General features: G+C 40.0%; 1 protein-coding gene and 1 non-coding gene across 2 annotated transcripts; one reads left to right on the top strand and one right to left on the bottom strand.

Moving 5' to 3' along the window:
* Positions 1–49,586: 49,586 nt before the first annotated feature.
* ITPR2 (inositol 1,4,5-trisphosphate receptor type 2) lies at positions 49,587–478,092 on the top strand. The gene is made up of 57 exons (XM_054719205.1): positions 49,587–50,115; positions 91,825–91,895; positions 138,738–138,853; positions 139,642–139,728; positions 142,281–142,439; positions 148,511–148,609; positions 148,915–148,998; positions 149,300–149,446; positions 153,620–153,715; positions 163,379–163,423; positions 169,311–169,462; positions 173,315–173,414; positions 173,935–174,095; positions 180,469–180,610; positions 183,061–183,222; positions 186,770–186,942; positions 187,893–188,012; positions 188,123–188,308; positions 189,421–189,672; positions 190,122–190,266; positions 191,741–191,891; positions 215,049–215,242; positions 219,358–219,487; positions 221,512–221,569; positions 222,960–223,125; positions 225,773–225,946; positions 240,720–240,809; positions 240,921–241,046; positions 243,081–243,203; positions 244,322–244,522; positions 246,489–246,740; positions 249,442–249,567; positions 260,946–261,074; positions 262,215–262,335; positions 274,715–274,905; positions 276,196–276,338; positions 279,973–280,081; positions 334,115–334,227; positions 335,218–335,401; positions 340,431–340,614; positions 341,520–341,776; positions 344,855–345,055; positions 345,546–345,656; positions 349,585–349,680; positions 351,674–351,796; positions 385,583–385,690; positions 388,733–388,925; positions 391,285–391,410; positions 400,569–400,744; positions 407,516–407,680; positions 411,017–411,212; positions 414,170–414,262; positions 426,409–426,539; positions 427,687–427,852; positions 438,564–438,724; positions 473,354–473,515; positions 474,210–478,092. The coding sequence occupies exons 1-57, from the start codon at positions 50,024–50,026 to the stop codon at positions 474,294–474,296; spliced, it is 8,106 nt and encodes a 2,701-aa protein (XP_054575180.1). The 5' UTR covers positions 49,587–50,023; the 3' UTR covers positions 474,297–478,092.
* LOC114231291 (U6 spliceosomal RNA) lies at positions 272,794–272,900 on the bottom strand. The gene has a single exon (XR_003617248.2). It is a non-coding gene; the product is annotated as a U6 spliceosomal RNA (small nuclear RNA).
* Positions 478,093–532,678: the final 54,586 nt, after the last annotated feature.

A 532,678-nucleotide genomic window follows, 5' to 3' on the forward strand; every position in this document is an offset into this window, starting at 1 on the left:
TTGTGAGAAACATGTTATTTAAATGTTGCATGCTGATTCTAGGCTTGTCATTTTTTCTTGAGTGTTTAGTAGAGGAGGATAAAACTCTTTGTTTAAATATAGATTTATTATTTTCTATGAAAAAACAACTGGTGTTTATTTTTTTAAAATGTGAATTTCTAGGTTAACATTGGTTAGTAATATAATATAGGTTTCAAGTATACATTTCTATAATACATCGTCTGTATATTGTGTGTTCACCACTCAAAGTCAAGTCTCCTTCCGTCACCATTTATATTCCCTTTACCCTATTCTATCTCCCCCCACCTACCTTTCTCTTTGGTAATCACCATACTGTTGTCTGTGACCATGAATTTTATTTTTTTTGTTCATTTTTAAATTTTTTTGCTTAACACATTAAGTGCCCAGTCAGTCACCAGTGACTGACACTATACTTTCCGTCCGGAAGACAAAACAGGCTGGGCGCTTAACATGTTAATCCCTTTACCTTTTTCACCCAGTCCCTCTACCCCTTCCCACTGACAGTTATCAGTTAGTTCTCTGTATCTGTGAGTCTGCTTCTATTTTGTTTGGTAGTTTATTTTGTTCATTAGATTCCACATATAAGTGAAATCATATGGCACTTGTCTTTCTCTGACTGGCTTATTTCACTTAGCATAATACTCTCCAGATCCATCTGTACACAAGGTAAGATTTCCTTCTTTATTAAAAGTTGAGTATTATTTCATTGCGTAAATGTACCACAGCTTTTTTACCCACTCATCTACTGATGGGCATTTGGGCTGCTTCCAAATTTTGGCTATTATAAACAAAGCTGCAGTGAACATAGGGGTGAACTCAAGGGGAAAATGGGAGGCTACTAATGTCTCCTTTGCTGACGCTGAAGGTATCAAGAGACTGTTAGATGACAAATCTTTCCAGGTAGATGGAACAGAGCCACTCCATTTGCTGAGAAATGTTGTCATTGAAGATAATCTTTCTGAAGGTGTGGCTATATCCTCTATTACTTCCTCAGAGATTGAGGATCCAAGAAAATGAGAGTACTTGGTAAGCGAGAAGGGCTTTGTGAATACTAAGCTTGGCTAATTGATTCTGAGACAAGGTCAGATACAACAGGATGCTTTTGTATTTTTGTTCTGTGGGTTAGGGATTTATTTCCCACTCTGTAGAGTCCAATTTTTCTAGTAACATTGATACTGTAGAAGTTCTCTGAAAGTCAAAATCAGTCAATGAAGTAGCTGTTAATAGCAAAGAAGGAATGACCTTGGAGAAAACAAAAGAATATTCAAGGTTTGTTGTCAAGGACATTTCCTTTAATGAATTCTGTGATACTACTGTATGCAGTGGCCTTGTAATCTTCATGCACCTTACTGTTTTTGGAGTAAAGTCAGGATCAGGAATAGGAGTGATATGTCTTAAGGTAGCAAATAAACTGGGGATCGATGGTGCCTCATCTTTAGAGATCCAATGAGTCATGAAGGTGGTTAATGAAACAATGGCTTGCATAGTTTTGTTGACTAAGTCATTTCAATGACTTCATTGTTGTGACTGGGATATCCCTTAACTGTCTAAGTCATCTTTGAGATTTTTGAAGTAATCTCCAACCTTCAATCTGATATCCTAAAATTTGAGCAGGAAACTTAGAGGGAGCATGCTGTTGAAAAACTTGAATTAGCTCTGGGAGTAATGTAGAAACCTCATATTCCATAGGCTAGTGGAATTGTATAGCCAACACTGGAAGATCCCACAGTTGCTTATCTTGCTTCTGAATGGCTCATAGTCACCAAAGAAGCATCCAAGTGGAAATAGTCTGCCAGAGTGTACGGCACAAAGAGACGCTCTTGACCACTAAGAGCTTCAGCAGCTGATTTAAGAGTAATTTCAGCTACAATGGTGGAAAACTCCTTTGAGCCTCCTTGGGCCCTAACACTTAAGATTTAAAAGAAGAACACAGCATGGATTATTGCTGTATTAGTGATCCCTTATTTTTATGTAGTCCTTCATAATGTATATAGTATTCTCACGTGCATCATCTCACTGCCACCTCCAATAAATAGGAGGGAAAGGAGGACAATTATCCTAATCCCTAATATATAGTTGCCAAAACGGATTCAAAATGGCTTGCCCTAGCTGGTTTGGCTCAGTGGATAGAGCGTCAGCCTGTGGACTGAAGGGTTACAGGTTCGATTTTGGTCAAGGATGTATGCCCAGGTTATGGGCTCAATCTCCAGTGGGGGGCGTGCAGGAGACAGCCGATCAATGATTCTCTCTCATCATTGATGTTTCTATCTCTCTTTCCCTTCCTCTCTGAAATAAAAAAAAAAAAAAGGTATATAAAAAACCAAAAAACCCAAAGTGGCTAAGTAAAATGCCCAAGGGCACAGAAGTATATGATCCAAATCCAGGTGTTCTGACTTCAAATTGGAAGGTAGAGATTTCAGTGGAAAAGTTGTGGGTTTTGGAGTTAGAAAGTTTAAATCCAGTTTGTCACTTAGATTAGTTATATGGTTTTGAGTTATTTAGCTGATCTAAGCCTCAGTTTCTTAAAATAGAAAGCAGGAACATTTACCTTGCAGAGAGAGATATTTTGAATATTAATTGATATGAGGCACTTTGGAAGTTACCTGGCACACAAATAAATCTTTCATTCTACTGCACCTTTCCTGTTTCTTTGTTTTTCCTTCCTGTTTTCTTCCCTGTGTCCTTCTCTTCATCTTTTGTCTTTTCTTTCCTTGTCTCCTTACTGTCCTTTCATTCCTTCCTTTGCTCTGCTTTGTTATACTTCTCTATCTAACACCTTTTGCATCTAGACCAACAGGGGATCTCCTAGTTAGTGGTCCCTGCAGTTACTAAGAGTGCTCCTTTAAGTAACAGCCCATACCTGGCCTTCAGTTTAGAGATGGAGTCATGAGGCCAGTGTTGAGAAGAGCATGGTTTGCTGAATTGAAATTCAAGTAATAACTCTCACAGGTCCAGAAAGGCTCTGAGGGTGAGATAACCCAAGTTTACTGTTGAAATGAGCAGGCATGCTCTACCAAAAAATAAAATATAAAAAAGTATACAAATAATTCTAGGTCTTTCAAGAAAAGAAAAATGGGATTTATTTTTAGGGTAAAATAAATTCTACTTTTTAAAAAAAGTATTTTGATTGATTTCAGAGGACGGGAGAGGGAGAAAGATATAGAAGCATCGATGATGAGAGAGTCATTGATTGGCTGTCTCCTGCATGCCCATATTGGGAATGGAGCCTGCAACCTGGCCATGTGCCCTGACCGGGAATCGAACCATGACCTCCTGGTTCATAGGTTGATGCTCAACCACTGAGCCACATCGCTGGCTGGGCAAATTCTATGTATTCAAATTTAATGTATTCGTAAGGCTTCCATTTCTTCCCTCCATCTCCAAGACTTTATTTATTTATTTTTAATATTTTTATTGATTTCAAAGAAGAAAGGAGAGGGAGAAAGAGATGGAAACATCAGTGATGAGAGAGAATCATTGATCCGCTGCCTCCTGCACGCCCCACACTGGGGAGCCCCCAACCTGGCCTTGACCGAGAATCAAACCATGATCTCCTGGTTCATAGGTTGATGCTCAACCATTGAGCAACACTGGCTGGGCATTCCCCAAACTTTAAAATGCAATAGCTGCCATGGAGTCTATAAGGCTTTTCAAGATCTAGGCTCTGCTAACCTCTGTCTGCAGCTTCATCTGCTGTTCCCCAACTTCCACTATGTTTAGTAGGGCTAAACTTCATGTGGATTCCCAAACATACCATGCCCCTTTAATGTTTTTGTGACCATTAAAAAGGTCCTTTTTAAATCCTATAATGCCCTTTCTCCTTTCCTGGCTGGCTAACTTCAACTTTAAAAACCCATCGTGACATGACCTTATCCAAAAAGATCTTGCCAGCATCCTCCCCCAAATTTCGTTAAGGTACTGATTTTGTCTTACATGTGGTTTTTTTTATTGCATTTACTTCACTATATTATAATTTTTATTTTTTACCTTTCTGTATACCCTACTGAACTACTAGACTGAGTTCCTTGGCAGCAGTTTATTCATATTATCTTCTACTTCTAGCTCAGGAATCTGGAAAATAGTAGGCATTCACCAAATCCTTGTTGAATGAATAAGTGAATAAATGAGTGAAAGAATGGAAAAAGATGCAATATGTGAAAACACTTTGTATCACAGTGTAGGACTTAGTTATTATTGACCTTACTATAATTTTCATAATTTTTTGAAAGTTAAAAGTAACTTACTAAAGAAAAACTTCAAAATTTTAGATTTAGAGGGATAGTTAACAACATAATTATGTCCATAATGGGAAATTATTGAGGAAAATAAAAAAATACTAAAAATGTGAATTGTTAAAATACGTAGAACTACCTTTTATTTTAATAGATTGTGCATGTATACAATATAAAATTCATAAGGTACTAAGAAGAACATATAAAATACACAACGTTCATTTTTCATTTCCTCACCCTGGTTGCCCAATTTCCCAGTTTCCCACCCTTATTGTTACCATACTATCTAGATGCCTTCTATGCTTATAAGGCATAGGTATACATGTATAAGGATGCTGCCTTTTGAAAGAGAAAAGAAAAAGGGCTGTTTTCAAGTAGTTCATGGTAAAAATAAAATGGTATGCGAGATAAAAAACATAGTTCTCAAGTTTTTATTTTGAGAGGTTGTTTTCTAGTTTGAGGAAATTACCATGAACTTTGTTTTCAGATCCTGTTGATTAGCAGCATTGTGAACTGTCTCTACTTGTCCCCTTTGATTTGGTCTTCTGCTCCTCACTCTTTCTCTACTACAGGGGTCCTCAAACTTTTTAAACAGGGGGCCAGTTCACTGTCCCTCAGACCGTTGGAGGGCCGGACTATAGTTTAAAAAAAAACTATGAACAAATTCCTATGCACATATCTTATTTTGAAGTAAAAAAACGAAACGGCAAAAACACCCGCATGTGGCCCGTGGGCCGTAGTTTGAGGACGCCTGCTCTAATACAATGTTTTACCTCTTCCAATCCTGCCCTTGATTCACACACAGCTGCGCTGGCACTTTGAATAAGGATACTTATCCACTTGGAGAAGGAATCAGGCTTGCTCCCCTCACTTCATTCCTCGCCAGCATATGAAGAGTACAGATGATGGAGGCTGTTTGTGTTTGCTGGAAACAAAAATCCCCAAATACTAGCACCATGATTTGTTAATTGCTTCCCTCATCTCCTCTAAGTGCAGTCCTTGCAAAGTCTTCATAGGAGAATTCTATTCTTGCTATCTTGGCAGTTTGACATTATGAACCAGTGTAACCTGTTCAATGACACATGAAATAAAGTCTGAACTTGCCTTCAGGAAGAGGTTTTAAATTTGTTTACTCTATCCCTGTGGCAGAGCATTGATACCAAGAGTTAAAGAGCTCTATTAATTTTAATCATAAGCCAGTTTTTCTTAAACCCTAAAAACAGACATTCTTTCATTTCAGGCTTATAAAGGTGTTATGGAAAATATAAACTTCGAGTAGAAATCACAACAGTAATCATTAAATTCATTAAAATACTTGGCTAAGTATTTCACTAAAAAACGTTTACCAAAACCTAGCCACAACTTAATATGACTGGACAATATTCTATTAAATTCATATATCGTATTGTTTTTCTGAGTCTTTAAAACTGTTTTCTTTTTTCGGTTACTGCTTTGAGACACCTATATTGACAGGAAGCAACTTGGGAAATTTGAGCCCTATTTATTTTTAACATCTATAAGAACACAATGCTGAACAGATAGGTTAGAGATACTTAGGTGTTTACCTGAAACAGACTTGGTTTCCCTTGGAAGGTATGTGGTGAAATTGGATAATAGAATAATTTTCCAATCACAGCAGCTGTGTCTGGCATGCCACAAAGAACTCGGGTCTATTCACATGAACAGTGAGTAGTCACAGCCAGCATATTCACAGAGACACACGTGAGCACCAGCAGATTTGGAATTGCTGAAACTCTCCTGATCCAGTTCAGGGGCAAATGGATGCCGGTGATGCCCACTCCTCTGCATTTCTTACTGGTATCCATTGCCTCAGTATAGATAGTTCCACTCAGGTAACTGAATATCACTTTACTGAACCGAAAATGGCTTAAAAACAAAACAACATTTGAGCTCAACTCATGAGTACTTCTTGGGCAGGGGAAATAGATTTTATCTACAGAGCAATACGTAAGGTTTAGAATACTTTTGTTTTCTTATATTATTCACATCAACTAATGGAGAATTAAAGTAATAATTCCTACTCTCTGAAAACATTGTTACTGCTCTGTAGTAACAATAAATTTAGTAAGAGGGAAACCACAGATAGATTTTTAATAGTGTCTGCCTTGTGTTGCTTCCTTTAGTGATCTCCATCCAGCTCCACCTAGAGATGAATATGGGACTCTTAAAAGAATGAATTAATATAATACAGTGAAGAAAAACACAAAACAACAACAAAAAGCCTCCTCCTGAGACAGCCTTATTCTCATTTTTATCTTTGTCCCTATATTAGACATCAAGGGGTCTACCTTCTCTGCATCCCTGTTCTTGGTTGTAGCAATCTCTCTTTGGGAAAACCTCCCTCCTGTACCTCAATGAGCTGCTGTACTTGCCAATCACAGTCACCCTTCTCTCTGGGTCACAGGGGTGAGCAAATGGCTTAGGTCTGGTCATTCATAATACTCCGTGCCTCTTGCTATGGGGAAAGATCAGGTTTGGGTAGGAGACCCAGGCTCGGCTTACTAGAATCCTTTTCTGTTTTCTGGGATTTTCATATGGAAATGCGCCACCTTCCCACTCCACTTCTTCCCCACTCTACCTCAGTCCTCTCCCAGCACCCCCAGTCCACCTTTGTCTGGCTTTCCTGACTTGTTATGGGAACAGCTCAGTCATATACAGGCACTCTTGAAAATGTTGAATAACCAACCCACTATGTTACCCATCTATTCCTTTTTCAGCTCCTGGGTCTACTCTGAGTAATGGATTGGTCTTCATAGCATTTCTGTATTACGGGAGCACAGTCCCTGAAGAGGGCACAGGGGAGACTGCAGGAAGAAGGCTTCTGATTGCGGTGCACTCTTTTCCTTTTGCCAGCTCCTGCTGTAAGGCTCATCAGTGTTGTATGTGGAGAGGGGCATCCAGTGGCACTGCACCAGCCGCATACTGTCCCTTGGTGACCTCCCAACCTGGCCCAGGCCCAGCTGACCACTTCACCATCACTCTCCAGACGTGGACACTGGCATGTGTTCCCGACCTCATGTCAGCAGTAGTACCTGGACTGTCTGTGCTACTCTCTGGACTCAGTAGCGCCTGCCCACCAGCCTTGGCTTGTCTGTGCCCTGGAGGGTTGTCTCCTGTTGCCTGGTGACTGTAGACCAGCTTTGGCTCAGGCAACCCAGCAAACTTCCCTGCATCCTGGCGGTGGCAACCATTCTCTCTCTAATGCGGTCTGAACCCCGCCTTTGGGGAGTGGGCCCACCTCCAAGTTTTCCCTTCTTTGGGCACTCTCCAACAGCCCTGGGTATCCTGTAGAGTTCTCTCTACATCTTTTTCAGTGACTCTCCTATTGTAGTTTAATAATTGTTTGTATGCAACCTCCCCTGTTCAAATTACAGTGTGTTTTCTGTTTTCTGATTGGACCCAGAATAATTCACCCTTTATTCTTAACATTACTTTCAGTTTCTGTGATTTGCTTGGCTCTTTTCTCACCTCTGTGTGATTAATATTCTTATTATTGTCCCACCTCTGAAGTCCATGTAAATTGGAAGAAGCAATCACTATCTTAGGTTTTTTCATGCATATATGAGAGAGTTTGTAAATTGTAAAATGATATTTTATGTTTGTTGATTTATTATCTAACAATGCTTCTTTATATCTTTAGCCTCATCCTCTCTCTGAACATTTCCAGGAGGTTGGTTCTTGACTTTTGCCTTCTCTCTGTACCTTAACTTCCCTTATCTTTAGCTTCATCCTGATTTCTTTTGGAACTCTGGGCTCACACCTCCATTGCTATCTTTAGTTTTTCTCTACTGTTTAGATGCTGGAAGATAATGTCCAAAATTTTTAATTTGACAGACAAGCTTTCATTAATTCAACATACATGAGGGCCTATATTATGCAAGGCAGTGTTCTAGGTGCTAGGCATACAGAAGTGAACAACATAGGCAAAATCTTTGCTTTTATAGAGTTTATATTCCACAATTTAACCCTAATTTATCCTTCCAGACTTATCTCCCTGCATTAACTTATGCTCCAGGGGAAAATGAACATTTCATTGTTATTTTCCTGCCTCTTTACCAATTATCATACCTCAAATGATCTTCATCCTCTCTTATCTAAATCCTATGGTTTCTCTAAGACTCAGTTTAAATCCATCCATGAATCCTCAGTAGACAAGTCCCAAAGCACTTCTTGTAGCAGCGATTCACAACATTTTCTATAGCAACTTATCTGAGAGGTAAAATATGCCGTTTTATAACAGTGACTTGATGTGCATATATTTTCAATGGGTAAAAGGTAAATTTTTGCCAGAATCTCAGAATGTAGATGTGGAGGCATGTAGAACTTGAAAATCTCCCTCACTGGTCTATACCTTGTGTTTATTTTTCTTTTTTAAAATTGATTTTGGAGATAGAAGAAGTGGGGGAGAGAGAAAGAGGAACATCACTCTATTGTTTCACTTATTTAGACATTCATTGGTTGATTCTTGTATGTGCCCTGACTGGGGATCAAACCGACAGCCTTGGTGTGTTGGCATGATGCCCTAACCAACTTAGCTACCGGCCAGGACCTATATCTTGTGTTTCTTAATTAAATGTGTACTGCTTTTAAGGTATTTTCTATTAAATTATCGTGCCTTATCTCTTTAAATAAATGGGAATGCATTAGAAAAAAGTCAGTAGGTCTATCACTTTTTGACAGTCTTCCCTGCCAACAATTCCTGGTTGTATATGTTACACATAGAATGTTAAGGAATAATGAAATGATTATTGGTTTTTCTTCCAACTGTTGCCCAATGCTTTCCTATTTTTTAAAAAAAATTCTCACCTGAGGCTATGCTTTCTGTTGATTTTAGAGAGAGGAAGGGAGAGAGAAAAATATCTATGTGAAAGAGAGACATCAATGAAACATGGCTTGGTTGCCTCCCGTATGCGCCCCAACCTGCGATCAAACCCACAACCTAGATATATGCCCCAACCAGAAATCAAACCCGCCATCTTTCAGTGTATGGGATGATGCTCCAACTAACTGAGCCACACCGACCAGGGCTAGGCAAAGAATTCTTAGATAGCATATAAAAATCACATAATTACTATAATGATTAATTTTTTCAAGTTGACAATACCAAATGCTGATAATGCTGCGGGAAAACTGGAATTCTCATACATTGCTAATGGAGTTGCAAAATGGCACAGCCACTTTGAAAAACATAGGCAGCTTCTTACAAAGCTAATCACATACTTACCATAGAATTTTTCAAATACATAGTTTATTCTTATTTTTAGTGTCAATATAATATTACGAACCCAAAATTTAAAGCTACTTTAATTTTAAAATTTTAAAGTACAATTGACATACAGTACTATAGTAGTTTCAGGTGTACATCCCAGTGATTAGACATTATATAACTTACTAAGTGATCATCCCAATGAATCTAGTACCCACCTGGCACCATGCATAGTTACTACATTACTAGAGGCCCGGTGCATGAAATTCGTGTGTGTGGGGGGGTGGGTATCCCTCAACCCGGCCTGCATCCTCTCCAATCTGGGACCCCTCGGGGGATGTCTGACTGCCGATTTAGGCCTGATCCCTGTGGGCAGTTGGACATTCCTCTCACAATCTGGGACCGCTGGCTCCTAACCGCTCACCTTCCTGAACGGCCCCTAACTGCTCCCCTGCTGGCCTGATCACCTGCAACTGCCCTCCCCTGCTGGCCCTATTGCCCCCACTACCCTACCCTGCCGTGATCCACCTCCTCCACCGGGACCCGTCTCCTCTGCATGAGGCAGCGGAGACACTGGTACTGGCCTCCGTGCTGTGTGGAGCCGCAGGACCCTCAGGCCTCACTGTGCGGAGCGGCCGCTGGGCCCCACCTCCATTGTGCGCATGGTCATCTTGTGGTGGCCATCTTGTGACGATGTCACATGCGAGGGCCACCTAGGCTTTTATTAGTACAGATTATTGACTCTATTCCCTATGCTGTACTTTATATCTCTGTGACTATTCTATAACTACCACACAATTTGAAGCTACTTTAAAGATTATCATCTTGCTTTTCAATGAGTCAGTCCCTCCTTAGAATATCTCTTAATGTATATTTTCTGCACTTAAATCACCACTTGGCTGTCTTTTAGGTTAATATCCCCATCTCATTAGACTCCTATGGAGAAACCACTTCCGTCATTTAGGCTTTTTAGTTGCTTATTGTAGGTCCTTTTTCATTTCTACAACTTTGTTTCACTTGAGGAGGGTAGAAGTAGATTCTTCTAAGAAAGGATTTCATCTTGTCTAAATATAAAATAATATTTCACTAAAATGATTTTTGGGGGTGGGGGCAATGTAACAAAGCACTGGCAACATGTGTGAAGCTGCCTTTGGGAAATCAGTATTTTGTATCATAATGGCTACCACTCTGCAGGTTGCCTACATCTACAGAGGTTCAGTCTTTGAGCTCCCTGTGAGTAGAATGATGGTGCCAGGAAGCAATGCATGGGTGTCTCTGAGCGGGCATGTGGATCTGGACAAACTGCCATCTGTTTTGCTGTAGCATTTTGGAGTTAATGACCCAAGAAAGCTAGAATCCATCATTCTGATGAGTCCTGAAATAGGAAGCTCCCTCCAGTCAACAGTTTGTACTCTTACTAGGCATTTGAGGCTGTAACAGAATGAGCAGTGGAAAGTGGTAGAATAAATAAGAAGCTCTCTAAATTTAAGGGAGTTCAGAGGCCTAGTTTCTTGTTCATTTTTGTAATTAACTAGCTGGGACACATTAGGAAAAGAACTTCCTCTCTCTGGGTCTCAGACTGTGCAGTTGTTACATTAGAGAGCGTCGGACTAGAAGCTCCCTGTGGTCCTTTTGGTTCTGCATTTTATAATTTCGTAGTTACAGGTGTCAGGAAAATTACTAGTGTGAATCACTCTCCCTCGTGGCAAGACAATTAACAGAAGTAACTGCCCTTGTTACTTGGCTCTTGAGAAGGAAGCAACACTTCAGTGACTCCAGAGGGTTGAAGAGACTGAACATGCCACATTCTATTTCATAATACACACTGCTAACGAAATCCTATAACGGAGTTACTGGATATATGGGAATATATGATTTAGTCCTTTAGAAAGCTATATTGTCTATTTAAATATGTAGGAATTTAGGGTTTTGTCCTATTCCCTGCAACAAATGATAGCAATTCGAAGTTAAGACACGCTTTGTCATAGTATTAGATTCTGTATCCCTTTTGGTGAACAGGATGATAGAAGTAAACAATAGAGGATGATCCCATGGTTTTGAAATCTGGATTTTAGGGTACTTGTCCCAAAGAAAAGAACATTTCACATACAAGATCTAAAGGCCATGCCAATAAAAAACAAACAAAAAACTATGGCTAGAAAATTAATTCAAGTTGTGAGCTTATAAGGATTAGAGGTTTCTTTTTCTTCCTTCAGAACTCCTACAGCACATAGATATCTTGCATGCAGTGGTTGCCTAGTAACTGCTTATTCACAGTGACTATGGAGGCCACTTTTCTTTAGCCTAATTCCAAAACTAGAAAGTTCAGGAAAAACACAAACACTGAATGATTTATATTATTGATTATCAGGTTGGTTTTTGTTGATTTTTAAAAAATCTTTCTGTATTCTTGTGTTTTAGGAGTACCAGCTTTAAACAGCTGGATTTTTTTTTTTTTAATCCAGTCTGACACTTGCTTTTTTTAAATGGGAAAATTTAATACATTTCCATTTATTGTGGTTATTGAAATATTAGGACTGTAGAAATAAATATTATCATGTCTTTTCTATTTGTGCTACCTTTTCTGCATCTCTTCCTCATTTTTGCTGTCTTTCAAATAAGAAGAGGAAGTTTTCCCTTCCTCTTCCTATTTTTTTCACATGCCCTAACTTGGAATTAATATGCACTGTCTTTTTGTTGTTGTTGTTGTTAATCCTCAAAGGATATTATTTCCTTTGATTCTTTAGAAATAGCGGAAGAGAGGGGAAGAGACAGAGCGAGAGAAAAACATCGATGTGAGAGAGACACATCGATTGGTTGCCTCCCACATGCTCCCCAACCCGAGGCTAGGGATTGAGCCTGCAACCAAGGTATGTGCCCTTGACCAGAATAAGAATTCTCGACCCCTCAGTTCATGGGCCATTGCTCAACCACTGAGCAAAAGTGGCTAGGGAATGCACTGTGTCTTTTATTTTTATTCGAATTATTTTAATGGGAATACTTGTCAGAGTTTGCAGCATTTTTAATTGATTTTTCATAGAGATGAAGGAGGGGGGAGAGAGAGAGAGAGGAGAGAGAGAGAGAGAGAGAGAGAGAGAGAGAGAGAGAGAGATATTTGTTGTTCCACTTATTTATGCATTCATTGGTTGATTCTTGTGTGTGCCCTGACGGGATTGAACCCACAACCTTGGCATATCAGAATGATGCTCTAACCAACTGAACTATGCAATCAGAGCCAGTTATTCAATATCTGTACCTTCCAAAAAATGCGAAGACCTTAGAATGTTTTTAATTCTGACTACCCCCTCACTATTTATAAGCTACTCTAATCATGTTTTAGGCCAATTATTACCATTATTTTTTATTACATTGCAATCAGTGTAATCAATTATTACAAACAATCAATGTTGTATTTTGCCCACATTATTACCAATGTCTTTGTGTATCATTGCTTTTGCAACCAAGTCCTTCCTTTTAAAGTTTCTTTAGTGAGATCTTTTGGTAGTAAAGACTGAGTTTTCATTTGTCTGAAAATTAATTTATTAATTTAAATTATTACTTATTAGTTCTTGAAGTATAGACTAATAGATTGATAGTTGTTCTATCTCAGCCTATTGAAAACATTATTTCGTTACCTTCTGGTTCCCATTATTGCTGTTATAAAGTCAGTTGACTGTCTAATTGCTATACTGTTGTGGATAATGTGTGTTCTCTCTGCACACTGTTGGAATCTTCTTGTCTTTTGGTGTTTTGTAGTTGTGACTAGGTTTTATTTTTTCAATTTTCTCTTTTTGTTTGTTTTGGTTTCTCTGCATCTGTGTCTTTTAACACTTCTGGGAAATCCCCAACCATTATCTTGACAAATACTACTTATTCCCTATTATGTCATCCTGGACTGATAGTTAGACCTCATGTTACATTCCATGTCTTTAACTCCTATTTCAAATTTTTATCTCTCTCTGGGATATATTCTGCATTTCTTTGCATCTTCCAGTTCTCAAGTTCTTTGTTTAGGTATAGCTCACCTGCTATTAATTCAGTTTTTGACTTTTAGAAATTCTATTTGGTTCTTTTCAAAATCTGTTTTTTAGAGTCTCTTGTTCTGTACATATATTGGAGTTTTCACTTTTATTTCTTTAAACATATTATATGTAATTCTAACATCAGAAGTTCTTTGGGATCGTTGCCCTCTGTTGTTTCTATCTCTTATTCATGGTGCCTTGTTTCCTTGTGTGTTTTGTGATATCCAATTGTGAGTTACTCCTTTTCCTTGGATCTTTTTGAGAATTTTTGAGATCTGGGTTTTATTTTCTTCTGCCAAACATCTAGGGGACAGTATCACCACTTTGAATAAAAATGTCAGCCCAGCCGGTGTGACTCAGTGGTTGAGCCAAGAGGTCACTGGTTCATTTCCGGTCAGAGCACATGCCCAATTGCAGGCTCGATCCCCAGCATGGGGCTTGCAGGAGGCAGCCAATCGATGCTGATGTTTCCCTCTCATTGATGTTTCTGTTTCTCTCTCCCTCTGCCTCCCTCTCTCTCTAAAAATCAATAAAAACATATTTAAAAAAAAATCAGCCTAAGTTTTTTGAATCACAGTGGCAGTATAAATTCAGACTGTAAATATATGTCAGAGTGCTGCTTTGACTTGGTTTGAAGATCTGAATATTTCTTGCATTTCTGCTATTGTTATCCAATATTGTATTTGTTTCTATTGGGAGAATCATTAGGGCTTCTTACCTGCCATCCTGCTGGTAAGTTGGATGCAATTTTTGTTTTGACACAAAGAGTGCAGTGACTACAAAACCACATAATTTGGATTAAGTTTAACAGAAAGAAGAAGTGAGAATTTATTGCAAGGTAAGTGGGCCTGTAGCTCTAACTGGTTCCTTTGTGTCATCCATGGCACCTGGAACCTGACACTTGCCACTTCACATCATTTGACTTTGAAATGTGAAATGTGAGTTTTAAGAGAGACTTGGGTAAAATCCTTCCTAGTAAGTTCATGTTAATAAACAAGTAGTACTGATTTAAGTGGGACCATTCTGGGACTTATTCATACTTGATGCTTGAAAGGCAGTTGTAAACTCCCACTGTGGAGACAACCAGATGTGCAGGTGCTGTCTCCAGAGAAAACATCCCTCCTTGCCTTCCCTTTTTTCTTTTGACTTGCTCAGGTGCCCTGGGGTCAGAAACAGGTACTATTTCCTAAGAACATTTCTGAAAAAATAGTTTGCTTTGGAAATTCACGTGAACAAACTACTCAATGCAAAGAGTGAGATGGTAAACATTGTGTTCCTAGGAAAAGGCAAATGACTCTCCCTGCTTCTCCCTCTGTGGGATCCAATAAAACCTGAGATGGTCTACTTCAACCAAACCAACAAACAGAGGGAAGCTCCACACTCGCTGCTGCTGCTTGTAGCCACACAGACTCAAGATTCCTCCCAGCTTAAAAATGCTGTCATTTCTTTGGTTTATTTCCGGCTGCCAATAGAAGCTTCCATTATCTCTGGGAAAGCAATAGCTCAATGTGGCCCATCTTTATAGGGACAGCAACTCATGCTGAGACCATCTCCTTTCTCCCAAGTTCTGGTCAAGCAGGCAATCTGGAATGCCGGTCAAAAAGAGACAGTTAAGCAGTTCAGACTCTGAATAAAAGATCTCACAACAGCTTATTCAATAATTAAAAAAAATATATATTTGAGTGCCCACTGTGGCTGGCATTTTTCTAAGTGCTTGGGATAGAACAGTGAGCAAAACAACCCCTTCCCTACAGCACACGACCGCGGGCAGAGGACAGACAAGATACAGACAATTCCATTACAGGCATACCTTCTTCCATGTACTTAGCTTTACTGCATTTCACAGATGTTGCAGGGTGGTGGTGTTTTTTTGTTTTGTTTTGTTTTGTTTTGTTTACAAATCAAAGGCAAGACCCCCTCCACCAGCGAAAACATTATGACTGACTTTATTGCAATACTCATTTTACTGAGGCGGTCTGGAACTGAACCTGAATTATCTCCGAGGTATGCCTGTATCAGTGTGTTGAGAGCCTGGATGAGAAATGATAGAAGCTGCTGCCTAAACCATCTCTCTCCACTTTACTGGTTCCACATTGAGCTTTTAGTTAATTGTAATGCATATAACCACACAACATATAAAACAATATGCTAGGAATGATATCCCTAACACAAAAGAGAGATGAAGGGTTGAGGAGGGTGGGGTGGGAAAGAGAGCAAGGACTGATGATGAAAATATTATAATTATTTGACCCTTTTTGACCTTTCAGAGGAGTTTTAAAATGTATTATATCAAGACAGGCTGTTTAATAAATGAATATTGGTACATTCGCCTGGCACATGTAACCTATAAGAGTGGGGAAAGGAAGTGGACAGTTTTTAGTTTGGAACTAATCAAACTTCAGTATTTTTCCATTTTTACAAAAACAATCTTATTTTTAAAATTAAATCCTTATGTATAGAACATTTTTTTTAGGGCAGTGAAAATACTCTGTATGATATGACAGCAATGAGCACATGTCATCATATATCTGTCCAAACATGTAGAAGGTACACCTCCAAGAGTGAAGCCTGATGTAAACCATGGATGCCGGTGATAAGGAGGTGTCAGTATAGGTTCACCATTTGTAACCGATTACCACTCTGATGGCGGGTGTTGATAATGGGGGTGGCTATGCATGTGTAGGGCAGGGAGTATATGGGAAATCTCTGTAAATTCTACTCACTTTTGCTGTGACCCCAAAACTCCAAAAAATAAAGTTTCGATTGACAAAAGAGATTATTTCACATCTTGGTTGTGAGCTCTGAGCATACCCCTCAAGTAAGTGAATCAGATATCACCGACTAAAGGGCCCTTTGATACACAGGCTCTTAACAGGAGTGGCTCTAGCTCTGACACGTGTTGGCGTTTTCCTCAGGAATAACAGTTAAATAAACCTTAATACTCACTGGAGCATGAAGACCATTTCATTTACTTCTCAGGAGCCAAGCCTGAGCGCTCCCTTCCAAACGCACCGGTTGCTGCTTGGCAGCACCTGGGCCCCTGGGTCCTCTCTGCCGGAGTCTGGGCACAAAGGCGGAGTTTGATAGTTGGGTATTTTAGCCACTGTCTCCATGGTGACAGAAAGTAAACTTTGCCCTATCTGCTATTGTTTGTAGTAGCCCATCCAGGCCTGCAAGCTGTCTCCTGCACCTTGCCTGGAGAAGCCCGAGGCTGCCTCAGTGCCCTTGGGTCCTGGCCACCCCGCCCACCCACCCCACCCACCATGCTTTGTTTTCTTTAGATCCGGAGGTCAGGCAACCACCCTTCTCCCTGAGGGGAGCAGGCGAAGGTGGGTTGTGGGGTGGAAAAGCCTAGTTTTAAACGGAATGTTGTGGGCACCAGGCTTACCAGGACTGCCTGACACGATTAGAAATCTAGATCTTTTTCATATCGTCAGCGGTGCTCTTCTGCTCAGTGTGCCCTTCTCATCTCTAGTCCCATCTGAAATTTTCACTTATTCTCTCTTATTGAGAAAAACATGTATTTAGGCAAAAGCACTACATTATTTAAGTATCTGACCCTTTGCCATATATTTTCCAGTTACAAAGAGAAGTTGTGAGTTAGCAAGTGAGACAGCATAAAAAATGTTTTCATGAGTCCCAGAAAAACGAAATGCTATTTATTGGGCTATAGATCGTAGGCAGCATGCTGTGTGGGAGCCCCGGGTGCCAGTGAGTCCTGGTGGAAATGAATTAGGCATCAGAAGAAAGGGGGGACAGAACATGAAAGAAGGTAACGTGGCCTACTTCATTCATTTTGCTTAAGGGCAGAATTAGTAACCACTGCGCTAGCCCAGAGGTAATTTTTCTAATCACCAGCAGGGGGACCTAGTTGACTGTAGCGATATGATTGCATTTTGAACTCCACACGGAGAAAAACCTACTGGCTTTCAGTTAATTCCGAACCTTCTGTTTTGCATGTTGCTTTTAAATCAGATGCAACTTTGTGCTGTATGTGATCTTTATTGGTAGGTTAAATATCTTGATTAAACTGATGTTTTTGTTATTGTTCTTGATTTCACAAGTCCAAGTTTTAAAAATTAAGATATTTCCTCCTTTTTTTTTTGGTTTTGTATTGGTTCCTAGTTAGCCAACTTCAGTGTTTAAATGCACTCTTTGGCACATTTTATCCATGCATGGGAAATTCCCGATGACTGTGGCCTGCACAGGAATCAAACTTTACCCTTTTCTTTACTTCATACCCTATGTCCAAATCCTGTTGGTTCTACTTTCAAAATAGAAACAGTATGTTAAGGTTTCATGCTAGCATTTCTGAGTTCATAGATTTATGTGATTATCACTTTTTATCCATTTTAAGGAACTGGAAATATTTATATTCACCTAAACTGCTTAGCTGATTTAAAACACGTATTTTTATATATAATTTTTTAAATGAAAAAAGAATAAGGGAAATACATTATATTCCTAAATTAAGTGTGTCTCAATTTAATTTGTTACTACCTTAGTCCAAAACACAGTTGTCTATTTCCTGGAACACTGAAATAGCCTTGTAACTAGTTTCTTCACTTCCACTACCCCCTTCCCTTCCCACCCACTCAGCTGTCCAGTTGGGTCACTAAATCTCCAAAGGTTCAAATGTCCAAATGTTTTCAGACATCGGGTTGGTGGTCCCCTCCTCTCCCCTGGTTTGTCTTGGCCTTGGCTGGATGAGCACCCGGGGTTAGGCCCTGACAGGTGATGCATGGGAAACTAGAGATTGCATGAGTAAGGGGAGGAGCTGTGGTGAGGTGAGAGGCACACAGAGAAGAGCCATGAAAGAAAGGTCCTAGTTCATGCTGCACAGGAGGATTCTTGCAAAGGATTCCATGACTCACCTTAGAAACGTTCGCTTCAAAAATAAACAAGTCCCAGGACAAAGTTTAACATGATCAGAGACTCCGAAGGTACAAGCCAAAGGTCACATAACTCAAGAGGAATAAGGTCTAGGAATTTTCAATCAAAGCTAAACATGGAGCTAAACAAACCAATAGGACCGACTTCCGTGAATGTAAGAGCATCAAATGCAGGGGTCAACTTGAAAGGGACCTTTTGTCTTTAGTCAATTTCCTTTTTTTCCTAGATTTCTATTTGTAAGCTTCAAATACTATTCCCTTCTTGATTCTATCTGAAGTATAACTATCTGCTATAGATATAACTGTAGCAAAACGAAAAATCAGGAAACTTAATTGTGCAAGAACTTTGTTTTTCTATAACCTAATTTCTGTTTTGAGCTCCCATTCCTCTAATGCAGCAGAAATTAATCTCTATTAACTTGGGGATTTCCTCCCACCTTTCCCACAGTTGCATCTAATTTCTGGAGGATGTTCAAAGTTGGGACAATGGGGTATATGGTTTGAGTCTAGTCTCTGGTCATCATGTGTCTATGCTGGCATCCCCTGTGATGACCAACACTGGGAATAGAAAAACCTCCCACCACTCCAGCTCCCACAGGGCCCACGCCCTCAGTATCTATCTACATCACACAGCCATTTCTCTTCTAGGCTATTTTTGATCTGGATCTTTCTGGAGCTTCAGTAATCCTCCTTCCCATCTGACATTTGAATGGATGAAAGAGAAGGAGAGGGGGTAGGGCCTTTTTACAGGGACATTAGCATCTATGTTCTTTTTTTGTTTTTTATTGATTTCAGAGAGGAAGAGAGAGGGATAGAGAGCTAGAAACATCGATGAGAGAGAGACATCGACCAGCTGCCTTCTGCACACGCCCCACCGGGGGATGTGCTCGAACCAACGTACATGCCCTTGACCAGAATCGAACCTGGGACCTTCCAGTCCGCAGACCAACACTCTGTCCACTGAGCCAAACCGGTTTCGGCCTCCTGGTTCTTAAGTCAACGCTCAACCACTGAGCCATGCTGGCCGGGCAGCATCTATGTCCTGACTTCCTTTCTAACGTCTCCTTCCCCACACCTGGGAAATCTTTGTGTAGTATTGGGTGGGAGTGCTTTCTCTAAATTACTGAGTAGACTTCTAAATCTTACTTATGCCCTACATGTTTCCCATTCCCTTGGAGGCTGGATTTTAGAGACTCAAACGCCAAAAGAAGCTTTTTTATTTATTTATTTATTTTAGGTTTAATTTCTATTTACCTATTCTGTCTGGGGGTTATAGAGCTCAGAATAACCTATCTGCCATGTGAAAGATGGTAAGAATGAAGAAGTAGGGGGAATATTAAAGAAAAACATTGACTGATATTTCAAAAGTGTATCCTACCTCATATCTCTCTATTGATTAATTCCCTAACAGAGGTAGCTGGAATGACACAAAGACTAAACCTCTTAATGTATATATAATATAAAACATATATTATTTGTAACAAGTGGAAATTATTTCAGATGTAATAGATTATAAGGAGTAAGGAGTTCACCTCTGCTATGATCTGGCTGTAGAACCCTAGGCTGATCACTTCACCTTTAAAGCACAGATTTTCTCATTTTTAAAGTGGTGTTAATAACATCATTCATGTGTTCACCCTTTCTTCTAACAGGCATGCATTCCTTACTCCTATATCACAAGGCTGTAGCCACTGTTAATAAACCTTTTGCAATATGTGAAATAGGTTGTTTGGTGGGTGTGACTGCCCTCACCGTATTGTAGATATAAGCCCCAAGTACGATCAGTGAAGAGAAGCCCTAGCTTCATTAATCCCATGGATCTGAGGAGCTCAGGGGTAAGGCCTCCCCATTGCCCTTACTGGTTTCTAGTGAACGAGTTTTTGAGCAGAAACAGTACCTTTAATGGTAAAGAGCCTTTAATTGTGCACAATATGGACAATAGCACGCTCCTCACTTCTCTACCAGTAAATGAATGTGATCAATAATATTTTCCAGGCTTCAGATAGAGAGTTGGATGGGAACAAATCTTAGCTCCAGAGCAGAATTTATAACTTATTATTTTTTTCTTTTAACCGAAGTATAATTTTCATACAATAAAATGAACAGATCAAGTAACTGTTCATGAGTTTTGACAATTCTCTACAGTTATTTACCCACCCCCAAACAAGAATTTAACAATTTTATTACCCCCCAAATTACCCTCATGGCCCTTTATAATCAATCTTCTCCCATTATGGCAGAATTTTTTATTCTGAAAGTTTCCAAGTGTACTTAGGGATGTCTTTTATTTTATTTACACTAGAGGCCCAATGCATGAAATTTGTGCAAAAGTAGGCCTTCCTTCCCCCAGCTGCCAGCACCGGCTTCCCTCTGGCACTGGGACCCAGGCTTCCCTTGCAGAGGGAGGCCCCGCCAAACCACCACAGCCCTCCTGTCAGTCACCCCAGCAGCTTGCCTCGGCCCTCACAGCTCCAGCTTCGTCCAGAAGGTCGTCTGGAAGGACATTCGGTCTAATTAGCATATTATACTTTTATTATTATAGACTAGAGGCCCGGTGCACGAAATTCGTGCACGGGGGGGGAGGGGGAGTGTCCCTCAGCCCAGCCTGCACCCTCTCCAATCTGGGACCCCTTGAGGAATGTCTGACTACCTGTCGGACATCCCTCTCACAATCCAGGACTGCTTGCTCCCAACTGCTTGCCTGCCTGCCTTCCTGATTGCCCCTAACCGCTTCTGCCTGCCAGCCTGATCACCCCCTAACCACTCCCCTGCCAGCCTGTTTGCCCCTAACTGCCCTCCCCTGCAGGCTTGATTGCCCGCAACTGCCCTCCCTTGCAGGCCTGGTCCCTCCCAACTGCCCTCCCCTGCTGGCCATCTTGTGGTGGCCATCTTGTGTCCACATGGGGACAGGATCTTTGACCACATGGGGGCAGCCATCTTGTGTATTGGAGTGATGGTCAATCTGCATATTACTCTTTTATTAGATAGGGTAGAGGCCTGGTGCACGGGTGGGGGCCGGCTGGTTTGCCTAAAGGGTGTCCTGGATCAGGGTGGGGGTTCCCTTGGGGTGTGAGGCGGCCTGAGCGAGGGGCCTGTGGTGGTTTGCAGGCAGGCCATGCCCCCTGGCGACCCAAGCAGAGGCCCTGGTATCTGGGGTTTATTTATATTCTACAATTGAAACTTTGTAGCCTGGAGTGGATCCAAGTCTTCTGCTTGCTCTGTGGTGGCAGCCATTTCTGTTGGGATTTATGTATCTTCTATAATTGAAACTTTGTAGTCTTAAGCGGAGGCCTGGGCCAGCCAGGGTGTGCGGAAAGCTTGGCTTCCTCCATTGCCGGGGGCAACCCTAGCCTCCTGCTCTTTCCAGCTCCCTGGCTGCCACCATTTCTGTTTGGATTTATGTATCTTCTATCATTGAAACTTTGTAGCCTTGAGTGGAGGCCTAGGCCGGTAAGGGCTGGCAGAAAGCTTGGCTTCCTCCATTGCCAGGGAAACCCAAGCCTCCCTCCTGCTCTCTGTGGCCGTAGCCATCTTGGTTGGGTTTATTTGCATATTTGCTCCTGATTGGCTTGTGGGCATGGCTTGTGGGTGTAGCAGGGTGATGGTTAATTTGCATATTACTCTTTTATTAGATAGGATTTTAACTCTTGGAACTTCCTTCTGTCAGAGGTAAACTAACGGGAGCCGATGTTGGCATGCATCTCAATATTCATGACTGTTCTATAAGGTAGGAGCTATTGCTTATTCCGTTTTACAGATGAAAATGCTAAAGCTCAAAGAGACAAAGTAAGTCACTCAAAGGTCACACAGCTCTCAAGTGGCAGAGCTGCGTTTTGAATTCAGATTGACACGATTCTAGAACTCGACTTTTACATCACCGTTAAAGAGCAGACACACCCTGAGGATTAGCTAATGAATGCAATTTTCCTGGGTCTTGATTTTATGCACCTGCTGTTATGACAAAAGGAGAAAGAGTAAGTTGGTTAATATACCATCTTATAGGGTAACTTCTATTTCCTTTGGAATAGCCTCCCGAGCCTTGCTACCCTCTCACTAACTTGTGCCTGCAAGGTGTTCACCCGCTGACTGTGAAGACCATATGGAGATGATAATCATGATGACCGTTAGGAGAGCAAACATTTTGAGCACTTCCTATGTGTCCGGTGCTATAGGAAGCACTGCACCTGAATTTCCTTGTTTGGTTGTCATAACCACTTTCAGGAGAGGATTTGCTATTCACATTTTTACAGACGGGAACTTTGAGGCGAGAGAGCCTGAGTGGCTTGCCCAGTGCCGCACAGTGAGAGCGCGGCGGAGCTGACCTTGAATCCTGCCAGGCTGTCCTGAGAGCCTGTATTTACCCACTGCTCTAGGCAGCCTCTTGATCTGTTTATGTCCTCAGTCCTGTTCATCAAGAACGGTCTTGGTTCCTGCCTAAACTAGACCTCACGAGTATAAATATGTGTGTGAACGCTGCCAGCTGGCACTCCTTTAGATAAGCTCCTGTTGGTCCCAAACACTGAAGTCCACCTGGTCTTCAGAAACCTGGAACCCGGCCAGCTGGCTCGTGGCCGCGCTGGGAGGTGGATGACGTTTGTTTGGAGCATTTTATCCCTCTCTGCACTCTGCCAGGCCCTCTAAGTATCGTGTCAACCGAAGACTCCTCGAACTTTCCATTCCTGGAGCCCAAATCCTGCCAGGATGACAAGTCCCTCAGCTTATGCCTGTTTACTTGTTAAGACCCCGGATGCTCCTGTGGCCCCAGCCTGTTGATTTTCCCACCTGTGGCTGAGTCAGTTTCACTAGCTTCCCCCCAGCTAAGCCTGTGCTAATGTGCTGTGGATAGAATTTGGTGGAAGCACTCCAGACACCTGAGGCTTTCTTACGCTAGGCACCCTATCTATTTTGGCAACCTCAGTGGTGTGTCTCCCAGGACTGATAGGAAAGGAACAGGGCAGCCTTGGTGATAACAGTTAATCACATGGCATTTACTGCACCTTGTACAGTCCTAACTATATGTATGCGTTCATTTAATCCTTACAGCAGTCCTGTGAGGTGTGTTAGTCAGGGCTTCAGCAAGAAATAGGCAGCACACACAGATGGAATTCTGAAGAGAATTTTAAAAAGGACTATTTGCATACGTGTAGCAGATTTAAGGGAGTCACTCAGGGATATGGAGGCACCCAGGAAACTATCAGCAGAAGGAAATTGTTCCCACTCCTAGGACAAAAGGAAATGATGTAACCAGAGCAGATGAGGAGCTATTCTAAGAAGCCATCTGCAGTCTTGAGGAATGTGGCCAGAGCCCCCGTGGTGTAGGGGTGGGGACAGCAGGTGAAGTGAACAATGCGGTGTTCGAGAACAAATATTTTAACACACCCTTCCTCCTTCCCAGTTCCCATTGGCTGGAAAAACCGGAAGCCTGAGGTCAAGGGAGTCTGGGTGATGTGGGTGTCAAGGATGGCCCACCAAGGATGGCTCAGAACAGGGCTTGAGGACCAACGGACAGTAACAGCCCACGAAGACACCAAGGCACAGAAATAGGAAGCAACACACTCAAAGGCACACAATCGGAAGTGGCAGAACTTGGATCTGACGGAGGCTGCCAATCTCTAGTGTTGAGGAAGGACTTCTCTTACAATTACATAGTGTCTTACAGTTTTAAAGAATGCCTTCTCCAGAGAGATTTTGGAAGACTCCTGAGGGATGTATTTTGAGCAGATGCTCAAAATACTCGTAGAATTGGGACAGATCCTAGGATTAGGCACTTGGCGCCCACTAATGGATGGCACCATTGGCATGAATCTGGTCCAATGCATGGAGAGCCATATATGTCAAAATGGTTCCCACTGATGTCAGAGAGAAGCCCCTACTACAGTTAAAAGGGCTCCATTCACCTGCTTAAAATGTCCCTGTACGCAGTAGACCCCTAGCAGGAAAGACTTCATGACAGACACAGGTAACTGCAGGCTGTGGACAAGTCCATGTGTTAATGATGACTAACACGGTCAAGTTAATGAAACAGATTATGAAATAGTAGGTTTGTCAATAAACTGCTGATAATATGGAGAGAATCATTTTGCCTCAACTTAAGAGAAACTAAGACCTGTGGTTTCTGTGTGAGAGAAGTCAGTACTCAATTTGAACAACTTCTGCAAAAAAAGAAAAGAAATGCCACTCACCTGAGTTGAACCCGATTGAGCCAGACCAACAACTAGAAAATACAATCCCGCTGTGGAGCCATTTCCTGTGAAACGAGAAGAGGAGGTACAGAAAAGCACTCATGTGTGAAAAAGAGAAAATTCAGGAGAAATGAAAGGATGTATGTTTTCTTATATTAAAGAAGTAAAGCTCTAATGATAGCCTTTTATAGTTCATATTTTATTTCTAATTAGGTTTTTAGTTTTCTCCTAGCCAAAATTATGCAACAAGCTGACTGAAGTACACTTTTTGTAAACCTGACAAAGGGTGGGTCTGGGAGAGAAAGAAGCCCAAGATGACGCAGTAAGAGGTACACGATTATAAGAAAAATACCAACATTTCTATGTAACGTTGAACCCTGCCTCAATCGGGTTCAACATTTCTTATGTGTAGCATGTCCTAGGGTCCTGTGGCTTGGCATTGTCCCTACAATATGAGAAAGGAAAGCAGTCCTACAGACCCCACAGTGCTATGACAGAACACTGTGAGGAGTAAAGGATATGCACTCAGCGGGTAACCAAGTTTATCTAGAGAAAACTTTTCTACTAGACATTTTTCTCTCCCACCATTTGTTCAAACAGTGTCCTTTTAAAATTCTATCTTTTGAAATGATTTGAAATGTGGAAGTTGGCTTTGGGATGCAATATTCATTATTTATCATAAAGATGGAATATAATTGCCTGAATTGTTATTCTTTCCAGAAGTTAGCTATTTCTAGGAGTTGGTTATTCATATTGTTTATTATATAGTAGGGTTTCAAATGGCTGCTTTGCTTCAAGCCATAAATACTGCAGGCATGTTATATAAATAGTCATACATGCATGAAAAATGCACTCCCGTCTTCCTTCCCTCTGGACTCTAGGTTTCTTAAGATGCTGTGGGACTGGTCATGGGGGAGTAGGGGCTCCATGTGAGCAATGAGCTCAGGAAAGGAGAGTAAAAAAGATAAACAGACTAATGTATATGCATTCAACCCTCCCAGGTGCTAGGGTCTTCTATCTTCATTTAAAGTAAAAATTAAGAAAGGAATATAAATACCATTGTCCAATCCATAAAATAGGAGATAGGGTTGAGAAATATCCTTAGGAATCCTAGAAATTGTTTATATTTAAAATACTATTTGAAGGACATTTGTTTATCATTGATACGTATTTTAAGTGGCCATGATTATAATCTGTAGCCAACTAAAAATAAAGTGTGATCAACATTGTTTTCCAATCAGACTTTTATAGTGATTTGGCTATTGGGGTAGAGAACATTGATGAAAAGTATGCTTTGTGTCTACTCTGTCATACTTTGGGAGGTTGGGAAAGGAAAATGTGTTTGAGCTATGACAACACATCATCACTATCTACCTGTTAACTATACTTGAGTTAGGGTGGAAAGGGAAAGTTATCCTTAATAGTGGGGCAGGGGGAGAGCTAATTTCACCCTTTCCATTCACCCAAGTGCACTTAGCTGGAATCTGGGACCCACCTTTGGGAACCACATATCTGCCAGCACCAACCCATCCTCACCAGAGAGCTGCCTCCTATCCCTGCAGTCCCCAGCCTTCGTGGATTCCTGCCCTAACTGCCCTGGATAACCTGTGTCTCTGAGATGGCACCCAGCATTGGGGGTGGGGGTGGGGGGGAAGGGGCGGGGAGGGGTGAATGTTTCCAAATGTAAGAGACACACCTAAGTAGACAATTTTAAAGTAGAGGTAGTTTTAGATTAGATAAAAGACACTACTATTAGAAAATATGTTGAGTTAAAATAATTCTTTATTGTGGTGTTTTGAATCAGCCAGTTGTGACCTATTGGTGAAACCAATTTACTAGAACTGGACCAGCATCTTTTTAAAAAAATACATATTTTTATTGATTTCAGAGAGGAAGGGAAAGGGAGAGAGAGAGAGAAAAACATCAATGATGAGAGAGGATCACTGATTGGCTGCCTCCTGCGCGCCCCACACCAGGGATTGATCCTGCAACCTGGACACGTGCCCTTGGCTGGAATTGAACCCGGGACCCCCCTCCAGTCTGCAGGCCGACACACGATCCACTGAGCCAAACCAGGTAGGCCTGGACCAGCATCTTTAAAAATATATGTAAATAGACTAGAAACTTTCAGAGCACATCCCATATAGTGAAGTTAGGTGTTGTGTTATGACATTTTGTTTCAATGTTCTGTATGTAAGTATGTGTTGTGAGTTACAATAGAAATATATTTCTTATGGTAAGTTGTGGTCAAGAATTTTGAGAGACATTTTGATCAGTGATTTGATTAATGATACTGGAAGCAATGTTTATTAAAAATATCAGAAGATTCCATGAAGATAAAAGGATAATGCATGCACACAGTTAGATATTAGAATCAGGTTTTAATAAATTCTTGATAGTTACAGGGATGAGATAAAGCAAGCAAAATCAAATCGATGTAGGTAACATTTAGGGTTTTGTTCTTACATCCAGAAAATCAGCCATATAAATTGATACAATATTTATGAACAAGACCTATAGCAACTTAAGAATGAAATATTATGTTATAATATGTAATATAGCAAACAATAAAAATAACATATAATACTTCAAATGAAAGAGGTTATAGTTTCCCTCTATTCTTCCTTATCAGTGAATACCTAGAAAATGGTGTTCAGCTCTGGACACCACACTTTAAATATAATCCAATAGGGGCACAACCCAAGAAATATTGTGAAAGGACGTAAGAAGGATAAAATAGAACAAAAAGTTGGAGATGTCAACTGAAGAAAGTTGGGGAAGAGTAGGATAGCTGTCTTCCCACTTTAAAAGGTTAGCATGTGGAATAAGCATTAGAGTTGTGGAAAACCCTAATGGGACAAACTCAGAAAAGAGCTGGAAACATCAGGGAAATGATGTCAGTCCAATGGAAGAAATTGCTATTCAATCTGGAATGGGTTCCCTTGAGAGCTATTGAGTTCTCTTGCACCGAATACTCTCATGCACAGACTGCCTGGGATTTATATTAAAGTAATGCAAACGTATGGAGAGTCCTGAGCCAGTTTGAATGTCAATGCCCCATCTCACATTTCAAGTTGTGTGACTGCAGTGACTACATGTCTGTCTCTTCTTGAGGGAAGGAAAGAGAAACAGCTGGAACAGGAGAGCCAGGGATGAGATAAGGCCTTTGCAAAGGTCTGTACGGGCTGTTTTGATGATAGGCAGATTTATGATGGAATAATTTCCTTTGTTTGTCCTGTAATGAGTGTTTGTACCTTGGGTTTGCAGCAACTCCTTGCCCTGTGGACATTTCCAGCTGGGTTTCAAAGAAAGGAAATGGTTTTGCTTAAGTGACTATTAACAGAATTCCTGCTGATTAATTTTTTTCCTTATTGTTTCATCACAGAAAATAGGTACTATTTGTCTCAGAGTAATAAACAAAAAAATATTATAATTTCAAAATAGAAGTTTAAAATTGCACAGCTTATTATTTTTTAATGCATACACTTTATGTGGATCCTTTTATTCAAAACACAGAAATATGAACTGTATTTGTACCTAGCAGCATCCTAACACCCCCTTATAGCAAATGTTAACTTTCTATCAATTTATTCATCTTTCATACTAAAAATAAGAATTTTCCTAAGTTCCTCTCTTTATCTTTCTGATTATTTCATCTTTCCTTTCTCTTTTAAACTTCCCACTTTTCCCATTTCTTTTTCCTTCATCCCAGTTCACTGAGAAAAAAAGAATCAGGTGGGCCTTTCGTCTTCCCATGAACAATTCTATGAACATACCAATTTCTGCACACATCATCTTCCTCTTTCCTTCTGTTTCAATGAAAGGAGCGTGCCTCCCTTTTTTTCAAAATTTGAAAATAACTTTTTGATGAAGATAAAAGGAGAGCTAAGTTCTGTGTTTGTGAAGAATTAGAAGATGTCACGGTAGAGAGTAACAGGCTACATATGAGCAATAAATGGGAGCTAGGCTTACTTTTGTTCCCATACAAAAATAAAAATAAAATTATTTTAGAATTCCTACTGTGCCACTTAAAACTTGGTTGCATTCAACTTGTGACATTGAGACACTCAGTCCACAAGCATTTATTGCCCTTTTAGCTCATACACAGTAAGCAGTTTTCCGTTTGGAGGCACATGTATTAGAATCCAGGTATAGTGATCACATCTTGATTCTGCCTTCACTACAAGCATGAGCTTATCTATCTCCTGAGTCTCTTCAGAATTCTTCCCACTCTTTATCAGATTTTCACATATTTGTAAGTCAATTTTTCTCCTGAGACAAAGTTTTGCTTCTGCTATAGTCCAATAAACAATTGCTGGACATTGCATGAAAAATAGAACTTTGTCACACCCTTTAAGAGATTGTTAAGGCATAATTGGCCTTAGAAAGTTAATGCCATTCTACTACCCTTAGGACACAGGTTCCCACAGGACATTTTGGTACATTTTTTCTGAGAGTTTGCAATGACTCTGAACATTAGGAGATACTGTTTTTAAAATGTTTACTTTCTCTTTACTGCTATCCTGTCCATCGTCAAGTCCTTTGATTTCACCTTTCAGATAATGTTAAATGAGTCCACTTCTCTTCATCTCTACCATCCCCACTAGAGTTCACACCAATATAATTTTTTACCTGGATGACAACTTTATTTAGCCTTCTCCCCAGTGCCCCGATAGCATTTCTTGTTCTTCTTGAATTCTTTCTCCACACAGCAGCCGAACAATCTTGTGTCAAATGCTGCTGACCAGTAAAACTGAAAGTTCTCTATTAGACAAACAAGTGTAGATGTCTAGGAAGTTGGATATTGGCTTTGGAATTGAAGTTGGAGTGGAAAACTTGTGAGTGAATGTAGACTGATAAGATGCAACGTTGGAGCCCTAGAGCTCCAGTGTGTGTGGGGGATCTAACAGAGAAAACTGAGAAGTAGTCAGTGAAGGACCTGGAACGCCGGAGGAGTGTGGTGTCCTGGAAGCCACGTGAAGAAAATGTGTCAGAGAGGAGGGAGTTGTCAGCTGTGTAAAGCGCTGCTGATGGGGCAGGAAAATGAAGACAGGACCATAGCTCAGTCACAGGTGACCTGACAACAGTAGTTTCAGTGGTCTAATGGGGGCAAAGCGAAAAGATTCAAAAGAAAATAAGACAAATATTAGATACAGCCAATGTGCACAAGTCGGTTCATGGGATTTTCTGTAAGAGGACTAGCTGGCGTGGGGGTGAGGCCATAACAACAGGAACTAGCAAGGGTGCACTGGCAGGTGCTTGTGGAAGTTCTGTTACAATTGCTTCTATTTTCTCAGTGAAATAGGAAGCAAGGCTATCAGCAGGGTGGGAGTGGGATTGGGGAGGAGCTGTGGGCCTTTGAGGAGGGAGGAGAAGGTCTGAAGTAGTCATCTAGAGGACTGGGAGGGGGAATGGATTAAGAGAATGTATTATGACTGTGGTAATACATTTAGAATGAAGCTGGTCAGCGTGATTTTACATTTTTCTCTATTAATATCGGTTGGCAGTGCAGGTGTAGAGGAAGCTGAACACTGGCTTTAACCAGGGTTGGAGTTTACTAGGTGAATAACACAAAAAGGAAGAAGAGGAAGAGAGTTGAAGATTGTGCATGGGAGTGATTATAATGATCGACTCTAATCCAACTGAGTAAGAAAGAAAGACAGGACATGTGAGAGGCAGGTTGCTTCGTAATAGTGGTGGATTTGGTGGGTTAGTGAGATGATGGGGATTAAAAGTTGTTGGAGTTAGGGTAGTTAGAAAGATAGGAGGTAGATGGTAGTAAGGGAGTACGCTGCTTGAGACTGATTCTATGGGTTGTAATTATTGGCAATGATAAGATCATTGGCATGCTCATAGAGAGCAGCTGAAGCAGAAAGAAGGCAATGGGGTTAAGTCAGAGGCCAGAATGTGAGAAAGATCATTCATATGGATATTGAAAGCAATATGAGTTATGAACAGAGAAGTGTTGGCAAGAGGAACCTTGAGCCAGGAGGTAAACCAGCAAGGAGTTGAGAAGGATGACTCAGGAGTCTACAGAGGTCTGCGATAAGGATGATTAAGGTATATTTAGTCTGAAGACATGGAATATTCACACCTGGGCACCACAGGACAGTAAAACTAAAACCCATAATGCTGAAGTGTAATAGATCTCATAAAAGCAGGCACTAAGTCCTATGACAATGGTTCTCAAATTTCAGCAAGGATCAGAATATTTGTTAAATGATTTGCTAAAATACAGAGTGCTGGGCCTCACCCCTGAGAGTTTCTGATACAGTAAGGGATGGGGCCCAATAATTTTCATTTCTAACAAGTTCCCAGATGGTGCTGATGCTGATGGTCCAGGGGCTATATTTTGAGAATTGATGTGCTATATAAATTCAGAATAGGGAGGCATTGCTTCTGGCTCCAGAAATCAAGAAAGGCTCATGGGTAATATTCCTTTATTTATTTTTTTAAAATATATTTTATTGATTTCAGAGAAGAAGGAAGAGGGAGAAAGAGATAGAAACATCAATGACGAGAGGGAATCATTGATTGACTGTCTTCTGCCCACCCTACACTGGGAATCGAGCCTCCAACCCAGGCAAGTGCCCTAACTGGGAATTGAACCATGACCTCCTGGTTCATAGGTCGACGCTCAACCACTGAGACACACTTGCCAGACATGGAGAATATTCTTTATTTCTCTGCATGTGCTCAGAAATGACAGTTTGACATAATGAAAAACTATATGTTGAATAATAAGAAGAGAAGTAATACTTTTTGGGTCACATATTTACTTATTCTGCAAATTAGAGGTGCAGAGAAAATGTAGTTCCTTCACTTGTCTGAGACTTCATTGTATGAAATAAACATGTTGTATACCTTAAACTTATGCAATGCTCTATGCCCATAAAGCTAGAAAGATAAATAACACTTTACTGTCTACAAGGGATCTAACCTCATCAAGGCCCCACCTGCTGGATGACCAGGAAAAAGCTGACTTCAGTCCATTCCGTTTAAAATTTGATCCAGTTACAAAAATTTAAACAACCTCTTTAGGTAAATGTGTAAGGTAAGAAAGATGCTTGGTCTTTTAGATTTCATGTGGAGGGATGTGGTTTTGTGACCTTGTGGCTTTGGGGGGATGGTGTCCTTATTCTGTGCTCTGGCTTCTCTGTTTTCTGTGGCAATGTCTCTTGTCTGCCAGGTGGCCAGTCACTCTGCTGGCATTGGTGGCTGAGGTCTGCACTGTGTAACTGCTGGCCCTGGCACTTTGCTTGATCCAGCCCAGTGGCTCTCCTTGACTGACTTGGCATTACCTTGCACACGATGGTCCCCTCTGAGTTTCTGCCCTGTTCTCTAGATGGCCACTGGCCTAGTGAGTGGATTATGAATCATCTCACCCTTCACCGGAGTGGGGAAAGATTTGCTACAGTGGCCCTTTGACAAACTCACTGGGTCTCAGTTCACGTGCTTTCACATTCTTACCCTTGGGATCAGCACTTTTGGGTCCCATCTATACCACCTAAGTACAGAAGCAAAGTTTGGGGACCTGGTTTCAAACTTCCCTCTCTGTCCAAGTACACTGGGTAGCTATATTTTTTCTCTGCTTACCTCATTAGTGTAGGGATGGCCTGAAAGGCAGCCTTCTTTTGGAACCCTAACTGGAAGCAGGGCGAGACCCCATATCTGCCCTCAGCATTACCCTCAGCTAGCTTATGAGCCTTCCTCCTGTCTCTACAGCCCCAGCGTGAGGCAATCAGAGTATGCCACCCTGCTCCCTTGCATCCTTTCTTTAAAGAAAAAGTATTTTTATTGATTTCAGATAGGAAGGGAGAGGTAGAGAGAGATAGAAGCATCAACTATGAGAAAAATCATTGACTGACTTCTCCTGCATGCCCCACATTGAGGATCAAGCCTGCAACCCGGGCATGTGCCCTGACTGGGAACCAAACCGTGACTTCCTGGTACATAGGTCAACGCTCAACCACTGAGCCATGCTGGCAGGGCACCTTTCTTGTCCTTTCTTTTATGGTATTTCATGCACTGGAAGATGCACTCTCCACTACTCTTTATATCTTAACATCTTTGAAATTGGGCCTTAAATTTATGTCATATTTTAGTTTAATAGCAGAATATTTTCTTATTTTAAAATATTTTTTATTGATTTCAGAGAGGAAGGGAGAGAGAGAGAGAGAGAAACATCAATGATGAAAGAGAATCATTGATTGGCTGCCTCTTGCACACCCCGACTGGGGATGGAGCCCGCTACCCGGGCACGTGCCCTTGACCAGAATGGAACTGGAACCCTTCCGTCCACAGTCTGGGTAACCCAGAGACTTGCTTTGGTTCTTCACCTCATTTTGCATTGTTAGTATACACAATGGGAAACACTGACAACATTAAATGTTCTAACTTCTTCACCTATAAAACCTTGAAGAATCTATATTAATAAAAGGGTAATATGCTAATTAGACCAGGAGACCTTCCAGACGCCCTTCCAGACAAAGCCGCAACGGCTGCCTGAGGCTCAAGCAAGTCGCGGATGGCGGCTGCCGCTGCCCAGGGCTGGCTCGAGACTCAGGGCAGTCGGGGATGGCAGTTGCAAGCTCAGGCAAGCCGCAGATGGTGCCTGCCCAGCTGCCCAGGGCTGGCCAAAGGCTCAGGAAAGCCACCAATGGCGGCTGCCCAGCGGCCTGAGGCTCAGTTAGGGGGCAATCAGGCTTGCAGGGGAGAAGTTAGGGGGCGATCAGGCCAGCAGGGGAGCCGTTAGGGGCATCAGGCTGGCAGGCAGAGGTGGTTAGGGGTGGTCCCGGATTGTGAGAAGGATGTCCAACTGCCGGTTTAGGCCCAATTGGGCCTAAACAGGCAGTCAGACATCCACCAAGGGGTCCTGGATTGGAGAAAGTGCAGGCCGGCATGAGTGACACCCCTCCATGCACAAATTTTGTGCACCGGGCCCCTAGTTTAAAAAATATTAACTGAAAATTTTATGTAGAAATTGTCACTTTATTAGTACTATCTTCAGGATATTAAGAGTAATTAATGTTGAGTCAGTCATTTCTCATAATGAGATTGAGTAATACAAAGCTCATGATCATTGATTTCTTTCACTTCTCTGAGGCACACCCTCTGTTCCTATAATATATCTTGAATTATACATTACATGTTATGTTGAACAAATGGATGAGTAAGAAATTTCCTGTTCATCTGCAATATGCAAGTGTTACAGTTCATTTTAAGGGTCATAGTGACTTGTAGAATACCTACCAAGAATATAGATTTTACCTTTACACAATTGTCACAAATTTATATAGCAATTTTCTTCAGATCACATAAAATTTAATAATGTAACCTTTAGAATTGTACCAAATGGAGAACAGATGCACTTTCTGCTAATAAAATCCAATTTGAGAAATCCCTCTAACTCAGAATAAAAATGAAAAATCTGAAGGTGGACAGAGTAAGTATGTAGCTGGAAGGTATTGGGTAGTTTTCATTAAAAATTAGAGGACTGATTGAAAATGAGAAAGGACAACTTCTTTTTATTTTCCCAAGAATGGTACCAAAGAAACAAATTTTGATAATCTAATAGCATACATCATAGTTTTGTTTGCATTTATGATATCCTTCATATTTTCAGGCCTATAATTTGTTTATATTTTCTCCCATTTATCACTGTGCCTATTTAAGTGTATGTTGCTCAACTGGACATAAAAGTAATTCTGAAAATTGTAAAAACTGTTAAAATGTGTCATAAGTGGTAAAGTTGTTCTAAGAAGACTTCGTATAAATGGTTAAGCCAAGAGAATTTGTTATAAGAATTCATATTAAATGTTAATATATAGACAGTTAAGTCTCTTATCTTACAAGCAGATCATGTCGTTAAGGGGTGACTGTGATATGGCGGATTTTCCTTCCTGACCTTCAGTGAGGTGTTTGTCCAGGTTAGTTGAAAATTGCCAATATACAATAGGTAATTGATAATAATGTGATGTTGCTTGATTTGATAATTACCACAGTTTCCTGCTTTGCTTTGGTTTTGCAAACATGTCTTTATTATTCACAATAATACATACTAAAAAAAGGCATAAAACCAATTAATGTTCCCTCAACTGCAATTTTTGCAAATGCATCAAAATCCAAAATATACTATAGATTTGATCAAAATTGATGTGCAAGTAATTTTACTAGTTGCTTGGGAACAAGTTTTATCCTGGAAGCAGCCAAAACCTTGAGAAAACAAAATCAGAAATTCTTAGTGTTCTGTTGTTTAATTATTACACATGGGAGGTGATTACTTTCAAACAAAAAGAATCTCTTTATTCCTTGAAAAGCAGTCAATGAAAGCATCTATTGCACCGGCATTCTAGCACCCAGAGTAATAGACACATGCTAATGAGTTAGCAGACTCTAGAGAGGCTGCTCTTCCCAGCCCCGCCTGCCTGTCTTGTTCCACATTGCATCCCGGGTAGTTTTCTTCATCACTGTCTTCATTTCCCTCTCCTCCTCTTTCCCTTCCATTCCTTTTACTTTGGTTTCCTTCTCTTTCTATACATTTTGATTGTGTAACTTAAGAGAAAATTCCCATTTTTGTCTCCTTTAGAACTGAAAAAAACACATTTGCAAGTGTCAAAATACACTACCATATAATACTTGATTATAAGAAATTCACACACAGAGACACAAAATATCATGCATCTATTTTAATGAGGATAAATTACGGAAACCAATAATAAAACAGGTTTGGCTTTTATAAGTAGAAGATACTGCTCCTAAAGATGCTCAATTTTATTAGTTAACTATTTTGTTGAGCAAATACTTGAATATATTTTGTATGAAAAATTTTGCCATCCCTTAATTGTCAAAACCACTCAAATTCTGTCTTTTCTACCCATGTGAATCTCTAGCTACACTAATAAAAGAGAAAGATGCAAATTGACCGTACCTCCATAACGCCCATAAGCCAATCAGGAGTGAGTATGCAAATTAACGCAACAAAGTTGGCTGGTTAATTTGCATATGCAGGCACAGAGTGGCTGGGCAGAGCGGGATGCCTGCTATGATGGGGAGAGTGGGAGGTGGAGGGAGCTACAGGAGCTGCGCTCCGGCTGGGAGCGAGGACTTGCAGGCTCCAAGGTGGCCGGGAGAGAAGCCAGGGGAAGGCCTATTCTTGCATGAATCTTCGTGCAACAGGCCTCTAGTAATTAATAATTATCTTTAAAAATGTAAGTTTTGTATATTTTTTTGTATGTATGCTTTGGAGGGCATGTGCTATTATACTCACTGTTCACAGGTGACAGCATATGCTTTGATTTTTTTTCCCACTCAAAGACCAGCTTTCTAAACTCCCCTCCCCCTGCAAAATGCTTTCTTAATAACATACATGATACCACATCCCTATCAGAGGAAAGGGGCAATCCAAGAAATTCAGGAGCTTCACTTTTATTGTGAAGTTGAAATATAGTCAACTTTAATTTAGACTTTAATATTTTGTTCAGAAAATAACAATTTGAGTAGTTGAGGAGATTTTGACTGCCTATGAGTGGGTGTAGCTCCTGGTGAGAGCATGAGAGGGAGTTGTTCATCTGTTCTTCTCTGTTTCAGCAGCATCATACCTTTAAGAGTATGAGCACGTGACAGTTCTTGATGAGATTCTAATGCTTAAAGGGTAATTCAATTTCACCTTAATTCTGACTTTAGAATCAATCTTTAAGCATGATGCAACTAGACTACAGAATTCATAAAATATTTACTATCAATCTTTTTTCCTTAATACCCACTCAATTACTTACCAAAATCTGCTGGCATTTTCTAAAGGATGTTTATGAAGGTCACACTTCTTCTTTTTGTTTGTATCTTCTCATTTTATATTTTTATTGAATTCAGAGAGTAAGGGAGAGGGAGAGAGAGATGGAAACATCAATGATGAGAAGAATCATTGATCGGCTGCCTCCTGCACACCCCCTACCGGGGATAGAGCCCACAACCCGAGCATGTGCCCTTGACTGGAATTGAACCTGGGACCCTTCAGTCCACAGGCCGACGCTCTATCCACTGAGCCAAGCCAGCCAGGGCAAAGGTCACACTTCTTGAGGGCAGAAACAGTTTCTTGTCATTCTTGAAAATTTACCACTTATCATAGTTCTTGGCACATAGGAGCTGCTCGATGAATATTTGCTGAATGAGTTAAGTGACTGCCAGTATGTCCCACTGAGTTTGAATAAATGGTTATATTTAAAGCCTTTATAATGTTTACATCTACTTGCTTTATAAGAACATTGTCAGGTGGATGGCAACACGATTCGTTTTATGTGTCCAGATCCTGTCTTATTGGGGTACGAGTTGCCCTAGTCCTGATGAAAAGAACACAGGGAGAAAATGAAGGCTGATGCTTTCATCAATTAGGTGGAGGAAATGGGTGGAGACTTAGAAGTGGAGCAACATGAAAGCATCTAATGCAACATAAACTTTAACAGGGCTCTTGGGAAAGAACAAAAGCTGTGTCAGAAATAAACATGAATGGTGCCTGGAGGGTGATGCCCCTTGGGTGGGTGGGCTGTGTTGCAGCAGAGGGGAGAGTAGAAGAAATGAACTCGCTCTCCCTTCTCCATGTCCCTGTCTTTGGTTCAAGAATAGGGCTGCCAGTAAGAAAATCTGCAAAGGAAAAAACAAGTTAGATAAATACTGAGTTGGAAGAAAATACTGATAACTATAAATCAGATGATTAAAACTCGAAGAATGCAAAGTAAAGCTAATGTCCATTTGTAATATAGCCACCGAAAAACCAATATGGTATGTTTTCATGGGCGTGTATATGCCTGTGTATTAAAGGAGATGGTACGTATTAAGAAATCTTAGTGTCGGAGATATGGACGATTATGGAATAACTCTAGGGGAGAATACTTCAAATGATGTGAGAATGGAGGAATTGTGACCAGTGAGTAGAATATCAGAAGCAAACAGAACAGATACTGTAGCAAGTTTTCTTAAACTTGCTATGATTACTCCCTGTTCATCCTCTGGTTCCACCTAAGGTTGTCTACAAGTTCTTTCAGAGATTCTACAATGCAAATATAGACTCTTAAACAGCCCACCAGGAAGTAAGCACGTATTCAAAACCTGGAGTTGTGATATCTTAGTTTGCACACAAACATGGGTAGGAAGTGATGTATGTGGCAGGTGCCCATCCTTTCAGGGAAACGAAAGTCTGTGTGAGGCAGCTGTGATGGGTGCAACATTGGAAGGAAAACTGAGTTTCCTCTAGTGTAATCCGACTTCAATAGAAAAATACTAAAGATTTATATAATAGCCTTAAAGCATTCTGGAGAGTAGATGCAATCTGACTTGGGAGAATTTTGGGGAGTTGAGTTAAGGTCCCTTTGAATATCTGTAAAAAGCTCAGATTGAAAAGGGTTTAGCACTTTATCTCTCTATCGGTATTTCTGTGTCATTTATTGCAAGGTTTATTCACTATCATGCCTGCTCCAGTTTGATAGGCAGAGATTGTAATGGTGAACATGACCAAATCCTTGCTTAGCCTAAGGCCCCTAAGTGTTGGTTGCAACACTTTCCTGGAACATGGTACCTGGAAATAAGCAGACTCCAAACACTGATAAGGTTGTCATGGAGAACTACATTCCAATCTTAAATCTGTTTCCTCCAAGAAGGGTGCATTCGGCTTCCACAGGCTTCTTGAATTTTCACATCGCACCTTTTTCTGCTGAGACGTTCTGAAAGGCATCAGGAGACACCAACCCAGCAAAAACGGACTGACACGAAATTGTATGTGCTCTGCTTATGATTTCACTACAAATAACATGATCAACATTTTCTTAAAAATATGCATGAATAGAAAAATATCAATTAAAACACCAAAATCAAAACACAGTTTCCCAGCATGTGTTCAGCACAGCTGAGTGTAATGATCTCGTTTTCCACAGCTCTGCCGTCATGCTACTGTGTCAACTTAGAGTTTGCTTTAAAAAATCTTTCTCCTAATTTCTTCTTTTGGAAATTCTCCACTTAAAAGCAAATGTCATTCATTGATGTGTGTTTTCACTTTAAAAATAATATATACTCTTTAAAAGATTAGGCAAGTAGATAAGATTACCCATAGTTTTATCATGCAGGTTTTTATTTCTAGCATGTTGTTTCCTATATTTTAGTGACTATACTCAATAGAACTTTCATCTTGCCTTTTTTGTTTGTTTGTTAATCCTCACCCAAGGACATTTTTTTCATTGATTTTTAGAGAGAGTGGAAGCAAGTGGGGGAGACAGAGAGCGAGAAACATCGACGATGCATGAGAGACACATCAATTGGTTGCCTCCCACATGACTGGGGCGGGGGATTGAGCCTGCAACCAAGGTAGTGCCCTTGACTGGAATTGAACCTGGGACCCTTCAGTCTGCTGGCAAGGGCTATCTTGCTTTTTAAGTCATGATATAAATCATTTTATATATTATTATATATTCTTTAAAAAAATTTTTATTTTTCAAGTACAGTTTACATTCAATGTTATTTTGCATTAGTTTTAGTTGCACAGCATAGTGGTTAGACAATTATATACTTCACAAAGTGTCTCCCCAATATTTCCAGGACATACCTGGCACGATATAGTTATTAAAATTTTACTGACTATATTCCTTATGTTGTACTTTACTTCCCCATGACTATTTCATAACTACCAATTTGTACTTCTTAATCCTTTCCCCTTTTCATCCAGTCTCCCAACCCCTCCTCTCTTTAGGAAGCAACTATCAGTCTGTTCTCTGTATCTATAACTCTATTTCAATTTTGTTTGTTTATTTTGTTCCTTAGATTCCATATATAAGTGAAATGATAATGGCATTTGTCTTTTTCTGATTTATTTCACTTAGCATAAAACCCTCTAGGTCCATCTATGCTGTCACAAATGGTATTTCATTCTTTTGTATGTCTGAGTAATATTCCATTGTATATATGTACCACAGCTTTTTAATGCACTTATCTATTAATGGGTACTTGGGTTGCTTCCATATCTTGGCTATTATAAATAATGCTACAATTAATATAAAGTTGCATATATTATTATAAATCAGTGTTTTAGGTTTCATCAGATATATACCAAGAAGTGGAATCTCTGGGTCATAAGGCAGTTCCATTTTTAATTTTTGAGGACCCTCAATACTATTTTCCAAAATCTGCATTCCTGGCAACAGTGTATGAGAGTCCTCTTTCTTCCATATCCTCATTTGTATTATTACACTAGAGGCCTGGTGTACAACATTCATGCACTTGGAGGGGGTGTCCCTCAGCCCAGCCTGTGCCCTTTCACAGTCCGGGAGCCCTCGGGGGATATCCAACTGACAGCTTAGGCCCGCTCCCCACTGTCGGACATCTTTAGCGCTGCCATGGAGGCGGGCCGCTGTGCTCGCCAGCCCTGAGCCCGGCTTGTGGCTGAGCGGTGCTCCCCCTGTGGGAGCGCACTGACCCCCAGGGGGCAGCTCTTGTGTTGAGCATCTGCCCCCTGGGGGTCAGTGCGCATCATAGCTATAGGTCATTCCACCGTTCGGTCGATTTGCATATTACCTTTTTATTATATAGGATACTAGAGGATCCGTGCACCAGTGGGGTCCCTCGGCCTGGCCTGCACTCTCTCGCAATCCAGGACCCCTTCGGGGATGTCATATAGCCAGTTTCAGCCTGATCCCTGCAGGCCCAATCCAGACAGGAGGGAGCCCGATCCTGTGCATTGAGCGTCTGTCCCTTGGTGGTCAGTGCGCATCATAGTGACCGGTCGACTGGTCGTTCGGTCGTTCAGTCATTCAGTCACTTAGGCTTTTATATATAGAGAGTCTTAGTAAAAATCCTAGGTGTATACCATGTCAGCTACTATAGTTTACATCAGTAATTTGCTATTGTTCTATATGTATTTTGTTTCCAATGTTTATTATTATTACTATAATAAACATAATTATGGATAAAGCATTTTATATATAGAATTATTTCCTTAAGATATATTCCATTGTTCCATATTGCCATTTAAAATGGTTCTACAAGATATGAGATTGGTTGTTTCACTATCAGCAATGACTTTACTAAAATATATTTTTGCTAATCTGACACATGAGAAATAATACCTCACTATTATATTAATTTAATTTCTTGCCTATAATCAAACTTTTGCTTATAACATTTGTTGCAAATAGTTTTCCTATTTTTGTTTTTTAATTATATTTATTAGAATTTTGATGTAAACATTTAAAATTGTGTGAATTGAATTTACTTGATATGTTGCTTTCTTTTTATAATAATGCATATATTTCTTATTCACAAAGTGTTAAATATTTAATCCATTTAAAAAAATATATATTTTATTGATTTTTTACAGAGAGGAAGGGAGATAGAGAGTTAGAAACATCGATGAGAGAGAAACACTGATCAGCTGCCTCCTGCACGCCCCCTACTGGGGATGTGCCCGCAACCAAGGTATGTGCCCTTGACCGGAATCGAACCTGGGACCCTTCAGTCCACAGGCTGACGCTCTATCCACTGAGCCAAACCGGTTTCGGCTAATCCATTTTTAATATTGAATAATAATAATATAGTCACTTGAATTTATTTTTATTTTAGGCTATAATGTGATATCCTAAAACTGTGCTACTCTCCATATAAGTAAATAATAATTTCAACATAATTTCTTCAATAATCTTATGCTTTCCTATTGCTTTTCATTGCTTCCTTTATCATATATTCAGTTCTTACAAATAATCAGGCCTGAAGAGTGTGGCCATGTGCCCACCTGTACAAGTTGCTGACTCCATCCCCTTGCCTCCAATGTTTTGCTCTGAGATTTCAAGTACCAGTCACATTGCCAGGAGCATCCCTCAGGAGGCCCAAATTTCTGTTCTGTGAGGTTTGCTCTTTTTGCTTTCCAAATTTACCTAGATTCCAATAAACACAAACACCTTGCTCCTCTCAGTCCTTTAGATGTTTACTTGGCCAACATTCCACCAAATGACTTGAAAGGATGGAAAAGCCTGTGGGATGCAAGAGCATTTGCCCCAGCAGAGCATGAGGTGGAAATATTATGAACAGGATTCGGAATATTTCTGAATGACTTCAGCATTAGGTGTGGGTGTGAGGGAGATGCAAGAGAAGCACAGGACAGAGTTCTTGCCTTGAACAAACTCATGTTTTGGTTGAATAATCAGGATATACCCGTTAATAATCAGGTGTACCAGTTAATAATGCGGATTTTGTAATAAAAGAAAACACGATAATTTCAAGAGAACATCAAAAGTGTTTTATTCAAAGTAATGTCCATCGCTAGCTACACATTTCTCCATCTTTCAGGTAATTTGTGGATACTGTCCCAATAGAACTTTTCTTGTTTTGAGGCAAACCATTCAGAGACCCAATTTTCCACTTCTTCATATGTTTTGAAGTGCTGCTCAGAAAGTGCGTGTGCCATCAATTGGAACAGTGGTAATCTGAAGGAGCAAGGTCTGGTGAATATGGCGGGTGGGTTAATAATTCCCAGGCAAGATCTTTTAACGTGTCTTTAACTGGTTTTGAAGTGTGTGATGGTGCGTTATCATGAAGCAAAATTACTTTGCCGTGTCTTCTGGCACATTCTGGTCGTTTCACGATCAAAGTGTGGTTCAAATTGATTATTTGTTGTCAGTAGTGATCAGTATTAATGGTTTCACCTGGTTGTAGAAGCTCATAATACACCACACCTTCCTGATCCCACCAAACGAAGAGCACTGTCTTCTTTCCGAAGCGATTTGGCCTTGCAGTCGATGTTGATGGTTGACCTGGGTCAACCCATGATTTTGTGCATTTGGGATTCTCAAAATAAATCCACTTTTCATCGCCAGTCACAATTCAATGCAAAAGACTTTCTTTCGTGCCGTTGAAGCAACATTTTACTGATGACTTTTTGGTTTTCCATTTGTCTTTCGTTCAGTTGATGTGGCACCCAATTTCCTTCCTTTAAAATCTTTCCCATTGCTTGTGAATGATCAGAAATTGTTTGCTGAGCAACGTTTAATCTTCCTGCAAGTTGTTTTTGAGTTTGACATGCATCTTCATCCAATAATGCTTGTAATTGTTGGTCTTCAAACTTTTTCAGTTGACCTGGATGTTCTTTGTCTTTCACATCAAAATCATCACTTTTAAAGCATTCAAACCAGCATTCACAAGTATCTTGAGATGGAGCATGTTCACCATAAGCTTCCCGAAGTATACGATAACTTTCAGCAGCACTTTTCTTCAAAATAAAGTAATGAATTAAAACTTCCCGCAAATGCTCTTTTTTTTGGCATGAAATTTGACATTTCTAAGCGTAAACATATCTATGATGTTAACACTCTCAGAAAATTTGACATATGAAGTTTTGAAGCTTGCTATCAATACAACAAAATAGCATACATATCAAATCGCATATATATCAACATATGTGTAACTCCATCTATTGAAAAAAATCTGCATTATTAACCAGATGTCTAAAATAATACACATAAGCAAGCCCATCGTGCTGCAATTCATACCGTGTACACAAAAGAGAGGAAACCAAGGCAAATTTGGAGAAGGGGTCAGGGGTGAAAAAAAAGTCTTCAAAAGTTCTCCTTGGGTGCATCCTCCCAGGTCTTGCCCTTTTCTGAGTTATAGTTTTATTCTTCCCCTCCTGGTGTGCCTTACTAATTGGGTGGCCCAGGGTAAGTTCCTTAGCTTCTCTAAGTCTCAGTTTCTTTAGCTGTAAAATGGGCTAATAATAGCAATTATCTCATGGGGGTTATTAGATAATATATGAAGAGTGCTCAGCAACAGAGACTCACACATGAACGTTATTAATGTATGTTAGTTTCCTTCATCACAGTCCATCTCTTTTCCCTCTACCAAGAAAATTAGTCAGACAGAAAAAGTTGGGAACATCTGATTTCACTCATATGGGATATAAAATTGAAAGCAACAAATGAACAAACAAGAAAAACAAATAAACGAACAAACAAAAACTCATAGTCACAGACAACATTATGGTGGTTACCAGAGGGAAGAAGCTTTGATTTCGGGCGGTGGGCATACAATGCAATAGACAAATGATGTATCATAAATTGTATGCTTATAACTTATATATTTATTAACCAATGTTACCCCAACAAATTTAATTTAAAAAATTGTTCTCATATCTTTCCCATTGATATTTACCAGTTGGTGAGTTTGGCCTTAGTAGTCTGTTTCCATTCATTAAGAGAGGTAAATATTTCTGAAATAAACCTTTAAGAGCAGTCCAGAGTGCTGGGGATCTTGGAAGCTGGACTATACTTTGAGAATTCTCTCTTAGTTTGAATTTTAGGAACTGAACTGTCCAAGCTGCCCTGCTTATGGTCACCGGAAGTCTGTAAGAGGCCGGGGACAGTCCAAGTTCTGCATTACGTCTTCCCCATTGTCATCCCGGGGACCACAAGCCTGACAGCGAGCTCTGCAATTAGCTGGCAGTTTTCTCTTTGGCTTTTATCTGCTCTCTTCTGTGAAGATATAAAAGCTGTCAGCTTTGGAAGGAAGAGTTGCCATGTGACACGCTGGATGGTTTTGTGGCACCAGGCTGGAAATGGAGTCACTTTTTTTTCTTTATGTCTCAACATTTGTTTTCCCTATTATGTCTGACATTTCCTTGTTAAAGATTAGATTTTCTTCTCTTACAAACATTTAAAAAGTTTTCAAATATCTTCGATAGAGATAAAAATTTCAATAATTATCAAACACTGACTACTGTTTGCAGACGGGACTGATGTGTAAGTGAAAGAGCTATTGATGGGTCTCTGGAGACAGGCCTGGTGCTGGCTTTATCACGAGTGTGTCTTCTTAAATAGGTTACAGCGTCTTTCATGCTTGGTTTTCTCATGACCCTCAGTATTGATTTTCTCTCACATAATGATAATCATAAAAATAGCTAACATTTATTCAGCACTTACTCTGCGTCAGGTGCCATGCCAAGCCCTTTAAATGTATTTTCTAATTTAAACCTCAGAAGGATCTTACAAGGTAGGCATCATTATTGTCCTTATTTTTCATATAAGGAAAATGAGGCCTCAGAGATTATCTATTTCAGTAAAGACTGGCAGAGAGTCAATTAGTGTGTTAAGTAACTTAAACCTGTTCTATGTGCTGGTTGTATTCTTAAATATTCTGGTATTCAGTTATGGGATCCTTTTTAGAGTTGGATAAATGCTGTCCTGAGATTTAGCTGGAAACATAAAATTATACTTGGGAAAGAATTGTTGCAAATGGAAGTAGGCAAGATTTGAAATATTCATATACTTTCCCTTAAAATCATCATTTTCTCTGTTATCAAGACTGGGCCATGAGCAATTCAATGGCAGGCAATGTAAATATCTCTAAGATCCTGTGACCCTATCAAATAGGTCAGAAGTATATTTTAATAGGATGTTAAATTGGGAGTTTCAAGGGAGGCATAAAAATGCCATAAATAAGACCAAGATACAAATTCTGAAAGGAAACATTTCCGAAATCAGGGCTACAATGCTTAAAAATTCTTCTCTCTGACCAAGGATATAAAACAATTGGGCTGTTAGGGAAAAGAGAGGATTTTGTGACAATGAGTGCTGAGTGAGCTGCTGCTGTGTTCTGAGGCCAGCCCTGCCCCCATGCATGAGAGAGGACCCTGTGTGTAGAGGGGGTGTGGTGTGTGTGTGTGCGGCTAAAAGGTGGTGACTGACTTTCTTCCAATTGGGTGAAATTGGGAAGATTTCTTGCCCTGTGGACCCACGAATGTTAGGAGCAGAGTGGCCTGAGAAGCTTCACTGGGGAAGTGGGACTTGGGCATGATGCGGTGGGAGAAGGGAAAGAGGAAGAGGAATTTCTGGACAGGGAACATCACATTCAAAGGCACGGAGACGGAAAGTGCCAACTTATATGTGGGAAGTCTGGCTTTTCATGAGGAAATCAGGAGTAGAAGAGTGAAAACTGAGGTTATAAAAGGAGAAGGAGACCAGATCATGGACAGCGTGGAAGGCCGGGTCATTAAGTGTCACATATTCTCAGCACAGGAGAATCCATTTAGATGGACTGATGTCCACAACATCTGATATTCACACCAGCGGATTAAAGCCTTTGAACTTCCTTCTGTAGACCATGGGGTGTCATTGTCAGTTTGAGTGGTTTTGATCACGTCAACTTTGTGAGGAGAAGGCTCTGCTTGCCATGAGGATGGCGAGTCTGGGAGGCTGGAAAGGTGGACTTCAGTGAGCAGGCAACAGGATAGAGCAGAGCAAGGATAGCAGGGAAGGTAAAGGAGAGACATTTTTGAGACAATAGAAAGGAAGAAACAAGTAGAGAAAGGAATGAAAAGTGACTGCAAGACTTTGTGCCTGGATTCTTAAGAGGTTGGTGATGCCATTGGATGAAAAAGATGGTTTTTATTGGAAGATGGAACATTTTGTCCATAGTTTGAAGGCAGAATTGACAGAATTGCTGATAGGCTGAATGTGGGGTGTTTGAGAAAGAAGTTAAAAATAATTTCAAGAGTACAGTCAATAATCTATATATATAAAAGCCTAAGCGACTGGCTGACCAGCTGACCATCCAGTAGCTATGATGCGCACTGACCACCAGGGGGCAGATGCTTAATGCAGGAGCAGAAACCACAGGCATGGAAACATGGAACAGACTGATGAATCTCAGAGGGAAGGGAAGAAGGGGGAAGGTTGGGAGAGATCAACCAAAGATATTATATGCATACTAGAGGCCCAGTGCATGAATTTGTTCACCAGTGGGGTCCCTCTGCCTGGCCTATGGGGAATCGGGCCAAAACGGGCAGTCCAACATCCCCCGAGGGGTCCTGGATTGCGAGAGGGTGCAGGCCAGGCTGAGGGACCTCACTGGTGCATGAATCCATGCACTGGGCCTCTAGTATTGTAATAATTATGTATGTTGCCAGGTGGATACTGGAAATATCAGGGAGAACACTTTGTAAAGTATATGATGGTCTCACCACTCTGCTGTACACCTGAAATTAATACAAAATAATATTGAATGTAAACTGTAATTGAAAAATAAAATGAATTAAAAAAAGGATTCCAAGGTTTCTGAGCTGAGCAAATGTAAGGACAGAGTTGCCATATAGCTAAGGCTGGGAAAACCATTTTAAGGAGCCTTTGGTGGTTAGTTGACTGTTTTTGCCATGCCAACACAGCAGTGTGACCTGATCCAATCCTCAGACTACACCTCAGTGGGCGGTGGGTGGTAGGGCTGAGGTTAGAAGGAAGAAAGCCATTGGATTTGGGTACTTGGCTTGAAGTTCATACCTGTTCATTAGCCATTAGCACAAACAATCACCTACTTGTATTGTAATATGTCGTCCACAGATAGGTTGTGTCTAGAGGAAACAAAGAAAAACATTCATGACTTTGATCAATAATTGTTGAACATCCATTGGATATATGGCACAGGACTGTGCAATACGATGAATAATAGAATGTAATCCATGGATCTCTTTGATAAACAGAAACCTTCCTTTCCAGGGTCATCATCATCTTGTTCCGACCTAAGTTTTTAAGTAGTTCACATGTCCAATGTCTTGGAGGTCCCCAAAGGTAATATCATGTGTGTAGACAAAGGGGACATTCCATCATCATATAACAGGCACATCTAAGCTGCTAAGTAACCTTTTCCCAAGGAGAACACAAAAGTAAAGAGAGATCTGTCAGCTGTATGGTAGGGCAATGACTGGGTCTAGTTTATCTGAACATGTACAGGCTTTGCACTGGCATTTCCTGGATTCTGGGTCTAACATTCTATTCTCTATCCCCCGGGCTTTCTAAACACAAACATTTGCATGTTAAGCTTATGCTTCTTTCATCTTCCATTATGTGATTATGTCTCAAACAAAACCTTTTTTGAACTATAGGACATTCTTGAACTGAAATTAAAATTTTGGCCAGTTGCACAAATTGGCACCCACCCCTTGGCACGCCTCGCGTTCCTTTGCTCCTCTGCAAACCTTGCTCTGTAGGGATTACTTAGGTCACATTCTTTGGGTGGGGAATGTCCTAACGCTGCTCTGAGTTTCCCCTCTCTGGGTCTTCCTGAAAGGTAGGGCAAAGGCTTCTAAAAGGATGTGATAAGATGGGGACTACAGAAGTCACAGAGAAGGTGTGGAAATGTGTCCAGCCACCATTTTCATCTTGAATGCTGGAGCTTTAGGAGTTGGCAGCTTAAAATTAAAAAAAATTTTTTTCAATTACAGTTAACAGTATTATTTTGTACTAGTGACCCGGCGCACGAAATTCGTGCACATTAAAAGGGGATTAATTAGAGGAAATAATTTAATATTGCTATTTGCCCTTTCTCTATAATAGAAGTGTCAGAGATGAAAGAAAATTAGTAAAATGTATATGAAAACCTTCCTCCTGTCAGAGTCTGGGGCTCACCACGGGACACAGAGTCAAGTCCCCACCCACCCACATGCACCTCAAAATCGTGTGAGACCCAGACCCAGCTGCCCCGCCCCCCCCCCCCCCCTACAATTGGGCTAGATCCAGCCCCACTGGGTGAGGGGCATGGCCTGAGGTCCCCAGTCAAGCCTGGCCAGGCGGTGGCGGGGGGCGCAGCCTCAGGTCCCCTGTCAAGCCCCACCAGCAGGGGGGCACGGCCTGAGGTCCCCTGGCCTGGCACTGGGGCAGGGGGAGCAGCCTGAGGCCCCCTAGCCCAGCACCAGGACAGGAAGCGCACCTTGAGGTCCCCTGTCAAGCCCTGCAGGGTGGGGGGCGCGGCCTGAGGTCCCCTGTCAAGCCCCATGGGGGCGGGGGAGGGCATAGCCTCAGGTTCCTGCTGATTGCTTGTTAAGGCTCCTTATGGGAACTTGGCCTCAGCTGTAGGTGCAGCCATCTTTGTGACGGAGTGATGGTCAATTAGCATTTTCCCTCTTTATTAGATAGGATTCGTTTCAGGCATACAGCATAGTGGTTAGACAATCATTTACTTTACAGTGTTCCCGTGATATTTCCAGTACCCACTTGGCACCATACATAGTTACCACAATGTTATTGACTACATTCCCTATGCTGTATTTACACCCCCACGACTGTTTTGTAACCACCAATTTGTCCTTAATCCTTTCACCTATTTCACCCACCTCCCAATCCCGCGCCTCTCTGGCAGCCATCAGTCCGTTCTCTGTATCTGTGAGTCCGATTCCGTTTTGTTTATTTTGTTCTTTAGAGTCCACATCCAAGTGAAACCATATGGCGTGGTATGTGTCCTTCTCAAGAGCCGGCAGCTTGAACAGTCAGCCAACGGTCATGGACACCGGGACAGGGGGCTCGGGGAGGTGGAAGGTTAAACCCGGGCGCGGAGTTCACAGCAGGAGGCGCAGGCTGGGAGGCTTCGGAGAAGGTTGACCGCCAACGGTTGGCTCTAAAAATTGCTGGCTCGGCCAGGTGAGCTTCCCTCCACCCAGGCCGCCTCCACCTGGACGTCTGCTGACAGGTCAGGTTGCACGAACGCCATACACTTGAGATAAAAACCCAAACTGCATACTCCACATAGAGAGCCTTGCGTTCCTTTCCCTCTTATTGTCTTTATTATGCATTTATTGTTTATTTCTATTTTTCCCCCCTTTATTACAGAAGACACCTTCTTCTCCCTTCATCAGCAAGCTACGCACCCCCACGCATTCCACTCCGGCTCCTCCTTTTCATCTCCGGGCGAACCGCCGGCTCAGCCCAGGGCTCCAGTCCTTCGCGGCCGCCCTTCGCCGATCCTCACCCTCACCGCCTGCTTCAAGCTGCGGGAAAGCGTCTCCGCCCGCCATCCTTCACGTTCCCAAGCGGGGACGGCCGCACCCCAGGTTTAGCCTCCTCCCGCGCGGCCTCTCCGGCTCGGGGGGGCCCCCCGCCACCCCTTGAGCGGCCAGCACGCGGCTTCCCGGGTGGCCCGGCCTCCCCGGAGTCGCCCCGCCCCGGCCCAGCTCCGCCCCCGGCCGTTGCTCCCTGATTGGCCTCCCACGCCCTCCTCCCCAGGCTCCTCTCCTCCCCTGCGCCCCATGGGCAACACCACCTGGTCCAAAAATTCCCCCGAGGGCACCAGGAGGCTCGGCGGCAACCCCCGGCGTCCCGGTGGCAGGGCCGGCGGCGGCGGGGCGCGGAGAAGGGAGGGGGCCGGGAGGACGCCGGAGGAGGAGCGAAGGTGTGGGAGAGAAAACTTCTGAAAGGAACAGGAAACCTGCCAGGGAGGCGACCGCTTCGGCTCGGAGGTGTCCGCGGCTGCGGCTTCGCTCCCCGCGCGCGGGGCAGGGCTGAGCCGACCCCCGGTTCCCCCCCGGCCGTGCCCCCTGCAAGCCGCTCCCGGCGCTGCAGCCGCGCGCTCCATTCCGCCTCTGCCGCGGCGGCTCCCTGGAGAGGGCGGCGAGGGCGCAGAGAAGAGGAAGGACGTCTACCCCGGAGCATGAAGCAGTATGTCTGATAAAATGTCCAGCTTCCTCTACATAGGGGACATCGTGTCCCTGTACGCGGAGGGCTCGGTGAACGGCTTCATCAGCACCCTGGGGTAAGCCGGGGCGGGCTGGGCGGCGCGGGGGTCCCCTCGGCGCGCAGCCGAGTCCTGCGGCTCCCGCCGCGCGGGGCCCGGCCTCGGGGGCTGGGGCTGCGCCCGCGGACGGCGCGGTGCGCTCGGCTCGCCCGCGCGCAGGAAGCTGCCCCGAGAGGCAAGATTTTCTCAGCAACTTGGTAATCTCCAACTCAGAGACACTCCGAAAAGGAGGAAGTGATTCAGAAGCCCCGAGACGGGCCCGGCGGAGTCTTCGCTGGCTTCTCCACGGGTTGTTTTGATTACAATGTTGTTTTTTTCCCCCCCACTTAAAGGTGAAGCAACACACCTCCTCTCCCCATCTTTTCTCGCTACCGCTCTCTACCCCTGTCTCTCCAGACCCGGTTTGTAAAGAGCCGGCGATAAAAGTCCGTGGCCTCGGACCTGTAACGCAAGCGAAGTGGGGAGCTCAGGGGTGGCTTTGCCCTGCGGGTGCAGCGGCCCGTGCCCTCTTCGCTTAAGTGATTTCCTTTTGGCCCCGCCATCCGGGCAGCCTAGGGCCCTCCGGGGCGCTGGGACCCTCAGAGGTCACGTCGGGCCTCCGGGGTGCTAGCACTCAGACCTACTTTCTCCACTTCCTGGGGCTTGGCCCACTGAAATGATGAACCTCTCCTGGAACTCAATGCCCTTGAGATTCGAGTTGATTTATGAATGGGATACATGTTAAAACAGCGAGCTAGATGGTTAAACAGGACTTCTTTGATTACTAGTGTTTTCACAGTCTTGATCGAGAATACCAGGTCGCAGTTCAAATGCACACTGCCCTATATTGGATGAGCATATATTTAGTTGTTACCTACTTCATGGGCTCAGCAGGTAGAGTGCTGAGTTCAGAGAATTCAGGCTGCGGAACTGGTGTTTCTACTCGGTCACCGTTTCCTGCAGTGAGGTTTTAGAATACGTGACTTAACATGCAGTGCCCTGGAGTGTGACTTCCAGCCCTGTTATAACGGAGTGGTGCCTACTCTGCAGGGGGGCGTGGAAGTCACCAGAACTTCCAGTTTCTGTTCTGTGTGCACCCACCTCGCCCCATGGGTGAAAGAAGGAAGGGAGATTTAATTTGATCCCTTTAAGATCAGTGATATTTACTTGTCAAACTGAAGCGTGGGGGTAAAAAAGCCTGGCCAGTGCTTATGCTGGGTTTGTAAGTCTTGAGCTACCATTTGTTTCTGGGGGAATTCATAGTGTTAGTTCAGCTTTTTTGGGGCCCCCAACAACATTTTGCCAATGAACTTTGCTGCATTTCACACTTAGCCTCCACAGACTCCATACCTGTGGCAGTGAAGCAGGGAGTGCTGCAGGGTCTGGATGCTTGGGGTCCAATCCTGGCTTTTCCACTTGTGACCCTTTTCACCCCAAGGAAGTTACATAATGGCTGTTCCTCAGTTTCCTCACGTTTGAAAAAAAACACCACGAGAATAATGGTTTCTGTCTCAGAGGGTTGTGGTGAGGAAGAAGTTAATAATATGTAAAGTGCTTGGCATGGTATCTGTCAATGAATAAACACTTATATAAAGTGTTAACTATTGTAACCATGAGCAATGGTTACAGCTGTGGGCAAAATAATAAAAAAGGGTTAGGAGTAAAGTGTACAACCTGGACAAACAAAAAGTCATGTTTTATAGTGTATGGGTAGCTATTGGCATAGAGGGCTTTCGATGGGAAATCAGGAAGGTACAACTTTAGCCGTTGTGGAGTCTGCCCTTCTCATTTTAGAGATATAGGAACCGAGGGCAAGAGAAACGACGAGACCTAGCCAAGAAACAGAACACATTGATGCCACAGCTGGAACTGTAACCCTGTCTCCAGATTCCCACTCAAGAGCTCGTTTCTTTGGTTGCACATCATAATCTTTAAGCCTTGAGTAAAAAATTAACTTGACCTTTCATGTAGTATATACGTTTGTATAAATGTTGCTTATTTGTATCCAGTAGTTCTTGCTGGTGTTTTGAAAACTTAAGTTTCCTTACAATGTGTTTGTGCAGTATTGTTTTCTGTTAACAAACCGCGTCATGAGGTTACCATGACAAGACCTTTGTGCAGCTGATTCTCAGTTGAGGATCTTTAGAAATGCTGGTATTGGTGAAGCTTGGTGTTTTGATTGGGTATTTTTTTTTTTTTTTTAATTTTTAACCTTGTGAACCTCATCGTCCTTTTAGGAGTTACAATCTTTTAGGAGTGATAAAGCCCAGGAGCTTGTGTGCATGCCACATGAAATGTTGTCTAGGCAGAGTAGCATCATCTATTTTATTCGCGTAGAATACAATTGGTAGAGATGTATTTTTGCAAGTTGATTTTAGGGCTATGAAATCAAAGCAGCATGGTAGCTATGGTTTTTCATTATATCATTGTAGAGTCATTATTTATACATGTTCTGTGTCAAAGACAGAGTTCATGCCTCTAGTTGAATTTTCTGGCTCTTCTATTAGGTGAAGATCTTGTTCTAGGCCTGTTGCTAATTAGCCACGTGACCTTGTTCATGTCATATTCTCTTTTTGTGTCAACTGTGCCCATCCCCCTGGGGTATAATACTAGTAAAATTGAATGAAAGAGATAGAAATGAGAGTCCATTTTTTTGGAAAGTGCTAGGAAAATCCACATTATCCTATCTAATAAAGAGGGAATATGCTAATTGACCATCACACCCTTACAAAAATGGTGGCACCCACAGCCAATAAGGAGGTTATATGCTAATTGACTGCCACTCCCTCAAAGATGGCGGCGCCCACATCCACAAGATGGCGGCGCCCAGTCCCCTCAGCCCTGCTGGGGCGGCAGGCGCACGGCACAGCTGGGCCCGCCCCCAGGCAGGTCCAGCTGCTCTGTGTACCTGCCTCCCGAGTCCCACAGTCCCCTCAGCCCCCCAGCCGCCCAGGGCCGCCTGAGGCTCAGGTAACCAGGGCCGGCCGAGGCTTGCGCTGCTGGCAGTGGCAGCAGCAGAGGTGTGATGGGGGCGTCACCTTCCCCTAATCGCCAGGTTGCCTCCCACCCCTGAAGGCTCCTGGACTGTGAGAGGGGGTAGGCCAGGCTGAGGGACACCCCCCCCTTCCATTGCATTTATTTTCATGCACCGGGCCTCTAGTGCTTATATATTTGTGGCCCTTAAATTTATTCAAAAGATGTGTGGATTGTTAAAGTGAATCAGGACCTGGATTGGAGACATTGGCATTGTATTTAGTCAAAATACTTTGTTCCCCTTAATATTAAAAACTCAGTGGCAGAGCTAAAAATTAGGCTTAAAGTTTCTGATTTCTATTTTAGCTCTTTAGCTATTTGACACTTTTGACAGCAGCAGGATGTTTTTTTTTTTTTTTTAAATTTAACGTAGGAGGGTGGTTAATGAGAACTGAGTTTACACATCATTTTGAGGTAATTAATAATACTTGTCTGCAAATAAAATTTGCCTGATTTTTAACATTAAAGATGTAAATAAATTTGGGAGGATATACATTATTATTTAGCTTTGGGAATTTTTGCAATTAGTTAACACATTTTTCAGTTGAAAAAAAAAAATCACTGAGTTGCACTATATTAGAGTTTATCAGGCCCTTCTTTAAAGGCCCTTCCAACTGGAAATGTGGAAGGATTTTCTTAGGCTCTGTGACACAGCTTGTAAGTTTGTTTCCCAGTACGTGAGAAGTTAGAATGCCTCAGTTGCAAAGATTTGCATTTTCCCTTTTTTCTCTAGTTATTCTTTAACCAGGGTCTACCTGATATTTCTGAATACTGAATTGTTTGTTGCAAACTGAAGTAATCTTTTCCCAGTTTGTGTAGGTGCAAAGGGGACCTGCTATGTATTTTCTAACTTAAATTTTCATCTAAACATCCATTTTGGAAACACTTACATTGACTTAAGGAAAACTGCTTTAAATCTTATTGAGTGAAGATGGTAAATATTTGAAATAAATGAATTTTTGCTACTGGTGCATTTTAAGGCTATAGTTCTTATTTTAAAAATGAAGGAGGGAATTTCGGAATGCGCTGTACCATTTTGAACACAATATTAATTGTCCCTTTCCCCTTCCTCCCTTTTCTTTACACTGAGATTTTCTTCTCTGGATGTTGCCACATCAGATACTTCATATTTCTGGGTACCTCAAGTTGATCAATAATCAGGTACCACAAGATGAGAATGCGCATAGCAGAATTCCCAGAATGGGTGGGATAGTAAAAGCAGGGAAAGGTATAGAATTCCTTCATTGGCTCTTCTCTGCATGGTTGACAGATTAGTAAATGACAAGTGTGCATATATGTATTGGTGTGTGTGTGTGTGTGTGTGTGTGTGTGTGCACTTAGATCTCAGGATCTATTAAGAATTAACACCTACTAGTTAAGGTCTCAGAAAATTGTCAGGTGACCACACATTGAGGTAGTGACTGCAATAGCCCCATGAGGTATAAGAAGGCTTTGGTCAACTGTATATTACAACAGGGATCCCATTCTACCTAATAATAGACAAATATGCAAATTGACCATACCTTTGCTATGCCCACGATTGGCCAGGAGGTGCTGGGGGGCAGGACTCGGGGTGGCTGGGGTGGCCGATTGGGCCGGCAGGACGCTGAGCTCACGTCGCCAGCAGCGGCTGGAGCTCAGCCTCTGCGCCATGGCTGTGCTGTGGCGCAGAAGGGGCCTCTGGGGCAGCGAGCTCACGTCCCACCGGGGACCATCAAAAGTGGGGGAGCTGGGTACCTGTCCACTCAGGCACCAGGCCTTTCAGAAGCCTCCGCCGCGCTGGAGGCTTCTGAAAGGCCTGGTGCACCAGCGATCAAAAGCAAAAGTGTGGGAGCTGGGTGCCTGTCCGCTCAGACACCAGGCCTTTCAGAAGCCTCCGCCGCACCGGAGGCTTCTGAAACGCCTGGTGCACCAGCGGACAGGCACCCAGCTCCCCCGTGATTGAAAGCGAAAGTGTGTAGGGGACCCTACACGTGCATGATTCAATCATGCACTGGGCCTCTAGTCCTATATAATAAAGAAGTAATATGCAAATTTCAAATATAGTATTAATTGTCCCTTTCCCCTTCCTCGCTTTTCTTTACACTGAGATTTTCTTCTCTGGATGTTGCCACATCAGATACTTCACATTTCGTAAAATTTTAAAAATTGACCCTCACGCCCTCACATCACAAGATGGGCGCCCCCACGTCGTCACAAGATGGCCACCCCCATGTCATCACAAGATGGCCGCCCCTACATTGTCACAAGATGGCCCGCAGGGGAGGGCAGTTGGGGACAACCAGGCCTGCAAGGGAGGGCAGTTAGGGGTGACCAGGCCTGTAGGGGAGGGCAGTTGGGGATGATTGGGCCAGCAGGGGAGGGCAGTTGGGGGCTATCGGGCTGGCAGGGGAGTAGTTAGGTGTCAATCAGGCCGGCAGGGGAGCGGTTAGGGGGGTGATCAGGCTGGCAGAGAGAAGTGGTTAGGGGCAATCAGGCAGGCAGGCAGGCAGGCAAGTTGTTAGGAGCCCGCAGTCCCAGATTGTGAGAGGGATGTCCGACTGCTGGTTTAGGCTTGATCCCTGTCAGTCGAACATCCCCCAAGGGGTCCCGGATTGGAGAAGGTGCAGGCTGGGCTGAAGGACACCCTTCCAGTGCACAAATTTCGTGCACCAGGCCTCTAGTAAAGATTATAATGGAGCTGAAAATTTTCTATCACCTAGTGACATCTTAATCATGGTAACATCTATATATAGAAAAGCCTAAGCGACCTACCCACCACCGGTCGACTGGTTGCTATGACGGAGCTGCCCCCTGGTGGTCATTGTGCTGCCAGAGCCAACTTCCTGTGGCTGGCCAACCTCCTGCGGTTCCTCCCCGTGGCCAGCCAGTCCTGATCGGCTCCAATCAGCCCCAATTGATCGCGGGCTAGGCCAAAGGACCCTACCCAAGCATGAATTCGTGCACCAGGACTCTATTCTTAACATAAAACATTACTCACATGTTTGTGGTGATGCTGGTGAGCACAATCCTAGTGCACAGTCAGTTGTATAACAGTGTAGTACATGCAATTACAGTAGTAGGCCTGACATCTGGGTTTGTGTAAGTGCAGTCTACGATGTTTGCCTGAGGAAATCACCTGAGGACACATTTCTCAGAAAGTATCCCTGTCCTTAGGAGGCACATGACTACAGTCTCTTAGCCAGAGAGATCAGGGCTCTCAGTACTACTTCCTGCTTGATTTTGGCCAATTCAGTGAACTTTTCAGTTCCTTTGTTTCCATGTCAAAGGTGGACATCAGGTAGTGTGATGGTGGGTCACACAGTTTATAATTCTGACTTAATTACTTTGATGAATAAAACTGTGTAAATGGTTACATTTATTCTCAATTACAGTTCCTTGAATTTCCTTCCCTGATCTTTTTCCTGCTTACACTTGAAAAAAAAATTAAATGCTTACAGACTTGATTTATTATCTTTTCTTTGTTTTACTCAATTATGCTGTTATTGTAGTTTTAAAAATCTCTTATTAGGATTGTTTGATTAGTGGAACTCATAGATGAGTCAAGGAATGGTTATAGCCAAATTATTTTTGCATAATTTGTAAGTTATCTTTAGTATCTTCCCAATAGAACCCTTCCAAGTAACAGCCACCATTTCCTGCTACACTAGGTATGTAAACTTAGCTTTGTTTTGACTAAGGCCATGGTTGGCAAACTGCGGCTCACGAGCCACATGCGGCTCTTTGGCCCCTTGAGTGTGGCTCTTCCACAAAATACCACGGCTTGGGCGAGTCTATTTTGAAGAAGTGGCGTTAGAAGAAGTTTAAGTTTAAAACATTTGGCTCTCAAAAGAAATTTCAATCGTTGTACTGTTGATATTTGGCTCTGTTGACTAATGAGTTTGCCAACCACTGGACTAAGGCGTATGTTATTATGATAAAAATATCTAAAAATCCAATGGACCTTTGCATGTGTGTTCAGTGGGGAGGAAGAATACTGAGTTGCTTTGGAGGTCTAAGGGTTAGTAGTGTTGTGTTACGGAACCTGAAATCAGCTGGAATACAAAGACAGTTTCTGAAGTGGTGAACATAAAGTCTATTTTAAGCTGAAAGGGTGGCTATTTCTTAAACTTAGAAGTCATCCCATAAATAACATTGCCGCTTTTAGACCCTCTCTTAGAGAGTTCAATCAGGTAAACAATCCTCCCTCTTCAGGTGCCCCTGATTCTTGACTTTGGTAGAATAGAATTCAGGGACAACTGCTTGGCCTCATTCTAAGTTTAACAGAAGCGTTTGTTTTTTTTTTCCCTTCACAGGTAACAATTTTGATAACCACATTTTCCCTTTGGAACTGTTCTAATACAGATAGTATGTAGATAACTTACAGAATATAGACAGAATATCATAGATTCAAACTTGTAAATGAATTCTGGGCACAGGGTGTGGCTTCATGTATAAATGAAAAAGAAGAAATAACAGTGGACTTTTCTGACAAATTTAGAGCATAAAAACTGAATGAACTTTATTCTTCTTTATATCAGAATTTGGTTAAGGAGTCACCAGGTTATAATCAAAGTAGTGAAACTTTGATGATCACTCATTCATTCATTCATTCATTCATTTATTTAATGTATAAAACCAAGCCTTTCCAATTATTAATGCCTTTTTTTTTTCCTGATTATCATTCTATTCCCATGCAGATTTAGATGGGGAAGTCTTTAATATATGCCTTTAGAAAACCATGATTCTAATTGAAATTATATAAAATAAAACACATGGAAAATAGGGCAAGAAAATTAAATTGTGTTGGCACTGCATGGTAAATGGATGGGTGATTTTAATGTTTGTAGCTTATATATTTCCTAGATTCTATATATGTTACTTACACACCTATTACTTTTATAGTCAGGTAAGTTCACTAAAATGAAAATAATGTTTTTAAGCATTCTTCAGTTTCTTATTACTGTTCATTGACAATATTTATTTTAAAAAGCACAAATAAAGCATTTCCCTGGTCATGGTCAGTGGAGGAAAACCACAAACTAGAAATTGCATGTTGCTGAAATAGATGGTCATATGTTTACCATGAAATATTTTTGTTCATGGTTATTATTGGTATTTTAAAATGTATTATGGAAAAATGTTTGCCTGCCCAGTAATGCTGAATAATTATGAATGGTTGATTTAACTTATGCAGTAAATATATAGTCTGTTTAATTTTAGAAGAAGTTTATTTACGCATGTAAGAAGTGTGCACTTTAGCAGGGCTGACTTGGTCATTTTAGTAAGCTTCGTACTCACTATGATACTTGTATTGCCTGAGTCAGTTTCTATAGGTATTAGTTTGTGAGAGATTGTGTGTGTGTGTGTGTGTGTGTGTGTGTGTGTGTGTGTGTGACTGAAATAAATTGATTAAATACTTTTATTGAATGTCTTTGGATTGGATGGATTAGCTCTCACAAAATTTAAACAATGATTGGTTAACCATCGCTATTTTATAGTTTAACTAATGCACACCCACAGATCTCCAACCCTTAATTAAGAATAAGTTAAATTATTTACAGTGGACACATTTGACAAACTGCTTTAATCAAGTGATCAAGGTTATGGTCACCAGCTGATATCATGTGATGAGAGGGGCCCTTCACCTTTGCGGTATTCTCCTCCAAAACACCTCCCCCCACTATAATTAGGAGAAAAAAATCCAAATTGAGGGATGTTCTACAGAATACCTGACTAGTATTCTTCAAAACTTGTCTAATTGATTAAAAAAGATAAACAAAAAACAAAAGAACAAAAACCAAAGACACAAAGCAAGGAAAGACTGAGAAATTGTCACATTGTAGACTCAGGAGAAGTGATGACTAAATACAATGTGGTATGCTAAACTGGGTCCTGGAACTGAAAAAGGACGCTAATGGGAAAACTGGAAATTCAAATAAAATCTGGAGTTTTGGTCCTACTACTGTGTGAATGTTCATTTTGTTAGTGTTGATGTAATATGGTTATGTAAGACACTAACATTAGAGGAAACTGGGTGAAGGGGTGAAGTACATGGGAACTCTCAGTATTATTTTTGAAACTTCTCTAAAATTATTCCAAAATAAAAAAATTACTAACAAAATGAGTAAGTTAAATTATCGAGTTACTCACAAGAAACCTTTAATCCTAAAATAAAAAATGTGTCTACACACATCATGAATCAAGCCCATGCAACTTTCCTGGTGATGTGGTCTATGCTGGAGCTTGCTGCAGATTGAATCATGAATTCACTCAACCAATATTTAATGAGCTCTGACTATGTGCTGGGGGTATAGGATAAAGAGATGCCAGATATTAAGCTATATTTAATTATTATTATTTTTTAAAAATACATATTTTATTGATTTTTTACAGAGAGGAAGGGAGAAGTTAGAAACATTAATGGGAGAGAAACATCGATCAGCTGCCTCCTGACAATCAGGATGGATAGTTGTCCCAAATCTATACCCGTAATTTGATCATATATTCTTGATACTTTTTTCTTTCACTGAAAGAAATTGAAGTTTTACTGTTCATTCTAACAGCTCCAAAAAAGGAAGTTAACAATTTGATATCATTGTAATATGCAAAGACAGAAGACAGTCTAAGAACGTATTTTATGCTTATTTACCAAACATGAGAACATTGTTTGGTTCAGACCCTCTGAGTTTATTTAGATTGCCTTCATACCTTGTCATGGATGTGAGTTTAGACCTGAGATAATGAGGAAAGGACTACAAAGCCCAGTCAAGAAGAAACTTGGCAATTATATGGGAGAATTTATGCAATGTTTCCTTCTCCATTGGATATTTTCTTTTTATTTTTTTCCTCATTATTTCTATCCATCCCCAGTGTTTCATAGTTTTTCTTCATTAATCATAAACTTAAAGTGTTATAGATCCCTGGAAACTTTGGTAATAAGGACAACTTCTTATCTAAAATAGTTCTAAATGTTTTTGCATCATTGTACCTATGACTGTTCAGTGCACAAATGTACACGCACATACACCACCCTGGGATAGATGGTATGTATGAGTCCACTATGACCTTTTTTCCTTTTGGCATTTTAAAACAAGTGATAAAGACTACAGGTAGAAGAATCCCATGAATGCAGGGAAAGACTTAGGAAGTGAACTAAAAAAAGACTTAGGAAGTGAACAAAACATAATCCATGGTTATATCCAAATTCTTACAATTCAAACGTGTTATTGAGGTTCAGTCTCTTACTAAGAGGTGTTTGAGCCACTGTTAAAATGCCATCATAAAAATCTCTGTGAAAATTGCAAAATGCTGGACTTTTATTATGTATTAGTTATCCAAAGCAATTTCTCAACACAGTCCTAGAGAAAACTGAGGTTTTCAGTTAAGTAATTCCTAGATATCTAGCTCTATAAGACCTTGTGGCAATGACTATGAAACAGTCACTAATAGCAGACACTACCGCTATCCACATATTACCTCCTATTGAAAAGAGGTTTCTTCAGATTATGTAAGGAATTATCTGGGTAATTAGAGCTAAATATAAGAGCCCAAACAAACAAACACCAATGAAAAACAAAACTGGATTAAAATGTTGTCAGTTAACTTTTCTAGTGGCAAATCAAAGTGTATAATTTGTAATGTGCTCTCCAACTCCTGTTTCAACTCACATTTAGTTAAAGTATTTGCAATCCTTGTATTGAATTGTCCTGGAACTCTTGAAACACAATCTATAAGTATCCCTTGCTGTCATCATTCTTATTATCTGATCTCCAAAGCCCATAGGACTTGAAAGGCAAAGGATACTTATATATCACTTTGCCCACATGGATAAAGCTTAAGAATTGAAAGGTTATATTGTATTAGAGGTAAGGCACTTCTGTTTGTAAGGAGCAGGAACTATCTCTGGCTACCTTAAGCAAAGAAGGCAATTTCTTAGAAGGATATTGGAGGAGCTCAACAACTGAGCATGAATAAAGGCAGACACTCAGGGCTTCTGTGGGAATCTCATAGCAGAACCATCTCTAAGATCCTTGACATTTACATGACTCAAATACAGTATTTCCTATACTGTGAGTCTCTATTCTTAAATTTCAAATTACAGAGTGATAGCATTTAGCCTCACTTGGATTATTCACTTATGTGCACAAAGGCAAGTCACAACGCCAGATCCAATGATCAGGGAAGTCACTGTAAGCAGGGCTCTGATGTCTGTCTGCTTCTAAGGAAGTGTTTTATGGGGGGCAAGAGAACAAAAAAGACCAGGGCATGAGCTTAGATGTCATCGCTTAGTGGATAATTTAATAGTAACTTCATAGTGCCTTTTAAAAGAAATTGTGGTAAAATATGCATAACATATTTATCAACCATTTTTAAGTGTAAAACTCATTGACATTAAGTACATTCACAATATTGGGAAACCTTCCCCACTGTTCATTTCCAGAAAATTTTCATCATCTCAAACAGAAATTCTGTATCCTTGTGACAATGACTCTCCATTTTCTCTCTCCTGTATCCATCCCCTTCATAACTCCTGGTCTACTTTCTGTCTATGAATTTATCTATTCTAGGTCCCTTTTATAAACGGATTCACACAATATTTGGCCTTTTGTGTCTGGCTTAATTTAACCTAATGTTTTCATGAGTTACCTATGTTGTAACATGTATCAGTTCTCCATTCCTTTTATTGTTAAACTAGAGGCCCGGTGCACAAAATTTGTGCACAGGGGGAGGGAGAAGGGTAGGTCCCTGAGCCTGACCTGCACCCTCTCCAATCTGAGAGCCCTCAGGGGATGTCCTACTGATGGCTTAAGCCCACTCCCCATGGTTCTCTGCTCTCTGCAGACCTGCCTGCTGGATGCCACCGCAGGAAGGGGCAAGCAGGGTCCTGCTGTCTGCTCTCTGCGGGGGCCTGCTTGCCCCTCACCGCCACATCCAGGGGCAAGCAGGGCCCTGCTATCTGGTCTCTGCGGGGGCCTGCGGACCGTTGAGGTCCATGTGCTCTAATCATTCGGTGGGGAGCTGGGGTTCCATTGCTGACATGGCTGACTCTGATCCCCGCTACCCCGCTCCTCCATCGAGGGTTACTTCAACTATGGCAGCTGCGTGGCCTCTGGGTAGGTCGCCCTCTCCTCGGCTTACCAGGCCTGGCTGCTGCGCAGTTGCCCCGGGAGGCGGATTTCTGGGTTCCCAGGGAGAGCACCCTCTGCGCTCGGAGTCTTGGAGGGAAAGCACTTTGCTCCACCTCCCCTTGGGGCTCCTGGGCCAGAGTGGAGTGCCCGTCCTGCTCAGGGCTCGGAGGGGAGAGCCGCCCCAGGGAGTCCTCCTAGCTGGGTGTGAGAAATGAAACTGGAGCCTTTTCTCCTTGAACCCTGTTGTCTTCGGGCATGTGAATGCATTTTATTTTATTTGATGCAGCCTCACATGCCCGGTTTCATGCGGCATGCAGCCACGCCCACCCACTCCTGCCGGACGTTACCCGTGAGGGCGTCCTGGCTAATTAGCATATTCCTTTCTTATGATACAGGATATTCCATTGTAAGGATATATTACATTGTGTTTATCCATTCATCAGTTGATGAACATTTGAGTTGTTTCTACATTTTGACTATTATGAATAATGCTGTTATGAATATTTGTTTACAAGTTTCTGTGTGGACTTATGTTCATAATTCTTTTGGGTATACCTAGCAGTGGAATTGCTGGGTCATAGGGTAACATATTTAACATTTTGCCTTAGCCTTTTCTATTCTACTTATCCTGCTTTACATTTTTTCACATCATCTTATTACATAAAATATACTTTACTGTTTATTGTACTCAGTGTTTATCACCTGTCTTCCTGGTTGGATGTAAGCTCTTTGAAGGGAGGGATCTTTTATTTTGTCACTGTCTCAAGGGCTTAGCTCCATAAATATTTATTGAATGAATATTTGGTTAATTAAAATATACCTATCCTCAAATCCCTGAGTAACTGTTAACATCAGTTCCTCTCTGGAAAATAGCCAATGTAATTGTTTGTACTTATTAAATGTTTTGAGATTCCGTGCTGGTAATTCTTTTAAAATGGAAGAAGGTTGTCATTGGGTTTATGCCATTAAATCTTGCTAATAGGTACTTTAATAATCTCATATATCTGCACTTGCCTAACAACATCTGATAAAACTTACAGTCTGGAAAAGGTGATTATATATCTTTATTTAATGGTTTGCATGCTATAGCCACATTAAAGAAAAGTTAATATTTCTAAAAGTTTACCTTTGTTTTTACATGTGCAAAGAGTGAATTTGTAAGCATTTTATGAGACCATGTCTTAATTTAGATTGGCTCTTTCTCTTGATGGATAATAAATAATGCATCCAGTACTTTAACTACATTGGCAGAAAAGTTTAATTGGAAATAATTTGCTCATATAAAATCAGAAAGTAGTAAAAAATTATAGAATTTTAGAAAATACAAGAGGGCATAGGACAACTTGTAATTTTCATTTTTGAAATTTAGGAATGTGTCTTGAAAGGTTAGGGCTATACGTACAGGTTGAGGAGAACAAGTGGTTAGTATTTTTGGTGTTTATTAATTTATATTCTATCTAAGACTGTTATAATGTGCTTTGCCTCAGGCTTATTCCAGAAGATACATGTTTGTTCTTTCTCTTTAAGAACTGGTAATGCTCTAGTGTTGTTCTTCACTTTCATTCTTGGATTCCTCACTGGTGGCAGTGTACAATGAGGACTTCTTTGACAGTATACTTGCATAGAGTACAGAGAAATAAAATGAACAATATAGGTATGTACAAATTATAAAATACTTAAAAAAAGTAATGTCATCATATTCCATATTCCCTCTAGTTCTAGCATGCTAAGATCTTCTATGATAGATATTTAAAAATGTAATATCTTTAGAAAAGTAACTTAGAGATGAAAGATACAAAATATTATCAGAGTTTTGTTTCATTTCTGTAACATCCAGATTAATCCAGTTGAAGTGTGTCATTCCAAGTAAAGATAGTGACTTAAAAAAATCTGTTACCCAAATCACCAAACACAGACCCATTAGGAATTCAAAGTAAGTTAATGATTTAATGACTAGTTACTTGTGTTTGGCTAAAGTGTTCAAGGTCATTGCTAATATCAGGGACATAACTACTTAAACATTTGCATTTCAAGTAGATTTTTTGCTTCAATCTTACTTTCAAAGAGTGTAATTTCAGCCCTGGTTTGTTTAAAACAAAACAAAACAAAAAAGCAGGGAAGGTAAAGAAAGGAATTTTGTATTCAGGGCTATGTACTCGTGGCTAGGAATGGTATTGTGACACTTTAAGTCAAATCAAGACTTATTAATGAAAGTGTTATTTGAAACTTTACAAAGTTAGTCCATCTCTAGGATTGCTAGCAAATGAGAAAGGGGCCTTTACTTACCTTACTTTCCTATTTACCTGGCAGGACATGACTTAATAGAGGAGTTCCAATTCAGAATCCATGTGAAAAGTTAGCCTCCTTTCATGATCAGTACAAATGAAGTAGTTCAGGGTGAAACCAAGTGCTTATTTCTAAAGTTTTAGGTGCTGGAGAATCACTCACAGTCTTTAAAAATATTTTACAGTTGGCCCTGGCCAGTTAGCTCAGTTGATTAGAGCATCCTCCCAAAAAGCCAAGGTTGAGGGTTTGATCCCTGATCAGGGCACATGCAAGAAACAACCCATGAATGCATAAAAAAGTGGAACAACCAGTCAATGTTTCTCTCTCTCCCTCTCCCCCCCCCCCAAAAATAAATAAATAAAAATATTATAAAATTTCAAGTATAAAAACACTTTTTTAATTGTTGGAGAATCTGAATAAAAATTGTTTAATTATTCAGAAGTTCTGAGAGGCAGTAATTAGTTTGGCAATAAATATCTCTAAAGTTATACTAGAAACATTTGCTGAAGAGTAGATCAACATTCACATTCCACATTTTTTCCCCCAAAATGGAACTTATAATTAATACAATAAACTCTGAAACAAAACAAAAAAACAGAAAAAAATACAGTAAACACTAAAGAATTAATATCAATTGCATCATTTAGTTTGGACCCTATTTGCTTTAGAAAAAAATGCATATTAATTTCAATTTCTATATCTATAGTTATTCCTTCAAATTCATTTCCCCCCTTCTTCTATACTAACAGAAGTACTTGAGTTGATGAATGCCCAGAATCCAAAACACATTTCCAGCCTCCCTTGCAGCCAGGTGTGGCTATGGACTATGCTTTGTGGTCAGGCCTTATTTAAAAGAGGCTTTTTACTGCCCTCCTGCCTTCCCTCGCCAGTTGCCCCCCTTCAGCTATTTGTAATGTGGGCAGGGAAGAAGATGTTTTGAACCATGTCTATAAGGCCAATCAGTTAGGAATAGCAGAGCATCAAGAAATGAACCTGCTTTCTGGACATCCTCAAATCCTGGCTCGAGTATATTCTAACAGAAGGTGAAGCTAGATCGGCAGACAAGGCCAGCTCATGTATTCCCCATTAAAGAATGTGGACCCATTGAAGGATGTTTAAGCAGGACAATAACATAATCAGGTTTTGCTCTAGGAAGATCAGACAATGGTAAAAAGAAAGATTACAGAAAAAGGCAGGAAATGGTAGGCACGGGAGGAGTCAGGATGGTACTTGAAGGCAGCCTGCATCCAGCAGCTGTAGGGGGGAAGAAAAGGAGCTGGTCATCAGAATCAGCAAAGGGACAGTCTTTGTTTAGTGTTTCACAGTCAGACCTCAACAGATTTAAGAAAGAAAATATTCATTGTTACTCTTGAAGCTTCATTACTTTTAAAAATGGAACATAGAGACTTGAAAGAAGTTTATTTTTTAATTTGTTTACATTTAGATAAAATGTCATTAAGCTCAGCATAACTTCCTGCTTTCCAGGGTTCTGAGAGAGAAGCCTCATCTTGTACCATGCTCCCTTCCTCCACTCTCTGCTTCAGGCACAAATGCCTGTTGTTGTTTTTCTCTCTCTAGTTGGACAGTTGTTCTGAACTCTTTTCTGAGGCCTATTCACATGTGTTTTCCTCTGTCTGCTAGGTTTCCCCTCTCAATCTCCATGGCTTTCACCTAACTTATACCTCTGTGGCATTCAGAGTTCAGCTCTGTGACTCACCTGCATGAACGTTTCCTGATCCCAGACCGTGTGAGCTCCCTTTGCTTTATATGTGCTCAGAGAGCACCATCTTTTCTTTCAGAAATTTTATCACAGTTGCTGTTTTAATTTTACTTCTATTTCTATGATTATTGGATTGTATGTTTCTCCCACTGCACTTTAAACTCTGTAAGCGTAGTGACTGTGTTGTGCACAAATATGTCCCCAACGCATTGCAGATTATCACAGTAGTAGGTACTAAAGAAATATGTTGAATGAATGAGCACCATTTTAGCACAATGGTTTGAGGATTCAGACAAACCTAGTTTTGAATTACAGCTCCACTCTTTCTCATGGTATGATCTTTGGAAGTTAATACTAAGAACCTCAATTTCCTTATCTGTAAAAGTGGGATTATTCCCTAGTTTATATATTGCCAGGATTATTAATGGCAATTAACATATATAAAAAACTTAGCAAGCATCAGACACCTAAGTGTTAAATAGTTGGAAGCCATTACTGTTCTTTTTTATTTTATTTTTTATTATTTTTAAAATTTTATTAATTATTATTATTATTATTAGTATTAGTATTTTTTGCTGTCCATTACTGCTATTCTTGTATGTTAAAAAAAATCAGCATGAATCTCTTTGGAAGATTGGCTGGTTTCATATTGCATTCACGTTAAAAGTTCCACTCTATTATGTTTATAAAATTTTGCAGTAATCCAGTTTTTAAGCTGGTATTTGTTTAATAGGCTGTTCAAAGGCACAGTGCCTTAGCTGTTGTTTATTTTGATTTTGGCCTTCCCCCCGCCCTTCTTACTTTGATAATGCAGGTTACTAAATTGCAGGCACTTGTTTTATCTTTTATTAGTGGTTTGATGCATGCTGTCTTTTGATGTAATGCAAACATCTGAACCGTATCAACATTAGTAATAAGCTTAGAATTGTTTGGCATATGTATACCATGTCTTCCTTGACTAGAATTTTCAAGTCTTGTTCCGTTTGAAAGCCAACATGTTATTTTAGTTGCTAACGTTCTTTCCTACTAGAACATTGAGGTAAAAGAAAACAGTTTTGTTTTACTTATTGAGGCAAAACAAAAATTGCTTTGGAGCCTTTAGAATAGAGGATTTTCACAAGTTTCCTGTGGGCAGCTGGGCTACTGTCCTTTCTCTGCAGTTTCCTATTGGCCAAGAATTCCCGATGAACTTCTGTGACTGTTAGAGGGAGTAGCAAAAACATTTATTTAATTTGGATACTTAATCAGTTTACAAATAAATTTATCTAGGACAGTTTGTCATATTTTAAACAGTGACTAATCAAATTATGATGGCTACTTCTCTTGGGAATACTAATGATTTCTAGACAAAACCACAGGGATCTGAAAGGCAGAGAGAATGTATCTTGTTCCTGCCTCTTAGATATACCCAATAATTATTCAGGTTCTACCTCTAGTCTTTAGTTATGCTATAAGAGGAGAATTTACTATCTAATGGAATCTTAGTGTGTATGTGTATAGATATATATATGAACTGCTGAAAATTAAAGCATTAAAAACATTTAAAAAGAAAGCACTTTGCAAACCCTTGTTTGGAAATGTCTCCATGACGAGATATTTCCTCTCGGCTAACATAAATTCCTTGTGGTGTAGTTTATGTCAGTTTGCTATTTCTATTCATGTTGGAGGAACTGGTAATTGGATGAAAGCTTGAAAAGTTATGACAGCGGACGAGTGGATCTGAAGACTGTTTCTTAATCAGGATGTTTTTTGGTTGCAAGAGACAGAAAACCCATTGGAACAATTGTCAGCAAAAAGGAGAACTTTGCTATCGAGGCAGCTACAAGTGTAGGCATCACATTGTCACAGACCCTGTCTTGTCCTCCTTGATTCGGAGTTATCATCCTTATGGGTCCCAACCTCAGGCAACCCTTCTGCCCCAATGGCAGCGTGGTGGCTCTCAGCGTCAGCATTACTGTCCCCTCTCCCCTTACACCCGGAGCTGAAAAGAGAGCGGCTCATTTCCCCAAACTCTAGAAGTACTACCCACTCATCACTGTCGCCAGGACTGGGATAGCCTCACCTTTAGCCAAACACTGTGGCCAAGGTGTGAGATGCTCTGATGGCAGAGGTGACGTCCTTGTGCTCTGAGTGGGAGAAGAAAGCCCTTCTCCATCCTCTGTTAGGGCTCAGGCCAGAAGGAAGGAAGGTAGTGGGTGCTGGAAAGGCCAAGACACCCCGTGGCCACTGCAGCCACACAGGATTAACCCTCCGCCCTCACTGAGCCACATTTCCTATCCTTACAACCCTGTTTAAAATGGGACACCACTCCTTTCGTTTGGAACTTATGTAACACCATTCTCCTTCCAGTTTACTGCTTTGGGCTTTACACTAGCACTGTTTTCGGTGGAGTCCACTTCCTAATGAAAAGGAGAATTTTCTGAGGACTTTTACATGCCACACAAAAGCCTTCGTAGTCCGGTCTGGTCTAAACTTTTCTTTGGCCTCAGCTCTTGCAGGAAAAAAGGATTCTGAAGAAATCAAAGGTGGGAGTCACAATGAAGGGTCCAAAAGGGAAGGCACCCATTTACTGTACCTACATGATCCCTCAATAATGATACAAATTACAAAAGGGAGGGGAGTTTATGAAACAAACTTGATCAAAATGAGTACATTGTTCATTAGCATCTGAATAAATGTGCTTTGGTAAGTGAATCTCTTCCATGAAAGTCTCTTCATTTGAATGTCTTATTCCTCACAGCAAATTTGATTGTGATTTTATTGGCTTTTAGTTTAGATAGCTTATCTCCTGTATGGAATAATTGTGCCTTATGTGTGCACAATGTACAAGAATGAATTATTATGGTAGAGATGCATGCAAAGCAGGGTGCACTATAAGCAAGTTTTAAAACACACGTTTTTAAACTAAAAATCATTAATTTAGATCTCAAAACTTAGAAAATGTTGTCGCTAAAATGTTTGTAATTAAAAAATTTCCCAGTAAAACAAATATATTTTGTACTAGACCGAGATCTGAATTACAATGCCTAATTAATATGTAAGATTTGAAACGAGACCTTCATGTAGCCTTTTACAAGAGGCACAGTAAAGTTTTTTAACTCTTAGAGTCAGTGTCAACTCCTCCCCATCCCCCCCCCAATCTTAAATATTTAAAACTTGGGTCCATCTTGAACTAGTGGTAGGCTAAGATATGACTATCTAGAAATCATTTAATTTCAAGGTTGAAGTCAAATCATTGAGTAAATAGATGTTTGATAATGAGTTTTTAAAGGCAATGTGGATTTTGGAAAGAGCTGTTTAATTGCTGAGGTTTGAATAGTGTTCTATCCTGAAAAGGTTCTGAGAACTTAGGCAAATCATTTAATCTCTGAATTCAGTTCACCACCTTTACACTGGGAGTATGAATACTACTTATTTTCTGTTCATAGTGGTCTTTTGGGAGCATGTCATGACATTATACCTGTGGCAGTATTTGGGCAGCTATCCTGGTATTGGCTAGATATTCTAAAAATTAGTATTAGGTTTTTTTTTCTCTTTAGTGATAAAGTTTCAAGGAGGTAACTTAAATCTATTTATTAGCAAGAGTTAAATAATATCACACATTTTAATATCATTGGCTTATTTTTCCAGATTTGCTATAATTTGAAAAGCAAGAATGTTTCCCCCATAGCACTGATGCTAATATAAAGAAAATGTTGAATTATTTACATGACCTAGTATTCTCTTGATTTTATTTTGTGTTTATAGATGAAGGTCCATATTTGGAGAATAGAAATAATTTATGTTAGTTATATGCATAATTAAATATCTTGTTTTAGGCAGTGGTTTAAAACTACACTAAAAATATCATCTAATTATAATTCAACAGATCAATATGATTTTCAGAGGGTCATTAAGGTAGCCTACCTTAGTACTTTTTTAAAAAAACTAGAGACAAGGGATGAAACATGGATTTAAAATTTGATTGTTAAAAATAAAAAATCTGCTCAAGCCGTTTTATGAACACCAGTGCTCTGGGAAGTTTAAAGGGTGAAGTACTAAGCACAGTTATTTGTCTAAACAAAAAAAATCCATAAATGAAAGGAAATCTAACATTAAGTGAAGGAAAAATAAAACATTTGCTATCACATCTTTTACCCTCTTCTGTTTTTAAATTCCAAACTCTTTGAAGAAAACTGTTAGCCGCTTGGCAGTTCTTTTGGCCACATTTGGAATGCTTGTGCGTCTGGCCTGCTAACAGCCCCTGTACAGCCAAGTTCTTGGAATTTAGATTTCAGACTGTCAGGGAAGAGGCTTTTGATTAGTGTGTGAAGGGAAGGGAGGACTGAAAATCATTTGGGCGCTGATTTGAGAAGAGAAGAATAAAAAGGGTGGATGCAGGGAAAGTGGCAAGTCCCTACCTTCCCACTTTTTTTTACATTCACAGAGAATTTAGTGGTTTAGACTTAGAGTGTGGAATAAAGCAGGTAATTAAAGAGAGGCCATTTCATGAATCGAACACTGAAATACAGGGCACTACAGGGGAAAAAAGAACTATAAGGATTTTTGGAGACCATTAACTGTAGGAACTATCTATAAAATTACTTTGGAGAGGAAATGAAAAAAGGAGCAGGGTGTTTCTCTCGGTAATGCTAACTCTCAGCCTAGCGTGGATCCTGTGCCTGTCAGGGACCTGCCTCACACTGAACAAAAGCAAGGGCCACATGTGATCGTGAAGATTTTTTTTGGTATTTTTTTTTACGGGTTAGGATAATTTCTACTTATCCTGGCAGCCGATGCCATCAGCCTGCCTGGGTATGGCCTTTCAGTGACAAAGCCCTAGTGTACCATCCAGAAACAACACACAGTTGAAGAATTGTTTGTCTTCTAAGGAATGTATTTTTCCCCATGTAATTTGTTATTATGAACGGTGTTATTACTTACATGTGCAGAGCTAAAAGGACTTAAAAAAAAAAAAAAAAGCTGAGCCCTAGCCGGTTTGGCTCAGTGGATAGAGCATTGGCCTGTGGACTGAAGGGTCCCAGGTTTGATTCCGGTCAAGGGCACATGCTCGGGTTGCGGGCTCCATCCCCCCCCCCCCCCCCCGTGCGGGGCGTGCAGGAGGCAGCCAATCAATGATTCTCTCTCTCATTGATGTTTCTATCTCTCTCTCCCTCTCCCTTCCTCTCTGAAATCAATAAAAATATATTTAAAAAAGAAAGCTGAAAGTTGTATTGGTTTATGAGAGAGGCAAGTGCGTTAAGTCTACATTAGGTCATTACAGCTTGTCCCCTAAGATAGGGTAACTGTGGAGGTTTGTCTTTTTCTTCTTGATTAGAAGTTTGGTTGGAAATCATCAGTTAGGCAAGATGACTAGACCCTAAAAACAGTTGCTCAAAAAGACTGTTTAAAAAATGCATTGGAGAAGTTTTACTCAAAATCTGTTTAAATCTTGACATTCTGAAAGGGAAAGAATGAGCGAAAAAGATATAGGTAGAGGAATAACGAGAACATGTGCTGCTGGAAGACAGTAGTTGGTTTTATTCTTGGGGCAAAGTGGCTGCAGGTGACATTGTTTTTCTCCCACCTGTCTAGGAGGCAAGAGAGTTACACCATCTTGGAGGGAATTGGGAAAATCTTACCAAAATGTCAAATGAGTTTGCTTATCCCTAGGGAGACGTCTTTTAGAGAAGAGTAAAAGCAGTGGGTACCTGGCGAATATGAAGCAGTGGATCATTTGGGTAGGATAAAAGCAGTCCTTGTGTACATTTGATTATTTCATCTTCAGTTTCATTCCTCAGCATGGCAGGAGGTTGAGGAATATGTTCTTTTGCCTTGAAAGGGTACCTGCTTTTGGTAGCCCAGAAGTAGGAGCAGCCAAAGGAAAGCCACCAGATCACACTTGGAGAGGAAGTTTTGGTGAGAAAATAATGGTCATGAATCAGCTGCTGTTTAAATATCTCCGGAAGACCTTTTCTGAACCAGGGAAAGCAGTGACCCTGTCTCCTGTTTTTCTTTTCTTTTTCTTTTTCTTTTTACCAGATAGGAATCTGTTCAGTATCAGTTTAGAGGAAAACCATTTTGCAGATGAAAGGAGATAACCTTTCCAGTTGGGTCCAGAAAAATGCAAGTCTGAAACACAGGCTGTATCTATGCTTAGAAAGAAATCAGAAAATAGGGACTGAGATATTCCCATCCATTCAAACGAAAGGCAGAATGTGGGAGATGATACCTTTCTTAAACTTGTCTTGTAAAATTATTTTCCTCTCATTTAAAATTCTAGAGATGAGGCGTATAACTTGAAGGGAAGCTTCCATACTGTTAATTTTCCTATGACTTTCCAGAGTTATTGACATTTTGCTTGGTCTTTCGTTGTATTAAATTATAACATAGAGACTACCAAATTAAGTTGTGTAGGAAAAAGAATAAAAATAATATTGGCTCTTGATGATAACAATATTTGTAAACATGGCCCTTTAAAACTTAATTGGGGGATCTTCCCTTTGAAGAGATATGTGCGGTTTCTTTGCTTTTCCATTAATGAAAAATTGTGAAGTTATATGTTGTCCATGGACAGCATCCTTGGAAGATGTGACTGTGATCTAGTGGAGAGCAGCCATTTTATCCTGTTCTCCATTCTGCCTTTAATTATAGTCTAATATTTGAGATTCTTATTTGGGATTAAGGCAACCAGATTAGCTGTTCGTTTTGTTTCCATAGAGAAAAGGAATTATTAAAGGAGTTAGCTTCATAACATATTTTAAGGGAGAGTGATATGTCTGTGAAATGCCTGTTGAATAGAGTGTGTCTTCTTTGAACACAGCTATGCTAAGTGTAAAGATATGAGAATTTCCATGAGAACTCTGAGACATCTTGATCCTAAAGTATGCTTATGTTCTAAGAGTATTTCTTAATCTTGTTGCGTTTCATATGTCCTTTGGAGACTAAGGGAAAATTTATGTTGCAACTTCCAATGAATATACGCAAACATAAGATTGTACATATATTTGAGGGTGTACAAGAATTCCTGAAGTCCCCTCCTTGGACCCAAGCTTAGGAGTACCCGTGCTAACATGCAATCATGGTATTTACATTGAAATACAAGCTCTGGGGTTGGTCTGTCTTGTATTCTGCTGTTTCCCCAGTGCCTAGGAGAGTGGCTCATTATCAGCACACAATGAATATTTGTTGAATGAATGAACCAATGAAAAAAGGAACATATTTTACTTTTTGGTGTGTGGCTAGTCTGGGTTGCCTGGTTGCTTATACTTTATCAGCTCTTTACTAGTTATGTGATCTTCATGTACATCCTTCTTTTGTAAGGAACAGAAACCCAGTCAGTTTAAATGAACTGGAGGCTTTTTGGTTTGTATTACTGGGAAGTCCAAGAGTGGGTTCTGGGTCAGGTACAGCTAGAATCGAGGCTTCAGATGATGAGACAAAAAAATGTGTCTCATTCTTCACTTCATTTTTCTTGTAGGCTTTATTCTCTGGTGACTTTTTTCACCCTGGTGGGGAAAATGGTTTCTGGCAGGTCAAGGCCTACTCTTGCCCTCATAATGCTTGGTCTTAGAGGGAGATACAATCTCCTCCTTTTTCTTTCATTGTTCATATCTGCTTCTATAAAGGCACTTAGGCCCAGCTTGGGTTAGTATTCTTCTCTGGACCAAGCACTGCGCCTGGATTGATGGCAGAGAGAGGGGCCAGCCTAGGTCTCATACCCTCCCTTGAGTGGTAGAGGGGTTCCATTGTTTCTTAACCGTGCCATATTCAGAATTTTAAGTGGGAAATGGAAGTTTCTAAAAGGGTAAGGGCAGAATAAAAAGTAACATATGCAGAAGGCACCTTTCATATAGTCATGTACCAATAACATTTCAGTTGACGACAGATGCGTAATATGACTGGTCCCATAAGATTATAATGGAGCTGAAAAATTCCTATCACTTAGTGACATTGTAGCTGTTGTAATGTTGTAGCTGCAGGGTTGGGAAAAACCAACAAGGCTGTGGTGGAGAGGGCAATCAACTTTGACCTGGGTGTGGATAAGGATGACATTGAGGAGCTCCTAGAGGTGGTTCCTGTGCAGTGGACTAATGGGGAGGTGTTGGAACTGGAACAGGAACACAAAGCTAAAGAAGAGGCAAGAGAAAAGGAACTGCAGAAGAAAAAGAAGAACCCCCAAGAAAACTCACAGTGAAGGGTATAGCAGAAGCTTTTGCAGATCTTCCCAAGCTCATTGAATGTTAGAAAATGTGGATACTCCAACATCAAAAAGGTTTTCATTAATAGAGAGCAATGTTCATGGTGCATTATCTGCTTACAAGCAAATCTATGATGAAAAAAAGAAAAAGAAAAAGAGAGAGAGACAAACCCAGCAAACCACCATGGACATGTTTCTGAAAAGAGTGACACCTCCTTAAGAAGAGCCTCAGGCAGGTCCTTCAGAGGGTGTTGCAGAAGACATTGCTGTCACAGCAGGTGACAGCTCCGTGGTGTCATTGCCCCTAAAGACCGCCCAGTGGGACAGACGTGGAGGTGGAAGACAGTGATATTGATGGTCCTGACCCTGTGTAGGTTTAGGCTAATGTGTGTGTTTACTTCTTAGTTTTTAACAAAATAGTTTAAAAAGTAAAAAAAAACTTTTTTTTTTCAATAGAAAAACACGAATAATATTTTTTACAACTACACAATGTGTTTGTGTTTTAAGCTGTGTTCTTACAAAAAAGTCAGAAAGTTAAAAAAATTAAAGTCTAGAAAATAAAAAAGAGTAAGCTAAGGTTAATTAATTATTGAAGAAAGGAATTTTTTAAAAATCAATTTAGTGTAGTGTTTCTAAAGTCCACAGTAATGTACGTGATGTCCTAGGCCTTCACATTACTCACCACTCACTCACTGACTCACCCAGAGCAAATTCCAGTCCCGAAAGGCCCATTTATGTTAAGTGCCCTATACAGGTGTAGCATTTTATATCTTTCATACAACATTTTTACTGTACCTTTTCTATGTTTAGATATGCAAATACTCACTGTTGTGTTCCAGTTGCCTACAGTATTCAGTATAGTAGCATGCTGTATAGACTCATAGCCTAGGAGCAGTAGGCTATACCACATAGCCCCGGTATGTAGAAGTCTAGGCCATCTAATCCAGGTTTGTGTAAGTGCATTCTATGTTGGTCACACAATGATGAAATCTCCTAATAATAAATTTCTCGTATCCCCATTGTTAAGTGGTGCATGTTTATAAATTAATGTTTAACTGTGCTTCACGAGCAACAGGTCTATGCCATTTTTTTTTCTATTAAAAATCACGTTTGAATAACATTTCACCAAGAGGTTGAATAATTAATTTACTGAATTTAATGATTATTAAGTGTTTACTTGATACCAGACACTGACTAGTTTTTTTGACTTTGAAGTGCTTAACTGCACTTTATTTATGATAAATACTGTGTTGCCATAAATGCTAATTGCTATAATACTACTCTATATAATAAAGAGCTAATATGCTAATTAGACCGAACAGCAGAACAACCATCCGGATGACCTTCTGGACGACTGTCCGGACGACCTTCCTGATGAAGCTGGGGCTGCGAGGGCCGAGCCTCTTACATGAATTTTGTGCATTGGGCCTCTAGTATGGTAAATAAATATAAATGATCTGTATAATTTCACCCCCAGATCAACATAATAATAGCCCTTAAAGAGACAATAGCTATTTATACCTCTCCTGAATTTTCCTGCTATTCTCCTTAGTTAGGACACTGATCGTTTGTATGAAACACATTGGGGCCCTCACATTTCTCCCTGGATTACTGTGCTAGTCTCCATAGTGGGCTCTACTTCCATCTCCCTCGCTCCCACCAGTCTGTTCTCAGCTTGGCATCCAGAGGGAGTTCTCAGCTTGGCATCCAGAGGGATCTTTTTACCTATAAGCCAGACCAGGCTGACCTTTCTCTGTTCCAAACTTCTAGGGGCTCCTATCTTATTGTCAGTCAGTCTTTACTGTGATGTCGGAGGCCCTTTAAAATCTGGCCCATCCTATTCCCTGACCTTCTGACTTTCTTTCCAATCTGTTACCTTCTTACTCACTTCCATCAGCCGCATTGGCTTCCTTGTAGGTCCTCAAACATGGCAAACACGTTCCCACTGTAGGGTCTTTGCACGGTGGTTCTCTCTGCCTGGAATGCAGTTCTCCTCCATAGCTCCCTTACCTCCTTTAGGTCTTTTACCATGTTTTACGTTTCCCTTTTTTCTATACATGTATCCCTTAGCACACGATATAATTTATGGATTTATTATGTTTATTGTTTGTTATTTGTCTCTCTCCTACAAGCGTCTTGGTTTTGTTTGCTCTTAGAACAATGCCTGACACGTAGTAGCTGTCCAGTAAATACCTGTGGAATGAATGAATTTCCTGATGAAGAGATTTAGATTCATTTTTTACTGAAGTGATTGCCTTACTGGTGAACTTCTTTCAACAATTAAGTGCTAACAATAAATAATAATGATGAAAATGATGATCGCTAATAATTATTGAATATGTAAGCTTGGGCTGGGCATTTATATTAAACTAGGGGCCTGATGCACGAAATTTGTGTGAGGGGCTTGGCTGCTGCTGCTGCCGCGGCTGCCTCATCCCCTCTCCCTGCCCCCCCCCCCCCCCCCCGCCGCAGCTTCGTCCAGAAGGTCGTCTGGAAGGACGTCAGGTCTAATTAGCATATTATGTTTTTATTATTATAGATAATGTTGATGATGATGATGGCTAACCTTCATGGAATGTGAACTTTATACTTGGAATTTTGCATTTATCAAATCAGTTAATTTTCAAACCAACCCTCTGAAGTTAGAATTATCTCAATAATTAGTCCAGAGAAATAACTTCCCAACATCACACATGTATATTAGAATCTTAAAAGGAAAAAAATATCCTAAATTTATATAGTTAAATTTATATTATCCCATTTTGCCTATTCTGGCAGAAGCGAATAATATCTTTCCTTGGGAACTATGACTTGTTCTGATAGTCACTGTCTGAAGGATTAGGGGTTAAAACTAGGATTATTCTTGCATTTAGAGATAAATTAATTACTTAAGATTAATTATAAATTCTACTTTACTACTATTTCTGCCTCCAGGGTTTGGAAAAAATTGTTTGTTCAACCTGGGAGCAAGGGAAAGAATTTAATTCAACACACATATATGTATAGCTCCTTTTAGCCACCAGACTTTTCTGCTTATTTTTCTTTACCTTTGATTTTACCCTCAGTTGGCTCAGCTTCACAGAGGTCCTATGGGTTGCCTCATTATTTTCTGGTAAGGATTCATTCACTCTGTCCCAGAAAGAGAGGTCTCCGCTCTTTAATTAAAACGCTCCAAAAGAGGGCATGTCTGTCATTTCAGCCACAATCACATCCTTGCCAGTAACACAAATAAGTCTGGGATTATTTTCTTTGGGCACAGAAATGGCGTAACAGTGTGTCTTACGCCTATTGATGCCATCCATACTAATTATAGGTATGACTTTAGAATGACATCTGTGGTGTCTTTTTAACCCATATTTATTCATATTTAGCCACTGTTAATTAAATGTTGGAAGCTGTATTTCTGAAGGCATTATGTGAGAATGGGAAGGTTTTTTTAGGAGAGTTTTTAGCTCTTTCCTTTTCTGGCGGTTCTTAGAAATGTCCCAGTGACTGGCTGACTCAGAAACAAGAGTCGTCTGCTTGTAGCTTTAACAAGGTAACTTTCATACCCTGCAACTTTCTGGAAAAAAAAGTCTAGTTTCTCATGCTGTAATGATTGTGGAAATTGATTTACAGTTGCCAGAGTTTTTCTTGCCAGGGAACTTCTCTTGCCAACTATTTCCTCCTAGGTATGTTTCTCTTTTATGTATAATTAGCCAGGAAGTGGTAGCTGGTTCTCATAGCCATCTCTTTTTGAAAAGGGTAGCATTTTCAAGGAACAGGGAAGAGGCAGATCCTTCCAGCTGTAAAACTAATCACTAATTGCATTGTACTGTGAGATTTCAAAGGAAAGAAATGCTCTTGATACACTTCTGTTCTGCCTAGGAGCTCTTACTGACTGGATTATTATTTTTTCATCCTCACCCCACCCAAGGATCTGCTTATTGATTTTAGAGAGAGAGAGGAAGGAGGGTAGAGAGAGATAAATAGAGAGAGAGAGGAACATCTATGTGAGAGAGAAACATCGATTGGCTACCTTCCTACAGACCCTGACCTGGAATCGAACCCACAACCTAGGTATGTGCCCTGACTGGGAATCAAACTCACAACCTTTTGGTCTGCGGGATGATGTTCCAACCAATTGAGCCACCTGGCCAGGGCCTGGATTATTTTTTTGAGGTCTCTTTTAGCTATTTACTTCTAGAACATATACTGAAATGTTCCTTTATGGTTTGCTGAGGGGATGAGCCAAGGATGAACAGTTGTGTCATTATTACATATTTTATCTTTCCTTCCTATGATCTTCTTGCTATTATCATCATCAACCTTATTTTGTCTTTTGCAATATTTTTTAGCTTTGTGGACTATTAAAGTATCCACTCAGTCAACAATTATTTTGAATATGTTTTTATTTATTTTTTTTAGAGAAGAAGGGAGAGGGAGAGAGAGAGAAACGGCAATGAGAGAGAAACATGAATTGGCTGCCTCCTGTACTTCCCCCACTGGGGATTGAGCACACAACCTAGGCATGTGCCCTGACTGGGAATTGAATGGTGACCTCTTGGTGCATGGGAGGATGCTCAATCCAGCCACACCGCTGGTTAACAATATTTTTTGTACACTGACTACATGTCAGTCACTGTGCTAGGTACTGAGTATATAAAGATTAAAAATACACTGTTGTGCCCTGGCCAGTGTGGATCAGTGGTAGAGTATTGGCCGGTGCACTGAAGGAAACAGGTTTGATTCTCAGTCAAGGGCATGTACCTGGCTTGCAGGTTAGATTCCCAAGTGTGGGAGGCAACCAATCCATCTCTCTCTCTCTCTCTCCCCTCCTCCTCCTCCTTTCCTTCCATTCTCTCTATATATCAATGGAACAAATATCCTTGGGTGAGGATTAAAAAAACAAACACTGTTGCAGTCGCCAAGGAGCTCACTGTTTATTAGAGACATGTTGCTGGAGGTATAATATGATAAATAACAACTTAAAAGGGTGCCCATCAAAGGCAGTGAGATCAGAGAAGGAGACCCCAAACCTCTGGATGATGGATGAGTATGGGGTTTTTAGCTAAACATAAGTTCATTATGAGCTAAGAATAATATTAAAAGCCTGTAAATTTAGGCTATAGTCTAGAAATATAGTAGGGATATGGAAACCAAATAATTGAGGGACCTGGTATATTAATGTGCTCAAAAATATTTTTCTCCATTTGTTGAGTCTCGTATATTTTCCTGAGAAGTTATATGTTTTATGTACATCCTTTAGATCAGGATTACTAATTGTTTGTTTTAAGGCATGTATCCTTACTAAATTTTTCCTGTTTGCCCTATCAGTAATTAAGAAGTATGTTGAAATCTCCCACTATGATAATGCCTTTGTTAATTTCTCCCTGTAGTTCTCTAAATGTTGTTTTATATTTGTGGCTATTAAACGTACATTTAAAATCGCTATATATTTTTTTAGAGAACTGAAATACTTCTCATATAATGGCCCTACTTATCGTGAATATTACTTTTTTACATCAAAGTAGGGTTTTCTGATATTATCACTGCTGCCATAGCTTTTTATTTATTTTTATTTTTATTAGTATTACTCTGCTTAGGTTCTGGCTAAGACTCATGTCAATAGCATATGGCTGAATTTTTTTTCATCCATTATGAAAATCTATTTTTTGAAAATGTCTTTTAAATAAGTTAAAAATTAGATTTATTATGATTATTGACTTATTTCTAATCTCTTACTTTGAGCCTTATATTAATCATATTTTTTCCCTGACTTTTTTCTTTTTTAAAAGTTCTTTTGGATCAACTGAATTTTCATTTATTTTTCTTCTTATTCCATTTCTCCCTCTTTATATATATCCTCTGTTTTTGTTATTTAAGTGGTTTCTTTTAAAATTATAATATACATGTTCAAAGTGTAAAGTCAATTGATGTTTTATTTTGTTCCTATTTATATGTAGTTGTTTGGTATTTTAGTTCCGTACTTTTTAAAACTCACATGTTAGTTAGTCCTCATTATTCTTTTATACTGACAGTATTTGTTTAGTTTAATTCACATGTTTTAACAGCTTTTTCTCCTTATTTCTTCTCAGAACTCATATTTTTCTACTAAGATAATTTTCCTTCTTCCTGAAATATAGTGAAAATCTGTTAGTGGTAAATTCTTAGTTTTTACTTACCTAAAACTATTTTGATATTCGCCTTGTTCTTAAAAGTTAATTTTGCAGGGTACACAGTTTTAACTTGACAGCCAAATTTTCTCTCAGCATTTGTAGAAATTATTCCATAATCTCTGGCTTCTATTGTAGAGTCTGAGAAATTGGCAGCCCAATACGTTGTGTTTTCTGTATCTGTGGGTTCATATCTTTTATTAGCTCTGGAAGTTCTCAGCCATTATCTCTTTAAATATTGTCTTTCTTCTTAAAACCTGACACCGCTTATACATGTTGACCAAAGTTGTGGGGTCAGCTCAGAAGATCTGCTCAATTCTCTCAAAGCCCAGTTAGTATTTCCAGTCTCTTGGAGGCCTCATCCAGGCTCTCTTTTTCACATTGTCTGTGGTAACTGATGAAATATGGAAGCATTGACTCTCAAAATTAGAAGGAGCTATCATGAGAAAATACTTTCACTACTCTTGTTCTATATTGATATCTTTTCTTAACTAGAATCAGAAAATATCTTATGTAGAAGCATAAATTGTGTAGCAGTAATGAAATTTTCATAATCATTGAATGTTCATGCTTTTGGAGAATCAGCAAAATGTGTCCAAGGATGCAATGATGCCCAGATATATTGGTGGGTTAAGGGACCGTATGTCAATCTTCATGTCAGATGGAGAGGGACAACGAATACTTCAAAGTGTCTGGTGAACAGTATTGAGATTTGCAAAGAGGTAGCTATACAGACTTTCCAGGAATAGAAGGTCAGAGGATTTATAGAACTCTGGTTCTCATGGGAAGTGAAGAGAGAATATCTAGAGCACAAAAGCCTTGTTACCAGGCTTATAAGTGGAGTCTTCTGATAACCCCGAGATAACCACTGAGACCTGAATCTGCTCTTTGATGTACCTTCTACAAATGACTAATTCTCGGGTGCAGCACAACGAGGTCGCAGAAGTCTCTCTAAAAGGAACTCATTACTTATATTTGCATCAACACAATCCTTGGTAGTCTCCTTTCAACAGGACTGAAGGGCAAAGGGAAAAATTGTCCACAAAGGAAAACAAGAAATTATTTATTTTTTTAATGGCTATCATAAAGAAGTTTCCGCTTAAAAAAATTGGTCTCTTTTCCATTCTCTCCTTTCAGGATGATAATTATATATGCATGGTAACCTCACCCTACTCTTCATGTTTCTTTTTTTTTAAAAAAAATATTTTTATTGATTTCAGAGAGGAAGGAAGAAATAGAGAGAGATAGAAACATCGATGAGAGAGAATCATTAATTGGCTGTCTCCTGCATGTCCCCCTACTAGGGATCGAGCCCACAACCTGGGCATGTGCCCTGACTGGGAATCGAACCATGACCTCCTGGTTCATAGGTCAATGCTCAACCACTGAGTCACACTGGCTGGGTGCCTTTATATTTTGCAACCCCTCTTTCATATTTTCTCTGTCCTTCTTATCCTCTGTTTCACTTTGAATAATTTCTTAAGTAATTAATGATCTATCTTCTAGTTCATTAGTTAGCTGTGTCTAATTTACTGTCTCAAACCCACCTACTTACTTTGACAATTATTTTTTCACTTCTAGAAATTCTTTATCAAATCCACATTTTTGATGGGCTCTTATTCTTTGCTCCTTTTTAAAAGTATCTTTAGTGTCTGTATACATTCATAATAGATATATTTTTAGTTGATGATTATCTGTTTGATGTTGTTTTTTGCTGACACATGCATAGCAGCTTGTTGCGTTTTCTTATCAGTAATTTAAAACATATTTGAGCTCATATTTCTTGAACTTAGTCTTCAATATAACAACTATAAACTCTGGACAAAATATAAAAAACAACTATGTGAAGGTGTGAAAGAGTGACCAAAACCAAGCAGAAACGTGGGTCAGGGCAAGTGTTTATGCTTGGAATAAGAAAGTGTATCTAGGTGTATTCCTACTTTATGACCTTTTTCCTGAGAGCACCTCCAAATTGGTGACAACCAGGTGGTGAAAACTCAGGACCTGAACTTGCCTACTGAGTCACTTTTTGCAGGGCCAATGATTTCCTAGCTTTTTGCAAATGATTGTAATCTGATAGTTGTTAAGGTCAACTCAGCCATCACTAAGCAATTTTTTGTCTCAACTTGTATAGAGACCCATTCATTATACTGAGAAATACACTTTGCAAATCCTTTGACTTTCACAGTGCACAGGGTAGGAGAGAATGCTAGGCAAACTGACTTGTAATAGTAATAGGTTCAAAGATATGAAGGAGGCAGGGTAGAGAGGATTAGAAAAGGAAGTTTAGATATGAAAAGGAAAAGTTATGATTTCTTTCTTTGGTTGGTGAGGGCTGTAAGCTTTCAAATACTGGGACAAATTCTTTCTGAAATCATGGTCAGATATACATGTTTCTTTTTGAAAGGCACTGAGTAACTCTTTTCCCACCAGTTGCATCAGCATCCTTGCTCTAAAGATAATTGTTCCAGAAAACCATGGCTTCATGTAATGATTTTGAAAAGGTTAATATGTGAGCAACAACATACCTTTTGTAGTCCACATGCTATCCATTAAAAAAAAATCATTTAGCCTGATCAAAAATTTAAACTTAAGGACTCATCTAGTATTTTCAGGGGTTTCCATGTACTAGCACTTCAAAATTTAGTGTGTATTCTGCAATTTAAAAGTGGTTTAAATGGATCTTATCTTTCATGGAAAAATAACTGGAAATATTTTAAATACCTAATGGCAAACACAATTTCAACTTTGGAAAGAACCTGTTTTAGAAATTTTAGTAGCAACAAACTTATGCATGATAAAAAAAAACTTATATAAGGAATTAAACATCAGTTTAATATTTAAGCTTAAAATACTTGTATTTTTAAGTACTATTGAAATAAGACATCTAAGAAGAGAATATAATGTTAAATTGTATTGCTTTAACTTAAAAAAACCCCACATGTCACATGACAAACAAAAGCGAGTTTAACTCTTGTCATCATAGACAGGCAAATTATGAATGCAACTATGAGGATCTGGTGTATTGCATCTGTTTTGCATTTACAAGTTAGAACACTTTTTGGTAGAAAATTTTGCAATGAAGTTACTTCCTTCTTTGCTAGATTTAAATTGTTTATAGCTTTGTGCAAGACTGTTTCCACAGGACCCATCCGATGTAAGGTATAAAAACATTGGACATTTGTAGAATCTAGTTTTTCTTGTTAAGTAACTCTGAATTATAAGACATAGTAATTTACATACAAACAAGAATCTACAGGCCTTGAGGTTGGTTCCTTATTTGAGCAACTTGAGTATTGGTGGGTAAAAAAAAAAAAAAAAGATGTCCATATGACTAAATAGCAAGATCTTAAGATTTTAAAATACTGTGTTCTAAGACAATGGTGAGAGAATGGAACAAACTCACATATGGTATTAGTACTTTGCTTGGAATGCTGAAATAATGCATACACTTAAAAAAATCAATACTAAACAGTTAAATTTTATAACTTCAAGTTCATAAATATTATAAATGTCAGAATCTGCTATTGAAGGATGATACTACAGGCCAACTCTAATTACAAAACAGGATCAGAAAAATGAGTAACCACAGAAATAGAAGGAACTAGGAGGTCACAACTGACCCATTTAAAAAAATGAGGCTAGGAGAGTTTGACAGCATAAACACAGCTGGTTATAGAGTGGCAGACCAAGGATTAGAACCCACGTTTTTTGTCTTCTATTTTAGTACTACTTTTGTTTTTCAGTCTTTCATTTTTTAAAAATTGAATTTATTGGAATGACATGGTTTGCAAAACCATGCAGGCTTCAAGTATGCAACTCAGTAAAACATGATCTGCACACTGTATCTTGTGCCCATTGCTCTAAGCAAAGTCTCTTTCCATCCTTATTCTCCCACCCCTTTTGCCCACCTTCACCTACCCCTCACCCCCTACTACTTTTAAATGAAGGTACAGGAAGGAGTTGAATGATGTTTCAGGGTGGTGGGGAATTTGTGGGGAGGAGGAACAGTTTAGGTAAGAAGCCAGGTTTCTTCACTTTCAAAATAGTTATACATTGTGTGAAATTTTCATTTAGTTGCAGTTTATTTATGTTACTATTGATGGACAGTTGCCTGTTTCCAGTTTTGCCACCTTGAACAGTGTTGCCTCGAACGAACACTCTTGTACATGTTTCTAGATCATGTTTGAAAGATTTCTTTAGGGGCATATCTATATTCCCAGTAAAATTTGACCCATATATACTTTTTAAAAACCAATGGTACTTTGTTAACCCAGACATTTACAAACAATCAAAAACTCATAGTGACAGGCAACAGTGTAGTGTGGTGTATAAGAGAGGTGCAGGGGGCTGAGGGAGTAGTAAAAGGTATATTTTTTTGATTCATATCTACACTAATAAAAGAGTAAGATGCAAATTGACTGTACCTTCATTGACACCCACCAGCCAATCGGGAGTGAGTATGCAAATTAACCCAACAAAGATGGTGGGTTAGTTTGCATATGCAGGTGCTGAGCCGCTCCGGGGCCTCTGGGTAGTGTGGGAAGGCGGAAAGGCGTTTCCAGCTGGAGTGAAGGCTGTGCTGGCAGCCAGGGGAAGAAAGGCCCGTTCTTGCATGAATCTTCGTGCATCGGGCCTCTAGTTTATATATAAAATCATTCAAAGTACCCACTGAGATCTGCTTATAGATACTTTGGATAGTCCAATAGTTGAATGACTTTTTCTTATTAAAATAAATAATTTACAGTTGTGACCTTATGAAGAGAAGATATATATAAAAGATTACAGGTTTTATGATAGTTGAGTGTCAGTGACAGATTGAGAATTTTAGGCAGGTGCCTGTTGGCTTACTGGCTGATTCAGACATGAAAGCAATAAATGCAGCCCATTATAAAGGGTGCTAATGTACTGGGTTGAAAGGTACTACATGAGAAATTGTTATTTACAGCAGGCTGTCTTGACCCTTTTCAGGATTTGACACTTGTGATAATTTTCTGAGACATATCTGGATGCGGAATATTTCTGACCCTTTCTTCCATCTACTATTAGGCAGCTGTTTATTGGTTCTAGGTATTTCTTTGGCTAGGTATGATCTACCAAAAGTGACATTATTAATTTGTACAGTGATTCAAAGAATCATCATTCATGTAATTAAAATTATTTAGCACTAGAAGTGTTTGAGGCCTAATATTTAAAGTTGGGAATATTATGGTGAGCAAAACACAAATGGCCTGACTCTCTTGGAACTTAATAATTTATAGTGTTAGAGACAGGCATAAATGAGAAACTAGGATGGAGTGTGGTAAGTTCTATTGATAGAGGTACCTAGGGTACCATGGGAGTGCAAGACAGGTATATCTGATCTATTTAAAGAAGGTGAGGGAACTGTCACAAAAATACAGTCTTATTCTTGATCCCTAGAAATTTTGATTTTGTAGATCTATACCAAAGAAGCGTTTTGTTGTTGTTGTTACTCTTATTATGATGATTATTATTTTAACTCCCCATAGGATTCAGCCAATTAGCCAGATTGGGGAAGCATTATTTATGAGTAATTAAAATGGGCAGTAATCATGACAGGGTGTTTAAATGAATTATCTAGAGATGCAATAGATGATTTCCAGTGATTTCTACTCAGAGGCTAAAGGTTGATCTTTATATTTATCCCTATTGAATTCTTGTCCTTAGATTATAGAAAATAACTGTCCCGATGGTGGTGGATGTGAGAGCCTGTCTTATCAGTAGTACACACGAAAGATCCTGGAATCGTGGTTTAGCTATAAAAACCCAGTGAACAGCAGAGGTGGGCTTGACTGCTGCAGGAGCTACTATGAACCTTAGGATGCATGACTGTAAACTTCGTATCGGAAAGGAGGAGGGAAGAGTCCCCTGTCCCACTTGCTTGGGGTACATCTCTATTCCAGTGGATAGTTTCTAGGATAACATTTAAAGAGGATATTAACACTTGGGTATATGAAAAAAAATAAAGTTTATATATATATATATATATATATATATATATATATATATATATATATATACACACACACACACATATACACATATATGTACATACATATACACATATATACATATACACACATATACATATACATATATACACATACAGATATATACATATATACACATATATATACACATATAGGTATATATATATGTGTATATATATATATGTATATATCTGTATTTATAAAAATGTGTTAAGTACTGTGATGGGAAGCACAGGGTGCTATTTCACTTCAATATAAAACACATTTCTAATAGCAATACTGTTAGAAAGATGATAAATGAGGAGTACTCTGGCTTTGGAGGTGTTCAAGAAGAGGTGTTGGGGATATTGTAGAAGTTGTGCCAGTGATCACCATTAAAATCCTGTTTAACTTTTAACTTCAATGATCATATATGTCTTTATAACAGATTCACAATCTTTGCTTTTTTTCTACCCTTCTATTCTCAGTTGCAGTCCTGAGATGAAATGATTGTTTTTGTGAGTTTTACGGACATTTGCGTATAAAGAATAGGACAAATTCTTAGAACTGAAGTAATTCTTAATGATTAAGTTTTTATCGGGTTTACGGGGTCATTGAGGATAGGCATAAGTATTTACATAAATGCACTGTGATCTGATTTTTTACCTTTAGTTTTCCCCATTCCTCTTGATGGCTAGTCCATGCAGGTGGGGGCCCTCAGGGGGCCTTCTAGTGGGAGCCTGCAGTTCTGTGGGAATGGATAGACACAAAGAATAAATAGAATGTCTGCTACTTTTTATATAATTTTAATGTGCTCTAAATAAGAGTATGTTTTTTTTAATTATTATTATTATTATTATTATTATTATGTCTTGGATTCTTAACATGTCTCAACTAATTAGAAAAGCTGATCTTTCCCTCACAGCATTTTTAAAAAAAATTAAATATTACATTTGATAGTCTCAGGACTCTTTGAGCCTTTTGCATTCAGTGTTACTGACTGAAGTTGGATATTGGAGAGGCTTGGGTTTGCTTTCTCTTGACCCAGTGTGACTTCCTGTTTCTAAGAAAACAGTTTTAAAGACTCTTAAAAGGAATTTTTTGCATGCTTGGCAGCTCTTGTAAAACCACATTTTAGAAAACCAGTATGAATGAAGCATGTAAAAAAAAAAAATCAAAGAAATAACCATATTGCTTGACCAAATTAGCATTTCATTTTGTGGAAATTGGATCCTGTAGACAAATCTGGTGATTTAGGAAGTATCTGCTTCTGGTAACCAGATAAACCAGGAACCAAAGTTTCGATGTGGTTAATCATCCTAGCTAAGGTGACATTTGATCACAAATTGGGTTTTTCTCTATGTTGGAGTTGATGCATACTAGGGAGTCTGGTTAATGTGTGTGTGTGTGTGTGTGTGTGTGTGTGTGTGTGTGTGTGTGTGTGTGTGTGTTTTATATAAAACAGAAAATTGAAACTTGGGCATCTTCCTTCAAATGAATTCACACACTTGGAACTAATTCACTTGCATTTTTACAATATCCTGGGAAAGACCCAGTTATTCCCACCACTGGAGAAAATGTGGAGAAATGAACGATAGTCTTCAGTGGTTAAATGTTCCTCTTTGAACAGGGGTGTGATTGGCTCTCAGGGCAAGGATTCAGCTTCTCGCTCTTGGAATTGTCTGAGAAATTGGCTTCTTGTCACTCTTTTAGTAGGGATGAAACATGTGTTTGTAACTACAAAGACAGTTTATTAATTGGATTCATATTTATTGAGTACCTACTATGTGTCAGGCACTCTTCTAGAAGCAGACAGGATGGTGAGGAATAAGGCAGGCAAGATCCTTGATTTTATTCGTCTATTAAACACTTATTTAAGGGCTTCCTATATGCCAGAAACTGTATTTGGCACTTTGTGGGTATTAAGTCATGACTGTAAACTTAGCCATTTAATCCTCCTACCAATGCTATGAGGTCCAGAAGGAGGTCCAGTCACCTGGCTAGGAGGGTGCTGAGCCAGGTTTGCACGCAGGATGTGTGCTGATAACCACCCACTCGGTGGTCACTCTGTAAGCCTGACTTCATCATTTTACACATTCCCAATGAGAAAAACAAAACACACAGGAAAAAAAAAAGGAAGATAAAAACTACAGGTAATTTGACCAAAGTTAATGTATTGGTGTCTGTGTTCCATGTGTGTATATAAACATACTAGAGGCCCGGTGCATGAAAATTCATGCACTGGAGGGGGGGCATCCCTCAGCCCGGCCTGCCCCCTCTCACAGTCCGGGAGCCCTCAGGGGTGGGAGGTGACCTGGCGATCAGGGGAAGGCGACGCCCCATCACACCTCTGCTGCTGCCACTGCCGGGAGCACAAGCCTAAGCTGGCCCTGGTTACTAGAGCCTCAGGCAGCCCTGGGCGGCTGGGTAGCCGCCATCTGAGGCTTGTCTGCAACTCGGCTGGCCCTGCTTGCTTGAGCCTCAGTCAGTGAGGGGTGCAGGAGGACCTGAGGCCCCCGGTGGGGCTGAAGGGATTCCGGCCGCAGGCGCGCAGAGCATCTGGCCCTGCCCCCACTGTGGGCGCCACCATCTGGTAATGGTGTGATGGTCAATTTGCATATCACCTCTTTATAATATAGGATATCTTATGTTTTATTGACTTACTAGAGGCCTGGCGCATGAAATTCATGCACAGGTACGGTCCCTAGGCCTGGTCTGTGATCAAGGCCATCTTCCCCAGCTGCCCGCAGCCGGCCCCACCCCCCGCCGCCACCCACCCCTAGTTCCCCATTTGCCATCGGGTGATTGGCTGACTGTTCCTGCCCACTCATCGTCCCCGCTCCCACCACGGTTTGCCCTCTGTATGTGGGACAACTGGCAGGGCAGGGGCCTTGGCCTGGCACTGCTTGTATCCCCTGCCACCCACCCCCGGTTCCCCATTCACCATCAGGCGATTGGAGTCTGCCGGCCAGGGAAGGGGACTAAGAGGTGGTCAGTGCACCTCATAGTAACTGGTCCAGTGGTCATTCTGGTCATTCCGCTGTTAGGGTTAATTTGCATATTACCCTTTTATTATATAGGATAGAGTCCTGGTGCATGGGTGGGGGCTGGCTGGCCTGCCCTAATGGGGGCCCTGGATCAGGGTGGGAGTCCCTGCTGGGGGGCAAGGCTGGCTGGGGCGAGGGGCCATGGGTGGTTTGCAGGCTAGCCCCACCCTCGATTGGGGTGGGGGGTCCCCACTGGGGGGCAGGGCCGGCCTGGGCGAGGGGCCATGGGCAGTTTGCAGGCTGGTCATGCTCCCGAATGGGGTGGGGGAGTCTCCTCTGGGGGGCGGGACTGGCCTGAGCAAGGGGCCGCAGTCGTTCTGGTCGTTTTGCGTTTCGGTTACTGGGCTTTTATTATATAGGACTAGGGGCCTGGTGCACGAAATTTGTGCACTGGGGGGCGTCTCCTCAGCCCAGCCTGCCCCCTCTCACATACGGGGAGCCCGCAGGGGATGTCCTACTGACACCTTAGGCCTGCGCCCCACAGGGAGTGTACCTAAGCTGCAGTCTGGCCTCCCTTTGTGGGAGACAACTGGGCTGATCAGGGAAAGGCACCAGCTCCATCACCCTGCTGCTGCAGCCACTGCCAGTCACCGCAGCCACCAAGGTGTTTTCATCAACACGGACTCCAGTCCCTTCACCATGAAAAAATGACAACTTTCTTTAGGCATTTTTAAGATGTGTCTTTCATAGGATATGACCTTTCTTTCTTTCTTTCTTTCTTTCTTTCTTTCTTTCTTTCTTTCTTTCTTCCTTCCTTCCTTCCTTCCTTCCTTCCTTCCTTCCTTCCTTCCTTCCTTCCTTCCTTCCTTTCTTTCTTTCTTTCTTCCTCATCTGAGTATATGTTTCCATTGACTTTTAGAGAATGTGGAAGAGAAAGGGAAAGACAGAGAGAAACATCAAAGTGAGAGGAAAACTTTGATTGGTTGCCTCCTGCATGAGCCCTGAACTGGGCCCAGCCAGGGAGGAGCCTGCAACTTAGGTACATGCCCTTGATCAGAATCTAACCTGGACTCTGCGGTTGGCAAACCTAGGCATTATCCACTGTGCCAAACCGCCTAGGGCAGGTTATGACATTTCTTAGCCCTCCAGCAGCAAACCTTCGTTTTTTTCTCCAGGAGTGTGGTGGAAAAGCCCTAGATCACCTTTTTGGATTCTTATACCCAAGTTACTAAGAATATTACCAGTGGCGTACAGGGAGCTTAGCCAATGAGTGGTCAGAAAAGGTGTTTCCTCTGCAGTTCACACCTGTCTCCTCCGATCTCCTGCTCCAACCCTGCCAAGGCCTAAAGCCTCCAGCCCTGGGCAGGGGACCCCAGGGGGCACCGATCACCCGGCTCCATCCCTGGCCAAGGCAGAAAGCCTCTGGCTGAGGCTTGGGCCCTGGGCAGGGACCCCCAGCTAGCTTCGGTCGCCCCCAGGGGACTCCAGCTGGCTTCGATCGCCCGGCTCTGCCCCCGACCAAGGCTGCAAGCCTCTGGCCGAGGCTTGGGCCCTGGGCAGGGACCCCCAGCTGGCTCCAATCACCCGGCTCCGCCCCCGGCCAAGGCCGCAAGCCTCTGACTGAGGCTCGGGCCCTGGGCAGGGACCCCCAGCTGGCTCCGATCACCCTCAGGGGACCCCAGCTCACTCTGATCACCTGGCTCCGATGGCCCGGCTCCGACCCCAGCCAAGGCCAGCAAGGGCAGGCGGAAAGCTTGGCTTCCTCCATTGCTGGGGAAACCCAAGCCTCCCTCCTGCTCTCCGTGGCCTCAGCCATCTTGGTTGGGTTTATTTGCATATTTTCTCCAGATTGGCCATGGGCGTGGATTGTGGGCGGGGCGCGTGGGCGTGGCGCTGGGTGTAGTGGAGGTGCGGTCAATTTGCATATTAGTCTTTTATTAGTTAGGATTACCACCTATTTTCACAACATATTATAAATGTTTTGTAGGCTAATACATTTTCTAAATAGAATTTTACATAGTTCTACAATGTTCCATGGTTTGTCTATGTCATGATTTATCTAACCAGTGTCCTACCACTTACCAATGTTACTTAATTTTCAATTTCATAAATCCTGCTTTAATTAATCCTTTTAAAATCACATCGTTTTATAAATCCATGATCATTAAAAAGCTTATTAATGAAGAGTAGTATTAAAACTCTTTGTATATGTTTATACAGGATCCATGTGCTGTCTGTGCTCTTTGAATGTGACAATGTTAACAACATAACTATGCTTTTCCTTCTAGGTTAGTGGATGACAGGTGTGTGGTGCACCCGGAGGCAGGGGACCTTGCCAACCCTCCCAAGAAGTTCAGAGGTAAGAAACAAATATATATTTTTATTATGTGACCTCAGGGAGCAGGGGTTATTTTTAATCTTAAAATAAGTAATTTATTCAATGTGAAGCTTTCACGTATAAATATTTAAAAATTCTTTCATTGTTTTTCATCTTTTATGAAAGAATAGTTTTGTGTTTTTTTGTTTTTTTTTTTTACTAGACAGTAGTCTATCCATTGAAAGGAAATCTTGGAAATAAACTGTGAGAGGCCACTTTTCAAACCAGTACATCCAGCTGAATGTATATACGTTTCTGTGACAGTTATACTATAAATGTTAGTGTTTCATTAGCAGCTCTTTAGTTTATCTTTGTAAAATCTCCAGGAGGGTGACAGTGATGTGTTAGCTTAGCTTTTCAAATGTCACTTTGGATGGTATGTAATAACTAACAATTGTCTTAGAACTCTTTTCTATGTATAATTTTAGAAATAGCTTGATACTATCAACTAAGGAATTAGTCATAGTAGGAGATTGATTATTATTCGACTGTTATGAAAGAAAGATTAATAGAACCTGCAAAGAATCATATGCAACTAAAACCAGTAATTAAAAGCTTGCTCAAATCAATTTCATAGTTTGTGTGTACTTATAACAATAGAAATAATTTTAAAACGATGTTCATTTTGAGCATACTGCCAGCATCCTTCTCACATGGTGAAAAGCAGCTGTAATAAGGGATAAAAATGTGGAGAGAGAATGGAAGGAGTCCCTAGAGCCCACAGCCGAGTCAGGACGTGCTACTTACTGCCCTGGGGAAGGGAGAAGTTAGCATCTGGAAAATATTTCCCACGTTTCACTCTCTGTGATAGGCACTTTCCACACAATTCTCATTATAAAAATATGTTTCATTCTGCCTAAACGCAGAACCTGGTGGAGAGAGTGACAAGCACAGTCCATGTCCTTTGAATTAAATTGGTCACTTTGAAAAAGAGATCCACATTCCTCCCCAGGTGGAAAAGTTAACATAAGGCAGGCTGTGGGAAATACACTGCCCATGAGAAGCACCCATAAAACCGCGCAGTAGGGACACTCCCCACTGGGGATGTTACCAAAACCCAAGTGTGTGTGCCTGACACTTCAAAAGGCCAACACACAAAATGTCTGAGTTTGGAGTAAGACAAGGGTTATTGATCAAGAAGGTGCTCACTGAGAAGATGGGAGACCTAAGGGTGCCTCAAATCCATCTTGCTCACTGGACTGGGCTAACGGGGTTTTAGGGTGACGGGAGCAGGTATGCGAAGTGCTCGCGGGCAAGTTTTAGCTGGTGGATGTTGGAACTTGGCCATTTATGGTAAAGGGGCGCCAACACCAGATCTTCCCGGACAGTGGACCCTTGGCTTCTGAAAGGGTCCTGTTGTCAAGTTCTGGTTCTGTGCTGCCTTTTGGTTCAGTGGTGGTGGTGGTGGTGGTGGTGGTGAGACTGGTTCCCGGTGCAGCTGGAGGTCACAGCTCTCTCCTCTGCACATGCTTCGGCTGCATGACATGTGGTTTTGGTCTGTTGTCTCTGAAAGACAACTTAGTGCCTCATTAATCAGGACAGGACCATTTAGTGCTGGTTCTGCATTACAAGGAAGGACTCGCAATAGAACTACTGTGAAGGAGAGTCAGCAGTGTGACAAAAATCAGGTCAACCTGCCAGAGACTGTGCAGTGAGTGTGTGGAAATGATTTCCAAGGCAGGAGAGGGCAGAGAAGCCCCAATGGAAGAACAGACAGGTTCTAAAAAGTTTGATCTTTATTATGCTAAGTGGAATAAACCAAACTGAGAAAGACAAATATCACAGGATCTCACTTATTTGTGGACTCTAATGAACAAAATGAATTGACCAACAAAATAAGACGTGAAGCCTAGAGGCATGGAACAGACCAACATACCTCAATGTGTGTTTAGGGGGGTGAGAAGAGATAAACCAAAGAACTTATATACTTACTAGAGGCTCGGTGCACGAAATTCGTGCGCGGGTATGGTCCCTAGGCCTGGCCTGTGATCAGGACCATCTTCCCCAGCTGCCTGCAGTCAGCCCTGCCCCCCGCCGCCACCCACCCCTGGGTTCCCTGTTCGTCATTGGGTGATTGGAGCCTGCCAGCCAGGGGAAGGGACAGAGAGGTTGGCTGTTCCCGCCCGCTCGCCAGCTCCATCCCCGCCACGGGTGGCCATCAGGCGATTGGAGCCTGCCAGCTGGGGAAAGGGACCAAGAGGTGGTCAGTGCACCTCATAGGTCCAGTGGTCGTTCTGGTCGTTCTGCTGTTAGGGTCAATTTGCATATTATCCTTTTATTATAAAGGATAGAGGCCTGGTGCATGGGTGGGGGCCAGCTGGCCTTCCCTGAAGGGGGCCCCGGATCGGGGTGGGGGTTCCCTGCTGGAGGGCAGGGCTGGCCTGGGCAAGGGGCCACGGGCAGTTTGCAGGCCGGCCAGACCCCCGATTGGGGTGGGGGTCCCCACTGGGGGGGCGGGGCCGGCCAGGGTGAGGGGCCATCGGGGGGGTTTGTAGTTCAGCCATGCCCCCGATTGGGGTGGGGGTCCCCACTGGGAGTGGGGCTGACCTGGGCAAGGGGCTTCGGGCAGTTTTCAGGCTGGCTACACCTCCAGCTTTGTCAGGAAGGATGTCTGGAATGATGTCTGGTCTAATTAGCATATTACCCTTTTATTAGTATAGATATGCATAGCCCATGGACATGGGCAATAGGGTAGTGAAGACCTCGGGGGAGTGGGTAGGGGCTGGGAGAAAGGGGAGGAAGGGGGGAAATGGGCGATATCTGTAACACTGTCAACAATAAAAATATATATTAAAAAAAAGTTTGATCTAGCACATTATATAAAGATGAGGAGAGAATTAGTGCTTTGGCAAAGGAACTGAGGAACTCACCCAGGATGCAGTACAGAGAGATAGAAAAAAGGAAAATGTGGATGAGCTTAGAGACAGACTGAGAAGGTTTGGCAGTACCTAAGCAAGTTCTAGGAGAGGCAAATGGGCGTGAAGCAGTATGTCAAGGGATATGGGTGAGAACTTCCCTAAGCTGAAGAAAAACAATGATGCCTCAGGTGGAAGAGGCACGTGGAGGTCAGAGTGGTAACAATAAACAGAAATGAATCCACAGAGACTCCTTTGTGAACTGTAGCTCCTTAAAGATAAAAAGCCTTGAACGCAAACTGGGACAACAAATCTGCATTTGTAAAGGGAAAAAAGCATGGGGTTCAGATTTTGACTGTACCGCTCACCGGCTGTGTCATTGTAACTAGGTCACCTAACCGCTTTGAGCCTCAGAGGACATCCTGTCATTGGCCCTTGGGAGTCGGGGTGGGTAATAACAAGAGCAAGGCCAAACACACAAGGCTTTGTGTGGCTGGAAATCTTTCCAGAGAATAAACGTGGACGTGTTTTAAGTCACTATACAAATGGTAGTTAACTTGGAATAGATAAGCATGATGTATTTCCTTTAAACATATTTGACTCTATTTTATAACTTCTTCAAGGGCAGGATTTTATTTTTCTCTTTTTGTGTTTTTCAAGCATAGAGGTTCCCCCATAGTAGACATCCCAAAAAATAGCCTTTAGATGATTTTGGACGAGAGACCCAAACTTTGCCCTGGGATCGTGTGATAAAACCTGGGTCCCAGGGGTGCCCCAACTTCACTGCCAGAAGCGTGGGTAGCCTTATTTCTCTGTCAGTTAGAGGGAAGATTAATCTTTCAAAGATAAACTTTCAGGGTTTGTGGCTGCCTTTTTTCTTTTTCTCTTTCCCAGTGAATTGTTTTAAAGTACAAATAATATTTTAGTGTGTCTGAGGCAACCCTTGGGTAACTGCTTTGTACCCAGTAGGTAATTATATATAGACTAGAGGCCCTAAATGGTGCACAAAATTCATGCACTGGGGTGTGTGTGTGTGTGTGTGTGTGTGTGTGTGTGTCCGTGTGTGTCCCTCAGCCCAGCCTGTACCTCTCCAATCTGGGACCCCTTGGGGGATGTCCAACTGCTGGTTTAGGCCAGATCCCACATCTGGCCTAAACCAGCAGTCGGATATCCCTCTCACAATCCAGGACTCCTGGCTCCTAACAGCTTGCCTGCCTGATTGCCCCTAACCGCTTCTGCCTGCCAGCCTGATCACCCCCTAACCGCTTCCCTGCTGGCCTGATTAACACCTAACTGCTCCCCTACTGGCCCAGTCGCCTCCAGATGCCCTTCCACTGCTGGCCTGATCTCGCCCCCAACTACCCTCCCCTGCCGGCCTGATCTCACTGCCAATTGCCCTCCCCTGCTGGCCTGATCTTGCCCCAACTGCCCTCCCCTGCTGGCCTGATGGCCCCCAACTGCCCTCCCCTGCTGGCCTGGTTGCCTCCAACTGCCCTGCCCTGCCAGACTGGTTGCCCCCAACTGCCCTCCCCTGCAAGCCTGGTTGCCCCCACTGACCTTCCCTGCCAGCCTGATCTCGCCCCCAACTGCCCTCCTCTGCTGGCCAATTTGGTTCTGATTGGTCGGTTTCTATGCCAATCAGCGTCAAAAGCTCCACCTCCTAGGCAGCCATTGGCTCCTCACAGTTGACCCAGATTTGGTTCTGATTGGTTGGTTTCTATGCCAGTCAGCATCTCTGGGCCTATCAATGGGGCCTGATCATAAAGACGGGGCTGATCAGCAGCCCAGGTGGAGGCCTGGAGAGAAATGGAGGCGTGGCTGCTGACCAGGCCCGGAGCTAAAGAGAGAGGCAAGTGCTGATCAACAGCTGCCACAGAGACTATGGATCAGACCCTGCTTCTCTCTTCAGGCCTCTCTCCGGGCCTGATTCGCAGCCCCCTCAGCAGTCAGTGCTGGGTCAGGACTAACTACTGGTTGGTTGAGCCTCCCAGTCGTTGTGAATGTGATGGACTCAGGGTTTTCATATATTAGGATACTCAGACCCTTGGGGTCACCTTATTCAGCAGGCACTGGTTCAAAGCAGGAATCACTCAAGGTGCTCCCCGTCCTGCCCCTGGAAGGCTGGCTTTTCCTGTAATCGAACATCATCCTTGCTTATTGCCTCTCATTTTCTCTTCCTAGCTTAAGACTAAACTATTTCTCTCACTCCCATTCATCATGGGAGAAGGGTGGGGGGTCCTTTCTGATTGGGGATTCAGGGTTTCCTGTTAAATATATATATTTTATTTCAGAGAGGAAAGGAGAGGGAGAGAGAGATAGAAACATCAATGATGAGAGAGAATCATTGATTGGCTGCCTCCTGCACATCTCCTACTATAGATCACCCGCAGGGGACATCTCCTACTAGAGATCGAGCCTGCATCCGGGGCATGTGCCCTTGACGGGAATTGAACCTGGGACCCTTTAGTCCCCAGGCTGATGCTCTATCTAGCAAGGGCCAAGGTCTGTTTTTAAAGCTCGGACTCGTCCCCTGTGATTCTTGGAACCCATCCTGATGGAGCACCAGGGGAGCGTTCCTGGAGATGGGCTTGTTCAATAGCCAAGCAGGCCTTGTAGTCCCAGATGCCTCGTCCCTTCACTTGGTTAAGAGCCCTTGCATTACACTGTCCTCGCATTCCCCTGTTCCCTTTGACTTTAAAAACCATTGCTTTTTCATGGACTTGCCTCCCAGAATCAGCAGCCCTGCGTTTCCACAGTCCTCTGCCAAGTTTCCAGAGCACCCTCCCTGACTGTTACTTTTTAGAAAACTCGAAGAAACAATAGGTATCAACAGCCCACTACACCTCAGTGCCTTGGGCCTCAGCCAGACACATGGTATTCTCACATTGATTTGAAAAGGTTTTTGCTTTTCATACTGATTTTTTCAAGTGAATCAAAATTTTGAGCTTCTAGGTGATTAAAAATAGAGTGTAACTCGCCCCCCCATGTTTTGAATGAGGAGCTAAAGTTCCAAAAAAGGCTAAAAGGATTCTCCCCAATACACACAATTATACAAGGAAATGTTCTTTTGACTGTGTCACGTTGCCTCACATATGAACAGAGGAAACTAAGTTTTGACAAATAAATAACTTCCAAAGAGTTATTCAAATCTTGGCAGACAGCTATTTTTCAGTAGAAAGCACACAATCAGAATACTGTTAACAGAAGCACAGTGGCTGTCTCTCGAGTGAGTGTGAAATTCTTTCAATGATCAAATATTCTCTATTTTTAAAAGATAAACTTTGGAATAAATTTAGATGTACAGAGGAATGGTTAAGAATGTACTAAAGAGATTGCCCCTTTACCCAGTTTTCCCTAATGTTAGCGTCTTACATAATCATAGTGCATGAGAAATTACATGTACCGCGTACAAATTACATTTGTACACTGCTGTTCACTGAATTCCAGACTTTTCGGATTTCACCAGTTTTCCCACTAATGTCCTTTCCTCATTCCCGATCTCATCCTGGATCCCATGTAGCCTTTAGTCATAGTCGCCTCTTAGTCTTCTCCGCTCTGTGACACTTTTTAGGTCGTTCCTTGTTTTTTCACGACCTGATTCTTTGGGGAGTGCTGGCCAGGCATGTTGTAGAATGTGTCTCGGGTTGTGTCTGCCTAATGTTTTCTCATGATTTGACTGGGGTTAAGGTTTTGAGAATACCGCTGAGGTTAACTGTCCTTCTCCTCATCCTATCAGGGTACAAAATATCAACATGATTTATCACTGTTCATACTTTTTGATATACAATTTAACCCTCTCCTTTCATATTACATCATGGCATTTATTTTTGTTGACTTTATAGTCTTTTGATTTTTCTTTTTTTTCTTTTCTTGTTCCTTCATACACTTTCCCTGCCCCCATTCTCTAGACAACTCTACTATGGTGTGGATTTTCCCCAAAAGTCTGTGCTTGTTGATACAAGTCTTTCTTTTAGAAGAAGAAGCTGATATAAGTCAAAGAAGAAAGCTTTGTGTGTTCTTTTATTACCCTTTGGGCGATGAAACAGAAGCAGTGGAGAACCTAGGGAGCCACTCCCCCGGAGGGCTGAGGGATGAGAAGACAGCCCTTCTCTTGGTTGGTCAGATATTCCCCCCGGGGTGGGCCATTTGGTTTTGGAATTTCCAACTCTGAGATTCTGTTGTCATTTGACATGTGACTGTTTTGTAATCCACCATGCCTACCAAGTGGCCACTTCTGGCAAGCACAAGGTGATTCTGAACCAATAAGTCAGAATGCTTCAGGAATTGAAACTAAAGTGGAGAATTTCTCTACTGTGCAGTCAAAAGCAGATAGTGAAAATTGAGGACTCAGTGGAAGATTGACAAGATCACTTTTAAACTCAACTCCGTCTCTTCAGATAATTCAGGGAAGTCATTTTAAAGGCTGGGACTCTCACATTTTGCTTCTACTCATGGTGGTTACACACTCAAATGCATAAGTGAAAAAGTCATCTTGCGAGGTAGTGGCTGTGACTTTTTATGTACTTGAACATGTCAATCATGTCTAACACAGTGAATCTCCAGTATGAGCCAATTACAATTACTTCCTCTATTACCTTAACAATTGCTTTATTGAATTCCTTCAGATTTGGTGTTAGTGTAATTTTCTTTGATGAAGATTGAAACTGTTTTAGATTTGAAATAACTAGCATTTATTGAGCATTCAATACCTGCTGCACTATGATTTATTATAAAGTATTTCTAGAAAGTGGAAAGTGTTGCTATCCCAATTTTGCAGCTGAAAGAGTTAGGTATAAAGAAGTTATGCAATCATCTTAAGGTCATCAAGGTCATTATGGGTAGAGATGGGACTCAAACCAAGTTTGACTCCAGAGCTGTTTGTTCTTAACCACTGTACCATACTGTCTGTTGAATTATACCCTCCTATAAACTTTACCCGTTGGTCCTGTAAAGCCACATAGATTAAATCTAATCCTTTCCCCACACAATACCCTTGAAGTGTTTGTTTAGAATGATCATATTCCTACAGATCTTTTCTTCTACAGTTTTAATATTTAAAAATTCTTTCACCTGCTGCCAGCTACAAATTCTTCAGTGATTTCTCTAGTCTTCATCCTACTACCTTGTTTGTTCTCTGGTGAGGCTCCTGTTTGTCATTGTAATTCTTACTGACGTAGAAAGAACTGAACATTGGGGTGCAGTCTGATGAGACTCTCCCTCTTTTTTCATGCCATACTTGCAGCCCTAGAGTCCTAGGCAGGAGTTCCTAACTTACCTCCATCTGTTAATCAACCCAAACTCTTGATGCTCTTTCATTTGCTTCTACAAATCCTCATGTCCTTCCTCCTGTATTGTATAATTGGTACTTTGGAACCAAGTAGAGCAAGCATGTCAAACTCAAAGGCTAACATGGGCCAAATAAACAAGGTTTAAGTTTATGTGGGCCACAAAGAAACAAAAGCTTCAATTTTCATAGAAATGTAGGTTTATTTTGATAGAGACATGCTGAATACAAAGAGCTGAAATAAATGAATAATCGTTAACATAAAGTAATAGAGCATTTTAATAAAAGTTAATATTTTTTTCTTGGACATTAACTTACCAGACAATGAATAACTGCACAAATTAATAAGTGTAGTGCAAATAAACCTATTTTTTTTTGTTCTCCGAAAGCAAAATATTTCCTGTTGCGCACACCAAACAAGTTAGTCCAAGACTAATGACACGGCAATCCGCTGCTAAAATATTCATTGCTAGTATTAGTGGAGAGAAATGGTGCGCCTGCGTGTAAGGTGCGTAAGGGAAATGAATGCAACATGATTATAGTTATCAGTTATTAGTGAATGTTGTAGTTTGTTATTAATAATTATGTATAACAGGATATTGTAAAAATTAAGTTACGAAATTTTTATTAAAATGTTTCTTAGATACCGTTATATTGGCTGGGCTACAAAAATATTCATTGTGGGCCGAATGTGGCCACAGGCCGCGAGTTTGACATGCTTGAAGTAGAGAATCTGTTACATTTCATACTGTTAGCATTGGCTCATTGTTCTAGCCTGCCAAACTCTGATCTTAGCTCTCAACAAACTCTCTGATCAAACTCTCTCTGATCTTAGCTCTCATCTAGAGATGAGAAATTATTTATTCAAATTCCCAGCCTCATGACATCTTGAAATTTGTTAAGTTCATAAAAGGTATATGTGTTATTCATTTCATGTGTTGTTCCACTGTTATTGAATATATCTGAGGAGAAATAGATCAGGACTGTGTTAGTTGGAGTACCTACAAATCATGCCCTGGAAGAGTTGGATGGAGGTCCTGTTTGGGAGGTGATCCCTGGAAGCACAGATGAGAAAGTGGGGATGAGTGAGCCTAAAGAAAGAAAGGCAATAAAGTGTTCCTGAATGCCCCCCACTGTGGCAACTGGAATTCAGTCCTGCTGGGGCCCTCTGAGAAACCATGAGGAACATTCCGCAGCATCTCCTACCAGGGACAGCAAGGTTGGGGCTAACTTCCTTCCTCTGGGTTGTGGGTTGCCCCGGGAGGTGTTATCACACGCTTTTTACAACACACTTCTGCGTTGCTCCTCCTGGCAGCTGGGCAAGTTCTCCAGGTATCAGGGGTCATCCTCATGAAGAGAAGAGAGATGCAGGAGCTTGAAGTTGGAGGTTACCAGCGTTCTGGAAACTGTCCACTGAAATTGTCTAGTAAAATCGAGTACCCATCTGACACCATACATGTTATTGTAATACTATTGGCTGTATTCCCTATACTATACTTTATATCCCCATGGCTATTCTGTAACTACCAATTTGTATTTATTAATGCCTTCACCTTTTTCACCCATTCCCCCCAAGTCTCTCCCATCTGGCAACTATCAGGTTGTTCTCTATATCTATGAGCCTGTTTCTGTTCTGCTTGGTTCATTTATTTTGTTTTTTAGATTCCAGATATAAGTGAAATCACATGACCTTTGTCTCTCTCTGTCTGACTTATTTCACTCAGCACCATACCCTCTAGATCCATCATGTTATTGCAGATGGCAAGATTTCATTCTTTTTTTATGGCCGAGTCGTATTCCATTGTATATACGCACCACTTTTGGTGGACACTTACTAGTAGGTTGTTTTCATATCTTGGTTATTGTAAATAATGCCAACAATGAATATGTGGATGTATGTCTTTTTGATTTAGAGTTCTGGGTTTCTTCAGATAAATACCCAGAAGTGGAAATGCTGGGTCCTTCTTTGCCTGTTATTATACACTTTGTTTTAAAGTCCATTTTGTCTGGTATAAGCATTGTTACCCTAGCTTTTTTTTTGTTTCCTTTTTAATGAAATATCTTTTTTCATACGTTCAATCTGTGTATGTCTTTCCATCTGAAATGAGTCTCTTGTAGACAGCGTATGTAAGAATCTTGTTTTGTTATCTATTCAGCCACTTTTTCTTTTGATTGAAGCATTTAGTTCATTTGCATTTAAATTAATTATTGATAGGTATTTATTTATTGCCTTCTTATTATTAATATTTTTAAAATCTTCTTTCTTCTAAAAGAAGACCCTTTTTTAAAAATATTTTATTGACTTTTTACAGAGAGGAAAGGAGAGGGACAGAGAGCTAGAAACATCGATGAGAGAGAAACATCGATCAGCTGCCTCTTGCACACCCCCTACCGGGGATATGCCCGCAACCAATGTACATGCCCTTGACCGGAATCGAACCTGGGACCTTTCAGTCCACAGACCGATGCTCTATCCACTGAGCCAAACTGGTTTTGGCTAAAAGAAGACCCTTTAACATTTCGTGTAGTACTGGTTTGGTGGTGATGAAATCCTTTAGCTTTTTATTGTTTGGGAAGCTCTTTATTTATCCTTTGGTTCTAAATGATAGCTTGGTTGGTTGGAGTAATCTTAGTTGTAGGTCATTGCTTTTCATCACTCTGAATATTTTATGCTAATCCCTTCTGAATTTTAAAGTTTCTGTTGAGAAATTAGCTGATAGTCTTATGGGATCTCCCTTGTAGATAACTGCTTTTCTCTTGCTGCTTTTAAAATTCTCTCTTTGTCTTGAACCTTTGTCATTTTAATTATGATGTGTCTTGGTGTGGGCCTCTTTGGGTTCATCTTGTTTGGGACCCTCTTTGTTTCCTGGACTTGTATGTCTATTTCCTTTACCAGGTTAGGGAAGTTTTCCATCATTTTTGCTCTCTTTCTTCTCCTTCTAGCACCCCCATGATGTGCATGTTGGTGCGTTTAAAGTTGTCACAGAGACTCCTTAAACTATCTTCATTTTTTTAATTCTTTTTTTCTTTTTTGCTGTTCCGATTGGGTGTTTTCTGTTCTCTTATCTTCCAAATTAGTGATTATCCTCTTCATCTGTTCTACTGTTGATTTTCTGTAATGTATTTTTCATGTCAGTTATTGTATTAATCATTTCTGAGTGGCTCTTTTTATGTTTTCATCTCCATTTTTATGTTTCCTATCTCTTTATTAAAGCTCTCACTAAGTTCACTACTCTTCTGCTAAATTCATTGAGCATCCTTAAAACATTTGTTTTGAACTCTACATCTGCTAGATTGCATGTCTTCATTTTGTTTAGCTCTTTCTCTGGAGATTTGTTCTATTCTGTCATTTGAGACATGTTTCTTTGTCTCCTCATTTTAGCTGCCTCCTTGTGTTTGTTTCTATGTATCGAGAAGAGCTGCTACATCTCCTTTTCTTGGTAGAGTGGCCTTATGTAGTAGGTATCCTATAAGGCCCATTGGTGCAGCCTCCCCAGTCACCAAAGTTGGGCACTCTAGGATGGCACTCTATGTTTGCCCTCCCTGTGGCTGTGTGTACCCTCCTGTTGTACTCTATTTGATCTCTATTGGCATCTCAATGCGAGGGATTTACCCCAGGTCACTTGGCTGCCAGGACTAGCCAAGATAGCTGCAGAGGATCTGCTGTACAGTGGCTGATCCCATGGAGCAGGACTTGCCTCAGCTGGGCTCTGGTGCTTGTTGAGTCTGCACCTTGAGTGTGTCACTTGAGGGGGTGGTTGGCTGTTGCTTTGACATGGTCTGAAGTATTCCACCAGTTGTGCTGGCTCTGGGCCTCCCAAGAGGTGCAAGCCAAAGTCAGCTGCCTGTGCCCTGCTCAGGGTCACCTGGCATGAGCTACAAAGCAATCTGAAGATGGCTGCTACTTGAACTGGGCTTGGAAGTGCCTAGGAGAGGCCACGTTGTGAACCAAGATCAGTTGCTGCTAGTGCCAGGCCTGGGGCCACTTAGCAAGATGCTCAGGACATTCTGAGGCCAGATGCTGCTTGTTTGAGATATTTTAGGAAGGTCTGAAGCATGAACCAAGACAGGAAATTCATATGGAAAAGCCACTTGTGGGTCTGCAAGTTGGGTGGCATGGGTCTCAAGGAATTACCAGGGCGGGACAAACAATGTTAGCCAGGTTGATGGAGACTCAGATATTATACTTGCCTGCTGACTCTGTGGCAAAAGGGCTCAGTCTGGGAGAAAGCTGTCCCTTCAACCCTTGCTCGGATGCAAGACAATTCAGTTCCTCCTGTATGCCCTGCCACAGTGCTCAAGCTCAGAATCTGAATAAGTTTGTGCATGGGCCACTTGAGAGAGCCTGGGACTCCAGCAGCCCTCCTCACTCAGCCATAATTGCTGCTGGTTTTCAGAAGTTACAAGGACTTGGCTTTTGGGTACTTGAACCCTGGGCAGGGGGCCTGGTGTGGGGCTGGGACTCCTCCTTCCTCATGCAGGACCTCTTGAGCTGAGATACCCCTCCTAATTTTTAACCACCACAGTGGATGTGGGACCAGCCTGTTCATTGTCTTTGAACCTCCTACCAGTCTCCACGTGGCTTCTTCTTTATATCTTTAGTTGTAGGACTTCTGTTCAGCTAGATTTCAGGTGGTTCTGAATGATGGTTTTTCTGTAGTGTAATTGTAATTTTAATGTGGTTGTGGGACTATGTGAACACTGCATTTATCTACCCACCATTTATCTACCAGACGCCCTATTTTAATATAGTCTTAAATTCTACACCTCTAAATTTAAATTTGTTGGTGTCAAATGTCCATTCTAACATATAACCCTATAGTGTGAATAACATAAGACAAAAAAGTCTATGTCCTAAGTTAAATTTTTTTTAGGTTATAGCATATTATAGTTTGCTGGTATTCAGAGAAGTTTAGAAAATTGCAATGAATTTGCAAGCCAACAATGACATGATTTATACTAAAACATCTTTAAGATTGTTCAGTGGAATGTTACTGCTGTGTTGATTCGTTGTATTTGTGGTAAGTCATTATATTAAGAACCTTTGATAGCTAACCCCCTATTAATAAACTCTTAAGTGGCAATGGAAATTGGATAATAAGTCTTCTCAGTAAGCTTTTGGAGAAGGGATGAAATAAAAACAGACTATATTACCTCTTTGCTTCTCTTGTTGAAGCTAATCAGGACTATAAAAGTACTTGCATGTTTGAATACTTCAGTCTCTAAGGGACGTTGGTGTGGTTCTGAGTGGAAAAATAGGACTTCATGTTGTGAATGTCATGAATTGCTGTTAAGGCAGCACTCACACAACTAGTTGTGTATCTGAAACATATATGATGTTTGAACTTTGATTCACGGCTTTAGATTAGGAAGTTTACTTCTCTCCCTTAAGAGTAAGCAGTGATGGGCAAAAAATTCACACTTGTGATGCACATGATTGAGCGGAGTGAGGACAACTCTGACTCCCTCACTTACTAAGCATGTATCAGGGCCAACTCTGACTCCCTCACTTACTAAGCAAATCAGGGCTGCGGCTCAAGTGTAAAAGTCTCCCCTCCAGTGTTGTGTGGAAAGTTAGTTGTGTGTCCAAATTCTTTGTAAATACTGAGTAAATACCTTTCATCTCTGGATGTTTTAACTCAGTAGCCAAGATGACTTTTTCCGAGGATAGAAAGGCCTACATATTGAAATTTTTAACTTTGAGTGCTTATGATGACCTTTATCCATGTTACCTTATTTAATTCTTAATAGTCCAATTTTACAAATGTGAAATCCACACTTTTGAGAAGTAAGTAACATGCTCAAGGTTGTAGGGTGAGGCAGGTTTGTCTGAAGCTGATGTTTTTCAACACTTTGCAAGATCTTGGATGCATTTAGTAGAGATTTATTGAAAATCTACTGTGTGCAATGCAATGTGTGAACTAGTTACTACGGTTTAAATGCATCAGAAATGAATGCTGCTCTCAAGGAATTTATAATGTAATGAGGGAGATAAGATGTATATAAATAATTATAGCACAAGGGGGAAAGTGATAAGGGCTAATTAAAAAGGTATGGTGACAGTATTGTGGGAGGATGGAGATATTAATTTCCTGTTTTGAGAGATGAAGAAAGCGTATCAAGATAGCATTTAACCTGTAACTTGAAAGATTTGTACCTGTGGGGAAGGGACATCTAGGCTTCTCAGGCCTAGTGTGTACATTTTCATTAAAATAATTCCTAGGGTAATAATTGGTATACAAAGCTAAATTGCATTTCCTTTTTATACAATAATGAAATGTTTGCTCTTCTTTTGAATATAATACTGAAATGAAGTGCTTTATTTATTTGAGTATAAATAAAGCCATTACCCCAATATAAAGTAGATTTTCAGGATATCGACAAGTAAATCAATGATAACTAAATATGACCAGGACTGCTCGACTATCTCTGTTGCTAATCAAGAACACTTACTATTAGTCTTTGTTGTATGTCAGGTAATGTTCATAAGACTTTAGGTTTTATTCATCCAATTAATCTTTGTACAGCCCTAAGTAGTTTGTGTTATTAAGATATTATTATCTGCATGTATTAGATAAGGTGCTATAACAGAACTAAAACAACAATGAAAACCAATGGTTTATATAAGATAGAAGTTTCTTTCTCAGTAGTTTCTAGGTAAGTGATCCAGAACCATGTTACAACTCTACCATTCTCAACACATGGCTTTCAAAGTTGCTGATGAGAGTCACCATTTTTCAGTTAGTAGAAAGGGAGTAAGAGGAATCAAGGGCAAGAAGATCTTTTCACAAGGACATGTGGAATTGCATATCTCACTCTTATTCATATTTCATAGTCACATGGTATATTGGGTTGAATGATACTCCCTCCCCCAATAAGCCCATGCCCTAATTATCAGCCCCTGTGAATGTTACCTTGTTAGGAAAAAGAGTCTTTTTAAATGTAATTAAATTAAGACTCTTGAGATGAGATCATCTTGGATTACCCAAGTGGGCTCCAAATCTGATGACAAGTGTTTTTATAAGTGACAGAAGAAAAGACACACACATAGAAGGGAGGCCATGTGAAGACAGAGACAAAGGATGGAATTGTGTTGCCATAAGCCAAGGAATACCTAGAGCCTTCTGAAGCTGGGAGAGGCAAGAGAGGATTCTCTCCTAGAACCTTCAGAGGGAATGTGGCCCGGAGGACACTTGGACTTTGGACCTCTGGCTTCCAGAACTAGAAAAAAAAAATACATTTTTATTGTTTTAAGCCACCAAATTTGTGGCCATTTGTTACGGCAGCCACAGGAAAGTAATAAACATGGTTTATCTTGCTATAAGGAAGCTATAGAATGTGTTAGTGCGCTGGTTCTGTGCCTACCTAAAACTTGTGCATTTCTGTTACCTAAAGGAAGAAGAGAGTAGATATTGGGGGGAAAGGATAACATCCTCTGTCATATCTCAATTTTTAGATGGAGAAATTTAGGTACAGAGAAGTTAAATAACTTTCCCAAATACTCTCCTGATTTCACTGAGAAAAAAAAAAAAAAAAAAAAAAAAAGAAGTCTCCCCACTCTATACTTTTGTGACTTTTTTCACCTCTAAGGCTAGCTGTGCAGGAAGATGGAGAGCTAGCTCAATTAATTTATCAATTAAATAAATAGTAGCTATTTTAAAATAAATTATTTCCCTTATCATCTCCTATTTTGTCATGTATTAGGCATACTAAAAGACAAACTAAAAAGTCAAATCACTTCAGTTTTCACATCCTCTGTAGCATAAGTAATCTCTCCAGTGGGAGGGAGAGTGGCATACACATGGTTGTTATTTTAAGTGGAAGTATGTGTGAATTAAGATTGTACTTCTGTGGTGTATAATAGGTGGGCCTTACTGGTTTTACTCTCTTCTGAGTATGAAATAAATTAATAAAAGTTTTATTTTGTTTTTAAAAGTTTCTGCATATCTCCATAAAGCTTACTAATCATTAACTGTTCAAGCCACCACTAAGATAAAAGATCGATTTGAACTTGGTGTGTTCAAGTCCAAGTCAACTGCCTTTCCTTCCCAGGTGTTAGTTTAGTGAGTGAGTAGTTTCAAGATCTTCTCTGATCAGGTGCCCTTGTTTACATTTTGTGGTTTTCAAGGTAAATAGAGCAATTTCAGAAGAAAGCCAACATTGCTGGCAGGTGGCATTGTTTGTTTTACAAATACTTGGAAGTAGTTTGGAAACTTTATCTTTTAAAGAATAAGACAGGTAAAAACTTAACAGCCCTCAGAAGGAGAGATCCAGCCTCAGCTGGAGATGCACCACGGACTCACCTTTGCTTGTCTCGAGCCTGGCTTGTCCATTTTTAGCTGGCGATTCCCCTACAAAGAGACACTTCGGCCCTGAAAACGGAAGTTCTGGATCCCCAGGAGCTCACTGCTCACTAAGTCTTGGTATTTCTCTAACGTTTTGCTATGTGACTGTGGTTGGTGTGTGTGAATCTTCCACTGGATGAGTTACCGCTGCTTAAACTTAAATTTCCAGAGGCTCTCAAGGCCTGTGCAGAAATAGAAGATAAATAAGTCAGACAGAAAAAGCTCAGAACCATATGATTTCACTCATATGTGGGATATAAAACTGAAACTTACAAACTCAGACAGTGTGGTGGTTGCCAGAGGGAAGGAGGTGGTGGGAGAAGGAGGGCCTAATATGAGGTGACAGGAGAAGATCTGATTTTGGGTGCTGGCCACATGTTGCAATATACAGATTTTGTTACATAAAAATCCACACATGAAACCTATATGTTCATGTTGACCAGTGTCACCCCAATCAATTTAATAAATAATAAATTTTAAAAAAGGAAGGAAAAGAAAGCTATTGAATATTAAAAAAATAAAATCTATAATAATAAAAGCATAATATGCAAATCAACTGAATGGCCAAACAGTGGAACGACCGTTGGACGAAGCTGGGGCTGCGAGGACCGAGGCAGCCAGGGCTGCGAAGGCCTACTCTTGCACGGATTTCGTGCATCCAGCCTCTAGTAAAAAAATAAAAGAATGGCATCCAGAGAGAGTCCTGTCTTGGAAGCATCAGGAAAGGTAGGCTAAAATGGTTTTGAAAGTAGCATTTTCTAAACCACAGAAGCTTCAGCTCTGTTTAGAAACAGGACTGAGGAATCTGCCCTTCTGGTTCTGTTTAGAGGTCCTGCATGAAGCACAGTGCAGCTGTATTTGTTGTAGAAAGTTTCATATTATGCAACTTATACTCTGGTTGTATCTGCATCAGTAAATACTTTGATGTGGGTAAACATTGAAGAAAAGGAGTTAAACAGAGTTAATTGTGTGCTTAGGTTGGGAGTTGGGTTCTGTAATGTTTTATTAAAGAAAAAACATTCAATACCTGAAATGTCATGTTAAAAAAATAGACAGTGGGACTGTCCAGTGGACAAATGTAAAAGCAAAGCAGAAGGCAACTGATGGAATATAACAAATGTTTTGACTTAGCAACAGTGGAAATCCTTTAATTCCTGTTCCTTTCTCAGCCTTATTTTCTTTCTATATATTTGGCCAGCATTGTTAATAAAATTAAAGGCAGGTATCTCCACTAATTGGCCTTTATGTAGGTAAGCCAAGAGAACAAGATAGTTCCCTACGTTCACCTAACACAAGAGATGGGTAGCACTGTTCTAGAGGATTCTTTGGATTTTCTGCTTGTTCCTTCCTAAATAAAGCTTATTAAACAGCCTGGAATTCAAGGTTTCATCACTTAAATAGCTTATACCATAAAGAGCCAGGAAACACTGATTCAGAATCTTTGGGTCTTGGAAAATGGATAACTTTGAAAGCAAAGGCAAATAAGGAGCACTCACTGCACATGCCCTGTGAGTCATGCTATCATGGTGTATAACAAGCAAGCAAGCTGAAGACGGACTTCCTGTGGCAGCCACAGGCCAGAAAAGATGGTCAGTGCACAGTGTGAAATAAGTAGCACAGGAAGTCTCAGGACAGGGCCTCAATGTGGTTCTCTAGCTTGTGGGTCTTCAAGATCTTTTTGGCAGGGTCTGCAAGATCAAACTATTTTCATAATGATCCGAAGACATTACTTGCCTTTTCCACTTTTATTCTTTCTGAAGTCTGCATGGAGTTGACCAGAGGCTATGTGAAAGTGCGATGTTGTCATCTCTGCTGTTCGCTAATGAAATGTATGCTTATGTCCTACTAGAGGCCCGATGCACAAAATTCATGCAAGCGGCTTGGCCTTCACAGCCCCAGCTGCCTCGGCCTTTGTGGCCCCACCCACTGGTCATTCCGGAAGGTCGTTCCAGAAGGTTGTTCCACTGTCCAGTCTAATTAGCATATCAGCTCTTTATTATATAGGATTGTGTTGTGATACAGTAAATACAGAGAAAAATAACACATAAAGCAGAATCTCTCTGGGGTCTGCAATACTTTTTAAGTGTATAAAGTGATCCTGAGACCAAACAGTTTGAGAGATGCTTGCTAGAGGAACAGTCAGATAGCAAGGGTTAGGAATAAGCTTAGCTGAGCTATGGGAAAAGGCATGTGTGAAAAGCAATGGATAGGCAAGAATGGTAGTCAGGGAGAGTAATTAGAAACCAAGAAGCCTGCAGGCAAACCAAGGAGGCAGCACAGAATGAGGAGACAGGAGAAATAGTTATTTTCTGAGTGTTTTTCGAGGACCGGCTTTGTATCTCAGGCACTGCGCCTACAGCAGGAAAGGCCTGTAGTGAATGTTTGTGAATGACTGAGTTGAGAAGTGTAAAGATTGTAGAACCAAATATGAGATGCGATGAGAAACATGTGATGTGATACTTGTCACAGTATTACTTATAATGGAGAAACTTAAATATGCAAAGGTAGGAAAAAGATTTATATATCATAATGTGTCCTAAGTGAGAAGTTAATGTTTTCAAGTAGTATTTAATGATATTAGAAAATGTGGGGGGAAAAAAACCTTTAAGTGTTTTACAAGTTAAAACAACTTTGGGTATTACTATGTCTGTCCGGTCAGCCAAAATATGCAAAGGTTATAAGCTTTAAGAGAAGCTATGTGGAAATAGGTCTCTCACGTTGAAGAAGAACTATAATTGGTCCATACTTCTTAGAGAGCTATTAGATGAATGAAACATATAGTATGTTACAAGGCTTTGGTTCAGGAAGGAGAATCTAAAATAACCACAACCTAAGAATTCTTATCTTAAACATTAAGTAAGAAAGTTCCATCTCTCCCTACTCCTGGGCATACAAGTTCAACGATAAAGTAGCTCATAAAATGTATTATTAACATAGGCTGTTGAGTCAATATAGGATGGGCAAAATTCATAGCAAATGAAGGTATCTTTAGTTATTTTGCTGTATGTCCTATGGAAAATACTGGCTATTTGTTTTGGGGCTTTCATATAGAATTTTAGGGTATTACTTAAGTTTTATTACTTTGTGTAAGAACACTTACACAAAGAAGTGTTCTAATTTTTGCCCATTAGAGCTTCCATACCATCTGTCTGACAGCACATCTAGATCTAGGCCTGATAATAGTATCAGGCAAAGCCTTTGTTCTAGTGGGTCTAGGGCAGCCCAAACGTGGTTAAAGAATTTGCAGAAAGATTTTTTTAGCTGTCTTCCTTGTAATGCTAAAAAAGGAAAACAATAAAAATATTCAACAATTTAGGAATGCTTAAGTAAGCCATGAAATATCAATGCCATTAGAAAGAAATATTTGTATTTTTCCATTACCAGAGTATTATACGTTTCCCTACTAGACTAAAAGCTCTAGAAAGAGAGAAAATAAAACTGTTTTGTTCATTTCTTCATCCCCAGCAAATATAGTGCTTGGCAGTTTCCTAATGACATATGGTGTTGAGCACCTTTTTATATAGTTATATGCCATTTGTATATCTTCTCTGGCGAAGTGTCTGTTTAGAACTTTCACCTGGTATTTAATTGGGTCATTTGTTTTCTTATTGTCAACTTTTAAGAGTTCTTTATATATTTTAGGTAGCAATCTTTATCTAAATATGTCTTGTGAAAATATATATTTTTTTCTCAGTCTGTTGCCTGTCTTCTCATTCTCTTGACAGAGTCTTTTGCAGGGCAGAAGTTCTTAATTTTCATGAAGTTCAGCTTTTCAGTTCTTTTTTTGTGTGGATTGTGCCTTTGGTATTATATTGAAAAAGTCATCACCATTCTCAAGGTCATCTAGGTTTTCTTCTATATTATTTTCTAGGAGTTTTGGTTTTTCATTTTACATTCATATCTATGATCCATTTTGAGTTAATTTTTGTGAAGGGTGTAAGGTCTGTGTCTAGGTTTATTTTTTTTTGCACATGGATGTCCAGTTGTCCCAGAACCATTTGCTGAAAAGACCGTCTTTTGTCCATTGTATTGACCTTGCTCCGTTGTCAAAGATCAATTGACAGTAATTATTTGGGTCTATCTGGACTCTCTATTCTTTTTTATTGATCTATTTTTCTGTTGTTTCAACAACACTACACTGTCTCAGTTACTGTAGTTTGTAATAAACCATGAAGCTGGGTAGCCCTTCTCTTTTTCACTTAGGACAAGTTGAGGTGGGCAGGGAAGATGAGTACCAGAAATTTCCATCTGTGCTTGAGAGGCTACGTTTGAAGATTTGGCTTAAGGCATTTTGGTCAAGTGTGTTTGCTAATTCTGAATCTATAATCAAGCAGAACTCAACCCAGTTACAGGCAGTGTTCAGATAATCAGGTTAGCCTCTTCCCTTCCCTGTGTTAGGTAAAAGCATAGAAAAATGCCATAGTTTCACAATTTGAGCTTCTATCACTAGAAAGAAGCAATGGAAATAGGTAAGAAATTCTCCACTAATGGCACCATTAAAAAACATGAATGCCTACCAACTAGCTTCAGAAATAGACATACAAGTACCAAAGAAGTCCTTTTTATGCCCCTAAATAATTGTATCTCCTTTCTTTCCCCACAAAGGTAACTACTATCCAGACTTTTATGTTAGTCATTCCCTTTTCATTCCCTTTCTTTTCTTTAGCTTTATGACTTACCACATATGTATGTATCCCTAAATTAAATGTACATGTCTGATTGTTTTCTGGGTCCATGAACTTGGATAGTCATCTTTAATTTCATTATGTTGGTTTCATGAATTTCACTGGTTTGTTGCCTTCAATTATGAATGCTGATAGTAAACCATTATTCTGAGACATGGCCAGTGGGCTTCACCAGATTATCAAAGGCTCTTGGCACTTTGCTACCACAGTATTTTCCTAGGAGCAGCATTACTAGATTTCAGAGAAATGTGTTTTTACATGATTACGAGGAAACCAGCAGAAGCTCTGTTCCACCCTTTCGCACCAGGATTTCTCATCTACCACGTAACATAGTAATGTGAGGAACTTCCCTCAGTTCTTTAAAGGATGGTGCATAACCAGTCCATTCTACATGGTAAGACTGAGGTTGTTAATTCATGATCAGTGAATTCCTTAGGAGATTAGGGCTTACTTCTCTCCTGGAACTGTTATTGGAGAAATAGCACCATAACGTTACCTTGGTTCAACAACCTTGGTACTTGAGTTCTGGCTAAGAAAGAATTCAGAGCCAAGACTCAAATACAAGCAAAGTTAATTTAGAAAGTCACAGAAGCAAAAGTGAGCCCTGGAAGAAGTGAGCCAGCTGGGCTGCATGGGCTTAGGAAACAAGTTACAGAGGCAAAAGAAGGGCCATTGGAGCTTAGAGAAAAGAAAGGCAGAGAGGACTTACTGGATGAAGGAGTGGGGGAAAGGCCAGGGTGAGAGAGAGAGAGAGAGAGAGAGAGAGAGAGAGAGAGGAGAGAGAGAGAGAGAGCAATTCCTGGGGAAAGAAAAAAGGTGAGGAAAGGCATGGGCATACTCAAGAGAGAGAAAGAGTGCACTCTGCATCCTTTGTCCTAAATTTTTATCCCCTGTCTAAAGGTGATGATCTTAGGGAAGGTCCCAGGGAAGGCTCTAAGTCGAATATTCATCAGCTTTGTAGGTGTGTCCTTTCAGGGTTGTGGTGTCTACTGATTGGTCAGCACTAGGGTAGGAGGTCATTAGTCATTGTATCGGGTCCTAATGTTAGCTATGGCATTGCTCCTCTGGTTTTGCTCTTTTCTGGGCTTGGAGGTGAAACACAACTGAGGCCTAAATGTCACATCTAGTTTGACCAAATCTGACTCTGTGGTCAACTCCGATGCTTTGCTCTTAAGATTATTTGATGTGGGTCAGAACCTCATTCTCCTGAGGGTTTAAGGCTTAAGGGAGTGGCCATGCAAGGGCTTACAGTAGGAGGCTATCCTCTGGCCTCCTTGTTCCTCCTCTAAGGGGGTTGACCACATGACTAGTGACATGCCAGGGGAGGAAAGGTCAGGAGAGGGTCTGAACCACATGCCCAGATTTATGAAAGGTCTGGGGTGGGGGGGGTCTAAACTACATGATAGGTGGTATGCTAGGGGAGGAAAGGTCACCCTAGGAAGAGTTCCTTGTTTTCCCAGTTTTGCCTGTTGCTAGGTACCTGGGGCTTCCCACCCTGGTGACAATCTGTACCTGGCCTATCCTTCCTACTCTGCTCAGAACCACAGCTTTCGTCCTTGGTTCCTGACTGGAGCTCCTCCTTCCAGCACTGGGTGTGATGGAGGCAGACTGATTGGGGTTTAGACCCTGGCTCTGCCACTTCATAGGTGTGTGGTGTTGAGAAGTTACTTAATCCCACTCCGTCTCAGTATGCACACTGTAAAATGATGGTATTATAGACATCTTGGAGTTATTTGAAAATTAAATAAAACAATTTGTGTAAAGTAACTAGCACAGCCACTGGCACAAAGTAGGGTCACTAAGGGTTGTGTTTTTCCTAACCACCATTTTTGAAATTATTAAGAATCAGAAATATTGATGCTATGATGTAGTTAAATTTTCCTTCTTTCCTTCCTTTCATCCTTGAAATGCTGAGAGTTGTTTTTAATTTCATCTTTATTATCACAATGCAATCGTATTTGGTTCTGGTGACCTCCATATTGCTGTGACTTTCCTTAGTTTAGACTTGCTAGGGCTTGGACCAGTTAACACTAATCACTGGCAGCTCCAGTAAACAGGACTTGGAGGTCACCTACCTTGTTCCTGGGCTTGCTAAAGCTCTATTTCAGTGTCTTGCCAGTTTTGGCTAAGAAAGAATTCAGAGCCAAGACTCAAATACAAGTAGTATTTGTGTCTTCAGTCCTGCTCCACCATCTCTAATTAATCTTTAGTCTTTGAAGGAATTGTTCTCATCTTTCATTAGGTAGTTTGTGTGTGCCAGCTCACAGTATTAGTAATGTTGTATTTAATTTCTCTGGATTTGCTTGGAGTTTGCAAAGCTAGTGTAATTTCCTTAGGTAAGCTATAATTTACAACTGTATGACACCTCACAATTTAAATAGCAGCTGTTCAGAGAAGACAGACATTTACAAACCACTCTTTCTATTCCTTTGCAAAAGAGCTTGGCTGTAATGAAATGAATAATGTATTTTTGGTGGTATCTGAGTTTGCTACTGTGGTTTGATTTGCATGGACAAAGGCAAAAAACCTGACTCATTTGAATTTGTTCTCAACTGTAAGAGAATTTTGAAAGAATAACTGTCTTGTTACTAAGAGAAGGAAATTCTTTCTGTTTGTTCCTATAATGGTCCATCACTTACTTTTTTTGGGAGGGGTGTTTCTTCATAAGTTATATGTCTGCGTCATTCATTTATTTCTAAAGTATTTATTGAACACTTTTAATAAGTTAGGTACTTTTGAAAAATGTTTATTTTTCCCAGCTTTATTGACAAAATTGTATATATTCAACATGTACAGTGTGATGATTTGACACTGACAATTTTATTGTAAACAATACAGATAGTCTTTTTTTCCCTCAGGGTCCAATGGCCTACTATGCCCAGATGTTTAGGTTTGGCCTCTTGACCCCAGTCATAGAGGAGACTATGTATGTGCAGGGATGAATGTGGTCCATAGATGATGAACAACCTGTTGTTTGAAAAACCACAGGTTTTGTAAATATTTTCTTTGATATTTCCTTTGGCATTTAATAAGAAAATTGAAAATAAAATCTGGCTAGTTTCATTTGAGCTAAGGAGAATATAGAAAATCTCTCTTCCCGACCACATGCCCAGTTCAGAAGGAGGAGCTGTAGACTGTTGAGAGATGGGTATGAAGGTTGCAGCAGGCGGAACAAGCATAGTAGAGATGGAGACATGTAGGATAGTCTGGCAACTGGATCAGCTATCATGTTATACCTGGAGCTTCTTCAGTGTCTGATCTGTGAAGACTTGCACATGCTTTTTTTCTAGTGAGAGGCTTTATACACTGGACCTACGTCTTTTAATAGAGACGTTAAGAAGTTGAAAATTTTCAGAGCCATTATGGTTAGAACGACTACGCTTATAGGGAAAAGCTAGTGTTAAGGCAGGAAATCCTTTTTCTCCTCATCAAGGACCATTGATTTGGTTATTGGAGAAAAGCATGGATGGTCTTTCTCCATGGCTAGTGGGAGTGGGGTTCTTGGGATACCGCTGGAATAAGCATTTCCGGAGGCTCATGGGAGGATGAGATGTGCTAGAAAGCTTTATTTTGGTAGAATTATGTCCCTTGGTTTTTAAAGTCCCATTTCCATGAACCCAGTTTTGGAAGATGTGCAGCTGGGGATCCAGTAGAGCTAGAAGCAAGCCCATGTCCAAAGTTTATGTTCCATGGTGGAGTTGGGTCTGGTGCAGCATTAGGCTAGTTGCAGTCCATTAGTCTATTGTGAGGGGGCCACATGGCTATGGGCCATGTGGGCGAATGTAGGGGAGCCAGGAGAATGCGCCCCCTGCAACAAGAGTCCCAAGAGTCCTGAAACACAAGAGCACAAACTTCTCTGTTTAGGGCATTAAATATTCCAAATATTCCCTCTCGGGCTTGCAGTGGCCATGCCTATTCGGGGCAATGACCTGTTCTCAGGTGTGACTGACAGACAAGTACCTTCCCTGTTCACCCAGACTTTACGGGGTATGAGTCTATTCTCCCCCTGTCCAGTGCCTTCCCCCAGGATCTGCGGGAAGTGGACCAGTGGCTACTTGGGAAGTGTTGAACTGCAGCTTCCTGGAAAAGCTGAGCAAATGGCATGGCTATACAATTTGGCTTTCTCTTTGCTCCTTTCCTGTTAATTAATAATTAGGTTAAATTATAATGGAATCAAAATTTGAAAAAAGTAATCCATTGCTCTGCAAAGACAAACAACAAACACAGTTGATTCGAGTTGATGGGAGTTTATTGTTAGAACATATAGAGAAGTGAGGGAGAACATGAATCAGTCTTGGTCACCACCACTTCCTGGCTCCAGCACTGGCTCCAGTAATTTGAGATTGGTCTTGGTGAAGCCACAGTGACTGCAGGAACTGTCCCCTCAGAAGTGGACATCCATTGCTCTGAACTTTAGGGCGGTGTCTTTCAACTTTTTTGATCATATGCCCCATCAGAAAAAAAGTAAGCATAATAAATATGCATTTACTTATAAACTATACATATGTATTACTATAATTCTGAACTCTATATATTATTGAGTGTATACAAAAATAAGTTTATAAATAGAAGTTAAAAGTAAATAAATTTAGCTTCTAGCATGTTCTTTCACACCCTGCTACACTGGGCACTCCCTTAGAATGTACACACCTTTTTTGGAACCTATTGCCCTGTTTTGTGTGTGTGTTTTTGTGTGTGTGTGTGTGTGTGTGTGTGTGTTTCTTCTTTTTTGCATTACGATGACTCAGCTGGGTAGAGTTAACTAACTGTATGATCCTAGGTAGCTACTTCATAGAGTTGCTTTGGAGATTAAGTGCAACAAGATATCTAAAGTTGTTAGCACAGTGTCTAAAATCTTAGCTAGTTTTCCTAATGCCATGGAAGAGTTTCTCTCCATTCCACTTTATCTCACCTCTTCTATCCACTCATGGTATCTACTTCCTTTTCTCCTGCCTTTTGGGGCAGGGGTGAGTGTGGCATGCCCTAAGAGAGATGTCTATTACAATATATTACTTTATGGAAGGGCTGGGCAGTTGGAGTCTATGCTATGGAGCTGTCTACTCAGATTTCAAAATGAAACTAAAAATTTTATTGGATATTGTACTTGGAAATATAAACATGTGACCTGAAGCTCAATGTCATGGTGAATAATTTCCAAATTTAGAAAAAGTTCTCTTGATTTGGAATGAAATGTGTTACTATTATGTAAAGTTACATTAGAGTTCATAATAGGAATTAGAAACAGGTCTTCTTGTTATCTGCCTAGTTCTCTAGAAGGGCCAAAATAGCTTTTTTTTTTTTCTTGTTTTCCTATGGTTTACTCAAGACTCTTGTTCTTTTTGTGTGTGAGATTTTTCATGTTCTGGCTCCATGCTTTATACCTGTTGGTCATTCAGCAAATAGCAGTGGGGAAGGTTATTCTAACAGTCCATGATTAGTAAATCATGCACATCTTTTTCACTTTCAAATGATTCATAGTATTTAAAATTACTAATTGAGTCAGGCTGTCTGTTAAATAGAGGGTATCCTGTCATAATAAAGGAAATTAGATTTTTTGTGTTTATTCCTACCTTAATGACATTTACAGAAATTGATAACATAAAAAAACAAATGAACAAGTTAACTTTTGCATTACCTGAGATCTGTAGCTTTGGAGATCTAAAATAAACATAATATTTTATTATGATCCTTAGACATGAACTGCTAAAATCCTGGCACCATACTTGAAAACAAGGGTCTCTATTTCTTCTCATAGGATCAAGAGCTGGTGGTGAATGTAGTGGATCATATCAGTATTTCATTATTTTCCAATTCAAAAGACTGAAATATTCAGATGATTGAGTAACACAGATAAGTCTCTTAAGAAGGAAACATAAAAGGGATTTTATTTTTGGGTCTGGAACAGAGAATCTGTTGGAGAATAATGACAAAGATTAATGAATTAATGACATGAGATAGATGACTTACTGGTGGGCACTCAAAGAGAAGTAAATAAATTTGTATTTGATGCAGAAGAATTTTTGGACAGGAAAACTTGTTGAAAATGGTGTTGGGAGAAACTGATCAGTGGTCTTGAGACAGGATTAGAAGGAGAGATAGGAGTGATGGAGAGTCAAACAAGGACACAGTTACAGTTGTCTGTCGAGAAGTGGTGAGTGATGAGCTTTGGTGAAGTTTAGCAAATGGAGAATGGTGGCTGTAAAAGAGAACAAGAGACATATCAGAAAAACCTTATGGAATTTGATTCGACAAAACTTTATAATATTTGAATGAGTAGCATGAAGAAGTGAGAAATTGAAGCTGTTTTTAAGCATACATTGGGTTTGAACTATATGAAATTATTTTATTTTTAAATCTACAAAAGTGCTAGTTTTATACGGTTCCCTGTGATGCATACCTGTTGGAATTGGCTATTCTGAAAAATAGGTAATGATATCGACGAGGAAGCAAGAATTGCAAGGGTAGCAGTACTAATAGTCAAGTGAGGACCAAGTGATAGTAGGTATTTTCTGAGCTCTGCACTGGGAGCAGAGTTAATTGTAGAACTGAAAACTGAATGAATGAATGAATGAATGAATGAAGGCAAATTTCATGAATTCTTTTTCTTTGAATATTTAAAGTTGTACATTTTAATGTACTAACTGAAAGTTCAGATAAAACAAGATGGCCTCTGAAGCTGGTCTAAGTAATGCTTAACCCGTATAGAGAAGATTGATGACCTCTTCAGACAGTTTGGCCCTGACCTGAGCAATTGCTCAGTTTTGAATTATGTGGATATTTAGCAAGCAAAAGTGTTTTTGTGAATTTGAGAGGGAATCCGGAAGCACATCTTTCTCACCTTTAGTCATTCTTAAGTAGCTACTAAGGGAATTAGGCTCAAGTTAATTAGGAAACCAAACAAAATAGCACATACAATAACGTATAAGAGAACATTTGAGGTCTTTGGAGGAAAAGGCAGGTGTATACAGCAAAGCACTATTTTGAAATACCCAATTTTGCTGAATTACCTTGAAAAATCTCTACTTTTCTTTATGCGGATCTTATTGGTGAGTACTGGATAAATTAGTTATAAATGGCCCACATGGGCTTCAGTAAGAAAAAAGATTGTTTGGGATGCTCTCAGCAAGCCAGGGGTGGTAGGCCTCTCTGGATGAAATCTCCCACAGGCTTCTGTAGCAGATCCGATCTCTGAGGAGGCATGCCATACTACGTAGAACCAAGCAGCAGCGGAGGCAGAAGTTTACATGTTTTAGAGTGGCAAATTGTCAGGTTGTTTCTGCTCATTTTCTATTCAAACTCACGTCCAGTGCTTCCTGAATACGTACTACAGAAAACACTGGCCCCGTCTTCTCTAAGCTCAGTGAATGTGGGACGGGGGGGACGTAGAATGGGCTCATTCTCCAGGTTCCCTCTATTTGCATGCATATTTTATTGGGTCTTCAAAGAAGCTGCTCATGAAGACCATACAAGAACTTGTGTGTGTGTGTGTGTGTGTGTGTGTGTGTGTGTGTGTGTGTAGAATATTACATTTGAGCTGTTTATGATCATTGGGGTGAATGAGGAGAGATATTTCCTACTTAATCCTGCTCTGTGTCCCCCTGGTTAGGTATTGTTGGGTTATTCCAAATAAATTTAGTGCTCAGTCTCTGAATTTGAGAGACTTGGGAGATAAGTTGGGAAGATAAGCATCTATGCATAAGGTAATTAAAGAACAACAAAAACAGTTAATAATCATTGTCGGAGTGTAAGTATTGTAGGGGTCTGAGAAGGACTTTTTTGTGAGTCGATATAGTCAGGAAAGGCTTCTTGGAAGAACGAGGTTCACGTTTTAGAAGTAGCTTCAGTTGTGTTGGCATTTATTGAGTATATACTGTGCCAGTCTCTGTTCTTAGCATTAGAACTAAAATTTGAGTTACGAATAAGAAACCATGCTGGTGAAATTTTCTTTGTAGGTTAGGGCCACTTAAATGCCTTTTGCTAACTGTGCTGCACAAAACAACATTGGGCTCACCACATTTTTTTTTCCCTCTCTTTCCCAAACCATTGATTTCCTAATGTTTGCTTGTTTAAATTGTGACTTTTGTATGCCTTCTGCCAGTGAGGATTTTGTTAGGGAAACCCCTCTCCTTTCTTGAGCTTCTTCCCACAACGTGAGTCAGCTAGCTCAGTAGCAACTGCTCTGACAAGCAGAGAGTTCAACATTGCAGTGTGGGCTATCGAAACATGATCCAGTACCATGGACCAGATTGTTAGGAGTCTCCCGCATTGACGCCTCAAATAATCTCTTATGTCCGTGGTGCAGAGGGTTGCTTTCGCCTCTGGTCTGGACCCAGTCCCACTGAGTGGGAACGTCGCAGTATGTCATCATTAGAAGTGCAATCCAAACCGCTCATCAGTTGAACTAGCTCATACTTAGTGAAGTCACATCTGCTCTATGTCTGTGTTTGTTCAAGGATAAAAGGAAAGAAGGCCAGGCCTCCTCTGTGTTCCCACGTTCCCATCCAGCAGGCGAGGAGCAGGGGAGGTCTGTTATTCGTCATTCCTGGTAACATCAAAGCCCGCCCATTCTGGCAAGGCTCTCGCTTATCTGTTGGCAGGATGGGCCCCTTTGACCCTTGAGAGCATTTATAATGTTGCTACTTGGGAAATCTTTTTCCCTTTCGCAAGAACATTAATCGGAAAAACATTGCACCTACCTTCTTTTGCCTAACTATGAACAGAAAGCTTCTGACAATATAAACGAGTAACATTTTCCCTGTCACAGTATTTTCCTCCACACTCACTTTTTCCTTATAAAAGATCATAGTAACCACTTTCTCAAAAAGGCCATGTAGATGGTAAGACGATCAAGAAAAGAGAGCACATTTCCTTTTGCTTTATTGTTTTTGTTTTACCTTTTAGGCATATCACAAATAGGACCCAGTTACATTGCAGGTTCTTCTGATTGTGTCTTATACCTCCTGTTAATGGTAAAAATAACCATCCTTATGATAAAAAAAGTTCAGATTGTACCAAAGTTTGTGGGATTTTATTCAACATCCAGGAATTAATATAACAAATATCTATTTCACTCATTTATTCATGCGTGTCTATTTCTTCATTCAGGAAACATTCATTGAGCACCTACTAGGAGCCAGGCATTTATCAGATGGCATACTGTGAAGAAAAATAAAGTAGGGGAACAAAGAGTGCTGGTTGGAAAGGGGTTCCTTTTTTAGTGTCAGGGAAGGCCTCACTGATATTTGAGCGGAGGCCTGAAGTAGGGGAGATAGTCTGATTTTGCAGAAATCTTGGAGAAAAGTCAAAGGCAAGGGGAGCATGAGGTCAGAGGCCTTGAAGTAGGGTGTCCTGGTTCAGTGCAGGGACTACCAAGCAGGAGGGATGGTTGGGGCTGAGCTAGTGAGTGGCCTGAGGTAGCAGATGAGGTCAGGATGGTCCTTGGGGTGATGGAGGAGGCGAGCCATTGGAGGGTTTGAGTGGAGGCCGACAGGACCTGACTTACCTTTAAACAGCCCCCTCCCCCTGGCCCAATGGGGAGAATCAGCAGTTAGAGGGGCAGGGGTAGAAACAGGGAGACTTGTCCAGATGTTATTGTTGTAGCCAGAGGAGAAATTATGGTGATTTGGATCAGGTCAGTGAGTTGGAAAGAAATCAGATTCCAGATACATTTTAACAGTAGAGCCTATGGTTTTTTATTTTTTATTTTTTTATTTTGGACATGAGATACAAGAGATGGGAGTGGAAGATGTCTATAGGGTTTTTAATCTAGGCAACTGGCAAGGTGAAATTGCTTCACTGAGCACATACTGTGTGCTAGACACGATTCTGTGGGGTTTGCAGGACAGTAGTGTTAGGTATTTCAGGAGTTACAAAATCATCATGGGAGTGTAAAGTACTGCATGGGAAATATCATCAGTAATCTATAATAATAAAAACATAATATGCTAATTAGACCAGACGTCCTTCCAGATGACCTTCCGGATGAAGCTGCAGCAGAGGTGGCCACCGTGGCGTGCGGGGGGCCAGGGCAGAGGTGGCTGCAGTGGTGGGCGGGGGCCGAGCCCCTTGCATGAATTTCGTGTATCGGGCCTCTAGTACATAGATAATTCACATACCTTAAAATTCACCCTTTAAATGCATAATTCAGTGGTTTTTAATATATTCAAAAATTTGTGCAACCATTAGTCATTCTTGAATTCTAGAACTTTTTCATCACCTGAAAAAGATACAACTATTAGTAGTCACTTCTCATTCCCCTCCTTCCACCGCTGGCAACCACTAATCTACTTTCTACCCCTATGGATTTGCCTGTTCTGGAAATTTCACATAAATGGAAACATACAAGCCTTTTGTGACTTTAGCATAATGTTTTCAAGGTTTATCCATGTCAGATCATGAATCAGTAAATCTTTAGCTTTTATGGATGAGTAATATTCCATTGTGTGTTTATCCCAGTTTTATTATTTATCCTCAGTTGATAGAAATTTGGTTTGTTTCCAATTTTTGGCTATTATGAATAATGCTATATTCATTCATGTTCAGGTTTTTGTATGGATGAATATTTTTAATTCTCTTGGGTATATATCTAGGAGTGAAAAGTAGATGTTCTTTTGTGGCTGGTTACTTCTGTCCAACATTATGTCTATGTAATCCATTGATGTTGCATGTAGCAGCAATTCATGTTTTTCATTACTTTTTAGGATTCTGTTCTATGAACACCCCAAAGTCTATCCATTCTCTGGTTGGTGGACAGTTAGGGGCTATGATGAATATTATTGCTTTGAACACTCTTGACATGTCTTTTGCTGAGCAAAAGCCCTCATTTCTCTTGGGTAAATACACAGAAGTGGGGTTTCTGTGTTCTTCTTCGTCTTCATCTGTCTTTCCACATCATACGGACATGCTTGTTCATGCTGATTCTGGGCACTCCCCTGGCTTCCTGCACACCTGCTCCCAGAATTCTTCCCTGCCTGGCACACATTTAGGATCAGCTCTTCTTTCTGTCCCTACTCCCCGCCCTTTTTAAGATTTTAAATTGACTTTTAGAGAGAGGAATGGAGAGGTAAGGGAGGGAGGGAGAGAGTGGGAAAGAGAGAGACATTGATTGGCTGCCTCCTGCACGCCCCCTACCAGGGATCTAGCCTGTATGATCCCTGTATGTATCTAAAATCTGATTTCTTACCAACTCCCTGACCTGATCCAAATCACCATCATTTCTCCTCTGGCTACAGCAATAGCATCCGGCATGTGCCCTGACCAGGAATCGAACTGGCAAACCTTTGGTGCACAGGACAATGCTTAACCAATTGAGCCACACCAGCCAGGGCCTCTTCCTCTTTCTTTTAAAGCATCTTGTAACAATCCTCTCCTTCCTTATGCACTTTTTCTTCTGTTGATTAACAAAGCAGAGTTTAGCTCACAGCTGCCTACGACTCACTGTTTGTGTAGTTACCAGCTTGAGAGCCTAAGATGATCATAATGGTTTATTCCCTTACAGTATTGTTCCTACAGGTTTTGAGGGGTCTAGATCCCTCTCAGAATCTGATAAAAGCTATAGACTGACTTACAGGAAATGCACCTGCGAACGAACACACACACACACACACACACACACACACACACACACACACGTTTTCTAACACTTTTTAGGAGATTTGTGGACCTTTATGAATCCCATCCAACTGTGGGCTCATGGTTCCCAGATTAAGAAACTTCTCTATTTTGTAATGCCTTAAAACATCAATACTCTCCAGAGTTCCTGACTCTTTATGATCTTCCACTCCAGTCTGTGACTGTCAACTGATGTAGACATATGGCTGACCATACACTGAGTAGCTAAATTATTATAATCTCTGAACGCATAATAATCTGGCCACTCTGTGTGTGTGTGTGTGTGTGTGTGTGTGTGTGTATTAGAGGCATGGTGCATGAATTCGTGCATGGGTGGGGTCCGGCCAGCCTGGCCAGGGGGAGAGGACATGGATGGTTGGCCAGCCTGCCTGCTGGTCGAACTCCTGGTCGAGGGGACAATTTGCATATTAGCCTTTTATTATATAGGATATACACTGAGTGGCCAGATTATTATGCATTCAGAGATTATAATAACCTGGCCACTCAGTGTATATGCACAGATGTAAAATGGCTAATACAGAGATCCTGACCTAGTTAGCAAAAGAGGTAATACTCACGAGCACTTGGAGTACCTGGAGAAGTCATCGTACTTGTTGTGGACTCACTCCTCATTTGTTTCAGTTCTGCTAGCATTTGAGAACTTTTCTGATTGTATCCTTCACTGCTAGAGAGGAAAAGGAATATGTTGTAGTTGAACTGTGGCTGAGAAGGCCTCGGCATGGCTGCAGGGACAGCTGGCATCCGGGTAGGATGTGCATGCCTTCGTCTCCCTCCCTCACCAGGAGTCTTACTCCCCTCAGTCCTGTTGCGTTTTCTGTCTCACATTTTCTTAACAGGTGCATTATTGGGTGCTACTCAATCACTGAGTTCCATGGAAAGAACATGTGTGGACTAAGTGAAGTTAACAATTAAATAGTCCACAATAAATTAGATCTTTTCCTTGGAAAAATGAATTTTTGGTTTACAAATTTATTGGCTTAAAACTTTTACAAAAGTAATAAAAGTACAACGTGAAAAGAATTTTCCTTCCTCTGCGATGCCCATGTCCATTCCTCAGGGATAACCACGCTTAAGAGTTTATGCTCCCAGATTTTTTATTGAGCATATAAAAGCATGGTATAGATTTGCAGCCCTGGGAGCACATTGTACAGTTCTGTGCAGCTTGCTTCTACTTTGCAGGGTAGCGTAGTTATGCTTCTGTGTTTGTACTATATTTGTGTTTATATACCTTCCCCTTTTCTTATCTTTATTTTTTTTTTAATAAAGCATCCTAACCTTTATTCATACGTATTATTTTGCATTTCCCAGTACACATATCCTAGCATCTCTAATGACATGCACTAAGGTGGCTCTCCAGAATATTTTATAATTACTGCTAGAACAGTTAGGTAACAAACAGATAATTCCTTAAATCATGTCTCCTTATCTTTCTTTTTGAATGCTTATTTTTTCCCTTTACTTACTCATTTTTGGAGTAATGACTTGGTACCCTAACCTCCAAAGATGACCAATAAGCAATAAGTATTTTTACAACCACGAACTCTTATATTTTAACGTATATGATGTTGATGCGCTTTGATCCTGCTCAGTCATTAATGCTGATGCTCAGTCTCTTCTGTGTTCCGTGGGAACCTCTTCAAGTCCTTTAGACGGGTCTCAGTAGTCTGTGTTGGCTCCTCACTTTCAGGTCTGACAGGGTATTCCAGGCTATTCTTTTCTCTAAATTAACATTAAATTTTGGAGTAAGCCCCGATTTTATTTTGTGCTGTGTTTAGGAAAATTTGTCTCACTAGGTTCAACCAGATCTGCCTGCTTCACTCCTGGGTGTGCCTTACCAGTCAATCCCCAAATATTTTGGAGAGCTACCGCGTGCAGGACAGCCAGCTAGCTCCTGTTGTAGCAAACGAGTCATCCAGTCTTCTTCCTCCCAAAGCAAGTAAACCACAGCCCAGACAACAACAACAAATCCTTATTGTGTGTCCGGAGTTAATCTTTTATTTTAAGAATATTTATGGGAAACCACTGATCCATAGAAAAGTAAACAATTGAAGGCCATATACAAGTAGAATAATACATTTTCACTTTCATTGTACAGTAATTTAATTCAATAAAATTCACTCACTCTGTGCTCAGTTCAGCAAGTTTTGGTTAATGTACACAGTTATGCAACCAACACTACAGTCACCCTTCCATTACCCCAAAAAGGTTTCTTCTTGGCCTTTTGCAGTCAGTCCTTGTTCTCACCTCATTTCCAGGCAACCACTGACTTTCTTTTGGGTGATATACTTTTACGTTTTCTAGAATTTCCTATAAATGGCATCATATAAATATAGTCTTTTGTGTCTGGCTTCTTTAGTTGGTGTTTTTGAGATTCATCCTTGCAGTATTCCATTGCTCAAGCATACTGCCACATTTAGAGTTGGATTGTCCTCCTCCTTCCCCTTTTGGTTATTATACATCATGCTGACATGGACATCTGCAGACAAGGCTTTGTGTGGACATATGTTTTCATGGTCTTGTGTGGATACCTTGCAATGGAATTGTCGGATCAGATATTAAGTGTATGTTTAACTTTTCAAGAAATTACCAAAACATTTTGAAAGTAGCTGAACCATTTTGCATTTGTTCCATGAACGAGTGTCAGAATGTATGTATGTACCATATATGAGATTTCCAGTTGCTCTACACCTCACCAATTTGTGATATTGTTATTATTTTTAATTTTAGCCTTTCTGGTGGATGTGTAGTGGCATGTAAATTGTGGTTTTCTTGCCAGTGGAAATGGGGTTCTTTCACAAGATCGCAAGGAAAGCATTCTGAGAGACCCATGCTTGGGAGATTGTGGTGTGGTAAGATTTATTTGGGTGAAAATTGAAGGCTGTCCCCAGGTTTCCAATGTCCCATCTCCATCAGTTCCCCCATGGAAGAAGTCCAACCTTGTCTTCATCAGGCCCCCAAATAGGGCCAATGTCCAGAGATTCAGTGCCATGCCCAAGTTTAATTTATATCAAAGCTTTGTCCAGTTCCTGGCTGTGCTCCGGCTGGCTGGCTGGCGCTGCTGTATTCAGTACCCAAGCTGGGCTTGGAGCCTGCTTAAGGTCTGTGTGACTACTGGCCCCAGCTGCAAGGCTACATGGGTGCTATGGAGAGAAAATGTGTGACGGAAAGGGTTGAGCATGTATTACAGAGAGAGAGAGAGAGAGATAGAGAGAGAGAGAGAGAGAGAGAGATCAAAATAACCAATCAACTTCTCAATCTTTTGCGGGCTTCTGCTGGGCCAACCCCCTGCCCAATCTATTTCTTAGATCTTCTGAGGTTCCGTGTTCTTTATCCAATCTCATCCTTTTCCCAGGCTAGACAGACAGGCCTCTGTGGTCACCATCTTGGTTCCTATTGCACATGCCTCATAGAAGCACCTCCGCCTTTGCCATTTTGGCTTTTTTTCTGCACATTCGCTTGTTTCCCCCACATGGTCTGGGGGGGATGGACCGGTTGAACCTTGGGGAGATTGGAAAGCTGGTCCTTCCTCCCTACATGAGGGAGGGATGAACTCTAATCCCCTTGGTGGGACAATGCTGTAATCCCTGGGGTTCCTATGAATGTTACAACTTCCTAGCAAAGCTGGCTTATGCTTCCTAGTTGATTATGCTTAATAATGTCTGATTTCCTCTGTTCCCTTCCTTTATTAATATGTAGCTACTTATGCTAGCAGTCTTAATTTGCATTTCCCTAATGACCAATAATGTTGAGCATCATTTCATGTGCTTGTTGGCCTTCTATAGGTCTTCTTTGTGATGTGTCTGTTCATACCTTACTGGGTTGTATGTGTTATTTAGTTGACTTGTAAGAATACTTGTTACATTCTGGCTGCATGCCTACTGTTAGATAGATGCTTTGCTTTTGCTACTTAATTTTAAGTAGAGTTTGATAAGGAAGTGCCTTATTCATCTATATTTTTATTTGAAATACAAAAGATATAATCTTATCCGAAGAAAATAGTAATATGCTTTAAGCACAATTTTTTAATCATGTAAGTGAGTGAAAGGAAAAAATGTTCAGAGAAGAGATAAAGGAAATATTGAAGAAAGGGTGAAATAAGAGAAGGTAAAAAGAAGAAAATGATTAGGAAAACAGAGGAGATAAAACAGAATGACATAGAATGAGGGAGAACCTAAGAAATTGTGGAAGAGAACGTCAAGCAAATTTATGGAGGAAATGAGAAGAATAGGTTAGAAAGAAGACAAAAAAAAAAAAAAATGCAGGGAGAAGAAAATGCCACAATTGTTTCTTATACTTCCCACGTCCTGCCTCCTGCATTAGTTACTCTGCTATCTTATCTCTCAGGTCCCTACTTTTCATATCCAGCCTGCTTTCATTTCCAATCCCACCTTTCCTTCCACTTCTCAGCTTTCCAATATTTTACTGCTCTGCTTTTCAAACTAGAAAGTAGCTGATTGTGTGTGCCCTTCCATCTCCATCTTTACAGCATCAAAGCACAGACTTTGAAGTTGGTTGGGTTTGAAGCCCAACTCTGCCACTTGCTAACTCTGACCTAACCTTCAAGCTCCAGCTTCACCATCTGTAAAATGGGAATAATAATAGTATCTGTCTCATATTTTTCTCTGAAAACTAAAGAATTCATGTGAAGCTCTTATCAGGATGTCTGACCATTGGATGTTAGCTGTTGTTAGTGTGTGTGTGCATATATTTGTTTGTTTATGTGTGTGCGTGTGGGGGGGAGTGGGAGGGAGATGTTTCTTGTTTATCATTTCTTTTACCTTTGATATTCTACTCATATTTTAATCTAGGAATATTTTACCAAATAAAATACTTAAGAGAGAAAATTCTATATAATAAAACCCTAATATGCAAATCGATTGAACAGCGGAATGACCGGTCGCTATGACATGCACTGATCACCAGGGGGCAGATGCTCAATGCAGGAGCTGCAACTGGTGGTCAGTGTGCTCCCACAGGGGGAGCGCCACTCATGGCGAGCACAGCAGCGGTGGCAGGAGCCTCTCCCGCCTCTGTGGCAGTGCTAAGGACCCCTCGGAGGATGTCTGACTGCTGATTTAGGCCCGCTCCCCCCTAGGCCGGCAGTTGGACATCCTTCAAGGGGTCCGGGACTGTGAGAGGGCACAGGCTGGGCTGAGGAAACCCCCCCCCCCCCCCCAGTGCACAAATGTCGTGCACCAGGCCTCTAGTATCACAATAACAATCATCATGCTTCTAAAGCTCTGAGATAGAAACACAATTGTATTTGTTCATCTGGAGTGTAGAGTTGGAAGTAATCATAATGCATATTTATGGGATGCTTTAGCTGAGCATTTTAACCTAGTACTGGCAGATATTTAATAGTAGGAGATTTTTACAGGGTCCAGGGGTGGAATTTCCTGGTCTCTTTAATAGTGAGACACCAAGCCAAGTCACGTGTGATAAATACAGCTGAGGCAGGTGAGAGGCCTGACCTTTTTATCATTGAATAAAGGACACGGACTCTCTCCCCCTCCATGCCATTCACCCCCACGATTCCCATTATAAAACAGAAGGTGGAATTTGGAAGGGACCTCCTTCCCAATGCAGGGTGCCTTCTGCAGCATTTCTCATCGGCTCTGCCTGTGCGCTACAGTAAAAGTTTACTTGCCTCTGATTAATTTGTATTTTTTTTGGACTTTTCCAATTGCTGGCTAGATTTTCCTTACATTGAAAAAAAATTTTGCTTTGATTTTGGATCGACATGGAAAGAAACTTCTTCCCGCTTTTACATGTAGGCATTTAGCTATACAAAGTGAGATTACGCCTACTCTTTTCTCAGTTCCCACTGTGGTTGATGTCTATAGTTTGCCTGCTTTCCCATTTGCCTAACTTCAGATGTGGGCTGCTTTATTAGGTGCTACTTTAAGCGTGCCACCTAGAATTGAGCCTAATATTCTGGACGTGCACAATTGAGCCCAGCAGTCTTACTTCCTCTGGTTGAAACTCCATTCTTTTTTTTTTTTAAATATATTTTATTGATTTTTTTACAGAGAGGAAGAGAGAGGGGTAGAGAGTTAGAAATATCGATGAGAGAGAAACATCAATCAGCTGCCTCCTGCACACCCCTCACTGGGGATGTGCCCGCAACCAAGGTACATGCCCTTGACCGGAATCGAACCTGGGACCTTTCAGTCCGCAGGCTGATGCTCTATCCACTGAGCCAAACCGGTTTCGGCGTGAAACTCCATTCTTATATTAATCAGGCCAAAATGGCTGCGTCAGCTTTTCAGCCCCCCCCCCCCCCCCCAATCACAGTGTTCATTTGTTATATTTGGGGTGATTATACACTTCATCGTTCAAATCAGGACACTTTTGAGACTGAAAGCAGACACAATAACTAGGCTCAGGTAACAGGCATAAACCAGAATTGTCCTGGGCACACAGGGATGTATGGTCACTTTAATCATGTGAAGTTGAACGCAAGCCTAAGGTCTGTGCTCCCCGCTCCCCCCGCCCCCCCAATATTAGCTGTTAATAGTCTTGGTTAAGCAGTTGAGTTTTTTCTGAACAGAAATTCAGAACTTTATATTTAAACTTGTTTAAAGTTTCATGGTGCTGATGTTTGTACCATAGAGATTTTTGAAACTGTAGGTTTTTATATGTCAAATGAGCTATTTCTCCTCAGTCAGTGGCATCTGAAAATTTGACCGCTTTCCCACATATTTGGCCAGATGTTGGTACCCGGAAGGGTTCCTTCCCCTGATCTTCGGCACCAGTCCGCCTCCCCCCAGGGAGCTGTATCTCTCTCCACTGCTAAACTGAGAGCCAAGACCTTAGTGTGTTCCCTTCTCAGGTGTTTGCATTTTACTAGGAGACAAAACAGACAGTAAGGCCTTTCAGAGAAGAAAGAAGAGGCATCCAACGATTGTTTCCTGGGCAACTTGGCAGGAGTTTCTTTCTACAGATTCTGGTCATCTTTCCTGCAGCAGATAATAGGTGCTGCATGTAGAGTTCCCTGCAAACGTGTTAGCTCATGAAAGGTAGCATCAGAGAGATGGATGCTACAGTACAGGTAGAGGTCAACCAGAGTATGGAAAAAAGATATTTTTAAAAGGGCATCTTCCTCTTCCATTGTAATTGCCTATATAACAGTTTTATTGCTCAATTACTAAAAGGATAGTTTTTGTATTTTTCAGAAGTCATAGAGCCAAAAAAATTTTTCATTTGGCCGTCTGCTTCCTCTCTCTTTGCCCACAGGATTTCTCTCTCTTTTTAAAAATTTCCATTGCCTTTAACCCTAACTTGTGTACATGTGTAGTCCTTGAAAATTGTGACTTTCACTTTATTACAACACTTAGTAAAAAATACATTTTACATTGTAATCTAGCATGTATACACACACACACACACACACACACACACACACACACACACGCATACCCCCCAGTCCCCCTGAAACAAGTTTCTTAAAATATTACTTGCAGTGTTCTCTGTTTCTCTTCTTATTCCATTCCCCTCCCCTCCCCTCTCCTCTCCCCTCCCCCCCCCCCCCCTCCCCTCCTCCCCTTTCCCTCCCCTCCCCTCCCCTCCCTTCTGCTCCACCCTACCCCACCTCACTCCACTCCACTCTACTCCACTCCTTTCCATTCCACTCCATGCAAAAGAGGCTGACTGGGACCAAATAAATTGATTGCAAACCTGGTGTGCACAGTTACAGTTTGTAAAACACTTCCCTAAAGTTATTATTAATTGACTCCTAAGTTATCTGTAGAGGTAGATGCTTTCTGGTGGTAATCATCAATAGAGAGCCAGTTTCCCTTGGGCATAAATCTACAATAATGACGTTTAGGACTCCATGGTCTCTCTTGTTCTTGTGGATAAATCTCTGCTCACAGAGGACCTAGCACAAGAAACTGAATTTGTTCTAGGTCTCCCATATGAGGATAGTAATTAATTCAGTCACTAGCCAATGAACAGCAAGTAATTCTTCAATCTAAATATCTCTATTACATAACTATAATGGCATAAAATAGCCCGTGTTAGACTTAAACATTTTTTTAAGCCGGGAGTCTTTATTGCCATGCTAAAATAGGTTTAAAAAGGCAAACCTATCTCCATAAAGTTAATTTACCTGTATTAACAGTTTAATTGTCCAGCTATTTAAAATTTATTACTTTCCAAGTGGAGGACTTGAGGCAGTAAAATTCCCTGTTCAGGTGTTTCTTACTTGCTCCTTCTATTAGGCCATAGTTATATTGGATAGTCTCTTTTTAATACATTTTTGGGTCCTTGTAGGAGAAATTCAGCAGGTCTTGGAGTATAAAACCAGACACAGCTACACTGTCAGGTTGTGTGGTTTAATTTCAGTGACTGTACATAGATGTATCTATTAAGTATTAATTTGAGAAATATTGAGTATCTTTTATTAAATTATGAAGATGGGTTTTGGAGACAGATTGATTTGGATTACACCTAAAGACTAGCTTTGAGATTAGGTAAAATGTTCCAAGTTTCTCTTTCCTCATATTAAAACTAATACTCACCTCAAAGAATAATTAAATGAGGTTTTATATGTATATATAAACATATACTTGTAAATAAAATACCAATAAATATATAAAATAAATTATTATATATGTATTGTTTCTATATGTATATGTTACATATAGATATACATACATTTGTATATGTATAAATTCATTTCCATTTCTTTTCTTTTGGACTTGATGTTTGTGTAATGGGATTTACAGACTTGCATTTTGATTTCTGAATCAGTCTGCTTATTACACTTTTTGATTATCTGTATTAATAATGACATTTTGAGAATGGGAAAATCAATTAAAAATTATATGTTATGATTTTTTGGGGGAAAGAAATTCCACTTATGTGTAGTGGAATGGTTTGCTTAATCCTAAAATTAAACTTAGACAAGAATGAAAATTAGCATCAATGCATTTGAATATTATTTGAATTTATTCTCTCCAAATGGAGCAAGAAAAAAAGTAAAGTGTTTTTTGTTTTGGAGTATTTACCATTAATGTATGAATCAGGTAATTGATGTTTGAGACTGAGATTCTATAACATTCCTATTGACCCCTTCACAGCGGAAGCCCCTTTGAGTTCTAGCATGTTGGCAGTCTGTAACTACACAGGGCCATTTTCCTCCCTCGCTCAGTGGTAAAATAGTGGACTTTTGCCTGGAGGAAGTTGTTCTGCAGTCTTCACGGCTGCCCACCCATGTGCTGCGGTAAATGCTAATGTTTCCGAACACCTGCAATGTAAATTCTCTTTGGCTTTTATAACGTCCTAGAGAACACTGTCCCTGTTTGATACCCTCTCCACGCCTGCCGGAGGCTGTGATCAAAGAGGGTAAAAGTTCAGTATGAAATTCCTCTGCTTAAGGAGAACACATTCCTTTTTAACTTCTAAGCATAAAGAGCTTTGTGCAAACACTGAGTCAGGATGTGTTTTTTAGAAAAAAATGGAATAAACAGAGCTACAGTTATATTTTAGGCTGGTTGGATGCATACCTCTCCCCTGACCAACTGTGAATTCTAATTACCCTTGTCTGCCTGTCCCTCACCCTAGGGAGAGTTTTCTTACCCCCTTTCTGTTTTTATCTTCGGGAAGGTCCCATTGTCTCATTGAACTCTGCTGCATCCTGTTTATATCACAGAGAGAAAAGCTCCAGCTGCCTCCCTCCCCACCTTTCTCCACCTGGAGATGATAAGTCCCTTGGCAGCCACATTCTCTGTAATCAAATGAGGTCATTTTACAGGCTACCAAGAAAGAGCCATTTGTTGAATGCCCGCTTTGTGACAGGCATTTGCTGATGGTGTACTATGTCTTGCCTCATTTAAATCTTAGGAGGGAGGAGAAATGAAACAGAAAGTGCTCCTTCCACCAATTACCAAAGGAAGTTGCTGGCCACTGCGTAACTTGAACTTGACGTATAATAGCCCCAGATGGAGTTCTGGAGACAGCTCTGGGTGCAGAAAATGCCTGGGGACAAATACTTTAGAAAGCATTTTTATAGGCACAAAGCAAAAGCATTTCAAAGCTAGTTAGGTAGGTATTGTAAGTGGAGGTTTAGACTGGTTTCCTGCCAGATTTACCCGGAATCATATGGGAAGGTGGGTTCTTTGAGTTACAGGGTCACATGCCATGGATCTTGTGTTCCACACCATTCAGATGACTTGCAGATTCACTCCCTCCCCGAGCCTTTGTCAGCAGGCTGAAGAGGCCCTTGTGTCTTTCACTTTAAAGTGAACACTTCTGTGGGCTGAATTTCCTTCCACATTTGTAAAAAAAAAAAAAAGTTCTAATTCTAAGGCATTGTTCTTAGAATATTGCCTGATTGAATGTAGCACGTTATGTCAGATTTCTAACATTTTTCAGCTTCTGAAATTCTGCAAAATTCTTGGTTCCAGGTCTTGAGGTTAAGCTTAAAAAAAGTTAACTCAAATTACTTCCTTTTGTCTTTTGGTGTTTGTCCTATGAGGCCAACTTTTCCTTTTTGATTATTCGTTGAGTCTTTTATTTTTTTAAAAAATTTCTTTATTGATTAGGGCTGTGGTCGGCAAACTTCGGCTCTCGAGCCACATGCGGCTCTTTGGCCCCTTGAGTGTGGCTCTTCCACAAAATACCACGGCCTGGGCGAGTCTATTTCAAAAGAAGTTTCAATCGTTGTACTGTTGATATTTGGCTCTGTTGACTAATGAGTTTGCTGACCACTGGTTAAGGTATTACATATGTGTCCTTATTCCCCCATTCCCCCCCATTCCCCCAATGCATGCCATTACCCCTCTGTTGTCTGTGTCCATTGATTAGGCTGATATGCATGCATATAAGTCCTTTGGTTGATCTATTCATTGTGTCTTGAAATGATGAAGAGACTGTTGTTACCTAATTAACAAATGACACTGGACTGCTTTCTGATGGGACTCCTCCCTAAAACCCATTTGTTATCAGTGTATATACCTCTAACGTTAGAGAGATAGAGAGCTAGTTTTAGAAGCAGGGTGACCAGGGTAGACAAAAGCCCATAGCTCCGAGACAGTTGGATTCCTGCTGGCCGGGAAACGTGGGAGGCTTGTCGGGGCTCCACCGCTGCTGGTGTTAGTGACTGTGTCTGCATATTTTATAAGATATTTCAAGGTAATGGAGATTGCATCTGCTGCTCACTGCCATGCTGTTTCAGGATATTTGGGAATTTTATACAAACACACTGTGAACCCAAAGGGCTTATACCTGGTTACGAATCAGGCACTTTGGGTTTGTATTCAACCCTACTTTCTGTTGCTCTGTGCTGAGAGCTCTGTTAGGGTTTAGTCATCTCTTAATCTTAGTGAAGCTATTGCTGAACTAAAGAAGCAATATTACTAGTAATACCTCACATTTATAAGAGGGCTTTAAAATTCACAGCGTCAGTACTTGCACACAGATTATCTTTTGGGCATATCTCAGCAGCCCTTCGAATTAGGCATGACAGGTATTATTAACACTTGCATTACGCAATAAATTGAGAATCAGACAAAATATCTGACTAGCCCAAGACCAGTTGATTTTTCCCCCTGTTTTCTAAAAGAGGCAGAGAGAACTAAACACACACACACACACACACACACACACACACACACACACACACCCCATCACCACCAATGCCATCAACTAAGCAAATTTACAGAAGTTTGTATGCCCTTCATTCCCTCCCGTCAACCAAAATAGTCCTACAATAGTAGTGAAGCAGATTGGTTATTCACTGTAATATTAAAAGTGCTGCTACCTGTGGGGGATTGCTGACGAGGACCATAACACTAAGGCGCTGCAAATAGAAAGGGCTTTTGAGATCGAAGGCTTTGTATCTCAGACAGAGTGGGTGGAAACTTGTTCATTTGGCCATCTTCATGTTCCTTCTCCTTCACACCCCTCCCACCTGACAGATTATTAAGCCTGTTGATTCTGATGTTTCCTTTGAATCGGCTATTATCATACAGCCCAATTTCAGATCCTTCCTGTCTCTCAGCACGCTGGCCTTGTGCTGGTCTTCTCGCCAATTTGCTCACATCACCTTTCACATGGTGTTTGAGATTTCCCATGAGATAAAGCACATACTCTCTAGCCTGGCACATGGCATTCTCCAGGCCGTGACTTCAGCAAACCACTGCGTTTTCATTTTGCAGCCTGAGCCCTAGCCTCCCTGCAAGGTTAGAGGGCCCCTCAGCATTCACCTGCTGTGCCTTTGTTCCCACCTTCGCTCTATTTGGAATGCCCCTCCCCTCAGAGCATTTGAACCCCTTTGGCAATGTGCTGAATTCGTATTGGTTCCTTGAAACTTGGCTTGTGTCTTCTCCTTTGGAAAAACTCCTTGGCCTTCCCTGGTGAAGTTGACCGCATGCATCTTCATGCCCCACAGCACCTCCCCAGAGTTCCAGGGTGAAACTGGAACACGTGGTAGAGGCCTGTCTTACCCACTACTGTGACCTTTCTGAGGAGAGGGGCTGAGTCTTAGCACCCAGCAACACCACCTGGCCAGGATGCCTGGCTTGGCAGGATGTGTGGCTTTACTTCACAACAATTTCAGCCTCAGCGATTGGGATCATGACGCATACACTTTCTTAGCTAGCTACCCAAAGATACCACTAATTAGGAGCGCTACTGGCGTGGGGTAGAACTTAGGAAAAACATTTTCTCTGTCAAAGGAGCATTCCCTAACGAACTTGATTAGGAACTTGAAGTCATGGCTAACCCAGTTTTTCTCTTTTCTTCTCATACATGAAAGAGGTCAGGAGTGTAGACTGCAGATTAGAGTTCATTTCTACTTAAATAAGGTTTTGGGTTTTTGCGGCACTAAAACAATGCAGAGTTTGGTTACTTGCCTCATATAGGATAGTCAAAATAGCCTGCATTAAATCGGGAGAACTCATTTGGAGATATCTGTAAACAACCTCTATATTTGTGCTTAAAAATTTGTATAGTTTCTTTGTAGAGGATAGTATACAGGAAATAATTTCTAGGGCTTTTATGTTGCCAAGGATAACAGTTCTTAGGTCTAGTTGTTTCACACACGTGTGCCAAGTGCTGATTCTTGTGTCATATTGTATTTGTGATGGTCTCTCACCCTACTTTTAGCAGTTCAAGGGTGCCTGTTTTCTGCTGCTTATACAATATTTATACACTGACATCAATGATTTTTAACCTATAAAGTACTAATTAGTTTTCTGTAGCCTGTATGTTTATGGGGGGAGGGGGGTGTCAACCAACAGAATTTAGCCATTTCTTCTGAATTTTAAAAATGCCTTTAAAATTTTACAGTCATATTTTTTTATTATTTATGCCACTATAATAACAAATAAGTGAGATTTGAAAAGATTTTTTTTAAAAAAGTGAAAAACAGTGTTTGCCTTTTGACTTTGAGATATCACTAATGATGTCATTTCACTAGATATCCTGTCCTGACATTGAGTGGGAGAGCCAGGACTGTAATCTTGGTTTAGTTTTGTTTTTGTTTTGCTCTCCCTCCTGCCATAACACACTATGTCTCAGATTTTCATATTCACCCAGGTATGTGGAAACTTGGGGAATGAGTGATTGAAATGTGGTGGTTGTGATTGTTTCTATTGTTTGCATCCCTTTGCTGTCAAAGATACATAAAATGAATAAGTGATTGATTGTGCAAGGTCACATAAGGCAGTGAAAGTCACTAATGTCATTCTATTCCATTTGTGAGACCGCATACCCCATTATTATTAATAGTGCTTCTAATATTATGGTTACCTTGGTTTGATTTCTTTATAAATGACTCTAGCTAAAGTACCCTTTAAAAAACTTAAAGTAATGAAGAAGTGGGTATTTTCACAGTCTAAAAAGTTATTTGAACAGGTTGTTATAGAGAGAATTCAAGAGTTGGCTGGAGGATGGGCTACATGACCTTTAAATGTTCTTTACTCTCAGGGATTCCAAGATTCCAGTGCTTAGGCTAATGGGAAAATGTAAGAAATGCTGATCCTCTCAGTTACATGATTTTGTTTGTTGTTTTGTCACAGACTGCCTCTTTAAGGTGTGTCCTATGAATCGATATTCTGCCCAGAAACAATATTGGAAAGCTAAGCAAGCCAAACAGGGGAACCACACAGAGGCAGCCTTGCTGAAGAAATTACAGGTAAGAGCCAGGCTTTTATTTGTCTGGCTTAGGCTAGACCAGGTACAGCAGTAACAAAAAATCTATTTCCTAGGCTCTTGATTTCACTCGGTCCACAGTGATTTAGAAGAGTAGCAACACATTGAAACTGGAAGGGACTTTTAAGTTACAGGGTGTGACTACTGATTTCCTGGTGTGTAGGTAATACATTCCTGCTGCTATTTTTTAGGGTGTGCCTGACAAATTCAGAGATTCACATCAAACTGGAAACCAATTCAGAATCTCTGTAGGAATAGCAGATCCAGTTATATTTTAGTTGGCACAGTACTTTATTATTTTTTTTTCTGAAAGATTAGAAAAAGAAAGTCTGGTGTTTCTGATTTGGCGGAGTACAAATTTGACAAGACTTAATTTGTGTCATTAAAATTTCTGTTGCTTTCAACATTGAAACTATATTTTGAGACTTTTGAAATTCATCTACTGTCCTGGTTTCTCTAGCCATGTTCCGCTGAAAGTAATTATAAGACCACAGAGCCTAGGGCTTTTCTGAAATTTCCAACATAAAAAGTTCCCAAGATATTTTTGGCCACATTTCAGCATTAACTTGAGAGAATCGTCACATTATATTATAATCATGTATTTAATTATTGCCACCCTACCCTAAGCACCAGGAGTAGAGCAACCAACCTATTTTATTCATGGTTGCATCCTGTGTGCTCTTTGTTCCTAAAAAAACCCTTATTTCTTTGGCAGTTATTGTATTCTGTTTGCTATGTTTTCACACTGAACATTTGATAATCATTTTATAGCATGCTGCAGAATTGGAACAAAAACAAAATGAATCAGAAAATAAGAAGCTGTTGGGAGAAATCGTGAAATACAGTAATGTTATCCAAGTAAGTGTCGATTTACTTTCCCTTAGAAGAGGTGAACATTTTATGGATAATTTGCATTTGGTTGGAATACCAAATAGCGTTAAAATTTTGGGGTGCAATAGTTTGTTCTTTGATGGTATTTATAGATGATGTGGTATTTCCAGTTGACATTCAGCACACTATTCCAGGTGTTTAGTAATAAGTCTGGTATATACACATAAATAAGTGAGCTTCTCTAGATGTATCCACAAGTTATTGCATCAAAAAGAAAAAGATGGGGACACATGTAATAGAGGCATTAGGTCATGTAATAAAATAGCCCTTTAGTATTAATGGGGCTAACGTGAACCTTTATCTTTTCACTTTGTAGAGAAAGTTTCAAATTGTACTTTTAGATGGAAATTGTCCATGACTTGTTATTAGAAGAGCTTCTATTTCAATTAGCGTGCACACTGATTTATCTCAGCTGCATTCCTTTCTTGTGTTTCACTAGATTTATTAGCTTTTTATTTGGTTATTTGTTACTATATGCCCCACCTTGTTCCAAAAAAGAATGTAAGGCATTTTCAAAAATACCACATAACGCAATAAAATAGAAATAAATAAGGCAACTGGGTCAAAGGGAAAATAATAGTTGAACAAATTAGTGAAGTCAAGGGTGAGGCATGTTTATAAAAACCAGTTTGTCAAAGGATCTCTTACCCTTTGCGACAGTATGGCTGGACCTGGAGAGTATTAGGCAAAGCAAAATAAGCCAGTTAGAGAAAGACAAATATCACATGATCTCACTTATATGTGGAATTTAATGAACAAAATAAACTGACCAACAAAATAGATCCAGAGACATGGAAGCATGGAACAGACTGACAGATTTCAGAGGGAAGGGTCAGGGGAGGGGAAGAAATTAACCAAAGAACTTATATGCATATATGCATATATGCATAGCCCGTGGATGGAGACAATAGTGCTGTGAAGGCGTGGGGTGGGGTGGGAGCCGGGTGGAGGGGGGCAAAGGAAGAAAACTGGGGGACATCTGTAATACTATAAACAATAAAAAATACATTAAAAAAAAGGAACAAAACAAAAAACCCAGATTTAACATGGTGGGTCCAAAAGAAGTGGGGTTTGCCCATGAGGGTTTTCATTGATTTATGGTAAAACTAGAGGCCCTGTGCACGAAATTCGTGCACGGGTAGGGTCCCTATAGTGGCTGCTGGCTGCCAGCTGGGGACTTTCTTCATTCCACACTGCCACCTGGTGGTCAGCACACATCATAGCGAGCAGTCAAACTCCCACTTGGTCTAACTCCCTAGGGGGCAATTTGCATATTAGCCTTTTATTATATAGGATAAGAACCAAGGATATTATAATGAGTTTTTCAAAAAGCTGATTTCTTTTTTAAGTTTAAGAATTGCCCTTGCCCTGGCCGGTGTGGCTCAGTTGGTGGGGTGTCATCCCATGTACCAAAAGGTCACCCAATCAATTCCCAGTCAGAGCACATGCCTGGGTTGTGGGCTCAATCTCCAATAGGGGGCATGCAGGAGGCAGCTGATCTATCTTCCTTCCTCCCTCCCACCCTCCCACCCTCCCTTCTTCTCCCCTCCTCCTTCTCTAAAATTGACCAAAAAAAAAAAAAAATCTCACCAAAACAAAAAAAGAATTGCTCTTTTTTTAAAAAAATATATTTTATTGATTTTTTACAGAGAGGAAGAGAGAGGGATAGAGAGTTAGAAACATCAATGAGAGAGAAACATCGATCAGCTGCCTCCTGCACACCCCCTACTGGGGATGTGCCCCCAACCAAGGTACATGTCCTTGACCGGAATCGAACCTGGGACCTTTCAGTCCGCAGGCCGACGCTCTATCCACTGAGCCAAACTGGTTTCGGCAAGAATTGCTCTTTATTTTGAGATATTTTCCTTCTTATATTGTATTTAAATGACCATTCATTTTTGAAATGATTGTAATAATAGAGAGGAAGGTTGTTTGTTTTAGTCTTCCTACTCAGTAAAATAATGTTTTGGAAAAAATTTTTTCATGCAATGCAAAAAAATCCAAGAAATGGCACTTCTGGGCTCATCTGAGAAGGGGTGGCTCAGCATCCGTAGAAGTTGTACAGCCCGTGTAGACCGCGCCATCTGCCTCCCGACAGAGGAAGGATTGGGGATGTCTGTGGGCAGGGATGGTTATTAATACTAAGTGGGTCTGTACATTATTTTAGTTTTGTGGTTTTTCTTTAGTATGGTTTGTTTTTGTGGCTGTGCAGGAATGTGGTTTGGGGGAACTTCCAGGTCCCTTTGGAAAGCATGGTTTTATTTTATTATTTATAATGAGATGAAAATCAGTCAGAGGTGTTTCCTGGTTTTCCTCATGTGCCCACTTCGTTATGAAGCAGAAGTGGGGGTGGAGGTGAGGAGGAACCCAAAGAAGTCAAGTTGGGAAGCTGGTGAGTTTGGAGTTTTTGTTTAATCTTTACCTTGTTATGTGGGTACATGATATGTGTATGAATGTATACATGTATTTAACAGAGGAGATCCCAGAATAAGGTGGTAACCCATGTCTTCTCCCTACAGCTACTGCATATAAAGAGCAACAAGTACCTGACTGTTAACAAGAGGTTGCCTGCTCTGCTGGAGAAGAATGCCATGCGCGTATCTTTGGACGCTGCAGGAAATGAAGGGTCTTGGTTTTACATTCATCCCTTCTGGAAGCTGAGAAGCGAGGGTGACAATGTAAGTACATATAAAATTAAGAGAATAACAGTGCATTCATAAAGACAATAATTCTTAATGAGAGAACCCATAAAGTAACAAGGAATTAGAGTTCTCAATCTTCACCTATTATTTTTATATGCCTATCTTTAATAGGTTAAAAGCACTTATTTGTCGTACAAATTGTGCTCAGGAACTTTAAAAGGACAAAGTTTAAATTAATAGAATATCATCTTCCAACTAGAATTTGTGTCAGAGAACTTAAGTAACCTTAATATTGGCTGTGCTTTAGAAGAGAGACGTGGGGTTTGCTTTTCTGCCTAATCAGGAGGGAGCCTGGCTGTAAGGAAGCAGAACTCTGCCTAGCACATCGTGTCTGCTCCTTGGAATTAATAGAGTAACACAGTGAACCATGATGGTGTTTTGTTCACTGGCTCTATGGTCTACTGTTTACAGTCTATACATCTTAATGGATATGTAATGTATGCAGAGCTATAGATTGGCACTTGCTCGTTGATGACATTTAACATACGTTGTGGAATATGTGCATATTGTTTCCTCTAAATTTTGGCAGTTGCTAAATTTTGTGCTGATTTACAGAGTAGAGAAAATACGTGAAATGATTCAATAAGACCCACAGTAAGATATTTTTATGTGTAATAAAGTAGCAGGTGATAGTCCTTAGCACATAGGTGATGCTCAATACATGCTGATTGATAGTCAATACTGAATAAATTTCCTAAATAGAATACCCCACAAATATTGGGTCAGGTGATCCAGAAAAAAATCATTGAGATAAAAAAGAACATTATAAGTTCAGAACAATATAAAAATGTAATTATTCTGATAGTTTTCTCAATTATATTTTAACTAGAGGCCTGGTGCACAAACTCATGCACGGGTGGTGTCCCTTGGCCTGGTCAGTGATCGAGGCCAACTGTGGCCATTGCACCCCCAGGGCAGCTGGCTTGGGGGTGGGATGCAGGAGATTGGCCAGCTGGCCTGGGGGAGGGACCACGGGAGGTTGGCGGGCTGCGGGAGGTTGGCTGTTGGAGTGCACTGACCACCAGGGGGCAGGTCCTGCATTGAGCGTCTTCCCCCTGGTGGTCAGTGTGCATCAGCTACCGGCCAGTCATACTGGTAGCTCAGTCTTTTATATATATAGATTGTGTTGGATATTTCTTGTCTTAGAAATGTCTTCCTTTATAATGAATCTATTTTCCAGTGAATTTTGAAGTACAAAGTCTATTCCACAGGATGCAAGCTTCATGGTTTAATTTGTTAAAAATTATCTGGTGATGTCCTCCTAGGTAAGGTTCGGGTGCAGCATGGCATGCAGGGATGTAATGCACTTTAAGTCTTGTGTTGATTCCTCAAGAAACAAGTCTTACCCTTTTTTTTTTCTTTTGGCATCAAGTGATGTGTGCTGTGAGCATGATACATATATTTTAATTTGAATAGGTAGTTAATTACAATCAACTCTCAATTATTCAGGGGCTGATTATGTTTATGAACAACCTATTCCTTTCCTTGTTCCCCTCTCCAGCCCCTCACTGAGTAGTGTCCCTGTCTTTAGGAGGCCCATGAAAATTAAATGTCAGAACAGACAAAACACGAGCTCCAGCTCTGAAGGAATGAGATGAAGTGATTGGATATACCAGATGATTAGATTAGCTGTCGATAAAAAAAATGCATTCTATCCTGTTTATTTATTTATTCTATCTGTTCTTTCCCTGCTTCCAAATGCCTTTAGAGGGTCAACAGAGAGTTGAATGTAATGAACTATTTGAAATAAGTAGTTGTATTGCAGAAATAAAAAACAAGCCACCACCCAAACACTAGGTCTTGGTTAAATTGGACATTGTAATTGTTAGGTGTCATAGAAACCCTTTTGTATAGACGTGCTTCATAAAGCATGGCTGAAACAACCTCCCGCATTGCTGTCTGCTGAAATGGCTCACTGTTGTTGCTCACCACTGTGCAGCTTTTGTCTGTGATGGAGGGTGCCGTGAAAGCATAAGCACAACCACAGCCCTGCACTTGCCACGTAAATAGTTGTATTGTAATGCTCATTTTCTTCCCTAGGAATAGGCAGCATTTTTTCCTAAAATATTAAGTCTACAGTATTTTATTGGAGGCAAATGCAAATACTGTCACTTCACAACAAGTGGTTTAATATTTACTAATGTTAAAAAAAAATTAAACTTAGAAGAGGAAATTGCAAGGTTCAAAGGACCTTTAAAATTATATTTTACTATTTAGCAATTACTTTCAGGTAATAAGTATTCAACAAGATGTTTGGTTACTGAAATGAAATGCAAGAATGAGGCTGGGGAGAAAAATGCTTATATCTTCAGAAAGCAATGGTTTCTGTACCTTTGTCATATGTCTAAAGAATTGTGGGATAGTTTGGGGGGAAAATAGATTCATGGATTCCTCAACTTCCAGCTGTATAGAAGCCCTTGCTTGCTGTTGAGTAGCTAGAAAGTCACTGGGGGCGGCCTTGAGCAGAGTACATAAATATTTTATTTTCAGTCATCTTCCCATGATTGAATAGTCTGTTTTTTCATTTTCAACTTTGATCTAAGAAGACATTAGTTCTTTATCATGATGGTAGATTTTAAAAGTGAGAAAAGGATAGGCCTCTTTCAATCAAGAGAAAAATTCAACTCTGAGGGAAAGAGACTCTTCAAAGAGCAAGTAGATTTTGCTATTTTGCAAAACTGGACGCCTTGGATGTATAGCAAAGGCAGGACTAAGACTGATGGTGTTGCTTTCTACTGCAAGGTTCTTTCCCCCATACCAGGTGCCACTTCAAAAGAAGGGTAGCTGCTACTGGCATTAGAATATTCTTCATTTTCAGTAAAATCCCAGCTTGAATCTCACCTGGCTCTTAAGTAGAATCAATTGGAATTGAAAATGTTTAGATGTTTGTGCACTAGAGCAAATGTGATGTGGCAGAAAATGACTTTATCCTCAAGTTCTGTATTTAATAGCTAGCTTCTCAGAAGGCAGCTGACTTCTGTCAGTGGATCAGGCCCCAGGCTGCACTCTTCTGAGAATCTACCAAGGTCCATATGTACCAAGTTATCTAAGTACGTGTGTATTCTTTGAGAGTAGGAACTATTTCTTACCCTCTTTTGTATTCCCCCATTCACCTCTTACTGTTCTTTTTATTTCATACTGCTTGTTTCATTTGAAAGTCTTATTCAGCTTGGTTGGTCAAAGTAATCATCAGGAACATGACCTGGAAATCAATGAGTTAATGTTAGACTCTTCTCATGGATACTGTTCTTAGGAAATCTTAGAATTTGGAACATTTTGGTTATGTGGCTGGTCTCTTAAAAATATGTAAGTTGTGCCTGGCCGAGGTAGCTAGGTGGTTGTCAACCTATGAACCAGGAGGTCACAGTTCAATACTTGGTTCAGGCATATGCCCAAGTTGCAGGTTTTATCCCCGCTCGTCAGGAGGCAGCTGATCCATGATTCTCTCTCATCACTGATGTTTCTATCTCTCTATCCCTCTCCCTTCCTCTCTGAAATCAATAAAAATATATTTAAAAGATATATAAGTCTCTATGGGTGATATTTTAAAGTACATATAACATATGGATTGGCTCAAAGCTTACAAATAACTATAGTAAAATATTAAGACTTAGAGCAGTGAATATTGGTGCAACCAAAAGTATTCTTTTATTTGGAAGAACATAGCTAAAATATAGAATTACATTTAGCAACTTATTGGCTGATATTTACTTTGGTTCAGATAAGAATGGCATAGTCAACCAGACCCAACTGTTCTTTAAGAAATTGGAAAACCAGATGCAGCCTCGCCAGGCTGTGGTGTCGGTCCCACTGTTTATAGTAAGGAGGACTACTTGGCCTTGCACGTGGCTGAGACTTAGAGCTGCCTTGGTGTCATGTGCAATAACAAGTTGTGGTGTCTTTTTTTGTTTTGTTTAAATTTCTTTATTGATTAAGGTATCACATATTTGTCCTCATCCCCCCATTCCCATCCCACACCCCTCCCCACGCATGCCCCCACTCCCCTGTTGTCCTTAAGCGCTGGTTAGGCTCATATGCATGCAACAAGTCCTTTGGTTGATCTCTCCCCTTTATCCCCATCCTCCCCTACCCTCCCTCTGAGGCCCGACAGTCTGATCCATGCCTCCTTGTTTCTGGGTCTGTTCTTGTTCATCAGTCTATGTTGTTCATCATTTCCCCTAGATGAGTGAGATCATGTGCTATTAGAAATACACTTATAAGAACCAAAAATGAGACAAGCAATAATGGTTATGCTGAAAGGCAAATGAATCAGTCTGAAGTGAGTTTCTTTCTGGGCCAACAGTTCTTTTGAGACCCAATTTCAATGTCAAACAGTTCCTTATGTGTACATGTCAGCAATGACATTTCAGTTCTGGATGGTGGTCAAATGGTGGTAATGCAGGTCTGACCCTCTCTGGTTTGGTCCTGGGCAACCTGCAGTGTCATGTGCAATAATAAGTTGTGGTGTCTTTTTTTTTTTTTGAGGATGTTGGGAATATGTTTCTGTCATGTTGACTTTTATATGTTCTTGTTTATATTTAATTTTAAGAAATACCAATTCATGGTTCAAAATAGAAAATACTATAAAGATATATTGTGAAACGTCTTCTGTCCTTTTTACCATCACCCCAGTTCCCACCCCTCTTCCAGTTAACCACTAGAAGGGTTTCTTATGCATATACTTTTACACCCTTCCTTCTTTTTTTAAACAAAAGTAACCCAGCTCTGCCCCCTTTACCTCTCCCTCAGCACTGTTTCTTGTTGATCTCTCCTTGTCTATACACAGAGAGTTTCTATGATGGGTCTGTGTGTCACATCATCCGACTGATGATGACTTGAAAGGCAGGGTGATGTTTAGGAGCTATTTCTGCAAACCAGGCTTCTCTGTCATATTTGAATCTCCAGGTATGTGACCACAGTACCATGTGTGAATGTGGATTCCTGTATAAAATCTATAAAAGGTTAAATTACATGAAAATGTGAAATTATGTTTCTTAATATATTGGTCTAGGCTAGGATACAGGGAGAAGTTCTGATTATTGTTGTCAAAGTCCTAATTTGTTTCTCAGTTGTCTATCCAATGAATTTCTTCTAATATTCAGTTGTTGTGAAATATGCACAGGGAAGGTATTTGTTTTCATTTCCCAGATGGTGAGCAATTCTATAAATGGCAGTGTAGGTACTTCAGTAATAAGTCTTTAATGGAACTTAACCACAAAAGCAACTTCACTATCTATAAAATTAAACTGTCCATTATTATCATTAAGAATGCATAACTTAATTTCTCCACATTTTGAGTTATAAATAAAAGTACTTAAAGATAAAGCAGATAATGATAGCATAAATGAAAAAAAAATCAACTTAGACTTCTGTAGAGCATTTTTCCCATAACCAATTTTAATTTTAATTTTAAATTGAATACCAAGATTAAGGAGCACTATTAGTTTGATATGTTTAAGATAAAATTGAAGGAGATGCCTAAAGCCCCAAACAGTAGACATAGTTCTGCAAGGTCGTTCCTAATGCTTCATTTCCTGAATCCAGATGACATTAGGATGTTTAATGAATTTCTGAGATGATAGGTAGGGCCAAATTTAACAGGTCTGTTTTTGGTTCCAGGGATAATACAAATGTATATCATTACCTACTTCTACTTGAAGTGGTTCTACTATTTAGGTGGATTGGTTTTTGGGGCAGTTGCATTCACTATATCTGCTGTGCTCATAGCGTTAAGACCTCATGGGGAGGAATAATGACCTGTTATCGATGTTAAGAAAGCTCTCACCGAAAGGGGAGACTTGATAAGAAAAGGATCTACACTAGCTTTATGAATTCAGACTGATGGGCACTATGGAACATGATTATCTGATCATTTACCAGAAGAATTTTACCTGAAAGAGAAAAAGAATTGAACTGAAGTTTGTACGGAGGATAAACAGGCTAGGTGTTAAGTCAATAAGGAGGACTTTCATGGAGTTATTTTTAGCTTCAAATTTAGACCAAAGATCCATGCAGTGTCTCAATGGCGACTTCTTTCCGATTCCTAGATTGTTGTTGGCGACAAAGTTGTTCTGATGCCCGTGAACGCAGGACAGCCACTGCATGCGAGCAACATAGAGCTTCTCGATAACCCAGGGTGCAAAGAGGTACGTTCAGGAGGAAAACAAATGAATTTGTTGATTTTCTCATGAGAGAGAAAAAAAGGCATATAATTTCTTTCATTGTTTTCATAAGCTTAAGTCTAGTGATACTGACTAATACTCCTAAGGTTCAAATAGATAATGATTAGTTATTGTATTGCTATTTTCAGATAGTCCTTTGGAGACATTTGTGTGGAAGTACCTATGTCATTGTCCAAAGTTGTCGTTTTTCACCTTTTGCTAGTTGAAGAAATAATTTCTGTTACAACATGGAACTGTGGTGGTATAACTGGACATTTCTTCATTAATAGGTGAATGCTGTTAATTGCAACACCAGCTGGAAAATCACTTTATTCATGAAATATAGTTCTTACCGAGAGGATGTGCTGAAAGGTGTAAGTATGTGCTGCACAGAACATTTGCCAGAAGAATCGAAGGTAGTTTTACTGAACTTCCAGATGCAAAACATGTGCATCCCCTGGTGTTCATCGTTTAGCGTGTGAATATAAACCCATATACCGAGAATTTGGCTGTATACTCACAAAAAGTGTTTCATTAGTTTCCTCTCCTGTATTTTGAAATGTAGAAATAATCGTTCAACACTAAGTAGATCAAAATCAGAAAGATGCACTTGCTCCTTATGTCTTATGGTCAGCCTTTTCTTGGAAATACAGTTTTCTTGACTTGTTTTTCTAGGGTGACGTCGTTAGATTGTTTCATGCAGAACAAGAGAAATTTCTGACCTGTGATGAATATGAGAAAAAACAGCACATTTTTCTTCGTACAACCTTGCGTCAATCAGCCACTTCTGCTACTAGTTCTAAAGCACTCTGGGAAATAGAGGTGTGTGAAATATTATTTGGCTTTTAATAAGTATTTACATCAACAAGACAAGATTCAGTAGGCTGATTGTTTTATCATTATAGGCTTCATGTATGATAGACCAATAAAACATTACTTTTTGTGAACTGACTCGCACCTCTTTATTGCAGTGACAAATTTGATACATTACTGCTTCCTTTACCTGTCTTCTCTGGGGCATCTCCCTCTCTCCCTTTTGTTTAAGATGGGCATATATGTGATTTTGCTTTAAAAAAATCCATTGTGAAATGTTTGTTGTCAACATTGATAAGACTGAAGGCGATGTGTCTCAACTGTCATTGGAGTTAAGATGGGGTAGGATGACTCACTTTAAGTGAACATCAGACCTACAGTCACTGCAAAGAACAGTTAGTTCTTCTGGGGATGCCATTTTTTTCTATTGGGATGAGGAGAGCCATAGTTAAGAATTCATTCAACCTCTGAAAAGTATTTTTTAAATGTCCCAAAATGGTAGGGTAATTAGGAAAATGTAAGATATGGATTTTTCTTTGCAGAACCTTTCTATACAGTGGAGGAGATAACATATGCACCATTTCTTATAAACAAGCCAACATCTGATAAATTCCATCTTGACTTAATGCATATCCAGGCTTATACAGTGGATCTCAACCACCTTAAACCCAATTACTCCCCCTTTACAGCATATATTCTCTGATACTTTAATAGCCTAAAATAAAACTCATAGGTAATATTATCCATATATTCTCATGATTAAAAATTAATAAAATGCCCCAAATTCTAATATGATGGAGAAATAAAAGGAAAATACTTTATAACAAAATAATATGTACTTCAACATGTAGAAACCTACTCTAGAATATAGTATATGTATACCTAGCTTTGAAGGATACATGAGAGAAGTGGTAAATGCAGAGGATAAGACAGCATTCTATATGAGCACAGGAAAATGAAAGAGCAGAGGTGCATAATTAAACTCTTTAGTGCTTAACAGAAGAGACTTAATTGTACATGATTAAAAAAGAGGGAAATAACCATAATTGAAACAGGGACAATAAGGCAAATTACAGACTGCTAAAACAGAGAAATTAAGTAGTATGATGTTTATGCAAATGAGCTGAGCCTTAATTATCAGTGTAACATCAAAATAATTCTCTAAGTTATGACATGGTTTGTAATAGAGATGAAATAGCACAAAGAACGTATTTTCTATCTTGAAATCCACCACTTGTTGAGGCATCCTTTCAGTCTGTGGCATACAGGAGAGACCATATCTCTCAGTGGGAGATAAGGAATTGAGAAGGTGTTGGGGAAAAGAGCCATCACCCAACAATTCTTCCTGACAACTTCCTCATCCTGGGAAGACTGAAAGATAAGTTACCTGAAAAGAAATTAATAATTAAAATATGCATTTTCACACCATAAATTTCTTATCAATGTGCTCCAAAAATAAAAAAAATAAAGGGATAGCAATAATGTGAGATATTATTTTAAAACTTCATTAATGAAATACAGTGATGAAAAGGCCACATAATGACTTCCCTCTACAGTGAGTTCCCCGCATTTCATGTGCCTCTGCCTATTTGATGTTTGGCTCTAAATTTGTTGAAAGGAGTTTTGAATCTTTTCAATATATTTGCTATTAGTTTTATAGCTTTGGCTGTAACTGTACCACTGCACTGAAATCCATTTCAACAAAATGCATTAGTTGGAAATGTTATAACCCGCTGAGCAGTCAGAGGGAGAGAGCGAATAAATTATTCAATAATGTTGAGATGTCTTGAATTCATTTAAGCTTCTCTCTTCATAGTGTATTTCTCTTAAATTATTGGCCTTCTCATATAACTTGATGTAAATACTTTTTAGTATGATTATGTATCAAAGTATTACCAATTTATATTTGTGGCGGGTTTCTTTCTGTAGGAGATTTGAAGGAGGTAGGCTGGGACACATTTCTCTGTTGTGTGGTGTATCAGTCAGGAAGCCTGAGCATCATGTGTTTCAAGAAAAGAGGTATTTCATATAGGAAATTAGGTTTCTGTGTTATTGGAAGGACTGGATGGGGAAAGCGGGTCGGGAGCAATGGCCTTATATGAGGATCTGCAGTGCAGTAATCCACTACTGCCCCTCCTCTGAGCCTGTCCAGGCTTCTCCTCCTGTGCTTTGGGAGTCCTCACCCACCCACCCAGTGAGCCTGTATTGCAGCCTGTAAGAGCCTGCACCCCACCCTGTAGGAGCCTGCACCCCAGCCTGTAGGAGCCTGCATCCTACCCTGTAGGAGCCTGCACCCCACCCTGTAGGAGCCTGCACCCCAGCCTGTAGGAGCCTGCATCCTACCCTGTAGGAGACTGCACCCCAGCCTGTAGGAGCCTTAATCCTACCCTGTAGGAGCCTGCACCCCAGCCTGTAGGAGCCTGCACCCCACCCTGTGGGAGCCTGCACCAGGCAGCTGCCACCACCTTTCCTGGAGCCAAAGGAGGATCCTCCCTGTACTTTGCTCTGCTTCCCATTCTGATGAAATGTCTCCAGAACCCCACCAGCCAGGCTTCCAGCCCCTGTAATACAGGGAAGCATGGGAGGGTGAAGGTGGGATGGCCCTGTGTGCCACACACAATAGCTAACATGTGTGAATTGCAGGATGTATGATGTCTTGTCCACTGCCCATAATGCCAAAAGCATTCCTCCCAAGTCACTGTGACAAATGAAAACATCTTCCTTTCTGTATCTCCAAATTGTCCCCTAGGGAGCTGTACTCCCATTGCTAGACCTGCTGTAGGCTAGTTCTTAGTCTGGGACCAATGGTGATCTTCAAGTTATTTGTTAATCTCTAATATGTGTATACAAAATGTGTGTGTGTACATAAGAAAACCAATAGATTTATCAGATTCTCAAAGGTTATCTGTGGCTCCCCCAAGGGAGCAAGAATTCAGACATTGACAAGGTCACAGATGCTGGTGTGATTAGCAAAGGATTTGTGGGAGAAGTTTGATTTGAAAACTGAGCCTTATAGGATGGCCTGGTTTTAAAGACTTCATCCACTTGGAAGTATTTTCATAATTATTGTCTCATTTGAGCTATTGGAGTAGGAGAAGACATAGAAGATGGAGTCCAACAAAAGGCATAGTAAGTTTCATATATATTAGCACACAGAACTTGAGGCTGAGCAGGAGTTCAAGAGTGGTCAGTATTAATAAAAAGAAGCTAACATGTTGAGGGAGAATGATGAAAAGTACTCCTAGTGCTCTGGTATGTCTTATGATATTTATCACCACAACAATCCTATGCATGAAACCCACTTTATACATGAAGAAACAGGCTTGCAGATGTTAAATTATTCACTGCAATCATACCATAGTAACTGGCTGGGCCGGGACTCAAACACAGTCACCTTCAGGCTGTACAGCCTGAGTCTTGCTACTGCACCAAACCGGTCATTACCACCTGCTTCAGATCTTCTGCTTTTATTCTCAACCAGCCTAGTAGCTCAGCCTTTGGGGCAAGGCCAGTTCCAAGGACAGGCATCAAAGGACATGGTGCTAGCCATAAGCACACATGGAAAGGGCCAAGAATTAAGTTAGTCCAGACCTCCAGGCCTGGGCATTTGTGGTTCTCTCTGCCTGGAATGAGCTCTTCCAATCTCTCTGCATGACTGTCCCATTCTTATCCTCTGGATTTCGGCTCACACATCACCTCCTCATGCTGTGTGTCTTGTCGTAGGCTGATGTCCATGCTGATCATCATATCTAAAGTAGCCTCCCCTGGTCCCTCAAATCTTATTCATTGAAAGCTCTAGTCTTGTTCATTGCTGTGTCCCTATTGTCTAGAAGACCACCTGGCACATCGCAGATTTTTCATACTGTTTGTTGAATGAATGCTTAAATAACAAATGGGGGGAACTATTTTCCCAGTTTTGGCCTGGGAACATGTCTTTGGAGTGAAGCTGTATTTGCAGACATAAAGCGTAGTATCATGCATGTACAGTGGGTTCACTGTTATATCCTTTGCTCATTTATGGGGACTTTTATTTTTCTGCCACGTTGTCCTCTCACAAAAACACATATTAGATTTGAAGAGTTAGCATCAACAGGCGGGCACCCTTTGTAAACTGTTGGCATTTGCTTGCCAGGTCCATGAATATGTTTTAGCCATTATTGTCCCTGCTCTTTTTGTCTGTAGGTGGTTCATCACGACCCATGCCGTGGGGGTGCGGGGCAATGGAACAGCTTGTTCAGATTCAAACATCTTGCAACTGGGAACTACTTGGCGGCAGAGGTAAGACTGATGGATGTAGTGCTATGGAATCTCTGATTCTGAAATAGAGAAATAGGCAGTTAGGTTTTCTAAAATGCATGATATTTGCAGGAGCAAATCCAAATTAGGACATTATACAAATTTCATTACTGCCTATCGTGTTCTGGGTTGACGGATACATTTTTCTTCAAATGTGAATATTAACTGAAGCCTTAAAATAATATTTGTCTTAAAATTAAACAACATAGAATCAGAGGCATGGGTACATGGAACAGACTGACATATGTCCGAGGGAAGGGGGCGGGGGGAACTGGATGAAAGGTGAAGAGATTAGGCAAAGAACATATATGCATAGCCCATGGACGCAGACAACAGTGTGGTGATGGCCAGAGGGAGGGGGAATGAGGCCTGGGGCTGGCATGAGGTGAGTAAAGGGGGGACAATGGAGGACATCTGTAATAGTGTCAGCAATAAACATATTAAACAACAGCAGAACCCTGGGGGTTGGTTTACTGGAAGGTCAAGTAGAATGGGGTATCTGATTTGCATATTCATGTGATTGGTCCTAAAATTTCCCATGGAGTTTCCCTCTTTCAGAGTGTCTGCAGTGGAGAGGTGATCAGCTCATTGTTGTATAGTCTGGGTAGTTTCAGGGTTATCTCCAGTGGCCACTGTTTCACTGCTGGGTGGCTTTCATTGTTGACACCCCTGGAGAGGAAAGGGTTTTCTTCCTCAGACATAGAACTGTCTGAGAACTGTCAGTAAGTATGGTAAAAACATGGAAGCTCTTTTCTTTCTCCGCGAAAAGCATGCTGACCATCAGATAGACATGAAGGGTGGAGAGAAGTAAAAGCACAGAGGTTTTAGAAATGATTTGATTAAAGTTTGGTTATCTAACTTGAAAATAATTTAGAAAATGCTGTTTTGTTTTCATAAGGATGTGTGAAAAGATCCTTTCATTCTACTCTCCTCAACTCTGTTTTTGTTTTTCAACTTTGTTCCTTCTGGGATTTACAACCAGCATTTGGTCTTGGAGTTTTTGGTATTACTTATCTAACTTTGGGGTTTAGATGTGAGGGGGAGGGTAAGGAAGTGGGGATGGAGAACTGATGAGGAAAAGGTATGGGAAATAGGACATTTCTATAAACATGCTGATCCCCGGTCTAAACTGGTCCCCACCCCCATGGCCCTCTCCATCCTATTAATCTGTGTTTACCACCATCTGATTTGTTGTGCATTTTATATTATACATACCTATTATCTTTCTCTACCAGAATGTATGTTCTATTAAGATAGGGAATTTTCTTAGCATCACCACTGTTTCCTCTGCACTTAGGACAGTGCCTAGAACTTATTTGATGAATGTATTTGGAATGAATGAAGGAGTATAAAGAAGCTATTCAGGCTTCTATAATGGGAAGGAGAATTTAGGGATTTGTATCTGAGAAGCATTTGGAACCACATTTGGGCAAATTAATCTCTCTAAGCTTCAATATCCTCTGGTGAAACGGGGATAATCACAATATTTATATAATAAGATTACTAAGAGAATTGAATGAGGTAAAGTGCTTGGCACAGTGAGTGTGTGGCTCAAGGTAAGCGGCATGATTCATTTTATTATGTGATAAATAAGGATTCTTCTTATTTTATAAATACCTGACTCATTATTTATGAATCCCTTCAGCTGAATGAAATATAGCTTTGCAATTTTTGGGCTCCTTATACTTGTTTTGAAGTTTTTTGAAAAGTAACTGTTTGAAGCAAAATTAAGTAGTCAGGTAGAAAATTTTTATCTAGAATAAGAATTAGGAAAGTCTACTAGATGTCTCATAAAAGATAAACTAGGATTAAAATTCCTTTGGCTTTTATGTTCGTGGTTCTTTTTCTTAATTCACTTTTCAATCAATGGATGTTTTAGCTACGGATGTTGTCTACAAAAACAATATAATTACATATTGTTAGATTTCCTCATTAATTTCTGTAATTAAAACTTGTGTCATTTGATACATTCAAATGATTGGATTGTTAAGAATTAAATTGTTTATTAACTTAAATGAAGATCCATGATTTCGATACATAAATGAACGAGTTATTAAACACTGAAAAGTAGAAAGCAGCTCAGACCTGTACAAGAACTTGAAAGATTGCCTTTTCATTGCATTTCTAGAGAACATGACTTTAAATGTCAGATGCTATTTCGTTCATTAAAGAGTCTGATGTGTTTGTAGGATCTCTTCTGTCATCTTTAATACTTTAGATAACATCTTTTTTATGGCAAGGTGAGAATTAAGCATTAATACATATCTGAAAATTGAAAGCTAGGAATATATTTTCTACTGACTCAAACTAGAATAACAGATTGGGTGATTCTGTGTAGTATTGTAGTATCAAAAAAGAAGTCATAGTTTCAAAATACTGACATCCATTAGTTGGGGTTTTACACTTCATATGTCGGCTCTGTCCAGACAAGTCCTACCTCCGATGCTGTGCTGCTGGTGGGAACGTGTCCAGAGGTGTGGCAGAGTCGCAGCGATTGTAGTCGCTGTCGCTTGATAAAACACTGGTTTTCAACAATAGGTGGAAACTAGCCTGTGACAGCTGAAAAACAATGATCATCCTTTTGCTTTTTAAAGATGCCCAGATCTTTAATTGCAAAGCATTGTTCATGTCATTGAGGCGGGGTGGGGAGTTCCCAACATGTTGAATTGTAACATCCTAGAAGCGTTTGTTTTATTGTAAGAGAGAAAAAGCTCCATGGCTTTTATTTATTTTTCAGTTTTATTTTAATATCTAGATACTACTTAAAAAACAAGACACACATGTTTTGATGTTGAAAATGCTGGGGTTGTGAGTAATTATTTTGGAACTTATAAAACAGCAAACACCATCTTTAAGATTTCATACCTGCTTTCATATGTTTCTCTAGTGCCCGATGACTGCACAGCATGGTAGAGAATGCTGCAGGTAGAGCAGGAAACAGAGGACTCAGTCCTTGCCCTTTCTGAACCTTCTAGTTTAGAAAGCAGCACAGAATAGATGACAGGATTATCAGCAGGCAAGGTCGTGGAGGGCTGATTATGTGTGTGTGCAGGTAGAGTCAGGTTTTCGTGAGATTAACTAAAGAAGGCTCTTGCTTGGGGTGAGCTTTTCCATGATTCTCTATGCAATAGACACAGGTTGGCAGAGGAATAAAAGGAAAATCCTTGTTGACATTGCCAAGGAGACAGATAGAGATGTGGAATGTCTAAATCCTGTGTAGACAATGTAAAAAGAGAGGGCCGCTGAAAGAAATGGGTTCCAACCAGAATTACTGAGTGACAAACCCTTTGTTTGTAGGTTTTGAAAGGAAGTGTTTGAATGGGATCTAATTAGTAATAGGAGTGAAGTTTGAAGTTGATCCTGGCCGCTACCCTGGAGGCTGGGATTGGACAGCTATTTGTAAACATTCGGTAGATACCAGTGATGTCATTAGAAAAATCTAATTTCCACCCTTGAAGAGCTCTCAGTACTGTGAGAGAAACGTATGGTAGCAAATTGGATTGTGGAGGGCTTATGAGAAAGCACTAAAGTGCACACACCTTTAGTAAAGGTGCCGGGGAGGTACAAGGAAGCATGAGGAGGCCAGGGGAGGACCTGCCCAGCGGAAGAGGAAGGCAGGTGCGGAAGAGAGAGTGTGCTCAGGCAGTGGGGACAGCTTTTCCACAGGGGAGGAGGCCTGGGGTATCGTACAAACGAGTTCCATGGATGTGATACATATGTCACACATAGGGTGTGGTGGTAGAAGGTTGGAGGAGAGGGGCGGGGCCAGAAATGTAGGGCAGCTGCCTTTTTCAGGCCACATATACTAAGCTAAGGAGAATGGGTTTTATCTTTAAAGAACTGTGTTGCAAATAAATCTGTGTTTAAAGAGGAACTAGGAATATATCCCAAGAAACCTGAAGCACCAATCACAAAGAATGGATGTACCCCTATGTTCATAGCAGCACAATTTACAATAGCTAAGGGATCTGGAAACTGCCCAAGTGCTCATCAGTAGATGAGTGAATAAAAAAGCTGTGGTACATTTACATCATGGAATACTATGCAGCCGTTAAAAAGAAGGATCTCTTAACCTTTGAGACAGCATGGAAGGACCTGGAGAGTATTATGCTCAGTGAAAAAGCCAGTCAGAGAAGGACAAGTATCACATGATCTCACTCATAGGTGGAATCTAAGTAACAAAATCAACTGATGAATGGAGTGGATCCAGAGACATGGAAGCATGGAACAGAGTGTGGAATCTCGGAGGGAAGGCAGGGGAGGGTGGATGGGTGGGAGGTAATTAACCAAAAACTTTGTATGCCTATATGCATAAGCCATGGATGCAGACAGTGGGGTGGTGAGGGCCTGGGGCGAGGGGTAAGGGTGGGCTGGAGGGAGTAGGTGGGGGGAAAAAGGGGACATATGTAATACTTTCAACAATAAAGATTTTAAAAATGGGGAAACAAAAGAAAAAAAGAATTATCTCTTAGCATTGAGACAGCATGGAGGGACCTGGAGAGTATTATGCTAAGCAAAATAAGCTAGTCAGAAGATGAGCCCTGTCTTCTTGAATTTTTATGGAGGCTTCATTATACAGTTACTAGAGGCCCGGGGTCCCTCAGCTCGGCCTGCACCCTCTTGCAGTCCGGGAACCCTCAGGGGATGTCCAACTGACAGCTTAGGCCTGCTCCCCGCAGGGAGCCACAGTCTGGCCTCCCTCTGCGGGAGGTGACTGGCTGGCCAATCAGGAGACAGCGCGGGCAAGAGCAGCTGGCCCCACCCCCCATTGCACCCGCTGTCACTGGTGGCCTCCCTCTGCAGGAGGCGACTGGGCAGGCTTCCATCACCCCGCCGCTGGCCACCGCCCCTCCACCCCATCGCCGTCCCCTCCCTCTGCCCACTGGCATGCACGCACCTTGGCTGGCCTGGTGCCACCTGCTCGTTGGCCCCACCCCCTGCCGATCAGTGGTTTCACTGTTCAGTAGATTTGCATATTACACTTTTATTATATAGGATGATTGATTAAATCATTGGCCATTGGTGAACAAGTCACCATCCTGCCTTGTAAAGTCCCAACCCTGCAATCATAGCCTCCATCCTTAGGTTACCTAGGGGCGTTCCAAAGTCATCTTTTTAATGTTATAAAAGACACCTTTATCTCTCTCACCACCGGAAATTCCAAGGGTTTTAGAAGCTCTGTGCTAGAAAAGGAGCTGAAGACCAAATATATATTCTTTATTATAACTCACGATATCATAGATACTAAAGTAAGTTGGGGTTTAGAAATGGACCCTTATTCAATTTAGAGATTCCAACAGTATTGCTTTATAGAATTCAAGATTCGTTTTGGAGAAATACACAGTGCTGTAAAGCTGTGGACAAAATGTGGAATAAAGTGTTTAATTATGAATGAGATAATATATTTGTGACTTCATCAGGTACTGCATTACGGTTCAGTTCTCTCCCTGTAATATCTGTTTCTGTGGGCCATTCATGTAATTAGGTGACATGAGGGGAAGGAAGACAGACACACACAGCACAATTGTCAGCTGTCAGCACACTCATCGCCAGTTTGCCATAAATCTTTTACTCTTGTCACCTATTGGTACAGGAGCGTTAACAGCTATATCTCTGGGGGAGAAAGTAATTTTATTGTATTTTGAATATGATAATAAGGGAGTCTCAGTAAATAGTACTTCCCAGTCGTGGAAAGAATTATAAATCAGGCATCACAATTTCTGATCTGCTGCTTTCTACACCATCTTTCTTTGAATATTATTAAAGCAGGATAGATTTGAGTAGTGCAAAATAATGTTACCGGTTAAAGATTTTATATTGCCTTTTTAACCTGCTTATTTGTTTGTAGGTAGGCAAAACTTCCACCAGATGGCAGTAAATACTTATTTTCTAAATATGCAATGGCCTTTGGATTTAATTAATTAGTTAAAACAGTATTCAAGATCCTGAACATTGGCATAGGCTCTTATCAGTATTAGGGCTATAGTTTTAAATATCCCTAAGTTTATCTGGAGAGCAGGGTTTGTATGTATGTGTATGGATGTATACACACACACACATACACATACATACACACACACACACATATACATAAATACAATAGAACATACATACCTGATCCTATATACACAAATATTTATATAGCAGATATTATACTAGTATATCAAGTAAAAATTATATATCAAAATATAAATTGTGCCTGGCACATATAAACATTTAGTAAATGTTATTCTTCTCTTCTTTGTTTAGACTTATTAATCATAATAATAGATTGGCTCTGAAAGGCCAGTAATTAGAAAGAGGAATATACATATATGAACATTTAAGAATACACACATGATGACTTAATGACTTTAATGTCATGTACAAGAGTAATAGATTAAAGAAGTAACATTTTCCTTTTGAACTTACCTGCTTTCGGTTTGTTTCTTGCTATTGTGTTAGATGGAAGTTGCACTTGTCTTTCATTTGATTGTGGTACGATCATGACTTCCTATACTCTCTGTCTGCCACTTTTCTATCCTGACGTGACATTCTCTACGTGACTTTTCTTTCTAGTCCTCTTTGGCCATTTAAATGAGAACTCCCTTCAGAGGTTAGCAGTGGGTATTTGTTCTTTGTATTCTCTTGTTGTCACTCACTCCCATGGCTTTAGTGGCCCATTAATTTGATCTCAGATGCCCCACTGCCAGCCATTGAAACTCAATATATATATATATATATATACCTAAGATGGAATTATTTTCCTGCAAAATAGTGAATTTTCTTAGTTCAGGGTTACAAACTTGCGAGTCATGATAAACATGTTTTTCTCTCTCAGTTTACGCCTTTAGATTCTACTGACTGACTCTGTAAAATCTTCTGTATCCATGTTCTCCTTCCCACGTCAGCACTGCCATTTTTGTTGGCTCTCTACCACCTCTTACTCCAGCCTTGGCTACTTTGACTCTTTCATCCTCTGTCTCCATGGCCAGTTGAGGATTTTTAATGTCTTGTTTCTGCAAATGTTTCCCAAGGATATTCAAAATTGTTCTGAAGATGCGAACCTGTTAGCCTGTGGCTTCCAGTCCCCATTGGTCTGGGTGGACTTCCTTCCCACCGTGGGCCACACCATTCCTCCTTAGGAGGCAGGAAGGGAGTCACGCTGTCGGAACTAAAAGATGTGGCCTTGGAACCTTCAGAGCAGTGCTTCCAAATCGCCCTGCCACTCACCAGCAGCGAGACTTTGCACAAGTACTTCCTTTGATGTGTCCCCGGGGCCTCCTCTGTAAAGTGGGGTTAAGAATCAGTTCTAATAGGATAATTATAGGGAGGAAGGAGTAACCTTTAAAAGCATAAGAAAGTATTGCTTAAGTGACATTTATGGGTCTTCTCTGAGCAAATCTCATCTTCTCACCGTCATGGCACTCACTCCCTTGCACTGCCTGTCTGCTTCACTCCTTCTTTCCTTCTTTGCCAGTTACAATTCTGCCCATCCTTCAAGGCTTTTCTCAAATGCTACCTTCTCCATGAATGTAGTCTGTTTTTTTAAAAAAATTGATTTTAGAGAGAGGAAGGAAAAGAGAGAGAGAGAGAAGAGAAGAGACAGATATAAAAGAGACAGATAGATTGGTTGCCTCCCACATTCACCCTGACAAGGGCCTGGGATTGAACCTGCAATCCAGGTATGTGCTCTTGACTGGGAGTCCAACTGGAGACTCTTTGATGCACAGGCTGATGCTCTAACCATTGAACTCACCGACCAGGACATGCATTTATTCTTGAATAAATTTTCCGACCACAGATTCCTCCTTCTTCTGACCTATATTATTTATAAATTATTCATTCCTGTCTTATATCTCTTGCCACATTCTATTTTGTATTTAGGCTAACTGTATTTATGTCTTATTTCTCCTCCTACATTGTATGGTCTTGTGGTCAGGGACCATATTCTCTTTGCTTTTCCTAAAATACCATATGCCACTATACCCATTATAGACGCTCTATTAATATTTTTTGGATAAATGATTGGATAGCATATTAGGTCTTTCTTCCCAATGCCAGATTTAAAATTTATTTTTAACATAAGGAAATATTTTCTTTAAAGTAGTAAAATAGTCAGGAATCTCCATATGACAATGTCTTTTATCTTCTTTTTGAGAAATACATTTTTTTCAATTTATCCTTAGTTTACTTATTTTAATAATTACTGCTCATATTATATTTAGAGAAGGAAAGCAACAGTATAATTACAACATACATTGAAGTGTATATTTATTTGGCCTTTAGTTAATATTGGTGAATTTATATAGCCAGAGATTTATTTGTGTGGCTTCTCTTTTCCCCCCTTCTCCTCCTCAACCTTCTCCTCATCCTCACTGTTATTATCACTTTAATAAATTCACTGAAGCAGCAACCCTATATTAGTTATTAAAAGAAAGGATTGCAGTCTGAAAGACAACACATGTGCAAAATTTATCCTTCTTATTGGAATGACACTAAACTCCACAGTCCAAGCCCACAGACATACGCTGTTGTTTGTTTGTTTCAGTAGTCCTCATGCATTATTAGCTCACATATCTGATATCTATACTAATAAAAGGGTAATATGCTAATTAGACTGGGTCGACAAGCCATCTTCTGGATGTCCTACTTCTTCCGGACAAAGCCATGGTGGTGGGTGCCAAGGCAGAGGCAGTTAGGGGCAATCAGGCTGGCAGGGGAGGGCAGTTGGGGGCGAGATCAGGTCAGCAGGGGAGGGCATTTGGAGGCGAGATCAGGCCATCAGGGGAGTCAGTTAAGGGCAATCAGGCAGGCAGAGGCAGTTAAGGGTGATCAGGACGGCAGGGGAGAGCAGTTGTGGGCAAGATCAGGCTGGCAGGGGAGGGTGTTGGGGGCGAAATCAGGCTGGCAAGGGAGGGCAGTTGGGGGCAACCAGGCTGGAAGGGGAGGGCAGTTGGGGGCGAGATTAGGCCAGCAGGGGAGGGCAGTTAGGGGCAATCAGGCAGGCAGGCAGAGGCAGTTAGGGGCTATTAGGCAGGCAGGAAGGTGAGTGATTAGGAGCCAGTGGTCCCAGATTGTGAGATCCCCACAGGGATCGGGCCTAAACCAGCAGTTGGACATCCCCCAAGGGGTCCCTGATTGGAGAGGGTGCAGGCTGGGCTGAGGGAACCACCCCCCTGCCCCCGTGCACAAATTTTGTGCACCAGGCCACTGGTATATCTGATATATTTCTCCCCTTTTGCTCAATTTTCTTTTCTTGTGTGTATAGCTTGTGGAGCATGATCTTGACTCATTGTTAAAACTTTCCTTTGCTGTATTTTTGAAAACTGGTGTCTGAGTTATTAGTCAGTGGTAGAATTTGTGGTGTGTAAAATGAACTCTTTTGAATGCTTCCTCAGAGGAGGTGGGATTGTCAGCTCTCACCCGTTCAAAGATGTCAACTCTTCTTATAAAGCCCATACACCTGGCATTTTAGCTCCTGTCTCCTTCAACTAAAGTTTGAAGGTGATGTTTTAAATTGTAATGTTTTCTAATGGTTTCTTTCTTAGCTTCTTTTCATATTATACTTAGTTAAGGGTACAATAGTGAACTGAATTAAAGATCATTGATCTTGTTAATGTGCTTTTAATAGCAGTTCAAACTAGTTTTTTGTTTGTTTTTTAGCTTAATCCTGATTATCGAGATGCCCAAAATGAAGGAAAAAATGTGGTGAGTAGAATTGTTTCTCCCCCGAACAAATCCCAAATATATTGTTTATATTTTATACGAACAAATTGAAAAGTTAATAGGAAATTTCATGACGAGCGTCTCTGAGGGAGATTCTCTGATTAGAGGCTGTGGATCAAAGCTAAAAGGGAAAAGATGAATGATATGGCTTAGATTATAAGGTGTCTACTAGTGGATATTTAGGGAGATTTCTAGCAACTTGAAGGCCATTTGTGATTGAACACTGAAGACAGCTAGCATCTGAGAGATATGGTGGGTCTAGATTTAGTTTTCAGAAGTGAAAAGAAATTAGGCAGGAGAAATGGAATTATGGCATCATATTTACACAGGAAAGTAGGACAATCTTTTTTAAAAATATATTTTATTGATTTTTTTACAGAGAGGAAGGGAGAGGAATAGAGAGTTAGAAACATAGATGAGAGAGAAACTCGATCAGCTGCCTCCTTCACACCCCCCACCACGGATGTGCCCACAACCAAGGTACATGCCCTTGACTGGAATCGAACCTGGGACCCTTCAGTTCGCAGGCCAACGCTCCATCCACTGAGCCAAACCGGTTAGGGCCAATCTTTTTTATTTGGAATAATCTGGGTTCTACTTACAGGGGGGCATTGAAGCATCAAACAACTAGATGACTAATTTTTCTGATATTCTAAAGTGTGCTACTCAAAGGGCATCATATCAAAGCTTCAAATAGTGCAACTGAATTGAAGTGAATTTCTGAGCTCATCTCCTTTCAGCTACATACTATTTGGTGGTGGTGCTAATAATTCTGGGCAGAGCTGAGTGGGAGAATACAGAGTATGAAGGTTTATGGAGCAGCATAAAGAATATAAGTAATAAATCCACGATGAAGCCCACTCTTTGTGTTAGTTAAGCTTTCACTTAGACGTGATAGATTTTTTTTCCCTTTTGATTCTGGAATATAATTTCTTCATTCACCTCTAAAGGTGAGAAAGGCCACTCTTTTGTTTGAGCAATACTTTAATTGCAGGTCACACAGGTGGCTCTGCCTTTGCTGTAGAAGTTTATGACTGGATGTCATCTGTCATCTCAGAGACACATCCAAATGCAGGCATTTTATTCTATTCTTTTCCTCTCCAAAAATCCCCAGCTTGAAAGTAAATAAAACCTAGAATATGGAACAATAAAGCTAACAATAGGGCTCCTCATTTTATAGACCATTTACCACCTAGCAATAATTACGTTTCTGTGTAAAAAAAGAAAACAAAGGAGCAGTTAGAGTTTCACCTATAAAAAATGAAACCAATTTCCCAAAGCAGAATAGAATTCTCTCTCACCTCAGATCTGGGCTCCAGTAACACCAAGTTCACTGTGACCATGCTAATTACTTTCTTTCCTGATTTTCCCTGTGTTGTCTGTTTAATATCCAGTTAATATTTTCCCTGTAATTTATCAACCTTTATCAAAACGCTGCCTTCCAAGTTTGAAGTGTCAAAGGTTAATGCATGGTGCTGCTGAAATGAGGTGGTGTGTGTCAGAGCTCCCATTAAGACCCAAATTGCTGTATTTATTCTACAAAAGAGCCTATTATTTCCAATCTTACAAATGTATGGCATCCACAGGGACTCTGTAAATACTGGAGCTGTGTCAAGCCTGGCCGGGAACCTGACAGTCATTTGTTTCTTCTCCTTGAAAGGCTGCTCATCTCTTCAAATGGCTCCTGGAAGGGGTTTTTTGGGGGAATGGCACTGCCCATTTGAACATGACCATATTTATGTGGGATGTGATCTAATTTTTTTCAAGGGTGTGTCTTCTGTCTGTGCTGACGATTCTTGATCTCAGCAATACTGATGTCTTAGGTCCGATGATTCTTTGTTGTGGGGGGTTTTCCTTTGCATTGTAGGATGTTCAGCAGCCTCCATGGGTGCTATACTCACTGGATGCCAGCAGTGGCTCTCCCTATCCCAAGCTGTAGAACTATAAGTGTATCTGGAAATTGCCAAATGCCCTCTCGGGGGCCAGACTTTCTTCCTGTTGAGAACCATCAGTCTTTTTTCTTTTCTTTTTTTAAAATACATTTTTATTGATTTTACAGAGAGGAAGGGAGAGGGATAGAGAGTTAGCAACATCGATGAGAAACATTGGTCAGCTGCCTCCTGCACACCCCCTACTGGGGATCGAGCCCACAGCCCTGGTGCATGCCCTGACCAGAATTGAACCCAGAACCCCTTCAGTCCACGGGCCGACGCTCTATCCACTGAGCCAAACCTGTTAGGGTGAGAATCATCTGTCTTTGTGTATAAACATACACACACAAAAATGTTCTAGGAACTATGAAACGTTGATGAAATATACTTGAAAATTCTATTCTGTGGAATTTTTTTGTGGGGGAGGGTGGGTGGGTCGGTGAGTACCGGATTCTGAAACACCACCATCTATCACGTCTAAGTAAACCATTTCCTTGAGTTTTACTATATGTTCATCAGTGGTAGTGTGATAAGGAAAAGAAAAAGGGGTCACCTTAGGGTTTTGTTTGAGAATAACGGATTGTTAAGGAACCATGGCAAAAGAAGTGTCTGCAGCTTTAAATGGCAGGATTGTGTCTGTTACATAAAGTCAGCAGGCAGAGCCCCTGAGGGTCTGAACAGAAACACAGATGCCTGCACATCATTATGCTGCTGTGGCCTCACACAGGTCTGAATCAGCCCTGAAAACGCATACATTGTTTCTTACAGAATGTCTCTGGCTCCTAACAACAGAATTGCAACGTGATGTCTCTGCTAAAAATCCGATGACTCACGTATGAGTCAACAGAGAAGGTGTTACAGGAGGCTAACTGCTGTGCTGCCCCAGGACAGGCAGGGGAAGCCAGGGAAGCCATGAGTTTACTGGGCCTGATTTTCAGAAGGGATTTTCAACTCCTCTAACCGGGAGGCTGCATGCCTTTTCTTCCAAGTGAAAATGCTAGTTTTATAAGAGCCCAGCAGACACGGTTAGTATTCTGAGGCCCTGCATTCCCTAAATTGAGTGTTTTGGATAGCTAGCTGATTTTAAATTTAACACCTGTCTAAGCTCTGCTGTACCTTAATGGATTCTCATGATGCAAGAGGGAGGGCATTGTGCTTCTGTAATTCTCTGTGGGGAGCTAGTGCTTTTGTGTCTTTTTCTTACTTAAAAAATGATGTGGATTTATATACAAAAGCCACAAACACATAATTTTGAGCAGAACTGTCTTTGTGTTATAGAAATATAAGACTGATTTTCTTGTACAATGAAGCTTGAGCCATACTTTTAAAACTTGTAATACTTATAGCTCATTATTTATATTTTACTCTTTAAAAATATTGAGGGTCTGGCTTGAATTTTACTGTCAAACTGTTTCCGAAGGAGAGTTTAAGCAAATTCACGGAGTAAGAGAGATTGGAAGCAGAAAATTTAAGAATGCAGCACTCTTTAAAAATTTCTTAACAGGTTAAAAGCTCTTATTCACACTAACAATGATTAGGCTATTTATAAATGAAACTTATCTATTCATTAAAGCTTTTTTCCCCCAAGGACCTAAGTAAATTATTTAGTAGTACAATAGTAGATTCCACTTATCCTGTGTAATTAAAATTAAACCATGGGTCTTAAATAGTGAGTAACTCAGAGTGACCTTTTAAAATTAGCCCCAAGAAGTGAGGTTATTCTATGCTTGGAAAATATTTTTATTGTTCAGTATAAAATAGGTCTCTGACGACTTTTGTTGGGATCCCCACTGGGAGATATTACCAAAGAGGATTGGGTAGGAGGGCAATCTCAAGGTCTTTTTATAAGTCTAGAAATTCATTATATTGAAAAAAGGGAGTGCATACAGGTGGATCGACTCTTGCTAAATGAACTCACAGATGACTGATGTATAAACCACAATGCCAACTTTCAATTGCTAAGCATATCTAAATCATTGGATCAGCTAATGCATTTTCCTTGAAGGAAAATCTATATTAAAAGCTAAATTATAATTATAAGATTGGTGTGCAGGGCTTAGGAAATTAGATGACACATATTCCTTTTAGACATACGGGATTCCTCTAAGAAACCTGGAATGCTAATTTGTTACATCGACACTAGGCAATGGTGAGAGGTTTTACCATCCCTCCAAATAGCCATATTTGTTACATTCCCCCTCCCCCTCAGGCCCTGGCAATCACGAATCTACGGTTGCTATGGATTTGCCTATTCTGGACACTTCATATATGGATTCATACAATATATGGCTTTTTGGGTCTGGCTTCTTTCACTTAACATAGTGTTTTCAAGGTTCATGTATGTTGTAGAATGTATCTGTATTTCATTCTTTTTTTATTACCGAATAATATTCCAGTGTGCATATACCACATTTTGTTTATTCATTTATCATTTGATAGACATTTGGGTTCTTTCTACTTTTTGGCTATTATAAATAATGCTGCTACCAACATTCATGTACAAGTTTTTGTGTGGTCCATGAGTGTTATGATTTCTCTACATCCTCACCAATCGTTGTCAGTGTCTGTCTCTGTGATTATAGCCATCCTAGTCCATTTAACTAATTAGTAATGATGCTGAGCATCATCGCATGTGCTTTTTGTCCATTTGTATGTTTTCTATGGAGAAATGTGTATTGAAAGCCTTTGCTCAATTTTTAATTGGGTTGTCTTTTTACGATTGAGTTGTAAGTGTTCTTTATATATTTTGGATATAATTCTCTTGTCAGATATATGATTTACAAATATTTTATTGACTCTGGAGTTTTTAATAGACACAATTTTTTTTAGAGTAGTTTTAGGTTCAAAGCAAAACCCGGGCAGTATCTCTGCCTGTTCACAGTTCAGAGGTGCTACCAGTTTGTGCGCCATTTGCAGAAGACATCAGAATGAAACTACAAGTGTTTTCTGATGCAAGGAACATGCTGTTCACAATCTTGGGATGGAAATGCAAGTGAATGTTTTGCAATGATCAGGTGTAATACTTTATTGTCATAACAGCCATTAAATAAATGCTTGTGGTTGGATATGGACTGCATTCGTTTGCCTTTTGAGCAACTTCCTGTGATGGTACAAAATGGTGCTCTCTTTCTCTCTCTCTCTGTCTCTCATTTTAAAATTTAATTTATTTCAATAAATATGTATAAGTAATTATATTTCTGTACTTAATTACCCCACTTATATTATGTTTTGGTTTCTTGTGCATCAAATTTTTCCACGAAGGATTGGGACATGGGGAAGTTCAAGTTAGGTAGAAATACCTAACCATCAATCTTGTGTGGTTGCCTGCTTAAAATGGTAAGGGTGACCTAGAAATATTGACTGAGTTTCACATCATCATGAAGACTTTTATTTGTGATGATCTCAGTTTATTTCACTTCATATGCTATTATAATATGTTCTTGGTTCTAATGGAACAAGCCAATGAGTTGAATGGGAATGTTGCGGGTGATTCTCCTTCTCTCCAGGTTAATGTCCCATTTATGGTTTTGGATTTAGGCAGGAGCTCTGAAACACTGTCATGCTTGCTCTTTGACTTATGAAATCTCGATGATTCAACACACTAGTTCTTCTTTGTGTTTGTTTTAAATGTGGAATGGTCAAAATTACTACTGTGTAAATAGGTTTACTAAAGGAAGGGAAGAGAACTATTGTGACTTTCGATGCCTGGATAATTTGCCCAGATTCAGCCACCCCTCCAGGAGTGTGAGGCTTAGCACTGTTGATAATAATTGCCTCAAAGGCTGTCAGGCCTGACCAGCTATTTTGGTTAATGTGAAATATACATCGCTGTAATCCAATGAAGAAATAATATGCAAATTTAAACCTTATATCCCAAATAATTGGAGAATTTAGTTGAAAATCTGATAAAAGTAAATAGTCTTGTATCTCCTCAACAGAGAGATGGAGATCTTCCAACTTCAAAGAAGAAACGCCAGGCAGGGGAGAAGATCATGTACACCTTGGTCTCAGTCCCACATGGGAATGACATTGCGTCCCTTTTTGAACTGGATGCCACAACTCTTCAGAGAGCTGACTGCCTGGTTCCTAGGTAAGAAAATAAATTATGGTTAAGTGATAATGTTTCTTTGAATAATTTCACTCATAGGTAAGACATTAAAACCATAATGTTATATAATTTTTGTGATATAAAGGGAGAGAGCATAAGTGAAGATTAAGTGTGTAACAAATCATGCCTCTTTTGTGAGTAGATTAACATAGTTAGCTTTATTTTTATAAACAAATAATTAAAATGTGCATGAGCGAAGAAATTCTGAAAAATGCATAGCATTCATTTATTATTGCTTGTATGGATTTTGGTTACTAAAATGGAAAATAATCTCGAAGCTTTCTATTAATATTGATATAATTTATTTTTATTGTATTAAGTCCCAGATAGCTTTCATTCATTCATTTAGTCAGTCAACAAATCTTTATTGAACATTGATGAAATTCTAGGCATTGCACTTGGCATTGGGAAGACAACACTAAACACACTGGTTATTTACTTCAATTTAAATGAGGAAGAGAGGTGATATACAAACATAAAATATAAGGTCAGGTAATGAAAATGCTTTGAAGAAAAATTGCAGAGTTTGGAGAGAGTTCTATAGGTATAAGTATTCAGAAATGGCCTCTGATTTATGACATTTAAGAAACTATCTGAATGATTTCAGGGATCAGTCCTCTATATTAGGAGTGTTTTAAGCAGCAGGAATATGAAATGGGAAAAATCTTGAAATTTACCATGTATCCTGAAGGACCAGTTGGGAGACAAGTTGGACCTAAGTGAGCAAGAGGAAGGGGAAGGAGGATTGGTAATGTGGTAGCCAGAACTTAATGTAAGAAAATATCTTACATTCCTTTGCTTGTATTTGATTACTTTAGTAAACCTCTTTTGCCTACACCTGCCTACCTTCCATCAATAATATTATGATGCACTCTCTTAGATAAGCAATTTTCAACCTTTTTCATCTCATGGCACACAAACTAGTTACTAAAATTCTGTTTCACACCAAAAAATATATCATATTTTTTCCCGATCTGACAGAAAAATAGGTCTAATTTTGATTTCATTCACACCAGACAGCTATTGTTGTATTGGCTGTTATTTTTCTATTTGACAGTCTAAGGGAAAAGAGGTCAGCTGTTGCATGTTTTAAAAATTCTTGCAGCGCACCAGTTGAAAATCGCTGCCTTTGATGCATAGATGAGTCTTGCCCATATTATTATGTCTAGTGGATAGTTCTAAATTGTCCTTGATAGAGCATTATTGTACTTGGCCTTGGTCAAATGACAGTGGTGAGGCTTATGGTCCTTACACTAAATGCGGACATTATAGGTTGCTTTCAGGGAGTGTAAAACGCTGCTTTCTAACACTGCTGAGGAACACTGCTCCTTGAACTTCCCAGAGGCTTTCGTGTTATTCTCATTCAGGAGAAATATTGCCCAGATCTTGGTTTCCTGTGAGGTGTACCTCACTCTTCCCTGTTCTGCCGGTCTGTAAAGAGATTCCCTCTGAAGGTGTTACCTGACCCAGGTCTCCGGCCTTTTCTTCTCAGTATTGGGATCTTAATCTTTAAAAGACTTTCATCCTTTTAGATTTAAAAGCAAAATGGAGTCCTTCTTGAACTCTAACCAAGAAAGTTTGCTTAAGGAAGTGATGAAAAGCTATCACTATAAAGTGCATAGACCCATGACAAATCCCTGAGCCTTGCTTTATAGGAAAGCGTTAATCTATTACTACTTAGAACTTTTGAAGCCTTTCTCAGTGTAGAATGGAATTTTCTATGAACAGATTCATTTGTCATTAATTATATTAAAGCTAATGTTAACAAACACTTAATAATAACTACACTTATGCTAAAGCTCTTGAGTACTTTCTAAGTGCTAAGCCCTGCCAAGTCCTTATTTATTCCTGGCAGCACACTTACCAATAAGGAACGAGAGACAGAGCAGGGCTTTTCAAGTGGACTGTCTATTGTAATCACCTGGGTAGCACTGGGATCTCTCTGCTCTGGCCAGTGCAACCAGAGTTTTAGGCTGTGGGATGCAGGCTTTACTTTTTAAAATCATTACCCAGGTATTTGAACCTGAAGTGTGGGAACTAAAATAATCTATGCTCTTTACCACTATGCTACAATGCCTTCATGTTTTAGACGTTCAGATTATATCAAGATCTTAAAAGCAACATATTTGTGTGGCAAATGAAAGAGTTATTCATTTTCAGAATTCTTGCAAAATATAAAATTATACTCAAGTGTAATATCTTTAGTTTGGAACCCAGCAATCTAGGTTGACTCAATAGCATATATTGAACAAGTATAGGAGTAAGAGTAGGGGCAACAGCCACAGGGCTGAATAAGATGTGGCCCACACTTTCCAGATGCTTAAAAGACAGCTGGGAAGACAAGTGAATCCAAATAACATCTCCTGGGTAAATCAGTGCAGAAGATGGTAAAACAGTTATTTTAAAATTTCTGATTGTTTGGACAATGGTTGGATCTTCGCTATTTTAGATTTTTGAAAACCAGTCTTTATTTTATTTACTTTTATGAATGAGCAGAACCATGAAGTTGAATGAACCTCTTACTTTCTCTGAGGCCCTTGGCATTTTATTTGACTTCCTTTTATTGCTTCTGTCTCATGTTGTATGACTCATTTATGTCTTATATTTCTTACTAAATTCTCAGGAACTTGAAAGCAGAGGACTTACCACAATGGTACTCTTTTAATAGACACAACTCATATATGTTAATGAGATGATAAGAGAGGATTCACAATAATGATGATATTTGAGTTGGAAGAAGTTCTGGCTGTCCTTTCTCAGGCACTCTCACAGTTCATATACAGTTGATCCTTATTATTCCCAGTACCCTGAAGTAGCAACTACTGAGCCATTGCTCCTAGGGGAAATACACAATTAGGTTCCTGTGAGCCTCTGGTCACAGTATTTTTGGCAATCATTGAACACATAACCTTGTTTTATGTGTATTTCTGTTTAAAGACACTTTATTTAATCTATGTTGTTGATTTGTTAACATTGAACACTCAGCTGTTAGCACTATAACTCATGTCTGAATAAAGCTTATCTAACAGGAGTATTTTATCCTTAAGGCACAGCACAACCTTGCTCTTGGGTATAGTAAACTGCACTGCGTTTGGGAACTGTTTAAAGCAAGTGTGGAATCCATGAATAATGAGATAAACGGTGTATACTTTTACATGCAGGTGATTAAACTACAGAAAGGACTACTGTCCTAGCCAGTTTGGCTCAGTGGATAGAGCGTTGGCCTGCTGACTGAAGGGTCCTGGGTTTGATTCCGGTCAAGGGCACAGGCTTGATCCCCGGCCCTGGTTGTGGCGTGTGCAGAAGGCAACCAATCTGATGTGTCTCACATTGATGTTTCTCTCTCTCTGTCTCTCCCTCTCGCTTCACTTTTTCAAAAAATCAATAGAAAAATATCCTTGAGTGAGGATTAACCCCCCTCCCCCCAAAAAAGGACTGCTGTCATCAGTTTCAACTGAGTTGGTTACTTGATCAATGCTTGTCACATTAGCATTTATCAGAATTTCATGGAGAGCCTGTTAAAATACTCATTGTTGGGCCTTACCCTCTGAGTTTCTGAGTCAGTGGACGAGGATGAAGCCTCAGAATTTGCATTTCTAACAAGTTCTCAGGTGATTCTGATACTGCTGGTCAAGGGACCACACTGAGGTAATAATACTGCATGCATTGAGAGAGTCTATAGTCCAGAAATGTTCCTTCAACCAGACTGGTCGATACTTGAGTCAATTACTAGTCTAAAATATATCTATATTAATATTGTGTATGAAATTGTTAAATATATTAATACGTAAGTGGGCTAACTTTATAATGTGTTTTATATTATTTTGCTTTTAGGAACTCCTACGTTCGGTTAAGACATTTATGTACCAACACATGGGTAACCAGCACTAGTATCCCTATAGACACAGATGAAGAGAGGCCTGTTATGCTGAAGGTAAATGTTCCTGAAATGGTTTGATTTTCAGCCACATGTGTGACTAGGATTAAGGGGTGACTGACATATTTCTTTCAACCCATCCTCACCAGTATTAGAGATTATTGCAATTCATTTAATCCTGCTGTCGTGTCTGCCAGCTGCTTAGGTAGCTGAGCTAAGTGGCTTGGCTTTGGCAGGGCTGTGAGGCTCAGGAGGATGTGGCACAGATACCAAAGTGTGGGGGCAGCCTGTAGAAAGGGGAGAAGATTTCAGGACTGTACTTTCTCTGTTGAAACGGAAGCAAAGAGCAAGTGTGATAGGGATACGTTTGGGGATAAGGCAGGATGTGGGCATGGACAATCTGTGTTCCTTTCGCCTTTCATAGAAGGTGTTGTGGGTGGGAATTAAGTGTTTGCATCATCTACGCCTGTTTTGCATTTCTTAAACCGTACTAAGTGTATTGGTATTTGAAGTATATTGCATGGTTACTTAAAAAGAAACAACTCATCTGAATGGATAAAACCCCACCACATTGCAGATTGGAACTTGCCAAACAAAAGAAGATAAAGAAGCATTCGCTATTGTGTCCGTCCCGCTGTCTGAGGTGCGAGACTTAGATTTTGCCAATGATGCAAATAAGGTGCTGGCGACCACGGTTAAAAAGCTGGAAAACGGCACAATAACACAGAATGAAAGGAGGTTAGTAACTTTTAAAAATGACTCTTAAATCATCAGGACTCAATTGTTCACTCCTGCAGTAAACCTCAGGTGAACCCGTGGGTAACCAGTACTAGTATTCCTTTAGGCACAGATGTAGAGAGGCCTCTTATGTTGAAGGTAAATGTTCCATTACCACAATGCTATTCTTTTAATAGACACACTCATATATGTTGTGCTCTATGGGGAGCACTCTAAAGCCATCTTTAAAGATTCCTTTAGAGTGCTCTTCATAGCAGCACACCTGATTCTGATGAGCAGATCATAGTGATTGAATGGTGACATTCAAATCTGGTGGAATATTTATTTTTTCCACGTTACTTTGGCTTGAAAACAGTTGTTTTTCATTACTCTCTGATTTTTCCTTTTGTTTTATTTTTAAATATAGTTTTTATTGATTTCAGAGAGGAAGGGAGAAGGAAAGAGAGAGAAACATCAATGATGAGAGAGAATCATCGATTGGCTGTATCCTGCACACTCCAACCCGGGCATGTGCCTTGATTGGGAATCAAATCGCGACCTCCTGGTTCATAGGTCAATGCTCAACTACTGAGCCACACTGGCTGGGCTGATCTTTCCTTTTAGTGTTTCATAAGAGATTCACAGTACCTTTTGCTGCATTTGATTTGCGATTTTGGATTTCTAAAGGTTCTAAGAGAAGTTGTATTTTTTGTTGTTGTTCTTACTTATTCAAAATATAATTCTCTGCTCAGGTACCACAAAAAACCCCAAATATATAATATCAGAAAACAGTCTTCCTGGTGTAGCTCTCTGCTCTTACAACTCCCTCAGAGAAACTGGCTCCTTAATTCTTCAACTCTGGTTTTTGGAAATAAGCGAGAAAGAGAATGATATTGATAGATGTTAATTATTTTATCCCTACCTCGTGTTGGTACTATGTTAGGCACTATACATATATTTTATCTAATTCTTCATACATTGGAACTCTCATACACAGCTGGTGAAATGATAGTTGGTATAAGCACTTTGGAAAATAGTTTGATAGTGACTAGAAAAGTTAAAGAGGCAGCACGCCTCTTATAAGTGGAATCATGTGGTGTTTGTCCCTCTGTGACTGGATTATTTCACTTATAATGTCCTCCAGGTTCACCCATGTTGTCACATGTGACAGGATTTTCTTATTTTTAAAGTTGAGTAATATTACATTGTATGTACACTGAGTGGCCAGATTATTATGATCTCTGAACACATAATAATCTGGCCACTCAGTGTATATCCTAAATAATAAAAGGCTAATATGCAAATTGTCCCCTCAACCAGGAGTTCGACCAGCAGGCAGGCCAGCCAACCACCCATGTCCCCTCCCGCTGGCCAGGCTGGCTGGACCCCACCCATGCACGAATTCATGCACCAGGCCTCTAATATATATATACTGAGTGGCCAGATTATTATGCATTCAGAGATCATAATAATCTGGCCACTCAGTATATATATTACATTTTTCTTTATCCATTCATCCATCCATAAACATTGAGGTTGTTTCCCATATCTCGGCCATTGTAAACCATGTTGCACAACAGTCCGACTCTTAGAAACGGAGAGTAGAATGGTGGTTGCCAGTGGCTGGGGGTGGGGAGGGGAAATGAGGAGATCCTCTTTAATGGGTATACAGTTTCATTTATACAAGGTGAATAAGTTCTAGAGATCTGCTGCACCACGTTGTGCCTGCAGTTAACAGCACTGTCCTGTGCACTCAGAGATTTATTAAGTGGGTCGGTCTCACTAATTACCACACGCACATGCACAAAAAAGAAGCGGACACTCCATGACTCACCAGCTCCCCTACTAGGCGGAATGATGTTGAACATCTGTCTGAAAGATGCTCCTACACATGTGCACCAGGACACATGTGTAACGAAGTTCAGCCTTATTCTAAGTAACCACAAACTAAAAACCACCCAGTCGTCCATCACCAGCTGAATAAGTGAGTCCCATTTGGTAAATATCATATAATGGAACATAGTATAGCAATGAAAATAAATGAACTGTGTCTATGTATACTGTAACAACATGGATAAACCTAATAAATCTTGAATTAAATGAGAACTAGACACAAACTCATTCACTCTAATAGTATTTGTGAAGTTTCAAAACAAGCAAAACTAAACTTATTTGGGGTGCTTAAGCAATTGGCAGTGCTATAAAGAAGTGCAAGGAGATAATTGTCACAGAAGTCAGGATGGTATTCACTTTAGAGGAGGCTCTTGCAATGTTCCATTTCCTGTTCTAGGTGGTGCCTTTATGGGGCTCGAATTATAAGTATGCCATAATGAAACATGTATGTTTTATGAACTTCTAGAAATATATCTTACAACGCAAGATACATTTCCAACCCTATTAAAGGAAAAATACTCATAAATATGCAAACAAGTGGCATAGCTGTTTCTCAGCTTCCTCTGTTCATACCTGTTTTTCCCCTAACAAAAATGCACTTGACGACAACTAATTGTGCATTCAATTGTACCTCCACTCCTCTGGGGAGAATGAGTAAAGGCCAGAAGCTGAAACCACTGCTCCCTTCGCTACAGATGATTAAATACCAGAACTAAGTTATGACCAGTAAGGGAATCCGATGTGCAGATACTGATACCACTTGTTATTTGCTTCTTACCTATTAACACTTCCTTTTGATGAATCCATTTTTTAGTCTCTGTCACTCCACATATGCTCAGAAGTTTACTCAGTCTCACTTACAAAGTCCCCCTTGCTAGGGATTACAGTGATTCTTGAAGAAAAAAACACACAAAGATTAGGATTACAAGCATTTGCCACCACGGGCTGTAACCCAGTGCAAGGCACTCCTCTTGTTACTGCTGGAGAGAATCTTAACCTCTCAGGGTAATTCTGAGGAAGGTGGAGGGTCAGGACTGAGCAGGGATTATGCATTTGTGTTCCCTCTGCTTCCTTCCCCACTGTTTTAGAGAGAAAAACATCCTAGCATAAAGAAGGTCTTGCATGAGAAATAGGAAGTTGCAATTATTGATCTTAATTTAGTAATTTTAGAAAAAGCCACCTTCCATCAAAATTCATTCAAAGCTGCCTGGCTGAGTTGAACACATTTATATGATTTTTCTCGGTTTTAGAATTCAATATAAAATTCTTTCTGAAAATACCTCACGACGCTGACTTTTTCCCCCTCTCTGGAGAATGAAGTTATTATTAGATACTCTTTTACTCCAGGAAGAATGATACCAGGTCAAAAGGAAGGTGTTAGAATATTGCAGATTTGTCTCAAAATGCCTGTGTTGTTTGAATTCTCTCTCATCACACCCCCTTTCCTTCACCCTGGAATAGACTGTGGAGGCACAGCTCCCGGTTTGTGCTCCAAGATCCTCAATCTCAGATATTCTTCCGTAGCATTTTCTGACCTCATTCTGCAGAGCTGCCCCAAAAGAGAAAATGGAGGGCGGTTAACTATGTTTAGAGCTGGAAGAAGGGGCACATGCAATCATAAACCAGAATTTCTACGCCATGTTTCCACCTCTGAGGATGCAGAAAAAAATGCCGGGTTCCTCTGCAGCGTTTATAGTTGAATATTCATTTGTTTCCCGTCTTGCTGAACTGTTGGTGTACGCCAGGCACAGGCCATGAGGCATGTTTGCATGCGGCGGTAAGGCGGTGGCGACCGGCACAGACTGTGGCCTTGTCTTCAAGCAGTTTCAGGGCTCACGGTTGGTTCTGGTGACAGAAGCCCAGCAACCAGAACAGCATGTGCTCCCAGATTAGCAGTCCTGACGGAGAGCTCATGTCTGCCTATAGCAACATCATGCGTGTCCCCTTAAACCTTATTTGCCTGATGTTGCCATCTCTCCATGAGTTATCTTTTGCTTGGTGTTTGAGTAGATGCTTCTTTTGCGATAGCCATTTATTCCAGATTTCCTGGCCATTTTGTTTTAGTCATGTCTCTTTGAGGAGCAGAGAGATGGGTTTTTAAAAATCTATTCTTATAGTCTTAAATTTGCTCAACTTTGATACATAATGTGTTGGAATTACTTTGATATCGAATGGTATTTTGTTTTGTTTGTTTTTTCCTTTCTTTAGTGTAGCTTTTTTTCTTTTCTCTCCATTTCTTTATTGCTTTCTGTTAGGTTGATGTTTATATTTTTCTCCCCATTTTTTTTCTTTTTCTCTTCTGGTTTAGAAGCCATAGATAATATTTTTATTACTTAGAAATTGCCCTTATGTTCATAGAACATAAAATTTAAACTATATGTGCAAACATTTTAACTATATATTCTTTCTTATAAAACTTGAAGATTCAGGGTGGGGCAAAAGTAGGCTTACAGTTGTAAGTACATGGAACACAGAATTTATTCTTATATTCTTATTTATTAATTATTGCATTATTTTCCATATGAATAACTGTAAACCTGCTTTTGACCCACCCTGTATTAAATATTTCTTCAATTCAGGGGAGAAAAGTACCTCAGAATGCTTTAATTATGCACTGATATTCTGCCTCCCACCTTTCTTGTAATAGTTGTCTAGAACCATTGTTCTGTTTATTCTTTTCATTTAAAATTTTTATTTTATTGCGTTTAATAATTACAAAGGAATAAATATCAAATTATTATGTATCACCTTTTCTTACTATAAAGTTTAGCATCTAAATTGTTCTTCAGTTATTTATTATGTTTATAATAAGTAAATATAATATTTATTTTATAATCTGCTTGCCTTTATTTCTTGCATCTCACTTCTCTCTGGGTTTGCTTTTCTTCTTGCTGAAATTCATTCTTTATTCAATGAGTTTATAAATCTTTTAGTTTTTACATATATGAAAATGTCTTTATTTTACCTCTACTCTTAAGTGATACTTTATGCATAGAATGTTAGATTGAAAATTATTCTTCTTTAGTATTTTTTGTTGTTGTTAATCTTCACCAGAGGATTTTTTTCCCCCATTGATTTTTAGAGAAAGTGGAGGGAGGGAGAAGCGGGAGAGAAAGAGATAGAGACAGAGAAAGAGAGAGAAACATTGATGTGAGAGAGGCACATCGATTGGTTGCCTACCACACGTACCCCACTGGGACTGGGGATTGGACCTGCAACCCAGGTCTGTGCCCTTGACCAGGAATCAAACCCAGGACTCTTTGGTGCCTTGGGGGGTCGGGGAGGGGCATATGTGCACACGGCTCTAACTACTTAGTAACACTGGTGAGGGCTTCTAAATCTTTTAAAGTTATAATTTAATTATTTTCTGTTATCTCTCGTTCCAATTAAGAAATCTGCTGTTAATGGAATTGTTATTATTTATTGGCATTTTCCCCTTTACTTTCTGGTAATTTTGTAGATTATTTTCTTTGTTGTAAAACTTTTATTTTTGCTTGTCCCATTTGATACTTAGTGAATGCTTTTAATCTGAATATTATATCTTTCAGCAAGTCTGGAAAACTTCCAGCCATTTTCCTTCAAATATTGCTTCTTTGTCTTTTTCTGTCATCTCTCTTTTGTAACTCCTATTAAATGCACGTTGGAGCGTCTTAATTCAGCCTCCTGTCTCTTCCCTTTCTTTTTATAATTTAGCTTTTGAAAATGTTCAGTGCTGCTTTATGGATATCTTTTGATACTTTCTTATAAGTCACTATTTTTTCTTGCAATATATCTAGAATAGTTTACCTTCACGAATTAAATTTTTATTTAAATGATTATAATTTTAGTGTTAATGGTTCTTTTGCTATATCTGCCTATTCATTGCTCATATCTCACTTTATATGTTATCTTTTTTGGTATGTATATAATTGCTTTCTTTATCTCTTTGAGGTTTAAAAACACTTTTTAAAAAATTATTTTAAAATTGTTCTTTTTCTTGCTTTTTGTTGGCCTTCTGATTTTTTAGTATGATTGCTTAGTCTGTTTCTATTCGCAGATCATTTTGTTTTTCCTATTCTATATATTGGAGAAATTGAAATGTGGTGAGGATTACAAGATGTAGTTTGAGTCAAGAGTAAAAATAGTGATTCAAATTTAGGAATTTAGAAGAATAGCAATTTTTCCTAAAGCAGAACTATTCTTTATTGCTGTTCACTCATGGAAAAGCATCAGTGTTATTGTCCTATTGACTGATTGTCCATGGGGCTCACATGGCTTTATTTCGTAATGGTCATTACAAATACTTGATTGGAGCTGGATGTGGGAGTGGGGACTGGAGGAATTGGAGAAGGGATGTTCTTGTAAAGTTTTTGGTCACATTAACTGCATTAAATACTTTGCTGATTAAATAATTTTTTATTATAAAATACTTTGTTTTGCAGTGTTTCGATTCCTAGTGTTTATTAACTTCCTCTCCCAAATTAACACTATATAGTAAAATTTCCTTTTCATTTTACTATAGGTTTGTAACCAAATTATTGGAAGACCTTATCTTCTTTGTTGCTGATGTACTTAACAATGGGCAAGAAGTTCTGGATGTGGTTATCACCAAGCCAAACCGAGAACGTCAAAAATTAATGAGGGAACAAAACATATTGGCACAGGTGAATGTTTTCATGTGCTAAATTTACATATTTTGTATTTTGAATTATACTATCAGGAAAGTCCTTGGATTAGTTATTTATTGCTGTGTAACAAGTTACCCAAAATCTTGGTGGCTGAAAACAGCAGATACGTGCAGTTCCTGTGGATTAGGAATCTAGCAGTGGCTTAGGTGGGCAGTTCTTGCTCCGGATCTTTATACCAGGCTGCAGTCATCTCGAGGCTCAAATGGGAGAGGAGTCACTTCCCAGCTCACACATATGGGCCTGTCCACAGGGCTGCCTTGAAATAAGCCAGGCAGAGAAAGACACATGATCTCACTCATATGTGGAATCTAAAGGGCAAAATAAACGGATGAACAAAATAGATCCAGAGACACACAGACATAGAACAGACTGTTGAATCTCAGAGGGAAGGTGCGGGTGGGTGGGTGGAGATCAACTAAAGAACGTGTATGCATATATGCATAACCCATGGACACAGTGTGGTGAAGGCCTGGGGCAGGCTTTAAGGGGTCAATGGGAAAAAAAGGGGACATCTGTAATACTTTCAACAATAAAGATTAAAAAAAAAAAAAGTTGGCAGCTTGCCTTTGTTAGAACTGAGTGGTCCAAGAAAGATCAAGAGAGGGCACCCAGATGGAAGCCACCTAATCCTAGAAGTAACATCCCATCAGTTCCAGTGCATTGTCAAGGAGACAGGATTCCATAAGGGTGTGAATTCCAGGAGTTAGCAATCACTGGGGGCTGTCTTGGAGGCAGCCTACCTCAATTTTCTAAAAAGCTTTACATGGTCAGACTATCTCCAGAAACTGTGCTGGGATAACTTTCTAGGTAGAATTTCAAGGATAGCTTGGAAGCTTCCTACTTCTTTCTATCTCTTCCATAGGAAAGTAGGGTAACCTGTTCATCAGCTCACAAGTGCCCTATATAATATTCTAGATTTTACCCTGGAAGCTCTTTCTGAAGTTGTTTAAAACACAGCAGTAAATTAATTCACTTCCTAATAATATGCACATACAAACATGCCTGCTTTTATGCATTCTTTTTGTTCTGTTAATTGCTATATAAAGTAATGGCCTTCTGCATTCTTTAACTGTGGACTCAAGGAAGATACTTAAATAAAAATCATATTAATATACATGTGCTATTTGTCAAGTTGGGAAAGGAAAACAGGAGACATTGTCAATTAATATTCTGTAGCTGATTGTCTGAAAATATAAAATTAACATTTTTCCTCAAAGATAAGTTGCAAATCTAATGAGACCAAGTCTTTTCTGACAATAGCTTTTGGGGTGTGTGTATAAAAATGTTTATTTCAAGGACTTTTAGGACCTTGAATAATTTATTAGTATTTTAACCAACATGTCAAAACTTTTTTTCAGTATTATAAGTATAAAATTCAAGGTTTAGTGAATACAGAATTATTGAAGAAACGTTAATTCATATTATATTTCATGAACTAAAGGGTAATTTCTCTTCATTTTCCTGCCTTGTATTAATGCTCATGCCCTTGCCTAGGTGCTTTAAAAAATTTTTTTATTGATATTTATAAACAGGAAGGGGGAGAGGGAGAGAGAGAGAGAGAGAGAGAACATTGATGTGAGAGAGAAACATCAATTGATTGCTTCCCGCATGTGCCCTGAGTATCAAAACTGCAATGTGGGTGTGCCCTATGGAGAATTGAACCTGCCACCCTCTGGTGTATAGGATGATGCTCCAACCAACTGAGCCATACTGTCTAGGGCCCTAGGTGCTCTTTTATAAACTATTTACCCATTCTACCAGCTCGTCACTAGGTGATCCTATAGCCTGTCTTGCCACCTAAGAGAGTTAAATTCCTCAATGCTTTTTAAATACTTCCCAACTTTATATGAAGAATCTGGGTCACTGGGTACCACCAGCTGTCCATGTGGGTCCTTATTTGCTGATAGATTCGTTGGTTTGGCCACATCTTTATGTACCAAGAACAATAAATTGTTTTATAAAAAAGTTTAGAAGCAATATTTGGAGGCAATTTTCTGATGTCAGCTTCAAGTGAAAATAAATGTTTTTTTAAAAATATTATTTTGATTTTAGAAAGCTATAGAATAGATGTAATTATAAAGCCGATAGAAATCAAACTATATTTTAGTCCATCTGAATATGTTGATGTAACTTGCTACAACCCAACATCTTTATATTGCTTATTTTAATAAAATATAATATCTTATCAAAATTAAGTGGTTTATTTAAATAATGTTCTTGTCATTCAGTTTAGGGAATTCTTTTATCAGTATTTTTCTGTTTCTTAATATATTATTGATCCTATGTCCTAAATCTTTCTTTTCATTAATATTTCAAAAGTGTTTTTGAATCATTGTGCTTATTTTAAAAAAATTAAAACACATTGCAAAATATCTGTCTTCATTCATCAGAATAGGTGGCTTTCTTTTTGTTTTGTTTTCTGGTAGGTATTTGGGATTCTTAAAGCACCCTTTAAGGAGAAAGCAGGAGAAGGCCCAATGCTGAGACTCGAAGATCTGGGGGACCAAAGATACGCTCCCTACAAGTACATGCTGAGGCTCTGCTACCGCGTGCTGAGGCATTCGCAGCAAGACTACCGGAAAAATCAGGTCAGAGGGCGGCTGGTCACGATTCTGTCTAACATTTACAGTATGGGCAAGGTTCGTTGGTGACTGTCCTAGAACTTATAAAATAGGAATGGAAAATTGCACTTTGCAATGAAATGTGTCATATTGGGAACACACAAAAATGACCTGTATGTATTTTTGAGCTGAAATATGCATTTATTCTTCCATGTAAAATTAGAACTGTTGAGGGAGGATGTCTGAGTCCTTCTATGTGCATGGTATTAGCTCCTGCTGGGCCGAGGGCATGCAGGATGCCTTATGTAAAGAGGACTGAGACATTTCTCGGCTTTTTAGGAACATGTGAGGTATCACGTCATTATGTAAAGGTCAAAGAGGTCATTGTCTGTGGGAAAGATATGGCTTGTGCATCTGAAATATGAGGGAGAGGCAGAGAGGGAATGTGAGAGATAAAGTATTGCTGGAATTCAGAAGAGGGAGAGGAGCTCAGTTGTGGCTGAGGGAATCCAGGAAGGCTGCTTGGAGAAGGAAGCATTGCAGTAGGATGAGAATCATTTTCATAAATTGTAAGGGAACAGGCATTTTAAAAAAGACAGATCTATGAAAAGAGAATGATGGATGCTAGAAAGGGCACTTTTGCCCAGAGGCATTCCCAACTGCGGAGACAGGGAAGCCAGGTGTATCTAGGGACATAGCTAAAAGTTGTCAACTGCAAGTGACATTTCTTTTGTCTCATTTTTATCTTAAAATTATGCAATATTTTGCAATGTGTTCAATAATATACATGTTTGTTTGTTTAAAATTATTAGGTAGACTAGTGTCCCATTTTTCTCTTAGCCAGTTTGAGAGATGAGTGTATAATTAGGAAATGTTACTGGTGAGTTTAGTCCGTGAGGAAGAATGGTGTGAGAGGGGGTTGGTAAGGCAGGTTTGGCTAAGCCACATGTAGGGTCTAGGACTTCAGGCCTAGAAGTTGGAGGTTATTTGGGAACAGTTAGTGGTATTTATTGAATGCTTACTTTGTACCAGGCTCAACGCTGAGCACTTTTTACAACTTAACTCAGTTAGTACTGAGTTAAGATGAAGAACCGAAGCACAAAGAGTTTAAATAACTTGCCAAAGATTATACAGTTTTAAGACTGAAGACAGTATTCAAACCCAGGCTCTTACTCATCACACTATTTCCTTTTAGTAATTTGAATGGTTTTTGGCAAGAAAAAAAAATTTGCTCTAAGAAAAATGTGTTAAAATACATTGGTTTTGAAATTCTGTTTAAAGATTAAGCAAAGGTCTAAAAAGAATATGTAAAACAGATTAGTCAGAAGACAAATAATATGACAAGGGGCAAGAGTGAGGAAGGCGACTATATAAACAAATCCTTAAATACTTTTTAATATAATCCTACTTACAAACATCCTTCTTCCCAAGTGAAAATTCTGTCATTGGAATTATTTGTCCCAGCTTCACTGTGCTCATTTGACATACCAAGATAAAGGGCTGTCTTTATTTTATTGGAAAAAAATTAAGTTCCAGAACATTAAATCTGCTTTTTGTTTTTTTTAGAATATATGACTGTGGATGGACCACCCTTTATCTCTTTTGGGATGTCTTTCAAGCTGTAGATCATTGAGCTGACAAAAGAAAACAATTCCCAGCATTCCCTAGAGTTAGATTTTATTTTCCCCTCACGTTCTGTGCACGTTCCAGTTCAATACTTTTCTCACTTCTGTTGAACTAAGAATGCTTTGTATTAATCATAGAACAGTTTTCTAATATTTTTAGAACATGATTTTAAAGTGTAAGCAGACTTACGTTCTACTTTTTGCATAATTACCTTGTTTCCTTTTATCTGTAGCTATGTTTTATAGAGTCCTCAGAGGCAGTTCTTTTGTGATTTAGCACTAACCCATATCGAGTCTCTGTTTATTATTATTTATAGGATTTGGCAACATCTCTAATTTCTTTTGATTATTTGTCAACGTCTTGACCTATTTATCAAACATCTTGGAGGTTTGCATTATACTATAGTATAATTACAATAGTCATAAAAGTGTGTAAATCAATATGTGTCTTTAAAATGATGTACTAACAGAAGACAGTTCCTTTATTTAATTGGCTGTCCAACATAATGCCATTCTTTTGAAAGGGCACAAAATTGCTGCCTGAAATACAGTATAATTAGATTTGTGCAACCAATATAATTTTCAAGGAATAGATAGGTTCCAGTAAAAAACAACAAACAAGACCACTTTCTAATGAATGAATTCTCCCAAATAGATACAGGGATACATCCCCAAGGAGAATAGCCAGGAAACTGAAGTGAAATGTTTTGATTGTGGGAGGGGGTAGGCTTACCAGTCTTGCTTATACACAGATTGTGGGGAATGAGCAATTAGTGGCTTGGATATAGGAGAGTTAGTGTGAAGAATAAGGAGCACATTAAATAATGCATGATTGACACTCCCCAATGACTTTCTCTTGCCCTTAGCATAACATCTTTGTCCTTTACTACAGCCAGAGAAGATCTACCTCTCCAACCTCAGCTCTTGCTTTCTCAACTCAGTTCCGGCACTCTAGCTCCAATGGCCACCCTTGTTTATAGATCACAAAAAGCTTGGTTTCACTACCACAGAGCCTTTGCACCTGCTACTCCCACAGCCTAGATGGCTTCTCTCCCCATGTTGCCTCCTTTTTATCATTTTCATCATTTCGGTGTTTTCATCATTTCCATCCTAGCTCAAATGTCACTTCCTTAGCATCTACTCTATCTGAAGTTGCCACCTTTCTTCATCCTTTTATTTGTTTCATTTCACTTATCAACATGTAAAATTATCTTATTTAAGAGATCATTTACCCACCTTTTTTCACACTAGATGAGAGCTCTATGAAAGCTTATCTATCTTATTTACTGCTTTATGCTGAGTGCCTGGAATGAAGTAGGCTTTTAAGAAACATTATTGGATGAATGGATCTGATCAATTAAGTGATTAATCATATTTTCTTATTTGATAGCTTTTTAAAGGTAAAAAGTGGTAGGAAATTTTATCATTATTTTAAAGGGAAGATTTAATAGATCATTGTGGCATATTGTACAAAAAGAAAAATCACCTAGGTCTACCTGCATAATTCTCTGTGTAACAGTATAGATCACAGAGTTATTTTCTTACCATAATTATATTGAAATCATTGGTTATGACTTTTAATGAGGGTTAGAAGAAGGGCATCTGTTAGGGTGGTGAAATCTTTAGTTGCCATGTCATAAGAATTGTTACTTTAACTAGGTTTATTTATTTTCTCACTTATACGTCAAAAGTATAAAAGCACTCATATTCAAAAATATTTCTAGGTATATAGTTTTTTTGTTAAAATTTAAATTGGGTATGTGCTAATATTTTCATTTCCTTCCCTAAAAAGCCCTGTTTGTTGAAGAATTGTTTACTTGCTCTTCTTTGGACAATAATTTTTAGTGAGTTTTCTGTTATGAATAATTGAATCAGTGTTGCTGACCGTAATGGAACCTGTCATTTCTAAGCTGTTTGGCAGTGTATTCTGACAGCCTTTCTTTTTGCAGGAATATATTGCTAAGAATTTCTGTGTCATGCAGTCCCAGATTGGCTATGATATTTTGGCAGAAGATACCATCACAGCTTTGTTGCACAACAACAGAAAACTACTAGAGAAACATATCACAGCAAAAGAAATAGAAACATTTGTCAGTTTACTCAGGAGAAATCGTGAGCCAAGGTTTGAAGTGGTTCATGCAACATTCTTTTCTAGGAGGGATGGTGGCTTTTTTGCTGTATTCTTAGAACTTTTTAAAGTTAAAATTCTTTTATATCCCTTTTATGGACAAAACTGGATGAGGCTTATTGCTATAATAATTATGTATGATAAAGAGTTATTGCCTTATAGCAGATCTAAACCCCTTCTAGACATATTTAAATGTAAAAACATATAGTTTTATAGTACTTTAGAGTATATTCATATACATTGTGTCATTTAAATCCTTGCTTGTTCTCACGAAGTATACTGGTTGTATATTATTACCCACATTTTAGAGATGAGGAAAAAGAAGACTAGGGAATAGTTTATTCAAGAATAGCCCAATAGGAAGGAATAGAATCAGTGGTATATCAAGGGTTTCTGATTCCACATCAAGTTCTCTTTGTATTACATCATGATGCCTTATCTGGGAGCAATGAATGCAGAAAAGCCAAGGCAATTGATAAACTTTTCTTAACTAATTATAATTAGCACAGCCAATAAACGTTAGCAGGTGGAAATGGGTCTCTGATTGCACTTTGATTAAGTGTGTGCTGTATTCCTATTTTACTCAGGACAGCGTTAGCTTTGATCTGCTTTTGTTTTGATATTCAGTTCTGGGGTTATTTCACTTTAGGGCAGATAAATGGTTTTCTAAACATTGTAAATCTATGTGCTGTGGGATGAATGTCACCAATTAAATAGAAGTGAACTTGCATCCTTTTCAGAAATATTTGTATCAAATACAAATAATTTGATGTTTAATATGTTTCTAATGATGTAGTAGATGAGCAACACATTATAAAAATGTACATGGAAATAATATTAAAAATATATATCTTAAAAGTCATGTTTGTTATATCCCCACATTTGTTTTTGTTATGATTTTATAAAATGCCTTTTTCTTAATGTTCAATTTAATTTTTTGCCAGATTTTTGGATTATTTATCTGATCTGTGTGTGTCCAATACCACTGCTATACCTGTAACTCAAGAACTCATCTGCAAATTTATGTTGAGCCCAGGCAATGCCGACATTCTCATTCAAACCAAGTAAGCCCAGATGATGGAGTCATCTTTTTCTGTTCCTTATTTATAAGCATTGTAGTTCTTTATCATATTTCTTAGTGACATTCTTAATAGATATTGTTGTTAATTTCAAGGCTGGTCTCAATGCAAATGGACAACCCGCTGGAGAGCTCCATTCTTTCAGACGACATTGACGATGAAGAAGTTTGGCTCTACTGGATTGACAGCAACAAGGAACCTCATGGCAAAGCTATCAGGCACCTTGCTCAGGAAGCCAAAGAAGGCACCAAAGCTGACTTAGAAGTTCTTACCTATTACCGGTAAAGTATTGTAGAGAATCGTAGTTCTCAATCTCACAAACTCATTGAAAGAGATTCTCTGAGACTTCTAAAAGTCAGGTATCTAGGAAGAGGCAATTTAAAAAGTCGTCATTACTAGGGTAGTTAAAATATATAGTATTTTTAAAATATTAAAAATAAAAGTTAACATCTTTGTACTCCACATATACCTCTTGCGATTTCCTGATTTACCACTAATTTAGAATTGTTGGGATTGCTGTGCAGCAAAGGTCTTTTCTATTACTGATTGGAGTGGGTGCATCTGAGAGACATATTAGGAGCTAAGAAATGGAGTTGAGAGAGAGCTAGAACTCGGACCAGGGAAGCTGATCCAGCTACAGATGTGTCCTCAGAGGGAGGTAGCCAGTAGTTTAGGGTATGTAGTGCTTATACATAGCAGAGACCTAAGGCTTAAGAGTCAGTAGTGTCTACAGTTACACAAGTTCAATGGTGGCATATGGCAGCCAAAGTTCTGATGGTAGTTTCTGGTGGTGAGTATATTGTGAGCAAGAACCTAGCTGGTGTCTTTGAACTTATGGGATGAAAACTAAGGCAGAAGCCCTTGTGTTAAGTTGGGCCCAAATGACAGGAATCTTAAGAAAGGCAGGGAGTGCCTCCTGTTCCCTGGTTTCTACAGCTCTAGCCACAAAGCCAGAGGCTAATCCTTGATTTCAGAGGCTGATGAACCCAAGTGTCCTGATGCCATTTGGGTGGATCACATTTGATTTAGGAACTGAGTGGATCTAAGCTTAAAGAGTGTAGATACTAGAGTCCAGAGCTGAGTTTCATGTGAGCTGTAATCACGGTCATCAGGGTGTATCTGTGATCCTAGGGAACCTAGAACAGAGACTCAGTGACTGTCTCCACCAGATGCATGTTGCTGGAACAAGTAAGGGAAATGGCAGCTGAACGGGCATAGAGACAATTTCACGTATATGTTGTTATTTGATTACTTAACCTACTGCCGACAAAGTTTGACTCCAGTATCACATACTCTTGGAAGTATTGGTGTCATAAAAGTAGATACTGACTGATCCTGTGATGTTTAAGAACTTTATCAAGAAAAATGATATAATATGTTTAAAAATTTTAAGGTACCAGCTAAACCTCTTCGCAAGGATGTGCTTGGATCGCCAGTATCTGGCCATCAACCAGATTTCGACACAGCTCTCTGTGGATTTGATCCTGCGGTGCATGTCGGATGAGAGCCTGCCGTTTGACCTCCGAGCATCTTTCTGCCGCCTCATGCTCCACATGCATGTCGACCGGGACCCCCAGGAGTCCGTGGTGCCTGTGCGCTATGCCAGGCTCTGGACGGAAATCCCCACCAAGATCACGATTCATGAGTATGTTTGGAAAAATGTCTCAAAGACTTTACATTCAGTAGATGAAATAAAAATAAAATGACATCCATTTGGAAATGAAATACAGAGAAAGGCGTTTCTGTGTTCAAACTCAGGTTGTTATCTTCCAAATGCAAACGAGGTACTCTTTTTTAGAGAGTAAAGTGACAACCCTTGATAAGAGAAACATCATTCTGGAAATATAAACAGAAATCATATTGCCAATAGCTTAGCAAGTTGTTGAGTACTTAATGTTATGGCATACTCTGAGTTAGGTGCTTTACATGTGTTATCTCATTTCACAATAGTCCCATTGTACAGCTTAGGACACAACATCTAGAAAGGTTGATTATTAAAATCCAAGCTTAAGAAGCCAGAAAGTTAAAGTATGTATATATTCTTATTTTAATGATTGCAATCAAGTTAACTTGCTTTATATTCTATCTTTGCAGATATGATTCTATAACTGACTGTTCCAGAAATGATATGAAGAGGAAATTTGCACTGACAATGGAATTTGTTGAGGAATACTTGAAAGAAGTTGTAAATCAGCCCTTCCCTTTTGGAGATAAAGAAAAAAACAAACTGACATTTGAGGTATTATGAGAAACAATTCATTCATGAAGTTATTCAATTTTTCCTGTAAAAAATTAGATACATTGAGCATAAAGATTTTCCCCCATTTAGGATGCTTTGGTAATCAGGTAGTTTATTTCATGAAGGTATGATTCTCTCTGTCATTCATTAAAAAATGATTTGATGCATTAATTATACCGGATGTCTAATACAAAATATTTTATTTATGATTAGCTACTGTTTTTCTTGATTTTTTTTGGGTTTCATTCCATTTGTGTAAGTTTTGTTGCATTTAATGAACAAAGACAGTTTTGCATAATTGTGATATGTTTGGATACATTTTTTCTTATCCACGGAGGTGGTGTTTTCAGCCTCATTAAACGGAATCGAAGTACCTCTAGTTATAATATCATCTTGGAGATACAGTGACAAAACCATAGAGAAGATGCTGTTACTTGTTACCTGGTGTATTTGCTACCTGCAGGTGTATAAAAAATTACTCTCGAGTCTTAGCAGCTCAAAGTAACAAACGTTTAGAACGACAAACATTTAGTTTCTGTGGGTGAGGAATCTGGGAGTGCTTAGCTGTGGGGTTCTGGCTCAGGGTCTCTCGTGAGATTATAATCAAGATATTGATTGGGGTGGCAGTCACCTGGGGCTTCTAAGCTCACCCATGTGACTGGATGTTGACTAGGTAGCCTTTTCACAGGCTGCTTATGTCCTTATGGCATGGTGCCTGGCTTTCCCTGGGAAAAAGAGAGAGAAAGAGAGGGAGAGAGAGAAAGAGAGAGAGAGAGCCCAACATGGAAGTTGCAATCATCTATGACCTAATCTTGGAAGTGCATGCCATCACTTCTGCTGCATTTGTTTGTCACACAGATTAACCCTGACGTAATATGGAAGGGGAATGCATTGGGGACCGTCTTGGAAGCTGGCTTTCATTCCTAGTGTGTCATATAGTATCCAGAAGGCCACAAAGCAGCATAGGGAACATATAATTCTGGACAAATTCATACATAATAACCATTTAATAAAGTGATTCATTAATGTAACCATTTAGTAAGTGGTAGCCTACTGACTTAAATAATTTAATATTTAACTAAGAAGTAAATAATTCTAATGTAAACTTCTTTAACCACCTTTAAACATCTAAAATCTTGTTTTCTTGTTTCCTTTGTGGGACTTTTTTTTTTTTTTTTTAAAGATTTGTATTGATTTCAGAGAGGAAGGGAGAGGAAGAGAGATAGAAACATCAATGATGAGAGACTGTGGGGCTTTGATGAGATTGATGAACTTGTTTCATTTGGATTTAATTCTAAACTTAAATAAATCAGAATTAGTGGTTGCTTTTGCAATTATTTAAATTCCTAGTTATTAGAGAATTAGAATGTTTAGAAATAACTGCTCTAATTTAGATAATAAAACGTCAATGCTAATTTTAGTTCCTAATGTTTTTCTTTCCTTTCCTTTTGTACCCTACCTCTTTTTTATTAAGGTGGTCCACTTGGCTCGGAATCTTATATACTTTGGATTTTATAGTTTCAGTGAATTATTAAGGCTCACAAGAACACTTCTGGCTATCCTAGACATTGTACAAGTCCCCATGTCATCGTATTTTGAAAGATTAAGCAAATTTCAAGATGGAGGTAAGGATTTTTGAGAAAAAGTTATATTCTTTTTGGTCTTGTTTGGAGGTGAGACATAGAATAAATATGCAGAGAAGTGGTTGTTAATGTGTACTTACTAATATATGTGCACAAATGAAAAGTAATCCCATGGTAGGACAGTGATAATAGGCTGGATTTACAAACATGTTGTAATGCTAACATTTTGAGAGACAAATTTATAAGGTCAGTGAGTTCCATCTTTAGCAATTAACATATGGCCAATCCACTAGGGACAATGTTATGTGTTTAAAGATAAAAAACATCTTAATATTTATGATCATTCTGGTGTGTGACGTAGGCTGGCTGTGCTGCATAGCAGGACATAGAAAAATGCCCAAGAACGGGCCCACTGAGCGTCATACCAGAGAAACAGTGAATGCAAAACCAGTGTGGGAGGCAGTGAAGTGGATGAGAATGGGCTTTGAGTCAGAGTGCCTGGCTTCAATGCCAGCCTTTACCATTTAATAACTTAGGCAATGTACTCATCTTTTCCAAGAGTTCCCTTTTCTCATCTGAGATATAAAGATGATAATATTAGTATCTTCCTCACACTTTCTTTGTGAGAATGATGTGAATGTATACAATATATTCAGAGCATTTACAGCAGTGCCTGCTCATAACTCAATAAACGTGTGTTTTTTTTTTCATGGTTATTGTCTTTATGTTGGATGCCTAGAAATCCCCTGAGGTGTAGAGAATGTTTGCAGAAGGAATGTTTGAAGAGTGCATTCAGGATACATACCACTAAGAAAGTGAGGAAGTTGGGATTGGGCAGACAGAGAAGCTGATCCACAATGCAGGTGCAACTGAGACCTCAGCAGATCCTACAGGGAACTCTTTAGCTAGGATGGCCCTTCGGAGTAGTCATGAAGTATCACAGGGAGCTGAGCTTTGGATCCTTGCATCAGCCAGCTACTGACTGCTGGCTTGGCATGGAGAGGGTGTGTAGCCATGGGTAATGCAGTTCCTTTTGGGGAAGGGTCACTCTAATGACAGCTATGAGTAGTCAGCACCCATGATTCCAAGCAGCTAGGGGAAGGGATGCCTCACTGAGCTCTGAAGAGGGGATATGGGTGCAAGACAATATATCCATCACAATATGCATTTCAAGGTTAAAAAAAATACTAGTAAAACCAGAAATCTAATTTCAGACATAGAGAAGAAATATCTGGTTAGGAATTATAAATAAAGAACATCCAGGTAATTAATTGCTGCCGTAAAATCTCAAAGTCATTTTACATCTTCTAAAAACAACAAACAAAAACTGTGCAGATCAGTGAGAAACAAATTAAGCCACACAAATCCCTCAGCTTTAGCAGAGCTAGAAGACAGAGGATAGTATAAGCTTCAGTTACCGTATGTAGAAAAGTAACATCAGTTTTCAGTAGAGCTGTCTCATGAGTTTTCACTATCAATCTTTGTGGACAGTTCAGGGTTCCTGGAAAAATTGTGTGGAAGGGACAAAAGGGGCTGTATGAAAATCACCCTTGAAAAAATAAAGACTATCTTAAGTGTGAAAATACTAAAAGAGGAAAAGGTAGATATAAAAACACTCAGTAAAGAGGAAGGGATTTAAGAGTACACAGATAGCAGTGTTGCGGGGGAGGGGGGGGAATTCCTTCTAGGGATAAACAAGATTAAAAGTAAGGCAGAAGCACTCTTTAAGGTCTTGTTGGTGAGGGGAAAAGAAGTAAGGTGGGAAATACTGTATAATTCCACAAGATAAAATAAAACAAAAAATTGAACAAAATAGAACTTTTCTACTACCCCCCCACCCCCAAAAGCCAAATGTTAAAGAAACCGCACTTCACGACACAGACAGGAGAGGGTGCTCTTGAACTAAAGATCATGTAAACTGGTTCATATTGTCAACCTTGTCCAAGAAATGGCTAGATGTAATCAGTCTTCATTTATATGAAACTACTGTAAGATCAAAATAGAATAGAGAAGCCAAACATTTCAGTTGGTGGAAATTCCTCTTTGAAAAGCAACCATGAAACAGAAGAAGATTGTAACGGGGTACTTAAAACTGAATTAAATGCCTTCAAACAAATAATGGGATATGAAAAATACCTTGACTCACAAATTCAGAAATGAAGGTTGAAAATGGGAAAAAGTACACAAGAAGAAATTAAATTAAAGTTGACTGAACTCAGAAAAGAAGCAGAATAAAATGGTGGACTTTATTTATTTATTTTTTTAGAAATACAGAATAAATTACAAGGTATCCAAGGGAGAATAGACTTGAACAAAAGTTTAATAAGTATCATAGAATGAGGCGGGCGAACAATGACGAAAATGTCAATGATATAGAGAAATAACTATAAAGGGTCAGTGAGAAAGTGGTTGAAATGGAAGAAAGACAAAGAAGAGCTATCATGTGAATAATTGGAGTCCTTGAAGAAAAAAAACAGAATTATGGAATAGAACTCATATTTAAAATTACAGTAAAAAACATTCTGTAAATAAAAAGATAACCTCAATTTCACATGGTGAAATTGTCTAGAATGCTAATCTCCTAGACACAGCAGACTAAAACTATTATATAGTATACTAGAGGCCCGATGCACAAAATTTGTGCAAGAGGCTTGGCCCTTGCAGCCCCAGCTTCATCCAGAAGGTCATCCAGAAGGATGTCTGGAAGGTCGTTTGGCTGTTCAGTCTAATTAGCATATTAACTCTTTATTATATAGGATATTCAAAGAGAGTAGTAAGAGCGAGAGAGGGGCACTTTGAAAACAAATGAAGCAAAAAGGAAAGGGAATATATATTTTTTTGGGGGTATAATGCTTTTACAATCTGCAGTTTACTTTAAAAGAAACCATTCTTTAAAAGTTAGAAGTTGATCTTGACTTTTAGTCTCAGTGGTTATAGTTTGCTTTCAGAGTTTGTCTGTAAAGAAAGTATTTTCTTCCTCTGAAAATTTGATACTTCTTTTTTTTAATCCTCACCTAATGATATATTTTTATTGATTTTAGAGAGAGGGGGAAGGAGAGAGAGAAATATCTATGTTAGAGAGAAACCTCAATCGGTTGCCTACTGTACATGCCCCAACTTGGGATCAAACCCATAATCTAGGTATGTGCTCTGTAGGGAACCCACTGCCTTTTTGGTGTATGCTAGATGTTCTAACCAACTGAATCACCCTGCCAGGGCAAAATTTGCTATCTTATATGTACCTTCCATTGTTCTGTCTATGCCTGCCCTCTAAGACACATTTTTACTCTTTTAAATATTTTATAATGATCATATGTTCTTATGAACTCCATTTACCTCTGGATATCTTAACTATTCTTTCAGCTGCCTGAAAACCATTAATTAATTTATTCAGTAAAAATGTATTGAATAACTTGCATGCCAGACACTGTTCAAGTCACTGAGACTAAGCAATGAACAAGATAAACCAAGTCCTTATCCACAGGGAGGACAGACAGTTAATAAATAACTTGGCAGACCCCACCCCCTGTTGCCTCTATTGGGGGAGATGATCAGATGGTAAACAAATGAATATACCCTGTAACATCAGATAATGCTATGAAGAAAAACAAGATAGGACAATATGGAGAGTCTTGGAGTAAGGGAGAGCAATTATTTTAAGCTAGAGCAGACTTCTCTAATGCTTGAGCAGATACCTATATGCAGTAAGGAAGAAAGTCCTGAGGCAGAGTAAGCTTGATCCGTGTGAGGAGCAGCAGGAAGGCCATTTTGGCTGAGGTAAGGTGAGAGAAGAGAAGGGGAGAATAGTAAGAGAGGAAGTTGAAGAAGCCCAGATTGTAGAACCTCACAGATCTTGAATTTGAATTTTGTTCTGAGTTTGATGGGTAACCTTCAGAGAAGGGGTTTGAGAAGGGATTGATATAATCTGATAACATTGGCTGTGGAATGGAGAATAGAAAAGGTCCATGTGGGAATAGTGTTAGAAAGACCATAGGTTGGAGGCTGTTGGGGAATTGGATGATGGTGTTAAACTAGGATTGTGGTGGTAGAGGTGCTGAGAAGTGGATAAATTTGGAATTTTAGTCTTTACTGATAGGACCTAGAAGTGGAATGGGAAAGAAAGAGGAAAATGAAGATTATGCCCAATTTTTGGTTAGCAGAGGGTGAATGTGGTACTACTTAGTGAGATGAGAAAGACTAGTAGATGAGTAGGGTTGGAGGGGAAATCGGGATTTCTGTTTGGGCATGTTAGGTTTGAAATGCCTATTGGCATTTAAGTGGAGGTGCTACATTCACAGTTGGATATATGAATGAAATTTAGGGTAATGTCAGGCTAGGAAATATAAATGTGAGAATCAATGCATAGAAGACATTCAAGAAAGCAGAATGAAGAAGGCCATGTAGGGAGGGATTTCTGGTTGGGAAGAAATGTGGACTAAGGATTGCATCCTGGGATACTCCCAACATTGACCCATGAGATAGAGCAGGAGCCAGCCAGAGATTGGGACAGAGTGGCTGATGGATCAAGAGGAAGGTGTTGTGTTGGAAGCCAAAGGAAAAGTAACGCTAGATAATTTAAATAGTTTGTTAGCTTATAGAAATACTAGAGGCCCGGTGCATGAAATTTGTGCACGGGGTGTGTGTGTGGGGGGGTGTCCCTCAGCCCAGCCTTCACCCTCTCCAATCTGGGACCCCTCGAGGGATGTTTCGACTGCCCATTTAGACCCGATCCCGGATTGGGTCTAAATGGGCAGTCGGACATCCCTCTCATAATCCAGGACTGCTGGCTCCCAACTGCTTGCCTGCCTGCCTCCCTGATTGCCCCTAACCCCTTCTGCCTGCCAGCCTGATCACCCCCTAATCACTCCCATGCCAGCCTGATTGATGTCTAACTGCTCCCCTGCCAACCTATTTGCCCCCAACTTCCCTCCTCTGCCGGCCTGGTCACCCCTAACTGCCCTCCCCTGCAGGGTTGATTGCTGCCAACTGCCCTCCCTTGCAGACCTGGTCCCTCTCAATTGCCCTCCCTTGCAGGCCTGATGCCTCCCAACTGCCCTCCCCTGCTGGCCATCTTGTGGTGGCCCTCTTGTGTCCACATGGGGGCAGGATCTTTAACCACGTGGGGGCAGCCATCTTGTGTGTTGGAGTGATGGTCAATCTGCATATTACTCTTTTATTATTTAGGAGAGAGGCCTGGTGCACAGGTGGGGGCCAGCTGGTTTGCCCTGAAGGGTGCCCCGGATCAGGATGGGGATTCCCTTGGGGCATGGGGTGGCCTGGGCGAGGGGCTTTGTGGTGGTTTGCAGGCCAGCCACGCCCCCTGGTGACCCAAGCGGAGGCCCTGGTATTTGGAATTTATTTACCTTCTACAATTGAAACTTTGTAGCCTGGAGTGGAGCCAAGCCCCCTGCTCGCTCTGTGGCTGGCTGCCGCCATTTCTGTTTGGATTTGTTTATCTTCTATAATTGAAACTTTGTAGTCTTGAATGGAGGCCTAGGCCGGCCAGGGCTGCAGAAGCTTGGCTTCCTCTATTGCCAGGGAAACCCAAGCCTCTCTCCTGCTCTCTGTGGCTGCAGTCATCTTGGTTGGGGTTAATTGCATACTCGCTCTGATTGGCTTGTGGGCGTGGCTTGTAGGTTTAGCAGAGTGATGGTTAATTTGCATATTACTCTTTTATTAGGTAGGATACTTTCTGGATAGCTAGTAATCATTGAGCACTCTGTGTGCTAAGTGATCGTACATGGATTACCACCCATGTAGTGTGACTTGTGCTTAACTATGACACACACTATTTTACTTCATTATTAAAGTATGAAACGCCATAGTTTTACTCCAGTATTAAAAATGATTCATGATAGTTTTCATAATTATAATTCTCTAAGAAACTTCTTGTTTTGCCTATAGAAATACCCATATGTGTACTGCATGAACCAAAACTTAAGTGATTTCTCCCTTTTGAGACTGGTATTAGTATGTCATGTAGAGTAGCATCTCTTCATTTGAATAAATTCATTTTCCTAATTTGTGGAAGGGGGTTTGTGGATTTTGACTATATTTTTGGAATCTAAATGTGCTTATCCACCAACAGAGTAGTAAATATACATGAAATATTTTATTCTAGTTCTTGTTGTATTAAAATTAATTTGAATTTAAGGACCATAGATTTTTTTTTAATTTATCTTTGTTGTTGAAAGTATTACAGATGTTTTAAGATCACTGTTATTATTTTTTAAGATCACTTCTCTTGATATCTGCAAACTGGAGGGTAAATTACTTCTTTTATACATGCCTTTGATTGGGTACATGATGTTAACTGTGAGAAAATATAGTTTGTTGTTAAGCATGATTTGATAAAAATTATAATTATATCACAGATGACACACCTGAGAGCTTTCTTCATTTCTTCTCAAGGAGTCATTTTTGCTGTTCTAACATCAAATGCTTATTTAGTATCATTAACTTGCATACACTTGGAAGGACAATGCTTTTTTAGTTCAACGTTCTAATCTAGATTTCTTTGGAGCATATATACTTGCAAGACAAAAAGTTAAGTACTGTCGTTTTTGTCAATATTGCCTTGAGGTGCATTTGAAAAAGTGTCTATGCAGCTTTATTTTTACACTACATAGAATAGGAAAGAATGAACTCACAGGGAAATATTATTTGGTCATAAAGTTGCCAATAGTGCAAATGTATTGAGTTATGCTTGGATTTCAGATTGTTTAGTAAAAAGTTTCCTTTTCAAGTACCAATATAGACAAGCATATTCAGGGAGATCCCTTAGTCAGTAAACTGCATTCCTAATAATAAAATGGTAAGAAATAAGTCTTTCTGTCCTTTACACCACTTGATCATTTATTTGCCCATTGAAATTCTATTTTAGAAAATTGTTATTGAGCTTAGAATTTTGGTTCATAAATTTTGAAGTTAACACTTATGTAGGGGATCAGTCTTTTAATATATTCTTTAAGTAAACAAACTACAGAGGTTAAAATAAAAAAAAGGGGGGGGGACAAAGCAACATTCTGTGCCTCTAGATGTAATGCACACCATGTCACCAACCTCATATTCCTGACAAAAATTCATAATCTCCAACTAATCATCAGGAATTATCAGAGAAGTATAAATTGTGGGATATTTAGTAGAAAAACTGGCTTGAACTAAAAAATATGTCAAGTCATGAAAGATAAAGGCTGAGAAACTGTTTCTGATTAAAGGAGAGTAAAGAGACAAGACAACTAAATACAATATGTAATTGTGGATTAGGAAAAATATTATCTACAGAAACATTATTGGCACAATTGGTGACATTTGAGTATGTATTGTTTATTAGGTTGTAGTATTGTATCAGTTAGATTTTCTGAATTTTAATAGTAGTGTGGTTATGTAAGAGAATGTACTTGTTTTTAGCAAATACATGCTGAAGAATTAAAGGTTAAAAGGTCACTATGTCTGCAACTACACATATTGCAGGAAAAATATTACAATATGCATACAGAGAGAGAGAGAGAGAGAGAGAGGAAGTGCGAGACCAAGGGAGGATATAAATGTGTCAGAATTTGTGATTCTGACAATTCTGGGCAGAGGGCATTATAGGTATTCTTTGTACAATTCTTGCAGCTCTTCCCATAAATTTGAAAGTATTCCAAAACAGAAAAGTTCATAAATTAAATAATTAGCCCAGAAGGAAAATGATTTATTATATGTAAGCCAACACTTCAACATTAAAGCATTATATCACAGCTCTACTAGAAGGTGTGTTATTATAGCTGAGTTTTGTTAGACTATAAATTCCTAACAAAAGGTCTATTAGACTCCATAAATTCTTAACAAAAGAAGCAAGAGAGAACACTTTTCTGGAATCTCCAAATGTGGAGACAGGATCATCAGCCTGGGAAATATTCTTAGAGTGCAGGCTGAGACAGAGGTTGACGCCAGAGAGGAAATCCTGGATTATGGAAAGAACCTGGGGAAAATAGAACTTCTTTTAAAGGACAGCTCATAGGGCCATAGTACCCAGTGTGGTGTCATCTTGGCTCTTTTATATTCAAACTAGAGGCCCGGTGCACGAAAATTCATGCACTTGGGGTGCTCGAGGGGTGTCTCTCAGCCCGGCCTGCAGTCCAGGACCCCTTGGGGGATGTCCACCTTCCGGCTTAGGCCCGCTCCCCAGGGGATCGGTCCTAAGCTGTCAGTCAGACATCCCTCTGGCAGCCTGTGAGCCCTCCCACCACCGCTGCTGCACTGGCAGCCATCAGCCTGGCTTGTGGCTGAGTGGAGCTCCCCCTGTGGGAGTGCACTGACTCCTGCATTGAGCATCTGCCCCCTGGTGGTCAGTGCACGTCATAGCGATGGGTCGTTCCTGATTGGCCATTAGGGTCAATTTGCATATTACCTTTTTATTATATAGGATGATCTGGATTATATTTTCCTACTTTAGTGAAACCTTATTTTCAATTGGAATTCATGTTGCAAAGCACAAGATTTTAAAAATAAATTTTATAAGCATTTTTGCTAGACCAACCAGTTCCTTCAAGCAGTGATAATACTTTTCTTTTCTCCTACTGTGTCTGGAAATTTTTATTCTTCTGATCCACTTACCTCTTACTAATTCAGCCCAGTAGGGGTTGGACATTCTGAGAAATGTGTTCAGTGGTTGTTTGGCAGGTCAGACCCAGGGGAGTGGAAGAAGTGGTATGTTCGGAGGAGAAGGCGTACCTTTCCCAGAGTTCCATTCCTGCTGGCCTCGGCGGCACCTGTCTTCAGAAGGGTGTGCATGCGCAGCAGCCTGCATTTGTTTTTCTGGGAAGGAAATCCTGCGGGTTTAGAAGTCCGTGATGAGAGTTTCAGGCCGTGGGGGTGGCTGGCTTGGAAAGTGGCAATTACAGAAGTTTCTCTCCTCTGGGTCCTTGGGCACAGCATAGCCCACCTCTGTGCCACAGTGAGTCGTCCTCATTCTGGAGCTGGTTGGGGTCTGAGTCAGGCTCCCAGGCTGCGGCTGCTCACCACCAGGGCGGCTTTTAGTTGGCATGCTCAGCAGAAATTACCAGGCTCAGAAGCAGCTTTTCATTGTTGTGCCCCAGAGGTGGTCCATTCGGAAAATTATCCAGGCATGCTCACAGGGAGATGCAGGGAGTGGCACTGCCCTGGCCGGGACTCCAGTGAAACAAGAGATTTCTAATCTTCAGAACTATCAATCCAGTACCTTTCATTGGTTGTGTCTCACTTAAGGAAAGAAACATTGTTTCCAAACAAATGTATTCACTCCCAGCAGGCTATGTTGTTGAGTCAATTTGCTTTGCCTAATACCTATCATTTGCTCTCAGTGATTTAAAATGCACCATTTAGTATACTAGTAATTGATCTTTTGGGTTGAAGGATTATGTCAGGCAGTGCTCTTTTTTGTCATGTATAGAAGTGCAAAACAAATGTATATACCAGCTGATAAACTGGATGTTTTTAATATACTTTTGAAAGTACATTCCATTTTAAAAAATTACACATTTTTCTCTGTATCCTTGCTGAAGCCATACACGCACAGTCTAAGGATGGATGCTGCTACTAATTAAGACCACTTTTTACAGCAGGGTGGGTATATGCATTTTGTTTACTAGAGAGTCATTTAAATAGTTGAGGACAAGTGTGACTCTTACACATTCTTCTTTTAAAAAAGTATATATATATATATATATATATATATATTAATTTATATATATATATTAATTTCTTTATTGATTAAGGTATCACATATTTGTCCTCATACCCCCATTCCCATCCCACACCCCTCCCCACACATGCCCCCACCCCCCTGTTGTTCTTAACCGCTGGTTAGGCTCATATGCTTGCACACAAGTCCTTTGGTTGATCTCTCCCCTTTACCTCCACCCTCTCCTACCCTCCCTTTGAGGCCCGACAGTCTGATCCATGCCTCCTTGTTTCTGGCTCTGTTCTTGTATATTTTATTGATTTTTTACAGAGAGGAAGAGAGAGGGATAGAGAGTTAGAAACATCAATGAGAGAGAAACATCGATCAGCTGCCTCCTGCACACCTTCTACTGGGAATGTGCACGCAACCAAGGTACATGCCCTTGACTGGAATCGAACCCGGGACCCTTGAGTCCACAGGCCGACGCTCTATTCAGTGAGCCAAACCAGTTAGGATACCACAATTACCATTCCTCATTTGAAATCCATTTCATTGGTTTCTGGACTTAATTTTTCCTGGCACCAGTTTGCCTCTCAAGATTCTCCTTTAGATGGCCTTCCTCTACCTGTTCTCTTTCATCTTTGCTCTCAGTGATGTCCCTTTGCTTCAGATAGAACTCTTTTATCTCCATTATTAGAGGCCCAGTGCACGAAATTTGTGCACAGGGAAGGGTCCCCTCAGCCCAGCCTGCACCCTCTCCAATTCGGGGGATGTCTAGACCGGCAGTCGGACATCCCTCTCACAATCCTGGACCGCTGGCTCCTAGTCACTCACCTTCCTGCCTTCCTGGTTGTCCCTAACTGCCCCCCTCTGCCAGCCTGATCACCCCTCACTGCCTCTACATGCCGGCCTGGTCACCCCCAACTGCCTCCCCTGCTGGCCTAGTCACCCCTCACTGCTCCCCCTGCCAGCCTAATCACCCCCAACTGCCCCCCCCACCAGCCTGGTCGCCTCTTACTGCCCCCCTGCTGGCCTGGTCACCCCAACTGCCCCCTTGACATCCTTGCCACCCTCAACAGCTCCGCCTGCTGGCATGGTCACCTCCAACTTCCCCCCCACCAGCCTGGTTGCCCCTCATGGCCTTCCTGCTGGCCTGGTTGCCCCATGCAGCCTGCTTGTTCAGTCGTTTGGTCGTCGCTCACTAACCCCCCTGTTGGCCTGGCTGACCCACACAGCCTGCTTGTTCAGTCATTTAGTGGTCTCTCGGGCTGACCTTGGGTAGCTAGGCAGCCGCCATCTGAAGCTTACCTGCACCTTGGGCTGGCCCTGGGCAGCTGAGGGGCTGAGGGGACTGGGGGACTTTGGAGGCAGGCACGCAGAGCAGCCAGACCCACCTGGGGGTGGGCCTGGCCGTGCCGCCTGCCTGACGCCCTGGCAGGGCTGAGGGGACTGGGCGCTGCCATCTTGTGGCCGTGGGCACCGCCATCTTTGAGGGTGTGGCAGTCAATTAGCATATTTCCTCCTTATTGGCTGTGGGCACCACTATCTTTGAAGGTGTGACAGTCAATTAGCATATTTCTGCCTTATTGGCTGTGGGTGTCGCCATCTTTGTGAGGTCGTGATGGTCAATTAGCATATTCCCTCTTTATTAGATAGGATGTGTCCTGTTCCTCACACCTGGCTACTTCCATATGCTGCTCCCTCTGCCCACACTTCTCTCTACCCAAATCACGTACTTCTAGTAAAGGAAGCTGTAGACTCGAAGAAGACACAAGAACCAGTAATGCAGTCCTATCACAGTGATGGCTTTTCTCTGGTCCCTTTGTGTGTATGTGTACAATAATCCCCCCTTATTCATGAGGATATGTTCCAAGATCCACAGTGGGTGGCCCAAAACTATGCATAGTACCAAACCCTATATATGCTATGTTTTTTCTTATGTATGCATACCTTTTCACTTATAGGAAGCACTTTATAGCTTCTCTTTAGCATATTTAAATTGCTAGCATCACTACTCTTGTGCTTTTATTCTTGGGCCATTATTAAGTTAAATAAGTTACTTGAATGCAAGCACTGTAACATCATGACAATCAAACTGATAACCAAGAAGGCTACAGCATGGAGACGCTAGATAAAGGGATGATTCACATCCTAACAGGGAGAGCAGGAGATTTCACCACACTACTCAGAATGACTTGCAATTTAAAATTTATGAATTGTTTATTTTTGGAATTTTCCATTTAATATTTCCAGACTGTAGTTGACCATGGTGGTCCATGAGTAAATGAAACCGTGGAAAGCAAAACCACGAGTAAGGGCGGGGCTGCTGTCCTCCGTCAGGGGAGCATGCTCTTTTCCTGCCTTGTGATTCTTGCACTGATTTTTAAATGACAACAACCATGACAACGGTCTCCCAGCAGCTCCGGAATGACTGAGTGCAGGTTTTGTTCCCTAGGAAGCGGGCTCAGATAGAGATTAGTAGAAGGAGATTTATTAGGGAGAGCTGTTAGGATGAACACCAGTGGAATGGATGTGACAGCATTGGGCGAAGTGAGAATTAGGGTTGAGATCCAGTCTTAGTGGAGGCTCCTGATGGTTTGAAACTGGGATGTCCTTTCAGAGTCGTCTCCCATTGGAGCGAAGGGGCTGAGCCTTTATGCGCCTGTGGCCCCCTGGGATGGACTTGTGGTCTTGCTTGAGGAACTGTGTTCAGACTAGTCAGTCCCCATTTGAGGGCTGACACTGGAGGGCTGTCCTCAGGGAGGCTCGGGTGGCAACTGAGACAATCGTCCTCCTTGCCTGAAAGGGACTATGGGCAGGGCCATCCCAGCACCCATCATCCATATCTTCCAGAAAAGTACCAGGGCTGGCAAAGCTGTAAGTCAAGATTAAGATCTCATAGGAAACGGAGAGTTTCAAACACGTGGTCTATGCCAGGCTCCTTTAAAAAATCAAATGCATATATAAAAATAGGTGAAGAATAACTGTGAAATATGTCTATTTTATACTGCGTTTCTACCATGTGCCAGGCCAAGCATTTGGCAAAGCATTACTAAATAAGGTTGCCTATGATTTACATTCAACACCTAGCACACCTCTAGATCTTTTGCCTATTTTTGTCTTTAATCCTTTTCACAATCCAGCAAGTTGGTTACTATGGTAACTATTTTGCCCAGGAAATGGGCTCTTAGAGAGGTCAAATGTGTTGCCTAGGACCATACAGCTTGCAGCTTGCTGAGCCAAATTTTGAATTCAGGTTTCTTTTCTTTTTCTTCCCTTTTTAAAAAACACCCTGCAGCTCTACAGTTTATGTTCTTTATGCTGCTATCACACTGCTTTCTGTACAGATGACTTCTTCATCAGCAGAGACTCTGTTTTCTACTTTTTCCAAGTTTCCCAAGAAAGATTTGTATAAAACAGTAGGTGTTTACTAAAGACTTCGATTTAACTTAAACTAATTGTACCGGTCGAAATAAGTTTTTACACCCAGACTCGCCTTCTCAGGAGGCATTGTTCGGCTTGTCTTAGAAACAAAGTTTCAGTCACAAGTCTTGAAAGTTTTACCATTTAAATATCTCTTGAAGCTGGATGTTCCTCTTCATTCCCTGAAGTAGATTTTTTCCACATTGCAGTGTAAGGATCCTTCCAGGTCACACACCCACCTCTTTTACCAGCTCTTACCATCTCTGGAGAATAATCACCCATCTCCCTAAACTGGTGCCCAAGGGTCTTCATAATTTGAGTTAGATCCCTCTAGTTCTAGTTCTTGTTGTTTCCCCAGTAATACTGAACAATTTTGTCTTCTTAGATACCTTCCTATGAGCTACTAATACTTCTTTCATACATACTTTCATAACTTGCTTATCATAGGATGAATATATGTGTAAGTCATATGCCTTATATACATATACATGCATTTGAAGGAGCCAAATATTTAGAGACTCTAATATTCTAAATACATATTTGTGTCTTTCTTTTGTTAATTTTGTAATCATTTTTTTTTATAAGTCTGTTTTTCCTCATGGACTTACAAAGGCTCCAGGACTCTTAGAGTTACTACCTAGATAATTCAATAATAAAGATTCGAATTTATTGGTGGAGAAAACCAGAGTGGGGAGGACAAACTATGAAAATAGATTTTGTTTCTGGTTCTGTAGCTCACTTGTACCATGCCTAATATACTACAATTACATACAAACTTGATTTTCAAAATTATCTATTGAGTGAAATGCATTTGATGAATTATGTAAATTACATATCTTACATAATAATAGACAAACATGTAAATTGACCATACCTCCGCTACACCACCAGCCAATCAGGAATGATATGCAAATTAACCCAACAAAGGTGGCGGTTAATTTGCATACACAGGTGCCGAGTGACGGGGTGGACGCAGGCGTTCTGCCCCCACCCCTGTCTCTAAGGGCCTCTGGGCAGCGTGGGAAGGCAGGGCCAGAGCAGAAAGAGGCGGCTCCCGGAGCGGTAAGAGGCGGCTCCGGGGCTGGGCCGGAGTGGAAAGGCGGTGTCAGTAGCCAGAGAAAGAAAAGCCCATTCTAGCACGAATCTTCGTGCATCGGGCTTCTAGTTTTACATAAATATGTATGTATTTTAATGATAAAATAATTTCTAGACCTTGACATTCCAAATATATGATTGTTTTTCTTTTATTACTCATGAAATTTTAGTTTGGCTTTCCAAACTACCCATGAAGGGGAGATAAAATGACAAATGCCAGTTCATATTAAAATGCTCTCTGGTATTTTGTTCCTGCAATTTTAATTTAGCAACTTTAGTGATTAATGTTGTACCTTTACAGTAATCTGTGATGCACCAAGTTAACAGAGTAATATGGTTCAGATACTCACTTAACTGTGTCGATCAGTACATTTCAGAAGGACATAAAAGGGTGTGTTGCCTTCACAATTTACATGCTACACTGAGTCACGTATCTCCACAACTTCCTTATGGTTCTCTCAGTCAGGGGTTACACACGTAAGGTTTTAATTCATAAAGTGATTTTTGTTACACTTTGTTATTTGTTTGACTCCGTAGAGGCAGAGGACTCTGATTTCAGGTTGGTCTGTGTTTCTGTGGGATATGTCAGAAACAAAGGCATCGTCATCGAGTGCTTTGGGTTTTGGTTTCCCGAAGGTATCAGCACACAGTGGGTGAAGTTTAGTGTGGAGTTTATTCTTATACTTTAAGCTGTACAGTGACTCTGAAATGTCTAGAGTTACCGAGGAGTGGTATGAATGACTGCTAGCGCCCAGGAAGTGCTACTAATACTACAAAACTGAGTTACTAAGACAAAATCAATACCTAGGGATGACCTCACAAAAAAATGAGAAGGATCAAAGAGGACCACGCTGTCCTCACCTCCTCTCTACTCCAGTGGGTTTCTCAAATGACAAATATTAGTTGAGCCTCAGAATCAGATGCCTCAAGGTGTTAGTTCATAAGCTGGGGTAGGTTTCCCAGTTCTCTGGTCAAGAGGGTACCCGTGACCTACAATAAGGCACACTGTGGAACCCAAATATATTTGTAGAACCTTCGCATATAAAGTGACTGTAGAAATAATTTATACAATACATGAACGGCAGACCTTCATGTAACACCCATTACTAATGGTCTTCTGGTATCTCCTCTAACACTGAGCAACCAAGGTTTTATTGCTCCAAAAGGCAAGTCTCTGTTATTTCCAGCAGCTCCAATTATTAGGTCTCTTTTGTTAGGTTATCTGAAATATACCTCCCTCTAACTTCGAACAAGCAGCCTTACTTTTGTTCCCCGGAGCCACATGGACATCTAACATCACTTCCACATGTCAGTTCTTTCTACATGTGAAATCGGTCAGCATGTCACCCGAGTGTTTTCTCCGCTCAGTGCAGTCATCTGCAGTTGCTTTAACAGTTCCTCTTATGATTCATATGTCGTTGGTCACTGGTTTGACCAGCACAGAGGCAAGGACAGCTATTTTCTCATTTATTTTGAATACTTTACTTTTGTAATGCAGCCTAGTTGAAAATGCGTGTTTCTGGCAATGATGACATAGTATTGATCCTTACTGAATTTGAACATAACTAAAGTTCTAATTTGTGCTGTCACATAACATTTCCCCCATCATATACTCAGTTGATTAAAAAAATATTTTTATTGATTTCAGAGAGGAAGGGAGAGGGGGAGAGAGATAGAAACATCAATGATAAGAGAGAATCATTGATTAGCTGCCTCCTACACGCCCCCCACTGGAGATCGATTCTGCAACCTGGGCATGTGCCCTTGACCAGAATCGAACTCGGGACCCTTCAGTCCACAGGCCAACACTCTATCCACTGAGCCAAACCGGCTAGGGCTCAGTTGATTTTATTTGAACCTAAGTGCAGGATATTTTATATTTTATTGTATTTAACCTATTAGTGTTCATCCTGTTGATGTAGTTTGGGATTTGATGGAGTCATTCACTATGTTAGTTATCCTTCCTTGTTTCATGTTATCTTTGCATTTGAGAATCATGCTACTTCACCTATCACTGACAAAAATATTTATCTGGTCGAGACAACATCAGAGCAGAAAGAAACCAGAGGTCCTCTGTACTCTAATAATGATTAACCTACTAGTACTCTTTGGCTATAATCATTGAACTCAAATCATATTTACATTATTCAATATATGTGCCTCTAAGAGCTTTTGTTGGTGATGGTGAGGGGAATATAAAAGGGATTAACTGGAAAAGGGCACAAAGGAGATTTCTAGGGTAATGAAAATGTTCAGTATCTGAATGACATGTGTGGTGTATATGGGCGAAGGCCCTTCCTTGTCAAAACTTCTGAAACCTTTTATTAAAGATCTGTGCATTTCACTAAATTTAAATTACATCTTAATTGTAAAACTTATTTAGCATGTAAATTCACTTGGATTACCAACTATTAAGAATTAAAAATCAGCTTCGCAAGTTAAAATCTTGAGGTTTTGAATACTGAAATGACTTTGTCAGTCTTTGACAGTGATGAAATCCAAAATAAGATGTAGAACTCAACCTCTGTTTTGAATGAATTGCTTTTTCAACTCATCCTTTGAATAATACTTCTTTAGGGTGTGGGATGGGAAAGTTTCTTCTAAGCAGTCGGTAATAACATTACTGTATGCCAGTAACATGTTTTCAGTAGGTTTTGTCTTTGTTCTATTGCTAAGCTCTTGGACAGTTGGAATCTGTAAATGGGTTATCAGCACAATGTGTTCAGTGAGTGTTTATTTGGAGTGAAGAAAATTAGGTGTCAAATTATCTACTTTGTCCATTGAGTACTCTGTATAAACTACTTCTCTGAAGGACTCTTCCTTTTAGGGGTGATATTGTGTGTCAGTCATGCATGGTGTAAGAAGCTATGAGCTATGATTATGTTTTGGAACCACATCTATTCATTCATTAGTAAGGTGGTGACTACTACAATAGAACATAATGAAATTGAGAAGACTTGTTTTTCAGTGGTGTAGTGAAAGCATGCACATATTATCCACTTTTTATTTTGAAATAATACTTTACAACTCTATGGCAGTTTTTATTCTTCATGATGGTTTTGTACATCTTATATAATACTAGAGGCCTAGTGCATGAAATTCATGCACTGCGGGGGCGGGGGGGAGGGGGAGAGGTTCCCTCAGCCCAGCGTGCTCCCTCTTGCAGTCCAGGAGCCCTTGGGGGATGTCCGACTGAGGGACCTAAGCTGTCAGTTGGACATCCTTAGCACTGCTATGGAGGCAGGAGAGGCTCCTGCCAGCACTGCTGCACTGGCCAGTGGTGAGCCCAGCTACTGGCTGAGTGGCTCTCCCACTGTGGGAGCATACTGACCACCAGGGGGCAGCTCTTGCATTGAGCAACTGCCCCCTGGTGGTCAGTGTGCATCATAGCGACCAGTCGTTCTGCCATTCAGTTGATTTTCATATTAGCCTTTTATAATATAGGATTTTCCTCACAAGAAATTGGAACTTATCTTATTAGGATTAAGATTCTGAACATTGGATGATGAAGTAATTTGAGGAAGGTCACACTACTGTAATCTAAATCCTTCACTCCATTCAAGACCTAGGTCAAAATTATATTTCCTCAGTGAATCTGCTCTTCACTTTCCTTATCCTAAGATAATTTTCCCAATTAAAGAAGTTTCCTAAGCAATTTTGTGTACTGCCCACACTATATTAGTAGTGTCTCATCTGCCTTTTATTTGTTCTTAATCTCCTTTTTGGACATGTATTATGTTTTCCTAGCCATATTGTAAATTCTTCTACTTCTCTTATGTCCTTCCATCCCCTGTGCTCATAGTATAGAGCTAGATGAACATGGGCTTCTTAGTAAATGCTTTCTGAACAATGGATACCCTTAAAATTAAATTGTATAATATAAACAAAATTCCAAAAGTAGTGTGAGGCCCATTACATAATCATAACTGGTTGGATAAGATCACTTGGGAATAATGTGAGCAAAGTTATTATATGATTAATAGTAACTCCACATTTTCAGTACAGATTGTTAATTGGAATATTTTCTTTCTGGATTTGGTAGGTTTTCCGAGTTCTAGTATGAAATCTTTGGAAACTTATAAGTTGATGGACTTTTAGTGAAGCAACAGGGTGTGAGGGAAAAGATGCACAATAACATCCGTTGACTTTAATCTGAGGCTTTGTCACTTCCCCACCCCCCCCTACCCTGCTATGAAGGGTGTATGTGGCTTAGCAAAGTACATGGGATACGATATGCGCTTAATAAAGGCAGATTCATTGTTTACCTTTACCTCATTGTTATATTTCATAGTTTTTTCTTTTTAACAAGTAAGTGTTAAAGTAACATGCAATTATATATGGTTTTAAAAGAAATTTAGGTAAGTATAAAGGAAAGGAAGCAAGAACTCACCTTGATGAAAAACGCCATACCTATAATGTAATGACATTTAATTTTTTATGCAAGCCTTATAAAAAAGTCATTCTCATTTTTATTAATTCATTTGTTAACTTAATCTTTTTCTTTTATTTGTGTATGAATCTTACAAGCATTTATTGACTGACAGTTGGATGTCAGACATATTCTAGCTGTTGGAGACAGCACTAACCCAGCCGCATCCCTGTCTTCCTGGTGCTTCTGTTCTTTTTTGAGGGGGGAGACAATAAACACATCAACGAATATAAAATATGATGTGTGACAGTGATAATGCCATGAATGAGATGTAAGGCAGGTGCATGCATCCGGGGTGATGGCAGTCCTTTAGAGCGGGTGACATTGATCTGAGAAGGTGAGATTGTACCAGGAATCAGAAAGGATTGAGGGAGCAAGCGCAATGACCAACTGGGTAAGGGAACTCCAGGCAAAGGAATAACAGCAAGTTTATTCCAGGTCCAGCAGGTGGAGTAAAAATTTGATGAGGACTGATCTCTAGCTCTGCAAAAACCTTGTGCTCTAACATGGAACTGGGAGTGCTGCTCATCTGTTGTTCTTGGGGGGTTAAATTCTGATCTTCCATTTAATCCATGTTACCTTTTCCTCTGCTTACATTACTAGCTTAATTAAGGCTTGGATCTCGTGGTAATGCTTTTGTTTTCTTTGCATACAGAAAAGCTATTTTATAACCCAGACTCTTAATCACACGGAGGAAGCACTGCTGCAGAGTGTGTTCGAAATAGAGAACTCCGGTACTAGAGTGTAGGCGTTTTCAAGCCAGCGGAGGTTTAGAAGGAGCTGCTCAGCAGGGATGGGAAGTAGGAAGACTTCCTGAGTCATATCTTTTTTAAAAAAAATATATATTTTTAATGATTTCAGAGAGGAAGAGAGAGGGAGAGAGAGACAGAAACATCAATGATGAGAGAGAATCATTGATCGGTTGCCTTCTGCACACCCTACGCTGGGGATCGAGCCTGCAACCCAGGCATATACCCTGACCGGGAATTGAACCTTGACTTCCTGGTTCACTGGTCAATGCTGAACCACTAAGCTACGCTGGCTAGGCTTGAGTCATATCTTTATGGTTTAACATCATTGTGTTTCAAATGAATTATTATAACAGCAGATGCATTTACTCAAATCCAACTGTAAAAAAATACATTTCAGGGAAATAAGAGTGGTTTTCAGGTTATTTATATTTTGGCTTCTATCACTATAACATTCAGCTGACTTTAGTAGCCATAGAACAATGAAACCACTATGAACAATTATTCACAGAATTCTTCTAATCAAAAAGCTATTTTCTCTTATGAGTGCTCAGAAGGTTGTCTCTTTATCTGAAATCTGAGCAACTAGACAATTCAAATTATCATTTTTATTCTATGTGCTCATAGGAGAAAAGTATTTCTAATAGAAAGAGATAACAGTTAAAGACAACTTAAAATAAACTCCAATGGACATAAGGTAAATTTAAATCAAGTAAGATCATGTTAAATGTCTTACACTTCTATAAGCCATATAACTGTTAACGATTGTTTAATCCATTAGTGATCACCAGAAGTAAAATGACTCAAGTAGAGAAAAATTAAATTACGGTTAGTACAGTTTAGTGTTATGTAAATTCCTTATTGCTTCCCACTTCTCTGGAATTGGTAATATAAACTTGGCTCATTGGAACCATCAAAGAAACAATGTATTCTCAATCCATTCCCAATCACCATTACTAATATGTATTTACTATATCTCTTGAGGGCTTTAGGATTATTGAAAATATCTATATAATCATGTAACGAAAGAACCTAAAAAGTCCATCTGCTTTTTTTTTTTTCTAAGCAATTCCTTCATACTTTTATTAAACAAAGATGACTCCCATATTTTCAAGCCACTTCCATACACTTTATATATAAATCTAAATTCTGGCTTCTGGGTTAGTATAAAGACATAGAAAAGCTGAATTTCTAGGGTATAATTTGTCCAGAGGATTTATATTATAATACAGTAGCCGTTTCACTGAAAATTAATTACGGTTGAGAAGAGAAATAGTAAGATTTTTTTCTTTTGCAATGTTGATGTCTGATCATCTCTGACTCGGTCTAGAATTAGAAAATTTTCTGTAGAAAAATGGATATCAGAGCCTTGCCCGTCTGTGATTTATGTGGCGTTTGACTTATGTTTTTCAAGCTGTAGTCGTTCACAATTTAAGCACTTCTCACCACCAAGCAATCCAGGAAGTATAGCATCTTTTAATTTGAGACCTCTGAGTTGGCCGTACATGGAGGAGAGTTTTGTGGTAGCCATGTGCTCCAGGCATCTGAGCATGTGGTACAACAGGAATGAACCCTTCCATTTCATTGACAACATGTGTTACATATTACTATGTTTCTGGCCTCTAGGTTTTAATGTCTTGGTGACAGGATCTATATTGGGGGAAGGATTGTCTGGGCTAGCTTTCTGTGCAATAATCGTTTGGATTAAATTGTTATTTTCCATGCAAATCTAAATAAGATGCAGACACTATGGGTGCCAAGGATTTCTGTGTGAAGCAGGGGTAAGAATAACAAAGGAGCCTGCTTTGTGTTAGTGGTGAGAAAGCATCTCTTGGAGGTGAACACATATACATACTCGAATCAGGTTTCAGATAAATGTGTTGGTTGAACATGGATGACCCCAAACCATTGCCAGCAACCAGATGTGCATCCCTGCAAATCCATGTAGCAAACAGCAGGGGTGGGGGGCGGTATTTGGAAATACAGTACTCAATTTCTATGGTGGTTTGAGAACCACAGACAAGGAAGTATTCTGCCTTGAGGTTATTCTGATAAAATAGGGCTGTCTGAAATTCTTTGTCTCAACCTTATCCAAACTTGGAAATTACCTAACATATTTTTTTGTTTCCCTGTCTCCCCATCCCCTGCCCAACTCTCCCTCCCCCCCTTTTTTTTTTGCTTATGCAAGTAGCAGTGTAATAAAAGGTCCTAGACTCTCAGAATGAGACCCCATGTTAATTTCTTCCTGGAAGATGCCACTCTAGAAAAAAAATGTTAACTTCTTTGCCTATTCAAAAATATGCTATTTGAGCACTACCCTCTTTTATGTATACTAATTTAAGTTCTGGATAAGATAATAAAGTTTAAAAGGCATTCCACCTTTCACAATGTATATATATAAAAGCCTAAGCGACCATTACCACCGGACGTCTAGACAACTGGTTGACCAACTGGTAGCTATGATGTGCACTGACCACCAGGGGGCAGACGCTCAACACAGAAGCTGCCCCTTGGTGGTCAGTTAACTCCCACAGCCAACCTCCTATAGTTGGCCAACCTCCGTGGTCCTCCCCGACAGCCGCCAGACTCGATCAGCCCGATTGGGACTGGGTGAGATGGCCCCAATCAGCCAGGAGGGTAATTCATGCACTGGGCCTCTAGTGTGTAAATAATAGTGGTTACCAGTGGCTCAATGGTAATTGTTGTCTGTCTGCATGGGACCATCAAGATTCTTATGAGACATCTTTTGAATATTTTCCTTTGTTTTATTTGTTTGCTTTTTGATCCTGTAGGTATTCCCACAGTTTTTCATTCTTGACCTTGAGCTGAGAGTGTTATCTCATTCCATCGTATTTCCATTGTCCTTTCTCTTGGTTTGCACCCTGAGACTCAGGGAAAGAAAAATTCTTGGCCAGATTCTTAGACCTTTGCTTGAGGCCAAGCTCCATGAACACCCACGAAGCAAAGACCACTGTTGTGAAGGGAAAGTACACAGTTGTTCTTTTGAATCCTGGCTGCTTGTTCTAGGAATTTAGAATGCGGAACAACAGTCAGTCTGGAGAATGTAAATTGTAGCTGGGTCAGGAAGATCCTTTTGTACAGCAACTCAAGTGCATGTAAGGGATGAGTCCATGTGTAATTTTATTGGAGGACAAATGAGTGAGAAGCCACACTCAGAAGAAGAGGCAGAAGGGGAGTGATCCCCTCACTGAAATGATCATGCTTGTCACTGTTTTGTTTCCCTAATTGCCTCTAACACAATTGCCTTTGTGGATTTTGAATAATGGTTTTCTGTTCAAATAGGATGAAGGAAAGAGAACTATATTGGCTTCTCATGCTTCCTTGCCAGATGAGGCTTTTTCCTAAAATGAAGTTGGAACCATCCTCCCCATAAGCTCTTTTATAAGCCATATGAAAACAAAGCTAAGAAAGTCCTTGGTTTGAGGGTAGGATTAGGACACTAGTCACCATTTAAATGTTTTCGTGTCTCTTTATTGAGGAGATTAACACACTTTCTTTTATGTTACTGTAAAAGTTAGAGCCCATTGTGTGATTGTTGGTAGGACCTAACGTGTTACAGAAGGACCTGATTTGGATGTCCTTACAATTGACAGCAACTCACTCTTGGTGCATCATTTGAGAGCATTTTCTGAGAAAATTAAACTTTCACTTCTAAAATCTGCTATTTTGAAATGTGTCTGCAATGCCTTAACTTTATCTGCAAGCAGTGCCGATGCTGCCTTTTCCTGTCCTTTATACTCTTCCTGTCCTGTGGTCAGTCTGGTTGTGACCAGTCGGATTTTACAGTTGTTTCTCTGGTTGTTGAGTGTGTTGACATAGGGCCTTTTCCCGTGCAGGAAACAATGTCATGAGAACCATCCATGGGGTGGGAGAGATGATGACCCAGATGGTGCTCAGTAGAGGCTCAATCTTCCCCATGAGTGTGCCTGATGTTCAGCCGAGTATCCACCCCAGCAAGCAAGGGAGCCCCGCCGAGCAGGAAGATGTGACTGTGATGGACACCAAGCTGAAGATTATTGAGATCTTGCAGGTATGGTGCATAATGAAAGCAAGGTGACAAATACCTAACTGTACCGATTAGTTTAATTTCTTATACTTTTTGCTTCAAATCACTGTGTAAATACTCTGAAATGCTATGAGCTAATTTTATTTTAAGATAATGTCAAGCCTGGTAAGAAATCTCAAATTGACACTACTTAATATATTAATTACATACTTTCACTTTCATGAAATATATTAATGGTGATATCTAGCATTATGGAGTGCTTTGAGAGGGATAAAACCTCTTTCCCACGTATTTTCTTGTTTAGTATTAACCCTAATTTACTTTTACCTTCATTTAAGATGGATTTCAGAGCTGGCAAAATTAATGATTGCATTCAGCCCTTTTTCTATTTTTTTTTTAAATTGAGTTGGGCATATGATTCCATGTATCCAGATTTATCATTGCATCAAGAAACTCAAATAAAATTTAATTTGTTATTAAAAATGTTGATAATTGGTTTTAATTGATTTTAGTACTTTATATGAATGATGATCTCTTTTTGTATTTTTGTTTCTAAGAGGCCAGGAATAATATGGGTATTACATATATAAAATCATATATATGTAATATATATTTTTATATATAAATAAATATATATAAATGGACCTAGCTCTATAAATTTTAAGGAGGTAAATTATCATTCCATTGGTTTAGTGAATAATTTTCCTATTATTATAGCTGTGAATGCTTAACATATTTTTTTAAAGTTTGAAAAGTAATTTTAAGATACTTCAATTGTATGTGTATAGCATTTATTCCAGGTTTGGAGAATGAAGCCTGGAGTTTTCAAGGGTGCATTAAGATTCTGGATACAGTTTACTGTCTTCCATCATAATTTAAAGTAGACTGAGCTACCAGAAGTGGGTTAGTAGTCCAGGAAGGGCCTGTACATTTTTATTTAAAGTAATTAGATTTATAGTCACAAAAGGTTTTACAGTTCCTCCAGGAATTCAAAGGGCTGAATCTGAGAAATATTGGCAGGCCTCCCAACACTGTGTTCATCAGTCTGCCCTGGTGTGGCTCAGTTGTTCGGGCATCGTCCTGGACACCGAAAGTTGTCGGTTCTATTCCCAGTCAGGGCACATGCCCAGGTAGCGGCACCATCCCCAGTAGGGGGTGTGTAGGAAGCCACTGATAAGTGTTTCTCTCTCCCTCTCCCTTCCTCTCTCACTAAAAATCAATAAGCTATTTTTAAAAAATCACTTAGTCTTCCTGTTCTGAAACTGAGGAAGGTTGTAATCCCCCAACCTGTGGACCAAATGAGCCCACAACCCCTAGTTCTTGTTGAACCTCTGGTCTCTGTTTTGTGTGTGTCTGTGTCTGGGTCTGATTCACCATGTCTGTGTTCCTGGGTGCTGTTCTTGAATGTGTTTCTTTCTTAGAACATCCTCTTAAAGAATGTCTTTAGGGCCATGTTCCTTATGCAAGTCCCCTGCTTTCTGCTGGCTCTCCCTCCTCACTCAGGGACTTCCTTTCTTTTCCCTATCACTTTATATATCTCTCCTTTTTTGGTCTAATTTCTCTCTTATTTTTTCTCTCTCTTTATTTATATATATAAAAGGCTAATATGCAAAGTGTTCCCGTGGGAGTTTGATGGGAGACCGGTAGTTCTATTGCTTGCTATGACGTCCATTGACCACCATGGGGTGTCATGGAATGAAGGAAGGCCCTGGCCGGTAGCCAGCAGCCGGTAGCCGGCAGCCGGGGAAGGGAGGCCCTGGCCAGCAGTCAGAAGGAAGGCCCCAGCCAACAGCTGGAAGGCCCCTATTGGCCCTGATTGCTGGCCAGACCTAAGGACCCTACCCGTGCACGAATTTCATGCACTGGGCCTCTAGTATGTGTGTGTGTGTGTGTGTGTGTGTGTGTGTGTATATATTTCATGCACTGGGCCTCTAGTATGTGTGTGTGTGTGTGTGTGTGTGTGTGTGTGTGTGTGTATATATATATATATATATATATATATATATATCCATCCCTCTCTTAACACCCTTTCTCTGTCTTTGTTTTCATTCTTCCCTTTCTGTCTTTCCATCTTCCATTGGTTGTTTATAAATAAATATAGGGTGGGGGCAAAAGTAGGTTTATAGTTGTGAGCATGTGAAACACAGAGTCTATTCTTATATTATTTATTCATTATTATTTTCTATACAAATAGCTATAAACCTACCTTTCCCCAACCCTGTATGTTAGAGGAAGACAATTTTTTACATTGGTTATATTTATAAAATATAATTCTATGAAGTTTAGTAACTTCAACTAAAAGTTAATGTTTCATTAATTCATATTTTATGAATTTGTTCTTTGCATAGGTTTAAAATAAAAACACTGTTTTTTTAAGCACTTGCAATCTCGCTTCTGCTCCCACCATTCTGCTGAAAGCTGCCAACTCCACTGACCCTTTCTCAGGCCTCGTTTCCCATGTTCCGTCTCCTGCTTTGAAAATCCTGTCAGGTAGAATCGGTTCAGACAGCCTGTGCTGCAGTGCTCACCACGTGCTAATAAAAGAGTCTCTTTGGTGTTTGCTTTCCCCTCTAGAATATATGCTCTTCAAAGGCAGGTCTTACCTCCTTGGAACCCTGTCTGTACCCTTGGCACTTCCCTCGGCACCTAGCTTAACAAATGTTTGTTGAACTTAACTGGACGTAGCTGACATGAAGCATGTGTGCTGCCCGTAAGGAGCATAAAGGTCTAGGGGAGAGGGACTAGGAAGAGGGAGAGGGAGAGAACGAGGGAGAAGAAAAAATAAGAAGAGGGAGAGGGAGAGCGGGGGGGAGAGAGAGATAAAAGGGAGAGAGAGATTGAGCTTCAACTTTGGACCTATAGGTTTAAATAAAGTGCTCGGTGAGCAAAAAGGAGAAAACTTGATTTGGGCTGGGGAACCAAAGAAGGCTTTATTAAAATACAGGGATTTAAACTGGGCCTTGGAGGGTATCTCAGAAGCAGGTTATTGGTGAAGGAGGAGACTATTCAAGGTGTGAAGTGGACACAGAACAAATGTGGGAAGGCGAGAGAGGAACTGCAGGCAACCCGTGCTGCTGGAACAGAGAAGTGGGAGAGAGAGAAGGAGAGAATGGGCAGGAGGAGGAAGGGGGGAGGAGTGCGGTGCAAGTGTCAGTGTGAAATAAGGTGAGATGGTAGCACAAAATACCAAGTTTTCTAAAATGGCTTGGCCATTGTTTCCTGTCCACATGAGACTCATGAGCGTGTAAGGGGACATGATGGTAATTTCCCTGGGACACAGGTTACTTCAGGGCCCAGGGCAGGCACACCGGCGTGGAAGGTAACTGTGTAGGACCACTTCTTTATTGTTTCCCTTCTCGACTCAGAAATCCATAGAACATATTTTTCCTTCTCTGATCTCCACTGGATTGTACACGGCATGATTTAGCCCCCGATAGTTTCCTGATTGTGTTAACAATGTATATTTCCCAACTCGCTCATTGGCTCCTGGAGGGCTGTGGGCCAAGTGTTTGCATTCTTCATAGGGCTGAGCACAGACAGGAACCTGATGGGCACTTGGTTCCTGTCAGTGTGTCAGTCAGGAGAGCAAGGACAACAACACACACCCAAGGAAAACAAGCACCAGTGAGGCACATCCATGATATATGAGGATGCGCTGAGCTCAGCTGCCCTTTAGAGCATAGGCCCAGGCCTGAGGGTGGGACAGCCAGTATCCACACGACCGTAGCTGAAACCTTGGCCTTGCTGTGCGTGAACGAGGGTCACAGCGCCAGCATTCTCCTCCCAGAGCCAATGGACACTCTGCGAAGTGCTCAGTGAAATGATGTTACAGCTTCATCTAGGCCCATAGGGTAATTCTTCCTGAAATATTCAGACAGTAATCATGGGAAGTTAAGTTTTCTTCTTTCAAAAAAATGCTTTGGGATTTTACTGACATCGATTAATGGAAACACATCACTCTTCTTAGTCTTATGGCTGATGAGTGGTATGCAACTGAAGCGTTAAGCGTTTACCAATACATTTCTAACTAGTTCATGTGATATGTTGATAGTTACGTTCTTGGTGTTGTGTAATGAAATGTTTTTTTTAAACATTGTGCTAATAAAAGAAAATTACGTTGTTTTGAATGTTTCTTGTAGTTTATCCTGAGCGTCCGACTAGATTACAGGATCTCCTATATGCTCTCAATATATAAGAAGGAGTTCGGAGAGAGCAATGAGAACGCTGAAACGTCTGCCAATGGCTCTCCAGATACATTAATCCCAGCAGGTACCTCCTTTGTGACAGCTTTTATTCTTTGTATTTTCTTTCCCCCAGTACTGGAAAGCACATTTCATATTTTAAAACACAGTAGTACTAGTATTTCTATGAGACAAAATGTGGTAATAATCCCCACCAATGACACGAAGGGGAAGGGACTGAGTGAGGCAGGACTTTAAATAACTTGCCTCGAATGGCAGGGAGGACATTTCCTATTACTTGGTGCTTGAATGGTTTCTTTTTTAACCGTTAGAGCACTGCAAGGCAGAGGGACTGTTTATTGTTCCATTTTACAGATAAGAAAACCAAGGTTGGAGCGGTTACGTTACTTGCTGAAGGTCATGAAAGTCGTGGAGCAGGGATTCTCTCTGAAGTCCCTCCAACTCCACAGTCTGAATCTTTTAAGCATGATGCTATTTTGGTGAAAATCCAAGGGGAATTATTTTTTTTGGGGGGGGGGAGGGGGGTGACCTGGATCAAAGAACCATGTGAAATACAGCCATGGAGAGGAAAGCTGTTTTGTAGGAAGCCACTGCGCAACTTTTGAATTAGGAGATGGCATTTCCCAGTGGTGTGACTGTGTGACTGTGGGTGTTGGTTTTCATGTGTGTTGTTTTTCACTTCTCATGGTTACAAACTATTAGTGAAGTTCATTTTTCCACATTTAAACGGTATAAGACTAAAGCCACCCTATCTCTGAGTGGAGGGCCGTAATGACGACAGAGCATAAAAATAACTGTAAAAATTTCCTGACTATAGAAAGTATTTTATGAAGCCTAAGAAATATTAAATTGCCATTTTTTTTCTGGATAGTGAACGATGTATTAATGAATCAGCCAGTTAGCAGAATTCTTTTTCTGGGGATAGGGTTTGTATGCAGGTATGAGAGGTTCTTCTAACCACACCACCGTGACAACATCAGGAACCCTCCTCTTTATACGTCCGTCAATCTGACAGGAATGATTCAGTGATTCCCAGAGTTTAGTTAAAATGGATGCTAGACCAAATGTTCCCCTGTCTGGCTCCGTCCCACCCCAAGGCAGCGTGCCTCTGCGGACGGGGAAGCTTGCCTGAGCGAGCAGTCACTCCTGGCACGTTTGCAGCCGTGTTGTTTTTATGCTTCCCAGAAGTGCCGAACCCCAAAGGGCTGTTTCCAGGAATGATGTGGCAGGACCAGAGAGTCTTGCTGGCGGTTGCATTGACAGTAGCATAAAAATTACTGGCTCTCAGAAGCCAGGCTTCTGGAAGCAGGAGCGCTAAGTGTCAGTGAAGTGTGGGAGGGAAAGTCAGGGGGGCACCCCCAGAAAGCCAGTTGTCTCATTTACCTGATTTCTTCTTGCATTGGTTGTATTTGCAAGAGAGAGCTTTCTGCGGGAGAATTCTTTTTCCCTGTTTATGTCTTGCTCTGTTTTCTTTTTATGCTTTGGAGATGAGAAATAAAGTGTGTACTTGTCATTTAAACATGTTATCTTAATCAAGATATCTTCAAAATGTTAGTGATGGGGATGGGTGAGGAATCATGAATGGTTCATGTTAAGCACTGTGTTCCATGAGAAGAAGGGGTGGAATTTGAGAACTAAGCTTAGGTAAAAAGACCATGCTCTTTTGAATTACCATGTAAGTCACAAGGTTCATTATAGGTATATTTTGATTCTTTCAAAAACTTTATCCTTTCATGTCATCACCCATTTAAATGATGTGTGTGTATGTGTGTGTATGTGTGTGTGTGTGTGTGTGTGTGTGTATGTGTAGTTGATGCACATATATATACACCTATACGAGTGAGGCAACTTTGTAAATGCATTTCTGATCTTTTAAATATATCTTTGATTATAGCAATATATATTAAAAATGTAAAATTCACTTTAAAATATTGATATCTAAGATGGAATTGTATTATAACTTTTAAAACCTTTAATTGATTTCTGGTGGTATAAAGAAATTGAGACAGAATATTTTTAGCTATATCACTATACATATTGTGACTTAATTACACTACGATAAAGAATAGATTTTTCCATTTATCTTTGCAGCTATTGTTCCTGATATAGATGAAATCGCAGCTCAGGCAGAAACTATGTTTGCTGGAAGGTATGGTAACATTTATGTATCTTTATCTTGTGAATAAAAATTTACTTAAACACCTCCTTTATCTATTTAATTTTAGATTATAATTTTTGCCAAAAAATGAATCTGATAATTTACTGTAGAAGAGAAAGCATAGCTTTTCTTTAGGGCAGGTAAAAAAAAGGACAAGAGAACTGAGATCAGTGTATTTTCCTGAATTCTTTTCTTTTCTTTCCTCAAATAATGACAGCATACCAATGACCTTTAACTCCCCTGGTAAAAATATTGCTGCATCTTACAAAACATTGCTTCCATAGAGCTGAGAAATTTGAGGCAAGAAAGTCACTTCTTTCAATGTCATCATTAACTTTATATATGAGAAATACAGATATCCTCTGCCAATTGGAAATACCCATGATCAAAGAAGATGAGATGCCTCTGGCATGACCGCCCAGCAGCCCTGCTCTTTGTTGTTTTTAACTTGTTTCCCTCTTTTTCAGAAATGAAACTAATTGCAGTCAAAAAGGAAAGTAACATGTCTCAACTACAAATTATTGAGCTCCCAGCATTCATTTTTATTACAGATTTGCCACGAGAGCCTAAACAAGTTTATATACTAAGCCTTTTGTTGCATTTTCTTTGGTTAGAAAGGCAAACAAGAATGAAAGATCAAGGGAACCCAAAAGGATTTTTATCTGTAGCAAACATTTGGCTTGGCTTTGTTTTTATATGGTTTCGCCCATTTTTGTTGTTACCATGTGCGTTTTCCTATTCAAGTGTTTCATTATTCTTGAGAAGGGAGGGTAAACCAGTGTCCGATTTTCACCTTAAAATAGGTGGCCTTTTTATCCAGAGGAACCTTGCCCAGAGTCCAAATATAGGAAACACACAGAGCTGCTGAGGGGATGGTGGGATGCCTGTGCGCGTGCGCACCGCGCCTCCTCAGCCCCGCCCCACTGGACGCTGAAAGTTCTGTAGGCTTTAAAAGGAGTCCAACCCTTGGTGCACATCCAACCTAGTGTGTCTTCTCCACAGACGCTTTGGGTTGATTCAGATCCCTGTCTTTTTTCATTGCCTCCTTGACTAACCCATCCCGGTGTGCCTGGGAAACAGTGCCCTGAAACGCTGAAAGCCCCACCGCCTGGAAACCCCTCCGCCCTGGACACCAGCGGGCAGTTGGTCGCCCCTGCTTTCATGGACAGACACAAGCTGTTCTTTGTTTCCTTCTCAGTGACATGAGAGAAGAAAAAGAGTAAAAATGTCGTCCTTTTTCCTTCCCAATTTTTTTTTTTTTTTGGGGGGGGGGGGTGGGAGGTGGAGAGTGCTATCTCAGAATGCATACGCAGTTTTAACTACCTATGGTTAGGTTTGATAGCAACACAACTTAATTTTAGAATTATTTTTGGCTTTATAGAAAGGAGAAAAATCCAGTTCAACTTGATGACGAAGGCGGCAGGACATTTTTGCGGGTCCTCATTCATCTGATCATGCACGACTACCCTCCTCTGCTGTCAGGAGCTCTGCAGCTTCTGTTCAAGCACTTCAGCCAGAGGGCGGAAGTTCTGCAGGCCTTTAAACAGGTGAGACGGCCCCCTCGGTGGCTCCAGAGCGGGAGCTCCCCAAGCGCTGCTTAGAACACCCAACCTGACTCCCGGCTGCAGACTCAAGGAGACCGCGCAGCTTTTCCTGGAGACACGTTCTGTTTTAAAGAGAGATATGGCCTTGCCATAAGCCACGGCATGATCTGTTTTATAAAGAGGGCCCACAGGTGATTTTAAGTTAATATCTTTAATGTAAATGACAGGCTCTATGATTTAGGAAGGCACTAGGGGATAATGCCGGATTAGGAATTTTGTTGCTGCTGCTGCTGCTATGTTGACCTCAGATTTACTGATGAATTTGGGTAGGACAATCAGTAGCACTGAAATTTAATGTTATGTGATTGAAAAATGTTTACATCCAAAAGAAAGAAATTATTATGGATCTAATCTTTTTTGTTGTCATTTTTGAATGGTATCGAATCTTTTTTTTTAATGCCTGAAGGGAGATTTTTATTTTAATAGGTCACAAAATTCTTTTTTTTTTTAATTTCTTTATTGATTAAGGTATTACATATGTGTCCTTATCCCCCCATTGCCCCTCCCACCCCCGCACTCATGCCCTCACCCCCCTGTTGTCTGTGCCCTTTGGTTAGGCTTATATGCATGCTTACAAGTCCTTTGGTTGATCTCTCCCCCTTACCGCCACCCTCCCCTACCTTCCCTCCAAGGTTTGATGGTCTGATTGATGCTTCTCTGTCTCTGGATCTGTTTTTGTTCATCAGTTTATGTTGTTCATTATACTAGAGGCCCGGTGCATGAAAATTCATGTACTGGAGGAGGGGGTCCCTCAGCCCGGCCTGCCCCCTCTCACAGTCCAGGAACCCTCAGGGGAAGGCGATCAGGGGAAGGCGACACCCCCATCACAACTCTGCTGCTGCCACTGCCGGCAGCACAAGCCTCAGCCGCCCCTGGTTACCTGAGCCTTGGGCGGCCCTGGGCGGCTGGGCAGCTGCCATCCTGGGTGGCTGTTGGGCTGAGGGGACTGGGGGACTCCAGAGGTAGGTGCGTGGAGCAGCTGGGCCTGCCCCCTGGCAGGGCTGACGGGACTGGGTGCTGCCATCTTGTGGCTGTGGGCACCACCATCTTTGAGGGTGGGGCAGTCAATTAGCATATTCCCTCCTTATTGGCTGTGGGTGCTGCCATCTTTGTGATGGCATGAGGGTCAATTAGCATATTCCCTCTTTATTAGATAGGAAATGAGTGAGATCATGTGATACTTACCTTTCTCTGACTGGCTTATTTCGCTTAGCATAATGCTCTCCAGTTCCATCCATGCTGTTGCAAATGATAAGAATTCCTTTTTTTTTTTTACTGCAGCGTAATATTCCATTGTGTAGATGTACCACAGTTTTTCAATCCACTCATCTGCTGATGGGCACTTAGGCTGTTTCCAAATGTTAGCTATTGTAAATTGTGCCGCTATGAACATGGTGCATATATCCTTTCTGATTGGTGTTTCTGGTTTCTTGGGATATAGTTCTAGAAGTGGGATTACTGAGTCAAATGGGGATTCCTTTTTTAACTTTTTGAGGAAACTCCATACTGTTCTCTACAGTGGCTGCACCAGTCTGCATTCCCACCAGCAGTGCACGAGGGTTCCTTTTTCTCCACATCCTCGCCAGCACTTGTAATTTGTTGATTTGTTGATGATAGCCATTCTGACAGGTGTGAGATGGTACTGCATTGTCGTTTTGATTTGCATGTCTCAGATAATTAGTGACTTTGAGCATGTTTTCATATGTTTCTTGGCCTTCCTTCTGTCTTCTTGAGACTTAATGAATAATACCTAAGTGCTTACATATGTTTCACTAATATTTATTTTATTTGTTAGAGCATTGGTCTTCATTAGGAAGCTTTACAAGAATATAAATTACTTTTTTCATTTTTTAAAATAAAAAGGAGTAATTATTTATATAAATTGATATAATTATGAATATATTTGTATTCCATATGATACATATAAGTTATGATAAAATAAAAGTTGATATCATGAGGTTTAGACTGTATTGGTATGTTCTTCCACTTATTTTTATGTTTCTACTTCTTTTAAAACAGAGAGAGTCTTAGAAATATAACTTTCACAGTGAAATTAAAGTTAGGGTATCTTTTATTTCAAATTACTCTTTAACACTTAGAAGAGCTTTGTTAGGGTTCATTCCTTTTACATATGTAATTCTTTTTTTTTTTTAAGTATATTTTATTGATTTTTTACAGAGAGGAAGAGAGAGGGATAGAGAGTTAGAAACATCAATGAGAGAGAGACATCGATCAGCTGCCTCTTGCACACCCCCTACTGGGGATGTGCCCGCAACCAAGGTACATGCCCTTGACCGGAATCGAACCTGGGACCCTTGAGTCCGCAGGCCGATGCTCTATCCACTGAGCCAAACCGGTTTCGGCAACATATGTAATTCTTTATAACATGTGAATATACTGGATAGAGTTTACAGATACTTCCAGGTGAATTTTCCCAGTCAATACACATCTAAATATCAATAAACATTCCAGTAATATTAATCTTCAACTGATAGATAAATATGTAAAAACTTGGACTTTTAGACATAAATGAAATAGGAATACAGAAAGTCCTTAAGTAAATTAAGGGTTGAAATTCTTCTGTTTCCAGGTGCAATTGCTGGTGTCCAATCAAGATGTAGATAACTACAAGCAAATAAAGGCAGATCTCGACCAGCTTCGACTAACTGTGGAAAAATCTGAGTTATGGGTTGAGAAGAGCAGCAGCTACGAGAATGGAGAAATGGGTGAAAACCAAGTGAAAGGTGGTGAAGAGCCAATTGAGGTTTGTTTTCAGTATCTATTTTGAAATAATTCAAATGATGTCTTTTGAAACATAGGCCCCACGGTCAAAATTGTTTATAAAGAAAATGTTTTTCTGAGTAACAGAACATAAAATTTTCATTTGCCATGTCAATTAACTACATTAACCTGCACTTTGGGTAATTCTTGTCAATTACTACCACCTCTTCCTGCATCTGCCTACTTTTCCACTGTAAATCGTGTAATCCAGGAACCAGGACAATAGGAGGGAGTGAGATGGAGGAAAAAAGGAATGGGTCTTGAACCTAGACCTAAAAAAAAGGTGAATTTTTGTTGTCATCGTTCACTGTGGCTATTTATTGCAACTTGTAAACCATTCCTTTCATCATTGTGACAATAGTATCTAAATGGAAGGACAATATATGCTTTATTATCAACATGAAAACAAAAAGTCTATGTTTGATCTGAAGAGTAGTAAGATGATGATGGTAAGTCTCTGCTGTATTAGTTTTAGTTTTCAGTGGAGTATTTAGTTGCTGTTTTCACATTTCACTAACTATGAAATAACCATTAAAATTTTAAAGCAGTATTTAAATGATAATACTTAGATAAGTAAGCCAGTGCCAATGTCATCATTGATGATATAGTAAATTTCTTAAAATGTCTGTATGGGCAGGTAGTTAGTTCCCACCAATTCATGTATACCTACTACTAAGGTTAGAAATTTTTTTGACTTCAAGTCATGGTGATGCTATAAGTTCAAACTTGGACACAGTCTTTTCATCTATTATTTCTTTTTTGCTTTCTTGCATTGGTTAGTAAGATTCTCCAGTACAATGTTAAATAGAAGTGGTGAGATTGGTCATTCTTGTCTTACTTCTGATTTTAAAGGTGATAATTTTAATATTCCCCTACTGAACATGTTTATTTTACATTTTTTAGGATACTCTATCAATTGAGGATGTGCCCTTCTATTCCTTCTATTTCTAGTTGGCTAGTTATTTTTTTTTTTACCATGAATAATTATTGACTTTAATTAGATGTAGCTGATGCATCTATCAATATTATTTTTCTTTAATTTACTAATTTTAATAACATGAATCATAAATACAGCTTCTATCATAGTAAGCGTGCATTCTAGGATAAAGGTATCATTGTTAATATTTTTTTATGTTGCTAGATCTGGTTTGTTAATATTTTGTTTAGGATTTTACATCTATGTTGTCAGTAAGATTGGTCTGTAATTTTTCTTTCTGGTACTGTTCCTGCCACGTTTAGACTAGTTCCATTAAACAAATAAGGTGAAAAATATTACCCTTTTTTTGTGTAAGATTGGAATGATCTGTTCTGTGGATGTTTGGTAAAACTTGTCTATAAATCTGCCTGGGTCTTGGATTTAGTTTGGGGGATGATTTTAATTACAGATTAATTATTTTTAATGCTTATAAATTCATTTAAATTTTCTGTTTTGGGTCAATGATATATTTTTCTAAGTCACATGTTTTCAAATTTATTGCTATTATTTGTTCATAGTCTTTCATTATCTTCTGTATCTGTAGCTTCCTACCCTTTTTTCATTCTTTATATTATTTATTTTGTCTCCTTTTTTCCTATGCCTCAATTTTACCACAGTTGTTATCTATTTTATTTATCTTGTTTAAAGAACCTGCTCTTGGCTTTGTTAAACTTCTGGATTTGGTGGCTATTTTATTATATTTATTCTATTATTCTCTAACCTTTTATGTTGGCATGCTTTTCAGACTTTAAAACAATTTAATGGTATATTTTTCTTTTAAGAAGTTGCCTTCCACAAATTTTGACAAATGGTATTTTTATTATTGTTCAGTATTAGATATTTAAACATTTCCATTATGATTTCTTCTTTGGCCCAGAATCACTTGGAAGTGAATTTTAAAATTTCCAAATGTGTAGGTAAATTTATTTTGTTACTGAATTCTTAATTAATGGTGGCAAGAAAATCTGGTTATGATGATATCAGTTCTCCAAAATTTTTTGAGACTTGCTTTGGCCCATTATACCATCAGGTTTTGTAAATGTTCTATATGGCTTGAGAAGAGTGGGAATGAGTATAGGATTCCTTATATATTTTGCTTAAATCATCTGTCTACTTACTACTATTTTTGTTTTCTTGACATATCAGTTATTGAGATTTACTGATATTTTCTACTACAATGATAGGTTTATAAAATTTCCCTTGTAGTTCTATTGATTTTTACTTTATATGTATTAAGAGGCTATTTTATTAGATGCTATATATTTTATTAGATGCTATATATTTAACATTATGTTTCACTAGGAACAAAACACTTTTACCAGTTGAGAATTCTTTTCTTTGACTTCTGGTTATATTAATGCATGTCTTCTGGCTTTTTGTTGCTTGTGTTGAGAAGTTTGCTGTCTGTAGACTAGTGCCTTGCTTTAATTCTGAAACTCTAGTTAAATGTATGTCAAACCTTGTTATTGCCTCCAGATCTATTAGTTTCCCTTTTATATTTCCCTTACATGGGACTTTGTGCTGAATTTGAAAAATTTCTTTAGACTCATATGAGTCTACTTAGATATGTCTTATTGGCCGTTTACTCCACGTATTGACTTTTAAGTTCCAGCAATTATATTTTTCATACTTGAAATTAGATTTTTTCCCCCCAAATATATTTGGTCATTTACGATCACTTTTTGTTGCTTGCTAGTTTTGTGATTACATAGGATCTTTTATAGTCTGTATGTAATAATTCCATGATCTAAATTACTTAGGAGATTCTTATGATTCTCACTTCATTATATTTTGGTCATCTTTGAAATGAGCTTATATATTTTTTAAAACAGACATTATTTTCAGAACACTTTCAGATTTAGAAAAAATATTATACAGAAAATACAGAACTTTCCCATATATTAATTCTTCTCCCCATTTCCTCTGTTATGAACATCTTACACTAGTGTGGTACATTTGTTACAATTGATGAGCCAATATTGACACATTATTATTAATAAAAGTCCATAGTTTACTTTAGATTCACTCTGTGTTGTACAATTCTATGGGTTGTGACAAACACATGTCATTTATCCACCATTACAGTGTTAGACTGCCCTGAAAGTCTGCTCTGCTCTTCCTATTTGTCCTTCCTCATGAACCCCTGAACTCTTGGCAACCGCTGATATATTTTTAAAAAAATATGTATATTTTTATTCATTTCAGAGAGGAAGGGAGAGGGAGAGAGAGATAGATAGAAATATTAATGATGAGAGAGAATCATGAGAGAATCATTGATCGGCTGCCTCCTGCACGCCCTCCCTCCCCCCCGCTGGAGTCAAGCCTGCAACCCAGGCATGTGCCCTTGTCTGGAATCGAACCTGGGACCCTGCAGTCCACAGGCTGATGCTCTATCTATTGAGCCAAACCAGTTAGGGCACCACTGATATTTTTAATTCCCTTGTAGTTCTGCCTTCTCCAGAGTGTCATATAGTTGCAATCATACAGGATATAGCTTTTTGCAGACTGGCTTCTTTCATTTAGTAATAGACATTTGAGGTTCTTCCATGTCCTTTTAAAACAGGGATGGGGAACATATGGCCTGCGGGCCATATAAGGCCTGCGAAATCATTTGGCCTGGCCCTGCCAAGGCATTAGGGGTGAGTTAATTAAATGTTTGACCAAATATAGCAGTCTAATTTTTAAGTTGATAATTTTGTATTGCCCTGCGAATGATGTTGTAAGTATCCAAATGGCCCTTGGCAGAAAAAAGGTTCCCCACCCTGTTTTATAGCTGGCTAGTTCATTTTTCTTCAATCACTGAAAAAACTCCCTTGTCTGGATGTACTACAGTTTGTTTATCCATTTATCTATTGAAGGGCATCTTGGTTGCTTCCAATTTGGGGCCATTATGAGTAAAGCAGCTCTAAACATTTGAGTAGACATTGAGCTCCTATCTTTGACTTCAGCCCTGGAGGTTGAAATGTGGCATGTCTCCTCCTTAGAGTATCTGTGATGGCCTATGGCTGTGGCCAGGGGCACTGCTAGCCTGAGACCAAGTCAGAAGGCAGTGGTCAGGGTGAGCTCCTCAAATTTGACACTTGCTCAGAGTAAACTTGCTCTCTGGGTTACAGAGCTAGTAGTATTGGCATTTGCCTTCAGGGAAACTTACCATGTTACCTTGCAGCTTGGACCTCTCTGATCTGGATTCAGGTTACATTTATTTCCTCTGTAGATGGAGGGTGGGCTCTTTTGGGGACATCCTTTATTTTCTGTGAATCTAGAAGTGTACTTACAATAGGTTCTATATCTAGGATCGAGTTGTTTTGAAATAGAGGGCCATTTGCAGGTTTAAGTTCGCTATTCTTGCAGAAGTCCTTGGGAATGTGTTTACTTAGATGTTTAGTAATTTAAAAATATTTATTATGAATTTAGATTCTTTAGAACTTTATATATGGAATGCCTCTGAGGCTTATGTTTAATCCAGAGAAGATTTCCATTGCCTCTGTGAGGCACTTTAAAATACATTTTGTAACCATATGGAACATAGTTTTTTGGCTTGGGAATTTTAGGGCTCCTTTTAATAAAGGGGGGAATGCTAGTCCCAATCTTGAGATAAGTGGGCTTGGAGCTCAGGAGAGTTATTCTCTCCCACCCCTGTTTTTATGGCTTCTGCCAAGCCAAATGCAAGACAGGTACTCCTTTGCTCTTCTGTGGGTCGCATCTTTCCCTGCTTTATCTGTGTGGGTGTCTCCTTTAGGTATACCTGGTTCTAAGGCAGGCTCTCTGATCAGACCTTCCATCTTGCTTGGGAACCAGGCTTTGCTTCCTTTCCTTGAGTGTGTGTATGAGCCATGTTAAAACTCAGTGTCCAGCCCTGGCTGGTGTGGCTCATCGTTCCATGCACTGAAACATGGCCTGCTTGATTCCCAGTCAGGGCATATGCCCGGGTTGCAGGCTTGATCCCTGGTAGGGGGAGTGCAGGAGGCAGCCGATCTATGTTTGCTCTCATATCAATGTTTCTCTCTCTTCCTCTCCCTTCCTCTCTCTCTAAAAAAATCATTTAACAATCTTTAAACAACAACAAAAACCTCAGTGTCCAGGTTATCAGGTACAGACTGATGCCATCCAGGCCAACAATAAATCCAGTGTTTGATAACCCCTTTGAACATTTGATGTCTTTCTGGCCTCCATTTGCTTCCTTCTCTTAACTTTAAAGATATTTTAAATATTTCATCTATCACTCAGAAGTGTTTGCACTTCTACTTTGTCATATTCTATATTCGACAGTTCTCAACAGTGGAAAACTCTTCTTTATTTCCAGCCTCTGTATTTATCCTTGTAATATCTGTACTCTGATGCCAGGTTTGAGGCAATGTCAGCCCTGTCTGAACTTCCTCTACTTGATTGCTGTCAAGTTTCCCCAGAGCAAAAATCTTTGTTTTGAACGTTCTGCTTAAAGTGCTATTTCAGTCTGCTCACCATCATGCCTCCTTGCCAAACACACCTGAATTTCTCATTTCCCTTCTTCAAGTTTGATACCTGGAATCAAGTCTAATATTGGAGATTTGACTCTTGGTGACAAAGAATGAGCACCCAGAATGGACACCCTTAAAAAAGTATGACATAACGTTTGATTCAGTACTGAGCTGTGGAGTATAGGAGAGGAAGAGGCCACTGTGGGCCTGGCTGCTTGCAGAAGGCTTCCCTACTTGGAACGATTGGGAGGATTTACTTAGCTAATGGATTCACGAATAGTAACAGGAGAAGCAGAGTGCAGCAAGAATAAGTGATTTGTGTTTGAAGTAACTGGAATTTGGGAGCCTGTGAAGATTCTTGGGCAGGGACGGGAGTATACTGTCTAGGAAATGGTCTGGCAGAACCCAGGGTGGTTCAGCAGAACAGGAGACTGAGAGGTGGGGACCAATTAGGAGCCTGTTGTCCACGTTCAGGTGTGAGGTTATGTAAGCATGAGCCAGGGAAGCGGCTGTATACAAGTAGGTGGATTGAGAAGCCAGGAGAATAGAACATTATAATAATTGATGAATATGAAAAAAAAGTGAGAAACTACAGAGTTACTAACTCATACACAGCCAAACGATCCATGTTATGCAATGAACCAACTGCCAAAGACAGTGACAATTTATTGTCAACAGGATGAAATAAAACAGCCAGTCGCAGGCAGCACTCTAGCAGGTCAATACAGATAATCATCCTTTGTTGCTTAGTAAACCCTTACAAAGGCTCTAAACACAGGATGATTTGCATTGTTTTCAAACAGCTCATAATGATGTAACAACGTGTCTGCTTAGATATCAGAAGACCAGATAACATTAATGTGGTTCTTCATTTTAGCCATAAAAAATGTTTCTAATAACATAAAAGTGTTTTTTCCCCCCTCAGTGATAAGTTCTGTTTACTCTGGGCAATAAATGTGAATTTGCGTTCTGTCTACGAACAAATCTCATATATGGTCCAAAATGATCCCATTACTGTACTTGATCTCTTATAAATAGGAATATGGGATGGATTTGGTCATCTAGTAAATCCATTGTGTTATTGTGTATTATAGTGTTTCCTTTTATTAAACATATCTTCCAGGGCACTAAAGACTGTACCATCATTGCTGAAAGCTTAAAAGCTAGAGTATAGCAAGTTGGCAGTATCAGTAGCATTACTAATTCATCACATTCAAATACATGTTGACTTCTAAATATAGGAAGGAGGGATTAACTTAGGAAACTGTATCCGAGTGGGTTAAGTCAGGATTGCCCTTTATGTTCATCCACCTTTTAATTAAGGGTTGAGAAGCAGGTCACTTGGGTATCACAGTGTTTCTAAAAGAAGTGCCCACTCATGTTATCTATTTTGGCTATTAATTTTTCTTCACAATGATTGTACCTATATGGGTATATCTATATTTATCTCTCATCTATAATTCCTATGTGTGGTTCCTGCTTCTTTAAAAACAAACACTCTCTCACTGATCTAAAGTCTGATGTTTAAACCATCTACCTAGTTTTTTTGTTTTCAGGGTTTCCAATAGATTCTTCATCATATTCATGCAATTCTAGATTTATGTCTGCTGGGTTTTGCTTCATAACTTTTTGCTCTTTTAATGGATGTGTGATGTAAGGAATAAAATGAGCTGGGAAAATGTCCCCAGGGGCTCACTCTGGGTTGTCTGGACAATAAGCTGGCCAGACTGGTTTTGTGAGTGAGGGTGGGGTGGAGATGGGGCGGTTATCTTCTCTTCCAAGAGGCTGTACCCTAATTTGGCTTCTGATGGGACCTGTGGCTTCTGCCCTTCAGGAGGAGCAGTCCAATTCCTGTGGGTCCCATAGCTGGAGTCCCTGATCAATTCCAGAGAGCCTGCTGCCAAGCCTGGTAACCTATCTTGATTGATAGGTTACTCTCAGACTTGCCCTGTAAGAAATTTCAACGAGGTGGGGCATAGGTGCAGTTACTCAGAAATTTAGACCCATACTCTGGTTGAGCAGAGTGCTCAGCACCTTTTTTTGGGATGATGGAAAGAAGGGGATACATGCCTTCTCTTCTCTTGTTGACACTCAGCTTGTAGTTTCCCCTTTCCCAATAAAGCTATTCTTTATCTATGCTGGGTGATGCTGTGGAGTATCCTGGGCATGTGGCAACCAGAGGGACCCACCTGGGGCGAGAAGTAGTATTTCTCACTTTATGATGATTTTAAACAGCCTTATATTTAAAAGTCCTTTCAGAAGAGTTCCTGATTGTTTGCATTTAATGATACAGTCTCATTGCTGAGTGTTTTGTGTTCTTTCTGAACACCAACTTTCCTCAGAGGCACTTGAATTTTAGTTTGCAGATTTATCTTAGTGAGAGAATGAATTTAATTCCTTTCCTTCTTTCCCTCCCTTTCTTCCCTTCTCTTCATTGTTTCTTTTTTCTTTTTTTCTATTTCTCCCTAGGCACACCTTCTTTGACGGATGGTCCACATCCCATTACTCTTTAAAAGCAAAGACTGGTTTCCATTCCTTGGCTACTACATCTGATCCTTTTTCTTTGATGAAGCAAACAGGCAAGGAGGCAGGTCCCTCTAGATTCTAGAAGGATATCTTGAAAGACAATTGTGCTTTCCCAAGTGTTAGTACTTGGATTCTGCAGAGCAGGAAATAGTTCTGTATGAACTTTGTTTCTTTGGCAAAACTTGTGATTGACAGACTCGTGATGAAAGTAACTGGTAGTATGTCTAACCTTCATGACTTGGTCCAGAAACGTCCATGAGTTTTAGACAGCTCTTCCTACACTACCTGGTTGAGGGATGCTATCGGAATTGCACAAAGAACTTTTATCCATTACTTTTGGACAGTGATTTTCTGAGTTTTCCTTTCATGGGACTTATTTTCTTGTCTCTGTTTTCTATTTTTGCCTCAGACCTCATCATATATTTTACTTGTTTATATGACATTATATACTCCTGTCCTTTATGTCCCAGCTAAGGCTACCGATGATAATTGTCAACAATGAGTATCACTCAATAAGGCCTTTCACAAGACATGGGTCTGAAAACTAATTTTTGATTTTCAGCCAAATGTTACTTTATACATCTTCATTCTCTTTGGTTGTAATGTGAATTCTTATATAAATTGGTTCTTTGAATTACTTCCACTATAAGAATCTTCCCCTGCTTGTCTTCTGGCTTACGTTTAAATTAATGCTGTTTTAGCATAAATTATCTGACTTGTATTTTTTTTCCACTTTGCTATTTGTTCTCAATTTATTATAAGTTGTTAGTGAGGATTAAAGTTTCGATATGGTTTCTTTTCCTCAGAAAATGGCTAAGGAAACTATGGAAGTTGATTCATTCAAATCAGAACAAATATCATTAGGCCAAGCATAAACACTTCTGCAATGTTTTCTTGCTAAAGAGTGAGTCTAAAAGACGGTGCTGATTCCTTCCTCCCACATCTAACCCCCTTCTCACAGCTACGATGGTGTGGGCTATAATATGAATGTGACCAGCGAAGCTTCTTCCACTAACATATCAGGTACCAGACTTAGTCTCTATGGGCTCTATTATATCACTGTTTTCATTTCCTGTACAGTGCTTCTAAGTCACCCTGCAGACTGAAGGGTTGCCTGTCCTTTCTACATTTTATGTAATAGTGGCAAGGATTATATGAAACGGTATTATATATTATAGTATACAAATATTATAAAAGGTATTATGTAAAAAGTGTTGTACATTTCTGTATTATAATGGATGTCTGTGTTATAATTGCATTCTTATGAAAACAACTATTCATGTACATCAAACATACTTATCATTAGTCTAGTCTTTATTTTCCCAATATCTCTCTAAGCAAATAATACACACCAGTAGCACATTCTTTCTTGTTACCATATCAGAGATACAGATAGTCAAGGATAAAGGGGTGTTTTCTAGGACCTCTGATTAACCATTATTAAATACTCATCCACATGACATCAAATGAGTAAAAAAAATACTAATATTGTATTTGTGTTGGGAAGGGAAAACAGGTTTGGGATAAGGTTAGGAATATGTATTTACCCTCTGGAAGAGAAGGGCCTGAGTTGAGCAATGTCTGGAAGGAAATTATCTACTAGGAATGGTGGACACAGCCGCTTCTGTGCACTGTCGATCTCAGGCCAAGTCTTCAAGCAGCCTTACCAGGGAAGCAGAAACTGTCACCCATGACCCGGGATGATCCATATTAGTTTCACATGCAAGGTCAGATAAGTAGATTAGGGATAATTTTTGCGATTCTTCAACACTCTAGATATCTTCCTAAATGACTGTTACGTGATGTTACTCTTAGATGGCAGGAGAAAAAATACCTAATCATCCCACAATGAGGTTATCTGAAGGAGATGACATTTATTATGAGAGCTTCAATTAAATTATAATCTGATTGGTCAATCATATATAAAAGACTGATAATTAGATTTTTTTTAATGTTTTGGAGGGAGGTGGGCAGGGAAAGGGAAGATAGTTGACATCTGAAGTTGGGAGGAGAGTGATTGGTAAATGACGCCTCTGAATTGGGTTGAGTAGAGGTTACAGAAAGAGAAGGCTAAGGATTCAGATGGTGAGCAAAATGCTTTGCAGTCCTGCCGAGGAGGGACATCCTTTAACTTCAGTGTGGTGGAGACAAGGAGAAGACATGTACTAAGCTATTTTCATCATCCAGCTGCAGGTGCGGGCAGTCCTACATTGTTGGATTTGGAAAGTTCTTTCTTAAAAGAATGATTTCCCTTGTTTAAATGAAGGAGATGGAGCTCCATTAATTGGTGCCAATGTTTAGTTCACTATATAGTTCACACAGTATTATTTTCTTGTATCATTTTACTCTTGATATATGAGTGTCCTTGTCTGATGCAAAATAAATTGTGAATGGAAGCCATAATAATATCCAATATTTGATTAGGTATTCACTCTTTGAGTCTCTGCCTAGAATCCTGCTGCCTTTCCAGTTTGCAGACTCTTCTAGAAAATTCTAGATTCTTCTAGACTATTCTTGATGTATTGTTTCTGAATCTACTACTTTATGTTAAGGTATATACTATGCAGATAAAAATCTAGCTGCCTCTCTAAAATCACTTAACTAAGTAATTTTCCATATTGCATTAGAGGAAATAATGTTAAATTCTTCCAGATGATAGAAGGCAATTAAAATAAAGTACAAGGACTTTTGGAGTGCAGTCATTTTTCTTCATCACTGTTGTCAAAAGGAAAATTTGGATATCTAGAAGCATGCCACTGTTCTTAGTATTGCACATTTTTTGGAGCCTACTCAGCTTCAGGACTTTGAATCAAATTACACCTCTACATTTTCCACCTTACTAGTATTTTGTCATTAGAATAAAGCCAGGACTTTGTAGATTTGGCCACTGACCTAGGACAAAAGTTGTATAAGATATAAAAATACAACCAATTTCTCCTCTTTGTGGAGGAAAACTCTTGGAACACCTTCAACTTGGAGCATTTGGGCATCAAAATAAGAAAACAAAACCTAACCATGGTTATATAGTTTACATATTTCTTAAATTTCCCTAATCACTGCTTTGGAATCATCCAGATGTTCTATGGGTTCATATTTGTGTTCAGTTTAATTACATTAAATTATTTTCTGAAATGAAAATGGGCTGTTTATTGATTTCTCCAGTGTTGACTCCTTTTGTAGACTGCTGGCAATTTTTAATCAAAATAGTTATTCTTCATAATTCTTATACTTATAGAGGTTAGCATTGTCTATATCCTCCCCTAGGCTGAACTAAAGAGCTTTTTAGTAATGTAGTATGCTTTGTGTGAGATTACTTTTCTTAAAATAAGACAGTTGCTTTTTCTTCAGGTTATTGTTTGAAAAATAGACTTGAATATATCTGCCAAAGGTTTGCCTTTATTTTAACTGTGTTTTTTTTTTTTTAAGTTGATATATATCCAAAAGCTCTATTTTCTACCTTAGGAGCTTTGTCAGCCTTTGGACTTGGTAATATCTTAATCCTGCTTTGTGGCACAAACTTGGTTTTCTTTAATATTTCTTCTCTTCTAGAAAAAAAATGAATATGATTTAAAAAAATTGATTTTAGAAAAGAAAGAGAGAGAGAGAGAGAGAGAGAGAGAGAGATTAATGTGAGAGAGAAACGTCTATCAGTTGCCTCCTGTACACACCCTGCCTGGGGATCGAACCAGTAACCTAGATATGTGTCCTGACCAGGAATCGAACCCACAACCTCTTGGTGTACAGGACTATGCTCCAATCAACCAAGCCACCTGAGCAGGGCAATAAGGTCTTTTAAAAATTCAGCTTATTCCTAGCCAGTGGTTGAGCAATGACTCATGAACCAGGGGGTTTATGGTTTGGTTAGATTCGCAATTAAGGCACAAGCCCAGGTTTTGGGCTTGATCCCCAGTAGGAAGCATGCAGGAGGCATGCAGGAGACAGACAGCCAATCAATGATTCTCTCTCATCATTGATGTTTCTAGCCCTCTCTCTCTCTCCCTTTCTTTCTCTGAAGTCAATGAAAACATATTTAAAAAATGAAATTCAGCTTTCACGTTTATGATCAGAAAGGGAAATTTAATTACATTTTTAGATTTTGCAATTTCCGCTTCTCACTATAAGTTATTGTTGCTATCAAATAGAAACCCCATTTGTCTCATTCTCTTATCTCCAGTCTCTTTCTATCTAAATATTTTCCATTTGTATTAGCACGTGGGCTCCTTCCCTCCTCTGCACTGGCTTCACTTACATATATAGTTTTTCATCTTTTTCTATAATGTCTTAGGATTCACTTAGTGTTTATTGTCTTGCAGACAATATCTTGCTTGTTTTTCTCTCTTATTTACCTGGAGTGGAGTTGAACTGCTTTTTATTTTCCTCCTAGAATTTATTTGTATAGATAAATGACACAGCCCTGGAATTCTACAGTGATGTTTCGAAGGCTTTCAGTGTTCATGTCCTTTACTTTTTGCAGTACTAATTCTATTGAATGAAAAAGACAAGGTGGTCAGAAAGGTAGAGTACCATCTATATATATAAAAGCCCAGTGACTGAACGGCAGAACCACCAGAACAACTGGTTGACCAGTCACTATGATGCGCACTGACCACCAGGGGGCAGACGCTCAACACAGGAGCTGACGCTCCCACAGCAGGCTGATCCCCGCAGGCCACGCCCCCCCACTAGTGCACGAATCTGTGCACCGGGCCTCTAGCGTCTCAATAAAACAAAAAGAGCGGGGTTTAAAGAAAATGGTAGTGAACCACCAAATCAAGTGCTAAAAGAAAGTTTTGATAATGAAAGTCATTGGCACATACAACACCGTTAGCACAATTTGTTATAGATTATCCTTTTGAGAAATTTAGTGAGAACAGTAATTGGAGATGCAAGACTACTTCCCAGAATGGGCAGGATCACTGAAAGTGCTTGGTTAGCCTCAACTTGGCCATATTTTTAAAGAAACAAGAAAGAATCAGTAGAGGTTAAAAACTGCTTGTGCACAAGAGAGAGGAAGGAAGCAGGGAGAGGAGGCAGGGAAGATGGTATTTTAAAAATCCATGCATCAAGAGTTCTTTCTCTCTGAGGCACAGCAGGGAAGGTAGACAGGCTTGTGGGTGATACTGGAAATTTTCAGATGGAAAAGGGAAATGGGTGTAGGGAATTTCCATATGCTCAGTAAAATTGGCCTAAGAGGTTACTTGCTAAGGTAGAGTTCAGGTTGGGAACCTCCATCTTTGACAATAGTTGACTGGAGAGAAGCAAAAAAGGAATACAAAACTTACTGAGATGTGGCAAAGGCTCAACGCTGATCAAGGCACTCTGCTTGCAGTATTTCATTGACATTCTTTGACTTGCAAGGAAAGTTTTTTTCTTTCTTTCTTGGTTTGCATTAACTTTGTGATTTGTTATGGAACAGAGTAGGAACAACAGCTTTGTACAAATGAAATAATAATATCTATTGGCTTTATATATTTTTGTTACTTTTTCCTGAGTTTAGATTAGGGCCACCTTTAACTAGAGAGCCCAACACCATCAATATAGGTGGGGTTGTGTTTTTTTTGTGTGTGTGTGTGTGTTTTTTTTTACCCAAGTTGAACTTGACATTTTTTCCACATGCAATTTTGTACATATTGTAAATCAGGGAGGTAATCAGGCTCTACGTTACCTAATTGCACACTTTCTTGCAATATACACAGTCAATTCTTGACACTTTCTACACACTGTGATGTCTGTTTTTCTGCAATGCCTTTGGCTAAGGAGACTTCTTCACCTGACAAGTATCTCCCAGTCTCCCACAAATCTTGCATACTTAACTGGTTTTCATCTTTCAAGACCTTGGCTTCAACTTGACCTCCTTCATAAAGCTGTCTAAAGCAATAGCTATTTCCCCTCTCTCTCTCTCTGAGTAGTGAATTCTGCTTAGTTCAAATCCTTATTTTTATATTTCTCTGTTTTCTTAGGTATACTCTGATTTTCTTGTGGGAGGGACCATATCTTATATTTCTTTTAGACCCATTCACCTTACCTAATACCAGGCAGGGATTAGGTATTAATAAATGTTCATGTATTAAGTTGTTTGTAACTGGTGTTTTATTTTCATATGGTGACTCCAATACTTGATATTTAAAATCTGTACACTATTTATTTGTTTTTTATTGTATGCTACAGATAGCGGTTGCTATAATGAAATACTTTTTCTGTTTCAGGTCCGCTTAATAAGCTTTATTAACTTATTGATTTAAAATATTATTTTTAATATAAATGTTATTTTCCTTTCTTCATTTTCATGGTTTTGTACTTGCTTGGTTGGCCTTTAAGGATGTCATGATAACCTGCCAAGGAATTTTTGGGTTAAGGTGTTCTTTCTTCCCATTCCTGAAATGTTTTTCAGCTATTATTATATTCTCCTTTACTCTTTATTTTTCCCTGAAGTTCATCCCTGATGATATAATTATACCTTTATGTCCTGAATTTTTACTATTCCTTCTCTTATGGGCAATATAAAGTCATGATTTGTCTGATAAATTTAGCATAAGGAAATACTCTGATAATGTTATATGTAATAACTTTTCTTTTATTTATCTTGTAATTTGGTTGTTATTGGGAAATGGTAATTTGCATGACTCATGCAAGCCAAGGAACTTTGCATTGGATAAAAAAAATTACAAAGGAAATGTCTAAGTTGAATAATTCATTACAAAATAATTACAAAATGTATTTATTAATTTTTTACAAAATAAATAAATTTATCACTATGCTACATATGGCATAAACATATATATTTGTGTTTATCTTAGGAATCAAATATTTTAAGTCCAGTTCAGGATGGAACAAGGACACCTCAGATTGACAGCAATAAGAGCAATAACTACCGGATTGTGAAGGAGGTTAGAAGTAAACTATTTTTCTGTGGGTTAATGTTTGCATGGTAAAGAATTTTTGTGCAGCTTTTATATTAAATATTAGGTTTGTTACATTTACTGCTCTTCTTTTAAAAGATTTTGATTAGGCTAAGTAAACTCTGCATACAGAATAAAAAGTGTCGGAATCAGCATCAACGGCTACTGAAAAACATGGGAGCTCATTCGGTGGTGCTGGATCTTCTGCAGATACCCTATGAAAAGGTTAGTTCTTAGCTACTTGTTTTCTTTAATTTTTTATTTTGATATATTTTTAAATGTATAGCAAGGTTACAATGAGTATTTTTCCTTGAGCTATTTGACAGTATGACTCCCATCTGATTCCCCATCATCCTCAAGCCCTTTAGTGTGTACTTTCTACAAACAAGGACACTCTTCTACGTAATCACATGACTGCCTTCCAAATCAGGGAAGAGTGTGACACTGAACTGCCACTCAATCCTCACAAGCCATTCACATTACTTCCATCATCCTAAGTGTGGCCCCTTGACAGAAAGATCCACTTGCAAAACAGGTGCTGTTGGGTTGTCATGTCTATTTAAATCTCCTGATGCTGGAGCTTTCACGACATTTACACTTTTGAAGGCAGACCAACTATTGGGAAGACTGTCCCTTCTTTTGGATCATCTGATGTTTCCTCGTGATTAGATTCAGTTGTGTAGCTTTGGCAGGATCTTAACAGAAGTGACACAAAGTTCTTCCCACCACTTCCTGTGAGGCTGCACACAATTCTGATTTGTCCCCTTGTTGATGAAGTTCACTTGATAAAGGTGTGTCACTTGATAAAGGTGTTGATGAAGTTCACTTGATAAAGGTGTGCCAGGATTCTCCGCTGTGAAGTACTCATTTTTCCTTTATAAATAATAAGTATTTTATGGAGAGTTTCTTTGAAACTATGTAAATATTCCCCCCTTTAAAAATTTTTTTATTATTGATTTCAGAGAGGAAGGGAGAGGGAGTGAGATAGAGAAGCATCAGTGATGAGAGAGAATCACTGATCGGCTGCCTGCTGCACACCCCACACTGGGGATCGAGCCTGCAATCCAGGCATGTGTCCTTACTTGGAATCGAATCATGACCTCCTGGTTCATAGATGAGCACTCTACCACTGAGCCACACCGGCCGGGCTAAATTTCCATTTTTAACCACACTTTCAATTCATTTATTTATTTCTACCAGTATGGACTTGCAGATGTTTGTTTTTCTCAATAGGTTATCCTAGTTTTCTAGTATTATTTATTTGGATTCTCAGGTTGTTCCAGAATTAACCAAGGGAGTGAGCCCTGTTAAGCCAGTGTCTCTGTCCTCTAACATGTCCCATCATTCTTTGCTATTCTGCACATTAAAATGTTCCAGGCTCACCTTGCATTCTTCTTGCTTCAACTCAGGAATGAGAGAGTGGGGAAAAGTAGGGGAGAAAGCAAAGAGAAAAAGGAAGAGGTGGAAATAAGAGACAAAGTGAATAGCAAGAGGAGAGACAGAGAGAGGGAAGAGGAGAGAATGAAGATAAGGACACAAATACATAGAGAAATTTAGAGGTGGGGGAATAGAGAAAAGTAAGTAGGGAGGAGAAACAGGCTGGGGCAAGGCAGGAAGATAAGGGAACAGGAGCAGAGGAGTAGAAGAGGCAGGAGGAGGAGGAGGAGGAAGAAGAAGTGTGGGACAAGCAGTGGGAAGGGAGAAGGTTGAGAAAAGGGGATATAGAAGGTGGGGAAAGAGGAGAAAGAAAAGAAAACCCACAGGAAGATCTGAATACATAGAAACACTGGGAAAGAGGGGAAATCCAAGAAAGGGGAGCAATGCAAGGAATTGGAGGGTGCAACAGAGAAGGGGGGACCAGAGAGAATGTGGAGCCCAGAGAGAGAGGGAGGGAGCAGAGGAGATGTAAGTCAGAGGCAGGAGAAAGAGGCAGCTATGATGGGAAAACACAGTGGCAGGTAGGAAGGTTGGGGAGAAAGGGAGGTAGACTGTGAAACAAAGAGGGGGTTGAAAGAGTGAAGGACAACTGATAACAGGAGGGTAAATAAAGAAGCGAGAAACATCCACAAAATGGGGGAGAGGTGTTCTGTGGAGATAACCAGGAAAGGTGTAAAAACAAAAGAGGCACAGAGAACGTGGAGCATGAAACAGTGGCAGAGAGAAAATAAGTGCACGTGTGAAAGAATATATTTTTTGAGAGTATTTTTGTTCTGATCTGTTTGTTTCTCTGTTTCATGGGCCACTCTTTTTAACTTACAGAGTGATGAAAAGATGAATGAAATAATGAACCTAGCCCATACATTCCTGCAGAATTTCTGTCGGGGAAATCCACAGAATCAAGTTCTCCTTCATAAACATCTGAATTTGTTCCTAACACCTGGTGTAAGTATTTTAGTGACTTCTAATATTTATAGTAAAGTGTCCATCAAATGTATTTTAGCAGCGTTGATGAATAGAATTTTATTCACCACCTCATTTTTTTTTTCCCTAATAGGGAAGGGGTTCTTGCCCTAAATATGGAGATCTTTTATTTCCATTAAGGAAACAGTTAAAGAAACTTGAAAAATTACACAAATTTTACCTGCAGTTGAAGATTTTATTTATATGTATACTAAAGGTCCAGTGCATGAAATTCGTGCACGGGGGTGGGGGGAGGGTGGAAGGTATTCCTCAGCCCAGCCTGCACCCTCTCCAATCTGGGACATCCCTCTCACAATCCTGGACCGCTGGCTCCTAACCGCTTGCCTGCCTGCCTGATTGCCCCTAACTGCCTCTTCCTGCCAGCCCGATTGCCCCCAACTGCCCTCCCCTGGTGGCCTGATCACCCCCAACTGTCTTCTCCTGCCAACCCGATCTCTCCCAATTGCCCTCCCCTGCCAGCCTGATTGCCCCCAACTGCCCTCTCCTGTCAGCCTGATTGCCCCCAACTGCCCTCCCCTGCTGGCCTGATCACCCCCAACTGCCCTCTCCCACCAGCCTGATTGCCCCCAACTGCCTCTGCTTCAGCCCCTGCCACAGTGGCTTTGTCTGGAAGGAAGTCGGAGGTCGATCCAGTCTAATTAGCATATTACCCTTTTATTAGTATAGATAGTTTAATTTTAGGAAAAAGAAAGAACTCACTCTACAATGCCATGAGTAAGATACATATGAATAACTCAAAGGTAGAGTTCACTCTGCCCTGTAGAATGTGGATCAGCTGATACTAGGGAAGAGCTGACTTTGAATAACCGATCATTAATTTATTCTCAAGAATACTGTTGCCCACATGTTAACCTGGATGATAATCAGCTCATTTTTCCAACTAAATTTGTTTGTGAACTCAGATTTCTTTTCATGGTGAATGATCTCACTGCATTTAGTCAAAGACTTGCACAGAAAACTCACTGTGGTTTTGCATAAAATATAAAACTGATCACAGGCAGAAGCGTCATTTAAGTACTGTTGAAGGAATAGAAAGTTGATCATGTCAGAATCACAAGGGCACGGTCCTCTCTCTTTAGCTCCTTGAAGCAGAGACCATGCGGCACATCTTCATGAACAATTACCACCTGTGCAATGAAATTAGCGAGAGAGCAGTGCAGCATTTTGTGCACTGCATCGAGACACACGGCCGCCACGTGGAGTACCTGAGGTTTTTGCAAACCATTGTAAAGGCAGATGGTAAATATGTGAAGAAATGCCAGGATATGGTCATGACAGAGGTATGTTCTTGGTTTGCACGTTACCCACTTCACACTAACAATATGCTCAAATAAGTGTTTTCTGTTAATTTAGAGCAAGGGGAAAATAAATGACTTTGGAAAATAATTTAATCATGACTACTTAAGCACGAATATGTGTTGCTTACCTCTAGTGAAGTAACATAAGTTGATTTTATAATTTTCTAAGAGCTTTTCTTTTTCTTAATGAATTTGTGTATTTTAGATAAAGGTAAAATCCTACAAAATGTTGTAGAGTATTTAGAATGAAAGTGACAACATTTTATATTTGTAAGTTTTCAGAGTATAACAAAAATGGATTAAATTGTGCTTTTTACAGTGCCTTTATTACCTTCCTGAAATCTCAAATGGGTGTTCTCTGCTACTATTTGCAGAGAGCTTTGAAAGGAATTGAATTCATAGGAATTATTCATCAGTGATTTATCACAAGTGAAAACTTAGGTATTTGGAGTAAGTTAAATGTTTAAGGAGAACAAATGAATGAAGTACTGAATTTATTTGGCCATTTTCATTGTGATGTTTGAAATTGAGTGAGATTTATGCAATGAGTAAGTGACTCACTAGGAACCCAGGGGTATGGTGGAGAACTGAGAGTTCTTTGAGCCCATTTGGGTCAATCATTGCCCTGTGACCTAATGGCTTTCGAAAGGCCTGTATGGATGAAGACATCTTTCAACCCTGGGTACCAAAAAGTGATGTAGTAGATTATATTGTTTGGGGGGATGTGCACAACTGTGTACCTTAACTTTTGGAATGAGGGTGATTTCTATATTGATACAGTATGATGCGCCCTGCCTGGGAATTGAACTGGCAACCTTTGGGTGTGCTAGACAATGTCCAACCACCTGAGCCACAAATTCAAGGCTTTGAATTCTTAATGTAAATTTTTGTTGTTAAACATTTTAAGGAACATTTTAACTTGTGATATTTACTTATCTACATTTACATTTATATTAGTTCTTCATTGCCTAGAAGTGTGTGGGAACTAATATGATTTTGTATTACGATTATCGAGGAAATAATTAAATTGGAAAGCAGCAAATAGTTAAGCCAGTTTTATGACACTTAGAAGATGAAATGTTCCTAGGTGTAAAGAAGTGTTTGTAATGTTATATTGTGTTTAAATACATATTTTTGACACATGTACATTCTCTTTCAACAAAATTTCAAAGCCAACTAATTCTTATCCATTTAAATGTTATTAATTTAAATAAAAAATTATATAAGGTGTGTTACCTACCAAAATATCTCACATTAGGATTAAAAATTTGCTACTTATATAGACAGTAATACATTATGGATTTTGAACAATAAAATTACCACCTATTGGAATTCTCCATTAAAATTATATAAACAAAATAGGAAGGAAAATTTATATACTAAGAGTTTATTCGTCCCCCCTCCTTTTTCTCTTTATTTCTCCTATTTCTGCTTTTACATTTATTCTTTAGTGATGCTCATGACACTGGAATTTCCAGATTATTATAGAGTTGCATTTGGCTCAATGTACTGGCTTTTTCACTCTGTCACTATTAAAGGATATGGGAATATTTTATTCTGCTTTATTAAATTTACACTTATGAGATTTCCTATGCTTTGACATTGGAGTCTTTCATTGCAGTAGAGGGAAGTAACTTTATTTGAATATTTTGCATGTTTTATTTCAGTGGGTAACTCACTGATGAACAATTTACTATTATTGTGTCACTTAATTCTTGCCCCATCCACCGCTCCCATATCCCCCCTGCTGGTTTTGGTAGATTCATGACTGATCTCTGAGCACCTGACTAGAATCCTTTCGCCATCCTGCCTTGGTATAGTTCTGCTTTTGCATTGTTATCTCGGTTTTTGCAAAGAGATACACGTTTCCAGATAGAACAAGCCTTTGGCAATGATCGCAAGGATGAATATTTGGTCTGCTATGTAGACTCTCTTGTTATCATTTCAGTTGATAAATGGGGGTGAAGATGTGCTGATATTTTACAATGATAGAGCATCATTTCCCATCCTTCTCCATATGATGTGTTCAGAGAGAGACCGAGGGGATGAGAGTGGCCCCTTGGCCTACCACATCACCCTGGTGGAGTTGCTGGCAGCTTGTACAGAGGGGAAAAACGTCTACACAGAAATCAAGTGCAATTCCCTTCTGCCCCTGGACGACATAGTGCGGGTGGTGACCCACGATGACTGCATCCCCGAGGTAAGCCTGGCAAAAGCTTAGCAGCTATAGAATTCTACTAATTTAAAGTAAGTGCCAGAAGTCCCCTTACTACTACTTATAATGAGATAATATATTTAGTCAAGGAATTGTGTTTAGTTCTTTTTAAAAATATATATATTTTTATTGATTTCAGAGAGTAAGGGAGAGGGAGAGAGAGAGAGAGAAACATCAACGACGAGAACACTGGGGATTGAGCCCCGAACCTGGGCATGTGCTCTGACCGGGAATCGAACCATGACCTCCTGGTTCACGGGTCGATGCTCAACCACTTAGCCATGCCGGCTCGTCTCTTGTGAAGTTCTATAAAAACTATGAAAGGTGATAAACCTTATTGAAGTATAGCCATTGGAAGCTACTGTAGGAGTCTCTGAATTCTAAATATGGCCCTGTGAACAAAATGAGAGATTTACTTGTAGCTTCTAGTATATTCTTGAGAATGAAGAAGACCCTTCATAAATAATTCACAGTCATCGGTAGGAGAGGCTTGGATGGGGCTGTAGGCTCGTCTGTTGGACTCTGTAGGGTTACCTTGCTTTATAGACCAGATGCTTTCTTGGAAATATGGACACACATATTTGCTTTGTTCACACATCATCTTTTACCCTGTGTCCTAGCTTGGCTCTGGTGTAAGGGAACAAAACTCATTAGAAGCTGGTTGTCTGCCAACAGGATTAACAAGGCTTCCAGGAATGTACATTGTAATGTCCTCTTTTTCTACTACGGTGCTGTATTGTTGCAAAGCTCATAAATGTGTTACACTGAATGTGATATAAATCCAAACATTTTAAAGCACAGTCACTTCAAATGTATCAGGTTAGGTTAACTTTCCTGTTTCCAAATTGTCCTATGTAGTAATGATAGACCTGAAGTATATTTTTGTGGGATTATTGGCACCTCAAACCAGAGGCACTTCATGCCCTGATTGGCTTGAAATAAGATGCAAAGAAAGGAAGCCTAGTGTAGTGAGTAACTCCGCGGGTTCTGTCTTTACCCGAGGCCTGCTCCTGCCCAGGCTCCTTCCCGCACGCAGCTCTCTCTGACCACACACTCTGACCTCTCACATTCTGCCACTTCACTCTCCCTCCTTCAGATCTTGATTCAAGCATGACTTCTCCAAGGAAGGCTTCACTGGCCTCCTGGAGTAGATTCTACCATTTGAAATTTGACACTTGAATTTAATTAGTTATTAATATCTGTGGTCCTCATATCCTCTCCTAAGATTATAAACTTGATAAAGTCTAGGTCTACAAACAACTGGGGTCTAGAAACAATGCGGTCTGTTTCTGTTTACCACTATATTGGCTGAGCTTAAACCTACACTTAATAAATAGGTTTTGAATGGATGGACGAATGATTTAAAGAATGAATCAGAATCCTGGGTCCATTATTTTGTAGCAGTTTGACTGGCTCCACTAGGTTATTAACCTTTCTAATCTCCGATTTCCACAGTTTAAAGTGAAATAATTATAGTACAGATCTGATAGGGTTGTTGGAGGATGGAATTAAGTAAGACATTATATACAAAATGCTGAAGGTGTTGGACAGGCAGCAAACAATGGGTACATATTAGCTGCTGTCAAGGTGATTATGATAATGCATCAAATGGCTCTGATGTCGCCCTACCCTGTGGTCAGTCCTTGCACAGGAACCCTGTCACTTAAAATGTGCCTTGGACCTCGGTCAAGTAGGAATAAGCACTGAGGACATGAATGCTGACCCGTATTACTTATGGTTCTAACTTGGATTCCAGGAATCCCCTGAAATTGTTTACATGATTTCATACACACACACACACACACACACACACATATACATACACACATACATATACACATTTTCTGGGGAGATTTGTAACAGTCTTCCTATTTTCAATAAAAATAAAGAAAAGAAAATTGAAAACAAAAAAACTACTGCCCTACACATTTTAAAAATGAACCTGTTTCTTCTCAGAAATAGTAATTTCAATATTTTTGAATGATGATAAAGTATTATTTAGTCCACACATTTAAGCATATTATTAGAACTCTCTTGGTTGCAAGTGACAGAAACCTAACTCCAACTAGTTTAAATTTTTAAAAACACAGGGATTTTGTTGACATCTGTATTTGGGAATGGGAAGGATAGTTGTTCAGATGGATCAAGAGGTTTGGACAATGTCAGCATTCTATCCGTCTCTTGATCCCTTTTTCTTTGTGGTTTTGCCTTATTCTCTCCTGAGCATACTTTTCCTCCACATGCCTGGAGAAGATGGCTTCTTGGAGTTCAGTTTTACCTTGTCCCACTTTAGCAATGAAGTGGAGGGGTGGGGCAGGGGGAGGGAGAGGGAGAGAAAGAATATGGCAGAGTCAGAGAAGCAGGGGAGGGGAAGGGAGAGGAAGGAGGAGAAAAAGAGGGGAGAGGGACAGGGAGCAGTTTTGACGCCTAGTGTCTCAAATAGATAGACTTGGTTTAAGACCTTTGGGCCCAGGAGAATGGAATACAAGGTCACGTGTTTACCCTGGCTCAGGGGATGGGGTGTTTTCGTAAAAGAAGGGAGATGGGATTGCTTTCTGGGTAGACACAAAACTTGGCATAATGTATTATGGGAACTAACACAGGTTTTATTTAACTTTTCATAATTGATATTTGAAAAGGAACAATGAAGAAAACTCACGTCCTTTTGTATTTGAAACTTGCACAGGTTAAAATTGCTTATGTGAATTTCGTTAATCACTGTTACGTTGACACTGAAGTGGAAATGAAAGAGATTTACACAAGTAACCACATTTGGAAATTATTTGAGAACTTCTTGGTGGATATGGCAAGGGTAAGTCATACTTTGATAATTAAACAGTACTTCATGTTCAGTTGTCGATATATATATATATATATATATATACACACATATATATATATTTATATATATATATACATATATATATATATATATATATATATATATACACACATACATACATACATACATACATACATACATACATACAGTATTAAGCATCCAGATGAAAACTTAGAATTAAATCCACTACCTCTGGATATAATCCATTATACTATAAAAGTTATGACTTCCATAAGATTATGAGTGAGATTTTCGTATACAAAATACCCAGTACAGTGTATAGAGCAACTAAATGTTCATTTTTACTCTTACAACTGACTATATTGGTCTGTCATTAAATGGAAACTTAGTGGTCTTCTGACCTCGGTTAGAGAGACATTTGGCAAAGGTCAGTTCGTATACAACCGCTTGTCAGGAGTGCAATTGCAACCCCGGCTGGAAAGGATCTCGAGAGGTCTTGGTGACTGCCTTCAGACAGACAGCAACCTGAGCCGATGATTCAGGATGTAGCGTTGCTCACTGTTGCTTCTTCAGAGGCTTCTCCATTGGTTGAACCATTTAGTGTCTTTACTCCTGCCAGTCAAAATATGTTCTTCTTTTTACTCTGAGTCCATTTCCTCTTGCTTGGCTTTTTGAGCAGGACATGTGGAGCAGGTTGGTATTTTCTAGATACTATCTAGCATATGTTTTGCTCTATTAATATTGAATAAATGAATGGGTGAATAAAGAAAGGAAAGGATGGTTTTTGATAGCTTGCACTTAATTTGATAGCTTGCACTGGTATTATTATAAGGTTATATGTAGCCTTTAAAGCAATTTCAAAGTTAGTGTGGCTTATCCTTTTTTTTTTTTTTTTTGCATGCTGAGTTATCATTATGTTCAGGGTCTATTATTTGAGGGTGTTTTGTTTTTTTTTTTTTTTTTAAATCTTCTCTGGTTTTCTCTTTAAAGTTAAGGGACATAGTGTTGAAATAGGAGTTTCACTAATAGAAGATAGTGTGTAGATAACTCCTTGGACCTATTATGCTGGCCTGTCCCAGTCCTCTGGCTTCCTGCATTCCTGAGTGCTGGTAGATGTGAATAGGCCTTACTGGGGAGGTACTTGGAGGAGAGGGGGTGGTGAGGTCCATATTTTCACTGTCTTATAAGAAGATATGCTGACTGTTACCCATTAGTTCACTGCCTCCGTACAATTCTTTCTGGGAGGAGGGAAGACAAAGGGGGATATAGTAAAGAATTAACTGCAGATCCAGACATCCAAGAGCAATCTTGGACAATACAATAAACCATGCATTATTCCAGTCCAGGAACTCCTTTAGCAGGGTGAATGAGGTCCCCTATGTTCAAGCAAGTGTGAAGGAACACAATTCCTGTTCTACTTCATTTCTGTAGAACTCAAAGGCACTCATTATCTTTCTCAGGTAAGCCTGCACCTGTGGAGAAATCATCCTGTTCTACAGAGGATTTACATAGCACTCATAATTGCCACCTCCTCCCCCCCCCCCGCCCCCGCTGTGACCTTATGAAAGTCCTTGTACCTGATCGGAGACAAGTATCTCCAGAGACCTTGAAGTAAAGGATGGTTTATATGCCGATGACCGAGCTTTAAAACTGCACGTGCAGGGAGACAGTAAAGAGATTATGGACTGATTTGCAGAGTTGCACGGTGCTACGGGCTAAAGATAAGCTTGAAAAAGATCAAGGTCACATTCAAGGCAGCATGAGCTGCAATGCTAAAGGGATTTTTATTTTTTAAACCAAAGAAGGCTGATGATAGCTGCCACTGATTATGCTGCCTTTGAAATACTCTTTCAGTTGATGTATATATTCTTTTTCTAAAAAAAGTGTACATGTAGGAAGGAGTTTCATTTTCACTATTTTAAGTAGACAGCTAATGTTATTTATTGTCTGAAGACTCTAGGGGAACTTCAGAATCTTCCTGGTCAATTCACTTATTATGTCTAACCACAACAGCTTAGCTGCACTGCAAAAAGCATTTTTCTCTCTCCATATTTCCCCCTTATTTATATGTTAAAGCAGCAGCTCTCTTCTCCCCTTACCAAGCATGGCAAGGGATCAGCCCTCCTATTTCAGGGAAGGGACAGGAAACCTGGCGTTACCATATCTAAGATTTCTCTTTCTCCCCCTTAGGAAAGATTAAGAAGCTACCACACACTTTCAAATTAAAATATAAAAAATGTGGTTAAATAAGTAGAATGTAGCCTTATAGGCAAATGTTCAGCTCAGTAGAGCAATAGTTCCCAAATCCAAGTAGTTCTCAAGCATCAGAATTATGTGGGGGGTTTGTTAAAACACGATTGCTGAGGCCCACCCTCAGAGTTCCTCATTCAGTAGTTGTGCTACTTTGCATTTTTAGCAAGTTCCCAGGTGACACTGAAGCTGCTGGTCCAGGGACCACACTTTGCAAACCACTACGGTAGAGCATGGTAGTTGAGAGTAGAGTTTTTAGAGGCATTAGCTAGACCAGGGTTCAAGTCCAGATTCTTCTGCCTCTTATTAGCTCAGTTACCTTGGGCAAGGAACTTACTCTTCGGAGTCTGAGTTTCCTTATTTGTAAAGTGAATACGATAATAACACATTCCTCATAGGGTTATGGAGAGGATTCAATGAGGTATTGCATAGCACATGCTTGGCACCTGGTAAGAGAGCTGATAACATTATCCATGTATCCATATCATGGTAACATCACTGGTATTATTATAAGGTTATATGTAGCCTTTAAAGCAATTTCAAAAAGTTTCCCCAAGACCTGTACCAAGTAAGATTGTTGAGGACAACCAAAAGGGAGAGCATCCAACGTTGACAGGAGCCAGGAACCATGTCCATGAAGCTGGAAAAGCACAATAGCAACTTAACATAGAGATGGACTAGTTACAACAAAAGTATGAAATCCTGGCACAACTGATTTACATCAGTGAGAAATGGTAATCCTGAGGGAAGGTATTAGGTAAATTGGACATAAAGAATTATAGGATCTTAGGGTTGGAAGTGACTGGCAGTCGTAGAGTTCACAGCTTTTAGCACATGCCTGTGTATTTCCATCAACAATGCTATCACTATTTTTTGAAACAACTGGTTCCATTATTGCACAATTTTAGTTGTTAAAAGCTCTAATTTTGAGCCAGATTTCTTATGTAGTCTAATTTTTACCTATGTCTTCTTTCTGTATCCACATAGAATGATTCAGTTCAGCCAAGCATAGGTGTTTACTATAAGAAACATGACTTTAAAATGATAACATTGTACAACTTAAAGGGACTTAAGGTCATTTAGGTTGACCTCAGATTTGACCTCTTTGTGGAGAAATTATTTGCTAGCAAAGGGTGACTTGCCTAGTTGGTAACAGAGCTGGGAAGTCTGCTACAGCCTAACCCAGGACTTTTCCCATAACAGCTTCTCAGATATGTTACAACCACTCTCATCATTTTCTCCATGTCTTTCTGGGCTTGTTATAATTTTCAATATACTTTTGGACTCTCTCTAATTTATTAGTTTTTTTTTTAAATAAGTATGGCATCTGGGATGGCACCACATGTCTCAGGCAGGGATTGTCAGCATGAGGCATATGATTATTTTAGTAGAAATTTGGAGAATAATCTTCTTTAACAGGCGAATAAAACACTAACTGGTGGTAACATTGCCACGTTCAAACTGTCTTCTCTTGTTTCTCTGGAGTCAGTTCCTTGCCTGTTACCAGCTTGTTGTTTGCTCTTAGGTAATGCTTTCTATTAAGTCACCTTAACTAGTATCTTTCATTTTCCTGCTTGCGTCCTCTTTTCTTTGATCTTGTTAAGACCCATCTAAGAAAATCTTTCTGAGAGACTTCAATAAACTGGTGCTAGATGGTTTCACACACCTCTTCCATTCGGATTTTCTGACAAAGACTGCATCCACGTCCCATAGATACACCAGATTTAGGCAGGCAGCAAAGCTATTAGACCCACGAAAAGTTGTTCCACTGTCTTCTGAGCATTTAACGGCAGCCCACTTTGATCTACGTTCTCATGCAGATAAAATTGGTGTTTATAGGGCAGAAATGCTTTTCTTTGCCTTTACAACTGATGGTTGTTGTGGGGTCAGGGTTTGGGAGTCATTATTAGAAAGCACATGGAGGGAGGTGGGCTGTGGTCAATGTTAGCCCCAGACTATATTTTTTCTTTTGAAGGTGTTCCCAACTTTGCTATCAATTTCAAGATTCTATAATGGCCTGTAGTACTCTAAATGATGTATGGGAAGAATGAAATTAGACCAAGAAATAACTTAGAGGCACACTTAACACAGTGTCATGGCATTGTCCCATCAGTCACTGCTTAACAAGATACATCCGAGTATTTTATTTTCAAATAGATCACTTGAGGCATACTCTCCCTTTACTTAGCCTCCCAAGTCATAGGAAGTAGGAGTAAAGACAAATTTATATGTACTTAGAAACACACTTTCTAAGTTTTTTTTTTTTTTTAATATGATAGGGTTGAATAGGTGTTCTTTGACTGATGGTTTGATTCTATAATTTTCTTGACTTTCTTAAGTGGAAGGAGCTACTGAAAAGTCTCACATTAAAGGATTCTTTTTATATGGTTTTATTAGCTAGCAATGCAGGGAAGTGAAGGGTAGAAAATATTCTATAAAGCCTATTCTTTGTGTAGCACCTTTCCCTCAGGTGTAATTCTATTTTTCTCCTCAACATTCATGCTGAATTATAATGATGGTGCCACATGCAATGCATTCTTGTTTGGCTATTCTTGATTGATGATTGGTTGGTCCCTGGCCCGCATCATACTTTCTGCATTGGCAGCAATGATCATAGTTGATCAGTTCCCTCTTGAACACTTTTTCAGTTGGCCACCAGGACAATAGTCCTGTTCTGTTTGTCTCCCACCTCACTGGCCACTCCTCAGTTTGCTGTTTCCTCTGAATCTTTCCAGCTTCAAACATTGGAATGTGCCAGGCTCAAACCTTAGACTTGATCCCTCTGTGTGTACGATCACTTACTTGCCAATCTCATCCACTCTCCCTACTGCGATACCAGGCTGATTGAAGCATGGACCCTTCCTCAGATGTCCAGTCTCACATATCCAACTGCCTACATGACATCATTGCTTGGCTATCTAACCTCCAACTCTTCATTCACTTCCATGTTCTGCTAAAAGTTAATTTTTTTCTCAAATCTTTTGCATCTCAGAAAATGGCAATTCCATTAATCGGCAATTCCATTATTCAATCTCAGCATTCAGGCAAAAAATCTTGATGTCATCTATAATATTACTTTCTTACACTCTAAATCCAACCTTTTAGCAAATTCTGCAAACTCTAACCTTGAGATATTTACAATATGACTGCTTCTGGACATGGCATTACTACCATCCTGCTCCAAGGTACCATTAACTCTCATCTGAATTATTGCAATAGCCATAAAAACCTGTTTCCATGCTTCCAGTCTTTTTTTCAAAATGTATTTTTATTGATTCCAGAAAAGGAGAGGGAGAGAGACATATAGAAACATCAATGATAAGAGAGAATCATTGATTGGCTGCCTCCTGCATGCCCCACACTGGGGATCGAGCCTGCAACCTAGGCATATGCCCCAACTGGGAATCGAACCATGATCTCCTGGTTCATAGGTCGAAGCTCAACCACTGAGCCACTCCGGCCGGGCCATGCTTCCACTCTTGCCACCTCCCTCCATCCAGTCTCTCTATAGCAGCCATAATGATGAAAATGAATGATAATAGTAATTTTGTTCACATCTCTCCTTTGCTCAGATTCTGCCTAGAGTGAAACTCCTATATGATTTGGCCTCTCCTCTGTCCACCCACCCCTTCCCCATGTCCTCTTGTTCCCTCGCTAGCTAGCTCCCTGTCCCATCTACTGGCCTCATTGCTGCTCCTCAAATATGCCAAACACACTCCATCTCAGCACATCTGTGCCTGCCTGGGGTGCACTCGTCCTCTAGGTGTCCTCATGACTTCTTTCCTCTCTTCTTTCAGGTCCCTGCTTAAAAGTCTTCAGAGACTTCCATTGACCACTCTGTGTAAAGTAGCAGCCTTTTCCCTCTGTCCCTGCTTCTCTTGCTTCATTCCACCTCCTCTACTTGACATTTTTGTATGCATATTTGTTTCTACGGAAACAAAAAAGGCCAGAGATTTTTGTCTGTTTGATTCACGGCTACCTACCTGACTTAGAGCAGTGACTCACACATAGCAGGTACTCAGTATGTTTTATGGGACAAATAAATGTCAACTGCAGCTAAAAATATCTCCAAACAGAATTTGAAAACAAAGTAAGTGTGGTCTCAGCATAGAGTTAAGTACATGTATTAATGAAATGAAATAAATTGCTTGAATCAGATTTTTACATATGTAAGGTATTAATATATAATAAAAAAATGATCAACCATTTTCAGGGATGAGCAAACTTTTTCCATAAAGAGCAACATAGTTAATATTTCAGCTTTCAGGCAACTACCATAACTGTTACAGCAATTACTAAAGGGAAAGGAGCCATAGGTAAGATGTAAATGAATGGATATGGCTAGATTTGACCCATGGGCTGTAGTTTTCTTTCCCCTGGATTATCAAATTAATGATATAAATTAGAGTAGTGATTTTTATATATTTTGTTCATCTATTGATCATAGGTAAGTACAGGGTGGGGCAAAGTAGGCTTATAGTTGTTCATTTAGAAAATAAAACAGTAATTACTAAATAAGAATATGACTGTAAACCTACTTTTGCCCCACCCTGTAGAACATTCTTGGCATGGAATAGGCATCCAACAAAATTGTTCATTAGAACTAAATCAAAATGACATTGGAGGACACAGGCTATTTGAGGTGAAATGAACTCAGCTCCTAACCTAACATCATATAATATAAATTGCAATGGATTTTAGAGATAATCGTGAAATGATAAAAATGTATGGAAGATAGGTAAATATTTATGTCTTTGGATTAGAAAGTTCATTTTAAGCATAAAAGCAATGAATGAAATTAGCTAAGAAAAATAATAATGTTTCACTATTTGAAAATTTTAAATTTAAGTACATAAAACATACATAAAAATATCGAACATCAAAATAGGAAAAGTTATATATTTAAAAAGATAATGATTCTTACATAAATATATGAAAAACACTAATACTGTATAATATTAAAATGGGCAAAAGCCTGGCATTCATGATTGATAGGGGAGGAAATAAAGGTAATTGCCTGAAAAAATAGTCAACTGTTAAGATTTAAAAAAATACAAAGGAAAATAAGATCTAATTTCCAGCTATGAGTTATAAGAAATAAAAAGATAGTATTAAATTTTGTTTCACATACCTTGCTGATGAGAGTGTAGATTTAGGCTGTCTTTCAGAAAAGTATTTTGATGTACATTTAAAAAAAGCCTCTATACCTTTTTAATGTGTCAAGTAATTTATCTTCCAAGGATCTGTCCTCAGAGAATAATTAGAAATAATATGAAGAATTTATGGTCAAAGGAGTACAATTTACTCTTATGATAATATACAAATAGAAATACTTAAATATTTAATTGTAGAGAAATGGTTTTAAAAATTATGTTATATCTATAAGATGTTATAAAGTCACTTGGAAGATTTTTAATGTGAGAAGTGCTAATAATAATTGCATGATAAATATGAAAAAGGGGATACAAAACTGATTATCTAGAATGATTTTAATTATAGAAATATATATGATAGAGCAGAAAGATTAGAAGAAAAGACTCCATGATGTTAATCATGGTTTGATCTGGATTTTAGGTTTGTGGATAATTTTGTATTTTTGAATATTGTGTCAGGGTTCCTACCATTAATATATATTGAGGATGGAGGTAGAGGCAGAGTAGCTACCTGACTTCTTTCTCTTTCACTCTGATCTCCAAGCAGAGCCTATAAGCAAGAGCTAGTTTGTGGGAATGAGGAAATGTACAGTGTTTTCACACATAGGTTGTTGATAGCATAGTGTATTTATTATTGCCCAGCAAGTTGTATAAAACTGTCTACATATCCTCCTCTGCTGATTCCTATTTTTGGTGAAACATTCCCAAAAAATCTGAATCTGAAAGTAAAGGATTTTGCTCAGTTCTTTATAGTAGCGGGGAAAAAAGAATTCACACAAAAGACCAACAAGAAGGAAAAACTAAGAAAATAAAAAAAAATTATTTGTATTGTTTTTGTTTTTTTGTCTATGTATACCTCAGTTCATCCCAAAAATGGATTAAAGTGTGATTGTGCATTAAAATAATCGATAAAGCTTGCCTTTTAAAATAAGTATTTAGAGCCCTGGTTGGGTAGCTTAGTTGGTTAGAGTCTGGTCCCATACACCAAAAGGTTGTGGGTTTGATTCCTTTTCAGGGCACATATTTAAGTTGTGGGTTGGATCCCTCCCTGGTCAGGGTGCATATGGGAAGCAACTGATTGATGTTTCTCTTTCACATCGATGTTTCTCTCTTTCTCTCCCTTCCTCTCTCTCTAAAAAACTAATAAAAAACCTAACATATCCTCAAGGGAGGATTTAAAAAAAAAAGAAAATAAGTATTGAGAAAATGCCACTACATGGTAAATATATATGTGCAAATAGGTTGATACTTTTAAAATATATGTATTACACATTAAAAGTTAATGAATGTGATGTGATTTTATTATTGACAAGAGTCAATAAAAATAAATATCAGGAGAAAGAAATATAGTTAGTTATTTATCAGGTTCTTTTTTACTGAACAGGTTTTAAAGATTTTAATTTTAAAAGTGTCTTCCTACATATCTTACCTATCTACAATATTACAGCAAGGCTGTAGAGGTGAAAATGTTATTTATAGGCACAGAAAAAAATACCCTTTTTAAAAATTCCTCACCCGGAGACATGTTTTATTGGTTTAAAAGAGAGGGAGGGAGGGAGAGAGAGAGAGAGAGAGAGAGAGAGAGAGGGAGAGAGAGAGAGAGAGAAAGAGAAAGAGAAACATCTATGTGAGAGAGAAACATCTACTGGGGATCAAACCTGAAACCTAGGTATGTGCCCTGACCAGGAATCGAACTCATAACCTTTTGGTGTGTGGAGCAATGCTCCAACCAATGAGCCACTCGGCTAGGGCCAGGAAAAATATCTTGAAAAATTATTTGAATTCTTTATCCAAATTAATTGAGGAATAGATTCCACACAGTTTTATAAACCCAGACTTTAAAAAATATGTATTTTTTAACGTTTTACTTAATTTATATTTCTGATGATAATATATTCAAATTATATGTGCTTTAAAAAATTATACTTTATATTATGATGAAGATATGTTCAAATTATGTGCACTTTAAAATTATAATAGAACATAAATAAAAAAACTTGATTATAGCTATATAATTAGTGGTTGCACTGAAATGAAGACAAAAATAAATTTGGTGTTATAAATATATACTAATTTACAAATTATGTGTCTTGTTTTATTTCCCCAAACTTTGCCAGCTCATCAACAGAATATCCATGTCTGCAGAGTAATAATTAAATTCATTTGTCTGACATTTTGGCTACTTTAAGAAAACTTTTTTTAAACGTAGACTTTTCATTACCCAGGATTTTGAGGGAAGCCTTTAGCTAGAAATAAATTGCTTTTATTAATCCACTGACTAAAGCAAATCTTGCTGCCTCTTTAGCAAGTGTGCGTTTGCAGGCACTGCAGTGTGATGCTCTGCTAGCTCCAGAGAGCCCCCCACAATTGTGTGAAATGTCACTGGCTGCGGAGGAAGGTTATTTGGGCTGCGGATGGCAGCATTGGTCTGGTACCTATTCCACTTTAATATATTTTTATCTTACCGATCAGAAATTTTCACTATAAAAGCCAGTGCTGGAAAGATACTAAATGCAATAAATCCTACTTCATATCCATTATGGGAAAATTGATTTTATATTATTCTGGGGCCACATTAAATTTTAGTCCTTGCTTAGATGTTCCACAAATATAGCTTAACCCAAAGTTAACCTAAAACAAAATAATAGTCCTTTCTTGTTCTTCCATTTTTTAAATTAATTGATTTTTCATTTCACAACATTTATTGAATATCTTGTATATGCCACGTACTATGTTATATGCTGGAACGATAATGAAATGATTATATAATTTGACACAATTTACTTTCTTTGATTGCACTGTTCCCTACAATAACTGTACGAGATTACTTCTAATACGGCCCTGTCAGATAGATGTCATTTGATAGATGAGGAAGAAATGAATTGCCCCCATGGGAAGTAACTTAAAAGCAAAACAAATCCTCTGCTCTTTCTTCCATCTCCATTTAGCAATTACTGTTATTTTCAAACCAAAACATTGAGACACGTGGTTTGAGAAGGGAATATTTCTCTTTTGTGAATTTATTTGTGTAAAAGGTTTTAAAGCAATATCATATTAAATTGCATTTACTTATTCTTTTGATTAATCACCTTATTGAAATATCTGGAACATATGGCCACCATAATATTTACCTGCCATATTAAGTGAATACTTAAACTTTCTCACTCTGTTTTTTTCAAACTGCATACTCCCCCACCCCCCTTTATTCTTCTTTTTATCTTCTTGTCTTTTCATCACCCATCTTTGTTTTTCATTCGTTTTTAATCATGTATCTTAGCTTTTGCAATTTGTCTACCCTGACATACTTGGAAATGAGCCGTTGTTTTTTTAGCAAAATTACAAATTTCTGCCACATTAAATCACATATAAAGTTCAGAGTCTATGTTCTCTGATTTATCCTCAGCTCTGGCATTGTCTCGTCCCGCTTTGCCTACTCTGAGAAGCAAGCCCACAAATGCACCCAGATAAACCTGTGGATGAAAACGTCAAAATTATCGGAAAGGATTTTATCCTCTTTTAGCTTTCTGTTTTCCTTTCCAGATACTTTCTGGTTTGCATCCTCTCATTGGGGCTTGGTACAGATATAAGTCCCCATTAATCACACTCACCACTTTCTTACACTTATGACTGTTTCCTCTTTGACTTCTTCAGATTGACTGGAAAGGTATTTTTCAGAAAATCTAAGCTTGGGGGTGGAGGGAGAAGGTTGTGCCCAACAGTAGGGAGATGTGGTTCAGGAAGAAGGGGCTGCGAGAGGGGAGGGGTGTCTGTGAATGGATTCTGGTCCTAGGATGAGATGATAACCAAACGTAAAGGAGGAACTACTACAGATTTTAGGCAGAGGTATTTCTATTCAAAGCAACTTTCAAAAGCAGAAGAAATGTTATAAACCACCATTTCAGGCCATTTTTAGAAGGTCCTAGTATTGAGTTATAATTCAAAGATGTGATAGAATGTATTGAGCTGTTTTATTTTTACTCCCAGGTTTGCAACACAACCACAGACAGGAAACACGCAGACACCTCCCTGGAGAAGTGTGTGACTGAGTCCATCATGAGCATCGTGAGCGGCTTCTTCAATTCTCCCTTCTCAGACAACAGTACCAGCCTCCAGGTAGCTTAAACCAACACATGCAAAGCATTCCTCCACACAGAATGTATGTGCCTTACTCAAGTAGGAGGACCTTTAACCTGATAAAGAAGTCCTTCCCTACATTTCTGAGGATGACATTTCTCATGTTCATTACTGTTACTCTCCTTTGTGACTTTACTGAACTTTATTTTAAATAGAGAAGCCCCATCTTCAAGTTAAATTATTCTTGCTCCCCCTCAAAGCATAATGGGAACTTTCATATTGTTTAATGACTGTTTTCCAACTGTTGAAATAAATTACACAATTATTTAAATGGATAGGCATTTTTACTCAATAATTCCACTTTAGTAATTTGTCCTGAAATAATTAGGAGTGTTTTATATAGCATGATTTTCACTCAAGTATTTATAAACTACAAAGTTGACACCACAAACAGAGTGTAGCTAAATAAATCCAGTGTATCTGTAGTATTTATTAAAAATCATGTTTTAAAAGAAATATTTATGATTAGGACATGATCATGAAGTAAAAGTAAAACAAGCCACAGAATTGCATTATACTGTCATCCATGTTTTCATGCATACACGGAAAAACACAGTACAGTAATTATCTTCAAAATTTTGATACTGATTATCCCTATGTAGTAGAATAATTGATAATTTTCATATCAGTGGTTTCCAAATATTTTACAATAACTGTATATTGCTCTTATAAAAATATAATTTCAATTACACTTTCTTTAGAAAAAACTTTAGAACTGTTTGATTGAACCATTTCAAAATTGTTATCTCCTCTGCTTACCCATCATATGGAAACCAAAACGTGCAATCAAATACATCCAAAACACCTTCTCTCTATTTATACTGATAAATAAACCAGAGATTATAAAAATATACTTAAGTTCATGTCACTGACTTCAAGAAATGCTATATTTTTCTGATTAAGAATACAAATAATTGACTTTCTATAGTGTCTGGCTCATGCCTCTCATGAAGTAGGTACGTAATAAATATTTTTGAATTAATATGCATTTAATAGCTCTGAAACTAAAAAAATTATATTATGTTTCATTTTGATGAGCTACTTTGATAATGCATAAATACTGTATCAGGTGCGTTAATGGCTTAGTGGCCTATTTGCCTTTCTTCTTTCTGTCTTCAGACACACCAGCCAGTTTTTATTCAGCTGCTGCAATCTGCCTTCAGAATTTACAATTGCACCTGGCCAAACCCAGCCCAGAAGGCCTCTGTGGAGTCCTGTATCAGAACTTTGGCTGAAGTGGGTAAGTCACAGTGTCGGATTTTACTTATTTTACATTTTGTTGAAGAAATCAGGCTTTTGGCTAATAGGCAAAATAAGCAGCTTCTCAGTTTATAATTTAGTAAGAAAGCAGGTATAATTTCTGTAAAGTTTAGCAGTAATGATTAGCAAATGATTCTGAATATTGTGTAATTTTGGAGAGGATAATATAATTATATTTCTTTTAGAAAACTACCTTAAAATTTAATTATTTTATTGTTTAATTGTTCTAGTTGTAAACTTAAACTTAATATTACATATGGCACTTTTAAGCCATTGAGATTTTATAGGAATGAGTTTTGTTTAATTATCTCAGATTTCATTCTGGAATTGTCTTGTCTATTAAGTAGCCAGACTTATTAATACCTTCAACTGATGGTAGGCCTTATTGAGGATTTTTTAGTTTTCTAATTTTGTTTGATATCCATCAGTATTTATTGAGAGTCTATTATGAGTGGAAGGCTTCAAACATTACAAATGGCAAGGATGAGTAAATTCTAGAAAGAATTTCTCATAGATTTCTCTCTCATCTTTTCTTTTGTTGACATTAACTAGGGCCACCTTATAGATGGCAGAAGGGAGGAGGGAAAAGAAGTACAGGCTTGGCTGGACTTAAAAATCAGAGGAGCTTGACCATTCTCTCCTCAGGCTGGTTCTGCAGGCATTGGGAAGGGCAGCTTACAGTGTGTGTCATTACTGCTGACATTTATTGAGCACTTACCATGTGCAGTGCTAAGCAATTTACATTCATTATCTCACTTAATTCTTAAATAGGGTTATTGAGTATTTACATTTCTTAGTTGCAGAAACAGAATTTTCTAGATGAGGCAACTTGGCTAAGGTTATAGTATGTGCTCAGTAAATATTGGATACTGAATAAATGGTTTAACTAATTACTGACTTTTTAAACATTTTTTAGTCTTTTCCCCATACCTACGTGATTTTTATATTGACAAAATTTAATGACTGCTCAATTTTAATTAAAATAAATTAAAAAGCAGTTATAGCCCAAGAGGATAATTGAAAATGATTAACACTAAGAGACTAATACAGGCTTGATAGATTTTTTTTTTTTGTATACTAAAAAGAAACAGAATACACTGTGAAGAAGATATCAGTCACAATAGCAATAAAAAATATTAAATGCTTAAGGGATAACTTCACAAGGAACATGAGAGAATATATTATAATAACATTTTGAGGGATACAAAAGATTGTAATAAATGGAGAGATATACTGTTCCTGAATTGAAAAATTCAGTTTGTAAGGAAGCTGTACATTATTGGAGGCAAGAATGACAAAACTGAAGCTGTCCTACTTTGGAGGCATCATGAGACAGCAGGGTTCTTTGGAAAAGACAACAATGCTGGGAAAATAGAAGGCAGCAGGAAAAGAGGAAGACCAAACAGGAGATGGATTGACTCCATTAAAGAAGCCAGAGGTTGCCGAAACCGGTTTGGCTCAGTGGATAGAGCGTCGGCCTGCGGACTGGAAGGTCCCAGGTTCAATTCCGGTCAAGGGCATGTACCTTGGTTGCGGGCACATCCCCAGTGGGGGGTGTGCAGGAGGCAGCTGATCGATGATTCTCTCTCATCGATGTTTCTAACTCTCTATCTATCCCTCTCCCTTCCTCTCTAAAAAATCAATAAAAAATATATATATTTAAAGAAGCCAGAGGCATGAGTCTACAGAGCTGAGCAGGCCTATTTTGGACAGGACGTTATGGATCTCACCCACTCATAGGGTTGACATTGGAGCCGACTCAGCGGCCCATAACACACAAGCATGCTGGTTCTCCCTCAATAAAAGAATCACTTTAATCCTTCCAAACCCGGGATCCCTTCTTTCTCACACCCTGTTCTCCCACAGCCCGTTTGGGCTTAGCCACCCCAAAGGATGTGCCCTCTGCCAGTTTGGCCTCTGACACCCTCCCAGGGAGGCTCCCACATTCTGAGTCAGGCTGCTTGCCTCTCTTGGGGACATCCTCTCCACCTAGCGTGGTCTCTGCTCTCTGTGTGGGGTCACTTGGTCACATGAATACCCTCCTCACCTCTGACACCCCTGCCGGGTTCTTCTTCAGTGTGGGTGCCCTTCTCACCCCACTCAAGTTCTGATTCCCCACTGCTGGCAGCCTTCCACACAGGCGCCTCCGCTCCCGTCTGGGCGCCAGTGCTCTGGACCGCCTCAGCTCCTGGTGGGCTCCCTGCTCAGCGCTGACACTTAACTTTGCTCCTTCTTAAGTTTCAGGACTGAGTGATTCAAAAAGGGAAGGGAAGAAATCAAGGAAGAGGCCATAATATGTGTCCAAAATGAAGAAGGACATAGAAGAGAACCTAGTTTTTACTTTAAAAAGATACACATAGCAAAATGTCCAGAGGGCTATAAATAAAGTATTAACGTTGCTTATCTCTGAGTGGGGGAATTGTAGATGAATCCAGCCCTATTGTTCATGCTTTTACATAACGTCTGAGCTTTTAATAGTATACATTCAAGTTATAATAAAACATGACTAAGAGCATTTTTATTTGGATCAAATCAGCTGGGAAATTGACTAACCAGTAAAAAGACAAAATCCAAAGGAAAAACAAAGAAATCTGATACGTTTTTCATAGGCACACATTGTCTCAGCTGCCAAGTATATGTCTATATTTTACATGTTAAGGAAGTCTCTCCTTCCCTCCCCCTCCCTTTCTTTCTCGCTGTCTCTTCCTTATTTTCCTCCTCTTCTTCCTCCCTCAGTATTTAGCAAATGCAATGGGGAAAACACCAGTTGGCCCAGCGCAGAGCATAGATGACATGCTGTTCATAACATTTAGAAGCTGAGACACAAAGAACTGTGAGGCACAAGTGAGAATCCATGTTGTGCTTTCATCTCAGTTCCGACCTCAGTGGCATTCCTTGTGTAGTCAAAGCATAGCGGGATAGCAGAGCTTCGGGGGTTTAAAATAGTCACGGACACTGTATTAGTCTAAAGATAGCTTTTATTTCTAAGCTATAAGATTTCATTTTCTACCATTTCCTCTACTGGCCAGAAACCTTATGATGTAATGGGAAATCCTAGTTACTTTTCATATGCAATGAAGACATATGTGATGGGAAGTATAAGGAAAATTTTAAAAATCTCTAAATCAATGATCAAGAGAGGTTTAGAAGAGTGATGTTCTTGTGTAAACCCTCAGTTTCATCTCTGTGAGAGGCATGCTTTCTTCCTCCTCTGTGTTTCTAGGTTCTATCCGAGTAGTTTTCAAAGCTCTGGAAATTCTGTTCCTACTGGTCCTCTGCATTTGTACCTCTCCTTCCTCCCTCTCTATAAAGGCCTTTTTTAACCCATTATCACTTCCTTCTTGGACCTGTGTTGGAATTCACTGTTCTGTACTTCCCTCTTTCCTTAGTTAAATCTGCTACCAGAGTAATCTTCTTGAAGAGAAATTCTATCTATTGCGACAACGGAGACCCCAGCCGTCAGTGGCGTCCCTTTGCCTAACAAAGTAGACAAATTCCTCATTGTAACATTCGTGTCTTCCACAACACAATCATACCTTCTTCCTTTTTGGTTCTCACACCCCTGCTATGTGACAGCACACTGAGCCATCATGCCCCATGCACTGCTCACACCATAACCTTTTCCCTTTCTTTTTTTAATTTCTATCATTGCCATCTCTCAGCAGCTCTTTCATTCCTCAAATTCCACCATAAAAACCATTCCTGACCTGCATTTGACCACTTATATTTTCTTATGGTCTTCACTTTATTCTAACTTATATCACCATCAATCTGCATCTTAACTCCTCTATTCGATTTTGAGAGACAATAATTATGAAGTGTCCATCAAAATGAAATTAATGGAAAGCTATTGTCTAGAATGAAGAAGTTGAAAAGCAAATTCTGCTTTGTGATGGTTAGATTTACCTTTTTATTTATTGGTGGTTACTGATCATGAAAAAACATAACCGAAATGAAAGGCATTCAGAAGTGAGCATTCATGGTAGTAAAGGGATCTAAACCCATCTTACTTAAGTAGTGATTAAAAACACTTGAAATATTTAGACAAAAGATATCTGAAGGGAACATAATAATTATCTCCCAACATTTGAACGTGAGAATGAACTTCTTTTACAGCTTCCTAAGAATAGGGTTTTAACTAATATATGACAGCTGTAATAGGCATATTTTTATACCACTGTAAAGAATAACTATTTTACAATTATTTTTCTTTTAAAAACCTTAGGGGTCACATTTGATTCTTCCCTTTTGCTCACTTCTATTAAACACAACAGCAGATTCTCTGGGTTCCACTTGCAAAGTACATATTTTTTCCTTTGTCTTGTGAGACACCCTGTTCAGACCCACCGTTATCTGACATGAACTACAGAATTGTCTCTTTACTCAACTCCCTACCTCCATTCCTGTCTTGCTACAGTCCATTTCCTAAATAACATCATGATCTCAAATTGCACATCAGGTTATATCACTCACCTTCTTAAAAGTTTCTGTTGCACTTAAGAGTCATATTCCTTACCATGGCTTAGAAAGTCCCTCATCATCTGAGCTTCATCTACTTTTCCTAGTTTCTTACCCTCCTCCCAAATTCTACAAGGTTAGGTAACTCACCCAAGTTCACATGAACAGATGGGGACAGAGCCAGGATCTGAAGCCCTTCTAGACCGACATGCTAGCAGACATTTGTGACACTCTACTATCACAAATCAGTTTATGCAACATTACCCATTTTAAACCTTGAAGATACATACTATGGATAAATATGAATGCCCTTGGTCATTCCTTGTTACTCAGTTTACTCATTTATATAAAATACAACAGTATGTGCTAGAAGTACTTTGAAAAAAAGCATCCAAGAATGACTTTCATATTATTGCATTTAAAAAAGAATTTTGTTCCATATGTTTCATAATCTTCAAATGATTCGGGAGGATTAATATTGGGTACTTTGTTGGCAACAAAATGTTTTTTCCAAATGGAAATTCTGTAAAATATCTTTTACAAATGGTTTGAATAATCAACATTAATCTTCAAGCCAATTGTTCTCCCGCCCCCAGTTTGAACATGTATATTAACCCTTTGAGAAAAGAAATTTAGTCTCTGTTAAAACAAACATATCTGTATCCATGTATCTAGGATGTTATAATTGACTAGTGGCCTGATTCACGAATGAAGATTCGTGCAAGAATGGGCCTTCCTTCTCCTGGCTGCTGGCACTGCCTTCCCTCTGGCCAGAGCAGCCTTTCTGCTCAGGCGTGGAGCCGCCTTTCTGCCTTCCCACACTGCCCAGAGGCCCGGAGCGGCTGGGGTGGTGCAGAACGCCTGCGTCATCGCCATGGTGATGCCGCAAGCATCCCGCCCCTGGCCTCTCGGCGCCGGTGTATGCAAATTAACCCACCAGCTTTGTTGGGTTAATTTGCATACTCATTCCTGATTGGCTGGTGGGCATCATGAAGGTATAGTCAATTAGCATGTTACTCTTTTATTAGGTAGATTGTAAAAAGAATTAGACATAATACATTCCTGTAATTACGGTTTTTAAAAACTCCATTATTACTTTTTAAAAATTAAATCTGCATGTATTACAAGATAGGACCAAATCTTATAAAGTTGTTCATGTACTTAATTCAGCTGACTTATAATGATCCTTCATTATCTGAAATACCTTATTTTAATTGTTGGGAAAATGCAGCCTGTGAAACCATATTTCCTGCCCTCAATGAATTTCTAGCACATCCAGGGTAAATAAACAAGTACAGAAACAACAAAGCAGTAAAACTAAGTACCTTATCTGTTACATAGTTCTAGAGTCTGACTCAGTGCCTAGAGCACAGTAGCTACTCAAATATTTATTGCATGAATCAAATAAATGGGTAATTATAAATAAATTAATGAACATTCTACTCTTGTCATTGGCTGCATAATATTCTACTGTGTGCCTATATTTTAATTTATTTAACCCCATTGTTGTTTGTTTATGTTTTTTCCAGTCATTTTGCACATGAGGGAGAATAAGGTAACTATCTAGGAGCAGAATTTCTGGGTATTTTAATTTTGACAGATACTGTCTTCCATAGAGATTGTTCAATTTACATGCCACAAGCAATGTAGGAGAGTATCTTTCTCCTTGACAATGTGGTATGTTCTCAAATCTCCCAATTTTTGCCAACCTTATAAGTAGAAAATATCATTAGAGTTTTAAAGTGTATATCTTTTTATAAGTGAGGAAAGTAACCTTTCTATATGATTAAGTCATTGTTATTTCCTTTACAGTGAACTGTCACTTCTTATGCTTTGTTTGCTTTTTCTAAAGGTTTTCTTTTTCTCAATAATTTGTTTAGCCCTTTATTTATTAAGGAAATGAACTCTTTGCATATAAGTAACTATTTTTTTTCTTAAATTTTCATTCTCCATATGAACATTTATTTATGTAGGCAGAAATTCACTTTCTTTTAGGCTTTTCAGATTCTCTTTTATCTTCAGAATGTCCTTGATCAGTCTGAGATTTTTTAAAATTCCCACTGAGAATTTTCATGGTTGTAGGTTTTCTGTCTGTGTTTTTGATGTGGCTGTTTATAATGTTGAGCTATCTGGAATATATTTAGTTGTAAGGTATAGGGGCATAGCATCAACTTTATTTTTTCCAGATGACTAGTCAGGTGTGCCAATACTAGTTCTTGCATAACCCATAACATTATATTCTTTATTCAATTTGGGGATTAATTCAGTATAGTTTGAGTGCCAAACAGGAAAAATGCATTTCATATCTTTAATGTTCTTCATATTTAAACACACTAGTGCTTCAGTACAGATGTTTCCTGGATATTTTCACATGATACAGAATAGGTGCCACTCTCTGCGCACCCCTTGGTTGTTGGCCCTTTCTTTGCACCTGCTGTTCTTGAGAGCTCGTACAGTTGGGCTTGACAACCAACCACGTGCTCTAATTAATGCTTGCACTTGCTGCTGCCTTTCCCCCTACCTGTCAGTTTATCTTTCTCAGCATTTTTTTTCAGGGCACCTCTCACTGCAGTGTGTGTGTTCTCAGGCATCTTGGTCTGGCAGATATCATCAGTAATTTTGTCTAATTAACATTTTTACATAATATGCAATATTTAATGAATAATAATTAGAAATCGATTTTGATTACATCTTAAAATGATTGTGAAGACTTGTCATATCCAGAGAATTTTCACGATTTATAAGCCTAATTAGCAGGTTAGCCTAATGATCAAAGTACCTGTGGATAAAGATAGCTCCTTTGAAGGAACAAGCTTTCTCTAGGCAAGGTTCTACAAAAGACAAATGCATTATTAACAATCCATGCTCTCTCCTATTAGTTTTTTAAGGACTCCATATACTTACTCTCTGACCAAATATTCTTAGCAAGATGGTATCTCAGTTGTACTTAGCAGCATTTTCTTTTCTTTTTAAAAAAAATATTTTTATTGATTTTTAGAGAAAGAGGAAGGGAGAGGGAGATAAAGAGAAACACTGATGTAAGGTGGGACATTGGTCGATCAATCAACTGCCTCTTGCACACCCCCTGCCAGGAATGGAGCCTGTAACCTAGGCATGTGCCCTGACCAGGAATCGAACCAGGAACCTTTTGGTGCATGGGACGACGCCCAATCAACTGAGCCACATTGGCCAGGGCAGGAGTATTTCTTTTTTAAGCATTTTAAATGTTAATGTGACCACTAAAGCACACAGTTGGAGTTAATGCTACATACCAGAAGAGTGACTAGTTGTAGTAAATTCATTAGTTCTTTTTTATTAAGAAGAAGAGAAGACAGAGAATAACCATTATCCCAGGAATACGTCCTAGTTCATATTTCACTATACTATTCATAACAATTTTTCTAGCTGAATAAACATAAGCTATGTTTCGATCATTTTTTGGTTGCATTTGGAAAATATTGTTCTAGTTATTAATGTTCTTGTGAGATCATGAATGAATTATTTTCTTTTTCTAGTCACAACTTCTTTTCTGTTTTAATTTTAAAACAAATATATGGAAAGCCAAATTTCCATTGTTAAATTTTGCTTTCAAATTCATATTTATAATATTTTGACAGTGCAGAGACTCTATTTCAGGCCATGTCTCTAAAGGTATTAATAGTTTTACATTTGTTTGGGACACTTTTTATTAGTATCTACACAGCTGACTTACTTTAATTCAAGTTCTGTTTTCCCCAATTGACTAGTTAATTTTCTTTTATTCCCAAGAAATTGTGATTTAGCCTTTGGCTAGAATTTACCTGTGGTCATGAGAAAATACTATATCTTATCCAGTTAATTTATATTGTGCAATTTGTGCTAAGATGGGAGACTAGAAAATACCAATTAAAGTGGCACAGCTTTGAGAATAACAACAACAACAAAAAATCCCTTTCAAAAATTTTGGAATATTGAAGTCTCCTCAGCCCGTGGTGCTGGCTATAGTGGGATAGTGGCAGACGCTCTCAGGGACATCTGGGAATTTGGAAGGTGGGTGAGATGTTCCTGACCTCACTAATGTGTGTGTGTGTGTGGGGGGTGTGTGTGTGTGCTAAGAACAACAGAGGTGCTGCCATTGGCTACATTCCCATTGGTGTCATTAAAAAATATTCATTGAGCACTTCTTTGCGTAAGTTACATCCATGGCAACAACACTGATTTGATGGTTGGTTGTATCGAACGAACATGATTTTGAAAGGGGAGATATGTCCCGACGCCCCTCCCCCATTTGTTTCAATGGTAGTGGAAACTGGGTTATATGTGTTTTGAGCAATATTAAGGCTTATGATTTTTGTTGCTTAGAAAATAACGGATAAGCAGTATTGTCCTCTGACTTGTAAATGTTTAGAGCAAACCCAGCTTATGTGTGAAGCAGCCAGAAAAGGATGAGAGTCTTGCCAAGATTTGCTCACCGTGCGGGGTTAAGTATTTATAAAAATACGAGCAGCTTGGCAGTGTCTGTCCCTCAGATGGGACAGGAGTGCAGTTGCTCTGCTGTGAGTGATGGACGTAAACAGATACAATGTATGCTTTGGAAAAGGGAACTTTATGATGAATATTAGGAAAACACTCACTAGAGAAATCTAGGGAGTGGTGCAATTGATTGTTTAGGGTTGTCTTGGAGGTGTTATTATTTCCTTGAAACTTCAGCCAGAGCTGTTTTTTTAAATTGGTAACTCTTTGTGTAGGTAGCTGAAATTGTTTCTTTTCAAATAAGTTTTTAAGTACCTTTCAGCTTCAGTTCTGTCTACTGTTGTTGCTTTCCTTTCATTATATGAAACAAGCCAGATTTATTCATTCATTCTCACTCGCCCTCTGCCCCCGTTCTTTCCTTCCCATTTCCATTCATTTTTATAAAGTCTTCCATTGACTATCATTATAACTTGAAATGATATCCTTGTATATCTATCTCTTGATTTAGCAGCTCTAAATAATGTCTATATGATCCACACTATGAACAATAAGGAAATTAAATACTGCCTTCATTTTCCCCCTTACCCGCCCCCCCTCTGTGTTCTAATGATTGCTTACTAGATTGCAGGGTTTATGTTATTATAACTGTAACATTTGTATTCTACTCTAAAATATAATGACATATCTTAAAGGTTGATAACATTTAAAAATACATTTTCAGAGCTCTATAATATGATGATGGGTAAGTTGTTTTTTTAATAGTATAAACATTAGAGACAGAATATAGTGCTGTGATATTGAACCTTTTCTACAGAAGAGAATTTCCCAGTCATTAATATCTAACAGGTTTTTCCTTTGTTTCTAGCTTTATTCTTTGCTTAATATTCACACCCAGTTGCCACGATTTCTTGTATTCATGTCGACATTTTCTTGGATTCCTTTCTTGTTTTGGGAGGGAGTAATTTTCATAGGGTTTCAGAGAAAAAATTCTGAGCCTTGCATATTCTGAAATGTTTTTATTTGGGAATGACATTTGATTTTTTAAAAAATATATATTTTTATTGATTTCAGAGAGGAAAGGAAAGGGAGAGAGAGAGAGAAACATCAATGATGAGAGAATTATTGATCTGCTGCCTCCTGCATGCCCCACACTGGGGATCGAGCCGAAACCAGGGCATGTGCCTGACCCGGAATCAAATGGTGACATCCTGCTTCATAGGTAGACACTCAACTGAGCCAAACCGGCCCAGCTGACTTTTCGTTCAGATGGGCATAAACTCTTAGTTTCAAAATCTCTGTCCATCTGGTCTTTAAATCCATTATTGTACTAACTTCTAGCATTCAATATTTATTGATGGTGGGAAGTCTGGTGCCAGTCTGATTTTCTATAGGAATCCTCTCCCCACCCCCTGAAATTCTTGCAGTTTTCTCCTTGCTGTTGGCATTTATACCAGTTTTGTAGGGCTGTCATAACAAATCACATAACCAGATGGATTAAAACAACAGAAATTCATTTATTTATTTATTAAAAAATATGGAATGCTTCATGAATTTGCGTGTCATCCTTGCGCAGGGGCCATGCTAATCTTCTCTGTATCGTTCCAATTTTAGTATATGTGCTGCCGAAGCGAGCACTAACAGAAATTTATTAAAACAACCGCAGCACCACGCTCTTTCGAAAGACTCTAGGGATGAATCTGTTCCAGACTTCCTCTTAGTTGCTGGTGTTAATTGGCATTTCTTGGCTTGCAGCTGCGCACACCCGATCTCTGCCTCCATCTTCACACTGTGTTTTTCCCTAAGTGAAGTCAGGCGAGGTGGGGCTGCTCGGATGCTGAGGCTCTCCTCTGTCAGTGTCCCCTGTCTGTTCAGCAGCACTGCAGACAGTGACCGGCTCAGCCGCTGAGAGGGGCTCCAGACCAAGGAGGGGCTGGAGACAAACTTGGCTCAGGCTGCATTTCCAGGGGATGAGGGGCTGTGGTGGGAGGGCAGCTCCCGGTGCAGGGAAGACAGAAATTGAAGGTTGATTTCTCTACTAGCAGTCTCGTGTACTAATAAATGACAGGGCTGACCCAGAGTTCAGGTTGAGGGGCTGTGTAAGTGATATGCAGGCTTCGTGTGTGTGTGTGTGTGTGTGTGTGTGTGTGTGTGTGTGTGTGTGTGTGGAGTCGTCTCACCTTTTCGCGGGAGCTGCCTCTTCTCTCTCCCCCCTTCTGCGTCTTATTGAGGAAGATCTCTGGAGTTCCTTCAAGCTCTATTCCACTTCTCTGTCAGGTCCTAACACCTGCGTTTGGCATTCTCTCCAGGCAGGTATCCCACTTTCTGGAGAGAACATTTCTACATTTCCTAACTTTATCCTCTGAATAGATCCCGCTGCTGCCAGCTGCTCTGTTTATGCTAGTCCGGGGGAGGAGGGCCTTAAATTCCCAGCTATTCAGATGTTCTTACTGAGTGAGTTGCCCCAATGACTGTCCCAGACCCCTCACCACTCTTAGTGTTGGTTGACTGTGCACCTAGGGAGGCCTGTTCTAACTTGAATCTCTTATAAAACAGTTCCACCTCTTCCTTCTCTAAGGGACTAATCCCATCCTCACTCCACAGAAATGCCTCCACGTTTCTGTTTTCCTCATGACAAGCATTCTCATTTTTTAATGTTGTCGTATAAGTCTGATAAAATATGAATTTCAGTTGATTTGGGGAAGAAGGACATATACTGTGTGCCATTTTCCAATGCAGGTTTTGTATATCTTCCATTAAAAACTTTTTTTCCTCTAGGGTATTTTATCATTGAAAATTTTGTGTGTATGTACATGTGTGTGCACAGACACATACACACTAATTAATGAATGGGCCAGCAGGATTTTCTTATGTTTTCTTATTTTCCTTGGCAACTGGGGAAGTACAAATGTGCATGTTTGTCATGCAAGGTTTTTCTATAGTAGTGCTGTAAAAGTACATTTCGAACATTAAGCATAAGAAATCAAGTAAGTTCTTAAATATTTAATGAGCCCACTTTAATAACTGGCCTTAAAAATTGACATACTATTATGTTAAAAGCTTTTGAAGTTATATAAAATAAGTTAATGGCAGAGTTTAAAGATTTGATGCTTTTTCTTTTTAATTAACATATAACATTGTACTAAGGTGTACAACGTAATGATTTGTAATAAGTATATTGAAAAATAATTACCATTATAGATTTAGTTGACATCTGTCACCTCACATAGTTACAGGTTTTTTTCTTGAATACTTTTAAGATCTACTCTTTAGCTACTTGCAAATATATATATAGTACAATATTGTTAAGCATAGTCGCCTTCTGTCCATTACATTCCAGATCTCATGTTTTTCTTTTTTATTTGTTCTCTGTTTATACAATTATTTTGATAATGTGTAAAAAGCTTTAGTCAAATCAAGAGGGAAATATTTTAAAAATCTTTCTTTTTCAGCAAAGAATCGTGGAATTGCTATTCCAGTGGATTTGGATAGTCAAGTTAATACTCTTTTCATGAAGAACCATTCAAATATGGTGCAGAGGGCAGCCATGGGTTGGAGACTGTCAGCTCGCTCTGGACCCCGCTTTAAGGAAGCTCTTGGAGGACCTGCTTGGGATTATAGAAATATTATTGAAAAGTTACAGGTAAAATGCGAGCATGAAATGGCATTAATATTTTCTAAATTACATCATTAACATATGTAGTTACACAAGTAAAATATGGTTGAAAATATCCAATTCTAGTTGGGGACCAGGCTTTACTTTATAACTTCCTACTGGTCATATTGTATTAGAGCCAGCACATATGAATTCATTTTACCTTAATTACTTCTGTAAAGGCCCTCTCTCCAATTACAGTCACATTATGAAATACGGGGGGTTAGGACGTGGACCTCGATATAGGAGTTTTGAGGAAGACACAATTCAAACCATAACAGACATCTTCCTACCCACATAATTATAGAGAATTTCATTGGAGCAAATGAGGGTATTGTGTTGAAGAAATGGTCAAGACATGAACTGGAATAAATATTATGAGAGGTTACATGTAGATTAATTGGTGGAGGTTCAGAGTTTTAATAGATAAGCATTACATGTGATTAAAAAGACAAGTTAGTTTCAGTATGATGAACTTGAAGGCTATTCAGGTCATTAAAGGTCATTACAATTTTTTGGGAAAAATGTCATTATACATGATTAAGCAGTTATTGGTTTGCAGGATAGGATTAACAGGAAGAGACTAGAGGAAGGCAGATTAGTTAAGAATTACTTAAGATCCCAGCCAGATGGTGGTATGAATGCAATGAATGAACAGGTGTTGCATACAACAATGAAGGCCGGGTCAACAGATTGGTGGCTATGGGAATAGAGGGCGTGAGAGACATTTAAGAGGTGCTGATGATTGGAGACTAGGTGATATTATTAAGACTCTTTATTGTAAGAGGGAAGGGATTATATTCTATACATTTTTTCAAACAATATAACAAGGAATTTTCCCATTGGAAGAAATGGTTAGTTCCAGATGACCAATGACACATAGAAAACCTTTTTTTTTTTTTTTTTTTGTAGCTCTTGCACAGGCATGTTCCAATTCTAATTTGATGAATACCTGTCATGTGTCTATTACAACCCTAGACAATTCAAGGCCTGTATCAGTGGTTTTATTGGCTTTTCATCTTGTGTGTATATCTTAGAAATCATATAAGTTACCCACCTCTCCTTTATCTTATAAATGACAACAGAGAACCAAGCAGCACTGATACAGAAAACCAGACTGTACCGAAAGAACAGATATTGGGTACCATGGGAAGGTGGGGTATATCTGTGAAATTCCCACATCTCATTCCTGGTTAGTATTCCTCAGCTTGTCATGTCTTCAAAGGATGAAGTCTGACTTAGGTCTTCATACAGGTTCTCTTGTGCTTTCTTCCTTAGGATGTAGTGGCCTCCTTGGAGCAACAGTTCAGCCCAATGATGCAGGCTGAATTCTCAGTGTTGGTTGATGTGTTGTACAGTCCAGAGCTACTGTTCCCTGAGGGGAGTGATGCAAGGATCCGATGCGGTGCTTTCATGTCCAAGTAAGTGGGTGCGATCTGCGACCCCGTTAGTATAACCAAACCGAGATGGCCTGTAACATTTCTGCTTTTTACGCTGCTGGCACATAAGGATAGTCCATAGAGTATGTCAAAGGTCTAAAATCCATGTTAAAATATACTTCCAAAATAATTTGACGTCATTGAAATTTTATGCTGGTGAAAGTCATATTTTACTGCAAGTAGAATGTGTCATGATTGGCACACAATATCACATCAAATAATATTTTGGTTCTGATTTCTTTCTATACCTATAGGATGTGACCCTTAAAAAGATTCCTGTCTAAAGTCACCAATTTTCACTCACATGGAAAGCAAATGGAGCTAACATTTATTGAGATCTCACTATGTGCATTATGGTCCCCTGTGGGTTTACCTATTTTATCTGATCTGCATAAACACTCAGAGATTGAGAGGTCAGCCTCATTTTAGAGATGAGGGAGCTGAGGGTCATGTATGCATCAGGTAAAGAGCTATTATGTCTCAGACTCAGGACTCTGCCATGTTGCCCTGATGATCCTCCTCTGCAGATCTTTCATTTACTTATTTTTCACAGCATTTTTGTGGCATTGTCAGATCTGTTATAGCTAATATATTTATCTTAGAATATTTTTATGTGAATGGTAAGTGAAAAATTTCAAGGACGATCTGCCAGTATTAAGCAGTTGTGAGAAAAAGTAGCATAAGCCTCAGAAAGAAGAAAAATGTCTTAACGTGGAGGGCACTTCATTGAGTGATTTGCAAGCAAATCACATGTAGACTCAAGACCGCCAGGCAGAGCTACTTGCTCTTCTTGGGAGAGTATCTGGATGGAGAGTTGGTTGAGGCTGCCAGTCCCCTTGACCATCATCCATCACAGCCAACTCCTGTGTGGTTGAGGATATGAGGATATTGCTGGGTATGAGGATATTACATCCCTGGGCCTTATTTTATAACCAGAAGTTTGTACCTCTCAATTCCTTTTACTTTTTGCACCTTTCCCCCTTCTGCCTTCCCATCTGGCAATCATCAGTTTGTTCTTTATATCTATAAGTCTGTTTTGTTTTGTTTGTTCATGTTTCTGTTTGTTTTTAGATTCCAATTATAAGTGAAAGCATATGGTATTTGTCTTTTTTCTGTCTGACTCATTTCACTTAGCATAATATCCTCTAGGTCCATCCATGTTGTTGCAAATGGCAATATTTCATTCTTTTTTATGGCTGAGTAATATTCTAAATATATATCTCCACACACACAATGGAATATATCTTCCACATCTTTATCCATCATTCATCTATCAGTGTACACCTAGGTTACTTGCGTATCTTGGCTATTGTATTTAATACTGCAATGAACATATAGGGGTGCATATATATATTTTTTCAAATTAATGTTTCCATTTTCTTCTGATAAATTCCCAGAAGTGGAACTGTTGGGTCATAAGGTAGTTCTACTTTTAATTTTTTGAGGGATCTACTTACTGTTTTTCATATTGGCTGCACCAATTTTTAATTCCACCAACATTGTATGAGGCTTCCCTTTTTTCCACATCCTTAACAGTTGTAAATGTCTTTTTGGAAATAACTATTTTGACAGATGTAAGGTGGTATCTCATAGTGGTTTTGATTTGCATTTCCCTAATGATTACTGGTGTTGAATATCTTTTCGTGTGTCTTTTGGTCATCCATTTGTCTTATTTGGAGAAAGGTCGACTTCCCATATTTTAAACCGATTGTGTGTGTTTTTATATTGTATGAATGCTATAAATTTTGGATATTAACCCCTTGTCAGATATATTGTTTGAAAATATCTTCTCCCATTCAGTAGGTTGCCCTTTCGTTTTGTTGATGGTTTCCTTTGCTGTGAAGACTTGGCTACTTTATTTCCATATCGCCTCTTGTATCCTTACCCCATCACATGCTCCATTCATCTCTTGCTTTGTTCTCATTCTTCCATATCATCTTTCCCGCTGCCATTGATGGATTTTTTTTTTCCACATGTAGGCAGGGTTATTCAGGCCCTTTAAAACAATAACCTATTTTCTATAGAGTAAATTCCAGACTCTTTAGCATGATATTCCCAGTTCCTTCTTTCCAGACCACATCGTTTACACTCTCCTCTTCCATGACTTTCAGTGTCAGCTGCCAGTGAGAGAACTATCATTTCCTGGACGTGAGGGTCAGCTTTCTGGCCCCACCCTTTGTTCCTACTGTTCCCTTTGCAGGGATGCCTTCTACCTCTCCACTGTTCCCTGCCAGGTGAAATCTTCATAGTTAAATGTCATCTTGTCGCTGAAACCCTCTCTGTCAGCCCTAGGCAACTCCCCCAACAGAAGGTGACAGCTTCTTTGTCTAGTTTATGGCATTGCCACTACAGCTGCTAGAGCCCTTACCATGTCGTGTAAGAGGCGGCCGTGTGCAGCCTAGTTTTGTTGGGACTCTCTTCACAGTACCTCTGAGACTCAAGAGATCAGTGAACAGAGTCATGTCACCACAGAGTGGGGCTTCAGAGTCTTGGCTCTGAAGTCAGATGGACCTGGGACTATTTCCAGATGCCACCCCTTAATACTTATGTAACTAGAGGCCAGTTGCTTTCTCTCTCTAGACCTCAGTTTTCTCATTAGTAAAACTAGAATGGCAATGTAACCTGTAGCATTGGCTTGTTATAAGGATGAGTTAAGAGAGTCCATGAGAAGTCATTGTCCATCACGTTGACACCTGATAAGCCACTTACTAGCCATTATCTAGTGAAATGTCGCTTGTCCCATAGCACTCCTGTTATGTCACTGGAATCATCAGATCATTCCCTTATAGCCTACATCTTTTTGTTTTTCCAGGAAGACATGTCTCACAGGGTCATCTTACAAATCAGCTTAATTAAGAACCATATATGCTAAGCTAGAAATTCTGATGATGAACATTTGATTTGATTTTGAGTTCTTGGGGATGCTATATAACTGTGATCCTCAAACCTTTCTCTTGACAGAACACCAGTGCAAAAGTTACCACTATAATATTAATCAGAATTTTTGTTCAAATTATAGTAAATGGATAGATGTCTTAATGTTACCCTTTTGTTGCTTTTTTTGTTTTGTTTTTGTTTTTGCTTCTAATTACAAAAACTGCTTGCTTTTACCAAGCTCTAGTGGTGAAAAATAGCATATTATTATTAATGGAAACTAGAAAGCAGCCCATGCTAAGGTTGCAATGTTGTATACTGCTAGTACTGTATAATCAATGTAATATAGTATATAGAAAATAATATAGTATAACATTACATAAAAATGTAATATACTGCAAATATTCATATTTCTCCCAGTAAAGTTGTTTCAGTTCATATGATGATATTAAAGATAATTAGTGTTTTATTGTTTTTCAAAGAGTATTGTGTCCCATTAACAATATGCTATCTGAATAAATTAGAAGCACTGAGATATACTGCCTGTAACACAACGGAAGCTTTATAATGCAGAGTCTATAGCTTAAGTGTAATTCTTAAAAAATTTTGAAAACAGGCATCTCTCTTGTTTGCTTCATATTCTTAAATAATAGTGTGACTTATTTTCCTCTAGCATGTGATGATAATATACAGCTTGAAGAGAAATCACTGTCCTATTTAAGGTTTAATGTTTTGCTTTAAGGTTGATTAATCATACGAAGAAACTAATGGAGAAAGAAGAAAAACTGTGCATTAAAATTCTTCAGACTTTACGAGAAATGCTAGAGAAGAAAGACATCTTCGTGGAAGAGGTATTTCTAAAAACTTTTTAGTATTTGAAAATAAAGTAGAATTTCTAGAATACTGTCACCAATGAATTACAAAAGGTTATTTTGTAATTACTTACATTACATATTAATGGCCTGTGTACTTAGATGAATTAGATAATTTGAGTTTTTATGGTATTCATCTCTCCTGTCTGCTTTCACTTGAGAAATATTTAAGATTACAATGACCCAGGTATTTGGTTTACTTGTTTTTATGATGTTTTATCTTGGATATGTATATTTTTTCATATAGCTTCAATGGACCAAATGATGTTTTTTAACAATGAGCAACTGAGGTGCATTATTAAGATTTTGTATAAAGTTCTACTTAGCATTGAAATATTCTATGTATTTTGGCACATGTTGATTTTTATTGTAAATATATGTTCATGTCATTTTCTATAATATTTTACCAATTATTATGAAGTAATACTTTAAAAAAATAAATGGGATACTAAGTTTCTATTTTAACTATATTAATTTAAGTATTGCACAAATGATTTTCAGGGAATACCAACTTATCTAATAATAAAAGCATAATATGCTAATTAGACCAGACGTCCTTCTGGACGACCTGCAAGATGAAGCCGGGGCTGCGAGGGAAGCTCAGGTCCTGGGTGCCAGAGGGATGCTGGTGCCAGCAGCCAGGGGAAAGAAGGCCTACTCTTGCATGAATTTCATGCATCGGGCCTCTAGTAGGTAATAATTGTCAGTCTATTATTAAAAATGACAGCTCAGGTGCTCATTAAGAGATAGCTAGAAGCATGTTTAATATCCAAGGTTATATACTTTTGTATAAAATATAAATCTAATGTAGTTTCTTTTTAGATAGCTACATTTTACTTTTATGTTTGATTTCAAACAAAATTTTTATCATACTCTTAATAACTTTTTGATTAGTTCCTGTAAATAATAATCACCTGATATGTTTAAAATCGGAAGAATTTTATTTGATTTATTTGTGTATATGCTATTGAATTCCAAAAAGATTGTAGTTGTAGGTTTCTCTCTTTTTAAAAAGTGTCTCATAGAAAAAAAATCCAATGGAATCTTGAATGTTAATAGAAGCTGTATAGCTTTAAAATACTCGATTTGAATCACATGTTTGACTCAGTAATCAAAATGACTTGCTTTACAGTAGTTCTCTTCATCATTTAAATTGTGTTTGGAAAGAAAATTATCAAAATAAAGACAGAGCAATTTTAGCAAATGTTTCTGTGACATAGGATTCAGGGAAAAAACGTATAAGTTTGCATATGTGGTATGCTTTTAAAAAATGGCAGAGTTCCTTAGGGCTTTTTGGTGTGTGTGTGTGTGTGTGTGTGTGTGTGTGTGTGTGTGTGTGTGTTTGATTCCTTAAAATATTTCTGTAAATTGTTTATTTTTGACTGAAGTGCTAGATCCTAAAATAGAAAAATGGGATCAATATAAATTTTTGACAGAAGCGTGAGGTTTATGATAACAGTGTAACTTGTGCTTAACAGGAGATAAATGACAAGCCTTCCAATTTTCTGTAACAGATTATTATTGAATTACTCTAAAGAAAAATAGGAAAGAAAACAAGTAAGACTTTACTTTGACTAGTCAAGAGAATTTTAGTGTATTTCTTAAACCACCCTAAACACATTATGCTGGCATCTGTTTTTCTTTCCCATTCCCACCACTATCACTAGTTTAGGCTTCCATTATCTTTGTCTAGAAAACTCCAGTAGTCCATTCAGTTCCCTGAAGTCCATTCAGTGCCTCTTTGAAGGGAGGCAGAGCTGCTGTTCTCATTAAGTCCAAGGGGTACCGTTTGCATAAGATGCAATGTGAATGTCACCACCAGGACATAGCCCTCAGAGAGAGTTCAGATGAGAAAGGCTAGTTGGGATTATTCACTCAGTCATCTAACACATATATTGTGAGCGACTATTAATTATATTATTGGTGATTGTGCCTGGGCACTGGGGATAAAGCCATGGATGACACAGCAAGCTAAGGGCCACCACGTGGTGCAATTCACATGCCAGTGGACTCCTATAATAGTCTGCTGAGATCATGAGAGCATTTCAGAAACCTTCAGGGACTCTGCACTGTCCTTGGGGTTCCAGGCCCTCCATTATGTCTGTCTCCTGTGCTCCGCCCCACCCCCCAACACCACCCTTCCTCATCCATTAGCCGCCAGGAATCTGGCTTTTCCTGCACTGAACTGTGCTACATCTGGAATCGTGGATTGCTAAAATCCAGACAAGCCTATATCCTCCTAGTGTTGTCTTTGTAGAGTAGCTAATGGGTAGTACTTATCAACTATTCCAGCCAGTGGTGATTACTTTCTCATTAGAAAGTCTCAAGAGACTTTGTGCCTCTCTTTAATGACTCTTCAGGCTGTTTCTGGGTGTTTATTCCAAGCTCCTTGTTTTATAAATGATGTCATTCAGAGTCAGAGAAGTTAAGTGGTTTGCCCAAGGTCACACAGTGAGTCCCAGAACAGGGTTTAACCAAAACTCCTTCCTCTATGCCTAATCTTATTCATTAGAGCACAGCCAACTTTTACAAATGCATCACTCTTAAGAAAGATTAGCATATTTTGTCCAGCAGGTTTTATATTAAAGAATGTGGAAATGCAATCATTTAACTAAGAAATGAAGAACCTGAAAGGGACTTATAAGTATTATTTCTTAATTTCCATGTCTACTAAGGACAGAATAAGAAAAAAAAATATATATAGGTGAAAGAATTCTAGAGTTTAGATAACTTTAATTCTAAGTGTTTTGGAAGGAGAAGCATTTCTACCCGTGGAAGTAGAAGAATTTTCTTTCCCCAGAATATTTTAAAGGAACATATATTAGATCTAGAATGATTCTAACATCTACTCTGGGACGGAGTCAGGACAAGGTGACCTCCACATGTTGTCAGTTGGCCCTTCTTAAGTAGTTGGTGCTCAATTGTCCCTGACAGTGGAGGGGAGCTGTTAAATGACTCACCAGTCTGGGTGACATGGCACTGGGTAACAGATTCAGAAACTGGTCAGAGCCATTATTTTACAACCCATGTACTCTCAGAAAAAACCCTGATTATCAGTAGTGGATAATTGGCTGTGTTTTCATGATTGTATTAGTTTCCTATTTACCAAAAATTTGGTGGCTTAAAACCACACAAATTTATTATTTATTATTTCAGAGGTCAAAAACTTAAAATCAAGTTTTTGGCGCCGGTGTATTCATTATGGAGACTTTAGAGGAGAATTCATTTCTTTGCCTTTTCTAGCTTCTAGAAGCTGCCTGCATCCCTTGCTTTGTGACTCCACCTTCCATCTGCAAAGCTAGCAGAGTAGCATCTTCCTATCTCTCTCTCTCCCTCTCTCACACACACTAATGTCACCTCCCCTTTTCATACTCTGACCCTTTTGCATCCCTCTGACAAGGACACTGTGATTACATTGGACCCACCTAGATAATCAAAGATAATCTCCCCATTTCAATATTCTTAACTTAATCACCTGCAAAGTCCCTTTTGCCATGTAGGGTAACATAGTACAGGTTCTGGTGGTTATGGCATAGATATTTTTGACAAGGCTAGTACCCAATCTATAATTGTGATCCTTTTACTGACAGTGAGAAATGATATGTAGAATACAGAGAGTTTACCTGTGGCTCACTAAAATGACTATGTAGGGCAGTTTAAGTGCAAATGAACATTTTAAAATGCTTTAAATTTACAGTACTTAGCTGTTTTCAAAGTATTTTAAAATATTTTGCTACCTTTCAACACCAATTTCAGGAAGTACGTATAGTAGGCAGTGTTATCTCCACATTTGTAATGTGGGAAGATACAGAGAAGTTATTTGCATGAAATCACATAGGTTACCTAATGCCTGGTTGTCTAATACCTAATCAACTAGATTTGTACTATCAGTGCATTGGAGTATTCCCAATAGATCTCTCAGAATTAAAGCAAAACAAAACACTCATACCAGGATTTTTCACATTAGCTATCTTAATATTACATTTAAGACCACCTATTTAAATTATAAATGTCATCTTAAAAGCAAATTTCTATTTTCATTTTTGTTTCTTTGGTCTCCAATACCAGAAGTAGGTGTGTGTGTGTGTGTGTGTGTGTGTGTGTGTGTGTGTGTGTGTAACTGCTAAATTTTTTTAAATAGAGCAATGAAGCATAAAAATAGAGTAATGAAGCATAAAGTTGCTTCATGGTTGAACCAGATACCCTTTAAAGCAATTTCCATCTTTAATAACCCAGTTTTCTGATTCTGTTGGCCAAGTCATCATTTAACTACCATTTTATCTGATAGTCAATTATTTTACAAACATTTATAATTTATAATACCTTTGATTACAGGTCCTAAATTAATTTTACCATATATTCTACCTTGTTTCATGTTTATAAGTATGTGCCAAAGACTGAGAGAGAAGTGGGTGGGCAATATCTTTAAGATTCTCAACAGAGTAATAGAAGCAAAGGAAATATAATTTTCTGTTATGTGTATCTGTATGTGAAGTTATCTAGTGACCATGTATGTACTCTATGTTACAGTAGGCTATAATACTTTTTATTGAAGGACAAAACATGAAAATTGTACATAGAAAGTCTTTAAGAGGGAAAGTTACCCAAGTTTTAGAAAAAAATCCATATAAGTATTATTTATTTAGTTGATTCTGATAGAAAAGCAAAAAATTACAAAGAATGTAACTAATAACCTCGAGAGCTCAGTATGCTTGCAGGACTGGCATATTCAAAAGGGTTTTTTTTTCTTTTTTTTTAGATAACAACAGCAGGTATATTTATTTGCACTTAAAATATGTATATTGGGAAATCTGAGGAGGAAAGAGAAAAGAAGGACCCTTTTAAAATGGCTTTAGGGCAGTATGATTCTTAATGTTTCCAAACCTTAAAGCCGTTTTATTCTACTCTTATTTCCAAGACCTCTCTACCACAAAAGAGGAAACACCCGTTAGGATAAGTGTGCTTTTGAACAGAGTAGCTTAATGATAGCACCATACCTTTGTCTTGTGGATTTAAAGATATTTTAGGTCCAGATCTGAATAAGGATTTCCCAGAGGTGATAATGGAGATAAAAGGAACTGTGTGGATTGAATAGAGGTGGGCTGATGGCGGGGAGGGGGTTGGCTGGAAGGGCTGTGTTCAGAGGATTGGTGTGGTTTTAAGGATTTGGGATGGGGTGTCAATTTTCTTCATTTTATACTCTTTACATTTCATTAAGATTTATAAAATATTATAAATTATTTCTCCCACAAAAAGAAAAACATCTATAAATCATAAATAGTCAAGGTTTCTATAACCACTGATCCTAAATATATAAAATTTGTAGCTCTGTACTTTAGAATAGGAAGAGATAATGAATACTGTACATATTCAGGGATATCCTGTAGAACTGAAAGTGTGAAGTACCTTTCCTTACACCGCAGTGAAAGAAGTTGACCTATTTTGAATGCCAATCATAATTTTTCCTGGGAATATATTATTATTTACCCTTAAATTACACTGACACACATATAATGTACAAAATAATAAATATATTTAGTCAAGTTCAATATTCTTAAAATTTTCAGGTTTAAACTGCCATGTATTCTTGGAATACTATTGCAGAGAGATCTAGAAAAAAAACTCTATAATAGTTATGGTGAAGTTTTAGCATTGTTTTTTATAAAGTAACTAGTGGCCCAGTGCATGGATTCGTGCACATTGCAAGGAAATTAATTAGAAGAAATATTTTAATATCGCTATTCACCCTTTCTCTGTAATAGAAGTGTCAAATTCACAATAAACAATGACAGATGGAAACACACGCATGCAGTTGGCACCAGTGAGAGCTTTATATATATAGACTAGGAGCTTAGTGCACGAATTCATGCACCTTGAAAGGAACTGTGGGCTGCGAGGCTGTGGTGGGCACAGGGGTGGGTCTCGGCCCATCCTTCGTGCCCCCACCCAGCCCCTCCCACCATGGCCCCCAGTACCCTGTCTGCAAGCAGCCCTGCTCCTGCCACCGCCACTCCCACACACTGACAGCGCCAGTCCTGCACGCACCTGCTGACAGCACGGAGCAATTGGGGCCAACGGGTGCGAGGAGCGGTGGTTGCTGCCCTGATCGCCCCTCAGGAGCAGGGGGAGGTGGAGAAGTCCTCAGGCGTGATTGAGGCCAGCAGCTGCCACTTGCACCTGCTAATGGCACTGAGTGGTCGGGACCAGCACTGGGCGCCGGCAGCAGATGTGAGCAGTGGCTCTAGCACTGGCTGTGGGTGCGAGTGGGGCCAGCACTGGCAGTGGGTGTGAGTGGTGGCTCCGGTGTTGGCAGTGGGTGCGAGTGGGGCTGTCACTGGCAGCAGGTGTGAGCACTGGTGTGACCGTGGTTTGCGAGAGCAAAGAATTTTCAGTAACCACTAGAGGCTCGTCCCAGTGACAGCAACCGGCAACCTGCCTTGGTCTGGTGCCCCCCACTCACCTGCTCCACCATCCCACTGCAGCCAATGCCCGCCATGTTCCATACATGCCCCCTGGTGGTCAGCGCATGTCATAGCGACTGGTTGTTCGGTTATTCCCCATTCAGTCTATTTGCATATTAGCTTTTTATTATATAGAATAAACTTGCTTAATTAGACCTGCTTTCTGATTTAGCTAAACTTTTTCCAGCCCAGTGAAGCACCCCAACTTCTCTTTCAGGTAATTGTCAGCCACACAGCAGTAAATATCAAAACGAAGCAGATTATTATTATAGATCACACAGGGAGATCAAAGGGTGAAATATTTAACTATAGCAGTGTTTGACTATATTCTGTGCAGTGAGAACCTGAAGTCATTTTCAAGTTCTACCATTTCTTCTTTTCATTCGGGTCAAGTTTCTAAACTTTCTAAATCTCTGTTTTCCGGCTAATGAAAAGAAAATAGGATTCTATCGAGTCTCCTATCTCCCTACTCCAGGACTTCTGTGAGGATAAAAGGACATGAGGCATGTGAAAACACTTCAAGACATTTGGTTAAAGTGTAAAGTGCAGAATTTAGGTCATACATCCAGTAGGTGGGAGAGAGCTTGTATTCCATCCCAAACATTTTGTCTCCTGAGCATGCTAAAGCCAACAGGTTATATGACTTATAATCAAAGCTCTTCTATTTTCTCATATATTCAACTAAATAAAATGAAAAGTTCTTTCAATTTTGTTCTTTGTAACATTTGCTTGTGTACTGGAAAGTATAAACCATTGATTCAGTGAGTTACTTAGCAAAGGCTTGCAGATTTTCGACCAAGCTGATTGGGAACACAGTGATGCAGTAGTTGCAGGGGATGTTTGAGATTTATTTTTACAGACCTGCAGATCAATATCAGAGCTCCCAAACCCCATCCTGCCGTCAGGGTCTGTGTTGTTAGTGTCCTGGATGTTAGATATAAAAGTTCCAAACAGTACTTTCTAAGATGACCATTGTAGTCAGCCCCTGTGGAAAGGTGGCATTGAACCCACAGCACAGCATCGGATGGAGGGCTGTGATCTTTACAAATGCCCACTGGTGGGGTAACTGGTATTTATACATTGAACAGTGATGACAGACGGTGGCTTCTCGATGTAAAAGTTGATATCTGGAGTGCTGAGGAATACAGATCTTTAAGAAATGATGCCTTGAGTTATTTTTAAGATATCTTCCATCTTTTTTTTCTCTTTTAACTCTCGAATTTACTGTTAGCTGAGTTAACAAGAACTTATTCTTTTCCTAAGCTGGAAAAATACACCATTGTAAGTAATCTTTTATTTCTGATTTTGAGGAGCAGCAGAAAGAATAAATCAGAGTTATACCAAGAAACTTAACTCCTGCATCAAATATGCAGACCTGTCAGTCCCAGCAGGAATTGCGTTGTTGTGAATCTATAAATTGTATCAAGCTCCTCTTTCTGGAACAGTCTTGCTGAATCACATGGGCAACTACTCCCCTTCCCCTTCCATGCACACACTCACTTCTCTCTCTAGGAGGCAAATAAACAAACTTAGGTAGAATTACTACACATAGTGTGCTGTAGCTTAAGGATTTGATAACTGTTTCACAAAGGAGAAATTAATTTCAGTTTTAGCATCAGTTGCATTATGTAAAAATGCTTATTAAACATATTTTAGAAGTGAGTGCAATTTTTTGGTAATATTCTAATGCTTTACACTGGATACAGTAAGTGATGCTGCAGATATGCTGTATCATCTTAATCATTCCTATATTGTGATTGTGTGTGCGTGCTGTTTTTACTAGATATCTCAATGGTTGGAAGTATGGAACTATGTCCATGTCTCCTTACAATAAGAGATCTATTTTAGAAACACAATTAGAATACTTTTCTACTCTAGAATTTTTATGTTATATTTTCATCAGGGCAACAAGATTTTGATCGTTAAAGGTGGGTACAGCCCTAGGTGGTTTGGCGCAGTGGATAGAGTGTCCGCCTGCGGATTGAAAGGTCGCGGGTTTGATTCCCCTTCAGGGCACATGCCCGGGTTGGGGGCTAAATCCCCAGTGTGGGGCCTGCAGGAGGCAGCCGATCCATGATTCTCTCTCATCATTGATGTTTCTCTCTCTCTCCCTCCCCCTTTCTCTCTGAAATCAATAAAAATATTTTAAAAAAAGATGGGTATAAAAGCAACAATGGCTTTTAGAAATTCACTTTTCATCTGCAGGGCTGGCTTGGTCACTTAACCCTCATAACAACACATTCAGGAAACTGCAGCACAGAAATGTTACAGAACTTGCCCAAGGTCACACAGCAAAAACTAAATTAAAAAAAAAAAATGATGGAGCCAGGATGAAAACTCATGCTGTCTGGCTCCGACCCTATGTTTACAACCACTACATGAGACTGTCTTTCATTGTATTCTCATACCAGCTGCAAAGCTGTAGGAATGTCACCCATGGCTGTCAGAAGAAAACAGTTTTCTTGTTTAAAATAACATAAACCACCTGGAGATATTTCTTCTTGCGTTTAATGATTTTGAACATCTATCATTTACTGATTTCTTCAGGATGGGCTTGGTTTCTGCCCATTTCGTCTGGTGCTTGACAACCTCAAGCATTTTTGTACGGATCTTAGTTACAACAAAACAACACAAACCATTTTGAATATTTGCAGATTGCTCGATGCAATTGTTGGGTTTATCTTTCCTTGGTTGTTCTTAGCCTTTGGCTGAGCTTTTAATGAAAACCCAAATTGTAGACTGTGCTCCTTGTAGAGTGATGGAATAGGGAAAACAAATGGAATGTGATAATGTACCCACGTGGCAGCTTGGGATAATGCATTGGTGATACAAAATGATCTAAATGAGGGCATGTGGACAATTAAAATCAGATCGAATGCTTATAATTAATATCACATGGATGAAATAATGTCAAAGATACCAACTCAAAGACATGCAGTTATATGATTTCCATCCCAGGTATGAGTTGATTTCATTTTCTCTCAAATTGCCAAAGTATAATTAGGGAAGTATTCCCAAAGGGTGAGTGGTAACCAGCAATGATCTCAGCCTTGGGCATAACTTTGAGAAGGATACTTTCATTAGGCTTCTCACCATCGACCCCCATTTATTCCTTCAACAAATAGGCTACACCATTATGTAGAGTTGGCTAAGGGTCCCCATCCCCAGGGCAGAGTTAGACAAGACCTCTGGCTGCTAGGAAGAGAATGTTGATATCAGTCCCACCATGCCATTACCAGTCAGTGTACAAGGTATTAACACTGAATTCTTCCTCTACCCCCAGCCCCACTGTCATCTCCATGACATTCTATGTCCTTGCCCTGACCCTGCCATTTCTCTCCTCCACAGTCTCCCAGACTTTTCTCTCCTGTTCCATCCCCCTCAGCAAACTTACCTCCTCCTCTGTGAGTTCCCTCCACCTTCTACTAGTAGCTTTACATGAAGACTCATTCCCCTGAGGCCACCCCACTTTCTCAGCAGCTCTGTCTGTGGAGTCTCTTTTCTCTCAGCTACCATGTGAAGAGGCTGTGTGTCCGTGTTGCTTCTCATGGCCACTTCTGGACTGATCCCTCTGCTCTTTTTAAAAGTCCTCAGCTCCTTGGAGGGTAATGAAGGCTCTCTGTCTATATCACCCTGACATCTGCCAACATCCTCGTCACTCTCTCTCACCCATCAAAGACTTTGGAACCTGGTGCACATTCAGTGTCTGGGCCCCCAGACCTGCCCTCCTCAGGTGTGCTTTTCATCCACATGGGCTATGCATCCAATACTCTGGCCTTTCAGGCTCTTGACCTCTGTTTCTTCACTGACCTTCTCTCCCCCACATCCATCGCCTGCTTTTTCAGTAACACCTAGGAAGTTTTCATCACCAGGGACTGCTTCTTCATAATAGCTACTTCAGCATCCCACTGGCTGACTTTTACTCTCTCCCACTCCGCTCGTTTGTTTAGCTACCCCAGTTAAGACTGTCCTTTGACCTGGTCAGGACCACTGATCTCTCTCATTTCCCAGTTGCTCAGCTTGCGCCAGTCCTCTGCTTATTTAACTGGAGATTTCATAGTCACAAACCCAACTGTTGAGCAGCTGTTGAAGACAGGGCATAACAAACAATCCTAGCAAAACAGCATGGAAGAGGGGAAGGGTGGTTCCTTATGAGAGAATTGGAGTATTGTGGCCAAAAGATGGGGGAAAGGATGCCAGGCAGGCCAAAACAAACAATGACCACTCCAATTTCTTCTCTAATTTCTGCTTCTGGACACATTGACTTATTTAGATTATTTAAGTTATTTGGCTGATTTTCTTGCTCATGTTCCACTTAAGTCTGTATGCCACTTCTTTCCAAATGGAACCAGAAATCTTGGCTCACAGTTCCCTTTACAGAAAAGCTTCTTCTTCCCTGTGTACACAGGCATTCTGTGTTCTCCAGCATTGAAAGAACCGAGGGTATCTTTTCTCAAGGCTGAGAAAACATATGGATGAGAGTACGCTACTTCTCAGCCCGTAGCCTTTTGACAAGGCATCTGCTACAACATTTTTTATTCTTGGATCATGGACTGTTGTTTGCCAATTGTTTTCATAAATATTAATCTTTGAAATCTTGACTAAGAAGTTGTTCTTTTTGGATTCTTTTCTTCTTTGTATGCACCATCTTTAACTAATTGTCTCATAACACAAGATTTTTCTTACGAAAAATTCCCACTTTAAAAGTGGGGGCTAAAATTTCTAATTTGAAAACTCGTGGGTTGTTTTGTATTTGAATCCTCCCTCCCTTTCCTTTACTTAATTAAATTGATTGCCATTGGAATAATGGTTCTGCATTAATTTTGCGAAAAGAAGTCTTGAAAGTACCTCTGGAAGGCATTTAAGTTTAACTTTCCCATGCACTTGATCGATTTAGTCCCACGGTGGATAACTAATTCCTTCTTGGTCTGAAAGTATAAACTTCAGGACTGAATCATGATTTTGAACTGGACCCTATTCAGTATGTTCACTGATGACATTTGATGCGTGTTAATTTCTAATCATACCTTTGTATGAGAGGATAATTGGAAAGTCTGCATCAGATGAGACAGCGAGTACACACCTCTTCCACTGCAGAGTGTTATTTAATGACTGTTGATAAAGTTTTATAGGTCGATGTGGCCTCTCCCATGTGCTCAGTGGCACATATAAAGCATTGTAAGTGCTATAGGCATTGTTTGGGGTCAGCTCATGATTTAGTTTATTCGGCACATTTTAAATGGTTTTAATTATTAAATTGTTTTAATTATTACTCGATCAGTAAAATAATTTTTAACATTAACAATGAAATGCACTTTGCATAGACACTTGATCTTAAGTCCTGTTAGGAAAACATCATCTGTGTGTGAAGCCAGTGATGGCAAACACAGCAAGTGACTAATTTTGAAGAGAGATGATGTAATCACCCCACCACAGGTCTTCTCCTCCTTAGTAAACTAGCTGTTCACCATTAAATGCAATCTAATTTTTAAAAAAAGCAGATCGCAAGCTCTCATTATAAGACCTTGAAAGGTGTGCTCTATTCTCAGAATTTCCTAAGTAGCTTGGGTTTTCCTTTTCATTTCTTTGAGCCAGAATACTCTATTATTAAAGGAGAGTTAATAAACTGGAAAATGTGGTAACTCGCTGATGAGTGATGAAATTATTATTTCTTCAGCTCTATCTAGAATCATGTAAAAATTATATTTAGAGTCAGAGAGATTCTTATGTTTTGCTATCTCTGAAGGCTGTGTCATGGCTTGGGAATGTATCTCACAGTTGAGATCAAGCAGTGCTTCCTCCAGGATCTGTTGGCAGGAGTCTGCTCAGCTCTGCGTCCGCCTTTCTCTGCGAGTAAAATGAGATTCACATGTTTGCATACCATCTTATTCATTCCTGCCAGGGATACTTTCTGGAAAGGGCATATTGAATATTTCAGCGGTGCCTCTATTTTAGGGAAGGAGGAGAATCTCACAAAAATCAGGAACTATTCCAGAATCCGGCCAGAAGCCGAGGAGTAAATGAAGGGCCCACTCCCAGGAGGCCTCTGCCAGTGGCTAGTGATTCCATGTGGTTAGGAGGACGGACATGATGAGCAGTGTTTTTCTGGTTCAGGAATTGGGCACCTGATGGAAATTATGGGGAGAAAGCTTGGCCTCACTTTTACGGTGTTGGTGGATAACCAACAATTACTTAGAAGCTGTCATATGTTGTAGCATATGCTGTGATAAGATACAAATGAATGAAATGCCACCTATGTTCATTTTCTAGGTTTGCCATGACAAAATACCACAGACTGGTAAACAACTGATACTTATTTTTTTCACAGTTCTGGAGGCTAGATGTTCTAGATCAAGGTGCTGGCAGGGTTGGTTCCTCTGAGGGCTATAGGGGAAGGATCTGCTCCAGAATCTTCTCCTTGGCTTGTAGGTGCCCATCTTCTCTCTGTCATCACATGGTCTTTCCTCTGTTCCTGTGTCTGTTTCCAAATTTCCCCTTCTTATAAGGACACCAGTCATATTGGATGAGAGCCCACCCTAATGACCTTGTTTTAATCCAATCACCCACTTAAAAACAATATCTAAATATGGTTCTATTATGAAGGAACAGGGGATTAGGACTTCAACATAGGAATTTTTGGGTGATGTGATTCAGCCTGTATTACCACCTCCCTCTTTAACCTTCACACAGATAGGACAGGTACAGGTGTTTTCTGTGTCAGCTTCTCCTCTGTTCATTTTGTTGAGGGCAGCCAACAGGCACTGAGCAGGTTGCTGGCATCTACAAACAGATTAAGGAAGTTCCTTCTAAACAGTATTATTTAAATCAGTCTAAGCCAGTGGTCGGCAAACTCATTAGTCAACAGAGCCAAATATCAACAGTACAACGATTGAAATTTCTTTTGAGAGCCAAATTTTTTAAACTTAAACTTCTTCTAACGCCACTTCTTCAAAATAGACTTGCCCAGGCCGTGGTATTTTGTGGAAGAGCTACACTCAAGGGGCCAAAGAGCCGCATGTGGCTCGTGAGCCGCAGTTTGCCGACCCCGGGTCTAAGCCAACAAGTAAACATCAAAAAGGGGTTTTTGCTTTCTTCTTCTTTCATGTCGTAGATTAATGTTGAAAGAAAACAGTTGATTGGCACACAAACCCCAGTGACACTGACAAGCACGTGGAGAGATGTTTGAGCATAAACCTGAAATGTTATGTAGATCTGACTGGTTGTGAAAGCCCAGAATGAGAATTGTGAAAATTTGATAGAATTTTAATGTTTGTGATATTCTTTGGCCTTGGACTGACTCTCCAAAGCATGGTGCAGGTTTTTTTTTCTGGAGCACTTTTAACAATATTTCAGCACAATCACGAAGAATTAGAAGTTTCAGATGTGGTCTCTGGAGTTTCTGTATTTGCTAAAAATTCAATGAATGGAATATCATTTTAGCAATTTATCATCCTTGTCCTCTTGTAGCAAAATATGCACTTAAATCCTTCATTGAAAAATGTACCTTTTTGGGAAGTGTTTTTATTACTATTTACAAGTATTTGTAAACCACACAATTTTATGTTTCTTTTGGGAAAGTGGCCAGTTATTTTTTATTTCCACAAAGAAATTAAGTTAATTTTACAAAAACATGACACAAACAGGAGCATTACTTTTAGCCCGTAATACAGCCTAGCCCCGGTGCCTTATTCCTTGCACCTGAATGTGGGAGCTAACATTGAAGTGATATTTTCATTATTTTAAGAAAGAAATTGAATCATATCATAGTGTTACTTTTGTAAATATCCTGGTTTATAGGAGATTTTTCTGATAATTGAAGGCAGCATTATTTTCTTTTCTTTTTTTCTTTTTTTTTTTTTTAAATTTCTTTATTGATTAAGGTGTCACATATTTGTCCTCATCCCCCCATTCCCATCCCACCCCTCTCCCCACGCATGCCCCAATCCCCTGTTGAACTTAACCGTTGGATAGGCTTATATGCATGCATACAGGTCCTTTGGTTGAACTCTCCCCCTCCCTCCACCCTCCCCCTACCCTCCCCTATCCTCCCTCTGAGGCCCGATAGTCCGATCAATGCCTCCTTGCTTCTGGTTCTGTTCTTGTTCCTCAGTCTATGTTGTTCATCATTTCCTCTAGATGAACGAGATCATATGTCACTAGATATATACTAATAAGAACTGAATGTGAGACGAGCAATAATATTTATGCTGACAGGCAAATGAATCAATCTGTAGCGAGCTTCCCCCTGGACCAACAGTTCTTTTGAGACCCAATTTCGATGTCCAGTAGTTCCTTATGTGTACATGTCAGCACTGACCCCTCAGCTCTGGATGGTGGACAAATGGTGGTAATGGAGGTCCGACTCCCTCTGGTTTGGTCTCGGCCGAACCCAGAGGCACGGCGTCACCCGGACTAAGGGGCACGTGGCCTCACCCATACCCAAGGGGCGCGTGGTCTCACCCGGGCCTGGGACCCAGCCTCACCCGGATGGATCCAGGGGCGCACGGCCTCACCCGGACCCAGGATCTGGCTTCACCCGTACCCAGGGACGCTTGGCCTCTCCCAGACCCAGGGGCACGTGGCCTCACCCGGGCTTAGTTGCACAAGGCCTCACCTGGATCCAGGGACACATGGTCTCTCCCGGACCCAGGGACGCTTGGCCTCTCCCAGACCCAGGGCCACTTGGGCTCACCCGGGCCTAGGTGCACGAGGCCTCATCCGGATCCAGGGACGCATGGTCTCACCCGGACCCAGGGACGCTTGGCCTCTCCCAGACCCAGGGGCACGTGGCCTCACCCGGGCCTAGGTTCACGAGGCCTCACCCGGATCCAGGGACACATGGTCTCACCCAGACCCAGGAACGTTTGGCCACTCCCAGACCCAGGGCCACTTGGGCTCACCCGGGCCTAGGTGCCTGAGGCCTCATCCGGATCCAGGGACACATGGTCTCACCCGGACCCAGGGACGCTTGGCCTCTCCCAGACCCAGGGCCACTTGGGCTCACCCGGGCCTAGGTGCACGAGGCCTCATCCGGATCCAGGGACACATGGTCTCACCCAGACCCAGGGACGCTTGGCCTCTCCCAGACCCAGGGCCACTTGGGCTCACCCGGGCCTAGGTGCACAAGGCCTCACCCGGATCCAGGGACACATGGTCTCACCCGGACCCAGGGACGCTTGGCCTCTCCCAGACCCAGGGCCACTTGGGCTCACCCGGGCCTAGGTGCACGAGGCCTCATCCAGATCCAGGGACGCATGGTCTCGCCCGGACCCAGGGACGCTTGGCCTCTCCCAGACCCAGGGGCACGAGGCCTCACCCGGGCCTAGGTGCACGAGGCCTCACCCGGATCCAGGGACACATGGTCTCACCCGGACCCAGGGACGCTTGGCCTCTCCCAGACCCAGGGCCACTTGGGCTCACCCGGGCCTAGGTGCACGCGGCCTCACCCGGATCCAGGGACACATGGTCTCGCCTGGACCCAGAGGTGTGTGGGCTCTCCCAGACCCAGGGGCGCTTGGCCTCGCCCGGGCACGGGATCCAGCGTCATCCGGGTCCAGGGGCACTTGGCCTCACCCGGACCCAGAGTCCGGCCTCACCTGGACCCAGGGGCATGTGGCCTCACCTAGACCCAGGGACGTGAGGCCTCACTTATACCCAGAGGCGTGTGACCACACCCGAGCCCAGAGGCACGCAACCCCGCCCGCACCCGGGTCTCAGCGGGGCCCCGTCTTCCCGATCCCAATTCCTGCCGGTCAATCCCCCCTCAGCAATTCCCCTGGCCATCCTTCCAGAGCTCCAGTATGGCTGCTGCAGAACTCGTCGGGCGGCGGCTCGGCGAAGCTCCGGTGCACCCGGTGCATGGCGGTGGGCCAGTCTGGCGTCGCTGCGTCGGCCCTTGGGTCTGCATCGGTGGCCGGTCGCCGAGCATGCGCACCTGGCCGCTTCCGGGGCGTTGAGATTCTTGACGGACTCAGAGGTCAGCAAGCGCGGAGTCTCCCACCCCATGTCTCATAGGGGCTCGTCTGTCCGTGCTTGGCTGCCAGTGGAGCCGTCCCCTCAGCCGGAGACCGCCGGGGGAACTGCGCCGAGCACGTTCCAGGCCGCTGTTGTATCGCCTGAGCCATAGTTCTTTTGTGTCGCCTGAGCCGTAGTTCTTAAAGTGTGGTCTTTGGGTCACCGGCATCAGCATCATCCCACATACCCCTCTTTTATTCTAGTTGTAGAGCATCTACTCAGCCAGCCCTATGGTGGTCTTGGATGGTGTCTGCTCTGCTCTCTTGTCGTAGTCTCAAAGTTGTTGTGGTAGGCAACAATCAGGCTTCCGCCCTATGCCTCCATCTTGGTCCTCCTTTGTATAGTTAAGTCTTGATTGTTGTTGGTGTCACTGGGGGGGCTCTCTTTGTCTATAAAGGAAGAGTTGCTGTGCAGGAGACACGTTTATGGGCCGGGTCTTGGTGCAGCAAAGCTTTGGCGCTCACTGAATATTCCCGTTGAATGTGTCCCTTATGCACGTGGTTGAAATCTGGTGTCATCTCCCACAGACCACTAGATGCCCTCGTTTCTGGGTCTCCAATGGGGTGTAGATCAGCTACTGCCTTAGGCACTCAGCAAGGATTACAGCAAAAACTGTAGTTTCTTCCTCCTGTCTGAGTGGCCCTGGAGCAGTCCGACTAGAACAGCAGTTCATCTGGTCCGCTGCCAGAGGGCAGGCCACCCACATGCATAAGCCGTTGCTTGGGGCGCAGGTGTGCCTGCAAGACTTGCGGGGCAGGTCTTCAAAACGTGCGGGGCGGGTCCCAGGGCGGGACGGGGTCTCAGGGCGCCAACAGGCCATGGTGCGGCGAGCCGCGATGGCTGTGAGTCTGGTCCTTCTGCCTTCCACGTATCTAAGTCCCCTCGTTCCGCACTCCAGCGCAGCAAACACTGATTGCTGGGCGCACCTCCGCAAGAGTCCCGCCTCTCCCCGCAGGCATCTGGGTCTCCCGGGGTTCGCCAGAAGATGGGTTTCAGGGTGATGGAGAGCTAATCTCCCTTAGGTTTGGAACAAAAGCCCCTTTCCCCCGCCACCAGCCAGACCCACGCACCTCCACACCTCATCCCCTCCGATTTCGCTGGGTGCGAGGCAACAGAACAGCCTTTAACCTCCGCCGCCATCTTTTTCAAACTTCTCAATTTGTACTTCTTAATCCCTTTATTTCAGTCAACTCTACTGAAGTCTAGCGCTGCCAGGAGGTGCACGGAAAGGGCGCCCGGGCCTCCGTCCGGTGCGCGGTGCGCGCGTCCCGCGGAACCAGGCGCGCGAGGGCCGCGCGGCTGGGACGGGCGCTGGGCGGCCGCCGAGCTCCAGGCACCGCCATCGCCGCGTTCCGGACGTCGCCGCCGCGGCGTCCCCCCAATTTATACTTCTTAATCCCTTGAATTCAGTCAACACTACTGAAGTCTAGCGCCGCCGGGAGGTGCACGGAGAGGGCGCCCGGGCCTCCGTCCGGTGTGCGGGGCGCGCGGCCCGCGGCACCAGGCGCGCGGGGGCTGCGCGGCGGGGACGGGTGCTGGGAGGCCGCCGGGCTCCGGGCGCCGTCGCTGTGGCGGCGTCCCCAGCGTCCCGGGCCGGGCGGCCTGCGGGGGCGGCGGAGTTGCGAAAGTGAGTGAGTTTCCCAGGGTTTCGCCTGGAATGGGGTTCAGTGCAATCGGAGCCGGTGCTCAGCGCAGTCCGGAGCCTTTATCTCCTTCCTGCCAGTGAACTCCGGCCAGGTCATCAGCCGCCCCCTCCTCTCCGGTTCCATCCTCCCCGCAGGCGCGTGTGCTCGTGTCTCCGCCCGTTTCTCCATACCTCAGGCTTTTACGGCTTCCCCGACTGTCCCCGTGGCCTTCTCCTTCCCCCCAGCTGTGGGCATTTCAGTCCACCAACTTTCCTGTGGTTCTGGATGATGTCCGTTCTGACCTCTAGTTGTATTTTTGAAATTGTTGTGCCCGGCTGCAGGTTAGGTGTTTAACCTATGCCGCCATCTTGGTTTCTCTATTTTCTTTTCTTAGGTGTAAAGTTTTTCTACTTCTTGCATATTTAAGCCGGTTGTCTCATACCAACAAAAGTAGGAAAAGCACTACCAGAAAAATAGACTGCAAGATACATTTACAGAGTAATTCCTTCTGTCCTCAACTCATGGCTATTTGCATAGTGAAGTTGAGATTATTGATCATTTTAATTTTGATTCTGGTTTAATTTCTCCTATGAGATTCTAAATGATCCTTTACTTCACTAAGTGCATAGGAAAAGGGAATTTTCTTGGATCATTCAGATATACATTTATAGATATATGTGAATGCAGTAAACATAAGGCATAGAATGTGGTAGTGGAGACTCAAAGGTGTATGTGAGAAGATACCACGTGTGGAAAAAGAGAAAGGTACACTGTTCTGGAAGTAGAGAGGCGATCTGAGTTATATAAGAATAATAATCATCAGATCATTATTACAGATGTATCACAAAGCTAGGAGGAGTGATAAAGTTGAGCAACACTTTTTAAAAACAAGTATTGCCCTAGCTGGTTGACTCAGTGGATAGAGCGTTGGCCTGCAGACTGAAGGGGCCCAGGTTCCATTCGGGCCAAGGGCACATGCCCAGGTTGCGGGCTCGATCCCCAGTGAGGGGCATGCAGGAGGCAGCTGATCAATGATTCTCTCTCATCATTGATGTTTCTATCTCTCTCTTCCTCCCCCTTTCTCTCTGAAATCAATAAAAATATATTTAAAAGCCAGTATTTATACTTGTCCTCGGCTGAATTTCTCTAAATTTAGCTTTTTACTCAAAATGAATGCACACAACCAGTGTGTGGTAAATGAATGATTAAAATTAGGTTACTGACATTAATGTGGAAATCTTTTCTCTGATGTTATTCACTGCTGTTATTTTTCAGTTCATTTATTGAAATGTCGTACACTGTAATGTGCTATGCTTGTTTGTACTTCACATGCGCCTCAGATATTTCACTGCGCAGAATACAATGAGGTGCATTAGGAAGGTCCGTGGATATTTGTGGTAATCCAAGGGAACTTGACACAGAAATTAACATGCTGGTTCCCAGTCAGTTATCTTTTATCTGACTCTGAAGGCTATTTAAGATAAAAATGATTTACTGTAATTGATTTATTTTACCAAATATACTAAGCACTCAGAGGCTAATTCCAAACGTAAAAATGTTAATAGTTCAGCACTAACAGTGAGTTTTAATGAAATCATAAAAGGGTGTACTCTAAAGAGATTTATTTTTGGCTTTTGTGCTGAACATAATTTTCTATGATTTAATGTTTGTAAATTAGATAGAATGCATTAAGAGAACCCAAATGAGAAAATAAGATAGTTCTGCAAAATGGTATTTATTTTTAGCCTCTGAATTTATTGCTACAATCCCACGTGTTTGACAAAGCTCCATGCATGAGGGTTTCTACGTGGAACCGTACTCGTACCATTTAAGAGCCCGACAGGGGAGAATTTAAGGTGGAGACTGACCTCAGGGAGGACTATCTTAGGTGCACTTCTTGAAGTGAGAAGTGGGAAGCAGGAGACACTGTGGGTGGAGATTATGGCTGCGCTGATTCTGATTTTTCATAGCCCCCATGGGAGGGCCGAAGAATAGCAGAATCCTTCTCCATTTATTCCTGAGCAATCAATAAAAGAGAATGGAAGAATGAGGCTCAGAATATCATTAGTATTATCAGAAGATTATTAATGTTGGCAGCACAGAAATGGAGTTTCCATGATATAAACATGGATACGAAAATGGCTCAAATAATTCCAAGTGTTCTATGGCCTCTGGCTCTTTCTTTGAGGACATCAGATCTACAACATTTCAGAACAAATGACTGGGAAGTTAGCTGGTGTTCTGACCTTAGATGAATGAGAAAACAAAAAATCATCTACAGATTCTTGACTATATACAACTTTATTAAACACGAGAGGCCCAGGGCATGGATTCGTGCATGGTGGAGTCCCTCGGCCTGGCCTGTGGGGATCAGGCTGAAACCGGCTCCCCAACATCCCCTGAGGGCTCCCAGATTGCAAGAGGGCAGTTCTCAGGTGACGCACCCTGGAATCGGGCCCCCACCTCTCTGGTTCTGGGTGCATCACCCGAGAACCGCAGCTGCCAAGTCACTGCAGCTCAGCTGGCTGCTCCTGCATTGAGTGTCTGCCCTCTGGTGGTCAGTGCGCATCATAGCTACCGGTTGGACGGTCAAATAGTTGGACGGTCGCTTAGGCTTTTATATAGATAGATGAGCTTAGTCAGTCTGGTTCTACATAGACCAAATATGGCAATTGAAGTAATCTTGGAGTGTGTCAAGAGCACTGGTCTGGGACTTTGGGGCTCCTGCTGTAGCACCTATTAGCTGTGGGATCTCCGGCTCCTTGGTTCTCATCTGCTTCATCCATCAAGTTAAATTAAAAGTTGAAGCTGAGCCATGTGATCTTTTGAGGTCTCCTCTCTCATGTTTCTCTCATTCTCCTTCTGTTTTCTAGATTTAGATTTTTAATGTGACCACAAAATAAGTAAATTCCTGTCCAGAAATATCAGAGGGTAGACTTAAAGTGCTTCCCAAGCTTGTAAATTTATGGAATGACTATTATGTGCCAGGAGCTGTACCAGTTGCTAAAGATATAATAATGATAGAAAACAAAATGGAAGGAAAGGAAAAGGTTCATTCTTGTGTGGAGCTTGCATGTTGAGAGTCTTACCCATGTTGCATGTTGGTGGGAACTGATGATAAACCAATAAATAAACAAATGTGTCAGGAAGGGGGAAATACTGTGATGGAAAAATGTAATAGCCAGTATCTATTGCATGTTCATAGGTACTGGGAATAATTTTTGGAATGTTAAATGTACTTTATGTAGATATTTAATCCTCACAGTAACTGTATGAGGTAGGTATGATTCTATTCTCCATTTTATAGGCGACAGAGCTGAAGTGTAGAGAAGTGAAGTCATTTGCCTCCATTTTCACAGACAGAACCAGCCAGTGACTCAGCTGGGATTAGAATCCAGGCAGTCTGGTCTTTAGGATCTTTACTTTTTAATATTAAATTACTTTGTTGCTTCTCTCCGGGTAAAAGCTGGGCAAGAACAACAAAAACTGGGAGGGGGTTGGTTTTATGTAACTGTTAAAGGAATACCTATTTGATAGAGACCTGAGGGAACTTGTCATGTAGCTCTCTCCAGGGCAGAAGGGGTAGCAAGTGCTAAAGATCTGAGTGAGGAGCTTGCTTACAGTATTGGAGAAACAATAAGGAAACCAGCATGGCTAGACAAGAGTTAGTGTAGTGATAGATCGATAGATAGATAGATAGATAGATAGATAGATAGATAGATAGATATCACTAGGTCATGAGATCAGAGAGGTGGGGGAGAGGGAGAGGCTGTGTAGGACATTATAACACCTTTGGTTTTTCCCAAGTTGGACAGGAAACCATTGGGATATTTTTGAGTGTAGGACCATAGGAGTAAGTGAAATATGATTCATGATTTACAGGGACTACTGTTTGCTATATAGAGAATACACTTAAGTGTGATAGCAGGGTTAATGTTTAAGAGGTTATTGTAGGGATCTAGGTGAGAAACAAAGGTGGCTTGGACCAGGTTGGTAGAGGGGATGTGGATTGTGCATATGTAATGAAATTTTAATGGACAGGCGTTGCTGGTTGATTGAACATGAGGTATAATAGCCAAACAAAAAACAAAAAACCTCCAAGGAATGTGGCCCCAGTAACTGGAAGAATGGATGTGCCGTTGACCATCAAGGAGAAGACCACAGAGAATCTTACCCATCTTACGTGTCTCCAGTGCTCAGTGCAGCAAATACATAGAGTATGGAACTAAACTAGTTAGGTGAGGAATTCTTCCTACTCCTGCCAGGTTTCCTCAAACAAATACAGAGGGTTTGTTTGGCCATGACTTTTAGCCAAGAACCTATGTCTGCTTTGCATGATATTTTGAGCATCCAAATGGCAGCAATATCAAAAGGGAAAATGCAGCTTTGATTTGGAGGGAGATTGAATTTCATGAGTGATGAACCTGAATTTAAGAAAGATATATTACATAAAGTTTCATTCTTCTGCAATGTGGAGAGTAATTTTGAGCAGAATTTCAGTGACCTGTGAAGAAATGTTATCCCAGTACAGCCTCCCCCTCAGGCTTTCCTAAGGATGGGTGTTGTGATACGTGACTAAGGAAGAATATGGGAGAGGATGGTGGGATAGACATTATCTTTCTGGGACAGATGCAGTGTTCCTAGAACATCGAAGTGTATTGGATCTTATATTTAAGTCCAAATGAAAAGTCAACACCCTGTATGGTTCTAATTCAAACTATTTGTTAGTCTCAGGGATTTGGAACAATTGAGAGACACAGGTGTCATTCAAACCAAGATTAAAATGTCAACTTAATTACTGGATTATCCACTGGAAACCATGCTTTAGTTCGAGTTTGTTAATATTTTGCCTCATCCTATTAACTCCACGCTCCCCCGAAGGGACCAGCCTCTGAGAGTATGGCTGAGAGCAGTCCAGGATTCACTTGCTTTTGTGGTTGGGAAGAGCTCTTGGCTAAGCATCCCATTCCTCCTTTCCAACTCACCAATCAGATAAGGAACTTCCCTTTTTATAGGGAGGAGTAAGTGGGCAGACAGAGGTCAAAAGGGTCATATTGGGAGTTTCTCCATCTGGGACATTTGAAGTGAGCAAAAAGAAACTTCCCTACTGACCTTTCTCCATTGAGAATTTTTACCTCATTACAAAATAAATTTTAATTGCCTTTATTCATACCAGCCCACTTTTCTATAAGCAATACAGGGTGGGGGCAAATGTAGGTTTACAGTTGTTTGTATGAAAAAATAATACAATAATTAATAAATAATAATACAAGAATAAACTCTGTTTTGTGTATATACAACTGTAAACCTACGTTTGCTCCACCCTGTATTGTGTCTATGTCCTTCTTGCCTGATAGTGTAGGAGGAAGAGAGCTTAACGTTTTCCCTCACAAACATTAATTAGATGCCATCTGTACTGGTAGCTCACTGTGGGCTGCCACTAAACTATGCATAATTGCCAGTTTCACTGATGCTAAATCCTTTATTTTCTCCTTGGGCTTGAGAACCATTAGCATAGGTACCTTTCAGTCAAGACTGACTAGAGAACATTTCTCTAAAATGAGTATTTGGGACTGGTTTTCCCACTAAGTCTACCCGTGTACCTGAATTGGGAGGTAATTGATTTCCAGTCCCTAAATTGCTGTGTGTGTTCAGCTCTATCAGAACTGTATTGCTTGGTGGTGCGTGTTTAATAGAATTTTCAGAATTTGAAGTTCCTGTTAAACATCATACTCTTCAAGATCAACAGCAAACATGTATCCAGAGCCTGCTTCATGCACAATACCAAGATCTGAGGCACCAGGAAGTGTCAGTTATCTGCCCACACGAAGCTCGTACTTTAATATAGAAGGTGTGCCATGTGAGTACATGTGCAAAATAACTCATATATGTAAAGCCTCTGCTACCTGCTAAGTGAATTATATAGGTGTTAGAGGCAGAATGTTAAGTCATGCACCAAAGATATTTTGACAGGTTTGGGATGGCTTCAAGCCATTTCCTAGGAATTATTCATAAAGCTTGGGACTCTAAAAATGAGTGTTACGTTAACTTTGCAGGAATAGATCATTATGGGCTTTTGGTCCCAGGGAATTTTTGGAAGGAGGGACAGTTTTAGCGGGTCCTTGAATATCCCAAGGACTGAGTCTTTGGTGCCCTCCTCACCCTGAATGTCTCTTATTAGTTAACTAGAGGCCCGGTACATGAAATTTGTGCACTCTGGGGGGTCCTCAGCCTGGCCTGCACCCTCTCGCAGTCCAGGAGCCCTCAGAGGATATCCAACTGACGGGAGTGGGCCTAAGCCATCAGTTGGACATTCTTAGCGCTGCTGCAGAGGCGTGAGAGGCTCCCGACACCACTGCTGCACTCACCAGCTGTGAGCCCGTGCTCAGGGCTTTTGGCTGAGTGGCACTCACCCTGTGGGAGTGCACTGACCACCAGGGGCAGCTCCTGCATTGAGAGTCTGCTACCTGGTGGTCAATGCGCATCATAGCAACCGGTCATTCTGCTGTTCGGTCGATTTACATATTAGCCTTTTATTATATAGGATAGCATCACCATCCATCAAACTGCTCAGTTAAAACCTTAGGTGTCATTCTTGATTGCTCCTTCTCTCACCAGCAGTCCCATTGCTTCTACCTATCAATGTATTTTGCACACATCCAGCTGCCTGTCTGCCTGGCCACCCCCTAGTCTCAGCCCATTATCCTGCTCAAAGACCTGATCATCTCCTGCCTGGACTGCTACATGACCCCTCGCTCACCTCCTGTGCCCATTGTTTGTAACCTCCAATTCATTCTCTCCCTGGAATAATAGTTGTAAGTCATAAATCAGATGATGCCTTTCTCATGGTACAACCCTTTGATGTTTTTCTATTTTTCTTTAAAAGAAAATTCATATTTCTTATCAGAATATAAATAAGGCCCTGCTTGATCTAGCTTGTGCCATCTCTTAAACCTCTTTTCTTTATTTAACTATATTGTAGCCACAACGGTGTCCTTTCTATTCCTCAAACAAAACAGTCTCTTTCCATTTAGAGGCTATTCCTTCCACTCGATATTCCTTCTGCCTGACATGCGGTTCCTCTGGCTCTTTGTGTGCCTGACTCCTTTTATCCTTTAGGTCTCAGCTTAGTTATCACACTCTCAGCTCAGATGCTTCTATGACTTCCCCCAGTTGTCCTGTAATATATCATCCTATTTATTTTTTTTTTCCATAGCACATTTCAGAAAGTGGCAAACATCTAGTTTCATTTTTTTTATTATTCCTTGCTTATTATTTATGTCCTTAATAGGCCTGTATTTATTGCTGTATCTGAAGTACATATCACAGTGTCTTCGATTATGAATAAAGAATGTGGCTTTATGAGCAGAAGGGAAAGAAAGGGGCATTCAGGGTCGGGTGAGAGTGTGAGCAAAGATCTGGAGACCAAGTGTGCCTCATAGGTAGGAAGCAGTATCTGAGTCCAGTTCATGGGAAGCCTAGCAGGCATGTTGGCCAGGAGGTTGGGGCTATAGTGGCTGAAAGTGAAATAGTCTAAATGGTAAGTGCAAATTATGTTCAAAGAAAGGAATGGAAGGTTAACAGCAGAAGAGCCATATGGGGTCTGAGAGAGTGAGTCCAAGGTTCTGGAGAGAAGGTACCAGAGAACAGCAGGAGCAGTGCATAGTATGGAGGGCAAGGGGGTAAGTGCAGAATAGTTCAGGGTGCAGTTTGTGAAAATAATCATCCAGAACACTGTTCTTGTTGGGAGTAATCCTGTTTATATGCTGCAACATTTGATTTCACTTGTACCGGGATATACATTTGGAAAGTAACGCAATTTATGAAAGGTCTTAAGTCAAAGCTGTGGGACTAGAATTAACCTTGCAGCCAGTCACTTTGAAGCTCCTGAAGAAAGATGTTTGATCAGAGAGAGATTCTGTAAGGTGTCCCTTGCAGTGATACCATCGCTGAGAAATGCTGCCGGTAGAGAGGTCGGGTAGGAGAGGATTGTCATTGTCCGGTTGAGAGCTTCTGAAATGTATTTCTGAGGCTGTTATACTTGAAAAAGATGGGCTTTGTATGCCTTTTGTAAGTTCCAAATGAAAAACGATTCAGAGGACTTTATACAGTGAAGGTCAGAGGACCTGGGCTGTGGGAAGCTTTCGGAGAGAGGTCAGCAGGACCCTTCCAGGGTCTCTTCTTTGCCATTCCTTGTCTCCCGTGTCCACGCTCCCCTCGTGGTAGTGAGACTCGTGTTTTGCACTGAAATCTTTTGCGATTTCCTCTTTTTGGCTCTTCTCTAAGAGGACAGATAAATGGACGGAAGGAAGCCTGTAGAGCTGGGCTGCAATATCACGACTCATCAGTAGGTGCCACCATCTCACAAATGATTTCTTCTGCTCCCAGAATCTAGTCTACCGCTTTAAATGCATAGTTTATTTCATCCCATATATATGTTGAGTTCTCCATAATTATAAATATGTGTTCAGATCACATGAAATCAAAGCATTTTTCTAAATAAAATTACTTACAATATATAGTCACATTTTATTTAGGATTTTCTTGTTTAATGATACTTGGATTCAATTGGTAGCCAGCTTATCTTTAGCTACTCTAATAGTACATTACTTATTTTGATAATATTTTATAATGGTGCAGTTACAGACACATCTTAAAACCAGGAAAAATATGGTTCATGTACTTTGTTTTATTTATTTTTTTCTTCATTTAATATTTCCACCTTCACAGAAAGTTCTATTACACAGTCCTGGTATAGACTAACCTGATCTCTCTTTTTGAAAAAATCTGCAGATACCACCCTGTGCCTGTGATCAGGTCTTGTACATAGATACATTTTTTAAAATTTTAAACAAAGTATGAATAGGTGTTTATTTTTTAGTGTATATTATATTTTGAAGATTTTATTTTTTTACATTTGGCCACTATATTAGCGATAAAATAGAACAAAAAGGCAAGGGATAAATGTCTAGCTATATATAATAGCTCAATATTTTCAAATCTAATTACTACTTGATAACTAATATACTTAATATTTGTAACTGTGTATTCTAATTGATCTCTGGAAGTACAATAATGAGTATATAAGACTGGGAATTAACAGGAGCCCCTGTGGCTCATGTTCAAAAAGAGCCAGCTCATGTTTGACGGTTGGTTAGACTCTATGCAGTGTCTTAAATGTGTCATTCCCACACCTCCCCAATTTGAAAACTCATTTGAAATGGCAGAGATAACATCGTATGTCCTCATGTGTAGGCAAAATGCACAATTTTCCTTTACTCTCACACTTTATTTCCGACCACCAAATGTGTAGGTTTTTCTCCGATGGACCAATTCTCCACCGTCAGCTGAATGTCCTGTAATTTAACTCAATTCTGACACTGTCTACCTAGAGGTAGCATCAAGCAGCACAGGTTACCTTCCTTCGGATGCCAATAGCAAGTCCAGGTTGTTACCTGTGCTTCTGACTGACTGGCTCTGAATCCGAGGTCCCCAAGACCCTGCCTCAAGTTTAATAATTTGCTAGAGCAGCTCACAGAATTCAGGAAAAACAGTTTGCTTACTAAGTTACAAGTTTATTTCAAAGGGTTACAAACTCAGGAACAACCAGATGGAAGAGATGCCTAGGACAAGGTATACGTGGGGAGAGGTGTGGAGCCAACCGGAAGCTCTTCAAACAGTGTACTTCAGGGATTTTTATGGAAGCTTAGTCATGTGGGTATGTGTGATGGATAGCTAACTCATTTCTAGGCCCTCGTCCCTCTCTGGAAAGTGGAGAGCAGGAGCTCAAAGTTTCAAACTTGAAATCATCACTTGGTCTTTCTGGGGACCAGTCCCCATCCAGAAATCCGCCAATAGATGCCTCGTTAGGACAAAAGACACCACTGTCAGCCAGGAAATTACAAGGGATTTAGGAGCTCTCTGTAAGACACTCAGAAAATTACAAGGGTTTTAGGAGTTTCATGTCAGGAACTGGGGTTAAAGACCAAATATTAGCTGCAACGGGGGCCAGAAACCAATATATTTGTTTCTTATTATGTCACACGTAGTTACTTGAAAGGTAGAATATTTGATAGCTGCTTTTCCTTCTGGCTTGCTTAGCAGCTGCAGTGTGATACGTCTTCTATCCTGGTATAAGCTTGCGTGCCGTATGACTGATTTTAATGCACTGTTTCTACCAGTAGGGAAATGGTCCCTGTTTTATTTGTTGCTATGAAAGTCTTAAAACATGTGACTGTCCATGTGAACACTCTGTGCAGATTAAAGCTGCAGGGCATGATTGGAGGAGACGCGGACTGCCAAGCCACCGGGGGCGGCTAAGAAGGCGGCCCCTGCCAACGACAGCGTGGGATTATGTAACGCCTGCAGTGTCTGGCACTGTGCTCCACCGGAGACACATCACGTGTTGTGCAATGCTCTTAGTCCTGAAATTCAATTAGATTGCTTTGAACGATCCGTGAGTCTGCATGAGATAAGCTTTTACTGCTCTACACTAGAAAGCAAATGGGTTGATTAGCTGCACATAAATTGGGAAATTGCCATTGTAATTCCAGCAAGGATATTTGCATTATATATACATCCTCTTGTGTGCCACAGGAAAGCAGAGTTTAAGCATTATGTAACCTGGATAAATAAAGGGGGGTACCCAGCCCTCACATTAGAGAAAAAATATTTTCTTCCAGACACTTAGCAATCGATTTTCTTTTCTAAAACTAGATTTTTGTCATTGTTTGGAGGAATCTGCTTAAAGCCTGCCAGTATTTCCGTTTTTTTTTTTTTTTTTTATGCCATGGTCTATAAATGAGAATAAAGAAATTGATAGTGATAATTTGGCGGGGAGGAATTTCATTAGGAAGAATTTAAATTGTGAGTTCAATATCCTTTTAATATTGAGCAAATTTACTTTCTTTGTGAAATTGTAGCTAGTCAATTTCAGGAATTAGGGGCCATCAGAAATTAACCCCATATTGTTTGGCTGAGACTTCTTAATGTCTTTTCACAAAAGGAGATCTGGAATGGAGGAGGGAAGGTAATAGTGAATGTTGAGAAATTGAGAACTCAGAAAGAAATTAAGGATTATTATCATTCTAAGGGCTTCAAGAGCCACTGTTAAACAACCAAAATCAATGATGTGGGCTTGACCTCCCAGCTCCTTCTACCCTTGTTTTTCTCCAAATAGGATTTCAGGTTTCAACCGAAAGTCCTGGTGAGAAGTTGATGTTCATTGAAATTGTTTAGAACACTGAGTTGAAACCAAAGGCACTGAAATATCACGCAGAGAGCTTCCATTTTGTTATACCAACAGGGATTAGGTGTACAGTTTCTTTGTGATTTGGGGTGAAGTGGTCTTGAATTGGAGCAAAATCAGCGCTGTTGTAGGATTTTTCCCCTGCTGAGAAAAGGCTTTTATTTCACTCCTATCCTTTAAAAACCTTCTTGGGACTCAAATTTGCTCATGATAACCCTCAATCCTGACTTGAATGTACATGGATATTCATTAGCAGGTTGTTTTCTAACATGTCATATTAAAACCCAGATTAAAACAGTTTTTCATTTTAATAGATTATCTACATTTTGTGTGAGATTTAACATGCATATGTATTTCCCATTCGTTTAATTTTCCAAACCAACTGCAGTAGATATTCCATTTACCCACAGGGAACACTGATGGGTAGAGAAATGCAATGTGCTATCCAGGGCCATGCTGCAAGGAGGGGACTGGATAGGGGTTCAAAGACAGAACATAAGTATTTTCATTCCACTATACCAGTGGTCACCAAACGCTGTTGCCTGGACTAGTGACAGGCTGGCCATATTTCTAGGAAGTCCTATTGTGTTATGCCTAGAGTACAGGTCTGGGAAGCTATCATTTTAAAATAGCTTCCCAGGCAATCAGGATGCAAGATCAGAATTGCTAGCTACTTCATGTTTAATATTTTGAGCCAAAGAGATAGCCGTAGAACATCTCTGCTTATGCTGTTCTTATATTTCTATTCTTCCTTGTGATGATACGTACATATATACCGACCTGTATATTCAAACCCACACTGTAAAATCATAGTTCTTTCTTTTTTGTTTCTTGGTAAAAACTTTCATAGGGAATAGATCTTTCTAGAATAGGCATAAAATATTCTGTGGCTACCATAGAGTATTCTATAGTAGTCAAAAGAATATTGTGGGGAAATGTAATTCAGTAAGTAGCATCTGCTATCAGAAGGCAAGCTTCCAGGTCTTCATTTGAAGCTAGCTGTTGTGACTTTCTTAATGAGTGAATTCAGAGTTGGTATTAGAGGGATGGCTGCTGCATGTTTACAAAATAATGAAAAGGTACAGCTCATCCCCTACCCTACCATAATTGAATCTCTTGGTTTTTTTTCCCTTTCCTGTTTGCATCTTTAAAAAATATATTTTTTTATTGATTTCAGAGAGAAAGGGAGAGGGAGAGAGAGATAGAAACATCAACGATGAGAGATAATTATCAATTGGCTGCTTCCTGCATGCCCCCTACTGGGGATTGAGCCTGAAACCCAGGCATGTGCCCTGACTGGGACTCGAACTGTGACCTCCTGGTTCATAGGTCGATGCTCAACCACTGAGCCACACCATCTGGGCTCCTGCTTGCATCGTTAAACGATGTTCTATGCTCCATCACTGCTGGGACTGGGGCCCTATGAGATCTTTTTATCCTTCCACTGCTACCTCCACATCTTTCTGCAAAGATCTTATTTTGTACCACAAATATTTGTTTTAAGGGGGAATGTTTGCAAAGGCCAAATTGGTTCTGTGAACCTATATACTTTGACCAAAGAAAGCATCGTGGCTCAGGCTTTGGATAGACTCAAGAGGGGGCTCTAATTGCATACACCGAATCTGAAAAAAAAAATTACAGTCCTCAGTTAATAACCAGGGTACAGATAATGTTGCAGAACATGTACTTTCTAGAAACACATTCTTAATCAACTGTCTTAGTACATTTACCAAAGTATATGGCTGGCAGCTGTTAAGACATTTTCACTTAAAATTTAGTATTTATGTAATACTAGTATTACATAATACAGTTTTTCAGGTGTTGTACTTATGAGTAAGTAAGTAATAATAAAGTGTGTTATGGTGTTTTGAATCTCAGTCATGAGTGAATAAACTTTTCTTTGCAGACTAACTAACTATTCATGTCAGCTATACGTATCTATTGAAAATGTACCACCTCACAAAAATGTTCCAGGTAATAAACTAAGTGAAATCCGCATTATACGGTTGGTTAGGTGAAGTTTCTTTTTGAGGATTTATACCATAGAAAGGAAATATTCAAGGGCAGAATTTGTTTGTTTTTCATGTACTTTCTTGTACAGTGACTCATATTGCTACATTAAAGGGATGATGGTCCAGGAAATAATTTATCCAGGTACTTTAAAAAAATTGTATTTTTGACATAAACAAATTCTTCCAATACCTGACTTCTGTTATAATTTTTCAAAGTTATATTAGCCTATAGAAAACCCACACTCACAAATACCTAATTTCATGCATAAGTAGAGTGTGTTTAAAAAATAAAAAGAAAGATTTGCTTGGTATATTAACCAGGTTTGAGTTAGGAGAAAGAAAAAAACATGTGTGTTTTTTTTTTAACAGATTATTTAATATAAAGAGTTGTCAACTACGAGTTGAAGAAATAAAAAACTAAAAGAGCAATAACATGTCCTATGGGTAATGTCCAGAAGCAGCTATCACCTCTAGGGCTAGACCAGTGGTCGGCAAACTCATTAGTCAACAGAGCCAAATATCAACAGTACAACGATTGAAATTTCTTTTGAGAGCCAAATTTTTTAAACTTAAACTTCTTCTAACGCCACTTCTTCAAAATAGACTCGCCCAGGCCATGTTATTTTGTGGAAGAGCCACACTCAAGGGGCCAAAGAGCCGCATGTGGCTTGCAAGCCGCAGTTTGCTGACCATGGGGCTAGACCAAAGGGAAGAGGTTATAGTTACTAAACTTAAAGCCTGAGCAGTGGGGACCCCTGTGGCTGGATGTCCACAGATTCTGAGGCCGCCAGCAAAGGCCAGGAGCAGATGTTTCTGAGGGGAGGCCATGTTGGAAAAACGACAAGCTGGGTTCATTGTGGCTATGGGCAGGAACCACCCCTGCAGAAGAATATGTGGCTGTAATGCCACTCCCAGGAATAGGAGCAAAACCAGGAGGTCAACAGGAAGCCAACAGGAAGCAGACAAGAGGAACAAATCTTTTCTTCCTCCAGCCTTGTAGTCTCTCTTTCATGCCTCCTACTGTTGGAAAGGAGCCTGGCTCAAGATAGCAAAGCAGAAATAAGACCAAATAAGATTTATAAAATTCCAGCGCCAGCAGTACAAGGGCCAGTTTGGAGCTAAGAGGCAATAGCTTAATAACTGGCAGGCTTGAGTTTCTTTGAGAATCTTAAGAAAATTCTTTCAAATAGAAGTGTTGTTTTTTTTTAATTTTTATGTATTTTATTTGCTTCTCATAGAATTTTTTTAAATTCTATTTTTCAATTACAGTTTATATTCAGTATTATTCTGTGTTAGTAGTTCCAGGTGTACAGCATAGTGGTTAGACAATCATATACTTTACATAGTGTCCCTCCCAATAGTTCCAGTATCCACCTGGCCCCATACATAGTTATTACAATATTATTGATTATACTCCCTATGCTGTACTTTATATTCCTCTGACTATTTTATAGTTACAAAATAGAAGTTATTTTAAACTTAGTTTTTGATTAGGTCACATGCCACATGGTACAAAAATACTTAAAGAGAAGTTTATCTCCCACTTTCATGACCCTTGTAGTCTATTCCCACCCTCCTTCAAATAGATAATCACTATTAATTTTCTTGTACCCTTTCAGAATTTCTTTATGCATATACAGGCAAATGCAAATATGTATTTTTACCTCTGCTATTGTCTTACTTATCATACTACACTTTTGCACCTTGCTCCTTTTACTTAACAATATATCTTATTGATCTTGCAATATCAGTACACAGAGAGCTTCTTCATTGTTTTAAATCTCATTATCTTAATGATTCTCTTACTGTTTTCAGTAGTTTTTATTATATTCTCTTTGGTGTTCCCAGGATAAAATGACATCATCTGCAAATACTGATAGTTCCCAAATTTTGTATCTCTAAAATCATTTCTATCTGCTAATTGTTTTGGCTTGTACATCCAGCACAATATTAAATATTAATGGTAATAGTGAACATTTTGTCTCTTTCCGGCTTTATTGGGAATGCCTCTAATATTTTCCATTAAGTATGATGCTGGGGGTGGGGCTAAGATAAATATGTTTTGTTAAGGAAGGACCCATTTTTTGAGCTTTTTAACAAAAAATCAGAAGTGTTGATTCTTGTCAAATGGATTTGCAGCATCTATAGAACATGAGCATATTACTTTAATTTTTATACTAAAGATATATCTGTTTCCTTTAACTTTCTATATTGTTAGTAGATTTCCATATATTTCTGCTATTGAACCATCTTTATATTCCTAGAACAAACTACACTGGGTTATGGAATTTGCTAACATACACACACACACACACACACACACACACACACACTCACTCTGATACTTATAAAAGGTTATAGGTATTTGTTATTATTGATCACTATTTGTTAGATTTCTACATCTGTTTTGCTTATTTTATAAGAATAATTTGAAAGTCCCCATAGAAAATGAGGGAGATGCTACTTTTCTCTTTTTTGCCTTTCATTTCCTTAAAAAGGGGTTTATTATTGACATTTGGTGCTAGTATTTGGATTTGCCGGGACAATTATTTCATTAACAAATGATATAAAGCTTCTAGTTTTTTGTGGGGCTTTCCCCCTCTTCCCTTTTATACCTATAGGTTCTTTTTTTTTTTCTTTCTTTTGTTCTTTTGCTGGTACTGGAGCAAATTGTTCAAGCTAAGTAAGATTTGTAGACCCTGTTTCCCCCTGTTCTTTTGGGTGTCTTGTTACTTTTGATAGTGCACAATACGTGAGCACTGAAATAGAAATTACTTGCTATATTTGTTAAACTGTCCAAAGTTTAGGAGAATAATTTTCTACCATGATTTTCTTACTTTTGGTTAATGAGAAGATACACAGTTTCCATTCTGTTTGAAGGCTAATTTTAGTCTGTTGTTATACATCCTGACAGCAGTAGGCAATTGTGTTTTGCCGAAGTTTAAATGCACGTTTTAATTGATAACTTAAAAATAAATAATTTAAGGTCACCTGTTCTTTAAATCGGATTCCTTTTTGGTTATTATTAGTAACCAAACTTAAAATGGTTTGCATTAAGGTTGAAGGGGAAGCTTTAGACTTAATTTCCCTTTTAAAATACAGTTCTTGGCAACAGTCAGGCTGCACATGAACCGAAATCAGTGTTCCAGCAGTGTCACTAGGCGTACAGTAGCAAGATACGGGAGCTGACAATTTTCAAATGATAATAGCTGGTTATATAAGTCACCCAGGATGGCTTGAGGTACTATTATTTCCAGACAGACCTGGCAGTAACACCTGCCAGGGCAACAGGCAGTCAGACGAAAACATAACAATTTACTTTCTAATAATTACCATAACCTCCAGCCAGGGTGGAACGTGATTGAGCTAGTGCAGAAGAACATCTTTCGTAGGGATTTATTACAGACTTCAGAAGAGCATGGCTGTGGTACATATTCCTATAAGTAATTCTCAGGATATCATTGGAAGAAGTAGCAATAATCACTTTGTTCTTTGTATCGCAAACTAAATTGATGCAAATTTCAGCCGGGACCATCCATCAGTGCTTGTGTCCTCTTTTCCTTCCCTTCACACTTTCATTTTTCCTCGCCCTCTTTGTAAAAATTGCAGTTAATTGGAAGCTTTTTACATGAGAACTGATTATACTAACGAAGTTAATTCATATATTTTTTTTTTGCATAGCTGGTGAAATAATAAGAAATAAAAATAAGGCCTTGCTTCATATCATTCCTAAGTATTACATCATTCTTAGGAGACATATTTAACTGAGGGATTTCTAAGTACTTTCAGAGGCTTATTAAACCTTAGGCTATCGCTGTGGAAGGGAAATTGTTTTTAGAGGTTCAAAGGTGGGACAGACGACAAGGTTGGTAGAAACACAGCTGAATTCTAGAGAGTTTGATGTCAGTTGATATTCCTTCTGTGTAGCTTTTATGAGGCTGGATCTATTCAAGGACACCTACAGGGAGAAGAGTGCATGTGTGTGTGTGTGTGTGTGTGTATGTGTGTGCATGTGTGTGTGTATTGAAGTGATGATGGTTTGGAGACAATGGAAAAATTGGGTAGGAAAGATAAGGCAGAGAAAGAGAGAATGCTGCACCAAGCTAAGGGAAACCTGAGAAGACGCTGGTGTCAATGAAATGATATTCCCAGGTGACTTTCCATGGCAGCTTCATGGCAAGTGTGTGCTCAGAGTCAGAGTGTCTTCAGGTGGGGTGGTGGGGGGGTGGTGGTGGTCTGGACAGAGCACCTTCCAAAGAGTCCCAGCCGGAGCTGCCCTGGACAAGACCAGTGGCTGCCCATCCAGGCTGACCCACCCTGCCTGTCTTATTTACAGTCACACTAACTAATGAAGCAGGTCACCCTGAAAACCTCTGTGGCTGAATAGAATGCAGGGTAACTTACATTGACCTAAGAAAGGTTCAAATCCCTCTGGCAGGGCAGCTCTTCAATGACCTCACCCCTGCCTCCAACTCTCCAGAGCCCTGGCTTCCTGCCACCTTGGGGTCTGCATCTTCCTTGGGTGCAGTGCCTTTTGCATTAGGGTAAAGAGGAAAGGACAGAAGAGTCCCACATGGGCTGATTCTGTGTCCCTTCTGCTCACCTTCTGTTTGCTCCTTCCCTGTCACGTGGCCCCAGCTGACTACACAGAAGTCTGGGCAGTGCGGTCTTGCCGTGTGCCTGGGAGGAAGGGAGAGGATTTGGTGACCAGCTGGCCAGCCTCTGGCACATGGCCCCTCAGCAGTAAACCAGAGGGTTTGTCTTTCACTCTTTGCATTGGTAACAACAGACTCACAGGGCAGGGCTGTCTGATGGCTGTGTATAGACATGTTTTCCAGAAGGAACAACTATACTGATATTCTTTTCTCAAGGGGCTTTAGTTTAGCAATATCATCCTGAATCTTAATTCCGACTTAAGCAGAGGCTTTTAAAGCGCAGGGTGGAGATGGCTTTCGCAAACCTGAGAAGTCCCGGCGTAAGTGCCGCTTCCCAGGGATGCTGCAGCGCGTCTTCCTGTCCAGGGTCTGCTCAGACACTTTACAATCAAAAACTGGCTCCCGTCTCTGCCCATTCAGAGGTAAAACACGGCCAGAGGGCTGTTTGCAGCAGAGGCTTGAGGTAAAGAATAGATGAGGCAGAGAGGTACAAGGAGGTCATTTCAGGTGACAGGAGCTGCAAAGCACGAGATTTTAGTGCCCAGAATGGTAAGATCGTGTGGAAAGGCATCGAGGAGGTCAGAGCTGAAGAAACCGAGGGAGGCTGAAGGCTAAAAGTGGAACACAGAGAGAGCTGCCGTAGGCTTTCAGACATAATTTGCAGCTGGAGTGGACATACGGAAATTCCCTTCTGCCCTACCATCCTCCAGTTGTTTATGCATCGGTCCCACACATGTCCCAAACACGGGTGCACATATGTTTACATGTTGGTCTCACATATGTATGAGAGTGATTATTTTCTATTCATCGGAGGCCAAAATTGGATGAAGAATATTTATTTCATAGTATGACTTTTCAGGTGATTTTGAAAAATGAGAATCTGACTCTCTAAAATATTTCCATTAGGGGATTATGCAGATGACAGAATGCAGGTGCATATGGAAACAGAAAAAAAATGCTTGAGACACTATTGCTTACAACAAACTATGAAGCTCGTGAGATGTGTTTGTGAACAATCTGTTACATCTTCATAGAATTTAGAGTTTAGTAAGAAAGTCAATTACCAACCAGATAGTCCGACAAGGGATTAATTAATTTCATTTCCTTCCTTCCTTCCTTCCTTCCTTCCTTCCTTCCTTCCTTCCTTCCTTCCTTCCTTCCTTCCTTCCTTCCTTCCTTCCTTCCTTCTTTTGTTTTTACCTTAATTACTCTGAGGGAGAAGACCAGAGTGCTGTAAGAGTGTGGAACTGGAGGGTGCAAGTTCAGCTAAGGGAGGGGTGTCCAGAAAACAGTTTTTCCAAGAAAGTGACATTTAAGCTGAGGCCTTGAAAGGTGACAAGGAGCTGGTGACGGCAGTAGGAGCAGTGGAATGGCACAGGGATGGAGCATGTAGCAGGTTCGAAGGCCACTGCACCGCTGAGAGCGATCCCTCCTACCTTTAAAACATTAGACACCCAGAAGCAAAAGGGACTGCAGAGAAGGGACTGGTTACAGCTCAGGTGAATAGGGACGGAAAAATGGGAAGAATTCGGGGCATCGAAATGACAGGGAATCCGAAACAGGGGAGGAGAGTGGGCAACAGGGAAGAGAACTTGAGAGCAGAGTCCTGTGTAGTGTGGGTGTTTTTCTAGGTAGAGTTCTTTTACTACCAACTCCTGGCTCAACAGTTCCAGTGAACATTTTCTAATTTTTCAAAAAGTTGTCTTTATCTTCACATTTATTTAAAACATATGCACACTTTTCAAGACTGCTTGGCAAATGCTAAGGCCGTTGCCTCTTGCTGGTACGCTGGGTGTTCTGCTGGTTTGCTGTGAGCATCCAGTGACATGTTTGTGAAATTGTCCTGATCAAATATTGGTTTCATTTAATTAAAGTGTTCTGATTTATTTATCTCCTTTATTAAAACAGCTTGTGTTTTTTTCCTTCCCCCATGCTGGTCCTCATGTAATGACTAGACTATGATCCAAAGGAAACAACTTTCCCAGGCATGTAGATTATTTCTTGAGTTCCGGGAATAGAACCTGACTTGATTGCCTAACAGTGGAAGTGAGTTGGGGACATGGAAAAAGCTGATGCCATGACTTCCTCTCTCTCCTTCTCTAACATGTTAAAGGTGTGAATGAGCGCGTGTGTGGTCAGGTCTTCTCAGCAAAGTGGTGTAAGGAATGTCTCCTCTTCTCATGGGAGCCACACGTGTCTTTGCCATGCTTTGTTTTGTTAATTTGGAAACGGTTGATGAATAGCACTGTGGTTCTTATGCTACATCTGGAAGATGTGTAGTCTTATTTCATGGGAAGAAGGAGAAGGGTGGTGGGTGGAGTAACCTGGCTATAATTACAGTGTACATTTATTTGAAAAGATCAGCATATTAGTATGCAGTGGCCAGATTAATTAAACACAGCTGGGATAATTCAATATAGTTGATTCCTATAAAAGCTAAGTATTTTTAAAACTCTTGAGGTTTGCTGTGAACCTGATGATGATAGATGCATTTTGAATATGTCTCTTCCTAGACTATGAATTCTAACACAATTTAAAAACTATCCTTTTAAAAACTATGTTTCCCTTTTCACCACCCCCCTCAAAAAAACCCAAACCCTTATTTATCCACTTATCCACGAAGTAAATTCTAGCACCTTTCTTTAGAAAGATTTACATTTGTTAACTAATATGTGAAGCATAATTTTTGTGAAGTTGTTTATAATGTTTAGTTTCTACACCTCAAGTGGTGTGAGGTATCCATGGAAACTGTCTAGCCTGTGTTCTGTGCTCTGGACTGCCTTCCCACACAGGTCAAGACACAAACAGGCCTAGATTCTAGCTTGATTTATTGTGCCTTAAACATCAGGCAGTTTTTACAAGAAATTGGCTCCTAATTGACACATACAATTTTATATTTAATTTGTAGTTTGAGCCTCTTCACATTTTACTAACAGATGTAACATTCAAAACGTGTGCCATTACAGTACATCTGTTGCACAGATGCACTTAAAGGCAAGAACTTTGTGGCAAACAGCAGCAGCGCCTCCGCTGCGTAGCAAAAATTGAGACAGAACCGACATTATTTTCTTTAAGATATGTATTTAAAAATAATTGAAGGAGGGTATTTCTTTAACCAACCTAATGGATTTATTTTATACTAGAGGCCCGATGCATGAAGTTTGTGCAAGGGGCTCGGCCCTCGCAGCCTGGCTGCCTCGCGACCTTGCCGCGGCCCCACCCACTGGTCATTCCGGAAGGTTGTTCTGGAAGGTTGTTCCGGAAGGTCGTTCCGCCGTCCAGTCTAGTTAGCATATTAGCTTTTTATTATATAGGATTATTATATCAGCTTTACTGAGATAGTCACACATCATAAAATTCACCCTGCTAAATTCACACTGTGAATTTTAGTGTATTCACAGATCTGGAACAATACCCACTGCCTAATTTTAGAACATTTTTATTACTCCAGAAAGAAACCCCATACCCATTAGCAGACACTCCCCATTCCTCTGCCCCCAACTCCCAGCAACCACTAATCTGTTTTCTGTTTCAATGGATTTGCCTCTTTTAGACATTTATGTGTTTTTTTATAACTGCCTTCTTTCACAAGGTTTTCAAGGCTCATCCATGTTGTAACATGTCAGTACTTCATTCCCTTTTTATTGCCAAATAATATTCCATTGTATGAACATACTGCATTTTGTGTATCCACTTATCATTTGATGGACATTTGGATTGTTTCTACTTTTTGGCTGTTATAAATAATGCTGCTATTAACATTCATGTACAAGTTTTTTGGGGACACATGTTTTTATTTCTCTCGTGCATGTCCCTATGCTGGAAATTGCTGGATCATATGATAACTCTATGTTTATTTCTTTGGAACTACAAAATAGATTTCCAAACTAGTTGCAGTATTTTATATTACAATCATCAGTGTATAAGTGTCACAATTTTCCACATCCATCAATATGTTTATTGTTTGTCTTTTTTATTTTAGCCATCCTAAGTATGAAGTGGTATCAAGGGGTGATTTTTTTTTTAAGAAGAGCAATTTAATACTATCCATGCTTCAAAAATTAGTTAAATGCATCTCTCTTATTTATTTACTTATCCATTGCTCTTGATTTGTAAGTAAATACACCTCTTCTCTCTATCAGTGTTGTCATTTTCTTTACTAATTTTAATGCAGGCCCAACTCAGAGCACATGACATCAAAACTTAAGTTGGTGGTAAACTTAGGTATCATATAGAATATGTAGCAATGGAAAAGGGAAAACACTAAAAACATAGTTTGATTATAAGACTAAATCTCCAAATTTCTGGTATAATTATCATTTCATCTTGCTTTATATAAAATGAGAAATGGGTACGAGAGTAGTTCCGCATGCTGTGCAGCTCAGTCGTGTTGCAGTGCCAGGTTAAAAGACATTCTTATTTTTCATTCAGTATAACTCTTCTCATCAGCTCTAATATGCCATCAATTCTGTCACCAGAAAGAAAAAGGATGCTGCCAGTGAAGCTGTCACACACCGTTGATTTCAGAGTGACCTGTAATCAGAAATGCTAAAATGTGTGTGTCAGTTGGTTGAGTATCGTCCAATGCACTGACAGGTGGCCTGTTGGATTCCCAGTCAGGGCACATGCCCAATGGTGGGCTCCATCCCCAGTAGGGGGCAGGAGGCAGCCAATCGAGGATTCTCTTTCTCCCTTTCTCTTCCACTCTCTCTAAAATCAATGAAAACATATTTTTAAAAAAAGAAATATAGTAGGAAAGGAGATGTGCTTGTTCACTTGGTGTTTTTGTTGTTTTTGGAGGCAAACCGGTCATCTATGCTTACCTATACCCAGGGAAGAAAGCAAGAGTTTTCCTACCTCAAAGATTTGATAAACAACTTTACAAATATGCATTAATATCCAGGAGTATAAAAATGATATGTACACATGCACACACAGACAAAGAGGGGAGGGTTAGTTATTGACTTATTCTTTCCTAGTTCAAGAGTATTAGATCAGCAAGCTGTAGCTACCTGAACTGATTCATTTCCCTCTCCTCTTCAATTTTCTAATTAAAAATAGCTGATTTATCTCTAATCTAATTTATTGGAGATTTTAAGCTTTCTTTTCAGCCTTCCTTTTCTTTTGTCTTGTTTATTTCAGAAGCTAACGTCAGCAGGTGATTCACAGGCCCGTGAAAATCCAGGTTGACAGTACAGAGCCAAGCCTAGCACCACAGCACAACCCAGCAGCTAGGCTTCCATAGCAGCAGATGTGCTTTGCATGTTATTAAAAATAAAGTGTTAATTTCTTAGTGCCCTGGATTTCAATTGCAGTTCTAGATAAAGTAGTAAAATATCTGCCATGGTGTATGCCATAGGGAATACAAATGATTTTCAAAATTGTGCTCAAAAGACTGTATAACCGAGTCAAAGACTTTCTGAAAAAGCCTTGTTCTAAGGTAGGCGTTTGGCCCTCTGTCCTTTAGTCAGCTCAGGCATCTTTCTGTTTGTTTGCATACAGACCTCATTTGCTTTTGAAAATAATTGTATGGGTGCTTTGAAATGTTGATGAATGTTTAAAGAATTCCTAGTTTCCACTAGTTCTAAATCACTGTCTCATAGATTTTTCACTGTGAAATTCTTTGAAAATTATGGTTGACATATGGAACACAATTAGGAGCTCATGAGAGCAGATATTGCTTCTATTAGAGTAGACGGCATATAGGGTCTCATGGACAAGCTGATGCAAGAAGGGATCAAAATTAGGTGTACATAATTTTTAATGTCTAACAACAAACACTAAAAGAAAGAGATTTTCCTTTCATGATGGGAAAATGAGATAAAATAGAATTTTCTTTAATTTTATCATGTTTTGTAAGTTATGACCCAAACAATATTTTTAAAGACAATAGTGACTTTTCTCTTTTTAAAATGACATGTTCACATAATATTAGAAATTCTGTTGCTAAGTCAGATCCTTGCGCGATGTACAGAGTCAAGGTGGTTTCTGTGTTTTTCAGTAAAAGATGAAAATTCTATTTCAATAGATATATTGTAACAAGGGAAGAACTTGGACTGGACTTGGGCATATTAGTGTATTCAGATTGAGTGTTGGAATTGTTCATCCTTATTTTTAAGTATTCTAGTAGTTTGCTGCCTTCTTTTAGCCATAGGACTATAGACAATAAGTTTGTGCAATAAAAATATTTAGTATGCAAGTAACATTGAATATGTGTATCTCAAACATTTGCCAAGGTTATAAAACATGATGTACAACATATATCGCAGTCCTTAATAGATGACATTCAACACCAAATTTCATTGGTAAATACAGTGATCACTCCTTCAGAAGCATTGATTTATACGTTCATTCAAAAACAATTATTGAGTATTAATGTGCCAGATTTTGCATGGGGTGTTGAAGTTCATGGTCAGCCAAAAAGGAAAAAAAAGGCACAGTTTCTGTGTTCATGGTGCTTATTATTTAGTAGGGGAGATAGAAATCATCTAAAGATTGATGTGAATAAATATAAAACTAAACCACATGGTGTTATGAGAGGATTGAATGAGAACTGCCTTGGGAAGGTTAGAGAAGAAGACTGATGTGGTTGAGCTGAGCTCTAAAGGTTGATTAGGAGTTAACTAAGCAAAGCTGGGAGTCCTAGACAGGTGGGGGGTGGGGAGTGGGAGGCTCTGAAAGCCTGGCTGGCAAATGGAACATCATCTGCTAGTGTCTTGAAGCTGAAGGGAGCATGATGAGACATTGTAAGTCTTATGTGCCAGGAGGAAGATGTAGATTGGTTCAGAGAATAATGATGACAATGGTTCAAGATTTGTAGGTCATGAATTCTCACCTAAGCCATGCTATGGATTTTGGTCAGTGTTCAAAGAGAGGTGGAAAGCAGCAGAACCTGAAATGTAGAAAGCAGTCATAATTATGTTTAATATAAGTATTCTCTTTTAATGTAATATTGACTTTATATGAAAAAATATTGCGTCATTATCTTCTAAAATATCTTTTTAATTGATTTTTGAGAGAGAGAGGAAGGGAGAGGGAGAAAGAGAAAGATCCATGTGAAAGAGAAATATCAATTGGCTGCCTCTTATATACCCCCTACTGGGAATCGAGCCCAAAACCCAGGCATGTGCCCTGACTGGGAATTGAACTGGTGACCTTTTGATGTATGGGATGACACTCACCCAACTGAGCCACACCAACCAGGGCACAACGTCATTTTTAATTATAAAGTATAATAACATAATAAGGACCCATGAACTCCCCCAACCAACTGAAGAATGAGAACATCTTGTATCTTCCTATGTGCTCTGGCTGCCCCTCTCAGAGACAACTGATAGCTCGTATTTTTCATGCCACACTGCATGTCTTGTAGGACTTTTTTCCCTCTCTCAACTTTATATTTCTAAGATTCATCAAGATTGTTGTGTGTAGCTCTGAGGCTCTAGTTCACTCATGTTCACCACTGTATAATATTGCATTCTGGGAATATACCACAATTTATTGGTCCATTTTTCTGTAAGTGGATATTTGAGTTGATTCGAGTTTTGTATTTTTATTTTTTTGCTTATTGTTTGTTTTGATATTAATACTAACATGAAAGTGTAGGACATGGTACTATGTGTCTCCTGGGGCACATGTTTTGGAATTGCTGGGTGAGAACATATGTTTTTCAGAGTGGGTATACATAAAAACCAATTTTCATTCTCACAATTGATCCACTACTCTCCAGCATTTGTTTTTTTGTAAGACTTACTCTTTGCCAATCTAGTGGGTTGATAAATGGTGCCTTATTATCGTCTTAATTTGTGTTTCCATAATCACTAATTAATACAGATGAACATTTTTTCATGTTTCTTGGCCATCTGTGTTTCTTACATGACATGCTATTTTAGTTCCTTTGTCCACTTTTGTCCCAGATTACCTTTCTCACTGATTTGTTAATCATTCTTTATATATTCATATATTCTGAATTCTAGACCTCTGCTGTTTCACAACACCCTGTGTACTTAATGGAGAATGAATTAGAAGGCATCAAGTGAATATGGCGAGAATGGTTAAGAAGCACAGTCTTTCCTAATGAACTGTTATTACATGAAAATTTTATAAATATATTTAGTATTTTTCTTATATTTCTTACATTGATTTAAATTGGCTTCTGAAGAATTCTACTTTGTACATGTACTAGGGATGGTTGAAATCTAAGTACAGGTAGGTGTTATTTTTATGAAACCATGACATACTGATCAAGTTTGCTTCAAAGTAATGTACAAAATGAATGCTGTTTTTCATTAGCCATTTCTCAAAAAAATTGTGGAAGGTTGGAGCGGGATATGTGTGTCAGCAGTTAAAAGCTCTGGCTGTCTTCCTGGCACTGGGCGTTGTAATATGCTATATATATTATCAATTGTGCAAGTCTTATTTTCCTTTAAGCACTAAAAAGTATTACAGTAACTGTTTATTTAGCATTTGTGTGGGCTAGGAACATAGAGCTTTTCATATGTAATTTCTAATCTTTAAAATAGCCTGGCAGCATGGATATTATTATACATAGATGGGGAAACTGAGTCTCAGGGCAGTCAAGTAAAATTCTAGAGATCAAAAAACCAGTGGCAGAACTGAGATCCAAATCAATTGCATTGGTCTCCGAAACATTATAATTTCCACTAAGTATACAGCTTTTTATTGCTGGGAGCTTCCATAAATAATATCTTTATATGTGAAATTGTGTGTAGATATTCTCATTTAATTCTCAAGACAAGACTTTCCTTTGAAGTTGTGCTATGCAGACCTCCTCTTCATTCCATAGACCCCATTATGTATTTCTCTCCTATCTTAGGAACTTCTAAATATACTCTGAATTTATTAAAATTTAGCTTCATACTTGTTTTGTTGAAGTGTTTACATTGATTGATAATTAGTGCAAGTGTTAATTTTCTTCCTTCCTTTTAAGAACAGTTTCTAATATTTTGGGGGAAATATTTTTCTCTCACTCTCTCACTCTCTCCTCCCCCATCTCTGTCTCCCTTCCCCTCTCCTTCTTTCTACCACGTTGTTCCCTGACAGCTCTTAGATTCATGTGCTCTTCTCACTACCCTTTGGGTCAACATTCTCTTGATTGTAGATCAGTAGATACTAGCTTGGAATTCAAAGACTGCACTGGGAACATAAGAGACTCCACGGAGACAGGAAGGTGACTACAGGGCTGCCGAGGCACACTGGTCTCACCTCTTCATGTATTGTTCCTTACCTCTTGTTACACCACTTTGCAAAATTGAACTTATGTATAAATCTTTACTGAATTATGTGGAAATATAACAGTATCATAGCACTTGAGCATCTAAAGCAGCAAGCTAAATAGGACTTTTCCCACCGCCCATTGTACTTCACGTTGCCATTTAGATCAAGGTCGGTTCTCACATTTATTCCCATCTCTTCCCAATCCTTCTGTATCCTTTTGTGTTCTCTGAGACCTCCCATAATCTGACTTTATTATTGAGCTATATTTCTCTTCATACCATCCCCCAGGAACACAAAGTTCTCCCAGAAGCTTTGAAATTACCACTTGAAATTCCAGTTTCCTAGCCTTTGCTGTGAATGCACATGTTTGCCGTGGCAGCATATTGATGCCATTTTTTCACTAACAAATAGCACTCTAGTAGCGTCCTATGCTCTCTACGAGGGATTATGGGCTTAACTTCAGTGGCTGCGTGTAGTGCCATTTGAGTGTAATTTTATGAGGGAGTGATTTATGATGTGTGAGTCTAGTAGTTTTGCTTCGGTAGGGAAATGGTAACTAAAGCTTGCTGGTTCATCTCTTGCTTATTTAATCTTCTGTGAATTCTTTATGTTCTGGAGATCAGATGAAGACTGTTTACACAGAACACTAAACAATTATCAGCAGAAAAATCCATTCTCAAGTACTGTTGGTGAGGGGTTGTGTAAATTCTCAACCTCTGGGTTTAAGCAAGACCCTTTATTAAATCGGTTGAAGTGTATGAGTCTGTGGAATCTGATGTCAGTCAGTATGCTTCCTGGAAATAAAATACTGAGAGTCTTTTATTATGCCCCAAAGAAAATAGTTTTCTTTCCTTCTTACTAGTTTTGGGGCACAGACGCATCCCCTAAAAAGCCTCCTCAGCAGCCCTGTTTGTAGAGGCTAGGATATTTGATAAGCCTGGAGCAATGACTGAAGTCACTTTTATCTCCAGCATCATCATCCAAAATGTAAATATAGCCCTGGCCAGTGTGGCTCAGTTGGTTGGGTATCGTCCTGTGCACGGAGAGGTTGATTCCTGGTTAAGGCACATGCACATGTTTCGGGAATCCATCCCCAGCAGGGGGTCTGCGGGAGGCTACCAATTGATGTTTCACTCTGACATCCATGTTTCTCTCTCTCTTCCTCTACCGTCCTCTCTAAAAATCAATAAAAAAAAAAAATTAAGTATAATTATTCACTGTTTAAATTCACAAATGAAATCAAATCATCTGGTGAGAATTTTTTATTTTGAAAAGCAGTGCCATATGTCTCAACTCCAATGTATTTGAACATTCTTTTAGCATATGCTGCACAATTGTTTTTCACAACCCCTTTCCTAGTTCCTGACACATAGCAGAAATATAATATGTGTTTACAATGAATATTTTTTTAAAAAGAGAAGGAAAGAAGATGGAAGTAGGTAGTCATTGTGGTGTATGAATAATTGGTTTGAAAATGTTCTAATCTTTTATTTATTTATTTAAATTCTATATTGTTTAAAGCAGGCATCCTCAAACTACGGCCCGCGGGCCACATGAGGGTGTTTTTGCCATTTTGTTTTTTTACTTCAAAATAAGATATGTGCAGTGTGCATAGGAATTTGTTCATAGTTTTTTTTAAAGCTATAGTCCGGCCCTCCAACGGTCTGAGGAACAGTGAACTGGCCCCCTGTTTAAAAAGTTTGAGGACCCCTGGAAGTGATACATAAGTCTTCTTTTTTTCCCATTGACCTCTCCCCAGCCACTCCCACCCCCCAGCACATGCCCTCACCCCTCTACTGTCTGGGTCCATTGGTTATGCTCATATGCATACATACAAGTCCTTTGGTTGACCTCTTACCTCCCTACCCCCCTGCCTTCCCACTTAGGTTGGATGGGGGCTGTTTGATGCTTCGATGTCTTTGGCTCTATTTTTGTTCATCAGTTTGTGTTGTTCATTATATTCCACAAATGAGTGAGATCATGTGATATTTATCTTTTTCCAACTGGCTTATTTCGCTTAGCATAATGCTCTCCAGGTCCATCCATGCTGTTGCAAATGGTAAGAGTTCCTTCTTTTTTATAGCAGCATAGTATTCCATTGTGTAGATGTACCACAATTTTTTAATCCACTCATCTCCTGATGGGCCCTTAGGCTATTTCTGAATCTTAGCTATTGTAAATTGTGCTGCTATGAATATAGGGGTAAATATATATCCTTTCTGATTGGTGTTTCTGATTTCTTGGGATATATTCCTAGAAGTGAGATTACTGGGTCAAATGGGAGTTCCATTTTTAATTTTTTGAGGAAACACCATACTGTTCTCCACAGTGGCTGCACCAGTCTGCATTCCCACCAGCAGTGCACGAGGGTTCCCTTTTCTCTGCATCCTCGCCAGCACTTGTCATTTGTTGGTTTGTTGATGATAGCCATTCTGACAGGTGAGAGATGGTACCTCATTGTCGTTTTGATTTGCATCTCTAGGATTAGTAACTTTGAACATGTTTTCATATGTCTCTTGGCTTTCTAAATGTCCTCTTTTGAAAAGTGTCTAGGTCCTTGGCCCATTTTTTTGATTGGATTGTTTATCTTCCTTTTGTTAAGTTTTATGAATTCCCTGTAAATTTTGGAGATTAAACCCTTATCGGAGATAAGATTAGTAAGTATGTTCTACCATGCAGTGGGCTTCCTTGTTGTTTTGTTGATGGTTTCTTTTGCTATGCAGAAGCTTTTTATTTTGATGTAGTCCCATTTGTCAATTTTCTCCTTAGTCTCCATTGACCTAGGTCTAGGAGCTGTATCAGTAAAGATACTGCTATGACATATGTCTGATATTTTGCTGCCTATGGATTCTTATAAGATTTTTATGGTTTCCTGTCTTATGTTTAAGTCCTTTATCCTTTTGTGTTTATTTTTGTGTATGGTGTAAGTTGGTGATCTAGTTTCATTTTATTTTTGTATGTACCTGTCCAATTTTTTCCAATACCATTTATTGAAGAGACTGTCTTGACTTCATTGTATGGTTTTGCCTCCTTTGTCAAATATTAATTGAGCATAATGGCTTGGGTTGATTTCTAGATTCTCTTCTGTTCCATTGGTCTATATGTCTGTTCTTGTGCCAGTACCAGGCAGTTTTAGAGAACAGTGGCTTTGTAATATAGCTTGAAATCTGGTATTGTGATCTCTCCAACTTTGTTCTTCTTTCTCAGGATTGCTACAGCTATTTGGGGTCTTTTTTTATTCCATATGAATTCTTGGAGAGTTTGTTCTAGGTCTGTGAAATATGCCGTTGGTATTTTAATGGGGATTGCATTCAATCTATAGATTGCTTTAGGTAGTATGGTCATTTTAATGATGTTGATTCTACCAATCCATGAACACAGTATATTCTTCCATTAGTTTATGTCCTCCTCTATCTCTTTTTTCAATGTCCTGTAGTTTTCTGAGTACAGTTCTTTTACCGCCTTAGTTGTTTATTCCTAGGTATCTTAAATTTTTTGTTGCAATGGTAAATGGGATTTTTTTTTCATAAATATTTTTTTTAACTAGAATTGTTGGGACATCCGAATATTTTTCAAGATTATGATGATTGTGTCATTGTGTTGATGAAAAGCATCTTGTGAATATGTGTAATAATTATTCCTACTGAAGTTTGTGTTTCTCACATTATGAAAACTGGGGAAAAGTACCAGGGGAAGGTTTTGGCCTATACTCCTTGGAATCAGTGACCAAGAAATTCAAACCATTAGACAGCTACATTATAGGGAGATTAGTCACCTTTTCCCAGAGGAGTTCCTTGACAATGTAGTTGATTATAATGATGGGCCTAATGCAATTCCATTAGGATACAGCTGTTACAATGATTTATTCGAAATTAAAAATGTAGCTTTTTACCCCTGGGAATTCAAATGAGGAGAAATATCTAATCAGACATGCTGTCTTTAAATGAAAAGGCTAAGGAAACACCCATTAGGATAATAGTATCAAGTTTAATGTTAAAAGACTATGTGAGGTCTACAGGCATATGCAGTCGCCCCCTTGAAGGTGTTGTCCAGGCTTATTCGTAACTAATCTTTGGTCTTTGAGGGGAAACCCTAAGTTAAGCATCTTTAATTTGCAATTTTTATTACCTTTTGAATTTTTCAGTTGAGGACTCGATTTTCTAGGATTCTGGCTGTGGTGTCATATTTTGATGATGACTTGATTATATTGTCCCAATGGAAAAAATATTACATTAGTGTATAAGTTTCCCAGGGGAAAAGGAGCAGATTAGTTCACATTGCTGACATATTCACTCCCAATGCTGTTACCTCCTATTAAGGCAAACAGTGTTGTGCTCTCTCAAGAATCAAAGAAAATCTTCCATCCTTTCTAACACTAATAAATTTTTGTTATCTTTTCTATCCACCAAAGGCACTAATTTCTAAGCTTCTTAATTTTTGATCCACTGGAGTTGGTGCAACAGGAAGTGGTCAGGATAAAAGCTATCCTCCCAGATATTCACAAACTGTCAGCATTACTTCTCTGGCCACAGAAGATGTCTTTTTATGGAGATGTTTTGTTGTAATTTCAGAAGGTGATTGTTAGTTATCTTGGCTCCGTTAAACTTAGCACATCTGGGATGTGTTCACATGAAGACATTGGCTAAAAGCTGTGTCTTGTGGCCTGGAATTGACTCTGATATGGAAAACACTGGAAAGGACTTTTTTTTTTTCTTCTTCTTCTTCTTTTTTTTTTTTTCTACTTGGTCTAATCCAACAAAGACACCTTTGCTGGGAAGCCCAGTCAGGAATTCATTTTGGAATTGAAGAGCGAGTACAGAAGTCAAACTTCTCAATTGTTGTAGAATTCTTTTCAAAATGGCTTCATATGCTTTGAGTTCTTCCCAAATTTCTGCCATGGCAATTACCAGTATAGCTCTGAGACAATAATTTACAACCCTGGCACCGGAATTTCTGACAGTGGTCCTCCAATCACTTGATTTGAGTTTAACGAATTTGTGGAAAGGACATGCATCTGTGTTCTCAGTACTGTAACCCATCACAGAGAGTGGAGGCCATGAAGAAGGCCCAGGACAAGTTGGAACACAGTGTTTGCCTCTCATCCCTCAGGTCAGAACTTGATATTTGCCAACAGAAATCAGTTCTGCTAAACTTGTGATGTAGCAATATCTAAAGGTTTCTAGTCTTAAAGGAGGGTGATTAAGACACACAGAACATAATCTTGTTCTATCAGAACCTATTCTTTGTTCATTTTCAGCACGAGTTATGGAGTTGGAACCAAGGTAGAATTTCTTCCACTTTGGTTGAAATTGTAAGGAACATTTTATATAGTGAAGTGTACACAAATTAGCTCATGAGTACATACTTCCAAGGACTGATTAATAGTGGACAAATTAGGATTTGGGGGTAGTTTTATTATTTATTATTTTTTTGCCATTTTCCTAGTATACTATAATTTATTTTACTTTTGTGGGAAGGTTTGGTATAAAGTGAGAAAGTTTGTACAAAAAGCACTTTGTGAATTATAAGTGATTTCATGATCTAGATATTATTATTATGAACAACAATAATGTCAACTTTACATAACTTATAAAGCACTTATTGTGTGCCAGGGACTGTTTTATATATTTTACATATATTCACCTATTTGATCATGACAGGAAACCAATGAGGGTAAGTGTAATGAGTATTCCATTTGACAATTCTGGGACTGAAGCACAGAGTGGTAAAGTAACTTGCTTAAGATCCTCCCGTTAGTATGTGGTGTAGAGGGATTGGAACCCAGGCAGTGTGGCTCCAGAGTTAAGAACGCAGATATGGGGAACCCTTTCCCCTTTCTATGACATTGTCATAGCATACAGTTAGAAAATATGTGCTTCTAACTAGGCTGGGATTGGATGAGAAGAGTGTTGCTCATTTGATTTTGATGTGATTGAATCTGATAAGTACCTGTGATTTTACTTTATGTGCCTGAAGAGAATGTAGCAATAATGATAAATAGCGTGTTTTTCAAAAATTTCATGTTGCACAGTTCCACTCTATGGTTGGTTTTAAGCAACTTTATTCTTCTAGCAATATAAAAGGCATTTTTTAAAGCAAAGGGTAAATTGTGGTTTTTCTATTTCTCCATTTTTAAAGAAAATAAACTATTTCTTGTTTATCTCTTGGTTGGGTTCATGGTGAGAAGTGGTTAAAGTCTCTCTTAGAGAATCAACAGGGAGCTAGTTCACAAGGACCCCAGCCTCTGGCTTCTATTCACAGCAGGTTCTCTTCTAGACAGTGACACTGACTTGTGCAATTTCAAGGAAAACAGGCCTGGGCAGCTGGGCCAAGTGTATCTTACAGGCTTAGGGCGATAAGCAATACATTGGTCTGTAGAGGTGAGAACCATGATTAGTGCAACAAACTGAGATACCCTTTAAAGAAATTTAGTTCTTCAGTTCATTTTTCTCCACAACTTACAACTTCAATCCCATAGTTTATGGATCTAAAACTCTCTTATAGCATCTCTTTCTACTGTGATGAAATACATAGTAAAAGCTCATTTGACTCCAAAGAAATGTCTTGTTTTGTTTTTCCTCCCTTTTTGGAAGGTCATTCTTTAGCCAGATGAAAGTAATTCAACTCATAAGACTTTCCCTTAAAAGAAAAAAGGAAACACTTTTCATTTCTTGTCTTCTTCAGGCACCCCACTTAGGTTTTGTAAGGGATAGTAGAGTTGTATTCATGGGTGGAATCACCTGTTACATCTCACTATTTCTTCCAAGACCAGTCATCACCTTACCTTTACTCACTACACTTCTATATAGAACAGTCTTAAAGGAAGTAAACATGAAATAGGAAGCCATCACAAACGTTTGTGTTCTAAGAACTTAAGTGTTAATAAATAAAAGTTGCTTATAAAGATAACAGCTCAAGACACTTGGAGTGTCTATTAAAATTCACTGTGACATTTGAGATGGATGTGTTGCACACTGGCTGTGCACAGGATGGCTTTCCTCTGGTGATCGCATGGGTTAATGGGAGGTGTACATGTAAAGCCTCTTCAGAGTCCACTGTTTCCTCTTCTGTGCTTCCACAGGGCCTCACATGCATCTCTATTATGGAACTGACCTTATTGTAAACTCCTGGCATTTATATATCTTATTCACTTACAGTAGTTCCTGAAACACAGTAGGTACCTAATGAATATTTGTAGAACGAAGAGGGAAGGTAGGACGTGTCCATCAGTAAGATAGAGGAGCTTTTTAGGCAGAGTAAGAGATGAACAAAGAGAAGGACTTAGAAAACTGTGGTGAGAAATCATCACATTGTTCACTTAGGTTAAAATATAATGTGTGAAGGTGCTGTTGGAAGCTACAATTGAAAAGATAGAATAGGTAGAATTTCACAAACCATTGACAAGTTGGGGGAGGGTTAGTACTAGTAAATGATCCCTTAAGTTTGCAGCTTGAATGACCAGAATTATTGTGATCTCCTTAACATAAATGGAAATTGAAAGGAGAACAAGTTTAGCAGAGAAGGACTAGTCTGTAGTGAAAAACTGAGTTCAAGGTGCCAGCAGAACCTCCAGATGTTCTAAGGAATTCTAAGTGGAAACAGGATGAGAAGCTTACGAGAGCAAGGTCAAGGCTGGAGGAAGCACATTTGGCAGTCAGACCTACAGAAGTGATTGTGCAACTGAGGATCAGACGAAATTGCCGACGGGGGAGAGGGAAGTTGAGGAGAGGAGGACAACATGAGAACTGAGGACAAAATCTTAAGGGCTTGAGAAAGAAGGATAACCAAAGCATGAAAGAGAAGGAGCAATGAGAGCCACTTGTCACAGCATACAGGGAGGCTTAGTTGGAAAGGGGGCGTGCAGCAAAGTGTAGGGAAATAGCCTAGATTTGCAGTCAAGAACTGAGTTCAGGTCTTGCTCTCAGACTGTTAGCTGCATGAGGTGCAGCTAATTACATAGACTCTTGGGCCATAGTTTCCATATCTGCGTGAATGGAATAGTACCTCAGTAATTGATGTGACCATTTAAATAGTTTAAACAAGTATTCTTTAAAAAAATACTTTTTAAATTACTCTTCTCTATTAAAATAATAATAGACAATGCAGTGGAAGATTTGGAGTTATCTGTATTGCTTAAGTACATGCGAGTGACTATATCACAAAATATATTGTTTTAAAAATGTCTTGTAACCAGTACAAAATTAAAGACTTAGGAATTTGTAAGTTGCATGTTTTATAAAGGAATACACTGTGTTTTTTACCCACTATCTTTTGAATAAAGCTCGGGGAGATTAGATATAATTTACTATCTTACTAAGCTTAATTTTTCAAGCACTTGCTGTATACCTAGCATGTTGCTAGCACATTTTACTAAGCTAATCTAATTAAGGTTTTGCTTTCCAATTCTTAGGTTGTTTATTTATCTATTTCTCTTCAGGTGCCACTAATGTTCTTACCAACACTGGGACCCTAAGCTTTTGAAGCCCTCCAAATTCATAGCACTTGTGATTTTCTTAATACAGTCTACTGAAAAATAATGTATTTTAGTCTTTATTTCTGTGAGAAGCAATATTGTTATTTTATTGGGAAATATTTTCAAAATTTTGCCTTCAAAAATCTTATGCAGTATAAAATTAATTTTTCCACATCTCTACATCATTGATGAAAATGCATTTAAGTTGCACTTTAATATACTGATATTTTTCTCTTTTATTAGAAAAAGAAACAATAACCAACACTTTCTTGTTCTTTTCTTTTTAGGGTAATACATTAAGGAAAATACTCCTGAATCGATACTTTAAAGGTGATTATGGAGTTGGCATAAATGGACACCTTTCCGGAACCTACGGCAAATCTGCACCAGGGGGAGGCAAGTCTTACCATTTTTCTTCATTTAAAAATTCTCATATAATCTTCAGCTAGTACTCTCATATTTCACTTAAAATAGCACAAATATAAAAATTTCATTTATAAAGTGCTATTATCAGCCATTTAAAAAAAGGAGGAAATCCTGCTATTTGCAACAACATGGATGGACCTTGAGGGCGTTATGCTAAATGAAATAAGTCAGTCAGAGAAACACAAATACTGTGAGATATCACTATGTCTAATCTAAAAAACAAAACCCATAGAAACAGGTGAGATTTGTGGTTGCCAGAGGTGCCTATAGGGGAATTAAATAAAGTGTTCAAAAGGTACAAACTTTCAATTAAAAAAAAAATCCTGGGGATGTAATACACAACACAATGGCTATACATACTTAACAATGCTGTATTGTACATTTGAAAATTGCTAAGAGAGTAGACTCTAAAAGTTTTCTTCACGAGGACAAAATTTTAATTATGTGAAGTGGTGAAAGTTAACTAATATTTTTATGGTCATCATTTGCAATAATACATACAGTATATCAAATCGTTATGTTGTGTACCTTAAGCTTATGTTCTATGTCCATTATATCTAAATAAAACTAAAAAAATCAATGAAAAGCACTATTAAGAACCATTCTGCCGTTTCAGGTTCATAAAATGATGGATTTGAACATTAGTATTAATTTTGTCTTTTAACTTTGGAAATTAAACTAAGTTATAATTTATTATATGTAAATTAAAGATAAAAATAAAGCTAATTTTCTTTTTCAAAAGAATTTTTAGTAAGAAATAATTTACAGATGGTATACATTTCATAAAAAGTTATGTTTTTATAAACTTTTGATTTTTAAAAATCCAAAGCTTATATTATATTTAACTTTGTAAGCAATGAGTACCAATTTTAAATATTTGTAAGGTCTAAGAATTTCAAAACCTTAGATGTTAATAATGTCTGTAATTAAGGTTTATTTATTTATATCTCCTAATCACAGGAAGCTTTTCTGGGCAGGACTCAGATAAGATGGGGATATCAATGTCAGATATTCAGTGTCTACTGGACAAAGAAGGTGCATCTGAACTTGTCATCGATGTTATAGTGAACACCAAAAATGACAGAATTTTTTCCGAAGGCATTTTACTTGGCATTGCCTTGCTCGAAGGAGGAAATACACAAACTCAGGTACCTGCTCATCATGAGAGTTACATCTGTTATTTGTGTTTCTTATTGATTTGTCATAGAAACCAAGCGAAAGTAATGCGTTTTCTTTTAGCCTCTCATGACTACACACATATATAAACCAGTCTTGTATCCCATTTTCCTTATAAATGTATTTGATTTGCTATAGAAAAATGGAGCTTTGTAAATTATTCAGCGAAGCAGAACATTCCCTAGAAGTATCCTCCCTAACATTATACCAGAAATTCTGATTTGCTTAGGGAAATTTTAGGTTGACACCTAACAGATAAAAGTAACATTTGACTCATCTAAGAAGAAAATGTTGAGATAATAAGCATAAACTCCTCCCACAGTATTGGGCTTTATACTCAATAACATTCACCACCCATCTCAATATGTCCCTCCCTTATACAATGTTAGAAGTTTAGAGCAGTAACATACTGTTGCCCCTAATCTCCAGTGCTCAGTACCCTGATGCAGCTAAGTGGGTGAATTTTTCACTGGCAGGGCGAAAACCATTTCATTTGTTCATTCAGCTCAGGGCAGGGTGATTTGAAAGTCATCATTCATCAATTTGGTGCTCTACTGCAGCAAACAATATGCTCACCTGTGTGTGTGAGGCTTAGACTGCTATTCCAAAGGGACCATTTTCACTTTGAAATTCCTGCCAAGTTTCCCTGGGCTCCCCCCGAAGCAAAGGCAGAGCAGAGCATGCTAGTGAGCCTGAGAACTGGGAAGTGCTCATAGGGGAGGAGCCTCCTCCTCCTAGTCCTGCCACTCACTACCTGCTCTTTCTAGGTTTGCCTTTGTCAGAGAAGGAAACTATGCTCACACCTAATTGGAAATTCCTTAATTCATTGTCCCTATTCATGGCAAGTAGAAGTCACATCTAATTAAGAACTAGGATATTGTCCTTTATTTAGCAATCAAATACAAGGAGCAATAGGAATTTTATGATATGGCATAGCCAATAACAGGGGGCTTTAGGAATAAGGGCCTCATGAACAGCAAACAGCACGATGACCAAAACACAACCTTAAAACACTGATACTTCTTAGTTAGAAAACAAGTCTAGTTAATTATGGGATCCTTAAAGGTTGAGACCACATGCTTTGAATACCTGGTGTCTGGCATCATGTCTGGCCTAATCTAGGGGTTAATAAATGGATAGGAGTGATGGCTCTATGAATGAATGGGTCTTCACAAAATTTTTCCTATCTGGCTAGGAACTTTGGCAATCACTCCTTTATCTGGGATCCCATAGCACTTATTTATTTATTTAATACTCACTTGGTACTTTTTTCCAGCACAAATTCTTCTGAGGGAAGTTAGTGGTGTGAAAGAGGTGGGAGTGGCAGGATTTAAGTGGTTTTCTTGACAATTTCTTTCTTTTACAACCAGATATTCAGTTTGGATTTTCTAGAGAAATTTGTCTAGGCAACTCTATAATGTTGGATGTAGATTATCCAGAGAATGGAAGTGAAAAATTTTGGGGACAGCACTAACTGGTTTGGCTCAGTGGATAGAGCATCAGCCTGTGGACTGAAAGGTCACAGGTTCGATTCCAGTCAAGGGCATGTACCTTGATTGCAGGCACATCCCCAGTGGGAGGTGTGCAGAAGGCAGCTGATCGATGTTTCTCTCTCATCAATGTTTCTAACTCTCTATCCCTCTCCCTTCCTCTCTGTAAAAAATCAATAAGATGTATTTTTTTTAAATATTTTTGGGACATCTTTTGGTAGAAGCAATCCTTGGAATTATAATACTTTCTCGATTCCTGCTTCTGGGCCACTGAGCGTCATTAGATGGGATTATCTTACTTTGTTGTTATTTGTATGACATCTTGCCTCTCCAATTCAATTTCATCTTTCTTAAAGTAGGGGATCATGTTCTAGTGCTTTATATCCATCAACAAATATTTGTTAATGAAACAGCATTAAATTATTTTGTATATGAAAACCTTCTAAGATGGGTTATGACAGTTTCATTTACCAGCTTTACCCTATTCGGATTTCTCATGTATCCACACTATTGTACAACCCAGAAGTCATCTGAGTGTTTCTGGCTCGAAGAAGTCTAGTTGAGGTCAACTGGAATCCTAATCCTTGCTCTTTAGCAGTCTAAAACTCATGACTCTCCCAGACTTCTGCTAGTCTCTATGGGGTTGCACATTTTCACAGATGTCTTAGCAACTAATGTCTTGCTTTCTTAGTTCATGGGTTCTCTTGATACCTCTATACCCGTGGTACTGAGATAGGACTCTGATTCCTCTCCTAGCTACATAAGTCAATTTATATGTGGAATATACTTTATTAAAGATTGGTTGAGGGGGAGGGTAGGTAATACCTCCTAAATATCAGGCACTGTTCTTACTGCTTTACATGTATTAACTTGGTTAATCCTTACAACAACCTATTAGGTAACTTTTATATTATCTCATTTTACCAAAGAAGAATCTGAGATAAGTGGTTTAAGTCCCTTATCCAGGATCACATGGCTAGTTAGAAATAGAGTCAGGATTCAAACCCATGCAGTCTGGCTCCAGAGTCTATGTTCTTAACCACTATAAACATTTCCTTTCTATTAAGTTGTTTTTTTTTTAATCCTCACCCGAGGATATTTTTCCATTGAGTTTTAGAGAGAGTGGAAAAGAGAGGGAAAGATAGAGGGAAACATCTATGTGAGAGAAACACATCGATTGGTTGCCTCCTGCACGAGCCTCAACCAGGGCCAGGGCTGGGGAGGAGCCTGCAACCAAGGTACATGCCCTTGACAGGAATTAAACCCGGGACCCTTTGGTCTGCAGGCCAATGCTCTGTCCACTGAGCCAAACTGGCTAGGGCAACATCTCCTTTCTAAAATAACCTTTTACCTCTTCACTCTTGGGAAATTTCTCTGACTGATTCACCCTATATCATGCCCTAGTCTTACTTTATCTCTCCAGTTCCTCACTTCATTTCCCTTCTCTGCCCTCGTACATCTAGTCTCCCCGCTCCTTCTTGGGGGAAAGTACTTCCTCTGTCACACATCTGTTTATCCATTACCCTTCGCTCCTGAAAAATACCTTAGAATTTCCCTATACTCTATGCAGCTTATGGAGGCAGTTTCCTAGTCAAAAACCATACATTTAGTAAGAGAAATCCTTATGCTACCCATTGAGATTATATATACATATATAGAGCACACTTATTATCTTTGTTAAAATCATAATGTTCAGATTTTAGAGCCCTGGTTTAAAAAAAGGATGTGGTCTGTGTAAATAATTTGCAGTTTTGAGCTTAAGAAGTTACTTGATAAATTTACTGATTTAGAATTAGGAAATCTAGATTTAAATCCTTGCTCCAACGCTTACCAGTTACATAATATTGGGCAATTCACTTGTCTTTACTAAGCATCATTTTTTAAATCTACAAAGTGGAAATAAGAACACTGTCTATTCATCACACAGTTGAAAGTATCAAAGAGATAATATATGTCAAGGAACTATATAAATTATAAAACTTTGTTTTAATAAAGCCATGAAGTTCCTATAACTTCCTCATTAATATATTACATTCCCCTTCAACCTCTAACTCCATTATATTGAAAATATTAGGGTTTAAGCACCAGCTTAATTTGTGGGACTGTAAGGTCTGTGAATGCTACATTTATCCTTTGAATTAGCAGAACCAGCTCAACTGTTTCACTCTAGTTGCTATGGTTACTGTGGATTTTTGGCCTGTTTTTCTTGAGAGGTTGCTAGCCTTCTGCTTAGGAGCTTCCCCTTGTAGATATGAAGCCAACTTCTAAAGCCTCATACACCATTCGGTGAATATACATTGTTGATATCAATAATTTCAAAATAACCGTGTCAAGACCTGATGTCATTAGAGTCTCACCTGTGTTTCATGGTTCCAGGCATTCCTGCAGGAAAGCATATCTGCAAAGCCAAACTCCCCCAAACTGGCTGTTTAGATTAGTTGGATTATGCTCAACTCTACTTGATCTGGAAATCGTTGCTTTTTCATAAGTTTCCTTCACACTGTCTCTCAGCGAGGTTATATAACTCTAAATCTTCACAATTACTCTGGCTATTATCTTTCTTATTTTTTTTTTACTTTATTTCTTTTGTTTCTGTTGTGTCTAGCCCATGGTTTTAGTATTAATAATTTTTAATCTCCCTACCCAGTGCCAGTTCTGACTTCTCTAGAGTGTATCATCTTTCCTTTCTCCTATCTCTTCTAGATGCTCCCCTAAGTCACTAAGCAGAAAGTGATTAGGGCAGATACTTCCAAGGTTCAGTATTTCCACCTCTCACTAAGATATATTTTAATCATATTTTTGGTGTTGAAGCCTTTCTACATCATTACAAACCATAAAGCAGAATTTATTTTATGGTGGGCTTGTCCTGGAACCCATGCAAAGCAATGTAGCTAATGAAGCACCAAAGGACTTAGTGCCTATTTATCAGTGCATTCCTGTGAGTGAGGTTACCATGGTAACATATTCTAAATTAAATGTACTGTAATTTAGATAAAAGGAAAACAACTCTTTGCAATTCTCCATAAACTTGTTTGCACAGGGTGATCATTGGATTAGTGGCTGGTTTCTTCTCCAGATGTCAAACTCATGAGGGCAGGGATTGTGTTTGTTTTCCCTGTTCATTCTATCTCTAGTGCTAGCATAGGGCCTGGTACGTAGAGACACTCAATAAATAAATGTTGAAACAGTACATGACTTCATAATAACATAAAAATCAAATAACTTTGCATACAACTTCTTATAGTGCCTTTGTCATTTTAAAAAATAAATAGGATGAATTAAATAGCATATGAAAATATGTTGGAAAGTGCTAAGCAAATATAAAATATATTAGTAGTATACACGAAAGAGTACAGGAGACTGGCAAAAGCTGTCAATTTATTATTTATGAAATGATAGAGGGCAGCACATTAAATGTGTGCTTTCATTTAGAATCCTTATCTTTATTTCAAGCATAAAAACACTTTTTCTCTGCTTGGGTATTGATATCTCAAAATATGTTTTCTTGCAGTATTCTTTCTACCAGCAGTTGCATGAACAAAAAAGGTCAGAAAAATTCTTCAAAGTTCTATATGACCGAATGAAGGCTGCTCAGAAAGAGATAAGATCAACTGTGACAGTGAATACCATAGACTTAGGTAACAAAAAAAGGGATGATGACAATGAATTGATGACATCTGGTCCACGAATAAGAGGTAAAGAAATATTTGTGTATTTGGGAGAGTAGAAGGAGAGAAAAGAGGCTAACACAGTGTTTAGATCTCACTTGCCTTTGTCATCTCACTTGTCTTAGTCTAATCATCCCAACCGTGGCTCTGAATATGGCATTCCATCCTTAAATTATTATGGTGATGGTGTTGACTTTGAAGCAACTCGGCAGACCAAACTCAAACAATGCATTATTAATGCAAAGCAACTACAGCAGATCCTTGAATATCGTTGTTTCATTCAACATAGATCCTTTCATTATGACATTGATGAGGTGCCAGAGGAACTTAACTCTTATTTATATTATTTAGCCTATGGTAAAATTGGTTTTGTTACGAGTCATTTTGCTTGAAGTCACAGAACCTGTGGGTGGCATTAAGGGAGGACCTACTGTAGTGATATGAAGATGTTTGATTTCATTGTGGGAGGCATGGTAAAAAAAAACAACACACAACAACTGCCCCAAACCTTCTGAGTATTAATGAAATTTCTAATTTAAGAACAGAAATTATAGCACTGATTCTAAAGAAAGATTCTTGGTTTTTCAAATAATAAAGTCATCTGTGTAGTAAATACAAATCGTAAGAAATTAACATTTTTGAAGTTTGCCATATTGTCCCACTTTCTTGTATTCATGAGCTCTCATACTTTATTTATCAGAAAGACATAAATCCTTCGAAAACTGGCTAAGCATTAAGACCTGATTTTAGTGTCCCAGTGCAAATTTAATTTTTTTAGTTGCTAGCTCAAGTTCCTTTGGGGAAATTATTGCACCTCTTGTCAAGGGGTTTTTTATTCAGTTGTTAAAGAATTTGGGTACCTGGTTGTCTTTTTATTTTAATTAGCAAAAGGAAATTAATTTAGAACTATAAGAGTGCTGCTTTGTTTTCAGTAAGAGATTCATCACTACATTTAAAAGAGGGAATGAAAGGGCAATTAACAGAAGCTTCTTCAGCAACATCCAAAGCGTACTGTGTATACAGAAGAGAAATGGATCCAGAAATAGACATTATGTGCACGGGATCAGAAGGGAGCAATGCCGAGGACAAGTCTGCAGAGGAAGTGACGATGAGTCCTGCAATTGCCATCATGCAGCCGATCCTGAGATTCCTTCAGTTACTATGTGAGAATCATAACCGGGAACTGCAGGTATTGTTCTAGTTTGTGTAAAAGCTGAGAAAACAGCCTACGGTTATAAGTAATTAAACTTGGATAAAAATAACAAGTAGTTTGGGAGAGTGTTTTGGAGAGATAATCAATAAAACCAATAGAGCTCTTCTGAAATGGGGAGGAACTTTTGTCTCTGAGTAATGAAATATGAAAGGAAAATCCCTTTATGCATGAAAAGTCGGGCTGGTCAGGTTTCATTCTTTGCATCCTCAGCTCATATCTTTTTAACTTTGGTGAGCATCATCTAATCCTAGTATTCTGGTATTAGTTGAGTAAGGTCACATTTGCTCATCTGTGCCTTCATAGTTTTATAGATTTCAGGGCATTTCATCATTTACAGTCTATTTCTTGAGTGAGGATACAGACTACACTTATATGTCTTTATTAGAAGTAGAGTTAACATAGCAGAGGGTTGTTGTTGTTTTTTTGCAACAGTGGAAGTCGATACCTTTGTAAATTAATATAGTCCTGCTCTTATATCTTCTTTGGTATATTTCCCTTTGTCAGATAGGGGTACCTAAGAATTTTGGCTTTTTTTTTGGGGGGGGGGCATTATTTGTACACACTGTTTACATCACCATGGCAAAACCACATGAAAGGTGAAATAGTTTCTAAGAACACATATCCAATATTAGAGAGACAGCAGAGTTTGAAGTTGTTTTCTTTAGTAAGTGCCTAGATCAGCAATTTTCAATGGGTATATCGTAAGAAGCACACTGGTGTGCCACAAGAATTTTTAAAACATGAAATACCTGACTATTCAGTCAGGGGCACTGACCTCTTTTCCCTTAGATAGTCAAATTTAAAAAATGACAACAGCCAACACAATAGCTGTCCAGTGCAAATGAATCAAAATTACCCTTATTTTTTTTTGTCAGATCAGCAAAAAACATAACTTTTTTTGTGTGCTACAGAATTTTAGTAATTAGTTTATGTGTGCCATGAAATTTTTAAAAAAATTGAAAATCGCTGGTCTAGACTACAGGTGTTCTGAATTGGTAAGATATGTAGATTTATGTAAATTTAATTAAATATTCTCCAAGGGGATACATTTGGAATTAATGGTAGAAGCCATGGCTCTTGGTGACCACTGCACCACACCTGGGAGAGGGCTGCTGCAGCGCTGTCGACAGACAAAGGCCAGACATATTACTTCCGGAGGGAGGACACTGGCTGTGCCTTCATGCTTATCCTGACCCACCTAGTCTGTAGATGTAGGAAATAGATATATTATGTAGAATCTGTTCAAATATTTCACTGATAGGAGTGTGGGATAAAATAATTTGGAAAATGCTACTTATAAAATAGTTTGTATTTATTAAGAATAAATGGTGGGTTTATCCAATAGCTAATATATAGAAGCAACCTAACGGATGAATGGATACACAAAATGTAGGGTACACATGGGATGGAATATTATTCAGCCTTAAAAAATGAAATTCTGACATATGCTACAACATGTATGAATCTTAGGACATTATGCTAAGTGAAATAAGTCAGTTACAAAAAGACAAATACTGTGTGATTCCACTTATATAAAGTACCTAGAGTAGTCAAATCATAGAACAGAAAGTAGAATGGTGGTTGCCAGGGGCTGAGGGAAGGCTGATGGGGGATTGGTAATAGGTATAGACTTTTAGTTTTACAAAATGAAAAGGGTTCTAGAGACATGGATGTTGATGGTATCTCAGCATTGTGAACATATTTAATGCCACTGAACTCTACACTTACTAGTAAAAGTGATTAAGGTGGTAAGTTTGGGGGTATTTTGCCACATACAAAAAATTGGGGGAAAATTACAAAAACAAACTAAAAGAAAAAAGAGTAAGTGGAAGAAATAAATTCAAGCAAATAAATCTATATATACAAAAGCCTAAGCGACCATTTGACTGTCTGACCGGTAGCTATGACACACAATAACCACCAGGGGGCAGATGCTCCGACCAGTAGCTATGATGCGCACTGACCACCAGGGGGCAGATGCTCAACGCAGGAGCTGCTGAGCTGCGGTGACTTGGCAGCTGCGGTTCTCTGGTGACGCACCAGGAACCAGAGAGGAGGGAGCTTGATTCCAGGGTGTGTCACCCGAGAACCACCCTCTGGTAATCCGGGATCCTTCTGGGGATTGAGCCAGTTTCAGACCAATCCCGCTGGCCAGGCCGAGGAACCCCACTGGTGTACGAATCTGTGCACCAGGCCTCTAATATATAAATATAAGTAATAAATTAAATTTAAAATTAAAGTTTTTATTTTTGTTTACCCTCTCACCAGGTTTACTCCCCCAAAGAAATTACTGCTAACAATTTGTCTTTCCTTCCAGAAATTTTTATGCACATATAAGCATGTCAACCTTTCTAAAAGCACATTATATAGTGTTCCTCAACTTGCTTTTTTTACTTAGCAGTATATTTTATTGCTAAATCACTTATTACTAGTTTATGTTTATATCAGTACATATTATGTACCTCATTTTTATAGCTTCACAATATTGCAGCATTTGGATTACTGTTATTTATTACGATGGCTATGGTTTGGTTTCCAGTTTTTGCTGTTACAGACAGGGTACAGTGAATCTCTTTGTGGAATATATAGAAATAATAACTTTGGGAAGTGGAGTTGTAAGTTAACTGAAAATTTTAATAAGCACTTCCAAGGTGGCCTCCATTTACTGTTTGAAGCTGCACTTTTTATAAGGGGTCATTTACTTGGAAAATTTGATTGTCTCTTTCCCTAATGAACTTCTTTATAGTTTCCTTTTCCTTCTTCTCTTCCTGTTACCTATTATTTAACTCTCTCTATATAGTTTCAGGATAATGACATTGAGAAATGCTTGGTAAGAATTATGCTGATATAGATGCTTGAGGAAAAAAACCTAAGTCTTCTTTTTTTCTTTTTTTTAAATCTAGGAGAAATTTAACAAATACAAACACTTTCTTATATAGAGCAATTCCATTTCACATTGCCATGGGGAGCAGAGCACACACTCACACAGAACTGAAAACAATTACACAGGGATTTTTTTTTTAACGCTTAGGTTATATTTTCTTTTGCCTTCAGAACTTCTTGAGGAATCAAAACAACAAAACAAATTACAACCTTGTCTGTGAGACCCTTCAATTTCTGGACTGCATTTGCGGAAGTACCACGGGTGGCCTGGGCCTGTTGGGTCTGTACATCAATGAGAAGAATGTAGTGCTGGTCAACCAGACTCTGGAAAGTTTGACTGAGTACTGCCAGGGCCCGTGCCATGAAAATCAGGTAACCGTGAAAGCCGTTCTCCACGCAAAACTATTCCTGACTCATTAGCAAAGGGATCCAATTGTTGAACGAGCCAACCCTTGTGTACATTTAAAAGATCTTCTTGCTTTGCCAGATGTTTTTATTTTCCTAAAAAAACATATAAGGACTGAATTATAGACAGGCAGATACTATGCCATCTTTTAATTTAATTTCATTGTAAAAGAAATTACATTTATCTGCATGAAAATGCTCCAGATAAAAATCAGACTTATCAGAAAGAGTGAAACATGTTTCTTCATCATTGCTCAGTTTTCGTCTCTTAGTGAATCTTCCCAGGATTTGAGGAATAAACTTCCTTTGGCTTCTATGGTTCCACTTAATCCGAAAGTTAAATGTTAATTATATTTTAAAGGTCAAAAAACTAAGGTGATTCTGTTATTTTATGCCATATGATTTCTAGGGCTTTTATGTTAAAGAGAAGTTATTTTTGTAACATTTTGTTTTCTAGACATGTATTGCTACTCATGAATCTAATGGAATTGATATTATCATTGCTCTGATCCTAAATGACATAAACCCTCTTGGTAAATATCGAATGGACCTGGTGCTCCAACTAAAGGTAGAGTAAATCCACTATTTAAAGGGGGCGCAGGGGAGAAGTGACATTGTCTATATAAAACTCCCTTTCAGAGTTCCCCAAATCTCCAAGTAGCTCTTGTAGAAACCAAGATATTGTCATATTTTCAGCTAGTGAATTGACAGAACGGGCTAGTGAAAGCACCATGCACACGAAATTCCTGATAAAATGTCAAATAAACTTTGAGGTCGTGTTCAATTGGAGGGTACTTTCCTGGAAGTCCTTTTAAGTGGTGCTTTGTTTCACTATGTCTCTTCTGTTGTTATTTTATGTTTTTTATTATATAGAAGAGCCAAAGGTGCTGAAACTCACTGCACCCGTTTTTAAAATTCACCTTGACTTCAGAATTCTAGCTGGCAAGTCACAGCTATTAGACTGTGGGAAAGGAAGGCTGCAGTTTCGTTTTATGGCCCTCTTCCTTCTAAAAGTTGTTTCCTTTTACATTAGAATCTTATTTCCCCCCAAAATTCTATAAGCCGTTTTCACACTGCCTTTGAGAAGGCACTTGAACTTAAACCGCACACGTACTTCCCAGCAGTTCCATTAATCAGAGCTCAGGAACAAGATGACATTACCAAAAAATTCCTTCAATTTTTTGTTCGAATGGGAATAACAAATGAAGGTACACAAGAAACTATATAAATCTGAAATACAAAGGCATGATATTCAGTGGAGGTGAATGATGAAAGACCACATTATTGTGTTTAGTGTTAAACAGGTAAACAAATCATTGGTTAAATAACAATTTTCCAGTTAAGACACGTCCGTCTAGTATCTTAGCAAAATGTAATTTTCACTTTGTATATTTATGGCCAAGAAGAATGATATTTCGATAATTCTGCTACTAAGTATAGATATTGATAGATAACATATATATGTACTGCTTATGTGAAGATTGTGCTAATGGCTTTTAATAAGAAAGTGTCTTACTTTAAGAGATGAGTTTGTATTTTTTCACTGTTTTCTGTTGCAGTGTGTATTGCTTTGGGTCCTTCCATCCATACATTAAAGCAAAGGTGATTCTTGTGTAGATTGAACTTGTGTCCTTTCCCTCATTAGCATCATGCTTCAGATAGTGAAGCCAGCCTAAGTCTACATGGCAGGCAGCTTCATCTGAGTTACTAGAAAAAAATGTTTATTTCATCTTAAATTCATCTTTAGCCATAATTCATAAAGATATAACTTATAAAAGCCTTGGCCTCTGGCTTTTTAAATCCTTTATTAGTCTAAAACAACCCCTTTAAATCTAATTTTTAATTGACATAACTTAATTACTGGATGATTCATCAATTTAAAACAAAGTATAGGCATCCTGATTATTTACAAGCCCAGACCTATCTATATATATAAAAGGCTAATATGCAAAGTGTCCCTGCGGGAGTTTGACTGGGAGACTGGGAGTTCTATCGCTTACTATGATGTGTGCTGACCACCAGGGGGTGGCACGGAACCAAGGAAGGCCCTGGCCAGCAGCCAAAAGGCCCCAATCGGCCCTGATCGCCAGCCAGGACTAGGGACCCTACCCATGCACGAATTTTGTGCACCGGGCCTCTAGTGTTAAATAACTAAATGATGGGGTATGACTTAAGAGTACAAATATATTCTTAGCTATTCAAATAAAAATGCTTTTTAGAAAAAGGATCATTTAAAATTGTATATATTACTAAGTACAATTTAGGTATACCTCTTCAAAATGTGACAGTTAGATAAATAAGGGTATGTAAAAAATACCAAATGAATGGGTTTGACTTGAAATATTTAAAGTATCATTATCTACCTAAACAATGAGGTGTGTGTACTTTTCTTTAAAAAAAAAAAATCAGGCTTTGACATAATGGCCAATATGACAATATTTATAAGACAGAATCATATATAGTGTCAAATTTTAGGGGGCTTCTCTGGGTAGGGTGCTTTTAATGATAAAATCTAGATAACATTATAGAGAAAAACTACATTAAAAATGTTAAGGTTTTATTTTATATCATTTATATAATTTTTCTTAGTTATTTATGATTCTAAGTATACTTTTTTCTATATATTCATTTACTATACAATTTTATGCATTTTTTATGCATATGTCTTGCCCTTTACTTTTTAATTTACATTTCCTAACTGATTTGTGACCATGAAGGGCTGAATCAGTAAATAGGTCATTTTGTTTTGTGTGGTTTTTTTTCCAAAGAAAGCCCTCTATTAACACTGACACGTGCATTTGATTTCTTGGTGTATATAGGCTTTTGTACTTTCAAATTGATTTAGATTTCAGTAGGTCATTTACAAAATTCTTATTCTTCCAACATAGTATAAAAAAGGAGATTTGTTAGAAAAAGTACCATAACGCCAATAGCATTCTGAAATTGGATGTATTTTAAAGCTATTATGTATTGGGCCTGCTGAGTGAGGTTCATTAGAGAAGACTGCTATTGTTGCTAAGGTTTTAGCTTTGAATTCTAGGGGTCATTTCAAATCACTCTAAGGATTTGAGCTCTCCTTTAAATCCAGAAACCTTATTTTTTAGGTATATTATTTGTACGGATGGGATGCTACATTATAAAAATGGGTTTTAGGATTGGTATAAATATGTAAAAATTTTAAATGAAACAGAAAAATTAATGCTACCTCCCCTGCAAAATGCTAAAATCTTTTCAGGATGGGTCCATGACATTGATATTGTTATCATCATCATCATCATCATCATCATCATCATCATCATTGATAGTCATTTAAAGATAGTCTTTAGATTTTACTTCTGAAAGAAAAAAAATAGTTGGATAGAATTTGGTATTAAAAACTGCTCAGTAAAATTAATTTGAACAACTTTAACAAAATCTGTGTAGAGATGTCTTCATACCAAACAACTGATTCAATTTAAGTTTTCATCCTGTAAGATGTTAATTTTGAGTCGCTGAGAACCACCTTAAAGCCATTTGACTCTACTTCTTTTGTGCTCTTATCAAAGATTATATGTGGAGATTGAGATGTTTTGAACATTACAAAAACACTGTAGAAATATCTCTCCAGTAGTTTTTATCATCGTGCAATTTGCCACAATTCTAGGGCAGCACTATTGAAAGCAATGTAAAGAAACCTCTTTCTAAATGTTGAGAATATTGTGTTTTATGGGTCAAGACTTTCTGTAACTCTGTGGTACCTGTTTTGGATTATAAATCAACTGTATCAGAAACATTTTTTATATCTATAGGTAAAAGTGTTTGAGATAACATATTTATAAACCAAATTAGAAAACCTCAAAGACAACATAAACTATTTTCATTCTTTATTAAACAAAAATAGAAAATATTATTCTTCTATAACCCAGGTGGTAAACATGTTGCTTATATACTGACATACTGTGGGACTAGATATCTGTAAATTTATATTGTATTTCTAACTCATGAATTTCCAATTTTATAGATTAATTTTCAGTAATTATTTTTTAAATTTAAAATTTTGATTTGATAACATGTATTAATGTTTCATGTTAAAATCAATTTGCTAAATTCTTTAAATTATATACCATTTATCTGAAATATGTCATTGATACTGGTTCACCTTACTGTCTTGTTAAAAATGTCATCATAGAAATGCCCATTAGGAAATAGTGAAAGAATATATGATAATATTTGAATGCATTATATATAAAGTCAGTCTTGTTTTTAAAACACCTTTGCACCAATATTTAAAATATCCCTTGTAACTTATCTCTCATGATTTATTATTTTTATTTTGTGTTGACAATAAAGTAAAACATCCTATTTAAAAATGCTAATAAGCCAAACCAAATTAGCAGTTTAAAATTCCGTTTGATTTAAAAAAAAATGGTCTTGGTAATCTCAATTAACAAAGGCAGGGGATCGTTAATCCATGAAATCGATTTTTTCTTGTGCGTTAACCCAGTCTGTTTCTCTAGAACAACGCCTCCAAGCTTTTGCTGGCCATTATGGAAAGCAGACATGACAGCGAGAATGCAGAAAGAATTCTTTTTAACATGAGACCCAGGGAACTGGTAAGGAAACTTTTGAAACCCATGTTAATATGTATCACTAAAAGGGATAAGTTTGTAGTGTGCATGTCAAGAAAAAGTCTAGTGACTTTCACTGCTCTACCAAGGCATAACGACACCTTACAAATATCTCAGAAGGCCTCATGAGGGCAAAGGCCAGTGTGATTTGGGTCCTTATCATTTCATTGGTTTATACACTCTTAGCACTAAACTATCTGCAAAGTCTTTTGACAGGAAAAAGAAAAGTTTGCTTTAGTTTCTGTGTTGGAATATATGAGGAAGGTATGTGAGACAAATGTTTGTACCACTCAAAAATTATATTTATACCTCTTTCTGAACAATGAAAATAAAATCAGTATCTTTTGTACTTGTTTTTATCAGTGAAATATTGCATAATGCTTGTTCTAGAGAAAATTGGAGATTTGATGGGAATTCCACAGAAATCATATTGTACAAGTTATATTTTTCTCCTCATGTGTGACATGGAAATGATGGAGTAATATCACCATACCTTAAAAGCATCGGGTTTCAAAAGCATTGACAACATCCTCAAACCTTATAGCTCGATGCTCCAATGACTAATGGTTCTTCTTACGAGAACCATTGTTAGTGTTATGAGAAAATTCTATGGAAAGCACTCTTTTGCTTTCTTTTTAATAGTAAGGAAGGAGCCCTGGCTGGGTAGCTCAGTTGGTTAGAGCATCATCCCAATATGCCAAGGTTGTTGGTTAGATCTCCAGTCAGGGCACATACAAGAATCAACCAATGAATGCACAGATAAGTGGAAAAACAAACCAACGTTTCTCTCTCTCAAATCAATAAAATAAATAAATAAATAAATAAATAAATAAAAAATAAATAAAAAGGAATGGAGTCAAGGATGGAAGATAAAGTGAACAATAAGATACATTTTGATTTACCATATGTATAGTGAGAGCCTCGTATCTGCAAAGCAGTGGGCTGAGTAAGGAGAGTTTGCTTTAGTTTGTATATTGGAATATATTGGGAAGGTATGTAAAAAATGTTTATATCCCTCAAACATTATATATCTTTCTGAACAATAAAAATTGATATTGTATTTATGGTTAAAAGGGGCAATGGGTTATATATTTACTCAAGAACAGCACTGTACAATAGCCTGTTGAAAATACTGTTTTCTCTGCCTACAACACGTTTATCTCATCATCCACTTCCTCCTTATGGCCCACCCTCAACCTCTTGACTCAGTTAGTGCCCATGCCCTATGCTTAATTAGTACCTCAAACTTAAGTCTTGCTGTAGGATTATTGTGTTCATCGCTTTTTAAAAAGTATACGTATTTTTATTGATTTGAGAGAGAGAGAAAAGGAGAGAAAGAAACATTGATATGAGAAATATCTATCAACTGCTTCCTGCATGTCCCCTAGTGGGGATAGAGCCTGCAACCCCCGGCATGTGCCCTGACTGGGAATAGAACCTGTGACCTTTTAATGCATGGCATGACACTCAACCAACTGAGCCACAAAGGCCAGGGCACCCTCTAGATCAGCTGTCGCCAACCAGAGCACCGGTGGTCTGTGAGGTCTGAAAGGTTGGCGGCCGCTGCTCCCGATGGTGTTCATCACTTGAGGGCAGATGCTCTATTGTATCCACCATTGGGTCCTCAGTGCAGAGGATGATGTCCACCACCATGGATCCCTGTGACCTAGAAGGCACTTAATAAATAACGGCTAGATATTACAGTTCCAGAGTCTCCTAATTCATTGGAACTTATGACACTGTCAGCATTCAAAAATCAAAGCAAAATTCTCCAAGGAAAACAAAGAATATTGTAGGGAAATACTTCTGTGCTAATTTAGCTAAAGATTGTTTCCAAGACCATTTTCATTTAGAGCTCTTTGATACTTTTCAAGTCTTAGGAAGCATTCTAGCATTTAATTACATCTCACGGGCAGTGTAAAATGCATGTTGTTTGTGGCATTCCAAGCCTTGCTGTTCCCCTTTGTGTCTGTGATAGGTGGATGTGATGAAGAATGCCTATAACCAAGGATTGGAATGCGACCATGGAGACGATGAGGGTGGAGATGATGGTGTTTCCCCGAAAGATGTTGGACACAATATTTACATTCTGGCCCATCAGGTATGATGTTTATATCTTCATATGATTTTTGTGTATGGTGTAAATTGTCTTTACATAATTAATTTCTAGCTTCATATACTGTGGTCAGAAAAGATGGTGGATATAATTTCAATCCTCTTAAATTTATTAAGATTTGTTTTGTGGCCTAACATATGATCTATCTGGGAAAATGTTCAATGTGCGTTTGAGAAGAATGTGTATTCTTTGGATGCAATGTCCTATAAATATTTGTTAGTCCATCTGGTTTCATTTAAGGCCAGTATTTCTTTATTGATTTTTCTGTCCAGATTATCTGTTCATGGATGTAAGTGGGGTATTAAAGTACCTCACTGTTATTGTATTGCTGCCTATTTTCCCCATTAGGTCTGTTAATATCTGCTTTATATATCTAGGTGCTCCTATATTGGGTACCTAAATATTTACAAATGTCATATCTTCTTGTTTTTTTAATTTTTATTTGCATTCATTAGGATGACATCCTATATAATAAAAGGCTAATATGCAAATCGACCAAATGGCAGAACGACCAGTCGCTATGACATGCACTAACCACAAGGGGACATACACTCAATGCAGGAGCTGCCCCTTGGTGGTCAGTGTGCTCCCACAGGGGGAGTGTTGCTCAGCCAGAAGCCAGGCTCATGGCTGGCGAGCGCAGCAGTGGTGGCAGGAGCCTCTCTCACCTCCAAGGCAGTGCTAAGGACCCCTTGTGGGGAGCAGGCCTAAGCAGGCAGGCGAACATCCCCCGAGGGGTCCCAGACTGGGAGAGGGTGCAGGCCGGGCTGAGAGACCCCCCTCCCCACAGTACACAAATGTTGTGCACTGGGCCTCTAGTTGGTTAATAAAATTATATAGGTTTTAGGTATATAATTCTATAATACATCATCTTTATATTGTGTTCACTACCCAAATAGAGTCTCCTTCCATCACCATTTATCCTCCCTTTACCCTCTTCTACCTCCCCCTCCTCACACCCTTTTCTTCTGGTAATCACCATGCTGGTGGTGTCTGTGTCTGTGAAATTTTTTTTCTTTGCTTAATTCCTTCACCTTTTCCACCCAGCCCTGAAGCCCCCTCCACTCTCATAGCTATCAGTCTGGTCTCTGTATCTATGAGTCTGTTTCTATTTCTTTTGTTAGTTCATTTTGTTCAATAGATTCCACATATAAGTTAAATCACATGGTAATTGTATTTCTCTGACTGGTAGTATGATTCCTTCAATTCTGTTTTTCTTTCTCAAGATTGTTATAGTTATTCGGCGTCTTTTGTGCTTCCATATAAATTTTTGGAATATTTGTTCTGGTTCTATTAAATGCACCATTGGTATCTTGATAGGAATTGCGTTGAATCTATAGATTGCTTTGGGTAGTATGGACATTTTAATTATGTTAATTCTTTTTATCCAGGAATGTGGTATATGCTTCCACTTATTTGTATCTTTATCAGTTTCTTTCTTCAGTGTCTTATAATTCTCCAAGTGCAGATCTTTTACATCCTAGGCCAAATTTATTTTTAGGTATTTTTTAATGCAATTTTAAATGGGATTGCTTTCTTAGTTTCCTTTTCTGATAGTTCATTATTGGTGTATAACATTGTAACTGATTCCTAGATATTTATTTTGAATCTTGCTATTTTACTGAATTCATTTATCATTTAGCAGTTCTAAAGAATCTTTAGGGTTCTCCATATATAGTATCATATTATCTGCAAATAATGTTTTATTTCTTCCTTTCCAATTTGATGCCTTTTATTTATTTTTCGTGTCTGATTGCTGTGGCCAGGACTCTAGTACTATTGAATAAGAGTGGTGAGAGCAAACTCATATCTTCTTGTTGGGTTGACCATTTTATCATTATCTTCTTTATCTCTTATTAAACTCCTGTTTTTAAGATTTATTTTGTTTGATATAAATGTAGCTACTCCAGCTTTCTTTTGGTCTCCATTTGCATGGAATATATTTTACCATGCCTTCATTTTCAATCTATGTGTGTTCTTACATGTGAAGTCTTTTGTTTGCAGTATATAGATGGTCTTGTTTTTTTTATCCATTCAGTTACTCTATCTCTTTGGTTAGGGAATATTGTCCATTTATATTTAAAGTAATTATTGATACGTTTGTGCATTTTTCATTTTATTAATTATTTTCTGGGTGTTTTTGTAGTTCCTCTCTGTTCCTTTCTTCTTCTCTTGCTCTCTTCCTTTGTGCTTTGATTATTTTCTTTTGTGGTATGCCTATTTTTTTCTCCTTATTATTTGTGTATTTACTATAGTTTTTTGTTTTGTGGTTATTATGAGGCTTACATATAACAACTTATGTTTATAAGAATCTATTTTAAGTTGATAACAACTTCAGTTTGATCTCATTGTAAAACTCAACATTTACTCCACACATTTTATGTTTTTGATGTCACATTTTACATCTTATTATTACCTGGTATGTCCCTTAACTGATTATTGTAATCATAGTTATTTTTACTGCTTTTGTTTTTTAACATTTATAATAGCTTTGTAAGTGTTAAATTTACTACCTTTGCTATATATTTACATTTACAGTAAAATTCTAAAAGATGTTGCTATTGATTGTAATACAGTTGGATCATTGAGAAGATTTTTAGGTCTCTCATAGTGTATCTGTATCTATATATCTATATCTATATCTATATCATCTATATCTATATCTATATCAATGTGTATATGACAGAAAAAAGATAAGGGCAGATGGGTTATAGCTGGAAGAACCAAAAAGTATTTTAGGTATTGAGGAACTAAAAGCTAAGATGAAGGACAAGTTGAAGGAAGTAGAACACAGAGATTTAGAATGTGGAAAGGATGTAGTTTTAGAGAGAAAGAGAAACCAGGTGACAGGAATTAATTGAGTCAAGCTAGAAAAGGAATGACTAGAGATTGAATGTGAGTGGAAAGTAAAATCACAGGTTGAGAATTAAAATAATATTGGCTACTATAACAAATAGAGAAATGTGGTGACACAGCATATGTGTGAGAGCAAAGAGTTACTTCAGAAGCAGTAGCATTGTTGAAGGGAATCAGCAATGCAGAGTAGGGCAGGGTGAGCAGTAGAAAGTTGGGGAATATAGCCACTCATGCTTTCTTGACTGAAAGCTGGTTTTGCTCTGTCTGGGGAGGTTATTCCTTCTGTATGAGTGAGCAACGTCATTAACAAGACCCGATCATGGAGCTTTCCAGTGGGAAATGAACAACCAGACAAGTGAAGTCACCACTGGAAGCAGCAAGAGTGATAGATATTTGAGCCACATTACATTGTCCATACAGACAATGCTTAAAAATGCAATCTCATATTACTAGTATAATGTGAGTAACCATGAAAATGCCAAGGTTTAGCCCTGGCTGGTTTGGCTCAGTAGTTAGAGCACCCATCGGGCTGTGGAACAATGGGTCACAAGTTCTATTCCCAGTCAAGGACATGTACTTTGGTGGCAGGTTCAATCTCCAGCCCCGGTTGGGGCGCAAGCGGAGGGAACCAATCAATGTGTCTTTCTCCTCTCTCTCTCTCTCTCTCTCCCTCTCTCTCTCCCTCTCTCTCTTCTCTCTCTCTCTCTCTCCCTCTTTCCCCCTCCCCTCCCTTACACTCTTTCCAAAAATCAATGGAAAAAAAACATCCTCACTCCTCAGGGAGGATTAAAAAAAAAGTCAAAATCAAGAAAGGACTTATGTGAGGTCAGTTAAGTTTTAAGCAGTAAGTATAAGAGTAGAGAATACAAATTTAACAACAGGTTAAGTGGATATTGAGAAGAATGGAGAATGAAAATAGTGAATGCATAAGCTAGTCATAAATCAAAAGGTAATGATACAAAACATGAAAGAAGTTAAAAATAAAGACAGCATAAAAGGCAATGATTTTGAAGGATTTGAGTTTATGAGAATGCTTGGAGATGACAGATTCTATTCAAGGATAATGGTGAAATTGTCCAAGGAATGGGAATTCAGAAGCAGTGAAAAAGTAACAAGGGGTTAAAAACAACGTACTGAAATGAAGAGATGTGAAAATGGCTTGAATGGATATGTAGAGGTTTATTAATTTTTCAAAACAAAAGTGTTAGAAAAGCAGTAGTTTGCAGAGCCATGATGGTACAATATAGAAGTACATGAAGAAAGACAGACTCCTGGAAGAATATGTCAGACTGAGTAAGGAGAAGATGCTGAATTGCTGAATCCTTTAAACCTTGTGATTAAATTGTAAGAGTGTAAATATTAAATAAGAGTCCATATGGGTTCTTTCTAGGAACTCAATGAGAGGATAGGTAAAGACCAAGTAGTTAGCATAATAAATGTGAGAGGTCAGTCAGAAGGCTGATGGACCTTGGGCTTTAGCAAGGGCTAAAAGCTATGCACCTATTGTTATGTCGAGACAATGGTGGCTGAAGGCAATCTCCTAACCTGATAATATTTTACTGTTTACCAAACCTTACCTTTGATATGTCTGTTTGGTTTGCTAAAGGGCAAATGTATATTCTAGTAAATAAAAAGCTATGGGTCCGGACATTCAGAGAGCCATTCTACTAGAGAAGGGCCTCTGCCTGGTTCCCCCAATAATTTCTAAATTTATATTTCTTATATAGTATATCCATTTGCATGTGGCCCCTTCTCCAGATTCTGAATCCTTGCTGCAAAAGGTTGTGGCAGGTAGGAATGGCAAAATATATAGAACAATGTATATAACAGACATCTGCTTATTTTCTTATAGTGACACAGAGAGTTATTACCTTGCCAGGTTTTAAATGTATTTTCATGAACAATTCAGCTTTCACCCATTAAAGAGAGCACATGGTGCTCTTTTGATCTTCCCACCGTGACTTCTTTGGCACTCTCTGTGCTAGGATATGATATTTGGTTTCTTGCGAGGCCCAACACAGTTGCTGAGTTCCTTATAATCCTGTTGTCCAAATAGCTACCACACCAAGGCACAAACACAAAAGAATGGTGATTGTAAGCTTTGCTGCCAGAGGGAGCCATGTAGCTGTGCTCCAAGGGTTTGGTTGAGTCCAGGTTTAAAGGCTTTCTTTCATTGTGACTATGGGATCATTCGGCCCCTGCATGCTGATGACTATGCAGATTGGTTTCTGCCTTTGCACGGTTCAGTAATTCCAAACCCAAGGTTCAACTTCCTCCTTGTTTTACTATTATCATCTTTTGTACAGACAGTTTATTTTGGTGCCCTCAGACTTTCAATTTTTGTTGTTATTCTTTTTATGGCAGTGAGGTAGTTCTGCTTTTCCTACTGTGACAGCCTTTTTGGTCGTTCTTGTGGTTGGTGTTACAAGAAACAAATAATGCTTCTTGTAAGTGCCTTGTCTGATCTACATAAAACTATAAATACTTTAAAAAGGGAATTTCTTAAGTTCTGATATTATTGGGTCATGAAGAGAATTTCCTTAAAATTAAGATATGTGTCCTTTTGGGTTTTCTGTCATCCACATGCTCTCCTCACAGCCTTCTAGGCTTGTGTGGTCTTTTTTTTTTTTTACATTCTGCTTTCTTCCTGTTCTTTTTCCTCTTTATTCCTGTGTTTCTATACAATAGTCACTGCCCACAGTTTAGACAATTGTTCAGTACTTTGGATATGTTTAACATATATTAGGCCATATTGTTTCTCTGGTCCCATGGACCAATTTTTGTTTTTCTGTTTGAGACCTTTTATTTTCTCCCCCAGCTTTATTGAGATATAATTGACATATAATAACATTGAGTAAGTTTAAGGTATATGATGCATTGAGTTTATACATTTGTTTATTGTTAAATGACTACCAACATAGCATTAGCTCACAACTCCATCCAGTTGCATAGGTGAGAACTTATAAGATCTACTCTCTTGGCAACATTTCAATTATATAGTACATTATTATTAGCCACAATCACTAGGCTACACATAACATCCCCAGAATTTGTTAATCTTATAACTGGAAGTTTATACCTTTTGGCCAATATCTCCCCATTTCCTCCACCTCCCAACCCCTGATAACCACTCTACTTTCTCTTTCTCTGATTTTGACATTTTTAGATTTCACATAAAAGTGATATTATGCAGTATTTGTCTTTCTCTGTCTGATTTATTTCATTTAGCATAATGCCCTCAAGGTTCCTCCAAGTTGTTGGAAATAGCAATATTTCCTTCTTTCTTATAGATGAATAAGATTCCACTGTGTGTGTGTAAACACACACACACACATACACGCACACACACACACACACGATGGGGTAAAAGTGAGTATGCTAAACACAGAGTTAATAAAGCTGTTGTAATCATAATACACACACACACACACACACACACACACACACACACACACATACACTGAGTGGCCAGATTATTATGTGTTCAGAGATCATAATAATCTGGCCACTCAGTGTGTGTATGTGTGTGTGTGTGTGTGTGTGTGTGTGTGTGTGTGTGTGTGTGTGTGTATATATATATATATTACATTTTATCCATTCATCCATTGATGGATAGTTAGGTTTTTTAATATCTTGGGTATTGTGAATAATGCTGCTATGAATATGTGATACCCTCTGTTTTAATACCTACTAGAATAAGAAGTATATGGAGAAATATTATATACTTTACAGGACGAGAAGGAGTATTAGATAGCAAACCACTAGAAAGCAAAAATAACTCCTGGGCTCATAAAGCAAGAAAGAATGTATCACTTTAAACTGGCTGTATGAAATTGTTTTTAAAATACAGGCTTTAAAACTTTTCATGAGCGTTTCCCCATCTTACTAAATGGTCTTGAGATTGTAATTTTAATGTCTGCATAATTGTTCATTGTTTGAATGTACCATAATTTATTGAGTCACTCCTTATTGTTAGACATTTAGGTTTCTAATGTTTTTGATATTATAAATTATGCCGTGATTAATATCCTCATACATTAATCTTTGCCTGCTATGCTGATTCTTTCTCTAGATTGAATTCCAAGAAGTTTAATTACTAGGTCGCAGGTAGTAACTATTTTATGGTTATTGATGCATATTATAAAATTGTTTCTCACAGTGTGTGATTATAAAATTGTTTTTACAGAATCTTATTGGATTCTAAAATTAAGACCATTTAAAAATATTTTCTAAGCTAATAGTGTTTAGAACATAGTAACCCCTCAATAAATGTGTGTTAAATAAATTAATGAATTGTAGATTAAATGGGATTTAATTTTAAGTCACATATTTGGGATTACTAATAAAATGGACTATTTTTAAATATGTTATTTGCTCATTTCTTGTCTCTCTTGTGAATTACTTAAAACTGTGTTTATCCATACTGTTCAGGTTTATTTTTTCCCAGTGAATTTTAATTAAGGTCAATAACCCTTAGTCATCATTGTATTATCTACTTCTCCCTGATTTATTTTCTCTGTAAATATTTTAACAATAGTTTTCTTTCATAACCTTGAGATCTGTTAAACATTCACCTAAATTTTATTCTAATGTATAATTAATTTAGGTTTTGTAATTAATTATATAATTTTTCATGTTATCTTGCAGAGATGCTAACTCATCTCTAAAGATATAGTCCAAGACTTAGCAACAGCAATCTATTCGGACAGGGTTTGTAGGAGTTGCGTGGGTGTGATGTAGAGCATGGGTCACAGAGAGACCTTTAGTAGAAGAGATCGGGGTTAAAATTAAACCACCTTCAGGGCCAGACAGGGCATGTGAATGAGCAATGTGGGGGCAGGTGTGGGTGGGGCATCTGGTGATAGTCTTCCAAAGCAGGCCACGATGGCTCACCTCTGCTGACTTTCCACTTAGGATTGCAGGCCGTGTATTTCCACTTCTACTTCTTCAAAAGAAGCATGAATTTTAAAATTTTTGAAAAAATGTGACATCTCCTAATTTTTTAAAGTTGACAACTCATTCAGATTTTTCAAAAACATTGAGTAGTGCAAACAGAACTCACCAGCAGGTGGAATGCAGCCCATGAGCCAGAATTTGCCACTGGTGGAGTGAGGGATCCAGAGTTCTCATTTATTCTTCACTCAGTTGTGTGGATTTTTTGAGTGCTTACTAGATCTTATGCACTGTGCTAGATACTAGGAATACAGCATTGAAGAAGGCCAGCAAGAGATCCATTCTCAGGGAATTTACATTATGACAGGGAGCAGTGAAGAGTAGACAAACCAGAGATAGTGGACCCAGCTATGCAGCAAATGAGAAGAAGCTGTGATGAAGGACAGTAACGAGGTGCTATTGCAGATTGGGTGATCAGGAAGGCTTTCTCTGAAAAGCTGAAATTGAAGCTATATCTAACTGACAAAGCAACAGCCAGCAGTATAGGATGAGGAGTTAAGGAGGAGCATCCCAGAGAGTGGCTTGAAGGTAGCAGTGAACTTGGCATGTTTGGAGGAACCGAAGACCTGTGGAGCTGCACCCTTAACCAGCTATTAGCACTTGAATATTATAATAAATACATATGATGCACCTGAGACTCATTTATTATAAGACTAGGTGCCCAGTGCACAAATTCGTGTACCTTGAAAGGAACTGTGGGCCATGAGGCTGCAGTGGGCACAGGGGTGGGTCTCGGTCTATCCTCTGCGCTCCCACCGCTGCTGCTCCCATGCACTGATGGTGCAGAGTGATTGGGGCTGGTTCCAGCAGCAGGTGCGAGCGGGGCCAGTGCTATCAGCGGGTGCAAGTGGCTGCTGCTGCCCCAATTGCCCCTCAGGAGCAGGGGGAGGTAGAGAAGCCCTCAGGGGCGATTGTGGCTGGCAGCCACCACTTGCACCTGCTGACAGCATTGAGCAATCGAGACCGGTGCTGGGGACTGGCACTGGGTGCCAGCAGCAGATGCGAGCAGGACTGGCTTCCGCAACAGGTGTGAGTGCCTGGCGGGACCCTGGCACATGGGAGCAAAGAATTTTTAGTAACCACCAGAGGTTTGCCCCAATGACAGTGACCAGTGCCCTGCCTTGATTTAGCATCCCTGCTCACCTGCTCCACCATCCCACTATGGCCAACGCCCACCATGTTCCACGCTCTCCCCCGGTGGTCAGCGCATGTCATGGCGACCAGTTGTTTGGTCATTCGGTTGTTCAGTTGTTCTGCCGTTCTGTCTATTTGCATATTAGGGTTTTATATATAGATAGTCACTCAAGAACATTTATTAAGCACCTCTTATGTCAAGCATTGTTTCAGTTGCTAAGCTGGAAAGATGAATAAAGATGCCATCAATAGATAAAGCATTATAACTTAACTTAGTTTTAGAGTATGTCCTAGAGACCTGGTGCACAAAATTTGTGCACTGGAGGGAGGTCCCTCATCCTGGCCTGAGCCCTCTCACAGTCTGGGAGCCCTGTGATTGATCACCCCAAAGAGGTAGGCACCACCCACCCGACTGAGGCTCCACAATGGATCGCCCCAGAGGGAGGTCCCGCCCACCCGCCGCAGTCTGCCAGTTGGTGGCCTGGACCTCCCCCTTTGGGGCAATTGTGAAGCCCCCCCAATTGACCGATCACCCTGCTGGCCGGTGGCCTGGGCCTCCCTCTGTAGGGCAATCATGGGGCGATGGCTGGGCCCCCGACCAATCACTTTGCACCCGTCTTGGCTGGCCTGGCACCAGTGGGTGTCATAGCATGGTCATCTGGAGGTCGTCTGGATGGTCATTCTGCTGTTTGGTCATTCAGTCGATTTGCATATTATGTTTTTATTATTATAGATGTGCTTTTGTTAAAATGGAGGTATGCCCAAAATATGCTTCCCTAGGTTGTCAGGAGATAACTCATGGAAGAGGTGACACTTGAACTGAATCATGAAGGATGGAGGGAAGGGGGGAACATTCTAGGCAGAGGCAACAACTTCTGCAAAAATGCACCATAGATATTTTAGAGAAAGGAACTTCTTTTGGGACTTTGTGTAGAATCTACTTATGTTTTTATATAAAATTAATTATAATAATTTAAGTCCAAATCTTTGATTATGATACTGATTATAGCCACTTAACACATGTTGCATGAATAAAAAATGAATGAATGCCCTGGCTAGTGTGGCTCAGTTGGTTGAGTGTAATCCACCCACTGAAAGGTTGCTGGTTCAATTTCTGGTCAGAGCACTTGCCTAAGTTATGGGTTCGATCCCTGGTTGAGGTGCATACGGGAGGCAACTGGTCAATGTTTTTCACGTCGATGTTTCTTTCTCCCTCTACCTTCCTCTTTCTGTAAAATCAATAAAAACATTTTTTTAAAAAATGAATGAATGAATGAATGACTAGGACAGGACATACTCTAAAACTATAGTATTTTATAACTTAAGTATTATAATAAAAAACTGAATAAAAATATTTTCCTGTTATCATTATCGTGATCAAAGTTAATGATATTTTTCCACCACTGGAGTATAAATTCATTGTGCACAGACACAATTTTTTTTTCCTGTTTCTATGCCAAGTACATACTTAGCATATAATACTCAAGAAATGTTGGGGGGAATAATTTCATGCAAAAATGAATGTATGCTGATAATACTTTTATGTAATACAGGTACTATGTAAGATTAATAGAATCCTGCAAAACTGATCTTAGCATTCTGGCAGTCAAGGATATTATTCAACTGTACACTTCCCTTTTAATTTTTGTAAATCACTCTTTGCCAATCATATGAACAGACTACATAGGTACGGCCCTATAATATCTTTCCTCATGCTAGGCAATTTTATTACTTTGTTCATAATGTCACCACTCCTCCGAAACTAATAAAATATCTTCTCCTGTTCTTAAAACTCATTCTAGTGTTCTCTTAGTTCCTCTGAGATCCAATTGAGACCTGCTTACTGCGTTTTCTAGGTAAATTCCCATCAACAATGATCTTATCTTAGTTTCGAATTCTTATGTTTGTTATCTTCACCCAAAACTGCATATATACCTTCACAATAACTTATGCTCGATATCATCATAGAATTGTTTTTTATTTCATATATGTATGTCTTGGCTACTTAATTAGTAGTAAAGTCACAAAATCTGGACACCCATGAGGCCTCATTTTTTTTTAAAGAAACTTTCCATGAAGAAAAGTATCATGGGGAAAGAATGCTTAGTTTAAGTCTTCTAACAGACAGCTATCTATCTTACCAAGCAACAAGGAATCGTTGAATTATACTCTATTTAAATGATCTTTCAAATTCACGGTTAATGGGAGCAACAAAAAATGCAATCTAAGAAATGAAATTGTGCTCTCTGTAATTGTTAGTTTGGTGTAAGGATCATGAAGCTAAGTTTAGTGGAAGCAATTATTTTTCTGTTGAACATTTCATGTTTGGTAGATTTGTATTTATTTCTGAGTGATATAATTATCAGGGCATCCATCCGAATCCTAGCAGCATAGAAGGCCTTGGTGGTCATGTCTTCGACTCCTTATGTCTGCTCTTACTTCAACTATTTCCATTGAATTCAAAGTTTGTTAGGAGAGCTAGAGATATCAGGCAGGGATGATGCTATATATGTATATTTTTTTCCAGTCAGAAAAATACATAGCATTTCTGAGCATATTTTAGATTCTTGGATTGATACTGTCCCCACAGAAAGCTGTTCAGGAGAGAGGATGGTAAAACCGGTCATCATGTTTCAAGGGCTGGGATTCTTTAAGTCAGGCTGAAGGAATTTGCTAGATGTCCTGATAGTCCTCATTAATTTATTTTTTCCTTAAAAATGTCATCTCAGAGCTACAATTACTTGAGCTATATTCATTTTTAAGGGATATGCATATACATTGCTTTAAATAGCTAAATTTTAATTTATTCTAGTCATATGAAATGTATATATTACGCAGATTGCTGAAAAGGTTTTCCTTAGAGACTTAATGCTGCTTAACCTCTCTGCAGCTTCGATTTTCTTATCTAATACGTAGTAATCAGCATTGCTTCATTTACTTTAGAAACAGAAGGATGGGTTTGTAATTGGATGCATAACTTCCATCTTTAATATCTTTGAAGGGTTTTAACTAACTTACAATTACTTCATCTTTATTATTGCTTGTAGTGCAGAAAGTGGAAAACACAGCTGGGATTTTAAGCTCACAAAGGCTCTTGTAGTTCAGTGATATGTTGACTAGAATAAGGTACAAACAGCTTAGCTGTTATTTACCCCTGCACCCTGTATTTTCTCTATTAGCTGATTATGTCACTCACTTCTCTGACTTCGGCTTTCTCATCCATAAAAATATGATGGGAATCCATGACCTATGTTTGCAGAGCAAACTTACAGAAACCTATATGGACACTATAGAGTAGTTGGACCATGATGGCTCTTTTACTGGAGATATATATATATATACTTTAGATATATATTTTTTTATTGATTTCAGAGAGGAAGGGAGAGGGAGACAGAGAGAGAAACGTCAGTGATGAGAGAGAATCGTTGATCAGCTGTCTCCTGCGTGCCCCACACTGGGGATCAAGCCCACAACCCAGGCATGTACCCTGACCGGGAATCGAACCGTGACTTCCTGGTTCATAGGTTAATGCTCAACCACTGAGCCACACTGGCCAGGCTGGATATGTTTTAAGTAATGTAACAGAGTAAGTAATGAGCTACTGGATATTCCTATATTTATATTTTACCTAGTTACAAAAGGAATTTGAGGTTGAATAAGAAATGCACTTGTATAATTAGACTGTTAGAATACAAGATCAAAAGCCTTGAAAAGGAAAAGGAATCTGAGCATGCTAAGGGTCTTGGTTAATATTCTTACTGTTTATCAGTGGTAGCTCTGAGCTTCTTGGTAACCAAGAGTGAAAAATAATGGGTGATACAATTAATACCTATACTATTCATAATGACCAACTTTTTGCTGGTATGTATTCTAAAATGAATTTATACAAGGGCATAGGACAGCACAGTATACAATGTTTTCTAAACAGTTTATAGAACACACCAGATTTTTAAAAATGCACATAGCCGTTTGTAATCCGTGGGAATAAATAATGACAAAAAATGTCAGAGTTATAATCAGAGTGATTATAAATAAATTTGAATAATACAACAGTCAAAATAGGTAAGGTTCATTGAGGGACTTTGGTAATGTAGAAACTTTTCAAAATTTGAACTTAGTTTAAAACAGACATTTTTAGATATCAAGAGATTATTTTATTAGGTTGCAGAAAATAGACTTCTCCCAATTGCCCAGCTACATGAAAAATCTTCTGTTAGTCTTGGCTGTAGATATTTAGAAATATAAGCAACTAAAGGAATTTTGCCTGAAAACCTAACAAAATGGCAAGTTCCTTTTCTGAAATAAGAAAACCAAGATCAGCTATTTTCCCCAAGCCCCAAAAATGTTTTTTATGTTGCTACCACAAAGCAATTTGAGGTAATAAAATATATGATTATTAGCTAATTTTTCTTTGAGCATTAATTATTCTGTGTTTCTTGGCAGCCAAGGAAAACACACACACACACACACACACACACACACACACACACACACACACACACACACACAAGTAAGTTGCCCTGGTTAGGTGGCTCAGTTGATTGGAGCATTGTCCATGTACCAAAAGGTTGAGGGTTCAATTCCTGATCAGGGCACATACCCAGGCTGCAGGTTCATCCCTGGTCAAGGTACATATGGGAGGCAACCAATTGATTTTTCTCTCTCACATTGATGTTTCTCTCTCTCTCTCTCTCTCTCTCTCTAAAGTAAATAAAAACATATACTCAGGTGAGGATAAAAACACAACAAAAAATGTAAGTGATATCATTCATATGTGATGAAAAAACTGCACCTAACAATGATTATTAGTGAAGTACAAAATTTCTGTGAATTCTAAGAACTTATTGAGAGAACCTTTATGTAGTAATATTAATGATTGTCGCTATGATAGATAGATAAGTACACCTTCTTCACTAATATAATTTAGTAATAAAATCTGCCTATCAGGCACCACCACCACCAAAAACAAAATAGTTTAGCTGTAGCCTATAGCCTATTGCTATGCATTCTCTGTAGTAAGAAAAGGTAAACAGAGTTGCAATTAAAATCTTAACATACTACATAGACTGGTAATTTTTTACACAAATACTTCTGCTCACATATGCAGCATCTGCACAGAGCCTGGTGTGTAGTAAGTGCCCCATAAATGTTAGGACTCATCAGAATTCTATGATTTTCCCCTTCTTAATTCATTCTTTTTTAAAATTTATTTTTATTGTTGAAAGTATTACAAATGTCCCCTTTGTTTGTTTTTCCCATTGACCCTCTCTACCCTGCACCTGCCCCTCCCAGGCCTTCACCACACTATTATCTGTGTCCGTGGGCTATTCATATCTATATATATAAAAGCCAGTGACCATAACGCTGTAACGACCAGAACGACCAGTCGCTATGACGCCCACTGCGGCCAGCAAATCTGCTGGATCAGGGGGTGGGGCGCCAGCCAACCCCCTGCGTGGGCCCTCCCCCCAGCTGGCCCTGCCCCTGATCTCCACCCCCACCCCAATAGGGGGTGGGGCTGGCTGGCCAACCTCCTACAGCCTCTCCCCCCAGCCAGCCCTGCCCCCTATGGGCCCCCACCACCCTGATCAGCCCACAGCCCCTCCCCATGGCCAGCCCCACCCCCAGTTGGCCCCCCACCCCAATCAGGAGTGGGACCCACCAGCCAATTGCCCGCAGCCCCTCCCCCCAGCTGGCCAACCTCCCGCCATCTCTTCCTCCCAACAGGCCTGGCCCTGATCTTCCCTGATTGAGGCCGGGCCTGCTGAACTCCACCTGTGCACGAATTCGTGCACTGGGCCTCTAGTATGCATATAAATTCCCCAGTTAATCACTCCCCACCCACCCCCACCCTCACCACTGCCTTCCCTCTGAAATTCATCAGTAGGTTCCATGCTTCTGTGTCTCTGGGTCTTTAGTCAGTGTATATTTATTGATTACCCACTATTCTCACTGGTAGGGTAAAGTAGTGAGCAGACAGACCAAAATCCCTCCCCTCATTGACTTACATTTTCAGAGATGTCTCCTTCCTTGCAGCCACATTGTATGTTTCTTTCAGGAACAGGTATTCTACAGAGATCAATTTTATAAAGGACTAGAGGCCCAGTGCATGATTGAATCATGCACATGTAGGGTCCCCTACACGCTTTCGCTTTCAATCATGAGGGAGCTGGGTGCCTGTCCGCTGGTGCACCAGGCACCCAGCTCCCCCGCTTTCGATGGTCCGCGGCGGGACGTGAGCTCGCTGCCCCAGAAGCCCCTTCTGTTCTGCAGCACAGCCATGGCACAGACGCTGAGCTCGCGCCGCCGCTGGCGTCGCCAGCTCAGCGTCCCGCTGGCCCAATTGGCTACCCCGGCCACCCCGAGTCCTGCCCCCTGCGCCTCCCGCTGGCCCAATCGTGGGCATAGCAGAGTGATGGTAATTTACATATTACCATTTTATTAGGTAGGATTGGGATTGCGTGGGGTATGAAAACGAGATCTAGTCTCTGTCTTCATGGAATTGTCTGTTTATTACATGGGACATAAAAACAATCACATGTGGCAAGATGAGTATCTTGGAAGATGTGTAGCTGGGGTGCTCTGGGAGCTCAGTTAGGAGTGTACATGGGAAGGTGAGTTTGTGGCAGAGACAGAGACGGGGGGGAAGCTGTAGGGAGAGCCAGAGGAGCTGAGAGCCAGAGGAGCAGAGAGACATCGATTTTCCTCTGTTCTCCATAATTTGATCATTCACTCAGCATTTAAGCAGGCAATTCTGCTTCTCCCCAAGCCCCCAAGCCCACTGGCCCATAACTCTGCTCCCTTTTATAGCAAAGCTGATAACAGTTGCTATCTCCAGTTCCTCTCTTTCTGTTCTCTCGTCAGTCTGTCCCTGCCTCTCAGCCAGGCTTTCATCCCTTACTGTGACACCGAAACAGCTCACAGTGACTGCCACCTTGCTAAATCTGGTGGTTTCTTCTCATTCTTCATCTTATTTGGCCTGTCACTGACACTTCACAGAGCTGGTCACTCTCTCCTTGAAATAATTTCTTGACTTCACTTTCCTGCAGCACAATTTCCTGGTCTCTTTGGGTCTTTACCAGCACCTTCTTCTCCGTTTCCTATGCTGGTTCCTATTCTTTTCCTGTTCTCTTCAGGAGTGTTGTAATCAGTGTGTTCTAGGACTCATTCCATGGATTGCTTCTCTTCTCAGTTGACATTCACTCCCTAGATGAGCTCACTCAGGCATGTGACTTTAAACACCAGCTGTACCACGATAAATCCCAAATTTATATCTTCAGCGTGGGCCTCTATTCTGCACACCAGACTGGTACATCCAAATGCTTGGTTGAGATCTGCATTTGAATGTCATTTTCGGCATCTCACTCTTTACCCAACATGGAACTCTTGATGCTCCCAGTCTTCCCAACTTAGATTCAAACCCAGACTCTGACTCTTAAACCTGAGCTCCCCGTTGTTACTCTAACCCAGGGCTGAGCAAATCCTCTCCTGTGTGTTCTTATCACCCGGTATTTTCTCTGACCATAGAATATGTATCACTGAGGTACTATGGCCTATTTATTGTTTTCTCCACTAGACTCCACATTCAGTAAAGGCAGGAATTAACGTGCTATTCATGAACGTGTTGCCTACTCTATACTACTGTGTTTGATACAGTAAATGCTTTTGATTGAGTGAGTGAATAAATGAGTGAGTATTACAGTTACAAGTGCTATAGATGACTAGAAAGGAAACAGGTTAATATTGCTGGAGTTACTGTAAAGGGCTTTTATGGAGGTGCTTACATTTTTAGACAAATCTTATATACGGATAAGACATAGATACATAGCAAAAAGAGAGGAAGGCATCTCCATCATAGGCAAAGAATGAGCAGAGGAAGAGGTAATACACACCTTGATATGTGTGTGGAGGGTAGGCACTCTGGGACATTGCGGCAGGGATGGAGAAAGCAGTGTGGTGCCGATGTGGGAGGCAGCAGTGGAGGGCACATCTTACCAAATTCCCAGGGCTTTCGTCCCAAAAAATAATTCAGTAGAAACATTTATTGAAAAGTGGCAGACCATAAATTTCTGCTAAACTGTTCCTTAGGGGACTTAGTTCTTATTTATGCTGCCATAAAATTAACGAGACATTAACGATTTTACACAGTGCTAAACACAATAGCACAAAAACAAATGGCATAGAATGCTGCTTTACAAGATTTCCACCAACTCAAAAGCATCCTTCCAAGTCTTGCAAAGATCTTTTAATGATGGTACTTGTATTCATGCACTAATTTATACCCTGACATTATCAAGTAAGTATTTAAAGATAAATCAATTAGATTGATACCCAGGGGGAAATAGAATTAGTAAACATGCAAACCAGTATAAAAAACCCTTATGTCAAAGCACTAAGTAATATTCTGGATATATGTGTTTGTGTGAGTGCATGCTTCTATGGGTCTGACCATGTTTATTGATTAACTTGTTTTTTGTTTAAATATTTTATTGATTTTTTACAGAGAGGAAGGGAGAGGGATAGAGAGTGAGAAACATCAGTGAGAGAGAAACATCAATCAGCTGCCTCCTGCACACCCCCTATTGGGGATGTGCCCACAACCAAGGTACATGCCCTTGACCGGAATCGAACCTGGGACCCTTCAGTCCGCAGGCCGACACTCTGTCCACTGAGCCAAACTGGTTAGGGCGATTACCTTGTTTTTCCAGCCCAAACATAAATGAAGAAGAGTTAACACTTTATCCTAAAGACACCTGGTTGAAATATGAGATGGGATGGAATATCAGGACAAAGAAAGCCAACGAATGGCCTTTGTCAAATAGATCCAGTGGTAGAATATTAAGATGGTGTATGAAATAATATTTTTCTGATTTAATGCTGAGAGACTCCTGTAGGTATGTAAGTTTTACAAGTAACGGGAGGAGCTAGCTCAGCTTTTGTGTTTTGTGGCTGTTGGTGGCATTTTGAGTTTCAGAATTACAGCAGAGGCATAGGAAAGCGACAGATCATCGTAACAAAATAATGCTGGAAGATAAACTGCTGAACTAAAAGGTCAAGTTTCAGAAAAGGAAATAGTTTCCTTGGCCAGGCCAAAAAAGTCCCTCCTCCGCATCACAACCAAATAGTTATGTGAAATTATATACTAGGGGAAAGTTCTGGAAAGTCCCTTGTTGGGATTTACATGATCAATGAGATAATATTGATCTTAGGGATATAAAATTGTGTGGTTCAAAGATATATTCTAGAATTTTATGTATATATCTATGTATGAGATTATCTATCTGTCTCTCTGTTTAACATTTTGTCACTTACATGAAACCCATAAGCTATTTGTAAGTTTGTGTTACGTTTATAAAGGGTTTGCAAACTTTTTACAAAAGGCCACATGGTAAATATTTTAGGCTTTTCTTGTTATATTGTCTGTTGCAAATACTTAATTTACCACTCTCATGCAAAAAAACACACAAACATAAACAGTACTGAAAAAAGTCAGCATGGCTGTGTTAAAATGAAACTTTAAAAACATAGGTGACAGGCCCGATTTGACCCACAAGCCATAGTTGGCCAAACTGTGCTTTTGATGATTTTTATAATCTTCACAGTCATAATTGCCCACATTTGAAATATTCTTATGAGTAAGAATGGAGAGGTCATTTACTTTTAAGTATTTTTCTTGTTTCTATTTATAGTGCTCAGTTCACTTTGTATATGAGTAAAACACACACATAGACACACACAGAGACATACACGTAGACGTTCTGCCTGGAGAAAAGAGAACATGAGAGGTTCTTTCTTTCCATTGCTGTGATTCTGTGACTTTAGTATTATGTGAAAAGTAGAAGCCTGAACAGAAATGGGAATTGACTGACCAATTGACAGGGCAAGCCCATGGCCATTTCTTAGATTCAGAGTCTGAATGAATCAAGTAGAATAGAAGCAGAAGAGGGGGACAGGAAGGCAGAAGGAATTGCATGTGATAGATGTAAGGGCCTAGGTCAGAGGGCAAACTAAAGAAACTTAGTGGGGGTGGGGGGAAGGGGATAGTCTTCTTACATCTGATACAAAACTTGGGAAACACTGTGTATCAAAGTTGAGGTCAAAAATAGTGATTCTCAAATTGTAGTGTGCATCTAATTCCTGGACCTTATCTCTGGAGACTTGGATTGAATGGGGCAGAGCCCCACATCTCATTACTGTACAGTCTGGATGTTTTTATTCAAGTTGTCCATAGGTCACAGTTTCAAAAAAGCTGCTTCAGACTTTTGCCCTCTTCAGCTTCCTTCCCTAATTGTCTGCGAGTCTGGTCACTTGACCTCCACACCGCCTCTTCTCATTTCATTCCCTTCCTTCTCCTTTTGTGCTTTCCACTTTCCTGCTATCAAGATAATCTGATCATCACCTAATATGTGTGTGTGTTTTTTTTTTCAAATCTGTGAACCCCACATCTCAGAAATTAAAGGAATTCATCTCTGCTATTTATCAACAGAAAAAATGTCTCATACCAAAACGATTGACTAAAAACCACAACCCTCTCCTCCTTGGGTGTGTATTCCTGGGCCCCAAAGGCAGTGTGAGAATCTGGAGCCTCGTATCATGTGAGAGTCTTGGATAACTCACAGGGATAGAGAGGGTGGGTGGATAGATGACAATGCATTTCACAAGATTGGAGATAGAGAAGGGCTGTAGGTGGAATGAGGAGAGAAGAAGCTTTGTTCTAGACCTTTGGTATTTGAGGAACTTATAGGACGATGGGTTAGAGGTGTACAATAGGCAATTGATTATATATATGTACTTAATTCTCAGTAAAGAGAGCCACGCTTGTACTGAGATATTAGTACAGAGATGTACAGAGATATTAGTATGTCAATGATATTAGAAACTGTGGTTATAAATGAGATTTCCCAGGAAAAGAACTGGAATGGAACCCTGAATAAATACCACCTTTAAAGAAAGGAGGAGGAAGAAAAACCTATGGAGACAGGTTGAGAATGAAAGGTCTGAGGGAATGGGACATGAAAGCGAGCTAAGACAGAGAGACTCAGGAAGAAGACTGGGATCCGTGGTTCCAAAGAACTCAATACACAAGGTGCAGCCATCAACCAGACCCCAGGATTTGTCACTTAGCAGGTCACCAATGGTCTTACCAAGAGCAGTCCGTATTGAGTGATGAGGCCCAAAACTGACAGCAGTGAGCAGAGGAGGCTGTGGGATTACTACCTAAATAGTAGATACACTCCAAACGCACATCAGAGTCAGAGAAGCAATGATTCAGAGCAGCCAAAGTATACTCTTCTGATCTTGATCTTATGCAGAATGAAAGTGAAATATCATTTCTAAAATCTAGAGGAGAGGGAGAATGAGATAAACACTGGTGGCATTGCAACTCAAGGTGTCTTGATGTCACTCGGAGCAACTTTGTACCTTCAACCTAATGCAGTTGCTCTCCTGAAGAAGGGTGTGTGTGTGTGTGTGTGTGTGTGTGTGTGTGTGTGTTTAAAATGTCCATCCTCCAACATTTCCTAAGTCTCCTCATATTTATACTAGAGGCCCAGTGCACGAATTTGTGCACAGGTGGGGTCCCTCAGCCTTGCCAGCAATCAGGGCCGAGGGGCCGATTGGGACAGGCCAGCCGAGGGGAGGAACCACGGGAGGTTGGCCGGCTGCAGGAGGTTGGCTGTGGGAGCGCACTGACCACCAGGGGACAACTCCTTCACTGAGCATCTGCCCCCTGGTGGTCCGTGCACATCATAGCTACCATCCAGTCATCCAGTTGTAACAGTCACTTAGGCTTTTACATATAGAGAGAGACTAGAGGCCAGGTGCACGAAATTCGTGCATGGAGGGGGGGCCTCAGCCCAGCCTGCACCCTCTCCAATCTGGGACCCCTCGGGGGATGTCCGACTGCCGGTTTAGGCCCGATCCTAAGGGCCTAAACCAGCAGTCGGACATCCCTCTCACAATCTGGGACCACTGGCTCCTAACTGCTCACTTGCCTGCCTGCCTGATCGCCCCTTACTGCTCCCCTGCCTGCCTGGTTGAATCCAACTACCCCCCTCTGCCAGCCTGGTTGCCCCTAACTGCCCCCCGCCCTGCTGACCTGGTTGCCCCTCACTGCCCCCCCTGCTGGGCTGGTCACCCCCAACTGCCCGCGCCCCCCCCCCCCCCCCCCCCCCGCCCCACCAGCCTGGTCACCCCATGCAGCCTGCTGTTCAGTTATTTGGTCATCCCTCACTAACCCCCTGCCAGCCTGGTCACCCCACCAGCCTGCTGTTCATTCGTTTGATCATCCCTCACTACCCCCTCTGCTGGCCTTGTTGCCCCATGCAGCCTGCTGTTCGGTCGTCAGTCCAGTTGTTTCGGTCGTGACAGCCCCTGGCTTTTTATGTATTGGGATTTGCTTTCCCCTGAGCACAGCAGTGTTACCAAAATGCAGTGCCTGTAAAGGGCTAATAGGAAATACTCCCAGGTTCCAGTTTGCAAAGGCAGATCTCTGTCTGCAGAAGGGAGATTTGTTTTAGCTTGTACCCACTCTGCGTGGTGCTCTGGGGTGCTCATCTGGTAGGGCTTGCTGTGGGATCACAGCGACGGTGCTAATTAAATGTCAGTGGGCTTGGGAGCTGCTGCGAAGCCTTCATGCTCAGATGGCTGAGACAGAAGCAGGAAGCAGAGGCACATCAACTTTCTAGAAGCTCATTAGGGTTGGGCCCGGCTGGAATTCAGACAGCTTTCGTGCTCAGATCCTAAACGGATGCTGCAAGAGGGCTCACAAATGAATTCCTAAAGGAGTAAATGAACATGTCTATATATTTTTAACAGAAAACAATTTCTCTTGGCAAGATTTCCTTGAAATCACCTCCTATTTTATTGACTATATCATGCATTCTTGTAGTGCCTCATATTTAACTTGTTTTTAAAGTTGATCACTCCCACATGTTCGAAATTGACACCAACTAAGGGAGAAGTTTTCTAAAGTAATAAATTAAACACACATATTAAGAAAAGATCAGTGCTTTGGGTACAGGTGGTGACAGGCAGCCAGACCTTTCCCAGCTTCTCCTGATGGCCTGACATCTCCTTTCCTGTGTGTTGCAATCTGAGTTGCTGTGGTTCAGGGAATCAGTCTTGAGATGGTCATGTGCCTCTTCCTGGAATGAGTGTGAGCTCCCTTTCTCAGTGAGTGGCATGCATGATTCTCAGACCAGGTATCCAGCTAGAAACCTGGCATTCATCTTGACTGCCTCCCTCCTCGCCCCCAGACAGCATGTCCGTCAGTTCCACCTTCTGAATGTCTCTCAGATCAGCCCAGTCTTCTCTCTCTTGCCATCAGTTTCCTCTCCTGCCATCATCATTTCTTGCCTGGACAATGGCAGCAGCTTCCTGTCTCTGCCTCCATCCAAGGTCCTTTTCAATCCCACAGGGAAGTCAGAGGGATTATTTAAAATGCCAACCTGTTGTGTCTGTCTCCCCATGAAACTTTGCAATAGCTTCCAGTGGAGCAGAGTGTATGCCCATTAACATGGCTTAGGAGCCTTTTTATGATTGTGTTCCTGATTATTCTTATTTTTTATTATTTTAGCTCATATTTATCAAGTGCTTCCTTTGTCTCAGGTACTGTGTCTCATCTAATCATCACAGCAGCTCACTGAGATAAATATTAATAAAGCACTGTTGTTAACCTCATTTTGCAAATAGTGAAGCTTAGCAAAGTTGAGTTGCTTGCCCATAGTTGCTCTGTTAACAAGTAGGACAGAAGGGATTTAAACTCATGTCCATCCAGAGCCTGTGATGCTAAACCACTGTACAACCCTACTTTCTAGCCATCTCTGTCATCATCCCTTTTCTGGCACAGAATGTTCCAGAATCTGCCCTCATCCTTCACTACCAACTGGTCCAAAACCACCACCATCTCTCACCTGGATTATTGCAGTAGGCGTCTAACTTCTCCCCACTTCCATTCACCCATGCATTTCTTAGTGTCTTCTCTAGCCCAGCAGCTACACCGAACCCTTAAAAATGTCATGTAGATAATGTCACCTCTCTGCTCGAAACCTTCAAATACTTGTGAATTTCCGAGCAAAAGTCAAATCTTGGTATTGGCTTCTAAAGTCTCCCAATATGATCTGGTGCCTCTGCCCCCGCTACCCACCTCTCCGGCACCTTTCTCCTTACCTGCTCAAGCCACCATGGTCTCATGGCTCTACTTTGAATCCAAGAAACATAATCCTGCTTTGTGCCTTTGAGTTTGCTGTTTCTTCTGCTTTTTAAGTTTCTATTAACGTGGTCTCTGACCATTTGCTTTAAAATGGCAACCTCCGGCCCCCTAGTGCTCATTCCTCCCATCTCCTGCTTTCTTTTCTTTTGTGCATTTTCCCATTTTGATAAACCATATATATGTTGGTTTATGTCTCGCCCACCACCGGAAGGTCAGCTCTGTAAGGACAGGAGGCTTGTGTGTGTTGTTTAATGTTATGGCCCTAATGCCTAGAGAATTACCAGGCCAGAGGAGAGGTTTATCATTAAGTATTTTAGAATGAACATGCAAGGAATACACTAATTATTGCCTTTAGCTCATAATTGCTCAAGTTATAAGGAGATTTTTTGTTTCTTTTGGATTAGGCTAAGCGGGTCTTGGTCATTTTAACATGCTTTATGGATCTTACAATATTGTTTCCTTTATCGATAGTTCACCATAAAATACCAAAGAAGCTTATAATGCAGGCAGTAACTTTGTCTGTAGTTTCAATATGTTTGTATTTAATACCTGTATCCTTAAATGTCTTCTCTACCAGTTAGCGATATATTTTTTTAGGAAAAGAAAATATGTTTTTCTAAGTGACTTTTCCTCTCAATTTTTTCCCTCCCTTCCTCTCTTGTCTTTGCATGCCTTCCCTTTGTCTTTTCATTTGCAACTTGGGTAATTTAACTTCTGAATGACTAGATAACATTTAAAAGGGTGTTGGGTGTCACCTATTGAACAAATAACAAAATACATGTTCAGAAATTCTTGTCTCTTTTCACTTTGATTCAGCTAATCTGAATCCTTACTTAGAGTTCAGATTCACCTTGCCACCTCATTTTCTCCTTTATTAGGTCTGCTTTTGAAATGCAGAAGTTCACTGGAGCAATAATTCTCTCACTTTTGAGAATCACTCTAACAAAAGCTGGCCCTTTTTTAAGCAGCGGTTGACGGGACAGTTAAACATAGAGATGGCACTAGCATGATGTTTCTCGGTCGGATGTAACTCAGAAATAGAAAGCTGCAAACTGGGGTTGAGATACTTTCAAGCAATTAAACTTCAAGTTCCTGAAAATTATCTCGCAGTGCTTCTTCTCAATCCCCCACGTTCCACCCCTGGTTTTACGTCGGGCTAATTTGTGCACTTCAGAGGGGATCCCCGCGCACACTGGCAGTGTGAGAACTGGTGTGGAACTCATCATTATAAATCCAAGCCTTTAATTAAGCCACTTTAAAGAAGCTTTGTCAAGGCCATGAGCAACAGGAAAGCAATGGACTCTTTCTTAGAACAGGTATGTCCTAGAGGAGAGAAGAATTGTAGTAGCACGGTGCTCTTCCCTGAACCTGGTTGGTTGAGGAGCTTACGGAGCATTAGGATCACAGGCCCTCCAGTGATTCTCTTTGATATAGTATCGTAGGTGTTATTGTTATTTCCTGGGTAAATTACACAGGAGAAGGTCAAGTGACTTGTATGTGTTCCCATAAAGGGTCAGCGGCAGAGCCGATTATAGTCCCCCAGTGTGGCAATAAGCCCACTCACTCCAACAACGACATTGAGAGCAAGGCCTCTAAGTTTTCCCAGTCAACCACAAGGCCTATGTTAATATGGTCAAGGGCCTCAGAAAGATGGCATTTTTCATCTCATTGCCATGGGGGAAATCGCTGTAAACAATGAAAGAATCAAGATGCTTTTGAGGAGATAGGCAATGCTCTAAATTCTAATATCTTTGTGTTGTAAGTGAATGGCTAAATCACTTTATTCCAGAAATAGAAATTAAAACATCTTTCACATTTACAAGTTGTAATTCTACATTTTCTAAAAATCAATCTCTTTTGGAAAATTAACCACATTTACCTTAAAAAAATTGAACAAACGAAAACACTCTGTGCCATTCATCCCTCCAGTCATCCATCCATCCATACATTCAATATTTATTAAGGAGCTGTTCCGTGCCAAACTGTTCCAGATGCAGGGGACACAACGGTGACAAAAGAAAATTCCTGTCCTCCTAGGGCTTACATTCTAGGTAAGGAAGTTACATTAAAATCAAGTGGTTAATAACTCACACGCACATGTTGTTATTTTAATTATTATGGAGAAAGATCTTTCTGTTCTTCTAGTGTTCCCCAAACCACATTTGAAAAATCCCTAGGGAGGGGACATGATGGTAAATGCCCAGCAAATTCATTTCTAGATGCTTGAAGAAGCTACTGAACTAGTAGTGTCCTCTTGTCTCTGGGTCTGAAGGAATACATGACTTCCTTTATGGGAATAGTGATGTTGTGAAGAGATTGGTGGGCCATATTTCCCCATCATTGGTGGGAGTGGGGTTCTTGGGGGTACTGCTGAAATAAGCATTTTCAGAATCCCCTCAGGCAAATGAGATGTGGTACGAGGCTTTATTTGCTTGGAGTTACATTTCTCGGGTTCCATAGTCTCATGCCGCTTAATTCAGTCCTGGAAAAGGAGCCGCTGTGGGTTCAGCAAAGCCAGAAGCAGGGCCGGGGTCCAAAGTGTCCTTTCCATGGCGGAGCCGGGTCCAGCAGAGCATCAGGCTAAAGTCCATTGTCCATTGTGGAGGAGTCCACATGGCCATGCAAATGCGGAGGAATGCGCCCCCTGCAACAGGAGTCCCTCCCTAGAGGGCCAAGAGCCAAGAGGGAGAGGGGCTCCTATGTCTGGTAGTTTAAATGTTCAGGTTTGCCCCCTTGCAGGGGCCACACCTGTTCTGGCCGCTGACTGGTTCCCAGGTGTGACTAATGGGTAAGCACCTTCCCATGTCACACAGACCCCCTGGGCATGCATCTGTTGTCCAGTCCCTGCCCCCAGTGATCTGAGGGGAATAGACGTGGAGAAAGTTTACTACAGCTTCCTGGCAAAGCTGTATAAATGGCATGCCTACTTTATCTAGTCTTCCCTTTACTCCGTCCCTCTTAATAATAACCCGGTTATTACCAAGGTATCAGTGAGACCCAGAAATTTCAAAGACTTGTCTTTATTTTTTCTCTCCAATAACTTTGCCCTGCTTCAAGGGTTGTGCTATCAAACATGTATTCATTATAATCCCTGAAGGTCTTTTATTGATTTTGCTATAATTTCAGACAGACCCTAATAAATAGGAGTCTGGATCATCTGAAAATTAGTTGTGTGTGTGTTGTTGTTGTTGTTTTAATTTTGGCAAATTTCTTGCCCTTTTGCACATATCTTTGTCTTCGTTTGGCCACTGTTGTAATGGAAATGACAAACTGACCTCTAGGAATCATAAAGAATTTAGTTTAGATATTAGATAAATAAAACCTCTTTTAAAAAAACAAAACTCCTTTGGTAAAGATTCTATGGTGAAGGCTAATGATGGTGTTCTAGGGTCCCTCCTTCAGTCCTGGGGGGCAGAGAAGGGACCAGTTCCTTACTTCCCTCAGCTGCTGAGTGTGTGGCCAGGATGAGAGAAAACAGTCCTGAGGTGCAGCTTCCCCGGTGGGGGCGGGGGGGGGGGGTGTCCTGTGGCCCTGTGGTCTGCGGGTCCACGGATCCTCCACAGCGGCCTCGCACAGTGCTCAGGGGCCGCGTTCTCTCCCGGGCTCGCCACACGCTGTTCCTCAGAATGGACACCCTCTCTGTTTTCTTTCCTGCTCATTGCCGGCTTTCCTCCTGGCCACACTTTCCTCCGGGCTTTCTCTTTGGATTCTTAAGAGCCTATTTTGGAAGTCTAGAAAAAAATGAACATTCTTTCTTTCTCTCTTCTTCCAGTTTCAATCCAAATTCTGCTCAAGATAATGTAGACAAATGTATTTGGCTAGGGAATGAAGACGTCTGGGAAAGAGAAGAAAGAACAAGAATTAACTTTTTAAGAAAGACTGAGATTTGTTGCTTTTTGCAGCTGCCCTATTCAGTTACGCTGTTTGGTGGAGAATCCGCCCTTTGATCTGCTTTCCACAGTCCTTCTGTGACACCCTGGGCCGTATTCTCTCCTCTCCTCTCACTCTCCTCCTCCCCACCACCCCCCACCCTGGCTCGTTCATGTTCTCACCCCGCTCCTTTTGGGAAACCCACCATTTCTGCCTTGAGAAACGAGCCCTTCACTGTTTAACCTCAGACTGAAGCTGGGCATTGATGGGGGTTCCCCGAAGCCTTGATTCTGCTGACTGAAGTGGGAAGGGAGTGCTCCTCTGGTAGGAATGCCTGAAGCTGATTTCCGTCGAATGTGTCTGAGTGCAGGCATCCGCTGCCACAGTGAACAATTTCTTGCTGAGACCACACAGCTGAAATGTCTCATGTGGAACTGGCTTTTCTTCTCCCTAACACGGCTTTGACCCTACTCCTGAAAGAATAAGGATTCTGGCATCCCTATTCTAGAGGAGTAGTTGGTCTTTGGGCTGTTTTCTTTATAAAGGACCTCCCAGTCCGGAGAGTAGCTCTGGACAGATGGCACCATTCCCAAGTGGATCCCCTCTAACCCCCAAATTCCTTTACTGATAGAAGGTGAGAGAATGGGTAAGAAGACCTCAGTTTATCTGGCCACGGCTAGAAGAAAACGCCCTTTATGTTGTATTTGTATTGTCTTCTGCTGTGTGTGTGTGTCCTTCCCGCCCCCCCCCCCATACATATATGTTGGATCCCAAATGCCCAATGTGCTGGGGTTTGGAGGTGGGGCTTTTGGGAGGTGATTAGGCTGTGACGGTGGAGCCCTCATGCATGGTGTTTTTGCCCTTCTAATAGAGACTGGAGAGAGAGCCCTCGTTCTTTCTGCCAGTGAGCTTATATTGAGAAGACATATGCTCCTGAGGAAGGAGCCCTCCCCAGACACCAAACGCTGTACTAGTGCCTTGATCTTGAACTTCCCAGCCTCCAGAAACGTGAGAAGTAAATTTCTGTGATTTATAAACCACCCAGTCTGTGGTATTTTTGGTTACAGTAGCCCGAACAGACTGAGACAGCTTCCTAGGGCTTCCAGAACATCTTACCACATACTGGATACCTTAAAACAGCAAACATTTACTCCCTCTCAGTTCTGGGGGCTGGCAGTCCTAAATCTCAGGGTCAGCATGGCCATGCTCTCTCTAAGGTTCTCAGGTAGGATCTTCCCGCATCTTCTTACCTTCTGCTAGTTGCCAGCCACCCTTGGTGTTCCTTGGCTTGGCGTCCTTTCAATCTCTCCTGTCATCCAATGTCATTCTCCCTGTGTGTGTCTGTGCCCACATTTACCTCTTAATCCAGTAGGATCTCATTTTAACATCCTTACATCTTCAAAGAGCCTATTTCCAAATAAGGTCACATTAACAGGTACTGGTGGTTAGGTCTTAAATGTATCTTTTTGATGGAAATAGTTAGAAATAACCGTCTTCTCTATTCAGACTCCTCATGCGGGTATTTAGTATGGCTCCAAATTCTTGTCCTGTCTCCCACCCCCCATATTCCATGCCTATTTTAATGCAAATTCTTCTCTACACAGAATGACTGACGTCCTTGTGCCATCCTCTTTCCCCTTTCTACATGAACATTTTACCCATTTCTTAAAACTTTTATTAGATGCATTTCTTCCATGATTCTCTTTTGAAAGCCACAAATCAAACATGATTCCTTGTATTTCTGCCTTTATTTTCCTCATATGAATTATATTTCAATAATTGTTTGAATACTTCCAACTAGAAAGTGGGTTGTTTAAAAGAAGAAAAAAAGTCTTTCTTACCCTATAATTTCACAGTAGTGTTGTGCTTTGCACATAGGGTCACGCAATCAGAGAAAAATAAATGTTTTGAAAATACAGGGCTTGTGTGTTTTAAGCATGTTAGAATAAGTAAAATCTTAGTTTATACACTCTTCTCTGGATTGCTCTCTGCTTCAAACAGGAAAAATGTTAGGTATAAAAGCGTTGTACAGTTATTATCTGAAACATATAAGGCAATTATTCTGCCTGCAGGCTCCGGCTCATTTTGTGATCTTTGGAAAGGCAGTTGCCTTTACCAATTAATAAAAGTAGAACTCACACGAAAAATTTCACAGATGAGAAGAGCCAAAGAATAATTATTGTTGAATATCACTCAAGTGCAATTGCTTGATGTTTTTACTCCATTCTAGTGTGGAACAAAATGGAAACGAACATTAAAATCCTAATGATACGAAGATAAATGTGAAATAGAAGTTACTGAAAGTAAAAAGCCTGAGTTTGTCATCTTTATTCCCCAATCCTGATTTTTAAAAAACTGCACAATGTTAGTCAAAGACCATGCTGTAGGTTATATGTGTGCTTACAAGTGTGTGTGCCTTTTATGTATACATACATATTTTTATTCCTATTTGGTGTTGCATGTGTATTTAAATTAAAAATATGTTATGATTAATAATGAAGTGATTAATTTTACTTTTTTCTTTTTAAAACACAATGAGCTCAAATCCCTAGCCTTTATTGGCAATCTTTCCCTGGTGGGTGATATGTCTTTATTTATTTTTTTATAAGGATAACTATTCACCAATGCTTTTGAGCCCTCTGCATTAATATGTACGCATCTCTCTGTTCATATATTACATCAGGACTAGTGTTTCTATTTGTATTAATGAGCTAATAAGAGCTATTTATTGGTAAAATTATTTGGGCACCGTTTATTAAGTAAGCACCGTGTCCACCCAATATATAAAGCAATTGCTACTACTTTGCCTGATAAAGATTGTTGTGGATTGAAAGTATTACTAGGACCCAGAGATTTCTTGCCCATGATATTGTTCCCTTTTAGCATTCAGTGCTGCTGCCCATGTTCACACTGTCATTATTGCTAATATTGATTGTTGGTTGGTTTTTCAGACCATGCTGTGTAGTGACATCAGCTAATTTCAAGTATTGTTGTGAGGGTCTCTGTCAGGTAACGTTGGATATCATAGATGGCTGTCCTTGAAAATCTTCATTAGCTGTCTTTCAGTTTTTAATTAGGATTTAAATTAGATTTCTTACTGTGATGGCTCCCCACAAGTGTGCTATACTCATCCAGAAACTTACCAAGTGTTTTCACCATTGGTTTCCAAGGCACTTAATAGTAAATAGTAAAGGATGCTATTTCTTCTTTAGAACCTGGGGTTGTTTTCGTTCTTTAGTCATATAAACAGGAGCATGGCAGGGAATAGTAAACCAAATGTGGCTACAGAATTCTTAAGATGGAAACATGCTTCTCATGTGGAAGGCATAGTCCGGAGCCCAGGGTGGCCGGGACTGTGGGGAGTTCAGAAAGGTAGCGGGGCAGGTTCTATAGTGCTGTTGGCCCTGGCGAAGACTTGGCTCTTGCTCTAAATGAGATGGCAGTCTTCAGAGGGTTTTGAGCAGAAGAAGCATGATCTGATCAGGATAGCCCTGGTTCCTGGGTTAAGGCTAGACTCTAGAGGACAAGGATGGAGGAGGGAGACCAGTTAAAGGGCTACTGCAGTATTCCAGGTGGCTCTGACCAGGGAAGGGTGGAAGTGTGAGAAGCAATTTGACCATGGACATAGACGACATAGACGATGGCTATTCCTAATCAATCATTGCTGCCTACACTTTGTCAATAGGCTTCATTTCAAGCATCTCATTCTCACTAACCCTTCTTAAGCAGCACTTCTAATTGTTCTAGCACCTCCACTCCAATACATTTTTTAAACGACACCAGAAGCTACAATTCATTGATCCTATCACTTTTCCATGGTCCTTTCTGGCTTCATTTCCTTCCCTATTCAGCTTAGATTTCATGGGCCCATTTAAATTCGTTGCATGGAAGGAACCAGACAGCTGAACCTCTCTGGACAAAAACTCACAAACATGCTTACTGGCCTCATTCACTGGCCTCGCCAACATGTGTTCTGGCCCGCACTGGGTGAATTGTTTCTATATAAGGCAAACACTTCCATTTAGATACGAGATCATTCCATTCTTACTTGGTCAAAACATTGCTCTAGCAAATGTTTCTTCTCTCTCAAAAACCAAACAAAGATGATATTATAATACTCATCTTTCAAAAACCTTTCCTTGTACTTTATCCATTTCTCTAGCTATCACCCATTTCTTGGCCCCCCACAATACTTTTCAGGAGTTCACCTCATTGTATTTTTACTTCCTCTATTCCCATTCTTATTTGGATGGAAAATAATACAATATTATTAAATAATAGCACAGGAATAAACTTTGTTTCACGAACTCGCAACTGTAAACCTACTTTTGCCCCAACCTGTATAAAACAGGAAATAGTTTTCTTGAGTGATCCTACCTAATAATAGACAAATATGCAAATTGACCATACCTTCACTATGCCCACGATTGGCCAGGAGGCGCGGGGGGGCGGGACTCGGGGTGGCCGGGGTAGCTGATTGGGCCGGCAGGATGCTGAGCTGCGTCGCCAGCAGCGGCATGAGCTCAGCGTCTGCGCCATGTCTGTGCTGCAGCACAGAAGGGGCCTCTGGGGCAGCGAGCTGACATCCCGCCCAGCGGACCATCAAAAGCGGGGGAGCTGGATGCCTGAGCGGACAGGCACTCAGCTCCCCCACAATCGAAAGCAAAAGTGTGGGAGCTGGGTGCCTGTCTGCTCAGGCAGCAGGCCTTTCAGAAGCCCCCGCCACACTGGAGGCTTCTGAAAGGCCTGGTGCACCAGCGATCGAAAGGAAAGCGTGGGAGCTGGGTGCCTGTCCACTCAGGCACCAGGCCTTTCAGAAGCCTCCGCCATGCCAGAGGCTTCTGAAAGGCCTGGTGCACCAGCGATCGAAAGGAAAGCGTGGGAGCTGGGTGCCTGTCCGCTCAGGCTGCAGGCCTTTCAGAAGCCTCTGCCACGCCTGAGGCTTCTGAAAGGCCTGGTGCACCAGCGGACAGGCACCCAGTTCCCCGCGGTCAAAAACAAAAGTGTGGGAGCTGGATGCCTTTCCGCTCAGGGACCAGGCCTTTCAGAAGCCTCCGGCGCCTGGTGCACCAGCGGACAGGCACCCAGCTCCCCTGTGATCGAAAGCGAAAGCGTGTAGGGCACCCTACACGTGCATGATTCAATCATGCACTGGGCCTCTAGTTTATAAATATTACTAAAATTCAATTCTAAAATAATAGCTTCTAAAATGATTTGCTCTAGAGCAGCATTAATGGAATGAATATTTAACTTACCAAATTATCACTTACAAAGATAATGTTTAGGTTCTGGATTATTGTTTAAAATTTATCTCCATTATATAGGTTCTGGATTATTGTTTAAAATTTATCTCCATTCTTTATAATCACAATTTGAATTAACATCCCACAAATAATACAAATGCTTATTTGTTAGTCTGTAATGTTGATAAAATACTGACTTGAACTAGACTGCTTGAGTTTAATACTGGCTCTATTATTGTCTAGCTATGTTATCGCAGACAAGTCCCTTAAATGCTCTATGCCTTAATTTCCCCACTTGTAAAATTGGGATAATAAGAGTGTCTACCCAGCCCAGTCTAGATGGGCTCAGTTGGTTGGAGTGTCATCCTATACACCAAAAGGTTGTGGATTTGATCCTTGGCCAGGGCATTTACAGGAGGCAACCAATCAATATTCTCTCTCTCTCTCCTTCTTTCCTTCTCCCCCTCTCTCCCTCTCTCTTTCTCTAAAATCAATAAAAACATATCCTTAGGCGAAGATTAAAAATAAAAATGAGTGTGTCTCCAGGATCTCTTAGTAGGGTCAAATGAGATCATGTACTTAAGTGTTTAGGATAGTGCCTGCAACAGAGTAAGAGACAGGAACTGTGTTATGAATAAAAGAATCCTATGGAGATTCTTTGTTACTAAAGCCCCCTGGGAACTTGAGGCAAAATAGAATATCTAAAAGGTTAAAGACATTTCAAGGTTTCAGGAATTATTTAATATAACCATAAAATTGACAGTGAAGGCACTATTAGTTATCTACAAAGTGAGAGAATTAGTCAACAAATGCCATAGGCATTCAAATGAGAAAGATTACTTCTAGTGACAGTGGTTTAGAATTTACGGTGAGATTTTTGTTTTTTAAATGTCTGGTTTCAATTATAATAAAACTGAGATATGTACCCATAAAGTGCCAGTTTTGATGTGTGAATAAGCAGAAGCATAGGGGTTCAGTACGAACTTGATTAGATGCCATAAGAGAAACTCTTCTGAAACACACATACCTATTTTCGTGTATATAGGAAACTGCCATTATATCGGTCCCATCCGCACTGGACTGTCACACTGTTGACCAAGTTGTTTTACATGTGCATGTACTTTAAATTTATTATAGGGGAATAACAATTACCTATCACTGAGATTTACTTTTTCCTGGCACAATTATACAATTATGGAAGCTACAACTTTAACCAACAAATATTAATTGAGCAACTACTCTGGACAAGACATAGTTTTCTTAAGCCAAGAACATATACATTCCCAAATAAAAATGTAAGATTGATGTAGTAATAGTGGATTCTTGTGATTTCATTGTCTATGCCTTTCAAATAGACATGCCTTCCTGACATGTAATTAATTGCCATGAGCCCCAGAACTGTGCAGCTCTGTGTACAAGTGGACAAAGTGATTTCAAAGTGTGTCTCCAGGAAAGGGCGTGGGGAAGATCTAAAACTTGTTTTCTCTCTCTTTTCCCCTCTAGTTGGCCCGTCACAACAAATTATTACAGCAGATGCTCAAACCAGGATCAGATCCAGATGATGGAGATGAAGCCTTAAAGTATTATGCCAACCACACGGCACAGATTGAGGTAACTATCCATTACTTCTTGAGAGGGACCAACTGTGAAAAGATATATTTACTTTCTATTTCAGACCTTTTTCATAAGTGTTTCCCAGAACAACGAAGCCAAGTTGATATAAACTGTAAAAGTATGCACTAAAAGATGAGATGTGAGGAGTGATCTACAAAAATTTGAGGCACGCAACATTTTTTCAAAGTTATCTTTTGTGTTTTGGCCAGGACTATATTTAAGTTTCCTTTTGTAACTAATAAGGTAGTTTTGGTTCTGTTTTGTTTTGGTCATGGAAGCTGTCATTGCAGAGCAGTGATGTTTTAGAGAAAAAAAAATTTATAATAGAAGCGGTCATTTAAGAAAAGGTTTCTTTTTAAAAACTACAGAAGGCTTATTAAAATAGAGATCTCTGTGTAAGAAAGTATTCGGAAGTATAAGAAACACGGAAGTCATTAATAAAGTTTTTATATCGCTAGCATAAACTTGGGATGGGGTAACAGTTCCCATTTTCAGTATGCAACAGTTGGCCTCCCCACCCCCATAAAGGAGACATTCTTTAATGGCCGGTGGCAGTTCAGGAGGTGTGGGTCCACACAGACTTATCATTATGTGTTGTGAGACCCATCTGGCTGTCATTTACCAGCTATGGTGTCATTCTGACGCTAGTTGGCAGAGCTAATCGGGCAGAAGTGAGGAGAGTGGTCGACGCTTGTCGCTAGTAATTTGGATTCAAACATTCATTCACTTTGGCAGATATAGTTTAGTTTTCAGCAAAGTGCCTGGTGGGTATCACTGCTCTTAACTCTCGTGATATATAATCACTGGACCTTATTGTTTACTATTGCCAAACCTTTGGAATAATGAGCATTATGACCTGTGTCACAGAATGGATCCCTTGCTAGCATTTATAAACATTAATATTCCTGTAGCTTTTGTGGGAGACTTGACCTAATGGAAACTATTAGATGGACCAGCAGCAAAGTGTTGCTTTCTGCATCAGGTGATTAGGAACCGGAGGCTGGCAAAGTCAGGGAGCTGGGGAAATGGATACAAATAGATCACCAAACCAGTATGGTTCTAAGGAAGGTCCCAGAAGCCAAAGTGCAAAGCTAGGTGATTAGAAGAGATCGGGAATAGCAGGGAGAGTGGGTAAGCCAGAGGTGGGGGTTGGGGTGTGTGAGAGATGCGGCTATTGTTGAAGTCGGACTTTTATTGGTTTCCAGCAGTGAGGTTAGATTTAGCTGGAAATATGTGAATTCAGTAAATATGTACTGAGCATTTACTCTCTACCAATTCTCATGCTCACTCAAAGACCACCTCATATGACCTGCCCTCCTTTCTTCACAGTATTCGTTCATTTCTCCTCACTGTGCTCCTGCCACAGTGTGGTCATTCTGTTAGTGTAACATGCAATATTGCTTCTTATGTGTCACTCGTCCTCTGCATGAGGCAGGTCTTGGTCATCTTTGTATTTCCGAAACTGAACACTGTATCTGGCATATCACCACAATGGTGAATATTGTGGAAAATCAGAGTTTGTCTGTAAGTTATAGACTCAAAGGTCCTGGGAAATAGGAAGCACCTTGTGGATTATCTGGTCTACTCACCCACCCAAGGAGGCATTGCTTTATAATAGCTCTGTTCTGCCTTCAGTTCTTCCTGTGCTAGAGACCTCACTACTTCAGGGGGAACTGATCCAATTTGGAACTCTAATAATTAGGAAAAAAATCTTTTCTGATAAAGAGTGCACACTATGTCCAGCCGGTATGGCTCAGTGGTTGAGTGTTGACCTATAAACGGGTCAGGGCACATGCTAGGGTTGGGGGCTCGATCCCCATTAGGGGGCATGCAGGAGGCAGCTGATAGATGATTCTCATCATTGATGTCTCTCTCTCTCTCTCTCCCTCTACCTTCCTCGCTCTGAAATCAATAATAATAATAATAATAATAATAATAATAATACTGTCTTCACACATGCAGGATTTTCCCATCTTTCTGCTCAGCCTTCTTTGTTATGTTGGTGATGTCTCGCCTCCTGGTTGTAAAATGGCTGCACAGTTTTAGGCATCATCCCCTTACACTACCTTTTGTTCTCAGCAGGAACAAAGAATAGACAGGCAAAAAGCACTTTTGTGTTAGCTATTTGGTTTTGTTGTTGTTATTATTTTGTTGTTCTCAATGGCTCTCTACCTTTTTGGAAACAAAAATCTTTCCTGAAAACCTCCCCCCACCTCCCAGGATATTTCTCCTCATGCCTCATTCTCCAGAAGTAGGTCACATGCTCACCAACACCGCATCAGTGGCAGAGGGAAATAGGCCACTCTTCTGGTTTAGGCCAGTCTTGGTTCATTCTTGAGGGTTGGGCAGCATATGTAAATGTGAACCTTCAGATTTGGTTTTCACAGACCCTTGTTACATAGTAAAACTATATGAAAATATTCAGCCTGTTTTTTTTTTTTTCAATCTAACATTAAATTGTCACAAATACCAAGTAAGAAAAGTTCAAAATAATGAATATTTATATATAGGTATATGCTAGAATGGATATTCTACCTACAAAAATTATGTGTTGCCACGAATAGGAAACTATTTTAATGGTATAAAGCACCTTTCTCTGGCATCATGTTGAGTAGGCCATTTGTCTCCCAACAGCCCTTTTTAGGAAGGACAGGCTAAGAACAAGATGCAGATATATCAAGTGCAGGGTATAATGCGATTAGCTAATCACTTGCTAATTAACACCCTCTCTTAATTCTCTCCTGTACTTCATGAAGGTAAAAATGGGGTTAATGGTAATCCAGAAAGAATAAAGACTTGGGCTTTTGTTATTTATAACGAAGTATAATATTTGTGATACTTTAGTCAGCTAATATCTCTTCCTTAAAGAGAAAAATGTAAAGTAGTCCAGTAAAGGACTATCTAGGATACTTCAAACTGGCCTGTTTTTTTTTTTTTTTTCTTCATTAACTGATTTCATAAAATGTCTTTAACATAAAAACACAGTATGCTAAGACCAAGGTGCTAAAGGCTAAAGCACCTGTACATTAATGTTTGCAGATTGTCCGGCACGACAGGACCATGGAGCAGATAGTCTTTCCTGTCCCCAACATATGTGAATACCTGACGCGGGAGTCCAAGTGCCGTGTGTTCACTATGACAGAAAGGGACGAGCAAGGCAGCAAAGTGAACGACTTCTTCCAGCAAACAGAAGACCTCTACAATGAGATGAAGTGGCAGAAGAAAATCAGGAGTAAGTACCATAAACGAACATGGTGAGTTTGGGGCGTCATGGTAGACCCATTGGTACCTTGGGACACAGGACACTCCTCAGTTAAACTGGTTTTTAACTTCTTGCCATCTGATGTTCCTGACATCCCCTACAGCCGTCAGAATGTAAGCTCAGTCTACCGCTGGAGCCAAGACACCTGCAGCTTCCTGCAACAGAAACCTCTGCCTTAGATCACCTTCCAGTGCTGATCCTATACTTTTATAAATATGATGAAATACGAGGTTGCAGTTGTATGTTTCAACTGTCGAACAGCTGCAGGTTTGAAGTCCCCAGATAGTCCCTGACTGGCCTTAACACTCAGTGAGTGGCATGGAGATGCCGGTCCCGGCACGCTCATCCTCTCTCGCCTTAGGATCTTAGGATGGAGTGGGTTGTTTCACGACATTCAGAAAGTCTTTCTTTCCCTATATCTGTACATCGCCAAATCAAACTAAAAATTGTGTGATGCTTGTATTCTAATAGAAATGTTATCATTTTAAAGTTGAAAATGAGCATAATGCCGTTCCCCATGACTTATTTCTCAGGCCTGCAGTTTACTTGGAAATACTCAATCTTCAAATTTAAAAAATTGAGAGTTTAAAATAAAATCTCACTTTCCCACGTAACTAATATCATGAGCTTTCAACAAAAATTGATAGAAGGAAACTCTTGATTAGGTCTTTTTTGTCTTTTGGGGACGTTTTCCAGACAAGCAGGCGTATGTCCTCAATATCTCTATTTAGCATTGTGTCATCATTCTAGTTTCCTAGGAATTATAGCGATTTTTGAATTTGAGTGGAGCCTGAGACACACCATCTTTGAAGATAAGGTGGTGGCATGCATTGCCAGGCTTTCCTAGCAGAATATTTGAAAAAATAAAGAAATTACTCTCCCATAGCATTTTACTAGGTAGAATCTTATGAAGTTCAGAGAAAATTTTGGGTGTCCAGAATACATATGAATACTCGACATTTTTATTTGAGAAATTTGAAAAACATCCATTTTTATCCTTGACAAAAGGTAAATTGAGTAATGAACTCGTGTTTGTGGGGTCTGAGCTTTTTTTGGATAAATATTTTGTCATTTATAAAAAGAAATCTTCAAATAACTTCCAGTACATGTTTTACTTTTAAAAATTGGAAGCACCTTATTGTGAGGTTATAGATAGGATCTAATTCATTTGATGGATCTATTACCAATATCTGCATCAACCTCTTCTAATTTCACCTTCATATTCTGCTTTTAACAGTGAGGACTCCTCATTCTGCAATGATGGAGATGCAGATACTTACAGCTTATGATACATTAGTAACTTAATGTCATGGTTAGTCGTAGCCTATTCTAGTGTTGAAATGCTCCCTTCCCAGAGAAGATGACACTGTGTATGGAAGGGTAGGCTAGTTTATCAGTAAGCAACAGGCCTCAGAGATTGGAATTCACAGAAAATAATTTGAAAAGTTTATCATTTTTATTTGAAAATTCATGTGCTTTCCCCCTTCAATTCATTCCATATTAAGTTAGAGAATGGACAAGACCTGAAAAGTCATGTGGTCAAACTTACATGCATTATATATCTGTTCAACTACTTTGGAGTGGTAGAAAAAAAACCCGATTTTTGTTTGATGTAAATTGTATGCAATAAATGTATTTGCTATTTCTTTTTCTGGTGAAAAATACAGAGTTCCTTTTCTGAAATTATTCAGCAAAGCCATTGTCACTTGTGGGTAGTTCTTATTGTATCTTTTACTTTCTTCTGCTATTGCAAACCCAACCAGTTCTTGTAAATCACTAGTTCCCAAGAAGTGGTACCAGGCCATGCTATTAAGTTTCAGAGTTTCAGGTAACTGTGTCTATGTCATAGGAATTTTCATCAGAGATAGATCTGTGCCAGGGTTTTGTTTTGTTTTTTTATTTGACTTTAAGGCATTGGTGTGGGACAAAGGTATCAGCTTTACTAAATTATATAGCAGTGTGTACCATTCCATTAAAAGTGGCCTCAGGCAGCTGCTAACCTATCTTTAACCTAATCTTCTCTAGGGATATATTAGAGAGAATTAATACAGAATCACCTTTCCTATCCATCATTAGCAATTGCAAAATTATGCACCCTTCTACAATGGTTTGGTTGTGAATTGGCTAAATGATGAAGAAATCAAATAGAAAACTTTTTCATGGTATTGATTATCAACTTTATAAAATCAGGCATATTAAGTGTTTATTTAAATATGCTTTATACTAGTTTACAAAAATGCATTTAGGAAAATGTTATTTCAGTAGGACTGATATGTGGAAACCAAAATTTATTTTTCTGTTCTATCCCATTGCACGTCTTCTTTACTAGATAACCCTGCTCTGTTCTGGTTTTCGAGACACATATCTCTCTGGGGGAGCATCTCCTTCAACTTGGCCGTGTTCATCAATTTAGCTGTTGCTCTCTTCTACCCATTTGGGGATGATGGAGATGAAGGCAAGTGCTTGTCTTTCTTTAAATGATAAATATTTTAAAGTTCTAAAATAACACTCTCAATGCAGTTCTTAACTATTTAGAGCTTCATAATAATAATGATTTAATTCTTGTTAAATCGATTTTTCTATAGTCGTTGGAAGTAGAGAATTATAGTAAGTGGCGTAGGCAGAAAACTATGGTCAACAAAAATGTTATTTTGCAAAAACTCAGATACAGAAGAGCTATATTACATATTGATAAATAAAGCACTGAAAATTGTTATTTCTACCTATTATTGCCCAAAGCATTTTTATACATCATCATATCAATTATATAAATACTAGTGGCCCGGTGCACAGATTTGTGCAGATTGAAAGGAAATTAATTAGAAGAAATATTTTAATATCACTGTTCACCCTTTCTCTATAATAGAAGTGTCAGAGAAGAAAGAAAATTAGTAAAATGTATATAAAAATAATACATAAATTGATTAATAAATAATAACATGATATAACAATAGAAACATGATATAAAAATTACAAAAGCATGATATAAAAACAACATTGATAAAAACAATGACTGATAAATTCATTAAACTTATTCTAATATCTCCCTGTATACCACATTAAGAGTAAAAACATTTTCAGAGTGCTTGACTAATTTCCCTTGTGATAAAGTATTTATAACTTTAACTTTAATGTCACACACTCTTCAAATTTAAGAGAAAGCAATATATAACTGACCATGTCCAAAAACATGTTCAGGTAGGAATATTCCTATTCTGTCTAGAGTTTGTCCTTGTGATTTATTGATAATCATTGCAAATGCTGGCATCATGGGAAACTGTCTTTGAATTAATTTAAATGGGAGGTGTATGAGATGGGGACAAACATTGTGTATGCACGAGTCAACGTTTATTTTTAAATTGCCAGTGCGCATCATATGTACTGCCGGTTGGTCGGTCAGACAGTTGGATGGATGTACAGTTGGTCAGTTAGCCTTTTATATATATAGATATGAGAAAATTAAGGGTTTATGCCAAAATATATTCATGTGATTACTTTAAATAGTGGAATTTACATTTTACTCTCTTCTCTTTGCTTTCTGTCTTGTATAAGGTTTCTATAATGAGTATACATGAAATCTGAAATATATTTAAAAATTTAATATGACAGAATATGATAATATCTCAGAATAAAAGATTAACTCTCATTTCTAGACTAGGACTTCTTTACATGAATGATTGACTATAGAATTAATATTATTAAACTAATACTACATGAGGTTTTACAAAGGCAAAGGCAAGAGGAATTATCTCATAGTAATGAAATGGAAAGTATAAGAGAAATATTTGAAAGGGTGGGACTGTAGAAATTGTTTTAAGTCTGGCAAAGTGAATGGGAAACTGTTACTGGCTTGGGATATGGTCAGGTGAATAACTTTGGAATGTGTATGGAAAGAATGGGTTGGAGGAAAAGATGAGAGCTATCCTACGTAATAAAAGCCTAATATGCTAAGTGTCCAGTTGTCCGTTCAACCAATCAATGCGTAATATGCTCATGATATGCCTAGGCCACTCAACCGCTCGCTATGACATGCACTGACCACCAGGGGGCAGACAGTCGACTGGTCGACCAGTCGCAATGATGTGCACTGACCACCAGGGGGCAGATGCTCCGACTGGTAGGTTAGCTTGCTGCTGGAGTCCGGCCGATCAGACTGAGTGAGACGGGCCAGACATGCCCTGGAGCCCTTCCACGGTCCCTCCCCAGCTGGCCAACCTCCTGTGTCCCTCCCTGGCCTCAATTGTGCACCAGTGGGGTCCCTCGGCCTGGCCTGCACCCTCTCACAATCCGGGACCCCTAGTGGGAGGTTGGAGAGCCGGTTTCAGTCTGATCCCGCTCAACACAGGTGCTGCCCCTTGGTGGTCAGTGCGCTCCCATAGGGGGAGCGCCCCTCATCCAGAAGTCAGGCTCATGGCTGGCGAGCGCAGCAGCCGTGGTGGGAGCCTCTCCTGTGGGCCTAAGCCAGCAGTCAGACATCCTCCGAAGGCTCCCAGACTGCGAGAGGGTGCAGGCCAAGCTGAGGGACCACCTCCCCTCTGCACGAATTTTGTCCACCAGGCCTCTAGTCAGTGAATAATAACCACAAGAATACCACAAGATATGTCATCTGTCTATAGGATTATTGTGAGACTTTAATGAGGTGTTACGAGTAAAGCATTCAATAAACCTTAGTTGTTGTAGATATTGATAGAAGGTAAATGTTACTACTACACAGGGAAGCCCAATGAAAGGGATGGTAGGATAAGAGCAACACTTATTTAAATCTATAGCAGATGAACTGGAGGTGAATAGGAAGGAAAATAAAATCCCAGGAGTAATTTACTCTTTTAAAGGTCCAGTAAGATAATAGATATCAAAGTCCTAACATTTAGGTAAGATGATCATGACTAAAGTTTGACCTTTTGGAAGGCATTCCAGTGCTAAAAGAAAAATATTTGACAGTGGAGGGGATGTGTGAGTTCAATAGCAATGACAAACATAGCAAATATCTGGCCACCCATTGTGGGGAAGGTACAAAAACAACAGGAAGTTGGACAGCTTTCCTCTTCACTATGTTTTATCTCATTCCATGCTGATAGCACCCTATAAGAATGTAACTCTTATAGGAGAAAAGTCCAGCTTGAAGTGATAAATTAGTATCATATGCACACAGATGCTAAGAGTAAATTGTAGAAGCATAAAGTCTTAGATATGGAAATTATCTAATATCAAACCTTTATTTGACAGAGAAAGAGATGGGGACCCAGAGAGGCTAAAAAATGGCAGATCGCAGAGTAGAGGGTTCACTGGTTCCAATCCAAGACTTTTCTACATGGATGATTGGGTTGGAAGAATAACAGGAAGATAACAAATCTTCATACACAACATAATTTTTTCTGAGTTCCATTCCATGATATTTCTTACTTGACATTAGAGCCAATGTATGTAGCCTCTGCTGCCCCCTATTGAACATGAAATATAATGGTGATGGGCAGTGCCACCCCTCTAGACATCTACTCATTTAGGAGAAAGTAGAATCCCTGATGCATTTTTAATCGTTACCTGATTAATAACAGAATAGTAATATTAATCATAATGATAACAATGGATGATATTTATTGACCAGATTGGGTTAGGCAAAATGCTAAGCACTTCACATATATAGTTTCATTTAATCTTCCTGACAATCCTGCACTTTGCCCTATGGATAAGGAATCTGAAGCTTAGTAACATTTGCCCAATAACTGGGGAGTGGAGTCCAGAAATAACTATGAACATGCTCCCAGGATAGGAACTTGAAACCACATATATAGTGGAGTTTAGAGTAAGGCTCCAACCTCAGAAAGAAATAGGACTAATGAAAAGAAGACTGGAAACCATGGTGCTTTGTCATCAGGTGCAGACGCAGACTTTATTCTTCAAAAGGACTGAACAGAATTAAGAGTAGTCATCAAGATGGGGGTTCAATATTAGGTATCTGGGTGTGGGGACGTACAAAGAGGGAAGGGAAGGCATGAGCTGCTATTTGGGCACTATGGAATCCCAAGGTGGTGTTTGGGCAATGTGATTATAGTTCTTAGATGAGTTATTTAATATAACATAGGTTAAATTTTTTATCAGGATTAGCTGAGTCTCTGACCTTTCAGTTGCACACTTGGGGTAGCTAAGAAGGCTGAGGAAACAAAGTTGAGACTGATGAGTAGACTTGGCCATCAGAACTGGCTGGAGAAGAAATATTCTGTGCAGGATATGCATATTCTCTAATGTCACATTTTCAGGCATGGACTTGATGACCGATGACAACTTGCCAGGAGCACTTTGAGTCAACTTAAAGATGAATTAGTTGATCATTAATATTCCTTTCAAAAAGTGCTAAAACAAATTGGATAAAATGATGGGGACATATTAAGAACACAGCATCCAACTTGAAAGGTCTCCCGGTGGCCAAACCTGAAAAATTTGAGAAAAAAATATTGACAATAATATATAATGACCCATAAAAATCCAGGAATCTATGTTAATAGAAGAAAAATCTGTTAATAAAGGAGTAGTGTCTTCCTTATAGAGCAGTAATTGAAGGGAGATTCTTAAGGGGAAAGTGTTTCTTAGAGGATCATCTTATAGGGCCCTCCACCCTCCCACCCATCTGCAGATAATCTCCTTTCATTGTCAGGCTTTAGGAGCCCTGTTTTAATTTGTTTAGGAATCCAGGCCTTATTTGTGTGGCAGTAGGCTTGTTTTGTTTTTTTTTTAATTTGGTTAATTGGTTTCTTTGTTTAGCATATGTTTCTCCAAAGAAACCTGTGCTGAAGTTGAGATCTGAGGCTAAGCTGGGTGTGGCTGAGGCAGCAGCTGTTGATGCTAGGGAATCGCCTACCTGTCTGTTCAGAAGTTGAACAGTATCATGCCTACCATCCCTGCCCAGTTCGGCAAGGGTGGGCTACTTAGTGGAGTAAATTGTTGTTGAGGGAATTTCTTATATCAGATAGCATGTGATTTTTTAAAAAATACATCATCTGAAACCGGTTTGGCTCAGTGGATAGAGCGTCGGTCTGCGGACTGGAAGGTCCCAGGTTCGATTCCGGTCAAGGGCATGTACATTGGTTGCGGGCACATCCCCCGGTGGGGGGTGTGCAGGAGGCAGCTGGTCGATGTCTCTCTCTCGTTGATGTTTCTAGCTCTCTATCCCTCTTCCTTCCTCTCTGTGAAAAATCAATAAAATATATTAAAAAAATAATAATAAAAAAATAAAAAAATACATCATATTTGAATGTGGATGTAGTTCTTTTTCCCCTAAAGTACTTTGTGTTAAAGAAAATATGTTTCTCAAGGTGATTTTGATTCATTCAACTCAGTTACAACCATTTGATGGAATATGGCTATGTGCCAGGCACTCTGCTACACCCTGGAGATACAAGGGTTGGTGAAGCTGTCCTTTCTTCAAGGAGCTCATGCTCTAGTGAAGGAATGAAGTAAAGAGTAAAACACAATAGTGAAGACCACCTATGGATTTATGGATGGATGTCAACTCTGGTTGCAGTAAGGTGGAGAAAACAGAAAAGTCTTATGAGTCTACTAGTATGTGGGAGGCAGATGATTAGAGAGAGACTGGAAAGTAAGAAGCAGCATGTTCTGTACAGGAGACTATCAATAAGTCAGTGTCAGGTAGATAGGAGATTTCCATTACGTGAATTAAATTGAGGTCTCTAATTTTGCAATTTGAAGTTTCTTTTTAGAGGATAAACTTTATACTTTCTAAGATTTAAAAATGTATAGAATGCATTCTAAATTTTTTTCATTATAAAAGCAATACATGCTTATTGTAGAAATCAATACAAATATAAATTAAGTAGAGAAGACAGACGCCCTTCCCATCCTCATTGGGTAAAAGTTGGTTTGATAGTCTATATTGTCTTCTCTAGGGTTTGTCAGAGGATTTTGGTTTATATATATACTAGAGGCCCTGTACACAAAATTCATGCATTGGGTGGGGGGGGGGGGAGTGTCCCTCAGCCCAGGCTGCAGCCTCTCCAATCTGGGACCCCTCGAGGAATGTCTGACTGCCCGTTTAGGATCAGGCCTAAACAGGCAGTCGGACATCCCTCTCACAATCCAGGACTGCTGACTCTCAACTGCTCGCCTGCCTACCTTCCTGATTGCCCCTAACCGCTTCTTCCTGCCAGCCTGATCACCCCCTAAACACTCGCCTACCATCCTGATTGATGCCTAACTGCTCCCCTGCCAGCCTGTTTGCCTCTAACTGTCCTCCCCTGCAGGCCTGGTCACCCCTAACTGCCCTTCCCTGCAGGCCCAGTCACCCCCAACTTCCCTCCTCTGCCGGCCTGGTCACCCCTAACTGCCCTCCCCTGCAGGCTTGATTGCCCCCAACTGCCATCCCTTGCAGGCCTGGTCCCCCACAACTGCCCTTCCCTGCTGGCCTGATCACCCACAACTGCCCTCCCTTGCAGGCCTGGTTCCTCCCAACTGCCCTCCCCTGCTTGCCATCTTGTGGTGGCCATCTTGTGTCCACATTGGGGCAGTCATCTTTGACCACATAGGGGCAGCCATCTTGTTTGTTGGAGTGATGGTCAATTTGCATATTACTCTTTTATTAGATAGGATAGAGGCCTGGTGTATGGGTGGGGGCCGGCTGGTTTGCCCTGAAGGGAGTCCTGGAATAGGGTGGGGGTTCTCTTGGGGCGTGGGGCAGCCTGGGCAAGGGGCCTGTGGTGGTTTGCAGGCCAGCCATGCCCCCCGGAGGCCCTGGTATCTGGGATTTATTTATCTGCTATAATTGAAACTTTGTAGCCTTGAGTGGAGCCAAGCCTCCTGCTTGCTCTGTGGCCATAGCCATTTTTGTTGGGATTTATTTATCTTCTATAATTGAAACTTTGTAGCCTTAAGCGGAGGACAAGGCAGGCCAGGGCTGTGGAAACTTGGCTTCCTCTATCATGGGGGCACCTCAAGCCTCCTGCTCTCTCCAGCTCCGAGGCTGCCGCCATTTTTGTTGGGATTTATTTATCTTCTATAATTGAAACTTTGTAGCCTTAAGCAGAGGCCAAGGCAGGCCAGGACAAGTGGAAAGCTTGGCTTCCTCCATTTCTGGGGAAACACAAGCCTCCAGCTCTCTCCATGGCTGCAGCCATCTTGGTTGGGTTAATGTGCATACTCGCTCCTGATTGGATGGTAGGCGTGGCTTGTGGGTATAGCAGAGGTATGGTCAATTTGCATATTACTCTTTTATTAGATAGGATTTAGCATTAAATCTTCAACTATAAATCAATATTCTTCTTACAAAATATGATTATAAATTATTGTTAATTGACAATACTATAAATTAATAGCCATTTTATATAACTTTTAAGTTTTTTATTAATTCACAAATACATACTTAGCATGTATTTAGCATACTTAGCTATTTATCTAGCATGTACCTTAAATATGTGAATTCTTTCACTAAAGGGACCAAATGCCCAGTTTTAAGTGTATGGTTATAATTTTTTGTATAATGGAAAGGAAATCTCAGCAAACCAAATACTATCTGAAAAAAGTAGTCTAAATGTGGTTAGGTGATCAGGCATTCATGACAATGCAGAGTATGACTATCAGAGTCAAAGCTGAGACTTTAAATAAGAATAACACATTGAGTCATTACTTATAAATTATACCGGAGTCCAATGACTGGCTAAAAGTTGTTAAAATGTGTAAAGATGTTGACAGTTTCAGAGTGAAGCTCCATAGCTTGGGGAATTTGTAACTGGAGATTTAGTTGCTTAAAACAAGATGACAGATTATTTTGATTTATTCATTTAATCAACAAATATTTATTTGTAACTGCATGCCAGGCACTGTGATAGACCCAGAAATGGTCCTCACCCTTACAGAGCTTATGTTTTGATGATGTCCTGACAAGCATGAGAGAAAGTTGAAGGCATTATTCAACATCTCCATGGCCCTTTGAGATCTGTGAAGTCAGGGCAATTGCTGGTCAGACTATGTTTTGTAGACATAGAGTGCTTCCAAGCCAATATCATAATAAACATGAGTTGGGTGCCCATTTTCTTAGTATTGCCAGAGGACAGGAATTGCAGGTGATTTCCATAGCAATTTACCCCTTTCTTCATCTCCCAAGTAATCTTATCAGATCATAAATTTGGTGAAAGGGCAATCAAATCTCTCCTCCCAACTCTCTTTCATCACTGCTTGCTTTAAGAGATAACATGATAAGAACAAACATTGCAAAAATAAACACGTCTAAACCAGTGCTATTTGCTATCTGAGTTGTTTTGTTTTTAATGTCTAACAGGATCTTCCTACCTACTTTTGATCTTTTAGCACTCACTGTGAACTAAAAGCTTACAGGGAATTCGTTGCAGGAGTCCAGATAATCCCGTGGTTTTAATGGTAACACAAAAGCTCTACACACCACAGCCCTGTGGTGTTTTGATGCAGAAATTAATTTTATAAATTATAAAGAGGTGTGGTCAAAAGAAGCAACTAGTAGAAAACCTTCCTTTTGTTGTTTCCCCTCTGACTTCATCAGCCTGTTCACATGTTTGAGGTTTCAGCCTTCGTCTAATCAGCCCAAGAATGTTGCCCCTTAATTTACTTCTGCAAATCTGGCACCATGTGATCTTCAGAGGGGGATTCCTTGAATCCACATGTCAGTGCGAACGTGTACTTCTTTTTAACAGAAAAAAATTTTAAACACCTTTTTGGGCAATTTCAAAAGAAATTTTGTTTGTAATAGAATTCCTTTTTAAAAAACTTAGAACTTTTGTTTCTGATTATTTAAATAGCTTACCAGTTTTTTAAGAACTTGAATTGAGCTTCAAACACATACACTCATACACATTCATATATATTCATGCATCTATATACACACATATATGTTTTAAAAGTTAAAACTTGTGTCTATTTTATTAAAGACTGCATATTCTACATTCTGAATTCTTTAGAGCCGGGGTTGGCAAACTGCAGCTCGCGAGCCACATGCGGCTCTTTGACCCCTTGAGTGTGGCTCTTCCACAAAATACCACAGCCTGGGCGAGTCTATTTTGAAGAAGTGGCGTTAGAAGAAGTTAAAGTTTAAAAAATTTGGCTCTCAAAACAAATTTCAATCGTTGTACTGTTGATATTTGGCTCTGTTGACTAATGAGTTTGCCAACCACTGCTTTAGAGGAATCTATAATATAGAAACTTGATAATAATAGAACCTGACAGAGTATGAGTTCAATGGAAAAATACCAGATTCTACATGACTTAGCAGTCCATTTAATGGCCATTAATCGTAACTTTTAAATTAAGGTTCCCAAATGGGATACTTCTATCAAAATATTTAGCATATATAACTCCTGTAGGAGACAAAGATGAAGAACTCTCAGACTTAATAGAAGGGGCATAACTAGTGAGTATATAAGAGGCCTGAAATTAATCACAAACTTTCTGGAAAGAAATGTAATGAATCATGTGTTCAAAGACATTTCCTCTAAACACAGTGTGTAGAATGGGGTGTTTTGAAATTGTGTCCCATGGCTTGACTTGCTATACGTGTTATATGAAATAGAGTGGCAAAGGTTTTAACATTTTCTAGATTTGTTCTTGGTAAAAATAAACTTTTTTCACATTTCACAGGTACACTTTCTCCGTTGTTCTCAGTTCTTCTATGGATAGCAGTTGCAATCTGCACATCCATGCTGTTTTTCTTCTCCAAGCCTGTGGGAATCCGGCCATTTCTTGTGTCTGTAATGCTCAGATCAATATATACAATAGGTCTTGGGCCCACATTAATACTTCTTGGTGCAGCTAATGTAAGTATTTTGCTTTGTACTGTTATAGATTAATTAAAAGTGTACTAAATGTAAAAATTTACATGCTTTAATCCATGTATACACAGTAAATTCTAATTTATTATGAATCCGAATTAACCAGAATTTAATTTGTACATTCTTAATTTTGAGAGAAAGAAAAAAATGACAAGTAAAATTTGATATATTTATGAAGGTAGCCCTTGGGGCATGACCCAGTTCTGCAATCAATTTAATCCAATCCAATTTTATTGCCTTCTGCGTCCCATACCAGCAGCTATTGACAAAAATGACTTTGAGACACTCTTAACATCCTAGTGACTTCTAAATCATCTAAGAAAGATTAAATTATATTCAGTAGAATTTTAGAACTGAGTGCCTTTTATAAAATGACCAAGGAAAAAGGGTTGCTGTATGAGAAAACTATGAAACTGGGCTCTTTTTATGTGAGCAAAACCTATAAACTTGTGAAAGGCATAGATGAGATTCATATTTTTTTTCACTAAATTTTAAAGTGTTAGAACAAGAAAGCACATTTCAAAACTTAAGTTAGGTAAGTTTAGAATAAGTAAGCCAAAGTCCTATTCCACATAACGGCAGCTGTACCCAAGAGAACATTTTACAGGGACTAGACAACTTCCTGCAAGGGAGCTACGAAGGGATAGTGAGAAAAGGTAAATCATCAGGCTGATGAAAGAACAAATGGCCAGGTAAACAAATAAATATTGCCAGTATGTCTGCTGCCTACCTGAAGCATTTTTTATATCTTTTACTGGGTTTCTAGCAAAATGTCCTATATTCTGATATCTGTATTTAGGTCTTATCTCCCCTACTACATTCAATGGTTCTTAAGGATAATAATTAATTATTCAATGTCTGGAACATCATTGGTATTCAACAAATATCCCTTAAATAAATTAGCTAATGAGTGAGTGAATGAACGAGGGAAAGGTTATTTTTGTATTATACAGTTACACTGCCTTGTACATAAAATACATGGCAAATATATATTGAAAATGAATAAATGAAATAGCCAAAATTTTGAGAATTAGAAAGCTGAGTTAGTATGGCTAATCTGTTTCTGGTTTTAATATAATTATTTAAAAATTACATATGGTATATATGACAGCTCCTAGTTAGCTAGAACATTCCATGAACCAAATTGCCAATTATTCCTCAATCATTGTCAATAAAAGAGAGTGTACTACACATACAAAGAGATGTATCAGCACAGAATTCTGTAAAGTACCGAATATATTATTCTATAAGTTTCTTGAGGGCAGAGGTTGTCACATTCATAGATATAATCCTACCCTCCTCACTCCCTCACAACTCCCTTTTTTTTTTAATCTTAATACTTGGTACTTAAGTATTTAAAAAATTGTTTACGTGAACTGAACTTATACTTTCAGTGCTTTGGAAATAAGCTACTTTTGCAATATTGCCAATCAGGCTAATTAAGGAATCTTCATGGATGTATCTGAATTTTTATAAACATATTGGTGTGTTCATTTTATTATTTTTTTAAGTGCATTAAAGGGAGACATCTGTAATAGTGTCAAAAACAAACAAACAAACAAACAAACAAACAAATAAATAAATAAAACCTTAACTGTTGAACCAAATTACTTGAAGGAGCAAATAATATTTATAAACTGGTAACTGGTCCTGAATAAGACATTAATCTAAGAGAGAAAAATCCAAGTTTCATAAAGTGAAATCATAGCCGAGTAGAGTTAAGCCAAAACTAACAAACATTCATCGGGCCTCTGTTATATAATAGTCACTGAACACACCAAGAGGTAGAGGATGAGGGTCTCGCCTCCCAGAAGCTTCAGGAATAGTATATAAGGAGATAAGGAGTGTGAAGGTGAAAAGAATAATTAACAGTAATAATGATATCACAGCAATAAAGTCCACTATTTACCAAGCGCCTAATATGTGGAATATAATTTAATTGTAAAACGTTGCTATTGTGATCCTAAAAGTGTTTGTAGTTTGGTTCTCAGAGTTGTTTATGGACTCCGTGTCTTTCATAGTGTTGAGCAAATGCAGAAAGTCCCTTTTTTGGAAGAGGAATCAAGTGGGAGGAAAGAACCTGGATCTATGTCCTAAGCTGATAATCTATGTATTATCAGTTTCTATTATTATATTTCATTTTTATCTTCTTGTTTCTAAAAATTGAAGTTTTGTTTAAATTGCAACTAGTTTCTCTATCTTGTCACAGGAGTCATCTTAGTATTTGAGATGTTTCAAAAGATTCAAATGTTTTTCTCTGTTATAAAGTATATCTTATAAGCCAGTACAGTTTTCTTCCCATTCCCTATGTTACATTTTTAGTCACTGGTAATGGAAATTAACATTTTATTTTTGCAAATATAAACACACATTTTGTAAATTTGGGATCACTTAATGTTTTTATACCATTAATATTTTAAATCTCATTTTAATAGGATAATATTTCCAGTCTTATGGTTGTTACATAATGTGTTGAACCATTTCATTAATTTTAATTGTTTCTATTTTAGATATTTTTAATAATAAATAATAATGTAGTAAATACCTGTGAAAGATCTTTGAATATCTTCTAAACACTCATTATCTACCATGTTTTTTCCTTTCTAGGAGTGTCTAGAAATGTGTAATTTATTTAATGGCATTTATAAATCATTTCCTTCCTCACAATTATTTGTAATATGGAAGTGTTCCCTTATTCTTGGACTTGGTCTCACCATTTTTGCAGAGAGGTAAAGCAAGTGGAATTTAGCAGACAACTGTCTATTAATGCCCCAGTGTCAAAATTTAATACTGTCATTCCCTTAGTTACTTAGAGTTTCCTGGGAGGGCTCATGATACTGCTAATCTAAAAGGTTGAGCCCCACTATGTGTTCAACATAAACAAATTCAGTTATATATTCTGAATCAAAACTGTCATATCCTCTCTCTCTCTCTCCCTCTCTCTGTCTCTCTGGTGCACACACATACACACATACACACACACACACACTATTTCTCTCATATAATATGGTCACTGAATGTTTCTAACTACTAATATCAGTTGCAGAAACAGAAAACTGCTGCCGTGCTGGGGGAAAGGTAGTATGTGTCAAGTTTAGTAAAAGAACAAGTTTATACCACCCTTCTTTACTGCACTGTTTGTTGGAAATTTAGAAGATTTCCAGGCTGATTTTCACTACATGAAAATTTTGCCTTAGACTTTAACCTTAGAAACTTATCCTGCCTAAGATATATTGTCACTGAAATGGAGATTGTTTTAATCAAATCATCTCATTTTTGAAGGTTGATGGAAATATGGTAATATAGTTCAAAACAATAAATTCAATTTAACTTCTCAATAAATAGTAGACAGTCTTTTTTTTTTTTTTTTAGCAATAATTTATTCCTGGAATATAGGTCATGTTTTCCCATAGGAACAATGTAAGGTGGGGATAGAATTTCTGATCAGGGACATAGAACCAAATAAGACACCAAGGATAATATAAAGGCAGCTATACATTTCTGCAATTACATAAAATAGTAAAATGGAAAGGACATCACGACTAATTCTAGAGCTATGAGGCGCCTTAAGGCTTATTCGCAGCTAGGCATTTCATTTTAGAAATGAGTATGCAGTGTCCTATTAAAACCAGGAGGGTTCAGCAAAGTATTTAGTGACAGAGCCAAGGCTGGAACCCAGGTGGCCCAACTTCCCACGCAGGGTCTTTCCAGTGTACTGCAGTGTTAACGTCCTGCAAAGACATATCAATTACCTTGCCCTGTTCCCTCAACCTCCATTTATGGTTGCCCTTGCCATAGAAACAGTGATTGCTACGTAATGGTGTTGACAAATGAAGGACTGATTAGACAGCAGCAAGTACACTGAGTGGCCAGATTATTATGATCTCTGAACACATAATAATCTGGCCACTCGGTGTATATCCTATATAATAAAAGGCTAATTTGCAAATTGTCCCCTCGACCAGGAGTTCGACCAGCAGGCAGGCTGGCCAACCGCCTATGTCCCCTCCCCCTGGCCAGGCTGGCCGGACCCCACCCATGCACCAGGCCTGTAATATATATATTACACACACACACACACACACACACACACACACACACACACACACTGAGTGGCCAGATTATTATGCGTTCAGAGATCATAATAATCTGGCCACTCAGTGTATGTCATGACATGAGAAGGGAGAATGTCTCTGCAATTTCTTCATTCTCTGCATGAAGCTTTCATAGAAAATGCTTTCTAAAAAGATGTATAGATTTTATTTTTAAAATGTATACATTTTAAGGTCATGGTGTGGGGAAAACCAGAGTTCAACTTCTTTCCTACCCAATCATTTATTCTTGCATTTGTTTCTCCTTGTTATGAACACTTCAAAAGACAACAATTGCTATGTTTCTGGTCTCTACAGAAATAGGTGGGTTCCACTGCCAGCATCCACTCCACCGCACTTCAAGGCTTCATCTGGAGAGCAGGGATACATCCATCAACGTCTAGCCCTCAGTCAAGACTAAAAAAAAAATCTGAAAACATAAAAGACAAACCTTTATTTTTTATGCAGAAGTAGCAGAGACCCTTTTTAGTTAGAAAAGAGACATTTCTTGCTTTTGCATTGAGAACTGAAATGTATTGCTCTTTTGAGAATTTGAATTCAATGCATTACTTTCCTCAGTGTAAAGAGCTTATAAATAAATACATTTCCTGCATAATTGTTTTATGATTCATTTTAGGAAAGTAGAGATCAGGAAACAAAATATAAATAATTTGTCTTAAGCATATCATTCATCCTTCTGAAAAGTCAGAATTCTAATTTTTAACTTTATATTTTATAGAATTTCTTATTTCTGTTTTATATTGATGAACTATAATGGGCTAATCAATATAAATGTAAATGATAGTCACTCAAAACAATTGAAAGAGTAAAACACCAAATATCATTACATCACTCAGACATTCCACTTTTCACCATTTTCATGATGTTTATTGTCAAATGCTAAATTTATATCAGCACCTTGTTTATAGTTTCTCAGTTTTTAAAATGCTGACTTCATATAATATTAAACGTGGTCTTGGCTAGTGAATATAAAGACATCTGTTCCACTGTAGCTCTTTTCAAGATGTGATAAATGAAACACTACACACTGAAGTAAGACTTTCTATTTAACATTACTCATATTGTTAGCAAGTTAGTGAAAGAATTGATAACATTGATTATTGAGAGGATAATTAAGTAGCAGGGAGGAAATGTAGAAAAGGTTTGAACTTTTTAGTTGCTATGTTGTTGATTTGATTTGGCTGTCTTCACAACATGCAATGATAGCCCATTTCTCATTTTATCGGTATTGATTTGGGCTTCAGAAAGTTGAAGGAAAAGGTTTTTCCAACCTCATATATTTCAATTTTGCTTCAAAGTATTTTGCTCCTTCTTAGGTTATAATTCCATAAGGCAATTTATTTCATATACATTGAAAAAAACCAACAATGTTGTTAAGAGCAACCTTTTCCCCCCAAGGTTAGATTTGGACATACAAAGACAAATATGGTGCCAATAGATAACTTAAAGAACTCAGAGAATCATTTGGAAGAAGAAATTGAAATTTCAAACTCTGTAATTCTTTCCTTGATGACAAAGAGCAAAACTAGTTTTTCTGGTTTATAAATAATGCAGTGATTCTAGAACCCAATGCATGTAGATGGTCCTAAGTATATGATAATTGTGCTCTTTGGAAATCATCACACAAATCTGTTATTGCCAAAGACTTTTAGTATACGTTTTCTGTGTTCTAAAATTATGCCACAAAAGGTAATATTAAACATAGTTTTAATATAAATACGTTACATGATACCAGGCATAATAAACACTCAAACAATGTTTATTGAATTTACCACCTATAGAGCTTAGAGAATATCTGCACACATTATATTTATCTTAACCTGCGTATATAGGTATATTTACAATTTTTATGTATTTAAAGTAAGTTAAATGCAAAAATAATTTTTATAGCTTATTTGTTTAAAATAATACTCAGTAGAGGAAGTCCAGGGTAAAAAATAATAATCAAGGACAGATGTCTGGATATTTTCTGAAGACATTTTTCTTTTACAGTTCTAGTATAATAGAAATATTGCATAGGTTACTTTCAGTATGAGAAATATAATGAGTGGCATTTAGAGTCATTGCAGCCCAGCTGGTGTGGCCCAATGGTTGAGCATTGACACGTGAACCAGGAGATCACGGTTTAATCCTCAGTGGGGGGCATGCAGGAGGCAGACAATCAATGATTCTTTCCCTGTCCCTTCCTCTCTGAAGTCAGTAAAAATATATACTAAAAATAAAATAGTCATTTTATTAAGTGCTTCATATGCTTTATGAACTGTTTAATCCTCTGACTAGCTCTCTGAGTTGGGAATACCTTTATTCCAGTTTTTCAGAAGAAACATTCAGGCCTATAGGTGCACGACTCAAGCCACGCCAGCAGTGGTGAGAGCACCAACATTTCAATCCAGGTGCATGTCAACTGCATAACTGGGGCCCTTAATCATGCTCCCCTCTTTTCCGGGAACCGCAAAGGATACCAGTTCTGCCTGCACCATGTTTACATGTAGATTTGTAAGTAGTGCTGAAAAATTACAAAATGAAAAATCACGAAACAAAACCACAGACTTGTGAACAATAGGTTTTGTCAGTGACCTGTTATTTATGTGCATTTGGGGATAAATAAGACAGTAAAATCTTTTTTTTCTCTCTCTCCCTTCAGCTTTGTAATAAAATAGTATTTCTGGTGAGTTTTGTTGGAAACCGTGGCACATTCACCCGAGGGTACCGAGCAGTCATCCTGGACATGGCCTTTCTCTACCATGTGGCGTATGTCCTGGTTTGCATGCTGGGCCTCTTTGTCCATGAATTCTTCTATAGCTTCCTGGTGAGTACATCTCTATGTGGACAATTGCTGCTGGGAAAAATGCACAATGCTCCTACCTTTGATTTTATTTTTTTAAAGCAGGGCCTGACATTTAGGACAAATTATGTTATTTTTAGAATTTCCTAGGCAAAGCATGAATTGTTATTATTTTTAGTCTTTTTTTCTCTGAGAAACTACATCTGTGGTGGAATTCTTTCTTTCCTCTCTGAGAAGGAACCAACGAGTCCACGCTTGACCCAGGTTTCATAGAGCAGGCTGCTTGTGGTTCAGCGAAATCATATATCCATTTACATTTAGAGAGTCTGAGATGGAATGTGGGAGAAAAAAAGGGGGAATATATTTCCTTTGTACTGGAATCATTATATTTTATTTATGGTGCCAAATATGTGTATCTTTACAGTGACAAGTAAGTAAAACGAGGGAGAAAAGTGTCAACCTAGCAAAAAGACAATGAGTTGTTTTAAGAAAAGTCTTACAGTTTCAGATTTAATGTCATTGTTGTTAAGCTTATCTACATATACTTAATTCGTTAAATGGATTTTCAGATTTCTTCTACAGATTTTTGGTGTGTTTGTGGGTTTTTGTGGAGTTTTTTTCTGGCTATCAGTTTTTCTTTATGCATATATGTTTTATGGCCATAAACCAGGAGAGGAATCAATATAAATATATGATGTTTTGAAACTTAAAGCACTACCTGGTTAGCATCATGCATAGGAGCAATTTATTTATCTCTCCAGCCCAGAGCTGACATGCACTTCTCAGTAAAATCACCTGAAAACAAGTTGAAGATCTAAAACCAGTACACTGACCCAGTTTGCTCGCCTCCTGCTTCCCTGTTATGTTATCTAGCACACCCATGTATGAAGACTGAAAAAAAGCTAATTTGCCATTTACTCTCAAGCACTTGAAAGAGCCACAGTGAAGAGTGAATTTGTCCCGTAGGTTTAGATTAAAAATTATCTTCCAGATAGTTCATCAGATTATTTGCCAATCAAAAGGAAATCTTTTTTTTTTTTCTGTTTCAGGGATCCAAATGAATTCCCTCTCTGCTTTGATTCACCTGAAAAGTTCCATTTAAAAAAAATCTGCCTGTGGTATACAATAAAATAAAATAAAATTTTAAAAAATCTGCCTGTGACCTACAGGGGTGGGCAAAAGTAGGGTTATAGTTATTTGTATGGAACATAATATAATTAATAAATAATCATACAAGAATAAACTCTGTTTTTCTTCCTCACAACTGTAAACCTACTTTTGCCCTGCCCTGTATAAAGTCCAGGGGTACCCAGCACTTTACCCTGACTGTGATATGTGTGTCCGCCTTCTGGTCCATAAAATGAGTAGGGGTAGTATAGGAGACTAGTATTAGCAAAATCTATTAAAAAGATAATGTGAAATGAGGTATGTAAATATTTGTTTTCCAAGTAAAGGTATTTGACAAAATAAAGTTCTATTTGAATGATTGTATGAGTTATTAAGAGTAATGTTACTTTATGTTACTTAACCTTATTTTTTAGTTTTATTTCCTCCTGTCTTTTATCTCTCCAATCTTACACTAGGGATGCTGATTTGTTTTCATTGGGTTGGTTATGGAAAGGAGATAGTCCATTTTGATGTTTAGAGTACTAGAAGGAAATTGTAATGGACATAATAACAAAATGGAATTTAAACATTTTAAAAATACTTTTTTACTTTGAAATTATATGAATATGCATTCCTGGTTTCCTCCACAAATGTCAATCGTTTATTCAAAATAATAAAAACCACACTCTAGATTTTCCTTTTAGAAATAAACAAAAAGAACCATCAACCTGACCAATGTCAACACGTTTTGCATTCTCAAGATTCTGATTCCATGAGGACAGGATGGGGCCCAGGGACATGCAGTCTTTGCAAGCATCCCAGGGGCTTCTTGGAAGCTCTATACTTCCAGAAGCTATCCAGAAGTGACCCAGAGTCCATTGTCAGACCTTTTATCTCAGTCACTATTGAAATAAACTTAAGAAAAACCTCCTTATGTCAAGTAGATAAGTTCACGTCAGAGCGCTGATAATTTGGAAGTTGAATTTGCATTAGTTATTTGTCTGTTCTGAAGAATGTTGACTTCATATCCAGAGTTTGCTGCTCCCTCCAAAAGATACATAGCAGAATAGTTAAACCTTTTTTTTTTTTAACCATCATAGAATAACAGTTTCTAAGGTGAGCAAACAAGTTAATAACTGTACAGCAGTTATTTGTAAGGCTACAATTAGATTGGAAAGTGACGGTGTAACCCTTCGTGCTCAGGAAAGCAGGGTACAAGGCCCTGGTGTTTCTGAGAGGATGCAGGACATGGATAACTGATCGTTTCAACCAGTTTAGATGTTCTAATCACTGCTCAAAGGTAGCAGAAGACAAACTTCTATTATTCAACTTTTTAAAATATTCTTTATTTCCAAACAGGTATTTATGCCTTTTTTAAGTGAATGTTAAATTATTGCCTTTAACCAGCTTTTGGTAATAAAACATGTACTTGATAATGTATAATTTTACATAACAATAAGTAAAAGTGTTTTCAGTGTTGACTACAGATAGCAAACACACACCTAGGTTCTTGACTCGTGCATAGATTTTCTCCTACTAAACACATAATGGAAAACAACCCATTAGAGAAAGTGTGAATTAGCAAAATTGTGTTATTATATCTTTGTTTATACTTCTGTTTCCAAAAGTATATACTAAAGTAATATGTTTTATCCTCATTAAATGCCTTTATTAAGGAAAGGTGTTTGCATTTCTCAACTATTTTAAAATTTCATATCTATTTCTATTGCAGCAGGCTCATAAAATTGTTCTCATAATTTCACCTCTAATCACTTGATTAAATAATACATTTCATGAGCCTATCCATTATCCATCACTTAGGTGAACCTAATTCAGCATTCTCACTTTAGTCATTTTACATAGTCTAGAAGCAACTGCAGAATATCAGTAAGAGTAAAAATAAGGAATAAGAAGCTAAGTTGGTTAAGTATAATACTACAATTTTTCTAAATTCAAATATGAAGCTATGTTATTTCATGTCTTACACAACTGAAATTATGCTGGTTACAAAACCAACAGGTGCACAGTATATGTTGTGTTAGGGTTCTCTTTATGGAAAAACAGTTCATTAGTACATTTCAACTGGACAGCAATATATATTTTGGTTTATTTTTAAAGTGTCATTTAGGTTGTAATTTTTTCATAGATAAACTAAAATGGCTTGCATTTGTATTTGTAATGACCTTTATACTTATTCATCTTTTACTCCTTTGCATTTTTGTGGAATTTTTTATTTTATTTTATTTTATTTAGCTTTTTGATTTGGTGTACAGAGAAGAGACTCTGCTCAATGTCATAAAGAGTGTCACCCGGAATGGCCGCTCCATTATTCTAACGGCAGTCCTCGCTCTCATCCTGGTCTACCTGTTTTCCATTATTGGGTTCCTTTTTCTGAAGGATGACTTCACTATGGAAGTGGATAGGCTGAAAAACAGAACTCCCATTACAGGTATTGCTATTACCACTAAATGAGCTTTCTCGGATGGCAGGTATGATTTGTAGGGAGCTTGTTAAGAGGATTACAGATAAACACTAATGGAGGAAATGTTTTCTTTCACTCCTTTGAAAACATGCCTTGTCCACTAAGAGCTCACGGCTGTGAAATACTTGTAGGCTGCATATTAGCTGTCAATGTGTAGAGGAGTATCCCAGACCAGCAACATTATCTAAGCCCAGTATCAATTAGGAAGTTTCCATGATGACTACAATCCTGAAGACAGTAAACAACTTCAGTGAAGGATAATTGCTTTGGGATGTTATTCCTCCTCTTTTTCCTTCACTCCCAAGAGCATACAGTATCATTTACAACCATCCTTTGTAATCCTATATAATAAAGAACTAATATGCTAATTAGACCGAACAGCAGAATGACAGTCCAGATGAGTTTCCAGACGAACCTGGGGCTGCAAGGGCTGAGACAGCCCGGGCTGCGAGGGCCAAGCCCCTTGCACAAATTTTGTGCATCAGGCCTCCAGTTAGTCTATATGTGTTTGCTCACAGTACATTATATTGTGCTTAAATAATTAAAAATGATAAATGTTTTGACCTGAAACCATCATAGAGTAAGAAATTTGGGATAGAAAAAATACTCAAAATATTGTCATTAAGGAGCTCAATCCATCAGTATGTGGCCATCAGAATTACTGTACAATATTTTTATTGGCTAACTGGTTAGACATCATTTATTTATGCTCACCGTGATTCTTATGAGGGCTTATTCTTCCTATCTTATTTTGAATTTTTACTTATTATGCTTTCTAAAGATTTCTTTTTTAAAAATTTCTTTATTGATTACGGTGTTACATATGTGTCCTTAATCCCCCATTACCCTCAGATCCCCCCCTCATGCCCTCACCCCCCTGTTGTCTGTGTCCATTGGTTAGGCTTATATGCATGCATAAAAGTCCTTTGGTTGATTTCTCCCCCTTACCCCCACCCTCCCCTACCTTCCCTCTGAGGTTTAATGGTCTGATCGATGTTTCTCTGTCTCTGGATCTATTTTTGTTTATCAGTTTATGTTGTTCATTATATTCCATAAAGATTTCTTTTTACCACTTTCCTACCTTTTGCTGTTTTGGTTAAATTTCTTTGTTACTCTTTTTCCTCCTCTTCTAATTTACTGAATAGAAATCATAGTTCTGCACTTTGCTGTTAGCTTCTGTGGGTGATTCTGCTGCCTATGGGTTGTAGGGAATGAAAACCACAAAATTACTCGCTCTCCCCTCAAGCTATTAAATTTAAAGGTATGATTTAATTAGGTGTGCTTTATAAGCCATACTCTTTCTTGCCTTTAAACATTTGTTAATTGTTAAACTAATGATATTTGGTAGTATCTTTCTTAGAATATGGGAAAATTAAGTGACATTTAGATCTTTTATTAAGTCTAAGTGATTAAAACACAAAATAGAAAGATCATAGTTCGAAAGTTATTAAACTTGAGGCTGAGTTTCATACCTAAATCTTAGTCTTGATTAACAGGAACATGAAATATTGCATGTTACTGTGTTTGTTGTTCCTTAAATATTACTTTTTTCCAGAGTTTTGCAGGTGGAACAAAAGCTCAGATATATAAATACTCCCCTAAACTCCCTTTTACTAAACTATCTGTGAATTATAAACTACTTATTCTCAAAATTCTTCAAGTTTTAATTATTTGCAAGGCATGATCCCATTGAGTTATTCAGTGCAGGGTGAGTCTAAAGCCAAAGCATCATAATTCCTGAATTCAAATGTATCCAATAGCTATTGTTTTATGAATCTAGTAGTAGATATTTTTAATTGTGTTACTTAAAAAGGAAATTAGTGTCATATTATGAAAATATGTTCCTTAGAAATATAAAGATACCTTTTTTCTTTTTTGCTTATAATATAGGTAAAACTAGACCTAAAATGTCAAGATCTCTACTAAAAGTATTTATGAATATTTATATAAAAAGCTGTTAAATAAGAGAAAGCATTAAATACTATGATTCTAGTATATGAGAACAGCTAACAAAGTTGAACTCTTGATTCTTCATAGATTGAGATTTTTGTTTCATAGACTGAGAGTGAATGTGATACCAGGCCCTGGGAAAAATACCCTTATTTTCATAATATTTTTAGTTTACTTCAATGCCATATATTATACCTATTGATACAAGGCATAAAGTTTATCCTTTCTGGTATGGAACACTCTTTACTCCCAAGATTGAGTGTAATTATTGAGGAAGACACAGCGTGGTAACGTGAAATTTGAAGTGCATAAGTATGCAGTTTTTGGGTTAGTGTGAAGTCATAATCAGAAAGCCAGGAGACAGGAGCCAAGAGGGGGGAGGTTGAGAGTCCTAGAGTGGAATGGCAAGAGCTTCCCAGGTACAAAGGAGAGTGGAGGATGGAGAATTTGCACATGGCATTGGGAATTTAGGAGAGTGCAGATCATACCTCTGGGAACAGTGCAATTTGTGGTTTGATAGATGAAGGAGAAGGAGCCTCCACTTAACAACATGCAAGGGGAATCCATGTCTTAGAAAAGCCCGAGGAGTTAGAGGGAAGGTTCTGTTGACAAGCCGAGGTGACAGTGTCTCTCACACATGTCCCTTCTCACCCTAATTTCCTCTGATCCAGAATACTGCAGGGACATCTTATGTGGATTCCTCACCTTCAGCCTCCATTCTGCCTGCCCCAGTCATTCATTCTGACCACACCTCTGATTCTGTCTCTTATTCGTTCAAACGCCTTTCTGAGATTGGTGCTGGCTGTGGGATGGTTGGTTTATAATCATCAACCTGGAAGCCCAGATCATTCTGTTGTCATGTCTGGGTCTTTGCCGGTCTCCTTCCCTTTTGTCACACAAATTGCACCTGGAATTGCCCATACCCCCATACCTGCATACTTATCTCTATACCATATTCTTCTTTTTCATTTCAGGAAATAACGACGTTCCTACTATGACTTTAACTTCCATGATGGGAACATGTAACAAGGAAAACTGCTCACCCACGATACCAGCTTCAAATACAGGTCTGTAAAAATGACTGCAGAGCAGTATGTACTTGTTACATCCGCAGTTATGTTTATTTGATAGAGTTGCTCTAGGAATTTCATGGTAGTTTGAAATAGAAAAATGGAGGCTGAAAGAACCAAGAAGTTTCAAACTAGAGAAAGGATTTACGAATCTGCCATTTTATATCCCCACCCTGTTCCTTCTATTATTTCTACTCATGATAATTTATCAAACTTACCCTGTCATACAGGCTGTTAAAAATTCTACTACCATATTGCAAACCCATACCACACTAAGCAAGACCCTTTTAACTGTATCGCCTTTAACAAAGAATCTGGAAACGCTTGGGCTTAGAATTCAGAAGTCTTGGTTATAACCCTGATCTTGCCACTTTCTAGCTGTCTGTCTTAGACATGTTATGCAAATTCCCTGGACTTTGTTCAGATGGCTGGGCCAGAGAGGGAAGGAGGGAGGAAGAGTCAGAGAGAATATGATACTTGCCCTGCTTCCAAAGGAGCAAATGGAACCATGCATATAAAAATCATTTTTTTTTAAACTCAGATTGTTCTCAGTAGTTTGGAAACTATGGCATATGTGAAATTTAATGAGCCGTAGAAGGAATTAGTGATCTGTTTCCAGAAGCAGCAACAATTTAGAGTGTATAGGTCTTTAAATAGTTTGAGAGTTTTATATATGTACTAGAGGCCCGGTGCACAAAATTCATGCATGGGTAGGGTCCCTAGGCCTGGCTGGCGATCAGGGCTGAACTGTGGTGCGACTGGTGGAGCAATCAGGGGGTCGGGTGGGGGGCACTGGCACCCACCTTGGCTGGCCTGGGGGCTGGGGGCAGCTCCTGTGTTGAGCGTCATAGCAACCAGTCGTTCCGCCATTCAGTCGATTTGCATATTAGGGTTTTATTACATAGGATGTGTGTGTATGTGTGTATATATATGTGTGTGTGTGTGTGTGTGTGTGTGTGTGTGTGTGTGTGTAATGGATTTAATCTACATTATGCTAATGAAGGACAACATTGGACTCAGGGAAGATGCAGGAAGGAAGAGTTAAGCACAGTGTAAGGATGGATTTCCCCTCTTCCATCTGGGAGCACATTGTCTGGTTATAAATGATGTGCCTTCATTCCTGAGTTGCCTTTTCCTTGAGAAGTTGAACTATTGCTTGAAGAAGAATGGAGAGTCCCTTCTACTGACTCAATGTTTAGTGGTTTATAACCTAAAGGGAGAAAAAAAACAGGAATACATTTATCCCAATGTCCCAGCTGTTATAGGCACTGTGAACAGTAGTCACCAAGAACTTTTCCTTCCCCTACCTCCTGGGAACCCAGTCAAAGCTTCCAATTAACCAGCTCATTCTCTGCTCAAGTAGCTTACTGTGCTCTGTAGTTTCTAAAGTCCTGTTACACACATCCTCCAGTTTCCCCTTCAATTCTTCAGCCTTCTTCACAATTTGCAGCACTGACTCTTGGGGGAACATTCCAGGGAAAGAAGTTGAGGGGTGGTATCTTATTCTGGATAGTGGGATTTGCAATCACACCACACTCTTGACCCCATAGATGGCTGACTCTTGGCTAAAATGCTATTCTTGCCGAAACCGGTTTGGCTCAGTGCATAGAGTGTCGGCCTGCGGACTCAAGGGTCCCAGGTTCAATTCCAGTCAAGGGCATGTACCTTGGTTGTGGGCACATCCACAGTGGGGGGTGTGCAGGAGGCAGCTGATCGATGTTTCTCTCTCATCGATGTTTCTAGCTCTCTATCCCTCTCTCTTCCTCTCAGTAAAAAATCAATAAAATATATTTAAAAAATAAATAAAATAAAATGCCATTCTTCACATAAATGCCTATCCTGTACTTAGTGATATATGATTGGGAGTTTGGGAATTTCAAGTGTAAAAGCATGCATTTGTTTCTATTTATTTCTGCCAACCTGTAATTCAAGGGCCATTCCATTTTGTCCTGTAAATAGATGAGGGGTTTTCTGACCAGCTGCTCTCTAGGTTTTAAGTCCCTCCCAGTTCTAAGGTGCCACGCATGGTGCAGCTGGTCAGAAAACTCCTCATCTATTCGATTCCGTTAAGCACTGTACTCTCTCATGTCATCCTCAAGTTTGATCAGCTCTAGAACAGGGATTGGCACACTGTGGCCCATGAGGAAATCTGACTTGTCATCTTGGGCTAAGAATGGTTTTAACATTATTTTAAGGTGTATTTTTTTTTTTTCCTTTAAAGAAAAATATGCAGTGGAAAATGTACATGGCCCACAAAGCCAATTTGTCATCTGGCTCTTTATAGAAAAAAATTGCCAACCTCTGCTCTAAAAGATTTTTATTAAAGGTGCTAGAAATTCTGCATAGGACAGTGCTAGGGACAGAGTTCTTTAGCTTGCTTCTAGAAACATGCCTTCACATTGACTTAGTCACCTTTAGTACAGTTCTTTAGCCACATAGAAATTTGTCTTAAATAGACTATCATTTAGCCCATGTTTCTCCATCTTAAAAAAAAACAAACAAAAAAAAAAACACAATTATTAAGCTCCTTCTCAAAGCCTCCTTGCCAAAGCCCACATACATAATGTCTCCCACATCCCCAATTTGAGGTTAGTCTGAATGCATGCTGGCTTCTCTTGATCTCGACTCCTTCCCACACTATCACTTTAATGATCCACTTTGGTGTGTTATCTTGGGGACCAGCATCAAGTTCATCTGTGAGCAGCTTGCAGAATCTGTCACAATCTCAAATTTAGATCTGCAGATGCCTCTGTGCTCTTATCATTATCCATGATTTTTAAAAAATTACAGAGAGGGATTTTGAAAACTTGGACATGGTTTAAGTAGTTGGGTAAAATTAAGTCCTTTATAGTAAAAGCCTAATATGCTAAGTGTCCGGTCATCCAGTTGTCCGTTCAACCAATCAAAGCATAATATGCTAATGATATGCTAAGGCTGCTCAACCTCTCGCTATGACATGCACTGACCACCAGGGGGAAGGTGCTCCAACTGGTAGGTTAGCTTGCTGTTGGGATCTGGCTGATTGGGACTGAGATGGGCCAAACATGCTCTGGAGCCCTCCCACAGTCCCTCCCCAGCTGGCCAACCTCCCATGTCCCTCCCCGGCCCTGATCGTGCACTGGTGGGGTCCCTCAGCCTAGCCTATGCCCTCTCGCAATCTGGGACCCCTCGGGGGATGTCAGAGAGCTGGCTTCGGCCTGATCCCAGAGGCTAGGCTGAGGGACCCCACTGGTGCACAAATTCGTGCACCAGGCCTCTAGTAGCTAGATAAAATTAAATAGTTCAGGATCTGTGGGGCACCTTGAATATCAATTATTACCACCAGTATATGTCTTCTTTTCTATTAAACATTCTTTCTCCTTAACAGAGTATGAAAAATAACATTTTTACAATTTAGTTTCTTGTTAGCACAAATATTTTAATAACATGGTTCCAATGTATATAGTAACCCTATTCCTGCATTGCTCTTGTATATCTGAATATTACTTTTAATTTACTTCCTTTATTTTAAAGAAAATACACTTTATGGTTTGATCTTTAAGAATAGATTACTTTGCCAGTGAACCAACAACAAAGCTAGTGTTCCTCCCACCAGTCTAGAACGATGGCTGACCCACGGGTCTTGCACAGCCGTTAAGCTAGTGATGCTCATCCCAGCGTGGGAGCCGGAAGCTCCCGAGGCACCGTGAGGTAACTGCTCCTGGAGGGACGTCTTCCAGATCAGACACGGTGTAAACATATCCCAGGTCCTGGCTGCCTGGCTCTTACAATTCTGCAGAATTTAGGCTTTCTGCAATTCCCCAGGCACTGATGTTGATTCTCCTCTAGGCATTCTATTGTAATTGTTTCATATGCTATAACTAATGGGGATATTTCAATCTTAACTTTGAAAAAGTAAAGTGAATATTTTTGTAAAACAGGAAATTAGTTGTCTACATAGTACATTATTTGATTCTGGTAATAGTAATAATTTTTAAAACCTTGTATATTCATTCATATATCAATATTTGTTGAGCCTATACTATTGGCCAGCCAACATGCTAGGTATTATACTGTTGAGTAAACAAACATAAATCCTGGCCCTTAATGGAACTTATAGAATAGTGGGGGAAGCATAAAAACAGTTATAAATTATGGTGAGTCCTGTAGGCGGCACTATGAGGGGTAGTCACGAGAGAGCCTGGTTTTAGGAAGATCAAATAGAAAAGAATTCCTGAGGAGGAATTATTTAAACCAAAACATGAGGTGAGAAGGAGCCAGTCAGGCCAAGAGGAAGGAGAAGTGCATCCTGGTCCCAGGGATGCATGAGTCTAGTTCAAGGATAGATGGATGCGACTAATTATCCTCATGTTATAGGTACAAACACCGAAGGACCTTATGTAAGATCACATGGCTATTAAATCAATCTAGATCTCTTACCCCAAACCCTGAACTCCAGCCTTTTCAGTTTTATTGCCTCTTAATTACTAAATGATTAATCCCTATAAATAATTTTTTTCCTAACCCAAATTTAGAGATTGTTAAAATTCTGCCTATTGTATTTCCTTTCAAAGAATGCTTGGATAGATTGTCTTTATGCAAACCGTGTTCTAAAGGCAGTTTCTTAAATATTCTCTTATGTGTTTATCAGCTGGGATTAATTCCCTTCCCACCACTGCCTTGGGGATATTTAGCAATGTCTCCAGACATGTTTGGTTGTTGGAACTCTGGGAGAAGTGCAACTAGCATTCAGTGAGTAGAGGCCAGGGATGCTGCTAACCATCCCACAATGCACAGGACACCCCCACCACAAAGGATTATCCATCACAAAATGTCAGCAGTGTTGAGGTTGAGAAACTCTGTCCTTTTACGAAGTCTATTTGGATATTAGTTTGTAACTCTGGACATAAATATGTAAAAGGCTTCCTGTAAAAACCTCTACAACCTCTTACTCACCTAAAATATTACACAAAGAACACCTTCTCTTTTATCTATGGACTGATGGGGACAGCCCTTCCAGATGTATTGTTCAAGGAGCAAAGTCGTCTTTTTTCCTTTCTCATTTTTTAAGGCTCCACCTGAGATGGGAATGGTGGGGAGAGGCAGAATGATGGGCACAGGCAGTATGATTTTTTCATGAAAAACCCCCAGTGTGCTGCGCCAGCACAGCCAAGGTTTCAGCGAGCCTGAGGGAGGGCCGGCGAAGGATGAAGAAAAGACAGACAAAGAGAATAAGCTGGGTCTAGGTGGATCTTCTGTGCCTGGCTGAGGCCACACAACAGATCCAGACTGCAAGCTGAGCCTTTATTTTATAGTCAGAGGTAAACAAGGTAATTTACAATGTTCTTGTAGGTTTCACTTGTTTTGGCAGCACTTGCTGCACCTCCCACAGCCCATTAGCTACCCAGGAAAGATCTAGGGGGAGTCACAAGATCAAGCTTAATTATGCATAACCGCTCCCTACACCCCAGAGTAGGGAGGAAAGGATAGTGGAGGAATTTCAGCACCAGAGGTGTGAGAGAGAGAGACATTGTTGAGAGAGATGGTGGCAATAGCCTTTTACACTCAGGAATCATTCCTAAATCAGTATGAAGAACTACAGGAATGCCTGTATCCACCTACTCTTTCTTCTGAGCCCTTTTTGCATTTAATATAGTAAGTACTAAACATCATCTGATTGAAAATTCCATGGATTTAATCTTCTAGCCCTTGCCCCCTTTAAATTTTGGCCATATGTATTTAACTGCAAAAGTAGCACGAAAGCTAGAACCTGGTGTTTGCTGTGCAGCATGTGTCACTTAGATTTAAAAATAACTTTTCTATGTCTAAGACCAGGATTACGTTTTAATTTGCAAACCCTAGTGTGCATTTGTGATGGGCTTGGCTTGTTACCTTGTGGACAGCGGGACCCCATTACAAAGGCCCAGACACACACAGCAGCATAATAACAAGCCTTGTGGCGACTGGGAGGCTGCAGCCGGAGAAGGTCCAGCCGATGCCGGTGGGTCATTGTCCCAGCAGCAGCATGGTAACTGCCAACCAACTGTGGCTGGAAAAAAAGAATTTTTATTTCATTTATTGCAGGCCTCCCTGACTTCCTATAAAATATTCACTTAAAAATAAACCAAGAAAAAAAAAAAGGATTTTCCAGAAAAGTAAGGCCTGTTTGAGACAATTTACAAAATTCAAAATATAGTCACAGTTCTTTTCTAAGTAAAAATCATTTGAATATATAGAAAAGGAAGTTCACAGATGGCTAACATTTAGAAGTAATTCAAATTTGATATGTTTTGGTATTGTACTTTAACGAAAAAGGTTGATGAATACAAGAAACTGATAAGCTTCCTTTTGAGTGCCCAGTGTTTAAATATTTTTACCTATTTAAATTTTTTTAAAATCAGCATTTCCATAATGACTCGATTTTAATTGAAGTTTAAGAATAACAAACAAGGTGTTTTTAATTGCACTCAAATTTTAAATATATCCCAATGACAATCTATTGCTTTCTAAGAAACCATAAAAATGAATAATTTAATTATTAAAGTAGAAAAAATAGCATTATTAAAGGCTCCTATTCAAGCCTGTCCAGTATTTTTATAAAAACTTTGTAATAGAACAGACTTTGTAATAGAACAGTTTCTCAACCTCAACACTATTGACATTTTAGCCAAACACTTCAGCTAGGAGGGAACTATTTCAGAACCAATAGAATATATTTTTAGTCCTTTCTTCATATGAAACATTTTATTTCTATTATGAATTAAGAAAAAATACTTTATTTTACTGATACTCAACTGAATATGAGAATAACTTAATCTCATGTTGTTCAAGTATAAAATGTATTATATTAAAACTATAATTTTGCATAAGAGTTTACAGGCATCTATACTAATAAAAGGGTAATATGCTAATTAAACCAGGAGACCTTCCGGACATACTTCCAGACAAAGCCATGGTCGCCACCATGGGCCAAGGCAGAGGTGGTTAGGGGTAATCAGACCAGCAGGGGGGACAGTTGGGGGTGAGCAGGCTGGTGCAGGGGCAGTTGAGGGTGAGCAGGCTGGCAGGGAGGGGCAGTTGGAGGCAAGCAAGCCGGCAGGGGGGGAAGGGGGGGTGATCAGCCCGGCATGGGGGGCAGTTGGTGGCAATCAGGCTGGCAAGGGAGGCAGTTGGGGCAAGCAGGCTGGCAGTGGGGAGGCAGTTGGGGGTGATCAGGCCAGCAGGCAAAGTGGTTAGGGGCGATCAGGCAGGCAGGCAGGTGAGTGGTTAGGAGCCAGTGGTCCCAGATTGCGAGAGGGATGTCTGACTACCGGTTTAGGCCTGATTCCACAGGGATTGGGCCTAAACTGGCAGTCAGACATCCCCCGAAGGGTCCCAGATTGGAGAGGGTGCAGGCCAGGCTGAGGGACATCCCCCTCCGTGCACGAATTTTGTGCACTGTGCCACTAGTCTATATATATAAAAGCCTAAATGACCAAATGACCAAATGACTGAACGACTGGTTGACCAGTTGATGCACACTGACCACCAGGGGACAGACGCTCAATGCACAGAATCAGACTCCCTCCTGTCTGGATTGGGCCTGCAGGGATCAGGCCTGCCGGGATTGGGATCGGGCCCGCAGGGATCGGGCCTGCGTGGATTGGGATCGGGCCTTTGGAGATCGGGCCTGTGGGGATCAGGTCGAAACTGGCTCTCCAACATCCCCTGAGGGGTCCCAGATTGTGAGAGGGCACAGGCCAGGCTGAGGGACCCCTCTAGTTTATTAATAATGATCATTATGATACCTAGAATTTGTTCCACCCTATGTCCCAAACAATGTTTTAAGTTCCTTACCTGTAAATATTTAGTTCTTTTCAAATGTCTCCATATTAGAAGTCTGTTTCTACTAATTCTTCCCATTCACATGTAAACAACCATGATCTTTCACTTCTTTTATCACTACTTCTGTTTTCATCATTACCCCCTTGCCACCATTAGCTGGACCATTTTTCTTACATCTTTTCCTTGCTGTCACCAGTTCCCTCTCTTCCTCCTAAGTCCTAATTGAACCTTCCTCTGCAAACTAATCACCTATCATTCCTCTTCCTTTCAGCAACAAATGTTCCTATGAAACTTTGGCTGCACTCCTTCAATTTCTACATCAACCATCTTCTCTTTCACTATTTGCCATCTTCTTATTATTACCTATGACCTAATTGTGAAATCCAACTACCTTTTGTTGATTCTCATTGCCTTTGGCCCTTCTGTAATTTTGACATTTTTTTGATACCTTTTCCATCTTTATATTATTTTCTTCCTTCATCTGGGATCCTAGTACTCTCCCAGCTTTCTTGTCTTCTCTAGCTTTTTAAAGTGTTTTCTCATCTTCTTATCCTGTAAGCTTAAGCGTCATCTGAGAGTCTTTCCTTATCTTCATTAGAATACCCAGTACTTCCTTGGCTGTTTCTGTGACCTAATGGGACCATCCTTTCCCAAGTCACCTCTGGCTGGAAGCATCAGTGTGCTATTTAACGCTGTCTTCTCCCCCGTGCCTGGAGTCCTGTCAGCTCCCGCTCATTCATTCTTTCCATCCCCACTGTCATTGCCCTGTTGAGGCTCACAGCACATCATGCCTGAATTATGGCAACTGCCTCCTAAGGGGTCTTTCTACCTCTGCTCATTCTCTCCTGTTCAATTCACCCGCTATATCACCACTAGACTACTTGTCAAAAATCACTGCTTTGAATATTTCCTTGTCTTCCCACAACTCAGGATTTCTGCCATGGTCCATCGCTTGCCAAATAAAACCCCAAACTCTCTCAAGCTTCACAGAGGGGTCCCTCCTCTGCATGCTGTGCATTTGCTGTTCATCATAACAGCGAGTATTTTTTTTTTTTTTTTACCTCTGGGCTCTCTGCTCATGCCATGTGAAATGCCTCTCTACTCCTGTCTCAGTCCATGGAATGAATATTCAAGGCAAACTGGGAGTCTACATTAATCCGAGGGACTCCCCATGGTATTAAAGGTTCTCTCCCTATTCTAATCTCTTTTCACTACTTCTGTGGCTTTTATCACATGTTAATTTTCCTTACTACCTAAGTACAGTAAGTCCTCACTCGACATTATGGATAGATTCTTGGAAACGACGTAAAGCGAAGCCAGTTTTACTGTAGGCCAATTGATGTAAACAACAGTTCAGTTCCGGCGGCACCCCCTCATCATTATAAAGAAACGATGTTGAACAAAATGACATTATTCAAGGACCTGCAATACATGTTTTATCTCATACTGTTTCACCACCTACATGGTAAACCACCCACCCCTGCTGAAAGTTCTCCAGTGGCTCTCCACAGCTTCCAGGACAAAGTTTAAACCCTTCATCGTGGCGTATGAGTGTCTCCTGATCTGGTGCCTGCCCACTTCTCTTCTCACGGCTCCCACACTCGTCTGCATCCACCCAAGTCCCATCGTTCCAATCCACTTGCAGTTCCCCAACGCCCCATATGCTTTCATGCCTGTTTTGCCTTTGCTCTTCCCACTTGATCTGCCTGGAATGTTTTTTGCTTCACTGGTTTGACTGGCCAAACAGGCCTGTCTTTCAAGATTCAACTCAGGTGCCACCTCCTTCAGGATGCTTGTCCCTGACACCCCAGCCCAGGAGAGGCACATCCTTCCTGCCTCTGCAGTGCCCTGTGATACTGCACGGCCTGTGCTGGTCTGCTGGCCTGCCTTTCCTAGGGGAATGTACTGTTTCCTAGGGGCTGCAACACTTTCATCTTCCCACCTGTATTCCTAGCACCGAGCCCAGGGCTGTTGATGTAGTGCAATGAGGCAGGTTTGGCCTGGGGAAGCCAGCTGGTTATGTAGATAGGTCTCCACCAGGTGGCATATACTTAGGTGAATTTGCCATGACTCAGGGCCTGGCTTTCAGCCTGAAGGCCTGGGAACTTGGCTTAACATATTGTGAGTGGATCCGTCTCACCAAGATAGAATCTTATTAACCAAGCTCACAGAGCCTACTATGTAAAACTGGCATGCCTGTGCACTAGTTATTAAGGAGCATGCTAACTGGACTGTTGCTGGCATTAACCTGACCTGGGCATTTCCCCCCTGTTTATGTGCTACCCAGAAAGCCAATTCTCTCATTGTATATTTGCAGCCAGTTTATGTTATTTCACAATGACTAATCACATGAGTTGTGCGTGGATTTTACTAGCTCACCTGTTAAAGAACAAACAACCTTATTTCTAAGTTCTTGGGGGAGAGATGGAACTCATCATTAAGTCTTTAGTAAACATGTGTGTGACATTGCTGATTGGATAAACGAATGCAGATCCCACCACTAGATATAAGATTGCTTTGATTGAAAGGCTAACTGTGGCAAAGTAACATAAAGATCTATTCCATCTGACCTCATTACTAGAAAACCCTATTTCTCTTTTGAAATTTCTTTAACTCCCTTACACGTTTCTAACTGTTTGTCTCCACATTCTTCCTAGCCATCACATTAGAACCCAGCACCAGGTGTCCGGGACCTAAATGGCACGCTGCAGACTGAGCTCTCTCCCTGCTTTCTCTGCCTACCTTGTCTCTTCTGCTGCTCTGACTGCTGCCACCACAAGCCCTGCCTCTTCCCCATTTCTCCTTCCTCCAAAACCAGTTTTATGTCTTCTGCTTTCTAAGTCAGAAAATTGAATTGCCTTGCGGCTCACCTCTGAGGTAAGTGGTCCAGCGCGCAGGCTCTGCTGAGACCTTTGATGCTGCATTTGGTGCCTGCACATCTCTACCTTCAGCCCTCCTCCCAGAGTGCATGGTTTAAAAAAGAAATAGCTCTGAACCAAGTGAAAAGACTGGGATCCCTCATCCAAGTGATGTTCTAATACAGTCAGTTCACAAGAGGAGAGTCAGCCTTTTGTAACAAAATACCCATCGGGTTGTTCATGGATCAGGTAGACGGAATTAGGCGGATTCTTTTTTCTCCTTTGGTGGTGGTTGTTTTTACACTCAGGCCTTGGCAGGCAGGCGGTGGCCACACAATTCCAAAATTCAGTGCCACTGTGGTTCTTTGTAACGAGAAAAATATATTTCTGCTCACTCATCAACCTTAGGAAATCCTGATTCCAGTGTCTAATTTATTTATTTATTTTTTACTATTTTAAATGACTAGGAGATTATTACCAAGTTTGGTAACTTTGCCATTCAACAACATAAGACTAGGAATTTTTTGGTCATGTTATATCTTTTTTCTCTCCCCGCCATTCCTCCCTAAATATTTTCACATACATTTGCGTAATATAAGTTGTTCACATAAATACATTGTGCTTTTTATCCATAGCTCCATGCTGGTCATTAAGAAAGCTTAGACCTTAAGCAAATCAATGAAATAATATCTGCCTGAATTTTAAGCACCTACTATGTGTATGCCAATCTCTTTGTAATCAGAGTGTTTTACGTATCTTAAATATAATCCTCTGAAGGGTTTAATCCTTAAACAAACCTCCCATTTTACAGGACAGGCTACTGAGGTTAAGGAACTTGCCCAAGTCCCAGTTCTGGAACCGACTAGAATTTGAAGCCAGGCCTGCCTCGCTTCCTTCTGCACTCTTTTTCCCGGCAATACTTTTGGTTCCTGGGTTTTCAGGAGGTCTCACCACAATCTCCTCTCCACACAACACAACAATACACACTGAAGATTAGATTTCTTGTAGTTTGTCCTTCTCATGCTGTCATTTTCCACTGATGGAAGGAAAAACTATTTCAGTGACTTGATCAGTCCGTGTCAGTCATGGGCTGCCACATATAAAATAGGTGTTATGTGACTTCAGAAAATTGTGTCATGGCACGGTTATGAAAAAAAAAAATCTCTGGAAGTAGAAAATTGTGTATTTTTAAAACATGAGTTAGGCCTGGTCAGTGTGGCTCAGTTGGTTGAGCATCATCCGTGCCCGAAAGATCACCAGTTCAAATTCTGGTCAGGGCACATGCTTGGGTTGTGGGCTTGATCCCCAATAGGGGGCATGCAGGAGGCAGCCAATCAAAGTTGCTCATCGATGTTTCTATCTCTCTCTCCTTTTCCCTTTCTCTCTAAAAAACAAAACAAAAATACCACAAAAAAAGACATATTTTAAAAACAAACAAAAAGCACGAGTTTGCTGCATTGCTTAATTTGTATACTTTTATAGCTGATGAAGAGTATGAAGATGGAATTGAAAGGACATGCGACACTCTCCTGATGTGCATTGTCACCGTCCTGAACCAGGGCCTCAGGAACGGCGGTGGCGTGGGCGATGTGCTGAGAAGGCCATCGAAAGATGTAAGCAGGAGGAAAAGTATTTTTTCAAGGAGCACATAATCATTTTTTAAAACTCTCTTAACAGGTGCCCGGCTAGCTCAGTCAGTAGAGCATAAGACTCTTAAAACTCTCTTAACATTATATATATATTGTTTTCAGGGTGTACTCTCTAGTGTTGTTTGCTTTACAAGTATAATGGTAGCCATTAAAACCAGTTAATTGTATGCTAGGATTACATAAACATCACTAATGTACTAAAAACCTATATTGTTAGCGGGGTTATGAACTTTTTCCAAGTTTGAACTGTGTATTGTGTTACAGCAACAAAATCATGATTAGAGAAGTTATAGAGGAATTGAGTGTTACATAAGTAACAGAAACTAGACTGCCTTTTGTCTATCAGGTTTCTTAGGCATGAAGATTTACTCTTTGCCTCTGAATATGAGTAGCCTTTATTATTTATCCATTATGAACATAACATTTAAACAAATTCTAACAGGATTTCATATCTTAAAATGGCAAGGCTGAAAAATTTCTCATTGGCTGCAAACACCAGGCTGGGAGCTTGAAAAAAAATCTCAGTTCTCCAGCAGGCTAGTTGTATCATGTGGTCAGTTCATCTAATGTTTCCTCTTTATGACATAGCTGGATTACATGACCTCTGATGTGTACTTTAATACTGTTCATCAAGTAGAAATAGCTTGAGCTGTATGTACTTGACCCTGTATGTAAGGCCAAGAACAAAACCTATTCCAGAACTTGACAAATCATTAGGTCCTCCTCAACTCCTTAATCTGTTGACTTTTGGAATCGATATTTGTATATCTTTTGTGCAACTTGTGGGATGCAATCTACTGCACCAAAATGCATTTAGCATGATGACTTACTTAATAAAAAGCAAGTCTCTCCATGGCAGGGGTGCGAATGGGGGTGGTATAAGTCCCAGGGAATGGAAGGGGTTCTAGGAACAGGCTATGAAGCTTTTCTCATTACATTTAAAGAAAATGAAGGTAGAAAGCGGGTCTTATTTTTTCCAACTTGGAATATTATTTATATTAATTTATCAAATATTTATTGAATATATTCCCTTTGCTAGACAATATGCTGAATCACCATGCATTGAAAATGTGTATGCGTATATATTTTTTATTTTAAATTTTTATTTCAGGAGCCCTTGTTTGCTGCCCGAGTGGTATATGACCTTCTTTTCTATTTCATTGTCATCATTATTGTTCTTAACTTGATTTTTGGTGTCATCATTGATACTTTTGCTGATCTCAGAAGTGAGAAACAGAAAAAAGAAGAAATTCTAAAGACAACCTGCTTCATCTGTGGTAAGTGTTCTCAAGATACTAAAATAATAGGTGACACTGCCCAGGAGGGGCTAGAATGGTGTTTACTTGCCATGCTTTGGGGAAAATTATTTCAAAATGGAAGCTAGATAACATTCAGATTATGTAACTGAGCGTTGGACTGGGATTCTCTGTTCCATAAATAGATAGAATAATTACATCCCAAAGCTATCCTGTCATTATTTCTGCAATTTCTATGATTCTCTGACTATGGAATATGTTGCAAAATGCCAAAAGGTTCCATCAACTGGTAAATAGATTTTTCATCACAGTAACATATTGATTAAATAACAGAATGATTTTTTATTTTGTTAGATTATGAATTCACAGATGATTTTTTCCAGTAACTTGAACTTTTACTCACTGACACTTTTCTGTACTGTGTTGCTTTATCTGTTCTCTCTCTCTCTCTCTCTCTCTCTCTCTCTCTCTCTCTCTCTCTCACACACACACACACACACACACACACACACTGTCCTCCCTTCTCCCATTATTATCTCTCTCAGGTCCAACCTTTTCTTTGTCCTCATCATTCCCTTTGGCTCTACCCTCTTCTCCATATACCACAGCTTTCTGGCTTTAGTTTTCTCTGTAGCTGGCCTAGTTATCCTAGAATCCTTTCCAATCCTGAAATAATCCCCAGCTCCAGATTACACTCACCATCTATTTTTCCATGTTGGGCTGAAGAATCTTTTGATAAAAGTCACAAAACAAGCATAAGAGCTTCACTACAACATTTTCTTATATAACTTAAATGGGACCCTCAGTAAATCCCATTCCCTTTTTGGTTTGTCTTTTGTCAACCGTCTCATTCCCCTATATAGTAAATGTTGTTAAGAGAGTTTTAAAACATGATTTAAACCATGCACTCTGGGAGGAGGGCTGAAGGTGGCTCTTCCAAACCTTTCCAACATTGCTCCACCAGTTGGAGGCATACCAAGTCATAACCTGTAATAATGAGCTACATTCTAAGGGAACAAACAAAGTAGACATGCCCTGCTTCTATTGTGGAATTCAAACACAGTGAATATCATTGCTATGTCATGTGTTAAGGGAAATGATAGAGTTCACAGGTTGCTGTATCTCTTCAGGTTGAGGTAGGGGGCAGGCAAGAGTCAGAAAAGGCTTCTTAGAAGAGATGGTGCCAGAGCTGATGGTAAAAGATGGAAGGAAGGTAGTCATATCAAAGTGAGTAGAAGCAGAGTGGCTGGTGTAAGGAAAGGCATGGAGGGAAGAAAAATAGGATGAGAATCTTCAGTTACTATAAGAAGCTCAGGGTTGCTGGAGCTTACATTTCTGAGCAGGGCATGCCAAGAGAGGAGATTGGCCAGATCCTATGTAGCCTTTTATATTAAAAAGCATGGTCTTGATCCTGTAGGCTTGTAGAGGATGATCAACCATTAAAGAATGTTAAGGAGAGGAAGACAGGGTTTTATTTTTGATTTGGAGCTCTGTGGCAGGAGTGGGAGGTTGTTCATCAGGGGACAATACTGGAGACAGAGGAACCAGGGATGACGTTATTGCCGTAGTCCAAGTGAAAGGTAACAAAACCTTGATTCAGGAAACAGTCGTGGCAGCATTAAGGGTTGAGGACAGAATCAAGAAATATTTAGGAGAGCCTCACCAGTGTGGCTCAGTGGTTGACCCATGAACCAGGAGGTCATGGTTCGATTCCCAGTCAGGGCACATGCCTGGCATGTGGGCTCAATCCCCAATATAGGGTGTGCATGAGGCAGCCAGTCAATGATTTTCTCTCATCATTGATGTTTATATGTCTCTCTCCCTCTCCTTTCCCCTCTCTGAAATCAATAAAAACATATTTTTTAAAAAGAAATATTTAGGAGATATTAAATCTCAGTGATTTGGAATGAATATGAAAGAGCTGGGGTACCTGGGTAGATGGTAGTATCAACAGCTGAGTTTGAGACTAGAAGAAGAAAAACAGTTTTAGGTAGGAATATGCTGAATTTAGCTGGAAATGAGGTATGCACTGAACACCCCAGTCAGATGCATTCAGCACAGAGATCCACACATGAGTTCCGACTCAGAGAGCGTCTGCCATGGAGACAGTAATTGGGGAATCCGCAGCCTACATATGGTAGGAAAAGCTGGAGTATAGAGAAAGACTCCTGAGTGAGAAAAGAAGATGGAGTTCAAGTGGGAAACCTCACCATTGAAAAGTTAAAAGAGAAAGAGATCACACATAATACAATCATCAAGTCCAAGTGATGTGAGGAGAACCAAGGGTGTGTGGCATGTTGAAATGAGGGGAGAAAATAGTTTGGGAAGAAAGAGATTGATTACTGATTGTCAAAGCAGAGAAAGTCAATAACATATGAACTGAAGTAGAGCCTTTGGGTTCCTCATTTAGAAGGTTTTGGTTGCTTTAGATAGAGTAGTTTCCACGAGGGTGAGGACAGGTACCAGATTGCACAAAGGAAGGAAATTGGAGGAGAAAGAAGAATCTTCTCTTTATATGTCTAGATTAGGTAGTAGGAAGCAAGATTGAGATGGAGCCAAGGAAGATGCCATACAATAATTTCGGGATTTGGGAAAGTGAACCGCCGTATTGAAGGGTGAATTCCAAAGAGAAAAAAGATGCTGCCCCTGAAAATCTCTGTGTTTCGTGGTCTTGCTTTCACACTGCTTCCTCTCAGCCCTTTTCTTTATGATCATAATAACTATTATGTCAGCACACTACCTCCGAAAAATGGTGTTTTTTTTTTTTTAAGAATGTTATCAGTAGGGTGTGAGCCTCATTCTAAAACATGATCCTGTTTCCCATATTCTAAAAACAAAAAGCATGGACAATATAATAAGGCCATCACTTAACCACCGTTCCTGCTCTTCTAAGGTTTCCCTTCACTGTCAAAGTCTCTTTGGCTTTTCATAGTTATTAAAAAAGCAAGTCTATAACCTATAAATTCCTTAAAACATCACAATAACCTTCATCACTAAATTGAAATGTTTTTCTCAAATCTCATAATTAATTTCCTGCTGACCTTTCCTTCTACCTTGAATTGTACATTTTCTGATTTCATCACAAGGTCCTATTTTTTTCTCCCAATCCCTAGATAAGAGGTTCTGATTTTATCATTGACTCCTTGTCTCTTCTCTCTGCCCTCCTCTTTTACATCACTTTATTGCCAAATATGCCACCACACTCCAAGCTCTCTCCAGGCGTCTGTCCTTTGTCTTCAGTTGTTGACTGACATTTAGAAGGGTATGATTTCTAGCAGCCAACTTGACTGTGTTTAAAAACCAGTGCATCATGCCTTTCCATCTCCTTCCTCCAATCCAGCAACTTATCCTGACTTCCATATTGCAACCGTTGACCTCCCATCAGTTATCTGGATTGGGAACACTTCTCCATAATTTTTAGTATCTGCTCTTTGCTCTCCCAGGTACACTAGTTACCATGTACTAATGAATCTTCTTTCACAGACTTACTGCCTTAGCCACACCCTGGCTCACCCCCAATGGCCTGCTCAGCTCTGCTAGACTAATTTTTCCCCTTTGGATTCATCATTTCCAAACTCAGAAGGCTATCAAGAGCATTGCAGTCTATAGCTCCAAAACTCTAATTTTCCTGACATGTAAGATGCCCCACCATTGGGCCCCTTCTTTCTTTGCTTACCTTTCACCCAGTGTTCTTATTTATAGCTCAAGTTATAGTCCAACTGTATTACTCATCTGTAACTCTCCATGTGGTATCAGTTACGGTTTTCTCCAATGTGGTCTCAGTTATGGTGTTTCTCCAATTTCTAGAATGACCAAGCTCCTAAGCTGTGAACTCCTGCCCTCATTCTGAGGCGCAGGTCTTATTCCATGAAGCCTTCTCTGATCTCACTAACCAGAATCAAACACGTCTGTTCCTAAATCCCTCATATCACCCTTAGCTATATGGTTCTGTACATATTCTTGTTGCCTTATCTTCTTTGTTGGATGTTATTTATTATTATTCTATTATAGAAGATGCATGGACTTATAGACATGTCCTGGCTAGGTGATGTTGGCCAAGGTTCCTTTCACCTTGAACTATTGTTTCCTTATCTGGAAAATGGGAATATAATGCCACATTTGGGGGTTTGGTGAGTTTAAATGAGATCCATTTATCGGGAGTCCTAGCTCAATGCTTAGCTGAGATTAAGCACTCAATACATTTTAATTTCTCATTTTTAAGAGCTCCAGACCCATGTCATATCCATTTGTATGCTTCCATAGCATGTATTGGGAATCATTCATAAATATTTTCTTAATGAATGACTACCCAGTAATTCAGCTCCAAATTAACATTGGCTTTATGCCGATGTGCCTTAAAACCTATAAAAGAAAGTTAAAACAAGTAAGTACTAAAAGAATATATACTGTAGGCAAAAATATCTAGGTGCACTAATTGCGAGTTATTCCAATTTTTGTCACATGGGGGACATGGTCTCTGTGGCGTACACATGCCTGCAGGGAGGCAGAGAAACCGGGAGGCACAGGTGATGTTGATACGTGGTTCATTCAAAAATTTGAGTGGCCACTTAGGTAACTTAACCTAAGAGTAAATTTAAATTGTATTTTTATATCCGTACAAATAAAATGTTGTAAAGTAGAATGAATTTAGTGTGAACATTTAAAATAAAATATAAACATTTTTAACTAAAGTTAAACATATATTAACTATTTTAAATATAAACATTTTTAAAGAAGTGGTGCCCGGCACTTTTCCTGTAGCTTAAAATTCTCTACTCTCTGCCCTGAAAGAACCTTCTGTTCGGCACAAAACGTGATCAGTGTTATGATAACATGTATCCAGATATGCATTCATTCCTGGAGTTGCTTACCACATATAAGGTTTAATATATACCATATACATTATATGAACTTAATTACAAGAATGATTTAAACATTTGGGATATTTGGGGGCTGTGCTAGTAGCCTATAAAATAGTTGTGATTAATCTACAAATGGTTCTGGGGAGAGCCGAGTGTTAAGTTGTGATCCAAAGAGGGACAGTGTATAAGTAACAGAAGAGAGAATCTCCGCAGTGGGAGAGAATTGGCTTCAGGAGTGTGCCTAGCGACACCCATAGCAGCAACAGAGGAGGTAGATATTATGGCAGGCGATGAGAGCAGATGGGACTTTTCTAGCCTTGAAGGCAGTGACCAGATGTTTGAGAGTTATGACTCAGAAAACAATTACTAGTGATCCAAAAGGCGGTCATGATAGGGTGATAATTAGCAGATGACAGAGCTGAAGCAGTAAACATAGAAAACAAATTGGCTCTAGTGTCTGTGACAGTGATTAATTTTGAATTACTAGAGGCTGAAATTCAGAGAAAAGGAGATGTTGACAGAGCAGGTGTGACAAAATAACAAAATGGAGAAAGGATTTTTTGATGTCAGAATTCCTATCATAAGGATAGCCAGGTTCCTAGAATTAAAGATCTTTCTAGATGATCTACTAGGAGATAAAGGCTATCTTGTGAGAGGGGGGCCACTTATGTTTCTCTCTCAGTATATTAGTCCCTTATTATCTATATAAAGTCATTCACTCACTTATTTGTTCAACAGTTACTTATTGAGCATCTACTATGTGCCAGGCTATTGCAGTGAACAAAAATAGATAAAAAGCACTGTCATTATTGGGGTTACTTTCCAACATATGTAGACGGTCAAATGATGACAAGGGCTATGGAGAAAAACAAAACAGAAGATGAATTGGGATGCCTGGGTGATAGGTGGCTGTGTGCTCTTATTTTAGTCATACTGTGTAGGAAACACAGCGTAAGTATAGTCTTATTTTTCCTGAAAAGCTAGTGTTGAGCACATGAAGCTCCTCTTATGCTTCCTTTCTTTCTACCTTGGTCATCTCATCAAATACCCTGGCTTTCATTGTTCATCTTCTGTCATTTACCCTTGAATTCATATATTTACAAATGAACTCTCTGTTTTGAAGCTCCAGCCTCCTACCTAACACTCTAATTTGGTTGTTCTACAGGCATCTTAAACTCAGCACATCCCAAATCAAATGTATCCTCCCTCCCAAATTTCTGTTTTTCTCTTGCTTTAGTGATATTGCCTTCAACTCAGTTAAGTCAGGGAATTCAGAGTGGTTCTTAATTCCTCATAAATGTATACCTCTAATTGCATGTCATGCCCTCTTAAGTTTTCATTCCAAGCTCCTCTCCAGTCTCTATGGATTTATTCAATTACTCTGTCAACTTTAGTTGAATGCCTACTGTTTACCAGCTACTATGCCAGGTTCTGGTAATATAAAAATACGTCAGACAATAAGGTAGTAAAGGCTGAGATAGAAATTGACACATTTTTGTAGCAAAGTTTTGTGAGCACAGAGAGGATCAACTAACTGGCTATGTCTGTGGGAGTCAGAGTGGTGGCAGTGGTTGAGCTGAGTCTTGAAGAAAGAATACCTGGAAGGCATGAAAGAGACTACATGGAGGTATTGAGTTTTCAGAGGATTTAGTGTGTTTAGAGAATGGTGAGTAAGTCAGAGTGATTACAAGAAGTGGATTGTCAGAGCATGAGTCTGAAGATCACTTCAAATTCCTTGGTTGACAGAGATTTCATTAACAGAGGTGAATAAAAAGGGCTAAAGAAACAAATTTTTAATGAGTTGAGTTTGACATGCCCGAAAGCTATCCAGAAGGATTTATATCCAGGAGGCCGTTGGAAATAGAAAGTGAAGTTGAGAAGAAAGGTCAGTATTAGGGATAAAGATTGAGAAATCACCAGCATGATGATGGTGGAAACCATGGGAACAGACAACAAAGCTTAGAGAGCAAGAACCAATGAAGATGAAAGATAACCAGTCCCCCTCTTTTCATTTCCCCTCCACTGCCCTGGTCCCTGGCCTCCACCCTCAGCCTCTTCTCCCACCGTCTTCCTCTAAATCCTGCCACAGGAAGTTACTGAAAGCCCAACTCTGAATGTGCTCGCCTCCACGAAAAGCCTTCAGAAGAAAGTGCAGGCTCCTTAGCTTTGTGCTTAAAGCTCATTATGGTTTGTGCCAAATGTACCATTTCATCTTCATTTCCCAATGTTCCTTTCTAACCACACCAGAGGGATTGACACTCCCCCAAACAGGTCATCTACTTTTATCTCTAGCTTTGCCATGCCATTTCCCCTGCCCAGATGGCAAGAAAACATGGCTTTGGCATCAGAAATATTTTTTATTTAAATACTGGCTGACTTTTCCACTAACCAAGGTGTTGACTTGAGCAATTAATTGAATCCCTCTGAATCTATTTCCTCAACATGCTAAAAGGTCAGATTGGATTATTGGAATTCTAATAGCATATTTAGACATCTTTATAGTTGTCAGCATAAATATGTGCTAAATAAAAATTAAGTATCTTTTATTATCATCCCACTTGCCATAATCATGTTTTAAGGCCAGACATTCAAAGCTTTATACCTTTTCAAAACCATTTAAAATGTATCTAGTGAGAATTCATTTTGCCTTTCTCTATGCTTTGTTGGCAGTTTATACCACTTCAGAATGTCTATTGTCTGTTTCCTCTACCACATTATGGATTAATTGATAGTAAACACATTATTTTTATAGCCCTATGTATCTTGCAACAGGTAGATAATTGTTTAAATTGAATTCTGAGAAAATCTACTCCAACATTTCTCTCTTTTTTTGGAGTAACATCTCTGTTGAAGTATAAGTTATATACCTTACAACCCATCTGTGTAAAGTATACAATTCAGTGGTTTTTGTATATTCAGAGTTAGGCATCTATCATCATAATCAATTTTAGAAATTTTTCCATTGTCCCCAAAAGAAACCTCATACCCTTTAGCTTCATCATTCTCCCTCCCCCAATCTTTTATCCTCCTCAGCCCAAGGCAACTATTGATCTACCTCTGCCTCTATAGATTTTCCTATTCTGGATATTTCATATAAACGGAATCATAGAATATATGGTCTTCTATGACTTGTTTCTTTCACTAAGTATGATATTAATGGTTCATGATGTAACATGAATCAGTACTTTATTTATATTAATGCAGAAAAATATTTATTGAATGGATATTTTGTTTATCCTTTCATCAGATGGTAAACATTTGGAATTGTTTCTACTTTTTTGGCAATTATGAATAAGCAATCAAATGCTCTACCCCTGAGCCACTGAGCTGTACCCCCTATGGATAATGCTGCTATGAACAATTTATGTCCAAGTTTTTGTGTGGACATATGTTTTTATTTCTCGTGTGTGTGTGTGTGTATAAGTGGAATTGCTGGGTCATATGGTAACTCTGTATTTAATTTTTGAGAAACTGCCAAACTGTGTTTTAAAGTAACTGTGCTATTTTACATTCCCACCTGTAGTGTATGAGGATTCTAATTTATACACATCATCACCAACACTTGTTATTATCTGTTTTTTATTATAACCAACCTAGTGGGACAATATTTTATTAGTGAAATATTCTTAAGGAATTGAATAAACATTTAGTAGCAACTATGTGCTAGGCACCATTCTAAGCTATTGGAACCATTGGTAAAGAACATGGCCATGCAATAAATGATAAACATAATAAATTTCTGGATAAAATGACATTTCTTTTATGCTGATTAGCAGACAGGATTTTTCTTGCACAATCATTTTTACCTCTTTACCTTTTTCTCGTGGTCCAGTTTGATTTAACAACATTGACATGGCTATATTCCATCGGTTAGGAGGTGATAAGCACTACAGAAAAAAAGAGTGATTGAGAGTGTCCCCAAAAGGGAAGGGAAGGTGATAGGATTAAATAGGGTGGTTACGTTGAGCCACATTGAGGCAGTGAGAGTTGAGCAAAAACTTGAAGGTGAGTGAGTTGGTCAAAGAGCTACCAGAGAGAAGAGTGTTGTGGGCAGAGGAAATGACAAGTCCAAAGGCCCTGAAGTGGGAGTCTGTGTGCAAGGATCAGCAAGGAGGCCAGGGTGGCTGGATAAAAGTTAGCAAGGGAGAGGATAGTCAGAGATGAGGTTAGAGAAGCTATAGGGCCACATCACTTAAGATTTATCAAATAAATGTCATGTGGGACATAGTGATACTCAAAAATTATCCATTGTTTATCTGAGATTCAAATGTAATCAGGCATCTTGTCTTTTATCTGGCCACCCTACTTGCAGACCATTTTAAAGACTTTGACCTTTACTCTAAGGAGGTGAGGATCTGCAGGGTTTGGAAAAGGGGAGAGACACCGTCTCTCTTAGATTTTTAGAGGATCACCTGACTGCTATGTTGAGAATAGGCTGTAGAGAATAAGAGTTGGAACAGGGATCCTGAGAGACTATTGTAGTAGCCCAGACCAGAGACGATAATGGCTCAGACTGAGTGGTAGTGGTGGGGGTGCTGAGAAGTGATCAGATTCTGGGTATATGTTGAAGGTAGAAGCAGAAGAATTTCAATATAGATGGGATGTGTGTGTGTGTGTGTGTGTGTGTGTGTGTGTGTGTGTGTGAGTGAGAGAGAGAGAGAGAGAGAGAGAGAGCGCAGGGGGGAGGAGGGGGAGGATTCAAGATTCAAGGATGACTCCTAGATTCTGGCTTGAATAACAAAGAATGGTGTTGCTGTGGAATGAAAAGAGGACTGTGGGTGGAGCAGGGTTGGGAAAAAAGATTGGATTCTATTTGGGACATGCTGAGCCGATGATAGATCAAATAAGATGAGGCATAGCCATCAGCTAGCTAAATTTTATGGTATTTTCCATTAGAATATCCAATAATATAATTTAAAAGGTCACTCCTTCATTTGGGACAGATTTTGTACTTATTGTGCTTTGTGTCTTAATATTGAAAGGGTCTTCTTCATGCCTGAATGGCTCAATTGCCTTTTCTTTTCTTTTTTCTTTTTTTTTTTTTGAATATGCTTAGGGAAAAAAAAAATAGCCATGATTGGAATTCAATTTCCTGGTTTCTTCTCTAACATCTGAACTGAAAAACCAGACTGAATCCCAACATCCCATTTTACTTGGCTTCCTAATCCATTTTCCATGGATGTTTTTCTTCATCTCCATTCATTTCCTTTCATCCAGTCTTCAACCTTTGAGAAAAAAAGAGTGTTACTGTCCAGATCTTTTCCTCAGTGTCCGTCCAGAGACTGAAAATGTGCCCTGGAAGTTGAGCAGATGGTCCCCTTCCTAGACTGGCTGGAACACAGTCATCTGAGGCGTGGACGGGTCTCTCAGTCCTTACTGCACTCAGAGCCCAGATCATGGTGGACATTCACTTACTCTTCACTGATCACAAGTGGTTTGAAGAGATGGCTCTTGGCTGTCTTCCCTCATTTTACCCAAGTTCCTGGATTAAATAACTTCTTTCTTCTGTCCTGATTAGCATGTGTGCCATTTCTTGCACAACAGTTTTACTTTTTCTACTTAGACTTGTGGTCCAATTTAATTTGACTATTTTGATATGGTTCTATTTGAAATTATCTGCAAATTTTACACCTATAATAATACATTCCCAAGTATCCATTGGGGGGAAATGTTAGTTGGGAAGAAATCCATAAACTATGGCCTTTTTTTTGCTTGGAGGTCTTCTGTACTATGTTATTTTTAATCATAGTAAATTGACGCATGCTTACAGAAAGCATTTTTCCACACATCACTGTGTTTTGTTTTTAGGCTAAGAAGGAAGTGCTGGTTAAGTGACAGATTACATACCTTGTGTTTCCCGTGTTCTGCAGGACTCGAGAGGGACAAGTTTGATAATAAAACTGTGTCATTTGAGGAGCACATCAAGTCAGAACACAACATGTGGCATTATTTGTATTTCCTCGTCTTGGTAAAGGTTAAAGACCCAACTGAATACACTGGACCTGAAAGTTACGTGGCTCAAATGATTGTGGTGAGTAATCAGAGGGTTTGATCTGGAACGGTATTGGATTTTGGATGCTTTTCCTTCTCTACCCTACCCTTTTCCCATTTTGTTAACTTTTGAACGGGACTGTCAGTCACTGTAGTATTGCTATACTGGCTAAGTCACTGGTTCCCAGTGGACTTCTTAGTTATACAAACCAAATTTAAATCGGAGGTGCACAGATATTTATTGAAGAATTAATTCTGCACCATCTGTAATCTTCTGACCTTATACCTCCTGCTATGTCTCAATTCCAAAAATCTGGAACTTTCCCATTGGCAAATGTGAACAGAAGAGTCATACTTTAAGAAATTTCTTGAATTTCAGAACTCAAGGGTTTAAGGAAGGAAAGAGTATAGTGTTCGATTTTAATGGGAAAATACTGGCTTTCTGTCTACACGCACTTTGCATAGGTTATCAGTGCTGGTGATGCATTTGCAGTGATCCTGCCACATCCAGTTACGTATAATCCTCATTAAGATTAGTAGCATTGCACAGAGGGTGTGGTTGTCTGTGATCCAGAGCTTCGTCTGTTTCATAGAAGATTAAAACTGACTGGCTTAAAGAGAAGCCAAAGGTACAGCTTTCGTGTATCCATGATACACATTTAGTGAGTGTCATTGCATCTGATATAAATTCTCATATTCTTATAATAAACCTCGCTGTGTATTGGATTTCTCTTTTCCAAAAATCACCCAGCAAAATTGCATTAGCTATTTGAGAATGAAGCCTTAGAAGCATCATGATCCTCTTTGCAGCTCGGTCCCCAGGATGACATTTGAACACCACAAAGTGACAGGACAGCCATCAGTGGCTCTCTAGCCTTCACTCTGGGAGCTTACCATCCACTCAGGAAGACAAACTATAGTATGGGGAGCAACTAAAGAACATGTTCAGAGGCTAACATACTAAGGAGTACAAGTTAATATTGCAGCAGTTTACCTTACTTGACAATATTTATGTCACAGGAGACTTAATGTAAATTATATTTTTATAATGCCACATTTTTAGTGCATTTTTATTGTTGACTTGCATCCTACTATAAGTTGTTTCTCTGCATTCTTCATATGGTAGTAGATAGAACATAATATTATTTTATTCCATATATCTTTTTCTGCCCTCTCTCCCTTCTAAATTAGTGGGGGGGGGAGTAATCATTTTCAGGGGATGCATTTATAGTCATTATTTTATAGCCTTGATCTCAAGATGCTCAGGGACTATTTGTGTGAAACATATTGTTTCTGCTTGACGGGGAATAAAAGCTTGTAAATCATTACATTGGAAGTGTGACCTCACATTGTTATACTTTATCAAAGTTTGAGTAAATTTAACTAATTTATTTAACTAATTTGAGTAAATTTAACTAATTTGAGTAAATTTAACTAATTTAACTATTTAATACAGGGGTGGGCAAAAGTAGGTTTACAGTGGTTTATATGGAAAAAGACATGCAGGTTATGATTATTACAAGAGCTATCTTAACTCAAAAGAATGAAACAATGGCACTTATGAGACTGTACCTCAGTGCCCTGTGCCACTGTGACTGGAGACTAAGTCATGGATTAGTAGGGACCGTGTAGTGACAACAGTATGCACCTTAAAGCCAGAAGAATATGGGCTCAAACTTTGGTCCCCTCACTTATTTTGTTGTATGGTCTTGGATAGTTTGGGTGAGTTTTTGAACCTACCTGAGACTCTGCTTCCTCCTCTAAAAGGCAGAAAATTGTTGGTGTGGTATCAGTGAGATGATATGTAAAGTGACTTTAGCACAGAGCATAGGGCCTCAGTAATTTACAGTTTTCACTGTGACTATCCACATGGAGTCACCATGGAGGCCATCAGATTAGAGAGAGGTGGGGGAGAAGGGAGGACTATAAAGAGAGAAGAGAAAGCCAGAGGCAGACCTCTCATTTAGGAAAAAGAAGAAAGACAAGCAAAATAAGTAGAAAAGAAGACAATACGAAGGGCAGAAGGAGAACCAGAAAGTGGAGTGCATCGACAGCCAAGAGATGAGCATTTCAGTGTCACAGTTCAATGGCATCATTTGCTACAAAGAGGCCATAAAGACGAGACAGGTCGAAATCGTAATTTTGGAAATTGTAATGAGGAAATCAGCAGGTGCCTTCCACCGTGAGAGAAGATGGCTGTGAAAATGTAGACCCATCTTTAGCCTTGACATGAAGACCAGTGTTCTGCCAGGCACTTGTACTTGAATTGTTAGGTATCCACGAACGTACCTGTGTTTCTGTCCGTCCTCTTTTGTCAGCACTCTCTCCAGGACCGTGACAGGAGGGAGAAGAGCTCACAAGCTCGTTCCAACACAAAATGTCTCATTCTCATCCAAGCAGCGCACATCCAAGAGAGCAGGCACTGTTCCTGAATGTTAACGGTCAGGAGAAGGAAGAGTGATATTAAGCTCAGAACTGGTGGAAACAAAAAGCCATTCTCATGGGAGATTGTTCATTTACTGAAATCGCCGATTTGAAAAATTTCTAAAAATCTATAGCTGATGAACCCAATTCAGAAAATCTGTTACTCCCAGCTCTGTGGAGATTGTAGCTTTGTAATCCTGATCCTCCTGTAAAGAAAGAGAAGATTTTAGAACACATAACAAGTTGAAACACATCTGCAGCTCAGTTTAAAGACTTCTTTTCCCCCTTGTCCAACCCAGGGCTAACTACTCATAACAGTTTGGTAAGAAACCTTCCAGACATGTCCTGCCACTTTTATATTTGCTCCTTACAAACAGGTTCATTTACCAAGTTGATTTAAGTGCTTGTTTATTAAAAGGTCTTTGAAAGAAGCTATAAATTTTTGTAATTGATATAGCTTTCATAATCAAGGATTTATGCAAAAGAAAATGAGCAAGTTCCTTATATTTGTTCCCAAAACAACTCATCTGAATTCTACTACACTAAGTAACTCGGATTTGTACCCTGGGGCCCTTAGGAAATGCCTCCTAGCTTTTGGTGAAATGAGAAAAAAAGAATATAACAAATTTGGGAGATGTTTCTCCCTTCTGTATATTAATTCACCTCCAATGTCTATACTTCATTGCTATGTCAACAAGGAAGATGTATATCATTATGCACTAAAACATACATTGTAAATAAATTAATATATTGCTTCTAGATGTTAGAACCTAAGGAAATATGTTTGTGCCTCTAAATGCATCCAGTGATAGGGTCAAGATTTTGAAATATTAATAGAGACTCCAAACTTCCGTACCCCCGCCTTCAAACTACGCCACGCTATTCAAATATCCTCTGTCTGAGTATCTGAATTAACACAGAGCATCTTCTGGAATATTGTTATGGGAGATGTAAGTAGATCAAGGTATTTTGGAGAATAGATTTTTGTCTTGCAAGCAAACCATCATTTTTGATAAGAGAATTGATATTTTGAGCTAGTATTTATTGGGAACAGAAAATGAGAAGGGAAGAAGAAGGACTATGCAGGAAAATAAAATAATGAAAGGGAATTAAAAAATAAAAAATTAGAAGGGAGGGTGTAAGGGATAAATCCTGTAGCCTGTATTCACAATGGCCTCTGAGCATCATTAAGTCCTTTCGCTTCTCCCATTACCCAAAGGATGATGACCGAGGAGGAAAACACAAAATAGAGGTCATTAGAAAAAATGCCCAGAGCTTTTAGATGTTGCTCTGACATTTGGGGAACATTTTCAGATTTTCAGTGTTCATTTGCTGAGATGTTAGAGGCCTTTGGGGGTATTTGCTACTTAATTTGACCAACAGCAGGATCAAATCCCAGGTGCCTGGCAGAGAGGCACCACGCATGTTCAGAGACTGGCTGCCTCCCCCCCTGGAGAGTGGTGCTGGGCTGCAGCCCTCCCCATGACCATGGTTTTGGGGGATTATTTCCTCATGACACTTTTCAGTTTTTCTCCTTATTTGACTCTTGACAAAAAAACTATTTCCTGACACTGTGTCAGTGTCGACTAGGACAATTTAAGTCATGTTTTCGTTAACATGATAATTGTCTTGACACACACACAAAAATGATTGTAAGTTTCTTGAAGGCCACAGCTAGGAATAGAGTGGCTGTTTGTTCTGTAATTACAGAACAGGACAGGTTAATATCTGTGATATGTATTAAAAACAATTCGATATACATTGAGTCCCTCCCACAGGCTAGTAGTCGTGCTATGGGCTTGATACGTAGGATAAATAAGAAATAGTCCCTTCCCTGGGGAGGCTCGAAATGCTTACTGAATGAATAAATAAAAACATGAGCGAATTAACACATGAATGGTCTCTTCTTAGTCCTCCGGTATTTGGACACAATTTACAGAAAGATGCACCAACATAGCTGCAAGAGTTTGGGACATGAATTTCTCATTAGTCAAATGTCATCTTTCCCCTTTTGGAAAATCAGAAGATAAAAAGGCTGCGGGAAGGGTCAGGCCACCTGAACCAAGTATAATGAAGGCAATAATAAAAACCGGATTTGAGAGACAGGCGTCTTAATCCCTCTGTCGCCTCTCCCCCAGCATTTCTCCAGCCCAGCTCCTCCCACACATGCACAAACCCTCCGGAGTGTGTCTGAGCTGTTCCCCTCGCACAAGGGCAGGCCTGTGCACCGGTGGGCGCGTCAGCGCAACTTACCCTTCAGCACGATTCTTCATTGTAATCATCTATTAAGACCTCAGAGAGGGATCCTCCTTTTAATGAGACAGAAAAGAAATGGAGTCACCCTTGACTTTAGCTACATAAAGGAGGAAAAAGAACTACCACGTTTCCAGATACTGTTTTCTATGTCCAGAACTCAAAATAAACGTTGCTTAGTTAAACCATATTTTCCAACAGTAACTGTCAGAGGTGGGGGATGCTTGGGCTCATGAAAGACATCGCGTCTTCTAAGACCTATCGGCACCCCTTCTGCACAAGCACCCTTGGCCAACTTAATTTTTGCATTATTATCATGTGTCATTATGAAATTATATGTTCTGATTCTATTATTTCTAATCTACACTAATTGTGTAATTGGATCTAATTGAGCCAATTATGTAACTGCTCAGTCTTGAAGACCTATTTGAAAGACTTTAAACCTTAACAAGACACTTTTTAAAATGTTTACATATCAGGGCAAGCCCAGGGGGTCCTTGCAGCTCAGAATGCACAATTAAGAAGTGAACGTTTACATTCAAGGAGCCACCACCTTCACTTTCCACAGTTTAAGTCCACACATGTGTCCTCAATTTAAGAGGGATCTTTTTCAGTTCCCGGCTCTGGATTTCAGTGTCGTCGTGGAATCTCTCCTCCACACTGTTCTACTTTCTTATAGAGTTATTCGTATGCAAGATATATGAGTTGCCACATTTTTGCACGCATTTCAACATCTTTCTAGGCCTCTTCTTAGTTTGTAAAGTAGCGATCGAAATGGTGAGTACTTAACTGTGTGGCTGTACACAGCGTCATCGTCTTGAAGACTATCCCAGGGCTCAGGGTATCAGACCTCCGTGCAGGAAGCGAGAGTAGGATTTGAGCCAAATAGTGTCCTCATGAAATTCATGGTAGGAAGCAGGACGGGGAATAAAGACGAGGGCAGGCAGGTGAGGTGCTGACTCAGAGATGTCAGCAGCTACTTCCTGAGTTCATCGGAAACCCAATTTGCTGGTGTCCAGGTGATGGTCCTCCAAGTTCAAGAGGCAAAAAATGGATTTTGTTACTTTTTCCAACCAGTGTCGAAGGAGAGGCTCTGTGTAAAGGAGTAAACCTGGGCAGTAGATTCTGATGTTGGACTTTGCAGGATTTTCACCTACAGGGTTGGTGGAAAGACTTCACTTCTCCCCTCTGCACTTCACTTTACCCATCAATGAAATAAGTTCAGCCAACCAGTCAGCACCCAGAACAGAACCATCTGAACCATGCCTGGGTCCTGCAGGCCTCCTGCTGTGCCAGGCCCTGTCCCTTTAGTTGCTGGATCATGGGGAGAAGAGGGAGGCAGGGATCCCAGAAGAATCTAAGTAGAGGAAGCTGCAGGGTTATAAGGGCGGGCGGGGGGGGGGGGCAGGAAAAATTTGGATGGTTTGAGACAATGGCTGATTTGGCAACTAGGAGCCCTGTGTGGCTCAGTGGTTGAGCGTCAACCTGTGAACCAGTAGGTCACGGTTCAATTCCTGGGTTGCGGGCTCGATCTCCAGTGTGGGGTGTGCAGGAGGCAGCCAATCAATGATTCTCTTTCATCCTTGATGTTTCTCTCTCTCCCTTTTTCCATGAAATCAATAAACATATATATATTATTTTTTAATTAAAAAAAAAAAAACACTTAGCAACTAGGAAAACTCACAAAGGTTTAACAACTAGTACAGCAGTATCTATACGTACCAGTTATATATGGACTCTGGATAGAATAAGACCTTCCTTAGCGTTACTATGAGGATTAAGTAAAATCATGCATACTAGCAATACTACTGCTAATTTCCTGACATATGATGAATGCTGCCTATATTCCAGGCTCTGTGCTAATTGTTTGACGTGACAATCTCTTGTTCAGCCTTGTAACAACCCTAGGAGGCAGTCTGCTGTTACTATCCCCATTCTATACATGAAGAAACCGGGGCTTATACAGGACTGGTAACTTGCCCAACATTGCAAAGCTAACAGAAAGGGCTGCTGCGTCCTTCACGTTCCAGGCACACGCAGGTGGTCATAAATGCCCTGTTGGTATTCAATGCTCTGGGACCGCATGTAGAGCTAGAAGCAGTGGTTCCTTTGCGAGCAGGCCAGGCCACTACAGCCAGCACTCTCAGCAGGATGCCTTGCGCTAGGCAGACGAGGGGCTGTCCACAGTCAGTCCAGGGCAGGGAGTGGAGCTGGCGGGAGACAGGAAGTCAGCTGACCACCCTGCAATGGCAAGAAGGCCCGAGAGGAATCCTAATAGGAAAAGATGTACTCGCTCAGAGCCGGTGGGCAACTGCAGCTTCCCACGAAGAGGAGGCACATTACATCCACAGTTATGGCAACAGCAGGTGAGAAAGACAGAGGCCTCAGGATGTTCCGATTTAATTTGACAAGCATTTACCGGGGAGCGCTATGCACTAGGCACTGTTAGAAACAAGAATAAACACCATCAGTGCCCTCACACAGCCTTAATGTAATAAAGAGGACAGCTATATTCACCAGGAGCTGTAGTGCAAATCAGGGCTCTGGTGAGAGATGTAATAAATGTACAAACACGGCAGCTGGAGAAATCCCAAAACAGATTCTTCTGTGATGTCCCTGCTTAAAACCATTCGGTGGTACTTAGCATATAACCCACCTTATGCAGTCCGGCCCCAGCCAACTTCATCAATCTCATTTTATCTCCCCTTTCTTAGCCAACTATGCTTCAACTACGGTTCTTTGCAGGAAACATGCCATACTTCTCTCCTGGTCAGAGCCTTGGTATGTGGGTGCCACCCATTCGTAGTTGTTCCCCAGCTCTTTCCATGCCTAGCGCCTTCCCTGACACCCCCGTTCCAGCTACCTTCTTTCCTGTCCTCCTGTGGAGCACTCATATTTCTCTGACCTACCGTAAGATGGTGTTTATACTGTTGACATGTTTATTTCTCTTCAGTATGACTGAGGCATTCACACATCTGTTTTATTCACTGTAGTGTTCTCAGCCCTTAATTAATGCCCAACACATAGTAGGCCCTCAGCATTGGTTTGTTGAACAAAATGAGTAAGACCTAGAGCCTCCAGAGCCCAGAGGACAGGATGGTTCCTTCTGGCTGGAGGCACCAGGGGCCGTGTACAGAGAAGATTACCAGGACCTTAAACAACGAGGAGGGTTTTGTCAGATGGGATGGAGGGGAATGTACTCCAGGCAAAGTGTGTATCTTAAAGGGAAAGGTTGAGCACAGAAAAAAAAGAAACGAAACCAAAATTATGATAGGTGCTAGCAGCTTTGCATGTTATCTTATTTCATTATACCCATTTTATATACATTGAGGTTCAGTGAAGTTATTATTTATCTACAGTGCTCAGTAAATGAGTGCATGGGCTAGGCTCCAAGTGTAGATTTTTCTGGGGGCTGATGTCTATGGTTTTCCTGTTAGCTGTGCCTTCTCCTCAGAAGAATCAGGTAAACTTTGACTAAGATCAAATACATGTATGTCAAGTGTTGGAGAAAAGGTAGAGGGGGAAAAACCAAACTAAAAAACAAAAGGCATCCTTTGGAAGGAAGAAAGCTCTCCCTGCTTCTCCAGTAATTTACGGAATTGAAATTCTTGGTGTCTAAGCTGCAATAGTTAAGGTATGGCACAAAATGACCTGAAAATGCAGATCGATAAACCATTGCCCATCAGTTAAAGGTTTGTTCCTTCAGCAAACACAAGCCGAGTGCTTTCTGTGCTCCAGGCCCCGGGCTGCTCAGGGAATCAAGGTTGAGGCAGGTATTGTAACTGCCTTCAGGAGTCGGAGAAATGAAACAAAGGAGAGGTGATGGCACCGTGCAGCGGGGGAGCCTGCCGCAGAGCAGATGGCCTGGAAAGGGAGGCTTCAGGAGGTCACGCCTGGATGCTTGAGTGAGTCAGGGAGGCATGGATGCAGCAGGTGGAGGGAGCAGCGGGCCTGTCTGGGGAGAGAGTGAGGCCCTCCAGAGCAGGAGGTCATATGGTGGTCAGGAGCCAGATCACAAGGACTTTGTGTGCTTGCAAGTTTTTACTTTACCCTGAAAGCTCAGGGAAGCCCTTCAGAGATAGTAAAGCAAAGAAGCAAGGTTAGGTATGTTTTAGAAAGCAAGTTCCCTGGCAGTGTAAGAAGTGGATTCAAGGGGGCCATCCTGGGCAAGAGGAAGGCAGGTAGGAAGATTTCATTACCCAGGAACAATGAGGAGAGCTGAAATGAGATGCCACTGGAGATTGAAAGGAGGTGACGGCTATGAAAAGATTCAGGTAGAGGACTCCCTGCAGGCGGGCAGATGGTGGTTTAGGTCTCTGGCCTTGGCGAGTTCTTGCAGGTTGAGAGGTGGGGCTCAAATCCTAGGGGTTCCACAGGAGTTGTTTGAGGAGATCACCTCAGTTTTCACAGGTACAGTTTGGGTGTTCAAATGCGTAAGTTCAACACAAAACGGAATACATGGGTCTGTAATTCCAGCAAGAAGTGAGTAACAATCAACTCACACAAGAATAAGATTACAGTCCCTTTTATTCTTTAGGGTTTCCCAGGTGCTTAGAGCAGTGCCTGGTATATAGTAAATACTCAACAAAGATTTGATAAGTGCTCAGAAAGAGTTGTAAGTCACTGGAGTATACGTGCTAGTTGAAATCACAGATTGGATGAGACTGTCCAAGGGGGGTTATATAAAGTAAGTAAGTCAGAGAGCACGCCCTTTGACGAAAGGTCACAGAGCTCTGTTATTTAGCACCAACAATAACTAATCATCATAATGTCAAGAGTCTGCCATCCAGATTGCACTCATCCAACAGGAGAACCAGAAAGGAGGAAAAACAGTCTTCATTGGAAGACTCTGAAAGATCTAACTTTCCATCAGCCAGTGAACCTAGAAATGTTTAGGTTGGTGTTCGGATCTCCTGTGACCCAGCACTGATCGGGTCCAGTATGAGATTGTGCTGCAAGCCCAAATGCTTTGAGCAAAGTGATTTGGATTTGCTTCAATCTATAGAAGCCTCTTTGAAATCATGACCTATCCTAAGTCACTTATTTTAAATGTGTAAAGGGACGTTCATAAGCTTAATAAAAAGATGTCTCCCTGCTGTGCCAGGAAAGAGAAAAACCCAGCAAGAGAAAACTCCAGAAAGGAAGAGAAAGAAATTCACTTCTAGTCATTACCGTAAGATCTTGTTCAATTCTCAGTTGGCCCTCTGGAACAGTAAAAATCCACGTTGTGGGACGGGTAGATTTTACTCAGAAATGCTGGCTTTCTTCCAGAGAGTAGCAGATGCCATCAAAATGTAAGTTGTGGGAACAAGCACTATATACCGTAAAGACACGACTGCTGTCCAGTGGTTTTTAATAGACCGGCGCAGCCCATGCCAAAGCATGAGTGATTAGTGAAGACGGCAATCAGGCTGAAACACTGCCCTTGTGTTACGTAGGGGTATCAAGCAAGCTCATGTCCATGGGATTTTGGGCTAGTTTTACCTAAGGGAATTCCTGAAGAATAATTGCTGAATTTTACAAAAATGATTCAGCATTTGTGTTCTAGGGATTAGTCATTGATGTCAGGCTAGTGGAGTCAGTTGCTTTAATGTGGATTTAGAGATCATGGCGTTTTGAAATGATAGCATCTGAGGTTTGGTTACCCCAGGTCTCTGAGTCTGTTTCCTCATCCGTAAATGGGGATAATACCCCTCTTTACTACGGTTCCTACATGGATTTAGGAAAATCACACATATCCTCGTGTTTAAAAAGGCTCAATAACCCTGGCTCAGGATTATTGCTCAACAAGTACTTGGTTATTCTACTTCTATTTAAAATATTTGGCTGCTCAAAGTAATATGGCTAAATTTAAATACGACTTTGCAGATTCAGAGCATTGTTAAGCCGTTTAATGTTCAAACAGTTACTGATTCTGCATAGCGTTCCTCTTAGAGGTTAGGCAACGGGGGACTTCCATTTCTTCGGTAAATACCACCTGTGAAATCATGCGCACTGGGCGAGCTCCTGGAAAGGGGACAGAGGAGATCAGGTCAGGTGTGGCCTGTCACAGCGTATCCTGTTGAGAGTAGAAGGCCGGTCCTAAAAAGTCAGCAGTTATTACAAAGTGAGCGAGGGTTACCCCTGGGACAGATCTGGTAGAGGGACCTTGCTGTCTTGTGGCCTGCCTCTGACTCAAGTCCGCATGGCACTTGTTCCTTTGTTAAACCAAAGTCAGGAAGGAGCTCACTTCGCCACTTGAATTGCTTGAACCGGTGACTCCGTTTGAGCTTTACAACTGATTGCGGGACAGATCTTACCCAGAAGCATGCTGCGATGCTATCGGGAGTGTCCCAGCAAGGACAGGGCAGGCTGTTGTGAAAGGGGGTGGCAGGAGCTGCCGGAGTCAGCACAAAGGTTATAGAAGAATGAATTTTATCTCTTCACCTGGCGGGGGAGAGGCAGCAAGCTTTGCCTTTATCCTGGCTGGAGGATGGGAACAACAGAGGACGCCTGTTTCATTTTCCAAAGAGTACATTTTCGGCTCCTTCAAGTGAAGAACTTGCAGCATTTTTCAGTCGTGTAATCACCTTTTTCATTTTTTCCAACCTTTGAAAAAGTTCCAGCACAAAGCACACATTTTGCTTGAGAAAGAATATCCTGGCTCTCTTTAAGTTTCTTTCTGCATGGGCACCCTACTGTGCTGCATGGCTCGGGGAGTTCCTGTTTCCCGAGCTGAGGACCATTTGGAAGCACTAAATCCAGTTTGAAATATTATTTTAGAAGACAAAGACATAGGGCCAGTGGATGTATAATAACTCATTTTTTGGGGGGATGATATTCTTCTTACTTGAGAGCATCATGTTCTCCTCACCTGTTTTCTAGTAAATATCTCACTTCTGCCCAAATAACCAAGAATGAAATGAGCATGTGGGGTGTTACAGGGAGTTAGTGGAAGGGTGCTGTGTATGAGGGTGACACAGTGTAGCATGCTGCTTTAGACACAGACTGGGGACTTTGGGAGTCTTGGGCAGGTAATTTAACCTTCCTATATCTCAGTTTCTTCACCTATAAATTGGGTAAACATTCCTACCTCTACTGTTTCTATGAAGATCAAACAAGTTAATATGTATGCATTATCTGACGCATAGTAGATGCTTCACTAAATTTTAAAATATACGTGAGAGTCTGAGGATCAGAACAGCTTTCAGGGCTCAAGAAATCATTATTTATTCAACAACTGTTACTTAATACTTACCATGTCTATAACAGTGGGTTAGAGACTAGGGAGACACAAATACAGGACAAATAAATTCTCAGCCTTTACGAATCTCGGGCCTAATTGGGGGAGCATAATATATGGTCATGAAGGTTGGATGAGGACAGCAGGCAGCAAGATTGCACGTGCTACATACCGGTCACAAGCTGTTCTGCAGGTTGGGGAGAGGATGTTGTGTGTAAGGGAAAGAAGCAGATTTGAGTCATGGATATCAAAGCATGGGTGGACACACCCCCTGGATTAGGTTGGGGCTAAATGGTAGCAGGAATGAATTGCTCAAGGTAAGGACTTTCTGCTTGATCCCACAAAGGAGAGACACTGATGATTTTTAAGTAGAGGAATGACATGATGCTTTAAATGGAATTTTTAGGAGGAGTCTTACAGTCCATAGCAGGATGTAGTAAAAAGGCAAGAGGTTGAAGAAAGGGAAACCAGTGACAATCACACTGATGAAAAAGATGATGGAAAGAACCAGAATTCGAAAGGAAGGGATGGGTGAGGTGGAACAATGATTTGACCAGAAGCGAGGATGGACTGTTGTTCCTTTTTTTTAAAGCACTAATTGGAAGTGAGTTTTAAACCTTAACTGGAAGGTTTATTCTTCTCTCTCTCTTGTACACAACATACACTCCATCAAAATATTTCATCTATACTATCCAATAAAGTAGATAGTTCTCTATTACTTCCTAAAACAGTGATGGGCAACCTTTTGAGCTTGGTGTGTCAAATTTTGCCAAAAAACTGAGCATAACTCGGGTAGTGTGTCACTTTGAGGAAAAAACATTATTTCGCAAATGTTTCATCCTCAGGAGCAGCAAATGTTTCATCCTCGGCATGCGGCCGCCTCATCGGCCGCGTGTCATCAGAAATGTCATAGGTTCGCCATCACTGTCCTAAAACATCTACCACTCTTGTCCAAATAACCTCCAAACCTCACCTAGACCGCTGCAGGTGCCTCTAACCTGGTCTTTCTGCTTCTGTACTGAGTATTCTTTCTACTGAGGATTCCTCATAGAACAAAGTAGCAAAAGTTTAAATGTAAACCAGAATATTTCACTCCCTTGTTCAGAACCCTCCACTGGCTTCCTAGTGCATAGAATAAAACTCAAACTTCTTGTCCAGATCTATATGCTCTGACACCCGCCATCCTCTGCCTCTTCTGCCTTCATCAGCTCCAGCCACACTGACCTTGCTGTTCCCATACTACGCCAAGCCTGTTTCTCCCCGAGGGCCTTTGCATTTGTTCTTCTCTCATTCTTCTTTCACATCCTAGATATCTCTGTTTAAATGTTACCACTTCAGAGAGGCTTTCTCTGGTCACCTTATCAAAAGGGGTTTCTTCTCCTGACTATATCATTCTTCATCCTCTTATCCTGCTTGTTTATTTCTCCACTTATTGAAATCTGCCATGATATTGTATTTTTTTATTGCATGTATTCCTTATTTGAATGTAATCTACAGTAGGGCAATGACTGTTTTGTTTGGTGCTATATCATCAGGACTTAAAGCAGTGACTGGCACTTAGTAACTACTTAGTAAATATTACCTGAATGAATGGATGATTGAATGAATAAACAAATGAACAAGAAATAAGTAATAAGATACCTTTAGTGGCTCAGAGTCCTAATAATGCAGATGTCAACTAGTAAGCAAAAAGGCATAGAAAGAAGAACACATATATTACTGTCTGAGTTTATAACCCAGCTTGGCTACTTCCTAGCTTAACCTCTCTGCCTCACTGTCCTCCTCTGTTAAAAAAGAAAGATATTATTATTTACCTTAGTACTTAAAAACTATGTCTGAAGACTTCCAGTAATGGATAGAGGAAACTTACTGGGTGGGAACTATAACTTCAGTCTATACATGTTCAAGTGGAACCTCTGATCAGCGATCCAACAGACCTAAAATGGGTCTCTTGGACATGGAAGACTGAGTTAGAAATTAAGCTGTATAAGAGAGCTTGACTAGGTTATTTAGCCTCCTCTTTGCTTCCTTTCATGAAAACCAATGGAGATGAATTAAATCAAGAACCCTTCGATCTCTGATATTTTGTGGTTTTATAATTAAACCACAAGTCTGGATAGACTTGAAAGCCAGAGGTTGTTAGGAGAGTTACATAGGAAGCTTGAAGAAAAACAGGGGAGCTCTTTTCCTTAGAAGGTTCTGCACATCCTCGTGGTCACCAAGGAATCCTACATTGTCAACTAAATCTACTTGGCAAGACATAACCAGTCACTGAAAAGCATGGTTCAAATGGTTATCATTTTGTTTGCCAGCTCTGATCTGAGTAGGAAAATGGCAAAGAAGATAGAATTGAAGCTGGAATCCGATTTATTTAGGTCAATAACCCATGTCAGCCATATCTTTTCTCTCTCATTCTTTCTCTAAGAAAGTACTACCTAAGAAGGAATAAAAATCAGTTTCATTAGTGAAAGACAGGGCACAGTCTAAGGAGAATTAGATAGAAACAGTGATAGGAATGTGGGGTAACATACATGAATGCAATTTCTCTATCCGGCAACATGCAAATTATTTGATCTGTTTATTATCTTAGTGGCACAGTGAATCTTCGCAGAATAAATAGCTTGTTCCTATATCTCCTTCTTATTTTTTCCAGGTATATGTCTTAGTTTGGTTCTTCTGCTAGGTTTCTTCTCTTCATATAATTTCATTGCTGCATTAATCTTCCATGTCTGCATTATGAGTTTTTGTCAGATTTTTATATTCAGTTGCAAAGCTTTGTGAAACTTTATCCTTTCCTAGCCTCATCTTTACATCTCTATCTTGTTCTCAGTAGTTTGGTGGATGTGAATGTGATAGTAGCCAAGATTACATCATCTTTAATAAAGGAGAAAATATAGAGTATGTAGAAATTAAATGAGCTATAGAGAAAGAAATCAATCAGGTTGGCAAATTGCATCGGTGGGACAAAGTGCAAAATGCTTGTTTCGTGCACTATTTATTGAACAAGTTTGTGGACAAGATGGTTCAAATGTATATGGAAAAGTAAGGAGCCATTTTGTGCAATTTCAGTGACATTGATGCATTTTGTTTTTACATCGTGAAATCTTTCAATATTTCTAACAATCCTTGATATAGTATTTTACACAATTTCCTCCAAAGACCTTCAGAGATAAAATTATATATCTATGGTTGTAAATAGGATGCATCCAATCTATCTATAATAATAAAAGCATAATATGCTAATTAGACCAACAGCCATACGACATTCTGGATGTCATTCTGGACATCCTTCCAGATGAAGCCATGGCGGCAGGGACCAAGGCAGAGGCAGTTAGGTGCAGTCAGGCAGGCAGCGAGTGGTTAGGGGTGATCAGGCAGGCAGGCAGGTGAGCAGTTAGGAGCCAGCGGTCCAGGATTGTGAGAGGGATGTCCGACCCCTGGGATTGGGTCTAAACCAGTAGTCAGACATCCCCCGAGGGGTCCCAGATTGCAAGAGGGTGCAGGCTGGGCTGAAGGACCACCCTCCCATGCACAGATTTTGTGCACTGGGCCTCTAGTATATAATAGAAGCCTGTACAGTCACTCCACAGAATTCAATAGATCAAAAGTTGCAATATAGCTTGAGAATTTGGGGAAAGTTGAGGTTGTACATAATCCTCAAAGCTCACAATTAAACTGGCATTGTTTTTAATCAGTCCCAGTTCAATGAGTGTGGGTGTTCAGTCCCCCAGTTCAATGAAAGTATGAGCGATTTTCTGTAGGATCAAGTAGTCAATTTATGCTCAATAGGTCATTTTTATTGTTTGTTTGTTTTTTTCTCAGAAGAAAACATTCAACCAAAGTACACTCTCCCAAATCAAGTGGTGCTTCCCTCCAGTGATTAATGTAAATAGGGGTGTACAAAGGAGGAAGAATATTGCCATCAAAACTTGCATTCTCTTTAGTCTTCTTATCCTAAAAGAAATCGTAAAACCATAGTGGAGAAGAACAAGGGAGATTGCATTTGAGTTCTTACAACAACAAAGAATGTATCTTATCTCCAAGATAGGACTATAGTTGGGTGATTCCTGATAAAGACAACCCTGCTTATGAACAATATAATCATCATCTGAAGCCCATGTCTGTAAAATAGATACCTAATAAACATTAAAATATCAAACTAAAATTAGTAAAAAGTATTGTCCACAGAGGCTTTATTTAAAAAAAAAAACACAACTTATAGGTATAACAGGGTGTGAAATTGTAGTTAAAGCTCACATTTCCCTTCATTAGATGTTTGCAGTTTAGTTGAATTTTCTTATTTTCCCCCTCTGTTACTGTAATTAGCCATTAAGCTAGGAGAAACTACATTTTCTACACCACATGGGTAATGTCTTCAAAGCTGGCAAAGAGAACAAGGAAAGCAGGCTAAACTGTTTCATGAAGAGACCAACTAATGTAGGAAATGAGAATGTGTGTTGCATAATCACTGAAAACTTGTCTACAAGCAAAAGAGGATATTAAACTGGAAATTGATTTAAAATAGATTTCATCTGGTGTCTTTTTAAAAAAAATTCTAAGGTATTATTTTTATTTTCTAGTTTAAACTAATTTATACTTTTCCTGGTAAATTGCACAGTGTGCAAGAATAACACTGTTTTACCTAAGAGTACTCAAATCAGAAATGGTTTCTACACAGGCGCCTGCTGAGTGAGCAGCATTGTGGAAGGGTTTCCTCTTACACATTCCCTTACTCTTGGGCCTGGACCCCTTAGCGACCTTCGTCATGTAACATTGTCTTAATCGGACAAAATGGTTTTTAAGAAATATCCTATTTAAACTCTTTAAATGATAGATTTACTTTTTTAATGAAAACATTTTATTCCTTTAAAAAGTGTGCAAATATTTTCTACAGTTTACTTTCCATAGAGAACATATTTTCTGCTTCTTACCTTCTTTAATAAATGCACAAATGAGCACATATATTTTATAAGTTAAAACTGTTAACTCATATACACATATAATGGCAAACAAGCATGCACAAGTTAAAGTTTTAAAGATGTCATGTGTACTTAATGAAAATTCTGATCTATTACTTCTGAACTCCTATGTCTTGAGTCTGAGGATACAATATGTCAAGAAAAAAAATAATTTTATAAAAAATGATTCATGTAATTAAAGTTGCGGGAGCTATTTCTTGAATCCTGGCGTGCTTGGGAAATGTACAATGCTCTCTTATATTAAAAATATTGTTAGGTATGCAGGCTACGGGAGTTACTAATTTAATTTTCATTCTATGTAGTCCCATTGTTCATTTTCTTTTCCTCAAGTCCTCTGTGTTCAGACATGAAAATTGACTTGCTTCGAGTTTCCAGTTTAACCTTGCTAGTAGTAAACCCAGCATAAAACTGTGGCTTGCTTTGGTACGCTAGCTGAGCCAGTCAACTTCGTTTCACAACTTGTGTTCATTGTTATCATTCCCAAAATGTACCCGATGACTATAGATAGAATACTGCTTTGCTACAAATGCTCTATCCAATCAAGTGGGAATGCAATGATATTGGGCTACTGCCTGGGGAGGCTGACCCAGTGCAGCTCACCATTGATTTCTCAGGGTCAGGGTTTCAGATAGGCTCTTTCTTAGGTGATAAATTCTAGATCCTGTGCTAATCATTGCAGGCTCACATTCTTGACGCCATCAGGGCACACAGAATGAATTAGGATGGGAACACAGTAATCAGAGTCAAAAGACAGAGATGTGGGTAAATCAGAACGCCCATGCATTGAGTTAACAAGGTAAGTTATAATATGCAAGCAGAACGGCCACACATGATGGCTGGTCAGTGTAAGGTTTCCTGAGAAACCAGATTATAATCAGAAGGTTACTTAATAAGCAGAGGTTTGGAACAAAGGGAGGAAGTTAGTTGCATGATATGAATGTTCAGTGGATCAGACTGAGAGAAGCTGACACAACATCATCACTGCACACAGCTATAGACGAGTTTAAAAGAACGTGAATCCTGTGTGAGTCTTGACTTTACCACTTACCAGCTCTGTGACCTTGAGAAACACCTAATCCCTTGATGTGTCGGTTTGCTTCTCTGTACAGTGAGACGGGACCGGTGCCTGTCTTAGGGTTATTGTGAAAGCCCATTTGTTACTATTTATTAAGCACGTACTCTGTGCTGGGCATTATGTTAGGCACTGAAGAAGAGCAGTAAACGAAACAGACAAAAATCCCTACCCTCATGAAATTTATGTTGTAATAGCAGGCAATCAACAAAGTAAGTAACATGGTGTGCTATAGGTGAAGGATGCTGCAGAGATAAATCAAGCAGGGAAACATAACCTGGGCAGTGGACTTCCTTTTAGATACAATGACATAATAAGTATGAATATGACAGAACCTAGAGTATCATATTTTTTACTATTATTATTAATACAATACTCTCATTTTATCTTCCATGAGGAACATGTGGAGTCTCGCTAGATGTGCCCCTCAGAGCACTACGCTCAAGTCAGTTCTGCTGTCTCCTGCCCCATTTGTCCCGAGCTGTCTTCCTTCTGATTGACAGAATTGCATTAGATGTGTTAATTCCACCGGTTAATTAACAGTTGGGTCTTTCTTTGTTCTGAGAGAGATTTTATCCATAAGGAGTCATTATACACATTTCATTTATCAGGAGTTGAGTTTTTATGTCTAACTGCAAGCATTCTAGAGATGTCCATTCTATAGAGTGATGTGTAGGACTCTTTTATAAGATGAGATCATATAAAAGGATTGCAATGCTTCATGGTCTCCAGGGAGAGGGTCTTGTGACCTGGAAATCAAAAACCTGCATCGTAGTCCTGACTTTCCCATGATCTATGAGGCACTGGGTAAGCAATGACACGTGTGTGCCTCAGTTTTCTCTCATGTGTCTTGGGAAGAATTAGGGTTGCCCTTCACGAGGTTCATGAGAGAATAAAATGAAACAACAAATATGAAAAAGCAATGACATATTTAAGTACTCTGTGGTTGAAATAGTACCAATTTTTGATAATTATATGGATGGTTTCTCCTTCATTTTTCCTTTCCTATCTACCAACTTTTTGCCCAAAAATCAAAATGGGAGTTGAAATGATAAAGCCTGGGCTCAGAGAATCTGAGGCTGCAAGAATTAATTCAGCCTTCCAGGTCAGCTCAGGAATCCCTCTCCCAAGGGAATTTCAGAGAACAAAATTAGCCAAGATCCACTGCCAGTAGGTTCCCTATTTTGTGTCTCCCAGTTAGACATTCCTTCAACGACATTACAAGGAGGTGATGAGGGAAGTGAAGGTACTGACCAGGATGCAAGAGAAGATACTGTAAATGAGGTTGGGTTGCCACATAACGGTGAGGCTTCAGTGTTATGCCAAGAGACCAAAATGTTTAGATTTTATAGGTTGGAAAATGGTAGTGTTTGAGCAGAAAAGCAGCTGTGGCACTGGTTTTATGGCATAGAAAAAAGGGTGTGATCTGAGAGACATAGTAAAAATATAATTACAAGTAATTAGTGACTACCTGAAAATAGCAGGTGGGGGAGGGATGATAGTAAGGACATTTTGCGTTTCATGTCTAAGAGAACTTGATATGTTTTTATGTATATATTTTAAAGAAATCACATCTGTTAAAGTCTACGCACAGTCTTACAGTGTGCATCTAACCCCCAAACATCCGAGTTCTTGCTGGGCTTGTGTGCCAGGCACTAAACAGAAAAAGCTAGTGGTCCTTAAGGGCATGGGACATCAGGAAGCATAGAAAGACATGTGTCCTAAACTGTTACATTGGCATTGAGGCTCCAGAAGCGCTGTGCACATTGTTTTAGTTTTGATGAAGAGCACATTCTTAGGCGCTCCTGGTTTGATCTTCAGCTCAGGCTGGAGGTCAGTTGCCAGTGACCAGCATGAGGGAGAGCCCGCCCGGTGCTGTCCACAAACTGGACCAGGTGGCACTGTGCTCTGTGCACCACTCAGTGACTCCAGTCTGTTTGGTGGGGCGTTAGCACTTGGACGCCAGCTAGAAGCCCAGGAATGCAGTGCCTTCCAGCCCCTGGATCCCTGGCCACTTGGAAGCTGGGCGTATCAGAAATGCCTCACTGCCTTGCATCAGCCGTCATAAGTGTATTTATTACAGTGGAATTCCATGCAATAGGGTGGTGATACTGTGACTGAGGGAATAGCACAGGAGACTGGGATGGATCAGGGGCTGGATGGAGGGGGGGTAAAGGGAGAAAATGGGGGACATCTGTAATACTGTCAACAATTTTTTTAAAATGGGATTTGGCTGATAGTTTACACTGCACAGTGCATCTTTTATCCTCTAAAATTTGTCCTAGTAATAAAATGGTTGTTAGAATAAATGAGATTTTTTTTTTTAATTAGCAGCTTAACCTGATAGTACACAACAAAAAATCCTCTCCTTCACTTTTTGTACTAGGCGTGTTATTGGAACGTTGCACGTAAGTAGTTTGTCTTGAATATTGAGACATACTTCCCATGCAACCAGGCACATTGTTGCTTAAAGAAATCTGATGATTATTCCTTGAGGAAAGAAGGCTTTTGAAATGCATTTTAAATAACTTTTGTTTGGTTGGTTTGAGCATCTGTATCTTAGGTTAAAATAATCAGACCTTTTTGCCAGTAGTTGGTAATTGTGGATAATCTAAACCAATACAATCTGTATTATATAGTTGTTTTGCCAAATCATTCCCCACAATTTCTTTTTAGCAAATTAAAGAATGAGGCAAGAGGGACAAAGATCAACTCTGATGGACAGAAATGTGGGGAAATTGTGCTTATATAATACATAAATCATGACCAGGCATATAGATCATAACCAGATTCTCAAATAATGTTGAATAGATGTTACTCTAATTCCAATAGGTAACGTAATTCCCAACACAACACAATTAAATGTGAGGCTATGGGTGACATTCTTTTAAATTTTAAGTAAGTACCCCAAATATAAAAAAAAAATTATTAAACTTTGGGGTGAACAACTACAACTACAATACCTTTTAAAAATATTTATAACCGTTACACAAATATATACTCAAATTACATTAAAATCATAATAGAAAAAAGTATTCCTGTCTGCGTGGGGACATTTATAGGTTATAACAGAACATCTGTTGGAGAGCTAAGGATAAACTTGAGTTCTTAACGGGATCTTGGAAGCCTTGGCTACCAACACTGGCAAAACCATCCATTTTCCATTCCTGGCAATAAATTTTAAATCCAAATAAATCCTGTTTGTAAGGGCACTAAAAAGCCTTGTCAGCTCCGAAGTTAAGTAGGCACGCATCCACTGGCCGCGTATTGAAGCCAGAGACAGGGCCAAAGTGCACACATCTCCTATAATCTAATTTTCAAGCACAAACTATGGCAAAGCCAAATATGGCTCCAAAGTCAAGGCTCCTTTAACACGGTTCATAGCATGACCCTGGGCTTGGGTACCAGGCAAAGCAAAAGGTCAGCATCACTTCCCTGAAACAGTGACCTTTGAAGAGAGGTGGTGATGAGAGAAGAGATCACCTTGATGTGTCAAAGTGGCTCTCTGTGCCCCTCGGGTAAGATAAACAGAAAAGGAGGAAGTAAAAGGATTAATCATGTGTTTACTAAAATGTAGAAGAGCTAAAATAGCCCTGGAAACAAGCCTCCTAGCTCTCTTTCTAAGTCCCAGTCCAGATAGACCAACGGAGTCAGCTCTGACTGGGAGGGCGCCGCCCCTTTGGCCAGAGCTCTTGCAAAGAAACTGAGACAAAAATAGAAGTCTTCCATTCTGAGGTGGCCTCCCTTTTCTCTCCGTGTGTCAGTGATTCTCAGACAGTAGATTCTGAGAGCCATGGCAGCTTGAGGAATTTGCATGTTTAAAAAGTGGGCACGTATAGGCAAAGGTTGCGTTTGCGGATATGGAACAAATGAATAGGCTCCTGGTGTCCACAGTGTTACTAAGCCCGGGGGGTGGGACAGAGTGGTGGGAAATCCCTCTGAAATTCCCAAGTAGCGATTGATGTGGGAAAATGTAACAGCTCACGTCAGGGTGACTCCTTGTTCTTGTCTCTGAAAATCTGTGACTTCAGGGATGTCATAATTCCATGAGGCCAGTTACAGAGCTCTCCTCCCACTCTCATTCTCTTTGGCCCAAACATATGTTTCTACATGTTGTACCCTCAGTGCCCTGCCCTCGCTCCCATTCCATTCTCCGCCCACCAGAAGCTTCTGCATGGCATTCATTTTCCAACATCATTTTAGCAAATCCTCACAGACACCCTGAAAGATAGGCATTATTTTTCCCATCTTCAGAGGAAGCAACTTAAATAAGAATCTTCTTCAATCAGACACCTAATGAGGGGCAAAGCTGGGATTCGGAGAACGGGCTGCCTTCAGAACCCCCTGCCCTTTAAATCACAGCCTGCTCTATTGGATCTCTGCACATGTAAGCCCCGTGTCAGCTGGGGACTGTCTAGAGTGGGTGCGCCTTGGTTAATGTTAGCACAGAGCGTACACCTTCCCCGCACAAGTCACTTAGCCTTTTACCTGAGTGCCCCTCACCTCCAGACCCTTGTGAAAAAGCAGCAGTAGTAGCAGAATTATTTTCTCCTTCTGCATCTTCTGTTTTGGCTTCTATGTTTATTCACCTAACATTTATCGGAAGCCGACTATGTGCTAGACACTGTTCTGGGCCCTAAGAACAATTGAGACAAAGCCCTGCCCTCCTTGACCTTGCACTCTATTGTTGTCGGAAATAGACAAGTGTGTAATGTAGGTCTTGACAGGGAACAATGAGAAAAAACAAAGCACGCGAAAGGTGTAGAGAGGGATGGAGGTATGTTATATTGCATTGTCAAGAACAACCTCTCTAGGAAGGTAACATCTGAGCAGAGACCTCGATGGAGTAAGTAAGCAAGTCCTGGAAAGACCCAGGGGTCAGCAAGAGCCAATCGCTGGAAGGAATGGGTGGGTTGTGAGGAGGACTACCAGGACAGCCCCGTGACTCGCCCTACTGAGGAAGGCAGAGGGTGCAGGAGAAGGACAAAGACTGAATCGCCTAGGGTCCCCTGGGCTAGGAAAGGAGTTTAGGTTTTAAGCCAGGAAAATTTATTCTAAAACATATATCAGTGCTTTCACATTTTGATTCAACAGCATTGATTATTTGTACCACACGAAATCCACTCCTGACAAGGGAATATGTAGAACAAACCAGAGTAAATAGTTTAAACCAGAGAAAATTCACAGGCTGGTGGCTTTCAAATTGTTCCTAACCCCGCAGGCGGAACGGATAGGGGGTAAAAGAGAGAATTTATTTAAGATCACAATCAAACAGCATCTTTTTTCACTTTATTCTTTTGCCATGACCACACCCTGGATAAATCTTTCTGCCTTGTGTGTTCATATCCTGTGTGTATAGAGCTGCAGGTCTCTGACTGTGTTCTATCTTCTGTAGCTCTTTTGAAATGTCCACTATTTATAGGTCTCAGACCAGCAACACTTAGCAAAATTAGATGCCCAACTAGCCTCGTTTCCTGATTGCTTGTCCATTGCTTTTGGGACACCCTCCCACCCCCTCGCCATCTGCAGCAGCTGATTTCCACATGGCCCACAACCAGGTTGGTGCCTATTCTGACCCCAACTATTCCATTTCAACCCTAGTTAGGGGCACTGCAATTCAATTCTGGCACTAACCACTTTCCTTACTTCAGACACCAACCATGCTTCAGGTGTCCCATCTGCACTTCTGAGACAGGCTGCAATTTCAAGTGGTTCCCACAATCCCCTCAGGTTCAATAATTCACTAGAGCAACTCGCAGAATTCAGAAAGACATTATATTTATCTTTACAGCTTCATTATAAAAGGTACAAATCAGGAGGACCAGCCAAATAGACACATGGGAGAAGGTCTGGGAGGGAACACAGAGCTCCCATGCCTCTCCCGTGGAATCCCAGGCATCACCTATTTGAGTTTACCAACCAGGAAGTTCACTGAGCCACAGAGTTCAGAGGTTTTAGTAGGCTTTTATAAGACTGAATCGTGGGCCACATGATTGAACTTAATCTTCAGCCTCCCTCCCTACCCTGGAGGTTGGGTTTTCTCAGAGTCCCAACCTCTAGCCACTTGTGCTTGGTCTTTCTGGTAACTATCCCCCATCCTGAAGCTATCTAGGGGCTCACCAGTGTCATCTCATTGGCATAAACTCAGGTGTGATCAGGGACCTTATGAATAACAATGACATTTCTCTCATTTTACAAGTAGGAATTGCTTCAGCATCTATTTCAGTTTTCCAAGTCTTTTATTCAGGAAATTCCAAGGATTTAGAGTCTTCCCTTGGAGACCAGGGACAAAGACCAGTACCAGTCAGATTATTTATTGTACAACAGTGTCCCAGCCAGGGAGGGTGAGGAACCTGGGAGTGAGCAGGTCTGCAGTGGGTGGGAGGGCAATGGAGGCAGAAGCAAATTGGAAGGAAAATGTGAGAATAAAACTGCCCAGGCTGCTATGGGGACCATTAACATGGGTGTATATACATGGTTTCAACTCTCAAGATGTGCATCCTCTAATTGAGGAGACAAGAAATAAACTCAAATTAGGAAGCAATTTAAAAGTTGGTCACTGTTCATTATAAAATGTCTCAGGGCAGCATCTGCGTTCTCATCAGCAGCCAATCATAACCAGGCATTATAGCATTTTATCGACTGGCTCCATCATGTGTCAGAAATGAGTTTTACATGTAGGAATTGCTTCAGCCTCTGTTTGAGTTTTTCAAGTCTTCTATCAGATTGCTATAGAAGACTTGAAAAACAAGTAAAGACAACCAGGGAAATGTGTCAAGTATGGAAAAATGCATAAAACCTAAATAGCATCAGTTGAAAATTTTGTGAAATTGCATGAAGATGTGAAAGGTAACACCTACAGCCTGATCAATGATTGTTTCTACATTGCATTTATATCAAACTGCCCTGTGACTCATGGCTGCCGTTCCTGTTCATGAACACTTGGGGCCTTTTGTGTCTTTGCGTCTTATCGTTATCATCAGCCTAGGAGCCATTATTCAAGAAGAGCCACCCGCCATTGTCCCGAGTGGCACTGGACCACACTCTTCTTTCAGCCTCACTGTGTCCTGGGCAGCCCGTAGCTCTGCCCTCTTTGAAGTTTCCCTGGCTCATCCTACTTGAAGTTACCTCATTTCTTCTCCCATGTCCCAGCTTCTTGGCAGAGTTGTGTGTCATCACCTACAGCTGCTGGGCTCATTGTGTTCAGATCGACATTGTCTGTGGACCCAGCTAGTCAGCTGTTGATGCAGTGGCAGCCTTAGTAAGATTCTTGTCAAGCTGTGCACCATCCTGTAGTTGTTCCAAGTCCCAGAGCCAGCTAGACAGTGGTCACTGCTCTGCTCTGCAAAGCTGTAATCTTAAAGAGTTCAGTCCCATTTTGACATCACACCTTGCTTGCCCCTATCCTAGAAGAACATACTGGTTTGGACTCAATTCAGATTTTTTTTTTTAATTCAGCATCCTCAATCCACATGATGTCCACTTTGAAGAATCTAGTGAAGAAATATTAGCTCTTTGATGCTGATTGGAAATTCAGCCTTAGTGTAAGATTTCTTGGGTTCAACTTGGCACATCATCTTGGTACAACTTGGAGTTTATTGTTAGGTCTCAGTGTCACGCCCATGCTCCAGCTCTTGGTGATAGACTTTGAAACAGTTCAGAGACTGGTAGAGAAGCCACTGATGATTTAGAAAACAAAACAGAAAGCTAAGAGAAATAAATAAATTATTTAGAGAGGTCATTGGAATGAAGGAGAAATTTCAGAGGAGTATTAATATCCATTCACTTTATAAGAGAAAAAGAAAGAATGGGGAATAATGAGAGTGTTAGGTATGGAATACTCCCATGAGAAATATGTCAAACCCCTTTTTTATAGCCAATGTCTAAGTGACCAAATTACTTGTGAATTTCTAGTAGACAATACCTCCGAATCATCTTCTCAGCAACTTAATACATAAATACAATTTTCTTATCTACAGAGGCAGCCCAGATACTGTTATGAAATGCTTTCATTACTCTAACTAGTTGGTCCAGGTACCATAAATCATAGTCCAGATCCTAATGGAGTCCAGAGGTACCATAGTTTTGACTGGAACAGTCCTTCCTGGTTATACCATTCTCTCAGCAATTTTTTTAAATGTTTTTGTTGATTTTTAAAGAGCGAGGAAGGGAGAGGGAGAGAGAGAGCACGCGTTGATAAGAAAGAGATACATTAATTGGCTGCACCCTGCACTCCCCGTCCTGGGGATATAGCCCACAACTGGGGCATGCACCCCAGCTGACTTCTGCGTGCAAGGGACAACGCTCAGCCAACTGAGCCACACTGGCCAGGACTCTGCAAAGTTTTTAATAACACTCCTTTCATGCTCAACTGTATCCTTGGTAAGCCAACCAATTATATGATTACTCAATCAATATATAACATGGGCACAGATAAGGATTGTTTTTTATTGCTTAAGGATGATTTTTTTAAATCTTTTTTTTTATTGTTGACACTATTACAGAAGGCCCTGTTTTCTTTAAGGTTCACCCAATGATTCGTGATGTTAAGATATCACTGGTTTGGTTTTGAATTAGAGTGGTTGTTCTCAAACTTCAGTACACATCAGAATCACGTTTAGTGCTTGTTAAAGCACGGATTACTGGGCCCCAATCTTAGACTTCTGATTCTGAAGGTCTGGGGTGTGGCCTGAGAATTTGCATTTCAAACCATTTCCCAATGATGTTGATGCTGCTAGCCCAGGGTAGACAGGCTTAGAGGACAACCAACTCTTACCCTCTTCTTGGGTAGTATTTTGAAGACAAGGGAAAAGGCATAAGGATAGACTGAACAAGTTAAAGAACAATTTGCTAAAATGTCTTAATATCAGGGACTAGTAAAAAAAAATCAGCTGGCAAGCTGGCCAACTGCAAACTCAGTTTAATCAGATTATGATGGGCAAAGCTCTGGCGTGATAGCCACATGCGGGGCCCTTCACTGAGCTCCCCTGTGCAATTTTGAGATTTGGGGACTATTAATTACAGGCAGTCCTCGGGTTACGTTGGACTCGATGTACGTCGTTTCATGGTTATGTCGCCATCTCCCATTTACAGTATTTATTTTTAAAAAAAGTTCCGTCATTGCGACGTATGTACATATGTGCTTTATGTTTTTTATTATTTATTTACCACAAGTAAAGGTCAGGAATTGTTATCTTTCTTTTAAGTTTTCTTACTGTTTCACTTCATTACTGCTGTGCATGTGCTCCATGTGACTGACGTAGATGCTTATGTAGGTGGGGTCCGACTTACGGTGAAAATCGCATTACGTTGCGCCGTAGGAACGAATCTCCGAGATAACCCGAGGACCTACTGTAAATAGTTTGCTCTCAAAGAAAAAAAAAAGCATTTTTTATTCCAAAGGAGGAATTTACATAGTCTTCTAGAAGATAGTCTTCTAGAAGGTTTACTCATTTCTTTGTGTGAGACAAACCTATATGTGATATATATATATATATATATATATATATATATATATATATATATACACACACACACATAGATACATATATATATATATATATATACACACACACACACACACACACATACACATGTGGGGGAAAAGACAGTGAACATATACAGCTGTTAAAACAGATTTTAATTCCATTTGTTATTGTGTTGCATTTGATGACTCTAGTGTTAAAAGATTTCTGGGAAGGTTTTTTCTCTAGAAATAGTATTTTCTGTATAGGCATTGTCTGTGTGTGTGTGTGTGTGTGGTGTGTGTGTGTGTGTGTGTGTGTGTGTGTGTGTATGATTTTCCTTGAGTTCTACATATAAATTTATTATTTTGTAATTTATTATTATTAATTTTCCTCCTAATAAGTCATATACAGTGGAGATGAATATGATGATTACATTTGAGAGAAATTTCAGGAGAGCCCTATCAAAATATCAGACAGGACATACAGAAAGCTGTTTTGATTTACATTTTAGAAAGAAATTGGTCAGTTATATGTCAATCCAGTTGAATTTCAAAGGACACAGCAGGATCCTTTCTCCACTTCCAGTCCATCTTTCCTTCCTCGTGAACCCAGGGCCTGCAACTAAACTCCTGTGAGAGCAGCCTCTTCGTTGCCCTCATTGAGTAACACTTGTCATACACCTGTGGCATGTTCATTAGGAATGAGGCTAGAAACCCAGACGACAGTATCATGGGTGGCCTTAAATTTCAGAGATCAGATTATGACAGCAAGGCCCCCATGTTGGTACGAGGTGAGAAGCCCACCTTGCCCCTGTGTCATCGAGCAGAGACTAGGATGGGGCACACAAAGCACTCTACCTTGACCAACATGATGCTTTGACTTCAGAAAGAGCCCTTGTTCCAGATCACGTTTCTAAGTGTGAAGTTCCAGGAAAGCAGGAATGGTGTCTGGCCCTCAGGGACCTTCCAGACAGTGGGTAGTATCAGCATCGTGAGTGTTCCTTTTAGAACTATTCTTCAGATTTCATTGAGCCAAATTGCAAAGAAGGGAATGCAGTGGGTCACACAGTGGCTTTGAAGAACGGTTATGCTTGTTGGAGGCTGTGCAACTGATTTTACAATGGAAAATGCAGCATACCATAAGGCTTAGAAGAAAATGGTAACTGGAAAAACCTTAGCACATTCTGAGCCTGGGAGCAGAGGTGAAGGTAGATAGGAAACGGTTTATTGATATTCCATTCCAGTACAATACATGGCATGTGCAGTGTGTTGCCCCACAGCAATATGTTGGCGCACTCTGCAAAATTTCAGTGAATGTTAAGTGATGATGTATTTCTATCAGTACCTGCATATGCATCTCTGATACAATGCTTAGAGGGTTTGTTTCTGATTTTCAGTAAATAGCCTTTAGCATATCCTAGAAGAAGAAATCAAGGGGGTTTAAGTTATCTATATGTGTGTTTTTTTTTCATTGTGGTCTCTGTTTTCTTTGGCAAGTTCAGAAGCTAAGCATTGATTTCTCCATTAGACACGAAGTCTTCCAGTGCAGGGAAAGGATCATAGGATTTCCAGTCACACAGAGAGACTAAACCCTGACCCAGCCTCTTATAACCCACATGACCATGGGCAAGTAACGAATCCTCTTCCTGCCTCAGTGTTGCCATCTGTAAAATGGGGATGTTCACAGTCTCTACCTTATAGGACTGTTGTGGACATTGGCTCTAGCATGACGGAAGTGCCTGACCCTTGCTAGACAGGCAACAAATGGGATATGTTACTACGATATAGAACTACGCTGTTGCTTTCTCTTTAGCTTACATGCAGCAACTTTAGATGTGCATCTAGTTGAGCTAAAAAGACATGGCAATGTCTCCAATGTTTGGCTCCCTAAAATCAGTCTCATTACTTTTTCATCTCATTCTAATGTGGAGAGAAATTACTATAGTCATTACATGTTCTTAAGCCTATGGTCAATTAAGCATCAACAGGGATGGATTATCGAGAGCTATTCCACTCCATAATTTGGAAGAACTTGTTCAGAAGTGGAAATCAAGTGCATGGACATTTGCTCCTGTAAGGCCTCTAGGAAACCTATGCTTTCTAGGTTTCAGGCTGAGCGTTTGTAATAAGCTGAGCTTGGATCCCGTGGTTTCAAGGTTGCTTCTAGCCTGAGTGATGTGTTTCTGTTAGCTCATTTGGTGAACTCCATATTTGGCTAAGCAATTTGATTTTTAATGTCTGCCTTGAATTCATAACTCACAGAATGACAAGCTGGAAGAGGCATAGAGACACCTGGGGTGACGTGCTAGTTGTACAGATGAGGAAACCGAGACTCAGGGAGTTTTCTCCCTCTTCTATCACATAACTAGATTTTCTTTGAGCTAAAACCAGAACCCAGTGTCCTGACTTCTAGGTCAGTGCTCTTTGCATTATACTACGTCGCCTCTCTCCCGTAAATGGGGCATCACACTGAAGAACCGCACACGAAAACAAAGCAGGCTAAGCTTTGACTGACACTGACAATCTAATCATTCTATTGGATAACTACAAAATTAAATAAGTAAAATTGATCCGACTGCTGGAGGGACTGAAAGATTTTTGCACTCCGATCTCTTCATCTTCTAGTCATCTTGAAAGGAACATTATTGTTAGAATTCAGGGAGACCAGTAGGGGTGTGCTTAGTAAGCCCTGTGTCCCTTTTCAGAGACATGACCAGTTGCATTTGAGAAACCTTGAGAAGCTCTGAATTTCCAAGACATTGACATTGGGATCTCACATTCCAGCCTCAGACATTGGGATCTCACATTGGGATCTCATTTTCCAGCCTCAGAGTCTAAGAGTCAATCTGCAACTTCCCTGGCTATATACTACCAAGACATTGGGATCTCACATTCCAGCCTCAGAGTCTAAGAGTCAATCTGCAACTTCCCTGGCTATATACTACCCTGTGGTAAAATATTTTCGTTCCTGGTGAAATAAGGAAATGATTTCATACTGACTAACCCAAGTCAGCATGGGAATCTGCTCATCATGATCACAAGATATACACAGCATGTAGGAGTAACCGAGAAGTAACAAATCAGATCTAATTGCTTTGCTAGAGGGCGGACACATACAAGTCGGCCTGGTGAGGTAGTGGGGTCCTGTGCACTGGCCACTGTTCTGGCTCAGGTTCTGGCTCAGGTTCAAGTCCTGGTCTCAACTTTCTCACCTGCTCAGACTGAGCCTTGCATGGAGTCTGCTCGGGGCGCCATAAGATGAGAGAGGAACCTTGGGGTGTTTAATTGGGAGCCGCTTTGAATGAAAAAGCACATGCAGCATTTATTCTAAGAAAACTGTTATATTCGACTTAATTTTGGTGAAAAGGATGTACTTTCTACACTAATTTGAAGAAACATCAAGTACGGGAATTAGCTTTAAAAGGCTGGCTTTATGCGAAAAAAGAGAACAAAAACAATTTAAGTTGGTGTGTGTGTGTTTTCCATTTCAGTGAGAGATGTAAGACATTCAAGTCAAGTTCTTTAAAAACCAAGAAAAGAAACCACAAAGCATTCAATATGGGGAAAAAATCATAATTACACCTTGTTTTCTTACTTTCAGATTATGGTCAGTTGGTATACAGAGGAAGGGAGGAATGAAACAAAATGCACAAAAGTAGGAGGGAAAAGACTGAGAGACAAGCAAACAACAAAAACAGAAAGATACAAGCAGTGAAAGAAAAATGAGAAAAACCAAAAGAGGTTTAAAAGAGAGAATGAGTTTTAGAAACTAAGAGAAAGGATGAGCAAGCGTGTCTATCGTGTACTTTCCTTACCCGGCCCCTGAGCACAGCTTGCTGTTATTTTTCTCATCCTTTGATTGAAGTCTCCCTCCACGTAGACTATCAATTCCATTAGCATGAGAATGAGCTGGGTTTTGTTCACTATTGTTTTCCCAGTGCCCAGCACAGACATAGAAAACACAGTAAGAATTAGTAAATGAAGGGATAAACAAAGGAACAAAGGAAGAAAAAAATGTGCAAGGAAAGAGAGTCCTGTGGCCCAGAGGCTGGGATGATGGTCCCCCAAGAGCTGGGTGTTTCCTCAAGGGCCAGAGACTCAGGAATACAGTAACCTCTCTGCAGGTCGTGTCATGAAACCTCACCCATGTTCTCTTTGGCTCAGTTACCATCTGCTCGCTAAGCATGAGAATATTTTGCCTGTTTCTTTTGGAAACTTTCTGAAAATGGATGTTTCACCATCCACACCTTGGGTACCACTATGTCACCTGGTACCTTCTCTCCCCAGGCTCAGCTATCTAAGGCTCTCAACCCCTTCTGTCCCATCAGCCCCCGGAGTCTGCCATTGTAGACCAACTCTCCTCTCCTCATCTGCTGCCTTCTTGGTTCTCCCAAGAGTTGTGCCTTCTCTTTTAACCAGCTAGTGGCAATGGCCCATCTTCCCAACCCCTCGACACTAAGGGCCTTAGAAGAGAGTCAGCAGACTCGGCTCCCCATCGCCAAGACATCACCACACCTTCACCCTCACATGAAATGCATTTTCTAAGCCTCCACATCACTGTCCTCCATACCGCCTGGTCACTCCTGTACATTCATCACAGATTTGGGTCCATGGCTGCCCACAGACCCCTCATCCACCCTATCACTGACCTCCCCCAGGATGACTTCAAGGACTTTGGCATGATTCATCCTGAAAATTAGCCTCTGAAAATACAGTGATTTTTTTTTAATTGTAGTAAAATATGCATAACATAAAATTAACCATTTTTAAGTGCACAGTTTTGTGGCAATAAGTACATTTACATTGTTATGCAACCATCACCACCATCCCTCTCCAGAGAATTTTCATTTCCCCCCGAATAAAACTCTGTAACCATTAAATACTAACTCCCTAAATTCACCAATATTTTATCAGATTTCAGGGACTCTCATCATAGAATTTTTACTTCCTAAAGTTGTTCTATTTATAGAATTTTAAAATTTATTATTGCACGTTCTGTCCACAGTCTCCAGTCTTACCGAGCAATCTTGATGCACACAGATCTGGGCTGGGATCCCAACTAAAACATTTGTTAGCCTCAGTTTCTTCATTTGTAAAATTCAGATAATAGATAGTACTGTACTTAATCCACATACTAAAGAGATAAGAGAACTGAAGTTCATTGGATGGTTGAAAGGATTCGGTGCTTATAGAACCTGCAGCACAGGTGTGTTCTTCTCCATCCCCCACTACCAGTCCCCACAGTCATGCTCCTCATTCCAGTCACTGCTTTGCTGTCATCCTTATCCTCCTCACACCTTAGTCTTTCTGACGCCGATTCCAGAGGACACCCCATCCTCTATTGGTCCAGCTCTCTGCCTCCACTGCACACCCACCTGGGCTGTTAGTGATCAATAGTCTTTGCTGGGGACACTAGAAGGCGTGGTCTCCCACCCCACGAGGCTGTTCATCCTGTCAGTTACAGGCATTTAACGGGCCCCCTACTTGACTTCCCATTCCCCACACCAGCTTTTTCAGCTCTTTTCCCTTCACTCCATCTCCCTAGTTTGCCACTACCCCAGGGGTTGTCATTTATCTTCTGTGTTTTCATAGACCCGAGTTCTTAAAGTTTAGTGCAACGAAGGAATAATGCACAACCCCTAAGAGGTTGATTTGGTGGGAGGAGATGAGGTTGAAATCTGCCATTTTAACAAGCAGCCCAGGTGATTTTGGTATAGGTAATGCACTGTCCACTTTGCTCGGAGGGCTGTCTGAAGCCACAAGCTCTTTGAGAGCAACATCTTGTCTTCTCTGATGTGCATCTCTAAATACCTGGCAACAGATGTGGAAGGATTGATGGAATGAATGAATCTGGCTGTCACTCTGCATTTCAGAATAAGTTACCATTCTCCTTTTGAAATGCTAATCAGCTACAGCAGTTTAAATGCAGTTTAAAACTCTTTAAGATGTTTTATCCTTAATCCTTTATCAGGCCTTTTCATTGCCATTGGGGGGTAGAGCATTATTAAGAACTTGCTATTCTCAGACTAGAACAACAACTACCAAAACGAAAAAAAGAACCAACGCAAGGGCTGGGTGAGAATCAGACAGAAGAGCAGAGATATGTAGGTTGGGCCTTTCCACGGTATCTTAGGAAGGAACGTACTGTGTGAACTCTCATTCTAAGGACCTGCCAGGCAGAGGTCTTCGTAGCCACTTTGTAGTGGGCTTTTCCGGAGCAGAAAACATCTTAAGCAGGAAGGTCACTGCTGGGGATGTTGGAAGAAGGTGACTTAGGGAAACTGGTAAATGAGGATGCAGACTGACATACCTCGTCAGTGGTTGGGAACACACCCCACTTCAAAGACTTCACACCCTAGCTCTCCCAGTTCCTAGTTTGTGACGTGGGTAATGTAACAGTTGAGGTCTCTTGTTTCCTCATTTGTGACACGGGGACAGTGTGATTTACCTTGCAGGCTTTTTTGAGGATTCAAGATGGAATGGAAGTAATGCACAGTGATTCTCTGATGTTGGGCCATCAGGCAGTTTCCAAGAGGCCTGGGTATCTGGTTAACCCTTTGTCTCTACGACAATGAAGGGGCATCGCGTGCACACATACCTGCACCAAGTCCACCTAGAAAAACAGAAGTGGGCCCAGCTGTTGCCCTCTGGGGAAGTCTGACTCTGAAGCCTCACCCCCTCTGTAGTAAAAAGTTTCCAAAGGGAGCAGACAGAGTAACCTAGGGCCATGCCCTCCCACTTCCCTCTTCCTGAGCGCAGCTCCGAGCCTGCCTTGGGGAAGTGGGAGGTAAACTTGCGTGGGTGGCTGGAACTGAAACATTTCTTTTACCACTTTCCTGTTCCTCCACCCCTTTCTCTTTTGTGCCCGGGGGATGTGGGGAGGAGAAACAGCTCACGCCTGTGCTGTACCCACACACTTGGATCTGCTCTCCCCAGCCTCCAGAGCCTACCTCATCATTCACCAAGATTCATTGAATGCCTGCAGGGTTCAGGGCGCTGTTCTCAATGTTGTATCCTGGACCTCCCTGGGAGCCCATAGGAAGTTTGTTGAAATATTGAAGATATTCCCCCAGCTCCTGAAGAGCAATATCTAACCCCCACTTCATTCCAACCCTCAGCCCCTCCCCATCCCTGGCTAGAAAGAGTGCTAAAAATCTTTGATTTATATGTTAATAATAATGAACACCTATAAACAGTCTTCAGGCTCCCTTCCATTCCTACTCCCTTGTTCCTGAATATTTATTTGTTTTTAGGAGAAGAACTTGGACTGGTTTCCTCGGATGCGAGCCATGTCTCTTGTTAGCAATGAAGGTGACAGTGAGCAAAATGAGATCCGGAACCTGCAGGAGAAGTTGGAATCGACCATGAGTCTGGTCAAACAGCTGTCGGGTCAGCTGGCGGAGCTCAAGGAGCAGGTCAGTGGGTCCAGGGAGCTGGGGCTGAGTGAGGGGGAGTCATTCACCACCTTGAGTGAGGGAGACCCAGAGACTCCTGGGAGCAAGCTCATGGAATTTATATAAAGAAACCCCACGTTGTGCTGTTGGAACATCTCAGCAAGCAGGGGTTTCTACTTCCCCACCTCCCCATCTTGTGTGACCCTTCTCCTTCTACGAAAGGGGGAAGGAAGGCATGGATGCCAAAATACAAAGACCTCTTTGCACTTTTTTTTTTTATAGAAACTCATATTTTCTGCCATCAGAGTAATTAAACTCATTGGAAAGGCAGATCATCATTAGTATCTGTCATCGCAGTGCTCTAATCATCCCCTACATCATGTAAAATTGTTAGCATCTGTAAAAATAATATCGAAAGTGACTGTGGGAGCTGTTAAAATGACTCTGGTGTTGGGGGTGATTATGTGACAAGCAAGGGCTGCTTTAAAAGAACCATGGTTCCTGTTTCTTAACCACAGAGATGGGGTTCGCTTTGTTTTCTCTGTTTATGGAAATGCACTTTAAAAATATTCTCTCTGTTTTGAAGAAACATATTCTCTACGATCCCAAGACAACCCTGTAGGTGCTTGGGAAATATTAACCCAAAACGGTGTGGCCCACCAGCACTGGGAAAGAGTGAGAAAATCAGCTCAAGACACTGTCTCTTTCTCCCCAGATGACAGAACAAAGGAAGAATAAGCAGAGACTGGGCTTTCTCGGATCAAACACACCCCATGTGAATCATCACATGCCGCCACACTGATACCATGGGGGAGAGCCGTGACTGGCCTTTCATCAGCGCCCTGCCTGACCACTGAATACAGAACTGAGCTGGAGGGGAGTGAACAGTGCCTATTGTTGAAAAGTTAAAAACAACCAAGTGCCAAGATGTTGCCTGGTGTAGCTCCGGGAACAATTTATAACTGTGTTTTCATGGTTGAAAAAACCAAACTCAAAATGCAGCGGCTGGAAAGCACACATCATGCATTCTTAATGCAACATGAAGTGACTTGCTCACGTGGACGGAGAGGGCAGGGAGAGGCAGGGCTGAAGGAGATGCCGTGCAGAGAGAACCACCTTTTGCTAAGTCCTTAAAGAGTCGGTTTTGTCTTAAACGCTGATTGCAACCTTTGTCACGGTTGGTTGGACTTTCTTTCTTTTAATTATGGCATGTAGGTCAGTGATACAGGAAGTCATACTCGGGTGGCTAAGTTTTTACTATAGAAAATAACTGAAAAGATTAAAAAATGAGAGTTGCAAAGAAACATGTTAGTGCTTCCAAACCGTAGCTGTCACAGGGCAATTTCCTTACTTACAACATGCAGCACAATGGATTTGTGGCTCTAGCAACTAGTGCTGGGAGCCTGTACCCTTCAAGCGGACATCACAATCGGATGTGATTGCTTTCTCCCAGATCCAGAGGGGCTCTGTCAATAGAGAGCACAAAAGGGGATCTTCAGAGAACTTGGGAAAAGCATGTTGTAAATCATGTACAGGCTAAGATTTTCAAAGATTTGGGGAAGAAAAAGCTACAGTAAGCCCCAGGGAAGAGTTTTTTTGAGTGTATGTGTGCTATTAAAATATATTGAGATTAATAAATGAAAATGGTTGAAGATGACAGGAAATACTGAGAAACTTGTGATAGTGGCATTTTATAAATATGGAGTAAAAGCTATTTGATTCATGTTTGCTGTGCTTAAAAGGAACTGAGTGGTTTTATTCCTGCAGTTGGGGAGGGAGGGAAAAATCCAAGAACTTTATTGAATACTCAAGAATATGAAGCATATCAATTACATCTTTTAAACTGTATTAATGAGAGCTTTTCAGAATGTAGAAAGATAATAATCTCTTCTCCAAATTATTTTTATATTAAATTAATGCAACCAGAATTTGTAGAAGGAGAAAATAATGTGCCATACCCATCTTATTCTTAGAAATGATGTTTTCAGAGTGTTAAAGCAAAATGGGATATTGAAAGTGTTAGGGGACCCCTGTGTGGCCAGGGAGCAAGGCACAGAGCACCCAAGTCTGGGAGATTCTTTGCAAGTTGACCTTCTGGCCCTGGCCCCCCAAGAACAAAAAATTGCCTCCAGAATCTTCAACTCTGACCTTCTTATCACCAAGGTTGAAGGTCTGGGCAAGGTTTGCTATGGCTGTTTTTAAAGCTTTGGGATTGTTTTGATATAGTTTAAGCTATTGGGTCCTAAAATTTTCTAATCGTTGGTCTAGATAGATTAGAAAGGATGCCTGGAGCAGCCCTGTTAAAATGTAAACTTGGAGAGAAACTATTGAAACCTCGATCAACAAATTTTTTCACTGACTCTCCTGTCACCCCCCTAATCCCAGTTCCTCCCCAAGTTGAGAATTCTTCACTCTGACATGATAGTCATTTTCCTGACCTGTTGCTGAAGGACCATGGTCCAGAGACAAAGAAATTGAGATATATATCTGCAGGCAGCACAGAACTTTGAACCTATTAGGCCATCAATAAATGTATGAGAATTCCACCATCACTAATCACCCTTAATTCTTTATTAAAACTTTAAACCCTCTCACATATTTGATTTTTTAAATGTCTTCACCAAAACCTAAGTAGAACAAAGCAGCCATTGTTTTCACCCAAGACCATCATTGTTATAACATCATTAGATAACTATTTTAATTAGGCAGAGAGTTTGGGGAATAGGGAAAAGAAAAGGGGTAGATTGAGCATATTCTAGTATAGGGACCTATCTCACAAAATCAAATATTTTTGATGTCTGAACATCAAGAGAATAGATTAATTTTTACTGATGAGAGCAACCTGTCTTTCAGATGATGAACTGTGGAGTCTTTCCTGGCACTGCGATAGTTCTTTTTTTATAGGACTAAGCCATTGGGTTAGTGGTAGCTCATTGTTTCTCAGCATAGTCTCCTGTGGGAAGTAGCCAAAAGATTGCAACTAAAAAGATGCTTATTTGTTCAGAATTAAAATATTTCTCAGTTGTGCTTCTCTTTCTTTTCTGCCTAAGTACTGAAGAGATTACAGGGCAAAATGAACAAAACAAAGCAAACAAAAAAGCCATTTTGCAGGCTATTAATTCATGACAAAGATAATAATGCAGAAATTTGACATCTAATTTATATGTTACATATATGTTTGTAATGCAACTGGAATATTTGAACTATACAAGTATTAGTTAACTTTCTCATATTTATATAGTGACATTAAATGCAATCATCCTTGATTTTGATGTTAAGGGAAATGTTTTCCTATTTATTTGTTAAAAATCCACATAAGGTTAAAAGTATCAGTTAATGCTGAATAGTTTAATGAAAGTAGGTTTCTTAAATTAAAATATTTTTAGATGAGAAAATGTTTGTATCATATAAGACTATAATATAAATAAATTGTATACATGTAAAATTTATCATTTTCTTCCCCTTAAAAAGTTAGTTTAGAAAAGGGCTTATTTTCTTAAATATTGAACTTTTTCTGTTGATGACAAGAATGCAGTTTCTAGATGGTTGATACTATCTGGAAGATATTTCATCCAAGTCAGAACTGTGTGCTTATGTCATATTCTCCACTCACAATTCATTCTTTTGAATGCTCTTTTTAGTTTATAGTTGTCTTATTACAAACAGCAATGCAGCCACCCCTACCTCCATGCCCCGGGACTAAGATGAGTGGAAAGACTGGGGATCTGGAGTCAACAAAGGTGAAGATTGGGGCTTCCTTATGATTAGGGGAAAGAAGGAGTAAATGACAGATGCTGGGAAGAAAAGAGCTTGCCCCCCCCCCCCAGGGGCCCAGTAGACTGGGACATAATAAGTAAATATTGCACAGGCATAATGACATACCAGATTACAGACTCAAGAGATGCTGCTTAAACATGCAGAGGACAGAGCTTTGTGGAAGAGTAGCTATAGGGTGCGTGTTCCTTCAGCTGGTCTTAAAGCTACACGGAATAACAAATCAGCATATTCTAACCCACAGACCCTTTCCAATATGCCATGACACATACTACAGTGCAAAACAGAGTGGATCAGGCATCTGAAACAAACACAGATGCCACAGGAACCAGGCAAGTCACTTGAATGGGTGAAATTGTGGCATCCACACCATACATAGGAAGAAGCAGAGAGGCCATGGTGAGCTTTCTATTTGCAAAATTTGACAAGTGGTTCCAGTATTTAGAAAATCCCTGAGGCCAGTTGAAGCCGTCTAGTCACTCATTTGTTATCTCCCCTCTAGTCACTCATTTGCTCTCTCTGAAATCATTGTAAAGCTATTCCATTTAGTAGAAGAAAAGACTAAAACCAAGCACAGGAGCGAAAGTGCATGTGAAACTTGAGAAATTTGAAAACAAATCCAGTTATCATCTCTGAATTGGCAGGTTTCCACAGACTTGGATAATTTATCGAATTATCAGACCAGTACTTCTCATTTCACCAATAGACGGTTTTCCCCCCAAAGTAGAGGATTGCTCTATTTGCTGAAAAACAAAACATGATTCTAATATATGTCATGATCAGATAAGTATAATTTATAAATTATTATTAATAAAATTGGATTTGTATAACTATTTCACGTGTGATACTTTAAGTGCCTTATTCATTTCTTACCGTGTTTCTAAATAACATATCCATTGGTAGGAAAGTCGTTATTATTGCTATTTTACTTAGGGACACATGAGGGGCAAAAAATTGGTAACTTGAACTAAGCTGATGAGCTAATCCATATGGAACATTGTGCCCAGCATTTATGCAGAGTTGGTCAAAACCCTAATTGGCCAACACCTATTGGTGTGTGTGTGGGGGGGGGGGGGGTCCTAATACCCATCGTAGACTTATGGGGCACAGGGCATTTGGTCATCTAGGATTTCCTGGTTGTTAACACCCAACACTTCAAATGATAGTTCCCCTCAGATGAGAGGGAATCTCGCGACGGCTGAAATCAAAATGAGTTGCTTGAATCACATGCAAACCATGAATAGAGTTCTTTGCTCATGTGGCCTTTTTCCAGTGTGCCACAATTTCTTGAAGAAGTGTGGCAGAAATTGCTTTGTTTTGTTTGGAAATCAGAGGAAAGGTTGGAGGAGGGCAATTGGACAATGAGTTCCTCTTGCAATGAGCGGAATTGGCACGAAGGGCAGGAGTATGCAAGTTGAGGGGAATGCGATGGACGTCCGCAAGTTACCCTGCCTTTGACTGGCCAACCGGGGTGCTGTGCGTCTTAGGAAGCCAAGTCTTCAGGGCATAACCACAGGCTAGAAATCGGTGAACTTTAGCCTCTCCTATGTTCCTCCCGACAGCAGGATTGCTAACACATCACATGGAGTCAACTACACGGCAAACAAAGAAACACAGAAGTCAAATTTTATGCAGATAGAAAATGTATAAGAGCAGAAATTAGTTGTTGAATTCAGTTTAACTCAATTTAACAGAAAATTCTGGTTTTTACACTTCAATATGGATGTTCCCCTGAAGTCTGTTTCCTTTTAACTCCAGTTATTGGGGTAAAAGCAGGTGCAGGGAGAGTTGCCCTCCTCACAGCTGTGGGAACGTGCATGCAGGGTGGATTTCCTCAGCACATCCTTTCAAAGTTCTCCTCTAAAATTGGTTTCTATAGGGAAAGGTTCTGAGACTGCTCCCTGCTCCCATAGCTGTGCTTTTAGTTTTGTTTTTATAATTGTCTTCCCTTTGGACAATTTTATCTGCCTTTCTGTAAGCCATAACCTGTTCCTTCTCTTTCAATGTAGATCAAATGTTTCTTTGTGATTCTGATCTTCTCAGCAGTATATTAAAATAAAAAATTCTCTGAAGACAATACCTTAAAATTAGACCCAGCTTTATAAAAAATATTCATTTATTTTATATTAACTTGGCTTTATCAGAGAAGCAAAATCATGATAGGTAGCATGGACTGAGAGATTTACAGTGGGGTTTCCCATTATGCAGTCATAGTGAACAGCTCTATGGAAAGCTGGCGCTTCTGCATCTGGTGGTGGGTCTGAAGTCACTGTAAGTCAGGGGGCTGGCAGTCAGGATGAAAAGCTGGGTGCGAAGCAGGGAAGGGCAAAGGGCAAACTGGAATCCATGGGGGCAGATTTGTATCTACTTCTCACCATCTCCAAACTCCATAGCCCATGTGACCTAAAAGAGAAGCTGGTGGCCTTCACCATGGAGTTGCATGTGCCTCTGACCCAGGACTCAGAACTCAGAAAACTGAAAAAGGTCTGGTGGGAGCTGGAGCACTGCAGGCTGGCTGCTGCCCCACGCCAACCAACTGAGCCAGGAGGTCAAGCTGTGAGCTGCAGCAGTGCCTTTGCCTACTTCTTCTGAACTTAATGGCTATTGCTTCACTTCCAACTTCCACATCTCATGAAAATATCTCCTGTGGTCAAAATTAACCTGTAAGCCTATGAGAAAGGAGATTCTGGGAAATGTAGTTCCAGCTAAGCCAAACTGACATAGTAGTACAAAGCTACTCCACTGGAGTAGACCTTAATGCTCACCAATAGTGATGCTCTGTTTCATACTGGATGCACAGACACACATTTCCTAGTACCCATTGCAGTTTGTTGGAAACACACGACTAGTTCTGACCAATGGATTGTGAGTGCAGTTGACAAGCCGAAGCAGTAAAAAGTCTCTGGACAACCTCCAGTTCTTTCTCCCCCACATTAATCATGGAGGTCAAGATGAAACCAGCCTGAATCCCTGAGTCACCTCTTAGAAGGGAACTACTCTAGAGACCCTAGAGAATCTTTTTTATCGTATTTTTATTGATTTCAGAGAGAGAGAGAGAGATAGAAACATCAATGATGAGAGAAAATCATCTATCGGCTGCCTCCTGCATGTCCTCTACTGGGGATCGAGCCTGCAACCAGGGCATATGCCCTGACTGGGAATCGAAACATGACCTCCTGGTTCATAGGTCAATGGTTAACCAACTGAGCTACACCAATCGAGCTAGAGAGTCTTAATACACACAGCAGAAGTGGTATGAGTGAGAAACTTTCATGTGTTAAGCTATTGAAATTTCAGAGCTTTTTTGGTTGTTAAATAAATGAGATTGGGGAGTCTATGATTGTTATTGTAGCATTAACCTGCCTACCTAACATATGTATAAGTCACCAGAAAATTGACCCAAGTATAAAACTTCTGGAATGTATTCAATAAAAATATAAAATAAAGAAATACCTATATATGCAAAATATTCATTATATCATTATATATAATTCAAAATTTGAATGCAGTCCAAAGATCCAGTAATTTGGGCATGTTTAAAATTTATGATTCAGTCATGGGATAGAATAATATGAAATCTATGCAAAGTATATAAAATGAGACAACATTAGAAAACATGCAGGATAAACTTAAAAGATGGCTACAAATTATATGTACACTACTAACTATAAAGCATGTTTCTCAAAATTGAACAAAATACTCTATAATTGTTTTAAAATAGCTGTAGTATTATACATTATTCCTGTTCTTTATTTGCTAAACATTTTTTAGGTTTTAAAATTGATTTGGTAGTTTAATAATATTTTAAAGGAAATTAAAGTTGTATTTACTCCATCAAATATTTCCTAAGAACGTATTTTCCCAAAATATTTACGTTTTCATATGATCACTGGAATTGTAGATTAAGTGAATATCATAGCCACAGTTTATAATGGTTTCAATAAGACATTTAAGAAAAATTACATGATATTCCTTTGGACAAGAGAGAGAAATTTGTCCTGGATCAGATTAGTTTTCTGCAAGTGAACAATTCTACTAAATGTGAGATTAGAGTAAAATATCCTTGGCCTATTGTTAGATCTCTGTCCTTGGCCTTTTCCTGACCAACATTTATTTCAATGTCTGGAATAAAGAAATAGGTAAAATTATAAAATGTAGAGCTGACGTAAGTTGGGAAGGAGAGTGAACATGAGGGATGACAGAGTAACAATAATGTCAGAAAACTGGAACAATGAACAAAGTTATTCTAATGAACTTTAACTGAGAAATATAAAGTTTAGCTCCAAAAAGCCCAGTTGCATCAATAGAGGATACAGCAGACAACCATTTGTGTAAAAATCAAAGAAACCTTGAGATTTTCAACAACCTCTAGGTCCATGTTTATATATTCAGTTATTTTAAAATGTTTGTTTAGTACTTATTATGTTTTAAAAATATTGCAGAGGTCCAGGCAAGATTTAATACGGGTTTTCTTTTAGAGAGTAAGCACTGGGGATAGAAAGAGGGGTTGGTTACAAGGAATATTCAAAAGGGAGAATCTACAGAATCTGGTGTTCAATTGGGTGAGGAATGAGGAAGAAGGAGAAATCCAGAATGAGTCTTGGGCTTTTACTGGATGAATGGGAAAATAGTGATGCTGTCCGTTGAGATAGGGAATACTGGAAGGAGTAGACTGAGGTGGGGCTATGGGGAGACTAGAAGATACGTTTATATTTGGACATACTGAGTTTTATTTAAGAGACATCCAGAAAGAATTGTCTGTTAGATAGTTGGATATATATGTCTAGAGTTCATGAAAGAAGTTGGTACTAAAGAAAAAAGATTTAAGAGTCATTGAGATATACATGACAGTAAGACCAAAGGAATAAACAAATGCTAAAAGACAGAGAGTAGACATTAAGAAGAGAAGAAGGTCCAGGATAGAGCCCCAAAGAAAATCAATCAAGAGAAGGGGGAGGGGGGGAATGAGAAAGAAAAATCATAGACCTATGCAAGAACAAAAGGAGAAAACTTTGAGTCACTCTTAATTTATCTGAAAACAGGTGGTCATCCCCTTTTACATGAGAACTATATTCTGAGTCAGTCAGTTTCCATGTCAACCTTCCCTTCCACCCTTCCTTTCCTATCAAACTTCTTATTCTACCTCTAGAGATAGACTTTCTGTATATGATACCACATATAAGTAGAGTGGAGTGGATGAGAAGTAAGGTACATCTTGACATGTGTGGACAATGGAGGAAGAGTGTTGTGAGCCTGCAAAGGAAGGATGCTGGGAGTAATGCTTACTAGGCATTGTGGGTCTCCACATATTTTGAATAAAAAATAATGCACTGCATCTGACTCTTAGAGAACCTAAAATCAGTGTAGAAGGAAAGCACTTCCGCTTCTTTAAGGATTACTTGCTGGGCATTGCAATTTGGAGGAGCAGCCATTCTTATCAACCTGTTCAAGCAAGAGGAGCAAAGTGGGAGTGAAGAAAATGGTCTTCTACCCAAAGGAGCTCTGGATTCTCCTTCCTCCAGCACTGCCGATTGACAGCAGCTGCAAAGGCAGCACTGAGCAGGCTCAGGGGAGCACAAGATGCCATAAGGAAGCAAGTCCCAGCCACACTTAGAAGTCAACTTTCGTAGAGATACAACTGAATGCTGAACTAAAAAGGAGGTGACAGAAGAGCCTTCTCTGTACCTAAATTTTTAAATTTGGTTACATGAAAAACTACAGATAAATATAAGCTCAAGAGATTTTAAATGAGAAGCATATTATCATCACCAGTTCAAATTCACTTTGTAATCCTAGGTTACAGATTTTGGGCTTCAAAAAAAATCTGAACCTCCATGAGTTCATTGTAAAAAGCTATGTCCAAAGTGCTGAGTGAGACTGCACAGACGAGATGACTTTTTTTTTCCTATTTTTTATTGATTTTTTTTACAGAGAGGAAGGGAGAGGAATAGAGAGCTAGAAACATCGATGAGAGAGAAACATTGACCAGCTGCCTCCTGCACACCCCCCACCGGGGATGTGCCCGCAACCAATGTACATGCTCTCGACCGGAATTGAACCTGGGACCCTTGAGTCCACAGACCGATGCTCTATCCACTGAGCCAAACCGGTTTCGGCACAAGATGACTTTTGAACAATTGACTGGGAAGTTAGAAGTGGCCAAGAAAGTGACTCAGGGAAAATGGGCATTTGAAGCACAAGCAGAGTGAAAGCAAACAGAAAGAGAGGAGGAAAAAAATGAATGGTGTTCATGGAATGACCAAAGTCACATGTGGTTAGTGGGTCGTGGAGGAGTAGCAAGAGCCAGGCTATGAAATTACTCCAGATCATTACCTTAAAGAGCAGCTGGGTGAGGAGGGCTGCAGGAGCTTTTATACAAGAAACAGAACATGATCACATTAAGTTTCAGGAATGTAACTGGAGGGAGAGTAAGGGATCAAGTGAAGAGGAAGGAGCTATCAACAGGGAGGTCAGTTAGCTAGAAGGTTGTTGTAAAGATCCAGCCAAGAAAACGAAAGGCCTGTACCAGAGCAACAGTGGTCTGATGAAGCGTGGACAGACCCAAGGGACACAAATAAGGTAAAGGTCCAGGATTTTAGACCAATAGAGGGAGAGTTGTTGAGGATTACCTTAAGGTTCTAATTTGTGAGAAAGGGTAGATATCCCTTAGCAGGGAGAGAAAATTCCTAACAGTGAGTATGCTTGTGACCTATTGAATTTCAGGAATCTACAATGCATCCAAATGAATATTGTGGTAGACTCTGCAATTACTGAGACCAAATGATATCATCACTGTGATCTTCTAACACCTTCTTTTCAATGCCCGATAGCTGTAAAGACATGAGTGATGGATAGTAGATATTTGGCAACAGGATTAGTTCCCCAAGCATTATAGATGGAGATGCAATAATCGGGGCATGCTTTGAGTTCAGTTAGGTAGAACCAAGATTTTATCAAGTTTTACAGTGCTTTGACATAACGTTGTTGCTTTTAATCCCCCTAGCATTCCTAAAGGTAGGTATTTAATATCCTTCCAAGGTAATATTTAATATATTTTCAGTTTTACAGGTGAGGACTCAAAATCAGTTGTCTTAGTTATCACACAGTTAGTTACTCTTGGAGCTAAGACTGGGCCACTTTCTTCCACTTTTGCCTTTAGAGACAGAACACCCTCATGAGACTGCAAACCCACTGAGGTCAGAATTGATCTTATTAATTCTAATGACCCCAATATGTATCACAGTGCCCAGAACACTGATGTTTATCAATGCATGATAGCCCTGAATCACAGGATCTATTCATTTGTGGAATGAATAAATGGATTCCACACATCTAACATTCTAGAATTCTTTGCTTTGTTAAATAACACGACTACATTCCCAAATAAATAGTTTCATGGAAATGAAAAAGTAAAGGTATTAGGCAGGTGTTGGTGATTTCACTTCCTGTGAAATAGCTTGGAAGAGTGGGTAGAGTCTATAAGTTAAAATAACACATATGGGAGAATTAATGTTTTAAAGAAAATATGTAAAAAGAGATATTTCCCTGTGATCTAATTAATTTCCCAAACCGCTGGCAGGAAGACCCTTTCCTGAATCCCACCTGAATAAGCATTTTCATTGCTTACTTTCCAAGGGTGTGTCTACACACCAGCCCTCCTCGCCTGCCCTGCCTGCCTCTATTTTATTACATGACATTTTCATTGAGCTATTGAAATTGGATGTGTCAGACACATTAAAAGCAATGGCAGTTGTGGCAAGTTAGTTGATATATTTTAAAATAAACCAAGAGGGCCATGTAGATGTCAAGGGAATAAATTGCTCTGTTTAGCAACAAGTGATTTATTTAACTACTGTAGACAGGGTCCAAGCCATGCCAAACTGCATACATTTTGGAAAAAGCTGAGCTATTTTCTCAGAAATCTCTCATGTGGGACCAAAATAAGAACAGGAGAAGCTTATGGGAAGATTAATTAAATTCTTGATTTGGGAATGACCCCAAGGAATGAATTTTATTTCCCATGTGCTACAAAATTGACCTCGTCATGTTTCTGAAGGTGAGACACATTCTTGAAGCATCAGGTATTAGCATTGACCCAGACTTCATGGCCTTCACTCACGCTGCTGTAGCAGCCTTTCTCCCCAGCTTGCATTTATGTCTCAGAGCAGGGTGGGCAGAAAGGCAGAAGTCTGGGATTTCATCCTTCCTCTCACCATTCAACCTTGGTTGGTGACTGCTAGGTGCAAGGCAATCAATACATGGGACTTGGTTGGAATCTAAAGTTGCAGAAACACGGCAAAGCAGGTAAAGGCACAGGCTCTGGAAACGGGAGGCCAAGATTTGCATCCTGGTTTTGCCACTTACTCACTGAGTGACTGTGAACAGGTTTCTGGCCTTTCTGTGCCTCACTTTTCTCATCCGGGGATGAAGGTAGTAATAGTACCGGCCACATGCAATTGATGTGAGGTTGCATGAGCTACAACAATGCAGAGAGGCCCAGCTGCAATTGTTCTTTCTCGTATCATGGATCACCCCCTCTCCATCGGTTCATCCCCTCGGCATACACACATGCTGTATGTGGTGGTTCCCTTGAAAAAGAATCCTTGGTCCAACATCCTCCAGTTTTGACCTTATTCCTTTTCTCTCATTTACATCAAAACTCCTGGGAAGAATTGTGCACTTGCTCTTTGATCCACTCCACTCAGACACTTATCTTTGTTATTCCAATGAAACTGTTCATCAAAATCACTCGTGACCTCCATTTTGTCTAATCTAAAGGTCAATTCTAAAGGTCTTATGGAACCAACTTTTCAGCAGCAATTGACCCATTCTTGACACCCTCTTTCTGAAACACAACTCGTTCTGGGTTCTTGTTCCACTGGCCGCTCTTTCCTGGTTTCTCTTACAGACACTTCCTCACTGGAGTGCCCCACAGTCCATCTCTGGAACACGTCTCCTCTTTTTCCTTACTCCCTAGAGGATTTCACTCAGTCTCATGGTAGCTACAAATATAGATTTAGATATATGGCAACGACTCCCAAATCAATACTTCCAGCCCCAATGCTTCCCCTGGAGTCCCCAGACTTCAACTTGCTTTTCATACCTCCACCAGGATGAATACTAGGACTCTCAGTCTTAATATAGCCAACCCTCGTTATTCGCAGATCCCACATTTGCAAATTTGCCATAACTTGCTTGTGACTCCAAAATCAATACTCTCAGTGCTTTTAGTCATGTGCACACATGTGCAGAGCTTTGAAAAATTTGAGTCACTGGACATGCACGGTCCAGCTGAGGTCAAGCATGGCAATACTGTGCCTTCTTGTTTCAGCTCTCATACTGTAAATAAGCATCCTTTCGTGATCTACTTAATGTCACATTTTCCCCCTTCATTTTTGTGCTTTTTGCTGGTCATTTTACTTTTTAAAGTGGTTCCAAAGTGTTGTGCTGAAGGGCTGTCTAGAGTTCCTCAGTGCAAGGAGGCTGTGGTGTGCCTAATGGAGAGGATGTGTTAGATTAGCTTGATTTAGGCAAGAGTTATAATGCTGTTGACCATGAGTTCAATGATGAAGAATGAGCAATATGCATTAAGTTAGGTATCTTTAAACTGAAGCACACATAAAACAAGGTTATGTGCTGATCAGTGATGAAAACTTTTGTGAGCAGGGGCTCACAGGGTGCCGACCCCACATTTCTCCCAGAAGCAACCATTCAGTGTTCATGGTGACTTAGTAGAATGTTAACTATTGCAAATAATGAGAATTGATTGTATATTCAATTGTGAATTCCTCCCACCCCATTATCACCTCAGAAAATAACTTAATTCTTCCAGTTGCTTAGGCCAATTATCTTTGTTAATCTTTTCCTCTCACCTCCCACATCCACTATATCAACCAGTCCTCTCATATCTTCCTTTGAAATTGCTCCACTTCTTCTACCTTCCTTGTTTCAAGCCTTGATGTGGCAGTACATCATATTGGTCACCCCGCTCCCACCCATGACCATGCCCACCCCCAACACAGGTAAGTCATATCTTTTTGCTACTCTACTGAGAACCCTTCAATGGCTTCTCACCTGATTCAGACCAAAGGCTAAAGTCCTCACCACAGCCTTCAGCTATAAAGTCATCTTTGCGTTCCTAAGACATCATGATGTCATCTCACCTCAAGGCCTTGCCCTTGCCCTCTTCTCTACTTCAAGCATTATCCTGCAAGGATTTGCCTGGCTCACTTCCTCACTGCTTTATGTCTCTCCTCACTGTCAGCTTATCCTAGGTACTTCATTTAAAATTATGATTCTCTTATTCTCTATCCCCTTACCCTACCTTATTTTTCTTCATATTTGTTATCACCCAATATACTATAAACTTGTTTATTGTTTCCTCTCAATAGAATATAAACTTTTTTAAAATCCTCACCTGAGGATATTGATTTTAGAGAGGGAAAAAAAAGGAGAGGGTGAGAGAGAGGGGAGAGAGGTGAGAGAGGAGAGAGAGAGAGAGAGAGAGAAACATAGATCTTTGCCTCGTGTACACCCCCCAACCAGGGATTGACTGGGGATGAAACCTGAAATCTAGGTACATGCCCCAACCAGGAATCAAACCTACAACCTTTCGGTGTACAGGAGGGAGCTCCAACCAACTGAATCACACTGGCCAAGGCTAAAATATAAACTTTTTTTTTAAGAATAGTTTATTGATTTGAGAGACAGAGAAACATCAACGTGAGAGCACAACATTAATAGGCTGCCTCCTGCACATCCCCTACCGAGGACCGAGCCCTGACCTGGAATCAAACTGTCAACCTCCTGGTGCACAGGATGACACCCAACCAACTGAGCCACACTGGTGAGGACTAGAATATAAACTCTTTGAGGGCAAGGGCGTTATGTGTTATGATCACTGCTGATTCCCCAGTACCTGACACAAAGTAGGTGCTAAATAAAATTTAATAATCCGATTGATTCTTTGATTTCTTTTACATGGCATGGAGATAATATTACTCCCATTTCACCCTGCGACTTACCTGCAACAATGTTAAGATAGCCTTCAGACTGCCTTCCCTGCTTACTTAGCATGGCCTTAGGGCTGTCTCCAACAAATCTGTTTGGGGAAGGCACATATTCACTGTTGACCTAAGCAAGGAAATGACACACTACATCTTAAAGCCAGGTAGCAGGAATGTTGAGATTGTCTACTGCCCCTGCCTCTTGACTTTGGTGAGGGGAATTAAGAATAACTGTGTTGCTTCAGAAAATACCATCTTAAAAGCTCTGTGATAGATGATGTGCTTTGATTGTCTCATGAATTACCTGTTTTCTTCCCAGCATGAACTGTAAAGGAGACAGCTTTATTCTCAAAGGAAGATGGGCCATTTGAAAGTGTTCATTCCCATACAGGATGCGCCAGAGTGAGATCACCATCCAGCCAACTGTGGTATTGTGACTCAGGACATGCGTGTAGATTTCATCTTGAAAAGTTAACGGCAAGATTCTCAGGTGTCAGGGCCCCTTACCAAGGATGTTGCTTAACTTGGAAAGAAAAGTTTCCCTTGGAACGTACTTCCTGGTGAACAGGATTAGGTGTTGCTTAATAGATATTAAATAGACACAGAGTAAACCATGGGCTTCAGTAGGGGAAGTAGCTGCTTAGCAAACTCACTCTTCAGTCTTGGTCAGCAAGCCAGAATGTTAAGGCAGCGTCAGGGCTGGAAGCCACGTGCATTGAGGGTCTAAGAAACCACCCACAGAGTCATCCTTCTTCCAGGCTCAGGCTCCTCAAACAAAAATCCCACTCTGTTCCCAGGCCGGAGAGCCTCCAGGGATGGGATTGCTCAAGCCTCGGTTCACAGACATGTCACTGTATTCATTTGCTCCATATGTATGCATGCAGGTTAGCCCCATCTACCACAGTCCAAATTAACAGAGAGTCGGGGAATGTGATATTTATGGCAAAAAGAACACACATTCATTGTGAAAAATTTGAAACATACAGGAAGAACCATGAATAAAAAGGGGGCTCATAATTCTAAGACCCAGAGATTAAACACTGTTACCAATTTAGTGGAAATCTTTGTAGTCATTTGCTTATATGTGTAGGAGTATATATAGTTTCAAGTCGGTTGGATTATTCTAACCGTGTTGTTTTATAATCTTTTTCTATTTACTAGTCTAGTGTGAACATTTTCCCAGGTCATTAATTATTCTGCAATAGTGATTTTTTTTTTTGAATGGCTGTCCAGCATTCCTACATATTTTATGTAATAATACTTACCAGATTAATATTTAGAAAGTTTCCAGTTTTTATCCTTAAAAATAACACTGCGATGAAAAGTGTTGAATGAATTTTTATGTGCGTCTCTGACTATTTTCTAAGAATAAATTTACTCAGGTAAAATCACGCCATGAAAATATATGAGTATTTTTAAGGCTTCAGAAAGCTTTTGCCAGTGAATACTCCTCATAGAGCATGAAAGTGTCCCTTTTCCAGCCCTAACCAGTTTGGCTCAGTGGATAGAGCCGTCGGCCTGCGGACTGAAGGGTCCCAGGTTTGATTCCGGTCAAGGGCATGTACCTCGATTGTGGGCACATCCCCAGTAGGAGGTGTGCAGGAGGCAGCTGGTTGATGTTTCTCTCTCATAGATGTTTCTAACTCTCTATCCCTCTCCCTTCTTCTCTGTAAAAAATCAATAATTTTTTTTTTTTAATAGAAAGTGTCCCTTTTCCAGAGGTGGCTTTCAGATGAGGCTACCACTCTGGGAATGCCTTTCAGGGTCCCCCTCTCCTGGACGGAGCTAACCTGCACGCCCAGAAGCTGCGCAGGGCACCGTGTGTAGGAGGCTGTCTCTGCACTTCAGGGCCCTCCGGGCCTTCCGGGGCACATTTGCTCATCTCTGCAGCTGGGCCAGCTGCAGCCTGTGGAGGTCAGGTGATGGGCATGGGGTCATGCAGCCAGCGGTGACTCAGCCAAAACCGCTCCAGCTCCCCAACCTTGCTCAGATCACAAGGCTGAGAGCACTCACTTCCCTCAGGCCCATTATTCCCAAACAATTTTGAAAAAATTAAAAGAGGCCACTTGCACTGGAGTTTATGGATATTGAGTTTTGGAACGACTGGGTCAGCCCCAGGACTTTGCTAATTGGTGATACCAAATGCTGTGTAATCCCGCCTTCTTTTTCCTTTTTGGAACCAATCGGAGAATGACTTGTAGAGTTTCCCTTCATGACATATTTTGCAATAAAGCTTTGTCATGGGTCTATCCAGGTGTCCAACTGAGCCTGTCAGACTCAGAGACGTAACTGCTGAAACTGGATCAAAACAAAAATTCTCATTCATTATGACTCATACATAAAACTCACGCTGCCTGGTAAGGCACTAGAGCACCCTCACCAACGTAAGAAAACCCCGGTGACACAGATCGGCCCTAAGATACAGGCCTCTTGTCTACTTTACCCATTATTCAGTAAACTGAATTAAACTCAGGTGGCCTATAATCAGCCAACATAATAAGACCGTTTCTCCAGAGTGGTATCATATTATTATGGGGGATGACTGCAGGGGCTCCCCAGTGGGGCCATGCTTCCATCAGTTTACTGTCTGTTTCTGGTTACTCTCTGGAATGGTGACTTTGAAGTTAGGTCCTCCATAGACATTGTGCTTTGTTCTGATCCTTAGCCATAGACAGGGGGAGTTGAAGCCCAGGTGTCCCTGTAAGTGGTGGCCCCACTTACACAGGGGGTAAGAGAAAGCAGGACACTGTTGACTCATCCCCATAGCTGGGTTTTGGGGAGGAGTCCCTGAGACAGTAAACTGGAAGGGATGAGGACAGTGAAGGGATGGCATGGTCTTTGGTGCCTGTAAGAATCTTGAGAGTACTTTTGAGCTCTGGGCGGAAAGCGGACTCCAGCCACTTCTACCGGGACCCAGCTCTGCTCTGATTGTGCCCAGTGGATTGACCCTGAGTTCCTGTGAGAGAACTTTGGGTCAGGGAGATTTTGCAAATGCCTGTAGGGCAGATTAGGGTCAGAGCATGAAATCTAGTTGTAAATTCTAATATATCCATCACACCAAAGTCCTCTGTTTGAATGACCAACCCTTTATTGCTTGGCATTTGGGTAGTTTCTAGTTTTTTATTATTAAAAACAACACTGGAATATAAATTTTGTTGTTGTTGATGATGCTAACCTGAGGATATTTTTTCTATTGATCCCTAGAGAGAGTGGAAGGAAGGGGGAAAGACAGAGAGAGAAAAACATCAATGTGAGAGAGACACAATGATTGGTTGCTTCCCGAGCCAAGGATCCAACCTGCAACCAAGGTATGTGCCCTTGACTGGACCAAACCTACGACCTTTCAGTCCACAGCCAACACTCCAACCACTGAGCAAAACCAGCCAGGGTGAACATAAATATTTTTAATAGATTTCATTCATTGGAGCAATTTTAGATTCACAGCAAAATTGAGAGGCGGAACAGTGAGTTCTCATATACCCCAGCCCCTGCGCATTCATAGCCAGCCCCAGTGTTCACATTCCCCACCAGAGTGGTATACCTGTTACAACTGATGAATTTACAATGGTACACATTTTATCACCCAGGGTCCATAGTTTGCCTTAGGGTCTGAGTCCAAAGACCTGAGAATCAGGGGAGTCAATGGTGTAAATCTGGGATAAATCCCACTTGGTTGTGGTGCATACTTTTTTTTATATTTTATTGGATTAGATTTGCTAATATGTTGTTGGGGATTTTTTTTAATCTGTGTTTTTGAGAAATATTGGTCTGTAGTTTTCTTTCCTTGTAATATCTTTGTCTGCTTTGGGAATTAAGGTAATGCTGGTCTCATAGAATGTATTAGGAAGTATTCCCTCCTCTTCTATCTTCTCACCAGTGAAGCTATCTGAACTTGAAACTTTCTGGTTTTGGTTATTAATTTTTTATTCAATTTATTTAATAAATATAGGCCTGTTAAGATTGTCTATTTCTTCTTGTGTGAGTTTTGGCAGATTGTACATTTCAAGGAATTGAAAATATGTGTCTGTGTCTGTAGAGTTGTTCATAGTGTTCTTTTATTATCCTTTTAATGTTCATGGGATCTGTGGTGATGTCCTCTTTTTCATGTTTGATATTACTAATTTGTGTCCTTTCTCTTTTTTTCTTAGTTAGCCTGGCTATAGGGTTATTGATTTTATTGTTTTTCTTTATTGATTTCTGCTTTAATTTTTATTATTTCTTTTCTTCTGCTTCCTTTGTATTTAATTTGCTCTTCTTGTAAGATGTAGTAAAAGCAGTGTTTAGAGGGAAATTTATAGTATTGAATGAATATATCAAAAAAAGGAGAAAGATTTAAAATCAACCAACTGAGATTCTACCTTAGAAAACTAGAATGTGTATTCTGTGGTTGTATGAAATAGTCTGTAGAAGACCATTATATTCAGTTGATTGATAATGTTATTGAGTTCAACTAGGTCATTACTGATTTTCTGCCTGCTGGGTCTATCTATTTCTGATATAGGAGTGTTGAAGTCTCCAACTATAATAGTGAAATATATATTGCCTCTTGCAGTTATATCACTTTACGCCTCACGTATTTGACACTGTTGTTGGGCACACATTAGGAATTGTTATGTCTTCTTGGAGAACTGACACCTTAATCAGTATCTAATGTCCCTCTTTATCCTTGATAACCTTCCTAGCTCTGATTCTGTTCTGTCTGAAATGAATATAGCCATCTGCGCTTTCTTTTGACTAGCACCAGCATGATATATCTTTCTCCATCAATTCACTTTTACTCTATGTGTATCTTTATATTTAAAGTAGATTTCCTGTAAGCAACATACAGTTGGGCCTCTTTTTTTTTGTCCCCTGTGACAGTTTCTGTCATTGAACATAAATTTTATATTTCTGATTAAATTCATATGCATATACCAACATATTTAATATTGTGTCTATCCACTTGGAAATGAAATTTATTGAGTTACTAGAGGCCTGGTGCATGAAATTTGTGCACGGCGGGGGGGGGGGGGAGGTGTCCCCTCAGCCCAGCCTGCACCCTCTCCAATCCGGGACCCCTTGGAGAATGTCCGACTGCTGGTCTAGACCGGCAGTCATACATCCTTCTCACAATTCTGGATCACTGGCTCCTAATCGCTTACCTGCCTGCCTGCCTGGTTGTCCCTATCTGCCCCCCACTGCCAGCCAGGTCACCCTCAACTGCCCCTTCCCTGCCAGCCTGGTCGCCCTTAACTCCCCCCCCCCCTGACAGCCTGGTTGCTCCCAACTGCCCCCTCACCGGCCTGATCACCCCCAACTGCTCCCCCTGCCAGCCTAGTTGCCCCACGCAGCCTGCTTGTTCAGTCGTTTGGTCATCCCTCGGGCTGGCCCTGGGCGGCTGGGAAGCTGCTATCCAAGGCTTGCCTGTGCCTCGGGTCGCCCCTGGGTGGCTGGGGGGCTGAGGGGACTGGGCGCTGCCATCTTTAAGGGTATGGCAGTCAATTAGCATATTCCCTCTTTATTAGATAGGATAAGTTGAATATTAGTTTGCACATACATAAATATACAATTTGATAAATTTTTGTAAATATCTACATCATGTAACAACCTTCCCAGTGAAGATGTAGAATATTTCCATTTCCTCAGAAAATTCCCATGTGCCCCTTTGCAATCTCCTGTCCCTTCCTCACATCTCCCTGGCAATCACTGATCTGATTTCTTTCACCATAGATTAATTTTGCCAATTCTAGAACCTCATAGAAATGGAATCACACAATATATAATCTTTTGTATCTGGATTATTTCACTTATAACATTGTATTTGATTTATCCATGATGTTTTATATACCAGTAGTTATTCCTTTGTAATGCAAGAATTCCATTTTATAGATATACCCCAATATGTTTTCATTTATTTGTAGATAGTGAATTGAATTGTTTTTCAAACTTTTATAAATAAAGCTGGTTTGAATATTTTCTACAAGTCCTTACTGAACATAAACTTTTTTTTTCATGAGTAGATACCTAGAAGTGAAATTTCTGGGAGTTTTGGTAAGTTTATGTTTAACATTTAAGACTCTGCCAAACTGTTTTCCGAAGTTGCTGTCCCATTTTAACCTCCTACCAACAACTGTTCCAGTTCTCTTACAGCCTCACCAACACTTGGGAATTTTTAGTCCTTTTAATTTTAGCCATTCTAGTGGGTATGACATATCATTGTGGTATTAATCTTTATTTCCCTGATGACTACTGGTATTAAGCATGTTTTCATATGCTCGTTGGCCATTAATAGATCTTCTTTTGTGAATCCCTGTTCACATTTTACCCATATTTTTTGTGTTATCTTTTTAGTATTGAATTCCAAGAGTATTTTTTAATGTATTCTGAATTCGAGTTCTTTTTCAGACATATATTTAAAATATTTTATCTCAGTTTATAGCTTGCCATTTATTTTCTTTCTTTGAAGAGCAGAGATTTTAATTTTATAAAGTTCATTTTGTTAAATTTTTTCTTTTACAGCTAATAAATTAATATTTGTGTATCATATTAGGAAGGAGTATCCATTTGATTTTAAAACTCTAAATGGTTTAAGGTTTGCAATTAACCATGTTATAGATGATAATGAGCAGAGGACAAAAGCAAGCAAGCAAATGAACTTTCCTTTCATAAGCTTAACTACAAAATAACTTATCTTAAACCAAGAAGTCTGAGGTTTAGTCAAAGGATCGGAGGTACTAAGTAACCAAAGCAAAAGATGGGACAATAATTTAAAAAAAAAAAAAAGATGGGACAATAATATCCCTGTATTGTATACATGTTGCCACGAATGTACGGTCTTGAGAAGAGCTCTATGGAAGAGTTAACGTTTTCCCCTGCCTATTGTCTCCCTCACAGGAGGGGAGGTGAAGCCCATGTGACTAACAAAGTAAATACAGGTTAAAAAAAAAATTTTTTTTTTATTGTCTGAAGTTTTACATATGTCTCCTTTTTCCCCAATTGACCCCCCCACACACAGCCATTCCCACCCCAGGCAAGCCCCCACCACCCCAGTGTCTGTGTCCATTGGTTATGCTAATATACATGCATACAAGTCCTTTAGTTGCTCTCTAACCCCCCTCCCCTACCATTTGTCTCTAGATTGATCTATTCTTGTTCATCAAATTATGTTGATCATTATATCCCACATATGAGTGAGATCATGTGATATTTATCTTTCTCCAACTGGCTTATTTCGCTTAGCACAGTGGTCTGCAAACTCATTAGTCAACAGAGCCAAATATCAACAGTTCAACGATTGAAATTTCTTTTGAGAGCCAAATTTTTTAAACTTAAACTTCTTCTAATGCCACTTCTTCAAAATAGACTCGCCCAGGCCGTGGTATTTTGTGGAAGAGCCACACTCAAGGGGCCAAAGAGCGACATGTGGCTCGTGAGCCGCAGTTTGCCGACCACGGGCTTAGCATAATGCTCTCCAGTTCCATCATGTTGTTGCAAATGGTAGAAGTTCCTTTTTTATAGCAGCATAGTATTCCAATTTTGCTGATATTTATTTGAGAATAGAATTAAGTGGCAGTTTTGAAAATAATGTAGAAAAATGGTCTTCTGCCTCTTTTATGTGGGACAAAAGCATGGTGCTTATCTAGGCCTTGCTAGCACATAGACATTAAGGACAGGCAGTGCAAGGGATGCCCCAAGTTCCGCTAGCCCTAAATGTTGCCCTGGAAGCTCTCCATTAACAAGGGGACAGGACACTGACCTTGAGTTTGAATTCAGCTTTCTTTGACTGTCAGCAAATAAATTACTCTTTCTGACTCTTTTAAATATCTAAGTAGGAATGCTACCTTTTGTGATTGTTGTAATCATCAAATGACATAACACATGTGGAAACATCCAATACAGGACCCTTGTTATGGAGGAAAGATAATAAAGTTATGTTTAATCTGAATGAGTTGTATATTCAAAGTTGCTCTCTAAACCAAAGGATTCTATTAAGATACCACCGGCCATTTGCACCTTGTCTCAAGGTAGCTTTTCAGACTTGCCTGTTACTTAGCAAGGACCCTATAGGAATGCACCACCAGGCAGTCACTTTTGAGTAGAGAAAAAGTCAAATCCCAAAACACTATCAGAAAGAATATATGCACCCCTATGTTCAAAGCGGCGTTATTTACAATAGGCAATATCTGGAAACAGTCTGAGTGCCCATCAGTAGATGAGTAGATAAAAAAGCTGTGGTACATTCACACCATGGAATACTATATGGCTGTAAAAAAAGAAGGATCTCTTACCCTTTGTGACACCATGGATAGCCCTCAGAGAGCATTATGCTAAGCGAAATAAACCAAGTAGAGAAAGACAAGTATCACATTGTTTCACTTATATGTGGACTCTAATGAACAAAATAAACTGATGAACAAGATAGATCCAGAAACATGGATGCATGGAACAGACCGACAGATCTCAGAGGGGAGTGGGATGAGGTGGGGAGGGTAGGAAGAGATTAACCAAAGAATATATATGCATATATGCAGTAGCCTATGGACACAGTCAATAGCATGATAAAGGCCTGGGATGGGGCGGGGGTTGAGTGGAGGGAGGCAAAGGGGGTTAAAAATGGGGGACATCTGTAATACTGTCAACAATATGAATAAAGTCAAGTCCAAGAATGAAGAAGGAACTAATCAAAGACACAGGTAGTCCCCAAAGTGGCTTTCATATCTCGGGCAGGGTTTCATCTCTTGATTGAGGTTTCAGACCAGGACAGCCAAGGTGGATTACATTGGCTGGTGTCCTGGAGGAAGGGAAGAAAGCCACAGGGGTGCGATAAAAAGGAAGAAGCAGAATGCAAAGTCACCAAGTCTATGTTTTCTTATTTCACATTTAGTCCTTATCTTAAATCATTTACTGTTCCAACAGAGTTTTCCAAATCATAATGTGCCTAGCATTCTTGTGGATACTATGGATAATTCAGACATTAGTGCCCATATTCTTCAAGCAAGCCATATAGATTTAAAATCATTGGTGATACAGGGCCAAAATTATTGATAAAAACTCCGGTAGTTTATTGTGTGTGTCAACTTGACTGGGCCATGGGTGCCTAATAGTTTGTCATACATTATTCTGGGTGTTTCTATGAGGGTGTTTTGGATGAGATTAACATTTAAACGGATATATTGAGTAAAGCAGATTACCCTCCCTGATGTGGATGGGCCTCATACAACCAGTTGAAGGCCTACGTAGAACAAAAACTGACCCTCCTCCAACTAAGAAAAAATTCTCCCTGCCTGATGTCCAAAAGCCTTAGGACATTGGCTTTTTCTCCTGCCCTCTGACTCAAACAGAAACATTGGCTCTTCCTGGATCTGGAATCCCCAGCTTTCAGACTGGAACTTCACCATTTGGCTATTCTGGTTCTTTGTCTTCAAATTCAGACAGGAGCTAAGCCACTGGCTCTCCTGGCTCTTCAGCTCACTGACTCACCCTGCAGATTTTGGGACTTGATATCACCCTGGCCTATGAGCTACTTTCTTGTTGCTAGTACAAGGCACTGCTCTGGGGATATTGTCCTTTGTTAGTGTCCACTCTCGCTTACAGAACTTGAACAAGATCCTGCAGGATTAGAGCAGATGGGTAACAGCAGTACGGGTAATGGTGTGAGGTTGAAATTAATCATGGCTGTGGTTGAAGACAAACAATGGAGAGAAACAATGCAAGATTTATTTTATTAAGCAAATATTTGCTGGGCACCTATACCGTGTGCAGTGCTACTTGGAAGAGCAGTTAATAAAGAGGAAAAGAATAAAGAAATTGAAAAAGAAAGGTAGTCTAAGTCGAAAGGAATAGGCTACAGTTAAAAAGTGAATATATATCCCTCTGAAACTTAGTAGTAAAGATGAGAGAATGGATGTTAAGGAATAAATAATTCGAGTAAATACTGGAGAGTCATTCATTAAGACTTGTATGGATCACTCACTAGTTCACGTACAGGCAGTTGCAAGGGAGCTTTGGGATGAAGAAGAACAGAAAGGGAGACAACAAGGAGTAAAACACAATCCCAAGACTCAAGGAGTTCACAGTCTAATAGGACAAGCAAACAAATAAACAAGTAATACAACATAATGTTACAAATGCCATAATAGAAATACAAACCCACCCAGATATGGCAGGGTCTCAAGTTGCCTCAAGCAGGGTTCCAAACTTGGCTTAAGAAACCTGCCTTGGCTGAAAGTGTAAACACCTTTGAATTCGGTCTTTCATGTTATCAGGCCCCTTTCTCTACTGGCAGCTGCAGGAGATGACTTCTGCATGCAAACAAAGAGCCGTCTGGCCTTTACACTTGGCTTTCAATTGGCTGTTACTCAGCTGTTCAAGTTTCTGCAGAGCGTCACTGATCTTTAGCAGTAGCTATCCAATATCATTATCCTTACACTACTATTTCCTTCATATATTTCAAGCACCGGATACATTACATCCTGTAGTGTATTCTCTTCCACCAGTACCTTCCCAATTCATCACTGGTAAAAGTTTTAAACACTGGATAGCCACCTTGTGTGAGGGCTATCTGTGATTCACTTTCCAGCAGCAATGACCTCTTCATTGCCAGCCTGCAGTCAAAACCTAACTTAATATCTATTTTCTGAAACCACTCCTAGGTTGGGTTCTCCAGAAGGTGACACTGAGCAGAGTTTGGGGTCAAGATATACATTAAGTTGAAAACCTATAGAGGAAGGATGAAGGAACAGAAACAGGTAGAGAAAGTTGAATGTGGTGGGGAGCCCAAGAGCTAGGATTGCTCATCAGACATCCTGGGTTGGGCTGGCAGCTAGGACTTTTTTTCACTTTCCTCAGTCATAGATGTGGACTATTCCTATATGGATGTGAGATCAGGCAAGGTGGCTCTCTGCAGCTGAGGCAGATCCTGAAGAAGCTGATGCTGAAGACTGTCAGCTGAAAACAACAGGGCAGCAAGTCATTCTTTCAAGGGGGATCTGGACAGTATATCTTCAAGTCTACCATGCAGCCCAAGCCAAGAGAGATGCGGTAAGGAGTTATATATACTATATATGATAGATGATAGATAGATAGATGATAGATAGATAGATAGATAGATAGATAGATAGATAGATAGATAGATAGATAGATAGATAGAGGTATATAGATGCACATACACACACACACATATGCATACAGAGAGAGAGAAGAAGGAAGAGAAGGGAGAATTATGGAATAGCATTAGTATTTTCTATAAATGAAGAAGGCAAATTAATTTGCAAAAATCAAGGATGGTGTGGCTGGAGATTTGATAATGGACTATTTGGAAATATTGACTGGAAGGAATGTTTTAAGTCTCCTGACAGAATTTTCAAATCCCTCTGATATTGCAGATCCGTGAATTTAAAGTGTAAATTTATAGAAGATAAATCCCATCAGACTTTGAGTTTATTCCATAGCCTCAGATTGTCAAGGGAAGGTCCAGAGAACATAGTGGGTGCAGACCAGGGTTTGGGGTTGGCATAATGAACAAGGCAAATTGTCAAATGGATTGAGGAGTCTAGGATGATGAGCAATGTTATAACAGATGACCATGGAGCCCAAGCTGACTGAGTGTTAAACTGAGTTAGCAGGGTTTCTCTGTGCCAGTATGGTAGTAAGAATTATAAGTGACTGAAGCTAGTGTATGAGTAGAAGAGACTTTTTAGTTCTTATGAGTAAATGGAAGAGAGAATAGATGAGGAGGTTGTAACAGAAAAATGAAAGGAAAAATTTAAGATCTTGGTTAGGAAAGCTATGAAGAGACCCAGGATATAGATATATACAGGTAGGAAGCCGGCACAAAATGAAGATGAAACCCAGTAAAATTGTATAAGACAAGTAAGTGTGAGGTCAATGAGTTGTCATCATCATTGTCATTAAGAAGCTTTTAGAAAAGGCTGGAACAATTAGATTTGGATTTTGGGTGCTGCACAGAGCAAGATAATAAATGCCATGTCTGGCTACTGGGGATTTATTATCTAAAGCCCCTGGGAAGAGGAGTTTTAGATAAAAACCAATTCCCCCATTCCTTGAGAAAAGACCTCACTTGCTTCTTCCAAATTGAAAGAAACCAGGGAAATGCTTTGGCGACAAGTATTAGGTCTAAAATGCTAAAATATGTTGAACTCTACTGTGGTGGACTGAGGGCCAGAATACATTTTTTAAAAACAGACATTGAATGGCTTCTTCTTCTTTCATTTTCTGCCACAGTGTCTGCTAGGCAAGGAAAATGACTCATTAATAAATTGAGTGCCAGAGGCCTGACTCATTCAGAAACTTCTTTACCACCTCACCCAATCTTATTATACTTTAGCTAATGATATTCTCCAGCTTAGGCTGTCAGAATTATGCCTCACGCATGGGTAATGGGTTGTATAGCTAGTACTAGAAGTAGGCTAGCAGTATTAATTCCCATTTTAGTAATGTGGAAGCTGAGCTAAGTGAATCACCTTAGGCTAGACATTGAATGGAAGGTGAAACTGTACTTCTCACCACCAAAACCAGCAAAGTATCCACAGCAAAACAGTTCTAGAGCAGACACCCCAGGTGATTGTCTGAGGTCTGAACCCAGTGGCCACACAGAAATAACTACCACATTTGAAGAAGTGATAACATGTCTACTAATGAGCAGCTTAAGGGCAGGAATAATTTCTTATTCAACTTTATATATCAAGTTGCACCTAGTACAGAGTTTGATAACAAAGTACTCAAAAAAGAGATGTTTGTTAAATGAATAAATAAATGAACTATCTTAAATATCAATTTTTTTGTGATTACCATCTTTCCTGAGATAATTATTATAAAATGCATGCTTTGTAGATAAGGCAAACTTTGCAATTTTCAGCAATGAAGTGCACTCAAAATGCAAGTATCAACGATAAGAAGATTATTGCATTACAGAATTTTCAGTCTCCTTGGACTTACTCTTTGAATCAATGTTTGATGCTAATATCCACGTGGTTCCTGAGGCAGAGGTAAGAAGGAATCACATGATTTCAAACAAGACCTCCTTCTGTGCGTGGGCTCCCCAAACCCTTACATTTTTGTTTACCATCCGAACCTTAGAAGCTTCCATTGGATCCTCTGTGGTGCTAGTAAGGGAGAGAATGTAGGTCATTCTCAGAGGAGTCAAACCCAAACAATAAATATTTACTGACATATCTTCAAGAAAGTCAACTGGGGGTTACAAAATGTAAGATACAGGCTTTGTCTCAAGGTGTTTGCAATCTACCTGAATAGAGAAGATAAAGAAGTGTGGAAAGGTTACAATAAAAGGTATAACTAGCAACTGAAGATAAAGAACACTTGTCATAGGGAAGCGTGTGACTGTACAGCATTCATCATTTCCCTTCTTGATTCCTACCAGAAGCCCAGCATTATTCAAGTATCCACTTCACCCAGGTGAGAGAGGAGAGGATGACCACCTCCCCAGACCAGGTGTAAGTCCTAATTAGTAAGACAATTAACACGTGGCATTCCCTGTGCTACTGTTGTTGGTCCAGCAATAGGCGTGTGACAAATACTGGCTCAACCAGACTGAAGGAACCTGATAGTCACTCCCACTCTCTGCCGCTATATGGAAGTGAAGAAGCGTGTGTCCATAGCTGCTTTTGGCAGCCACCTTATGGCCAAGAAGAAACCAGACATGGGATGGCAGAGTGGAGAAAACGTGGGTCTCCAATGACGTAGTTGAGTCTCTGAATCAACCTTGGAGCCTGTCCGAATTCAGGACTTCCTGCTACGTGAGATAATAAATTTCTTTATTGCTTAAGCTGGCTTGGAGGGGGATTTGTTTCCAAAGGGATCTCGAGAAGACAATGACCAATTGCCAAATGTGTGGGCAGATAATAATGACTGTGAGAGTTCAGAACGGGGAGAGTTCACATCAGGCTAGAGTGGTCAGGACAGCATTCAGAGAAACGGAGGTTTTAAAAATGAACAGAATTTGCACAAAGGAGAGGCGGGAGAAAGGCATTCCAGGCAAAAACCAGAAGATGAAAGGGATTTGAGGAGCAGAGAAAGAATAGAGAGTGCAAAGTGAGGAAGAAAAGGTCAGATCGGATTTTAGAAGACCTTGAAAATCAAGTTAAAGTACCAGGGACAAGGCTTTAATAAAGAGTCGGAACAAGCCAATTATCTGTCCCTGCCAGAGCATTTGAAGCCAGGCCCACCTACCACAACATTGTACTCCTGCTGCTCCATAAAAAAAGTTTTAAACATTAATGGGTATTTTAAGCAAATGGCCCACACCACTGCCCCTTCGCCCTGACCTGCCTTGCTTTGGTCTCATCTCTCTGGCTTCACATTCATGGCTCTGGGATTCTGACGTTGATCCTGTATCTTTGCTTTCTACAGAATGGTTTTTCATCCTGCTCACCCCATCATCTTCTTCTCGCTTTTGAACTCTGGGGTAACATGCTGTCTGCAGTAGAGCCCCACTGTGTTCTTGTTGGGTACTTTACTTTCTCACAGACCACTCAGGAGAGAGGAAGAGGGGGCAATACATATTTTTATTGATTTCAGAGAGGAAGGGAGAGGGAGAGAGAGAAACATCAATGATGAGAGAAAACCATCGATCGGTTGCCCCTACTGGGGATCAAGCCTGCAACCTAGGCAAATGCCCTAACTGGGAACCTCCTGGTTCATGGGTCAACTCAACCACCCAGCCACACTGGCTGGGCAAGCCTGTTAAATATTTTAGGGAAGATATCATATTCCCTCTAGGCATTCCCTTTTCCATATGCCTAGTTCTTTTGATCAACCTTCAACATGATTTTGACTTTCCATTAAATTGGTCATTCCTTTACAAATAAAATCTGGGTTCTCTGTATCTTTTTTCATGCATGGTACTCACAGTTGGACACAATGCTATAGATATGGCTGAGACATATGGTGACCATTCAAGACCTATGTTGATGCAAACTAAGATAATGCTAGGTTTTATGATGACCACACCATGCTGTTTGTTCTAAATGAGCTTTCTGCCAACTAAAAACAGTCTTTATCCCTGCAAAGCTCTCGCACAGACATTTTATGTGGAAGTGTTGTTCAGATGCAAATGACACCTTGAGATGACCTTTAGAGAGAGATTGACCTGGTTTGAATCTTGGCTCCATTATATACTGAGACTTCAGAGAAGTCAATTACTTTGTCCAACCCCAGTTTTTTCAACTCTAAGGTAAATATAAGAATTACATTTGCAGAGTTGCTTTAAGGATTAGAAATGAAGTATATAAATGCTAGTCTATATAAGTACACACTACATTATAACTTTTTTAAAACCAATTTATTGTCATTGGTAGACTTAGTTCAAAATATAAACATTTGGAGCCATATAAGATTAGGATTATAGCTTCTTCATGTTAATCCTTTACTCCTGCTTCCTGTCAACTGCCACCAGAAAACTCTTCGGATTGAATAATCTTCATCCTTTGGGTATGGTCAACAACTATTTATTTTTCCATCTGATTATCCTTTTCTCCAGTAGTCCTTTGGCTATTTTGCAGAAAAGGAAGGTAGCTTCTTTCTTGAAGTCAGAATATACAGTATACCTATTGCCAATCTGATTTAATTTTTTATAATTCTACTAAAAACACCAATAGAGGATTCAGTGATCTCAGGAACCTAAAGAACAGGGCTCATTTAGAGCAGGTAAGGGAATCAGACTATTTTCTCTCTACATTTCCATCAAGTTCACTTTTACAAAGACATTCTTCTTTGTTAAAGTGGAAACTCCCTTTGTCTCTCCCTCCACTTACTGATTGATGATTCTGTAAGGCAAGAATTTGTCAGATGTTCTACTTTTAGCCAAATGAGACTCCCTACAGAAGCCCTCCTGGTTGGAGTAGGCTTCTAAACTGTATTGAGATCTGGGTCAGGAAAGTGTCTTCTCTGCCAGCTGGCCCCAAGTGGATTCTCTTTCTTAACACCACCCATATGCCTGTCTGGTGTTCTCCTACTCAAGTTTGTACATTTATATATAAGTGTGTACATCTTGACATGCAGCTAAACTATATCCTTTTCTACAGGGTTAGATTTTTTTTTAATCTATTGAAATTAGAAAATTTTTCACTATCCATCACTCCCTTACATGTTCCCACTTCCCTCATTAGCTTAAATTCCAGTATGGGAATAACTCACAATCATCTCAACTCTTTTTTATTCCCCTCCATCATACTCACCTGGTTAAACTGGTTCTGATTATATACTAATATTGTCCCTACATTCTCAAATCTTAACATTTCTGGGAAAAAATTATATAACTACACTGAATAATCTCACTTCAAATTTATGACCACAATCCTCAAATGGGCACATAGCACTGCTTAGCACTACCATTTCATTTCTCTAATAGTTGGTTTGCCACTCCTAGTTGACTTTTTTTCATATATCTCCTTATTCCTCAAATACCCAACACCCACTCCTCCCCTCTCCCACTGACCTTCTACATACAAATGCCTTTTCTTTTCCTTTGTGTTTGTTGTTGCCTCTGCCTTGAATGCTCCCCTGCACTCCATCTTTTCAGCTTCATGGTTTACTCCTTTGTTTAATTCATGTCTATGTTCAGGTATTACTTCAACACCTTAGCTAGGGAAGCACCCTCCATCACGAACTGTCTTTTTCCTTCATAGTACTTATTTTCACCTGAGGGATTTTATATCTTTCTTCTATTTTTAGTCAAATACATATATTTCTAATTGTCACTTTCAGAATTTCCATATGCATATTCTTAATTCTTTCTGGATGCGCTATCACGCTGCTATTCATAATGCCTACCCTACTGAGTCTAGATACCTGCCTCCTAAGCCTACCATCCTGCTGTTCCAAACTGTACAGGTTGCTCTCAATGTAGGCTGTATAGCTATTATTTTAAGTCTTCTCTTCATTCTTCTCCTAAGTTGAACCCACTCTTTGCTAGATAACATGTTTTGCTCTTTTTTTGTTTTATTCCTTCTTTGTGCTGAAGCATGTCTTCTGTGAACTAGGACCTCTAAACTCATAGACCCCAGAGTTGTAAGAACAGGAAGCACAAATTTCCCAACTTGCAGTGATGGTAAGAAGGATCTCTCCTATTTCCCCCCTTGTTTCCTAGATCCATTTTTTCTACCTATTGGAGGCATCACACAATATCATAGTCATTGATTTATGACATATGCCACATAACAAATTATTGTAGTTGTGGTTATTTTAATAGTTTTTTTTTAAACTTTAAAACTAGAATTGTAAGTGATTTACACATCACCATTACAATATTAGAGAGTCAGTGGCAATAAGCTTTCTTAGCATTTGTGTGTTTGAGAAAGTCCATCTTATCTTCATTTCTAAAGAACAGCTTTTCCAGGTATAGTATTTTTGGTTGACATAATTTTTTCTTTCAATGTTTTAAATATATCATCCCACTCTTCTCTGGCCTGAAAAATTTCTACTGAGAAATCTTTTGATGGTCTTATGGGGGCCCAATGGCTTCTTATTTTACTTAGAAATTCAAAATCCTCACCATTATTCTCAAATAGCTGCATTATTAGGCCCTATCTACCTTTCCAATCTCATTTCTTTCCACTTTCCCCTTGTTTATCATCTTCCAGCTATTCTGGCTTATTCTTTGTTTGAAATTTTCCAGGTAGTCCTCCCTCAGGGCCATTGTGAATGTGGTTCCCTCTGCTTGTGTCTTTATATCCCCATTTCTTCACATTGTGGATTCATATCATAATTCACAACTTCATTGAAATTTTACACTCTCAGAGATACCTAATCTGACCACCTCCCCATCTAAGGTTTATTGTCTGCCTCACTGCATCTCTACTGTCAGAGTCTTTTTTAAAAAAATTTTTTATAACTTTATTGATTTCAGAGAGGAAAGGAGAGGGGAAGCGAGATAGAAACCTCAATGATGAGAGAGAATCATTGATTGGCTGCCTCCTGCAGGTCCCCTACTGGGGATCAAGCCCACAACCCAGGTATCGAACCTAGGATCCTTCAGTCTGCAGGCTGACGATCTATCCACTAAGCCAAACCATCTAGGACTACTGTCAGAGTCTTAATCTTACCACTTTTTTTCATAGTACAAATAATCACATGAAATATTTTTATTTAGTTAATTGCTATCCTGTTTTAGTTACTCTCCCCCTCCTATTTTTTAGTAAGTTTTATCATTAAAAGGCTATTGTCTCTTTCATTCAGTGCTCTATTCTCAGCCCCCCAATAAAGTTAGCACTCAATTCATATTTGTTGAATAAGTAAATGAGTGAATAAGAAATTCCATCTAATTCTTGAGTCCAATTCCAACCAATTTTATTGGTCTGCATGAAATTAAACCCATTAAATCCAGGGGGATGTTTAATGTTGGAATATAGACAGTTTCCATGGTATCTGTGTTTCAGCCCCGTGGGAATTTCAATTCAGACTTCAAACCAGAAATTTTAATTCTATTCAAAAAGTATGTACATGGAAGAGGAGCAATAAAGCTGGATGAATCAAAGCCTGTTGAGAACAGCACAATCAGGTGCACTGAGGGACGGCATTCATCTGTCTAGTGATGAAGTCCTGGACTTTTATATCTAATCGCATCCCACATTCTTGTATTTATGACCCAGCCATAGACCTTCTAACAAGCCACCCTCCACTCCTTACCTCCCAAGCACATACATTAGCCAGCCTCAATAACCCTTGGCTACCTGTAGAATATCACAGCCTACTTCTTGAACCTAGTCACTACTAACCACTCTGGATCAAATTCACATCCTGGGCCTCAAATCTAAATCCAGAAAGACAGTCATTGATCTATTAGTTCTTTCCCTTTCATCTCAATTCCATATTCTTAACAGAATTAAGTGATAAAGCAGCACCTGTGCTCCAAGTAATTTTTTTGTTATTGTTCAAAAGTTTGTCTTCTCTAAAGACTCTCCTGAGAGCCTCTGATTTTCTGCCTCCTGGCCTCTTGCTTTATCCCCATCTAAGGTGTGTACTTGTTTTGAAGTCTCCGCAAGCCCAGTGGCAGAGGACCAGCTACCTGCATCATCATCTCCAGCTCCCCTGATGAATTCCCCATGCTCTATGCACTCCCATTGAAGGCTGCTCCCCATCGTACTTGTGACTCACCATGACCTTTCCCACTCTGTTTCTTCTTTCCATGTTCCTACCTGCCACCCTCCAGATAGAACAGATAAAACTGTTTTCCCAGGTGAATCTGTTTTCCTCCTTCCCCCATGATATTGAATTAAAAGCCTTCTGGTTCTGTTAGTCTGGCTTCTAGGTAGACACATTCCTTCTGTGCATGTGAAATATCCATGGCCAAGAACCCAGTATTCCAGCATCTTAAGCCAATGGATCCCAAATCTAAATCCAGTTTATCAACACTATCAGGACAGACAGTTGTTGATCTATTAGCTCTTTCCCTTTCATCTCAATTCCATATTCTTAATAGAATTAAGTGATAAAAACAGCACCTGTGTCCCAAGTAATTTTTTGTTATTGTTCAAGAGTTTGTATTCTCTAAAGACTCTCCTGAGAGCCTCTGATTTTCTGTTTTCAAATTCATATGCTATCTCTTTGTTTTCTCTTTGCCACAGCCAGGTTTCCTGTGGACAGGTCTGGGCTTTGAGCATTTTACAATCAATATGACATAGGCCAATATTTCTTTGTCCTCATACTTCTATATATCTCAGAGATCTTTCCATCAGAGACACCAGAACTATTCATGCTTTAAAATATAGTTCCTTATGAAGTAGAAATCCCAGAGTCAGGAGATCTGCATTTGCCACATGGAGGAGAATGAGCTGGTGGAAACAAAAGAAATGATAAAGGAAAATGAACCCAGTTCCAGGCAAGAATTATGATGCTCAGGGATTATCTGAGAACTTGTAAAACCTCCAAATGGAAATGGAGGAATCAATAGAGCATCTCATGTAGGTTTTTTGTTTTTGTTTTTCACTTTTATCACATACCATAAACTTTGCAGAATAATTTGCCTCTGAATCAAAAGTTTTCTGGGAATATCTCTCACATTTAAGTTATAGCCACTGGGAAATGAGAACATCATGCTTCTTTCCAAATTGATTAGTCAGTTTATTTTATATTAGTCTGTTTATTTATGTAATTATGAATGCAGCTAATGTTTCAAACTGCAAAGCTATAGCAAAAGTGTTTGAAGAAAGGCAGTCATTGATATATTAGCTCTAGTTTAAAATAGCCACCACCAAGAGAATAGAATCCAGTAGCACCATGGGGTTTAGAATCAGACCTAGGTTCCAATGTCAGTCTGTCATTTATGAGTCTGGAACATTTCATCTATCTGAATTTCCCTGAACCCATATATAAAAACAGAAGAGAAGACTCCTTTACAGGTTGTTCTGAGGATTTAATGAGATAATCATAGGAAAGCACCAGCACAGTGCTTCATACATGACCACCCAATATGTGTTTACTCACTCTTCTTCCTACCAGATGACTATCCCAAACATGACGTTTCAGACCCCATATAATGTTAGACATTTATAGCTAGGTCCCTTCAAAAAGTAGGATTAAATAGCTTTGTTCCACCTTCTTCAAAGGTCATTTAGAACATCTGTTCTATAGCTACCCAATAGTGTTTAGAAAGGAAAATCTCAAGCTTTTGCTGCCAGGGGGATGTTTAATGTTGGAATATAGACAGTTTCCATGGTATCTGTGTTTCAGCCCCGTGGGAATTTCAATTCAGACTTCAAACCAGAAATTTTAATTCTATTCAAAAAGTATGTACATGGAAGAGGAGCAATAAAGCTGGATGAATCAAAGCCTGCTGAGAACAGCACAATCAGGTGCACTGAGGGACGACATTCATCTGTCTAGTGATGAAGTCCTGGACTTTTATATCTAATCGCATCCCACATTCTTAATTTGCTACAGACAATTCTGTTAAAATTAACATAGAGTAAAATGTAAAACTACAGTTTCTATTTTAAATTGTGAGTTCAGTCATTCTCAACAAAACATTTTGTTGTTTCCATGAAGTTAAAGAAATCTCCAAATGAAGCACAACCTCAGGAAGAACAAAACCAAGGCATGGCCAGAGTGCCTTCAGTCTTACCCCCTACCCCCCTTTCCCGTGGCAGACAGCTCATTCCCACTGGCCTTGGATCTGGCATCAAAATTACAGCAAAACTGTGGAGCCCAGAATGAGTAAAGTCAGGTGAGCAGCTCTGATTGCAAGTTTCATGCCTGTCTAGGTGTGCTGCAAACCATGTTGGCCGAGGGTAGAGTTCCCTTCCCAAGGATAAAGAGAAACATGCTCTATCAGATGATACCAACATGTATTTGCCACTAGTTGGCCCAAAGGAACTTGCTTCTCTGTTGCTACTCATTTGGCTTGGACTTTTGACTCACCATGGCTTTGTTCCTATTATTCTGAATGCCAGTCCTGGCCCTATGTGGCACACACCTCTGCTTTCTCCTTGGCACCCCCCCTAGCACCAGACCTCACGTTAGATGCTTACTTGGTGCAGCTCTTGCTCACTGAACACAGACAGGTCTTTAGGACTTTCCCAGCAACCAACTGCTTTCTGCTCCTGCCACTGGGCAGAGCCTACTATGGCCTGAGCAGGCAGCCGCACTCGCCGTTGTCCTTACCTGGTCTGATTAAACTAGTTCTGGGAAGCTGCTCTGTGGGGCCCAGCTTTGCCTGTCCTGGCCTTGTCTGGCCTTGGCACTGGGGGGTCTTCACAGCCCACATCTTTCCTCAAGGGACAGCTTGTACCTGAGTCAGCCCACGCCAAAAGGGCGGCCTCCTCTTCCTTTTCTGGATTTGTGGTTCACTCGTTATTCTTCATCCCGACCACAGTTGCCTTGGCAGCAACACATGCTGGGGCCTGCTGGGAAAAGTCTGCGCTCCAAGTTGGCACCTGCTCCTGGTAGCAGACAGGCCTGAACTGCTGGGAGAACACAGGCAGGGTGACTTAGGTATCGAACTGACTGGGGCAATGTTGGCGTCCTCTTACATGGAGGTGGCCTGCAAAGCAGAGTTAAGGAAATTGCTTCTTTCCTTTCTCCTGTTAACAATAAATCTCTATGCCCCAGGATGGCCTCAGCTGGCAGGTTGACACCCAGATGATTTCTGATGGCCTACGTGCCGACCGCAAGGCGAGCCTGAGCACTGCCAACTCAGCCCCCACAGAGAATCCCTTCTCTGGGGATGGGAGGTGCTGTTCCAAACCCCAGAGAGCTGGAATGTGTTGCATGCAGCTACAGTGAACAGTGGTCAGCTGAATCAGAAGAGCAAAGGGATGGCCTGTCTGCACGGGAAATGTTAGTCCAGGCTCTGAAATCTGAGACAGAGAGAGAGAGAGATGTAGCCACAGAAGAGCTGTCGTTTCCAAAACTGATGAAAGTGTTCCAAAATCTTGCTCTGCCGTATGTTTGATTACACCAATCCTCGGGATGGCAAATGTACCTCCATCTTCATTACAGTTTGGGAAAGGATGCACAGACAGGTCCTTGACTTCTGTTTCACTCTGTCCATTCCAAATGGCTGCTACCAAGAAGAGGAAAGACGAAGAAACATAAATAACACTCCATGGACTGTCTCATTTGCTCTGGAAAATCTCCTAAAAGGTTAATGTTGTGCCTCATGCTTCTGGGCATGTGTGGGTCACATGCTGGGAGCTGGGAAGCGACTCCAGACTCCTGCTGTGGTAATGCCCAGCCAGGCGGAGAGGGAAGGCTAACAGGCAGCACAGACATACGCTTTGGTAAACCAATGGGTTATGTCCGTGACTAGAGATCGCATGAGGTCTCAGTTTCCTTCCATGGGAGAAGGATGAAGAGAGGGGAGGACAGAGTGATTAGGCCGCGTCAAGGTGTCCAGAAGGGAGACAACTCTTCAGATAAAGCAGAGATAGAAGCCACCGTCTGCCTCAGATGATGCTGGAAGTATCAGAATCCCCTCCCCCCAAAGAAGGGGGCACCTCAATTCCTTCTTGGCACATGATGGGTTTTCAGTGCCAAGTATCCTGATCAAGGCATTTTGTGGGCAGGAGTAAGTAGGGGAGGAAATGGGTCAAACCCCACAGGAGACTGTCTCGTGGGAAAAAGCCAAATGGCTGAGTTACTCTAGTTCCCCATAGTCTAAGAGTGCTCACGCTAAAGGCAGGGAGCCAGGCCTCACACGACTGCTCAGGGGTAGGTGCCAGAGGACCTGGCTGAAATGCTGCTTTGCTGAGGGGGAGAAAGTGGCCATGTCCTGCTAGAAGGTGGGGGACTCGTTGGGTGAGGATGTCAGTGGAGGTGGTATAGAACTCACACCAAAGAGGCAGGGCTGTAGGATGCCTGTGAAAGCGAGGCAGGAAGTGCAGCTGGCATACTGGAAGGCAAACATGGCTGTGGATGCAGCTGCCCTAACTAAGTGCGCAAATGGAGAATAGGACCAAAGCCTCTGAGGGCGGCAAAAGCAAGAAGAGTGAATGTGGCAACGGGATGGCCTCGGCTGTGAGGACTAATGCCCACCTTTCCCTGGCCACCCATCAGCCTCATGTGGTTCTCATTCACCGGCAGAGGCTCTTGGATCCATGTGACATCTGCTCCCACTGGTGTTGCAGGTGGGCCTTGTGCCCGGATGCTCTATGAATCACCTGCAGCAGGAGGAGATCATCACTCTCCCATCTGCTGCCCCTGCTCTCAGCCTTCAGATAGAACTGGCAGCTGGGAGGCCGGGAACCTCAGCCTTTCCGCCCTTTCCCACCCCGCCCACCAGAAGTGGGTGGGCCTAGGAGCACTAACCCTAATGCCATCTAGCTGTCCAGGGTGGGACCACTGTTGCTGCTAACACCCACCTGCAAATGTAATTGATTCTGAGTGACATTGGAATGGGTCCCTCAGAATCAGGAAGTAAACAGTCTGTCTGGGAACTGCAGGACCAGCTCCTCAGAGATCAAGTCTGGCAAGTCTCATTAGCCCTTCGGATCCTGCCAGGGACGTGGCACAGGCGCGGCCATCTGAAGAGCCTGTTTGTTTGTTTGCTTGTTTTGGCCACTTGGGAGGAGGAGGCTAAGTGGCAAATTCCTATTGTGTTTTTGCTTCTATTAATATTCTTCAACCTGACCACATTTACTTAGGGAATCTGACCAGTATACCTTAAAGATGCCAGCGACCTTTAGGGGTCTTCTGTCCTGGTCTCTTTTTTCGAGGAAGCTCTGTGTCATGAAATAATTCAAGACAAAAGGGAAATGATTTTAGAAGAGATTCATCCACTTCCCACCTGCAGTATCTGCCAGATGCCCTGAAAATTTCACAGACGAAAGACTCACTCTATTAACAATAATATGCACTCAAACTAAATAAAATTTATGGTGGAGGCTTCGATTGATTTCTTTAAAAAAAATTATTGATTGCTTTGTGTATAACAGTCACCAATGAAATTGAGGCTCAAGGAGATTTATTAACATCGATAATATGTAGGAGGATCAGGATTGGACCCCACGTCTTAAGTCCCAGGCCAGTGCTCTTACCAAAGTACCATAAGGAAATTAAGGAAATGAGAAATCAGATTTTTAAACTCTTAAGTATGGCATTTCTTTTAAACAACATAGTTTCAAAGAAATGTATCTCTGAAATTGCAAAAAAAGTATATTTGCCTTTAACATTCATAAGAGCTCTGGTCCCAAACACTTTGGGAGTCACAGGCTTTGGTGCAGCTATGGCCAAGTCCAAGAACCACACCACACACAACCAGTCCTGAACTTGGCACAGAGACAGCACCAAGAAACTCCCAAAGATACAAATCTCTTAAGGGGGTGAACCCCAAGTTCCTGAGGAACATCCACTTTTCCCAAAAGCACAAGAAGGGCCTGAAGAAGATGCAGGCCAACAACGCCAAGGCCATGAGCACATATGCCGAAGCTATCAAGGCCCTCATAAAGCCCAAGGAGGTCAAGTCCAAGATCCCAAAGGGCAGCAGCCACAAGCTCAAACAACTTGCCTACATTGCTCCCATTGTTTTCTCTTTGTTTTCATTCAACTGTGATAGGGCCACAACTCGCTAAGATACACTGAGATGTGTAGATAAAATATAGTTTTGTTCTGTGCTATAGCTTCTCTGGTCACTCAATTTATTAGACAATGGGGAAGGGACAAGAAAGGGTTCTGTAATTCAGATCAGCATGCCTCCAACTTTTTTGTGCATAAGAATGAATCACCTAGGAATCTGGTTAAAATGAGAATTATGGTTCATTAGGTCTGTAGTCAGTGCCTTGTTCTGCATTTCTAATGAGCTCCCAGCTGAATTGGGGCCCACATTTTGAGTAAAGCTTTTAGACACTACAATAAGCTTAGTCTGGTATTATAATTTAAATAGTCTCTAAGTAACTCTTCAGTCTCTCTTATATAAAACTAGAGGCCTGATGCATGAAATTCATGCAAGAGTAGGCCTTCCCTCACCCCCTCACCCCGCCCCCCTACCGCTGTGTCACCAGCTTCCCTCTGGCACCCGGGACCCGGGCTTCCCTCGCAGGCCCAGCTTCATCCAGAAGAACGTCCAGTCTAATTAGCATATTATGCTTTTGTTATTATAGATACTTAGTTCTTCAGAGTTCTATCTCCTGCCCCTGCTTCTCTCAGGGTCAGAGTCTGGGTGTAAGGAAGAGGGATGTCTTCAGGGACCTCCTGGTTGAATGAAGAGATGGCATCTATGAGCCTACATGGAATGCTCTGGGTCACACCTAGCCTCCGTTGTGAAGTGGCTGGTCTGGGCTCTTCTGTGGACTGGTGACCACTAAGGTTGACTAGTCTCTTCTCTGGGCCTGGTTGTGTTTAGACTCTCAGAAACTAATCTTATAGATTGATTATACAAAGATATTATCAATGATGTTGACTTCCTGTGTTGACATAGAGAATCTATGAGCATTTAGAGAATTATAAGCAAGATGACAGACTGAAGTTTGAGGGCAGGGGTTTTTTCAATGAGTTTCAAATCATAGGTAACTACCTAGGGATAGAGACATACTAAAATGCTCACTGTCTCCAAGCCTTAGGTTTTTTTCCTGTAAGACATACTCATACCGTAGTGTTTTTGCTCTACACAAACAGTACTTTTTAGTGTCCTCCCACAGCTGCAGTGAAGCAGAGTGCATCTGCTTTTGGTTTCATCTCAATCCAAGTGAAACCTGAACTCTGTTGAAGAAGATGGAAGTATGCCTGAGGACCCTAAACCCCAAATCTTGAGGATTCCAGAGCTAAGGTAAAACTTAATGATAGATGACTTTTTACTAACTATTATTTAGTCATCCATTCATCCCATCTATCTAGCCCAAAACATTTGTTAAGCATTTAAACGTGTCACACACAGAGCGATGCACTAGATGTGAGTCAATCTTTTGAGGCAACTGAACAATTCAAAAACATAAATTTTCTGTTGCCTTAATTTGCAAAAGGAATATAGCATAATTTCACTCCCACATAAACTTGCTTTCAAAGCAGTCTTGACTTAAGTCCTGTTGAAAACCCCTTTAAGTAACACTCTAAAGAGTCCCTGACAGTTTCTCTGGATGCTGCAAACCAGAGGCTTTTAAAATGCTCTACAGATTCTGCTGAGAGCTCTCATTTACTTGCAAATCCACTTGACTATCAAAAGTGAAGTGAGGAGAGGAGCCAACGTCTTGTAAATAGAAAGAGGTCATTATTGCACTGATGGAACCAAGTTGCTCAAACCTTTCCACCAAACTAATGAATTCTCCCAGCCCCTTTTCAGTTTGTTTCACATTTTGGAAAGAAGGAGCCGACAGATTGGGTGACTTGCCCAAGGCCACAGAATGTGCCACCACCAGAGTTTGGAATGAGACATATCGTTCCTGGCTCTCAGGACCTTTCGCTGACAGCCCTATCTCTCATTGGCTACAGAAATACCAGGTTGCTAGGAAGACAAAAAGAAAGGAATGAGAAAGTGTCATGTAGCTGTATTATTTTTATAACCCTATTGTATGTGACATCCGCCCCTTTTGAATTTGCTCAGTAGATGGGGAAAGCTAAGGATTTCATTATTCTTAGAGCAAATAAGGCCTGGTCACCAGTCCTGGAATTGACGGGAGGGCTGCCAGCCCTTCAGTCTTTGAAAAGGGAATGCTGATGGGCCAGCCTTCAGCCCAGCCTTGGATTGAGCCAAGCATGTCAAAGACAGGCAATTTAGCCCTCTACTATGGAGTGGGAAATTAACCAGATGTGGGCAGCACTCTGTGAATGAGCAAGTGTATTGCATCCTCAATAACCTTGTCTCTCCCAAAATGTTGGGAAGTCGGCCCTAAAGCTCAAATTCCTCTGCTAACGCTTGCTAACTTTCAGACTTGGATCGAAGGGTACTAGTTGGATTCTGTTCTTTGACCAGTCAACACCTGATGGTTCGGGGCCTGGAATGCTAATCATCAGCTAATCTTATTGGCTCATTTTTAGAAATATATACACAATATGGCACTTCTCATCTCCTCCATTGCTGACACCCCAATCTAAGCCACCATCACCTCTTGCCTGGATTGTTGCAATGGCATCTTACCTGGTCTCCCTGCCTCTGACCTACTATAGTCAATCTCAACGCAGAAGCCATGCTGCGCTTCACTTCCCTGTACATCACCCCGGGTCTGGAACTCCCATTGTGAACACAGCCTGAGGAATGGCCTCTCCATGGCACCTAAGTAAACCACACTTGATGTTTCAAAGCCCATCATATGGCCACTGGGCCCTGTGCATGGAGCCTATGACTAACCTGGCTGAAGTTAGCCTCTGCAGCTGGGTTGTTTCCCCAAGCTTCCACTTCCTTCTCGCCAATATACGTTTTGGCAAGTTTAGAAGGGTGCCCACACCCATTATGACAAGATCAGTATGGATCATGGTACAGGTCTATGTCACTGAAACTGTAGGAGGAGAACAGGGGTTGGCAGGATGAATCATACAGGCTTCCTTCCCAGGGCCTACCTATCAGCTGTCTGAAGAAATGACTTCAATTACTCCAGGAGTGTAGCAAGCACAGTGCCAATGTTAGCCAGAGTCTCTGTCCTATATCCCAGGTTGTAGCGGCCCCTGCTCTCACCTGACCCAGATGAGTGAGGGTTTACAGATCTGAGGGGACATATTCACCCGGAGCACATAGTGTCCCTCCTGATCACTCTCCAGGGCCCTGGAATTTCTGTCCAAACACTCACGGACCATTTTCAGGACCTGCCTGGGCTTTTTTCCCAGGTTCATTCTGACTAATGGACAATAAGTGCTGTGTTGGGAGGTGGGTGGTGGAGATTGGGGGTTGTGCACCAGTGAGCAGGGGTCTCCACACGATATGCATAAGGTCTCTCCTGATGTGATTTAGAGTCTCCGTGTGTACTCCTGCCCAGGGGCCCATGCAGGCCAGGGCATGAGGAAGTCCCAGTCTTTTCTGGAATGCATTTCTAATCCCCGTCTACCAGGTCAGCTCATTAATTCTCATGGGTTTATCAGCTTCATGCTAATGACATCTTAATTTATATGTTTTCTCCACTGAACTCTAGAATATCTACTCAATGTTCATACCTGGCTATATCACAGATCTAACATGGTTAAAACCGATTTCTTTACTTTTTCCACAAAAAATATTGCGTTCCCATCTCCAGTCTTCCTCATCTTAGTATATAATGTCACTATCCACCCAGATGCTCAAGCTAAAGGACCTAGGAGCATCCTTATTTGATCTCTCACTTTCCCCCTCACATCAAATCCATCAGTGAGTTATGTTGGTTCTACCTCAAATCTCTATTTCTCTCCCTCCTGCCATCTCTTTGGCTCAAGCCACCAGATCTCTTGCTTAGACAACTGGAGTAACTTCCTAGCTGGTTTTTCTGCCCAGAATGACATATGTGCTCTTCTTTTCATATGTATGACCATGCCTGTGTCCTGTGTAAAGGGGGAAATGACCTCTCACAGCCTTATGGATAGGGCTCTTGTCTGTCTCTCCATCCCTCTCTCACGCACCCCTCCTTGTCTATCACTGTTCAATCAGACAGGCCCCTCAGTTCCTCCAGCACCCTAGGCTTTTCCACACCCCACATAGCCAGCAACATCCCTTCATGAAGTCTCTACTTAAATGTCACTTCCTCAGAGTCTACCCTAAGCTATCCAGCAAAACATGGTCCTGACCCCTGACCCCCTGCATGGATTCTCCGTCTCACCCCTTCTTTGTTCCCTGAATAACATTCATTGCACTTGAATCCATTATTTTAAGTGATGCTTTTCCATCTGTCTTTCCTAAGAGAATACAAGCTCTTCAATGGCACTGCCATGTCTGTCTGATTCACAGTTCTGTCCCCCGTGCCCAAGGCAGTGCAAGAAACACTGGTTGTGCGTAAACTGAAGGCTGGGACAGGATTTGGTGGGTGTGGCAGACACATAAGCAAAAATAATATCTGCTACATCCCTGGGGGACCCAGGCCTAGTCATTTTTCCACACTTCAAAGCGTCAACCACTGATGTTTAAAGTTCCCTTTTCTCCTAATCACTCTCGTTGGTTTCTAGATCCTCTGTTTGCCCTCAGAGGGTCCCTTTTCATCCGTTTCTCTAGAAAGGATTTAAGGCCCTGGCTAAACCTTAACCTGAGAAATTCCACTGGGCCTCAGCTATTGAGAGACACTCGTTTCCACCCGAGAGTGACAGGTTTGCCCTGCTCCGGGGCGGCCCGTCCTCAGAGAGCCCTGTGGGGTTGCTTGGCCACTGAGATTACAGAGCACCTCTCTGTTTGGGGTGGGTTTTCTTCACTTTGTTTTCTTGTGTGCTCAGTGGCTTGTTCCTAACTCACGGCCAATCACCGCACTGCCAGATGGTGCGAAAGATTTACCGGAATTTCGTTTTCAAATAAACCACAAGCTTGGATGAGCTAATGTTGTTCCACATAAAAAAGCCACAAAACTGGACGAATTAGCGTTGTTTCAAGAAAAAGGAGAAAGAAAAAAAAAAAAAAACTTATCCAAGCCATCAGCTCTGCCCTCTGAAAAGGCTCTGATAGCTGCATTAAGACACTGGGGGGTTGGGGTCATTCTCGTGTGAGGCCACCACACCAAAGGATGGGTGTGGAGGGCGCACCCCCTCCCTTTACCGCTGACTCCACAGAATAGCTTGGCAGTGCCGTGGGCGATTGCATTCTCCCGTGGAATTGAATTGTTTCTGTCAAGTTCATCTCAGTTACACCGAGAGCCCAAGGATGGCAACGGATGGTGCAGCCCGTCGCCATGGCTGCAGTGTCTTCAGACACAGACTGCCTGAGCCTTCCTGGATGGCAGGTCACCTGGTGCTGCTCAGCGGCGATGTGACAGCAGATGGCTTGTTTACCACAAAGGGCAGGCCCCACCTTCCACAGCAACGGCGGTAGAGACCGGTGGACAATGCCTCCAAGATCAGAACCCTGGATTCTAACCCCAAATGCACCACTTACAGTGATGTGATTGATCATGGGCAGGTGGCAAGCCACTACAGAACACTGTTTTCTCACCCGGCCAGCATGGCTCAGTGGTTGAGCGTTGACCTATGGACCTATGAACCAGATCGTCCCGGTTTGATTCCCAGTCAGAACACATGCCCAGAGTGTCGGCCATGCAGGAGGCAGTTGATCAATGATTCTCACTCATCATTGATGTTTCTATCTTTCTCTCCCTCTTCCGTCCTCTCTGAAATCAATAAAGATATATTAAAAACAACAACAACAATACTGTTTTCCCATCCTTAAGGTAGAGATAATAATCTTAAACCAAAGAAGTTGTCTAAGGATGAATTGAGATCAAAGTCCTTCGAGCTGTGCTCACACATCTAGTCAGTGCTCCCTAAATGTGCAGGCTGTGTGACGATGATGTCACACTGTGGCTGTCCCTTCAGCCTCCGCACTCAGAGCCAGTGCAGAGGAGGTGTGCCGTCTGCTTCCTGTGGTCAGCTGAGCTGACCAAAATACCACGCAGTAAATCAAACCAGGAATCAATCAATATAACTCCAGCCGAAAGAGCCCTTCTCAAAAAATCTAAAGAATTACCTCACCTTTCATCCTGTCTTTTCTCAACCAAACACCAAAATAGACTGCTTTTGAACTTTGTGGTACGGTAGATTCCCATGAATTTTCCTTTCCTCTGAAATTTTATATCATAAATATACATACAAATGCTCTGAAGGAGAATCTGTGATCCGGGCCTTGGAACTTCATTTTGTTACAAGAGATAAAGAAATCTGGAACTTATTTGAACAGAAATTCAGATTCAGGGACTTGATAATTATAACCAAACTAGCTACTATTTATTGAGTACTTTCTAAGCTAACTAACTTTATATGCTTTATTTTATTGAATCTTCACTATATATGTATAATATTTTCTGCATTTTACAAATGAAAATACTAAAGAGATATTTTACTAGATGGGAGAAGTTCCTATCTGCTTGACCATAAGGCCTGCTCATGCTATTCCATCTCACTAAAATATTATTTTTGGGTCACTAGAGGTGGACATTAAGCTAACATTGGATAACAGTGATAATAGTGGCAATGATAATGATCATCATATATGACAATGATATCACTATCACTATCATTACTGAATGCTTTAAAAACATTCAAAATGCTTTCTATGCTTTCCCTCAGACCTCATGACCACCCTGTGAATTAGAGACTCTCATTGTCTCCATTTTACAGATGAAGGAACCAACCAGCGAAACCAATTGTTTGTCAAAGTCACATCGCTGGCGGTAGGTAGCAGAGCTGGGATTCAGCTCAAACAGTCTGACCTTGACCTCTATGATGCTCCTTCTCACAGCGGAGCTGCCAGCATCCCGAAGCTCTGCCTGCTGCAGGAAATGCTCTCGTCATTGTTTATCAAGCAGGTTGCCCTGAAATTCTTGCAGCGCCCACCACAGCATAAGGTAGACCCCCACCTCCATCACAGACCCCTGACTACACACACAGATTTGGGTTGTGACTTGCTAAGGAGGAACCGTAAAGCCTCTGACTTCTCGCTGGGCACGTTACAGGGGTAAGAAAGGAGTTTACAAGAGATGATTTGCTGATGTGCAAGATCTATAAAGTTTGACTAGATTTCTTAGAAATGATTTGAAGGACAAATCAATTCGAGGCCATTTTCTTTCAAGGCTTGTTTTGTTTTCCCGGGGTTTGTTTTACCTCCCAATGTAACGAACAGCAGTATATCTTAATTTCCCTTTTTTTTTTTTTTCTTTCTGGCTAAAACCAAACCTTTGAACTCCTCGGTGGTTATAAACAGGTCCCTCTCCTCACCTCTCAGACTTGTTTCATTTTTTAGGGTTTAAAGGAGGCTGGGAGAAAGCCCCATTCATTTAGAAGCCTCTGTCTTCACCCTGACGCTCCCGGATCCTGATAGGAAAACCCCTGTCAGGTCAGCCACAGGCCTCAGTCAACAGTGAGTCGCCTCACAGAGTGCCCAGCTGAGCCTCAAATGCCCCCACCGTCCCCGCAGCAGCTGGTCACGTGAGCCCGCCAGGGGCCTGCATTGCAGAGCCTCCTCGGTGCTTTCCCTTCCCAGGGCCCCACCGGGCACTGACTCACTGCCTATCACTCTTTACTAGAAGTTCCGGATGAAGCAATGCAGGGGCGAAATTCACTGCTTCTACTCCCTAAATCTGACCATGACTCATTATTCCACAAACACCAAATGGTTCCACATCCTCCTCCCGAGAAGGAGGCGCAGGGCCCGTTACATAAGCAGCAGCCTACAGCTGCTCCGGGGTAATTGAAAGTGAAGGCTCTCTGCCTGGAAGCCCTGCTGGGAGGGACATGACTCTTTCCTCACCCCACGATCCCAATCTTTACGAGGGGAGAACGCCTCTCTGTGAGCGGACACCCAGAGCCAGGGTGTGCTGCGGGGAGGTTGGGGGGGGGGGGGGGTTGCACAGTAGGCCTGATGTTTGGAATGCCTTGTATTTTCTGCCTTGTTAAAACACGGCCTTTCCACCGTGTCTCTGATCTTATCTCTTGATGAGCTGGAGCTGAGCTTCGTGGGCAGAATCTGCCCGGCATGCTAAGCAGAGGAGAAAACATGGGGTGGGGTTTCGGTGCCCAAGGACCCACCCAAGGAGGACCACCCAGGAATGATCATCTTAGGGAGAGGATTGGAAAGAACAGTTTTTTTGTGTGTGTCACAAGCTCAGTGCTGTGATCATAGGAAATAGAGTTGAATTGCAAAGCCCAGAGTAAAGGAAATCATTGTTTGTCTAGTTCAGGGACAGGAGTAAGTGACTTCAAATTGCTCGTGGACAGAAACAGAGGGGTTGGATATCTCTGGGCTCAGCAATCCTGCTCTCTTTCCCAGCCTGCACAAGCAGGGAATTACTTTTGAGGAGTGGTGGGAAGCACAACAAATTCTGAACATCCATTTCTGGAACCTGTTTCACTCAGAGAAGGCTTGATTATAAACACCACGAGAAGTACAAGCCGATGAAGAGAAGGCTATCTTTTTAAATGCCACCCCTAGGGGTGTGTGTGTGTGTGTGTGTGTGTGTGTGTGTGTGTGTGTGTGTACCTGGCTCCTTGGGCAAGACCACAACCCTCCTTAAATGGGCCTCATTGTCTGCATGAGCTGAGCTGGGAAGGGCTGCCGGGGAGGAGTGGTGGGTGAGGGAGCATATTGGCCTCCGGCTTGGCAATGCTGCCGCCCTCAAGGGAAATGTTCCAGGAAACATCCCCAACACCACAGAGAAATGAGATCCAGGAGAAGACCGGCCGGTGGGGCTTAGGAAGGCCAGTAAAACAGGGGCACTTGGGTAAGAAATGGCGATGGAATGGCGTTGGTGGGTTATCCAAATGCGGTATGCCACCACGAGTGGGGCACTGCCTTGAGGTTCTGAGCCTTTCCTGAAAGTCACAGGCATGGTACGATGGGCTGAATTGTGTGTTCCTCCCTGCCTTCAATTCCTATGTTGAAGTCTTACTGCCCCCCCGCCTCCTCCCACCCCCACTATCACAGAATGTGACTGTACTTGGAGAGAAGACCTTTAAAGAGATAATGAATTTAAAATGAAGCCACCAGGTGAGCCCTAATCCCATGGGACTGGTCTTGTTCTATGAGGAGGAGAATAGGACACAGACACATGCAGCAGGAAGACCATTTGAAGACACAGGGAAAAGAGGACCATCTCTAGGCCAAGGAGAGAGTCCTCAAAAGAGACCAATCCTGTTGACCTCTTGATCTTGGACTTCCAGCTTCCAGAACCGGGAAACAATAAATTGTATAAGCCACCCAGCCTGTGGTACTTCGTTGTAGCAGCCCCAGCAGACTAATATACAGGGCGATCCTACAATCCCCCTACATTTAGAGACCCCGGCTTTTCTTTGCAGCTCAAAGCCTGTCCATTTTATGAGTAGTTCTCAGAAGACAAGCGAGGGCATGGAGAGGAAAGAGGTCTTCTTCGCCCCATTACCAGCCCTGAGTATGAATGGAGCTGTGGAGACTGGGTCCCATCAGCCTTGGTGAGGAGAAACCCGTGAGTTTCCTGAGGCCCTGGTAGGGGAACAGTTCTGTGGGCCTTCTACTCCAGTGTGAACAGAGCGTGCTCAACCCAGGGGGGCATCTTCCCTGAGCCCCACATTTCAACTCCATCTATCTGGAGACCCACCAGGCATTTAGCAGCCCCTGTTCAGTTGAGAAACTGCCAAAGACTTAGTTTATCCACATGCCTTGAATATCTCAAGGGAAAGCAATCCCAGGCTTTGGCTTAGAAGGTCTCCGCAGACCCTGCAGGGAGAAATCCCGCCTGATACACGGTATTAGATGGTTGTCTGTTAGCTTTGGTAGAGCTTAGCTTTGTGTTAACTCACCTGTGAGGCAGGTATTAGTCACCAGCATCAGCAGGGCCATACCCCACCGGGTTTAGTCTTGTCTAACCGTCCACAAATCTGATATTTTAATTAAATATTCTGGTTTTGGCTTCTTCCTTCCTTCCCTTCTTCCTCCTCATAAGGTCTGTTTTAATTAAACGGTCTTTGGCTCCCTGCAAAGCTAACCTCAACTGTGAATGTCCCCGGTGTGGGCAGGAAAGGTTGAGCACAGCTGCCTTTGAAAACTGCTCCACTTCTTCACGCCCACAGGAGGCAGGGGACAATAGGGCACTGTGGGCCAGCCTCCGGACAGTCCCTCAGAGCCACTTCCCCCCACACTGCTCTTCCCTGGGGCAGTCAGGTACGGGTGGGGCCGCAGAGGAGCTTGGGCCTCCTCATGTCCTTTGAGACAAAGTTTGGAGACCCCTTCAGAAAACAGAGCACAACCAGCGTCTTAGCACATGCTGCAATTCGGAGCTGAAGTGTATTTTAGAGGAAAAAATTAAACCCTGAGCCCATAGGTAACAGCGAAATCTCTGACATAAATGCCTCATAAACTTGGAACTTCCAACACAGCCCTGAGAATGCCTCGCGCTCCCACGCACTGACGGCAGGCCTGGAGCTCCGCCAGGGCGTTCGGTTGCAAAGCTGGAAACTCCCTGACTTAAAACAATGTCTGGGTGTTTCTGCTTCAGAGGAGCTCTGAAGAAGGGTAAAAAGTTTAATAAATTTGTTGTTGAATGTGACTTCTTCTGCATACCTGTGTGTTTCAGCTGCCTTCGCTAGCATGCCTATGATAACTGTGCCAGCCATAAAAGGCAGGGCTGTAAACAGACTCAGTGAGCCGAAGGACGAGATTGCTTCATGTTTATTATCCACTGTGTAGCAGCGTGCTTGGGAATTGTGTAAGAAAAGTGCCCCCTCCAAAACATAGGACATAGTCCCTGCTTTCTAGGAGCTTATAAATCAAGGAGTCCAGATGGATTAATCATTTCTTCAGATGTGTGTTTCTAAAATCCACTATCTTTTCATTCTAAAACCCATCATCTTTTCTTCAGCTTCTTCCTCCTCTCTCCCTTATCCTATCACTTTCCCCAACCCTTCCTGTACTTGCCTTCTTCCTTCTTCAGGTCCTCCTTTACTGGGCTAGTAGTTAGAGCACACAGCTAATCTTTCACTGCTCTCAGGGTCAAAGGTAAAAGGAAGTACTTGAAGTTGTCTTTGTGTTGTTGTTTTTATTTATCTTTACTATTGAAAGTATTTCAGATGTTCCCCCTCCCTCTTTTTCCCATTGACCTCCTCCACTCCATACCCACCCCTCCCAGGTCTTCACCACACTATGATGTCCTTGGGCTATGCATATATGCATATAAGTTTCCCAATTAATCACTCCTATCCTCCCTCCACCCCAGCCTTCCTTCTGAGATTTATCAGTCTGTTCCATGCTTCTATGTTTCCAGATCTATTTTGTTCATCAGTTTATTTTGTTAATTAGATTCCACCTATGAGTGAGATCATATGATACTTGTCTTTCTCTGACTGGCTTATTTCGCTTAGCATAATACTCTCCAAGTCCCTCCATACTGTCTCAAATGATAAAAGATTCTTCTTTTTTTACAGCTGCATAGTATTCCATGGTGTAAATGTAACACAGCTTTTTTGTCCACTCATCTACTGATGGGCACTTGGGCTGTTTCCAGATCTTAGCTATTGTAAATTGCACTGCTATGAGCATAGGGGTGCATACATTCTTTCTGATTGGTATTTCAGATTTCTTAGGATATATTCCTAGAAGTGGGAACACTGGGTCAAATGGCAGTTTCATTTTTAATTTTTTGAAGAAACGCCATACTGTTTTTCACAGTGGCTGCACCAGTCTGCATTCCTACCAGCAGTATACCAGGGTTCCCTTTTCTCCACAGCCTCACCAGCACTTGTCTATCATCACTTGCCATGGCTATCATCAACAAATCAACAAGTGCTGGCGAAGTGTCTTTGAAGTAATCTTCCCTTCCTAACCCAACTTTTCTTTGCTGAAGTTGGCTTTTAGGAGCCATGGAATATGGAGAAGGAAGAAGAAGTGGATACAGGAACACCTTGTCAAAAAGTATTGACTAACAGGGGGGAATAGAGGAGAATACACAAGTGGTAAATTACAGTGAAGAAGGCTGATAGGAAAAATATTGATTCATCTGCAATACGGGGTTGGAGGAGAGTTCTATGGGTACCCTGGACTACCAGAAGGAGGAACAAGTGGGTCCTAGAGCAATTTAAGCCTGAAACATTTTTGGAGGCAAGAATGACAAAACTGAAGCTGTCCTACTTTGGAGACATCATGAGAAGACAGGGTTCTTTGGAAAAGACAGTAATGCTGGGAAAATAGAAGGCAGCAGGAAAAGAGGAAGACCAAACAGGAGATGGATTGACTCCATAAAAGATGCCAAAGTCACGTGTCTACAAGAGCTGAGCAGGGCTTTTGAGGACAGGACATTGTGGGCATCACTCATAGGTTCACCAGGAGCCAGAGCTGATTCAAGGGTATATAACACACACATTACAGGATTTCAGAGATGAAAGAGGACTTTGGGCACTTGTGAACCTACTCCCTTACTTTACAGATAAAGAAAATGATACCCAGGAAGATTGGCAATTTACACAAAGAGAGAGCATAATCATCAAAGTGTCTAAGATTCAGGCTTTCTGTTTGTAAGTCAATGCTCCTTCTTTGGGTAGATTTCCTTCTAGATGCCAAACCAACAGATGTGATTGGAAAGGCCATCCATGGGCCTAATATTATCCTACCTTCACCTTTGCTTGCAAGTTCTTTCCTCTTAGCCCATCACATAAAATGAAATTGCCCAGGGATGTCACTTTCAGCTGTTACCTGTGAGAATGGAGGAATGGGGAGAGCATTGAATTGGGAGTCCTGACCTGCCCCCAATGATCTGGGCAGCCTTGAACAATGCATTTAGCAGAATAATCTAGACCAACAACATTTAATAGAATTTTGACACACACATACCACTAACGTGAGCCACTTGCATAATTGTGAATTTTCTAGTGGTCACATTAAAAAAAAGTAAAATAAAAGAGGTGGGATTGATTTTAATATCTTTTCCTGAACCTAGTCTATCTAAAATATCATTTCAACCTGTCATCAATAAAAAATACATTAATAAGATATTTTACATTCTTTTTTTGGTACCAACTCTGAAGTTTTGGGTGTGCTACACCCACACCAGACCTCAATTCAAACTAGCCATTCTACATGCTCAGTGGCCATATGTGACTAGTGGCTACTATATCAAAGTGTTTCTGCTTAAAGTCCTAGAAATTCTTCAAACGTGCCTCTAGCAGTATGTGTGTGCGATGAATTTGAGAGAGGTAGAGATGGCCAGCTTTGGATCATAGACTTCCACTTCATGCCAAATACTTCCAGAGTTAACTGTTTTAAGTATTGGACTTTGGCGTGAGATATTGTTGGGAATTCCATAGCTAAATAAAGAAGCTGAAAACCTTTGCACAGCATAACCTGCAAGTTGTGCTAAGAGCCCAGCCCAGCTTCTGGAGACAGAAAGAAGAGTAAATAGTCACCTGCCAAGAAAGAAAAGGGCCAGGTGCCAAGCGTGGAAGTGGCCCCACACTCCAGCTGGTTGTAAAAGACATATGGCCCCATGGCTGTGGCCTGTAAACTAGTGTGTCAGGTACAGACTGGCTCCCTCCCACCTGGTCAGGTTAATGGATAACAGTTTCAGTTATGGGCTGGAGCTGTGTCTGGCAGGGCTATCCTGGGGCCCTAACCTTTTCCATCGGTCAGAGTGTCTAGAATTTGGGCTGATTCATACATAGAGGTAATAGGGCAAGCTTACTGCAGAACACAGAATTTTGGCTCTCTTGCTCCCTAAGCATCCTAGCTTGCAGACACTCTGCTCATGAGGGTGCCACATGTGGCTCCAAGGATTTTCCCTGCTCTCTTTATTTTGAACTGTAACATATAAGAAAATACAACAGCGAAACAGCTGCAAAATTCAAACAGCTATATCAGCAAAGGATTCAGTGTTGGAGAATATCATTAAATCCAGCTTCAATTCCAGCAGCCAGCACACCCACACACTTCCTAGGGCCAAGCCAATATGGGATGGAGCTCATGGCTGCAGTCTTTTGAAACCCAACTGCTCAGGAAATTTACACATTTCTGTTAGATTATTTTTCTTCATTTAATGAGTTGTTAAGTAGCCCCACTAAATTTAGTGAGACACATGGTCCCCACCCTTCTGGAACTTCTTAAATATTATGGTAAAATAAAGATGTCCTCTTCAGCTGTTGCCTAAGGATTCCAGAGTTAGGAAAGCTAGAGATGAACAGAATATATAACAGTCCTTGACAAGTTTACATGACCAAGAAAACAATTAAAAGCAAAACCTAGAAAGGCTATTTTTCACAGATTAGAAGTAGAACTACCATATGATCCAACAATTCTACTTCTGGGTATTTATCTGAAGGAAATGAAAACACTAACTCGAAAGCTATCTGCACCCCTGTGTTCACTGCAGCATTATTTATGCTAGCTAAGAAATGGAAACAACCTAAGTGTCCATTGACAGATGGTTAGATTAAAAAATGTGACATATACATAAACATGTATGGCGGAATATTATTCAGCCATAAAAAAGAAGAAAATCCTGCCATTTGCGACAGGATGGATGGACCTTGAAGGCATTGTGCTAAGTGAAATAAGTCAGACAGATAAAGACACGTACCATATCATATCACTCATTAGTGGTTGGTGGGAAAAATGGGTAAGAGCTACAAACTTTCAATTGTAAAATATATAAACCCTAGGGATGTAATGTGGATCACAGTGTCTATAGTTAATAATACTGTATTGTATATTTGAAAATTGGTAAGAGAGTAGATTTTAAAAGTTCTTATCACAGGAAAAAAATTTTTGTAACTATGTGTGGTGATGGATGTTAACTTGATAACTAGACTTATTGTGTTGATCATTTTGCAATAGATCTTTATATTGAATCATTATGTTGCATACCTGGAACATAATGTCATATATAATTTATCTCAAATTTTTTAAAAGTGAGGTCTAGTCCCAGATCCATCCCTTTAAAAAAAAAAAAGGAACATTTGTAATGACATGATTTCTAAGAAGAAGAAGAAAACACAAAAAAATACATAGCCTATACGTTTTTCACTTCCTAACTCTTCTCCATTTATTTCCCTCTGGTTAGTGGGATTTGGTTATTTGGATTGAGTATAAACAGAAATTCTCTAGCTGTTTCTCCAGGTAAAAGGGAAGATAACACCTAAGAGTCCAGCAACATACAAATGAAAGTAATAGCCTTTTATGTGCCACATGCTGTGCTACACATTTACTGTGGTACATTGTTTCACTTAATTTTATAACAGGCTTCATCAGTAGCCCATCCTATACAATAAAGAGGTAATATGTAAATGGTCGTTACACCGTGACAGTAACAACAGATTCGTGCACAGGGCCACTAGTGATTTATAAAAGAGAAACTGTCTCAGTGAGGATCAGACCTTTTTAGGATGTGGTAGGACTGGGATTCTAACTCAAGCATAAGGGATGTGCCAGAGCCCATGTGCCTTATCATCAGCTTTCTCTTGCCATCCCATAAGTGGCCCAAATCTGTGCCTTTATAAAAAAGAAAATTCTATATAAATTCATTGGCCATAATAGTAGAGGAGAGAACAAATAAGTATGTTGCTACTCGGCATTTATTAATTGGGGATGGGCTTTTACTGAAACAACATATACTTAGGTTTGATAGACATAGAGATGCTCCTTGTAATTGTAATGTATTATTGATGGGAAGAAACTTCTTATCCCTGTGGGAAACCCCTTTCTTCCTAAGCACAGGTATCTTTCCTTATCCCACATCCTTAATTCTTGCCAAAGGGCTGGCACTTATATCTTTTTTTCTAGAGGGGAACAATCGAGACAAGTGGTTTCAAATGGTTTCAAGTAGTTTCTTCACTTGGTTCCAGGATGCTGAGCTCATTGGCCATTCTTCTATCTTCTTGGATAGTTTGTCCTCGTGTCCTCATATTTAAATGCTGGATGGCCTCCAGCACGGTCCTTGGTCCTCTTCTTTATTGATAATACTCTTTTGGAGATGTCCTCAGTTTCCTGGTTTTATTTATTTATTTAATTTATCTTTTTTAAAGAAACTATATTGTTGAAAGTATTACAGATGTCTCCTCTCTGTCCCTCATTGACCCCCTCCACCCCACCCCTGTCACTCCCATGGTTTTAAATACCCTCTTTACTGGGAGGACCACTGAAAGTATATCCCCAGCCCAGACCACTATCCTTAGCTTCAGACTTGTATAACAAACCACCTGCCTGACCTCTTCACACAGTTGTTTCAGTCCTCTCGACCTTAACATACTAACTTGAACCTGCTCTTCACGTACTCTCCCCTCTCTCAGCAGATAACAATTCCATCCTCCAAGCTTCTCAGAGCCAAAACCTTGAAAGCAGGAAAATGAGGACAAAAATAGTACTCATCTCATAGGGCTATTACAAAGATGAAATGAGTCAATATTTTTCAAGAACTTGGAACAGTGCCTGGCATATAATTAGTACTACATAAACTTCTGTTAAATGATTAAGATAAACAATCATCTTTGGCTCTTCCTTCTCTCCCACCCTGTATCTAATCATCAGCTAATCTTATTGGCTCATTTTTAGAAATATATACAAAATATGGCACTTCTCATCTCCTCCATTGCTGACACCCCAATCTAAGCCACCATCACCTCTTGCCTGGATTGTTGCAATGGCATCTTAACTGGTCTCCCTGCCTCTGACCTACTATAGTCAATCTCAACACAGAAGCCAGAGTAATCCCTTTAAAACAGAAGTCAGATTATGCCACTGTTTTTGTTCAAAATCCTTCAATAGGTCCCATTTTACTCAGAGTAAAATAAGCAGGCCTTCATGTGCTCCACAAGGTCCTTCATGCTCTATAAGCCGCACCATCTACCTCTCAAGCTTATTTCTACGACATACCCCCTAACACTCTGCGCTACACCCACATACTTTCCCCTCTTGCTCTTACAGGAATATACCAAGAGGCTCCTGCCTACAATTTCTTGTATATTCTGTTTTCTCTATGCTTGGGTTGCTTTTTCTCAAGTTAGTTGCATGATTTCCTTCTTCATTGCCTTCAGATGTACTAAATGTCACCTTGTTAGAAAGTTGTGGCCCTCCACTCCACCTGCTATAGTGACTGCCACCAACACTATTCCCATTTTCCCTTTTCTGCTTTTTGGGGCTTTCCAAAGGCCTGACAGAATAAACATCAGCAATTATTTGTTTATTGGTTATCTTTTCCCCAACTACAATGTAAATGCCATGAGGACAGAAACCTTGTTTTGTATTCTGCTGTACCATTCATACCTAGAACAGTGCTTGACACAGAGCAGATGCTCAATAAATATTGGTTGAAGAGTAGTAAATATGTGAAGCCCCATTATTTGTGCAACTGCTCACTTGCTCCCTCTTAAGATTGGCTTTGTGTGTACAAAACCCAAGGAACCCACATTTTGGAAAAACTCTGAAACATGGGATTCTTCATGCTCAACTTTTGCTGAGGGAAAGAAAAAGAGTTATTCTATGAATCTGAGTTAAAGTTATCTAATTATATCTGATAAAAGCCCTCTTCTGTTTATGGCTACTCAACTAAGAAATGGCCTGTTTACACATTGTACCTCCCTCTCTCAACCCACCCCAGGTCTTCTGGAAAGCAACAAAGCTATAAGTGCCCAACGTGCCACCTAGTAGATGAAGTGTACAACGTGAGCAAAGGCACAGAGATAAAAAGTGGGTACAAAACCCACTTTGAGGAAAACAGAGTAGATAAAAGAGAATAAATCGTGCCAAGGATATATAGCAACTTGAATGCCCAGGCTATAGGTTGCATAGTCTATGGAACATGGTTAATTTTTAAATGCACAATTAAATACATCCTAAAAATTGATTGAGCAATCTTAATGAACTGTACTCTAAAGATAATAAAGATATGCTTCTTATCTATAGCAACTTCTGATAAGAATTAAACACTTTAGATCTTTTTTATTTCTTTATAATAGCTATACTAAGGTATATATAATAAAATTTACCTATTGTATATATGCAATTAATGATTGCAGTGAATTTAGGGTGTTGCTCAAGCACAACATCCAGGGTTGAAGAAGTTCCCTTCTATTCTTAGTTTGTTGAGTGTTTTTAATCATAAATGGATGCTATGTTTTGTCAAATGCTTTTTCTTTATCTACTGAGATGATTATGTGGCATTTGTCCTTTATATTTTACTAGAGGCCTGGTACACAAGATTCGTGCACTTGGGAGGGGGTCCCTCAGCCCGGCCTGCACCCTCTCGTAGTCCGGGAGCCCTCAGGGGATGTCCTACTGACGGCTAAGGCCCGCCGCACTCGCCATGGCTTCTGGCTGAGAGGCGTTCCCCCTGTGGGAGCGCAATGACCACCAGGGGGCAGCTCCTGCGTTGAGTGTCTGCCCCCTCGTGGTCAGTGCACGTCATAGGAACCAGTCATTCTGTCGTTGAGTCGATTTGCATATTAGCCTTTTATTATATAGGATATGGATTTTCAGGTCTTAAACCAACTTTACATTCTTGGGATAAATCACAATCTTTGACTTCATTTTATATGTTGCTGGATTCAAATTGCTAAAATTGTGTTAATGATTATTGTGTCTGAACTCATGAAGGTTATTGGTCTGTAGTTTTTATCTTGCAATGTCTCTGTCTGACTTTGGCATTAGGTAATACTGGCCTCATAAAATGAATTGGGAATTGTTCACTCCTGTACTTTCTGAAAGATTTTGTGAAGGGCTAATACTCTTTCTGTACAGTTTACACTTAAACAAGGTAGGCATTAGGGGTGCCAACCAGTCAAAAATCCATGTATAACTACAGTAAGTCCTTTTCATATTCAGATTCCCAACCTTGGAGTTGACCCTTAGTGGAGAGTTAGTAGTATTTTTGTTTTTCCCTAAAGTTGATCAAATAAAATAATAAAGGCATAACCATGTTATTCAGAGTTGTGGGCATAACATCAGAAGCAATGAAGTCAGAAAGAGTTAATCTGGCTGCCTCTGGAGAAGAGTGGGGAAGACTGAGGAAGGAGAATTAGTTCTCAGTCTAACCCCTCTGTATTATTTGATTTTCTTTTTGTCTTTTTTTTTTTTTAACTATGTGCATGTATTATGTTGACTTATAGAAATGTTTAAAAGTTTATAGTTTCTTCACAAGTGAAGAATCAATGCTTCCTATATGGGTAGTACTAAAACTTTACCAGCCAATATGAGCTGGATAGTATCTATTTTTCTTTAAAATCATGTGTACTATACAATGAAATAAATCCTGTGCTTTACTCCTTTGATATAGAAACACAGATAATTTTCAATGCTGCCTCATTAAAAAAGTTCTCCTGCCCCCTTTCAACTATCTTTTCCTCCTTTTAAGATGACAATGTGTATTAATTTAGAATAGCTTTCTGTATTTGTTTCCTAAGGCTGTTGTAACAAGTTACC

The sequence above is a fragment of the Eptesicus fuscus genome, chromosome 7 (genome assembly GCF_027574615.1).
Source record: "Eptesicus fuscus isolate TK198812 chromosome 7, DD_ASM_mEF_20220401, whole genome shotgun sequence".
NCBI classification, from domain to species: Eukaryota; Metazoa; Chordata; class Mammalia; order Chiroptera; family Vespertilionidae; genus Eptesicus; species Eptesicus fuscus.

What these genes read in the sequence shown, in the direction of transcription:
- ITPR2 (XM_054719205.1), top strand. Translation starts at nt 50,024, where the DNA reads ATGTCTGATAAAATGTCCAGCTTCCTCTACATAGGGGACATCGTGTCC. An exon ending in ACAACAGTACCAGCCTCCAG is followed by an intron (nt 261,075 to 262,214) that starts GTAGCTTAAACC and finishes TTCTGTCTTCAG; the next exon opens with ACACACCAGCCAGTTTTTAT. An exon ending in AATTCTTCTATAGCTTCCTG is followed by an intron (nt 407,681 to 411,016) that starts GTGAGTACATCT and finishes TATTTTATTTAG; the next exon opens with CTTTTTGATTTGGTGTACAG.